This window comes from Clavelina lepadiformis, chromosome 7 (genome assembly GCF_947623445.1).
Source record: "Clavelina lepadiformis chromosome 7, kaClaLepa1.1, whole genome shotgun sequence".
Classification (NCBI taxonomy): domain Eukaryota; kingdom Metazoa; phylum Chordata; class Ascidiacea; order Aplousobranchia; family Clavelinidae; genus Clavelina; species Clavelina lepadiformis.
Genome location: NC_135246.1, coordinates 1,559,727 through 2,073,722, shown reverse-complemented (window position 1 = coordinate 2,073,722; position 513,996 = coordinate 1,559,727). Strand labels below are relative to the sequence as shown.

At 37.7% G+C, this 513,996-nt stretch overlaps 21 protein-coding genes and 226 non-coding genes across 259 annotated transcripts; 236 read left to right on the top strand and 11 right to left on the bottom strand.

Moving 5' to 3' along the window:
* Positions 1 to 26,189: 26,189 nt before the first annotated feature.
* LOC143465427 (uncharacterized) lies at positions 26,190 to 34,087 on the bottom strand. 3 transcript variants are annotated; one of them, XM_076963703.1, is made up of 8 exons: positions 33,878 to 34,083; positions 33,485 to 33,648; positions 33,316 to 33,423; positions 33,044 to 33,220; positions 32,838 to 32,970; positions 28,028 to 28,204; positions 27,553 to 27,684; positions 26,190 to 27,226 (listed from the first exon to the last, which is right to left on the bottom strand). In XM_076963703.1, the coding sequence occupies exons 1-8, from the start codon at positions 34,022 to 34,024 to the stop codon at positions 26,309 to 26,311; spliced, it is 1,956 nt and encodes a 651-aa protein (XP_076819818.1). In that variant the 5' UTR covers positions 34,025 to 34,083; the 3' UTR covers positions 26,190 to 26,308. The 3 variants fall into 3 exon arrangements, with proteins under 3 accessions (XP_076819818.1, XP_076819819.1, XP_076819820.1); XM_076963704.1 differs by lacking the exons at positions 26,190 to 27,226; positions 27,553 to 27,684; positions 28,028 to 28,204 and adding exons at positions 30,665 to 31,717; positions 32,044 to 32,175; positions 32,521 to 32,697 and having other exon boundaries at positions 33,878 to 34,087; XM_076963705.1 differs by lacking the exons at positions 26,190 to 27,226; positions 27,553 to 27,684; positions 28,028 to 28,204 and adding exons at positions 30,665 to 31,717; positions 32,521 to 32,697 and having other exon boundaries at positions 33,878 to 34,087.
* Positions 34,088 to 34,657: 570 nt separating this feature from the next.
* Positions 34,658 to 38,672, bottom strand: LOC143465308 (uncharacterized). 2 transcript variants are annotated; one of them, XM_076963532.1, is made up of 8 exons: positions 38,393 to 38,672; positions 38,000 to 38,163; positions 37,831 to 37,938; positions 37,559 to 37,735; positions 37,353 to 37,485; positions 37,036 to 37,212; positions 36,559 to 36,690; positions 34,658 to 36,232 (listed from the first exon to the last, which is right to left on the bottom strand). In XM_076963532.1, exons 1-8 carry the CDS (start codon positions 38,537 to 38,539, stop codon positions 35,315 to 35,317), a joined length of 1,956 nt encoding a protein of 651 aa, XP_076819647.1. In that variant the 5' UTR covers positions 38,540 to 38,672; the 3' UTR covers positions 34,658 to 35,314. The 2 variants fall into 2 exon arrangements, with proteins under 2 accessions (XP_076819647.1, XP_076819648.1); XM_076963533.1 differs by lacking the exon at positions 36,559 to 36,690.
* Positions 38,673 to 39,172: 500 nt separating this feature from the next.
* LOC143465426 (uncharacterized) lies at positions 39,173 to 46,935 on the bottom strand. Of its 3 annotated transcripts, XM_076963702.1 has the most exons (11): positions 46,849 to 46,935; positions 46,624 to 46,678; positions 46,271 to 46,347; positions 42,906 to 43,115; positions 42,515 to 42,678; positions 42,346 to 42,453; positions 42,074 to 42,250; positions 41,868 to 42,000; positions 41,551 to 41,727; positions 41,074 to 41,205; positions 39,173 to 40,747 (listed from the first exon to the last, which is right to left on the bottom strand). In XM_076963702.1, the coding sequence occupies exons 3-11, from the start codon at positions 46,331 to 46,333 to the stop codon at positions 39,830 to 39,832; spliced, it is 2,082 nt and encodes a 693-aa protein (XP_076819817.1). In that variant the 5' UTR covers positions 46,334 to 46,347; positions 46,624 to 46,678; positions 46,849 to 46,935; the 3' UTR covers positions 39,173 to 39,829. The 3 variants fall into 3 exon arrangements, with proteins under 3 accessions (XP_076819817.1, XP_076819815.1, XP_076819816.1); XM_076963700.1 differs by lacking the exons at positions 46,271 to 46,347; positions 46,624 to 46,678; positions 46,849 to 46,935 and adding an exon at positions 43,703 to 45,100; XM_076963701.1 differs by lacking the exons at positions 41,074 to 41,205; positions 46,271 to 46,347; positions 46,624 to 46,678; positions 46,849 to 46,935 and adding an exon at positions 43,703 to 45,102.
* Positions 46,936 to 53,943: 7,008 nt separating this feature from the next.
* LOC143465968 (epididymal sperm-binding protein 1-like) lies at positions 53,944 to 55,692 on the top strand. Its single transcript, XM_076964524.1, has 6 exons — positions 53,944 to 54,031; positions 54,386 to 54,568; positions 54,682 to 54,846; positions 55,028 to 55,213; positions 55,320 to 55,493; positions 55,600 to 55,692. Exons 1-5 carry the CDS (start codon positions 53,962 to 53,964, stop codon positions 55,487 to 55,489), a joined length of 774 nt encoding a protein of 257 aa, XP_076820639.1. The 5' UTR covers positions 53,944 to 53,961; the 3' UTR covers positions 55,490 to 55,493; positions 55,600 to 55,692.
* A 4,438-nt stretch (positions 55,693 to 60,130) lies between these two features.
* LOC143465792 (solute carrier family 2, facilitated glucose transporter member 5-like) lies at positions 60,131 to 65,109 on the top strand. 2 transcript variants are annotated; one of them, XM_076964262.1, is made up of 10 exons: positions 60,131 to 60,365; positions 60,475 to 60,606; positions 61,533 to 61,800; positions 61,917 to 62,038; positions 62,565 to 62,738; positions 62,897 to 62,994; positions 63,092 to 63,263; positions 63,371 to 63,669; positions 63,865 to 64,009; positions 64,123 to 65,109. In XM_076964262.1, exons 1-10 carry the CDS (start codon positions 60,270 to 60,272, stop codon positions 64,312 to 64,314), a joined length of 1,698 nt encoding a protein of 565 aa, XP_076820377.1. In that variant the 5' UTR covers positions 60,131 to 60,269; the 3' UTR covers positions 64,315 to 65,109. The 2 variants fall into 2 exon arrangements, with proteins under 2 accessions (XP_076820377.1, XP_076820378.1); XM_076964263.1 differs by lacking the exons at positions 60,131 to 60,365; positions 60,475 to 60,606 and adding an exon at positions 60,894 to 61,460.
* Positions 65,110 to 74,407: 9,298 nt separating this feature from the next.
* Positions 74,408 to 74,481, bottom strand: Trnan-guu (transfer RNA asparagine (anticodon GUU)). Its single transcript has one exon. It is a non-coding gene; the product is annotated as a tRNA-Asn (tRNA).
* Positions 74,482 to 74,693: 212 nt separating this feature from the next.
* Trnak-cuu (transfer RNA lysine (anticodon CUU)) lies at positions 74,694 to 74,766 on the bottom strand. The gene has a single exon. It is a non-coding gene; the product is annotated as a tRNA-Lys (tRNA).
* An 871-nt stretch (positions 74,767 to 75,637) lies between these two features.
* On the top strand, positions 75,638 to 78,803 carry LOC143465480 (uncharacterized). Its single transcript, XM_076963804.1, has 5 exons — positions 75,638 to 75,817; positions 76,334 to 76,391; positions 76,532 to 77,128; positions 77,268 to 77,427; positions 77,502 to 78,803. Exons 1-5 carry the CDS (start codon positions 75,710 to 75,712, stop codon positions 77,767 to 77,769), a joined length of 1,191 nt encoding a protein of 396 aa, XP_076819919.1. The 5' UTR covers positions 75,638 to 75,709; the 3' UTR covers positions 77,770 to 78,803.
* LOC143465479 (nucleolar pre-ribosomal-associated protein 1-like) lies at positions 77,828 to 92,277 on the bottom strand. Its single transcript, XM_076963803.1, has 34 exons — positions 92,109 to 92,277; positions 91,721 to 91,863; positions 90,999 to 91,097; positions 90,779 to 90,874; positions 90,480 to 90,561; positions 89,949 to 90,068; positions 89,431 to 89,645; positions 89,040 to 89,173; positions 88,703 to 88,867; positions 87,532 to 87,727; positions 87,075 to 87,245; positions 86,709 to 86,825; positions 86,333 to 86,485; positions 86,096 to 86,212; positions 85,820 to 85,971; positions 85,442 to 85,602; positions 84,981 to 85,083; positions 84,617 to 84,713; positions 83,549 to 84,454; positions 83,329 to 83,393; positions 83,009 to 83,246; positions 82,590 to 82,851; positions 82,411 to 82,522; positions 82,260 to 82,331; positions 81,730 to 81,924; positions 81,254 to 81,416; positions 80,742 to 80,888; positions 80,362 to 80,506; positions 80,190 to 80,273; positions 79,759 to 79,992; positions 79,130 to 79,272; positions 78,792 to 78,945; positions 78,606 to 78,721; positions 77,828 to 78,412 (listed from the first exon to the last, which is right to left on the bottom strand). The coding sequence occupies exons 1-34, from the start codon at positions 92,230 to 92,232 to the stop codon at positions 77,828 to 77,830; spliced, it is 6,066 nt and encodes a 2,021-aa protein (XP_076819918.1). The 5' UTR covers positions 92,233 to 92,277.
* Positions 92,278 to 96,493: 4,216 nt separating this feature from the next.
* LOC143465191 (general transcription factor II-I repeat domain-containing protein 2-like) lies at positions 96,494 to 98,308 on the bottom strand. Its single transcript, XM_076963380.1, has one exon. It carries the CDS (start codon positions 98,306 to 98,308, stop codon positions 96,494 to 96,496), a length of 1,815 nt encoding a protein of 604 aa, XP_076819495.1.
* A 4,421-nt stretch (positions 98,309 to 102,729) lies between these two features.
* Positions 102,730 to 113,533, top strand: LOC143465134 (uncharacterized). 3 transcript variants are annotated; one of them, XM_076963304.1, is made up of 21 exons: positions 102,730 to 103,051; positions 103,633 to 103,801; positions 104,162 to 104,330; positions 104,488 to 104,878; positions 105,248 to 105,426; positions 105,599 to 105,715; positions 105,930 to 105,990; positions 106,406 to 106,586; positions 106,671 to 106,788; positions 107,226 to 107,349; positions 107,432 to 107,911; positions 108,035 to 108,260; positions 108,503 to 108,646; positions 109,013 to 109,096; positions 109,166 to 109,246; positions 109,579 to 109,739; positions 109,998 to 110,110; positions 110,996 to 111,157; positions 111,603 to 111,709; positions 112,059 to 112,265; positions 112,476 to 113,533. In XM_076963304.1, exons 1-21 carry the CDS (start codon positions 102,819 to 102,821, stop codon positions 112,764 to 112,766), a joined length of 3,798 nt encoding a protein of 1,265 aa, XP_076819419.1. In that variant the 5' UTR covers positions 102,730 to 102,818; the 3' UTR covers positions 112,767 to 113,533. The 3 variants fall into 3 exon arrangements, with proteins under 3 accessions (XP_076819419.1, XP_076819421.1, XP_076819418.1); XM_076963306.1 differs by having other exon boundaries at positions 103,630 to 103,801; positions 107,238 to 107,349; XM_076963303.1 differs by having other exon boundaries at positions 103,630 to 103,801.
* A 1,053-nt stretch (positions 113,534 to 114,586) lies between these two features.
* Positions 114,587 to 118,339, bottom strand: LOC143465131 (popeye domain-containing protein 3-like). 2 transcript variants are annotated; one of them, XM_076963300.1, is made up of 7 exons: positions 117,950 to 118,339; positions 117,567 to 117,698; positions 117,401 to 117,492; positions 117,022 to 117,133; positions 116,835 to 116,946; positions 115,911 to 116,081; positions 114,587 to 114,868 (listed from the first exon to the last, which is right to left on the bottom strand). In XM_076963300.1, exons 1-7 carry the CDS (start codon positions 118,313 to 118,315, stop codon positions 114,729 to 114,731), a joined length of 1,125 nt encoding a protein of 374 aa, XP_076819415.1. In that variant the 5' UTR covers positions 118,316 to 118,339; the 3' UTR covers positions 114,587 to 114,728. The 2 variants fall into 2 exon arrangements, with proteins under 2 accessions (XP_076819415.1, XP_076819416.1); XM_076963301.1 differs by lacking the exon at positions 114,587 to 114,868 and adding an exon at positions 115,492 to 115,687.
* Positions 118,340 to 119,488: 1,149 nt separating this feature from the next.
* On the top strand, positions 119,489 to 122,407 carry LOC143465219 (popeye domain-containing protein 1-B-like). Its single transcript, XM_076963410.1, has 6 exons — positions 119,489 to 120,156; positions 120,477 to 120,678; positions 121,012 to 121,160; positions 121,382 to 121,490; positions 121,637 to 121,768; positions 122,050 to 122,407. The coding sequence occupies exons 1-6, from the start codon at positions 120,038 to 120,040 to the stop codon at positions 122,185 to 122,187; spliced, it is 849 nt and encodes a 282-aa protein (XP_076819525.1). The 5' UTR covers positions 119,489 to 120,037; the 3' UTR covers positions 122,188 to 122,407.
* A 3,783-nt stretch (positions 122,408 to 126,190) lies between these two features.
* LOC143465953 (uncharacterized) lies at positions 126,191 to 133,162 on the top strand. Of its 2 annotated transcripts, none has more exons than XM_076964497.1 (6): positions 126,191 to 126,450; positions 127,810 to 128,089; positions 128,877 to 129,338; positions 129,522 to 129,769; positions 130,531 to 130,755; positions 131,986 to 133,162. In XM_076964497.1, exons 2-6 carry the CDS (start codon positions 127,866 to 127,868, stop codon positions 132,924 to 132,926), a joined length of 2,100 nt encoding a protein of 699 aa, XP_076820612.1. In that variant the 5' UTR covers positions 126,191 to 126,450; positions 127,810 to 127,865; the 3' UTR covers positions 132,927 to 133,162. The 2 variants fall into 2 exon arrangements, with proteins under 2 accessions (XP_076820612.1, XP_076820611.1); XM_076964496.1 differs by having other exon boundaries at positions 127,045 to 128,089.
* Positions 133,163 to 135,414: 2,252 nt separating this feature from the next.
* On the bottom strand, positions 135,415 to 144,602 carry LOC143465746 (uncharacterized). Its single transcript, XM_076964206.1, has 12 exons — positions 144,457 to 144,602; positions 143,039 to 143,246; positions 142,409 to 142,515; positions 141,813 to 141,885; positions 141,379 to 141,511; positions 141,056 to 141,218; positions 139,739 to 139,907; positions 138,690 to 138,787; positions 137,000 to 137,071; positions 136,360 to 136,515; positions 136,078 to 136,240; positions 135,415 to 135,663 (listed from the first exon to the last, which is right to left on the bottom strand). Exons 1-12 carry the CDS (start codon positions 144,556 to 144,558, stop codon positions 135,542 to 135,544), a joined length of 1,566 nt encoding a protein of 521 aa, XP_076820321.1. The 5' UTR covers positions 144,559 to 144,602; the 3' UTR covers positions 135,415 to 135,541.
* Positions 144,603 to 147,410: 2,808 nt separating this feature from the next.
* LOC143465890 (uncharacterized) lies at positions 147,411 to 156,495 on the top strand. The gene is made up of 12 exons (XM_076964409.1): positions 147,411 to 147,556; positions 148,465 to 148,672; positions 149,152 to 149,258; positions 149,802 to 149,874; positions 150,176 to 150,308; positions 150,995 to 151,157; positions 152,030 to 152,198; positions 153,141 to 153,238; positions 154,871 to 154,942; positions 155,426 to 155,581; positions 155,701 to 155,863; positions 156,268 to 156,495. The coding sequence occupies exons 1-12, from the start codon at positions 147,455 to 147,457 to the stop codon at positions 156,387 to 156,389; spliced, it is 1,566 nt and encodes a 521-aa protein (XP_076820524.1). The 5' UTR covers positions 147,411 to 147,454; the 3' UTR covers positions 156,390 to 156,495.
* Positions 156,496 to 157,510: 1,015 nt separating this feature from the next.
* On the bottom strand, positions 157,511 to 161,127 carry LOC143465099 (protein NipSnap homolog 3A-like). Its single transcript, XM_076963262.1, has 6 exons — positions 160,998 to 161,127; positions 159,647 to 159,890; positions 159,220 to 159,387; positions 158,986 to 159,135; positions 158,783 to 158,869; positions 157,511 to 158,403 (listed from the first exon to the last, which is right to left on the bottom strand). Exons 1-6 carry the CDS (start codon positions 161,067 to 161,069, stop codon positions 158,327 to 158,329), a joined length of 798 nt encoding a protein of 265 aa, XP_076819377.1. The 5' UTR covers positions 161,070 to 161,127; the 3' UTR covers positions 157,511 to 158,326.
* Positions 161,128 to 164,670: 3,543 nt separating this feature from the next.
* Positions 164,671 to 164,743, top strand: Trnar-ucg (transfer RNA arginine (anticodon UCG)). Its single transcript has one exon. It is a non-coding gene; the product is annotated as a tRNA-Arg (tRNA).
* A 1,658-nt stretch (positions 164,744 to 166,401) lies between these two features.
* On the top strand, positions 166,402 to 166,474 carry Trnar-acg (transfer RNA arginine (anticodon ACG)). Its single transcript has one exon. It is a non-coding gene; the product is annotated as a tRNA-Arg (tRNA).
* A 354-nt stretch (positions 166,475 to 166,828) lies between these two features.
* On the top strand, positions 166,829 to 166,901 carry Trnar-ucg (transfer RNA arginine (anticodon UCG)). Its single transcript has one exon. It is a non-coding gene; the product is annotated as a tRNA-Arg (tRNA).
* A 1,651-nt stretch (positions 166,902 to 168,552) lies between these two features.
* Trnar-acg (transfer RNA arginine (anticodon ACG)) lies at positions 168,553 to 168,625 on the top strand. Its single transcript has one exon. It is a non-coding gene; the product is annotated as a tRNA-Arg (tRNA).
* Positions 168,626 to 168,982: 357 nt separating this feature from the next.
* Trnar-ucg (transfer RNA arginine (anticodon UCG)) lies at positions 168,983 to 169,055 on the top strand. The gene has a single exon. It is a non-coding gene; the product is annotated as a tRNA-Arg (tRNA).
* Positions 169,056 to 170,715: 1,660 nt separating this feature from the next.
* On the top strand, positions 170,716 to 170,788 carry Trnar-acg (transfer RNA arginine (anticodon ACG)). Its single transcript has one exon. It is a non-coding gene; the product is annotated as a tRNA-Arg (tRNA).
* Positions 170,789 to 171,145: 357 nt separating this feature from the next.
* On the top strand, positions 171,146 to 171,218 carry Trnar-ucg (transfer RNA arginine (anticodon UCG)). The gene has a single exon. It is a non-coding gene; the product is annotated as a tRNA-Arg (tRNA).
* Positions 171,219 to 172,873: 1,655 nt separating this feature from the next.
* On the top strand, positions 172,874 to 172,946 carry Trnar-acg (transfer RNA arginine (anticodon ACG)). The gene has a single exon. It is a non-coding gene; the product is annotated as a tRNA-Arg (tRNA).
* Positions 172,947 to 173,303: 357 nt separating this feature from the next.
* On the top strand, positions 173,304 to 173,376 carry Trnar-ucg (transfer RNA arginine (anticodon UCG)). The gene has a single exon. It is a non-coding gene; the product is annotated as a tRNA-Arg (tRNA).
* Positions 173,377 to 175,030: 1,654 nt separating this feature from the next.
* On the top strand, positions 175,031 to 175,103 carry Trnar-acg (transfer RNA arginine (anticodon ACG)). The gene has a single exon. It is a non-coding gene; the product is annotated as a tRNA-Arg (tRNA).
* Positions 175,104 to 175,460: 357 nt separating this feature from the next.
* Positions 175,461 to 175,533, top strand: Trnar-ucg (transfer RNA arginine (anticodon UCG)). Its single transcript has one exon. It is a non-coding gene; the product is annotated as a tRNA-Arg (tRNA).
* A 1,341-nt stretch (positions 175,534 to 176,874) lies between these two features.
* Trnar-acg (transfer RNA arginine (anticodon ACG)) lies at positions 176,875 to 176,947 on the top strand. The gene has a single exon. It is a non-coding gene; the product is annotated as a tRNA-Arg (tRNA).
* Positions 176,948 to 177,304: 357 nt separating this feature from the next.
* Positions 177,305 to 177,377, top strand: Trnar-ucg (transfer RNA arginine (anticodon UCG)). Its single transcript has one exon. It is a non-coding gene; the product is annotated as a tRNA-Arg (tRNA).
* A 1,656-nt stretch (positions 177,378 to 179,033) lies between these two features.
* Positions 179,034 to 179,106, top strand: Trnar-acg (transfer RNA arginine (anticodon ACG)). The gene has a single exon. It is a non-coding gene; the product is annotated as a tRNA-Arg (tRNA).
* Positions 179,107 to 179,463: 357 nt separating this feature from the next.
* On the top strand, positions 179,464 to 179,536 carry Trnar-ucg (transfer RNA arginine (anticodon UCG)). The gene has a single exon. It is a non-coding gene; the product is annotated as a tRNA-Arg (tRNA).
* A 422-nt stretch (positions 179,537 to 179,958) lies between these two features.
* On the top strand, positions 179,959 to 180,031 carry Trnar-ucg (transfer RNA arginine (anticodon UCG)). Its single transcript has one exon. It is a non-coding gene; the product is annotated as a tRNA-Arg (tRNA).
* Positions 180,032 to 181,685: 1,654 nt separating this feature from the next.
* Positions 181,686 to 181,758, top strand: Trnar-acg (transfer RNA arginine (anticodon ACG)). Its single transcript has one exon. It is a non-coding gene; the product is annotated as a tRNA-Arg (tRNA).
* Positions 181,759 to 182,114: 356 nt separating this feature from the next.
* On the top strand, positions 182,115 to 182,187 carry Trnar-ucg (transfer RNA arginine (anticodon UCG)). Its single transcript has one exon. It is a non-coding gene; the product is annotated as a tRNA-Arg (tRNA).
* Positions 182,188 to 183,841: 1,654 nt separating this feature from the next.
* On the top strand, positions 183,842 to 183,914 carry Trnar-acg (transfer RNA arginine (anticodon ACG)). Its single transcript has one exon. It is a non-coding gene; the product is annotated as a tRNA-Arg (tRNA).
* A 358-nt stretch (positions 183,915 to 184,272) lies between these two features.
* On the top strand, positions 184,273 to 184,345 carry Trnar-ucg (transfer RNA arginine (anticodon UCG)). The gene has a single exon. It is a non-coding gene; the product is annotated as a tRNA-Arg (tRNA).
* A 1,652-nt stretch (positions 184,346 to 185,997) lies between these two features.
* Positions 185,998 to 186,070, top strand: Trnar-acg (transfer RNA arginine (anticodon ACG)). Its single transcript has one exon. It is a non-coding gene; the product is annotated as a tRNA-Arg (tRNA).
* A 357-nt stretch (positions 186,071 to 186,427) lies between these two features.
* Trnar-ucg (transfer RNA arginine (anticodon UCG)) lies at positions 186,428 to 186,500 on the top strand. The gene has a single exon. It is a non-coding gene; the product is annotated as a tRNA-Arg (tRNA).
* A 1,655-nt stretch (positions 186,501 to 188,155) lies between these two features.
* On the top strand, positions 188,156 to 188,228 carry Trnar-acg (transfer RNA arginine (anticodon ACG)). Its single transcript has one exon. It is a non-coding gene; the product is annotated as a tRNA-Arg (tRNA).
* Positions 188,229 to 188,585: 357 nt separating this feature from the next.
* On the top strand, positions 188,586 to 188,658 carry Trnar-ucg (transfer RNA arginine (anticodon UCG)). Its single transcript has one exon. It is a non-coding gene; the product is annotated as a tRNA-Arg (tRNA).
* A 1,654-nt stretch (positions 188,659 to 190,312) lies between these two features.
* Positions 190,313 to 190,385, top strand: Trnar-acg (transfer RNA arginine (anticodon ACG)). The gene has a single exon. It is a non-coding gene; the product is annotated as a tRNA-Arg (tRNA).
* A 357-nt stretch (positions 190,386 to 190,742) lies between these two features.
* On the top strand, positions 190,743 to 190,815 carry Trnar-ucg (transfer RNA arginine (anticodon UCG)). The gene has a single exon. It is a non-coding gene; the product is annotated as a tRNA-Arg (tRNA).
* A 1,654-nt stretch (positions 190,816 to 192,469) lies between these two features.
* Trnar-acg (transfer RNA arginine (anticodon ACG)) lies at positions 192,470 to 192,542 on the top strand. Its single transcript has one exon. It is a non-coding gene; the product is annotated as a tRNA-Arg (tRNA).
* Positions 192,543 to 192,899: 357 nt separating this feature from the next.
* Positions 192,900 to 192,972, top strand: Trnar-ucg (transfer RNA arginine (anticodon UCG)). The gene has a single exon. It is a non-coding gene; the product is annotated as a tRNA-Arg (tRNA).
* A 1,654-nt stretch (positions 192,973 to 194,626) lies between these two features.
* Trnar-ucg (transfer RNA arginine (anticodon UCG)) lies at positions 194,627 to 194,699 on the top strand. Its single transcript has one exon. It is a non-coding gene; the product is annotated as a tRNA-Arg (tRNA).
* A 1,654-nt stretch (positions 194,700 to 196,353) lies between these two features.
* Positions 196,354 to 196,426, top strand: Trnar-acg (transfer RNA arginine (anticodon ACG)). Its single transcript has one exon. It is a non-coding gene; the product is annotated as a tRNA-Arg (tRNA).
* Positions 196,427 to 196,783: 357 nt separating this feature from the next.
* On the top strand, positions 196,784 to 196,856 carry Trnar-ucg (transfer RNA arginine (anticodon UCG)). The gene has a single exon. It is a non-coding gene; the product is annotated as a tRNA-Arg (tRNA).
* Positions 196,857 to 198,741: 1,885 nt separating this feature from the next.
* Positions 198,742 to 198,814, top strand: Trnar-acg (transfer RNA arginine (anticodon ACG)). Its single transcript has one exon. It is a non-coding gene; the product is annotated as a tRNA-Arg (tRNA).
* A 354-nt stretch (positions 198,815 to 199,168) lies between these two features.
* On the top strand, positions 199,169 to 199,241 carry Trnar-ucg (transfer RNA arginine (anticodon UCG)). The gene has a single exon. It is a non-coding gene; the product is annotated as a tRNA-Arg (tRNA).
* A 1,634-nt stretch (positions 199,242 to 200,875) lies between these two features.
* Trnar-acg (transfer RNA arginine (anticodon ACG)) lies at positions 200,876 to 200,948 on the top strand. Its single transcript has one exon. It is a non-coding gene; the product is annotated as a tRNA-Arg (tRNA).
* A 354-nt stretch (positions 200,949 to 201,302) lies between these two features.
* Trnar-ucg (transfer RNA arginine (anticodon UCG)) lies at positions 201,303 to 201,375 on the top strand. The gene has a single exon. It is a non-coding gene; the product is annotated as a tRNA-Arg (tRNA).
* A 1,648-nt stretch (positions 201,376 to 203,023) lies between these two features.
* Positions 203,024 to 203,096, top strand: Trnar-acg (transfer RNA arginine (anticodon ACG)). The gene has a single exon. It is a non-coding gene; the product is annotated as a tRNA-Arg (tRNA).
* Positions 203,097 to 203,450: 354 nt separating this feature from the next.
* Trnaq-uug (transfer RNA glutamine (anticodon UUG)) lies at positions 203,451 to 203,523 on the top strand. The gene has a single exon. It is a non-coding gene; the product is annotated as a tRNA-Gln (tRNA).
* Positions 203,524 to 204,742: 1,219 nt separating this feature from the next.
* Positions 204,743 to 204,815, top strand: Trnar-acg (transfer RNA arginine (anticodon ACG)). The gene has a single exon. It is a non-coding gene; the product is annotated as a tRNA-Arg (tRNA).
* Positions 204,816 to 205,169: 354 nt separating this feature from the next.
* On the top strand, positions 205,170 to 205,242 carry Trnar-ucg (transfer RNA arginine (anticodon UCG)). The gene has a single exon. It is a non-coding gene; the product is annotated as a tRNA-Arg (tRNA).
* A 2,503-nt stretch (positions 205,243 to 207,745) lies between these two features.
* On the top strand, positions 207,746 to 213,735 carry LOC143466049 (galactose-3-O-sulfotransferase 2-like). Its single transcript, XM_076964631.1, has 7 exons — positions 207,746 to 208,004; positions 208,555 to 208,668; positions 212,079 to 212,260; positions 212,382 to 212,606; positions 212,723 to 212,870; positions 212,945 to 213,067; positions 213,248 to 213,735. The coding sequence occupies exons 1-7, from the start codon at positions 207,777 to 207,779 to the stop codon at positions 213,572 to 213,574; spliced, it is 1,347 nt and encodes a 448-aa protein (XP_076820746.1). The 5' UTR covers positions 207,746 to 207,776; the 3' UTR covers positions 213,575 to 213,735.
* Positions 213,736 to 215,885: 2,150 nt separating this feature from the next.
* On the top strand, positions 215,886 to 216,799 carry LOC143465190 (uncharacterized). The gene is made up of 2 exons (XM_076963378.1): positions 215,886 to 216,162; positions 216,574 to 216,799. Exons 1-2 carry the CDS (start codon positions 215,886 to 215,888, stop codon positions 216,735 to 216,737), a joined length of 441 nt encoding a protein of 146 aa, XP_076819493.1. The 3' UTR covers positions 216,738 to 216,799.
* A 6,203-nt stretch (positions 216,800 to 223,002) lies between these two features.
* Trnar-acg (transfer RNA arginine (anticodon ACG)) lies at positions 223,003 to 223,075 on the top strand. The gene has a single exon. It is a non-coding gene; the product is annotated as a tRNA-Arg (tRNA).
* Positions 223,076 to 223,429: 354 nt separating this feature from the next.
* Positions 223,430 to 223,502, top strand: Trnar-ucg (transfer RNA arginine (anticodon UCG)). The gene has a single exon. It is a non-coding gene; the product is annotated as a tRNA-Arg (tRNA).
* A 1,217-nt stretch (positions 223,503 to 224,719) lies between these two features.
* Trnar-acg (transfer RNA arginine (anticodon ACG)) lies at positions 224,720 to 224,792 on the top strand. Its single transcript has one exon. It is a non-coding gene; the product is annotated as a tRNA-Arg (tRNA).
* Positions 224,793 to 225,146: 354 nt separating this feature from the next.
* Positions 225,147 to 225,219, top strand: Trnar-ucg (transfer RNA arginine (anticodon UCG)). The gene has a single exon. It is a non-coding gene; the product is annotated as a tRNA-Arg (tRNA).
* A 1,644-nt stretch (positions 225,220 to 226,863) lies between these two features.
* Trnar-ucg (transfer RNA arginine (anticodon UCG)) lies at positions 226,864 to 226,936 on the top strand. The gene has a single exon. It is a non-coding gene; the product is annotated as a tRNA-Arg (tRNA).
* A 1,656-nt stretch (positions 226,937 to 228,592) lies between these two features.
* Positions 228,593 to 228,665, top strand: Trnar-acg (transfer RNA arginine (anticodon ACG)). Its single transcript has one exon. It is a non-coding gene; the product is annotated as a tRNA-Arg (tRNA).
* Positions 228,666 to 229,019: 354 nt separating this feature from the next.
* Trnar-ucg (transfer RNA arginine (anticodon UCG)) lies at positions 229,020 to 229,092 on the top strand. The gene has a single exon. It is a non-coding gene; the product is annotated as a tRNA-Arg (tRNA).
* A 1,656-nt stretch (positions 229,093 to 230,748) lies between these two features.
* Positions 230,749 to 230,821, top strand: Trnar-acg (transfer RNA arginine (anticodon ACG)). Its single transcript has one exon. It is a non-coding gene; the product is annotated as a tRNA-Arg (tRNA).
* A 354-nt stretch (positions 230,822 to 231,175) lies between these two features.
* Trnar-ucg (transfer RNA arginine (anticodon UCG)) lies at positions 231,176 to 231,248 on the top strand. The gene has a single exon. It is a non-coding gene; the product is annotated as a tRNA-Arg (tRNA).
* A 1,656-nt stretch (positions 231,249 to 232,904) lies between these two features.
* Positions 232,905 to 232,977, top strand: Trnar-acg (transfer RNA arginine (anticodon ACG)). The gene has a single exon. It is a non-coding gene; the product is annotated as a tRNA-Arg (tRNA).
* Positions 232,978 to 233,331: 354 nt separating this feature from the next.
* Positions 233,332 to 233,404, top strand: Trnar-ucg (transfer RNA arginine (anticodon UCG)). The gene has a single exon. It is a non-coding gene; the product is annotated as a tRNA-Arg (tRNA).
* A 1,656-nt stretch (positions 233,405 to 235,060) lies between these two features.
* On the top strand, positions 235,061 to 235,133 carry Trnar-acg (transfer RNA arginine (anticodon ACG)). The gene has a single exon. It is a non-coding gene; the product is annotated as a tRNA-Arg (tRNA).
* A 354-nt stretch (positions 235,134 to 235,487) lies between these two features.
* Trnar-ucg (transfer RNA arginine (anticodon UCG)) lies at positions 235,488 to 235,560 on the top strand. Its single transcript has one exon. It is a non-coding gene; the product is annotated as a tRNA-Arg (tRNA).
* Positions 235,561 to 237,216: 1,656 nt separating this feature from the next.
* On the top strand, positions 237,217 to 237,289 carry Trnar-acg (transfer RNA arginine (anticodon ACG)). Its single transcript has one exon. It is a non-coding gene; the product is annotated as a tRNA-Arg (tRNA).
* A 354-nt stretch (positions 237,290 to 237,643) lies between these two features.
* Trnar-ucg (transfer RNA arginine (anticodon UCG)) lies at positions 237,644 to 237,716 on the top strand. Its single transcript has one exon. It is a non-coding gene; the product is annotated as a tRNA-Arg (tRNA).
* Positions 237,717 to 239,372: 1,656 nt separating this feature from the next.
* Trnar-acg (transfer RNA arginine (anticodon ACG)) lies at positions 239,373 to 239,445 on the top strand. Its single transcript has one exon. It is a non-coding gene; the product is annotated as a tRNA-Arg (tRNA).
* Positions 239,446 to 239,799: 354 nt separating this feature from the next.
* On the top strand, positions 239,800 to 239,872 carry Trnar-ucg (transfer RNA arginine (anticodon UCG)). The gene has a single exon. It is a non-coding gene; the product is annotated as a tRNA-Arg (tRNA).
* A 1,656-nt stretch (positions 239,873 to 241,528) lies between these two features.
* Trnar-gcg (transfer RNA arginine (anticodon GCG)) lies at positions 241,529 to 241,601 on the top strand. Its single transcript has one exon. It is a non-coding gene; the product is annotated as a tRNA-Arg (tRNA).
* Positions 241,602 to 241,955: 354 nt separating this feature from the next.
* Positions 241,956 to 242,028, top strand: Trnar-ucg (transfer RNA arginine (anticodon UCG)). Its single transcript has one exon. It is a non-coding gene; the product is annotated as a tRNA-Arg (tRNA).
* Positions 242,029 to 243,684: 1,656 nt separating this feature from the next.
* On the top strand, positions 243,685 to 243,757 carry Trnar-acg (transfer RNA arginine (anticodon ACG)). Its single transcript has one exon. It is a non-coding gene; the product is annotated as a tRNA-Arg (tRNA).
* A 354-nt stretch (positions 243,758 to 244,111) lies between these two features.
* On the top strand, positions 244,112 to 244,184 carry Trnar-ucg (transfer RNA arginine (anticodon UCG)). Its single transcript has one exon. It is a non-coding gene; the product is annotated as a tRNA-Arg (tRNA).
* A 1,656-nt stretch (positions 244,185 to 245,840) lies between these two features.
* Positions 245,841 to 245,913, top strand: Trnar-acg (transfer RNA arginine (anticodon ACG)). Its single transcript has one exon. It is a non-coding gene; the product is annotated as a tRNA-Arg (tRNA).
* A 354-nt stretch (positions 245,914 to 246,267) lies between these two features.
* On the top strand, positions 246,268 to 246,340 carry Trnar-ucg (transfer RNA arginine (anticodon UCG)). Its single transcript has one exon. It is a non-coding gene; the product is annotated as a tRNA-Arg (tRNA).
* Positions 246,341 to 247,995: 1,655 nt separating this feature from the next.
* On the top strand, positions 247,996 to 248,068 carry Trnar-acg (transfer RNA arginine (anticodon ACG)). Its single transcript has one exon. It is a non-coding gene; the product is annotated as a tRNA-Arg (tRNA).
* Positions 248,069 to 248,422: 354 nt separating this feature from the next.
* On the top strand, positions 248,423 to 248,495 carry Trnar-ucg (transfer RNA arginine (anticodon UCG)). Its single transcript has one exon. It is a non-coding gene; the product is annotated as a tRNA-Arg (tRNA).
* Positions 248,496 to 250,150: 1,655 nt separating this feature from the next.
* On the top strand, positions 250,151 to 250,223 carry Trnar-acg (transfer RNA arginine (anticodon ACG)). The gene has a single exon. It is a non-coding gene; the product is annotated as a tRNA-Arg (tRNA).
* Positions 250,224 to 250,577: 354 nt separating this feature from the next.
* On the top strand, positions 250,578 to 250,650 carry Trnar-ucg (transfer RNA arginine (anticodon UCG)). The gene has a single exon. It is a non-coding gene; the product is annotated as a tRNA-Arg (tRNA).
* Positions 250,651 to 252,305: 1,655 nt separating this feature from the next.
* Positions 252,306 to 252,378, top strand: Trnar-acg (transfer RNA arginine (anticodon ACG)). The gene has a single exon. It is a non-coding gene; the product is annotated as a tRNA-Arg (tRNA).
* Positions 252,379 to 252,732: 354 nt separating this feature from the next.
* Trnar-ucg (transfer RNA arginine (anticodon UCG)) lies at positions 252,733 to 252,805 on the top strand. The gene has a single exon. It is a non-coding gene; the product is annotated as a tRNA-Arg (tRNA).
* Positions 252,806 to 254,461: 1,656 nt separating this feature from the next.
* Trnar-acg (transfer RNA arginine (anticodon ACG)) lies at positions 254,462 to 254,534 on the top strand. Its single transcript has one exon. It is a non-coding gene; the product is annotated as a tRNA-Arg (tRNA).
* Positions 254,535 to 254,888: 354 nt separating this feature from the next.
* Positions 254,889 to 254,961, top strand: Trnar-ucg (transfer RNA arginine (anticodon UCG)). The gene has a single exon. It is a non-coding gene; the product is annotated as a tRNA-Arg (tRNA).
* A 1,656-nt stretch (positions 254,962 to 256,617) lies between these two features.
* Trnar-acg (transfer RNA arginine (anticodon ACG)) lies at positions 256,618 to 256,690 on the top strand. The gene has a single exon. It is a non-coding gene; the product is annotated as a tRNA-Arg (tRNA).
* Positions 256,691 to 257,044: 354 nt separating this feature from the next.
* Positions 257,045 to 257,117, top strand: Trnar-ucg (transfer RNA arginine (anticodon UCG)). Its single transcript has one exon. It is a non-coding gene; the product is annotated as a tRNA-Arg (tRNA).
* A 1,655-nt stretch (positions 257,118 to 258,772) lies between these two features.
* Positions 258,773 to 258,845, top strand: Trnar-acg (transfer RNA arginine (anticodon ACG)). The gene has a single exon. It is a non-coding gene; the product is annotated as a tRNA-Arg (tRNA).
* A 354-nt stretch (positions 258,846 to 259,199) lies between these two features.
* On the top strand, positions 259,200 to 259,272 carry Trnar-ucg (transfer RNA arginine (anticodon UCG)). Its single transcript has one exon. It is a non-coding gene; the product is annotated as a tRNA-Arg (tRNA).
* A 1,656-nt stretch (positions 259,273 to 260,928) lies between these two features.
* Trnar-acg (transfer RNA arginine (anticodon ACG)) lies at positions 260,929 to 261,001 on the top strand. Its single transcript has one exon. It is a non-coding gene; the product is annotated as a tRNA-Arg (tRNA).
* A 354-nt stretch (positions 261,002 to 261,355) lies between these two features.
* On the top strand, positions 261,356 to 261,428 carry Trnar-ucg (transfer RNA arginine (anticodon UCG)). Its single transcript has one exon. It is a non-coding gene; the product is annotated as a tRNA-Arg (tRNA).
* Positions 261,429 to 263,084: 1,656 nt separating this feature from the next.
* Trnar-acg (transfer RNA arginine (anticodon ACG)) lies at positions 263,085 to 263,157 on the top strand. Its single transcript has one exon. It is a non-coding gene; the product is annotated as a tRNA-Arg (tRNA).
* A 354-nt stretch (positions 263,158 to 263,511) lies between these two features.
* Positions 263,512 to 263,584, top strand: Trnar-ucg (transfer RNA arginine (anticodon UCG)). Its single transcript has one exon. It is a non-coding gene; the product is annotated as a tRNA-Arg (tRNA).
* Positions 263,585 to 265,240: 1,656 nt separating this feature from the next.
* Trnar-acg (transfer RNA arginine (anticodon ACG)) lies at positions 265,241 to 265,313 on the top strand. The gene has a single exon. It is a non-coding gene; the product is annotated as a tRNA-Arg (tRNA).
* Positions 265,314 to 265,667: 354 nt separating this feature from the next.
* On the top strand, positions 265,668 to 265,740 carry Trnar-ucg (transfer RNA arginine (anticodon UCG)). The gene has a single exon. It is a non-coding gene; the product is annotated as a tRNA-Arg (tRNA).
* A 2,083-nt stretch (positions 265,741 to 267,823) lies between these two features.
* On the top strand, positions 267,824 to 267,896 carry Trnar-ucg (transfer RNA arginine (anticodon UCG)). Its single transcript has one exon. It is a non-coding gene; the product is annotated as a tRNA-Arg (tRNA).
* Positions 267,897 to 269,552: 1,656 nt separating this feature from the next.
* Positions 269,553 to 269,625, top strand: Trnah-aug (transfer RNA histidin (anticodon AUG)). Its single transcript has one exon. It is a non-coding gene; the product is annotated as a tRNA-His (tRNA).
* A 354-nt stretch (positions 269,626 to 269,979) lies between these two features.
* On the top strand, positions 269,980 to 270,052 carry Trnar-ucg (transfer RNA arginine (anticodon UCG)). Its single transcript has one exon. It is a non-coding gene; the product is annotated as a tRNA-Arg (tRNA).
* A 1,652-nt stretch (positions 270,053 to 271,704) lies between these two features.
* On the top strand, positions 271,705 to 271,777 carry Trnar-acg (transfer RNA arginine (anticodon ACG)). The gene has a single exon. It is a non-coding gene; the product is annotated as a tRNA-Arg (tRNA).
* A 354-nt stretch (positions 271,778 to 272,131) lies between these two features.
* Trnar-ucg (transfer RNA arginine (anticodon UCG)) lies at positions 272,132 to 272,204 on the top strand. Its single transcript has one exon. It is a non-coding gene; the product is annotated as a tRNA-Arg (tRNA).
* A 1,653-nt stretch (positions 272,205 to 273,857) lies between these two features.
* Positions 273,858 to 273,930, top strand: Trnar-acg (transfer RNA arginine (anticodon ACG)). The gene has a single exon. It is a non-coding gene; the product is annotated as a tRNA-Arg (tRNA).
* A 354-nt stretch (positions 273,931 to 274,284) lies between these two features.
* Trnar-ucg (transfer RNA arginine (anticodon UCG)) lies at positions 274,285 to 274,357 on the top strand. The gene has a single exon. It is a non-coding gene; the product is annotated as a tRNA-Arg (tRNA).
* Positions 274,358 to 276,009: 1,652 nt separating this feature from the next.
* Trnar-acg (transfer RNA arginine (anticodon ACG)) lies at positions 276,010 to 276,082 on the top strand. The gene has a single exon. It is a non-coding gene; the product is annotated as a tRNA-Arg (tRNA).
* Positions 276,083 to 276,435: 353 nt separating this feature from the next.
* Positions 276,436 to 276,508, top strand: Trnar-ucg (transfer RNA arginine (anticodon UCG)). Its single transcript has one exon. It is a non-coding gene; the product is annotated as a tRNA-Arg (tRNA).
* Positions 276,509 to 278,160: 1,652 nt separating this feature from the next.
* Positions 278,161 to 278,233, top strand: Trnar-acg (transfer RNA arginine (anticodon ACG)). The gene has a single exon. It is a non-coding gene; the product is annotated as a tRNA-Arg (tRNA).
* A 353-nt stretch (positions 278,234 to 278,586) lies between these two features.
* Trnar-ucg (transfer RNA arginine (anticodon UCG)) lies at positions 278,587 to 278,659 on the top strand. Its single transcript has one exon. It is a non-coding gene; the product is annotated as a tRNA-Arg (tRNA).
* Positions 278,660 to 280,311: 1,652 nt separating this feature from the next.
* Trnar-acg (transfer RNA arginine (anticodon ACG)) lies at positions 280,312 to 280,384 on the top strand. The gene has a single exon. It is a non-coding gene; the product is annotated as a tRNA-Arg (tRNA).
* A 353-nt stretch (positions 280,385 to 280,737) lies between these two features.
* Trnar-ucg (transfer RNA arginine (anticodon UCG)) lies at positions 280,738 to 280,810 on the top strand. Its single transcript has one exon. It is a non-coding gene; the product is annotated as a tRNA-Arg (tRNA).
* Positions 280,811 to 282,462: 1,652 nt separating this feature from the next.
* Positions 282,463 to 282,535, top strand: Trnac-aca (transfer RNA cysteine (anticodon ACA)). Its single transcript has one exon. It is a non-coding gene; the product is annotated as a tRNA-Cys (tRNA).
* A 353-nt stretch (positions 282,536 to 282,888) lies between these two features.
* On the top strand, positions 282,889 to 282,961 carry Trnar-ucg (transfer RNA arginine (anticodon UCG)). Its single transcript has one exon. It is a non-coding gene; the product is annotated as a tRNA-Arg (tRNA).
* Positions 282,962 to 284,613: 1,652 nt separating this feature from the next.
* Trnar-acg (transfer RNA arginine (anticodon ACG)) lies at positions 284,614 to 284,686 on the top strand. Its single transcript has one exon. It is a non-coding gene; the product is annotated as a tRNA-Arg (tRNA).
* Positions 284,687 to 285,038: 352 nt separating this feature from the next.
* On the top strand, positions 285,039 to 285,111 carry Trnar-ucg (transfer RNA arginine (anticodon UCG)). The gene has a single exon. It is a non-coding gene; the product is annotated as a tRNA-Arg (tRNA).
* Positions 285,112 to 286,764: 1,653 nt separating this feature from the next.
* On the top strand, positions 286,765 to 286,837 carry Trnar-acg (transfer RNA arginine (anticodon ACG)). The gene has a single exon. It is a non-coding gene; the product is annotated as a tRNA-Arg (tRNA).
* A 353-nt stretch (positions 286,838 to 287,190) lies between these two features.
* On the top strand, positions 287,191 to 287,263 carry Trnar-ucg (transfer RNA arginine (anticodon UCG)). Its single transcript has one exon. It is a non-coding gene; the product is annotated as a tRNA-Arg (tRNA).
* Positions 287,264 to 288,916: 1,653 nt separating this feature from the next.
* Positions 288,917 to 288,989, top strand: Trnar-acg (transfer RNA arginine (anticodon ACG)). The gene has a single exon. It is a non-coding gene; the product is annotated as a tRNA-Arg (tRNA).
* A 353-nt stretch (positions 288,990 to 289,342) lies between these two features.
* Positions 289,343 to 289,415, top strand: Trnar-ucg (transfer RNA arginine (anticodon UCG)). The gene has a single exon. It is a non-coding gene; the product is annotated as a tRNA-Arg (tRNA).
* A 1,653-nt stretch (positions 289,416 to 291,068) lies between these two features.
* On the top strand, positions 291,069 to 291,141 carry Trnar-acg (transfer RNA arginine (anticodon ACG)). Its single transcript has one exon. It is a non-coding gene; the product is annotated as a tRNA-Arg (tRNA).
* A 352-nt stretch (positions 291,142 to 291,493) lies between these two features.
* On the top strand, positions 291,494 to 291,566 carry Trnar-ucg (transfer RNA arginine (anticodon UCG)). Its single transcript has one exon. It is a non-coding gene; the product is annotated as a tRNA-Arg (tRNA).
* A 1,648-nt stretch (positions 291,567 to 293,214) lies between these two features.
* Trnar-acg (transfer RNA arginine (anticodon ACG)) lies at positions 293,215 to 293,287 on the top strand. The gene has a single exon. It is a non-coding gene; the product is annotated as a tRNA-Arg (tRNA).
* Positions 293,288 to 293,641: 354 nt separating this feature from the next.
* Trnar-ucg (transfer RNA arginine (anticodon UCG)) lies at positions 293,642 to 293,714 on the top strand. The gene has a single exon. It is a non-coding gene; the product is annotated as a tRNA-Arg (tRNA).
* Positions 293,715 to 295,367: 1,653 nt separating this feature from the next.
* On the top strand, positions 295,368 to 295,440 carry Trnar-acg (transfer RNA arginine (anticodon ACG)). Its single transcript has one exon. It is a non-coding gene; the product is annotated as a tRNA-Arg (tRNA).
* Positions 295,441 to 295,794: 354 nt separating this feature from the next.
* On the top strand, positions 295,795 to 295,867 carry Trnar-ucg (transfer RNA arginine (anticodon UCG)). The gene has a single exon. It is a non-coding gene; the product is annotated as a tRNA-Arg (tRNA).
* A 1,653-nt stretch (positions 295,868 to 297,520) lies between these two features.
* Positions 297,521 to 297,593, top strand: Trnar-acg (transfer RNA arginine (anticodon ACG)). The gene has a single exon. It is a non-coding gene; the product is annotated as a tRNA-Arg (tRNA).
* Positions 297,594 to 297,947: 354 nt separating this feature from the next.
* Trnar-ucg (transfer RNA arginine (anticodon UCG)) lies at positions 297,948 to 298,020 on the top strand. The gene has a single exon. It is a non-coding gene; the product is annotated as a tRNA-Arg (tRNA).
* A 1,653-nt stretch (positions 298,021 to 299,673) lies between these two features.
* On the top strand, positions 299,674 to 299,746 carry Trnar-acg (transfer RNA arginine (anticodon ACG)). Its single transcript has one exon. It is a non-coding gene; the product is annotated as a tRNA-Arg (tRNA).
* A 354-nt stretch (positions 299,747 to 300,100) lies between these two features.
* Trnar-ucg (transfer RNA arginine (anticodon UCG)) lies at positions 300,101 to 300,173 on the top strand. The gene has a single exon. It is a non-coding gene; the product is annotated as a tRNA-Arg (tRNA).
* Positions 300,174 to 301,826: 1,653 nt separating this feature from the next.
* Trnar-acg (transfer RNA arginine (anticodon ACG)) lies at positions 301,827 to 301,899 on the top strand. The gene has a single exon. It is a non-coding gene; the product is annotated as a tRNA-Arg (tRNA).
* A 354-nt stretch (positions 301,900 to 302,253) lies between these two features.
* On the top strand, positions 302,254 to 302,326 carry Trnar-ucg (transfer RNA arginine (anticodon UCG)). Its single transcript has one exon. It is a non-coding gene; the product is annotated as a tRNA-Arg (tRNA).
* A 1,653-nt stretch (positions 302,327 to 303,979) lies between these two features.
* Trnar-acg (transfer RNA arginine (anticodon ACG)) lies at positions 303,980 to 304,052 on the top strand. The gene has a single exon. It is a non-coding gene; the product is annotated as a tRNA-Arg (tRNA).
* A 354-nt stretch (positions 304,053 to 304,406) lies between these two features.
* Trnar-ucg (transfer RNA arginine (anticodon UCG)) lies at positions 304,407 to 304,479 on the top strand. Its single transcript has one exon. It is a non-coding gene; the product is annotated as a tRNA-Arg (tRNA).
* Positions 304,480 to 306,132: 1,653 nt separating this feature from the next.
* On the top strand, positions 306,133 to 306,205 carry Trnar-acg (transfer RNA arginine (anticodon ACG)). The gene has a single exon. It is a non-coding gene; the product is annotated as a tRNA-Arg (tRNA).
* Positions 306,206 to 308,285: 2,080 nt separating this feature from the next.
* On the top strand, positions 308,286 to 308,358 carry Trnar-acg (transfer RNA arginine (anticodon ACG)). Its single transcript has one exon. It is a non-coding gene; the product is annotated as a tRNA-Arg (tRNA).
* A 353-nt stretch (positions 308,359 to 308,711) lies between these two features.
* On the top strand, positions 308,712 to 308,784 carry Trnar-ucg (transfer RNA arginine (anticodon UCG)). The gene has a single exon. It is a non-coding gene; the product is annotated as a tRNA-Arg (tRNA).
* Positions 308,785 to 310,437: 1,653 nt separating this feature from the next.
* Positions 310,438 to 310,510, top strand: Trnar-acg (transfer RNA arginine (anticodon ACG)). Its single transcript has one exon. It is a non-coding gene; the product is annotated as a tRNA-Arg (tRNA).
* Positions 310,511 to 312,590: 2,080 nt separating this feature from the next.
* Trnar-acg (transfer RNA arginine (anticodon ACG)) lies at positions 312,591 to 312,663 on the top strand. The gene has a single exon. It is a non-coding gene; the product is annotated as a tRNA-Arg (tRNA).
* Positions 312,664 to 313,016: 353 nt separating this feature from the next.
* Positions 313,017 to 313,089, top strand: Trnar-ucg (transfer RNA arginine (anticodon UCG)). The gene has a single exon. It is a non-coding gene; the product is annotated as a tRNA-Arg (tRNA).
* A 1,652-nt stretch (positions 313,090 to 314,741) lies between these two features.
* On the top strand, positions 314,742 to 314,814 carry Trnar-acg (transfer RNA arginine (anticodon ACG)). Its single transcript has one exon. It is a non-coding gene; the product is annotated as a tRNA-Arg (tRNA).
* A 353-nt stretch (positions 314,815 to 315,167) lies between these two features.
* Positions 315,168 to 315,240, top strand: Trnar-ucg (transfer RNA arginine (anticodon UCG)). Its single transcript has one exon. It is a non-coding gene; the product is annotated as a tRNA-Arg (tRNA).
* A 1,652-nt stretch (positions 315,241 to 316,892) lies between these two features.
* Positions 316,893 to 316,965, top strand: Trnac-aca (transfer RNA cysteine (anticodon ACA)). Its single transcript has one exon. It is a non-coding gene; the product is annotated as a tRNA-Cys (tRNA).
* Positions 316,966 to 317,318: 353 nt separating this feature from the next.
* Trnar-ucg (transfer RNA arginine (anticodon UCG)) lies at positions 317,319 to 317,391 on the top strand. Its single transcript has one exon. It is a non-coding gene; the product is annotated as a tRNA-Arg (tRNA).
* A 1,652-nt stretch (positions 317,392 to 319,043) lies between these two features.
* Positions 319,044 to 319,116, top strand: Trnac-aca (transfer RNA cysteine (anticodon ACA)). The gene has a single exon. It is a non-coding gene; the product is annotated as a tRNA-Cys (tRNA).
* A 353-nt stretch (positions 319,117 to 319,469) lies between these two features.
* Positions 319,470 to 319,542, top strand: Trnar-ucg (transfer RNA arginine (anticodon UCG)). Its single transcript has one exon. It is a non-coding gene; the product is annotated as a tRNA-Arg (tRNA).
* A 1,652-nt stretch (positions 319,543 to 321,194) lies between these two features.
* On the top strand, positions 321,195 to 321,267 carry Trnar-acg (transfer RNA arginine (anticodon ACG)). Its single transcript has one exon. It is a non-coding gene; the product is annotated as a tRNA-Arg (tRNA).
* A 352-nt stretch (positions 321,268 to 321,619) lies between these two features.
* Positions 321,620 to 321,692, top strand: Trnar-ucg (transfer RNA arginine (anticodon UCG)). Its single transcript has one exon. It is a non-coding gene; the product is annotated as a tRNA-Arg (tRNA).
* A 1,653-nt stretch (positions 321,693 to 323,345) lies between these two features.
* Positions 323,346 to 323,418, top strand: Trnar-acg (transfer RNA arginine (anticodon ACG)). Its single transcript has one exon. It is a non-coding gene; the product is annotated as a tRNA-Arg (tRNA).
* A 353-nt stretch (positions 323,419 to 323,771) lies between these two features.
* Positions 323,772 to 323,844, top strand: Trnar-ucg (transfer RNA arginine (anticodon UCG)). Its single transcript has one exon. It is a non-coding gene; the product is annotated as a tRNA-Arg (tRNA).
* Positions 323,845 to 325,497: 1,653 nt separating this feature from the next.
* Trnar-acg (transfer RNA arginine (anticodon ACG)) lies at positions 325,498 to 325,570 on the top strand. Its single transcript has one exon. It is a non-coding gene; the product is annotated as a tRNA-Arg (tRNA).
* Positions 325,571 to 325,922: 352 nt separating this feature from the next.
* Positions 325,923 to 325,995, top strand: Trnar-ucg (transfer RNA arginine (anticodon UCG)). The gene has a single exon. It is a non-coding gene; the product is annotated as a tRNA-Arg (tRNA).
* Positions 325,996 to 327,643: 1,648 nt separating this feature from the next.
* Trnar-acg (transfer RNA arginine (anticodon ACG)) lies at positions 327,644 to 327,716 on the top strand. Its single transcript has one exon. It is a non-coding gene; the product is annotated as a tRNA-Arg (tRNA).
* A 354-nt stretch (positions 327,717 to 328,070) lies between these two features.
* Positions 328,071 to 328,143, top strand: Trnar-ucg (transfer RNA arginine (anticodon UCG)). The gene has a single exon. It is a non-coding gene; the product is annotated as a tRNA-Arg (tRNA).
* Positions 328,144 to 329,796: 1,653 nt separating this feature from the next.
* Trnar-acg (transfer RNA arginine (anticodon ACG)) lies at positions 329,797 to 329,869 on the top strand. Its single transcript has one exon. It is a non-coding gene; the product is annotated as a tRNA-Arg (tRNA).
* Positions 329,870 to 330,223: 354 nt separating this feature from the next.
* Trnar-ucg (transfer RNA arginine (anticodon UCG)) lies at positions 330,224 to 330,296 on the top strand. The gene has a single exon. It is a non-coding gene; the product is annotated as a tRNA-Arg (tRNA).
* Positions 330,297 to 331,949: 1,653 nt separating this feature from the next.
* On the top strand, positions 331,950 to 332,022 carry Trnar-acg (transfer RNA arginine (anticodon ACG)). The gene has a single exon. It is a non-coding gene; the product is annotated as a tRNA-Arg (tRNA).
* Positions 332,023 to 332,376: 354 nt separating this feature from the next.
* Positions 332,377 to 332,449, top strand: Trnar-ucg (transfer RNA arginine (anticodon UCG)). Its single transcript has one exon. It is a non-coding gene; the product is annotated as a tRNA-Arg (tRNA).
* Positions 332,450 to 334,102: 1,653 nt separating this feature from the next.
* Positions 334,103 to 334,175, top strand: Trnar-acg (transfer RNA arginine (anticodon ACG)). Its single transcript has one exon. It is a non-coding gene; the product is annotated as a tRNA-Arg (tRNA).
* A 354-nt stretch (positions 334,176 to 334,529) lies between these two features.
* Trnar-ucg (transfer RNA arginine (anticodon UCG)) lies at positions 334,530 to 334,602 on the top strand. The gene has a single exon. It is a non-coding gene; the product is annotated as a tRNA-Arg (tRNA).
* A 1,653-nt stretch (positions 334,603 to 336,255) lies between these two features.
* Trnar-acg (transfer RNA arginine (anticodon ACG)) lies at positions 336,256 to 336,328 on the top strand. The gene has a single exon. It is a non-coding gene; the product is annotated as a tRNA-Arg (tRNA).
* Positions 336,329 to 336,682: 354 nt separating this feature from the next.
* Positions 336,683 to 336,755, top strand: Trnar-ucg (transfer RNA arginine (anticodon UCG)). Its single transcript has one exon. It is a non-coding gene; the product is annotated as a tRNA-Arg (tRNA).
* Positions 336,756 to 338,408: 1,653 nt separating this feature from the next.
* Trnar-acg (transfer RNA arginine (anticodon ACG)) lies at positions 338,409 to 338,481 on the top strand. Its single transcript has one exon. It is a non-coding gene; the product is annotated as a tRNA-Arg (tRNA).
* Positions 338,482 to 338,835: 354 nt separating this feature from the next.
* Positions 338,836 to 338,908, top strand: Trnar-ucg (transfer RNA arginine (anticodon UCG)). The gene has a single exon. It is a non-coding gene; the product is annotated as a tRNA-Arg (tRNA).
* A 1,653-nt stretch (positions 338,909 to 340,561) lies between these two features.
* Positions 340,562 to 340,634, top strand: Trnar-acg (transfer RNA arginine (anticodon ACG)). Its single transcript has one exon. It is a non-coding gene; the product is annotated as a tRNA-Arg (tRNA).
* A 2,080-nt stretch (positions 340,635 to 342,714) lies between these two features.
* Trnar-acg (transfer RNA arginine (anticodon ACG)) lies at positions 342,715 to 342,787 on the top strand. Its single transcript has one exon. It is a non-coding gene; the product is annotated as a tRNA-Arg (tRNA).
* A 2,080-nt stretch (positions 342,788 to 344,867) lies between these two features.
* Positions 344,868 to 344,940, top strand: Trnar-acg (transfer RNA arginine (anticodon ACG)). The gene has a single exon. It is a non-coding gene; the product is annotated as a tRNA-Arg (tRNA).
* A 353-nt stretch (positions 344,941 to 345,293) lies between these two features.
* Trnar-ucg (transfer RNA arginine (anticodon UCG)) lies at positions 345,294 to 345,366 on the top strand. The gene has a single exon. It is a non-coding gene; the product is annotated as a tRNA-Arg (tRNA).
* A 1,653-nt stretch (positions 345,367 to 347,019) lies between these two features.
* Trnar-acg (transfer RNA arginine (anticodon ACG)) lies at positions 347,020 to 347,092 on the top strand. Its single transcript has one exon. It is a non-coding gene; the product is annotated as a tRNA-Arg (tRNA).
* Positions 347,093 to 349,172: 2,080 nt separating this feature from the next.
* On the top strand, positions 349,173 to 349,245 carry Trnar-acg (transfer RNA arginine (anticodon ACG)). Its single transcript has one exon. It is a non-coding gene; the product is annotated as a tRNA-Arg (tRNA).
* A 353-nt stretch (positions 349,246 to 349,598) lies between these two features.
* Positions 349,599 to 349,671, top strand: Trnar-ucg (transfer RNA arginine (anticodon UCG)). The gene has a single exon. It is a non-coding gene; the product is annotated as a tRNA-Arg (tRNA).
* A 1,653-nt stretch (positions 349,672 to 351,324) lies between these two features.
* Positions 351,325 to 351,397, top strand: Trnar-acg (transfer RNA arginine (anticodon ACG)). The gene has a single exon. It is a non-coding gene; the product is annotated as a tRNA-Arg (tRNA).
* Positions 351,398 to 351,750: 353 nt separating this feature from the next.
* Positions 351,751 to 351,823, top strand: Trnar-ucg (transfer RNA arginine (anticodon UCG)). Its single transcript has one exon. It is a non-coding gene; the product is annotated as a tRNA-Arg (tRNA).
* A 1,653-nt stretch (positions 351,824 to 353,476) lies between these two features.
* Trnar-acg (transfer RNA arginine (anticodon ACG)) lies at positions 353,477 to 353,549 on the top strand. The gene has a single exon. It is a non-coding gene; the product is annotated as a tRNA-Arg (tRNA).
* Positions 353,550 to 353,902: 353 nt separating this feature from the next.
* Trnar-ucg (transfer RNA arginine (anticodon UCG)) lies at positions 353,903 to 353,975 on the top strand. The gene has a single exon. It is a non-coding gene; the product is annotated as a tRNA-Arg (tRNA).
* A 1,653-nt stretch (positions 353,976 to 355,628) lies between these two features.
* On the top strand, positions 355,629 to 355,701 carry Trnar-acg (transfer RNA arginine (anticodon ACG)). Its single transcript has one exon. It is a non-coding gene; the product is annotated as a tRNA-Arg (tRNA).
* A 354-nt stretch (positions 355,702 to 356,055) lies between these two features.
* Positions 356,056 to 356,128, top strand: Trnar-ucg (transfer RNA arginine (anticodon UCG)). Its single transcript has one exon. It is a non-coding gene; the product is annotated as a tRNA-Arg (tRNA).
* Positions 356,129 to 357,781: 1,653 nt separating this feature from the next.
* Trnar-acg (transfer RNA arginine (anticodon ACG)) lies at positions 357,782 to 357,854 on the top strand. The gene has a single exon. It is a non-coding gene; the product is annotated as a tRNA-Arg (tRNA).
* A 354-nt stretch (positions 357,855 to 358,208) lies between these two features.
* Positions 358,209 to 358,281, top strand: Trnar-ucg (transfer RNA arginine (anticodon UCG)). The gene has a single exon. It is a non-coding gene; the product is annotated as a tRNA-Arg (tRNA).
* Positions 358,282 to 359,934: 1,653 nt separating this feature from the next.
* Positions 359,935 to 360,007, top strand: Trnar-acg (transfer RNA arginine (anticodon ACG)). Its single transcript has one exon. It is a non-coding gene; the product is annotated as a tRNA-Arg (tRNA).
* Positions 360,008 to 360,361: 354 nt separating this feature from the next.
* Trnar-ucg (transfer RNA arginine (anticodon UCG)) lies at positions 360,362 to 360,434 on the top strand. The gene has a single exon. It is a non-coding gene; the product is annotated as a tRNA-Arg (tRNA).
* A 1,653-nt stretch (positions 360,435 to 362,087) lies between these two features.
* Trnar-acg (transfer RNA arginine (anticodon ACG)) lies at positions 362,088 to 362,160 on the top strand. The gene has a single exon. It is a non-coding gene; the product is annotated as a tRNA-Arg (tRNA).
* A 354-nt stretch (positions 362,161 to 362,514) lies between these two features.
* Trnar-ucg (transfer RNA arginine (anticodon UCG)) lies at positions 362,515 to 362,587 on the top strand. The gene has a single exon. It is a non-coding gene; the product is annotated as a tRNA-Arg (tRNA).
* Positions 362,588 to 364,240: 1,653 nt separating this feature from the next.
* Positions 364,241 to 364,313, top strand: Trnar-acg (transfer RNA arginine (anticodon ACG)). The gene has a single exon. It is a non-coding gene; the product is annotated as a tRNA-Arg (tRNA).
* A 353-nt stretch (positions 364,314 to 364,666) lies between these two features.
* On the top strand, positions 364,667 to 364,739 carry Trnar-ucg (transfer RNA arginine (anticodon UCG)). Its single transcript has one exon. It is a non-coding gene; the product is annotated as a tRNA-Arg (tRNA).
* A 1,653-nt stretch (positions 364,740 to 366,392) lies between these two features.
* Positions 366,393 to 366,465, top strand: Trnar-acg (transfer RNA arginine (anticodon ACG)). The gene has a single exon. It is a non-coding gene; the product is annotated as a tRNA-Arg (tRNA).
* A 2,080-nt stretch (positions 366,466 to 368,545) lies between these two features.
* Trnar-acg (transfer RNA arginine (anticodon ACG)) lies at positions 368,546 to 368,618 on the top strand. The gene has a single exon. It is a non-coding gene; the product is annotated as a tRNA-Arg (tRNA).
* Positions 368,619 to 368,971: 353 nt separating this feature from the next.
* Positions 368,972 to 369,044, top strand: Trnar-ucg (transfer RNA arginine (anticodon UCG)). The gene has a single exon. It is a non-coding gene; the product is annotated as a tRNA-Arg (tRNA).
* Positions 369,045 to 370,697: 1,653 nt separating this feature from the next.
* Trnar-acg (transfer RNA arginine (anticodon ACG)) lies at positions 370,698 to 370,770 on the top strand. The gene has a single exon. It is a non-coding gene; the product is annotated as a tRNA-Arg (tRNA).
* Positions 370,771 to 371,123: 353 nt separating this feature from the next.
* On the top strand, positions 371,124 to 371,196 carry Trnar-ucg (transfer RNA arginine (anticodon UCG)). The gene has a single exon. It is a non-coding gene; the product is annotated as a tRNA-Arg (tRNA).
* Positions 371,197 to 372,849: 1,653 nt separating this feature from the next.
* On the top strand, positions 372,850 to 372,922 carry Trnar-acg (transfer RNA arginine (anticodon ACG)). The gene has a single exon. It is a non-coding gene; the product is annotated as a tRNA-Arg (tRNA).
* Positions 372,923 to 373,276: 354 nt separating this feature from the next.
* Positions 373,277 to 373,349, top strand: Trnar-ucg (transfer RNA arginine (anticodon UCG)). The gene has a single exon. It is a non-coding gene; the product is annotated as a tRNA-Arg (tRNA).
* Positions 373,350 to 375,002: 1,653 nt separating this feature from the next.
* On the top strand, positions 375,003 to 375,075 carry Trnar-acg (transfer RNA arginine (anticodon ACG)). Its single transcript has one exon. It is a non-coding gene; the product is annotated as a tRNA-Arg (tRNA).
* A 353-nt stretch (positions 375,076 to 375,428) lies between these two features.
* Trnar-ucg (transfer RNA arginine (anticodon UCG)) lies at positions 375,429 to 375,501 on the top strand. The gene has a single exon. It is a non-coding gene; the product is annotated as a tRNA-Arg (tRNA).
* Positions 375,502 to 377,154: 1,653 nt separating this feature from the next.
* On the top strand, positions 377,155 to 377,227 carry Trnar-acg (transfer RNA arginine (anticodon ACG)). Its single transcript has one exon. It is a non-coding gene; the product is annotated as a tRNA-Arg (tRNA).
* Positions 377,228 to 379,423: 2,196 nt separating this feature from the next.
* Trnar-ucg (transfer RNA arginine (anticodon UCG)) lies at positions 379,424 to 379,496 on the top strand. The gene has a single exon. It is a non-coding gene; the product is annotated as a tRNA-Arg (tRNA).
* A 1,649-nt stretch (positions 379,497 to 381,145) lies between these two features.
* Positions 381,146 to 381,218, top strand: Trnar-acg (transfer RNA arginine (anticodon ACG)). The gene has a single exon. It is a non-coding gene; the product is annotated as a tRNA-Arg (tRNA).
* A 354-nt stretch (positions 381,219 to 381,572) lies between these two features.
* Positions 381,573 to 381,645, top strand: Trnar-ucg (transfer RNA arginine (anticodon UCG)). The gene has a single exon. It is a non-coding gene; the product is annotated as a tRNA-Arg (tRNA).
* Positions 381,646 to 383,293: 1,648 nt separating this feature from the next.
* Trnar-acg (transfer RNA arginine (anticodon ACG)) lies at positions 383,294 to 383,366 on the top strand. Its single transcript has one exon. It is a non-coding gene; the product is annotated as a tRNA-Arg (tRNA).
* Positions 383,367 to 383,720: 354 nt separating this feature from the next.
* Trnar-ucg (transfer RNA arginine (anticodon UCG)) lies at positions 383,721 to 383,793 on the top strand. Its single transcript has one exon. It is a non-coding gene; the product is annotated as a tRNA-Arg (tRNA).
* A 1,649-nt stretch (positions 383,794 to 385,442) lies between these two features.
* Positions 385,443 to 385,515, top strand: Trnar-acg (transfer RNA arginine (anticodon ACG)). The gene has a single exon. It is a non-coding gene; the product is annotated as a tRNA-Arg (tRNA).
* A 354-nt stretch (positions 385,516 to 385,869) lies between these two features.
* On the top strand, positions 385,870 to 385,942 carry Trnar-ucg (transfer RNA arginine (anticodon UCG)). Its single transcript has one exon. It is a non-coding gene; the product is annotated as a tRNA-Arg (tRNA).
* Positions 385,943 to 387,591: 1,649 nt separating this feature from the next.
* On the top strand, positions 387,592 to 387,664 carry Trnar-acg (transfer RNA arginine (anticodon ACG)). Its single transcript has one exon. It is a non-coding gene; the product is annotated as a tRNA-Arg (tRNA).
* Positions 387,665 to 388,018: 354 nt separating this feature from the next.
* On the top strand, positions 388,019 to 388,091 carry Trnar-ucg (transfer RNA arginine (anticodon UCG)). The gene has a single exon. It is a non-coding gene; the product is annotated as a tRNA-Arg (tRNA).
* A 1,648-nt stretch (positions 388,092 to 389,739) lies between these two features.
* Positions 389,740 to 389,812, top strand: Trnar-acg (transfer RNA arginine (anticodon ACG)). Its single transcript has one exon. It is a non-coding gene; the product is annotated as a tRNA-Arg (tRNA).
* Positions 389,813 to 390,166: 354 nt separating this feature from the next.
* Trnar-ucg (transfer RNA arginine (anticodon UCG)) lies at positions 390,167 to 390,239 on the top strand. Its single transcript has one exon. It is a non-coding gene; the product is annotated as a tRNA-Arg (tRNA).
* A 1,649-nt stretch (positions 390,240 to 391,888) lies between these two features.
* On the top strand, positions 391,889 to 391,961 carry Trnar-acg (transfer RNA arginine (anticodon ACG)). Its single transcript has one exon. It is a non-coding gene; the product is annotated as a tRNA-Arg (tRNA).
* Positions 391,962 to 392,315: 354 nt separating this feature from the next.
* On the top strand, positions 392,316 to 392,388 carry Trnar-ucg (transfer RNA arginine (anticodon UCG)). The gene has a single exon. It is a non-coding gene; the product is annotated as a tRNA-Arg (tRNA).
* A 1,649-nt stretch (positions 392,389 to 394,037) lies between these two features.
* On the top strand, positions 394,038 to 394,110 carry Trnar-acg (transfer RNA arginine (anticodon ACG)). Its single transcript has one exon. It is a non-coding gene; the product is annotated as a tRNA-Arg (tRNA).
* Positions 394,111 to 394,464: 354 nt separating this feature from the next.
* Positions 394,465 to 394,537, top strand: Trnar-ucg (transfer RNA arginine (anticodon UCG)). The gene has a single exon. It is a non-coding gene; the product is annotated as a tRNA-Arg (tRNA).
* Positions 394,538 to 396,187: 1,650 nt separating this feature from the next.
* Trnar-acg (transfer RNA arginine (anticodon ACG)) lies at positions 396,188 to 396,260 on the top strand. Its single transcript has one exon. It is a non-coding gene; the product is annotated as a tRNA-Arg (tRNA).
* Positions 396,261 to 396,614: 354 nt separating this feature from the next.
* On the top strand, positions 396,615 to 396,687 carry Trnar-ucg (transfer RNA arginine (anticodon UCG)). The gene has a single exon. It is a non-coding gene; the product is annotated as a tRNA-Arg (tRNA).
* Positions 396,688 to 410,521: 13,834 nt separating this feature from the next.
* Positions 410,522 to 410,594, top strand: Trnar-acg (transfer RNA arginine (anticodon ACG)). The gene has a single exon. It is a non-coding gene; the product is annotated as a tRNA-Arg (tRNA).
* Positions 410,595 to 410,948: 354 nt separating this feature from the next.
* Positions 410,949 to 411,021, top strand: Trnar-ucg (transfer RNA arginine (anticodon UCG)). The gene has a single exon. It is a non-coding gene; the product is annotated as a tRNA-Arg (tRNA).
* Positions 411,022 to 412,674: 1,653 nt separating this feature from the next.
* Trnar-acg (transfer RNA arginine (anticodon ACG)) lies at positions 412,675 to 412,747 on the top strand. Its single transcript has one exon. It is a non-coding gene; the product is annotated as a tRNA-Arg (tRNA).
* A 353-nt stretch (positions 412,748 to 413,100) lies between these two features.
* On the top strand, positions 413,101 to 413,173 carry Trnar-ucg (transfer RNA arginine (anticodon UCG)). The gene has a single exon. It is a non-coding gene; the product is annotated as a tRNA-Arg (tRNA).
* Positions 413,174 to 414,822: 1,649 nt separating this feature from the next.
* Trnar-acg (transfer RNA arginine (anticodon ACG)) lies at positions 414,823 to 414,895 on the top strand. Its single transcript has one exon. It is a non-coding gene; the product is annotated as a tRNA-Arg (tRNA).
* Positions 414,896 to 415,249: 354 nt separating this feature from the next.
* Trnar-ucg (transfer RNA arginine (anticodon UCG)) lies at positions 415,250 to 415,322 on the top strand. Its single transcript has one exon. It is a non-coding gene; the product is annotated as a tRNA-Arg (tRNA).
* A 1,653-nt stretch (positions 415,323 to 416,975) lies between these two features.
* On the top strand, positions 416,976 to 417,048 carry Trnar-acg (transfer RNA arginine (anticodon ACG)). The gene has a single exon. It is a non-coding gene; the product is annotated as a tRNA-Arg (tRNA).
* Positions 417,049 to 419,122: 2,074 nt separating this feature from the next.
* On the top strand, positions 419,123 to 419,195 carry Trnar-acg (transfer RNA arginine (anticodon ACG)). The gene has a single exon. It is a non-coding gene; the product is annotated as a tRNA-Arg (tRNA).
* Positions 419,196 to 421,275: 2,080 nt separating this feature from the next.
* Trnar-acg (transfer RNA arginine (anticodon ACG)) lies at positions 421,276 to 421,348 on the top strand. Its single transcript has one exon. It is a non-coding gene; the product is annotated as a tRNA-Arg (tRNA).
* A 354-nt stretch (positions 421,349 to 421,702) lies between these two features.
* On the top strand, positions 421,703 to 421,775 carry Trnar-ucg (transfer RNA arginine (anticodon UCG)). The gene has a single exon. It is a non-coding gene; the product is annotated as a tRNA-Arg (tRNA).
* Positions 421,776 to 423,423: 1,648 nt separating this feature from the next.
* Trnar-acg (transfer RNA arginine (anticodon ACG)) lies at positions 423,424 to 423,496 on the top strand. Its single transcript has one exon. It is a non-coding gene; the product is annotated as a tRNA-Arg (tRNA).
* A 354-nt stretch (positions 423,497 to 423,850) lies between these two features.
* Positions 423,851 to 423,923, top strand: Trnar-ucg (transfer RNA arginine (anticodon UCG)). Its single transcript has one exon. It is a non-coding gene; the product is annotated as a tRNA-Arg (tRNA).
* A 1,648-nt stretch (positions 423,924 to 425,571) lies between these two features.
* Positions 425,572 to 425,644, top strand: Trnar-acg (transfer RNA arginine (anticodon ACG)). Its single transcript has one exon. It is a non-coding gene; the product is annotated as a tRNA-Arg (tRNA).
* A 354-nt stretch (positions 425,645 to 425,998) lies between these two features.
* Trnar-ucg (transfer RNA arginine (anticodon UCG)) lies at positions 425,999 to 426,071 on the top strand. The gene has a single exon. It is a non-coding gene; the product is annotated as a tRNA-Arg (tRNA).
* Positions 426,072 to 427,724: 1,653 nt separating this feature from the next.
* Positions 427,725 to 427,797, top strand: Trnar-acg (transfer RNA arginine (anticodon ACG)). Its single transcript has one exon. It is a non-coding gene; the product is annotated as a tRNA-Arg (tRNA).
* Positions 427,798 to 429,871: 2,074 nt separating this feature from the next.
* On the top strand, positions 429,872 to 429,944 carry Trnar-acg (transfer RNA arginine (anticodon ACG)). Its single transcript has one exon. It is a non-coding gene; the product is annotated as a tRNA-Arg (tRNA).
* A 2,080-nt stretch (positions 429,945 to 432,024) lies between these two features.
* On the top strand, positions 432,025 to 432,097 carry Trnar-acg (transfer RNA arginine (anticodon ACG)). Its single transcript has one exon. It is a non-coding gene; the product is annotated as a tRNA-Arg (tRNA).
* Positions 432,098 to 432,451: 354 nt separating this feature from the next.
* On the top strand, positions 432,452 to 432,524 carry Trnar-ucg (transfer RNA arginine (anticodon UCG)). The gene has a single exon. It is a non-coding gene; the product is annotated as a tRNA-Arg (tRNA).
* Positions 432,525 to 434,172: 1,648 nt separating this feature from the next.
* Trnar-acg (transfer RNA arginine (anticodon ACG)) lies at positions 434,173 to 434,245 on the top strand. Its single transcript has one exon. It is a non-coding gene; the product is annotated as a tRNA-Arg (tRNA).
* A 354-nt stretch (positions 434,246 to 434,599) lies between these two features.
* Positions 434,600 to 434,672, top strand: Trnar-ucg (transfer RNA arginine (anticodon UCG)). Its single transcript has one exon. It is a non-coding gene; the product is annotated as a tRNA-Arg (tRNA).
* A 1,648-nt stretch (positions 434,673 to 436,320) lies between these two features.
* Trnar-acg (transfer RNA arginine (anticodon ACG)) lies at positions 436,321 to 436,393 on the top strand. Its single transcript has one exon. It is a non-coding gene; the product is annotated as a tRNA-Arg (tRNA).
* A 354-nt stretch (positions 436,394 to 436,747) lies between these two features.
* Positions 436,748 to 436,820, top strand: Trnar-ucg (transfer RNA arginine (anticodon UCG)). The gene has a single exon. It is a non-coding gene; the product is annotated as a tRNA-Arg (tRNA).
* A 1,649-nt stretch (positions 436,821 to 438,469) lies between these two features.
* Positions 438,470 to 438,542, top strand: Trnar-acg (transfer RNA arginine (anticodon ACG)). Its single transcript has one exon. It is a non-coding gene; the product is annotated as a tRNA-Arg (tRNA).
* A 354-nt stretch (positions 438,543 to 438,896) lies between these two features.
* Trnar-ucg (transfer RNA arginine (anticodon UCG)) lies at positions 438,897 to 438,969 on the top strand. Its single transcript has one exon. It is a non-coding gene; the product is annotated as a tRNA-Arg (tRNA).
* A 1,649-nt stretch (positions 438,970 to 440,618) lies between these two features.
* Trnar-acg (transfer RNA arginine (anticodon ACG)) lies at positions 440,619 to 440,691 on the top strand. Its single transcript has one exon. It is a non-coding gene; the product is annotated as a tRNA-Arg (tRNA).
* A 354-nt stretch (positions 440,692 to 441,045) lies between these two features.
* On the top strand, positions 441,046 to 441,118 carry Trnar-ucg (transfer RNA arginine (anticodon UCG)). The gene has a single exon. It is a non-coding gene; the product is annotated as a tRNA-Arg (tRNA).
* A 1,650-nt stretch (positions 441,119 to 442,768) lies between these two features.
* Positions 442,769 to 442,841, top strand: Trnar-acg (transfer RNA arginine (anticodon ACG)). Its single transcript has one exon. It is a non-coding gene; the product is annotated as a tRNA-Arg (tRNA).
* A 354-nt stretch (positions 442,842 to 443,195) lies between these two features.
* On the top strand, positions 443,196 to 443,268 carry Trnar-ucg (transfer RNA arginine (anticodon UCG)). Its single transcript has one exon. It is a non-coding gene; the product is annotated as a tRNA-Arg (tRNA).
* A 1,214-nt stretch (positions 443,269 to 444,482) lies between these two features.
* Trnar-acg (transfer RNA arginine (anticodon ACG)) lies at positions 444,483 to 444,555 on the top strand. The gene has a single exon. It is a non-coding gene; the product is annotated as a tRNA-Arg (tRNA).
* A 355-nt stretch (positions 444,556 to 444,910) lies between these two features.
* Trnar-ucg (transfer RNA arginine (anticodon UCG)) lies at positions 444,911 to 444,983 on the top strand. The gene has a single exon. It is a non-coding gene; the product is annotated as a tRNA-Arg (tRNA).
* A 7,007-nt stretch (positions 444,984 to 451,990) lies between these two features.
* On the top strand, positions 451,991 to 452,063 carry Trnar-acg (transfer RNA arginine (anticodon ACG)). The gene has a single exon. It is a non-coding gene; the product is annotated as a tRNA-Arg (tRNA).
* Positions 452,064 to 455,879: 3,816 nt separating this feature from the next.
* On the top strand, positions 455,880 to 474,690 carry LOC143464645 (importin subunit alpha-7-like). The gene is made up of 14 exons (XM_076962541.1): positions 455,880 to 456,073; positions 468,428 to 468,626; positions 469,137 to 469,224; positions 469,661 to 469,765; positions 470,051 to 470,274; positions 470,348 to 470,436; positions 470,658 to 470,757; positions 471,076 to 471,206; positions 471,450 to 471,561; positions 471,809 to 471,921; positions 472,316 to 472,456; positions 472,892 to 473,064; positions 473,360 to 473,478; positions 473,745 to 474,690. Exons 2-14 carry the CDS (start codon positions 468,510 to 468,512, stop codon positions 473,814 to 473,816), a joined length of 1,584 nt encoding a protein of 527 aa, XP_076818656.1. The 5' UTR covers positions 455,880 to 456,073; positions 468,428 to 468,509; the 3' UTR covers positions 473,817 to 474,690.
* A 5,054-nt stretch (positions 474,691 to 479,744) lies between these two features.
* On the top strand, positions 479,745 to 484,507 carry LOC143464643 (galactosylceramide sulfotransferase-like). 2 transcript variants are annotated; one of them, XM_076962540.1, is made up of 7 exons: positions 479,745 to 479,989; positions 481,672 to 481,785; positions 481,966 to 482,144; positions 482,391 to 482,621; positions 482,729 to 482,876; positions 482,953 to 483,075; positions 483,225 to 484,507. In XM_076962540.1, the coding sequence occupies exons 1-7, from the start codon at positions 479,777 to 479,779 to the stop codon at positions 483,549 to 483,551; spliced, it is 1,335 nt and encodes a 444-aa protein (XP_076818655.1). In that variant the 5' UTR covers positions 479,745 to 479,776; the 3' UTR covers positions 483,552 to 484,507. The 2 variants fall into 2 exon arrangements, with proteins under 2 accessions (XP_076818655.1, XP_076818654.1); XM_076962539.1 differs by having other exon boundaries at positions 483,210 to 484,507.
* Positions 484,508 to 488,064: 3,557 nt separating this feature from the next.
* LOC143464642 (alpha-(1,6)-fucosyltransferase-like) lies at positions 488,065 to 493,200 on the top strand. The gene is made up of 12 exons (XM_076962538.1): positions 488,065 to 488,083; positions 488,668 to 488,807; positions 488,923 to 488,975; positions 489,064 to 489,274; positions 489,449 to 489,557; positions 489,653 to 489,890; positions 490,080 to 490,190; positions 490,298 to 490,439; positions 490,529 to 490,598; positions 490,674 to 490,786; positions 492,482 to 492,635; positions 492,755 to 493,200. Exons 2-12 carry the CDS (start codon positions 488,698 to 488,700, stop codon positions 493,088 to 493,090), a joined length of 1,647 nt encoding a protein of 548 aa, XP_076818653.1. The 5' UTR covers positions 488,065 to 488,083; positions 488,668 to 488,697; the 3' UTR covers positions 493,091 to 493,200.
* Positions 493,201 to 501,414: 8,214 nt separating this feature from the next.
* LOC143464641 (alpha-(1,6)-fucosyltransferase-like) lies at positions 501,415 to 505,879 on the bottom strand. Of its 2 annotated transcripts, none has more exons than XM_076962537.1 (11): positions 505,458 to 505,879; positions 505,289 to 505,341; positions 504,934 to 505,120; positions 504,652 to 504,760; positions 504,319 to 504,556; positions 504,034 to 504,138; positions 503,794 to 503,935; positions 503,635 to 503,704; positions 503,447 to 503,559; positions 502,344 to 502,500; positions 501,415 to 502,166 (listed from the first exon to the last, which is right to left on the bottom strand). In XM_076962537.1, the coding sequence occupies exons 1-11, from the start codon at positions 505,565 to 505,567 to the stop codon at positions 501,831 to 501,833; spliced, it is 1,620 nt and encodes a 539-aa protein (XP_076818652.1). In that variant the 5' UTR covers positions 505,568 to 505,879; the 3' UTR covers positions 501,415 to 501,830. The 2 variants fall into 2 exon arrangements, with proteins under 2 accessions (XP_076818652.1, XP_076818651.1); XM_076962536.1 differs by having other exon boundaries at positions 501,416 to 502,166; positions 504,934 to 505,144.
* Between the last annotated feature and the right edge of the window lie 8,117 nt (positions 505,880 to 513,996).

Here is a 513,996-nt window from a genome sequence, read left to right as displayed (position 1 = left end):
ATTAATCGTATAAAGGCATGAAAAATTGAAGAGAATGTTTTGATGAAAATGTATCATCAAGCAAAGCTTTGGTGAGATCTAATTTGCAAAGAGATGGTATTTGTATTACGTCATCATTATTATTAATATGACAATAAATTATTTAAAATCGGCAAAATGCAGATCTTGCATTGAGATCCGCGCTTGCTAAATGCAGGCCTTGTTTGCAAAGCTTATGACAAATTTTCTGAAAATTTCTGCGACCATTAATGCAAATTAGCGCATTAATACAAAAATTTCAGAATAAAAGTAAGTAAATAAAAGTGAGCAATATTGATCATGGCTAAAATACTGTAGGCCTTGTCGAGCAATGTACAACGACACAACGACAACATTCAGATTCTGCAGTATGAAACGACGAATTTATTTATGAATTTTATGTTGTTTCTAGTTTGTCTTCGATGTATAGATTTTTCTCGTTTTAGACAATTGACATGAATCATCTACATATTGTTTAAAGGCGTCAAGATATTTTAAATACAAATTAATTATTTTTTATCATCTAAGGTCGAGTAAATAAAGTTTTGCGTAGCCTTTAATTATCTAATCTAAATATTTTAAGATGATGGTTTGTACTAGCTAGCTTGCCGGAAACACAGTCTCACCGTTCGTTTGCTGCTGCACAAAATTTTACGACTGCTGACAAATGTTGCAGCTGAATTTTTTTAATTTTTTGTAACGCGGTCATGTTGGCATCGTTTAAGCACAATTTAAAACTATTAAACGAGCGAGTTTAAATTCGTTTCGATGTTTGGCCGTATACAACAAAAAGCATTAGCCATAGAGTGATTAAAAAGCGGGCAAACTTGACCGTGACAAGTGTATCGGTCATTCCGCTTGGGAAGGGTCGAAACTGATGCAGTGCATCAAAGTGTTGCAATCAGCAGAAAGATCCCAATGTTCTTTATTTGTGAACAAACACTGACATGTTTCAGACACATCTATTGCCCATCTTTAGATTAACGCGGAAGTGACTTGGTGCTTTCATTTTACAAATTACAAAACACAAATCAAAATATTTCGCCGTTTATACGACAACAGTGAAAATATACCAAGAAGCTGATGACGTTAAGGATTGCGATAACATAAGAAATCTCGCTTCAGCTCAATGGTCCTTGGACACAGATTCAAATTCAGATAATGCGACAAAAAATGTATAAATACAACGTAGGTTTATCAGAATTTACACCAAGAGAATTTCGGTAACTGGGGTTCGAGTGGTTAGGAATCATCGACTGGTAAATGTCGAGCAAAGACTTTACCAGGCCCAAAAATAAATGTTCTGATAGCATATAAATACGACAAAAACACCTAGTGCAATTTCAAATGCTACAATCCACACTGGAATGTTTGTATCCTTTGGTTCGTTTAAATCTTATCCGCAGTCATACTCCGCATCTACTTTACGAAAAGCATCTCATCAATGCATCTTATTCACACACATTTGATACCAGTTTCACCAAACTGCTATATCTTTAAAAAGCCACTTCAATCGTTCATGTAAATATTCTATGTTTGGGCAGAGTTATTTCACATGACTTTGTATGTCCAGGTAGCTTAACCTACGTGGGTTCAGTCAAGACTGGAAGGTTGGCAACATACCTGCAATAATGTTCGAACATTTAAATCAAACCTTTCTTTGAACACAAAAATTCATGCAAATTTTGGAACAAGGTCCAAGCTTTTCTATTGCTCTGCTTTCAAACGTTTAATGCATCTGCGCAATTTCTTAAAAACTAGCAATATTTCACCTGAATAAAATTGCTTCTATGTCGGCCGACGCTTTGTAGTTGAGTTTATAAGTCTGACAAATGTTGTTTGTCAGTTCAAAAAGCCGATTGTGACTTAACTGTGCAATCCTAGAGCTAAACAGGATGTTCGTTAATGTGACTCCGATGATGTCACATTTCTTAGACCGCAAAAGCTGGTTAAGCATCACATTCCGTTAAGCAAGCTCACAGCGTTGATGTTGATGTATTATTGACGCACGTCAATGCAATCACCGCTTTCAGACCACATTTAAAAAGATTCTTAAATGTCACTGTAACACTAGACTCTGATCCACAGATAGAAACTCATTGTGTGTTGAGGTAACAGCTTCAGTAATCCGGATGTAATTGGAAACGGTTCGCATCCTAAACAAGGGCCATAACATAGCACGGCGTTTGACATAATAAATAGATGTAATATATCACTGATAATTTTTAAATATTATTAGATCTGCACAAGCATTAAGTAGAAATAAAAAGGCTAATTTTTTCCAATATTTTGGTTTAAAGAAGGGGCGGGCAACATACGGCCCGCGGGCCGGACCCGGCCCGCGACGGGATTTTGAGCGGCCCGCAGACAGTATCCGGTCTTACATGATAATGTGGCCGCAGGCCACATTATTCTGCTATTGAAGTACATTATTCGTTAATAAATTCATTAAATACTGTTTTTGGTATCTATGCTTAAAACTTAAAGTTTACATTATATACGATTTATTCCTTGCATAGGTGGATAAATACACAATTAATGTATCGATTCAAGAATCCGGCCCGCCAAGTACTTCATTTTCTCATATCAGGCCCGCCGACCGAAGAAGTTGCCCGCCCCTGGTTTAAAGCCACATTGATGTCCTATGCAGTGTTCCCTCTAAGAAAATTTCACACTGAGCAAATATTTGTTTTAATAAGCATAAATATTTAAAGGCTGAGTTAACAGAGTTTAAATGAATTAGAAACTTTGTGAGTTATTTGAATAAGTACAAAATTGAGTCAAAATATGAACAAAGTAAGCATTTACTTCAAAGAAATTCTTCTTGATTTTGTGCTTTTCCAATGTTAATATAGGCCTACTTTGTCCTGGTTTCTTGCTGAGTTTTAATAGGTATGTAATAATAGAGTGGATATCAAGTGAAATTCTTTCATCTTTTTCTTGGCCGTCAGACGTCGCCGGCTCCTTCTTTCCAAGTTGATCATTAGTGTGATTGTTGTGGCCTGACGCCAACCGCCATTTCAAGATCACTATTAACCCATAAGTTTTATAAAATAATTCTATAAAACTATTAAATATTTTTATAAAATTGAAACACTGTTCAACCTGCCCTAAACAACTTTGTTTAAAATAAGATGTTTGAAGCACGACGTATGACTATAGAGCACTTAAAGAAATATTTTTTGTAATGTTTCTGTGGTTATTGTTTTTATTTTGCAGCGAGTAGAAAAATAGCAAATTGTTTTGAATTGAATCACAATGTTGCGCAAATCTCAGAACCAAGCGTCATTTCCAGGGTGACCTTTTAACGAATGTTAACTTGTGCTTTTCCCCTGGGTTCAACGAACCAAGCCGGCAGTGGGATTTTGTGGCTGTGAAAAGCGAAGTTTAAGTTAAGAAAGAATTAAATGTAATAGGACAGATGCCACGTCCGAAATATTGTAGTTGGCGTTTCGAGTCAAATGCCTTATATTTTCTGTACTGGCAACTGCATGGTAAATGATTAATAGACTAAAGAAAGTGTTACTGTTGCTCCTCATAGCTTAGAGAATGGCCGCATATTCCAATGCGCTGTTTGATTTCGAGTCCAAAGTCCTACTTCTACTCACAGTCTCACTTTGAAACAGAAATGACGTCAAACAAGGTGCAGGTTAAAGTTGACATTATAATAATTATGCACTGCTAAGAAGTTGCACCAGCAACAATAACACTTAGTCTTAGCTATGTACTATTAGGGCAAATACATGGTCGCTAACCTCCATTGGAAATTGATTAAATTTTATATGACATGGAAAGTAAATTCAAAACATTTCCAGTTCCTTTCTTGAAATGGTGTTATGAAGCTTATAGCTCACTGTTCACTTAAATAGTGTGTTTAAGCTGTACTTTGAAGGCGGCTAAACTGTTATTCTTAGTATGGAACAGAAAACAATCACAACTTTAACCAGTAACTAGAACGTACAGCAGTAGTGGTAGTAGTAGGAGCGATAATACACTAGTACTACTTGTAGTACAGTACAGTGTATACACGAACAAACGTTTTTTACTGATAATGGTATTGCTGCATGCCCTCTCTTTGTTATTAAAGTATACACTGTAGATTAAGGGCTTTTTATTGAAACATTTATACATCGAGTGCTGAGTTTGTTTACAAATTTAGTTTTTGTTATGCATTGTTTACTGTACACCGTATACCCCGAAGCTAAAAACACTTTTAAATTACTTTTAATAGGATTTATGCCTCGTGGTACCAACATACAATCCCGGAAATGGTAAAATAAAAGTTGTCTTTAGAATGCACTTTGCTATATAGCCAATGAGGATAAAGTTGTTTTAAAACTTGTTCATTGGTTGTTAAATGTAAGTAAATTTGTTGGTCCTTTAATACGTCATGCAATCGCCATCGGTATAAAGCGGTCAAATGAGGTCATTAAATGATTTAAGTCTGACATCACTTTATGGTAGGGAAAAAGGCATCAAGTCGTGCTCCTACAACTATGTCTCTAAAGCTAGCCCAATAAAATCAATAAGTTGCTTGACGTCACTGCAATGGCAGACGCCCCACTGTGTCCAGTATGAACTGAACTGAACCGTAGAAGTGAACCGACTCGAACTCTGGCAGGAGATGTAAATAAATTAAATAAAGTGGGCTAGTATCAGAGGGCTATATTACCTTGCAGTGCTGGCTATAGTGGTAGGCAAGTCATTCTAGTAATAATTATGTAAACTGCAAGTAAGTGGAAGGGCCAATGTGGTGAAATTGACGTAGATTTAGTAGTTAGCGAACAACATTTTTATGAATTAACAAAAATACATTGCAAATGCTCAAGCAAAAGAAGGCATATGCTATTTATGTGTAATTTACCAACGACTTGACGAAAACGACAGTTAAGAATTGCTAAGCGACCTCGTTCGACAATTTCATTGTAATATATTTACGCATCTCGTATACCATCGCCAGCATTTTAACCCTATTCTATCTGGGTTATTTGAAAAGTAGTTTTCCTGGGTCCAATAAACCCACAGATTTTACACGTGTTTTAAACAATTAACATTTGACCCATATTAATCATTGTTTTGCCAAGTGATATCGCGTTTTACTTACATTCGTTAGTTTGGATATTTTTATTTTGTTTCTGTCAACCTAAAAATGTTGGAAGGTGTCTTTAGTGTTAATTTGAGCCATTTTGTTGTTACCACGTTGCTGTAATTGATGACGACCTGGTTTGAACGTTCTATTTTGCACGCGTCACGTGGAGCTAGAAATTGTGGAACTAATCATACAGAAAATCCAGTCACAATCAACGAGTGCGAAATTGCGATCAAACCCGGAATATGTTTTCGTTCACTGCTTTCGTTGGCTAAAAATGATTGAACAATTGATTTTCAGATTAAGCTAAAGTGCTAATTAGCTGGACAAGGGGAATCGATGTAATTGAAAGGCTTTGTTTCCTGACGGTACATACGGCAGATGTCGCGGAAACGCGTTTACATTGATTGCTTTTATTACGTGGCGTTTTATTAAAGTCTTATTTTCAAGCTATATATGGCAGATGCTGTTGGGATTATAATCGTTTTATGGACCTCATTAACTCAACTGTTATTACTGTTTAGCATTTTCAATTCGAAATATTATTTTTTGTAAGGTGTAAATCAAGTAGCATTCTTTTGTTTTCCAAGTTTTAAGTTAACTTGTACTTCTCAAGTAACATTATGACTGAAACATCTCAAAGTATTGGAACCAAGCAATCAGATGCAAACATCCAAGGATCGTCCGAATCGGTTGAACTCTCTTGTAAAATTTGTCATAAAATCTTCCAATCGGAATTAAGCTTCAAAGTCCATGAAGCGTTCCACGACAGGAGAAAACCACTTCCTTGTTGTTTTTGCGGAAAACGGTTTGAAGCTCTCCTTCGGTTTAAAAAGCACATGTCTTGTCATCCAAGAGAAAATCTACTAACTTGCCCGGTTTGTAGCAAGACCTATACTAGGCGTTTGTATATCGTGGATGAAGAAACTTGTCGATATAAAACAGTGCATCATTGTACCAGTTGCGCAACGCTATCTCGGAAAAGTGGTTAAGCAAACATATTGAAACTGTTTATGGAAACCTGAAATGTATCATGTTCCTATTATATCAAGGAAAAATCTTTTGCTTATCTGTTGGTTATTGTGTCAAAAACGAAAATAAACCAACAAAAAGTACATTTATGCAAGCGAAAATGTACAGTCGAAAGGCCTTTTTTCAAATGCTTGAAGTATTGGATTTAGTTGCGTAATTAAATAAACTTTCTAATTTATACTTTCAAAGTCATTTCACACGATTCGTCGATAAGTTAATTTAAAATTGTTTCAATTAAAATTGCACAATCAGGGATTGGAACATTAAGTCTTTGACCTTTTTACAAATTCGCACCAGCTCGCTGTGCAATTTAATAATTACTTGCGAACTCGTAGTCGCTTCGTTGGCGACTGTCAAAACACTATACAATCAAGGGGATTGGAACATTAAGTCTAGTACAAACTAAATTAGACGACAAGGCTTACATTGATAAGAGGTTTCACTTAAACCGGGGAGCGATTTATCAATAATAGAACCTGCAAATGGATCATGAAATTGGAAGCTTCAGGCCGACCAGTATAGTACAATTTATTACCGCAGTGGTGAAATGTCGTAATACTGCTGTTTAGTACAAAGACTGTGAAAACGTGGAGACCTATTAGACCGAGGTTAAAAGGATAACGCCACCAACCCAATGCGTGACGGAAATACCGCGTAATGCAACTATAATCTTTAGATCGCTACCTACTGTACAGGCGTCTATGGTAGGGTTACCATATGTCCTCTTTTAGGAGGATTTGTCCTCTTTTCTAAAAAAAATGAATTGTTCTCCGAGGACACTGAAAAATGCCCAAATGTCCTCTTTTTTTGCATTTTGCGTTTTCTTGCTTATATTTTCAACAGAATTATATGTTTATGTGACTTTTCGGCATGATGCCTAAGTCAAGTCAAATGATTTTTTGGCGACAGCATGAGGTCTAATCATTTTTGTATCATTGTTTTAATTTAGACAACCATAAAAGCTAAATAAAGCTAGGTAATAATGCCAAAGAGGAATACTGTGTCTTCTGATGAACTGCGGCAGAAGTATCCTTGTTTCAGAAAAGGGCGTAATGATTTTGAAGCTGAATGCACTGTTTGTGCATATGCGCATAATTATCCAAAAAGATGTGATAAATTCTTTGAACTTAAAACTCTATTTGCATTGTACTTGCTGGCGAAATTGTCCTCTTTTTGAGCGATGAAAATATGGTAGGCCTAGTCTATGGGGCAAATTATTTAAGATGTCGAAGAAACGGGAGCTATAAAAGAATCAATGTGAACACTGTCAATCACGGGCGAAATATCTTCCACTTGCTTTTGGGGTCGTATGCTCCCACAACGCAATATTCGCTAATCGGGTGGACTAGTGGACAGATTTAAGTCTGACATCATTTTATGAAAGGGAAAAAGGCATCGAGTCGTGCTCCTAAAACTAGGTCTCTAAAGCTAGCCCAATAAAATCAATAAGTTGCTTGACGTCACTGTAATGGCAAACGCCCCACTGTGTCCAGTATGAACTGAACTGAACCGTAGAAGTGAACCGACTCGAACTCTGGCAGGAAATGAGAATAAATTAAATTAAGTGGGCTAGTATCAGAGGGCTACATTACCTTGCAGTGCTGGCTATAGTGGTAGGCAAGTCATTCTTGTAATAATTATGCAACCTGCAAGTAAGTGGAAGGGCCAATGTGGTGAAATTGACGTAGACTTGGTAGTTAGCGACAACATTTTTATGAATTAACAAAAATACATTGCAAATGCTCAAGCAAAACTAGGCATATGCTATTTATGCGTAATTTACCAACGACTTGACGAAAACGACAGTTAAGAATTGCTAAGCGAGCTCACTCGACAATTTCACTCTAATATATTTACGCATCTCGTATACCATTGCCAGCATTTTAACCCTATTCTATCTGGGTTATTTAAAAGGTAGTTTTCCTGGGTCCAATAAACCCACAGATTTTACATGTGTTTTAAACAATTAACATTTGACCCATATTAATCATTGTTTCGTCAAGTGATATCGAGTTTTACTTACATTCGTTAGTTTAGATATTTTTATTTTGTTTCAGTCAACCTAAAAATGTTGGAAGGTGTCTTTAGTGTTAATTTGAGCCATTTTGTTGTTACCACTTTGCTGTAATTGATGACCGTTCACAGCTGATAAGCAGATAAGCTGTGACCTAGTTTGAACGTTCTATTTTGCACGCGTCACGTGGAGCTAGAAATTGTGGAACTAACCATACAGAAAATACAGTCACAATCAACAAGCGCGAAAATGCGATCAAACCCGGAATATGTTTTAGTTCACTGCTTTCGTTGGCTAAAAATGATTGAACAATTGATTTTCAGATTAAGTTGAAGTGCTAATAAGCTGGACAAGGGGAGTCTATGTAATTGTAAGGCTTTGTTTTCTGAAGGTACATATGGCAGATGTCGCGGAAACACGTTTACATTGATTGCTTTTATTACGTGGCGTTTTATTAAAGTCTTATTTTCAAGCTATATATGGCAGATGCTGTTGAGAATATAATCGTTTTATGGACCTCATTAACTCAACTGTTATTACTGCTTAGCATTTTCAATTGGAAATATTATTTTTTGTAAGGTGTAAATCAAGTAGCCTTCTTTTGTTTTCCAAGTTTTAAAGTAACTTGTACCTCTCAAGTAACATTATGACTGACACATCTCAAAATATTGGAACCAAGCAATCAGATGCAAACATCCAAGGATCGTCCGGATCGGCTCAACTCATTTGTAAAATTTGTAATAAAATGTTCCAGTCGGAATTAAGCTTCAAAATCCATGAAGCGTATCATGACGAGAGAAAACCGCATCCTTGTTGTATTTGCGGGAAACGCTTTGAAGTTCTCTTTCGGCTGCAAAAGCACATGTACTCTCATCCAAGAGTAAGTCCAGTAACCTGCCCGGTTTGTTGCAAGACCTATGCTAAGCGTTTGTATATCGTGGATGCAGATGCTTATCTATGGAAAAAAGTGCATCATTGTACCAGTTGCGCAACGCTATCCCGGAAAAGTGGTTAAGCAAATAAGGAGGAGGAGGAGTAAACATATTGCAACCGTTCATGGAAACCTGAAATGTATCATGTTCCAATATCAACGAAAATCTTTTGCTTATCTGTTGGTTATCAAAGAAGGAAAATAAACGAACAAAAAATACATTTATGCAGACGAAAGTTTTTTAAGTGCTTAAGTATGGGATTTAGTTGCGTAATTAAATAAACTTTTTCCTTTTTACTTTAAAGTCATTTCACACGATTCGTAAGTAACTTATTTTAAAATTGTTTCCGTTTATTGATGTTTCAATGCTGCCTGGACATATAACATGCTGCATCCTTCTTTAAATCTATTCTCAATCAATTTGTTTGTAAAGGTTTATTCTGGTGGAATATATGCAACTATTGGGGAGTTTTATGAATAAAAGAATATCACTTTCGCCTTAACTTTATTGTGGTGGACTATTGCAAAGGGTCTCACGAAAGTAGGGTTTTGTTTATAAATAAATTAACCTCATTAATATTTCTGCTGTCTTTCTACTGATTGCAACCAGAGTTAGTTGTTATGATAATGTGCAGCAAAGCGCAAACAATGGAAAAATGTCTTCTTACTGTTGCGCAGCTCGACGAGCTTTATAGCTTTCGGCATTCTGTCCATGAAAGTATCCTGTATTGTGTCTATTCGATACAAACGGTTCTTTACCTTCCTTCCCTTTTGACGATATTTTCTTTGACCTTTTCACAAAGTCCCAGCAGCTCGCTGTGCAATTTAATAATTACTTGCGAACTCGTAGTCGCTTCGTTGGCGACTGTCAAAACACTATACAACCAAGGGGCTTGGAACATTAAGTCTACAACAAACTAAATTAGACGGCAAGGCTTACACTGATAAGAGGTTTCACTTAAACCGGGGAGCGATTTATCAATAGTAGAACCTGCAAATGGATCCTGAAATTGGAAGCTTCAGGCCGACCAATATAGTACAATTTATTACCGCAGTGGTGAAATGTCGTAACAATGCTGTTTAGTACAAAGAGTGTGAAAATGTGAACACTGAACACGTATGAGACCTAGGTTGAAAGGATAATGCCACCAACCCAATGTGTGACGGAAATACCGCGTAATGCAACGATAATCTTTAGATCGCTACCTACAGGCGTCTATGGGGCAAATTATTTAAGATGTCGAAGAAACGAGAGCTATAAAAGAACCAATGTGAACACTTTCAACCACGGGCGAAATATCTTCCACTTACTTTTGGGGTCATATGCTCTCACAACGCAATATTCGCTAATCGGGTGGACTAGTGGACGGATTTGACAGTCTTACATTGCAAAACGTGAACGTGAAACACTGTGTGATTGAGTGACTTGGTAATGACAATTTCTACGTTACTAAAAGCGACTGTAAAGTTTTAGCGTTTATTTGTGAAAATAGCCACGACGCTAGAAGCGTATGTGGCTAAAGTGTAACGATGAAGTCAAAGATATTTTGGTTGCGAAATATTCTATCTATTAGTCCATTGAAAATAGTAGACATGTCGGATAAAAATAATAAGATTTTTTAGATACTGTTGCTATGCAGACATGAAAATATTAGTCGAATTTATAATCGCGGAAAGCATATAAGTTACAGAAATTAAATTGATGCAAAATTACTCCTTTTCAAATACTTGTTGATCGAGTATGGGATTGAGTTTCTAAACAACGTAACAGATACAAATTTACTTGTTAAACGTATATCAGAAATTATTTATTATAAAAATGTGTGAAAAACTACGTATTACAAGATTACGCTATTACATTATTACAAGATTGTATCTGTTCCGTATTACAGCATTGTCGCAGTCTTTTATGACAAGCATGTGGTGAATTACTGCATAATGCTACTGCTGTCAGGACAAGCTTGTAAGTGTTTTTGATTTATTATGTAACCCACTGTTACATCATCCCATCTTCTCTTCCCACGTGTAGGCTACTGATTGTTATATACATTCATCAACATACAGTACAGTACATAGAACGTACAGCAGTAGTGGTAGTAGTAGGAGCGATAATACACTAGTAGTACTTGTAGTACAGTACAGTGTATACATGAACAAACGTGTTTTACTGATAATGGTATTGTTGCATGCCCTCTCTTTGTTTCTAAAGTATACAGTGTAGAGCAGTGATTCCCAAACTGTGTGCCGCCACAGATTCTCAGGTGTGCCGCGAATCTTTTTGGAATTTTGGAAAAGAACTGTATAAATATTTAAAATAAGGCATGCAGACAAGCATATGCGACTTAAAAGCTTTCTAGCTGCTTCAATAACTGAGAAATAAGCACATGTGACGATGAAACCAATTATGGCATTGTCGATAGAGTAGGGTAAATTTTAAAGCAACATTTCTTGTAAGTGTGCCGCGAGCGTTTTCTAATTTTTCTAGTGTGCCACAAGCTGAAAAAGTTTGGGAACCACTGCTGTAGAGTAAGGGATTTTTATTGAAGCATTTATAGATCGAGTGCAGAGTTTTTTTACACATTTAGCTTTTGTTATGCATTGTTTACTGTACACCGTATACCCCGAAGCTAAAAGCACTTTTAAATTATTTTTAATAGGTTTTATGCCTCGTGGGACTAACATACAATCCCGGAAATGGTAAAATAAAAGCTGTCTTTAGAATGCACTTTGCTATATAGCCAATGAGGATAAAGTGGTTTTAAAACTTGTTCATTGGTTGTTAAATGTAAGTAAAGCTGTTGTTCCTTTAATACGTCTTGCAATCGCCATTGGTGTTATAAAGCGGTCAAATGAGGTCATTAAATGATTTAAGTATGACATCATTTTATGAAAGGGAAAAAGGCATCGAGTCGTGCTCCTAAAACTAGGTCTCTAAAGCTAGCCCAATAAAATCAATAAGTTGCTTGACGTCACTGCAATGGCAGACGGCCCACTGCGTCCAGTATGAACTGAACTGAACTGTAGAAGTGAGCCGACTCGAAATCTAGCGGGAAATGTGAATAAATTAAATAAAGTGGGCTAGTATCAGAGGGCTACATTACCTTGCAGTGCTGGCTATAGTGGTAGGCTAGTCATTCTTGTAATAATTATGTAACCTGCAAGTAAGTGGAAGGGCCTATGTGGTGAAATTGACGTACATTTGGTAGTTAGCGACAACAGCTTTATGAGTTAACAAAAATACCTTGCAAAGCCTCAAAAGCAGGCATATGCTATTTATGCGTAAATTACTAACGACTTGACAAAAACGACAGTTAAGAATTGCTAAGCGACCTCGATCGACAATTTCACTCTAATATATTTACGCATCTCGTATACCATCGCTAGCATTTTAACCTTATTCTATCAGGGTTATTCAAAAGGTAGTTTGCTTGTGTCCAATAAACCCACAGATTTTACACGTGTTTTAAACAATTAAGATTTGACCCATATTAATCATTGTTTCGTCAAGTGATATCGAGTTTTACTTACATTCGTTAGTTTAGATATTTTTATTTTGTTTCGGTCAACCTAAAAATGTTGGAAGATGTCTTTAGCGTTAATATGAGCCATTTCGTTGTTACCACTTTTCTGTAATTGACGACTGTTCACAGCTCATAAGCTTTGACCTAGTTTGAACGTTCTATTTTGCACGCGCCACGTGGAGCTAGAAATTGTGGAACTAATCATACAGGAAATCCACTCACAATCAACAAGCGCGAAATTGCGATCAAACCCGGAATATGTTTTAGTTCGCTGCCTTCGTTGGCTAAAAATGATTGAACAATTCATTTTCAGATTAAGTTAAAGTGCTAATAAGCTGGACAAGGGGAGTCTATGTAATTGTAAAGCTTTGTTTTCTGAAGGTACATATGGCAGATGTCGTGGAAACGCGTTTACATTGATTGCTTTTATTACGTGGCGTTTTATTAACGTTTTATTTTCAAGCTATATATGGCAGATGCTGTTGGGATTATAATCGTTTTATTGACCTCATTAACAGTTATTACTGCTTAGGATTTTCAATTCGAAATATTATTTTTTGTTAGGTGTAAATCAAGTATCATTCTTTTGTTTTCCAAGTTTTAAGGTAACTTGTACCTCTCAAGTAACATTATGACTGACACATCTCAAAGCATTGGAACCAAGCAATCAGATGCAAACATCCAAGGATCGTCCGAATCGGTTGAACTCGTTTGTAAAATTTGTAATAAAATGTTCCAATCGGAATTAAGCTTCAAAGTCCATGAATCGTTCCACGACAGGAGAAAACCACTTCCTTGTTGTTTTTGCGGGAAACGGTTTGGAGCTCTCCTTCAGTTTACAAAACATATGTCATGTCATCCAAGAGAAAATCTACTAACTTGCCCGATTTGCTTCAAGACCTATGCTAGGCGTTTGTATATCGTGGATGAAGAAACTTATCGATATAAAACAGTGCATCATTGTACCAGTTGCGCAACGCTATCTCAGAAAAGTGGTTAAGCAAACATATTGCAACCGTTCATGGAAACCTGAAATGTATCATGTTCCTATTATATCAACGAAAAATCTTTTGCTTATCGGTTGGTTATTGTGTCAAAAACGAAATTAAAGGTACAAAAAGTACATTTATGCAGGCGAAAATGTACAGTCGAAAGGCCTCTTTTCAAATGCTTGAAGTATTGGATTTAGTTGCGTAATTAAATAAACATTCTTTCAAACTTTCAAAGTCATTTCACACGATTCGTCGATAAGTTAATTTAGTATTGTTTCAATTAAAATTGCACAACCAGGGATTGGAACGTTAAGTCTAGGACAAACAAAATTAGACGGCAAGGCTTTCACTGATAAGAATAAGAGGTTTCACTTAAACTGGGGAACGATTTATCAATAATAGAACCTGCAAATGGATCCTGAAATTGGAAGCTTCAGGCCGACAAGTAGTAGTACTATAGTACAATTTATTACCGCAGCGGTGAAATGTCGCAACAATGCTGTTTAGTACAAAGAGTGTGAAAACGTGAACACGTATGAGACCTAGATTGAAAGGATAACCCCACCAACCCAATGTGTGACGGAAATACCACGTAATGCAACGGCAATCTTTAGATCGCTACCTACAGGCGTCTATGGGGCAAATTATTTAAGATGTCGAAAAAACGGGAGCTATAAAAGAATCAATGTGAACACTGTCAACCACGGGCGAAATATCTTCCACTTGCTTTTGGGCTCATATGCTCTCACAACGCAATATTCGCTAATCGGGTGGACGAGTGGACAAATTTGACAGTCTTATATTGCCAAACGTGAGTGTGAAACACTGAACATAAATTGTAGAAGTTAGTTTGTTGCTTTAAAACTTGCACATTAGTTGTTAGTTGTAAGAAAGGGCTTTTTCTTTAGATATGTCTTATGCAATCGCCATCGGTGTTGCAAAGTCGCAACAAAAAGTCATAAAATCATTTAAGTCTGACGTCATTTGATGGCAGGGAAAGCCCATGTTAACGAAACCGGTCTTTTCAACTTACGCAATAATTCCAAGCATCAACCTGACGTCATTTCAACAGAACACGGGAAAGGTCGTCTAAGTTTCCAAGTTACTTCTATGGCAGAAAATGTGAATAAATGAAATAAAGACGGCTAGTGTCAAAGGGTTACATTGCCAGAGGTGCAACAGTGCTTTGTAGTACTGGTTTTAGTGATCAGTTAGTGTTAGTCACTCGCAGTCATTCTTTTAGTAGGCTAATTGTTTAGACTGCAAATATTTATCTGATTGAATTGCTGTTTTCATGGCATTATTAATGCTTCCGGTTTTAAATAACTCTTCCACAAATGAAATGAGATTAATTTGTTGAAGAAATGTAGAATGAGATTTTTTGTAAAACCGAAATCTAACTGATCAACATGAAACCAATTCCTGTATATACTTGTGTATATGTAATATAATAATGAATGATTTTGTACGTTTATGATATTGTAGGTTATATTTTAATGTAGTTTAATTTATAATTTTTGCAAATGCAGTAAAAGATTTTGCCGTTGTTTTCAATCTGTTAACGTACAGTTTCGTTACAGAAAGTATTTTGCAGATATGAACGTCTGAAATAAGTCTATATTGCAGTTTTATGTTTAATACAACTAGATCAGTTCGATTATTCAGAATAAGTTAAGTTATACAATTTATGCTTTTGAAATGCTTTTACAAATCTGTAACAAATGACCATCTTTAATAACGTCAGATTTGTCTTGTGTGTTGGCTGCTTTGCATGCCTATGTCCTACATACGAAGAAATACCATGCTGAGATATATACGAACAATATTTTGGTGTTCTGTTAGTAATTTTTCCTTAAATTATCCCGATACAGCAGTCATTATAACCAGACATCAAGATAGTAATAAAACGAATTTTAAAAAACAGCAATAAGTACAACAAAACGGAATAAACATTAACTTACTGCAAAGTTTGTGATGATATGATGATATTTCTTGATACTTGATGGTTGCGGTCGTCTTTCTTTTAAGAGATCGCGAGCGGCACCACGCGGTAATACACATCTTGGGTTTGTAGAGAATTGGAAATAATCTGATAGTTTACAATAAGATTGTAGAAAGAAAAGGTTAGCTATTTCAACAACGTTTTGTAAAAGGAAACGATAGCTATTGCCACGTCGCTTTGAAAGGATTATGGCGGATCAAGTTTTAGCGAGAGACTTCTCTTGTGTATCAGTGTAATGTATGCAACATACAATTTATCACATTAGTAAAACACAGAGAAAAACACAAGGACATTCGATTTCTGTGTAAGTGGTGTGATAGTAGCTACACACGGAAAGATAATTATCGAATGCATTATCAGAAAAAGCATGCTGGGATTCGGTTGGGAATAGAAGATGCCTTTACAAAAATGTAAGTTCAATACGAAGCAAACCTATTACATACAATATCAATTATATTTAGTTGTATCTATCAGTGACAGTACTCGGCGACCTCCTGAACAAGCGACCCCCAGAAGATCTAAAAGCAATGCTACAGATCGAGAAGCCAGCGATGAAAGGTAATATGTATTCATATATTTTGTGTTGTGTTGTTCCAACGAGTGCTGTTATTCATTGTTACAGAGAGAATAAGACTGAGCAGGAATGTACTTCCCATACACGTGCGGGTAAGGATGAAAAGTATGTTTCTGCTAAAGTGTATAGAAAAGCGTAACCACCATATAAACGGTGCGATCTGTAGGAATGAAATATCTGAAGAAGATGTAGTAGAACTGGAAAGAAAAATTAGGAAATGCTATCATTGCCAGCTTGAATCAGGTTTTATCGAAAATGAAAAGCACTCACGGGCATACTTGCATACTTGAAGCATACTTGCATAATTTGTAAGGAAAATTTTTTTACGGCAACCTATATTTAGATTGTCATATCAAAAGGCACATCGGTCAGAAATCACTTTCAAACGGCCAGGTATCTTTTACGTTTTCGCCAACACTGCAACAGCTTACAAGCACTGGTGAAGAATTTACTTATCATCAAATTTCGTTAGTTGGGAAACCCTTTCATTCTGTCTATATTTTAAATATTCTTCAAAATGAGCACCTGGTGTAAAATATACAAACGGTATTTTTCTTCTAAAAGTGGTCTTTTCACACACATGTATAGCTGTCCACTATGTGAAAGAAAGTTTATCGAAAAAGATCAACTAGAAGTGCACATGTTGAGACACAAAGGTAAAACATTTTTTACGCTCCATATGTGACATGTCCTGCATCCGGAAGAAGGAATTACAACCACTTATTGCCTGTCACGCTGGTGACAACCTAAAGAATATTTCAATGGACAAAACTGTTTGAGCTAAAGTATCAATGGGGTAATAATACGGCTAACGTCATAGTATTGTGTGGCGATAATACAAGCAATGATTTAGCTTTTTGTTGCAAACAAGTAGATAAAGTATCAAGAAGTACATTATTAGTGGTGCAGCAAAGCAGTAAGTCGATGAAAACAGTACAATCAGCGCTTTTGCTAACATTGGCGTTTTTCCTATTTGCGGCCTCCAATGTTTTCCTCAAACCTAAATTTAGCCCTTCACGCTTACAGTCTTAGACCTAATCAGTTTATTGCGGTTTTTTATTTACTGCACGCAATAAATAAGCGTAAAATGTTTAATGTAAAACCACAATCAGAGAAATTGAACGATGGAACGTAAACGATTTCAGAAAATATCAAGCAAAAATAGTCAATTAGTCTTGCCAACCCAGGTCGGTCAGTATTCCTTGCCGATAAGAATACAGTCATTACCATTACCAGAATTACCTTTACTTGAAGTTTCAAGATCGTAAAAATAAAGCATAAAACATTTGTATAAGTAAAAATACAAGTCTTCAATGTAGTATTACGTGTTGACAATTACAAAAATATTTGCACATGCTTAATGATACACAGCTTTCTGCATTTACAACAATCTTCGACTTATGATCACCCTTCCAATCACTTACTCCAAAGAAAAAACATTATTCTATTTACATTGCATGAAGGACAGGGAATAAAATCGGGGTGAACATGAAAGCACATCATTGTAAAGGTGTTATATAAGTAAACTAAGATCACTCGTGATGGCTTGATAATTACACACGTAAGTTTATAAATTAATTCACGTCACCGCACCAACAAAGCAATTAAAATTGTCCTGAGATACCAACAGTATACTCGGAACATCCGGTTTTAGATTTTAAGTTTTGCAATCATTATGTAAACCACCATTTAATAGTACAACTTAAAGTACAACTGGAAACGCAAATAGCATATCATATGGGCTTTCATAAAAATTTGATGGATACCGAATATCTGTAAAAATGCTTTAATAAACATCTTAGCATAAATGACGTGCACGTCTTGTCATGTGTGGGCGCAGATCTTCCGGTTTTAGTTGCAAGCCAGATAAAAACGTCCGAACAAAGCTTCACCGTTTTTATTAGAGGAACGCGATGCCCCATTTTGAGTGACTGAATAATGGACCGTTGCACTTTTAACATCACTAGCTGTCTTTGTGATGAGAAAACGGTTAGAGATTGCAACGTCGATAGAACGAACTTGCGCCGCTCGAATGAGAACTTGTTTTCGATTTGTGGCGACATCATTACATCGCAGCCTCAGATAGAAATCACGATCTAACCCCACACAAAAGGCTTCATATGGGATTATGAGCTTTCCATCCCTGATAGCCTTAATACGTTCAATTGCTTCATCTCCATCAAAAAGATACCACGTTAGACACCTTTCATTGTCGGACAACTGATTCTCGAATCCATATGATATAAGAAACTTCTCCAAAAAAAATGCCTGCACCGTTGCTGGCTGTGCTACGTAATCCGATAAACTGTCTACCTCAAACGTAAACCTTCCGCTTTTTTGAAGCAAACACGTTGAATCTGCTGTTAGTTCTTGCCACGAGTTTTCTTTACGGTTTTTTCGATTAAAAACTTTCAATAGTACATTAAGGTTCTCACCCTTTGGTCGATAGCAAGTGTCGGCAGTTACAATACACGGCTTCGAAAGTGAGAGTCCAGCAGGTTCACAAATCAGCACTTTAGAAATAGCAAAGTACTTCTTTCCATTATAATTGATGTCTTCACCTGATAAAGTTTGCAATCTAATACTGGTTTCTTTTTCAAGGGAATCTCGGGCAAATTGCAAAGTGAAACAGCCACACTTTATAAAGCCACCTGCTTGCCCTATTACAGCATCTGTCACATTGTTGTCTTTCTTTTGTGGGACTTTAGTTTTATTTATTTTCAACGAAAAATGCGTCAACAGACATCCCACCACAAAACTGACCACAGTAGAATCAACCGCAAATGCTCCAAAAATGAATAAGAAAATGCACCCTACCAGTAGCAAGACAAATTTCAAAACCTTTGGAATCGAATCGGTGTCATCAGTGTTTTCCGTCATACTTGTTAAGACAGTTGTCTTCGTAAACATTGCAAAGAAATAACTTAACTTACTTGTAACAACGCATTTACGATAAATTGATTGTACCTTAGCATACACAACATTTATGAGAAGTTTACCTCACGTATGCCTTCACAATGGATGCGATTCGCACGAAAAACGTCATAAGCGATGACTTGCGGCAGATTGCGCCCTGATGTTGTGTAAATTTGTCTGCGCATGATTGACGCACGTCGTCGTGAACGCATTCGAGATAAACAGTTTGCGGCGCCTAGTGGCAGTACATAACAACGCATTTGCCGCTCTAACGTTCTTGCTTGTTGGAAATCCCCAGTATTGAATTCGCCTTCAAGATTATTTATTTTCGTTCAAAAAATAGACGCTAATGCAAGCAATTAGTTTGTTCATTTCATGAAATCTAAATCCGAGTGCTTTAGTTTCTGCTGATATAAATATAAAGTAAGAAAACTTGCGTCATCCCTGGGTTTTGGAAATGGCACATGAGCGTGTCGCGGGACCTGGGTGGGGAACCAGTGACATAACGAAATGCTCGTAAAGCATAGCAGGTATCGTTCTAGTTTTTAAGCAGTCGCAGGAAGTTCTTTAAGGCCTACATCCGACAAAGCAAAATGCATGTTGCATTTGCTGATACTGAATTGTTTGTTGTTTAATCGAGTGTAAAACAAACTATAAGATTATTCATATTTTCCGAGATAGATAAAGTAAGGTTCTACAACGTACACCATAAAATCATCATGTTCGTTCAAACATTTGGCACTAGGCGATTCGTGCTGAGAAGTTATTGCATCCAGTGTAATACCATTTTCAAATATTGAAGAATGCAGACCGTCTGTTGCATATGTACCGAACAACAACTTAGTGTTGCCTAAGTAAGTTTCACCTTCGTTAACTGTTTTCATACTATAACAACGACAACTAGTATTTCACCTACATATTTTTAAATTACCTGCATTTATTGTCTGCATCGTGAAAGCTGTTTGATCTTTAACTCTGTTTAATTATGACGAAGTTTTGACTTTGATAGTTGCATAGTTTCGATGGATCTCTGCTAATCTTTCGTTCAGCTATATCTGTCTATCTGGCAAATAAACTACCGTGACAAAACAGGACTAACTTTGCTTTGAAACAACAGGTATTTGTTGTTAGTAAATAGTTAAAAATTCTAGTCCGTTATTACAGATGTTATCCATTTACTTGTAAAGTACATTTAGAAGATACACTGCCTGGTACCAAATTTCGCTGTAACTTTCACAAACCCACTCAAAACAGAAATAAAACTGAAAAAATTAATGATTAACCTCGACGTATTAAATGAACGGCATTGTCCACTGTGTGCTAAGCAGTAATTTGGTATTTGTATGGTTGTTGAAATTCATTTAGCCCCAAGAAAGAACTTGTTTAACAATACTAAAGCTTGCGCTAAATTAAAGGCAAAGTTAACGGTATGGTGGTGGCTTAAACGGTGCTGCAAAAACAACTGGTTATTTAGCGTTTTTTTTGGAGATCTATTACGAGCAAATTTGATTACGTAACGTTGTATACGGTAGCCTTCCTTATTTGCATTAGCGCAATCAACTTTGTAATTTTATAGCAAACAAATCGTTGAAAATACAAAGCAAGGAGATTGATAACAGATTATTATAATTATTATCAATTTTAGGCCTCTTTGTTCAAGATTCAAGAAAAATTAAACAAAGAAAAGGATTGTTGAAGTTTATATGTAAAGGAGTTTATGAGCGACAGAGATTACTGGAAATTAAGATTTAATCGAATTTCAATATTTTTTTAATGTCAGTTGCTTATGTAGCAGGGAAGGGGTAAAATTATGAAGAGTATTAAATTAGGTTACCTCTTTCACTTTAACGTTATCAAGAGTTCCTTAAAACCAAACTAATATTTGGTTAAGCATTTTTACCAGGATTTATCTCCATAAGGTTGCAAATCAAATGATATAAATCGACTGAAAGTAGAAACACGGTTTCAATTTGAAAAAGAAACACCGCCTTCTTTTCGAATTGGGAAATAATCACTTCTGTGACCAATGCTCGCTATGGAAGATTGGCTACTTTTTTTGGCATGTATTGCAGTTGTCACGTTGGTCGCTGGTTGGTCAATCTACCAAAAAAGTCAAAGAAAACACATAAAAACGCAAAAGGGAAAAAAGCTGGATCATGGTTCCTTTTCTTCATGTCAAAGCCGCAGAGCATTTGATAAAGTCAATAAACCAAACAAGCAAACAAATGAAACATTAGACAACATCAGTAACTATGTTTCAACATCACTTGGAAAACCAGGCGGATATTTAAAATGTGGAAATTTTCGTCTTGAGTTTCCTGCGAGTTCGCTTGTCGAAGAAACCAACATTAGATTGCAAGCGTTACAAGGAAAAGATTTCTTTTGTGATGGTAAGAAGTTCTTTGCTATTTCAAATGTTATACGCTGTGAACCAGCTGGAACTCGCTTCCGTAAGCCCTGCACTGTAAGTACCAAAAAATTCTATCGACGGTTGGAGGAGTCTGAGCTTAAATTATTGGCGGTTTTCATTCGAAAGCACGAAGATCCCTGGCACGAAGATCCCTGGCAGCCCTTAAAACATTCCACCTGCGTTCTTCCCAAAGACGGAAGATTTTCTTTCAGGATTAGGCATTTTTCTGACTTTGTTGTAGCACTCTGTGGTAGCCAGAGAAAAGAACTTGTTTCGGCCGCTTTTGTGGAACCCTTGTCTAGCGATCTAAGAAAGATCAGTTGGTACGTCATGGAAAGCTTTGAAACCTTTAATGAAATCAGAAGAGTGATAGACAGGAAAACTTTAATCCCGTACGAAACATTCTCGGTTTTATCGGGGCATAATTTCCAGTTAAACTTGCGTTGTGATAGATTTTCTTCACCATATATCAATATCGATAGAAAAAAAGTATCGATTCTGGCAGCTCAAATTGACTTGACTAAAATTGTCATCTGCAGCCAGTTTTTAATTACAGAAAAAACGCACTACGCGAAAGGGTTGACATTCCATTACTCTATAACTCAGCCCATGACCGGCGTTGAAGATAACAAAGTATTGTTTGGGCAGTTTTATCGCACGTGGGGGGCAAAGGAATATGTTGGCAGTGACGTAGAGAGCTCCTCTGGTTCTGATACAGGCGCTTATCAATGAGTGTGTTACCTTTAAGCCATCCGAGAAAAAAGTCAGCCTTTATTAAGATGGGATTACTTTCCGAAATACGATTTTATTTATGTTTGGTTTGTCGAGACCTACAGCTGTTTAAACCAGTTCAAACACTCTTAACCCTATTTACGTACATTATTATATTAGTATAGTATATTATTTATTTACATTTAAGTGTGGCTTCTCCTGCACACAGTCACAGCTAAACGCGGCGTACAGTTGCATTGTTTGCTGTAGAAACTTGAAATTTGGTGACTTTTCCTAAAAAATGTTCAGCTATCTGACCATGTTTGTTTTATGAAGTTGGATTTTGTAATTTTTGAGATATTGCCATATTTTCATAATTTTGTTTTCTCTCCGCATTGAAGCGTATCGTTTTCGTTTACTCATTTACGCACCACTAACTCGACTAACTATTCTCTTGTGTTCTCTTCTCGCGGTCAGCTGGTTTTCCGCACAGCGGGGGCGCGGCGTAACAAGAAAAATTTCTAGAAATGTATCACTTGTAGAAATACTTAATTTACACTAAACGCACTTTCTTTAGTTTAGCATTAGGGATGTGCAGCGAGGAAGATTATTCGGGTTCATGCGAACCCGAATATCATGAAGGTCGACACGAACGAATCCCGAGTCTATTCGTATTAGAACCAAACAATAAAATTTCCTCCAAAAGTTGTCCAGTCTTACTTCTTAAATGACGTAATCGATAAACAAATCGCTTTCTTTCGAAAAATAGTTTTTAAAAAACGATCGAAAAAGCAAAATCGTTAGGAAAACGACCTTCATTGTAAATACTGCTGACTCTAGTTTAGCATTGTCGGGAAACTAGATCATCATTTTTTACGAAAGTCAGTAAATTTATAAGTAATATTGTATTCGGGTTCGCCATTGTTGGTATTCGTGTTCGTCCAAATCTTCCATAAAGGCGATATTCGGCGAATCTATTCGGGTTTGGACTTTGGGTTCGTATCGGCCCATCCCTACTCCGCATTGAAGCGTATCGTTTTTGTTTACTCATTTACGCACCAATAACTCGACTAACTATTCTCTTGTGTTCTCTTCTCGCAGTCAGCTGGTTTTCCGCACAGCGGGGGCGTGGCGTAACAAGAAAAACTTCCAGAAATGTATCACTTGTAGAAATACTTAATTTACACTAAATGCACTTTCTTTAGTTTTACAATTATGATGTATACAGGAAGCCAGATGTTTTTACTACTAACCTAAAAAAATCCGATCAGTTTACGACGTATAGTTTTCGAGTAATTAGCGATTGAAAATTTGTGTGCAGTGTCGGCCACACCTAGTTAAAATAGTTATGTCGCGATTCCGGTTTGAATAGGGTTAATCCAATGGAGGAAACTTTGGAAACCTAATTTCATGCAATTTGGTTTCTGTCTTTAGTAAAAAGTCGCTATAGTATTTGTGATATGTAAAGCTTACTTTAAAGTAAGAAAATTAAACCTGTACACATCAATAATCTTCTTATTTGTAACGAAAAAAATGACTTTTTTAAGAAAAAGTAACTTTTTTAACTTAGAACGACGACCTCGCACGTGTTGGCCGGTTACCGGCAGTTCTAACCCCGGTCGAGATATGCCAAAGACTTCAAAAAGCGCTATTCGCAGTGAAACTGCTTAGCTTTCAGCACGAAGGGCCAGAGTCGACATAAGCCTACACTGTGTCATCCGAAAGGCTGGCCCCCGGCGGTGACATGTATTGTGTAATGTTGAAGTGCTGATGTGTGACCCGTGCTGGTGCGGAAGCCTGTATAGGAATTGTATAATCATGATCTCTCTGATGCAAAAATGTCGTCTGAACTATTTTCAAAAATGTTTTTTTAACCATTAATGGTTTACCACGTAGTTGCATTGTATGGTTTTTGATTTTCATCTTAAGATATTTATACTTAAGCATAAACCAAGGTATAACATTGTCTATCTATGAATGTTTATACGTATAAGTGTTTATGAGGCAGTCCCGTATAACGTATTTCATGTTGAATCGATTACATTTCAGCAAAATGTTTGGCATACAAAGTAGCCAAAAAGTAACAAAAAATACAAAGTTTTAAACTCCAATCAAACCAAAAGTATCAAGTATTAAAACGTGCTGACGAACAAATGAAATAACGGTTTTAATTAGCTCAGGGGATTGGTCAAATATTGTAGCAAAGCTATGGGTCCGAACGCAGAAGCGATTTTCTTTGACACGACTTGTCGTAAATAAAACAAAAACAAGCTTATGTCAGAGTGGATGAAACGATAGATTTGCAGTTTAGCCTTGAAAATCAAACTTGATGCAAACGACATATGACACCGCAAACCGGCTGTCGTTGTAGTTAAGTTGAGTAGGGAATTGTGGAACAAGAGCTAGCTGTAGACGACATACGCCAATAAAAAAAACGCCTGGAAAGTTTCCACTTGTGCTGCTTGTTATGAAAGTGGCAAACGGCGCCGTGCTGTAGACAACAAGTTTCTCAGCATGCATCTTAGGTTCTATACAGATCGACTTGCGTTGCTTAGGTCACGTTAATCGGACCCAAGCGGTTTTATATCTAACGACCTCTAATAAGGTAAGCTGGACACGGTACGACGTCATGTAACTCGTTCAACACTGTCCTCCAAAGCGCTGCCTAAAATGCGCTTTCATGCAGACTACCGCGACGTGTTTGCAACTGGTGGGAGCAACGCTGTTGAAAAGAATCGATTAGCACTCACGGAGAGAGAGCGGCCAACCCACAGTCAGACTTGTATGCGCAGGTTGCAATAGACACTGTCACACCAGAATCGGAATGCTAAGTCACTTTTGACAGCTGCCATGAGCAACATTGATCACTAGCCTACCAATCGCAAACGATTGTTTCTCGAGACAGAAGGATGTCTACCACTAAGTTTACATTATGAAAACACGGAAGCTTTATCAAATATTTTATACAATAGGAGTATAGGACAAACATCTTACTTATAATTTGCCGCTCTGAAATTGTCGTAACAAAGCAGAAAAAACGGATATATCCCAACGACGTAAGAAAATTGTGACTTTGTACCAGTATTGAGTATTGAAATACTGCAAACCTCAGCAAAAGTTAACTTCAGCATCGGGAAAAGCGTCTTGCGTCTGCGGGACCGATATGAACAGACCAGAGGCGGGCAAATTTGTTCAATGAAAGAGTCACTTGCGGAAAAATATAAACACCAGCGAGCCGCAAAATCAGTAATGATTGTCTATTTGGTTATTATACTATTAGTAGGCATTTTGGGATATTACTTTTTAACTAAAAGACCCATAAAAACATGTTGGTGAGGTGCATTTTGACAACCTTTGCCATAGAGTATAGAATCTATACCTGAAAACAATGTCGGAATCGATGTCTAGTGTTACGTCATAAACGAAATCCTGGCCTAAATAAAGAAAAACTACACAGAAACTTTCATAAACGGTACTCTTGGTAGCCTTTACAATTTTTGGAATTTTACGATTCGACTAGAAGAGCCACAAAAAACAGGCCGGAGAGCCGCATGCGGCTCGCGAGCCGCAGTTTGCCCACGTCTGGAACAGACTGACGTGAGACTAGAAAGAAGCAACTTCAGAAGATATACTAAAGGTAATATTCAAGGTAAATAAACTTGACAAATAAAATTTATAAAAACAACGAAAGATACGAAAAAAATGCGGTAAAACACAAATCTATACCTAACATGTCCGTAACGTGGCACAAGAAGACGCCATCGCACTTTGCATATGTCACCGGGTCGTAATAAGCCATGAACTTGAATATCTCCGTTATGAGACAAAAGCAGGTCACGCTAAGAGTTTAAATTGAAATACGGTATAATCGTTTTTTTTTCCAAAATCGAAGTCGACGGAAAAGTTTTACAACAATTTCACCAATTTTCAACAATTTCAATTTCACAATTTCACAACAACAGTTTTCAAATTATAATAATAACCCATCACCTTGTACAAGAGATCATGTGTAAGGCCTACATGTAAAATAAGGCTTTGTGTACAAAATGCATTCTACTATGCTGTTTACGTCTCGCTTCAATACAACAAGAAAATATCTTACAGCCCTGGCATGAGGTACAAAGGCTTTTTCAAAGAACTGTCGATAAACATGTTCACGTGGCCGTTGCTGTCAGACGACTTGAAGGTCGTAGTGGCACGTGATGCAACAGATGCCTTACTTTCCGATAAAGTTGAAGTGACAGAAAGCGAGACGCGTTCCATGTAATGTCGTTTTATGTTCTTCAAGATTGTCAAGAAGTCTTTATCCCCGGCCTGCTCGGACATCTTTGTAACAAAAGATGAGACGAACCATGGAATGTCTTCCGACTGCGTCGTTTTGCCTCCACCAAAGGTCGGCTTTCCGTCCTGGTCAAAATCGTCCTCGTACATAACTCGTACGACGAGGAAGTCACTTTCAGTATTCAGTGCTTCTGGTTCGAAGTGAGTGGGCGCATCCAGGCTTGCCGAGGACTGCTTCTTTCTGGTTTCGACCACTTTTAACTGGTTGACACGCGGTAGGACCGGATCGCGAACCGAAACGCGCAGGAAAAGCAGAAAAACTTTAGGCTTGCCGATTAGCGCCGGGCATCTACTCTGCGAAAAGTGGTCCAGCAAGTCCTTCGCTGATAATGCTTTGCCGTTGTCGTCAAGGATTTGGCCGCGCTCGTTGGACTGAGCAACGATAACGGCAAGCAACGAGCTGTGGTCGCCCTGGTAACCGTGGTACTGGTCAGACAGTCCGATCATGTGATGCTGGATCTCTCCGGTTGTCAGGTCTTTTCTTTGGATGACGTAATAACCGCACTGCACCAAAAGCACATTGAGCGACTTTGCAAAGTTTTTGTCAACTTTATCGTGAACCAGCTTGTTAGCTTTTTCCGACTTGGTCGCCCAATCGTTGTGAATGACCAACGCGACCCCTTTGGGTTGCAGCATGGGGTAAGCACCTTCTTTTTCCATTCTAATGGTAGTGATCTGCAAGATTTTAACATCACAGAGTTGATATTTACAAATACTCATTAAATAAACTTGGTGGAAGCTACAGTTGATTGTCTATGCGGATTATTGGTTACAGGCAATCACAATTTACAGTAATTAGACAAATTAGTGAAATCTGAAATCTTCCGCACGAAACGCTGTTGGAATTGACAAGGTAAAGACAGTACAAAGATACAGGGAATATTTAAAGTGAGCGTAGTCGGTTAATAAGAGCAAATTCAAACGGCAAAGAAAATATTTCTGACAGCATTTATAGAGGTATTGCTTTAATATGGGTTTACATTGAGTAAAATTTAGCTTACTTTATTTGGCCGCACGGTGGTGTATATGTCGGCGTTGTTGTTCCAAATCGTTTTGGCAACCACCGCGGCCAGTCTTTTCTCGTATTCATATTTGTGATTTACTTGCTCATAATCCATGCTTAACTTTAACACCTGAAATTCAGCGTAAATCGTTCAGCGCCTTGTGAAGTCTTAATTTTACTGTAAAGTTATTTTCATTTTTAATCGCGTTTATGATTTAGCAATTTGCAGGTTATAAAGATCAGAGCAGCAATTGCACCTCTTTCTAAAAAGTAGTAAAAGTAACCGAACTAAAAGGTAACCTTCGGTAATACTTATATCGTAATGTAATTCGAAGCAGGAATGGAATAGCTAAAAAATTTTCAAGCATGTTTGAAGCAAACGTTTGTTACGAATGTGCATTAGTTTAAGGTCAATTTAGTTTTTTTCTTTTAATGCTTCGAAAAACTTGCCTCATATATTACCAATATTTTACCTCTTCTACTGATTGTTCGTAGGATGATTTTAAATCGTCCTTCTGTTGCTCAAGTTCTTTTAAATTGTCAACGAGGGTTTGGGATTGCTCTTTCAAAGTATTTATGACGTTTACTGCGTTCTCATACCCTCCTCTCATCCAGCTTACTTCCTCTTCATCCAGTTTAGCTTTGTGCTCCTTGGCATTAGAATACAGGTACATGTAGACTTAACAATGGATAGCGTTTTACGGATGGATACGATCGCGGTAATGGGTGGATAGCGATTGATGGACCATTTAATGCTGATACTGAAAATTTTTTACCTCAAGACGATCCAGCTCTGCTTGTATTTTAGCAAGTTCTTCGACCTTCTTCGTACGTTTGACAATACTCGACTCTAGTTTGTGTTTCCTTTTGGGACCGATGATCTTGTATTTCCCAAACGTTTCTTGCACTCTGAGATAAAAAGTGTATTTTGCTGGATTTTCGAATAATTTAAAAAACATGACTTTGCAATTATGCGGCATACGCTTTAATCGTCGAGTCATTGCTTTGGATGGTCGATTTGCATTGCTCCAACGCGCCTTGAACCCGCTCGATTTGATCGATGCATTGTTCATAAACTTGAGCAAAGTTGCTGGTTGACAAAGCCTGCTGTCTCTCTGCGATCTCTTCCTCCAGCGACTCGTGACTACGCTGAGTTTTCCTTTTATTTAAAAAAAATGGGATTTATATAAGAATCTTTCATAGCAATCAAATTTTTTCTCTATGCAAAGTGTTATTGGCAACGCCGCTGCAAACCTTATTCCGTGATCAAAATTTCGCAATAAAGATCTTTTGTCATTCAAGTCCCCTTCAGATTCCGCAAGAGCGCGCTTCTGAGCAATTTCTTCAAATTGTTGTTCGTATCTGGAAGACATGGAAACATGACAACCTTGTTGTAATCTAGTTTTAGTTTGTGAAAAATTACCTGGCGTGCAACCTCCATTGAAATGACGTCATGACCATTTTACTTAAAAGCTCGTGCACTCGCGGAAGAACAGAGATGACCGGAAATCTTTTTTCTGCGTCCGAGTGGTTCACGTTATCCAGAATGATCACAGAGCCGTCACTGAGCAAACTTTCACATTTTGTCTGCAAAATCCAGCAGGGTTGAATTTCTATCTGTTCTGTTCTGCCAGTCTCAAGTTAAATTCTTTTTATAACTTAAATATACTGTAAAACTTTTATTATTACAAACTTTTTTCTATAATTTCAAAAATAACAGCACAAAGCACTTTGACAACAGAGAGATTGCGAGTTTTTTAAAGATACCAGCATCGTATTTGCGAAATCCCATGCGCGCGTGAATAAAATCCTACCTTTAACTGTTGCATTTTCTCCTTTACAGCTTCGAATTCCGGATTTTCATTTCCGGAAGTGGAAAACTTTGTCTTCAACGGATGCAGCACGTATTCGATGAAGCGCGTTAATAGAGTCCCGTAAAATTCAACTCTGTGCAGAAACATTTTTACTCCTCGTGTCGCTGCATTTTCTGTTCTCGCTTCGTTCGTGTTGGTTTCTAAGTTCCTCTGCAAAAACACGTGAGCAATGCATTTTAACACAAAACCTACATAGTTTTCAAATTCAAAGACAGTAACATGACTTTAAGCGTGCGGTAGAATCATGCGTATAGAAAGTATGAAGAAAATCCAAACTAACGTTGTTGACCAAATTCTGCATAAAAGATTTGTAGTAACTTTCAGGGACCTAGTTTGCTGGAAAACTTTGGAGGGGACAAACTAGGAGTGATATGCATTAGCAGTTACAGAATAGAGCTCCAATTGTGGTAAACTATAATACTTGTGCAAGAGTTGGGGGAACATGTCCAACTGACTTCTCGCATGGCCTCCTTAACCTAACCACTTTTCTTGAAAGGCCTGTTTTGAGCAGTTTTGAAAGGGCAACGCGGCGATTGTGACGAATGTCGCATGCTGGACGTCACTATAGAAAAAGTGTAAACGGTTCCGGTCCAGTGCGCATGTGACGTTAATTTGTGATTTTTTGTTGTTGTTAAGGGGGTTGCTGAGTGTAAAGCAGTGTTTGCCAAACTTTTTTCCGATAACGCCCCCCTTGACAACTTACTGAATATGAAACGCCCATTGAACAGAAAAGTAACAACGAATTTACTATTCATTCAAGAAGCGAGGAAAAAAGCACATGCACACTTGCAAAACCAGCACTAAACTTAGCCTGAAATTTTTACAATTACTCGATGTAAGATGGGTCAATTTTGACAATTAAAACATATCTGACGCGGCAGGACATTCCTCTTTCAACCCGGGTAATCGCTTTTCTTTTACCTACATCGATAAGCAAATAACTTGAACGTTTACAAGCCTAGCTCCAGCCATCAAAACTAGATAGCAGGCAGGCAGTATTACACCATCCACCATTCAAGTCAAAGCTATTGTTACGTCATAAACGTTTTTTGTTACATTTGATTCACACACAGGGTGGACTCACCATCTTTATTTAAAAACGAAACGTGTAACATACAAATCAAGACGAATTACAACTGCTAATTAATGTTTGTTTAATTCTAATCTCTGGTGCGAAGGATGAGCTTGGTGCAATTTCATAAGCTTCTTGATATCCGGTTCCGTTTTAGTTAGAAACAGTCGTTAATCTCCCCGTCTCACAGACTTGTACAAGAAATTATGTGTTAGGGTTACATGTAAAATAAGGCCTCGTGCACAAAATGCATTCTACTATGCTGTTTGCGTCTCGCTTCAATACAACAAGAAAATATCTTACAGCCCTGGCATGAGGTACAAAGGCTTTTTCAAAGAACTGTCAATAAACATGTTCACGTGACCGTTGCTGTCAGACGGCTTGAAGGTCGTAGTGGCACGTGACGCAACAGATGCCTTACTTTCCGATAAAGTTGAAGTGACGGAAAGCGAGACGCGTTCCATGTAATGTCGTTTTATGTTCTTCAAGATTGTCAAGAAGTCTTTATCCCCGGCCTGCTCGGACATCTTTGTAACAAAAGATGAGACGAACCACGGAATGTCTTCCGACTGTGTCGTTTTGCCTCCACCAAAGGTCGGCTTTCCGTCCTGGTCAAAATCGTCCTCGTACATAACTCGTACGACGAGGAAGTCACTTTCAGTATTCAGTGTTTCTGGTTCGAAGTAAGTGGGCGCATCCAGGCTTGCCGAGGACTGCTTCTTTCTGGTTTCGACCACTTTTAACTGGTTGACACGCGGTAGGACCGGGTCGCGAACAGACACGCGCAGGAAAAGCAGAAAAACTTTAGGCTTACCGATTAGCGCCGGGCATCTACTCTGTGAAAAGTGGTCCAGCAAGTCCTTCGCTGATAATGCTTTGCCGATGTCGTCAAGGATTTGGCTGCGCTCGTTGGACTGGGCAACGATAACGGCAAGCAACGAGCTGTGGTCGCTCTGGTAACCGTGGTACTGGTCAGACAGTCCAATCATGTGGTGCTGGATCTCTCCGGTTGTCAGGTCTTTTCTTTGGATGACGTAATAACCGCACTGTACCAAAAGAACATTGAGCGACTTTGCAAAGTTTTTGTCAACTTTATCGTGAACCAGCTTGTTAGCTTTTTCCGACTTGGTCGCCCAATCGTTGTGAATGACCAACGCGACCCCTTTGGGTTGCAGCATGGGGTAAGCACCTTCGGTTTCCATTCTAATGGTAGTGATCTGCAAGATTTTAACATCACAGAGTTGATATTTACAAATATTCATTAAATAAACTTGGTGGAAGCTACAGTTGATTGTCTATGCGGATTATTGGTTACAGGCAATCACAATTTACAGTAATTAGACAAATTCGTGAAATATGAAATCTTCCGCACGAAACGCTGTTGGAATTGACAAGGTAAAGACAGTAAAAAGATACAGGAAATATTTAAAGTGAGCGTAGTCGGTTAATAAAAACAAATTCAAACGGCAAAGAAAATATCTCTGACAGCATTTATAGAGGTATTGCTTTAATATGAGTTTAAATTGAGTAAAAATTAGTTTACTTTATTTGGCCGCACGGTGGTGTATATGTCGGCGTTGTTGTTCCAAATCGTTTTGGCAACCACCGCAGCCAGTCTTTTCTCGTATTCATATTTGTGGCTTACTTGCTCATAATCCATGCTTAACTTTAACACCTGAAATTAAGCGTAAATCGTTCGGCGCCTTGTGAAGTCTTAATTTTACTGTAAAGTTATTTTCATTTTTAATCGCGTTTATGATTTAGCAATTTGCAGTTATAAAGACCAGAGCAGCTATTGAACCTATTTCTAAAAAGTAGTAAAAGTAACCGAAATAAAAGGTAACCTTCGGTAATACTTAGATCGACATGTAATTCGAAGCAGGAATGGAACAGCTAAAAAATTTTCATGCATGTTTGAAGCAAACGTTTGTTACGAATGTGCATAAGTTTAAGGTCTATTTGGTTTTTTTCTTTTCCTGCTTCCAAAAACTTGCCTAATATAATTTGTCCAATATTTTACCTCTTCTACTGATTGTTCGTAGGATGATTTTAAATCGTCTTTTTGTTGCTCAAGTTCTTTTAAATTGTCAACGAGGGTTTGGGATTGCTCTTTCAAAGTATTTATGACGTTTACTGCGTTCTCGTACCCTCCTCTCATCCAGCTTACTTCCTCTTCATCTAGTTTAGCTTTGTGCTCCTTGGCATTAGAATAGAGGTACATAGATAGAGGTACATGTAGACTTAACAATGGATAGCGTTTTACGGATGGATACGATAGCGGTAATGGATGGATAGCGATTGATGTACCATATAATGCTGCTACTGAAAATTTTTTACCTCAAGACGTTCCAGCTCTGCTTGTATTTTAGCAAGTTCTTCGACCTTCTTCGTACGTTTGACAATACTCGACTCTAGTTTGTGTTTCCTTTTGGGACCGATAATCTTGTATTTTCCAAACGTTTCTTGCACTCTGAGATAAAAAGTGTATTTTGCTGGATTTTCGAATAATTTAAAAAACATGACTGTGCAATTATGCGGCATACGCTTTAATCGTCGAGTCATTGCTTTGGATGGTCGATTTGCATTGCTCCAACGCGCCTTGAACCCGCTCGATTTGATCGATGCATTGTTCATAAACTTGAGCAAAGTTGCTGGTTGACAAAGCCTGCTGTCTCTCTGCGATCTCTTCCTCCAGTGACTCGTGACTACGCTGAGTTTTCCTTTTATTTTAAAAAAATGGGATTTATATAAGAATCTTTCATAGCAATCAAATTTTTTCTCTATGCAAAGTGTTATTGGCAACGCCGCTGCAAACCTTATTCCGTGATCAAAATTTCGCAATAAAGATCTTTTGTCATTCAAGTCCCCTTCAGATTCCGCAAGAGCGCGCTTCTGAGCAATTTCTTCAAATTGTTGTTCATATCTGGAAGACATGGAAACATGACAACCTTGCTGTAATCTAGTTTTAGTTTGTGAAAAATTACCTGGCGTGCAACCTCCACTGAAATGACGTCATGACCATTTTACTTAAAAGCTCGTGCACTCGCGGAAGAACAGAGATGACTGGAAATCTTTTTTCTGCGTCCGAGTGGTTCACGTTATCCAGAATGATCACAGAGCCGTCACTGAGCAAACTTTCACATTTTGTCTGCAAAATCCAGCAGTGTTGAATTTCTATCTGTCCTGTTCTGCCAGTCTCAAGTTAAATTCTTTTTATAACTTAAATATACTGTAAAACTTTCATTATTACAAAATTTTTTCTATAATTTTAAAAATAACAGCACAAAGCACTTTGACAACAGAGAGATTGCATTGTATTGCACAAGATACCAGCATCGTATTTGCGAAATCCCATGCGCGCGTGAATAAAATCCCACCTTTAACTGTTGCATTTTCTCCTTTACAGCTTCGAATTCCGGATTTTCATTTCCGGAAGTGGAAAACTTTGTCTTCAACGGATGCAGCACGTATTCGATGAAGCGCGTTAATAGAGTCCCGTAAAATTCAACTCTGTGCAGAAACATTTTTACTCCTCGTGTCGCTGCATTTTCTGTTCTCGCTTCGTTCGCGTTGGTTTCTAAGTTCCTCTGCAAAAACACGTGATCAATGCATTTTAACACAAAGCCTACATAGTTTTCAAATTCAAAGACAGTAACATGACTTCAAGTGTGCGGTAGAATCATGCGTATAGAAAATATGAAGAAAATCCAAACTAACGTTGTTGACCAAATTCTGCATAAAAGATTTGTACTAACTTTCAGGGACCTAGTTTGCTGGAAAACTTTGGAGGGGACAAACTAGGAGTGATATGCATTAGCAGTTACAGAATAGAGTTCCAATTGTGATAAACTATGATTATTGTCGAAAAGTTGCGGGAACATGTCCAACTGACTTTTCGCATGGCCTCCCTAACCTAACCACTTTTCTTTAAGGGCCTGTTTTGAGCAGTTTTAAAACGGCAACAAGCGCGATTGTGACGAATGTCGCATGCTGGACGTCACTATAGAAAAAGTATAAATGGCTCCGGTCCAGTGCGCATGTGATGTTAATTTGTGATTTTTTGTTGTTGTTATGGGGTTGCTGAGTGTAAAGTAGTGTTTGCCAAACTTTTTTCCGATATTGCCACCCTGGACATCTTACTGACTATCAAACGCCCATTGAACAGAAAAGTAACAACGAATTTACTATTCATTCGAGAAGCGAGGAAAAAAGCACATGCACACTTGCAAAACCAGCACTAAACTTAGGCTGAAATTTTTACAATTACTCGATGTAAGATGGGTCAATTTTGACAATTAAAACATTTCTGACGCGGCAGGACATTCCTCTTTCAAACCGGGTAATCGCTTTTCTTTTACCTACATCGATAAGCAAATAAATTAAACGTTTACAAGCCTAGCTCCTGGCATCAAAACTAGATAGCAGGCAGTATTACACCATCCACCATTCAAGTCAAAGCTATTGTTACGTCATAAACGTTTTTTGTTACATTTGATTCACACACAGGGTGGACGCACCATCTTTCTTTAAAAACGAAACGTGTACAAACGTGTAACATACAAATCAACACGAATTACAACTGCTACTTAATGTTTGTTTAATTCTAATCTCTAGTGTGAAGGATGAGCTTGGTGCAATTTCATAAGCTTCTTGATATCCGGTTCCGTTTTAGTTAGAAACAGTCGTTAATCTCCCCGTCTCACAGACTTGTACAAGAAATTATGTGTTAGGGTTACATGTAAAATAAGGCCTCGTGCACAAAATGCATTCTACTATGCTGTTTGCGTCTCGCTTCAATATAACAAGAAAATATCTTACAGCCCTGGCATGAGGTACAAAGGCTTTTTCAAAGAACTGTCAATAAACATGTTCACGTGGCCGTTGCTGTCAGACAACTTGAAGGTCGTAGTGGCACGTGACGCAACAGACGCCTTACTTTCCGATAAAGTTGAAGTGACGGAAAGCGAGACGCGTTCCATGTAATGTCGTTTTATGTTCTTCAAGATTGTCAAGAAGTCTTTATCCCCGGCCTGCTCGGACATCTTTGTAACAAAAGATGAGACGAACCACGGAATGTCTTCCGACTGTGTCGTTTTGCCTCCACCAAAGGTCGGCTTTCCGTCCTGGTCAAAATCGTCCTCGTACATAACTCGTACGACGAGGAAGTCACTTTCAGTATTCAGTGTTTCTGGTTCGAAGTAAGTGGGCGCATCCAGGCTTGCCGAGGACTGCTTCTTTCTGGTTTCGACCACTTTTAACTGGTTGACACGCGGTAGGACCGGGTCGCGAACAGACACGCGCAGGAAAAGCAGAAAAACTTTAGGCTTACCGATTAGCGCCGGGCATCTACTCTGTGAAAAGTGGTCCAGCAAGTCCTTCGCTGATAATGCTTTGCCGATGTCGTCAAGGATTTGGCTGCGCTCGTTGGACTGGGCAACGATAACGGCAAGCAACGAGCTGTGGTCGCTCTGGTAACCGTGGTACTGGTCAGACAGTCCAATCATGTGGTGCTGGATCTCTCCGGTTGTCAGGTCTTTTCTTTGGATGACGTAATAACCGCACTGTACCAAAAGAACATTGAGCGACTTTGCAAAGTTTTTGTCAACTTTATCGTGAACCAGCTTGTTAGCTTTTTCCGACTTGGTCGCCCAATCGTTGTGAATGACCAACGCGACCCCTTTGGGTTGCAGCATGGGGTAAGCACCTTCGGTTTCCATTCTAATGGTAGTGATCTGCAAGATTTTAACATCACAGAGTTGATATTTACAAATATTCATTAAATAAACTTGGTGGAAGCTACAGTTGATTGTCTATGCGGATTATTGGTTACAGGCAATCACAATTTACAGTAATTAGACAAATTCGTGAAATATGAAATCTTCCGCACGAAACGCTGTTGGAATTGACAAGGTAAAGACAGTAAAAAGATACAGGAAATATTTAAAGTGAGCGTAGTCGGTTAATAAAAACAAATTCAAACGGCAAAGAAAATATCTCTGACAGCATTTATAGAGGTATTGCTTTAATATGAGTTTAAATTGAGTAAAAATTAGTTTACTTTATTTGGCCGCACGCTGGTGTATATGTCGGCGTTGTTGTTCCAAATCGTTTTGGCAACCACCGCAGCCAGTCTTTTCTCGTATTCATATTTGTGGCTTACTTGCTCATAATCCATGCTTAACTTTAACACCTGAAATTAAGCGTAAATCGTTCGGCGCCTTGTGAAGTCTTAATTTTACTGTAAAGTTATTTTCATTTTTAATCGCGTTTATGATTTAGCAATTTGCAGTTATAAAGACCAGAGCAGCTATTGAACCTACTTCTAAAAAGTAGTAAAAGTAACCGAAATAAAAGGTAACCTTCGGTAATACTTAGATCGACATGTAATTCGAAGCAGGAATGGAACAGCTAAAAAATTTTCATGCATGTTTGAAGCAAACGTTTGTTACGAATGTGCATAAGTTTAAGGTCTATTTGGTTTTTTTCTTTTCCTGCTTCCAAAAACTTGCCTAATATAATTTGTCCAATATTTTACCTCTTCTACTGATTGTTCGTAGGATGATTTTAAATCGTCTTTTTGTTGCTCAAGTTCTTTTAAATTGTCAACGAGGGTTTGGGATTGCTCTTTCAAAGTATTTATGACGTTTACTGCGTTCTCGTACCCTCCTCTCATCCAGCTTACTTCCTCTTCATCTAGTTTAGCTTTGTGCTCCTTGGCATTAGAATAGAGGTACATAGATAGAGGTACATGTAGACTTAACAATGGATAGCGTTTTACGGATGGATACGATAGCGGTAATGGATGGATAGCGATTGATGTACCATATAATGCTGCTACTGAAAATTTTTTACCTCAAGACGTTCCAGCTCTGCTTGTATTTTAGCAAGTTCTTCGACCTTCTTCGTACGTTTGACAATACTCGACTCTAGTTTGTGTTTCCTTTTGGGACCGATAATCTTGTATTTTCCAAACGTTTCTTGCACTCTGAGATAAAAAGTGTATTTTGCTGGATTTTCGAATAATTTAAAAAACATGACTGTGCAATTATGCGGCATACGCTTTAATCGTCGAGTCATTGCTTTGGATGGTCGATTTGCATTGCTCCAACGCGCCTTGAACCCGCTCGATTTGATCGATGCATTGTTCGTAAACTTGAGCAAAGTTGCTGGTTGACAAAGCCTGCTGTCTCTCTGCGATCTCTTCCTCCAGTGACTCGTGACTACGCTGAGTTTTCCTTTTATTTTAAAAAAATGGGATTTATATAAGAATCTTTCATAGCAATCAAATTTTTTCTCTATGCAAAGTGTTATTGGCAACGCCGCTGCAAACCTTATTCCGTGATCAAAATTTCGCAATAAAGATCTTTTGTCATTCAAGTCCCCTTCAGATTCCGCAAGAGCGCGCTTCTGAGCAATTTCTTCAAATTGTTGTTCATATCTGGAAGACATGGAAACATGACAACCTTGCTGTAATCTAGTTTTAGTTTGTGAAAAATTACCTGGCGTGCAACCTCCACTGAAATGACGTCATGACCATTTTACTTAAAAGCTCGTGCACTCGCGGAAGAACAGAGATGACTGGAAATCTTTTTTCTGCGTCCGAGTGGTTCACGTTATCCAGAATGATCACAGAGCCGTCACTGAGCAAACTTTCACATTTTGTCTGCAAAATCCAGCAGTGTTGAATTTCTATCTGTCCTGTTCTGCCAGTCTCAAGTTAAATTCTTTTTATAACTTAAATATACTGTAAAACTTTCATTATTACAAAATTTTTTCTATAATTTTAAAAATAACAGCACAAAGCACTTTGACAACAGAGAGATTGCATTGTATTGCACAAGATACCAGCATCGTATTTGCGAAATCCCATGCGCGCGTGAATAAAATCCCACCTTTAACTGTTGCATTTTCTCCTTTACAGCTTCGAATTCCGGATTTTCATTTCCGGAAGTGGAAAACTTTGTCTTCAACGGATGCAGCACGTATTCGATGAAGCGCGTTAATAGAGTCCCGTAAAATTCAACTCTGTGCAGAAACATTTTTACTCCTCGTGTCGCTGCATTTTCTGTTCTCGCTTCGTTCGCGTTGGTTTCTAAGTTCCTCTGCAAAAACACGTGATCAATGCATTTTAACACAAAGCCTACATAGTTTTCAAATTCAAAGACAGTAACATGACTTCAAGTGTGCGGTAGAATCATGCGTATAGAAAATATGAAGAAAATCCAAACTAACGTTGTTGACCAAATTCTGCATAAAAGATTTGTACTAACTTTCAGGGACCTAGTTTGCTGGAAAACTTTGGAGGGGACAAACTAGGAGTGATATGCATTAGCAGTTACAGAATACAGTTCCAATTGTGATAAACTATGATTATTGTCGAAAAGTTGCGGGAACATGTCCAACTGACTTTTCGCATGGCCTCCCTAACCTAACCACTTTTCTTTAAGGGCCTGTTTTGAGCAGTTTTAAAACGGCAACAAGCGCGATTGTGACGAATGTCGCATGCTGGACGTCACTATAGAAAAAGTATAAATGGCTCCGGTCCAGTGCGCATGTGATGTTAATTTGTGATTTTTTGTTGTTGTTATGGGGTTGCTGAGTGTAAAGTAGTGTTTGCCAAACTTTTTTCCGATATTGCCACCCTGGACATCTTACTGACTATCAAACGCCCATTGAACAGAAAAGTAACAACGAATTTACTATTCATTCGAGAAGCGAGGAAAAAAGCACATGCACACTTGCAAAACCAGCACTAAACTTAGGCTGAAATTTTTACAATTACTCGATGTAAGATGGGTCAATTTTGACAATTAAAACATTTCTGACGCGGCAGGACATTCCTCTTTCAAACCGGGTAATCGCTTTTCTTTTACCTACATCGATAAGCAAATAAATTAAACGTTTACAAGCCTAGCTCCTGGCATCAAAACTAGATAGCAGGCAGTATTACACCATCCACCATTCAAGTCAAAGCTATTGTTACGTCATAAACGTTTTTTGTTACATTTGATTCACACACAGGGTGGACGCACCATCTTTCTTTAAAAACGAAACGTGTACAAACGTGTAACATACAAATCAACACGAATTACAACTGCTACTTAATGTTTGTTTAATTCTAATCTCTAGTGTGAAGGATGAGCTTGGTGCAATTTCATAAGCTTCTTGATATCCGGTTCCGTTTTAGTTAGAAACAGTCGTTAATCTCCCCGTCTCACAGACTTGTACAAGAAATTATGTGTTAGGGTTACATGTAAAATAAGGCCTCGTGCACAAAATGCATTCTACTATGCTGTTTGCGTCTCGCTTCAATACAACAAGAAAATATCTTACAGCCCTGGCATGAGGTACAAAGGCTTTTTCAAAGAACTGTCAATAAACATGTTCACGTGACCGTTGCTGTCAGACAACTTGAAGGTCGTAGTGGCACGTGACGCAACAGACGCCTTACTTTCCGATAAAGTTGAAGTGACGGAAAGCGAGACGCGTTCCATGTAATGTCGTTTTATGTTCTTCAAGATTGTCAAGAAGTCTTTATCCCCGGCCTGCTCGGACATCTTTGTAACAAAAGATGAGACGAACCATGGAATGTCTTCCGACTGCGTCGTTTTGCCTCCACCAAAGGTCGGCTTTCCGTCCTGGTCAAAATCGTCCTCGTACATAACTCGTACGACGAGGAAGTCACTTTCAGTATTCAGTGCTTCTGGTTCGAAGTAAGTGGGCGCATCCAGGCTTGCCGAGGACTGCTTCTTTCTGGTTTCGACCACTTTTAACTGGTTGACACGCGGTAGGACCGGGTCGCGAACAGACACGCGCAGGAAAAGCAGAAAAACTTTAGGCTTGCCGATTAGCGCCGGGCATCTACTCTGTGAAAAGTGGTCCAGCAAGTCCTTCGCTGATAATGCTTTGCCGATGTCGTCAAGGATTTGGCCGCGCTCGTTGGACTGGGCAACGATAACGGCAAGCAACGAGCTGTGGTCGCCCTGGTAACCGTGGTACTGGTCAGACAGTCCAATCATGTGGTGCTGGATCTCTCCGGTTGTCAGGTCTTTTCTTTGGATGACGTAATAACCGCACTGTACCAAAAGAACATTGAGCGACTTTGCAAAGTTTTTGTCAACTTTATCGTGAACCAGCTTGTTAGCTTTTTCCGACTTGGTCGCCCAATCGTTGTGAATGACCAACGCGACCCCTTTGGGTTGCAGCATGGGGTAAGCACCTTCGGTTTCCATTCTAATGGTAGTGATCTGCAAGATTTTAACATCACAGAGTTGATATTTACAAATATTCATTAAATAAACTTGGTGGAAGCTACAGTTGATTGTCTATGCGGATTATTGGTTACAGGCAATCACAATTTACAGTAATTAGACAAATTCGTGAAATATGAAATCTTCCGCACGAAACGCTGTTGGAATTGACAAGGTAAAGACAGTAAAAAGATACAGGAAATATTTAAAGTGAGCGTAGTCGGTTAATAAAAACAAATTCAAACGGCAAAGAAAATATCTCTGACAGCATTTATAGAGGTATTGCTTTAATATGAGTTTAAATTGAGTAAAAATTAGTTTACTTTATTTGGCCGCACGGTGGTGTATATGTCGGCGTTGTTGTTCCAAATCGTTTTGGCAACCACCGCAGCCAGTCTTTTCTCGTATTCATATTTGTGGTTTACTTGCTCATAATCCATGCTTAACTTTAACACCTGAAATTAAGCGTAAATCGTTCGGCGCCTTGTGAAGTCTTAATTTTACTGTAAAGTTATTTTCATTTTTAATCGCGTTTATGATTTAGCAATTTGCAGTTATAAAGATCAGAGCAGCTATTGAACCTATTTCTAAAAAGTAGTAAAAGTAACCGAAATAAAAGGTAACCTTCGGTAATACTTAGATCGACATGTAATTCGAAGCAGGAAGGGAACAGCTAAAAAATTTTCATGCATGTTTAAAGCAAACGTTTGTTACGAATGTGCATAAGTTTAAGGTCTATTTGGTTTTTTTCTTTTCCTGCTTCCAAAAACTTGCCTAATATAATTTGTCCAATATTTTACCTCTTCTACTGATTGTTCGTAGGATGATTTTAAATCGTCTTTTTGTTGCTCAAGTTCTTTTAAATTGTCAACGAGGGTTTGGGATTGCTCTTTCAAAGTATTTATGACGTTTACTGCGTTCTCGTACCCTCCTCTCATCCAGCTTACTTCCTCTTCATCTAGTTTAGCTTTGTGCTCCTTGGCATTAGAATAGAGGTACATAGATAGAGGTACATGTAGACTTAACAATGGATAGCGTTTTACGGATGGATACGATAGCGGTAATGGATGGATAGCGATTGATGTACCATATAATGCTGCTACTGAAAATTTTTTACCTCAAGACGTTCCAGCTCTGCTTGTATTTTAGCAAGTTCTTCGACCTTCTTCGTACGTTTGACAATACTCGACTCTAGTTTGTGTTTCCTTTTGGGACCGATAATCTTGTATTTTCCAAACGTTTCTTGCACTCTGAGATAAAAAGTGTATTTTGCTGGATTTTCGAATAATTTAAAAAACATGACTGTGCAATTATGCGGCATACGCTTTAATCGTCGAGTCATTGCTTTGGATGGTCGATTTGCATTGCTCCAACGCGCCTTGAACCCGCTCGATTTGATCGATGCATTGTTCGTAAACTTGAGCAAAGTTGCTGGTTGACAAAGCCTGCTGTCTCTCTGCGATCTCTTCCTCCAGTGACTCGTGACTACGCTGAGTTTTTCTTTTATTTTTTAAAAATGGGATTTATATAAGAATCTTTCATAGCAATCAAATTTTTTCTCTATGCAAAGTGTTATTGGCAACGCCGCTGCAAACCTTATTCCGTGATCAAAATTTCGCAATAAAGATCTTTTGTCATTCAAGTCCCCTTCCGATTCCGCAAGAGCGCGCTTCTGAGCAATTTCTTCAAATTGTTGTTCGTATCTGGAAGACATAGAAATATGACAGCCTAGCTGTAATCTAGTTTTAGTTTGTGAAAAATTACCTGGCGTGCAACCTCCACTGAAATGACGTCATGACCATTTTACTTAAAAGCTCGTGCACTCGCGGAATAACAGAGATGACCGGAAATCTTTTTTCTGCGTCCGAATGGTTCACGTTATCCAGAATGATCACAGATGCGTCACTGAGCAAACTTTCACACTTTGTCTGCAAAATCCAGCAGCGTTGAATTTCTATCTGTTCTGTTCTGCCAGTCTCAAGTTAAATTCTTTTTATAACTTAAATATACTGTAAAACTTTTATTATTACAAACTTTTTTCTATAATTTCAAAAATAACAGCACAAAGCACTTTGACAACAGAGAGATTGCGAGTTTTTTAAAGATACCAGCATCGTATTTGCGAAATCCCATGCACGCGTGAATAAAATCCTACCTTTAACTGTTGCATTTTCTCCTTTACAGCTTCGAATTCCGGATTTTCATTTCCGGAAGTGGAAAACTTTGTCTTCAACGGATGCAGCACGTATTCGATGAAGCGCGTTAATAGAGTCCCGTAAAATTCAACTCTGTGCAGAAACATTTTTACTCCTCGTGTCGCTGCATTTTCTGTTCTCGCTTCGTTTGTGTTGGTTTCTAAGTTCCTCTGCAAAAACACGTGAGCAATGCATTTTAACACAAAGCCTACATAGTTTTCAAATTCAAAGACAGTAACATGACTTTAAGCGTTCGGTAGAATCATGCGTATAGAAAATATGAAGAAAATCCAAACTAACGTTGTTGACCAAATTCTGCATAAAAGATTTGTACTAACTTTCAGGGACCTAGTTTGCTGGAAAACTTTGGAGGGGACAAACTAGGAGTGATATGCATTAGCAGTTACAGAATAGAGTTCCAATTGTGATAAACTATGATTATTGTCGAAAAGTTGGGGGAACATGTCCAACTGACTTTTCGCATGGCCTCCTTAACCTAACCACTTTTCTTTAAGAACAGGTTGCGTGACCTACATATGGTGAAATAGTCACTGCAGAGATCATAACTTCGAACGCACGACTTTTTTCTGTGAAATAGCGGCAGCCTGCCAGCCTTTTTATTTCGGTTTAGTTTTGTCATTCAAAACTATACAGTCCATATTTTGAGGGAAGTCTGTTTAGAAAAAGTGGAAGACATCAGGATATCAGCTCAGCCTAGCTCTAAAGCTTATAAATAATATAAGTGTCATGAGATTACCTTTGTCTCCCAGGCGTACCAGTGACGCACACATTTAATGGTGTTGCACTCTTTATAGTCTAAAAAATATTGTCTTCGGCGCTGTGCAATCGCGTTCAGTGACCTTCCTACTTCTTCCAAGGCATGCCTACCGGCTTTAGGCTTTTCTTTGCGTAAAGTCTGCCTATAAATGAATTCCTGCGCCTGTACTTGAATCTCTATTTCACTCATTTTAGCTGGACAAGCTGCCTACTACCTACACTGCCAAATATGGAATAGGTTACTGTTGATGCAAAAGCTATTTACTATAATTGTAAATATTTAATATAAACGCTAAACTAAAAGGTTTTGTGAATATATTACTACTATTTATCTCTACCAAATGAACGGTAATGGCTAATTCAACGACAGAGAAAATTACTAATTTCTTGCATCTACATCTATCCATTCACTGACCGGGACAATTTGGGTTAATATGAAAAGCCTAGTTTAGTTTTAAACGACCCAAATAGACAAAAATCTTAAAACTGTGGCGTAGATACTTTAAAAACTATAAACACAAACAACTATTCTTGCAGTCTTTGTTCTAATAGACTACATTTAAGACTACTCTTAAATTCACAGACAAATTGAATTTCAGTTATATACTAGACAATTAACTTTTGTTGTTGTTGTTGTTGTTGTTACCAGGTTACCATAGGTTACAAGGTTGTTACCATATGTTGGATATTTCCGACAGTAGTTTTGCATAACACGGTAATACTGTAGAAGCCATTTCGGTAAAGTACAGCTGTATTCTTTGCTAATAAACCTTAAAATAGCTGAGTTGAACTCGAAATAGTTGCGATGTGCCTACTTCTGATCTATTCACAACAAAACTGCACCGCTTTATTAAGCAGCCAATTCTCATCTAGGCTTACTCGAAATAAGAATACAACTTCCATCCAACAGCGGTAATCCAATACCAGTGCTATGTTTTTCAGGTAAACAAAGAACACTCACAAAGGCTTTCACTGGTCTCTTGGTATTAAGTTTGTTCATAGTAAAACTTTATTTGTGAGAACACTTCATGCTGTGTGTGCTTTCGATAAACGTCTTGTGTATAAAATCACATCAAATAACAAAATCAGATATAAACTTCAAATTTGTCAGCTCATATTTACTGATCGACTAACTCAGTAACCTTCAAACTGAAATAACTGAAAGAACAATTGATGTCAAAATCTGTCATCTTTGCAAAGTTGATCAAGTTTTAATCTTTTTGCTGCAAACTTCGCGAGACAACCTTCAGCTTCTCCAACATTTCACTCTTGATCGCTTTCAAGGCTAGAGTTAGTAAATGTCAAATAATTATAACCAATTCCGACATCTTAATTATTTAAGCTAAGACTGAAACAGGGTTGTAACCAAGTCATTTTTTTCTGACTCGAGTCAATTTAAATTGTGACTCAAGTCAAGTCGAGTCAATACCTTTCAACGTAAAAACTACTATGATGTCACAATACATGTTGCGTTACATTGATCACTATAAGGTTATAACTGTCTACAAACTATTCTGGTTGATCTTACCAAGAGATTTTGAACAATTTTTTTTAATTTAATTTAAAATTTAATTTTTTTGAAAATGCTCCAATTTTGTTAAATAAAAGGTCCTTTTGAGTCCTTACAATTGTCATAACGTGACTCGAGTAATCCTGAACTTTGACTCAAGTCATTTAGGACTTTTGACTGAAGTAAAGTTAAGTTATCAAAAAACACGATTAATTATAACACTGGACTGAAACTGCTAATAACTAAAGGTCATTGTAACAATGTTGGAAATTTTTAGAATATAATAATTGGTCCCAAATAAGAACAACTGATGGCACCGCCACTACCAGTATGTTTTCCATATCAAATATCAGATAGGTTCAATTTATGAGAGTTGATAATGAAGTCCTTTTAATTGTTGGATTAAAGTACAACCACCATAGGTATTCATTTGACAAAAAAGTGGATAGTCACCAACCAATCACACCAATCAACTTGCATGTCGGCTCGCAGAATAGTGACTAGAACCTAAATTTGCAATCATTAGAGCCGAGTTTAGGTGCTACATTGTTGTTGTAAAGCCCTTGGGTAAAGTATTAACAATGCTTTCTCTTCTGCAGTGGTCTCAGTGAAGATTTTCAGGTGCGAGCAAGACCACGTTGTTGTTGTATCGTTAGGAAAGTGTTTCTACGGCTCAAGCAAGCAACCAGCCTCAACCATCCAGAATTTAATGCAAGTTGATAAAAATGTAAAAAAATGATTTACAGAGCAAATCAATGCAAACGTTTGCAAATCAATGCAATGCTTTAGGTGACTGCCCAATGTATCTCTGTTTAATTAAAACCTTTTGTGGAAACTATTACAAGCAAAACCAAACCAAAAAAATAACAAGCTATGACTTCAAGCTTAACTTGCTTGAGATGGCAAGAAACTGTTAAAATACACAAAAACTTGTGCAATACCAATCTGTCATTTACTTATATGTCTTGTAACATTGTTTTCTGTAACAGGATTATTTATGGTAAGTTTCTGGACAATAACTATCTAATCAAAACTTACCTTCTTCTTGCTGAAGCAGTTCATCCAATAATGCATCAAATCGTTCCAAAAGAAAGTTTTCATAATCTAAACTTTGGCTGAAAAGCAATTATAAAAGTGAGTAAAAACATAGCCCTTTTATAGCTTCGGTCAAAAATTCATTTCCACATCCAAAAAAACTCAGAGATTTCTACTTTGATTAATTATTGCCATTGGCCACATAAAGTGTTGCTGAGTTATAATGGAGATTATGAAAGCATTTTTTCAACTATAAAATCCACTCCAGGATGTTCAAATATTTTGATAATTCAAATAATTATGCACTGTTGCAGTACGCTATTACCAAGTCCAGTCAAGTTAAAGCACAGAATCACCTGAAAATTGGACTCCAAGCATCAGAAGCATAAGCAGTAACTGCAAGGGCAGCCTCTGTAAAGATTTATAAACAAGATAGCTCGTTATTTGCAACAAACATTTAGTTTACAGCAAACATTATTGCTGTTAAGATTGCATAACATTTTCAAATGAAACTTTCCTTCATATCGACTTGATTACAAAACTTTGATGCAAAAGCAATTGCCATGTGAACAAATTTTAACCTTTTAAAAACACTTCAAAGTTTATATCTTCTGCTTTTAGTTCAGGTTCAAGTTCACCATCAGGGCAGTGAGATTCTCCAGATGTTCTTTGTTGTGCCTCAGTCTCATTGGTGTTGAACTTGACAAAAATGGATAATATTGTAAAAAATTCAGGATTGATAGGTTAATGTTTAAATACTTTGTTAAGTTGTTTAGGTATGAACATACATAACATAGTCAAAATCAAAATCAAATCATGGCAAAGTTTAGCAATTTTTAGACACTTTTAATTGCCGATACCTTTATTGGGAAAACAAAAATAAGATCAATTAATCACTAAAAAAACACATATTTTGTAACCCAAAAAGTAAAATTGTCCAGAATAGTGTAAAATGTTAACACTGATATGCTGCTGGTTATAAATTAAGATGTACGAAAGCTTGTAGTTTATTTGACACAGTAGACATTGAATTCAAAGTTAATTAGCAGTGGTTTTATTAACTGTTAGTTCATCATACCTAGACCTGGAAGGTAAGAATGCTATCAATCGTTTATTCAACGCAGAAAATGTGGCAACGTGGTTTGTTTGAGTGAAATTGTCTTTCTGAGATGAGAATGTAATTTGGGTTTCACAGCTTTAATCATAATCATGCCAATGGCAATATAATCAAAAACAGTTAGTTACGTCAGAATAAGCCTCTGTTCATTTACAAATACAGTGCAAAAAACTTGAAAACACATTTATAAAGCGACATCAAGATTTATTAACTGGGAATTTTATAACGTATTTATGAATTTGACTTTATGGCAAATTAAATTATAGGATGGATGGATGGATTTTATTATACGTTTTTTATTATATATGATATATATATATATTAGATTTATTTTATTCTGTCGTACCTATGGATTTTTTAAGTGGCCACTGTTACATAGGAAAGTAAGGTTAACAATGTATATATGACACACTATAGGCTTTTCTATACATTTTCAATTCACCATGTACAAATGAGCCATTTTCACATATTTTGCAACCATGAAAGCCAAAAAGAACATTTGAAATGAAATGAATAATTATGATACCATATTAAAATACTTGATTAAAAGGCATCTTTCATTTGAATTTGCACAAAATGGTTTTTAAAAAAATTAGTAGCTGCCAATTAAAACGTCCATCCAATGATCTTAAAAATTACTGTGAACTAAAAGCACCACACACATATAACCGGTGTAAATACTATATCAAACGACAATTCTTAGTACAATATTTTCAAAATTAAATTGTGGAGTGCTTTGCAGATTAGCATTAAAAACACTTGCAACGAACTACTCTGAAGTGTTTAAGCGTTGTCTTATCCACAAAATAACACTCGAAAAATCGGTGTTCAGTACATGTTATAACATATATGTTCATACATGATTAAAAGTAACCCAGTGACTGTTATACATACGGTAGATAAAGGGCAAATAAAGTCATTATGGCAAGAAACAAATATACATTAGGTCTTAAATAAATTGTAATAAACTAATATATAATAAATTGCATATGCAAACTTATACGAATATGTATATACTGTATATAAGACTACCTAAATATATAATTAACTCTTATGCAGAAAGTGCATAATCAATTTTTAAAAAAGTAGCCGCAGCTGTAACTGAAATAAATATAGTTGCCTTACCATTTCCATGATTGTGGTAAAGATGCTGTACTAGTACCAAAAGAGAAAACCTTCACTTCACTTACGGCAGATCAGGGATTATATTCAGTAAAAATAGGTTTTAACCTATGATGTAAAATATATATATAATTTAAAGTAAGTGAAAAGCTCTTTTTCATATCAGCAAAAACTGAAACAGTCTCATTTACTGACTAACAGAATATGCTTCTTAACTATACTCATATTAAGTTGGAAAAATCACACAAGCCAGTATCATACGATAAAATATTGGTCTGGTTCTGTTCAGATTCAGTGTAAACCACGTACCACATAGTAATACAAGAAAAGGTCTCCCAAGTTCATACGAATGGGAAGATCTGCCTTGCCTTAGTCTTGACTTGAGAAATTGATTGCAATAAAACCGCTGGGATTGTGTAGAAGCTAACGCCCAGCCTTGCAATGGTATAGATCACATTCAATGCTCGATGGTGCTTTAACTGTTATCGTGGTAACTGATAATGCTCTCCGTGGGTAAAGTATTAACAATGCTCTTGAACCTTCTGTTCAGCAATACCGGTAACAGTTAGACTAAAATAAAGAATATTCCATGGACATGGCACAAGTTAGAGAAGATAGTTGGACTTCGAGCAGTGAGAATTTATAAACAAGATTCAGTTAAACGAAAACAATTAAAGTAACTCTCCGCGAAGTGAATTAAGCCAGATAAAAAACTCCCAGAAAGAAACTTGTTTCTGATACAGGGTTAATGACAATAGTGGTTTAAGCTACCGGTGCAAGAAAAATTGGAATGAAGATATGAAAAGAAAGCAAGCAAAGTGGGTAGTTGCAACCTCTGCGATAAAAAGTGGTGCTGTACTGACTGATGACTGCTTAACAGGTGATTGTGGTTATGAAGAGGTCTTTTTCTGTGTTGAATGTGATCTTTAAGTGTAAATATTGGAATTGTGTGATGTGTAACAAAGCACTGACGTTTCAAGATGAATAACAACTGCTATTATAATGCAAAACTATCAGCCTGCTTTTTATTTTATTTATTTGTTTATTTATTTGTATTATTTTATTATTACGCCATTAAAATGGTTGTTTCTTTTCAAAAGCGCAGATAGCTGTTCATATTACCCCATACGTTGACTATACAGGTGGTAAAGTGAAAGTTAATCAAAAAATACAATATATTTCACTTTACTCGTAGAGCAAAGTGAGTGAACTAACCAAGGCCCATAGTGGAAAGTGTGGAACCTGCACGCACATGATTCATCAATATGTACGCCGAATACTTTACTTACCAAACCAATTTATCTAAATAATAAACAAAAAAACTGGTTGTTTTAACGCCAATTCATATTAAATAAACAAAGAATTCAGATTTCCGTGCACACCGAAATTTGCATGTTTGCAAACATAATTTCTCTTTGAAAACTGTTGTACTTTCCAGTAGGTCCAAGGTGTTTTACCAAGAGGGCAATTTTATGCTAAAATAAGGTTTTGGTGACCGTATTTAAACAACCTCTGAATTTTCTAAGATCTAAAAACCTTAAAAAGTAGTTCAATTTGCCCCAGTTTGCTGTAATCTAGGCTATATATTCAGCCACAGGTCAGCAGGGTAGGTTAATACCGGTAGACAGTATTGCAAGCTCAGTGGCGAGTTTAGTATTTTATTTGCAAAACCAACTCAAAGTTCAAAAATTATAACATGAAGATATGTTAGATATAGTGGGATGAAAAATAAATACTGGTAAACTCTGAACAAATTACCATCTTAGACTGTCAGCAGACTGCGACGTCGTTAACTTTTAGCAAATCCCCTTCAAAAACGTTAAAACAAAGTGTGTTCCGAGTCTGAGTCTGGTACAATATTTACAGCAAATTAGCCCACAACCACAAGACGTGGAAATGACGTGACAGCCCTAAAGCTTAACTTGCTAAAACATCGGCGTTTTAGGCGTAGGCTAGCTAACTTCCAACTTTAGAACTTGGAACCTTTCAAAATTCAAAATGAGAATCTGAAATGGAACCACTTCATGCGTAAAGTTGTCAGAAAAGAAAGGGGAATCCCAAAATGTTGGCGTCAAACATACGCCACCTTTAAAACCACAAACACCAACAAAAATCCTTGATAGTATCTTTTAGAATTTAGAACACCGAGCTGAAATCAACAAAAAATGCAAGCTTTTGTACAAGTGTAAAAATAAATTTTATATCAAGGCGTTCTAAAGTGGCTTGAAAACACAAAACTTTGCTTTTCGCTAAATTTGAACTATGTGGAGAGATAAGCAAATTTTAAAGCTATCTTTTCAAATTTTTGAAAACTCTTTTCCCCCCACTTTTCAACACAATCTTAAAAATCCCAATGACCTGAGTGGCATCAAATATTTCGTTCATAGTTCGGATATTCTTTGCTTGACTTAAACTTGGCGATGATTCCTCGCTTGAGTCTCTTGACCGAGTCATAGTCCAGATTCTTATAAATAGATATAGCCTACCCGTATTGGAACTTGATTCTTTCGGAAAAAAACACAATGTTTCGATCGAATCGTTTAATCTAGTATTGCAAGTAAATTATTGGTATCGCTAAGGTGAACGTTAAACGGTATCTATACACCGCGACTAATAAATGTCACAGGAACTTCGGGATTGGTTCCAGGCTCAAGACGACCATAATAGTGGGAAAAGTTGCGTAACTTGAGCGGAAGATTTCATCAGAACTTGTTCGGTTTAACCATAGATTTGTTATTATCTTGGTCTATTAATAGATTTGTGGCGGTAAGCGCCACGTTTTGCGAAATTTTCCATTCGAGGTTTCGTTTTTCTTTTTAATTTACATTCTTTTGTTGATTACCTTTCTTTATACAATCTTGCGTATTTAATTTTGTTCAGTACCTTAATTTACATTACGATTATCAATTTGCAAATATAGTTTTATCAGTTTTTTCATTTGTTGACCAATTTGCTTCTTTAAAGAAGTAGCTGTGTTAAGCGAGAAGAACACGCAATTTTAGTTGTGATTTTGGATAAAAGTAACCTTCTTTTTAGCCCGTTTGGCTGCAAAGCCACAAATAAAAATTGTTGATGGAAACAGGTTTGGTATAACAGAGTGACTATTTCGCAGTAAGTAGCCTACAGTAGGTCACGCAGCGCATAGTTAAAAATAGATGTTTAGGTGAGGAGAATGGGCTTGTAAGTGTTCTTATCCAATCTCATCTAATCTCTTGGATATCGTACAATTAATGCGTAACTTATAAAAAAGTTAATAAACATATTTACTTGATCTCATTGGATAAACAGCAAAGTCCAATGTCCAATGTCCACTTTTATTGCACCACTTGCAATTTATATTTGTTGTACTTAGATATTGGTTTCTTTACTATCTGCCAACCTGTATACATGTAACCGTTTTCCTCCTCAAAAAGTACGAGTTGTTGAAGTCGAGAAGAGCACTCGTCGAGTGCTATGGTGGACATCTTATAACCTCTCGTTATTGAACTTGATGTTGTATGCTGAATGTGATATTTCTAGATGTCTATTGAGAAGTAACTGAGGCGTACTTCCGCAAAAATATATGTTATTGTTAACCTGTAAATATAATCTTTGTTTGCAATAATAATAATATTTCTATTAAGTTATTACTTGTCTGTAGACTAAGTAGACTGATGCTTCGAGTTTTCTAAGCTGAATTCGTTACCTTCTGAGAATAGGTAGACAGATGCGAGTCACAGTTAATAGAGAAAATATAGGCGTCTTAATATAAAATTAAAATGAACGCTTAAGAAACAGACATACCATTGTTACATTGAATTCAGTGTAACAAGAATACATGAAAAATAGCTTTGAACGTACAATTGTTTCCGGTAAAATAGTGACAGTTTTTTTAAAAGGCTATCCAGGGTTTTGTAAAGGCTCTTTTGCTTACTGGTATGGACACTTACTACATCGCCATAAGAAATAATGGTACATCAATGAGATGTGCCTCGAGCCTCGCATGAAATTTATGTAGCGTGATGTGCCTTGAGCGAAAAAAATTCTAAACCACTGTGTACTGCGGACTGCACCGCAAGATTGCGATCTGAGGAACTATTTAACATGTGAGGCTAATCCGCTTTAATTGTTAGACATGAACAATGTCACAAAACAAACGCTTACCTACAGCATCTGACTAATAAACGTCTCCTCAGAACAAATGCGCGATGCAGACTACGTCCAGTGTAGCAGCTACAGATGATTACTGAGGCTATTCTCAGACTAAAACGATTATGACTTACGTGCTAGTGTAGCAGTCATTTTAAACGTGTGAGCATTTAATTTTGATTTTTTTGATTTTTGATTTTTATTTTTTTGATTTTTGATTTTTGATATGATTTTTTTGGCATTAGGGCAGAAAGTTTAAGAATGCAGAGTGCGTTTACCTGAATATGACTTTTTCTCAAAGGTGGACGGTACCGCGGTGCTACCATATACTATTACGGTACGAATTACTGAAACACGTTATTTTTTCAATACCGGTACCGTCGGTACTTTTGGAAAAATATACCGGATGACCGAATCCTGTAACGAATTACTTTTTTCCAAGAAATATAAGTTGGTCCAGGTACTCGATACTTTTAACTTAAGATGATTACTTCAAGGTTTTGAGAAGTATTTTTTTCAAAACGTCATTTTAATTAAAACTCAATGCAAATTTTAGCGCTTTTCGCTTTTTTTTCATCTACGAATGTCTAACAAAGTTGCAAAGAGTGTGTTTTATATATTTTTCACTTTTTTTTGACCTGAAGTAACCTTTAGCGGGGTCACAATATCAGCAAAAATAGCACTTGCAACGAGATCTGTTGTGTAAAATGTACCGATACCGAGTACCAGCAAAGTACGGAAATATTTTTGAAATATAACCGAATACCGGAACCGCCTGTATATTTTTGCCAAGTACCCGTACCGGCAGTACTTCAAAAGTTCCGACTGTCCACCATTGCTCTTTCTACTATTGTTGCAAGCAATCCAAGCATTAATTGATGTAAAATCCAAAAGGAATAGTGGTATTGAAAAATTGCTGTTGCGTTGCATAACATAGCAGCTGCCAGTACAACGCCAGAAAGGTGGAGAGGTTCTTGAGATTAACTTCAAAGAGAATTTAGTCAAAGATTAACTTTATTGGTAAACATTCAACTACGGTCGTATAAGCAGCGGGTATTCTTTAGAAACACACTGGGTAAGTTGTTAAAAGTCGTACGTTTATTTCCAATTGTGCAAGTATTTTGCCAACTGACGAAATCGCTTGTGCTTCATTATGGCAATGTTTAGAGAAACAACGAAATCGACAGTTTTGCAATACAGTAGTTAACGCTTGCCTACAATGCAAAAACAAAAAGATAATTTTATGTTTTGCAAAGATTCATCTTTTTCAATTTATTTTGCTGGTAAACATGTATTACCCTACAGGTCCGTATATTTTCAAAATTTAATGAATATGGTGTTTAAATTTGTGTTGTTTCTCATCATTTGTACCAGCTATGTCAAAACAGGCTTTGTCGGTGAGTGGATTTACAAAAATTAGTGTGTAAATGTCCTTAAAAGTTACTAATTTTTGCCAGGAAATTAGCATATACTTCACTTGACGTGTACAGAATAGACCTAGATCGTACTGGAGTCGATTACATTGCTTGGGCTTTAACTGCTAATTTTGATAATTTAATTTAATTTCGCAAATAGAATAATGCTGTGTCATTTTGACGCCCATAAAACATTTTAAAGTTTCTATTTTTGCATATTTTAAATGATGTAAATGAGATTAGTTTTTAGATGATAAATTAAAATATGTAAGTTTTAACAAATCCCCAATTCTATTACCAAGCATTCTTTTTCATTTTTATTTTATTTTTTGACAGGTTACCAAGATATGAGCTGTACCGAAGCAGGTCAGCATTGTTATTTTCCTTTTTCATACAACGGCCGAACTTACACCGCCTGCACAACTCGTGACAGTGACGAAATCCAAGGGAAGCCCTGGTGCTCAATGACAGCGAATTATGATGATGATCAGCGATGGGGAATTTGTGATACTTGCAAAGGTAGATCAACGATAAATAAATGAACAACAACAACCAACGATAAATGAATGAGAAAGTATTTATCTGCTGTCTAAAAGATTTTTTTATGATTTTATAAAAATTCTTATATGAAGACATGGCATGCACCGGTGAAGGCAAGAGGTGCACATTTCCATTCATCTACAAAGGTATTTCTTACAACAAATGCACTACGATCGACAACAAAGGCCAGTTGTGGTGCTCGCTGACGTCTGACTATGACAGATATCAAACTTGGGGCGAATGCGCCGATTGCCCAGGTAATACACTGTCTTAGTATCTGTTAAACTTGGTTTAAAACTTTCTGTAAAATCTGTAAAACTTTCTTACTTGTCTGTAAAACTGTGGAATAGTACACATTACCAAGTCTAAAATTATAATTATCTATCCACATTGATGAACGACATAAGTTGAACTTTTTACGTTTCGAAATACTTCCAGGCAACCAAGACATGAGTTGTACCGTTGGAGCAAGTCGTTGTCACTTCCCATTTACGTATGATGACGTTGTTTACAAAACCTGTACGTCACGTAACAACGCAGAAAGTGGTTGGATACCTTGGTGCTCTTTGACTGACGATTACCCAAATGACAAACGTTGGGGAAACTGTGCTACCTGTCAACAGAGTGAGAAATATATAAAAAAAAAAACACATTAATAAGGGTAGAAAGTCATTACTGTCAACAATAAGTTAATAAACAAAACGTACATTTTGCTTTTACTTCCACCAAGAATTCGACTGCACTGCCAACGGATCGAGATGTGTATTTCCTTTCATCTACAAAGGAATTTGGTACAACGAGTGTACTACAATTGACAACAACGGTCAACTTTGGTGCTCTTTATCTACCAACTATGCTGAAACTCAAAGCTGGGGAAACTGCGATACATGTCCTGAATAGTGAGGTCAGCTGCTTACTGCAATGTCTTCGTTGTATATTTCTAAATGCAGGTTTATGAATTATTGTGAATCGAAGATAACATAAAAGTATTTTATTGTTTTATAATAAAGGTGGAAAAATGATCTGCTGACCCGATTGTGTGATGGATTATTATGCTTCTTTGATTGTCATTGTACATTAATATAATGTTGGTAATCCTGCAATGAGAATTGTATATGGCTTTTTATGAAATATTTAAACATTAGCATGCAAAAATAGATTGTTTTTAAACATTAATTGGTTTGAGAGACAATCCAAGTAAAATTCATCAATAAATTAATAAATAAAAAAAACATGAAATCAAAAGCTAACATCATTTTTTAAAAAAAAAACGACCGAAATTCTTTTTGAAAACAGAGAAATTATAAATTAAACAATATTTCTGATGTAAAATAAGAAACAGGATATAGTTTGGCGCTCTTAAGGTTAACTTTTTTATTTTTCGTCACGAGCTTTCGCAAGCATAAGCTTGCTTCTTCAGGTGTACTGTGAAATAACAATATTTCTGATGAAAGAAATCGCTGTAAAGTCGACAAATCTCGAAAAGCACTCAGCAGACCAATTCTAGGAGTATGAGTTTACAAATAGTTAACTGTTTCGTTTGCTATTACCGGATTTCGTAGTGATTTCATAATAAAAAATTAAATATTCAAAATACCCAGCATAAAGCGCGGTGAAATTGTGGCCGTGGTTTAATTTATCAACTTTTTCATCGTTTTCAATTATTTGCTTCTGCAACTCTGCAGAAGCAACTCAGTTCAACATGTTGAGAAAAACATGCTATTCTACAACTCCGATCAACGACAATGTGGGTTATAATTAGATTCCTGAGTGCTCAGCTTTTTTAAATACAACAGGTAGAACTAAACGCAAAAACAAAAACCGTCGCCGAATGGTGGCGCTACAAACAAACGCAAATTTTCTCAAAGTTTACCACGCTCTCTAGCGCTGCATGGTTTGTAGAGGAGATCGCATTTTCCGCGACGAGTGAGTTCCCTACTTTTATTAAATAAGGTTGTTGTTTTTAATAAGAAGCGGAACAGCACGGAATAAATCTCGCATTATACAAAAACTGACTTGAAACACCAAGACAAGATCTCAAACCGACGTATGGCAATTGTAATAATACAGCATAGTACATGCATAGTAGTACATAGTACATGGTTCAAGTAATAATACAGCACCTGCTCATACTGTAAATATATTGCAAAATGTATCGCGGTAGCTGATGAGAAAAACGCATATCTTTGTTCGGCGGTTACTACAATAAGAGCATAGCGTGTTATCAGTGCTGAAATGTATAGGTAAGCTATGTCTCGATTGCTTAAAAATGTTAAAATTTAAATTATTTGAATTTGTTAGAATTTAAATTTAATTCTTTTTGTCTTTATTGGCATTGCTAGAATTTATGGTTCAGCTTTTTGCTCACCATTTAGAAGGCGAGAAAGAAAATGGTTACGTTCGAGTAACTTCACTGGAACTTTTTAGAATATTCTGAAGAAGGCAATCTCTCTTTCGCCTTCTGAATGACATGTTAAAGGCGCTAAGCCGGACGAGAGGCGTTTACGCACCATTCAGAAGGCGGAAGGGAAAAGACGAAGTTTGTTCAATTGATTTTGAACCTACTGCACAAGCATGCATACTAATTAAAACTCTTGTCCAATATTTAGAAGAAAAAAATGTTATTTTCGCTTTCTGCGTGGTGCGTGAAAAGCTATATCTAACAACAGATCCAACAAGACTCCTACAATTATCATGTCATCATAAAACGATAGATTTTTACGGAAAAGATTCTTTTCAATGACATTACCATAACTTTAAGCTACTGTGCTGAATTGCAACCGAAACAGAAAGAAAGCTGCTGATATAAACATTTAACAACTATCAAAGCCGACCTTATAGCAACCAACGGGAGTTCCAATGTAAAACTGATGGGGGGGACTCCAGCTCCATCATCCTTTCTTTCGAGCATCCATCAAAATATTTCCCTTTCTACGACAAAATTGATAAATAACCGTGAAATTTGTGCAAAATAGAAGCTAAATACAGTAGCTATTTTTATTTTGGTGCTTAGCAGTACGGAGCCCCCAAAAAGCCTGGGACCCGTCTTCCACATTGGCCTAAAACCGACCCCAACTATTTAAAGCTTACGCAGCTAATTAAAAAAATTGGACTTTGTTTATAGATTGAGAAACCTTTTGAAAACTTGAGCAATCACCTATAAGCACTGGTAAGGCTTTGCAATCGATTTAAAAATTGCGCAATCACTTTAAAGTTTTTTGCAACCGGTTTTAAGATTTCGCAACAGTTTTAAGATTTCGCAACAGTTTTAAATTTCGTTCAACTGATTTAGAAGTTTCGCAACTGGTCGAAGGCTTACACCTTTACCCCAGGGCCAGAAAACAAACTTTTGATGATGACATGTTCTCTCATCAGTACATAGTCTTGCGTGTGTTGAGCATAGGCAAATATAGGTCATATATAGCTACGGTACCAGTCACACATCCTCAAGCAGTTTTAAAACTTTCATCAATTTTATCACTATTTTAGCATCTAGAATCAGCAAACAGCAAAAGAGATGGTACCGTATGAATCTAATTGGCTATGGTCTGAAGGTATTATCTTCATCGATGTTTTACCTGTCGATTCCGATGACAATATTTTAAAGTCTACTTCGCTTTTAAGCGACCTTCACAAAAGTATTTTATTAACAAATTGCAGCGACATTCGAATCCTGGCTAATTGGCTTTAATATTTCCCACCAAGCACCATATCATGTGCTGCGGTTTACCGGTGTTTTCATTAATTTCAATACTGATTGTCTTGTGCTTCTTTCGTCACCACCATAGAATCACAAAACCACGTGGTTCTTTCTGGTAGCGAGAAATATGACAATAACTTGCATCAATCTGTTCATAAGGAAACATAATGTTCATATATTTTTCTGTAATAACAAAGCAACACCATGAACGTGTTAACGATTATATTTTCATAAAAATAATCACAATGATTCATTTTGAAGAAAAATTTACATATTCACATTAAATTCCAAACCTTAAACGTGGAAAAACCGTTATTATTATTATAATGCGGAAAGTTTTCAGCTGACATATAGTGACTGTGCCGTAGTGTACCGATTTCGAGAGTAGCCAACGTTTTTTCCGTTTTTTTCCACGACAGCACAAACATCACGTAGCATTAATGACGTCACTTATCACGTTCAGTCTGCTTTCCTTTTTCGGTTTCCCTCTCTCGTTCTCTCGCGCTCTGTGGCGATGAGAAAGGGACTATGACGTCATGTTTTCAAGAAAGGACGTTGACTCGTTCCATTTTAATTCAAGTTTTTCCACTTTTCCTGACATGAAATTGCGTCATAAAAGAATCCCGACCAAGTGTGACTCACGTTGCTCACATGCGCTACAGCATCGTGGCTCAAATGCGACGTGCTAGCTCATCTTCAACGTGCTATACTTTTGCATGTATTTGTCGCTATTCGTTATATAATAAACATCAGTAGAATTCAAGCTGTATACTAGATAAGCAGCTTTGTTTACGTTAACTTCACTGCGTTTAATACAAAGCAACAAGTAGTTCTTAATATTATTATGTGTAAACTAAGACATGTTTTAGGCAAAGTCTCCTAGTAATATACATGTTAGGCTTGCTAAGCGGAAGCTGTGTTCATTATGTCAAGCATGTCTTACAAGATGCGCCAACCGGCGTTTCCGCAATACAGTATAATCTACTTTAATGCTAATTTAAGATCGTTGGTTTTTTTCTAACTTGGAATTTCCACAGAACATAAGAAAAATCGTGGATAAACGTTAATGGTGACATTGACAGCCACACATAAACATTTCTTATAAATTTGCCGGTAAAAAATTCAACGCCACCGCCGTCACGTCCACAAGCTGTTTACCGATAAGCGAACAGGACATATATTGATTAGCACCCTGAGTACGTGAGGGAACGTCCGGTACCAGTCGAGCTAAAATTATCGTCAGCGTAATACGATGTCAAGCCGACGCACATCCTTATATGAAAGATCAAAATAACAAAATTTTATTGTTTATTGCCCTTAAGCCTACTTTGAACCCGCTGTAACAAACAAAATAATAACCTTTGGTAGGTCGTATAATTTATTTCTCTGTGACGCGTGTTTATGTGGCTTTTGGTCTGTGAGAGCAGCAACTACCAACAACAATGTACATTATTGCATTTTTCTGGTTATTCTATCTTAATAATTGCATTGTGTAGTTTAAGTGACGACCATGTGTTGTATAAAAATTGTTAATGAAAAAAAAGGATAATTTTACGATTTAATGTTAACGAATTATATCCCTAAACTAGTTTGTTCCTTTGTGAAATGATTTCAAACGTTTATGTAGAAACATTTCACTTTCACATTAATATCACGAACTTTGAAATTTTTGGTAAACTCTCTTCGGTAAATCGGCTAGCAGCAACTTGTCACGTGCCTTCTCTCGATAACTTCGAGAAGAACCGTAATCGTAGGGAAATCACCGAATAAACCTTAATATAATACCAACGTGGACATGAAAAATAGATGCGATTTGAAAATTCTTCGAAATAAAGGCTTTACGTTTAAGAAAGGATTTTTTATAGATTAAACTTTGGTTAATAACAAGACAGTTATAGTTTCTTTAATAATGATAACGGCTTATTCTTGTAGCAAGCGATAAAGTGTATTATTCCAAGTAGCAGTAAAACACATTCAAATATGTCTGAAACTCGTATTTACAAAGCACCGGAGAAAGAAAGAATATCATTCATAAAGAAAAAGCAACAACACCAAAATGGGCTTAAGTTTCAACCCGTAAGTCGTTCTTTGATGTACTGTTAATAATTTCGGAGAACAAATTTTCTGTGCAAAGGTTAATTATTCCCATTCTTCCAACATAACCAGTTTATTTTGCTACATGCAGGAAAACTCAAATTTCGGATTTCTATGTCTTCTCATGACATCAACAATGCTACCCTTTCTTGTGGGGTACCATTTCACACTGGTGAACCCCATTATACCTGCCCTGAAGATTATGTACAATGAAACCTATATGGTAAGATATTTCTTTTTGCTTTATGCCGTTACTTATACAATTGAACAAGTGGCTTAATTTTGTCAAAAATTTGCAAGACTTTTTAATGACACATTGCTGAAACGGCACACTTCCGAAAATGTGCGACAAACGTTTAATATTTTTTAACACCGTTTTATAGGTGATACATTTTTGCACGTATAAAATACATATCCATTGCAACGCGTGTATACTGTACGTATTTTTTATAAATTACGAGTAAAAACAAGTTTAATCACAAAAGTCTATGCATTTTTAGGGGTAACAACTGCTGCTGCGGTTTCTAAGCTCATCGCTCGTGTACGTGATTTCATAGTCCAATCTAAAATGCACGCAACGGTAATCACGTTTTACCGTCTTAGAAAAGTTGCAGGTCAACTTCCTGTTTATTTACTCTCTGAATTCCTGTTACGTAAACCTTGTTATTACGCAATATGATGACATAACTGATAACTAGCTTTAAGGGACATGTCCTTGGTTGAGATGTTTCAAAGGTCGATGAATACCAGATCTTTGCTTGACTTATATTATCGCTTTAAGTGACGCAAGAAAGCCACAACTGCGTCGCCTTTGGAAACGATTACAAAAACAGCTTTGACATTTAAGGCAATGTGGGTCAGCGAGCGACTAAGCGAACACAAAATTATTATTCAGTTGCTATTATTAATTACATTTCAATTTCAATTACAAATATTACAAAATTACTCTACAAAAAATCTAAATCTTTAAAATATGCCTCAACTAATATGTCAAACGGCCAAACAAAAATAAAAACGAAATAAAAGTCCGCGATGGCACTGAAATGTACAATCTTGCACTTGTTTTATGTCGAACAAGTAAGTTGAAAATTTATCGCATTCATATAAGATATCTATGCCAACAAAATATCGGTTATTCTTTTTTCACAGAGTCGTTATGGAGAAGCGATGTCTGATTCGACGTGGTTAGGTTTGCTGACTATGTCTGTTTCATCAATTGTGATTGGTGCCTTCGTTGGTGGAACAACGACCAAATTTCTTCTCAACTTTGTCTCTAGCAAGAGACTGAATCAAATTGCCCACGTCATCAATCTAATAGCCATTGTGGTTTCATCGTTAATTGGCGGCGTCACGCAATCTTACGAAGCTTTCATCGCCGGCCGTTTGATAGCCGGAATTCCATGTGGAATAACATTTAGTAAGTAACTCAGTTACGGCCCAGATTATTTGAGTTTTTTTTATGAATCAACGTGTTATAATGTTATGTTCAGACCCAAAGAGGGGCGTCTTTTAACGTCATCTATTCTTTTGCAGATTTAGCCCCTATGCTCGTAGCTGAATTAAGTGCTCGTCGTAAGCGAGGATTTTGGGAGAGCACTATCGGTGTCTCGATAAGTTTCGGGTTTTTGATTGCTGCCATACTTGCACACCCAAAGGTGATTACGGTTTATGTTTTGGCACAGAATGTTCCGTCCTTGAATTTGTAATGCTGTCAACCGTTGCTTTAAGATCAATTTTCATTAAACGTCAACAGCATTTAAAACATTAAAATCGATTAAACTTTATTAAATAAACATTAAAGCAATTGCACGGTCTACCAAGCACGTGTGTACAATGGCAAAGCGCATTCGTAACAGTTCAGCTAAAAGTAAAAAAGATACGACCGCAGTGGTTAAACTGAAACTGCGCAAAGTCGATCTGATTACGAAGCAACCGCTGAAAATTACACTGCGGTCGACGTGTACGATACGTCACCGTCAAACTAAATGCTGATCGGTGTTGACCAATGAATCGTATGGGTTATTAATTATGATGATAACGTACGATAAAAACGTACGCAAGTACATTGTAAGATTGTGGTTATTACTTAAGTGAAATAAACAGCAGTAATTTAAACAAAAACGAGCCTCATTTTGAATAACACGAAATGAAAATATTTTAACTCATCTTCCGCTGTTATAGGTTCTTGGCTCCTTAACATTGTGGCCAGTTCTCATTGGGTTAGGGGTACTTCCCTCTTTCATCTATCTAATAGCCAGCATTAACATCCCTGAGACTCCCTATTATTTGTTACGGCACGGAAGGAAAGAAGAAGCGTTGGATGTTTTGACGGAACTTAGGAAGAATGAAGACGAAGTATGTAGCTTACAGAATGAGAGAAACATTTTTTTGAAAAAAGATGCTAAATGCTAAATACATGCTAAATGGAAGCTAAATATGCTAAATAGATGCCAAATACGGGAGGGATAAAATTCAAACTGTGCAATCTTATAGTGGAACGTCTTTTATTTTAGAGTGTTGCCAAACAGGAAGTGGAAGAGATTGAAAATGAAATTGGTGATTCCGGAAAAGTGTATGGAATTGTGAAGATATTAAAGAACAAGCAATACAGGTAATCGATAGCAACAATGCATTCACGGAAGTATTACAACAAAGGTAGTTACCTTGTTTTCGACGAGGCTTTAACTATATAACGCTCTTCTCCTCAGAAATCAGCTTATTGCCGTTTTTGCCTTGTACGCCAATTTGATGCTATGCGGAGTGAACAATATTCTTTTTTACTCGGACCTCATATTTAAGGAAGCCGGAATTTCAGCAGACAATGTCACTTTTGCAACAATTGGAGTTTTTGCTTTGCAATTCGTTATGGCCTTAATTGGGGTAAGGTGATCAACGCAAATGGTTTCTTTATACGGATATAAGTTACTGTTTGTTACCTAATTGACGAAGCGTTTATTAACTGTGTTAACGTATCGCTATTTTAACAGGCTAAATTTGTCGACCGGTTCGGTGGACTTAAAGTTACAATAGCAGGAAGCATCGGCTTCATCGTTTCCCTCACCCTGTTCACTGTGAGCCAAGCGATGGTTTATAAACAGAACTCCGCCGTTTTGTCACCTTTGCATACCACCGCTGACGAACAACTTTTGACCAATGGCAGCGCCTTTGCTTCTGTGACCCATTCTACTTTTACCGCTGAGACCACTTCTCTTATAGCTAGCGCACAGGATGGAGCAAATCCGTGGTCATTCGTGTCAGTTTTGGCAATCGGAATTTTCATGGTTGCGTAAGTTAATATAATTAACAGAACAAATCGACTAAAAAATTGCTTACGAGATAGAAATGATTCATATGAACTAAAGAGTAGATTTCCGAGTTACTTTATCCGGTTGTCGGTAAACGGTTTGAAACGACCTGGAACCACTTTATTCATAACCATACACTTTATTCGCTTGGTTACGTGGATTTTTTGTTGCTGCAGGTGGTCCGGTGGCACCCACATATCAACTTTTGCGCTGTTAGGCGAACTCACCATTGAGCCTACTCGAGCCACCTGCTTCTCATACGGCAACGCGGTCATGTGGACCACATCGTGGATAGTCAGCTTTGTCCCACCTTACTTACAGGTGAAAACTTACCGTTTGTGACGTCACTCTTTCGTTCAGAAACTTTTAAGTTCATAAGCTTGTGAGCTACGACAGTTCGTGGATCACACGTTTTACGTCGTTTTGAATTACAGGAGGCGTTAGGTCCTTACTCGATGGTTATTTGGCTCGGTTTCACCGTCTTCTTCCTGGTTTACATGGTCATTTGCATTCCTGATACGAAAGGCAGAACAACCAAGCAGATACAAGCGAAATTTGGCGGCAAAACCGATTCCAGTGCGTCTTTCGGCATTGTTCTCACTGAAGTTGAAAGCCTAAACGTGTAAATTTGTCTGCCGATTGCTATGGAGACCGCTTTTTGAAGCTTTTAACCGCTGTACTTTTCGCTTTTTCTATTTAATACATAACTTTCTCAACGTTTTTGTATGCAATGTTCCGCAGCATACGTTAATATTCATGTTTATATCCATTTCTTTATGTGTCTAATTTATTTATTTATTTGTTTTGTAAGCATCGTTCATGTATTATGCTGTGGCTTCGTTAGCGCAAGACAATTGAAGCGTTCTCTGTTTGATAAAGATACAGCTATAAATAGCTCTTAAATTTGCACGTTATATCGAGCTTTTCAAACAAAATACCATTATTGTGATGCATATTTCAACGTTATGTAAAATACTTTGTTTTGCTGAAACTCATATAATTAGGCAATTTTTTCTGTCTCATGTAGATAATTATAAAACTTCAAAAAATTCTTTCTTCTGTTTGATGTGTTTGTGTGAACATAACACAAAGAAATTGCATGGTTATAAAGGTTTTAAGCAGCAGTTCAATTACTGTATAGTAGACGAAACTACAGTATATTTCATGCATATTATATATATATTATTAAAGTTTTTTACCGGTTTCAGCACTCAAATATACATATAAAAATTTAAAATTTATCCTTTTTTATCCTGTTTATCCAAGGGTTACAAAAAAGGGTGCATGATTTTCAATGGAAATTATAATATCGTATTTCTTGCCAATATTAATAACGTTGTCTTAGCTACTCAACCAAACTGTTAAATGCATGTGTTTTCTCAAGTAAATTTTGCCACAAAATAAAATCTGTTACCAACTTGCTTTCACTGTGACCACTATCACTATCTAGCGGATTAGAGTACATACATAGATTTATTTAAGGAGCTTATACCCCGGATGCGATTGCGTCGCTGTACGACAACACATCCGCTAGATGGGGTGTGGGGTAGTCAACTAAATTGCAATGTTGTATATGCAATCAATGATCGAAACTGGTTAAGGGACTTCCATTGTCTTATCAATCATTGTCTTCGTACCAATCTTCATTGTCCTTGTCTTTTTCACCTTTCTGGAAGGTCAATAGTTCAAGCTGGTCTCTTTGTCTGCATGTGACGTCACAGAAACTAGCTCGGTTTTTGGACGAACGTCATCATACTTTAGCACTTTTCTGAATGCTTTCGAAATTTTCATAGACTTTCTTCGATTTCTCTTCTCTAGCCTATACTTCCTTCCAAGTTGCCTCAGTGAAACTGCTGAAAAGCGTAGTTGACAATGACGACAATTTAATTAGGATTATAATGCTTAAAGTTAGTCTACTTAAGTTGTTGATTGTTTTCTATACAATCTTCACAGCATTTTTGTTGCAGTTGTAACGTTTCTTATAATTATAAATTTACGGGAACCGTCAAAGCGTCTCAGGTTTAATAACATGATATCACACGACCTCAGATTGGCCGCGAAACCTCAAACATTTCATCATTCATCATCGGACATTTTACTTTCCCAGCAAACCTGGCAATCTGAATATTCGGTGACTTTGTTTCGTTCAAATCGTTTAATTACTTCCGGTTTAAGTTTTGCAAAGCGTAGTAAGTGTGACGCAATGATCCATGACCGTATATACTTTATGCATATTTTTCTTTTATCCTGTTTTATGGTGATTGTTTCCGGCCCCTGCGTTTTTAATCAGCCCCTCCTTGTTTTTAACCAGCCCCTCGGTAAATTCAGGAAAATCTTTCCGGTCCCACTAAGTCAGAAAGCAGAGTTAGCAACCAAATGTAAAATTGTCCGACTGTAATAAATTTGGAAAACAACTTTGACCCTTGTCATCACTTTTATTACAAGTCAACACGCGAAATGTAACCAACTTAATAATGGGATACTGTAGTTTTAATTTACAGCGTACAGGACTACATAACTGTTTAATTTAATAATTAATAGTTACAATAACAGACTGCATACGCTGGTCTGGACTGGACTGGTGAACGGTCTTCATAATCAGGGCTTCTCAAACTTTTTGGTTCTACGACGCGATTTTAGAAAGGATATTTATATGCGACCCCTTGAGGGGTAGCCTACACGTTAATGATGTAAAAACAATAAACGTCAAATTACAAATCTCAAGTGGCATTTTTGTCTCTGGCAAAATCATACAAGTGCACGCAATCCACCGAAGCAACAGTAACTGTAGCCTACAGTAACAAAAGAATATCATAATGGAAACAGTAAAGCGAACAAAAAATTGACAAAAAAGCATTTCAATTTATAAAAATTAAAATTGTTTTCACGACCCCAAAATTGCATTTTGCGACCACAAACGGGGTCGCGACCCACAGTTTGAGAAGCCCTGTCCATAACCACAACTAAAGTAGTTCAAGAAGTGATTCTTGAAAAATCTGAGAGTACTTTTGGGAACGACATCTATTTATAAATACTGTATTCTGTTAAAATTTATCTCTTTCAATATGATTCCAACCTAGTTTCCCGAAAAGTTGCTCGTCCAACCTAACCAAAGGTAATCTATAGACGTCTTAGCGTAATAACGTAATAATAGCAAGTACATTAGACTTAGAGAGTGACAATGAGTTCAGTAAGTTTAGCCTTGATCATTTAAAGAACGTTACTTGTTAGCTTTCTGTACACTCAACTATGGTTTGTGAGGAACCCAACGTTTCTAATATTCAGGTGAGTGTGAAAAGAAAAAGGTTAATACATATTTTGATAAATATAACATTTTTAAATTACGCGCAGGAAATTATGCAATACTGGTCTTGTGACCCTATCTGTATGGAAACTGGGAAGCTTGCATTTTATGAATTGTTGGTATTTTCTGTTCCTCCATGCACATGCAGTCTTTGCATGCGTGTGTTTCTTATGGCAATTTGTGAACATATTAGATCAATTTAATTTCTTTATTACAGCACAATTCAAAAATTACCCATCGATATGATCTAGATCAGGCATCTCAAACTCGCCGCATGCCACTTGTTTCTGTTTTCGTATTCTTACCGAAAATTACAATGAACGACATTTCATAAATTGCTCGCTACAGCATCTCATTTTTATAGCACTTGCAATTTATGTGTCATTTATTGTACACCGCCAACCGATAGCTTAACAAATCACATATGCAGTTGCCAAAGAGTGAATTTTTGTTGTTGTATTTATCGTTGAGTGATTTGCAGACACATTAACCATTCTGGGAAGTATTACTAACTATTCAATGCTCTTTGCACAAACGAAAATATTCGAAACTGCGGCTTATTTGCAATTGTCAAATTTATTCACAAAAATCGCCCTGCGATTTATAATGTCGTTGAATTCACTACACTCTCTGTCCATCAGAAATATACTAATCTAAAAATCATTTTACTCCATGTTGGTTAGCCTAAATGTATACAGATAGATATGTACTAAATGTATACAGACTTTGGCGTAGGCTTATATTAAATATGATGTCAGGTTGCAGGTATCTGAATTTCTTCGTGATTCATTCGAAACTCTCAAATCATCACTTCTCCGTCAGGCTTTGGATGATTCACAGTGATGATGATGAAACTGTTGAGAAATACACTGCTGTGTGTGCAAAAACCTAAATGCCAGTTTTACAAACTTTCACCTTTCACCTTTCACCTTTCACCTTTCACCTTTCACCTTTCGAAAACTAATTCTCCGAAAGTTCTGCGAATGGTCGGACAATTTAAAAAAGCTTATTGAGGTTATGTCATAATCGCTTTTTTTTTTTTTTTGACAAACCACTATGTTTGTGCAAACGTTTGTCAACTATATTCACTTGAAGAGAGCATAGAACACCAAGAAGATTTTTCTTCATCATTTTTGCGAACATTTCTGTTCGTAGTCATGGCGAAGGAAAAACCTCATCGTATCTATATTAAGCCAACAAGTATCTGGCAAAGACAAATTATCGCGTAAGTGCGAAGAAACAGTTTTATTGAAACAACGGTTCTGGTAAAAAAGCATAAGCTTCATTTCAGGTCAAGTGAATGAAAAATGTACCACGCCAGAAAGACCAAAACTGATATTTTCGCCAGTGACGTAACAATATTTACTTCTTCGTCATCACGCCGGAAATCTCCGTCGTATCAGTCAAAATTTACATATAGGCTTGTAAGTTGTAACTAAGATTGCAACGTCTTGCAGTTAGCCAAAAGAAATCTTATTCACTTGTCTATGCAAAGATTTTTGTGTATAAACAATATGAAATTTTCTGCGTGGTTAAAATTCGTTTAATTGATTACAAAGAACGTTTTATGCAACGGGTGATATGTTACCTTACGCAACAAAAAATCCAAAGATCGCGTAATAGCATTTCATACTTACTATTGTTTGTGGTTACAAAGGAGATATTTTGTGAAACATCACATTAATATCTCCTTTGTAACCTCCAATAATCTAAAAACACTTTGCATTACAGAGGTATTTCCAACAAGAGCACTTCTAAATTCGTAACACTCTAAATGCATTACAAGCATTTTAAAAGCTGGGAGTGATTATGATGATTAATGCCTAACGTGTATGACGTTGCGCAATTTTGGTTACCTGCAATTTATTTAACCAATTGTTATGAATAAAAAATTGTCCAAAACATGAACTTGAAACTTGTTTTTCGATGCTTCAGCTTTGTCACATCGTGTGCACGGCAAGCAACTGCTGACTGCCCATCACATGCAATGATGCAGTACCGCAAAGCCCTGGTCCTGCCCAAAAGGTAATATTAGGAACAATAAACTACGTTGCAGAAAGTAACACGGCTCTAGCCGATGCCATTGTTACAATGCGATCCTTACTAGCAAGCATTGTCACTGTAAGCATATTTATGCTCGCCGATAACGACGCATCACAAAACAAGCGCAGTTATAAAGAGACTGGTAGCAAAGCCAAGATGTACAGCATAGTGTTTAAATGCAAATGTGAAGATTTGTGCAATGACTGACGACCGATGAGTAAGATAATTACTCAAGCAATAAGTCTCTGTCGGTAAGGTGTTATGACATACGCAGATAACACGCTTGTACTATCTCTTCGTCCTTACACCAACACAAATCACAAAACCTTTTCATAAACTTCCAAACAAAGTACTGCAACTCCAGCTATAAGAGTATAGTATGACCACCATAGTGTTGAAATGACTAGAGTCATTGACTTGGCTGAGTCAAAAGCCCTAAACGACTCGACCTGAATCGAATCACATTAAACGGTTGTGACGCCAAAAAGACAACGTTAGGCAATAAAACCGTATGATTTAAAAAATAATTTCTGTGTAAAAATAGACTAATTTGTAGACAGTTATGACGTCGTAGTAACCAATTTAAAGCAACGCATAATGTAACCTGTACCTGTACCTGCTGTACGACAACACATCCGTTAGATGGGGTGTGGGGTAGTCAACTAAATTGCAACCTTGTGTATGCAATCAATGATCGAAACTGGTTAAGGGACTTCCATTGTCTTATCAATCATTGTCTTCGTACCAATCTTCATTGTCCTTGTCTTTTTCACCTTTCTGGAAGGTCAATAGTTCAAGCTGGTCTCTTTGTCTGCATGTGACGTCACAGAAACTAGCTCGGTCTTTGGACGAACGTCATCATACCTTAGCACTTTTTTGAATGCTTTCGAAATTTTCATAGACTTTCTTCGATTTCTTTTCTTTAGCCTATACTTCCTTCCAAGTTGCCTCAGTAAAACTGCTGAAAAGCGCAATTGACAATGACGACAATTGGATTAGGATTATAATGCTTAAAGTTAGTCTACTTAAGTTGTTGATTGTTTTCTATACAATCTTCACAGCATTGTTGTTGCAGCTGTAACGTTTCTTATAATTATAAATTTACGGGAATTCGTCGAATTCGTCTCAGGTTTAATAACATGATGTATTTCGTCACACTACCTCAGATTTGCCGCAAAACGTCAAACAATTCATCATTCATCATCAGACATTTTACTTTCCCAGCAAACCTGGCAATCTGAATATTTGGTGACTTTGTTTCGTTCAAAACGTTTAATTACTTCCGGTTTAAGTTTTGCAAAGCGTAGTAAGCGTGACGCAATGATCCATGACCGTATATACTTTATGCATATTTTTCTTTTATCCTGTTTTATGGTGATTGTTTCTGGCCCCTCCGTTTTTAACCAGCCCCTCCTTGTTTTTAACAGCCCCTCCGTAGATTCAGGAAAATATTTCCGGTCCCACTAAGTCAGAAACCAAAATTAGCAGCCAAATGTAAAATTGTCCGACTGTAATAAATTTTAAAAACAACTTTGACCCTTGACATCACTTTTATTACAAGTCAACACACGAAATATAACCAACTTAATAATGGGATACTGTAGTTTTAATGCAATACACAAATGTACAGCGCAGTAAAAATTGCGTAAGATTGCATAAGATGAGACGCAGCTGGAACATATAAAACGAGTCTGATTAAAAGCAAAAGCAGTTTACAAGTTTAAGCGTTTTTAAAACAATTTCCACTAAACCACTAGACTTGGCTCGCTTTGAAAAAGTTTCTTACGATTGCAACTACCAATAAAACCAAGTCCAAATTTAAATCACAACACAAATTATGACATCACAATGATAAATAATACGATATAATTTAATGCCTACTAAAAATAAATCAAAAGCCTTAAAGCGGAAAACTGATGTGGTCACTACTATCCATGTTATGACGTCAACTCAACTCGTAATATGACGTCAACTCAACTCGCAATATGACGTCAACTCAACTTGCAACAAAGATTAGTTATCAAAAAAAAAATACGCCACATTTTGTTTTGAAATAATAACTTACCATAAGCAATCAGGAGACAGCTGAAGTGCGAAGATAAGTTAAAATGCAGGAAAGTTAACTGCTTGATAAGAAAATTTCAAAAAAACATACAAATGCTATTAAGAACACCACAGATTGATATTAAATTGAAACTTAGACACGGTTGAAGTGAATTTGTAAATTAGTAATCACTGATCAGTTAAATGAAATCTTCAGCATAAACGGCGTTGAAAATCGTCCAAAATGTAATCGTTGCTAATTGACCAAAGATGTTTCAATTTGTTTCTACAGTAACATGTTAATCTTGAACACCATCAAATAATTATTCATTTGTTTGAAATTGCTCATTCCTGTTCATTTTTGCTTTTCTTGGCAAAGCTGAATGCTGGTTCTAGCTTCTATGATATCTTCATCAAAATCTTGTTTCTCGCTTGCGACAAATTGAATTCTCAAAGCAAGTTCCGTTTGAAAATATTCCTCAGATTTACGATATTCAGCTTTGTCAAAGTTACACAAACCTAGTAACTTATAACAAGCACACCTGTTCTTCACAGGGACAGCATGCTGTTCACAAAGTCTAAGAGATTGCTCTACTTCCTCTATTGCTGCGTCATCATCACCAAGATTAAAGAAACACAATCCGATATCATAATAGCAAATTGCTTTTTGCACTTCCTTCATCGGGCAATGGATTTGATCCACGTGGTCTAGGTATTCCAAACATTGTCTATATTTGTCGATTTCGTCGTGATATAATGCGAGGTTTCGTTTGCAGCCCGCACTGGTGTAGGCCCAAGCACTCTGAATTTTATGCTTCTCACTTTCAGATAAGCCCAAGGTTTCGATTTTTGGTTTGACTCTTTCGATCAACACAAGCGCCTCCTCAAAGCGATCCAAATTATATAAACATCGTGGTTTGTATTTCAACACTTCTGCTTCCAACAGTGAACAATTTGAACGTTCCTCAATCCACTCCCACATTCTGAGTGATTCCTTGTACTGACCTTTGTAGTAATAAGCGTACCCCACGCAATGCTTAATCCAAGATTCGTCTTCAAATGATGTGGTTTTTTCGTCTTCTTTTAAATAACTCTTCCAGTCACCGATGACGCGGCCGTATAGATTAAGCAGATTCAGCATTTTAAATTTGTCAACTGTATTCAAAAGAATGTTAAATTGGAAATCTAGCAAATTTTTTTCACCTTGGAGCGCTTGCTGGAGTTTGCCCGCAATTAAAAAGTAGTCAACAGAGCTTCTTTCCCCGGTAAGTTCGACCAGATTTTTAAAGACTGTGTTATCCCAGGAATCATAAAGCTGCTCTTCGCCAATATAATCGTGATGACTGTTTTTTTTTAATATAAACTTCCAGACGAACTTGGCAGCTCAACGCAATCGCATAAGATAAGAGATGGGCCGTTTCATCGTCGATTATCTTCTTAATTTTCAGTTGTTTGATGATGTAAAACGACGATCCTTCATCAATGGTATGCAGTCTGCCTAAAGCCGAAATGAAAGTCGAGGTACCACGGTAGACAATCCGACAAACTAATTAGTAGACCGATGCCATTGTTACAATGCGATCCTTACTAGCAAGTACTGTATTGTCACATTAAGCATATTTATGCTCGCCGATATCGACGCATCACAAAACAAGCGCAGTTATAAAAAGACTGGTAGCAGAGTCAAGATGAAAGAAGAAAGCGAAAGAAAGCGAGAAAGCGTCGTTTAATGACTATACAGCCGAAAGGGAATTATAAAGGCGCCGCCACTGGATATCGAGCACGAGCTGCATCATTGCAAGGCCAGTGCTCAAACCACTCACAAACCACAAACACAAACATTACATGCCCTCCGACTGTGGCGCTTTAAATTATGCTCCATGGCGCCCACATTGGGTAGTATACTGTCCTGTTCCGACTTACTGTAAATTAGAAAATTAATAAGCTCAGATCACTGAAACAGCATTATCGCAATAGTGACGTCACATAGCCTAGTGTCATTATATAAATGCATACATGCGTAATAAAATGTAAACAATTCCCCTGCTAGGAATTTTAAACCAGACACTTGGAAGACTGGTTTGTAATAGTCACGATCCGAACTGGATTTACAGCCTTTTTCCTTGCGACTATCAATCCTTATATTGCCGGGGCGCTTTGTTTTTAAGGTCTATATAATATGTTAACTTACAGCTTAATATCGACCAAACTAGGGTTGTAACCAAGCCATTTTTCGAGACTCGAGTCAAGTCGAGTTATTTTAAGTTCGTGACTCGAGCCGGTTTAAACTAAACTGTAATTCGAGTCAAGTCAAGTCAATGCCTATAAGATAAAAACTATTTTGAGGTCACGTTAGGTGATTCATTAAATTGGTTACTATTACGTCATAACTACCTGCGAATTAGCTTGGTTGATACTTTTTACAGAGAGTTGAATTTTTTTTTGAAAATTATCCGTTTTTGTTACCTAAAGTTGTCTTTTTTGGCGTCACAATCGTCATAATGTGACTCGAGTCATTTTGGACTTAGACTCGAGTCTAGTCCAGTCATTTAGGACCTTAGACTCGAGTAAAGTCGACTCATCAAAAAACGTGATTGGAGCGGTTACAAAACTGCGCCAAACCGTTAAGGTTTTCTGTACTAGGCTACGTGCATTCCATCTTTTTATAACGCTCAGTGGTTATTTCCGTCCGCATAAATCATTTGTCATTTAGTCTACTCATCTTTAATCCAAGCTGTTTGGTTTCATACGGACAAGACAACGATAGACAGGTTTTATTATGCAAGCTAATTTTATACAAATGAAAATACGTGTACAAAAGAGGAAAGCAGAACAATTTAAATGTTTTTTTTGTGTGTGTCCTAATTTAAAGTCCTCGTTCTGTGTATATTGCGTTGCATTGCCATGTTGTGCTTCAATTTGTCTAATTATTTAGATCAGGGATGTCCAACCTGCGGCCCGCCTGAGATTTTTGTGCGGCCCGCTAGTCATTTTCACTCCGAATACTTTGATGACTGATATTGTTAAAGTAGTTAATTTCATCAATTTTTCTTGAAAATTAATAGTTTCTGCGGCCCATTGAATTATTTCAAGTGACGATGCGGCCCACTATAATAAAAGGTTGGACATACCTGATTTAGATAATAAGACGTAGGTCAAATAATTTAATTAATAGCATTCACTTTTGTTATAATTTCAAATACAAATAGAGGGGCTTTACCGCAGTGAGGTTTTTAGTTTAAGAAAGTAAATACCTTCGTAAGATTGTGTTACTTAGTGAAACTCTGATTAATTAATTATGTACATTCACTTGTAGCTTTACGAAAAAGCGTCCCTGGGTGGGCTTGAACCACCAACCTTTCGGTTAACAGCCGAACGCGCTAACCGATTGCGCCACAGAGACATGATTAACTACCGGTTTTTCTATGTCGTGTAATTGTTAACTTTGGGTGCCAAGGTTTGATGATAAACGTCTGAAAAAATGTTTTTTCAAAACCACTAATGATACCTGATGAGGAAAACTGCATACCACGGTTGAAATCCTGCAATCAGCATCATGCTATTGGGGAAGTAGAATAAGTCAGTAGCGTTATGTGGATGCGTTAGTTAAAAGTACGCCCAACGTGGGGCTCGAACCCACGACCGTTGGATTAAGAGTCCAACGCTCTACCGACTGAGCTAGCCGGGCGAATACTAAACTGCGCGTGGAATAGGATAAACAAATAGAAATCTTCATGAAACTGATTTTTTGATTGTGAAGCCCTTGATTCGAGACTGAGTACTAATTATATTGTACTAATTTAACAAAACTCAGATGTATATAAGCTTTTTGAGTGTTTAAAGGTAGTCAAATCGGCACTTTTTTGCCAATGTATTTAACGGATTGCGTATTTTATCTTCAATGGGTTTACGAGAAAATAAGACCAACCTGTAGCATTCCGCTGATCGCCTACCCAAACTTTTTATTGCCTTTAGTTGCTGAATTTTACTATGATGATTTTTATGAATGTATAAGTATGCACTATCCATAGGCAGAGCTGGGCAGCCGCTCATTAAAAGAAGAAATCACTCACGCTTTCGCTTCTAAACGAATTCTTTCACTTGATGCTGTTGCATGCATCATGATTGAATGAAAATTGCAATGGACGCGAAGCAGTTCTTCTAAGAACGGCTTCCCAGCAATGTCATTTCCACACCTTGTGTCGCTTTGATTAAAGTAGGCTATACAACAACGTTACAATCCACATACATTGTACCAGAAGTTTGTTTAATGATTAGTGTCACTACGCCATCAAGGGGCCGAAACGAGGTAGTTTAAAAGATATTGCTTATCAATAATAGGAATGTTGTTTTGAAATTTTAATGCAGTGATTATCGGTTAAGTGGCAGCAAGGGGTAATCGCCCATAGATAAGACTTATTTGACCTAGATACTACTGTTGAGTTGCAGCAGTTGCAGTTGTCTAATTGATATCAATGAGGACGACGTTAGTTTTGAATGACGTAGCTAAAAATATAAGCTGCGCGTTGAAAAGATTCGTCGTCGAGTTGTTTGTTAATAATTAATAACGTGTTTACTGCTATAATAGTTTGTGGTTAGCACTGCTGCAAGATAACAAATAGGAGTAAGCAATGACTGTACAAGTAGTTCATACGAAATACAAAGCTCTGATAATTTTGACTTCTGCAATTTCGTTGCTGCTATCGTCTACAGCGTTATACTTTGCTGCAAAAAATGAGGTAGGCTACCGGTAGCTTATATGTTTTAGAGCAATAGGCTATTGTACCTTGTATTTTTAACGGCAACTGTTAACTTTGGACAAACCTAAGTGGAATGTCTTGCTTGGTAATTAATAAGGATAAAGTTCTTTCTTTGCTGAGGTAACTTTGGCCTTTCGATATTATTTAAACTACTGCATTACTGCCTACATGCGTAAAAAGGTTTCGCCCCGCGGTACACAAGGCTACTTACAATATCACAAATAGGTTGTTAGCCTACAAAGCCGGGTGTCGTCTGATCTCATGAATTCTCTTCCCCTTTCAAGTATAGGCTAACTAATATCTTTGCACCAACACAGCTCTTCTTTTAGACCAACAACACGTACAGCATCAATTTAGTTGCGTACAAGTTCCATAAAGTTCCTATTATGGGCACCTTACCTTAAGATCGTAATTGTCTTCATGTAGAGTAGGTTAAGTGTACGCCTGTGTTATAAGCCCGGTTACCTTTCTCATAACGTTTTGCTTGTACTGCAGAGCCACAACGGAAAGGCGGTAGAAAATAGCAATTACTATCACAGAATCCAAAAAAGAGGTAGGCTAATTATTTACAAATACCCTATTTAAAAGACTATTGAAAAACGCCAAAATTGTAGGCTACGTATAAAGGTACAGTATACCCAAGCCCAGCCTATTCATTCAGCAAAAACAGCTCACGATGCATTTCGACTACAGGTACAAATGACGAGGTTACATCTAATGAAGGCAACGAGTGTGACCAGGTGCAGGCAGAAGGGCCTTCGACAGCGGAGCAGCAGCTACAGCGAATGACTTGCAACTACAAGCAGCTCAAGGAGGAAGTTGACGGTTGGGCCGATGAATTCAATGCGGTCTTGTACTTCATAAACGAAATCGGCGTCAACATGCAAGCGGCGAGAGAGAAAATTCATGAAAATACGAACCTCATCAGATCCGTTCAAGGACTTGATGCTGTGCACGATGACGTCAACGGAGCGTCGATATACACAGCCTTGGAAGAAATACAACAGAGAATTAATTCCACGTCTTCTGCGAGCAATGCACGGTTGCTTTCTGTCGAAATTCGAACGAGGAATCTACTTGGTAAGATAAACGCCATGAACGAAAGTCTTCGGAGGATAAACGCAAAGAAATCGTCCAACGCGGTAGAGACATCGACATCATATTTTTTACCTGGGGGAAATCCGGAATTAGAACGTAATTTGAACAGAATGGAGCAGAGAATTGAAAACTTTCACCTTCAAACGCAACTTAACCGGAATTCTTTGATGTCTTTACAAAATAGCCTCTCAAGTAAGAATTGCTTTACAGCAGTTACCGAATAGTAATTTGATTTATAGCAGGCCTATAATGTACGAGTTTATTTATCATTTTAACCCACACGATGTACAAATTAAAGGAATAAAAAGCGCTTTTCCTTATTCATGATTAGATCATGCGAGCGACCAGTGGTTCAACGCACCAAACGGTTACCAATATTTTCTCTCCAAAAGTGCGTTCAGAAGCGACTCCTACACCAGATCGCGTCGATATTGCAAGAAAATGAATGCCGACCTCGCCTATGTCGGAATGCGAAACGACGCTGTTTTCCGGTATCAACTATACTATGTCGTCCGATCGTAGCAAACCAGTTGTTATAAGATGTCATTTAGCATGTAATGTTTAGATTTCTATGGAGTAGCTTCGTCGGTCCGTCTCGGCTTCACTGCGTTTGGATAGGGTTGACTGACTTGAACGTAGAAGGTCAATGGAAGTGGATGGACGGTCAGGAAGTTGAGCGATCTTGGACCAACTGGGCGCCTGGACAACCCGGACATTTGGGACGCAACAAGGACTGCGGGATGATAAAAATGGGAGCGTGGGCACAGGCGGATTGTAGCGGGTTCCGCAAACTTTGTTCTTTTTTGTGTGAACGGAAAATAATCGAGTTATAATATTTTTATGTATAATTTTGTCACAACAAATCGTTTAAAACCACAATCATGTAAAAAGTCACGATTTGGAACAACAATAATTCATCAACGTATCTAAAATATCGGAAATATTTTGACCGCTAGAAAGCAGCATCGTTTTAGCCCGGCTCAAAATTTCCAGTCGGCGAGGGCGGGCAGCAGCTATATCGGCGTACGACGAAGCTCTTGATATCACTTTAATTATTTCTACAGTGGACTCGGATGTTCCGCTGCCAACTCTGGCGTTGTCACTGTTTTCTGTTGTTTTATGCCCGTTGTAAGAAAATAGAATGTTGGTTAGTACGTCAAAGCATAGACTTATTACGCTCTCGGCGAGTCGTCGGGACACTTGGCGAAATTTTGCTTTTTCAGTGACTTTGCTTTCATCTTCCGCAGTTGTCTGGTTATGTTCGACGCGGACAACTTCTAGAGTTTGCCACAGCGATAAAATAACGTTTATGAGGTCACAAGTAGAATCTTCTCGCTGGGTGTAGGTCTCTCCACTGTCATGGATGGCCAGCTGTTTGTTTTGAATTAAAGTAATGTTCACCAGCCAAGGTATCAGTGCTTGGTTGTCAATCAAATCGAACAGAGCACCGCGAATTTTACTCGCCTTGACAATAATCTATCAAATGAAAACATAAAATTAGCAATTTTCGATTTTTCTAACAAAAAAAATTGCAGCCGGTATTTGTGAGTAACAATAGTAATTTGTATCAACTGCAGTAAATTTAATTGCGTTTGTAGGAATATATTGTTCGTAGAAACAAAACCTTCTTCGTACACCTTATGTTACAAAGTCAAAAGATGGGACTTGCCTGCAAGACTTGTTTTCTCGTGAAATTATCGCTAGTCGGTGACTCGGTGTAACTCATTAATATTCTGAACAATTGTCGACGTTCGATTGTTTTATAGTCGCTCATGTCACGAAGCCCTGTACATAAAACGCCAATACGTGTGATTTTCGATTCTCGAAACTCTTGTAAAAGAACAATAAAAATCACCTGTTCGTAGCAGATCCAATATCCACACCCTTTCAATTTTGTATTCGGATTCGGAGCTGAAAAATGTTGCGTAAAATTCTGGAATATTCGTCAAATCAATCTCGGGTTTGACCAGAAGAAAGCGATACATGACCGAGAACATGTGATCAGCCGGCTGCTTGAACAATACAAACACGGAAGTTAAGGCTGGATTACTAAAAGACCGCGACGTGCAGTTAAGATGAAACTTCATATTTGCAAACAAAAATCTTCTACAAATAACGTGTAGATGGAATTCAAAAAGTCCAGCAATGCCGAATTAATAAGCACTAAATAATAATCCAGGCTTCCAGTCTTACTTGGAATAAGAGCTGAACGAGTTTGGAAAGATAAAAAGCTATGACGAACGCGAGCTTCTTAGTGGCGCCCGATTTAGTGGTGACGGCATTCCGAATACAACTTATCAAGTGAAGAATCAAGTTATTTTGAGGAAATCTGGAAGCTATAAATAGAATAAAAAAGTGAAGTAAAAATTAAATTAACGTTCAAGGCCAAAATTCCAACAACCATTGAGTACTTGGAATACATTCAAGATAAATGGTTTTGCATTCGGTTCACAAAACTTTCCAATCCGACTTCTTTATATTTAGTTGAATTGTGCAATGGCGTTAACCCCTATTGGGTTAGTTCTTATGTTTGTTCATTGAAACAATAAAGAAAACGTTGAATGTTGTGTAAAACACTGTTTACAATAAAGACTAGGGGCTGATATTACATCTCGAAATGTGTATTTAATATGGACTTTGAATCCGGGAACTCAAAAACATTTTCGGCTCTAGATTTGACTCCACAGCCCAGAAAGGACATCATGCGGACAAAAATACTTTGCTGCAACTCACAAATAAGTAAAAATAACTATGCACGTTAATTAGCTGAGTAAATATTTGATGAGTGAATAAATAAATAAAACATAACAACAATTGCTTACATTGTGCATGATCGAAATATCTTAAAATACATTGAGCAGACAGATGTCGAACGTTCTTGCAGTGGCTGGACAAGCAAACCAGTAAAAACGAGAGAAGTTTTTGTTCAGCAAATCGCTTGCAGTCGATGTAGTGAGCAGGTGACAGCATATGTGATACAACACACAATAAAAAACAGGGATCGTACAGACTTGAAGCTATTTCGTCGGCAAACATACATCGATTCGCATCGCTTTCTGTAAATAAGAAAATTCTGTTTTTCAAAATTACTTCGAATGATTTTAAGGAAAATAATTGTCGTTAAATGAGCGATATTAAACCTGAATAAATAAACACAAATGAGTGCAATTAAATTTCCGAAGCACCAACACAACCAATACGTACAAAACACTTTAGACTGTCAAAAAAATGTTACTTAAAACAGAAAACTGACTGGAAATAAGTTCCACTGTTGGCATTTTTCTTCTCAGAGGAAAATATTCCAACGTCATTTGCATGACGTCAGCATCCAAGCAATCTGGAAACAACAAAAAGCTTTAAATCCTCAAATTATTATTAATTAAGAGGAGGCCTTCTAACTACTAAGAACTCGTGAATGTTTGTACCAAGAACTTTGTTCGGGGAATTCTTTAGAAAAAGATTTTCTGCTTTCTTCTGTTTTAGTTTATAAGCATCTGTTGCCATGGCACCCCATAGAAATGGAGAAAACTCTTTCATTGAAATTCCTTTCGATTCGTATATCAGCATCATCTGCATTAAATGAAGGAAAACTTTTTAATAACTACAACTACGACACAAAATATACGTCTTTTGAGAAACGATAAAATTAACTATTAACACAATCAGTTACTGATTTTCTAACACGCAGGGTAAATTTTTATCACCAACGAGATAAATAAAAATACAGAAACTTGCTTAACATCAAAGACGAAAGAACCTAGCCATAAAATATGATAAGTTTGCTACATATAGTTATAACGCATACTTGGTATAAATACTGGTCAGAAATTGAAAGAGTCCCGCCGTATGCAGACAATAAGAATGAAAAGTCTTTCAGCTGCAACTGATCGGCGTCACATTTCTTTATCAAACAGTGAAGAAGCTTCACCAAAGACGCTTTTGCTTCAGCGTCCTGTATAAGGCAAAATTGATTATAGTCATTTAGCATTACACATTGATTTCAAGTTATTTGAAATCTAAAACAACATCACGTTTAAATTAATGCAATCAGCCTAATTCTGGGTGCAATGGAGATTTCGCAAGCGCTGAAGATTCATGTTTTTCATCAGACAAGGAAATTACAGACAAGTATATCTTTAAACTGGCGGCTTGTAATTCATGTCTAATAAACCAGTTGAGTTATTTTACTCATTCAAATATCCGTTACAGTAACTATAGCAAGCCATATCATTTATTGACAGAATTTGATATAAATGAAATATTTTATAGAAATCTCCCAAATGCAACAATGTAAATACAACAATACATATAATATACCTCTTTAAGTTCACTTAGAAGCAGTTTCAAAAATGCTGAGTGCGTCTTAATCATCTCGAAAATGGTGGATGCTTTAATAATTTCGGCATTATTGCATTCATCGTAGAATTTCAAAATAAATTTTGTCACAAATTCCAAAATCATTGGATTACAGAAACAATACCTGAAATACAAAAAGAAATTTCTAAAAAAAGTAAACAAAAAACATATCTGGATATCAGTGGTATCAACTAAGTTTCATTTGAAGCTCCACAAGAAATACTAAGGGCTCCATAAAATGCTATAAATACTAAATAGCCTAATATATTAAAATTGAGCATTTGTGTATTTGTATCATAGTTTTAAAAATGCCAAAACTGAAACAGAAATACAAAAAGTTAACATTGGGCAACAGTTTGAGATCTGAAAGTCGTATGAATATAAAGCTCAATTAGCGAAATAAACAACAGTAAGCAATTATTAACTAACTAACTTACTTAAGTGCCAGTTTAACATAGTTATTCCACGCTTTCCATAACGAGTTACGCAAATTGAAAATGCTACCAGTCACATTCTTGTCAAGCACATCCGAAAGCGTCTTTGACACATTCATTAAACCACCAGCATTATTCCCATCATCTCTCTTCATGAGTTTGCAAGAAAGCGTCATCAGCGATTGGAGAAGATTTAAGCTATGAATAAAACCGAGCAAAATAAGATTTACATATGAAGATTTAGGTTATGAGCGAAATAAGTAAGAAACAAACAAAGATAATAGCATATGTACAAAAATGACTCCACGTCTACTTAACCACTCATCGACTTGTCCAATTATTATCAGTTATAATTTAACCCAATCCTATTTAATGGAGTTATCTTGAATGGGGACTAAAATATCAACAAAAAAATTTTGACGCAAGCCAACCCACTTTCGTAACTAACATTGTGCATTACAGTACCCACACTATATAAGGGGAAAGCTGTGAAAGAAAGCAGTAGAAATTTTTTCTGATTACTGTTCGCTTACCAAAGTGAAGTAATATCTTCCGACAAATTGATCTTCTGCATTTCTTTCAACAACTGACTTGCAACCAGCCATCTACAAAACAACAAGGATTTGTGCAAATGTATTTCTAGTGATGGCTGCTTATGAAATGAACTGGAAAAAGCAGTCGAACCTATCTTGGAACTTGGCGACATCTTGGAATGCTTCGTGTATGCTCTCGGAGAGATTTTGCATGTATTGCGTGGAAACCACCCCATGCTCCATCATCCAAGCAATTAAAAATGCTGAGACACACAAGCAAGCAAATATTAACAGTCGTGGTTAATATAAGGAAGAACTTAAATGTTTTACCTTTTTCAGAATCCAAAAACACTGGGTTCTGTTCCATTAAATCGTCGATTAGAAGTTGCGCGTAAGATTTCTCCAAGAGATGTAGAAAATCTTGATTCAGTAATAGGCTGGATTGTTTGCCATCTTTTAAAATAGACGTGATTGGTGACACCAGTTGAACTTTCTTGTCAGTGGATAATTTGCTCAAACTCATTTCGCTATTTTCATCACAAAGATTTCGAACGAAACATTCTTGTAAGTGAGGATATTTTGAAACCAGCAACTGAAAAACAGATAATTCTCAGCAAAACTAATTTTAATGAAGACTTGGTAGGCAACATAGATGATCAAATCAAGTAATAAACAATTAGCGGAAAATATTAGAAAACTTGGATAAGCAAGCCATATATACTTGGTAGTAAGTAAAAGCATAACTCTACCTCAAGCATAGTTATAGTGCCAGGAAGTTTAGAATTTCTAAAGCACCATGAAATAACTTTTTCTTTTGCAAGCATAGCATAGGCAGAGTGTAGCTTGACCATGTGCAAAATCATTTCAATAAAAGAATCTGCTTTTGGTTCACCGCTGATCAAAGTTTGAAAAAGAAAATGGACGGAATTTTTTAGAAGAGGGTCGTCAGGGAGCACTGCACAGGTCTCCAGCAAATGCAGAACACAACTAAAATGGAAAATTCAAATTGGTCAGTTGTCCGTCTCACTGAACTTGGCTTCGATAAATAACATGGACACCTATGCCTTACCTACAAATAATTTGCACGGTCTCCGCTTTTTGACAGTTTTGGCATGTGAGAGCGATGTTTAAAACCTGGACAATCATAGAAAGTTAATTATTTACAGATTAGACTTTAAACTAGTCACTGATGTCAGCAAAATTAATTAGTTAACATTATTTAACTAATTAACATTTTCAATAGATGATGATGATCGATTTTCTAATAATGCTCTTGTCACAGTTAATACCTTGTTTACATTGTTGCGGTCCATGTACGGCAGTAGCTGGTCGAAGTGTTCTACGCCCATAACGCTCACAGGAGAAGAATCTTGACCCGACAGATGAGCACTCACGCTGTCAACTACCAATCTGAAGGGGGGGAAGTTAAGTGGTACGTCATGCTTTGATTGGCAATGTAGCTTGACCAGATAGAGAACTCTTTCACTGAAGTAGGATGTGAGCTTTGCTGGATAGTGAGGACTTTTAGACAGATAAAGTTTTGAGAAAATGTCGCTCAGGAGGATATTTTGCACCAATACAAGAAAGACTTCTGTAGAAGTTTCTGGAATCGGGAAATTGCCCACGACTTGTGAATGATGGTCGCAGGAGAGATTTTCGAATAAAGGATTTGATTCATCTGACGGTGACAGACGTGGTGCAGTTTGGTCATAAATCCAATTAAGATAGGCAAAGAAAAATGAACAAATTTTTAAACCAGTTTCGGTTAAGATATTCATAACTTCATACTTTGGGTCAAAAACTGCTGGAAGGTCACTTTCAAAGACAATTGAAACTTTTTTAAGCAAATAAAGCTGCTGACACAACTTCTGTTTAGAACACCACGACTGAAAAAATGAGCTACAGCACATATTGTCCTGTTTTCCAGCAGTAGAAATTGCGGCAACATTCAGATATCTTTTAATAATTATGTCTATTAAGTCCTCCGAATCTGGAAGCGATGTGCTCGTTAAAAATGTAAGCACGTTGCCTGGTAATATGGCCTTGATGTTGTTTTCATGCTGAGTATAGTTTATTGTTTTGTCATAATCATCTTGCGTCATAATCTTCTTGGATGAAGAAAACTTAATCCCCTCTCCAATGGCTAGAATTTCAACAAGTTCCGACAAAGAATGGAATTTGTGAAGAAGTGGAACCTGATATTTCAAAATTTAATTATTAGGTTTAACCTTTAAAATTCACGTCAACCTTTAACATGATTTATGTTCAACAAAGCACAAAACTGTCTCCGACTACCCAGGTGCCGAAAAACTACAACAGAATTATTGGCAGTTCAACAAATTACACACAAAACTTACTTCACAGCTCAACCCGATAACAAGCCGAACAAAATCATCTAAACTGGAGCCAATTGTATTGGAATGTAGCAGGTCTGTAAGCACAAGTGACAGCCACCTAAAAAGATTTTAAATATGTTAAATATACTTTTAATGTCAGCATCATACAACTGAAAAAAACTAAGTACAGCCATGCTAAGTGGCATCATAAACGAACAATGGAAAAAAAGGAAAACTATTTAATCAGGAAAAAAAGCATTAATTATTATTGTCTGGTGCATCCTGGCTAAATGTACTCAAAGTATTTCTCAGGGTTACTACATTTTTCTAAGCTAAAGTCAAGAAAATATTGAATATAAGAATTTCAAATTGCAAGTATGCACACCTATCGAGTGATTGAAGACTTTCATTCCCTTCATCATTTGTGAAAAAGGAAAGTTGTTCAAATGCTGACACCAACATCAGCGATACTTCAACCTTAGAGCTCTCTGCATTACAAGCATAATTTGTATTTATACTAAATATTGGCCGCTGTGTTGCGATGAACGATAAATAGTAGCACGCTTTGGTTTGGGTGCATTTCTTAGGACCAAAAGCATACCAAAGCAAAATAAACTAATTAATTTACAAAGTCTACTGATAATAATAATCAACTAGTTACTTTCAATTGATAACGATTTTAACAGTAAAAGTTAACTGTTAACTTGTTAACTATAAAAGTAAGTACGTAAGTAAGTAAAAGTATGTACGTACACGTAATAAACATCAACAATTTCTAGAAACACAACAAAAGTCAATATCATGTTTTTTTCAAAATGCAATGAGAATGTCTACGTGTGAAATCACCTGCACATGAAAGATTTGTGCCGGTAAAATGCTTCTTCCACACTCCATCCAGTCTATCTATTTCCACATATGGGATGTCTTTACTTGTTTTGTTTTGATTATCTTTTGGAATTGAAGAATCGTTTGTACTCTCAATTATTGCCATTGCCTTTTCATAATACCTGGAAAGTTTTATAATATGATTAGACAAATTACAAAACATGAACGGCATAAAAATTCTTTATAAATTGCCTCTTAGTCCTAGGCAACAAAAATCTTTTTTATTATATACAACGAAATGTTTTATGCTACAAATGATAATCATGAAAACACATATTTTATATCAATGAACAAAGACATGTAATCTGTGTCAAAATTGATATAGTTTTAGTAACATACCTGTGTGGGCGCTTTGCAACGGATGCAACAGTTTTTTCAAAAAACTGTAAAAGTTCATCTTGACTCTGACCGTCACTTGCAAGTCCAAGGTTGTATATCCACGTAAACAAACCAGACGAATTTTCGTCCATAATTTTGTTTATTATCAAGACCTTAAAACCGTCAAGAAATTTGTACATAATCTCTTAAATTGAAATTTAACCAAAAAAGATCACTAGTTTAGCAAAAAACTTAAAAATATAACAGTGTTAGAGCAGAATTAAAATATAAACTTACTTTAGTAGCAAGTTGCATTGCTGTTTCTAAAACAGGATTATCTTTGCCTGATGTGTCTTTGATGGTCTCAACTAATACGTAAACCAGTTGATGAAAAAGTGTTTTTTTACTCGCACCCTAAACCAATTAAATAAATTTGTCTCGTTAAACGTATTAATTATACAAGATTTGTAGATTACGTAAAAAAGACAAACACAGAAAATGTTGAACTGTTGTGTGGTAAACTGAATTACTTACCTTTTTAAACCATTTATACTTGTATGCGGAATGAAATAGGATGTCCAAAATATGCACAATATTCTTTTTATTTTCAGGAAGTCCATTGTTATCCAAGCCTTGAAGCAGTAAACTGAAGTCAAATTGGCATTTGTTGAGTGAATCTGGAAATATCTAACCGCAAAATGTGTTACGTCAAAATTAGGTTTAAAGATTGATAACTAAAACAATTTTCTCCTTTGAGTAAAAGACAGATATCATGAAGTAATTTACATTCATCCAATTAAGCCAAAATTAGATTAAATAGCATATTCTGAAAATGGCAACTGAATATTAGATTCTGTTGCATTAGATTCATGAAAATAGTTTTTCCAATTTAAAGAAAAAAATGTCTTACCTCTTGGTACAGGGAGATCCCCAGCAGTGATTTTTCTTCAAACTCTTTTTCTTTTCCTTTGTCATCTTTTGACATTGCTTTCCAGCACAATAGGAGAGTTGTGATATCTGGCAGTTGCTACAAACAAACATTCCATTTATCAGCACTGCCAATTGCAATTGATGAATCAAATATTTACAGGCTAAGAACTTTAGTGTGTCCAGCTTTAAAACCATACAATTCTATATTAATTACTAATTAATTAATTATATTACTATATTGTATTACTAATCAATTATAATTCTATCTACAATTCTATTAAACTAATCTATAAATGCCATGACACAGTGCTGCGGTTTATGACTGAGAACAAACAGGTGGAACTACATTTTTCATTTCCAGTTTCAAGGCGGCACAAAGAGCAATACGGTCCATTTCATTATAAATCGACTTTTTCCAGTTTTTCTCCTCTTCCAAGAAGGTGATGGAAGCGTTGAGCTTCTGCAGCGATGATTCGAGTATCTTCAATCCAACCATCTCCACTTCTTTGCTTTCGTGCTTCAGAGAAAGTCATAAATAAGAAAATTAATAACTTATAAGGTTATCAACATTTCTTTAGACATTACCGCCGACACAATTATTTTCTATATGTTTATTAGATAAAATCGTTTAGCATGTAGCAACTGGCTTAATACTTTATACCACGAGTGCTATACAAATGTTACGATTTGGTATGCCAATTACTTCTTGTTTTCCTGTATTCAAGTATAAGGTGTATTCATATAACTGAATACAAGGAAACTAGGGTTCACAAATGTGATACATTATATAACAATTTACTTACCCTAAGTGTTGCATTCATGTTAGATCGATGAAAACATATGGGAAGGATGGCAGGTGTCAACATGGCTACCAGCTTTTCAGTTGCAAATTTATTTTGCAAAATTCCAGGGTGCTGTCTGGTTGCTTCGTTTAGGGCTGGGGCAACTTTGGGTTGATGTGAATAGATATCAAGGACGAGTCGACAATTCTGAAACCATCTAAACATACAAAAAGAGGGAACAGATAAAAATAGAAGAAAACATTTTTAACACATTGACTGGCACGAGGTCTATGTGCAGTTTGGCGACGTAAGGGCCTTGGCAAGTAGTGAACATTTGTAGAGAAAATAATGATATCAAAGTGACAAAACGATCGTATTCTGATTAAACATTTCCAATAATTAGCCTATATCTGGCACAAAGAACATTGTATGTATACAGCAGAAGTTGCCTGAGTCACCTTCAGTATCTGCATATCACGAGATCCCGACTGAAATCCTATTGCTTTCTATATTATCAAGTTCAACTGAGTTGGTCATCTATTAGCTGCTGATTTTGGCAAGGTATGAGTGGTATAAATTGCCAGCTAACTAAAAGTTGTGCGTAATTAAATTGCAATCTTTTAATTTGCTATGACAACACTACAGTTGTTTTAGCCGAGCTTTCTACGATTGTTGTAACATAACCCTATTTTCCATCACGACGTTTAATTGTGGACACACTATTTGGTCACTTTACTCTGATTTTATCAGTGCCGGGCAAAATAGCAACGAAAAAATTGTTTTAGTTTTGGACAATGCTGCATCTTGAGGGTGTGAACGCTACAATATACACTCTGCGTTAGTCTACATTGGGTACAGCAATCCAGAAATTGTTTTTGTCCATTTTTCATTTCTCAAATGTTCTGCTTTGAGAGAAACAGAGGGTTCTAAAGTTTGTGCAGACCTGTACTCATTAATGTGTTGTTTGTCTAAGTTGCCACTTTTTCTATTTCCGTTGCGGCGGTGATTTAAGCAAATTCCTCTAAAAATAGTTTTTCCAAAAAACATTCAAAATCAACTTAGTCAACCATGGGCTGTTATTTCGAAGACACGCTCGGTTGATCTGCAGTTGTATAATTATTAATTTTTTGAGAGAAATTTGATAATATATGTTGATGCTAATGATGCCACTCACTAACACATTCATACGTACATTGCAGTTGGTCGCGGATCGAATGTAAGCGTTGCAGCGTGCAGATATGTCCCAAGTAAATCTGGGCAGGCTTTTAAGATGTTAACAACCAACAAATGAGCAAATGGGTTGGTGGATGCAGATTTCAAATTTATGAGGAATTTCTGCATCACATGATTGCAAGATCTGGAAAAAGAAATCATATAAAATCAGACAAAGGTTGATTAGTTTAATTACGCTCGATGCCACCAAGGCAACTAACTGATGTAAAGTTAAGGAAGAGGTTGCAATTCGCCGGCGTGAATATTCAAAACCATTATAAAACGACATGGAAAAAGTGAAGCAGTATTCAAGTCACCTCAATCCTGTTCCAAATTCATTATCATGGAAGATTATTCCATGCTTGACTGAGCAGCAGCATTCAAATAAAAACTTATACGCCACTTGTGGAAGAAGTATTTCATCATCGGTCATGTCTTTTGACAAAATATCCTGGATAAAATTATACTTACACAATTAATACTTTTGGAATATCTACATTTATATGAGTTACTATTTAGGTAGAAAATATTTATTAGGTTTTTGACACAGCCATTATGTAAAACTCATTATATACCAGATATTAGAGTACCATGATGATAAACAAATTTTTTGAACAGGTTTGATTAGAAATGATTGTAGCAACAGGCAAAAACAAACAATGTGTTATGAAACTATACTTTACAGACATATATTTCACAATTCATCACCTTCTCAACCTGCTCAACAGAATAGGAAGAGGAACCTTCCCACTCCAAAAGATCTGCTATGCTGCTGAGCACGCCGTGCGCGGCCAGGAGTTTCACTTTGTTTGTTTTTGAAATTGATATTTCTTTTATGACAACATCGAGGATGGTCGACAAGAACAAAGCTACGAGAGACTTAGAGTCTTTTTTGAAACCACGAAACACAGAGTCAACAAATCCTAAATAGAATCATCGTGGTACTTCAGGCACAGTGAGCGTTTATACAAACATGTTCAAAATTAGATAACTTGTAATTAAGTATCTGTTTTTATGCAGGTCTTTTATGGTGGTTTATTTTAAGAGAGCCTAATCTCAGTTCTTAGCAACAGACACTCACTTGCAGAAATAAAAGTGACTTAACTCCTGTACCAAATGAAACCTTACGTACAACAAGTGGTAACTAAAAGTGAGCTAGCTGGAGACCAAATGCGGGACATAGAAATATACTACGACAATAAGAAAAATGAATAGAAAGCTGGTACCTCTTGCTTCTAATACTTGTCTGGTAGTTTTCAAGTTTCCATTTAGGAAGAATGACAACACAAAGCGAACAAAACAAACTCGCACGTTAGAAAATGGCTTTCGAGCATTGCTTTTTACACCTGGCAAAACGTTTTATTTTTACATATTTATGTGTCACCATAGAGTCATTCCATGTATAACCAACCAATTTTTTTAAATTTTTTAACCACTAGTCATAGATTTTGATGGTTTGGATATATGATGTAGAGCTTTAAAAAATTTGAAATTAAAAAAAAAATTTTACAATACAAAACAACATATATCCAAACCATCAAAATCTATGACTAATGGTTACAGGGCTTAGTTGATTATAAATGGAATGACTCCATACTAGTTATATTTTGTTTTTATTATAATACTGGTATGTTAGAAAAACAGACAAAAAATGCATACAAACTTTTTTTATTGTTTAAAGTTAAATATTTGTCACTAAATGAATGTACACTTTCGCAAACCTGTTAAACCCTGCAACAATGTTCTAAAAAACTTACTCTGATGATAACTGGCTAAAGATTTCATGACGTTGCTGCTCAAATCCAAGTTGATCACAACATCTGCTGCACACGCATTGCCCTAATTTACAAAATGACATTAAAAATACAACTAGTTTCTAGAAAAATGCATCATACAGGATGAATTATAAATGCAACGGTAACCAATACACAACTCGAATAGACATATAAATATGAAGAATTAATCATATAGAATTATAGATAAAACATGAGTTGTCAATTGGCATAAACGGCAAGACAAAAGATACGAAACTTATAAAGAGAAATATATCAGACACCTGCATAACTATGGCTGAGAGCATCCTGAGTGTAGCAGAGATGGTGTCCGATGAATTTCTCAAGCTCAAACAAGCGTAAATACTATCAATGTACTCCTACATTGAAAAAAGGAAGAAAATTTTTTAATAGTCATTAACCAAGTGCAATATGGATTAGACACATCTAAGTACAGAAAGTTAACAGACACTTATCAACATAAAACAACTTCGTGGTTGTTACCTGCAAAATTCTTTTTGTAATGGCGAGCCCAGTTAAATTAGAAAGATCGTCGCAAGTTCTCATCAGAATTATGGTAAATGTTTCAAAAAGGACTGAAAGCTGTTAAAACTGGATTTGTAAAAGTCTTAATTCATAACAACTAAATGCTTTAAAAGGTAAAAAGTATGGATCCCAATTGTTCCTTTCTAATAAAGTTTCTTGTAAAGAGATCCATGAAAGAAAGGGATCCATGAAAGAAAGAGATCCATGAAAGAAAGGGATCCATGAAAGAAAGAGATCCATGAAAGAAAGAGATCCATGAAAAAAAGAGATCCATGAAAGAAACAGATCCATGAAAGAAAGGGATCCATGAAAGAAAGGGATCCATTCATTTGGTGTTCGTTTCACCAAATCTCTTGCTAAAGTAGCTCCATCCAACCAAAAATTATGCCAATTTTTTTGAGAAAGATGAACCCGAAATAGCTTTTATACACACTTTTTGGCAACAAAAACGATCTGAACAAAGAAAATCAGTAGATTTCAGGATAGCAGTTTTGCTCAATTTCGGTCAACCAAAGTTTTCTCAACGCTGTTTGCTGCTAACGAAAATTAAGACTAGTTGCCATTATATCCAACCACGTGTGTATGAAGCACAAAAACCTTCAGCTGGAACTGGTGGGTTGGACAGAGCTGTTCTGAAGCTATAACAGTACAAACTATACAATGGTATATAAATATATCACCTTTGTCGGGGAAGATTTCCATCTAGTGAGACATTTAAACAATTCCGAACACTGCACACAATGTGAAACATATTCTTTGACAACATCACATTCCACAGTTGTTTGGTCAAGTTGTCTGTTGGTTTTCAAAAACTTTTGCAAAGCTGCATGAAAACATAGAATGAACAAAAATGCCTTTCAAAAAAACTTATATAAGTTTACATAGATTGTTAGGTAAGTTTACCATTGATGACATGTTTATAGTTCATATACAGAAATTTGAAAAAATACATATATATATATATATATATGTATATATTTTATAAAACTTGAAATTCATCAAATGGTTTGATACGGAAGGCCTGCTCTGATTAACAGGAATCTAGCAAAACATTTTTCTAAAACATACCTTTCACAGCAAGTTCATCATCTTGTAATGCTTTTGTAAACTTCACTGGATCAAAAGATTCCGAAAAATTACTTTTCACATCCACATTTTGAGCAGTGACATTTGCTATTTTATTTTTTCCCATACTTGAGTATACACCCTATGTATTCCCTGGTAAGTGTTCAACAGGTTAACACTAGAAAGACTGGAACTTCGAACTACTTACAACAACCAAAGTGGCTTTTTTAACGCATTGTGTAATTTTTCCCTTCTATCGCCGTAACCTAGGGGTGCCATGCCCACAAAGTTTCTGATAAAAATTATGAATTTTTGCCCCAAAAGTTCAATTTTTGCTTTTGAATGACATACTTTTGTGAAACATTAGCGTTAGATTGCTAAACCAGCAAATTGCAAAAACCTTGGAACAAGCTTGAAAGTCAAGACCAATATCTCCAAATGATATCCGTAGTTATATATTGTTTATTTTTGTCACAGTCATTTGGCACATTTTAGACAGACTTTTGCAGAGCGCTTTCCACAGATTGCTTCTTTGCAGGTGCAGCATATGCGTGTTGTTCTGTTGCGGCATTCGGAAGTTGCGCAGTTCCTTCGGATTTTTCATTATTTCCATGAACCGATTCCTGGAAAGAGTCTGACTGAACATTGGGTACCAGCAAGACGTATTCCACAGACTAGAGCAAGGCAGGCCTCTTTGCCCCTAACACACCTCTAGTAATAATAAGGCCAATAAACTTGTCAAGTTCGTGCAGCGTCACATTCCAGTTGGCATTCCCTGTGACACGCTGAGCTTCAGAAACCGTACATTTCTGGATATTTCGGAGCATTGCTTCACTAAATATGACTTTGAAAGAAGAAGCTGGTCTGCCTTCAATTACACGGTTTGTTGCAAACGCAGTTGGACCAGGCCTGACATTTGCAACGTTTTGTTGTTGCAAACGTCTTCTCTGCGATTGAGAGATGGATAACTTCTGCCATAAAGAGCCATCTTTTCTCATCAAGTATTGCACTCTGTCATCATTTTCATCGGAATCTACAACTGCATCACTATCTCTATCAGTATCTTCGTCCTTCAAAGGATTCCTCAACACTCTCCACTACAGATAGAAATGCATCGTTTCCCAAAGGGTTCTCACTGTCAGAAAATTCACCATCAGAACAATCTGATTCAATATCTTGTAAACGCCGCAAAGCCTGACGAGCTGCCAATCTTTTCACCATCTTTGCAGTTTACTTGCAGTAGGCTATGTGTATTTTTCTGTACGATACACTTTTTCTTATCCACTACACAAGCAGCTAAGTAGAATGGAATAGGAGAGAAATTTCGCAGTTATCAGTAGGCCTACTATCTTCACAAAATATCGTACGATATTGCACAAAAAATTTCGTAAACCCTTGTACAACTGTATAACGGATTAGCCTCCTTCTGAAATACACGTAACTGACTGACCATGCTGAATTCTAACTGGGTGTCTGGGTCAAAACCAGAACTGACAATTCCATCGCAAACACATAACAAAGTGGTGCATTGCTTCGAGTGTCTTTTTGCTTATTACGTCATTAATCATTATAGAAGAATACTAAATTAACGCAATGATACGCATTGCAGTACAAAAATTGCTTTGCGTCAAAAAAGCCACTGTAACAGCCATGTGTAACTTTTTCATTTGCAAATGATGGATGGATGATGCAACCAAACTCACACCTAAGGTTGACGTCAAGAAATAAATAATTGCCAGGAAATTTCAGTTGAATAGCACAACATTTGACTGAAAGCAAGCTGTTGCAAACATTGAAATGCGTCAAAAAAGCCACTTGGTCGTTCTAGTGTTAAGTTAGTATGTAGGTATATAGGCCTATCTAATTGTATGCACAAAATGTGCAGTGATATCACCAGTAGATATACAAGATATGTGTCCAAAGCAATATACATGTGACAGCTGATGTAATATAAACCGAGTTTCCAAATAAACTAAAACAAACATTAGCCTTTAGAATGCACAAACGTTTTTTCTTCTTTCTAATACAAAATCGCAAATTGTTTGATGTGCAAAATATATTACAATGTCATCGAGGTACAAAATACGTAGAAAACCCTAAATTACATAGCATAGTTGTAATGTTCTGCTTTGAGTGACTCAGGCTTTGAGGCCTTTAACAGCATATTTTAATACGAAAGTGAAAAGTGAGCACACGTGTATGGCGCATAATCTTGAATGCATGCGTACAGGCATGTTAGCACATTGGCAAGCAAGCTGAGGCATTATGGGTAGCGATTAGCCACAACTGGCGCTATTTACAGTCAGCAACAATCTAACAATAAGCTTCTTAATACATCTGTTACACTAGTCATTTTCAATGACTATCTTTAACAAACGTTTTGAACATAGTTTGGCCTTGCAAGCCTCTTCACTTTAGCAGAGAGCATATAGCAATAGCCTCTACATACAGTCATATGCTCTGACAATGTGTATTGTATTGTCAAATCGTGTTACCGCTGGAGATCATTATAGCAGTACCACATTTCAGAAATTCGAAAAAGCTAGGCCTACTGCTGAAAGATCTAAAAAGAAAAAAATTTTGAAGACTGTGCTTCTGCACCCGAATGTCTTCTGTTTTACCACCAAATCCCTCAGGGCTTGCGTTTACGCTAATGTTCATTGCAGATTGCAAAATGTACATTGTACACCATTTTGCACACCACTTTTAGCTGTCCCGCACTTGGTCACCTCAATTTTGGCCATTTTGCATTCCCGAGATCTCATAAAAATGTGTCATGCTTTCCAGCCTGGGGTCTAATAACCCTTTCTGAATCTTCTTTATAGATACCAGGTGCATATAGGAGTGCTAAACTCCTTTCCATTTGATATTTCGCTAATGTTGTGTCCCAAGTTGGGAAGGATGTCACTTTCTCATGGGCTGTTACAGTGCAGTACCAAAACCTTTAGAACATCTTGAGCTGCAGCATGTTTCTATCATGTTTTCTATTACTCAACAGCATGTATGAAATTTAATGGAATCAAAACATGTTATGATATAATCTTTATCTTAAGACTGACGGGAGTCTTTGCACAACTTAAACCCAGCAATGAGGTAAGCTCCTATTACCAAGCCAGCCTTTGTGTAAGTTCTGATTGTCACAAATTAGAATCTTGGGTCGAGCGCAGAACTGCGCAACCAAATGACATCACAATTTAAGTAGCTGGGGTTTTGTAAATGAATGTACAACACGATTGTGCAGTTCTACACTAGACCCAGCAAGATTCTGATTTGTGACAATCGGAACTTACACAAAGGATCTTTATCTGAGGATCCAGAATTTTTATCTATTGAATAAAAAAAGTCTTTGCATTAGGCTACCACAGTTAAAATGCTAAGCGGGAGGTGTACAACTAGTGGCTAGCCCCGACTGGAAGTACGGCAGTTTTAGAAAAAAAATCGTTCGTGCAAAGAAGCAAATTTTAGATTGATGCTATGCATAGAAACCTAATTTTTTGCGTGTTTATCATAAATTGGCGTTCAAAAAGCCGGTTTCTTGGTTTAATTATTATAAATCGACGAGAAGATAACAAAGTTCGGTGTCCACATTGATGTCGTGTGTGGCGGTAGCACACACTTTCCACTATGGTGGAAATTATTGTTTGTTTCCTACTACATTATTAAACTACTGGGTACTATTGCCACAGTTGATGTTAAAATGAGTTTGAGAGCATACAAATGAAAGCCGCAGATAAGATGTTGCAGAGTGGTGAACCCGACGACGACTGAAAAGTACGGTAGTCTTCAACAAGACATTGTGCGTTCAAACTAACAGTTTTTTTGTTTAGTTATTGTAATTCGGCGTACGCAGGCGCCACACTTTCCAGCATGATGGTTGGTGACCATTGGACTATGTTCGTCTAGGCTACATCGATATACGATTATAACCTGCTATCCCTTGTATAATTGTCAGGTAATTCTCACACAAAACTTAATCCTAGCGTGAAAATGCAAAAGTACAGTTGCCGCGGTGTTTAGCTGCTGTTAACAAAGTGTCTTGGATAGAAAGAAATCTACACCAGCCAAGTGAGCCGACCACTTCACTTAATCTCAATGTTTGTTGCAAACTTTCCAGTCGGGCAACTCGCGGATGTCCTACGACAGGGTGGTCCAAGACTGCGAACATGAAGGGCCACATTAGGGTCTGAGAAAAACTTCACGGGCCGCATAGTGAGAAATGATAACGCGTTGCTGAAAGTAGAAACGTTGTTAACTACTGTTCGCAGGCTATGAACATTAACAAATCTTGTCGCTTACAAAATACAGTTGTATGAATGAAATGAAATGAATGAAAGGAAAGGACTGAGTTTGCTGTTCTGATCGACCTAATGTTTTGCTGCACGCCTAACTCACTTTTTAATCTCTGCTTGCGACTCTGCGTTTTTGCTTTTGCATATGGTGTCGATCTCTGCTTTAAATTCAGTGGTCGACAGACGTAAGCAGGCATCCAGGGTTTCATCAGCCATTCTGTTCCGTGTGTCGCTTTTTAATCGCTTCATAATGGAGAAAGTGCTTTCACATATGTATGTGCTACCAAACATGGAGCATATCTTCAGTGCGAAGTCGTTTAATCGTGGAAACTGTTCGTTGCTTAAAAGCCTCCAAAAGGCGTCGTAACGCTCATTCTTACGTGAAAGAAGAAAAGGGTCTGACTGCAATTCACATAGTTCTTGCTGAACGTAAGATGGTTGGGATTCTATAACTATTTCCATTGGATTGTTGAAAAGCTCCATTTGTGCTTTCAGCAAATCAAAGTCAGCGAATCTGTCGTTAAACTCATCGATGATGTCACCAATTTTGTTAGAAAATGCAGAAAAATCGATACTTTTTCTTTCACCAAGTACTTCACTGCATGCAGGAAAGTGGGTAGCATCATTCCTTTGCAAAGAAGCCTTAAATAGCACAAGTTTCTTGCGAAAACCTTCAATGTGTCCAACCAATTGAGAAATATTTTGTTTCTTACCTTGCAGTTTCATGTTTAGGATATTGAAGTGATTACTAATGTCTGTCAAGAACGCCAACGAACCAATGAACTTGTCATCACTCAACTGAATCTGGTATGTCTCGGTCGTCCCTTCTATCTCATTCTGGAGAAAATTTAGTATTTCTTTTCGCAAAGAAAAGAAATGTTTCAATGTTTTGCCTGCACTTAACCATCGAATTTTTGAGAATAGTGGAACATCTTCATATTCTGCACCCACATCTTTTAAGAACTGGATGAATTTTCTATGTCTCTGGGCTCTGTTTCCCCCTTTGATGATGTTGACTATATTCGTCACACTAAGCATAACATCACTCATCTGCAAAACTTTGGCACATAGTGCTTCTTGGTGAATGATACAATGCAATGTTGGGCAGTTCACTCCATGATCTTTTAGAATGCCAACTAGTCCTCTCTTTCGTCCTGCCATTGCCCTGGCACCATCTGTTACAACACATGCACACTTCTCAAATCCTCCATAAGCATCAACGACAGACGCAAGGCTGTTATATATGTCGATACCTTTTGTAGTTCCACGAAGTGGAGATATCTTGAGTAGTTCTTCAAATACAGTAAAGTTTTTATCAATAGTGCGAATGAAAACCAAAAGCTGGGAAACGTCACTGATGTCAGTACTTTCATCCAAGGCTAAAGAGAAGTACTTGCATTGTTGAACAACGTCTTTCAATTGCACAGTCACGTTTTCGCTCAATTCTGCCACTCTTCTTGCAACGGTTTGATGAGATAAAGAAACGTTTTCAAATTTTTTGGCTATTTTTTTATCTCCAAAGGAAAGGGCCATCTTAATCGCACACTCTTTTACAATCTCCCCGTCTCGAAAAGCTTTTCCATGTTTTGCGAGCGTTAGAGCAACTTCGTATGAAGCTTTAAGGTCTGCAGTTGAATCGGGTTTGGAAAAACCAATAATCATTTTTTTTTGCTTGGAATAATTGCCCTTTAACTCTTTCAAAATTGCTTCCCTAGAAGTTCCATGGTATTGGCCATATTTTTTCTCATGCATGGTGCTGTAATGTCGCTTTAAATTAAACTCTTTAGGCACTGAAATAACTTGCAAGCAAACCAGACACTGTGGTTTACCATTGCTATTGGCAAAAAAATACCTTTCCTCCCAAGTAGAATTGAACTCTCTGTTTTCCTCTGACACTTTTCTTTTGACACTCATGCTTTTAGTAAACTTTTCCCCTTGACTAAATAAACGAGTTGCAGCTAATTTACAACCAAATTCGAGAGTGTACTCTGCGCTAGCAACAAAAGCAAAATATCAACGCACGTTTGTGTCGTCACAAACCGACATTGTTCCCTCATAGTTACCTATTGACCCGATTATGCACGACTTATTTAGGGTTGTGGCGAATGTAATGTATTTATAAAGCGTAGGTGTATTTTTAAACCTTGGATTTAGCACTGATAATTCCGGCATCCACAAAGTGTTCGCGGGCCGCACAAAAGCTTCACGCGGGCCGCATGCGGCCCGCGTGCCAGGGTTTGGACCACCCTGTCCTACGATAAACCTGAGGCAACATATCACTTTAAAACCTTCTGCACCGTAAAGACCTGTATGGACTAGGCGGCCTAGGCCTATGATTAAACCAAAATTGCTGTATGAAACCCCAATGAACAGATCCTGAAGACGTTTCATTGCCTTGCGTCACAATGGTAATGATATCGAATCTTTCGCCTTTTGAAGTTTGAACACATGTCTTGTTTGTTATAATTATTCATCCGCGCACGTGCACTATTGCTACCAAATAAGGAAAAAAAATAACAGTTGTTTTCTATGCTGTGGTAATTATGTTACCGCTATTTACAGAATTTCGCGCGAGCACCATAAAATTATAGAAGTTTTGCAGAACTTATAACTTATAACATATTTGTAAGTTAGCCTATTTGTTAGTTTTTCAATCAAAATGGTTTATGTCCGCAAACTTATAGGTTGAGTTAAAATCTGGAGACACATGCATTTGTGCAGAGGATATAACGAAGTTTACCACACTTCAATACACATGTCCAAGCTTCAATACATTTGTCCAAGCCAATGCAATAGAGGAATGGGAACATGTGGTGGTGTTGATGCTGTTAATGTTTATAGAATTGTGTCTCCTTGTATCCCAGGTCAAAATGTTTTCAAATTCAGTTTATAAATGAATAGAATTTAAAGAACTATGTGGTTGAGCATTGGCAAAGAATGACAAACTACGATAGATAAAATTGACATTTTTAGGACAAAATGTTTCTAAAGAGGTTGAGAAGTCAAAGTTTTTTGGATGCTTTCGCCTGATGTTGAAGACTGTGGATGAAAATCAAGTTTACAGAAGAAACCTTGTTCCCCTTCATTACTCTGTGGTATGCACAAACTACCATTAGCAATGTTGGATCACAAGTCCGGGTGCACATGCGGTCAATTTAGTGAAACGTAAGTATGATTATTTATATTAATAACCTCTGGTAATTACGCATAAGGCGAATCAACATTTTTCCTTTTGAGACACAGCGCACAGAAGTAAGGAGCAATAGAAATTTATATTAAACTGGCATGTTTTGGCACAATTTTCGGAAGAGTCGAGTATTAAGATTTCGTTGTGCAACCAAGGGACAAGAGGATTGAAGGACATGTAAAATTAATATGATTTCCCATGGCAACTCTCCTATCATCTAGAACAGTGGTTCCCAACCCTTTTTTGGTGTCAGGGCCGAATTTCAAACTTCAGAGTAGGCCTAGCCTACGTATGAAGCCGCATGAAAACACTCAAGTACCCTAATTATAACGAAAATTTTAAAGCATGAAAGCATGTACCAACGTATAGCAACATTAACAAGAAAAATAACACAAATCAATTTAATGTTCAACTTGACTCCAACTCCAACTGACAAGTCAAAAAATAATCGCCCTAATTATTATAAATACATTTTTTATATTTTTTGTGGGATTTTCGGGGGTCAATGAGAGCCGCAAGAATGCTAGCTTGGAGCCGCGGTTGGGAATCACAGATCTAGAAGCATCAACGCAGGTCGAAACTATGCTTTTACCATCGAATGTTTGGAAAGTTGGCTATGAAATGCAGAAAGTCCTGTAAGTACAAACCAACCCGCAATTATCTATCAACACGATCTCGACGGCATCAGCCTAACGCGAAACTTTTCCAAAACGTGAACCTCTTTAATAAGCCACGTCAACACCGACGTGAACGTGTGCTTCAAACGACGACAACGTCCAGGCAAATGTTACCCAGCCATGCGGTACACACGAGGTCTACATAAAATCGGGTTGAAGGAACAACTGCGCCACCACCACCACCGACTACGCAGCCAGTTAAGCGTTCTTCGAACGGAGGTAATCCCGCTGCCTTGCTAAACCTTGTGCCTATTACGTTCAGTAGCGGATTAAGTCGTGGGCTGAAGAGGCTGCAGCCCCAGGCTCACTTGCAAAAATACCCCTACCGAAATATACGTATACGTTTTTGTAAAAAATAAGCATGTTTAACACAAAAATCTGTAGGTATACGTGGTTTGTTTGTGAAATCTTTATTTGAATGACATACTGTCAGGCAAGGTCTATAGGGTGAATTGTGAATGCAAATAAAACATGAAATTTGGAGTATGCAGTATTAGCATTACATTATAAAAACTATTACTGTAGCTTTAGCGTGTACAAAAAATAAAAGTTGTGGAAAAAGTAACAAAACTAAACATTGAAAACATTATCTTTTGCGTAATTGTTTGCTCTTGCTTTCGAAATTCCAAAGTCATGACGTCAAAAAATATTATTTTTCGATTATATGATTTTTAAAAAAATAGAATATCTAATAATTTTAAGTATTTGAACCCAATTCTAAAATAACAATTAAAAATGTGGATAACTATTAATCATTAAAATTTAAAACAATGTACATTTAGGTGCATATGTGAAATTTAAATGCTTAATTGCTAATATAAGTTTAGTTTTTTTTCGTTATCATTTCGTATATGATATAGGTCGCACTCTTGAATTCCTTTTCACAGAAACCTATTGTCTTGGGAAAAACTTGGACGAGACAGGTGTGTACGGTTGGTTGGTTGTTTTCAGATTTGGGTTTTAAAAATAGCCTGGGTTCTAAAATGCAGAAGTAAAACACTAAATAAGGCAAAGTCTTAATGTTACACCGGTTGTTTAAATGCCAGATTTTAGGTTGTTAAATAAAGCAAAGTTCCTCTCTCTGTCAGCATGATTTCTTGGTATAGAAACTACGAAATATGGCAAGTTTGACCAAAGCAAAACTGTTCAACTTAATATTGCATGAAATTCCAAAGCATTTATTATAGGCTACAATTAGACGTAAGTTCTATAATGTAAATCTACAACATCCAGACATACGGATTGAATACCTATATCTTGACTTGCTTAAAAGAGCAGGATCGGTAAAACGAGCGAGAACTTTTTACCGATCTTCGTTGGTCGCTCAGCTCTACCTGCACGCACGCACGCACGCGCCTGTGGAACATGCATATCAAAAAGAATAACATTTTGTACGTTCAATACAGACTTTAATCCCAAATTTTCACCTCTCAATCTAGGCTAGCCTGCCACCACCAAGAACTGACTCATTTAAACCTGTCAACCTAAAGAGCTCATGTCAAAAATGGCTTGTGTCTGTGTTAACTTGTGTCACATTTTAGCCATCATAGGTGGAAAGTGTGACACCTGCACGCACGAGATTCATCAACGTACATACTGGACTTTTTATATTAAAAACGCTAATTTATAATAAATCAACAAACTGGTTGTTTAAACGCCAATATATAATAAATAAACAGAGAAGTGAGTCTCAGGCTAATGCCATCACCTCAAAATTTGTGTCTTTTCACGCTCGATTTCTCATCAACAACTTCCGCACTTTACAGTCAGCTTCTTAACTTATTGAGTCGGGTCTAGTGCAGAAGTACACAGCCGCATGATGCATTTATATACTATACCCCTGCTACCCAAATTGTGATCTTCTTTGATTGTGCACTAGACCCATTGAGTCCGCATAAACTGCATGATAGTTACATCTGAAGAAGCAAGCTTAAACTTGCAAAAACTCCTTCCAATAAATCGTACTTAACTCTTTAGGTGGCACCTTAGTGTTTTTTCATTTATATTTTAATTAATATTAACATGATTCTTCCACCGACACCAACCATTGTGAACTTCATGATTGCCATTGTGGTGACATTCCTGACATTCCGCCGGTCAAATTCCTTCGTTTACACTAGTTTGCTTTGCGCTTAATCACGCCTCCTTAATTGCTTCTCCGCCTTATATGTGCTGGTCCCATCGATAGAACGTCATTCCAGTAGTAAGCGCAGTGTCGGTGGGTCGGCTGTTCAATAGTATGAGTTCAGATATATAAGTGTTATATATCTTTCATGTTTTACCTAACTGATTCTATTTGCACTCCCAATATCAGGATCGAGTATCGAGGAATTATTACATCATAATTTCTTTTCTATTACCTCATAACTATTTTTCATTCAGGTCTACAAGTCGAAGTGCGAAAGTATAAGAGACCTAAAGTTTGTACATGTCTATATATATGATTATATTTTTTATGAATTACGCTGACAACCAATCTTTATTACCAGGTTTATTTTTTCTTAATTTTAAAAATATTTCATGAAATGATCTGTGCTGCATGAAGTCATAGGATCATAAAATGTTGCGACGAGGAGATTCATCAGCAAGCGACTCCTCTCGTGGAAGATCGCCACGACCGGTTTCTTATCCCAATGTTCATGGATTAGGTCAAGCTGCAGGAATGAATAGCAAGATCCAGGAAATGGATAAAAAATTCAAGCATGTTACAATTGGTGTCGATAAAAACAAAATAAAGCGTTCAAGTCTCAATGACCCCGAGGTAGAGTTGGCACTTGCCCAGAATACTGGAAGGTATGTTCCATATTTATAATCTGGCCTAAAACAATTGTTTCTTTAATGACAATTTCCTTGAAACAATTGGTGCTTTAATGGCAGAATGTGCGAAAACTTGTAAGCATAATTGTATAGCCTATAACCTTTATTGTGGCTCACCAATTTCTAGTGTGTAGACTTGTACCGGTAGTACCGTTGGTACCAAAGGTACCACACATGTGCTATCCATAATTTGTTGGACTTTTAGATGAAAATAAAAAAAGCACCAATTTAATCTTATAGAAAATGTATAATAGAAAATCATCACTCAAATTTTGCATCTGTTGAAAAGCAGATTGCCTCATTAGATATATACCTGTGTGAGTGTTCAGTGGCAGCAGAGAATGTCAAAAAATCTTTTCCTGGTTTGAAAAGTATGGACCGCTTGTCTATATGTTTGGTCGATAATTGTTTAGAGCAATGCTTTCTTTGAAATTTGATTATTAATTTTTTATTTGACATTTTTAATGCTATGATATTACGAATTAGAATTGAAATTTGATGCAAGTTAGACTTAATTAGATGCATGACGTATTTTGCAAATGTATTTCAAACAGCAGATCTGCTGCTGTAAACTCTCGGCAAGTACCAAAGGGCAGCCACCAGCAAGCTATGCTACGAATAAAAAATGATTTGGATACATTACGATCCGGACATCCTGTTGCCGACATTAATTCAATCGAACAGAGGCATGTGAGAGATCTTATGCATGAGTTGAATGTTGACCAAGTGAGTTAGCCTAATGAATTTGTTTTTGGCAGATATAAGGTTGTTAACAGTTATCAAGTTTATATTATATATACATAATATAAAACTAAGGTTAACTTACTGTGTTTCTTATATTAGTTAATTTTCTATTATCTTAGGCTACTTCGTAAAAAAATTTGTTATATGATAGATACTAGTTTAGGTGTATACCGTATTATAGACCTTTTCGCATGCCCTGCTTTAGGCCTGATAAGCTTCGTAATGTTTGTTGATATGGATAATAGACATCTTAGGCTATGATACTAATTCAAGGTGTTACCATTATAATGAATATAAATATATATACTGTGTTATCATTCACAACTAAAAATTTCCATGAAGGATACGGTTGAGCGAGCTTTCAGAGAGCCAAACGTGAGAAGCATCGATGCAGCTCGTGAAACTATCACAAGGTTACTCAGCAGAAAGATGTATCAGGAAACACAGCAGCAAAGAGTAAATACACAGCCCCTTCCTCACCCAAACGTGTACCAAATGGAAGGACTTCCAGGTTGAACTTTTATATGTTCATCTTGTATTTTATATCTAAAGCTATTATATATCACTGTTTCCTAATACTTTAGTTTTATTCTTTTGCCGAAGTCTATGCAATAGTTTTAATGTGAATTTAATCAAGAACCGAAAATGTTCTTCTTTTGAATCTCTAGGTTATCAATCGCTTCGATACAAAGGGTTCTATGGCTCCATGGAGTCGTTGGGAAGTCTCCCACAAAGAGGCAGCCCTGACGGTGCGAGCAGTCGTGCGGAAAGTCCTCCAAGCAATCGTAACTCTCTTCAAGGAAACCTTTACAAGTTATTGAACGCGCCACCGTACGAGGGTGGCAAAGCATCGAACCCACAACAAAATATGGATCATAATTACAACCGATACACGAGGCAGTACGTGGCCGGAGACAGTGTTTCATATAAAGGTCCTCCACCATCGTACCCAGGCACTGTCAGCAACAGCAAAAGTGAAATGATGGAGATGAATTCTGCCTCAGCAAACGTGCATCAGCAGCTACATCGAGAACGGACTTCAATTTACAATTATGATGAGTGAGTGATGTTCATTTAGTCTTCACAATATATTATAGTAGGATATTTTTGTGTGCTATTTGTTTTACTGTGGATGTTTTGTTTTGATGTATGATATTTTTGTTTTATTATTCATAAGTTTTGTTGCAAGTTATGATTAGAAGGATTTTAAATATGTATATACATATAAGAGATTCAGCATTTATGCATAAAGACTTGTTGAGGTTTCTTAATTATGATGTTAGTATTCTAGTCTTAGAAATATATCGCATTATATAAATTTACTGCAGTACTTAGAGTAGGCTAGTACTCCAGTGATATATTCTATTCATATTTTATTTGAACATTACAACTCCGAATTTTTCATTCATGTATATAATTTAAAAACAGTGTGATGTCGAATCAAGCAGAAGATGATACTGGGGTCAAACAAGGTCATGTCCAACAAATGATACAGCGAATGTCCCCGTCAAGCTCATTTGCTAATGATGATGTGAAGTCCAGTGAAATAAGTGTGCCAACTACAGCCATGATTAGCAGTTCCAATCCACACAAACCAATTATTCGTGGTACATGCTCGATAAAATTAGAAAGAGTGAAATATTTACTTCCATTTTAGCTTGGTATTTACATAATTAATATACTAGCTAGAACTTGTGCAGTAATACATGGTGTAGCAGATTCAATATCATGTAGCTTGGAACAGGGTTACAAGCCTTATCTATATGAACTGTTTTTAAGGTGGAAATTCCAATACTCAGGTTTTTGGTAAAAATAACGGAACAAATCTAACAAGTAGAGCTCCCCCCAGCTATCAATCCACACAGAGGCTAAGAGCAACCAACAACAACATAGCAAGTAATTACAGATTTCTATTTTAAATCTCGTTAAACCGCCATCTACTGGCATGTATATCGTTACCCACTCAGAAGGAGACAACGCTTATAAAATACTCTTTGTTGTGCCTTTGTTTGCTGAAAATGCCTTTGTTATATCTTAATGTGTTGTTATTGTTACAAAATGTGAAATGACATTCTTAATGCGATTGATGTCTTTCTTGTAATTGTAATAGACCCGGTGATGAGTCTGCCCAATCGTCAGCGTGAGATGAATCATTCGGAGAAATCGAGCAAGTAAGTGTCTGTGATGATCATTGTGCAATAGGTAAATGTAAGTCGTCATGATTTCAACGAAATAAATGATTTTGTTCTTCATCTGTGCTAAAACAAGAATAGTGTTACTCTTACAATGGTCGATCTCAAAAGCCCACCCTGCCTTAGTTCTCTTGTAACTTGATATTTTACCAGTAGCTCTGGCGCTTTTTGAATTGTAACATCGCTTATTGTGTTTAACACAAAAGTGAGTGTGTGCACACTTGTGTCTCATAACCATATCAGCTATCGGATTACAGCTCCAAAATTGTTAACTCTTTTATTGTGCTATTTTGATGCCTTCTTTCCTATGTGATGATTTTTTTGTTGAACACTTGTTACTCGAAGTGATATTTTTGGAAACTGTTCTTATCACGGTTATATTTTTGGAACCTAGAAAACCGATTGACAACTCGGCGATCAACAATGTCCTGATGGGCAACATCCAACCTTACGAGTACCGCTCATCTGCTGCTCCAGGGTACAGCTTGGAGAGGCAAGAGGAATTGTACAGCATCCCGTCAGACATGATGCAAGCAGGGACCCATAACCACCAACAGGACAACAACTCTAATGAGGTTTCCACCATAATATTAAATAAAACATATGGTGATAAAAATCTGATCGGTGAAAATCAACATATCGTGATGTTGTTTATTCAGCTTTCCAGCCATACGTATGTTAATTTGCCGTCAACTGTGAGCACAAATCATCCTGACAAGAGGCTCCCGTTGCTGTCAAATGTTTTGCCAAATGCGGAAATGCATGAACAACCCATGGGTTTGTAGTATAGCTGTTTTGTTTAAGACATGTAACTTCACGACATGCTGCAATGGGGTGCATTTACACCAGACATGTGCAACCAGCGGCCCGCCAGGTTGTTCCGTGCGGCCCGCGTGCTGCTCAGCAAAATGTTGGAAGTGTATACTAGCTATCACTCTTTGATGCGGTTTTCATCAAAGCAAGTGAAATTTTCACATTAAATTAAATTTTTAATTTTCAAATTAAATTTTCTGCATTAAACCTGATTCTTGACTACATAAACTACTTTCATGGGAAAATGATAGTAATTTTTTTCTGAAAAAATTCATGCGGTCCGCGTTACCATTCAAAATTTTGTATTTGCCCCTCCCGTGAAAAAAGCTGCACGTGCCTGATTTACACCAATGTTAAGTATGCGGTTCAGTTAAACATAAAAAATGCTTTACCATTTAAAGATTGTTCAGCAGCATACAACAATGTCATTGGCCACAATAACGTACAAGTGCACAAGCAACCGTCGAAAGAAACCGCTTATTATGTCACTCAACATATGGTGTCTGTGGCCCGACCTCCAAGAAGGCAAGTGCAGTCTGCTTTGATACTTTTTGACGTTTTCCCCAAATAAACCTAACCTCACCGCTTTTGTTATGCATTTGTTTAGAGATCCGCCACCATACAGCCAGCCAAATAGTAAGCCAGCTCCGTGCACAGCTGTAAGTGGAAGAGAGCATCCGCCGTTACAAGTTGACACCACTAGGTTAAGGAAATCTACCACCGGTCCACGTGGTGGAAAACCAAGCCAAACCGCTAACGTCGCGCAGCATTATCTTAAATCTGTGGAATGTAACACGGAATCGACACAAAGCAAAGTGGTTCTTCGACAGCCCAAGAAGGCCGAATCAGCTGCTGTGGCCGCCAGAGTTACCACAGGCAACAATAAACGTCATTCTGGGTCCTATTCCGCTGCGCCTTGCTCAAAGCAGATGTCGGTTAGACCACAAGAGGACTCTGTTGTGTCGGAAAGTGGCTCTGAACAGCTCCGCTTGTTTGAAGATGACATCAACGTGGAAAAGACAATAACCACTTCCCCAGTTCCAGAACGCCGCAGTTTAAAGAAAATAGCAACAAAAAATAAAGAAAGGTAACAAAATTATTTCTATTTTTAAATTATAAACCTTTCCTGTTGAGTTTCGTAGAGATCTTGTAGATTATTGTGAAGCTTCGCTTGGTTTAAAACAAAGTTAAAAATCTTCTTCATAAATAGATCAAAACATAAAGGGGAAGGATTATCCACGGATAGCTCCGATGAGGACACGGAGGCTCACTGTGGGGAAACGGAGCTTCCAATCCTCAATCCTCGTACTCGGAGGATGAAGAAGTACTCCCCGGAGGCGTTTAAATTTTACATGGAACAGCACGTGGAGAACGTCATCAAAGGATACAAAGCGAGGACGAGTAGAAGGTGGCAGCTGGAGCAGGAAATGAACAAGGTGATTCCCCAAGTCTCTTGAACGCAATAATTTGTTGTTCTGTACGTAGTGTTGAAGTTTTTTTTTGCAATAAGCTTTTTGATTTCACTCTAAAAACAAACACTGTTTGTTTTGATGCTGCTATAAAGTCACGTCGTCCTGAACAGCACTCGTAGTATCATAGGTGCATTTTCACATAACTGTATGATATAGGCGTTAGTCGTGACATAAAGTTTCTTCTAATAATCACCTTCTAAATACAGTTTAGTCTAAACGACGCGTCCAAGTCTGAAATGCGCAAGATGCTCTTCCAGAAAGAATCGAATTACATTCGCTTGAAGCGAGCCAAGATAGATCTTTCCATGTTTGACATGATTAAGAAGATTGGAGTTGGAGCGTTTGGGAAGGTAATCTATACATCAACTACTTTCTTCTAAGTTATTTAATTTTATGTTGAAACATGTAAACCGTCATTTGAGTATGATACTTATGTATTTATGTCACCATCATTATTTTTGGGTGCATTTATGTTGTTAAAATTTTAAATAAACAGACTTACAACAATTGCTTATTTGTTTTCAATCTCTCAAAACTTCTATGCAGAAATATCCAAAAATACTCAAATTTAATTCTTTTGTATTTTATTCTATTTCAATGTAGTAACTAGTAAACCACAGTAATTAACTAACTTTATCAGTCATATATTACTAACTAGCAAACAACTAATGTAATAAATTGGTTCATTTTTACTGTGATGTTCTTTCCCAAATAAGGTAATGCTAGCACGAAATAAGACCAGCAACAAACTCTATGCGATTAAGTTCTTGAAGAAGAGGGACGTATTGAGAAGGAATCAGGTCAGCAGCTTATCGCCGTTTTCTATCATTCACAGCTGATGCCGTAGTAACGATTTTCTTTCACCCTAGGTTGCCCACGTGAAAGCTGAGCGAGATATTCTGGCCGAAGCAGATAATGACTGGGTTGTCAGACTCTACTATACATTTCAAGTAAGCGTAGCCTGGGTTTGCTGATGTTATGCCTGGTTAGAAATTATGAATTTACTCACTGTTAACTATGTTATACCTCCATTGTACTTAACTATGCGTTGTTTTAAATTATCTGTTATAGTTGTCCTCTGTTATGTCTTAAATTATAAACTAATCTGGCCAATACACTTCTTATACTTATGTCTAATTGTGTATCAACACTATGCAAGGTGTGTGTGAATGTATATGATATCGTTTCTAACCAGTTGATGTTAGGTTCATGTCACCCATGGTTAAATGTTGGACAATGGCTTTCTTCTTATGCTCTGATCCTGCATGCTTTGTTTTCTTAGGACAAAGAAAACTTGTATTTTGTGATGGATTTCATACCTGGTGGGGACATGATGAGTCTGCTGATAAAAAAGGAGATTTTTGACTTCTCGTTGGCCCAGTTTTACACTGCCGAGCTCACCTTGGCCTTGGAGAGTGTCCATAAAATGGGATTCATTCATAGGTGGAGTAATTTGAGGACGAGAACATTTGAATTTAAAATCACAATGTTGTTAGTTACAGATTTAGGTTGATGATAACTTTTGTTTTGTTTTATATACTTTCCATTTACACTTTTAATATTGTTGCTATGCAACATCTGTTTTTAAACAAGCAGAGATTGCCACTAAAACATTGTATGTTTCGTGGTAAATCTAAGAAATCGATTATGGTGTGAATGATGATTGCTTTTTCATTTATCGCAATTAACTTATTTTAACAGAGACATCAAACCAGATAACATCTTAATTGATCGAAATGGTCACATAAAACTGACAGATTTCGGTTTGTGTACTGGTTTCCGATGGACCCATGACTCAAAATACTATCAGAGAGGTAAGAGTTTTGTACGTGCTGTATTTCACACATTACTTGCGCGTATTATGGATATGATCAAGTGAAAATATTAGGATGTTTCATTTTTTCACCATTTTGGAATTTAAAAAAGCTTGGGGTCTCCCTAGGCGGTATTTTGGGCACAATGAAAGAATCTAAACTTCTTTTTGATTTATGACGTCATTTTGAGGTTGCACCCCCTTGTTGAAGTTTCAGTGGAGGTGCATTGTTCTAATTTGGCGATATCTTGGTAACCGATTGATCTAGGGCCATTATCAAGGTGTCAAAAGATGCAGAATGGCTGGTTTCCTATAACCACTCAATACATTTTAATTGCATTTTCGCTCTAGAAAAAAAGTTATTTGAGAAAAACCTAAGTTTTGACATATTTTGTATGCAAATCACAATGTAGTTCCCAACATACAAAATATGTCAAAACTTAGGTTTTTCTCAAATAACTTTTTTTCTAGAGCGAAAATGCAATTAAAATGCATTGAGTGGTTATAGGAAACCAGCCATTCTGCATCTTTTGACACCTTGATAATGGCCCCAGCTCAATCGGTTACCAAGATATCGCCATATTAGAACAATGCACCCCCACTGAAACTTCAACAAGGGGGTGCAACCTCAAAATGACGTCATAAATCAAAAAAAAGTTTAGATTCTTTCATTGTGCCCAAAATACCGCCTAGGGAGACCCCAAGCTTTTTTAAATTCCAAAATGGTGAAAAAATGAAACATCCTAGAAAATATACTCGGCAATCGACATTTTTAAAAAAAATGTACGACGTTTGTGACGTTTTAATCGACATTTATTAACTGATGCTTAACTGAATAGCAGAGGATTGTTTTATTTCCTACATTTCTACATTATTTTTCCACAAGATGGTCATTCTCGTGTGGACAGCATGGACTTCAGCAATGAATGGTCAAATCCACCTTCGAAACCCCTCGAAAGACGGAGATTGAGGGATGCCAATCGACAGGTTGCCAGATCACTGGTAGGGACTCCAAACTACATCGCCCCTGAGGTCCTGTTGAGAGAAGGTAGGCTCTGAAAATTTCCACAAAAATCTTTTCTTTAGATTTTTGTCTAGTTTTTATCTTCCTTGATTATTCTAACAACACTATGTAATTTTTTCTCTTGTCATGCTGTTGGTTATGACGCAATTCTATCCCGTGTTTACTTAGACTGAGCTACTCGAGTTTGGAAATTTATTTCTATTGCTGTTGTATTTTTATAACAAATGATGTTGAATAGCCATTGCATCAGCTTTTTTGTATTATTTGCTAACAGCTTGTTTAAATAAATATTCTGAAAACAAACTACCGTTTATTTATAATTATTAGTCAGCAAAACGCATAAAAGTTACATTCTCAGATTTGTTTGGCGAGTTAACCAATCAACCTAGCATCAATTAGTTATCAAAGTTGGCTTATACCGGATTGCAGCAATGCATAAATGGGTGGTAACTGACGCAATATATTCCAGGTTACAATCAGCTCTGTGATTGGTGGAGTGTTGGAGTGATATTATTTGAAATGGTTGTGGGGCATCCCCCGTTCCATTCTGATTCTCCCTCACAAACTCAAATGAAGGTCAGACACACTTTTATTGTACATGTGTCGTATGTATTTGCATTAGTTTGTTTTGTTTGTTTGTGTCTTAAACTTAGAGTTTTAGAGTCACCTGACGCTTTGAATTGCACCCATGTAAAATGTTCAGATATACTCACTTCATGAACTTTTAATATTGATCATAACCCCCCCCCCCCCCCCCAATCAGCTGCATAAGATACAATTTACGACTAAACAGTTAAAAATATTTGCCTCACATCATTTATATGGCTGCAATACTGTGGTTACTATTCGACGAATGCCATTGTGTAGCTTACACTGTTTTGCCAGCTAAAAAGAAACCACCTTTGACAATAATTTGCATGTGCAGGTAATCAACTACAAAGACACCTTACGTATACCCCACTATGCTTCCAACCTGCCTGAGGAGACTGTGGATATAATCATGAGTCTCTGCTCCGATCAACGTGAAAGATTGGGCTGTAGGGGTGGTGCAAGCGAAGTCAAACATCACCCCTTTTTTGGAGGGGTGGATTGGGAGAAATTAAGGATGACGAAAGCCCCGTTCATTCCAGAGGTATTTCCCCTTTTTCACTTTTTTTTGTGATGAAACAAATATCTTGGGTGGACTTATTATGACAGACGATAGTGTCTGCACTCTGCCATTTACTGAAATGTACTTAACAAAGCTAGCTCAGTCATTATAAGATAAATGCCACCGTAGGTTGTATAACAACTGGTCGCTAGCCCACTATTTCAATTCTGACAACATCCATTGTTGCTGTAGATCAAATTTTCCGAAGACACTTCAAACTTTGACCCGCCGCCAGGTGGCGATCACAGCACGCTCAATCTCGGCCGGGATGGCAATTACAACACACTGAACAATGGAACTCTTCGTCTGGGACCAGGAGAGCACGCCTTCTTCGAATTTACCTTCCGCCGTTTCTTCGACGAGGACGGACGAGCCCAATCGACCGCTCCGCACGGTTACTATGGCAATGATGGCGCTTGTAACGTCCACGACGACGGAGACGCAAGATGGCAGCATGGAGCTTCTTCATCTATGCACGTTTAACTTTCGTAAAATCTTCCTGCGCGCGCTTGAGCGTTTTAGGCTGCGGCTGCGGTTATTATCAGCCGGTTGTAGTTTCTGTTATTTCTAGGGGCTGGACCCCGCCTATAATAATTAATCATGCCATTTCTTGACAATGTACATTATTGCGTTTTATTCTGTTTTAAAATAGTTGAGCTTTCATTGCCTGGTACCTGTTTTACTGATTTTATGTGGATACTCGTCGCTCTCACACGAGCCCAGTTTGTTCTTCTCCAAACTTATTGCACATCTTGGCAAAATCTTTGTCACGAAAGTATTTCTTGATTAGGTTGATTTTAGTATTTTCTTGTTGTGCTTGTTATTTGCTGTTTTTAAGTGATTTACTGCTTTGCATCCATCGTGACTTTAAGCAGCATAAAGTTTTATCAACTCGCTCATTTTAAGGGTACTACAGCGATATTAATATTCAATTTGTTCTTTTTTTATAAATTTTTTCTCCGTATTAAAACATTGGTGCCTAATAACCGTGTTGCAAATTTTTAGTATCTCTTTAGAACGTTTTTCATTTGCTAATATGCTGTGATAGCTGAAAAACTAATCATTAACCCACAGTTTTCCTTCCGCTATTGGTGCTTTTGTAATTGATGTGGCATTTTCGTTAATTTCAAGGTACCTAAATATCAAAAGTGTGTAGTTCGTTACAATGGTGCTTGTGGACGTTGTTGCCTTATCTTTCAACTTTTTTGCCAACCATTTAATTGTACTGAATGGCAGGTTACGATTCTAGCCCGTTTTTTGATCTTATCGTATATTTGCCACGATGTAAACTAGTGACCGTCAACTAGGAAAATTCTTTTGTTTTTGACTTTGCAGTTACAGGGAAGGCTGCTTCGTATTTACGTCGTTTTACGTCTTAGTTACGTAGTACGCGGTGTTAGCTTAGCCTTAGTTAGGTGTTATTTGAAACGAAACAACACAAATCAATCAATCAATGCTATGGCTATTTTCTACACCAAAGTTTGATTATTTAAAAAAGTGTTAATTACTTTTTCAACATAAATCAAAATTTCATTACTGGTGACGATGCAGTGAATCAATCAAACTGTTATTGATAAGACTATTACTTCTACTTAGTTAAAATGATACTTGAATGTGACTTGGCCAATGGCCCAACATTTCGTCAAAAATTTAGCCCAAACTGCGACGTCATGTTGGTGTTGCTTAGGCTACCAACAACTGGAAAGCACTGCAGTTCACCAAAGTTTGCATTAAATGCCTTAAGTTGGAAGCATTCACACAGTAGGGCTTAAAATCGAAAAATAAGTTTTTAGTGTCCAAGAAGACTGAACTATTTTGTTGAAAAATAAAGAAAATTCTAGTATTTTGATTTTTGCTGCGCTTGTTTCGTAGTCGCGCTCCGACAACAAGGTTTCATGTTAGTTGTTGAATCATGTTAGGTTGAATGTTGTTAGGTTGTTGAATCATCATCAGGTTTCATGTTATGTTGAATCCAGAAAGCAGTGACTTCACACAATGATATTTTTACAAAGCAAAACGATACAAGCACTGTCCAAATTAATTTCTATGAAAGAAATATGAGAAAAATGGTGTTATATCCAAAGATTGCAGTCATATTAAACGGAAGGGTCAATTGACCCTCTTGGTAATTCTCGTAGAAAAAAATCCTGGTAGTTCTAGGTTTAATATCAGCGACATATTGATACGTTTTTAACGTATCACGTGAATAAAACAACCAATGATATTTGAGAAAAATCGATGGCCCAACTAACCTGCGTTTCCTTTACTTCGCAAAAATACCAAACCATACTGGCGATTTCAAATTTATTTACAGTATATTTATGCTCCAATATTTAACTATAACTTATACAAATTCAAGCATATTTAAGACCTGTTAAGTCCATTTAAACGTCATATGGTAAATAGTTAGTTGATCATGCAAATTGCGAAAAAATTCCAGCAGTTTTAATCTTCTTTTATGGGAATTTCTTTCCGCAGAGGGACTTTCCCTTCTTTCCTCAAATTTATCCTCTCTGACATTCTTCGAGCAAACAACCTGGCATAATGCTCGCTTGCTTTCTTTCCCAGCTTTCTATGTCGCCGTGCTGTCGCGGAAACATCAAAGCAAAGATTTTTTAACCTTATTATCCACCGCAGAGAGACCGGTAAATATTTTTTCTACAGTACAACAGTATCTTTCCGCTTTTAAGTGTTTTGTCATGTCCAAATGCAGTTATTAGTATAATCAGTACAGGCTACGTTATATTTTAAATGAGCTAATTGCAAAGTATTTTCTTGACAAAATCGTTGATCAAAATAATAACCTGATTCAAGAACGAGCAGTTATTGTATTAAAGATATAAATAATCCAATGCGTGTTAGTAACATGAATGAATACGTTGCAAGCCAAATATATGACAATTTAACAACGGCCGTGATAATGAATCCCAGGGCGTATTATAAAGCTATATTTGAGGGACCAGCTGCCTTTATAATTTCACTGGTTAATAGGAACGCCCTTGGAGATTCGTTGCGAGTTATTACGCACAAGATGGATTGTGATGCAGTGATATGTGGTATAACTAAAGTAAAAATAAATGCATGCGTCTTAATATTTCCTCAACTCGTCTATATCGCAAACCGATGGAGTCTGTCTCAATGTTTTTTGCGATTGAGTTATTTCGATTTGAAATCATTTATTTGAATGTTTGACTTGACCAAATATAAGTCGTTTAAAATCACTTTAATTGATGATTTGAACGAGAAAAATAAACAGAAAACCACACATGCTGACAAAAGTAAGGAATTCCCAGGCTGTCCAGTTCCTAATGGAAAATGCTTAAGAATAGATTTCGATGATTACTGAACATGTTTATGCTTTGGATGCAAACGTTTTACACGACCGGTGATTGATTTGACACTTGCTGCAAACAGGAATGAAATTAATAATGAATGATAAATGATAAATGAAAATTAGTTAACGATACTGCATAAGCAAATGAAGCGAAAAATGATAGGCTAACTAACAGTACCACACATTGGCCTATTCCGCAGGCTGTCTTTGCTTTGTAGGCTTTTGTGCTTACATATCAGTAAAGGAATGAATGTGTGTACATGAAAATGGCACGGATGTGGCGTCTCATTTACCTGACAAAGATGGCGTGGCCGGTTCACTGGCATTTTCCTGGCGTTTCCTTTCACGCCTCTGAACTTCGTCGCGGAGTGACATGACGCACGGAAGTCGAATGTCGTAATAAAATCCGCGTTCGTTGAACTGACGCGAATTTAGAGCAAAAAGCTTCATGACAACATCACGACCTGTCATATGTAAAGTTCAAATTCAAATTCGATGAAACACGATGAAATAGGACCGTCTACATCAGTGGTTCTCAACCTTTCATGATTCGCGGTCCCCTTACAGTGACCCTCAAAATCCGTGCCTCCCTATTCATAAATAAGAATGTATATTGTCCATTGCAAAGCATTTTATACTTCACTGCTGCATGTGCAGTAGACTTCGCGCCGCTAATTATGTACAGCAAGCACAAAGACGTTAGAAATTTGTGTCCCGCTTTGCTTCGTCACTGCTACTACACCATAGCTCACTAGTGCTGTGGGAAAGTCCCATGGGGGCCATTGGACCCCGGTTAAGAAACCCTGTTCTATACATATATCTAAGGTACAGGGACTTATACTTAAGAGAGACGGAGGGAACATGTACCCCTTAATTTTTGGACATGTCTGGGAGCTAAAATCCGGGGAATAAAAAAATCACTCAACTGCCAATGATATGCATTTCACTCAAAGTTTAGCCTCTGCAAAGTAGGTCTATGCAAGGGTACTTTATACCGGAACAATTCCTTTACACAAGCGGTGATTTATCGTTTAAAAAATACTAAGCTTTGACAATGAACCCGATGTGAAACCTTAAAGTTATTTTTGAGAGTTTGCGGTAGGTTTGGAAATGTATAAACGTGCCCTATGATCTACGAGAGACTCGATCACCCATTATTTGGCATCCAGCTGAGCTTAGCACACACCAAACAAACGCTAACATTAAAATGCCATCACCAATCATATATCGCATCAGTTTTCCAAGTCGTTGTCGTTTTGAAAGAAGATTGAGGAGAGGTTTTCTTTTCCAAGTGATATACAGACATTCAGTGTCGGCCGCGATTGAGACCTGATCGTAGAATAACGATTATTAAACCAAGATAAGCATTGAGGTGTCCGGAACCATTGCAGCAGAGAGTTGAACCTGGTAAGTTGCTCTAGCGCTCGTAGATTTAAGCGAGTCCCACTCCGGCGAGTCGACAAATTCGTTCGGAGTGATGTAGTGAAGAAATTTCCCCTCAGAGCTCACTTTAATTCTAATGCAAAATGAAAGGACTTTTGTTTCATTGTTACTCAAAATGTGAATTCCGTCAACTCGTGTTGACTGTTATCTGGTTTCATGATAGCTTTGCTCTCTGAAATGTTTGTACACGCTTAGCCTACTTATAGGCCTACCTATTTTTTAACTAGTTGTAATTAGAGCTGGTTAATAATAACCGAATAAGTTACCAATGAATAATCAACTTCAGGCAAGTTCTTTCCTTCCATGGAAGGCTAGTCTTATTTAAATATGGGGAACTTACTTGCCACTCAGAAGCAAGGATAGATTTTCAATAGGGGTTTTCCCTTCTGCCGCGTATTTCTGACCCTTTCCCAGCTTCAGTATTTGGCAGCCCTGCAAGTGTAGAAAGTTAAACGCTGACACAGTTAAATATTATGTTCTATGAACATTTTTCCACTATATTTCACCTTGAGTGTGATTAAATCGTAGAACAGGTGAGGTCTTATTTGAAAAGGAGCAAACCTCCTGTGATATATGATCTGCATCTTGTTGTCGAAGGCTTCCTCCATCTTCTTGGACTTGTAAGAAATATAGATCACCTAGACATCAAGCAAACAATAACTTTTAACAAATTATATGGAAAAACGATCACTATAGAATAGATCGAACGCATTTCGGTTATATGCGCAAAGATGAAGATTTTTATATATAAAGGCTCCTCTATATAGAAGCCTACACAGAAGTAGAAACAAGCGGAAGAAAATTATTTGCAGAGCAAACACACTTCAGTCGAAAAGGAAAAGTATCTAAAATAATTTGATCATCTTTTAAATAACATTTACTCGGTTACCTGACTAATATTAATGGCAACCAATACAAGGCTCCATATGATGACGTCGAGAGCGCAGGCATCAATCCCCGCCCAAACCGCCAAAGAGAGGAATGCGCATGCGCAGAGGACGTTTGTGTAGATCGCTGCAATGTCAGTCTGACCTCCGCCCATAAAAGCAAGGAAGAAGAAAGAACAAGCGAGATGAAAGAATGACCCTGGCATTGGCTGGTACCCAAGAACGATGTAACCCCGCGGTGTGGTCGTGAAAGAAAAATCAGTTGTTCGAAATGTGCTCGGAGTCGTATTTGTCATGAAGTTAAGCGAATCCCCTGCGTCTCCGCGACCACCTACCGCCATCATGTCAGTCATTATGTCAGTCGACATGTTTTAGTTACACACTATGTCACCACATCTGTGAAAAAATCGAAACCTTTTGGTTGTTATCATTGCAAAGCTTAAAATGACTTAGCACTTCGTTAGTAGCTGTTTGCAAATGCAATTGCAAAGTCAACAGCAAACAAATTTTACAATTATTAAATGAATGAATTCAGCAAAAGAAGAAAACATCCGATTGCTCTCAAGTCTAATGTAGCTGGCTATATTCATAATCTGGCATATTTAACTATCAGAGACGTTCCTTGAATTTTCAAAATATTTAAGCAATTCTGGAAAACAACTTTCTTTAGCCTAATGATATAATTATATCAAGTGAATACGACGATGCAGGTATATATCTCGCCAAAATTAAACTACGTCTAAAGCCATGGTCTTTACATCTGTCACTGATAATATTTAACTTGCACTCTTTAAGACAAAATAAATTTCACTTTCAGTTTCTTTTTTATTTTTATTTACGAACTATTTATTTATTTACGATGCATGATGAATATAAAAAACGTATTGGTCTGAAAATATCGACTCTTTCTCTTCCTTAAAATATTTCTTTCAGGAAACGTTTCTAAACTTTACTAAAGTTTCTTAAACGTTTCATAATAATCGTATTGCGATTTGTTAGTTTAAAGCTTTTATTGATTGTGGGTTGCCTAATTGGATGGTTTACATGGTTGTCGCAAGGTGTGTAGGCTAAACCTTGTGTGAAGAATTAGTATAAAACCACATTTTTAACTTTATCCTTGATAAAAGTGACAAATTTAACTCACAGAATATCAGCCAAACTTAGAGTCATTGAATAGTTACTGAATAACAGATTTTTTTACTGTAAGTTTTAACTGTTTTTGTACAAAAATCTTTCTGTTGCAAACATTTCACTTTCAAAGTTTCTTCCACTACATGCATTCGACATATTGTGTCTAATGAGTTTTCTGCAAAAACATACTAAAATTCAGGACTGCACTGCTGTTAACTGACTCCATACGTTCAGTACTGCCGATTGAAATATTCAGCTTGCGGTAACGACAGCGGATGAAGTTCATTGCAATATACGGCGTCTGCGTAGCAGCAGATAAAAATAGCACCAAGGACGCATGCAGCTGTTTGACGTGCAGTAAATATGTCGAAAATTGACGGCAGTAGGCGCTTGGCGAATACTGGTTGATCGTGTCAACGATTCTTTCACCCGAGGAGATATAGCAGATACTGTAACGTAATTCATGTCAAATAAATCCTCTATAGTTTGAAAATATGACAGTTGGATGCAGAACAGGATAAGATCAGTGTAGCTAAATTCCAAACTTTGTAGATGTGTTTCTAAAGAGTAGAGTCGCAGTTTGTTGAAAGTTTAAAAACTTTAAACACATTGAAAATGTGTTCAATATGATTGCTTAAGATCAATCAACCCTGAAGGCAACTAACAGATATAGTTGAGATAAATAGTTGTAGACCGAGCAAAGAATTAACTTTAAAAGTAATCTAAATACCTATTTCTGAAGGGATAGTTTATTTTAAATTTCTTGAAACACTATTTTTCACGTATACAGTAGGCGATGTTTCTCTGAAATTAGTCGTTGTTTTAGAATATATTTGTTTCTGTAAAAGTTTAACACTTATTTTTAAAAGCCCTTGCAGAGCAAGTTTACAGATTCGGACTTTAGTAATCTATTTACATATTCCAGGTTTTAACGATAAGCTGCAGAGCAGGACAGCATCATGAACACAAGCTGTCAAAGTCCCGGGGACTGCACAGAATGGGGACCTTTGCAAAGCATCCCATTTCATGTTGGCGCCGCGTTATTCGCAGCTGCTTTCTTAGTGCCTAATTCATTCAAGTACGTGAGAAGTTTCTGTTTCACTCACCTAAAACCCGTCGCTATTCCAATAAATTTAAGTCATACTAACTGTAATAAGAATGCGTTGGATTAGATAGCCTTGTGCAATGGGATGTGCCGATAAATTAGCTCAGTTCTTTCGATGTACAGTATATATCAACGATTCGACAAACTAATAACTATAGGCTTTATAACTGAACGGCTAACTTTTTAGCTGCAGTGCAAAAGGTTAACGTTTCCATGTCAGCACATTGTCCGCCATCGTTGAAAGCCAACTAAGCTCAGAATTAGTTATAGCCTATAACTGTGCGTTGTTTCAGACACTACATTCTCACAACTCGAACCGTGTTGATCGGTGCTGTCATTGCTTTCATAATATGGGGGGTGGTGGATTGGTGCACGTACGATGTCCTTTTCTGGGGAGTCGTCTTCTTTATCCAGCTGCTTGCTCAGCTCGGCTTTGTTCTCTACTCCATGAGACATGTCAAGTTTCCGCCGGAATTGGAGGATCTTTATGTCGATGTGAGCCTGGGATGATTGTGATGCTTCATTGTCTTAATCAAGCAAGCTCAAACTTGTTTTAGTCATTATTCTGTTTGAAACTATTGCACTTGAAAAATTTAAACGTTCGAAGCTTTAGCCTACGGTAGGTGCATCTCTGTTTAGGACAATATCAGCAAATGACTTTCGCACTCGCGCTAACCTAGCCTAAGTCTAACTGTCGCAATGAGCAAATGTAGACAGAACAACTGGAACGCAGCAACAAAACCTGCTCATACATTTCTTTTCTGCAATAAGCAATGATTTACACTTTCTAATGTACAACGTCAATCTTGCAGTGTTATGTCTCGGCAGGTATTTCAGACTTTCGATATTTCACGGCAAGATTTCAAAGCTTTGGTGAACCAAAATTGCAAATGGGTCAACATATTTCCTGGAGATAAATACGCAGTGGAAAATTACACAACAGTAGAAGCTCGCGTGTCTCTTCTGGTGGCCGGGTGGTGAGAAATTTATCATTGTTCTTTCAATTCAAAAGCGTATTTGGCCACACTTAGTAGCTTGACAAAATTGACACACATAAAAATTGCGAATTCAACGGTTGCATTTCAAAGCTATTTTGTATGCATTTGAGCTTTGCCAATATAAATGTAATTATACTTTAAACTGCAACACCCTCTGCTGTTGCCATCCAATAAGCGACCATATTATTGTTTACTTTTAGTCTGAGGGTGACTTACAAAGGAACTTATCTTCACGACATCAAAGAAAAGCAATTCATTGATTCTGTAGAATGGGAAAGCACCCAACTGCGCAGAGGAGAATTATTCCAGGTGAAGCAAAAGACAGAAAAGCGTTTCATTTCTAGACCACAAAACATCCAATGACGTTTTGCTGTAAACTGTTATTATAATATTGTAGCTTATTTTAAGCAAAAAATACTGTTTAAAAGTACTGTTTTTACATTACTGTTTCAAAGGTTTCCATCGAAGCAATAGACCGGTGCTTTTATCTCTGCTGGAATCGTGAGAAGCTTCAATATTACCTGCAAGCCAACCCCAAGCTGCACTCTGCATTCGACTACATGAGAGGAAAGGACATTATAGACAAGGTACCGGTAAATCGTTACGCGCGATGCTTTAGTAAAAAAACAGTTCACTTGCAAAACAAAAACTAATGAGGACTCTATGGCTTGTTGGGTCATTGTCTGACGATTTGAGTTCGGCGCCCGCGTACATCATACACAGATACAGCGGACGTACATAGAAGTATCATATCATAGAAGTGCAACGAATACATTAATGCTGGTGATTGCTTGTCCTCAGCGCCTGAGTTACTATAGACTACTAACAATAGACTTGGTCTATCTTTAATTTAACTTTTTATGAAAAGGTTTATCAGACGTCTGTGAATGGAAGCAGACGAGCGCAAGATCAGAGCGGAGCAAGAGACGAGAAGATTGTGAATGCAATTGACATCCGACAAGGTCTGGCTGTAGAGGACCCGACTGTTATTTACCAGCAGCAGTAAAGTTTTTGATCCAAAGATTGCCAATTGTAAAAATTCAACAAATTGAATTACTTCGTGTTCCATAACAGAGGTTTTTTGAAATTTATGAGCAAAATTTGGAAAAAATTTCCTCAGAATAATTGGCATATTCTTTGTAGTATTTTTACCTGAGTTCTATCGACTACAAATCTGTTAAATTTACCAGTTTCGTTGTTTTTGTCATAAATTTCTTGAGCCATTACGACTCAGATTGTTATTATCTGATAAGTTTTAAGTGTTCTTAAGTAGATTGTAAAATATAGGCATACAGTATGACCGCATCATAATTGTCGTCCCGCACAGTCTATGGCAAAAAATAAACGACTCGATACGACTCATGAAATAACAAGCACGGAAGTGACTGGGTACATTTTTATTTGTAGCCCGATCATAAATTTAAGGGATGAAACTTATACCGGTACACCAATTAATTTTCATTAATATTAATGATTTCTTGGACGACAGCAAATCATTTGTGGATGATCATCATCATCTGGCACCCAGGGAGTTTGTTCTGGATGTCACTAAAATACTTTATGATACCGCTACATTAGGTTCGTATCAGGGCAGGGTTGCGACTCCTCTGTAAAAACGGCTGATAATAACTCATACCTCAAAGGCAGCAAGAAAATACTGAATGATGGCCTGAACGTTGTCGTGAGCTACTCAGCCATGTCAACAACAGTGGAACAGCGCTACGAGTGTAGACTCAAACAATTGGACTTGACTTAACCTCAAAGTTACTGCCGCTATTAATCAGCCTTAAAAATATCAAGGCTTTATGGCTTTTGTTGAGGAACAAACACAAAACTTCAGCTCATTCACTTCCAATTACAACTTACAAAACGTCACAAAACGTAGGCGAGAAACAATACACAGACGTGAAACAAACTCTACGCAAGGTGCCCAAGGTTTAGCCTATTCTGATCTCCTGAAGGTAACTTTTGAAAATTTCGATAACATTTATTTCAAAACTTAATTAAACAATGCCAAGCATATATTATGTAGCGGCTAATCCTGACCAGATTGGCAAAATCTGATGCGATGTTTGGTATCAGCGCCCCCAAAAACTACCAAATCCGTTTCAAAATTCAAGTCCCCAAAAATCCTAGATACCTGTGTAGTAATATAAAGCATAAAGTCCATTACCACCGTTTCAAGGTAATAGTGACCTTCCATCAACCACCAAAAATAATAAAGTGCGAGTAACACCAATAATACCTTTGTAAAACAATAGAAAACTAGTTGTTGGCCAGCCAACTTCAATACGGATCGAAATATTGATGTTGCAGAGATAATTAATTCTCCCAGCTAGGTCTCACTTCTACGCAGATGGACGTGGCAGTGCCAAATAATTTCCAGGCAAGCTTTGTGGCGGCTACAATCGGTTGAATATATTGAAAGCTCAAGACAATACCAAGACAGTTTCTGATGATTTCCGGTTGAAGTAGTCACGTGATTAATCTGAAAAAGGGTGACTGGGCCGGTTTTGGGTTCGATTTTATCGAGTTTTTTTATGTTGGGTCCCGTGCCAGAAATGGCTCATCGCGCTCACTCAGGCGTAAAGCCAAAACGATCTTGCCCTTTTTTATCAGAAAGTTGTTGTTTATGGCGTTTCAAATTTTTTGCCATAAATTGGGAGCTTTTCTTGTTGGCTTGTTTAAATAATACGAGCAGTCTTGATTTGATTGCATTAGTTTGATTTTTTAAATTCAAAACAACGTTTGTAAAGGTCGGCGTTTAAAGTGGTAAAGTAAGGTCATGACGTGTCATGCACCTAATTACTTCAAGAAACACTGGGTTAAATCATCTGTTAAGACAGACAGGTCATCATCATTGTGACTTAACAAAGCGATTTTAGTCCACTTTTTAGCTTTGTAATGGCATAAAGAATGAATGCTATGTCAAACCAACATGCCAAGTGCTAACACAGAAATACACTACACTGTATTCCATCGCGCAAATTACAATCTGGTAGAAAAAATGGTTTTATGAAATTTACCATGCGTTTAAATATGAAATTAATTTTGATTCACTAATTATTAAAAGTTTTTGGGGTGAAAAATCACAAAATATTTGGACTCATCTCCTTATCATCTTAACCTCATCAACTCACCTCCTCCTCCTCCTGGATAAGATTTAAGGTATAGGCTACACTGCAGTAAAAATACAGCCTTAGTCTATTATAATTAGGCATAGTTAAGGGGGTCCGCTAACAGCTATGAAATTGGGCCCTGCAGTATAAACTGTTGAAATGCGCTTTAAGAAATAAGTTTCCTGATTTGGGGGTTGTGAGACAGGTTTAATCGAGTCTTGGATAAAGATCATGACTGAAATGTTTGCGGAGTCGTTGGGTCCAAGTGCGACTCGGCTTAAAATGTTGTTGCATGCTGCATCGCTTATGCTGATTGTCGCAGTTTGTTCAGAAGGAAGTAATTGAAGGCAACAGGGAAGCCATAGCTTTAAAGTAAATCAGTTGATGCCAGTTTTCATGCAATATTTAAGCCTACCACGCGATTATGGAAAAGCAATCAGTCAAAGAACATTGCTTTTTATTCAATATAGTTAGTTACTGTACAAAGCGGTTATGAAAATATAAAAGCAATTTTGTTCTTTCTCTTAAATTTTCTCACAATGCGGAAACATTGTTTTTAACGTTCAGGTCTGTGTTGTTCAAATCAACCAAGTCAAATTGACATCTTTCAGCCACCGCTTTGTACGCCTAATTCTTCTGATACTATTGACGAGTAGTTGCACCACGCGGAATGCTTCTTCCACATCTTTGGTGTCAATTTCTTTGCTACCGAGGCCTTTTCCATAGAAACTACTCTACCGTATTTACTCTGGCCATTCACTACCTTTCTTCAATCGCCAACCTTCCTTTGATTACGACAACAACCAAACATTCCAACAATATCCCGAAGGAAGCCTCTACATCCCAGAAAGATTGATCCACCTCACTAAGAACTAACATCATCCTCTGTATGTATCAACCTTCTTCTGTACATATCCATATACTGCGCTCTTTGCTAAAGTACGTCATCCGCGCTAAATACCGTATAATCCAGAAACTATGTCCACATCCTAGTTTATTATTTTTATGGATAACTCGCTCAGTTGCGAAGGTAGGCCGGGAAGGATTGAGGGAAATGTCCTTGTTGCAACATTACGTCAAGTTGTGCGCGTGATTCCTGTTGTTTATCACAAACTATTTTGTTTTGCGACCCCATTTTAAAAAAGACAATTCTATGTGACCCCTTAATTGATACTCTACACGTTAATGACATCAAAACAATAAACATCCCATTACAAATCTCAAGTGATATTTTCGTCTTTGGCGAAATCATAAAAATGCGCACAGTCCACGAAGATAACTGCATGTACAGCAATAAAAGAACTGCGTAAACATTAAAGTGAATAAAAAGTTAACAAAAAACAAGTCAATTTTTAAAATGTAATTAGTTTCACGATCCCAAAATTGCATTTTGCACGTACGTTGTCGCGAACCATAGTTTGAGAAGCCCGGTTTATTACATAACGTCATAATTTGCAAAAGTTCAAGTTCAGTTCAGTGATAATGACAACATGATTATTTATGGCAAATACAGAAATTTGATTGTTTTTGACAGCTGGTATGACAAACATGTTTGTTTGCGAATTAACCTTACAAAATTACAGGTTTGTACAATAACTAAATTACAGCACAAAATCATTTATACAAATGATGGACATCTTATTGTTCGCACTGAACTGTAAATCTTTTGCTCTTTTGATTTCAGAGTGGATTCCGAATCAAAATCGTCACATAAACCTGTCAAATCCATCTCCATTGCGAGCCTAAACGCTTGATAACTTCCTTTTGTGATGAGCGCATTTTTCTGCATGGCTACCTCTCTGTTTCTTTTCTTCTTTCCAGCATATGAACCCTTTGCTGTCGTTTGTACATAGAGAGACATTTGAAACTACGTGAATCTGTTTCCAAAGATAGAGCGGTTTAACGTTGTATTAGTGTTCGTAAACCCTTTTACCCGTAGATTGGATTCTTAAAATCGTTAATTTGTGTTTGAGAAAGGTTAATGATCGAAGGTATTAAATGAAATATTGATCAGGTTCTCGTTGTCGAGTGTAAGTCAGCTTCAACTGTAAGTTTAGACTTTACAGTATCTCTAAGCGGGATTCGCAACCCTTTTAATAGTGTCTAGAGACAACTGAGACCAAGAACGGCAAAGATAAGAATTGCTTTTGGTGAGTGTTATTAATTCATAAAAACTCTAAACAGTGTCTAGTAGGCCTATATACAGTACAGATTCGTTAAGAAATCTGCATTCAATAAATAGTCTTCGTTAATCTATTAATACCTGTCCGGTTATCAAATGCATTTACGTGGTAAAGTGAAAATTCAGTAACTGTAATTTTGCATTTTATCTAAATATTCTTTACGTAACATCACAGATATAACCCAGTTGATTAAAAGCCACAATCAAATCTCTAATAACCGCACTTTATCCCAACTGAAAGCTTCGATTTTATGTAGGGTTATTGTCTAGAATTCCCACTGAGCTTAGCTGTGCAATTTTCTGTTTGAGAATATACAGTAACTCTCAAGATGTACAATTCTGGTTTGCGACCGGCACAGAGAGTAACACAGTGAATTAAACATTATAAAAATATTCAACACTGGTTGGTTTGCAGATCGTTTAAGATAAGAAATTGTATTTTCTGTTATTGTATTAATCTTTTTGTTTCATCCGACGATATTAATCTACATTAATCCAGCGGACCCGCTAATTTAAGTTTTCATTTATAACAACCCAAAGATTTATAAAAACTCGAATTTAGGAAGAAGCCCGAAACACTGACAACACCAGAGTAAGTTTTAAAGCAGCTTTAAAAACTACTACCGTTTAATAATTAAATATACAGTGGTGACTGGGAGTTCGTGAGTCATGAAAACGTTTCCATTTTCTGGCTAACACATTGGCGAAGTGAACGTAAGTAAATGTAAATGTAGTCTAGAAAAATGTGTATAAATAAATTTACAGGTTGTTAAAAGTTTGTTCTTCAATTGCCAAAGTTGTTTGTGCTATAAAGGTTGAGTATGGGTGTTACCAAAATCGCAAGCTTAAGTGTGGCTACTTCATCGCGTCACAATTTTGGCAATGGGTTTCTTACCAGTGCATGACTGCAACACACTAATAGCGCTGGTGTTAAAAGACATTTAGGCTATAATGCATTTGGAGATAGGCCTACAGATTTAGCGTACAGAACGTTTGTAACAGATTGATTTGAGTTTCTTTTATATTATCAACCCAGCAACCTTATCAATTATTAAGCCGGATTACAACACTGCATAGCTGAAAATTCATGTTAAATGTTTACATTGACTTAGCTCAAATATTGATCTAAAACTAATACATAAAATGTCCTACAATGTTTTTTTAGGAATTTCTTTAAATTGTCTAGTTTTCGCAAAGTTACCAGCGGGCACTGCGTTGTTATTATTAAATTATTAACTAATGAAATATTAAATTAACCTATATAGAAAGATTTAATACTTTAACAAAGTCAGGGTATATATTTGTGAAATTAATACATTGTTGATAGGGTTTTTATAAAGCAATGTTTCGTTTTTACTGCTTTGTGGATTAAATTGTCACAAAATGGCTACAACTTTGAAAGCTGCAAATCATGAAAAAAAACTCGCGTCATCTCTTCCAATCTACCCAACATCCAGTTTTGTGACCAGTTGGGATGAAGAAGATTTACTGGGATGTGGAAGCTTTGCTACAGCCAGAAGATGCAACCACAATAAGCTGGGAAAGGTTGTTGCCAAATGCTTTCACTTTAAGGGACCATCCAAAGCTAAAGAAAAAACCATGGCGAAGTGAGTATGTCTTTGCTTTATATGTATTTGCATTACTATAATAAGATTCTATTTGCATTGTGCTATGCTACAGCTTAGGTGCGAAACATTGGAATGCAATGGTTTGAATTTCGGGAAGGATTTTTTTGGAAAGTTTACATAACCTCAATTTTTTCATTTAAGGTGGAGAGGATTCTATTTTAGGTTAAGTTAAGAATAGGCCTACGTCTAGAATAAATCCAATTTTATCCGTTGTTGCTGTTTTAAGCTGTGGTTACGGTAAATTAAACTCTGCTCAAAGTAGCTTGGTACCATGGTAGCAGCACATATGGATTGTTCATGTTGCAAGCAAACGAAAGCATTTCTTTAGCAAAGTAAAGCAAAATAAAGTTTGTCTCCGTCAATAACAGCGGTTGTAACTACGTAACAGTTTAACAATTAAAAATTAGGTAATTGCTTGTAACAACAATAACTAATGACCGTGATAAAAATCACAAAGCTGTCTTCGTTGTCAAATGAGGACGCAACATTTTAGCGATTTGGCCCGCCCGTCACTCGATAATGTCCAAAGAAATGCGACTTACACCTCAGTGGTAATTTCCAATGTTCGTAAGTTGTAATCTTATACACCTGTAAGCTGCGTAGACTTCGCGTTTGTGGTTCTTTTTTACAGTGGTAGCGGCAAGCTAGTCGTTATAGCAGTGTTAAGCATTATTATTTCTTATTATTGGGAAGCAATTAAACATTACATGCGTTACATGCTAACAGTCTGATATTTCTCTCCTTCACACCGAATGTTTATTTTCAGTGTTACTAGAGAGATGAACGTCCTCTATCGGCTAAAACATAAAAATATCGTTCGTATTTATGGGATCACTGAGTGGAGTGATTGTATTGGAATCATCATGGAATATATCGATGCTGGCGACTTGGACTTTTTTCTTTGGATACAAGGAGATATAACACACATACCATTGCTGCTACAAATCAGATTTGCCCGCCAAATAAGCGACGGTTTAAGTTACTTACACCATCATGATAAGAAAAGGTCCTTCGTTCATTGTGACTTAAAGCCTGAGAATATACTTGTTACTTCAGACCTGACCTTGAAGATTGCAGATTTTGGCTCGGTTGCGATTGCTAAGGCAACAGGAGTAACAAAGGGATCTATTACCGTCACTCAAAATACTCAACATACTCCCTTCTATACTGCACCGGAGCTTTTGAGAGACTTACTAAGTGACAAGAAGCCATACAATGATGTTTACAGGTAAGAATGTTTGAAGCTGTGATGTGTGACACAGGTAATTGTGCTACTTAGAACATAACACTTTTATATCGTTTATTGCTTTGAAAATGTTTCTTTCAGTTTATTGTAATAATTGTACTTTAAAATATGAAAGTAAGACATAGTCAAGTCATTTATGTCTAATTGTCTATGTTGTTATCTAAGCTATGGAATGGTGCTCTATGCAATCCTCACCAGGCATCCTGCATTTTCTTCTGACGATCCTGTCAACCCTGGCCTAATTATAGAATTGATTATTCAACGCGGACAAAAACCAAGACAACAATATCTCGATGATGTTAAATCATCATTGAAGAACAAACCTGAAGAGCTTGAGATCTTTAAGTTTCTGGAAGAGATCATGATTCAATGCTGGGATTTTCAGCCCAAAAACCGACCAAGTATAAAAACAGGTATTGCGCATACTTCACAGTTACTTGAATTTTTCCATTTTAACGTAGGATGAAGCTGTACATGTAATGCGTTTGGCATTACAAATACCATTTGCAGCAACTTAAATGTGAAGCTTGTACATACTTACTTACTTACTTGCTTAACTTACTTGCGTGTGTGTTTGTGTTGTGAAGTCGTCTGGTTGCGCCTGCACACTGAATGCGATTGGTGCACGTCGACGTAAGCGCACCGGAATAATGTATGTCAATATTTCGTATCAGAAGTGGTCTTATCAATGGGTGGTGGCTCCATGTACCGGGACTATACGCTAACAAAGTTACATAAATCACGTTTGTATGTTTAACTGGTGTTGCTGACGACAATAAAAATTTCTACGGCAAAAAAATGTTAACAGAACATTCATACCAAGTTGAAATAGCGCATGTTAATGATTAACTTAGTAAAGGAATAATGGAAAGCAAAAATTTAAGTTCAAGTTTACGCTACATATACAAGGTTAAGGTTACGTGCTCGATGGTAGTAAACTTACCCTACCGCTCATGACATTTGTGTTGTAAAAGCAATTGCTTAGACAACATTCCAGTACATTTATGAGTGCGCCGTCAGATAAACAGCTGCAGGCAATTCTTGCCGGGAGTTTCCCTTATAGGACAATTGTGGGGACGCAAACGCACTCAGCGTACAGAAACACCTTAGTATGAGTACGTATTTTTAAATTTACACTGATAAACTGTAGTCTCTTTACATTCCCTATCTTCAGTCTATGAGGGCATTGATGAAAAGCTGCGTTCGTTGAATAAATCTGATGTCACCTTCCACATATCTGACCTTAAAAAGGATGAGGAACCTGAACCAACACGAAACAGCATGAAAATAAAGCTGAGTGAATTCTCGCCTCCTTTTGAAGTAGGACCACAAAAACCAACTGTTGTTTCTCCTGTTGAAGTACGGCCACAACAATCTATCGCACGTTTGCCAATTTCAGGTTTTGTAGGCTATTTCTATATTTGTTTTTGTTTTAATCCTTTAGTATGTTTCTAAAAACATATGTAAAAGTTCATTTAATTATGGACACTCTTATTCGTTAATTGCAGTTTAACCAAACTTTCAATTTGTTCTACCAATAAAAATGAAGATAGTCGATTTTAATAGCGCTTCACAGTTCATATAGGCTACGTATCTTTTTACCATACAATCGGCACGCGCATTTTAAATTGTAATGACTTAGAAGACAGCAAAATAATGAAAACTACAGTTAGCTTATCTAAGGTTTTTTTTTTGTTTTTGATAAAAATCGCAACAGCTTAGGTCCGTGTTGGAAAAACTGGCATCGTTTGTGTTAGGGGCTGCGTAGCCTATAACATGTGACCTATCTGGTGGCCGCACGTTTTAAGGCTGTTAAAGATATTTCGTTTTCGGAATGAGTTGTAGGACTAAAATTTTATGAAACAATGCTATACTATCGTACGTGTAACTAAGGATTGCAAAGAATTATAATCAATAAATTCAAACAGAGTTGTAGCGGTGACTGATGTAAAAAAAAACATTTTTTGCTCTGACTTCATCACGAAATAAAAAACAAAAATAGAATGAGGAGTCTTTTCTGCTGGCTCACAAATGTAATATTTTTACATAAAAATGGGAATATGACTTCAAAACTTTAATGGGATATGACTTCAAATATGAATTTATGAATTTTGATGAAATTGCAGAATATATTGCGTCAAGCCAATTATCATATAATAATTAATCAGCCGTAGGCGTTGGGTGTCAAATCAAACCGGCATCAAATTCAATTTTTTAATGGCCTATCGCCCTATAGCCTAGTAATAGTTAGTGCTTTGCTTTTGGATTGGTGAAATGTTTAAGAAAAACTCCCTTGCGTTCGTATTTGAATTTTGCAAACCACAAAAAGATGTAACCATTAAATTTTTAACTTTTGTCTTTTACGTTGTATCACATAGGCTAAATTTAAATATTTTTGAACGCTTGAGCATTAAACTTTGGTCAATGGAATTTTTGAACAAAACAAGAACCAACGTTTGCTTTATGGTTGTGCACAAAGTATTTATTAATAAGTTAATCTTGTAAAATCTGAAATCTAAATACCGCTTAAAACGTTTATTGGCCAAATGGAGCTGGGAAAACGGAGTGGATACAATCATATATGGCTAGATTTACGAAAACAATAAACACCTTACCTTTTGGTATGCAGGCCTAGTTGACTTCGATGACTATGATTATCAGGATGATGACAGGGACGATATGGATGATTTTGACTCCCATTATTATCAGGATGATGACAGGGACAATGTTGATGACTTTCAGGATGATCATGATTATCAGGATGATGACAGGGACAATGTTGATGACTTTCAGGATGATCATGATTATCAGGATGATGACAGGGACGATGTTGATGACTTTCAGGATAATCATGATTATCAGGATGATGACAGGGACAATGTTGATGACTTTCAGGATGATCATGATTATCAGGATGATGACAGGGACAATGTTGATGACTTTCAGGATGATCATGATTATCAGGATGATGACAGGGACAATGTTGATGACTTTCAGGATGATCATGATTATCAGGATGATGACAGGGACAATGCTGATGACTTTCAGGATGATCATGATCATCAGGATGATGACAGGGACAATGTTGATGACTTTCAGGATGATCATGATTATCAGGATGATGACAGGGACAATGCTGATGACTTTCAGGATGATCATGATCATCAGGATGATGACAGGGACAATGTTGACGACTTTCAGGATGATCATGATAATCGGGATGATGACATGGACAATGTTGATGACTTTCAGGATGATCATGATTATCAGGATGATGACAGGGACAATGCTGATGACTTTCAGGATGATCATGATCATCAGGATGATGACAGGGACAATGTTGATGACTTTCAGGATGATCATGATTATCAGGATGATGACAGGGACAATGCTGATGACTTTCAGGATGATCATGATCATCAGGATGATGACAGGGACAATGTTGATAACTTTCAGGATGATCATGATTATCAGGATGATGACAGGGACGTTATGGATGATTTTGACTTCCATTATTATCAGGATGATGACAGAGACAATGCGAATGACTTTTATGACCAAGATTATTAACATGATGACAGGGAAAAATATGGATGACTTCGTTTACTATGGCTATTAGGAAGGTGACAGAGACAACGTAAATGACAATTGTTGATAGGTACAAAGTACTTGTTAAGATTTCTATGCTGGCCATGCTACCGCCATGTGCTTTCTTGGTTTTGCATTGTGATTCGATTGTGGAGTATTACGTTCATGTTCATGGTTGTTTAAAATACAAGAGATTCTGCCGAACGTCTTATCGACTTAGATCAGGCATGCACAACTCAAAACAGTAAACGGGCCGTTTTAGCGAAAAAATATTTTTCGCGGGCCGCGTGCTAACGTTGTTGTAACTAACGTGTAGCCTACTTTATATAATGTGACCGATTAACCGTTGAATAAGAGATATCGTTGAGAAGATGGTTACTGTCATTAAGAGACGGTTGCCTCTCGCACTACAGTATGTAGTTGTTTTTAACGCTTATCGGCGGTAAAGCATCGGATTCGTTGATTATATGTAACTGTAACCGTGGAGAAAATGCCTGAATGAGCGAAATCACGGAATATCTCGCCGTATGTTGCAGCCGTGTGTTGGGCCGTATGTTGTATGTTGGGCCGTATGTACGTATGGCCGTTGTACGTATGTATGTATGGTATGCCGTGTATGCCGTGTGTTGTTGGTATGCCGTGTGTTGGGCCGTATGTATGTATGTATGGGCCGTACGTACGTATGGCCGTATGGCCGTTTGTACGTATGTTGGGCCGTATGTTGGGCATGCCTGACTTAGATCAATCCATAATATCACGAGAGCGGCGATATTAACCACATTGACGACTCAATGCACAGTTTAAACATAAACTCAGACATTTTAAACTTAAGTATTGCTACAGAGCGAACATGCATACTTTGACTCATATATAGCCTGTAACTAATCCACAAGCTTTACAAAAAAATTTAAAAACTTTTTGACAAAAACATTAAGAAATCTTACAAATTATTGCCGAAAACTGGAAATGTTTTTTACTTCTTTTGCGTTTCTTATTAGATCCATGGAATTTTGCAAGCGAGGCTAAGGCTTGTGCTTGGTGTGGTTAGAAAAAACTCCTGCTGCATCTCGTTTGTTATTTTGCTTGCAAAATTGTAATTTTTGTTTAGTATATTATTATAATATGTGTACAATAATTCAATGCTTGAAACACCATATGTTTTTCACATGATTTTAATTCTTCACAGGAACGTATATCAATGATAATTGGTAGCCCTCAAAAGTGGTTTACAAAAAAATATTTACTTTACTCTTTTTTACATGCACTTTTTCCAGGAAAATTTATTTAGTTCAGTAAAACTTAAACTTACCACTCTGTGAGCAATTGATGTGAAGCACTTGCCTGTTTATCAGTTTTTGAGAAGTCACAGAACTGCAAAAAACATGAAGTGTATATTGTTAGTATCAAATGCTGCATTTAGTGAAATACGCATATTATAATGCTCTGATATGGGCACCACAAAACAAAGATTGCAGTTAGTACAGTACTATAAACATTGCATATCAAAGTTACATACCTTGAGACTAGGATCAGTGTTGTAAAAGAAGTATTTGCACTGCCAAAACAAAGAACTTAGTAGCATAGCTCATCACCTCTAAATTTCGAAGATAAAACACTTTCATTTTTTCACCTTTAACATTAATGTGAAGATTGGTAACTCTCATACGTAGCCCATAACTGTTTTAAAACATTACATAAAATTTATAATAACCGCAATATCAAGAATAATAAATACCTTATTTCCTGGGTGTTTGGCACTTTTGGAACAACAGATGGCGGTGTTGAATGTTGTAAAAACGTTAAATGTTGTTATTAGTCAAACTAGAAACTATTGTACATTACAAGTGCAAAATTACACACCTTAAATCTATTTTATACGAGTGCCAGAGACACTCAAAATACAAAAGAGGGGCTTTCTGATCCCCCATCAAAAATACATGTTTCGCTCAAGATAAACTTACAAAACTTGGCAGTCTTGGATATCTAGCCTATTAAGGAACCTTTTCAGATATTGACTTTGCATGTATATCTTTCTTATAGGGCACATTTTATTTCGAGTTTTTGCCTCATTCAAAATTTAGTGGATATCTTTTACATGCCAAATGGTTTGAATTAGGCTATGCTTTTGTTGAATATTGAGTTATGATCCTGAAACGAAAAATAAACTGCCTTACGTAAAATGAAGCAACATTAACTCGGCAAAACACACAGTGACAAAGGTCATTAGCCTATACCAAACTCTTTACATAGTCTGGCGTGCAGACAGAGATGCACATCAACCGATCAACGAGTCTCGTGCATGCGTCTGTTTCATGATAAAATCTAATCGAACTGCAATTGGTGCATATAACACTTGATCCACGACGTCCCTGTCAAGTAAAGTCATATAGTCACACTGAACCAAATGTTTCCAAGAAAATTGCATAGAAAATGTATTCTGTCAAGTTAATTCATAAACAACAGCATAACACTTATTTTTGTTGATATTTGTATTATACCTCTGTCAGCAAACACTAACAAATTGCATATATAGAAATTACTACGATACACAATGACTTCAACAGAAAAAATTATTTAAATGATTGCAAAAAATTTCCTCAAAGCTTAGATTGAGAGAGTGCACGTAATTCACGCCTCAGTATTTTGCCGGTTGCCGATTTGGGGATTTCCCCAATAAACTCGATGCCTCCCCGAAGATATTTGTACCTCGAAACTTTCTCTGCAAGTGACATGAAACTGGCTGTTAAGTTTTAACAAATTAAAACAAGTAATTACGCTTAATTATTTAAATTCTAATGAAATTTTCAAGTTTAATTTCTTGAAGAGTTAAAAAAACACTTGCAACTAGTAAAGGATTTCATGTTTCTTAATGTCTTATTATCAAATTTATTGCCTAAAAGTCGAAATATTGTTTTTACAATACCCGAGCGGTGAAGGTTTTACATCACATGTTCCGGAAAAAACTAAAGATTAGAAAAATGATCACCGAAGTAAGGAAGGTTTAACTGTTTTATTCTGCTAAATTTTATTCTTTTTAAGTTACTGTTTATTCTGTTATTGCGTTAAAGTTAAAAGCAACTCAAAAATTGATTGTCCGGATAAAACTAAAGATTTGACAAATGATCACTGATACCTTCAACGAAGCTGTTCAGTTCTGTCGCGGTGAGTGAAGAATCCTTCTTGACAACGTAAGCTTTTGGCACCTCGCCAGATTCAGCATCGGGTATGCCCACCACACCAACGTCCCTCACTTTTGGATGACTCAAAATTAAACTTTCTAACTCGGCCGGAGCCACCTATGTTGTACAAAAGGACGTCACCATTTCACAAGGAAACTTGTTAAGAATGTTTTAATAACATTGAAGCCATTGTAAAAATAACTTTCATGAAGTAGAAATGTGACCTATGACCATACCTGGAAACCTTTATACTTGATCAACTCTTTGAGTCGGTCCACCAAATAAACCATCCCATTCTCATCATAGTGGCCTATGTCTCCTGTACACAACCAACCTTCGGGGTCAAATGTTTTTGCATTAGCAGTCGGGTTCCTAAAATATCCTTTCATGACCTGGACGTGAAGAAATTAGAAGTGTGTGTAGGATGTTGAAGTTTGACAGGAAATATCAGCGCGGCATTTAAAATCAAGATTGTCCAATGTTGCAACAATAGAAAAAAAATGGTTAACACAGTTTATGTATTGTAAGTTTCAATAAATTTATAAAATAAGCAAACAACATAATGCAGTGTACATAAGCTATCGGAGGGAATACAAAGAGGCAGTCCAAGTTGAAACGAAATTAAAAATTTTTTTGGCTATTTTGCAACTAAATGTTTTTTATAAACTCTCCTGGATAAAAGATAGTGAAACATGTCACAGTTAATATTTACAATTAATACGATCTTATATCATTACAAGTCCACAAAGATTCAATTATTATCACACAATATCATGTAACTCCTGCCTTTTGTGCAAAATTATTGGGAACAGCTGATTCAAAGACAACAATCTGGAAAGTTTCTTGTCGTGGGTCTCATTATGGTAAATCTCTAACCTGCGGGCCTTTGACAAGTATTTCACCATCTTCATTGACGCCTAATTCTTCCCTGGTGTGCGGATCCACAATCTACAAAATGTACATTATAGTCAGACCTCGTTTATCCAGATCACTTTGTTTAGTCATAAAAATGTCGGGTTAGCGAGTTTTCCGCATAATCGGAATCAAAACAATAATAAGGTGAAATATTGTTGAGCGGGGAACATGTTACAATGGTCATTGTTAGAATTTTGTATGGGTTAAGCACAATAATGCACCAAGCTGAATGAGAAAAGCTAGTCAGTGTCACAAAAATCATCTGCAAAAAGCAAAAAAGAATTTTAACGATCGCCTAGAAACGACAATATATTTTACGTGCATGCTTTTAGTAAACTAGCTCGTCAGCGCTGACTCAGCGCTTTGTATAACGATTTCATTTAACTATATCACTTCTGCTTTCATTGTGCATAGATAATTGGCTATTGTTTGTGTCATCTACGACAAACGCACAAAAACTTGCATTCACAACCAATGTTTTTTGCTGCACAATCCGGTTTATCGGATTTTTTTTCTATTGATTTAGCACATTTGTTTCGAAACTTCTGTGTCGGACAGCGGGATTTCCAAATTAAAGGGGTAAAATGCATGGGAAGAAATCAGTTCCCTGCAGTTTTGTGTCGGATAGCGGGAATTCCGGTTGTTCGGGGTTCAGATTAACGAGATCTGACGGTATACGTAATTAACCATTCTAATGATGATTAATGACTGCAGCGTATTAGGTTGCATGAAATTGGAAACGCATTGAAAAAACATAAGGTTAGGTTAAATTTAAGTAAAAACGTTAAACGGTAGAAAATTGAAGGAAAATTATAAAAAGTGGTGACATGGTTCTACACTGAAAACTTTTCAGAAAATGGCACCAAGTACGTAACTGCCATGCCAACAAGTCAAGTTTCACCGCCGTTACTTTAAGCTTCCACATTTTATAAAAAAGAAGTTACACATAAAAAGTGTTTTAGCTCACCAATTATTAAATAATATGGAGATATTATGACTGGATAATTTTTATTATGAAATAGTACTCGAAGGTTTTATCATTTTAGTCTATTCTGTGTATTTCCACATTATAGTTTATCATATTACAATACAATACCTATCTATCTGCAATTAAGTATAATTATCTGCAATGCATCATTTAATTGTGGCCAAAGAATTACGCCTTGTAGTAAAAGAATTGCTCCAACAACGAATCTTAATTAGTGCATATATTACAAGCAGAAATTGTTGCAAACATTGAGTCATTTACTATTCTATGTTCATAATTATGCCATTACCATGCATTGCTTTTTGTAAAGTCGTAATAGATTAGATGTTAATAATCAAAAGAGCTTACAAAAAAAAATGTCAAACCAAGAAGATAAGAATTGTACAAAACAATGTCAACTTTAAACTTGTTAAGGGGAATGTCACAGGAAGAGTTAAAGTTTGCTTTGAAAACATTTTACAGTTGAAAACTGTTAACGACTAACGGCCATTCCAAGTTTGAAAATGCTAACACAACAGAAAAATTTACACAAAGAGTTAATCATTGATTAAAATCAACTGTGCAAGTTACATCGTTATTTAGTGCAACACTGCAATCACTCGATTTGAAAGAAATTGCTCAAAACTAATGCACAATTGGTTGTGGAAAGCATCAAGGCATCACCTTAATATTTGTGTTAGGAACTACAAAACCAACACTTGTTAATGGTGCACCAGGCATACCAAGAGTTGTAATGACAAAGGCTTCAGTCATTCCCCAACCTGATCATCATTTTCAATAAAACAATAGCATATTTTTAACATGTTAGATTTGTAACGTAAGAACAAGTAATGAAATGTTAATAATGTTAGCATAGATACTGGTACATGGCAATGTAGATATGAACAAAGTAGTTTGTTTGCATAAGAACAGAACAACTGCCGTCTAAGACCTTTACAACTAAACAAGTCCTGCATCCTAAAAATAACTTAAAATAACATAAAATTTTTGAAATAAATTTGTTTAAATACGACGTCTTCAGCAAACTGCACAGCCAAAGACATTTACTTTAAAACATGCTTCTAGTTAGTAATTTTTTTTATAATGTTATTGCTAACCAACTGCTAATCAATGCTAACCAAAGCCGCCAGTTCAAAGTATTTCATTAATTCTTCAATAGATTTATCTCTGACATGGCTAAATTTGTATTTTTGTTAATTATATATGCTGCCCACTGCACTTAATGGTAACTGATAACCTCGTATCCTACTGTATGTGCTTGTGCTTCATAATGCAGGAAAGAACATAATTATGTTCCATATTATTTTTTGCTGCAAAAAAAGTTGTACAGCTAAAGGCAAGCGCATTTCCGGACAGACCTCACAATCAAAGGAACATTTGTTTGCAAAATTGATTGCCAAGGTTTCCACAAGTATGATATATAATATAAACAGCTTTGAAATATCCTATGTATCTATGCAACATGTATATAATAGTGTTTCACAACAACTTGTTTTTCACAGTGGGATGGTAAGTTTTGGTTTGCAGTGTGTGTTTTGTATCTGCTCCATTGGTTAGGCTTATTATGTTATACATGTTACCTTTCGCTGGTGTAGCTCAATTTAAGTTTACTAAACCTGCCAATACCATGAATTTATCTTCACTATGTCCAACAGAAAATTCAACCCTAAACATATTCATAAACAAAATGCAGTAAGTAGCCAAGTTCACACCTTGCACAATCACAGACTGCATTTTTTGCATTGCAGACTTTGCCACCTGAGGAGCCAATGGGGCTGCACCGCTTCCTAGCACTGTCAGTGAAGATGTGTCGTATTTCTCAACCAATGGATTGTTAGCGAGCTGAATCAAGATTGGCGGTACAGTGGAAAATGTGGTAATCTGTCAAGAAAACAGACATTAAACCATGTAGATGAAAAGAAACAAAAGTTGAAAAAAACAAAAGTTCTTGTTGAATGGTTTAAGATGACGTCAATTAAATCTATATGTCATCTTATAATACTTATTTTCAAATTTCACCTTGAACTTTTAGAAATACAAGGTACACCTATATGTAGCGCACTAGGCAAATCTACTGCGGAATTTCGCATTGCTGTGCGCTTTGAGAAAATTTCAGAGTTTGCGTGAGGGTTTTTCAAAATTTTTTCAGAAAACAAGAGCAAATTCCGGCAACAGTAAATACACAAACTCATGCACACTCTTATACAATATGACAAATTTGGAAGAATGTAACTTTTAACCTTATGTAACAAAGTGTATACTTAAGAATAGTAAATTATTCTATTTTGCACACTTCTCACACCACTACCATATAGTAGTTTTTGCAAAAAAAGAAACAAAACAAAACTCACTGTTCATTATTGTCGTAACGTAAGTCATGCAATGTTATTTGTGGCTTGCCTTTCCTAACTTAATGAAGCGGCTTGCTTTTCTCACAATGTACCAAACTGCAGCAGGTATGAAGTATTTCTGCTATTTCATTTTCTACGCAATTGCCAAGCATTGTCTACCTCAGCGTTAAAACAATACAGTACATTATCGTGCACAAATACCATCGAATATCATCACATTTTTTGCTATGAAGTAAAAGCAAGTTTACGTTTCAAGTTGTATTCAGTATCATATATATTTAAAAAATTAGAAAATGTTGCATATATCTGTAGAAATTCAAACTTTCCACAAAATTTCTTTCTAACCTATCTTCTTACATCTATCGTTGCTAAATTTAATTTGTCTATCTGTTACATCTAATACAAAGAGCTGTTAGCTAAATATACAATAAAAAGCAGACTGCAACTTTGAGTAAAATATCTTTATACCAACAAAATAACTACAGTACCAAAATGATATATTTTTTGGTTAAGATTAACGAATGGTTATTAATTTACCAAGCAATAAAGCAAGAACACCTTAAATGATCTAAAACCTAATACATGTAGATTTTTTACCTTTGTGTTACTAAAACTAACAAATATACCTCATTGCCATTAATTTTAGGTACTTAGTTAATAGCTAAGTTTATTTTTAACCTGATACTTTTCCACAGCTTCCAAAAAGTTTTTGATATGAAACCTTTTGTCAAAAAGATTCTTCACGCCATGCAACATTCTAAACAATCTCAATAATCCATACGAATGAAACATTGGAATGACGCTGTATGTGATTGACCAAGGGGCTAGTTTCCCTAAACCCCTGCATGGGTAAAAATGAAAAAACATGATTAGAAAATACTTGAGGTGATCTAACACGAAAACCTTTTCATTGTACAACGATCAAACTTTAAATGATTTGTAAAATTAGATCACATGTAAGAAACAAGGAACCATCCGTTGCAAACCGTTCAATGATTTACCTCAGAATGACCAAGAGTGCAACCATGTTGTGATGCGTTATCATTACGCCCTTTGGGACACCGGTTGTGCCACTGGAATATGGGAGAAGAACACAATCTGCCATGGGGTCCACTGATACAAGGAACGGAAAGTCTGCAGAAATTTTTGCATTAATCTTATTGTTATTCACAAAGTTAATTGTTGAAAGTTGATGGGCATTTTAGAATGCACTATATACCAATACTGGTTTATGAATATTTGCATCGCCAAAAATCAAAGATCAGTATTTATACACAATAAACAAAAATTACAAGTACAGAATATATTTTACATATTATACATTGTGGTCAACGTTATCAAACAACAAGTTGGAAACAGAATTTTAATGACACCTGAAAACAATGACATCACATGATCACTTTACATCAAACTGTCACTTGCTACGAATACTTACTATGACCGTCATCTTCTTCGATAAGAGTCCAAAGAGAAGAACACAAGTGTGAGGGATCGATTGAAAATATCTCCTACGTAGAAGACATAAAACTTTATGAAGTTATATGTATCTGGTGGGAGATCTGTACTTCAATGACAACACAAACATCTTTCATAATAACCAAAAGAGATATGTATGATGGTATATTGGTACGGCAAACAATACATGATTGTGCTGTTTGTAACACTTATACAATGCATTGAACACCGGGAACCCTCAGCAGTCAGCACACAAGACCATATTGCTTAGATGGCAACTTTTTTGTCCAGTCAAATTGCTTGCTACCTTTTACAAGTAATCAAGTCCTAAAACCAATTCAAAAATCACTAGTTATGGGGCCACGATCATTTGTTTTTTAGTGTAAATTCTTGGTCAAATTTTCCTGTCAATTTGACTAACAAAACTGGCAATACTATATTGTGACTAAACGACAACCAACCAAGCCAGGCCAATTTAATGCAAAGCATCATGAATAGCAGAGTTTTGCTTTTATGTGTTGAAAAACTAATCCTACTTCCCTATTTAGAGCCACAAGCATTACACAGCACAATTACCTTGATTGATGGTATCTTTTCTGCTACTTTCAACATTTTGCTGACTTGGGTGCTTTCGGTGATAACAAACCTGGGTTGCGAATTTTCAAATTGCTTCAAAGTTTCATCTAAACCAAAAAATAGAATGTTAACTTCACTGAGTTTAAACAAAGCTATGTATTTCAATTAAGGCCAAACAATTCTTTTTCCCAAAGCAAGGAACAAGATGTAATACAAATAACACTTCACGAATGTGACACTTCACAAATAACGCTAACAACATCATTTTCTTTAACAAGAAATCGTCATTTAAGAGTTAAGATGATTCAAAATCAAAAACAAAATAGATTGTTGCTCATGCTTGGATATAATCAGACTAAAAGCAAATTTACATACCAAGTTTTAACAATATTTTTAATAAATACTAAAACGCGTACACTTGAAATAAAGTTACTTGCTTTAATCATGCACTAACATTTGTAATATTGTAAGTTTTACCAAAAACATCTGGTGACAGCTAAGTTGCAACCATGTATCGTGCCCATGTAAGAAAGTCAACTAAAACTCTATAAATACAAATTACAGTGTACTATGTGTACACGCCTTTCTATGTGGGAACTTCCATGTTAATATTTCACAAAATAGACTAACCAAATGTATACAGCGGGTTGCATGTTGTGGTGATGGCATTGCATGCAGCAGTGCCCAGGATAACGATGGGATATTCCAGGCAGTTGGCAGTGCAAAGTGCAACCACTTCTTGCTTCTTTAAACCCTTCCTGTTGAAAGCACTTGCAAGCTTTTGACTGAACTTTATGATTTCTCGGAATGTTAATTGCTGACCAGTTCCTGCATTGACCTAATTTTTAAAAACATTGTAAAAATACGATTTGGATATATCTGGTTGTCAAAATGCACACACTAGACAGATCGTTGGTTAACATTAAAGGCATATTGAGGCTGGTAAGTAAGCTGACTTAGCCTTAAAATGATAAACAAATTAGCTTATTTATTTTCAGCTATATGACTATTAGCAGGAAAAATTTCTTAAACCCTATACCAAGTGAATACACATAAAAGTAACAAAATTAATTAATAATAGGATTGTGCAGTAAAAAAGCTTAAAAAACTGCAGTCTTGAAATCTTTATTGAATTTAAGATTATTCGCCAAGCAAAGTCCTATGCCAAAAAAAGTTTAACAATTTAAAAACTCATTTACCATTTGCATTGAGCTTGTTGTTTGTTGCATCTTTGCAGTGGCTACAACTTATCGTTTTAATTACATTGAAAACCACCCATTTAAGTAATCGATTGCGAAGAACTAATGGTTAGCTCCCACAAACCCATAGAAATTTTCTATTTAAAAAGTTGGGTTTGATGTGAGCTGGCCAGCCCTGCATGCGACATAAAATGCGTAACTGTTGCGTAGCATCTACATAGCGTGGTGTCTTACAATTAATAACTAAATGCATAGGATTCAAAGAGTTATATTTAAGTTTTTTCTTTGTTGAGGAAAATCGAATTTATCTAAGAGAAATCTTAAAATCCAATGCTCAAAACACTTGCAATTTAAATAAACTGAAGGGGGTCAACAACATAGATAAGCACAAGCAATCGAATAAATCTTGCCAACCTAGAACAATGGTGGCCAGAACTCGAAAAACATTTAACCCTTTTCATACTTTTTCATTTGACGGAAAGTTTAAAAGCGTTCAGTCTTGAGATAACTAAATCATTTGAGGTAAAAGTGTTAGTCAGAGGGTATTAAACAGTTTAGATTAATTTAAGCTTTGGTAAAATATTACGTAATTTCATATGTAAAATCAGTAAGCCTATAAACTATACATATTTCAAAGTTGCAAACTTGTCTAACTTTCCTTTAGCCAAACATATTTACTATTTCACTATTTCTATAACGAATGTCTGGTATAACAGATATTTATTTTATCGGTTGTCGGTTATAAAAGTCAAAAAATATTACGATATTTACGCTTTCAAAATTCGATTAATGGCAGCGAGTTAAATAACAATATGATACGTTTAAAAAACAAAAAAGTGATTTACTTACCAACGCTACTTTGTCTCCATGCTGTCTCATTATGTCAACATTGTATTTGTAAAAGCTGACTTGGGGTATTACCAATTCAGGATATGTAGTTTTAAGAACCATTCTGATTTTACCAAAGATTCACATATAACAGGACTAACCTATTGCACCTTGGAAGCATAAAAAACAATTAAAGAAAAAAAAACAGGATTTCTGAAATTTTATCTCCAAGGAAGCAAAACCCCCATTTTGCCACAACTTACAAACTTGGCTTCAAGCAGCAAAATGTTTTGCAGAAACAAAAACTGGATCTCCTTCACTTTTGCCCATTTTCTTTAAACATTTACTTAACAAACAACACACATATTCAACTTCCAGTTTTGGACGTGAACCAGAGTTTTGGGTTTGGTGGCCGTGCTAACCTATCAGACATACTGAACATGACAGCACAATCAGATTTTGACGATAAATTGTGCTCAAATTTCGAAGATAGATAAAGACTCAAATTTCGGGATACATTTATTATCAAATAGGCCTACGGCGTTCAAACAACCAGCTTTTCTTTGTTTGTTTATCATAATTCGGCGGGCACGTTGATGAACCACGTTGATGAACCACGTGCGTTACCGTAACAAGAACGAAGTGATGGGTTGAGATGGATTGTTGACTAAAGTAAAATGAAACATAACAAATATTAGGCCTAGGGGTAAAAAAGTTCAGCGTGCTAATTTATGAATCTCGTTAGTGCATGTGGTACACTTTGCATTATGGATTATATAGTCACAGCCTATAACGCGTAATCGCGCGCTTCAGTCCCACTTGGCCAAACCATTACCTTACACGTAAAGGTCTTTACTTTTGTCCAATATTGCTTGCCACAGGTTAGCCTAGTACCATTCCTTTCGTTCACTTAAAACTTAGATAATGGCAAAAACGATTCCATACGAATTAGGTCATCAACACGGGGGATTACCCCCATAGGATGCCGAGAACAAACTTAAACCTAAAAACTAAATGAAAAACAAGACTGTTGCCACATTGGTCATTATTACAAATGCAGAAAATGGCCAAAGGTGTTGGGTCGTGAAAATTAAAGCCTGAATCAAGTTTATTGAGATAAAGGTATTTGTGTAATTTCCGGACAAGAAAGTTTTGTTTTTGCTTCCCACAACCGCGGGCAGAAAATATTTGCAACAAATTCCAATGCAACAAACCTCTAGTTATTTGTAAAAAGTCTAACGGTTTGTATTTTTAAACCCAGGGCGTTTGCCGATAATACAATTCATTTACGTGGTCTTCATGATTGACTTTAATCTCAAAATCCCAGAGAAGGTAAACCCCCTCGCTGATAATGCAACCATGACGCGTATGGTAGGGTTACCATATTTTCGTGGCCTAAAATCCGGACACTCTTTAGTGCCCACTAGCGGTTTTTAAAAATGAGGTATGAACACATTGTCTGTCAATATGACGTCACACTTGCAATGCTTTGCCTATCCATTGTATACTGGAGTGGATTTTTGAACATAGTGTCGTGAATTCACTAGGCTATTGGGCTATTTCTGATTTGACCTCTGGTGATCTCTAGGCTAGGGTTAGGCTATGGTGATCTCTAGGCTAGGGTCTAGGTCAGACACGTCGCGTGCCACGTGTTGGACACCCCTGATTTACAGGATTATTCCCGCAATTCTAATTCCCCCAAAACGCCCATCATAAAATTCCGGACATTTGAGCATTTTTTTAAATTCCTCCCGGACGCAAAATTTAACCCTACATTCCGGACATGTCCGGAATTTTCCGGACGGTATGGCAACCCTAGGTGGACACTGGACACTCCACTTGCTTGACGGTCATTGAATTGTGTATTTGTATTGTTTATTTTTTGCTATTAACTGTGCACAGCGAAAGTTAGAATTCTCGAGTGTCCACTATACGCGTCATGTTTACACAAATACCTTTATCTCAATAAGCTTGACTCAGGCTTTAATTTTCACGACCCAACACCTTTGGCCATTTTCTGCATTTGTAATAATGACCAATGTGGCAACAGTCTTGTTTTTCATTTGGTTTTTAGGTTTAAGTTTGTTCTCCTCATCTTATGGGGGTAATCCCCCGTGTTGATGACCTAATTCGTATGGAAATTGGAATCGTTTTTGCCATTATCTAAGTTTTAAGTGAACGAAAGGAATCTTGCTAGGCTAACCTGTGGCAAGCAATATTGGACAAAAGTGAAAAACTTTACGTGTAAGGTAATGGGTTGGCCAAGTGGGGCAGAAACACGCGAATACGCGTTAACAAAGAATGGAATGGTGGGTTAATTGGGACCGTTCTTGGCCGAAGTGGACGAAACCGTTTTAGTTTGCGAGGGCTGGCGGCTGCAATATATTTGCAAACTGGGTTTAAGCTATAGGATGTGACTATATAATCCATAGTGCAAAGTGTAGCACATGCACTAACGAGATTCATAAATTAGCACGCCGAAATTTTTTATCCCTATTATACGTTATGTTTCCGTTCACTTTAGTCAACAATCCATCTCAACCCATCAATTAGTTCTTGTTAGGGTAACGCACGTGGTTCATCAACGTGAATTATGATAAACAAACAAAGAAAAGCTTGTTGTTTGAATACCGTATTTGATAATAAATGTATCCCGAAATTTGAGTCCTTGTCTATCTTAGAAATTTGAGCACAATTTATTGTCAAAATCTGATTGTGCTGTCCTGTTCAGTATGTCTGATAGGTTAGCACGGCCACCATACCCAATACTCGGATGCAAAGTATTGGAAGTGTGTTGTTTGTTAAGTAAATGCTTAAAGAAAATGGGCAAAAGTGAAGGAGATCCAGTTTTTATTTCTGCAAAACATTTTGCTGCTGCAAGTTGTGGCAAATTTGGGGGTTTTGCTTCCTTGGAGATAAAATTTCAGAAATCTTGTTTTTTTTTTCTTTAATTGTTGTTTCTGCTTCCAAGGTGCAATAAGGTTAGTCCTGTTATATTTGAACCTTTGGTAAAATCAGAATGGTTCTTAAAACTACATATCCTGAATTGGTAATACCCCAAGTCAGCTTTTACAAATACAATGTTGACATAATGAGACAGCATGGAGACAAAGTAGCGTTGGTAAGTAAATCACTTTTGTATTTTTTAAACGTATCATATTGTTATTTAACCGGCTGCCATTAATCGATTTTTGAATTCGCTTTTAAACTACTCGGCAAATGAAAAAGTTTGGAAATGGTTAAATGCTTTTCGAGTTCTGGCCACCATTGTTCTAGGTTGGCAAGATTTTTTCGATTGCTTATTCTTATCTGTGTTGTTGACCCCCTTTAGTTTATTTAAATTGCAAGTGTTTTGAGCATTGGATTTTAAGATTTCTCTCAGATGAATCGATTTTCCACAACAAAGAAAAAGCTTAAAAAACACCTGCTTGTTTTTATTTTATAACACTTTGAATCCTATGCACTTGGTTGTTTGGTAAGACACCACGGTATGTAGATGCCACAGATGTAACACTTACGCATTTTATGTCGTATGCTAGCCAGCTCACATCTAACCCAAGTTTTTAAATAGTTGGATTTGCGAGAGCTAATCATTAGCTTTTCGCCATCGGTTACTTAAATGGGTGATTTTCAATGTAGTTAAAAGTTAAAACGATAAGTTGTAGCCACTGCGAAGATGCAGCAAAGGACTATGCTTGGCAAATAATCTTAAATTCAATAAAGATTTCAAGACTGCAGCGTTTTAGCTTTTAAGCTTTTTTACTGCACAATCCTATTAATAATTAATTTGTTACTGTGTTGTATATTCACTTGGTGTAGGGTTTAAGAAATTTTTCCTGCTAATAGCCATGTAGCTGAAAATAAATAAACTAATTTGTTTATCATTTTAAGACTAAGTCAGCTTACTTTCCAGCCTCAATATGCCTTTAATTTTATATATAAATGTTAACCAACGATCTATCAAGTGTGTGCATTTTACATACAACCAGATATATCCAGATCGTATTTTACAATGTTTTTAAAATTTAGGTCAATGCAGGAACTGGTCAGCAATTAACATTCCGAGAAATCATAAAGTTCAGTCAAAAGCTTGCGAGTGCTTTCAACAGGAAGGGTTTAAAGAAGCAAGAAGTGGTTGCTCTTTGCACTGCCAACTGCCTCGAATATCCCATCGTTATCCTGGGCACTGCGGCATGCAATGCCATCACCACAACATGCAACCCGCTGTATACATTTGGTTAGTCTATTTTGTGAAATATTAACATGGAAGTTCCCACATAGAAAGGCGTGTACACATAGTACACTGTAATTTGTATTTATAGAGTTTTAGTTGACTTTCTTACATGGGCACGATACATGGCTGCAACTTAGCTGCCACCAGATGTTTTTGGTAAAACTTACAATATTACAAATGTTAGTGCATGATTAAAGCAAGTAACTTTATCTCAAGTGTACGCGTTTTCGTATTTATCAAAAATATCGTAAAGACTGGGTATGTAATTTTGCTTTTAGCCTGATTATATCCAAGCATGAGCAACAATCTATTATGTTTTTGATTTTGAATCATTTTTACTCTTAAATGACGATTTCTTGTTAAAGAAAATGATGTTGTCAGCGTTATTTGTGAAGTGTCACATTCGTGAAGTGTCACATTCGTGAAGTGTTATTTGTCTTTGTTTAAACTCAGTGAAGTTAACATTCTATTTTTTGGTTTAGATGAAACTTTAAAGCAATTTGAAAATTCGCAACCCAGGTTTGTGATCACCGAAAGCACCCAAGTCAGCAAAATGTTGAAAGTAGCAGAAAAGATACCATCAATCAAGGTAATTGTGCTGTTTAATGCTTGTGGCTCTAAATTTAGGGAATTAGGATTAGTTTTTCAACACATAAAAGCAGAACTCTGCCTTTCATGATGCTTTGCTATTTGGGTTGGCTTTGTGGGTTGTCGTTTAGTCACAATATAGTATTGCCAGTTTTTTTAGTCAAAGTGACTGTAAAATTTGACCAAGAATTTACACTAAGAAACAAATGATCTTGGCCCCGTAACAAGTGGTTTTTAAATGGGTTTTAGAACTTGATTAATTGTAAAAGATAGCAAGCAATTTGACTGGACAAAAAAGTTGTCACATAAGCAATATGGTGTTTTGTGCTGACTGGTGAGGGTTCCCGGTGTTCAATGCATTGTTTGTAAAACAATGGTTACAATTGTTTTGTTAAAAACAGCACAATCATGTATTGTTTGCCGTACCATCATACCATCATACAAATCTCTTTTGGTTATTATGATAGATGTTCATGTTGTTATTCAAGTATAGATCTTCTGCCAGTCACATATAACTTCATAAAGTTTTATGTCTTCTACGTAGGAGATATTTTCAATCGATCCCTCACACTTGTGTTCTTCCCTCTGGACTCTTATCGAAGAAGATGACGGTCATAGTAAGTATTCGTAGGAAGTGACAGTTTGATGTAAAGTGATCATGTGATCTCATTGTTTTCAGCTGTCATTAAAATTCTGTTTCCAACTTGTTGTTTGATAACGTTGACCACAATGTATAATATGTAAAATATATTCTGTACTTGTAATTTTTGTTTATTGTGTATAAATACTGATCTTTGATTTTTGGCGATGCAAATATTCATAAACCAGTATTGGAATATAGTGCATTCTAAAATGCCCATCAATTTTCAATAAATAACTTTGTGAGTAACAATAAGATTAATGCAAAACTTTTTGCAGACTTTCCGTTCCTTGTATCAGTGGACCCCATGGCAGATTGTGTTCTTCTCCCATATTCCAGTGGCACAACCGGTGTACCGAAGGGCGTAATGATAACGCATCACAACATGGTTGCACTCTTGGTCATTCTGAGGTAAATCTTTGAACGGTTTGCATCGGATTATTCCTTGTTTCATTCTTTTAAGGACAGATGTTGATTTAAGCTAATAAGTGCTTTTGTGCAAATATATATATATTTATGTAATGTATGATATATACTGTATATATATATATGTATAATTTTGTTTTTTTCTACTTCTAATTGCAAATTGTAGCAGCAATACATGACTTGAGATCGACAACTAAGAACATAATCAATAACCTGACATCATTGAGACTTTTTTCTTTTTTTATTTTTCTTGCTTGCTTTTGGTTGATGCTGGCAGTGATAACTTGTGTGTGTGTGTGTGTGTGTGTGTGTGTGTGTGTGTGTGTGTGTGTGTGTGTTTGTGTGTGTGTGTGTGTGTGTCAGCTGCAATGCGTTTCATAGATGTCACATTACATATTACTATTATTTCTTTGTTACCGCAAGTATTTTATCAGCAGAAACTTTAAGTTAATTTTACCCGGCATTTAAACTTTGATCATTGTACAATGAAAAAGTTTTGTTGTTAGATCAGATTTTGGTGTTTTTGTCTTATGTAGTGTTGTCGTATTTTCTAATCATGTTTTTTTTTTTTGTGTTTCGTGTTTTCTAATCACCTTTTTACCTATGCAGAGGCAATTTACAAGTTTTACAATGTTGTCTATAATCATGTTTTTTCATTTTTACCCATGCAGGGGTTTAGGGAAACTACCCCCTTGGTTAATCACATACAGCGTCATTCCAATGTTTCATTCGTATGGATTGTTAAGATTGTTTGTATTGCTGGAAGGCTTGAAGCATGTTATAGACAAAAGGTTTCGTATCAAAAACTTTTTGGAAGCTGTGGAAAAGTATCAGGTTAGAAATAAACTTAGCTATTAACTAAGTACCTAAAATTAATGGCAATGAGGTATATTTGTTAGTTTTAGTAACACAACGGTAAAAAATCTGGATTAGGAATAGGATCTTTATTAATTGGATTAGGTTTTAGATCATTTATGGAATTCTTGCTTTACTGCTTGGTAAATTAATAACCATTCATCAATCGTAACCAAAAACTATATCATTTTGGTACCATAATTATTTTATTAATAATAGTTACCATAATAGTTACCATAGTTAGTTATTTTGTTGGTATAAAGGTATTTTTCTCAAAATTGTCATCTGCATTTTATTGTATATTTAGCCAATAGCTCTACATATTAGATGTAACAGACAGACAAATGAAATTTAGCAACGATAGATGTAACACATTAGGTTAGAAAACAATTTTGTGGAAAGTTTTAATTTCAACAGACATATTCAACATTTTCTAATTTTTTTAATATATATGATACTGTTTACAACACGAAGCGTAAACTTGCGTTTATTAATTTTTCAACGGTTGTCATATTGAATAAGAGTGGGCATGAGTTTGTGTATTTATTGTACTGTTTGCGGAATTTGCGTGCTTTAATCTTGTTTTCTGTAAAAACTTTTAAAAAACCCTCACGCAAACTCTGAACTTTTCTCGTAGCACAAAGCAACGCAAAATTCCATAGAAGATATGTCTAGTGCGCTACATATAGGTGTACCTTGTATTTCTAAAAGTTCATGGTGAAATTTGGAAATAGGTATTATAAGATGACATATAGATTTAATTGACGTCATCTTAAACCATTCAGCAAAAACTTTTGAATATTTCAACTTCTGTTTTTTTCAACATGGTTTAGTTTCAGTTTTCTTGACAGATTAACGCATTTTTCGCTGTGCCGCCAATCTTGATGGAGCTCGCTAACAATCCATTGGTTGAGAAATACGACACATCTTCACTGAGACTATTAGGAAGCGGTGCAGCCCCATTGGCTCCTCAGGTGGCAAAGTCTGCGATGCAAAAAATGCAGTCTATGATTGTGCAAGGTGTGAACTTGGCTACTTAATTCATTTTGTTTATGAATATGTATAGGGTTGAATTTTCTGTTGGACATAGTGAAGATAAATTCATGGTATTGGCAGGTTTAGTAAACTTAAACTGAGCTACACCAGCGAAAGGTAACATACATGACATAATAAGCCTAACTAATGTAGCAGATACAAAACACACACTGTAAACCAAAACTTACCATCCCACTGTGAAAAACAAGTTGTTGTGAAACACTATTATATACATGTTGCATAGATACATGGGACATTTCAAAGTTGTTTTGTATTATATATCATACTTGTGGAAGAATTGGCAATCAATTTTGCAAACAAATGTTCCTTTGATTGTGAGGTTTGTCCGGAAATGCGCTTGCCTTTAGCTTTGTAAATGTGTTTGCAGCAAAAAGTAATATGGAACATAATTATGTTCTTTTCTGCATTATGAAGCACAAGCACATACAGTAGGATACGAGGTTATCAGTTACCATTAAGTGCAATTGGCAGCATATACTGTATATAATTAACAAAAATAGAAATTCAGACATGTCAAAGATAAATGTATTAAAGAATTAATGAAATACTTTGAACTGGCGGCTTTGGGTAGCATTCGCATTACAAAAAAATTACTAACTAGAAGCATGTTTTGAAGAAACTGTATTTAGCTATGCAGTGTCCTGAAGACGGCAGAGTTTCTTCAAAAATTAAGTTATTTTATGGATGTGATTTTATAATTGTAAAACTCTAAGTTGTTAGTTGTTCTGTTTTTCTGCAAACAAACTACTGTGTTCATATCTACATTGCCATGTACCAGTATCTATGCTAACACTATTAACATTTCATTATTTGCTCTTATGTTAGTTAACTTTAACGTTTTAACGTTTACGTTAGGAATGTAACATGTTAAAAATATGCAATTGTTTTATTGAAAATGATGATCAGGTTGGGGCTTAACTGAGGCTGTTGTCATTACAACTCTTGGCATGCCTGGTGCACCATTAACAAGTGTTGGTTTTGTAGTTCCCAACACAAAGATTAAGGTGATGCCTTGGTGCTTTGCACAACCAATTGTGCATTAGTTTTGAGCAATTTCTTTCAAATCGAATGATTGCAGCATTGCACTAAATGACGATGTAACTTGCACAGTTGATTTTAGTCAATCATTAACTCTTTGTGTAAATTTTTCTGGTGTGTTAGCACTTTCAAACTTGGAATGGCCGTTAGTCGTTAACAGTTTTCAGCTGTAAAATGTTTTCAGAGCAAACTTTAACTCTTCCTGTGACATTCCCCTTAACAAATTTAAAGTTGACATTGTTTTGTACAATTCTTATCTTTTTTTTGAATAGATTTGACGTTTTTTTTTGTAAGCTCATTTGATTATTAACATCTAATCTATTTTGACTTTACAAAAAGCAATGCATGGTAATGGCATAATTATGAACATAGAATAGTAAATGACTCAATGTTTGCAACAATTTCTGCTTGCAATATATGCACTAATTATGATACGATGTTGGAGCAATCCTTTTACTACAAGGCGTAATTCTTTGGCCACAATTAAATGATGCAGATAATTATACTTAATTGCAGATATATAGGTATTGTGTTGTATTATGATAAACTATAATAAGGAAATACACAGAATAGACTAAAATGATAAAACCCACGAGTACTATTTCATAATAAAATTTCTCCAGTTATAATATCTCCATATTATTTAATAATTGGTGAGCTAAAACACTTTTTATGTGTAACTTCTTTTATATAAAATGTGGAAGCTTAAAGTAACGGCAGTGAAACTTGACTTGTTGGCATGACAGTTGCAAACTTGGTGCCATTTTCTGAAAACTCTTCAGTGTAAAACCAGGTCACCACTGTTTATAATTTTTCTTCAATTTTCTACCGTTCAACGTTTTTACTTAAATTTGACCTAACCTTATGTTTTTTCAATGCGTTTCCAATTTCATGCAACCTAATACGCTGCAGTCATTAATCATCATTAGAATGGTTTATTACGTATACAGTCAGATCTCATTAATCCGAACCCTGAACAACCGGAATCCCCGCTATCCGACACAAAACTGCAGGGAACTGATTTCTTCCCATGCATTTTACCCCTTTAATTCGGAAAACCCGCTGTCCGACATAGAAGTTTCGAAACAAATGTGCTAAATCAATAGAAAAAAAGTCCGATAAACCGGATTGTGGAGCAAAAAACATTGGTTGTGAATGCAAGTTTTTGTGCGTTTTTCTTAGATGACACAAACAATAGCCAATTAATTATCTATGCACAATGAAAGCAGAAGTGATGTAGTTCAATGAAATCGTTATACAAAGCGCTGAGTCAGCGCTGACGAGCTAGTTTACTAAAAGCATGCACGTGAGATATATTGTCGTTTCTAGGCGATCGTTAAAATTCTTTTTTGCTTTTTGCAAATGATTTTTGTGACACTGACTAGCTTTTCTCATTCAGCTTGGTCCAATAGTGTGCAGCAAGCTTAACCCATACAAAATTCTAACAATGACCATTGTGACATGTTTCCTGCTCAACAATATTTCACAGTATTATTGTTTTGATTCCGATTATCCGGAAATCTCGCTAACTCGACATTTTTATGACTAAACAAAGTGATCTGGATAAACGAAGTCTGACTGTAATGTACATTTTGTAGATTGTGGATCCGCACACCAGGGAAGAATTAAGCGTCAATGAAGATGGTGAAATACTTGTCAAAGGCCCTCAGGTTAGAGATTTACCATAATGAGACCCACGGCAAAAAGCTTTCCAGAATGTTATCTTTGAATCAGCTGTTCCCAATAATTTTGCACAAAAGGCAGGAGTCACATGATATTGTGTGATAATAATTGAATCTTTGTGGACTTGTAATGATATATAATGTTATTTATTGTAAATATTAACTATGACATGTTTCACTATCTTTTATCCAGGAGAGTTTATAAAAAACATTTAGTTACAAAATAGCCAAAAACTTTTTAATTTCGTTTCAACTTGGACTGCCTCTTTGTATTCCCTCAGATAGCTTATGTACACTGCATTATGTTGTTTGCCTATTTTATAATTTTATTGAAACTTACAATACATTAACTGTGTTCACCATTTTCTTTCTATTGTGGCAACATTGGACAATCTTGATTTTAAATGCCGCGCTGATATTTCCTGTCAAACTTCAACATCCTACACACACTTCTAATTTCTTCACGTCCAGGTCATGAAAGGATATTTTAGGAACCCGACTGCTAATGCAAAAACATTTGACCCCGAAGGTTGGTTGTGTACAGGAGACATAGGCCACTATGATGAGAATGGGATGGTTTATTTGGTGGACCGACTCAAAGAGCTGATCAAGTATAAAGGTTTCCAGGTATGGTCATAGGTCACATTTCTACTTCATAAAAGTTATTTCTACAATGGCTTCAATGTTATTAAAACATTCTTAACAAGTTGCCTTGTGAAACAGTGACGTCCTTTTGTACAACATAGGTGGCTCCGGCCGAGTTAGAAAGTTTAATTTTGAGTCATCCAAAAGTGAGGGACGTTGGTGTGGTGGGCATACCCGATGCTGAATCTGGCGAGGTGCCAAAAGCTTACGTTGTCAAGAAGGATTCTTCACTCACCGCGACAGAACTGAAAAGCTTTGTTGAAGGTATCAATGGTCATTTGTCAAACCTTTAGTTTTATCCAGACAATCAATTTTTGTGTTGCTTTTAAGTTTAACGCAATAACAATAACTTGAAAAGAATGAACTTTAACAGAATAACACAGTTAAACCTTCCTTACTTCAGTGATCATTTTTCAAATCTTTAGTTTTTCCGGAACATGTGATGTAAAACCTTCACCGCTCGGGTATTGTAAAAACAATATTTCGACTTTTAGGCAATAAATTTGATAATAAGACATTAAGAAACATGAAATTCTTTACTAGTTGCAAGTGTTTTTTAACTCTTCAAGCAATTACACTTAAAAATTTCATAATAATTTAAATAATTAAGCCCAGTTACGAGTTTTAATATGTTAAAACTTTACCAGCCAGTTTCATGTCACTTGCAGAGAAAGTTTCGAGGTACAAATATCTTCGGGGAGGCATCGAGTTTATTGGGGAAATCCCCAAATCGGCAACCGGAAAAATACTGAGGCGTGAATTACGTGCACTCTCTCAATCGAAGCTTTGAGGAAGTTTGTTGCAATCATTTAATTAATTTTTTCTGTTGAAGATATTGTGTATGGTAGTAATTTTTAAATATGCAATTTGTTAGTGTTTGTTGACAGAGGTATAATACAAATATCAACAAAAATAAGTGTTATGCTGTTGTTTATGACTTTACTTGACAGAATACATTTTCTATGCAATGTTCTTGGAAGCATTTGGTTCAGTGTGAATAAATACGTTTTACATTGATCTTTACATTTTAATCGGCACCAGATGCGCATTTTAACCATTTTGGCACCTTAAACTTACATTCGGATGTTAAACCCAAAACTTGTCAAAATCTAAGAAGTCTGTCTCCAATGACGTCTACAAATTTGTAACTTTAATGCTCATCAGCATTGCCAACTTGTAATAAAGAACGTAACGTGTATTAGACATAATTACATAAGTTCTTATCTTAACCATCAGTTGTTCTATCACTATCAGAAAGCATTGTAAAGTTCAATTGTGCCATTACTAGATTTTTTATACACGTGGTTTCAGCAAACTATCTTGGAGGTTTGCCTTCCAGTGTAAAGCATAATACGCTCGTTCTACGGGAATTCAATAATTATAGTTTGTGAGCTACAACAAAAGGAAAAGATTTAAAAATTGGCAGAAGTATAAGCCGCTATAAAAGAGCATCTTGTTCAGCATTTAAAAGTTAAACGTGTTGGAATGGACATGCATGAAACCGCGTGTCCATTCCAACCGCAAACCGTGTGAAACAAATTTTGCAAGAATTTGTCTCCAGTCGCGCATTGACAGTGGAAGATCCAAATAACGGTCAGTCGGTCATACAACTGAACCAGTTAATTAAATTAACACTTAGTTCCACATACCGTTCGTATATAACTGTTCCATACCTGTAACCTTCTGTTGAATGAAGGACTGGTATTTAAAATGAAGGACATCTGGCAAATGTACATCTAGGTAAAAATTGACCTCAAATAATAGAAAACTAAAGCAGTATCCTTGATATATAATATATATTGCATGATATATTGTGTATGTCAGTGGGCTTCCTGTTGTATGACTTTTGTTAAATACCGTAACCTTTTTTATTTAAAACGTACAACATACTGCACCAATTCTCAAAACTACAAAACGATTAATTATTGAATGAGTAGCACGAAAAACAAAAAATAACAAGATCTTAAGCATGAATTACCACAAATAACTTTGCAGATAGTTAACAAATATATTGCATACTATAATTTTGTTTGTAAACTGGTCAGCGTTATACTACACCTGCCAAGTGGTACAAATGTTTAACATACATGCTATATTTGATTATATAATAATAATTTATTAGTGGCCATTTTTGAAAATGTTCAGATAAATGCTTTATCTTATGTGAGAATTCAAAGAACCATTAAAGTTACTGTTATCCCAAACCTTAAGTACTGGAGGCAACATACACTACTTCAAAAATGTTTTTCTAGTTGTGATTTTTTTCACTTCAAATTTTACATGAATAAATTGGCTTATGGCATTTTTCTCGTTGAGCCCTTTTTGAAATGTCAATGTGTTTTATGCTGATAGATATAGCCTTACTTGAGTATAGACTATATAGCAAAAAAACAAAATAGATGGAACATAACAACTGGCACAAATTTAAACTGATACTACATTTCATCCTTCACACAGTTCAAAACACAAACAACCACAGTATTTCGTTTTATCGGCAAAAAATATTGCATAACTTTAAGCAATAACTTTAAGAAATTACTTTAATATCGTAGAACATAAAGGCTTCATGATTGCAATTTCACTAAAAAACTTATTGCCTCGATTTCACTGCTTTAAAATAGGACCAACAAATCTTTTTTTACACAGAAACTACTGCAGGAAATTGTTCGATGCATGGAATAAATTGAAACTGTATCCTCATATTAAAATATTGCACCACGACTCCTTTCACTGCATTGTAGACCATGTACTAGGTAGCAAGAGACATGAAGTGTGGTGTGTTACATTGTCCAAGTTGTCACGAACTGTGGAAAAGAAAACAAAGGTTCTGTTGATGCATCTCACATTCTGCAAGTGTGCCGAATGCAGTATGAGAAACTGTTGTGGGTAAGTAGCTACCCACTGAAGAAATTAACAGATGAAAGTAAAAAAGGTGTCATTATGACGCCAGCATTTAATAACGATGCACAATTGCACGTTCTAGTACAGTTCCAAATCTCAGATCCAAATTTGGAATCCCAGGAACCAGTTTTACTTTGCAATTGAACGCTTTCATTGGAACACGTAATTGAATTGAATCTTTTAACTATTAAGAGTGGGATTTGAACATTTGGATTCGAAACAAATTATTCTAGAGCGGCCAAAATTTTTTTAAAGTACGTCGTATAATTCAGCTAAACTTACCTTTGTTGACAACAACCGCATCATTATGAGCACGTTCCCTTCCTTCTTCTCGACAGGTGAGGTTGTTATATCTCCATAACACTTCCACTGACCAAACAAACAATTCTTATCAGTAATATATTACATATCATATGTTATTAGGCTAATCTAATTTGATTAGTTGGTGCTTAAACAAAAATTCACCAGCCACATAGCTTCCTTACCAGAGTTATGGTCTCCGATGTCTGTGTACCAGACACCAATTAAATCGGCGTATCCGAGTCGAACATGGGCCTCAATTGATGACTTTAGCTTTTTGCCCCATATCACTGGGCCCCCCATAACCATGTTATACGTCATGAGTTCATATACCCCTAAGAAAACAATTTTAAAATAGCAAATCAGCGCAGTTGTCTTCAGTAGTGTTTTTTCAATCATTCATGTGTATTACGATTTACCACCGCTTTGTTTTTCTGGATATTTCACCTCGCTGTACCATTGCGGCATGTACATTGTACAATTTTGTTGCTCTTGTACTAAGCGCACAAGGTTGGCAATATAGTTGTTTTGCCATTCACTATCATTAGCGAGTGCTTCACGGACTTCCTGCCTATGCATCAAAGAATCTAAACAAACACTTATTGTTACACAGTAGCAGTATAAAAAATCTCAGTATAAAAATTATTTATTAACATTGGTGAAACAACAGGAAAAGTTGGATATAGTTTTTAGTGGTAACAATGCTGTTCAATGCACAGGTCAATTGAAATCTTGTACTGAATTACCAATATATTTACGTTCAATTTTTTAGCAGGTTTACATTCAATGTATTGCATGTAAATTTATAATTACCAATTAGCCTACCGTTAAAAGAAGTTAACTAACCGTATTCCCAAAGGTGAACTGTTTTATTTAGTAGGGAGCCAATTTCTGTAAACCAAAACCCGACAAGTTTGGAGGCACGAGTGCGAAGATAAAAGAGTTCTTGGGTAAGTTTCTTATACTCCTGTACACCATCAGGTTTAATGACATATTGTCGCATTTCATAAACTTTATTTTGACATGGGGAACTTGTCTTCAGTGTTCTGTCGACAGATTGTAAACTAGTGATTGATTGGATTTGCTTTCCCTGCAATAAATAAAGTCATTGTTTCAGCAAACTTTCCTCCAGTTTTGAAACTTCGACTTAAAAAAAATTTATAGCCTATTCAAGCTTTTTAAAAAATAAATCTGCCATTGTATTTATGGGATTTCCCACTTTTAAAAACCAGTGCTTTAGTTGCTGCCTAGGCAGATTGGAAACTTTACTGTTTCTGTTTGAGAAATCCCACGCACAACATGATGAAACAACAGCCATTATAAGTGCAATAAATTTTTATTTCGGTCGTCGCGCGCTTGGCAAACTTTCCAAGATGGCTATCCAGTGGCCCATTCTTACTAGAATAAATGGCCAGCCTAAACTAGATTACACAGATTAAAAAAAGCTATATATATTCATTAACTTAAATATTTATTAAACTTATATACTTAATATTCATAAATTATTTATTTCTGTATTCGAAGCATTTCAACAGGCGAGCCGAGTAAATGTTCCAATGGTGCCTTCTACAGTAGCGAACCAATAGTAAAGTACGGCAGCTTATGACAAGAAATCGTACACGCAAAAATGCAAATTTTGGCGTAATGGCACTAAAGCCTCAATTTTTTGTTTATTTGTTATAAATCGACGTTTAAACAACCAGACTTCCTTTTTTGATTATTATAAATTGGTGTGAAGATAAAGCAGTTTGGTGTGCATGCTGATGAATCTTATGCATGCAGGTGCCACACTTTCCACTGACTATTGCCGTACATAGGGTGGTATTAGCCAGATGGCATTCTTTGCATGCGGCACGGAGGACATAAATTTCATACTTCTGTCATGCGCAGTTGACCAATCTCCTTATCAGTTTCGGAACAAAATTACGCAGATACAACTTAGTCTACTTTCGATATATTTCTTATAAAAACCACGGCGGCACATACGGTACGCGCAGCTGTGATTTCAGCCTGGTTTTGCCTGGGTGCAACTGAAATCTAAGCGATTTACGCGGGGATTATCTTCCCCAATATCGACAAAAAAATGCAGTCTGGGCACCAGTACCATAAGTCACTGAATATCAAGTCTACCCAACTAACAATTTTCAAGTTTTAAATCATAAAAATTGTCTTGTATATAGGCTATAGAGCAACTTACGAGTATGGCTCCTTGTCTTGTAAGACCAAATCTTGTTAGGTTGCTTATGAAAACAGACATCCTTAATATCATATGCCACAATCCTAATTATACTGCTATAACCAAAACCTATACATAAAAAAATTGGTCAAGCTGGTATAAATCATAGTAACAAAGGCATACGGTAAATGCATCGTGCACAGCAAACAGCGGCCGAGCCTAGTCCCAGCATTCATGTAGAGATCACACCAAAACTCAGAACTTGACTTCAAAATGAAATTGATCAAATGCGTTTACTTTCGGGGATGTCACTTCAGTAAACCAAAAAAGTGGTCCTTCCACAATCAAACACGACACCCCATTCGTCTACTTTCCGCCCATTAAAATGGTCCAGAGTTCGGGAATGTTTTCCCATTGTAATGGTTGAAAGTATGCCTTTCTTACCCTAGAGTAAGATATATGCCTTTTGAATGGGGAGAATTTTACTTCGGCACAAGTATGGTTTGTGAAACCCATTCGTCTATTTTTCCGCCCATTAAAATGGACCTGCTTTCAGCAATGGGGTTTCCCACAAACTATATTTCTGCCGAAGTAAACATCTCCCCATTCCAAATGCGAATATCTTACTCTAGGGCAGGCATGTGCAACCTTTTTCACTGGAGGGCCAAATACAAAATTTTGAATGACAACGCGGGCCACATGATTTTTTTCAGAAAAAATTAGTATCGTAAAACGACTTTCCTATGCAGTTTATGTAGTTAAGAAATAGATTTAATGCAGTCCACGACACACTTGTGGGACAATTTATTGAAAAACTGTGGCTAGTATGAAGTATGAAGATGGCTAGTATGAAGTTCTAACATTTTGCTGAGCACCACGCGGGCCGCACGGAACAACCTGGCGGGCCGCAGTGCGGCCCGCGGGCCACTGGTTGCACATGTCTGCTCTAGGGTAACAAAGGCATACTTTCTGCCATTCCAATGGGAAAATATTACCGCATTTCCACCCATTTTAATGGGCGGAAAGCAGACGAATCGGGTGAACACGAACAGAATTACCAGAGTTGTTTGTAACTAGAAACCTCGCTCTTTTTTTTACTCCAGTCAATTCTAGGTGTTTCTCGACAATCGAATCTATTTAAGCTATGACTCGAGGTAGATCAGGTCAATACCTTTAACTTTAAAAACATTTCTGATGTCAAGACCCATTTTGCATTGGTCATCATAACGTCATTAGTGTCGCAAAATTATTCTGATTGATACTTTTTTTTTTCAGTGATGTGTAATTTCTTAAAAAAATAGTTGATCTTTTTACCGCTTACCTTCATCTTTTTTAAAAGTTTAATTTTTATGACGTCAATATTATCATAACGTGACTTGAGCCACTTTGGACCTACTCGAGTTTTAAGTTATGGCGATTTAGACTTTGGCTTTAGGCTAACCTAAAACAATTAACCCCGCCATCCCCAGAAAGTCAAGTCATGGAAAATTGTGACTTGAGTCTTAACAGTATTGTGATTTTCCAAGGTTAGACCCACTCAGTGTCTGAAATGGAAAAACTGTGAGTCAATTGTTCGGACATTTTAGTTAGCACAAACAATAGTAATTTTCTTTATCTTGATTCGGTAACAGCCACTTATAACCTACCTTAATGTAAAGACTAGCACTACTGCTATAGAGTAGCACGCAATGGTATCGTTGCCTTAAGGCTTAGCCATTATGTTGCAATACTGCCTAGCCATATATGATATATAGGTAGCACTACGCAACTTGTAAGCAACGATTTTTTAAAGCTTGTAACGGAAAGAGGCTATATGGCACCTGAACCTGAGAGATTGACCTACTCCACTACAATAATTACTTTTTGAAATGTTTATTGCGGGTGATGATATATGAGTCTCATGAGGTCGTTGTCTGCTTTTCTCACCCTCAGATTTAATTGTTCACCTTGACGGCTTATTGTCTTGTAAAGATGACAATAAAGTTGCCTATCTTAACACTAAACTTCTTCAAATTGAATTCAACAATGGTTACACAGGAATGACAACTGTAGGCCTATATACTGATTATATTGAAGGTTTCTTTGAACAATTACATTTAGACAAAACATTGGCACAGCAACAGCATAAAATCGTCCATGTTGCAGCGATGATCTTAATAGACCAGACGTGGGCAAACTGCGGCTCTCCGGCATGTTTTTTGTGGCTCTTCTAGACGAATCGTAAAATTCCAAAAAATGTAAAGGCTACCAAGAGTACCGTTTATGACAGTTTCTGTGTAGTTTTTCTTTATTTAGGCCAGGATTTCGTTTATGACGTAACACTAGACATCGATTCCGACATTGTTTTCAGGTATAGATTCTATACTCTATGGCAAAGGTTGTCAAAATGCGCCTCACCAACATGTTTTTATGGGTCTTTTAGTTAAAAAGTAATATCCCAAAATGACTACTAATAGTATAATAACCAAATTGACAATCATTACTGATTTTGCGGCTCGCTGGTGTTTATATTTTTCCGCAAGTGACTCTTTCATTGAACAAATTGCCCACCCCTGTAATAGACTGTATGCATTGAACAACTGTGAATAATCCACGCAGGAAAGGCAGGCACGAGATTTATGTAACGAATTAAAACGGAAAACAGCAAGTCATCTGCATACAATGCTATGCTTCGCAAAGCAGATGTTCAAAAACAAGAATTCTATCTTTCTTGCATTCTTGTTCTTGAATTCTATTCTTTTGCATTCTTTTCTATTCATTGTATACTATAGTATCCCCTTATTATCACAAGCTTTTTTACATTTTTATTTGGACTTGGTAAAAGCCATAAATTTATATATGGACTAGAGTCTGAGCTCTTGCTATCTTGTCGAAATGCATATTAGACTGGTACTTTACGATATAAAGGTTAAAGCTTATCATAACACTACACAAGAACCACAGTTTAATAAACGACATAGGTTTAACTACAGTCAATGCATAGCCTACCAAAATTTGCAAGCCTTAAGCAGACGTAGGCCTAAACAAGCTAAAGCGCTCGGAAATGTGAATTCCTTTTCCGGTATCTGACTCCAAAGGAAATAACTATTAGCGGGAGGCCTCCCATTCGTCTTCGTTAGCACCATCTGTAAGCTTCACTTACTAAAATTACATTGCAGTACATGCCGTAAATTAACAAGAATTTAAGGGCAATCTATTATTTCGTGAATCGTTACTGGGCCTATAACTACTCCTTGTTTTCATATACAGGGCTTGCATCATACTCAGTAAGGTTGAACTATCCAGATAATGGTTAACATATTAACCCAGGCAATTTTAGCTGTCTGATATCCGGATAAAATTTGAGCAGTTAACGAGATAACAAATGCATAAAGATGTTAGTGGGTTTTTACGTTTCTGTGACTTTTTAACAAAATTCAAACTTCTCTGTTTTCAGAAATGGGCAGTTTAACAGAACAGAAGTGGTGTTTCACTTCATGCAAAACTTAAATTAACACCTAGTTCACATTTCTTTGCCCTCTCTACAAAACGTTAGACTTTTACGTAGGGGTTTAAAATCTGTTTAGACCAATCTGGGGTAACATGGTAGGTTTTGTGTTTTGGCCTTGAAAATTTCAAATCTCGACGTTCCAAAATGATCTAGACGTTAATACGCTTCATTTAGTTGCTGTATGTTGTGGGCACGCTGTTAACAGGGCACGTAGCGTAATGGATAACGCGTCTGACTTCGGATCAGAAGATTGCAGGTTCGAGTCCTGCCGTGCTCGATTTCGAATGTATCCACTCGTAGTATAAACGCAAAACATTGGCTTATTCACACAATGTATATTTGTAAACATTGAGGCAGTTTTCAAACAACTAAAACGGGATTTATTTATTTCGTATATGGAAATCAAATCTCGACGTTCCAAAAATAATTTGATGCTTATACGTTCCATTTAGTGGTTGTAGGCTCGCCGGGCGTTGTGGCGTGCGCCTGTAATCCAGTTACTTGGAAGCTGGAGTTGTTGAACAACTTGAAACTGGGAAATGTGCGGTACTTGGACCTATTTCGAGCGGGTGTCCGCGCTAAGCTCAGCGTCAATATGGTCGTCTTAGGGAAACTTAAGGTGTCCAGGTTGTCTAAGGAGGAACGAACCGGGTCAGGTCCGAAAGGGAGCAGACAAACGTTCCCGCGTTGACCAGTAGCGGGACAGTGCCCGTGAATAGGTCGAGTGTCGTAGCCCGGTTAATATAGTTGGACTCATCTCTTTTTTGCTAAACGTTTCCTGTTTCGTGCATGGTACATTGCACACTTACTTACTTTGTACACAAATTGGGCCGTAAAACTAATTTTAAAGTTTAAAAAAGAAACTTCAAATATTTACATAAAAACAGTAGTTGTGTAAATGAACGAAAAGGTTCTCATAGCGTAAAGATAATATTACGAGTGCTAAGTATGAAACAAACGTATCTGTGAAAAACTTAAACTTCTTTTCTGATTTTGTTAGACTCTTACGTAAGGCTTTTAAAATATGTTTACACCAATCAGGGGCAATATGGTGGGTTTGGTGTTTTGGCCTTGGAATTATCCTACAAAATGAATTGTTTCATAATTTTAAGATCGCCTTCAAGACGTACGTAAAATTTGGCATGAGTAAGTAGAAAATTTGTATTTCAGCAGGGGCTAAACACCAAAAATACCATAAAATCTTTGTTTGTATTTTTATACAGTGATTTTACTGAAAGACTGGTTACTCAAAAAATCTTTTATGGGGCTTTCTGAAATTTTGCATGGCAATTTAGTATGCTTTGAACTATCATTCCATAAAAAGCCATCAAAAAACACGATTCAAACGTTTTTTACAAAGACGCAAAATAAACACTAAAATTTTGGTCTAAAAAATCGAACTTGGCTACTTTCATGCTACTTTTGAGCCTAGTTCTGCATGCGACCTGGGACATTGAAGCACGCCAACTGCAAGGGTAGTTCCCAGGCTTGAAAACATGCTGTTTTTCGATTGGTCTAAACTGCTATTTTAAAGCCCTACGTAGGAGTACAACAAATTCATAAAGATCTTAGTTTTTGGTGTTCGACCAAAGGCCAACTTAAGGCCAAAATATGCACTCTATATATTAATCCTATATACAGCGGGAGATAGAGGTATGTGAAATCTGTCGTATACCAGTATGGTGTAGTCGCAGGCATACCTTTTCTTTGTATGCAAAAAGTAATCGAGACTGTCTTCTTGGTAATTTTACTACACATTAAGTTGTAAAATCAGACTCTTGCCTCTTCTTCAAATATACACCGTACATCTCCTAAAACAAGCACTTGACGTAACCAAAGTTTTGGTATGTACAAATGCATTTAAAGTATTGAAATTTTAACTGAGGTAAATTCATTTAAACCTCTTTAAGAAATCTATATTTTGTAGAAGCTTGTGGGTGCGTGGCGCAATGGATAACGCGTCTGACTACGGATCAGAAGATTCCAGGTTCGAATCCTGGCGCGCTCATTCAAACTTTCTACGAATTCGTAGACAATCAAAATTAATAAGATACTTTTACTTAGTTTTAAAATCCAAATATCTACCAGTTTCATTTACCGAGAAAGGATTTGAGACATATGAAGTTTATACTTGACGGAAACGGGCAATCTGTTCCATATGGTGAAATTGTTAGTTTAAGCAGGACTCAAGAGCACTTTTGCAAATAACTGGTGCAGGATGATCTGTCATGCATTTAACGAAATTTTCAGGTCAGTCCTGTACTTGTAAGAATTTGCCATGTGAACGAGATGCTGCACCAACGGATTCAGATTACACCAATCTCGTATTGATGTAAGTTACGTTGAATACTTTTCCTTAACAGGGCACGTAGCGTAATGGATAACGCGTCTGACTTCGGATCAGAAGATTGCAGGTTCGAGTCCTGCCGTGCTCGATTTCGAATGTATCCACTCGCAGTATAAACGCAAAACATTGGCTTATTCACACAATGTATATTTGTAAACATTGCGGAAGTTTTCAAACAATCAAATTGGGATTTACTTGTTTCGTATATGGAAATCAAATCTCGACGTCCCAAAAATAATTTGATGTTTATACGTTCCATTTAGTGGTCGTAGGCTCACCGGGCGTTGTGGCGCGCGCCTGTAATCCAGTTACTTGGAAGCTGGAGTTGTTGAACAACTTGAAACTGGGAAATGTGCGGTACTTGGACCTATGTCGAGTAGGTGTCCGCGCTAAGCTCAGCGTCAATATGGTCGTCTTAGGGAAACATAAGGTGTCCAGGTTGTCTAAGGAGGAACGAACCGAGTCGGGTCCGAAAGGGAGCAGCCAAAAGTTCCCGCGTTGACCAGTAACGGGACAGCACCCGTGAATAGGTCGAGTGTCGTAGCCCGGTTAATATAGTTGGACTCAACTCTTTTTTGCTAAAAGCTTCTTGTTTCGTACATGGTACATTGCACACTTACTTACTTTGTACACACATTGGGCATTAAAACTTGTTTTAAAGTTTAAAAAAGAAACTTCAAATATTTACATAAAAACAGTAGTTCTGTAATTGAACGAAAAGGTTCTCATTGCGTAAAGATAATATTACGAGTGCTAAGTATGAAAGAAACATATCTGTGAAAAACTTAAACTTTATTTCTGATTTTGTTAGACTCTTACGTAAGGCTTTTAAAATATGTTTACACCAATCAGGGGCAATATGGTGGGTTTTGTGTTTGGCCTTGGAATTATCCTGGAAAATGAATTGTTTCATAATTTTAAGATCGCCTTCAAGACGTACGTAAAATTTGGCATGAGTAAGAAGAAAATTAGTATTTCAGCAGGGGCTAAACACCAAAAATGCCATAAAATCTTTGTTTGTATTTTTATACAGTGATTTTACTGAAAGACTGCTTACTCAAAAAATCTTTTATGGGGCTTTCTGAAATTTTGCATGGCAATTTAGTATGCTTTGAACTATCATTCCATAAAAAGCCATCAAAAAACATGATTCAAACGTTTTTTACAAAAACGCAAAATAAACACTAAAATTTTGGTTTAAAAAATCGATCTTGGCTACTTTCATGTTACTTTTGAGCCTAACTCTGCACGCGACCTGGGACATTGAAGCACGCCAACTGCAAGGGTAGTTCCCAAGCTTGAAAACATGCTGTTTTTCGATTGGTCTAAAGTGTTATTTTAAAGCCCTACGTAGGAGTACAACAAATTCATAAATATCTTAGTTTTTGGTGTTTGACGCCCCCTGAAGGCCAAAATATGCACTCTATATATTAATCCTATATACAGCGGGAGATAGAGGTATGTGAAATCTGTCGTATACAAGTATGGTGTAGTCGCTGGGATACCTTTTCTTTGTATGCAAAAAGTACTCGCGACTGTATTCTTGGTAATTTTACTACATATTAAGTCATAAAATCAAACTCTTGCCCCATCTTCAAATATACACCGTACATCTCCTAAAACAAGCACTTTGACGTAACCAAAGTTTTGGTATGTACAAATGCATTTAAAGTATTGAAATTTTAACTGAGGTAAATTCATTTAAACCATTTTACGAAATTAATTTTTGTAAAAGTTGTGGGTGCGTGGCGCAATGGATAACGCGTCTGACTACGGATCAGAAGATTCCAGGTTCGAATCCTGGCGCGCTCGTTCAAACTTTCTACGAATTCGTAGACAATCAAAACTAATAAAATACTTTTACTTAGTTTTAAAATCCAAATATCTACCAGTTTCATTTACCGAGAAAGGATTTGAGACATATGAAGTTTATACTTGACGGAAACGGGCAATCTGTTCCATGTGGTGAATATGTTAGTTTAAAGCAGAACTCAAGAGCACTTTTGCAAATAACTGGTGCAGGATGATCTGTGACGCATTTAACGAAATATTTTTAGGTCAGTCCTGTACTTGTAAGGATTTGCCATGTGAACGAGGTGCTGCACCAACGGATTCAGATTACACCAATCTCGTATTGATGTAAGTTACGTTGAATACTTTTCCTTAACAGGGCACGTAGCGTAATGGATAACGCGTCTGACTTCGGATCAGAAGATTGCAGATTCGAGTCCTGCCGTGCTCGATTTCGAATGTATCCACTCGCAGTATAAACGCAAAACATTGGCTTATTCACACAATGTATATTTGTAAACATTGAGGCAGTTTTCAAACAACCAAAATGGGATTTATTTCTTTCGTATATGGAAATCAAATCTCGACGTTCCAAAAATAATTTGATGTTTATACGTTCCATTTAGTGGTTATAGGCTCGTCGGGCGTTGTGGCGCGCGCCTGTAATCCAGTTACTTGGAAGCTGGAGTTGTTGAACAACTTGAAACTGGGAAATGTGCGGTACTTGGACCTATGTCGAGCAGGTGTCCGCGCTAAGCTCAGCGTCAATATGGTCGTCTTAGGGAAACTTAAGGTGTCCAGGTTGTATAAGGAGGAACGAACCGGGTCAGGTCCGAAAGGGAGCAGCCAAAAGTTCCCGCGTTGACCAGTAGCGGGACAGCACCCGTGAATAGGTCGAGTGTCGTAGCCCGGTTAATATAGTTGGACTCAACTCTTTTTTGCTAAAAGCTTCCTGTTTCGTGCATGGTACATTGCACACTTACTTACTTTGTACACAAATTGGGCCGTAAAACTTGTTTTAAAGTTTAAAAAAGAAACTTCAAATATTTACATAAAAACAGTAGTTCTGTAAATGAACGAAAAGGTTCTCATCGAGTAAAGATAATATTACGAGTGCTAAGTATGAAAGAAACGTATCTGTGAAAAACTTAAACTTCTTTTCTGATTTTGTTAGACTCTTACGTAAGGCTTTTAAAATATGTTTACACCAATCAGGGTCAATATGGTGGGTTTTGTGTTTTGGCCTTGGAATTATCCTAGAAAATAAATTGTTTCATAATTTTAAGATCGCCTTCAAGACGTACGTAAAATTTGGCATGAGTAAGAAGAAAATTAGTATTTCAGCAGGGGCTAAACACCAAAAATGCCATAAAATCTTTGTTTGTATTTTTATACGGTGATTTTACTGAAAGACTGCTTACTCAAAAAATCTTTTATGAGGCTTTCTGAAATTTTGCATGGCAATTTAGTATGCTTTGAACTATCATTCCATAAAAAGCCATCAAAAAACATGATTCAAACGTTTTTTACGAAGACGCAAAATAAACACTAAAAGTTTGGTCTAAAAAATCGATCTTGGCTACTTTCATGCTACTTTTTAGCCTAACTCTGCACGCGACCTGGGACATTGAAGCACGCCAACTGCAAGGGTAGTTCCCAGGCTTGAAAACATGCTGTTTTTAGATTGGTCTAAAGTGCTATTTTAAATCCCTACGTAGGAGTACAACAAATTCATAAATATCTTAGTTTTTGGTGTTTGACGCCCCCTGAAGGCCAAAATATGCACTCTATATATTAATCCTATATACAGCGGGAGATAGAGGTATGTGAAATCTGTCGTAGGCCTATACCAGTATGGTGTAGTCGCAGGCATACCTTTTCTTTGTATGCAAAAAGTAATCGAGACTGTCTTCTTGGTAATTTTACTACACATTAAGTTGTAAAATCAGATTCTTGCCCCTTCTTCAAATATACACCGTACATCTCCTAAAACAAGCACCTTGACGTAACCAAAGTTTTGGTATGTACAAATGCATTTAAAGTATTGAAATTTTAACTGAGGTAAATTCATTTAAACCATTTTACGAAATTTATTTTTTGTAAAAGCTTGTGGGTGCGTGGCGCAATGGATAACGCGTCTGACTACGGAACAGAAGATTCCAGGTTCGAATCCTGGCGCGCTCGTTCAAACTTTCTACGAATTCGTAGACAATCAAAACTAATAAAATACTTTTACTTAGTTTTAAAATCCAAATATCTACCAGTTTCATTTACCGAGAAAGGATTTGAGACATATGAAGTTTATACTTGACGGAAACGGGCAATCTGTTCCATGTGGTGAAATTGTTAGTTTAAAGCAGAACTCAAGAGCACTTTTGCAAATAACTGGTGCAGGATGATCTGTCATGCATTTAACGAAATATTTTTAGGTCAGTCCTGTACTTGTAAGGATTTGCCATGTGAACGAGATGCTGCACCAACGGATTTAGATTACACCAATCTCGTATTCATGTAAGTTACGTTGAATACTTTTCCTTAACAGGGCACGTAGCGTAATGGATAACGCGTCTGACTTCGGATCAGAAGATTGCAGGTTCGAGTCCTGCCGTGCTCGATTTCGAATGTATCCACTCGCAGTATAAACGCAAAACATTGGCTTATTCACACAATGTATATTTGTAAACATTGAGGCAGTTTTCAAAGAACCAAAATGGGATCTATTTGTTTCGTATATGGAAATCAAATCTCGACTTTCCAAAAATAATTTGATGTTTATACGTTTCATTTAGTGGTTGTAGGCTCGCCGGGCGTTGTGGCGCGCGCCTGTAATCCAGTTACTTGGAAGCTGGAGTTGTTGAACAACTTGAAACTGGGAAATGTGCGGTACTTGGACCTATGTCGAGCAGGTGTCCGCGCTAAGCTCAGCGTCAATATGGTCGTCTTAGGGAAACTTAAGGTGTCCAGGTTGTCTAAGGAGGAACGAACCGGGTCAGGTCCGAAAGGGAGCAGCCAAAAGTTCCCGCGTTGACCAGTAGCGGGACAGCACCCTTGAATAGGTCGAGTGTCGTAGCCCGGTTAATATAGTTGGACTCAACTCTTTTTTGCTAAAAGCTTCCTGTTTCGTGCATGGTACATTGCACACTTACTTACTTTGTACACAAATTGGGCCGTAAAACTTGTTTTAAAGTTTAAAAATGAAACTTCAAATATTTACATAAAAACAGTAGTTCTGTAAATGAACAAAAAGGTTCTCATTGCGTAAAGATAATATTACGAGTGCTATGTATGAAAGAAACGTATCTGTGAAAAACTTAAACTTTATTTCTGATTTTGTTAGACTCTTACGTAAGGCTTTTAAAATATGTTTACACCAATCAGGGGCAATATGGTGGGTTTTGTGTTTTGGCCTTGGAATTATCCTAGAAAATGAATTGTTTCATAATTTTAAGATCGCCTTCAAGACGTACGTAAAATTTGGCATGAGTAAGAAGAAAATTAGTATTTCAGGAGGGGCTAAACACCAAAAATGCCATAAAATCTTTGTTTGTATTTTTATACAGTGATTTTACTGAAAGACTGCTTACTCAAAAAATCTTTTATGGGGCTTTCTGGAATTTTGCATGGCAATTTAGTATGCTTTGAACTATCATTCCATAAAAAGCCATCAAAAAACATTATTCAAACGTTTTTTACAAAGACGCAAAATAAACACTAAAATTTTGGTCTAAAAAATCGATCTTGGCTACTTTCATGCTACTTTTGAGCCTAACTCTGCACGCGACCTGGGACATTGAAGCACGCCAACTGCAAGGGTAGTTCCCAGGCTTGAAAACATGCAGTTTTTTAGATTGGTCTAAAGTGCTATTTTAAAGCCCTACGTAGGAGTACAACAAATTCATAAATATCTTAGTTTTTGGTGTTTGACGCCCCCTGAAGGCCAAAATATGCACTCTATATATTAATCCTATATACAGCGGAAGATAGAGGTATGTGAAATCTGTCGTATACCAGTATGGTGTAGTCGCAGGCATACCTTTTCTTTGTATGCAAAAAGTAATCGCGACTTTATTCTTGGTAATTTTACTACACATTAAGTCATAAAATCAAACTCTTGCCCCTTCTTCAAATATACACTGTACATCTCCTAAAACAAGCACTTTGACGTAACCAAAGTTTTGGTATGTACAAATGCATTTAAAGTATTGAAATTTTAACTGAGGTAAATTCATTTAAACCATATTGCGAAATCTGTATTTTGTAAAAGCTTGTGGGTGCGTGGCGCAATGGATAACGCGTCTGACTACGAATCAGAAGTTTCCCGGTTCGAATCCTGGCGCGCTCGTTCAAACTTTCTACGAATTCGTAGACAATCAAAACTAATAAAATACTTTTACTTAGTTTTAAAATCCAAATATCTACCAGTTTCATTTACCGAGAAAGGATTTGAGACATGTGAAGTTTATACTTGACGGAAACGGGCAATCCGTTCCATGTGGTGAAATTGTTAGTTTAAAGCAGAACTCAAGAGCACTTTTGCAAATAACTGGTGCAGGATGATCTGTCATGCATTTAACGAAATATTTTTAGGTCAGTCCTGTACTTGTAAGGATTTGCCATGTGAACGAGATGCTGCACCAACGGATTCAGATTCCACCAATCTCGTATTGATGTAAGTTACGTTGAATACTTTTACTTAACAGGGCACGTAGCGTAATGGATAACGCGTCTGACTTCGGATCAGAAGATTGCAGGTTCGAGTCCTGCTGTGCTCGATTTCGAATGTATCCACTCGCAGTATAAACGCGAAACATTGGCTTATTCACACAATGTATATTTGTAAACATTGAGGCAGTTTTCAAACAACCAAAATGGGATTTATTTCTTTCGTATATGGAAATCAAATCTCGACGTTCCAAAAATAATTTGATGTTTATACGTTCCATTTAGTGGTTGCAGGCTCGCCGGGCGTTGTGGCGCGCGCCTGTAATCCAGTTACTTGGAAGCTGGAGTTGTTGAACAACTTGAAACTGGGAAATGTGCGTTACTTGGACCTATGTCGAGCAGGTGTCCGCGCTAAGCTCAGCGTCAATATGGTCGTCTTAGGGAAACTTAAGGTGTCCAGATTGTCTAAGGAGGAACGAACCGGGTCAGGTCCGAAAGGGAGCAGCCAAAAGTTCCCGCGTTGACCAGTAGCGGGACAGCACCCGTGAATAGCTCGAGTGTCGTAGCCCGGTTAATATAGTTGGACTCAACTCTTTTTTGCTAAAAGCTTCCTCTTTCGTGCATGGTACATTGCACACTTACTTACTTTGTACACAAATTGGGCCGTAAAACTTGTTTTAAAGTTTAAAAAAGAAACTTCAAATATTTACAAGAAAACAGTAGTTCTGTAAATGAACGAAAAGGTTCTCATTGCGTAAAGATAATATTACGAGTGCTATGTATGAAAGAAACGTATCTGTGAAAAACTTAAACTTTATTTCTGATTTTGTTAGACTCTTACGTAAGGCTTTTAAAATATGTTTACACCAATCAGGGGCAATATGGTGGGTTTTGTGTTTTGGCCTTGGAATTATTCTAGAAAATGAATTGTTTCATAATTTTAAGATCGCCTTCAAGACGTACGTAAAATTTGGCATGAGTAAGAAGAAAATTAGTATTTCAGGAGGGGCTAAACACCAAAAATGCCATAAAATCTTTGTTTGTATTTTTATACAGTGATTTTACTGAAAGACTGCTTACTCAAAAAATCTTTTATGGGGCTTTCTGAAATTTTGCATGGCAATTTAGTATGCCTTGAACTATCATTCCATAAAAAACCATCAAAAAACAATATTCAAACGTTTTTTACAAAGATACAAAATAAACACTAAAATTTTGGTCTAAAAAATCGATCTTGGCTACTTTCATGCTACTTTTGAGTCTAATTCTGCACGCGACCTGGGACATTGAAGCACGCCAACTGCAAGGGTAGTTCCCAGGCTTGAAAACATGCTGTTTTTAGATTGGTCTTAAGTGCTTATTTAAAGCCCTACGTAGGAGTACAACAAATTCATAAATATCTTAGTTTTTGGTGTTTGACGCCCCCTGAAGGCCAAAATATGCACTCTATATATTAATCCTATATACAGCGGAAGATAGAGGTATGTGAAATCTGTCGTATACCAGTATGGTGTAGTCGCAGGCATACCTTTTCTTTGTATGCAAAAAGTAATCGCGACTTTATTCTTGGTAATTTTACTACACATTAAGTCATAAAATCAAACTCTTGCCCCTTCTTCAAATATACACTGTACATCTCCTAAAACAAGCACTTTGACGTAACCAAAGTTTTGGTATGTACAAATGCATTTAAAGTATTGAAATTTTAACTGAGGTAAATTCATTTAAACCATATTGCGAAATCTGTATTTTGTAAAAGCTTGTGGGTGCGTGGCGCAATGGATAACGCGTCTGACTACGGATCAGAAGATTCCAGGTTCGAATCCTGGCGCGCTCGTTCAAACTTTCTACGAATTCGTAGACAATCAAAACTAATAAAATACTTTTACTTAGTTTTAAAATCCAAATATCTACCAGTTTCATTTACCGAGAAAGGATTTGAGACATATGAAGTTTATACTTGACGGAAACGGGCAATCTGTTCCATGTGGTGAAATTGTTAGTTTAAAGCAGAACTCAAGAGCACTTTTGCAAATAACTGGTGCAGGATGATCTGTCATGCATTTAACGAAATATTTTTAGGTCAGTCCTGTACTTGTAAGGATTTGCCATGTGAACGAGATGCTGCACCAACGGATTTAGATTACACCAATCTCGTATTCATGTAAGTTACGTTGAATACTTTTCCTTAACAGGGCACGTAGCGTAATGGATAACGCGTCTGACTTCGGACCAGAAGATTGCAGGTTCGAGTCCTGCCGTGCTCGATTTCGAATGTATCCACTCGCAGTATAAACGCAAAACATTGGCTTATTCACACAATGTATATTTGTAAACATTGAGGCAGTTTTCAAAGAACCAAAATGGGATCTATATTTTTCGTATATGGAAATCAAATCTCGACTTTCCAAAAATAATTTGATGTTTATACGTTTCATTTAGTGGTTGTAGGCTCGCCGGGCGTTGTGGCGCGCGCCTGTAATCCAGTTACTTGGAAGCTGGGGGGGGCGTAAAACTTGTTTTAAAGTTTAAAAAAGAAACTTCAAATATTTACATAAAAACAGTAGTTCTGTAAATGAACGAAAAGGTTCTCATCGAGTAAAGATAATATTACGAGTGCTAAGTATGAAAGAAACGTATCTGTGAAAAACTTAAACTTCTTTTCTGATTTTGTTAGACTCTTACGTAAGGCTTTTAAAATATGTTTACACCAATCAGGGGCAATATGGTGGGTTTTGTGTTTTGGCCTTGGAATTATCCTAGAAAATGAATTGTTTCATAATTTTAAGATCGCCTTCAAGACGTACGTAAAATTTGGCATGAGTAAGAAGAAAATTTGTATTTCAGCAGGGGCTAAACACCAAAAATGCCATAAAATCTTTGTTTGTATTTTAAAACAGTGATTTTACTGAAAGACTGCTTACTCAAAAAATATTTTATGGGGCTTTCTGAAATTTTGCATGGCAATTTAGTATGCTTTGAACTATCATTCCATCAAAAGCCATCAAAAAACATGATTCAAACGTTTTTTACAAAGACGCAAAATAAACACTAAAATTTTGGTCTAAAAAATCGATCTTGGCTACTTTCATGCTACTTTTGAGCCTAGTTCTGCACGCGACCTGGGACATTGAAGCACGCCAACTGCAAGGGTTGTTCCCAAGCTTGAAAACATGCTGTTTTTAGATTGGTTTAAAGTGCTATTTTAAAGCCATACGTAGGAGTACAACAAATTCATAAATATCTTAGTTTTTGGTGTTTGACGCCCCCTGAAGGCCAAAATATGCACTCTATATATTAATCCTATATACAGCGGAAGATAGAGGTATGTGAAATCTGTCGTATACCAGTATGGTGTAGTCGCAGGCATACCTTTTCTTTGTATGCAAAAAGTAATCGCGACTGTATTCTTGGTAATTTTACTACACATTAAGTCATAAAATCAGACTCTTGCCCCTTCTTCAAATATACACCGTACATCTCCTAAAAGAAGCACCTTGACGTAACCAAAGTTTTGGTATGTACAAATGCATTTAAAGTATTGAAATTTTAACTGAGGTAAATTCATTTAAACCATTTTACGAAATCTATATTTTGTAAAAGCTTGTGGGTGCGTGGCGCAATGGATAACGCGTCTGACTACGGATCAGAAGATTCCAGGTTCGAATCCTGGCGCGCTCGTTCAAACTTTCTACGAATTCGTAGACAATCAAAACTAATAAAATACTTTTACTAAGTTTTAAAATCCAAATATCTACCAGTTTCATTTACCGAGAAAGGATTTGAGACATATGAAGTTTATACTTGACGGAAACGGGCAATCTGTTCCATGTGGTGAAATTGTTAGTTTAAAGTAGAACTCAAGAGCACTTTTGCAAATAACTGGTGCAGGATGATCTGTCATGCATTTAACGAAATATTTTTAGGTCAGTCCTGTACTTGTAAGGATTTGCCATGTGAACGAGATGCTGCACCAACGGATTCAGATTACACCAATCTCGTATTGATGTAAGTTACGTTGAATACTTTTCCTTAACAGGGCACGTAGCGTAATGGATAACGCGTCTGACTTCGGATCAGAAGATTGCAGGTTCGAGTCCTGCCGTGCTCGATTTCGAACGTATCCACTCGCAGTATAAACGCAAAACATTGGCTTATTCACACAATGTATATTTGTAAACATTGAGGCAGTTTTCAAACAACCAAAATGGGATTTATTTGTTTCGTATATGGAAATCAAATCTCGACGTTCCAAAAATAATTTGATGTTTATACGTTCCATTTAGTGGTTTGTAGGCTCGCCGGGCGTTGTGGCGCGCGCCTGTAATCCAGTTACTTGGAAGCTGGAGTTGTTGAACAACTTGAAACTGGGAAATGTGCGGTACTTGGGCCTATGTCGAGCAGGTGTCCGCGCTAAGCTCAGCGTCAATATGGTCGTGTTTGGGAAACTTAAGGTGTCCAGGTTGTCTAAGGAGGAACGAACCGGGTCAGGTCCGAAAGGGAGCAGCCAAAAGTTCCCGCGTTGACCAGTAGCGGGACAGCACCCGTGAATAGGTCGAGTGTCGTAGCCCGGTTAATATAGTTGGACTCAACTCTTTTTTTGCTAAAAGCTTCCTGTTTCGTGCATGGTACATTGCACACTTACTTATTTTGTACACAAATTGGGCCGTAAAACTTGTTTTAAAGTTTAAAAATGAAACTTCAAATATTTACATAAAAACAGTAGTTCTGTAAATGAACAAAAAGGTTTTCATTGCGTAAAGATAATATTACGAGTGCTATGTATGAAAGAAACATATCTGTGAAAAACTTAAACTTTATTTCTGATTTTGTTAGACTCTTACGTAAGGCTTTTAAAATATGTTTACACCAATCAGGGGCAATATGGTGGGTTTTGTGTTTTGGCCTTGGAATTATCCTAGAAAATGAATTGTTTCATAATTTTAAGATCGCCTTCAAGACGTACGTAAAATTTGGCATGAGTAAGAAGAAAATTAGTATTTCAGGAGGGGCTAAACACCAAAAATTCCATAAAATCTTTGTTTGTATTTTTATACAGTGATTTTACTGAAAGACTGCTTACTCAAAAAATCTTTTATGGGGCTTTCTGAAATTTTGCATGGCAATTTAGTATGCTTTGAATTATCATTCCATAAAAAACCATCAAAAAACATGATTCAAACGTTTTTTACAAAGACGCAAAATAAACACAAAAATTTTGGTCTAAAAAATCGATCTTGGCTACTTTCATGCTACTTTTGAGCCTAACTCTGCACGCGACCTGGGACATTGAAGCACGCCAACTGCAAGGATAGTTCCCAGTCTTGACAACATGCTGTTTTTAGATTGGTCTAAAGTGCTATTTTAAAGCCCTACGTAGGAGTACAACAAATTCATAAATATCTTAGTTTTTGGTGTTTGACGACCCCTGAAGGCCAAATTATGCACTCTATATATTAATCCTATATACAGCGGGAGATAGAGGTATGTGAAATCTGTCGTATACCAGTATGGTGTAGTCGCAGGCATACCTTTTCTTTGTATGCAAAAAGTAATCGCGACTGTATTCTTGGTAATTTTACTACACATTAAGTCATAAAATCAGATTCTTGCCCCTTCTTCAAATATACACCGTACATCTCCTAAAACAAGCACTTTGACGTAACCAAAGTTTTGGTATGTACAAATGCATTTAAAGTATTGAAATTTTAACTGAGGTAAATTCATTTAAACCATTTTACGAAATCTATATTTTGTAAAAGCTTGTGGGTGCGTGGCGCAATGGATAACGCGTCTGACTACGAATCAGAAGATTCCAGGTTCGAATCCTGGCGCGCTCGTTCAAACTTTCTACGAATTCGTAGACAATCAAAACTAATAAAATACTTTTACTTAGTTTTAAAATCCAAATATCTACCAGTTTCATTTACCGAGAAAGGATTTGAGACATGTGAAGTTTATACTTGACGGAAACGGGCAATCCGTTCCATGTGGTGAAATTGTTAGTTTAAAGTAGAACTCAAGAGCACTTTTGCAAATAACTGGTGCAGGATGATCTGTCATGCATTTAACGAAATATTTTTAGGTCAGTCCTGTACTTGTAAGGATTTGCCATGTGAACGAGATGCTGCACCAACGGATTCAGATTACACCAATCTCGTATTGATGTAAGTTACGTTGAATACTTTTCCTTAACAGGGCACGTAGCGTAATGGATAACGCGTCTGACTTCGGATCAGAAGATTGCAGGTTCGAGTCCTGCCGTGCTCAATTTCGAATGTATCAATAATCGCAGTATAAACGCAAAACATTGGCTTATACACACAAATTATTTGGAAACATTGAAGCAGTTTTCAAACAACCAAAATGGGATTTATTTGTTTCTTATATGGAAATCAAATCTCGACGTTCCAAAAATAATTTGATGTTTATACGTTCCATTTAGTGGTTGTAGGCTCGCCGGGCGTTGTGGCGCGCGCCTGTAATCCAGTTACTTGGAAGCTGGAGTTGTTGAACAACTTGAAACTGGGAAATGTGCGGTACTTGGACCTATGTCGAGCAGGTGTCCGCGCTAAGCTCAGCGTAGCGTATACTTGTAAAGATTAGCCATGTTAACGATGTGCTGCACCAACGGATTCAGATTACACCAATCTCGTATTGATGTAAGTTACGTTGAATACTTTTCCTTAACAGGGCACGTAGCGTAATGGATAACGCGTCTGACTTCGGATCAGAAGATTGCAGGTTCGAGTCCTGCCGTGCTCAATTTCGAATGTATCCATAATCGCAGTATAAACGCAAAACATTGGCTTATACACACAAATTATTTGGAAACATTGAAGCAGTTTTCAAACAACCAAAATGGGATTTATTTGTTTCTTATATGGAAATCAAATCTCGACGTTCCAAAAATAATTTGATGTTTATACGTTCCATTTAGTGGTTGTAGGCTCGCCGGGCGTTGTGGCGCGCGCCTGTAATCCAGTTACTTGGAAGCTGGAGTTGTTGAACAACTTGAAACTGGGAAATGTGCGGTACTTGGACCTATGTCGAGCAGGTGTCCGCGCTAAGCTCAGCGTCAATATGGTCGTCTTAGGGAAACTTAAGGTGTCCAGGTTGTCCAAGGAGTAACGAACCGGGTCAGGTCCGAAAGGGAGCAGCCAAAAGTTCCCGCGTTGACCAGTAGCGGGACAGCACACGTAAATAGGTCGAGTATCGTAGCCCGGTTAATATAGTTGGACTCAACTCTTTTTTGCTAAAAGCTTCCTGTTTCGTGCATGGTACATTGCACACTTACTTACTTTGTACACAAATTGGGCCGTAAAACTTGTTTTAAAGTTTAAAAAAGAAACTTCAAATATTTACATAAAAACAGTAGTTCTGTAAATGAACGAAAAGGTTCTCATCGAGTAAAGATAATATTACGAGTGCTAAGTATGAAAGAAACGTATCTGTGAAAAACTTAAACTTCTTTTCTGATTTTGTTAGACTCTTACGTAAGGCTTTTAAAATATGTTTACACCAATCAGGGGCAATATGGTGGGTTTTGTGTTTTGGCCTTGGAATTATCCTAGAAAATGAATTGTTTCATAATTTTAAGATCGCCTTCAAGACGTACGTAAAATTTGGCATGAGTAAGAAGAAAATTTGTATTTCAGCAGGGGCTAAACACCAAAAATGCCATAAAATCTTTGTTTGTATTTCAAAACAGTGATTTTACTGAAAGACTGCTTACTCAAAAAATCTTTTATGGGGCTTTCTGAAATTTTGCATGGCAATTTAGTATGCTTTGAACTATCATTCCATAAAAAGCCATCAAAAAACATGATTCAAACCTTTTTTACAAAGACGCAAAATAAACACTAAAATTTTGGTCTAAAAAATCGATCTTGGCTACTTTCATGCTACTTTTGAGCCTAATTCTGCACGCGACCTGGGATATTGAAGCACGCCAACTGCAAGGATAAGTCCCAGGCTTGACAACATGCTGTTTTTAGATTGGTCTAAAGTGCTATTTTAAAGCCCTACGTAGGAGTACAACAAATTCATAAATATCTTAGTTTTTGGTGTTTGACGACCCCTGAAGGCCAAATTATGCACTCTATATATTAATCCTATATACAGCGGGAGATAGAGGTATGTGAAATCTGTCGTATACCAGTATGGTGTAGTCGCAGGCATACCTTTTCTTTGTATGCAAAAAGTAATCGCGACTGTATTCTTGGTAATTTTACTACACATTAAGTCATAAAATCAGATTCTTGCCCCTTCTTCAAATATACACCGTACATCTCCTAAAACAAGCACCTTGACGTAACCAAAGTTTTGGTATGTACAAATGCATTTAAAGTATTGAAATTTTAATGGAGGTAAATTCATTTCAACCATTTTACGAAATCTATATTTTGTAAAAGCTTGTGGGTGCGTGGCGCAATGGATAACGCGTCTGACTACGGATCAGAAGATTCCAGGTTCGAATCCTGGCGCGCTCGTTCAAACTTTTTACGAATTCGTAGACAATTAAAACTAATAAAATACTTTTACTTAGTTTTAAAATCCAAATATCTACCAGTTTCATTTACCGAGAAAGGCTTTGAGACATATGAAGTTTATACTTGACGGAAACGGGCAATCTGTTCCATGTATTGAAATTGTTAGTTTAAAGCAGAACTCAAGAGCACTTTTGCAAATAACTGGTGCAGGATGATCTGTCATGCATTTAACGAAATATTTTTAGGTCAGTCCTGTACTTGTAAGTACTTGCCATGTTAACAAGATGCTGCACCAACGGATTCAGATTACACCAATCTCGTATTGATGTAAGTTACGTTGAATACTTTCCTTAACAGGGCACGTAGCGTAATGGATAACGCGTCTGACTTCGGATCAGAAGATTGCAGGTTCGAGTCCTGCCGTGGTCGATTTCGAATGTATCCACTCGCAGTAAAAACGCAAAACATTGGCTTATTCACACAATGTATATTTGTAAACATTGAGGCAGTTTTCAAACAACCAAAATGGGATTTATTTCTTTCGTATATGGAAATCAAATCTCGACGTTCCAAAAATAATTTGATGTTTATTCCTTCCATTTAGTGGTTGCAGGTTCGCCGGGCGTTGTGGCGCGCGCCTGTAATCCAGTTACTTGGAAGCTGGAGTTGTTGAACAACTTGAAACTGGGAAATGTGCGGTACTTGGACCTATGTCGAGCAGGTGTCCGCGCTAAGCTCAGCGTCAATATGGTCGTCTTAGGGAAACTTAAGGTGTCCAGGTTGTCTAAGGAGGAACGAACCGGGTCAGGTCCGAAAGGGAGCAGCCAAAAGTTCCCGCGTTGACCAGTAGCGGGACAGCACCCGTGAATAGGTCGAGTGTCGTAGCCCGGTTAATATAGTTGGACTCAACTCTTTTTTGCTAAAAGCTTCCTGTTTCGTGCATGGTACATTGCACACTTACTTACTTTGTACACAAATTGGGCCGTAAAACTTGTTTTAAAGTTTAAAAATGAAACTTCAAATATTTACATAAAAACAGTAGTTCTGTAAATGAACGAAAAGGTTCTCATTGCGTAAAGATAATATTACGAGTGCTATGTATGAAAGAAACGTATCTGTGAAAAACTTAAACTTTGTTTTTGATTTTGTTAGACTCTTACGTAAGGCTTTTAAAATATGTTTACACCAATCAGGGGCTATATGGTGGGTTTTGTGTTTTGGCCTTGGAATTATCCTAGAAAATGAATTGTTTCATAATTTTAAGATCGCTTTCAAGACGTACGAAAAAGTTGGCATGAGTAAGAAGAAAATTAGTATTTCAGCAGGGGCTAAACACCAAAAATGCCATAAAATCTTTGTTTGTATTTTTATACAGTGATTTTACTGAAAGACTGCTTACTCAAAAAATCTTTTATGGGGCTTTCTGAAATTTTGCATGGCAATTTAGTATGCTTTGAACTATCATTCCATAAAAAGCCATCAAAAAACATGATTCAAACGTTTTTTACAAAGACGCAAAAAAAACACTAAAATTTTGGTCTAAAAAATCGATCTTGGCTACTTTCATGCTACTTTTGAGCCTAATTCTGCACGCGACCTGGGATATTGAAGCACGCCAACTGCAAGGATAAGTCCCAGGCTTGACAACATGCTGTTTTTAGATTGGTCTAAAGTGCTATTTTAAAGCCCTACGTAGGAGTACAACAAATTCATAAATATCTTAGTTTTTGGTGTTTGACGCCCCCTGAAGGCCAAAATATGCACTCTATATATTAATCCTATATACAGCGGGAGATAGAGGTATGTGAAATCTGTCGTATACCAGTATGGTGTGGTCGCAGGCATACCTTTTCTTTGTATGCAAAAAGTAATCGCGACTGTCTTCTTGGTAATTTTACTACACATTAAGTCATAAAATCAGATTCTTGCCCCTTCTTCAAATATACACCGTACATCTCCTAAAACAAGCACCTTGACGTAACCAAAGTTTTGGTATGTACAAATGCATTTAAAGTATTGAAATTTTAACTGAGGTAAATTGATTTAAACCATTTTACGAAATCTATATTTTGTAAAAGCTTGTGGGTGCGTGGCGCAATGGATAACGCGTCTGACTACGGATCAGAAGATTCCAGGTTCGAATCCTGGCGCGCTCATTCAAACTTTCTACGAATTCGTAGACAATCAAAACTAATAAAATACTTTTTACTTAGTTTTAAAATCCAAATATCTACCAGTTTCATTTACCGAGAAAGGATTTGAGACATGTGAAGTTTATACTTGACGGAAACGGGCAATCTGTTCCATGTGGTGAAATTGTTAGTTTAAAGCAGAACTCAAGAGCACTTTTGCAAATAACTGGTGCAGGATGATCTGTCATGCATTTAACGAAATATTTTTAGGTCAGTCCTGTACTTGTAAGGATTTGCCATGTGAACGAGATGCTGCACCAACGGATTTAGATTACACCAATCTCGTATTGATGTAAGTTACGTTGAATGCTTTTCCTTAAATGGGCACGTAGCGTAATGGATAACGCGTCTGACTTCGGATCAGAAGATTGCAGGTTCGAGTCCTGCCGTGCTCGATTTCGAATGTATCCACTCGCAGTATAAACGCAAAACATTGGCTTATTCACACAATGTATATTTGTAAACATTGAGGCAGTTTTCAAACAACCAAAATGGGATTTATTTCTTTCGTATATGGAAATCAAATCTCGACGTTCCAAAAATAATTTGATGTTTATACGTTCCATTTAGTGGTTGTAGGCTCGCCGGGCGTTGTGGCGCGCGCCTGTAATCCAGTTACTTGGAAGCTGGAGTTGTTGAACAACTTGAAACTGGGAAATGTGCGGTACTTGGACCTATGTCGAGCAGGTGTCCGCGCTAAGCTCAGCGTCAATATGGTCGTCTTAGGGAAACTTAAGGTGTCCAGGTTGTCTAAGTAGGAACGAACCGGGTCAGGTCCGAAAGGGAGCAGCCAAAAGTTCCCGCGTTGACCAGTAGCGGGACAGCACCCGTGAATAGGTCGAGTGTCGTAGCCCGGTTAATATAGTTGGACTCAACTCTTTTTTGCTAAAAGCTTCCTGTTTCGTGCATGGTACATTGCACACTTACTTACTTTGTACACAAATTGGGCCGTAAAACTTGTTTTAAAGTTTAAAAATGAAATTTCAAATATTTACATAAACAGTATTTCTGTAAATGAACGAAAAGGTTCTCATTGCGTAAAGATAATATTACGAGTGCTATGTATGAAAGAAACGTATCTGTGAAAAACTTAAACTTTATTTCTGATTTTGTTAGACTCTTACGTAAGGCTTTTAAAATATGTTTACACCAATCAGGGGCAATATGGTGGGTTTTGTGTTTTGGCCTTGGAATTATCCTAGAAAATGAATTGTTTCATAATTTTAAGATCGCCTTCAAGACGTACTTAAAATTTGGCATGAATAAGAAGAAAATTAGTATTTCAGCAGGGGCTAAACACCAAAAATGCCATAAAATCTTTGCTTGTATTTTTATACAGTGATTTTACTGAAAGACTGCTTACTCAAAAAATCTTTTATGGGGCTTTCTGAAATTTTGCATGGCAATTTAGTATGCTTTGAACTATCATTCCATAAAAAGCCATCAAAAAACATGATTCAAACGTTTTTTACAAAGACGCAAATTAAACACTAAAATTTTGGTCTAAAAAATCGATCTTGGCTACTTTCATGCTACTTTTTAGCCTAACTCTGCACGCGACCTGGGACATTGAAGCACGCCAACTGCAAGGGTAGTTCCCAGACTTGAAAACATGTTGTTTTTAGATTGGTCTAAAGTGCTATTTTAAAGCCCTACGTAGGAGTACAACAAATTCATAAAGATCTTAGTTTTTGGTGTTTGACGCCCCCTGAAGGCCAAAATATGCACTCTATATATTAATCCTATATACAGCGAGAGATAGAGGTATGTGAAATCTGTCGTATACAAGTATGGTGTAGTCGCTGGCATACCTTTTCTTTGTATGCAAAAAGTACTCGCGACTGTATTCTTGGTAATTTTACTACACATTAAGTCATAAAATCAAACTCTTGCCCCATCTTCAAATATACACCGTACATCTCCTGAAACAAGCACCTTGACGTAACCAAAGTTTTGGTATGTACAAATGCATTTAAAGTATTGAAATTTTAACTGAGGTAAATTCATTTAAACCATTTTACGAAATTTATTTTTTGTAAAAGCTTGTGGGTGCGTGGCGCAATGGATAACGCGTCTGACTACGGAACAGAAGATTCCAGGTTCGAATCCTGGCGCGCTCGTTCAAACTTTCTACGAATTCGTAGACAATCAAAACTAATAAAATACTTTTACTTAGTTTTAAAATCCAAATATCTACCAGTTTCATTTACCGAGAAAGGATTTGAGACATATGAAGTTTATACTTGACGGAAACGGGCAATCTGTTCCATGTGGTGAAATTGTTAGTTTAAAGCAGAACTCAAGAGCACTTTTGCAAATAACTGGTGCAGGATGATCTGTCATGCATTTAACGAAATATTTTTAGGTCAGTCCTGTACTTGTAAGGATTTGCCATGTGAACGAGATGCTGCACCAACGGATTTAGATTACACCAATCTCGTATTCATGTAAGTTACGTTGAATACTTTTCCTTAACAGGGCACGTAGCGTAATGGATAACGCGTCTGACTTCGGATCAGAAGATTGTAGGTTCGAGTCCTGCCGTGCTCGATTTCGAATGTATCCACTCGCAGTATAAACGCAAAACATTGGCTTATTCACACAATGTATATTTGGAAACATTGAGGCAGTTTTCAAACAACCAAAATGGGATCTATTTGTTTCGTATATGGAAATCAAATCTCGACGTTCCAAAAATAATTTGATGTTTATACGTTTCATTTAGTGGTTGTAGGCTCGCCGGGCGTTGTGGCGCGCGCCTGTAATCCAGTTACTTGGAAGCTGGAGTTGTTGAACAACTTGAAACTGGGAAATGTGCGGTACTTGGGCCTATGTCGAGCAGGTGTCCGCGCTAAGCTCAGCGTCAATATGGTCGTCTTAGGGAAACTTAAGGTGTCCAGGTTGTCTAAGGAGGAACGAACCGGGTCAGGTCCGAAAGGGAGCAGCCAAAAGTTCCCGCGTTGACCAGTAGCGGGACAGCACCCTTGAATAGGTCGAGTGTCGTAGCCCGGTTAATATAGTTGGACTCAACTCTTTTTTGCTAAAAGCTTCCTGTTTCGTGCATGGTACATTGCACACTTACTTACTTTGTACACAAATTGGGCCGTAAAACTTGTTTTAAAGTTTAAAAATGAAACTTCAAATATTTACATAAAAACAGTAGTTCTGTAAATGAACAAAAAGGTTCTCATTGCGTAAAGATAATATTACGAGTGCTATGTATGAAAGAAACGTATCTGTGAAAAACTTAAACTTTATTTCTGATTTTGTTAGACTCTTACGTAAGGCTTTTAAAATATGTTTACACCAATCAGGGGCAATATGGTGGGTTTTGTGTTTTGGCCTTGGAATTATCCTAGAAAATGAATTGTTTCATAATTTTAAGATCGCCTTCAAGACGTACGTAAAATTTGGCATGAGTAAGAAGAAAATTAGTATTTCAGGAGGGGCTAAACACCAAAAATGCCATAAAATCTTTGTTTGTATTTTTATACAGTGATTTTACTGAAAGACTGCTTACTCAAAAAATCTTTTATGGGGCTTTCTGGAATTTTGCATGGCAATTTAGTATGCTTTGAACTATCATTCCATAAAAAGCCATCAAAAAACATTATTCAAACGTTTTTTACAAAGACGCAAAATAAACACTAAAATTTTGGTCTAAAAAATCGATCTTGGCTACTTTCATGCTACTTTTGAGCCTAACTCTGCACGCGACCTGGGACATTGAAGCACGCCAACTGCAAGGGTAGTTCCCAGGCTTGAAAACATGCAGTTTTTTAGATTGGTCTAAAGTGCTATTTTAAAGCCCTACGTAGGAGTACAACAAATTCATAAATATCTTAGTTTTTGGTGTTTGACGCCCCCTGAAGGCCAAAATATGCACTCTATATATTAATCTCATATACAGCGGGAGATAGAGGTATGTGAAATCTGTCGTATACCAGTATGGTGTAGTCGCAGGCATACCTTTTCTTTGTATGCAAAAAGTAATCGCGACTGTATTCTTGGTAATTTTACTACACATTAAGTCATAAAATCAGATTCTTGCCCCTTCTTCAAATATACACCGTACATCTCCTAAAACAAGCACTTTGACGTAACCAAAGTTTTGGTATGTACAAATGCATTTAAAGTATTGAAATTTTAACTGAGGTAAATTCATTTAAACCATTTTACGAAATCTATATTTTGTAAAAGCTTGTGGGTGCGTGGCGCAATGGATAACGCGTCTGACTACGAATCAGAAGATTCCAGGTTCGAATCCTGGCGCGCTCGTTCAAACTTTCTACGAATTCGTAGAGAATCAAAACTAATAAAATACTTTTACTTAGTTTTAAAATCCAAATATCTACCAGTTTCATTTACCGAGAAAGGATTTGAGACATGTGAAGTTTATACTTGACGGAAACGGGCAATCCGTTCCATGTGGTGAAATTGTTAGTTTAAAGCAGAACTCAAGAGCACTTTTGCAAATAACTGGTGCAGGATGATCTGTCATGCATTTAACGAAATATTTTTAGGTCAGTCCTGTACTTGTAAGGATTTGCCATGTGAACGAGATGCTGCACCAACGGATTCAGATTCCACCAATCTCGTATTGATGTAAGTTACGTTGAATACTTTTCCTTAACAGGGCACGTAGCGTAATGGATAACGCGTCTGACTTCGGATCAGAAGATTGCAGGTTCGAGTCCTGCCGTGCTCGATTTCGAATGTATCCACTCGCAGTATAAACGCGAAACATTGGCTTATTCACACAATGTATATTTGTAAACATTGAGGCAGTTTTCAAACAACCAAAATGGGATTTATTTCTTTCGTATATGGAAATCAAATCTCGACGTTCCAAAAATAATTTGATGTTTATACGTTCCATTTAGTGGTTGCAGGCTCGCCGGGCGTTGTGGCGCGCGCCTGTAATCCAGTTACTTGGAAGCTGGAGTTGTTGAACAACTTGAAACTGGGAAATGTGCGGTACTTGGACCTATGTCGAGCAGGTGTCCGCGCTAAGCTCAGCGTCAATATGGTCGTCTTAGGGAAACTTAAGGTGTCCAGATTGTCTAAGGAGGAACGAACTGGGTCAGGTCCGAAAGGGAGCAGCCAAAAGTTCCCGCGTTGACCAGTAGCGGGACAGCACCCGTGAATAGCTCGAGTGTCGTAGCCCGGTTAATATAGTTGGACTCAACTCTTTTTTGCTAAAAGCTTCTTGTTTCGTGCATGGTACATTGCACACTTACTTACTTTGTACACAAATAGGGCCGTAAAACTTGTTTTAAAGTTTAAAAATGAAACTTCAAATATTTACATAAAAACAGTAGTTCTGTAAATGAACGAAAAGCTTCTCATTGCGTAAAGATAATATTACGAGTGCTATGTATTAAAGAAACGTATCTGTGAAAAACTTAAACTTTATTTCTGATTTTGTTAGACTCTTACGTAAGGCTTTTAAAATATGTTTACACCAATCAGGGGCAATATGGTGGGTTTTGTGTTTTGGCCTAGGAATTATCCTAGAAAATGAATTGTTTCATAATTTTAAGATCGCCTTCAAGACGTACGTAAAATTTGGCATGAGTAAGAAGAAAATTAGTATTTCAGGAGGGGCTAAACACCAAAAATGCCATAAAATCTTTGTTTGTATTTTTATACAGTGATTTTACTGAAAGACTGCTTACTCAAAAAATCTTTTATGGGGCTTTCTGAAATTTTGCATGGCAATTTAGTATGCCTTGAACTATCATTCCATAAAAAACCATCAAAAAACAATATTCAAACGTTTTTTACAAAGATACAAAATAAACACTAAAATTTTGGTCTAAAAAATCGATCTTGGCTACTTTCATGCTACTTTTGAGTCTAATTCTGCACGCGACCTGGGACATTGAAGCACGCCAACTGCAAGGGTAGTTCCCAGGCTTGAAAAGATGCTGTTTTTAGATTGGTCTAAAGTGCTATTTTAAAGCCCTACGTAGGAGTACAACAAATTCATAAATATCTTAGTTTTTGGTGTTTGACGCCCCCTGAAGGCCAAAATATGCACTCTATATATTAATCCTATATACAGCGGGAGATAGAGGTATGTGAAATCTGTCGTATACCAGTATGGTGTAGTCGCAGGCATACCTTTTCTTTGTATGCAAAAAGTAATCGCGACTGTATTCTTGGTAATTTTACTACACATTAAGTCATAAAATCAGATTCTTGCCCCTTCTTCAAATATACACCGTACATCTCCTAAAACAAACACTTTGACGTAACCAAAGTTTTGGTATGTACAAATGCATTTAAAGTATTGAAATTTTAACTGAGGTAAATTCATTTAAACCATTTTACGAAATCTATATTTTGTAAAAGCTTGTGGGTGCGTGGCGCAATGGATAACGCGTCTGACTACGAATCAGAAGATTCCAGGTTCGAATCCTGGCGCGCTCGTTCAAACTTTCTACGAATTCGTAGACAATCAAAACTAATAAAATACTTTTACTTAGTTTTAAAATCCAAATATCTACCAGTTTCATTTACCGAGAAAGGATTTGAGACATATGAAGTTTATACTTGACGGAAACGGGCAATCTGTTCCATGTGGTGAAATTGTTAGTTTAAAGCAGAACTCAAGAGCACTTTTGCAAATAACTGGTGCAGGATGATCTGTCATGAATTTAATGAAATATTTTTAGGTCAGTCCTGTACTTGTAAGGATATTCCATGTGAACGAGATGCTGCACCAACGGATTCAGATTACACCAATCTCGTATTGATGTAAGTTACGTTGAATACTTTTCCTTAACAGGGCACGTAGCGTAATGGATAACGCGTCTGACTTCGGATCAGAAGATTGCAGGTTCGAGTCCTGCCGTGCTCGATTTCGAATGTATCCACTCGCAGTATAAACGCAAAACATTGGCTTATTCACACAATGTATATTTATAAACATTGAGGCAGTTTTCAAACAACCAAAATGGGATTTATTTGTTTCGTATATGGAAATCAAATCTCGACGTTCCAAAAATAATTTGATGTTTATACGTTCCATTTAGTGGTTGCAGGCTCGCCGGGCGTTGTGGCGCGCGCCTGTAATCCAGTTACTTGGAAGCTGGAGTTGTTGAACAACTTGAAATTGGGAAATGTGCGGTACTTGGACCTACGTCGAGCAGGTGTCCGCGCTAAGCTCAGCGTCAATATGGTCGTCTTAGGGAAACTTAAGGTGTCCAGATTGTCTAAGGAGGAACGAACCGGGTCAGGTCCGAAAGGGAGCAGCCAAAAGTTCCCGCGTTGACCAGTAGCGGGACAGCACCCGTGAATAGGTCGAGTGTCGTAGCCCGGTTAATATAGTTGGACTCAACTCTTTTTTGCTAAAAGCTTCCTGTTTCGTGCATGGTACATTGCACACTTACTTACTTTGTACACAAATTGGGCCGTAAAACTTGTTTTAAAGTTTAAAAATGAAACTTCAAATATTTACATAAAAACAGTAGTTCTGTAAATGAACGAAAAGGTTCTCATTGCGTAAAGATAATATTACGAGTGCTATGTATGAAAGAAACGTATCTGTGAAAAACTTAAACTTTATTTCTGATTTTGTTAGACTCTTACGTAAGGCTTTTAAAATATGTTTACACCAATCAGGGGCAATATGGTGGGTTTTGTGTTTTGGCCTTGGAATTATCCTAGAAAATGAATTGTTTCATAATTTTAAGATCGCCTTCAAGACGTACGTAAAATTTGGCATGAGTAAGAAGAAAATTAGTATTTCAGCAGGGGCTAAACACCAAAAATGCCATAAAACTTTTGCTTGTATTTTTATACAGTGATTTTACTGAAAGACTGCTTACTCAAAAAATCTTTTATGGGGCTTTCTGAAATTTTGCATGGCAATTTAGTATGCTTTGAACTATCATTCCATAAAAAGCCATCAAAAAACATGATTCAAACGTTTTTTACAAAGACGCAAAATAAACACTAAAATTTTGGTCTAAAAAATCGATCTTGGCTACTTTCATGTTACTTTTGAGCCTAATTCTGTACGCGACCTGGGACATTGAAGCACGCCAACTGCAAGGATAGTTCCCAGGCTTGACAACAAGCTGTTTTTAGATTGGTCTAAAGTGCTATTTTAAAGCCCTACGTAGGAGTACAACAAATTCATAAAGATCTTAGTTTTTGGTGTTTGACGCCCCCTGAAGGCCAAAATATGCACTCCATATATTAATCCTATATACAGCGGGAGATAGAGGTATGTGAAATCTGTCGTATACCAGTATGGTGTGGTCGCAGGCATACTTTTTCTTTGTATGCAAAAAGTAATCGCGACTGTCTTGTTGGTAATTTTACTACACATTAAGTCATAAAATCAGATTCTTGCCCCTTCTTCAAATATACACCGTACATCTCCTAAAACAAGCACCTTGACGTAACCAAAGTTTTGGTATGTACAAATGCATTTAAAGTATTGAAATTTTAACTGAGGTAAATTCATTTAAACCATTTTACGAAATCTATATTTTGTAAAAGCTTGTGGGTGCGTGGCGCAATGGATAACGCGTCTGACTACGGATCAGAAGATTCCAAGTTCGAATCCTGGCGCGCTCGTTCAAACTTTCTACGAATTCGTAGACAATCAAAACTAATAAAATACTTTTACTTAGTTTTAAAATCCAAATATCTACCAGTTTCATTTACCGAGAAAGGATTTGAGACATGTGAAGTTTATACTTGACGGAAACGGGCAATCTGTTCCATGTGGTGAAATTGTTAGTTTAAAGCAGAACTCAAGAGCTTGTTTGCAAATAACTGGTGCAGGATGATCTGTCATGCATTTAACGAAATATTTTTAGGTCAGTCCTGTACTTGTAAGGATTTTCCATGTGAACGAGATGCTGCACCAACGGATTCAGATTACACCAATCTCGTATTGATGTAAGTTACGTTGAATACTTTTCCTTAACAGGGCACGTAGCGTAATGGATAACGCGTCTGACTTCGGATCAGAAGATTGCAGGTTCGAGTCCTGCCGTGCTCGATTTCGAATGTATCCACTCGCAGTATAAACGCAAAACATTGGCTTATTCACACAATGTATATTTGTAAACATTGAGGCAGTTTTCAAACAACCAAAATGGGATTTATTTGTTTCGTATATGGAAATCAAATCTCGACGTTCCAAAAAGAATTTGATGTTTATACGTTCCATTTAGTGGTTGCAGGCTCGCCGGGCGTTGTGGCGCGCGCCTGTAATCCAGTTACTTGGAAGCTGGAGTTGTTGAACAACTTGAAATTGGGAAATGTGCGGTACTTGGACCTACGTCGAGCAGTTGTCCGCGCTAAGCTCAGCGTCAATATGGTCGTCTTAGGGAAACTTAAGGTGTCCAGATTGTCTAAGGAGGAACGAACCGGGTCAGGTCCGAAAGGGAGCAGCCAAAAGTTCCCGCGTTGACCAGTAGCGGGACAGCACCCGTGAATAGGTCGAGTGTCGTAGCCCGGTTAATATAGTTGGACTCAACTCTTTTTTGCTAAAAGCTTCCTGTTTCGTGCATGGTACATTGCACACTTACTTACTTTGTACACAAATTGGGCCGTAAAACTTGTTTTAAAGTTTAAAAATGAAACTTCAAATATTTACATAAAAACAGTAGTTCTGTAAATGAACGAAAAGGTTCTCATTGCGTAAAGATAATATTACGAGTGCTATGTATGAAAGAAACGTATCTGTGAAAAACTTAAACTTTATTTCTGATTTTGTTAGACTCTTACGTAAGGCTTTTAAAATATGTTTACACCAATCAGGGGCAATATGGTGGGTTTTGTGTTTTGGCCTTGGAATTATCCTAGAAAATGAATTGTTTCATAATTTTAAGATCGCCTTCAAGACGTACGTAAAATTTGGCATGAGTAAGAAGAAAATTAGTATTTCAGCAGGGGCTAAACACCAAAAATGCCATAAAACTTTTGCTTGTATTTTTATACAGTGATTTTACTGAAAGACTGCTTACTCAAAAAATCTTTTATGGGGCTTTCTGAAATTTTGCATGGCAATTTAGTATGCTTTGAACTATCATTCCATAAAAAGCCATCAAAAAACATGATTCAAACGTTTTTTACAAAGACGCAAAATAAACACTAAAATTTTGGTCTAAAAAATCGATCTTGGCTACTTTCAAGTTACTTTTGAGCCTAATTCTGCACGCGACCTGGGACATTGAAGCACGCCAACTGCAAGGATAGTTCCCAAGCTTGAAAACATGCTGTTTGTAGATTGGTCTAAAGTGCTATTTTAAAGCCCTACGTAGGAGTACAACAAATTCATAAATATCTTAGTTTTTGGTGTTTGACGCCCCCTGAAGGCCAAAATATGCACTCTATATATTAATCCCATATACAGCGGGAGATAGAGGTATGTGAAATCTGTCGTATACCAGTATGGTGTAGTCGCAGGCATACCTTTTCTTTGTATGCAAAAAGTAATCGCGACTGTATTCTTGGTAATTTTACTACACATTAAGTCATAAAATCAAACTCTTGCCCCTTCTTCAAATATACACCGTACATCTCCTAAAACAAGCACCTTGACGTAACCAAAGTTTTGGTATGTACAAATGCATTTAAAGTATTGAAATTTTAACTGAGTTAAATTCATTTAAACAATTTTACGAAATCTATATTTTGTAAAAGCTTGTGGGCACGTAGCGTAATGGATAACGCGTCTGACTTCGGATCAGAAGATTGCAGGTTCGAGTCCTGCTGTGCTCGATTTCGAATGTATCCACTCGCAGTATAAACGCGAAACATTGGCTTATTCACACAATGTATATTTGTAAACATTGAGGCAGTTTTCAAACAACCAAAATGGGATTTATTTCTTTCGTATATGGAAATCAAATCTCGACGTTCCAAAAATAATTTGATGTTTATACGTTCCATTTAGTGGTTGCAGGCTCGCCGGGCGTTGTGGCGCGCGCCTGTAATCCAGTTACTTGGAAGCTGGAGTTGTTGAACAACTTGAAACTGGGAAATGTGCGGTACTTGGACCTATGTCGAGCAGGTGTCCGTGCTAAGCTCAGCGTCAATATGGTCGTCTTAGGGAAACTTAAGGTGTCCAGATTGTCTAAGGAGGAACGAACCGGGTCAGGTCCGAAAGGGAGCAGCCAAAAGTTCCCGCGTTGACCAGTAGCGGGACAGCACCCGTGAATAGCTCGAGTGTCGTAGCCCGGTTAATATAGTTGGACTCAACTCTTTTTTGCTAAAAGCTTCTTGTTTCGTGCATGGTACATTGCACACTTACTTACTTTGTACACAAATTGGGCCGTAAAACTTGTTTTAAAGTTTAAAAAAGAAACTTCAAATATATACAAGAAAACAGTAGTTCTGTAAATGAACGAAAAGGTTCTCATTGCGTAAAGATAATATTACGAGTGCTATGTATGAAAGAAACGTATCTGTGAAAAACTTAAACTTTATTTCTGATTTTGTTAGACTCTTACGTAAGGCTTTTAAAATATGTTTACACCAATCAGGGGCAATATGGTGGGTTTTGTGTTTTGGCCTTGGAATTATCCTAGAAAATGAATTGTTTCATAATTTTAAGATCGCCTTCAAGACGTACGTAAAATTTGGCATGAGTAAGAAGAAAATTAGTATTTCAGCAGGGGCTAAACACCAAAAATGCCATAAAATCTTTGCTTGTATTTTTATACAGTGATTTTACTGAAAGACTGCTTACTCAAAAAATCTTTTATGGGGCTTTCTGAAATTTTGCATGGCAATTTAGTATGCTTTGAACTATCATTCCATAAAAAGCCATCAAAAAACATGATTCAAACGTTTTTTACAAAGACGCAAAATAAACACTAAAATTTTGGTCTAAAAAATCGATCTTGGCTACTTTCATGTTACTTTTGAGCCTAATTCTGCACGCGACCTGGGACATTGAAGCACGCCAACTGCAAGGATAGTTCCCAGGCTTGAAAACATGCTGTTTGTAGATTGGTCTAAAGTGCTATTTTAAAGCCCTACGTAGGAGTACAACAAATTCATAAATATCTTAGTTTTTGGTGTTTGACGCCCCCTGAAGGCCAAAATATGCAATCTATATATTAATCCTATATACAGCGAGAGATAGAGGTATGTGAAATCTGTCGTATACCAGTATGGTGTGGTCGCAGGCATACTTTTTCTTTGTATGCAAAAAGTAATCGCGACTGTCTTCTTGGTAATTTTACTACACATTAAGTCATAAAATCAGATTCTTACCCCTTCTTCAAATATACACCGTACATCTCCTAAAACAAGCACTTTGACGTAACCAAAGTTTTGGTATGAACAAATGCATTTAAAGTATTGAAATTTTAACTGAGGTAAATTCATTTAAACCATTTTACGAAATCTATATTTTGTAAAAGCTTGTGGGTGCGTGGCGCAATGGATAACGCGTCTGACTACGGATCAGAAGATTCCAAGTTCGAATCCTGGCGCGCTCGTTCAAACTTTCTACGAATTCGTAGACAATCAAAACTAATAAAATACTTTTACTTAGTTTTAAAATCCAAATATCTACCAGTTTCATTTACCGAGAAAGGATTTGAGACATGTGAAGTTTATACTTGACGGAAACGGGCAATCTGTTCCATGTGGTGAAATTGTTAGTTTAAAGCAGAACTCAAGAGCACGTTTGCAAATAACTGGTGCAGGATGATCTGTCATGCATTTAACGAAATATTTTTAGGTCAGTCCTGTACTTGTAAGGATTTGCCATGTGAACGAGATGCTGCACCAACGGATTCAGATTACACCAATCTCGTATTGATGTAAGTTACGTTGAATACTTTTCCTTAACAGGGCACGTAGCGTAATGGATAACGCGTCTGACTTCGGATCAGAAGATTGCAGGTTCGAGTCCTGCCGTGCTCGATTTCGAATGTATCCACTCGCAGTATAAACGCAAAACATTGGCTTATTCACACAATGTATATTTGTAAACATTGAGGCAGTTTTCAAACAACCAAAATGGGATTTATTTGTTTCGTATATGGAAATCAAATCTCGACGTTCCAAAAAGAATTTGATGTTTATACGTTCCATTTAGTGGTTGCAGGCTCGCCGGGCGTTGTGGCGCGCGCCTGTAATCCAGTTACTTGGAAGCTGGAGTTGTTGAACAACTTGAAATTGGGAAATGTGCGGTACTTGGACCTACGTCGAGCAGGTGTCCGTGCTAAGCTCAGCGTCAATATGGTCGTCTTAGGGAAACTTAAGGTGTCCAGATTGTCTAAGGAGGAACGAACCGGGTCAGGTCCGAAAGGGAGCAGCCAAAAGTTCCCGCGTTGACCAGTAGCGGGACAGCACCCGTGAATAGGTCGAGTGTCGTAGCCCGGTTAATATAGTTGGACTCAACTCTTTTTTGCTAAAAGCTTCCTGTTTCGTGCATGGTACATTGCACACTTACTTACTTTGTACACAAATTGGGCCGTAAAACTTGTTTTAAAGTTTAAAAATGAAACTTCAAATATTTACATAAAAACAGTAGTTCTGTAAATGAACGAAAAGGTTCTCATTGCGTAAAGATAATATTACGAGTGCTATGTATGAAAGAAACGTATCTGTGAAAAACTTAAACTTTATTTCTGATTTTGTTAGACTCTTACGTAAGGCTTTTAAAATATGTTTACACCAATCAGGGGCAATATGGTGGGTTTTGTGTTTTGGCCTTGGAATTATCCTAGAAAATGAATTGTTTCATAATTTTAAGATCGCCTTCAAGACGTACGTAAAATTTGGCATGAGTAAGAAGAAAATTTGTTTTTCAGGAGGGGCTAAACACCAAAAATGCCAAAAAATCTTTGTTTGTATTTTTATACAGTGATTTTACTGAAATACTGGTTACTCAAAAAATCTTTTATGGGGCTCTTTAAAATTTTGCATGGCAATTTAGTATGCTTTGAACTATCATTCCATAAAAAGCCTTCAAAAAACATGATTCAAACGTTTTTTACACAGACGCAAAATAAAAACTAAAATGTTGGTCTCAAAAATCGATCTTGGCTACTTTCATGCTACTTTTGAGCCTAATTCTGCACGCAATCTGGGACATTGAAGCACACCAACTGCAAGGGTAGTTCCCAGGCTTGAAAACATGCTGTTTTTCGATTGGTCTAAAGTGCTATTTTAAAGCCCTACGTAGGAGTACAAAAAATTCATAAAGATCTTAGTTTTTGGTGTTTGACGCACCTTAAGGCCAAAATATGCACTCCAAACATTAATCCTATATACAGAAGGAGATAGAGGCAATGTTCCCTCTAAGCTGCGCGCGTGCGCAAATGCGCACTGCTGACACGGGCTCCGCGCAAAGAAAATCTGTGCTGCGCACATGAAAAAAATCCAACCTGAATTGAAAATAAAATAAACGCATAATAATGGCCACAGTGCGCACGTGGCAAGTCTGATGTTACTCACAGCTGTCCAAGGGACCGCTCATGGAGTTAGTGTGTTGGCTCAGACTCGTGAAAAATTAGAGGGAACATTGGATAGAGGTATGTGAAATCTGTCGTATACCAGTATGGCGTAGTCGCAGGCATACCTATACTTTGTATGCAAAAAGTAATCGCGACTGTATTCTTGGTAATTTTACTACACATTAATTCAAAAAATCAGACTCTAGCCCCTTCTTCAAATATACACCGCACATCTCCTAAAACAAGCACCTTGACGTAACCAAAGTTTTGGTATGTACAAATGCATTTAAAGTATTGAAATTTTAACTGAGTTAAATTCATTTAAACCGGATTACGAAATCAATATTGGGTGCGTGGCGCAATGGATAACGCGTCTGACCACGGATCAGAAGATTCCAGGTTCGAATCCTGGCGTGCTCGTTCAAACTTTCTACGAATTCGTAGACAATCAAAACTAATAAGATAATTTTGCTTAGTTTTAAAATCCAAATACCTACCAGTTTCATTTACCGAGAAAGGATTTGAGACATATGAAGTTTATACTTGACGGACACGGGCAATCTGTTTCATGTGGTGAAATTGTTAGTTTAAGCAGGACTCAATAGCACTTTTGCAAATAACTGGCGCAGGATGATCTGTCATGCATTTAACGAAATTTTCAGATCAGTCCTGTACTTGGAAGAACTTGCCATGTGAACGAGATGCTGCACTAACAGATTAAGATTACACCAATCTCGTATTGATGTAAGTTACGTTGAATACTTTTCCTTAACAGGGCACGTAGCGTAATGGATAACGCGTCTGACTTCGGATCAGAAGATTGCAGGTTCGAGTCCTGCCGTGCTCGTTTTCGAATGTATCCATTCGCAGGATAAACGCAAAACTTTGGCTTATTCACACAATGTATATTTGTAAACATTGAGGCAGTTTTCAAAGAACCCAATTGGGATTTATTTGTTTCGTATATGGAAATCAAATCTCGACGTTCCAAAAAAAATTTGATGTTTATACGCTCCATTTAGTGGCTGTAGGCTCGCCGGGCGTTGTGGCGCGCGCCTGTAATCCAGTTACTTGGAAGCTGGAGTTGTTGAACAACTTGAAACTGGGAAATGTGCGGTACTTGGACCTATGTCGAGCAGGTGTCCGCGCTAAGCTCAGCGTCAATATGGTCGTCTTATGGAAACTTAAGGTGTCCAGGTTGTCTAAAGAGGAACGAACCGGGTCAGGTCCGAAAGGGAGCAACCAAAAGTTCCCGCGTTGACCAGTAGCGGGACAGCACCCGTGAATAGGCCGAGTGTCGTAGCCCGGTTAATATAGTTGGACTCAACTCTTTTTTGCTAAAAGCTTCCTGTTTCGTGCATGGTACGTTGCAGACTTAATTAATTCGTACACAAATTGGGCCGTAAAACTTGTTTTAATGTGTAAAAAAGAAACTTCAAATATTTACATAAAAACAGTGGTTCTGTAAATGAACGAAAAGGTTCTCATCGCGTAAAGATAATATTACGAGTGCTATGTATGAAAGAAACGTATCTGTGAAAAACTTAAACTTTTCTGAGTTGGTTACACTCTTACGTAAGGCTTTTAAAATATGTTTACACCAATCAGGGCAATATGGTCGTATTTGTGTTTTGGCTTTGGAATTATCCTAGAAAATGAATTTTTTCAAGTTTTAAGATCGCCTTCAAGACGTACGTAAAATTTGGCATGAGTAAGAAGAAAATTTGTTTTTCAGGAGGGGCTAAACACCAAAAATGCCATAAAATCTTTGTTTGTATTTTTACACAGTGATTTTACTGAAAGACTGTTTACTCAAAAAATCTTTTATGGGGCTCTCTGAAATTTTGCATGGCAATTTAGTATGCTTTGAACTATCATTCCATAAAAAGCCTTCAAAAAACATGATTCAAACGTTTTTTACAAAAACGCAAAATAAACACTAAAATTTTGGTCTCAAAAATCGATCTTGGCTACTTTCATGCTACTTTTGAGCCTAATTCTGCACGCGACCTGGGACATTGAATCACGCCAACTTCAAGGGTAGTTCCCAGGCTTGAAAACATGCTGTTTTTCGATTGGTCTAAAGTGCTATTTTAAAGCCCTACGTAGGAGTACAACAAATTCATAAAGATCTTAGTTTTTGGTGTTTGACGAACCTTAAGGCCAAAATATGCACTCCAAACATTAATCCTATATACAGCAGGAGATAGAGGTATGTGAAATCTGTCGTATACCAGTATGGTGTAGTCGCAGGCATACCTATACTTTGTATGCAAAAAGTAATCGCGACTGTATTCTTGGTAATTTTACTACACATTAATTCATAAAATCAGACTCTTGCCCCTTCTTTAAATATACACAGTGCATCTCCTAAAACAAGCACCTTGACGTAATTAAAGTTTTGGTATGTACAAATGCATTTAAAGTATTGAAATTTTAACTGAGTTAAATTCATTTAAACCGGATTACGAAATCAATATTGGGTGCGTGGCGCAATGGATAACGCGTCTGACTACGGATCAGAAGATTCCAGGTTCGAATCCTGGCGCGCTCGTTCAAAATTTTTACGAATTCGTAGACAATCAAAACTAATAAGATACTATTGCTTAGTTTTAAAATCCAAATACCTACCAGTTTCATTTACCGAGAAAGGATTTGAGACATATGAAGTTTATACTTGACGGACACGGGCAATCTGTTTCATGTGGTGAAATTGTTAGTTTAAGCAGGACTCAATAGCACTTTTGCAAATAACTGGCGCAGGATGATCTGTCATGCATTTAACGAAATTTTCAGGTCAGTCCTGTACTTGGAAGAACTTGCCATGTGAACGAGATGCTGCACTAACAGATTCAGATTACACCAATCTCGTATTGATGTAAGTTACGTTGAATACTTTTCCTTAACAGGGCACGTAGCGTAATGGATAACGCGTCTGACTTCGGATCAGAAGATTTCAGGTTCGAGTCCTGCCGTGCTCGTTTTCGAATGTATCCATTCGCAGTATAAACGCAAAACATTGGCTTATTCACACAATGTATATTTGTAAACATTGAGGCAGTTTTCAAAGAACCCAATTGGGATTTATTTGTTTCGTATATGGAAATCAAATCTCGACGTTCCAAAAAGAATTTGATGTTTATACGCTCCATTTAGTCGCTGTAGGCTCGCCGGGCGTTGTGGCGCGCGCCTGTAATCCAGTTACTTGGAAGCTGGAGTTGTTGAACAACTTGAAACTGGGAAATGTGCGGTACTTGGACCTATGTCGAGCAGGTGTCCGCGCTAAGCTCAGCGTCAATATGGTCGTCTTATGGAAACTTAAGGTGTCCAGGTTGTCTAAAGAGGAACGAACCGGGTCAGGTCCAAAAGGGAGCAGCCAAAAGTTCCCGCGTTGACCAGTAGCGGGACAGCACCCGTGAATAGGCCGAGTCTCGTAGCCCGGTTAATATAGTTGGACTCAACTCTCTTTTGGTAAAACCATTCTGTTTCGTGTATGGTACACTGCTGAATTAATTAGTTTGTACACAAATTGGACCGTAAAACTTATTTTAATGCGTAAAAATCAAACTGCAAATATTAACATAAAAGCAGTAGTTTTGTAAACGTACGAAAAGTTTCTCATCGCGTAAAGATAATATTACGAGTGCTATGTATGAAGGAAACGTGTTTGTGAAAAACTTAAACTTTTCTAAGTTTGTTAGACTCTTACGTAGTGCATTTAAAATACGTTTCCACCAATCAGGGGCAACATGGTCGGTAGTGTGTTTTGGCCTTGGAGTTATCCTAGAAAATGAAGTGTTTCCGATTTTAAGTTGGCGTTCGAGATGTAGGTAAAACTTGGCAAGAGAAAAAAAAATTGTATTTCAAAGGGGGTCAAACACCAAAAATGCCATAAAATCTTTGTTTGTTTTTTCATACAGTAAATTTGCTTACTAAAAACTGATTACTCAAAAAATCCTCCATTGGGCTCTCATAAATTTCGCATGTCAATTTAGTATGCTTTGAACTACCTTTCCATAAAATACCATCAAAAACCATGATTCAAACTTTTTTCACAGGGGCGCAAAACATACACTAAACATTTTGGTCTAAAAAGCCAATCTTAGCTATTTTCATGCTAATTTTTAGCCTAATTCTGCACGAGTCCCGGGACATTAAAGCACGCCAACTGCTAGTGCAATTTCTAGGCTACAAAACATGATGCCTTCTGATTGGTATAAAAAGCTTGTTTAAAGCCCTACGTAGGAGTACCACAAATTCATAAAGATCTTAGTTTTAGGTCTTTGACCCCTCTTAAGGGCAAAACATCCAATCTATATATTAATCCTATTTACAGTGGGAGTTAGAGGTACGTGAATTCTGTCATATACGAGTATGGTGTAATCGTAGGCATACCTATACTTTGTATGCAAAAGGTAATCGCGACTGTATTCTTGGTAATTTACTACAAATTACGTGATAAAATCAGACATTTGCCCCTTCTTCAAATATATACAATACATCTCCTAAAACAAGCACCTTGACTTAACTAATGTTTTGTTATGTATAAATGCATTTAATATATTGAAATTTTAACTGAGGTAAATTCATTTAAAGGGATTACGTAAATGACATTTTGTAAAAACTTGTGGGTGCGTGGCGCAATGGATAACGCGTCTGACTACGGATCAGAAGATTCCAGGTTCGAATCCTGGCGCGCTCGTTCAAGCTTTTTACGAATTCGTAGACAATCAAAGCTAATAAGATATTTTTGCTTAGTTTTAAAATCCAAATATCTACCAGTTTATTTTAACGAGAAAGGATTTGAGACATATGAAGTTTATATTTGACGGACACGAGCAATCTCTTCCATGTGGTGAAATTGTTAGTTTAAGCAGGACTCAATAGCACTTTTGCAATTAACTGGTGCAGGGGGATCTGTCATGCATTTAACGATATTTTCAGTTCAGTCCTGTACTTGGAAGAACTTGCCATGTGAACGAGGTTCACCACCATTCAAATCAGATTACACCAACTTCGTATTGATGGAAGTTACGTTGATTGCTTTTCCTTGACAGGGCACGTAGCGTAATGGATAACGCGTCTGACTTTGGATCAGAAGATTGCAGGTTCGAGTCCTGCCGTGCTCGCTTTCGAATGAATCAACTCACAGTATAAAAGCCAACTATTGGCTTATTCACACAATGTACGTTTGTAAAGTTTGAGGCAGTTTTTATAGAAACAAATTGAGATTTATTTGTTTTGTAAATTGAAATCAAATCTCGACGTTCGAAAAATATTTAGATGTTTATACGCTCCATTTAGTCGCTGTATGCTCGCCGGGCGTTGTGGCGCACGCCTGTAATCCAGTTACTAGGAAGCTGGAGTTGTTGAACAACTTGAAATTGGGAAATGTGCGCTACTTGGACCTATGTCGAGCAGGTGTCCGCGTTAAGCTCAGCGTCAATATGGCCGTCTTATGGGAACGTAAAGTGTCCAAGTTGTCCAAGAAGGAACGAACCGGGTCAGGTCCGTAAGGGAGCAGCCAAAAGTTCCTGCCTTGACCAGTAGCGGGACAGCACCCGTGAATAGGCCGAGTGTCGTAGCACGGTTAATATAGTTGGACTCAACTCTTATTTGTTAAAATCTTCCTGTTTCGTGTATGGTACACTGCTGACTTACTTACTTTGTAAACAAATTGGGCCGTAAAACTTATTTTAATACGTAAAAAACAAACTTCAAGTATTAACATAAAAACAGTAGTTCTGTAAACGTACGAAAAGTTTCTCATCGGGTAAAGTTAATATGACGAGTGCTATGTATGAAGGAAAATTTTTTGTGAAAACCTTAGACTTTTCTGAGTTTGTTAGACTCTTACGTAGGGTTTTTAAAATCTGTTTACACCAATCAGGGCAACATGGTCGGTTTTGTGTTTTGGCCTTGGAATTATCCTAGAAAATGAAGTGATTCAAATTTCAAGATCGCGTGCATCAGGATATAGGTAAAACTTGGCATGAGAACGAAGAAAATTTGTATTTAAGGCCAAAATATCCACTCTATGTATTAATCGTTAATACAACGGGAGATAGAGGTATGTGAATTCTGTCATATTCGAGTATGGTGTAGTCGTAGGAATGCCTATACTTTGTATGCAAAAGGTAATCGCGATTGTACTCTTGGTAATTTAACTACACATTAAGTGATAAAATGAGACATTTGCCCCTTCTTCAAATATATACATCTCCTAAAACACGCACCTTGACGTTACCAAAGTGTTGTTATGTATAAATGCATTTAAATTATTGAAATTGTAACTGAGGTAAATTTATTTAAACTGGATTACGTAATCGACATTTTGTAAAAGCTTGTGGGTGCTTGGCGCAATGGATAACGCGTCTGACTACGGATCATAAGATTCCAGGTTCGAATCCTGGTGCGCTCGTTCCAACTTTTTACGAATTCGTAGACAATTAAAGCTAATAGTAAAATTTTGATTAGTTTTAAAATCCAAATATCTACCAGTTTATTTTACCGAGAAAGGATTTGAGACATAAGAAGTTAATGCTTAACGGACACGAGCAATCTCTTTCATGTGGTGAAATTGTTAGTTTAAGCAGGACTCAGGAGCACTTTTGCAAATAACTGGTGCGGGGGGATCTGTCATGCATTTAACGAAATTTTCAGGTCAGTCCTGTATTTGGAAGAATTTGCCATGTGAACGAGGTGCTGCACTAACAGATTCAGATTACACCAATCTCGTATTGATGTAAGTTACGTTGATTACTTTTCCTTGACAGGGCACGTAGCGTAATGGATAACGCGTCTGACTTCGGATCAGAAGATTGCAGGTTCGAGTCCTGCCGTGCTCGCTTTCGAATGTATCCACTCACAGTATAAACGCCAAATATTGGCTTAATCACAGAATGTACATTTGTAAACTTTGAGGCAGTTTTTAAAGAATCAAATTGAGATTTATTTGTTTCGTATATGGAAATCAAATCTCAACGTTCCAAAAATATTTTGATGTTTATACGCTCCATTTAGTCGCTGTATGCTCGCCGGGCGTTGTGGCGCACGCCTGTAATCCAGTTACTTGGAAGCTAGAGTTGTTGAACAACTTGAAACTGGGAAATGTGCGGTACTTGGACCTATGTCGAGCAGGTGTCCGCGCTAAGCTCAGCGTCAATATGGTCGTCTTATGGGAACATAAGGTGCCCAGGTTGTCCAAGGAGGAACGAATCGGGTCAGGTCCGAAAGGGAGCAGCCAAAAGTTCCTGCCTTGACCAGTAGCGGGACAGCACCCGTGAATAGGTCGAGTGTCGTTGCCCGGTTAATATAGTTGGACTCAACTCTTATTTGTTAAAATCTTCCTGTTTCGTGTATGGTACATTGCTGACTTACTTACTTTGTACACAAATTGGGCCGTAAAACTTATTTTAATGCGTAAAAAACAAGCTTCAAATATTAACATAAAAACAGCAGTTCTGTAAACGTACGAAAAGTTTCTCATCGGGTAAAGTTAATATGACGAGTGCTATGTATGAAGGAAAATTTTTTGTGAAAACCTTAGACTTTTCTGAGTTTGTTAGACTCTTACGTAGGGTTTTTAAAATCTGTTTACTCCAATCAGGGGCAACATGGTCAGTTTTGTGTTTTGGCCTTGGAATTAACCTAGAAAATGAAGTGATTCAAATTTCAAGATCGCGTGCAGGATGTAGGTAAAACTTGGCATGAGAACGAAGAAAATATGTATTTAAGGCCAAAATATCCACTCTATGTATTAATCGTATATACAACGGGAGATAGAGGTATGTGAATTCTGTCATATTCGAGTATGGTGTAGTCGTAGGCATGCCTATACTTTGTATGCAAAAGGTAATCGCGATTGTACTCTTGGTAATTTAACTACACATTAAGTGATAAAATGAGACATTTGCCCCTTCTTCAAAATGGGGAATGAAGGAAAAGTCCAAAGTCTCATAATTGCAGTTTTGTGGTTAGAAAGGGTCACTACAAGAAATATATTCGAATGAAAATAAAATTAAAACAACAAAAACGTTTTCACACCACTCTATACTGCTAAGGCTACGCACAGATAAATCTACCAATGCGTGTATATGCGACAGGAAATTGTTCATTGCGTACGTTTTTCATTCTTTAAGCCGTGCGATCAGCCGACAACATAAGCCTATGCATTCGCTGTGCAGGTCACGGATATGACATAAATCTTTGCTATTCTTTACTTGTCAACGATCGGAAATAGCTAAATGGTATTTCGTGTAAATATAGCCACAATTTCAACACATACAATAGAATCACGGCAATTATATCAAGCTAACAGTCGAAAAAGACACTTAGAAAAGACACTTAAAAAAACGTTTTAAGAAGATTAAAGATATTGATACTAGTTGTTGAAGAAAAAGAATTTGTGGTATTATAAGTGACAAAAGTTTCGAGTCAAGTTTATGAAAAAACTTGAATTGGCTCGTGTTTTAATGCTATAAAGATACGACTTGACTCGTGAAAACGTTGAAATTTAGGTTGACTTGAGTCGAATCGTATTATTATAGAATCAGTTTTTATATTTTTGGAAAAGATATTCAAAAATAACCACGCAATACATTCTACTGAATGCTAATAATTGGGTTAGTTTATGGACAGGCTGAGATTCCTAGTCTATTCAGAAAAGTTGAGGTTAGTTTAACATTTGCCTTCGACCGCAACTAGATTAATCACGGTCGGCGTTTCATGCCTTCAGAGCGTAATGATGCAGTGTACACTATCTGGCTTGTAGATGAGAAATAAAATGACTGTCTGTAACAAGGATATTCCATATAAAAGTGAATTAGTATGTGAAGTTATTACTAGTGCGTCTGCCTTATTCTACGACAGCGATGCGGGAGTGACTAGCTATGTATTGGAATTATGGGTGGCAGGGGTTAAAATACAAAATAATAAAACCAAACCAAAATACAAAAACTAGTTACAACTTTAGTTTTTACACTAGCACGACTGCAGTAAATTATAATCTTTATTACCTCTTTTGTCAAAACGCATTAATTGCTAAATTAACTGGTGGAAGAATTTTCAAATATTTTTAATTGTTAGGAAATTATCACCATACCCCAAAAACCTGTCACACATCCTGTGACCTCGGACAATAATTTTGACATATTTGGCAGATATTGTGACGTCATACAAAAATTTCATGATAAGTTTCATGACAGATTTCAATACTATAAGTATTGTTTAAAGATTAAAAATATGAAATCGAGCTTTTTCACGATCTCGAGCTTTTGACCTTGACGTTCAAATAAATTAATTTAATTAGTTCAATTAACTCAATTTGTTCAATTTACTGTCGTTAGATTTGTTCTACAAATTTTGATTGAATTTTTTTAAAATGAGAAACATTTTAAAACGGACTTGTACAAATGTACGACGATCCAGAACAATTCAAGTGTTAATGATTTTAATATTTGGATTGTGTGCCATTTCCTTTTATTACACTCAAAGTCTGTCCACCACAAAAGAAAGAGCAGACTTCTATTTCCACTTACCGATAATGAGCAACATAAGTCAAAAAGAGATTTCTTCTGCTCTAACGGATCAACCGCGCGATGGTAAAGAAGTAAGTATCATTGTAAGCATTAGGCCTACTATCAGAAAAATATGTTTTAATTATTTGATAACATCGTAACATCCCACTTACGACGACTATTATGATCGGCATCAGTGTCACAAATTAAAGTTATTTTTTAAATGCAATAAACAAACGGTTGCTTGTAACCTACGACATTCCATTCGTTAGTTACTTACCAGTCGTGGTCCCACCACTATGGTATAGTTATAATGTAATGGAAAGATGGAGACACGGATACTATTTTATTCTAAGCTTAACTTACTAAAGCATACTCTGTGTTGCAAAAGCTGTCACCGAATTGAACATCATGTAAAGCAACTTTGTCTAGAAGCAAAAAATATGCATTTTCAACGAATTGGCCTCAATTATAGTTGCTTAAATAAAATATGTATTTGCGGTAAAGCAGGTAATTTAACTGTTGCTTGCTTGGAACATAACAAATGTAGAAAACGTTCTTAATTGAACTATTAAAGGATTTAAAACATGCCATAAAGTAGCAGAGCAACTTACAATATAACAAACCTTTGTGTGCTTTCAGGCTGATGAATGCTCCACTGTGAAACCATTTGTATACATAAAAACTCATAAAACTGGCAGTTCAACTGTGAAGCAAATCTGCAGGTTGTACAAAAGAGCAAATCATTTACAAAGGGTAAAATATATTTTGCATTCAATTTCAATTTCAATTTTTAACTAAAATTTTTATACTTGTCGGTTCTTGTATTTGTTATAGACAGTGTTGGCATCCTAAAGTTGGAAACGTTTCGTGGCAATCATTTTTAATTTTAAGAATCTGCTCTAAATAAAAATTACTAAAAGCTACCAGTAGCCGAATGATTTTACGTAAAAAGTTTACCTTGCAGAAAACTTTCAAGGTGTCAGGAATCTTTTACTGATTTTTCAGGCAACAACAATTCACAATTATTGCAAACGCAGCGAAGTAGTTGTAAACTTTTTTAAATGGTTAAAAAGATTCTCAACTGATATTCATTACTCATTAGTTTGCTGACAAAATGTAGCACGGACCATTTAGGAAGATATTTCTTGGAATTTTTAAACCTTGTTTTTTCATGAAGCGATCGAAGTGAGTGATACAGGTTCAAAGTGTGGCGTGGTTATTAGATAGTTTGACACTCGAACGCAATATCCGGCTCCAATTAATTAACCTGCTGCCTTAGTAGCCAATGTGCCTTTCAAGTCTCCGAGCCGGCTCGCAACAACAACACTCAGAAGTTTTTTTATTCAAGGCTTGGTACCATACTAATTAGCGGGATGCGTGACGCTGTAAATCTTTCAAGTTGATGAGTTTTTGTTTATTAAACGCTCTCAAACAGTGTTAAGGCACGCTTAATAATAATAAAAAAAAAAAAAAATTCGAGAAAAAATGATCAAAAGGTAGAGCACAGAGTACATTTCAAATCGTTCTGAAATAAGAAACACAGCAGAGTTGTGCGGTCATTACGTGATAGTTCTATTGAGTTCACTGGGGTTCGGTTTGTACGTTATTTTGCAGCAATTAAAAAAGCATGGCTTGTATCTATTTTCAACGAGTTGGAACGAGAAGTCGACGCAGTTGCACCTTATTAGGGCTCCATCGCATCCCTCACAGTACACCGGGTGCTGAATCCGCGGTGCCTCCTTTCCCGGTTTATTGCTTCTCCGAACTTGATAGAAGTTCCTGCATGTGCATCTCACGTCTGCGGTTTCGTTTAAAGGCAATTCGGTAAAGTCATATGGCATATGGTCTATCTTACTTTTTTGATTTTCCTGATTTTCTGTTGAGTCCCCGCTGATGTCTTTTCTTTTGTTTCCTCTGTTTTTCTGTTGTTCAGGGGACTGCTCATTCGAGTCGAGCTTCAGGCTCCCCTCCAAAAGCTCTCCCGCTCGGCTCTTCTCCGTCTCCTTGGTGCTCTTTTCTCGTAATAGTTTGATTGTTCTTTCGCTGGGGGGTGGTGCTGGTTCCTCCTCTTCTGATTCCACATTCCGAGTGGTCGTCATCGGTACATCCAGTTTGTCCGCATCGCTGTTGCCAATCTGCATTCTCTTTGGGCAGTCTCTAAATTTGTGCCCTTGTTCTGTGCAAAAGGAGCATGTTTGAATTTGACCATTATAACTTACTGCGCATCTGATTTTTCCCAGGTACAGGTTGATGGCGAATCTTTCAAGTTGATGGCGACTGATCCGTGTTAACTCAAGTTTATAGTAAAATTTAAAAAAAACATGATATAGTTTGACATTCCGAAGGTTAACTTTATTTGTGGTTTTTCTACAAATAAAAAATGTTTCTACACGTACCGTGTAGAAAAACCAAAAACAAAGTTAAACTTCGGAATGCCAAACTATATCATGTTTTTTATTTTACTTTAATCTTTCAGAACAGTCATATAAGAAGAAGAGTTGGGTAGCGCCCCAAAACATAAATAGTATAATTTCATAAGTCTATAATAATTTATTATTTTAATTATGAAGGAACGTGTAGACACTAAAAATAATTCCACTGTTTAGCGTAATTTCAACATATTTCTTTGTGACGTAATACTAACGTATGTCTGTGGTAGCAAAGGTAACGAAATGTGACCCATGCGATTGAAAGATTTATTTTACTATATTGAGTTCAAAAGCTTTTAATATTCTAGGGATACTTAAGCAAAATTCTCGCATCACATGAGAACCACATAACTTAGCCATCTGTGTACCGGCAATTTAGTAAAATAGCAACTGTTGATACAACTTTGATTTGAAAAGGATTTTATCCGATCGATTATTGATTGTCGATTGATTGATTATTATCAATTACCGATCACTTATTGTTTCGCAATATTTTAATATTGTGCAGCAGATTTTAAGTTCCTAGTTATTACTGAACTTTGTTTGTAATTGTACTATACTACAGCCGTATGGCGGTGGCAGATGTAAATGATTAAATATTTAATGACAAATTAACAAAATAGCTAATAAAATTAACAATTAATTAACAAATAAATAATACATTATTGTTATATTGTGTTTCTTATGCTTGAGAAAACTTACAATGCTGTGTCCTATTAGCAATTAGTTAAATATTACGTTAGTTTGTTATGGATTTACTCGTAAAGCAAATGAGTTCATATTATCATACTTATTATGATTATAGACAACAATGTACGACAAACGTTGTAGTCGCAGATTTCAGAACGGCCAATAAATCATTCTGGCAAACCAATTGCTGCGGGGCATGAAACAGTGGCGTAGCCATAAAAAAAATTTGGGGTGGGCCAAATATTTCATGAGTTCAAGGGAACTACAAAGTGTTTGTTTTAAGACACCGCCACCTGATGTAGAAACCTATAGACACAAAAATTTGGGTGGGGCCATGGCCCCTTTCGCCCCCCCTGGCTACGCCTATGGCATGAAATCGTCTGTTGCAGACTCTCTGACTCTGCTTAAACAGTATTAACACTGTTTGTTTATGCGAAAGACGATATTTGTGGTGTCGTGGCAGATATTTTAACATCTACTTTGAGCGAAGATTAAGCGTAATTATTTTCGAACAGCCTAAAAAATTCCTTTCTTTTAAGCGTTTATAATTTAAGAATAGCTTTGCGCAATGAATCGGTTGACACCACTGGTCTTAAGATCGTGTCAAAAACTATAGGATTTTGGTCTTATTTGTGGAATTCCATTTAATTTGTAATAACTTACTTATTAATGCCTGTGATCATAGTAAAGTATAGGAAGTATGACTCAACTGGTAGGCTGGTAACAGCCTGACTTGCAGTAGCTTACTAGTTTTCTGTCATCACCTTGCGGCGCAAACGAAAGTCAACAATATTTAGTTTAAATATTCACACCGCTAGTAGCCAGTGTTTATTTATTGTTGCCTTGGCTGTTGTTCACTGCTCCTTTAATCGTTGATTCCAATGATATCCCTACTTAAGGATTTTCATTGTCATTCGATTTGAATGCTCGGTGTGGACGTATCAAATAAATCATAGACTCGCTAATAACTAGTGTTACAGGGTTTTGTTAGCATCTATTACAATGCCGAATGACAAATTCATAAAATAACGTTTGTAAATCTAGGAGCATTGCTACGTTAACCCAGTTATTGGGGGATATCCAGGTCGTATACAGCAAAGGTTCTTGTTCCGTTTGAAAGATGACGTTGGAACAAACAAGAAGAACGAATGTATAAAAACGGCCATTTATCATCACAGCCGCTTAAATCTTACTCTAGTTAAAAATATAATGCCAAAAAGAACCAGGTAATGGTAACATCATTAGCTACGTTAAAATGGATAAACACGTTGTTGATACTTATTGTTAGATAGCTTTTCGCGAATAACAAGTGCAATGTAAATTAACCTTAATGTCAATTTAAAACAGAGTCTTTACCATCATTCGCCAACCTTGGAAACAATTTCAGTCGGCTTTTAATTATTACTACGCTAAAAACTTTTTTGAAGAAGAATGGAGAGAAAAGAAACAGCTAGAAGCAAACTGTTTTCTTTACCCATATTTGCATATAGCTGAAGGTCGCAATATTGACGTGCTGGAATATTTCGATTTAGCTTTTGAAAATCTTGATCAAAATATTCCTTATTTCTTCAAGTGAGCTTGTTGACTTTATTTTTCACGCGATTCTTAATTTCGTCTAAAAATCAAACGTTGCCAATCGTATACCGTTGGTCAGGTTTGGTCAAATATTGTTTTTTTTTGTAAAACAGAAGTAAAAATCCGCAAGCTTTCGATTTGGGATTAGATTCAAACCTTGAAGACGAGGAGGAAATCAAGAAGAATATTGAGATACTTGATTCAGGAATTGATCTGGTTATGATAAACGAACACATGGAAGAATCGTTGATTTTACTGAAGGTATTTTTAAAACTCTATACCTCTAACAAATTTCGTTACAACATTTATCCTATTTTTCATTGAGATGTTTTTAGAACATAATGAACGTGACGTGGAAAACCTTGGTAGGTAAACACAGAAACGTGAGATCCTATCCCCATTATAACCTGGATGAATATCCCGAAAGAAACGCTAAGTTTCAGAAAATGTTTAAGTTGGTAAGATTACAGACGGAATTAAAGCGGTGTAAAGTATTTCTGTAGTCTGTCAAACAGTCCAACCTAATACAAATACACTACACTTTTATAACAAAGCCACTCAAAATAAAATATTTCTTGGTTACTCAAATCAGCCCGATTGCTTTAATTTTTCAATATCTTGAAATAAGTTCCATGTAGGATATATTCTTATACCGTCACTTCAACGCCACATTATGGAGGAAAGTGGATGAATACGGACGCGAGAGAATGGACAACGATATCACGAAGCTAAGAAAACTGAAGGGAGTTAAAAAAGCGAAGATTTTGCAGACTGAAAGCAACAGGATGAAAAAAAGCAATTTTGATTTCAAAGATCTTTTCGATTCGATCCCGAAGACTTATAACGACACTTTTCTTGTCAATATTCTTTACGAGAAGTTGTCAAAAATAAAAAATAGAAACAAAACATTATCATACGATCTAGCTAAGTATATGGTTGACAATCACGGCGGATGTCCTTTGTAACTACATCGCTTTACAGCTCTCTAAAATTCAACCTTCTATTAAAATTATTTTACTCTAACAGGTTTTTGCAGGCATTTATTAATTGTGTTTGTAAATTTATTTTCGTTTATAAAATAGCCTAGAAGTTGGGAAAATATACTGGATTAAATACCTAAACTTCAGATGACTGAAAACTCTTTAAGACCTGTATATATAGTTTTGTGCAGTTTCTTTTCTTCGCATCCCCTGTCGAGCTATCTGCATACTTTTTACGTTATTTGTTTACTGTATACATTGTTATTGCGACAACGGAACTAATCCACGTTGATTTGGTTGGAGACCTTTGATATCTTTGAATGGAACTGCTACATCTGGGTATTTATACACCTTTAAAAAAATTAGTTTTAAATGTTCGCGCACCTGCTGCCGCACGTCATTTGACGACATTTTATTGTGGGGTAAAACGAAGTGACGCATTAAAAATTTAGCATCTTACTGATCCAACTTCCGAGGCGTTTTTGAGCCTTCAATGCACTACTTTACCGAAAAAAATCCAACGTATCTATGAAGTAGGACAAACGGTACAACACTAGATTTAACATTCTAAAAAATTTGCACCTTCTCACAACATTTATCCCCTTAAAATGGGACTGAAACAGTCTTCACGGGGCGAATAAATCTGTCAAAAAAGAAGGGATTTCTCAACTGTGTGGTATCAAACATACGCCAAAACCAAGAACTCAAACCAACAAAAAATCTTTGTTTAAAAACATATATCTCTATGAACACGGAGAAAAAACAACCACATTTACATTTCCAACTCTCCGCTGTTATGCGATAAAAGTTGGGAAACCACGTGATGAGATATTGCGTTTTAACCTTAAGCCAAGTTGAGTAAGCGGAAAGTGGTGGAGTGTTAATTATTTGGAAAATTAAATTACATGGACTTTGAGAGAAATTCTTTCCCATTCGAACAATACCAAGTTTGTTTCAATCAGTCAAGTGTGAGCTGAGTTGTGCGCCAAAAACTTCGGTCGTTTGTGCACTTCCATACTAGATACGCACCGCGTTCAGTTAAATAGGTTTAAATGTTACGTTGTTTTACGCTTGATTTGTCATTCCGCAGTCTTGTCTGCCTCCGGGCGGAAGCGCTTGTCAATTTGGCTGCGCCTTGTCTGTTGCTACAATGATTGAGGATGAGATTCTACCGATACCGGTACGGCTGCGTAGACGTGCCTAGTTTTTATCGTTTTTGAAATACAATCTGATAGTTAACTGCAGGTCTCTTCGAACCAGCACTAGAAAAAGGCCGGTAACATTTGGCGAGCACGGCAGGACCTGCAGTTTCAAAACGTGTATAAAGAAAGTGATCTGGACCAGGTTTTATCCACGATGAATTTTTTTTACCCTCCTCCGAAGTTTGAACTTGGAGAAAGTTTTAGCTCGTTTTTATCCACGTTTGAAAGTTTCTGCGACAGTGTGGACGCAACAGCTTCAGCTAAAATCATGCTTTTATGCTGAATTTACCGGAAGAGGTTAAGTTGGAAATGAAATGCAATGGTGCAGAGGTAGGCACCATGAACTATGGCAAAGGAAGTTGCTTGTTGCTCACTTCGATGTAACAAGGCCAAACAACAACTTGTGCAAAGAACCCAAGCTCTCGGTGAAACGAATCGAAGTTACGTCAACGCCCTTGTCAATTTGGGAGCCATTGCATACCCGAAACCGGAAGATGAAGGTACGAAGAACGACGTCTTGTATAACGCTTTGATAGCTGGACTGCGTAATAAACATGAAGCAGAAAGGCTGGTTACGTGCAACATGGAGGTACAGTGTCCAAAGTTTCTAGATGCTGTCAAAAAGCTATTAATGATGGAACCTGCGCATGTGCAACAACATGTTTCCAAAATACAACCAATAAAGCAAGTCCCATCAGCTTGTGAGGAAATGAAACAAATTATCCAGGAGCTGCGGCAGGAAGTTGACACCTTGCGTGAATCACTATCGGAGATATCGCGGAGGTCTCGTCTTAACCACAATCATCCCTTTCGCCCACGGAAATCACGCACGTGTTTTGCATGCGGAGAAATAGGACACATCAGTCGATATTGTCCTCAACACAACCACCAGGGAAACGCCAACGGGACGGGCACAGGTGTCCGCCCCTGAATGCATCACCACAACGAAAACGAGAATTGGTTACTTACAAGATACAGACCGTCTCTGCAGAACAATATAGGTGTGTTAACATCGTCATTAATGGTAAACCCTTGTTTGCGCTTGTTGACACTGGTGCATCAATTACCGTCATAACATATTTGGCTTTCCAACAATGTTCCGCTCAAGATTTGAAAGACTGCCCTTCAAATGTTCGATTCCTTGGCGCAAGCGGAACCGTTATCGCGATGGCAGGAAAAACAAAGCAAAGCTAAAGCTAAACCTCACCGTTGCCGGAATAGAGGCCACTCGCGTCGTTTTTGTCGCGGAGAAATTGTCGGAGTCTTGCATTCTGGGTCTGGATTTTCTTCAAGACCATGGTTGCATCGTTGACTATGATGTGATGACACTCAAGGCTGGTGGAGGAACATTACCGCTATTAAGAGAACCAGGTATTTTTCACAGTTCCTCGATTGCATTAATTGAGTCACTGCTTATCCCCGCGTTTACTGAGGTTGTGTTGCCCTGTAATGTTAAATGCACGACAAAGTCCAAGTCTTACGACGTTTTTATACAGAGGTCTGCATGCCTACTAGACAAATACGAAATTTTAGGCGCAAATTACGTAACAAAAACCAAGGACAATTTCGTGCCAGTTAGACTTGCTAATTTTACGAATAAAAGCAAATGCATTCCGGCTGGGACAACTGTTGCAGGTTTAATACCAATTGTTGGAGAAAATGTTTCGTACATTAATGCCTACTCATTATGTTGTATATCGGAAGAGGTTGACGAGCCAACGACCTATGATGACGTGTCGTCTCTCATTGAACAACTGCATCTAAATGATCTTAATTTGTCAGATGTTGAGCGGGAAGCTGCAATCGAAGTGATTCGAAGACGGCAAGCTGCTTTTTCACTCTCTAAACGTGATCTTGGCAAAACCAATATTCTTACTCACAGTATTGACACGGGAGACGCTGCACCGATACGCCAACACCCAAGAAGAATGTCAGAAGAAAACTAACGAAAGGTAGATGAGTTGCTAAAGGATATGTTAAATGAAAACGTTATTAGTCACTCACAGTCGCCTTGGTCTAGCCCAGTTGTGTTGATAAAAAAGGACGGCAATGTAAGGTTTTGCATTGACTACAGGGCCGTCAACGATATCACTAAGAAGCACAGTTTTCCTTTGCCACGGATCGATGAAAGTTTGGATCAACTCTCAGGGTGCAAATATTTTACCACAATGGGTCTTAAATCTGGTTACTGGCAAATGCCGATGAGTGAAGACGACCGTGAAAAGTCAGCGTTTACGTGCCATCGAGGGTTATTCAATTTTAATGTTATGCCTTTTGGACTAGCCAACGCACCTGTCACGTTTCAGCACTTGATGCGGATAGTGCTCGATGGGGTTGAATGGAATGATGCATTGCCTTACCTGGATGACGTCATCATATATGCACGCACCTTTCAAGATCATCTGCACAACTTGGACGACGTACTTTCCCAATTAGTTGCAGGTGGCCTCAAACTTAAACTGTCTAAATGCAATTTGTTCAAAGAAGAAGTTAGATTCTTGGGTCATGTGGTTTCAAAATTTGGTATATCCTGCGATCTGGAGAAAATCTCTGCGGTTTCCAATTGGCCTGCGCCCTCGTCGATAAAGGATGTAAGACAGTTTTTCGGACTCGCATCATACTATCGCAAGTTTGTCAGAGATTTTGCCAAAGTGCGGCCCCACTGTACGATTTGACGAAGTCCTAAAAACAGTTCTGCTGGAATGGTAAATGTTTACACTCATTCAACTTGTTGAAAGACGCAGTCGTAACAAACCCGATATTGAGATATCCGTACCTTACGCAGCAGTTCATCCTCGATACAGATGTTTCAAATTCTTCGCTTGGCTGTGTTTTGTCACAGATTGTAGATGGTGAAGGACACCCAGTTTCATACGCAAGTAGGTCTCTAACGAAAGCAGAAAGAAATTATTCCACCACGAGGAAGGAACTCCTGGCAATTGTTTATGGGGTGCAGAAATTTCGTTGTTATCTTGGCACACCTTTTCTTCTTCGCACGGACCACGCTTCGTTACGGTGGCTGTGGACCGCAAAAGAAACATACGGTCAATGTGCGCGCTGGTTTGAAGTATTGGCTGATTTTGATTTTAAATTAATACATCGCTTTGGATCAAAGCACTCCAATGCAGACGCACTTAGTAGAAGGCCACAGAGCAGCAAAAGAAGTGATTCTAATAGCGTCGAATTGAATCTTGACAAGTATTCGTTTGAAGTTAAAGAAAACTTTAAAACCGGTAAGAACTCGACAGAAAGTGTTTTAAGTATTGATCTTCGTGAGGGTTTTGGTTGGACTCCTGATCAAATTTCACAAGCTCAAAAGTCCGACGAACATCTTTGCGTAGTACTAGGTTGGATTAGAGCCGGCACAAGAATCCGTTTTAAGAAAATTAAGAAATTGAGCAATGAGGTTCGACATTACTGGTCTTTGTTTGAAGAGCTTTTTTTTAATGCTCTAGTGCTTGTATCGCAGTCTGGAAGACACATTGGCAGGAAAACGCCTTCAGTAACTGGTTCTTAAAGAAATGCGTCCGAGAGTCCTGAAAGAGCTATATGACGCATCACATGGAGGAGGACACATGGGTATCGATAGAACAGCTGAAAGAGTTTCAAGACGATTTTAGTGACCCCGCTGGTAAACGGATGTCCGTGAGTATTGTGAGAATTGCACACTCTGTGATTTACGTAAAGCTCCTTCTAGAAACCAAGAGCGCCCTTGGTACCTTCCGATGAGTTGGAGCCGATGCAAAGAATAGAGATTGACGTCCTGGGAGGACTTCTTGTGACACATTCAGGTAACCGTTACATACTGGTAGCCACTGATATGTACACTAAATACATTCAGGCTTGGTCAATGGCATCATAGACAGCCAATGAAACGGCATTTTTTCTCTATCATAACTAAATGACGATTCATGGTGTTCCGGAGCGTAGTCACAGCGACCGAGGAGGAAACTTTGAGAGCCAGTTGTTTAAAGAGCTTATTGATCTTCTCGGCTGCAAGAAATCAAGAACCACAGCATACCACCTTTCTGGGAACGGAGCGGTTGAAAGGACCAACAGAACAATCCTTTCCATCATGCAGAACTATGTCCAGCGCGATCCACTATCCTAGGATAAATCCCTCTCCTCAATTGGTGCGACCTATAACGCCAGTCGACACGAAGAGACAGGTGTTTCTCCACATTTCCTTCTGACAGGACAAGAATTGAGGTTACCAGCAGATTTGATGACTGGACAGCCTTCAAGTCATCCATCGTCGTCGGCAATGTTCGATTTACAAGACCGTATGCGGCTTGTCCACGAAATCGTGAAAACAAGACTCGACCAATGTCGGCAATCCATGAAAGCACGTTACGACAAGTCGGTATCGAGACAAGCGGAGTTTCAAGTGGGAGACAAGGTCATGCTGCGAAACACTGTCATATCAAAAGATGAAAAGCGAAAGTTTCACCTCCCTTATTCAGGCCCCTACGAAGTTGTTGAGGCTTTGCCGCCCGTAAATTATCTCATTCGCAATCATGAACGGACGTTAAGGGTACATTTTAACAGGCTAAAGCTAAGCAGACGAGACTATGATACAGGGATGCCTTCCTATAGTCAAGCTAGTCGCCCAGAAGATGTCCCCCAGCAATTGGACACGCCTGGACTGGAGCTTACTTTTTTAATAACCGATCAAATGCAAATCGCCGCGAGAGTAACAATTTTAATAACGTTAATAACTCCCGAAATAACGGTCGACTTCGCCGAAGCCCACGTCGCCCTATTCGTTACCCAGACGTCGAAAGGTATTAATTGTTTATTTGTGTGATGCTTGATGCTATGTTGTTGACTACTTTCCTATGATTTGCGTTTTATTTACCACAGTTTCAAGTATGATTGTATTTTATTTCGGATCCGTTTATATACGTCCTATTTTAGCTATCAATCTCACGTTTTTATACTTTTGTTGTGTTATTAGCATGAAGCGTGATTTGTAACCCACCGATACTTTTTATTGTGTTTGTGCTATTGTGTTGGTATAGTCATCATATGTTTAAATTTCTTTTATAACAAGTTATTTTAAATTTGGCCGTGGTTTGCAATGTAATGTTTGTGTTTACATTTTCTGCATAGAAATGCTGTACCTTGATTTTTGTTTTTATTGGTGGGATAATCATAATTTCTGTCACTAGTGCTCCATTTTGCTGTGTGTAAAAATAATTCGTTTTTGTAAACCTTTTTTACGTGGCCCACTATAGCATACGTAGTGTCGAAAAAGTTTTCTTCAAAATTCACAAATTCATCTGGGTAACAAAAGTAATGGTGGTTGCTTCGTGATTATATTGTAGTTTGTCGTTGTATTTACCATATACTTAGCCTATAGCCTGTTATGCTGATTGATGTTCAAACAATGCCAGAGCGAAATTTATTGGAGAGGGATGAGTGTTACGTTGTTTAACGCTTGATTTGTCATTCTGCAGTCTTGTCTGCCTCCGGGTGGAAGCGCTTGTCGATTTGACTGCGCCTTGTCTGTTGCCACAACGAGACCGAGACCAGTACTGCTGTGTATACGTGCCTAGTTTTGTCCATTTTTGAAATACGATCTTATAGTTAACTGCAGATCTCTTCGAACCAGCACTAGAAAAAGGCCGGTAACATAAAAAGCCGACAAACAATATCCAAAGCACTCCTCACTACAAAAGGCAAGTTGAGTAGTGACGGTAAGGGGCGCTGTTTTGATACTTTACTAAAATAAATAAGATGGACAGTGAGAAGTGGAAGTGAGTAATAATTCATCTTGCCAAATACTTGAAACTTCTTGCAACAAACCATAAAGCATATCGCCATTATTTTAAATGGAGGGAAGACAAAACCATGACCGAGAAAGAATGATAGAGATGATCAAAGAAAAATATCCAAACCTGGACGTTTACATGAAGAAGAGATATACGTTATGAGATAAATTGTTACAAAAAATTGAGCCTAACTTATCTAATCATTGCTGATGGTTTGACTTGCTAACCAGGAGCCAACTGAATGCGGTGGGAGGATTTAGTTCAGCTTTTATATATAAATCATTTGTTTGCCATTTTTAAATCTGACGCAAGCGTTTTCCTACGGCTTACAAATGATGCCTTCAAATATAGTTGAATTAAACAGCTACATATTCTATGGCGACGTAAAATATTACGTCACGGCAGTATTTTCAATCGTTTTAATTTGTTTAGGCCAAAAAGGTGTAATGAACCACAATATATATTCCCTTCCTTTTAATGGAAAAATGCTTTTGTAGTGCAGGGGTCGGCAACCCCTGGAACGCGAGATGATTTAACATGGCACGCCAAGTGATTTGACGCGCACGCGAATTCACCAGAGTGCAACAATAAGTTGTTCCTAGACCAGCGCCGAACAAATTTCTTGCTCTTCGAGTTACAGCTTGCTTTGATTGCATCACTAACATTATTGCGCAGTCTAGAGCTAACTAAATAGTTGCACACATCTCCAGTCGAGTGTTGTTAGTAGGTTAGTTAAATTGAATATATACAAACTACAGTACATGCCTAGGCTGATACTCATATAGCCTATCAATAAGACTCTTGTTTGGCACTTTTGTAGGCAGAATAAAAATTAGAGAAGCAGTTAGGCATACTACTAGCTCCCAGAATATCAGTGGATAGCATAAAAAATGCATATATTTACAGAATTTAACTTACGAAATTAGGTTTATGGCGTCTCCAAACAGACTTAAACTGGCCGTCAGATCATTCCAAGAATCCTGGACGACAGATTTCGGATTCGTTTCTCGAGACGACCGAGCTGAGTGTGAGTTCTGTTGGCAAAACGTCGTTTGCCGAACATCAAACATAAAACGACATTTTGAAACGAAGCACGAGAAATCCTTCAAGGACAATGCAGAGAAGATCGAATCACTGAAAAAAGCAGTCCGCATATCTCGCAACGCACAGCGGCATTTTGATTGGATCAGAAGTTTGCAGGTTCGAGTCCTGCCGTGCTCGCTTTCGTATCTATCCACTCACAGCATGAAAGCCAAATATTGGCTTATGCACACAATGTAAATTAGTAACCTTCGAAGTACTTTTTAAAGAATCAAATTGGGATTTATTTGTTTCGTTTATGGAAATCAAATCTCGACGTTCCAAAAACATTTCGGTGTTTATACAATCAATTTAGTCGCTGTATGCTCGCCGGGCGTTGTGGCGCGCTCCTGTAATCCAGCTACTTGGAGGCTGGAGTTGTTGAAAAACTTGAAACTGGGAAATGTGCGGTACTTGGACCTATGTCCATCAGGTGTCCGCGCTAAGCTCAGCGTCAATATGGTCGTCTTATGGGAACGTAAGGTGTCCAGGTTGTCCAAAAAGGAACGAACCGGGTCAGGTCCGAAAGGGAGCAGCCAAAAGTTCCTGCGTTGTCCAGTAGCGGGACAGCACACGTGAATAGGCCGAGCGCCGTAGCCCGGTTAATATAGTTGGACACAACTCTTTCTTGTTAAAAGCTTCCTGTTTCGTGTATGGTACATTGCTGACTTACTTACATTGTACACAAATTGGGCCGTAAAACTTATTTTAATGCGTAAAAACAAGCTTCAAATATTAACATAAATACAGTAGTTCTGTAAATGTACGAAAAGTTTCTCATCGCGTAAAGATAATATTACGAGTGCTATGTATGAAGGAAACGTATTTGTGAAAAACTTAGACTTTTCTGAGTTTGTTAGACTCTTACGTAGGGCTTTTAAAATCTGTTTACACCAATCAGTGCCAACATGGTCGGTATTGTGTTTTGGCCTTGGAATTATCCTAGAAAATGAAGTGTTTCAAATGTCAAGATCGCGTACAGGATGTAGGTGAAACTTGGCATGAGAAAGAAGAAAATTTGTATTTAAGGCCAAAATATCCACTCTATATACTAACCCTATATACAGCGGGAGATAAAGGTATGTGAATTCTGTCATATACCAGTATGGTGTAGTCGTAAGCATGCCTATACTTTGTATGCAAAAGGTAATCGCGATTGTATTCTTGGTAATTTTACTACACATTAAGTGATAAAATGAGACATTTGCCTCTTCTTCAAATATATACATCTCCTAAAACACGCACCTTGACGTAACCAACGTTTTGTTATGTATAAATGCATTTAAATTATTGAAATTGTAACTGAGGTAAATTTATTTAAACTGGATTACGTAATCGACATTTTGTAAAAGCTTGTGGGTGCGTGGCGCAATGGATAACGCGTCTGACTACGGATCAGAAGATTCCAGGTTCGAATCCTGGCGCGCTCGTTCAAACTTTTTACGAATTCGTAGACAATCAAAGCTAATAAGATAATTTTGCTTAGTGTTAAAATCCAAGTATCTACCAGTTTATTTTACCGAGTAAGGATTTGAGACATATGAAGTTTATACTTGACGGACACGAGCAATTACTTCCATGTTATGAAATTGTTAGTTTAAGCAAGATTCAGGAGCACTTTTGCAAATAACTGGTGCAGGGGGATCTGTCATGCATTCAACGAAATTTTCAGGTCAGTCCTGTACTTGGAAGGATTTGCCATGTGAACGAGGTGCTGCACCAACTGATTCAGATTACACCAATCTCGTATTGATGGAAGTTACGTTGATTACATTTCCTTGACAGGGCACGTAGCGTAATGGATAACGCGTCTGACTTCGGATCAGAAGATTGCAGGTTCGAGTCCTGCCGTGCTCGCTTTCGAATGTAACCACTCACAGTATAAACGCCAAACATTGGCTTACTCGCACAATGTACATGAGTAAACTTTGAGGGAGTTTTTAAAGAATCAAATTGAGATTTATTTGTTTCGTATATGGAAATCAAATCTCGACGTTCTAAAAATTTTTTGATGTTGATACACTTGATTTAGTCGCTGTATGCTCGCCGGGCGTTGTGGCGCGCGCCTGTAATCCAGCTACTTGGAAGCTGGAGTTGTTGAACAACTTGAAACTGGGAAATGTGCGGTAATTGGACCTATGTCGAGCAGGTGTCCGCGCTAAGCTCAGCGTCAATATGGCCGTCTTATGGGAACGTAAGGTGTCCAGGTTGTCCAAGAAGGAACGAACCGTGTCAGGTCCGAAAGGGAGCAGCCAAAAGTTCCTGCGTTGACCAGTAGCGGGACAGCACCCGTGAATAGGCCGAGTCTCGTAGCCCGGTTAATATAATTGGACTCAACTCTCTTTTGTTAAAACCATTCTGTTTCGTGTATGGTGCACTGCTGACTTAATTAGTTTGTACACAATTTGGGCCGTAAAACTTATTTTAATGCGTAAAAATCAAACTTCAAATATTAACATAAATACAGTAGTTCTGTAAATGTACGAAAAGTTTCTCATCGCTTAAAGATAATATTACGAGTGCTATGTATGAAGGAAACGTATTTGTGAAAAACTTACACTTTTTTGAGTTTGTTAGACTCTTACGTAGAGCTTTTAAAATCTGTTTACACCAATCAGGGGCAACATGGTTGATTTTGTGTTTTGGCCTTGGAATTATCCTAGAAAATGAAGTGTTTCAAATTTCCAGATCGCGTGCAGGATGTAGGTGAAACTTGGCATGAGGAAGAAGAAAATTTGTATTTATGGCCAAAATATCCATTCTATATACTAACATTATATACAGTGGGAGATAGAGGTATGTGAATTCTGTCATATACCAGTATGGTGTAGTCGTAGGCATGCCTATACTTTGTATGCAAAAGGTAATCGCGATTGTATTCTTGGTAATTTTACTACACATTAAGTGATAAAATGAGACATTTGCCTCTTCTTCAAATATATACATTTCCTAAAACACGCACCTTGACGTAACCAACGTTTTGTTATGTATAAATGCATTTAAATTATTGAAATTGTAACTGAGGTAAATTTATTTAAACTGGATTACGTAATCGACATTTTGTAAAAGCTTGTGGGTGCGTGGCGCAATGGATAACGCGTCTGACTACGGATCAGAAGATTCCAGGTTCGAATCCTGGCGCGCTCGTTCAAACTTTTTACGAATTCGTAGACAATCAAAGCTAATAAGATAATTTTGCTTAGTGTTAAAATCCAAGTATCTACCAGTTTATTTTACCGAGTAAGGATTTGAGACATATGAAGTTTATACTTGACGGACACGAGCAATCTCTTCCATGTTATGAAATTGTTAGTTTAAGCAAGATTCAGGAGCACTTTTGCAAATAACTGGTGCAGGGGGATCTGTCATGCATTCAACGAAATTTTCAGGTCAGTCCTGTACTTGGAAGAATTTGCCATGTGAACGAGGTGCTGCACCAACTGATTCAGATTACACCAATCTCGTATTGATGGAAGTTACGTTGATTACATTTCCTTGACAGGGCACGTAGCGTAATGGATAACGCGTCTGACTTCGGATCAGAAGATTGCAGGTTCGAGTCCTGCCGTGCTCGCTTTCGAATGTAACCACTCACAGTATAAACGCCAAACATTGGCTTACTCGCACAATGTACATGAGTAAACTTTGAGGGAGTTTTTAAAGAATCAAATTGAGATTTATTTGTTTCGTATATGGAAATCAAATCTCGACGTTCTAAAAATTTTTTGATGTTTATACACTTGATTTAGTCGCTGTATGCTCGCCGGGCGTTGTGGCGCGCGCCTGTAATCCAGCTACTTGGAAGCTGGAGTTGTTGAACAACTTGAAACTGGGAAATGTGCGGTACTTGGACCTATGTCGAGCAGGTGTCCGCGCTAAGCTCAGCGTCAATATGGCCGTCTTATGGGAACGTAAGGTGTCCAGGTTGTCCAAGAAGGAACGAACCGTGTCAGGTCCGAAAGGGAGCAGCCAAAAGTTCCTGCGTTGACCAGTAGCGGGACAGCACCCGTGAATAGGCCGAGTCTCGTAGCCCGGTTAATATAATAGGACTCAACTCTCTTTTGTTAAAACCATTCTGTTTCGTGTATGGTGCACTGCTGACTTAATTAGTTTGTACACAATTTGGGCCGTAAAACTTATTTTAATGCGTAAAAATCAAACTTCAAATATTAACATAAATACAGTAGTTCTGTAAATGTACGAAAAGTTTCTCATCGCTTAAAGATAATATTACGAGTGCTATGTATGAAGGAAACGTATTTGTGCAAAACTTACACTTTTCTGAGTTTGTTTGACTCTTACGTAGGGCTTTTAAAATCTGTTTACACCAATCAGGGGCAACATGGTTGATTTTGTGTTTTGGCCTTGGAATTATCCTAGAAAATGAAGTGTTTCAAATTTCCAGATCGCGTGCAAGATGTAGGTGAAACTTGGCATGAGGAAGAAGAAAATTTGTATTTATGGCCAAAATATCCATTCTATATACTAACCCTATATACAGTGGGAGATAGAGGTATGTGAATTCTGTCATATACCAGTATGGTGTAGTCGTAGGCATGCCTATACTTTGTATGCAAAAGGTAATCGCGATTGTATTCTTGGTAATTTTACTACACATTAAGTGATAAAATGAGACATTTGCACCTTCTTCAAATATATACATCTCCTAAAACACGCACCTTGACGTAACCAAAGTTTTGTTATGTATAAATGCATTTAATTTATTGAAATTGTAACTGAGGTAGATTTATTTGAACTGGATTACGTAATCGACATTTTATAAAAGCTTGTGGGTGCGTGGCGCAATGGATAACGCGTCTGAATACGGATCAGAAGATTCCAGGTTCGAATACTGGCGCGCTCGTTCAAACTTTTTACGAATTCGTAGACAATCAAAGCTAATAAGATAACTTTGCTTAGTCTTTAAATCCAAATATCTACCAGTTTATTTTACCGAGAAAGTAATTGAGAGATATGAAGTTTATATTTGACGGACAAGAGCAATCACTTCCATGTTATGAAATTGTTAGTTTAAGCACGACTCAGGAGCACTTTTGCAATTAACTGGTGCAGGGGGATCTGTCATGCATTTAACGATATTTTCAGGTCAGTCCTGTACTTGGAAGAACTTGCCATGTGAACGAGGTTCACCACCAATCAAATTAGATTACACCAACCTCGTATTGATGGAAGTTACGCTGATTGCTTTTCCTTGACAGGGCACGTAGCGTAATGGATAACGCGTCTGACTTCGGATCAGAAGATTGCAGGTTCGAGTCCTGCCGTGCTCGCTTTCGAATGAATCAACTCACAGTATAAAAGCCAACTATTGGCTTATTCTCACAATGTACGTTTGTAAAGTTTGAGGCAGTTTTTATAGAACCAAATTGGGATTTATTTGTTTCGTATATGGAAATCAAATCTCGACGTTCCAAAAATAATTTGATGTTTATACGCTCCATTTAGTGGCTGTAGGCTCGCCGGGCGTTGTGGCGCGCGCCTGTAATCCAGTTACTTGGAAGCTGGAGTTGTTGAACAACTTGAAACTGGGAAATGTGCGGTACTTGGACCTATGTCGAGCAGGTGTCCGCGCTAAGCTCAGCGTCAATATGGCCGTCTTATGGAAACTTAAGGTGTCCAGGTTGTCTAAGGAGGAACGAGCCGGGTCAGGTCCGAAAGGGAGCAGCCAAAAGTTCCCGCGTTGACCAGTAGCGGGACAGCACCCGTGAATAGGCCGAGTCTCGTAGCCCGGTTAATATAATTGGACTCAACTCTCTTTTGTTAAAACCATTCTGTTTCGTGTATGGTACACTGCTGACTTAATTAGTTTGTACACAAATTGGGCCGTAAAACTTATTTTAATGCGTAAAAATCAAACTTCAAATATTAACATAAAAGCAGTAGTTTTGTAAACGTACGAAAAGTTTCTCATCGCGTAAAGATAATATTACGAGTGCTATGTATGAAGGAAACGTGTTTGTGAAAAACTTAAACTTTTCTAAGTTTGTTAGACTCTTACGTAGGGCTTTTAAAATACGTTTCCACCAATCAGTGCCAACATGGTCGGTATTGTGTTTTGGCCTTGGAATTATCCTAGAAAATGAAGTGTTTCCAATTTTAAGATGGCGTTCAAGATGTAGGTAAAACTTGGCATGAGAAAAACGAAAATTTGTATTTCAAGAGGGGTCAAACACCAAAAATGCCATAAAATCTTTGTTTGTTTTTTCATACAGTAAATTTGCTTACTAAAAACTGATTACTCAAAAATTCCTCCATTGGGCTCTCTGAAATTTCGAATGTCAGTTCAGTATGCTTTGAACTACCATTCCATAAAATGCCATCAAAAAACCATGATTCAAACATTTTTCACAGAGGCGCAAAATATACACTAAAATTTTTGGTTTAAAAAACCCAATCTTAGCTATTTTCATGCTAATTTTTAGCCTAATTCTGCACGAGTCCCGGGACATTAAAGCACGCCAACTGCTATTGCAATTTCTAGGCTACAAAACATGCTGTTTTCTGATTGGTCTAAATAGCTTCTTTAAAGCCCTACGTAGGAGTACAACAAATTCAAAAAGATCTTAGTTTTAGGTCTTTGACCCCTCTTAAGGGCAAACTATCCAATCTATATATTAATCCTATTTACAGCGGGAGTTAGAGGTACGTGAATTCTGTCATATACGAGTATGGTGTAATCGTAGGCATACCTATACTTTGTATGCAAAAGGTAATCGCGACTGTATTCTTGGTAATGTTACTACAAATTAAGTGATAAAATCAGACATTTGCCCCTTCTTCAAATATATACAATACATCTCCTAAAACACGAACCTTGACGTAACTAATGTTTTGTTATGTATAAATGCATTTAATATATTGAAATTTTAACTGAGGTAAATTCATTATTACAGGGATTACGTAAATGACATTTTGTAAAAACTTGTGGGTGCGTGGCGCAATGGATAACGCGTCTGACTACGGATCAGAAGATTCCAGGTTCGAATCCTGGCTCGCTCGTTCAAGCTTTTTACGAATTCGTAGACAATCAAAACTAATCAGATATTTTTGCTTAGTTTTAAAATCCAAATATCTACCAGTTTATTTTACCGAGAAAGGATTTGAGACATATGAAGTTTATATTTGACGGACACGAGCAATCTGTTCCATGTGGTGAAATTGTTAGTTTAAGCACGACTCAGGAGCATTTTTGCAATTAACTGGTGCAGGGGGATCTGTCATGCATTTAACGATATTTTCAGGTCAGTCCTGTACTTGGAAGAACTTGCCATGTGAACGAGGTTCACCACCAATCAAATTAGATTACACCAACCTCGTATTGATGGAAGTTACGCTGATTGCTTTTCCTTGACAGGGCACGTAGCGTAATGGATAACGCGTCTGACTTCGGATCAGAAGATTGCAGGTTCGAGTCCTGCCGTGCTCGCTTTCGAATGAATCAACTCACAGTATAAAAGCCAACTATTGGCTTATTCTCACAATGTACGTTTGTAAAGTTTGAGGCAGTTTTTATAGAACCAAATTGAGATTTATTTGTTTTGTAAATTGAAATCAAATCTCGACGTTCCAAAAATATTTAGATGTTTATACGCTCCATTTAGTCGCTGTATGCTCGCCGGGCGTTGTGGCGCACGCCTGTAATCCAGTTACTTGGAAGCTGGAGTTGTTGAACAACTTGAAACTGGGAAATGTGGGGTACTTGGACCTATGTCGAGCAGGTGTCCGCGCTAAGCTCAGCGTCAATATGGCCGTCTTATGGGAACGTAAGGTGTCCAGGTTGTCCAAGAAGGAACGAACCGGGTCAGGTCCGTAAGGGAGCAGCCAAGAGTTCCTGCGTTGACCAGTAGCCGGACAGCACCCGTGAATAGGCCGAGTCTCGTAGCCCGGTTAATATAATTGGACTCAACTCTCTTTTGTTAAAACCATTCTGTTTCGTGTATGGTACACTGCTGACTTAATTAGTTTGTACACACATTGGGCCGTAAAACTTATTTTAATGCGTAAAAATCAAACTTCAAATATTAACATAAAAGCAGTAGTTTTGTAAACGTACGAAAAGTTTCTCATCGCGTAAAGATAATATTACGAGTGCTATGTATGAAGGAAACGTGTTTGTGAAAAACTTAAACTTTTCTAAGTTTGTTAGACTCTTACGTAGGGCTTTTAAAATACGTTTCCACCAATCAGTGCCAACATGGTCGGTATTGTGTTTTGGCCTTGGAATTATCCTAGAAAATGAAGTGTTTCCAATTTTAAGATGGCGTTCAAGATGTAGGTAAAACTTGGCATGAGAAAAACGAAAATTTGTATTTCAAGAGGGGTCAAACACCAAAAATGCCATAAAATCTTTGTTTGTTTTTTCATACAGTAAATTTGCTTACTAAAAACTGATTACTCAAAAATTCCTCCATTGGGCTCTCTGAAATTTCGAATGTCAGTTCAGTATGCTTTGAACTACCATTCCATAAAATGCCATCAAAAAACCATGATTCAAACATTTTTCACAGAGGCGCAAAATATACACTAAAAGTTTTGGTTTAAAAAACCCAATCTTAGCTATTTTCATGCTAATTTTTAGCCTAATTCTGCACGAGTCCCGGGACATTAAAGCACGCCAACTGCTATTGCAATTTCTAGGCTACAAAACATGCTGTTTTCTGATTGGTCTAAATAGCTTCTTTAAAGCCCTACGTAGGAGTACAACAAATTCAAAAAGATCTTAGTTTTAGGTCTTTGACCCCTCTTAAGGGCAAACTATCCAATCTATATATTAATCCTATTTACAGCGGGAGTTAGAGGTACGTGAATTCTGTCATATACGAGTATGGTGTAATCGTAGGCATACCTATACTTTGTATGCAAAAGGTAATCGCGACTGTATTCTTGGTAATGTTACTACAAATTAAGTGATAAAATCAGACATTTGCCCCTTCTTCAAATATATACAATACATCTCCTAAAACACGAACCTTGACGTAACTAATGTTTTGTTATGTATAAATGCATTTAATATATTGAAATTTTAACTGAGGTAAATTCATTATTACAGGGATTACGTAAATGACATTTTGTAAAAACTTGTGGGTGCGTGGCGCAATGGATAACGCGTCTGACTACGGATCAGAAGATTCCAGGTTCGAATCCTGGCTCGCTCGTTCAAGCTTTTTACGAATTCGTAGACAATCAAAACTAATCAGATATTTTTGCTTAGTTTTAAAATCCAAATATCTACCAGTTTATTTTACCGAGAAAGGATTTGAGACATATGAAGTTTATATTTGACGGACACGAGCAATCTGTTCCATGTGGTGAAATTGTTAGTTTAAGCACGACTCAGGAGCACTTTTGCAATTAACTGGTGCAGGGGGATCTGTCATGCATTTAACGATATTTTCAGGTCAGTCCTGTACTTGGAAGAACTTGCCATGTGAACGAGGTTCACCACCAATCAAATTAGATTACACCAACCTCGTATTGATGGAAGTTACGCTGATTGCTTTTCCTTGACAGGGCACGTAGCGTAATGGATAACGCGTCTGACTTCGGATCAGAAGATTGCAGGTTCGAGTCCTGCCGTGCTCGCTTTCGAATGAATCAACTCACAGTATAAAAGCCAACTATTGGCTTATTCTCACAATGTACGTTTGTAAAGTTTGAGGCAGTTTTTATAGAACCAAATTGAGATTTATTTGTTTTGTAAATTGAAATCAAATCTCGACGTTCCAAAAATATTTAGATGTTTATACGCTCCATTTAGTCGCTGTATGCTCGCCGGGCGTTTTGGCGCACCCCTGTAATCCAGTTACTTGGAAGCTGGAGTTGTTGAACAACTTGAAACTGGGAAATGTGGGGTACTTGGACCTATGTCGAGCAGGTGTCCGCGCTAAGCTCAGCGTCAATATGGCCGTCTTATGGGAACGTAAGGTGTCCAGGTTGTCCAAGAAGGAACGAACCGGGTCAGGTCCGTAAGGGAGCAGCCAAAAGTTCCTGCGTTGACCAGTAGCTGGACAGCACCCGTGAATAAGCCGAGTCTCGTAGCCCGGTTAATATAATTGGACTCAACTCTCTTTTGTTAAAACCATTCTGTTTCGTGTATGGTACACTGCTGACTTAATTAGTTTGTACACAAATTGGGCCGTAAAACTTATTTTAATGCGTAAAAATCAAACTTCAAATATTAACATAAAAGCAGTAGTTTTGTAAACGTACGAAAAATTTCTCATCGCGTAAAGATAATATTACAAGTGCTATGTATGAAGGAAACGTGTTTGTGAAAAACTTAAACTTTTCTAAGTTTGTTAGACTCTTACGTAGGGCTTTTAAAATACGTTTCCACCAATCAGTGCCAACATGGTCGGTATTGTGTTTTGGCCTTGGAATTATCCTAGAAAATGAAGTGTTTCCAATTTTAAGATGGCGTTCAAGATGTAGGTAAAACTTGGCATGAGAAAAACGAAAATTTGTATTTCAAGAGGGGTCAAACACCAAAAATGCCATAAAATCTTTGTTTGTTTTTTCATACAGTAAATTTGCTTACTAAAAACTGATTACTCAAAAATTCCTCCATTGGGCTCTCTGAAATTTCGAATGTCAGTTCATTATGCTTTGAACTACCATTCCATAAAATGCCATCAAAAAACCATGATTCAAACATTTTTCACAGAGGCGCAAAATATACACTAAAAGTTTTGGTTTAAAAAACCCAATCTTAGCTATTTTCATGCTAATTTTTAGCCTAATTCTGCACGAGTCCCGGGACATTAAAGCACGCCAACTGCTATTGCAATTTCTAGGCTACAAAACATGCTGTTTTCTGATTGGTCTAAATAGCTTCTTTAAAGCCCTACGTAGGAGTACAACAAATTCAAAAAGATCTTAGTTTTAGGTCTTTGACCCCTATTAAGGGCAAACTATCCAATCTATATATTAATCCTATTTACAGCGGGAGTTAGAGGTACGTGAATTCTGTCATATACGAGTATGGTGTAATCGTAGGCATACCTATACTTTGTATGCAAAAGGTAATCGCGACTGTATTCTTGGTAATGTTACTACAAATTAAGTGATAAAATCAGACATTTGCCCCTTCTTCAAATATATACAATACATCTCCTAAAACACGAACCTTGACGTAACTAATGTTTTGTTATGTATAAATGCATTTAATATATTGAAATTTTAACTGAGGTAAATTCATTATTACAGGGATTACGTAAATGACATTTTGTAAAAACTTGTGGGTGCGTGGCGCAATGGATAACGCGTCTGACTACGGATCAGAAGATTCCAGGTTCGAATCCTGGCTCGCTCGTTCAAGCTTTTTACGAATTCGTAGACAATCAAAACTAATCAGATATTTTTGCTTAGTTTTAAAATCCAAATATCTACCAGTTTATTTTACCGAGAAAGGATTTGAGACATATGAAGTTTATATTTGACGGACACGAGCAATCTGTTCCATGTGGTGAAATTGTTAGTTTAAGCACGACTCAGGAGCACTTTTGCAATTAACTGGTGCAGGGGGATCTGTCATGCATTTAACGATATTTTCAGGTCAGTCCTGTACTTGGAAGAACTTGCCATGTGAACGAGGTTCACCACCAATCAAATTAGATTACACCAACCTCGTATTGATGGAAGTTACGCTGATTGCTTTTCCTTGACAGGGCACGTAGCGTAATGGATAACGCGTCTGACTTCGGATCAGAAGATTGCAGGTTCGAGTCCTGCCGTGCTCGCTTTCGAATGAATCAACTCACAGTATAAAAGCCAACTATTGGCTTATTCTCACAATGTACGTTTGTAAAGTTTGAGGCAGTTTTTATAGAACCAAATTGAGATTTATTTGTTTTGTAAATTGAAATCAAATCTCGACGTTCCAAAAATATTTAGATGTTTATACGCTCCATTTAGTCGCTGTATGCTCGCCGGGCGTTGTGGCGCACGCCTGTAATCCAGTTACTTGGAAGCTGGAGTTGTTGAACAACTTGAAACTGGGAAATGTGGGGTACTTGGACCTATGTCGAGCAGGTGTCCGCGCTAAGCTCAGCGTCAATATGGCCGTCTTATGGGAACGTAAGGTGTCCAGGTTGTCCAAGAAGGAACGAACCGGGTCAGGTCCGTAAGGGAGCAGCCAAAAGTTCCTGCGTTGACCAGTAGCCGGACAGCACCCGTGAATAGGCCGAGTCTCGTAGCCCGGTTAATATAATTGGACTCAACTCTCTTTTGTTAAAACCATTCTGTTTCGTGTATGGTACACTGCTGACTTAATTAGTTTGTACACACATTGGGCCGTAAAACTTATTTTAATGCGTAAAAATCAAACTTCAAATATTAACATAAAAGCAGTAGTTTTGTAAACGTACGAAAAGTTTCTCATCGCGTAAAGATAATATTACGAGTGCTATGTATGAAGGAAACGTGTTTGTGAAAAACTTAAACTTTTCTAAGTTTGTTAGACTCTTACGTAGGGCTTTTAAAATACGTTTCCACCAATCAGTGCCAACATGGTCGGTATTGTGTTTTGGCCTTGGAATTATCCTAGAAAATGAAGTGTTTCCAATTTTAAGATGGCGTTCAAGATGTAGGTAAAACTTGGCATGAGAAAAACGAAAATTTGTATTTCAAGAGGGGTCAAACACCAAAAATGCCATAAAATCTTTGTTTGTTTTTTCATACAGTAAATTTGCTTACTAAAAACTGATTACTCAAAAATTCCTCCATTGGGCTCTCTGAAATTTCGAATGTCAGTTCAGTATGCTTTGAACTACCATTCCATAAAATGCCATCAAAAAACCATGATTCAAACATTTTTCACAGAGGCGCAAAATATACACTAAAAGTTTTGGTTTAAAAAACCCAATCTTAGCTATTTTCATGCTAATTTTTAGCCTAATTCTGCACGAGTCCCGGGACATTAAAGCACGCCAACTGCTATTGCAATTTCTAGGCTACAAAACATGCTGTTTTCTGATTGGTCTAAATAGCTTCTTTAAAGCCCTACGTAGGAGTACAACAAATTCAAAAAGATCTTAGTTTTAGGTCTTTGACCCCTCTTAAGGGCAAACTATCCAATCTATATATTAATCCTATTTACAGCGGGAGTTAGAGGTACGTGAATTCTGTCATATACGAGTATGGTGTAATCGTAGGCATACCTATACTTTGTATGCAAAAGGTAATCGCGACTGTATTCTTGGTAATGTTACTACAAATTAAGTGATAAAATCAGACATTTGCCCCTTCTTCAAATATATACAATACATCTCCTAAAACACGAACCTTGACGTAACTAATGTTTTGTTATGTATAAATGCATTTAATATATTGAAATTTTAACTGAGGTAAATTCATTATTACAGGGATTACGTAAATGACATTTTGTAAAAACTTGTGGGTGCGTGGCGCAATGGATAACGCGTCTGACTACGGATCAGAAGATTCCAGGTTCGAATCCTGGCTCGCTCGTTCAAGCTTTTTACGAATTCGTAGACAATCAAAACTAATCAGATATTTTTGCTTAGTTTTAAAATCCAAATATCTACCAGTTTATTTTACCGAGAAAGGATTTGAGACATATGAAGTTTATATTTGACGGACACGAGCAATCTGTTCCATGTGGTGAAATTGTTAGTTTAAGCACGACTCAGGAGCACTTTTGCAATTAACTGGTGCAGGGGGATCTGTCATGCATTTAACGATATTTTCAGGTCAGTCCTGTACTTGGAAGAACTTGCCATGTGAACGAGGTTCACCACCAATCAAATTAGATTACACCAACCTCGTATTGATGGAAGTTACGCTGATTGCTTTTCCTTGACAGGGCACGTAGCGTAATGGATAACGCGTCTGACTTCGGATCAGAAGATTGCAGGTTCGAGTCCTGCCGTGCTCGCTTTCGAATGAATCAACTCACAGTATAAAAGCCAACTATTGGCTTATTCTCACAATGTACGTTTGTAAAGTTTGAGGCAGTTTTTATAGAACCAAATTGAGATTTATTTGTTTTGTAAATTGAAATCAAATCTCGACGTTCCAAAAATATTTAGATGTTTATACGCTCCATTTAGTCGCTGTATGCTCGCCGGGCGTTGTGGCGCACGCCTGTAATCCAGTTACTTGGAAGCTGGAGTTGTTGAACAACTTGAAACTGGGAAATGTGGGGTACTTGGACCTATGTCGAGCAGGTGTCCGCGCTAAGCTCAGCGTCAATATGGCCGTCTTATGGGAACGTAAGGTGTCCAGGTTGTCCAAGAAGGAACGAACCGGGTCAGGTCCGTAAGGGAGCAGCCAAAAGTTCCTGCGTTGACCAGTAGCCGGACAGCACCCGTGAATAGGCCGAGTCTCGTAGCCCGGTTAATATAATTGGACTCAACTCTCTTTTGTTAAAACCATTCTGTTTCGTGTATGGTACACTGCTGACTTAATTAGTTTGTACACACATTGGGCCGTAAAACTTATTTTAATGCGTAAAAATCAAACTTCAAATATTAACATAAAAGCAGTAGTTTTGTAAACGTACGAAAAGTTTCTCATCGCGTAAAGATAATATTACGAGTGCTATGTATGAAGGAAACGTGTTTGTGAAAAACTTAAACTTTTCTAAGTTTGTTAGACTCTTACGTAGGGCTTTTAAAATACGTTTCCACCAATCAGTGCCAACATGGTCGGTATTGTGTTTTGGCCTTGGAATTATCCTAGAAAATGAAGTGTTTCCAATTTTAAGATGGCGTTCAAGATGTAGGTAAAACTTGGCATGAGAAAAACGAAAATTTGTATTTCAAGAGGGGTCAAACACCAAAAATGCCATAAAATCTTTGTTTGTTTTTTCATACAGTAAATTTGCTTACTAAAAACTGATTACTCAAAAATTCCTCCATTGGGCTCTCTGAAATTTCGAATGTCAGTTCAGTATGCTTTGAACTACCATTCCATAAAATGCCATCAAAAAACCATGATTCAAACATTTTTCACAGAGGCGCAAAATATACACTAAAAGTTTTGGTTTAAAAAACCCAATCTTAGCTATTTTCATGCTAATTTTTAGCCTAATTCTGCACGAGTCCCGGGACATTAAAGCACGCCAACTGCTATTGCAATTTCTAGGCTACAAAACATGCTGTTTTCTGATTGGTCTAAATAGCTTCTTTAAAGCCCTACGTAGGAGTACAACAAATTCAAAAAGATCTTAGTTTTAGGTCTTTGACCCCTCTTAAGGGCAAACTATCCAATCTATATATTAATCCTATTTACAGCGGGAGTTAGAGGTACGTGAATTCTGTCATATACGAGTATGGTGTAATCGTAGGCATACCTATACTTTGTATGCAAAAGGTAATCGCGACTGTATTCTTGGTAATGTTACTACAAATTAAGTGATAAAATCAGACATTTGCCCCTTCTTCAAATATATACAATACATCTCCTAAAACACGAACCTTGACGTAACTAATGTTTTGTTATGTATAAATGCATTTAATATATTGAAATTTTAACTGAGGTAAATTCATTATTACAGGGATTACGTAAATGACATTTTGTAAAAACTTGTGGGTGCGTGGCGCAATGGATAACGCGTCTGACTACGGATCAGAAGATTCCAGGTTCGAATCCTGGCTCGCTCGTTCAAGCTTTTTACGAATTCGTAGACAATCAAAACTAATCAGATATTTTTGCTTAGTTTTAAAATCCAAATATCTACCAGTTTATTTTACCGAGAAAGGATTTGAGACATATGAAGTTTATATTTGACGGACACGAGCAATCTGTTCCATGTGGTGAAATTGTTAGTTTAAGCACGACTCAGGAGCACTTTTGCAATTAACTGGTGCAGGGGGATCTGTCATGCATTTAACGATATTTTCAGGTCAGTCCTGTACTTGGAAGAACTTGCCATGTGAACGAGGTTCACCACCAATCAAATTAGATTACACCAACCTCGTATTGATGGAAGTTACGCTGATTGCTTTTCCTTGACAGGGCACGTAGCGTAATGGATAACGCGTCTGACTTCGGATCAGAAGATTGCAGATTCGAGTCCTGCCGTGCTCGCTTTCGAATGAATCAACTCACAGTATAAAAGCCAACTATTGGCTTATTCTCACAATGTACGTTTGTAAAGTTTGAGGCAGTTTTTATAGAACCAAATTGAGATTTATTTGTTTTGTAAATTGAAATCAAATCTCGACGTTCCAAAAATATTTAGATGTTTATACGCTCCATTTAGTCGCTGTATGCTCGCCGGGCGTTGTGGCGCACGCCTGTAATCCAGTTACTTGGAAGCTGGAGTTGTTGAACAACTTGAAACTGGGAAATGTGGGGTACTTGGACCTATGTCGAGCAGGTGTCCGCGCTAAGCTCAGCGTCAATATGGCCGTCTTATGGGAACGTAAGGTGTCCAGGTTGTCCAAGAAGGAACGAACCGGGTCAGGTCCGTAAGGGAGCAGCCAAATGTTCCTGCGTTGACCAGTAGCCGGACAGCACCCGTGAATAGGCCGAGTCTCGTAGCCCGGTTAATATAATTGGACTCAACTCTCTTTTGTTAAAACCATTCTGTTTCGTGTATGGTACACTGCTGACTTAATTAGTTTGTACACACATTGGGCCGTAAAACTTATTTTAATGCGTAAAAATCAAACTTCAAATATTAACATAAAAGCAGTAGTTTTGTAAACGTACGAAAAGTTTCTCATCGCGTAAAGATAATATTACGAGTGCTATGTATGAAGGAAACGTGTTTGTGAAAAACTTAAACTTTTCTAAGTTTGTTAGACTCTTACGTAGGGCTTTTAAAATACGTTTCCACCAATCAGTGCCAACATGGTCGGTATTGTGTTTTGGCCTTGGAATTATCCTAGAAAATGAAGTGTTTCCAATTTTAAGATGGCGTTCAAGATGTAGGTAAAACTTGGCATGAGAAAAACGAAAATTTGTATTTCAAGAGGGGTCAAACACCAAAAATGCCATAAAATCTTTGTTTGTTTTTTCATACAGTACATTTGCTTACTAAAAACTGATTACTCAAAAATTCCTCCATTGGGCTCTCTGAAATTTCGAATGTCAGTTCAGTATGCTTTGAACTACCATTCCATAAAATGCCATCAAAAAACCATGATTCAAACATTTTTCACAGAGGCGCAAAATATACATTAAAAGTTTTGGTTTAAAAAACCCAATCTTAGCTATTTTCATGCTAATTTTTAGCCTAATTCTGCACGAGTCCCGGGACATTAAAGCACGCCAACTGCTATTGCAATTTCTAGGCTACAAAACATGCTGTTTTCTGATTGGTCTAAATAGCTTCTTTAAAGCCCTACGTAGGAGTACAACAAATTCAAAAAGATCTTAGTTTTAGGTCTTTGACCCCTCTTAAGGGCAAACTATCCAATCTATATATTAATCCTATTTACAGCGGGAGTTAGAGGTACGTGAATTCTGTCATATACGAGTATGGTGTAATCGTAGGCATACCTATACTTTGTATGCAAAAGGTAATCGCGACTGTATTCTTGGTAATGTTACTACAAATTAAGTGATAAAATCAGACATTTGCCCCTTCTTCAAATATATACAATACATCTCCTAAAACACGAACCTTGACGTAACTAATGTTTTGTTATGTATAAATGCATATAATATATTGAAATTTTAACTGAGGTAAATTCATTATTACAGGGATTACGTAAATGACATTTTGTAAAAACTTGTGGGTGCGTGGCGCAATGGATAACGCGTCTGACTACGGATCAGAAGATTCCAGGTTCGAATCCTGGCTCGCTCGTTCAAGCTTTTTACGAATTCGTAGACAATCAAAACTAATCAGATATTTTTGCTTAGTTTTAAAATCCAAATATCTACCAGTTTATTTTACCGAGAAAGGATTTGAGACATATGAAGTTTATATTTGACGGACACGAGCAATCTGTTCCATGTGGTGAAATTGTTAGTTTAAGCACGACTCAGGAGCACTTTTGCAATTAACTGGTGCAGGGGGATCTGTCATGCATTTAACGATATTTTCAGGTCAGTCCTGTACTTCGAAGAACTTGCCATGTGAACGAGGTTCACCACCAATCAAATTAGATTACACCAACCTCGTATTGATGGAAGTTACGCTGATTGCTTTTCCTTGACAGGGCACGTAGCGTAATGGATAACGCGTCTGACTTCGGATCAGAAGATTGCAGGTTCGAGTCCTGCCGTGCTCGCTTTCGAATGAATCAACTCACAGTATAAAAGCCAACTATTGGCTTATTCTCACAATGTACGTTTGTAAAGTTTGAGGCAGTTTTTATAGAACCAAATTGAGATTTATTTGTTTTGTAAATTGAAATCAAATCTCGACGTTCCAAAAATATTTAGATGTTTATACGCTCCATTTAGTCGCTGTATGCTCGCCGGGCGTTTTGGCGCACCCCTGTAATCCAGTTACTTGGAAGCTGGAGTTGTTGAACAACTTGAAACTGGGAAATGTGGGGTACTTGGACCTATGTCGAGCAGGTGTCCGCGCTAAGCTCAGCGTCAATATGGCCGTCTTATGGGAACGTAAGGTGTCCAGGTTGTCCAAGAAGGAACGAACCGGGTCAGGTCCGTAAGGGAGCAGCCAAAAGTTCCTGCGTTGACCAGTAGCTGGACAGCACCCGTGAATAAGCCGAGTCTCGTAGCCCGGTTAATATAATTGGACTCAACTCTCTTTTGTTAAAACCATTCTGTTTCGTGTATGGTACACTGCTGACTTAATTAGTTTGTACACAAATTGGGCCGTAAAACTTATTTTAATGCGTAAAAATCAAACTTCAAATATTAACATAAAAGCAGTAGTTTTGGAAACGTACGAAAAGTTTCTCATCGCGTAAAGATAATATTACGAGTGCTATGTATGAAGGAAACGTGTTTGTGAAAAACTTAAACTTTTCTAAGTTTGTTAGACTCTTACGTAGGGCTTTTAAAATACGTTTCCACCAATCAGTGCCAACATGGTCGGTATTGTGTTTTGGCCTTGGAATTATCCTAGAAAATGAAGTGTTTCCAATTTTAAGATGGCGTTCAAGATGTAGGTAAAACTTGGCATGAGAAAAACGAAAATTTGTATTTCAAGAGGGGTCAAACACCAAAAATGCCATAAAATCTTTGTTTGTTTTTTCATACAGTAAATTTGCTTACTAAAAACTGATTACTCAAAAATTCCTCCATTGGGCTCTCTGAAATTTCGAATGTCTGTTCAGTATGCTTTGAACTACCATTCCATAAAATGCCATCAAAAAACCATGATTCAAACATTTTTCACAGAGGCGCAAAATATACACTAAAAGTTTTGGTTTAAAAAACCCAATCTTAGCTATTTTCATGCTAATTTTTAGCCTAATTCTGCACGAGTCCCGGGACATTAAAGCACGCCAACTGCTATTGCAATTTTTAGGCTACAAAACATGCTGTTTTCTGATTGGTCTAAATAGCTTCTTTAAAGCCCTACGTAGGAGTACAACAAATTCAAAAAGATCTTAGTTTTAGGTCTTTGACCCCTCTTAAGGGCAAACTATCCAATCTATATATTAATCCTATTTACAGCGGGAGTTAGAGGTACGTGAATTCTGTCATATACGAGTATGGTGTAATCGTAGGCATACCTATACTTTGTATGCAAAAGGTAATCGCGACTGTATTCTTGGTAATGTTACTACAAATTACGTTTTAAAATCAGACATTTGCCCCTTCTTCAAATATATACAATACATCTCCTAAAACACGAACCTTGACGTAACTAATGTTTTGTTATGTATAAATGCATTTAATATATTGAAATTTTAACTGAGGTAAATTCATTATTACAGGGATTACGTAAATGACATTTTGTAAAAACTTGTGGGTGCGTGGCGCAATGGATAACGCGTCTGACTGCGGATCAGAAGATTCCAGGTTCGAATCCTGGCTCGCTCGTTCAAGCTTTTTACGAATTCGTAGACAATCAAAACTAATCAGATATTTTTGCTTAGTTTTAAAATCCAAATATCTACCAGTTTATTTTACCGAGAAAGGATTTGAGACATATGAAGTTTATATTTGACGGACACGAGCAATCTGTTCCATGTGGTGAAATTGTTAGTTTAAGCACGACTCAGGAGCACTTTTGCAATTAACTGGTGCAGGGGGATCTGTCATGCATTTAACGATATTTTCAGGTCAGTCCTGTACTTGGAAGAACTTGCCATGTGAACGAGGTTCACCACCAATCAAATTAGATTACACCAACCTCGTATTGATGGAAGTTACGCTGATTGCTTTTCCTTGACAGGGCACGTAGCGTAATGGATAACGCGTCTGACTTCGGATCAGAAGATTGCAGGTTCGAGTCCTGCCGTGCTCGCTTTCGAATGAATCAACTCACAGTATAAAAGCCAACTATTGGCTTATTCTCACAATGTACGTTTGTAAAGTTTGAGGCAGTTTTTATAGAACCAAATTGAGATTTATTTGTTTTGTAAATTGAAATCAAATCTCGACGTTCCAAAAATATTTAGATGTTTATACGCTCCATTTAGTCGCTGTATGCTCGCCGGGCGTTGTGGCGCACGCCTGTAATCCAGTTACTTGGAAGCTGGAGTTGTTGAACAACTTGAAACTGGGAAATGTGGGGTACTTGGACCTATGTCGAGCAGGTGTCCGCGCTAAGCTCAGCGTCAATATGGCCGTCTTATGGGAACGTAAGGTGTCCAGGTTGTCCAAGAAGGAACGAACCGGGTCAGGTCCGTAAGGGAGCAGCCAAGAGTTCCTGCGTTGACCAGTAGCCGGACAGCACCCGTGAATAGGCCGAGTCTCGTAGCCCGGTTAATATAATTGGACTCAACTCTCTTTTGTTAAAACCATTCTGTTTCGTGTATGGTACACTGCTGACTTAATTAGTTTGTACACACATTGGGCCGTAAAACTTATTTTAATGCGTAAAAATCAAACTTCAAATATTAACATAAAAGCAGTAGTTTTGTAAACGTACGAAAAGTTTCTCATCGCGTAAAGATAATATTACGAGTGCTATGTATGAAGGAAACGTGTTTGTGAAAAACTTAAACTTTTCTAAGTTTGTTAGACTCTTACGTAGGGCTTTTAAAATACGTTTCCACCAATCAGTGCCAACATGGTCGGTATTGTGTTTTGGCCTTGGAATTATCCTAGAAAATGAAGTGTTTCCAATTTTAAGATGGCGTTCAAGATGTAGGTAAAACTTGGCATGAGAAAAACGAAAATTTGTATTTCAAGAGGGGTCAAACACCAAAAATGCCATAAAATCTTTGTTTGTTTTTTCATACAGTAAATTTGCTTACTAAAAACTGATTACTCAAAAATTCCTCCATTGGGCTCTCTGAAATTTCGAATGTCAGTTCAGTATGCTTTGAACTACCATTCCATAAAATGCCATCAAAAAACCATGATTCAAACATTTTTCACAGAGGCGCAAAATATACACTAAAAGTTTTGGTTTAAAAAACCCAATCTTAGCTATTTTCATGCTAATTTTTAGCCTAATTCTGCACGAGTCCAGGGACATTAAAGCACGCCAACTGCTATTGCAATTTCTAGGCTACAAAACATGCTGTTTTCTGATTGGTCTAAATAGCTTCTTTAAAGCCCTACGTAGGAGTACAACAAATTCAAAAAGATCTTAGTTTTAGGTCTTTGACCCCTCTTAAGGGCAAACTATCCAATCTATATATTAATCCTATTTACAGCGGGAGTTAGAGGTACGTGAATTCTGTCATATACGAGTATGGTGTAATCGTAGGCATACCTATACTTTGTATGCAAAAGGTAATCGCGACTGTATTCTTGGTAATGTTACTACAAATTAAGTGATAAAATCAGACATTTGCCCCTTCTTCAAATATATACAATACATCTCCTAAAACACGAACCTTGACGTAACTAATGTTTTGTTATGTATAAATGCATATAATATATTGAAATTTTAACTGAGGTAAATTCATTATTACAGGGATTACGTAAATGACATTTTGTAAAAACTTGTGGGTGCGTGGCGCAATGGATAACGCGTCTGACTACGGATCAGAAGATTCCAGGTTCGAATCCTGGCTCGCTCGTTCAAGCTTTTTACGAATTCGTAGACAATCAAAACTAATCAGATATTTTTGCTTAGTTTTAAAATCCAAATATCTACCAGTTTATTTTACCGAGAAAGGATTTGAGACATATGAAGTTTATATTTGACGGACACGAGCAATCTGTTCCATGTGGTGAAATTGTTAGTTTAAGCACGACTCAGGAGCACTTTTGCAATTAACTGGTGCAGGGGGATCTGTCATGCATTTAACGATATTTTCAGGTCAGTCCTGTACTTGGAAGAACTTGCCATGTGAACGAGGTTCACCACCAATCAAATTAGATTACACCAACCTCGTATTGATGGAAGTTACGCTGATTGCTTTTCCTTGACAGGGCACGTAGCGTAATGGATAACGCGTCTGACTTCGGATCAGAAGATTGCAGGTTCGAGTCCTGCCGTGCTCGCTTTCGAATGAATCAACTCACAGTATAAAAGCCAACTATTGGCTTATTCTCACAATGTACGTTTGTAAAGTTTGAGGCAGTTTTTATAGAACCAAATTGAGATTTATTTGTTTTGTAAATTGAAATCAAATCTCGACGTTCCAAAAATATTTAGATGTTTATACGCTCCATTTAGTCGCTGTATGCTCGCCGGGCGTTGTGGCGCACGCCTGTAATCCAGTTACTTGGAAGCTGGAGTTGTTGAACAACTTGAAACTGGGAAATGTGGGGTACTTGGACCTATGTCGAGCAGGTGTCCGCGCTAAGCTCAGCGTCAATATGGCCGTCTTATGGGAACGTAAGGTGTCCAGGTTGTCCAAGAAGGAACGAACCGGGTCAGGTCCGTAAGGGAGCAGCCAAGAGTTCCTGCGTTGACCAGTAGCCGGACAGCACCCGTGAATAGGCCGAGTCTCGTAGCCCGGTTAATATAATTGGACTCAACTCTCTTTTGTTAAAACCATTCTGTTTCGTGTATGGTACACTGCTGACTTAATTAGTTTGTACACACATTGGGCCGTAAAACTTATTTTAATGCGTAAAAATCAAACTTCAAATATTAACATAAAAGCAGTAGTTTTGTAAACGTACGAAAAGTTTCTCATCGCGTAAAGATAATATTACGAGTGCTATGTATGAAGGAAACGTGTTTGTGAAAAACTTAAACTTTTCTAAGTTTGTTAGACTCTTACGTAGGGCTTTTAAAATACGTTTCCACCAATCAGTGCCAACATGGTCGGTATTGTGTTTTGGCCTTGGAATTATCCTAGAAAATGAAGTGTTTCCAATTTTAAGATGGCGTTCAAGATGTAGGTAAAACTTGGCATGAGAAAAACGAAAATTTGTATTTCAAGAGGGGTCAAACACCAAAAATGCCATAAAATCTTTGTTTGTTTTTTCATACAGTAAATTTGCTTACTAAAAACTGATTACTCAAAAATTCCTCCATTGGGCTCTCTGAAATTTCGAATGTCAGTTCAGTATGCTTTGAACTACCATTCCATAAAATGCCATCAAAAAACCATGATTCAAACATTTTTCACAGAGGCGCAAAATATACACTAAAAGTTTTGGTTTAAAAAACCCAATCTTAGCTATTTTCATGCTAATTTTTAGCCTAATTCTGCACGAGTCCCGGGACATTAAAGCACGCCAACTGCTAGTGCAATTTCTAGGCTACAAAACATGCTGCCTTCTGATTGGTCTAAATAGCTTCTTTAAAGCCCTACGTAGGAGTACAACAAATTCATAAAGATCTTAGTTTTAGGTCTTTGACCCCTCTTAAGGGCAAACTATCCAATCTATATATTAATCCTATTTACAGCGGGAGTTAGAGGTACGTGAATTCTGTCATATACGAGTATGGTGTAATCGTAGGCATACCTATACTTTGTATGCAAAAGGTAATCGCGACTGTATTCTTGGTAATGTTACTACAAATTAAGTGATAAAATCAGACATTTGCCCCTTCTTCAAATATATACAATACATCTCCTAAAACACGAACCTTGACGTAACTAATGTTTTGTTATGTATAAATGCATTTAATATATTGAAATTTTAACTGAGGTAAATTCATTATTACAGGGATTACGTAAATGACATTTTGTAAAAACTTGTGGGTGCGTGGCGCAATGGATAACGCGTCTGACTACGGATCAGAAGATTCCAGGTTCGAATCCTGGCGCGCTCGTTCAAGATTTTTACGAATTCGTAGGCAATCAAAGCTAATAAGATATTTTTGCTTAGTTTTAAAATCCAAATATCTACCAGTTTATTTTACCGAGAAAGGATTTGAGACATATGAAGTTTATATTTGACGGACACGAGCAATCTGTTCCATGTGGTGAAATTGTTAGTTTAAGCACGACTCAGGAGCACTTTTGCAATTAACTGGTGCAGGGGGATCTGTCATGCATTTAACGATATTTTCAGGTCAGTCCTGTACTTGGAAGAACTTGCCATGTGAACGAGGTTCACCACCAATCAAATTAGATTACACCAACCTCGTATTGATGGAAGTTACGCTGATTGCTTTTCCTTGACAGGGCACGTAGCGTAATGGATAACGCGTCTGACTTCGGATCAGAAGATTGCAGGTTCGAGTCCTGCCGTGCTCGCTTTCGAATGAATCAACTCACAGTATAAAAGCCAACTATTGGCTTATTCTCACAATGTACGTTTGTAAAGTTTGAGGCAGTTTTTATAGAACCAAATTGAGATTTATTTGTTTTGTAAATTGAAATCAAATCTCGACGTTCCAAAAATATTTAGATGTTTATACGCTCCATTTAGTCGCTGTATGCTCGCCGGGCGTTTTGGCGCACGCCTGTAATCCAGTTACTTGGAAGCTGGAGTTGTTGAACAACTTGAAACTGGGAAATGTGGGGTACTTGGACCTATGTCGAGCAGGCGTCCGCGCTAAGCTCAGCGTCAATATGGCCGTCTTATGGGAACGTAAGGTGTCCAGGTTGTCCAAGAAGGAACGAACCGGGTCAGGTCCGTAAGGGAGCAGCCAAAAGTTCCTGCGTTGACCAGTAGCGGGACAGCACCCGTGAATAGGCCGAGTCTCGTAGCCCGGTTAATATAATTGGACTCAACTCTCTTTTGTTAAAATCATTCTGTTTCGTGTATGGTACACTGCTGACTTAATTAGTTTGTACACAAATTGGGCCGTAAAACTTATTTTAATGCGTAAAAATCAAACTTCAAATATTAACATAAAAGCAGTAGTTTTGTAAACGTACGAAAAGTTTCTCATCGCGTAAAGATAATATTACGAGTGCTATGTATGAAGGAAACGTGTTTGTGAAAAACTTAAACTTTTCTAAGTTTGTTAGACTCTTACGTAGGGCTTTTAAAATACGTTTCCACCAATCAGTGCCAACATGGTCGGTATTGTGTTTTGGCCTTGGAATTATCCTAGAAAATGAAGTGTTTCCAATTTTAAGATGGCGTTCAAGATGTAGGTAAAACTTGGCATGAGAAAAACGAAAATTTGTATTTCAAGAGGGGTCAAACACCAAAAATGCCATAAAATCTTTGTTTGTTTTTCATACAGTAAATTTGCTTACTAAAAACTGATTACTCAAAAATTCCTCCATTGGGCTCTCTGAAATTTCGAATGTCAGTTCATTATGCTTTGAACTACCATTCCATAAAATGCCATCAAAAAACCATGATTCAAACATTTTTCACAGAAGCGCAAAATATACACAAAAAGTTTTGGTTTAAAAAACCCAATCTTAGCTATTTTCATGCTAATTTTTAGCCTAATTCTGCACGAGTCCCGGGACATTAAAGCACGCCAACTGCTAGTGCAATTTCTAGGCTACAAAACATGCTGCCTTCTGATTGGTCTAAATAGCTTCTTTAAAGCCCTACGTAGGAGTACAACAAATTCATAAAGATCTTAGTTATAGGTCTTTGACCCCTATTAAGGGAAAAATATCCAATCTATATATTAATCCTATTTACAGCGGGAGTTAGAGGTACGTGAATTCTGTCATATACGAGTATGGTGTAATCGTAGGCATACCTATACTTTGTATGCAAAAGGTAATCGCGACTGTATTCTTGGTAATGTTACTACAAATTACGTTTTAAAATCAGACATTTGCCCCTTCTTCAAATATATACAATACATCTCCTAAAACACGAACCTTGACGTAACTAATGTTTTGTTATGTATAAATGCATTTAATATATTGAAATTTCAACTGAGGTAAATTCATTATTACAGGGATTACGTAAATGACATTTTGTAAAAACTTGTGGGTGCGTGGCGCAATGGATAACGCGTCTGACTACGGATCAGAAGATTCCAGGTTCGAATCCTGGCTCGCTCGTTCAAGCTTTTTACGAATTCGTAGACAATCAAAGCTAATAAGATATTTTTGCTTAGTTTTAAAATCCAAATATCTACCAGTTTATTTTACCGAGAAAGGATTTGAGACATATGAAGTTTATATTTGACGGACACGAGCAATCTGTTCCATGTGGTGAAATTGTTAGTTTAAGCACGACTCAGGAGCACTTTTGCAATTAACTGGTGCAGGGGGATCTGTCATGCATTTAACGATATTTTCAGGTCAGTCCTGTACTTGGAAGAACTTGCCATGTGAACGAGGCTCACCACCAATCAAATTAGATTACACCAACCTCGTATTGATGGAAGTTACGCTGATTGCTTTTCCTTGACAGGGCACGTAGCGTAATGGATAACGCGTCTGACTTCGGATCAGAAGATTGCAGGTTCGAGTCCTGCCGTGCTCGCTTTCGAATGAATCAACTCACAGTATAAAAGCCAACTATTGGCTTATTCTCACAATGTACGTTTGTAAAGTTTGAGGCAGTTTTTATAGAACCAAATTGAGATTTATTTGTTTTGTAAATTGAAATCAAATCTCGACGTTCCAAAAATATTTAGATGTTTATACGCTCCATTTAGTCGCTGTATGCTCGCCGGGCGTTGTGGCGCACGCCTGTAATCCAGTTACTTGGAAGCTGGAGTTGTTGAACAACTTGAAACTGGGAAATGTGGGGTACTTGGACCTATGTCGAGCAGGTGTCCGCGCTAAGCTCAGCGTCAATATGGCCGTCTTATGGGAACGTAAGGTGTCCAGGTTGTCCAAGAAGGAACGAACCGGGTCAGGTCCGTAAGGGAGCAGCCAAGAGTTCCTGCGTTGACCAGTAGCCAGACAGCACCCGTGAATAGGCCGAGTCTCGTAGCCCGGTTAATATAATTGGACTCAACTCTCTTTTGTTAAAACCATTCTGTTTCGTGTATGGTACACTGCTGACTTAATTAGTTTGTACACACATTCGGCCGTAAAACTTATTTTAATGCGTAAAAATCAAACTTCAAATATTAACATAAAAGCAGTAGTTTTGTAAACGTACGAAAAGTTTCTCATCGCGTAAAGATAATATTACGAGTGCTATGTATGAAGGAAACGTGTTTGTGAAAAACTTAAACTTTTCTAAGTTTGTTAGACTCTTACGTAAGGCTTTTAAAATACGTTTCCACCAATCAGTGCCAACATGGTCGGTATTGTGTTTTGGCCTTGGAATTATCCTAGAAAATGAAGTGTTTCCAATTTTAAGATGGCGTTCAAGATGTAGGTAAAACTTGGCATGAGAAAAACGAAAATTTGTATTTCAAGAGGGGTCAAACACCAAAAATGCCATAAAATCTTTGTTTGTTTTTTCATACAGTAAATTTGCTTACTAAAAACTGATTACTCAAAAATTCCTCCATTGGGCTCTCTGAAATTTCGAATGTCAGTTCAGTATGCTTTGAACTACCATTCCATAAAATGCCATCAAAAAACCATGATTCAAACATTTTTCACAGAGGCGCAAAATATACACTAAAAGTTTTGGTTTAAAAAACCCAATCTTAGCTATTTTCATGCTAATTTTTAGCCTAATTCTGCACGAGTCCCGGGACATTAAAGCACGCCAACTGCTATTGCAATTTCTAGGCTACAAACATGCTGCCTTCTGATTGGTCTAAATAGCTTCTTTAAAGCCCTACGTAGGAGTACAACAAATTCATAAAGATCTTAGTTTTAGGTCTTTGACCCCTCTTAAGGGCAAACTATCCAATCTATATATTAATCCTATTTACAGCGGGAGTTAGAGGTACGTGAATTCTGTCATATACGAGTATGGTGTAATCGTAGGCATTCCTATACTTTGTATGCAAAAGGTAATCGCGACTGTATTCTTGGTAATGTTACTACAAATTAAGTGATAAAATCAGACATTTGCCCCTTCTTCAAATATATACAATACATCTCCTAAAACACGAACCTTGACGTAACTAATGTTTTGTTATGTATAAATGCATTTAATATATTGAAATTTTAACTGAGGTAAATTCATTATTACAGGGATTACGTAAATGACATTTTGTAAAAACTTGTGGGTGCGTGGCGCAATGGATAACGCGTCTGACTACGGATCAGAAGATTCCAGGTTCGAATCCTGGCGCGCTCGTTCAAGCTTTTTACGAATTCGTAGGCAATCAAAGCTAATAAGATATTTTTGCTTAGTTTTAAAATCCAAATATCTACCAGTTTATTTTACCGAGAAAGGATTTGAGACATATGAAGTTTATATTTGACGGACACGAGCAATCTGTTCCATGTGGTGAAATTGTTAGTTTAAGCACGACTCAGGAGCACTTTTGCAATTAACTGGTGCAGGGGGATCTGTCATGCATTTAACGATATTTTCAGGTCAGTCCTGTACTTGGAAGAACTTGCCATGTGAACGAGGTTCACCACCAATCAAATTAGATTACACCAACCTCGTATTGATGGAAGTTACGCTGATTGCTTTTCCTTGACAGGGCACGTAGCGTAATGGATAACGCGTCTGACTTCGGATCAGAAGATTGCAGGTTCGAGTCCTGCCGTGCTCGCTTTCGAATGAATCAACTCACAGTATAAAAGCCAACTATTGGCTTATTCTCACAATGTACGTTTGTAAAGTTTGAGGCAGTTTTTATAGAACCAAATTGAGATTTATTTGTTTTGTAAATTGAAATCAAATCTCGACGTTCCAAAAATATTTAGATGTTTATACGCTCCATTTAGTCGCTGTATGCTCGCCGGGCGTTTTGGCGCACGCCTGTAATCCAGTTACTTGGAAGCTGGAGTTGTTGAACAACTTGAAACTGGGAAATGTGGGGTACTTGGACCTATGTCGAGCAGGTGTCCGCGCTAAGCTCAGCGTCAATATGGCCGTCTTATGGGAACGTAAGGTGTCCAGGTTGTCCAAGAAGGAACGAACCGGGTCAGGTCCGTAAGGGAGCAGCCAAAAGTTCCTGCGTTGACCAGTAGCGGGACAGCACCCGTGAATAGGCCGAGTCTCGTAGCCCGGTTAATATAATTGGACTCAACTCTCTTTTGTTAAAACCATTCTGTTTCGTGTATGGTACACTGTTGACTTAATTAGTTTGTACACAAATTGGGCCGTAAAACTTATTTTAATGCGTAAAAATCAAACTTCAAATATTAACATAAAAGCAGTAGTTTTGTAAACGTACGAAAAGTTTCTCATCGCGTAAAGATAATATTACGAGTGCTATGTATGAAGGAAACGTGTTTGTGAAAAACTTAAACTTTTCTAAGTTTGTTAGACTCTTACGTAGGGCTTTTAAAATACGTTTCCACCAATCAGTGCCAACATGGTCGGTATTGTGTTTTGGCCTTGGAATTATCCTAGAAAATGAAGTGTTTCCAATTTTAAGATGGCGTTCAAGATGTAGGTAAAACTTGGCATGAGAAAAACGAAAATTTGTATTTCAAGAGGGGTCAAACACCAAAAATGCCATAAAATCTTTGTTTGTTTTTCATACAGTAAATTTGCTTACTAAAAACTGATTACTCAAAAATTCCTCCATTGGGCTCTCTGAAATTTCGAATGTCAGTTCATTATGCTTTGAACTACCATTCCATAAAATGCCATCAAAAAACCATGATTCAAACATTTTTCACAGAAGCGCAAAATATACACAAAAAGTTTTGGTTTAGAAAACCCAATCTTAGCTATTTTCATGCTAATTTTTAGCCTAATTCTGCACGAGTCCCGGGACATTAAAGCACGCCAACTGCTAGTGCAATTTCTAGGCTACAAAACATGCTGCCTTCTGATTGGTCTAAATAGCTTCTTTAAAGCCCTACGTAGGAGTACAACAAATTCATAAAGATCTTAGTTATAGGTCTTTGACCCCTATTAAGGGCAAAATATCCAATCTATATATTAATCCTATTTACAGCGGGAGTTAGAGGTACGTGAATTCTGTCATATACGAGTATGGTGTAATCGTAGGCATACCTATACTTTGTATGCAAAAGGTAATCGCGACTGTATTCTTGGTAATGTTACTACAAATTACGTTTTAAAATCAGACATTTGCCCCTTCTTCAAATATATACAATACATCTCCTAAAACACGAACCTTGACGTAACTAATGTTTTGTTATGTATAAATGCATTTAATATATTGAAATTTCAACTGAGGTAAATTCATTATTACAGGGATTACGTAAATGACATTTTGTAAAAACTTGTGGGTGCGTGGCGCAATGGATAACGCGTCTGACTACGGATCAGAAGATTCCAGGTTCGAATCCTGGCTCGCTCGTTCAAGCTTTTTACGAATTCGTAGACAATCAAAACTAATAAGATATTTTTGCTTAGTTTTAAAATCCAAATATCTACCAGTTTATTTTACCGAGAAAGGATTTGAGACATATGAAGTTTATATTTGACGGACACGAGCAATCTGTTCCATGTGGTGAAATTGTTAGTTTAAGCACGACTCAGGAGCACTTTTGCAATTAACTGGTGCAGGGGGATCTGTCATGCATTTAACGATATTTTCAGGTCAGTCCTGTACTTGGAAGAACTTGCCATGTGAACGAGGCTCACCACCAATCAAATTAGATTACACCAACCTCGTATTGATGGAAGTTACGCTGATTGCTTTTCCTTGACAGGGCACGTAGCGTAATGGATAACGCGTCTGACTTCGGATCAGAAGATTGCAGGTTCGAGTCCTGCCGTGCTCGCTTTCGAATGAATCAACTCACAGTATAAAAGCCAACTATTGGCTTATTCTCACAATGTACGTTTGTAAAGTTTGAGGCAGTTTTTATAGAACCAAATTGAGATTTATTTGTTTTGTAAATTGAAATCAAATCTCGACGTTCCAAAAATATTTAGATGTTTATACGCTCCATTTAGTCGCTGTATGCTCGCCGGGCGTTGTGGCGCACGCCTGTAATCCAGTTACTTGGAAGCTGGAGTTGTTGAACAACTTGAAACTGGAAAATGTGGGGTACTTGGACCTATGTCGAGCAGGTGTCCGCGCTAAGCTCAGCGTCAATATGGCCGTCTTATGGGAACGTAAGGTGTCCAGGTTGTCCAAGAAGGAACGAACCGGGTCAGGTCCGTAAGGGAGCAGCCAAGAGTTCCTGCGTTGACCAGTAGCGGGACAGCACCCGTGAATAGGCCGAGTCTCGTAGCCCGGTTAATATAATTGGACTCAACTCTCTTTTGTTAAAACCATTCTGTTTCGTGTATGGTACACTGCTGACTTAATTAGTTTGTACACAAATTGGGCCGTAAAACTTATTTTAATGCGTAAAAATCAAACTTCAAATATTAACATAAAAGCAGTAGTTTTGTAAACGTACGAAAAGTTTCTCATCGCGTAAAGATAATATTACGAGTGCTATGTATGAAGGAAACGTGTTTGTGAAAAACTTAAACTTTTCTAAGTTTGTTAGACTCTTACGTAGGGCTTTTAAAATACGTTTCCACCAATCAGTGCCAACATGGTCGGTATTGTGTTTTGGCCTTGGAATTATCCTAGAAAATGAAGTGTTTCCAATTTTAAGATGGCGTTCAGGATGTAGGTAAAACTTGGCATGAGAAAAACGAAAATTTGTATTTCAAGAGGGGTCAAACACCAAAAATGCCATAAAATCTTTGTTTGTTTTTTCATACAGTAAATTTGCTTACTAAAAACTGATTACTCAAAAATTCCTCCATTGGGCTCTCTGAAATTTCGAATGTCAGTTCAGTATGCTTTGAACTACCATTCCATAAAATGCCATCAAAAAAACATGATTCAAACATTTTTCACAGAGGCGCAAAATATACACTAAAAGTTTTGGTTTAAAAAACACAATCTTAGCTATTTTCATGCTAATTTTTAGCCTAATTCTGCACGAGTCCCGGGACATTAAAGCACGCCAACTGCTATTGCAATTTCTAGGCTACAAAACATGCTGTTTTCTGATTGGTCTAAATAGCTTCTTTAAAGCCCTACGTAGGAGTACAACAAATTCATAAAGATCTTAGTTTTAGGTCTTTGACCCCTCTTAAGGGCAAACTATCCAATCTATATATTAATCCTATTTACAGCGGGAGTTAGAGGTACGTGAATTCTGTCATATACGAGTATGGTGTAATCGTAGGCATACCTATACTTTGTATGCAAAAGGTAATCGCGACTATATTCTTGGTAATGTTACTACAAATTAAGTGATAAAATCAGACATTTGCCCCTTCTTCAAATATATACAATACATCTCCTAAAACACGAACCTTGACGTAACTAATGTTTTGTTATGTATAAATGCATTTAATTTATTGAAATTGTAACTGAGGTAGATTCATTATTACAGGGATTACGTAAATGACATTTTGTAAAAACTTGTGGGTGCGTGGCGCAATGGATAACGCGTCTGACTACGGATCAGAAGATTCCAGGTTCGAATCCTGGCTCGCTCGTTCAAGCTTTTTACGAATTCGTAGACAAACAAAACTAATAAGATATTTTTGCTTAGTTTTAAAATCCAAATATCTACCAGTTTATTTTACCGAGAAAGGATTTGAGACATATGAAGTTTATATTTGACGGACACGAGCAATCTGTTCCATGTGGTGAAATTGTTAGTTTAAGCACGACTCAGGAGCACTTTTGCAATTAACTGGTGCAGGGGGATCTGTCATGCATTTAACGATATTTTCAGGTCAGTCCTGTACTTGGAAGAACTTGCCATGTGAACGAGGCTCACCACCAATCAAATTAGATTACACCAACCTCGTATTGATGGAAGTTACGCTGATTGCTTTTCCTTGACAGGGCACGTAGCGTAATGGATAACGCGTCTGACTTCGGATCAGAAGATTGCAGGTTCGAGTCCTGCCGTGCTCGCTTTCGAATGAATCAACTCACAGTATAAAAGCCAACTATTGGCTTATTCTCACAATGTACGTTTGTAAAGTTTGAGGCAGTTTTTATAGAACCAAATTGAGATTTATTTGTTTTGTAAATTGAAATCAAATCTCGACGTTCCAAAAATATTTAGATGTTTATACGCTCCATTTAGTCGCTGTATGCTCGCCGGGCGTTGTGGCGCACGCCTGTAATCCAGTTACTTGGAAGCTGGAGTTGTTGAACAACTTGAAACTGGGAAATGTGGGGTACTTGGACCTATGTCGAGCAGGTGTCCGCGCTAAGCTCAGCGTCAATATGGCCGTCTTATGGGAACGTAAGGTGTCCAGGTTGTCCAAGAAGGAACGAACCGGGTCAGGTCCGTAAGGGAGCAGCCAAGAGTTCCTGCGTTGACCAGTAGCCAGACAGCACCCGTGAATAGGCCGAGTCTCGTAGCCCGGTTAATATAATTGGACTCAACTCTCTTTTGTTAAAACCATTCTGTTTCGTGTATGGTACACTGCTGACTTAATTAGTTTGTACACACATTCGGCCGTAAAACTTATTTTAATGCGTAAAAATCAAACTTCAAATATTAACATAAAAGCAGTAGTTTTGTAAACGTACGAAAAGTTTCTCATCGCGTAAAGATAATATTACGAGTGCTATGTATGAAGGAAACGTGTTTGTGAAAAACTTAAACTTTTCTAAGTTTGTTAGACTCTTACGTAAGGCTTTTAAAATACGTTTCCACCAATCAGTGCCAACATGGTCGGTATTGTGTTTTGGCCTTGGAATTATCCTAGAAAATGAAGTGTTTCCAATTTTAAGATGGCGTTCAAGATGTAGGTAAAACTTGGCATGAGAAAAACGAAAATTTGTATTTCAAGATGGGTCAAACACCAAAAATGCCATAAAATCTTTGTTTGTTTTTTCATACAGTAAATTTGCTTACTAAAAACTGATTACTCAAAAAATCCTCCATTGGGCTCTCTGAAATTTCGAATGTCAGTTCAGTATGCTTTGAACTACCATTCCATAAAATGCCATCAAAAAACCATGATTCAAACATTTTTCACAGAGGCGCAAAATATACACTAAAAGTTTTGGTTTAAAAAACCCAATCTTAGCTATTTTCATGCTAATTTTTAGCCTAATTCTGCACGAGTCCCGGGACATTAAAGCACGCCAACTGCTATTGCAATTTCTAGGCTACAAAACATGCTGCTTTCTGATTGGTCTAAATAGCTTCTTTAAAGCCCTACGTAGGAGTACAACAAATTCATAAAGATCTTAGTTTTAGGTCTTTGACCCCTCTTAAGGGCAAACTATCCAATCTATATATTAATCCTATTTACAGCGGGAGTTAGAGGTACGTGAATTCTGTCATATACGAGTATGGTGTAATCGTAGGCATTCCTATACTTTGTATGCAAAAGGTAATCGCGACTGTATTCTTGGTAATGTTACTACAAATTAAGTGATAAAATCAGACATTTGCCCCTTCTTCAAATATATACAATACATCTCCTAAAACACGAACCTTGACGTAACTAATGTTTTGTTATGTATAAATGCATTTAATATATTGAAATTTTAACTGAGGTAAATTCATTATTACAGGGATTACGTAAATGACATTTTGTAAAAACTTGTGGGTGCGTGGCGCAATGGATAACGCGTCTGACTACGGATCAGAAGATTCCAGGTTCGAATCCTGGCGCGCTCGTTCAAGCTTTTTACGAATTCGTAGGCAATCAAAGCTAATAAGATATTTTTGCTTAGTTTTAAAATCCAAATATCTACCAGTTTATTTTACCGAGAAAGGATTTGAGACATATGAAGTTTATATTTGACGGACACGAGCAATCTCTTCCATGTGGTGAAATTGTTAGTTTAAGCACGACTCAGGAGCACTTTTGCAATTAACTGGTGCAGGGGGATCTGTCATGCATTTAACGATATTTTCAGGTCAGTCCTGTACTTGGAAGAACTTGCCATGTGAACGAGGTTCACCACCAATCAAATTAGATTACACCAACCTCGTATTGATGGAAGTTACGCTGATTGCTTTTCCTTGACAGGGCACGTAGCGTAATGGATAACGCGTCTGACTTCGGATCAGAAGATTGCAGGTTCGAGTCCTGCCGTGCTCGCTTTCGAATGAATCAACTCACAGTATAAAAGCCAACTATTGGCTTATTCTCACAATGTACGTTTGTAAAGTTTGAGGCAGTTTTTATAGAACCAAATTGAGATTTATTTGTTTTGTAAATTGAAATCAAATCTCGACGTTCCAAAAATATTTAGATGTTTATACGCTCCATTTAGTCGCTGTATGCTCGCCGGGCGTTTTGGCGCACGCCTGTAATCCAGTTACTTGGAAGCTGGAGTTGTTGAACAACTTGAAACTGGGAAATGTGGGGTACTTGGACCTATGTCGAGCAGGTGTCCGCGCTAAGCTCAGCGTCAATATGGCCGTCTTATGGGAACGTAAGGTGTCCAGGTTGTCCAAGAAGGAACGAACCGGGTCAGGTCCGTAAGGGAGCAGCCAAAAGTTCCTGCGTTGACCAGTAGCGGGACAGCACCCGTGAATAGGCCGAGTCTCGTAGCCCGGTTAATATAATTGGACTCAACTCTCTTTTGTTAAAACCATTCTGTTTCGTGTATGGTACACTGCTGACTTAATTAGTTTGTACACAAATTGGGCCGTAAAACTTATTTTAATGCGTAAAAATCAAACCTCAAATATTAACATAAAAGCAGTAGTTTTGTAAACGTACGAAAAGTTTCTCATCGCGTAAAGATAATATTACGAGTGCTATGTATGAAGGAAACGTGTTTGTGAAAAACTTAAACTTTTCTAAGTTTGTTAGACTCTTACGTAGGGCTTTTAAAATACGTTTCCACCAATCAGTGCCAACATGGTCGGTATTGTGTTTTGGCCTTGGAATTATCCTAGAAAATGAAGTGTTTCCAATTTTAAGATGGCGTTCAAGATGTAGGTAAAACTTGGCATGAGAAAAACGAAAATTTGTATTTCAAGAGGGGTCAAACACCAAAAATGCCATAAAATCTTTGTTTGTTTTTCATACAGTAAATTTGCTTACTAAAAACTGATTACTCAAAAATTCCTCCATTGGGCTCTCTGAAATTTCGAATGTCAGTTCATTATGCTTTGAACTACCATTCCATAAAATGCCATCAAAAAACCATGATTCAAACATTTTTCACAGAAGCGCAAAATATACACAAAAAGTTTTGGTTTAGAAAACCCAATCTTAGCTATTTTCATGCTAATTTTTAGCCTAATTCTGCACGAGTCCCGGGACATTAAAGCACGCCAACTGCTAGTGCAATTTCTAGGCTACAAAACATGCTGCCTTCTGATTGGTCTAAATAGCTTCTTTAAAGCCCTACGTAGGAGTACAACAAATTCATAAAGATCTTAGTTATAGGTCTTTGACCCCTATTAAGGGCAAAATATCCAATCTATATATTAATCCTATTTACAGCGGGAGTTAGAGGTACGTGAATTCTGTCATATACGAGTATGGTGTAATCGTAGGCATACCTATACTTTGTATGCAAAAGGTAATCGCGACTGTATTCTTGGTAATGTTACTACAAATTACGTTTTAAAATCAGACATTTGCCCCTTCTTCAAATATATACAATACATCTCCTAAAACACGAACCTTGACGTAACTAATGTTTTGTTATGTATAAATGCATTTAATATATTGAAATTTCAATTGAGGTAAATTCATTATTACAGGGATTACGTAAATGACATTTTGTAAAAACTTGTGGGTGCGTGGCGCAATGGATAACGCGTCTGACTACGGATCAGAAGATTCCAGGTTCGAATCCTGGCTCGCTCGTTCAAGCTTTTTACGAATTCGTAGACAATCAAAACTAATAAGATATTTTTGCTTAGTTTTAAAATCCAAATATCTACCAGTTTATTTTACCGAGAAAGGATTTGAGACATATGAAGTTTATATTTGACGGACACGAGCAATCTGTTCCATGTGGTGAAATTGTTAGTTTAAGCACGACTCAGGAGCACTTTTGCAATTAACTGGTGCAGGGGGATCTGTCATGCATTTAACGATATTTTCAGGTCAGTCCTGTACTTGGAAGAACTTGCCATGTGAACGAGGCTCACCACCAATCAAATTAGATTACACCAACCTCGTATTGATGGAAGTTACGCTGATTGCTTTTCCTTGACAGGGCACGTAGCGTAATGGATAACGCGTCTGACTTCGGATCAGAAGATTGCAGGTTCGAGTCCTGCCGTGCTCGCTTTCGAATGAATCAACTCACAGTATAAAAGCCAACTATTGGCTTATTCTCACAATGTACGTTTGTAAAGTTTGAGGCAGTTTTTATAGAACCAAATTGAGATTTATTTGTTTTGTAAATTGAAATCAAATCTCGACGTTCCAAAAATATTTAGATGTTTATACGCTCCATTTAGTCGCTGTATGCTCGCCGGGCGTTTTGGCGCACGCCTGTAATCCAGTTACTTGGAAGCTGGAGTTGTTGAACAACTTGAAACTGGAAAATGTGGGGTACTTGGACCTATGTCGAGCAGGTGTCCGCGCTAAGCTCAGCGTCAATATGGCCGTCTTATGGGAACGTAAGGTGTCCAGGTTGTCCAAGAAGGAACGAACCGGGTCAGGTCCGTAAGGGAGCAGCCAAGAGTTCCTGCGTTGACCAGTAGCGGGACAGCACCCGTGAATAGGCCGAGTCTCGTAGCCCGGTTAATATAATTGGACTCAACTCTCTTTTGTTAAAACCATTCTGTTTCGTGTATGGTACACTGCTGACTTAATTAGTTTGTACACAAATTGGGCCGTAAAACTTATTTTAATGCGTAAAAATCAAACTTCAAATATTAACATAAAAGCAGTAGTTTTGTAAACGTACGAAAAGTTTCTCATCGCGTAAAGATAATATTACGAGTGCTATGTATGAAGGAAACGTGTTTGTGAAAAACTTAAACTTTTCTAAGTTTGTTAGACTCTTACGTAGGGCTTTTAAAATACGTTTCCACCAATCAGTGCCAACATGGTCGGTATTGTGTTTTGGCCTTGGAATTATCCTAGAAAATGAAGTGTTTCCAATTTTAAGATGGCGTTCAGGATGTAGGTAAAACTTGGCATGAGAAAAACGAAAATTTGTATTTCAAGAGGGGTCAAACACCAAAAATGCCATAAAATCTTTGTTTGTTTTTTCATACAGTAAATTTGCTTACTAAAAACTGATTACTCAAAAATTCCTCCATTGGGCTCTCTGAAATTTCGAATGTCAGTTCAGTATGCTTTGAACTACCATTCCATAAAATGCCATCAAAAAAACATGATTCAAATATTTTTCACAGAGGCGCAAAATATACACTAAAAGTTTTGGTTTAAAAAACACAATCTTAGCTATTTTCATGCTAATTTTTAGCCTAATTCTGCACGAGTCCCGGGACATTAAAGCACGCCAACTGCTATTGCAATTTCTAGGCTACAAAACATGCTGTTTTCTGATTGGTCTAAATAGCTTCTTTAAAGCCCTACGTAGGAGTACAACAAATTCATAAAGATCTTAGTTTTAGGTCTTTGACCCCTCTTAAGGGCAAACTATCCAATCTATATATTAATCCTATTTACAGCGGGAGTTAGAGGTACGTGAATTCTGTCATATACGAGTATGGTGTAATCGTAGGCATACCTATACTTTGTATGCAAAAGGTAATCGCGACTATATTCTTGGTAATGTTACTACAAATTAAGTGATAAAATCAGACATTTGCCCCTTCTTCAAATATATACAATACATCTCCTAAAACACGAACCTTGACGTAACTAATGTTTTGTTATGTATAAATGCATTTAATTTATTGAAATTGTAACTGAGGTAGATTCATTATTACAGGGATTACGTAAATGACATTTTGTAAAAACTTGTGGGTGCGTGGCGCAATGGATAACGCGTCTGACTACGGATCAGAAAATTCCAGGTTCGAATCCTGGCGCGCTCGTTCAAGCTTTTTACGAATTCGTAGACAATCAAAGCTAATAAGATATTTTTGCTTAGTTTTAAAATCCAAATATCTACCAGTTTATTTTACCGAGAAAGGATTTGAGACATATGAAGTTTATATTTGACGGACACGAACAATCTGTTCCATGTGGTGAAATTGTTAGTTTAAGCACGACTCAGGAGCACTTTTGCAATTAACTGGTGCAGGGGGATCTGTCATGCATTTAACGATATTTTCAGGTCAGTCCTGTACTTGGAAGAACTTGCCATGTGAACGAGGTTCACCACCAATCAAATTAGATTACACCAACCTCGTATTGATGGAAGTTACGCTGATTGCTTTTCCTTGACAGGGCACGTAGCGTAATGGATAACGCGTCTGACTTCGAATCAGAAGATTGCAGGTTCGAGTCCTGCCGTGCTCGCTTTCGAATGAATCAACTCACAGTATAAAAGCCAACTATTGGCTTATTCTCACAATGTACGTTTGTAAAGTTTGAGGCAGTTTTTATAGAACCAAATTGAGATTTATTTGTTTTGTAAATTGAAATCAAATCTCGACGTTCCAAAAATATTTAGATGTTTATACGCTCCATTTAGTCGCTGTATGCTCGCCGGGCGTTTTGGCGCACGCCTGTAATCCAGTTACTTGGAAGCTGGAGTTGTTGAACAACTTGAAACTGGGAAATGTGCGGTACTTGGACCTATGTCGAGCAGGTGTCCGCGCTAAGCTCAGCGTCAATATGGCCGTCTTATGGGAACGTAAGGTGTCCAGGTTGCCCAAGAAGGAACGAACCGGGTCAGGTCCGTAAGGGAGCAGCCAAAAGTTCCTGCGTTGACCAGTAGCGGGACAGCACCCGTGAATAGGCCGAGTCTCGTAGCCCGGTTAATATAATTGGACTCAACTCTCTTTTGTTAAAACCATTCTGTTTCGTGTATGGTACACTGCTGACTTAATTAGTTTGTACACAAATTGGGCCGTAAAACTTATTTTAATGCGTAAAAATCAAACTTCAAATATTAACATAAAAGCAGTAGTTTTGTAAACGTACGAAAAGTTTCTCATCGCGTAAAGATAATATTACGAGTGCTATGTATGAAGGAAACGTGTTTGTGAAAAACTTAAACTTTTCTAAGTTTGTTAGACTCTTACGTAGGGCTTTTAAAATACGTTTCCACCAATCAGTGCCAACATGGTCGGTATTGTGTTTTGGCCTTGGAATTATCCTAGAAAATGAAGTGTTTCCAATTTTAAGATGGCGTTCAGGATGTAGGTAAAACTTGGCATGAGAAAAACGAAAATATGTATTTCAAGAGGGGTCAAACACCAAAAATGCCATAAAATCTTTGTTTGTTTTTTCATACAGTAAATTTGCTTACTAAAAACTGATTACTCAAATATTCCTCCATTGGGCTCTCTGAAATTTCGAATGTCAGTTCATTATGCTTTGAACTACCATTCCATAAAATGCCATCAAAAAACCATGATTCAAACATTTTTCACAGAGGCGCAAAATATACACAAAAAGTTTTGGTTTAGAAAACCCAATCTTAGCTATTTTCATGCTAATTTTTAGCCTAATTCTGCACGAGTCCCGGGATATTAAAGCACGCCAACTGCTAGTGCAATTTCTAGGCTACAAAACATGCTGCCTTCTGATTGGTCTAAATAGCTTCTTTAAAGCCCTACGTAGGAGTACAACAAATTCATAAAGATCTTAGTTATAGGTCTTTGACCCCTATTAAGGGCAAAATATCCAATCTATATATTAATCCTATTTACAGCGGGAGTTAGAGGTACGTGAATTCTGTCATATACGAGTATGGTGTAATCGTAGGCATACCTATACTTTGTATGCAAAAGGTAATCGCGACTGTATTCTTGGTAATGTTACTACAAATTACGTTTTAAAATCAGACATTTGCCCCTTCTTCAAATATATACAATACATCTCCTAAAACACGAACCTTGACGTAACTAATGTTTTGTTATGTATAAATGCATTTAATATATTGAAATTTCAACTGAGGTAAATTCATTATTACAGGGATTACGTAAATGACATTTTGTAAAAACTTGTGGGTGCGTGGCGCAATGGATAACGCGTCTGACTACGGATCAGAAGATTCCAGGTTCGAATCCTGGCTCGCTCGTTCAAGCTTTTTACGAATTCGTAGACAAACAAAACTAATAAGATATTTTTGCTTAGTTTTAAAATCCAAATATCTACCAGTTTATTTTACCGAGAAAGGATTTGAGACATATGAAGTTTATATTTGACGGACACGAGCAATCTGTTCCATGTGGTGAAATTGTTAGTTTAAGCACGACTCAGGAGCACTTTTGCAATTAACTGGTGCAGGGGGATCTGTCATGCATTTAACGATATTTTCAGGTCAGTCCTGTACTTGGAAGAACTTGCCATGTGAACGAGGCTCACCACCAATCAAATTAGATTACACCAACCTCGTATTGATGGAAGTTACGCTGATTCCTTTTCCTTGACAGGGCACGTAGCGTAATGGATAACGCGTCTGACTTCGGATCAGAAGATTGCAGGTTCGAGTCCTGCCGTGCTCGCTTTCGAATGAATCAACTCACAGTATAAAAGCCAACTATTGGCTTATTCTCACAATGTACGTTTGTAAAGTTTGAGGCAGTTTTTATAGAACCAAATTGAGATTTATTTGTTTTGTAAATTGAAATCAAATCTCGACGTTCCAAAAATATTTAGATGTTTATACGCTCCATTTAGTCGCTGTATGCTCGCCGGGCGTTGTGGCGCACGCCTGTAATCCAGTTACTTGGAAGCTGGAGTTGTTGAACAACTTGAAACTGGGAAATGTGGGGTACTTGGACCTATGTCGAGCAGGTGTCCGCGCTAAGCTCAGCGTCAATATGGCCGTCTTATGGGAACGTAAGGTGTCCAGGTTGTCCAAGAAGGAACGAACCGGGTCAGGTCCGTAAGGGAGCAGCCAAGAGTTCCTGCGTTGACCAGTAGCGGGACAGCACCCGTGAATAGGCCGAGTCTCGTAGCCCGGTTAATATAATTGGACTCAACTCTCTTTTGTTAAAACCATTCTGTTTCGTGTATGGTACACTGCTGACTTAATTAGTTTGTACACAAATTGGGCCGTAAAACTTATTTTAATGCGTAAAAATCAAACTTCAAATATTAACATAAAAGCAGTAGTTTTGTAAACGTACGAAAAGTTTCTCATCGCGTAAAGATAATATTACGAGTGCTATGTATGAAGGAAACGTGTTTGTGAAAAACTTAAACTTTTCTAAGTTTGTTAGACTCTTACGTAGGGCTTTTAAAATACGTTTCCACCAATCAGTGCCAACATGGTCGGTATTGTGTTTTGGCCTTGGAATTATCCTAGAAAATGAAGTGTTTCCAATTTTAAGATGGCGTTCAGGATGTAGGTAAAACTTGGCATGAGAAAAACGAAAATTTGTATTTCAAGAGGGGTCAAACACCAAAAATGCCATAAAATCTTTGTTTGTTTTTTCATACAGTAAATTTGCTTACTAAAAACTGATTACTCAAAAATTCCTCCATTGGGCTCTCTGAAATTTCGAATGTCAGTTCAGTATGCTTTGAACTACCATTCCATAAAATGCCATCAAAAAAACATGATTCAAACATTTTTCACAGAGGCGCAAAATATACACTAAAAGTTTTGGTTTAAAAAACACAATCTTAGCTATTTTCATGCTAATTTTTAGCCTAATTCTGCACGAGTCCCGGGACATTAAAGCACGCCAACTGCTATTGCAATTTCTAGGCTACAAAACATGCTGTTTTCTGATTGGTCTAAATAGCTTCTTTAAAGCCCTACGTAGGAGTACAACAAATTCATAAAGATCTTAGTTATAGGTCTTTGACCCCTATTAAGGGCAAACTATCCAATCTATATATTAATCCTATTTACAGCGGGAGTTAGAGGTACGTGAATTCTGTCATATACGAGTATGGTGTAATCGTAGGCATACCTATACTTTGTATGCAAAAGGTAATCGCGACTATATTCTTGGTAATGTTACTACAAATTAAGTGATAAAATCAGACATTTGCCCCTTCTTCAAATATATACAATACATCTCCTAAAACACGAACCTTGACGTAACTAATGTTTTGTTATGTATAAATGCATTTATTTTATTGAAATTGTAACTGAGGTAGATTCATTATTACAGGGATTACGTAAATGACATTTTGTAAAAACTTGTGGGTGCGTGGCGCAATGGATAACGCGTCTGACTACGGATCAGAAGATTCCAGGTTCGAATCCTGGCGCGCTCGTTCAAGCTTTTTACGAATTCGTAGACAATCAAAGCTAATAAGATATTTTTGCTTAGTTTTAAAATCCAAATATCTACCAGTTTATTTTACCGAGAAAGGATTTGAGACATATGAAGTTTATATTTGACGGACACGAGCAATCTGTTCCATGTGGTGAAATTGTTAGTTTAAGCACGACTCAGGAGCACTTTTGCAATTAACTGGTGCAGGGGGATCTGTCATGCATTTAACGATATTTTCAGGTCAGTCCTCTACTTGGAAGAACTTGCCATGTGAACGAGGTTCACCACCAATCAAATTAGATTACACCAACCTCGTATTGATGGAAGTTACGCTGATTGCTTTTCCTTGACAGGGCACGTAGCGTAATGGATAACGCGTCTGACTTCGAATCAGAAGATTGCAGGTTCGAGTCCTGCCGTGCTCGCTTTCGAATGAATCAACTCACAGTATAAAAGCCAACTATTGGCTTATTCTCACAATGTATGTTTGTAAAGTTTGAGGCAGTTTTTATAGAACCAAATTGAGATTTATTTGTTTTGTAAATTGAAATCAAATCTCGACGTTCCAAAAATATTTAGATGTTTATACGCTCCATTTAGTCGCTGTATGCTCGCCGGGCGTTTTGGCGCACGCCTGTAATCCAGTTACTTGGAAGCTGGAGTTGTTGAACAACTTGAAACTGGGAAATGTGCGGTACTTGGACCTATGTCGAGCAGGTGTCCGCGCTAAGCTCAGCGTCAATATGGCCGTCTTATGGGAAGGTAAGGTGTCCAGGTTGCCCAAGAAGGAACGAACCGGGTCAGGTCCGTAAGGGAGCAGCCAAAAGTTCCTGCGTTGACCAGTAGCTGGACAGCACCCGTGAATAAGCCGAGTCTCGTAGCCCGGTTAATATAATTGGACTCAACTCTCTTTTGTTAAAACCATTCTGTTTCGTGTATGGTACACTGCTGACTTAATTAGTTTGTACACAAATTGGGCCGTAAAACTTATTTTAATGCGTAAAAATCAAACTTCAAATATTAACATAAAAGCAGTAGTTTTGTAAACGTACGAAAAGTTTCTCATCGCGTAAAGATAATATTACGAGTGCTATGTATGAAGGAAACGTGTTTGTGAAAAACTTAAACTTTTCTAAGTTTGTTAGACTCTTACGTAGGGCTTTTAAAATACGTTTCCACCAATCAGTGCCAACATGGTCGGTATTGTGTTTTGGCCTTGGAATTATCCTAGAAAATGAAGTGTTTCCACTTTTAAGATGGCGTTCAAGATGTAGGTTAAACTTGGCATGAGAAAAACGAAAATATGTATTTCAAGAGGGGTCAAAATCCAAAAATGCCATAAAATCTTTGTTTGTTTTTTCATACAGTAAATTTGCTTACTAAAAACTGATTACTCAAAAATTCCTCCATTGGGCTCTCTGAAATTTTGAATGTCAGTTCATTATGCTTTGAACTACCATTCCATAAAATGCCATCAAAAATCCATCATTCAAACATTTTTCACAGAGGCGCAAAATATACACTAAAAGTTTTGGTTTAGAAAACCCAATCTTAGCTATTTTCATGCTAATTTTTAGCCTAATTCTGCACGAGTCCCGGGACATTAAAGCACGCCAACTGCTAGTGCAATTTCTAGGCTACAAAACATGCTGCCTTCTGATTGGTCTAAATAGCTTCTTTAAAGCCCTACGTAGGAGTACAACAAATTCATAAAGATCTTAGTTTTAGGTCTTTGACCCCTATTAAGGGCAAAATATCCAATCTATATTATAATCCTATTTACAGCGGGAGTTAGAGGTACGTGAATTCTGTCATATACGAGTATGGTGTAATCGTAGGCATACCTATACTTTGTATGCAAAAGGTAATCGCGACTGTATTCTTGGTAATGTTACTACAAATTACGTTTTAAAATCAGACATTTGCCCCTTCTTCAAATATATACAATACATCTCCTAAAACACGAACCTTGACGTAACTAATGTTTTGTTATGTATAAATGCATTTAATATATTGAAATTTTAACTGAGGTAAATTCATTATTACAGGGATTACGTAAATGACATTTTGTAAAAACTTGTGGGTGCGTGGCGCAATGGATAACGCGTCTGACTACGGATCAGAAGTATCCAGGTTTGAATCCTGGCTCGCTCGTTCAAGCTTTTTACGAATTCGTAGACAATCAAAACTAATAAGATATTTTTGCTTAGTTTTAAAATCCAAATATCTACCAGTTTATTTTACCGAGAAAGGATTTGAGACATATGAAGTTTATATTTGACGGACACGAGCAATCTGTTCCATGTGGTGAAATTGTTAGTTTAAGCACGACTCAGGAGCACTTTTGCAATTAACTGGTGCAGGGGGATCTGTCATGCATTTAACGATATTTTCAGGTCAGTCCTGTACTTGGAAGAACTTGCCATGTGAACGAGGTTCACCACCAATCAAATTAGATTACACCAACCTCGTATTGATGGAAGTTACGCTGAATGCTTTTCCTTGACAGGGCACGTAGCGTAATGGATAACGCGTCTGACTTCGGATCAGAAGATTGCAGGTTCGAGTCCTGCCGTGCTCGCTTTCGAATGAATCAACTCACAGTATAAAAGCCAACTATTGGCTTATTCTCACAATGTACGTTTGTAAAGTTTGAGGCAGTTTTTATAGAAACAAATTGAGATTTATTTATTTTGTAAATTGAAATCAAATCTCGACGTTCCAAAAATATTTAGATGTTTATACGCTCCATTTAGTCGCTGTATGCTCGCCGGGCGTTGTGGCGCACGCCTGTAATCCAGTTACTTGGAAGCTGGAGTTGTTGAACAACTTGAAACTGGGAAATGTGCGGTACTTGGACCTATGTCGAGCAGGTGTCCGCGCTAAGCTCAGCGTCAATATGGCCGTCTTATGGGAACGTAAGGTGTCCAGGTTGTCCAAGAAGGAACGAACCGGGTCAGGTCCGTAAGGGAGCAGCCAAGAGTTCCTGCATTGACCAGTAGCCGGACAGCACCCGTGAATAGGCCGAGTCTCGTAGCCCGGTTAATATAATTGGACTCAACTCTCTTTTGTTAAAACCATTCTGTTTCGTGTATGGTACACTGCTGACTTAATTAGTTTGTACACACATTGGGCCGTAAAACTTATTTTAATGCGTAAAAATCAAACTTCAAATATTAACATAAAAGCAGTAGTTTTGTAAACGTACGAATAGTTTCTCATCTCGTAAAGATAATATTACGAGTGCTATGTATGAAGGAAACGTGTTTGTGAAAAACTTAAACTTTTCTAAGTTTGTTAGACTCTTACGTAGGGCTTTTAAAATACGTTTCCACCAATCAGTGCCAACATGGTCGGTATTGTGTTTTGGCCTTGGAATTATCCTAGAAAATGAAGTGTTTCCAATTTTAAGATGGCGTTCAAGATGTAGGTAAAACTTGGCATGAGAAAAACGAAAATTTGTATTTCAAGGGGGGTCAAACACCAAAAATGCCATAAAATCTTTGTTTGTTTTTTCATACAGTAAATTTGCTTACTAAAAACTGATTACTCAAAAATTCCTCCATTGGGCTCTCTGAAATTTCGAATGTCAGTTCAGTATGCTTTGAACTACCATTCCATAAAATGCCATCAAAAAACCATGATTCAAACATTTTTCACAGAGGCGCAAAATATACACTAAAAGTTTTGGTTTAAAAAACCCAATCTTAGCTATTTTCATGCTAATTTTTAGCCTAATTCTGCACGAGTCCCGGGACATTAAAGCACGCCAACTGCTATTGCAATTTCTAGGCTACAAAACATGCTGCCCTCTGATTGGTCTAAATAGCTTCTTTAAAGCCCTACGTAGGAGTACAACAAATTCATAAAGATCTTAGTTTTAGGTCTTTGACCCCTCTTAAGGGCAAACTATCCAATCTATATATTAATCCTATTTACAGCGGGAGTTAGAGGTACGTGAATTCTGTCATATACGAGTATGGTGTAATCGTAGGCATACCTATACTTTGTATGCAAAAGGTAATCGCGACTGTATTCTTGGTAATGTTACTACAAATTAAGTGATAAAATCAGACATTTGCCCCTTCTTCAAATATATACAATACATCTCCTAAAACACGAACCTTGACGTAACTAATGTTTTGTTATGTATAAATGCATTTAATATATTGAAATTTTAACTGAGGTAAATTCATTATTACAGGGATTACGTAAATGACATTTTGTAAAAACTTGTGGGTGCGTGGCGCAATGGATAACGCGTCTGACTATGGATCAGAAGATTCCAAGTTCGAATCCTGGCGCGCTCGTTCAAGCTTTTTACGAATTCGTAGACAATCAAAGCTAATAAGATATTTTTGCTTAGTTTTAAAATCCAAATATCTACCAGTTTATTTTACCGAGAAAGGATTTGAGACATATGAAGTTTATATTTGACGGACACGAGCAATCTGTTCCATGTGGAGAAATTGTTAGTTTAAGCACGACTCAGGAGCACTTTTGCAATTAACTGGTGCAGGGGGATCTGTCATGCATTTAACGATATTTTCAGGTCAGTCCTGTACTTGGAAGAACTTGCCATGTGAACGAGGTTCACCACCAATCAAATTAGATTACACCAACCTCGTATTGATGGAAGTTACGCTGATTGCTTTTCCTTGACAGGGCACGTAGCGTAATGGATAACGCGTCTGACTTCGGATCAGAAGATTGCAGGTTCGAGTCCTGCCGTGCTCGCTATCGAATGAATCAACTCACAGTATAAAAGCCAACTATTGGCTTATTCTCACAATGTACGTTTGTAAAGTTTGAGGCAGTTTTTATAGAACCAAATTGAGATTTATTTGTTTTGTAAATTGAAATCAAATCTCGACGTTCCAAAAATATTTAGATGTTTATACGCTCCATTTAGTCGCTGTATGCTCGCCGGGCGTTTTGGCGCACGCCTGTAATCCAGTTACTTGGAAGCTGGAGTTGTTGAACAACTTGAAACTGGGAAATGTGGGGTACTTGGACCTATGTCGAGCAGGTGTCCGCGCTAAGCTCAGCGTCAATATGGCCGTCTTATGGGAACGTAAGGTGTCCAGGTTGTCCAAGAAGGAACGAACCGGGTCAGGTCCGTAAGGGAGCAGCCAAAAGTTCCTGCGTTGACCAGTAGCGGGACAGCACCCGTGAATAGGCCGAGTCTCGTAGCCCGGTTAATATAATTGGACTCAATCTCTTTTGTTAAAACCATTCTGTTTCGTGTATGGTACACTGCTGACTTAATTAGTTTGTACACACATTGGGCCGTAAAACTTGTTTTAATGTGTAAAAAAGAAACTTCAAATATTTACATAAAAACAGTGGTTCTGTAAATGAACGAAAAGGTTCTCATCGCGTAAAGATAATATTACGAGTGCTATGTATGAAAGAAACGTATCTGTGAAAAACTTAAACTTTTCTGAGTTTGTTAGACTCTTACGTAAGGCTTTTAAAATATGTTTTAGCCAATCAGGGGCAATATGGTCGATTTTGTGTTTTGGCCTTGGAATTATCCTAGAAAATGAATTGTTTCAAATTTTAAGATCGCCTTCAAGACGTACGTAAAATTTGGCATGAGTAAGAAGAAAATTTGTATTTCAGGAGGGGCTAAACACCAAAAATGCCATAAAATCTTTGTTTGTATTTTTATACAGTGATTTTACTGAAAGACTGTTTGCTCAAAAAATCTTTTATGGGGCTCTCTGAAATTTTGCATGGCAATTTAGTATGCTTTGAACTACAATATCATTCCATAAAAAGCCATCAAAAAACATGATTCAAACGTTTTTTCCAAAGACGCAAAATAAACACTAAAATTTTGGTCTAAAAATCGATCTTGGCTACATTCGTACTACTTTTTAGCCTAATTCTGCACGCGACCTGGGACATTGAAGCACGCCAACTGCAAGGGTAGTTCCCAGGATTGAAAACATGCTGTTTTTCGATTGGCCTAAAGTGCTATTTTAAAGCCCTACGTAGGAGTACAACAAATTCATAAAGATCTTAGTTTTTGGTGTTTGACGCCCCCTTAAGGTCAAAATATGCAATCTATATATTAATCCTATATACAGCGGGAGATAGAGGTATGTGAAATCTGTCGTATACCAGTATGGTGTAGTCGCAGGCATACCTATACTTTGTATGCAAAAAGTAATCGCGACTGTATTCTTGGTAATTTTACTACACATTAGGTCATAAAATCAGACTCTTGCCCCTTCTTCAAATATACACCGTACATCTCCTAAAACAAGCACCTTGACGTAACCAAAGTTTTGGTATGTACAAATGCATTTAAAGTTTTAAAATTTTAACTGAGGTAAATTCATTTAAATCGCATTACGAAATCTATATTTGTAAAAACTTGTGGGTGCGTGGCGCAATGGATAACGCGTCTGACTACGGATCAGAAGATTCCAGGTTCGAATCCTGGCGTGCTCGTTCAAACTTTCTACGAATCCGTAGACAATCAAAACTATTGAGAAACCTTTGCTTAGTTTTAAAATCCAAATATCTTCCAGTTTCATTTACCGAGAAAGGATTTGAGACATATGAAGTTTATACTTGACGGACACGGGCAATCTCTTCCATGTGGTGAAATTGTTAGTTTAAGCAGAACTCAAGAGCACTTTTGCAAATAGCTGGTGCAGGATGATCTTTCACGCATTTAACGAAATTTTCAGGTCAGTCCTTTACTTGTAAGGATTTGCCATGTGAACGAGATGCTGCACAAACGGATTCAGATTACACCAATCTCGTATTGATGTAAGTTACGTTGAATACTTTTCTTTAACAGGGCACGTAGCTTAATGGATAACGCGTCTGACTTCGGATCAGAAGATTGCAGGTTCGAGTCCTGCCGTGCACGATTTCGAATGTATCCATTCGCAGAATAAACGCAAAACATTGGTTTATTCACACAATGTATATTTGTAAACATTGAGGCAGTTTTCAAAGAACCAAATTGGGATTTATTTGTTTCGTATATGGAAATCAAATCTCGACGTTCCAAAAATAATTTGATGTTTATACGCTCCATTTAGTGGCTGTAGGCTCGCCGGGCGTTGTGGCGCGCGCCTGTAATCCAGTTACTTGGAAGCTGGAGTTGTTGAACAACTTGAAACTGGGAAATGTGCGGTACTTGGACCTATGTCGAGCAGGTGTCCGCGCTAAGCTCAGCGTCAATATGGTCGTCTTATGGAAACTTAAGGTGTCCAGGTTGTCTAAGGAGGAACGAACCGTGTCAGGTCCGAAAGGGAGCAGCCAAAAGTTCCCGCGTTGACCAGTAGCGGGACAGCACCCGTGAATAGGCCGAGTGTCGTAGCCCGGTTAATATAGCTGGACTCAACTCTTTTTTGCTAAAAGCTTCCTGTTTCGTGCATGGTACATTGCAGACTTAATTAATTTGTACACACATTGGGCCGTAAAACTTGTTTTAATGTGTAAAAAAGAAACTTCAAATATTTACATAAAAACAGTGGTTCTGTAAATGAACGAAAAGGTTCTCATCGCGTAAAGATAATATTACGAGTGCTATGTATGAAAGAAACGTATCTGTGAAAAACTTAAACTTTTCTGAGTTTGTTAGACTCTTACGTAAGGCTTTTAAAATATGTTTTAGCCAATCAGGGGCAATATGGTCGATTTTGTGTTTTGGCCTTGGAATTATCCTAGAAAATGAATTGTTTCAAATTTTAAGATCGCCTTCAAGACGTACGTAAAATTTGGCATGAGTAAGAAGAAAATTTGTATTTCAGGAGGGGCTAAACACCAAAAATGCCATAAAATCTTTGTTTGTATTTTTATACAGTGATTTTACTGAAAGACTGTTTGCTCAAAAAATCTTTTATGGGGCTCTCTGAAATTTTGCATGGCAATTTAGTATGCTTTGAACTACAATATCATTCCATAAAAAGCCATCAAAAAACATGATTCAAACGTTTTTTACAAAGACGCAAAATAAACACTAAAATTTTGGTCTAAAAATCGATCTTGGCTACTTTCATACTACTTTTTAGCCTAATTCTGCACGCGACCTGGGACATTGAAGCACGACAACTGCAAGGGTAGTTCCCAGGATTGAAAACATGGTGTTTTTCGATTGGCCTAAAGTGCTATTTTAAAGCCCTACGTAGGAGTACAACAAATTCATAAAGATCTTAGTTTTTGGTGTTTGACGCCCCCTTAAGGTCAAAATATGCAATCTATATATTAATCCTATATACAGCGGGAGATAGAGGTATGTGAAATCTGTCGTATACCAGTATGGTGTAGTCGCAGGCATACCTATACTTTGTATGCATAAAGTAATCGCGACTGTATTCTTGGTAATTTTACTACACATTAAGTCATAAAATCAGACTCTTGCCCCTTCTTCAAATATACACCGTACATCTCCTAAAACAAGCACCTTGACATAACCAAAGTTTTGGTATGTACAAATGCATTTAAAGTTTTAAAATTTTAACTGAGGTAAATTAATTTAAATCGCATTACGAAATCGATATTTGTAAAAGCTTGTGGGTGCGTGGCGCAATGGATAACGCGTCTGACTACGGATCAGAAGATTCCAGGTTCGAATCCTAGCGTGCTCGTTCAAACTTTCTACGAATCCGTAGACAATCAAAACTATTGAGAAACCTTTGCTTAGTTTTAAAATCCAAATATCTTCCAGTTTCATTTACCGAGAAAGGATTTGAGACATATGAAGTTTATACTTGACGGACACGGGCAATCTCTTCCATGTGGTGAAATTGTTAGTTTAAGCAGAACTCAAGAGCACTTTTGCAAATAGCTGGTGCAGGATGATCTTTCACGCATTTAACGAAATTTTCAGGTCAGTCCTTTACTTGTAAGGATTTGCCATGTGAACGAGATGCTGCACAAACGGATTCAGATTACACCAATCTCGTATTGATGTAAGTTACGTTGAATACTTTACGTTAACAAGGCACGTAGCGTAATGGATAACGCGTCTGACTTCGGATCAGAAGATTGCAGGTTCGAGTCCTGCCGTGCTCGATTTCGAATGTATCCATTCGCAGTATAAACGCAAAACATTGGTTTATTCACACAATGTATATTTGTAAACATTGAGGCAGTTTTCAAAGAACCAAATTGGGATGTATTTGTTTCGTATATGGAAATCAAATCTCGACGTTCCAAAATTAATTTGATGTTTATAAGCTCCATTTAGTGGCTGTAGGCTCGCCGGGGTTTTGGCGCGCGCCTGTAATCCAGTTACTTGGAAGCTGGAGTTGTTGAACAACTTGAAACTGGGAAATGTGCGGTACTTGGACCTATGTCGAGCAGGTGTCCGCGCTAAGCTCAGCGTCAATATGGTCGTCTTATGGAAACTTAAGGTGTCCAGGTTGTCTAAGGAGGAACGAACCGGGTCAGGTCCGAAAGGGAGCAGCCCAAAGTTCCCGCGTTGACCAGTAGCGGGACAGCACCCGTGAATAGGCCGAGTGTCGTAGCCCGGTTAATATAGCTGGACTCAACTCTTTTTTGCTAAAAGCTTCCTGTTTCGTGCATGGTACATTGCAGACTTAATTAATTTGTACACACATTGGGCCGTAAAACTTGTTTTAATGTGTAAAAAAGAAACTTCAAATATTTACATAAAAACAGTGGTTCTGTAAATGAACGAAAAGGTTCTCATCGCGTAAAGATAATATTACGAGTGCTATGTATGAAAGAAACGTATCTGTGAAAAACTTAAACTTTTCTGAGTTTGTTAGACTCTTACGTAAGGCTTTTAAAATATGTTTTAGCCAATCAGGGGCAATATGGTCGATTTTGTGTTTTGGCCTTGGAATTATCCTAGAAAATGAATTGTTTCAAATTTTAAGATCGCCTTCAAGACGTACGTAAAATTTGGCATGAGTAAGAAGAAAATTTGTATTTCAGGAGGGGCTAAACACCAAAAATGCCATAAAATCTTTGTTTGTATTTTTATACAGTGATTTTACTGAAAGACTGTTTGCTCAAAAAATCTTTTATGGGGCTCTCTTAAATTTTGCATGGCAATTTAGTATGCTTTGAACTACAATATCATTCCATAAAAAGCCATCAAAAAACATGATTCAAACGTTTTTTACAAAGACGCAAAATAAACACTAAAATTTTGGTCTAAAAATCGATCTTGGCTACATTCATACTACTTTTTAGCCTAATTCTGCACGCGACCTGGGACATTGAAGCACGACAACTGCAAGGGTAGTTCCCAGGATTGAAAACATGCTGTTTTTCGATTGGCCTAAAGTGCTATTTTAAAGCCCTACGTAGGAGTACAACAAATTCATAAAGATCTTAGTTTTTGGTGTTTGACGCCCCCTTAAGGTCAAAATATGCAATCTATATATTAATCCTATATACAGCGGGAGATAGAGGTATGTGAAATCTGTCGTATACCAGTATGGTGTAGTCGCAGGCAAACCTATACTTTGTATGCAAAAAGTAATCGCGACTGTATTCTTGGTAATTTTACTACACATTAGGTCATAAAATCAGACTCTTGCCCCTTCTTCAAATATACACCGTACATCTCCTGAAACAAGCACCTTGACGTAACCAAAGTTTTGGTATGTACAAATGCATTTAAAGTTTTAAAATTTTAACTGAGGTAAATTCATTTAAATCGCATTACGAAATCTATATTTGTAAAAGCTTGTGGGTGCGTGGCGCAATGGATAACGCGTCTGACTACGGATCAGAAGTTTCCAGGTTCGAATCCTGGCGTGCTCGTTCAAACTTTCTACGAATCCGTAGACAATCAAAACTATTGAGAAACCTTTGCTTAGTTTTAAAATCCAAATATCTTCCAGTTTCATTTACCGAGAAAGGATTTGAGACATTGAAGTTTATATTTGACGGACACGGGCAATCTCTTCCATGTGGTGAAATTGTTAGTTTAAGCAGAACTCAAGAGCACTTTTGCAAATAGCTGGTGCAGGATGATCTTTCACGCATTTAACGAAATTTTCATGTCAGTCCTTTACTTGTAAGGATTTGCCATGTGAACGAGATGCTGCACAAACGGATTCAGATTACACCAATCTCGTATTGATGTAAGTTACGTTGAATACTTTACTTTAACAGGGCACGTAGCGTAATGGATAACGCGTCTGACTTCGGATCAGAAGATTGCAGGTTCGAGTCCTGCCGTGCTCGATTTCGAATGTATCCATTCGCAGTATAAACGCAAAACATTGGTTTATTCACACAATGTATATTTGTAAACATTGAGGCAGTTTTCAAAGAACCAAATTGGGATGTATTTGTTTCGTATATGGAAATCAAATCTCGACGTTCCAAAATTAATTTGATGTTTATAAGCTCCATTTAGTGGCTGTAGGCTCGCCGGGGTTTTGGCGCGCGCCTGTAATCCAGTTACTTGGAAGCTGGAGTTGTTGAACAACTTGAAACTGGGAAATGTGCGGTACTTGGACCTATGTCGAGCAGGTGTCCGCGCTAAGCTCAGCGTCAATATGGTCGTCTTATGGAAACTTAAGGTGTCCAGGTTGTCTAAGGAGGAACGAACCGGGTCAGGTCCGAAAGGGAGCAGCCCAAAGTTCCCGCGTTGACCAGTAGCGGGACAGCACCCGTGAATAGGCCGAGTGTCGTAGCCCGGTTAATATAGCTGGACTCAACTCTTTTTTGCTAAAAGCTTCCTGTTTCGTGCATGGTACATTGCAGACTTAATTAATTTGTACACACATTGGGCCGTAAAACTTGTTTTAATGTGTAAAAAAGAAACTTCAAATATTTACATAAAAACAGTGGTTCTGTAAATGAACGAAAAGGTTCTCATCGCGTAAAGATAATATTACGAGTGCTATGTATGAAAGAAACGTATCTGTGAAAAACTTAAACTTTTCTGAGTTTGTTAGACTCTTACGTAAGGCTTTTAAAATATGTTTTAGCCAATCAGGGGCAATATGGTCGATTTTGTGTTTTGGCCTTGGAATTATCCTAGAAAATGAATTGTTTCAAATTTTAAGATCGCCTTCAAGACGTACGTAAAATTTGGCATGAGTAAGAAGAAAATTTGTATTTCAGGAGGGGCTAAACACCAAAAATGCCATAAAATCTTTGTTTGTATTTTTATACAGTGATTTTACTGAAAGACTGTTTGCTCAAAAAATCTTTTATGGGGCTCTCTTAAATTTTGCATGGCAATTTAGTATGCTTTGAACTACAATATCATTCCATAAAAAGCCATCAAAAAACATGATTCAAACGTTTTTTACAAAGACGCAAAATAAACACTAAAATTTTGGTCTAAAAATCGATCTTGGCTACATTCATACTACTTTTTAGCCTAATTCTGCACGCGACCTGGGACATTGAAGCACGACAACTGCAAGGGTAGTTCCCAGGATTGAAAACATGCTGTTTTTCGATTGGCCTAAAGTGCTATTTTAAAGCCCTACGTAGGAGTACAACAAATTCATAAAGATCTTAGTTTTTGGTGTTTGACGCCCCCTTAAGGTCAAAATATGCAATCTATATATTAATCCTATATACAGCGGGAGATAGAGGTATGTGAAATCTGTCGTATACCAGTATGGTGTAGTCGCAGGCAAACCTATACTTTGTATGCAAAAAGTAATCGCGACTGTATTCTTGGTAATTTTACTACACATTAGGTCATAAAATCAGACTCTTGCCCCTTCTTCAAATATACACCGTACATCTCCTGAAACAAGCACCTTGACGTAACCAAAGTTTTGGTATGTACAAATGCATTTAAAGTTTTAAAATTTTAACTGAGGTAAATTCATTTAAATCGCATTACGAAATCTATATTTGTAAAAGCTTGTGGGTGCGTGGCGCAATGGATAACGCGTCTGACTACGGATCAGAAGTTTCCAGGTTCGAATCCTGGCGTGCTCGTTCAAACTTTCTACGAATCCGTAGACAATCAAAACTATTGAGAAACCTTTGCTTAGTTTTAAAATCCAAATATCTTCCAGTTTCATTTACCGAGAAAGGATTTGAGACATTGAAGTTTATATTTGACGGACACGGGCAATCTCTTCCATGTGGTGAAATTGTTAGTTTAAGCAGAACTCAAGAGCACTTTTGCAAATAGCTGGTGCAGGATGATCTTTCACGCATTTAACGAAATTTTCATGTCAGTCCTTTACTTGTAAGGATTTGCCATGTGAACGAGATGCTGCACAAACGGATTCAGATTACACCAATCTCGTATTGATGTAAGTTACGTTGAATACTTTACTTTAACAGGGCACGTAGCGTAATGGATAACGCGTCTGACTTCGGATCAGAAGATTGCAGGTTCGAGTCCTGCCGTGCTCGATTTCGAATGTATCCATTCGCAGTATAAACGCAAAACATTGGTTTATTCACACAATGTATATTTGTAAACATTGAGGCAGTTTTCAAAGAACCAAATTGGGATTTATTTGTTTCGTATATGGAAATCAAATCTCGACGTTCCAAAAATAATTTGATGTTTATACGCTCCATTTAGTGGCTGTAGGCTCGCCGGGCGTTGTGGCGCGCGCCTGTAATCCAGTTACTTGGAAGCTGGAGTTGTTGAACAACTTGAAACTGGGAAATGTGCGGTACTTGGACCTATGTCGAGCAGGTGTCCGCGCTAAGCTCAGCGTCAATATGGTCGTCTTATGGAAACTTAAGGTGTCCAGGTTGTCTAAGGAGGAACGAACCGGGTCAGGTCCGAAAGAGAGCAGCCAAATGTTCCCGCGTTGACCAGTAGCGGAACAGCACCCGTGAATAGGCCGAGTGTCGTAGCCCGGTTAATATAGTTGGACTCAACTCTTTTTTGCTAAAAGCTTCCTGTTTCGTGCATGGTACATTGCAGACTTAATTAATTTGTACACACATTGGGCCGTAAAACTTGTTTTAATGTGTAAAAAGAAACTTCAAATATTTACATAAAAACAGTGGTTCTGTAAATGAACGAAAAGGTTCTCATCGCGTAAAGATAATATTACGAGTGCTATGTATGAAAGAAACGTATCTGTGAAAAACTTAAACTTTTCTGAGTTTGTTAGACTCTTACGTAAGGCTTTTAAAATATGTTTTAGCCAATCAGGGGCAATATGGTCGATTTTGTGTTTTGGCCTTGGAATTATCCTAGAAAATGAATTGTTTCAAATTTTAAGATCGCCTTCAAGACGTACGTAAAATTTGGCATGAGTAAGAAGAAAATTTGTATTTCAGGAGGGGCTAAACACCAAAAATGCCATAAAATCTTTGTTTGTATTTTTATACAGTGATTTTACTGAAAGAATGTTTGCTCAAAAAATCTTTTATGGGGCTCTCTCAAATTTTGCATGGCAATTTAGTATGCTTTGAACTACAATATCATTCCATAAAAAGCCATCAAAAAACATGATTCAAACGTTTTTTACAAAGACGCAAAATAAACACTAAAATTTTGGTCTAAAAATCGATCTTGGCTACTTTCATACTACTTTTTAGCCTAATTCTGCACGCGACCTGGGACATTGAAGCACGCCAACTGCAAGGGTAGTTCTCAGGATTGAAAACATGCTGTTTTTCGATTGGCCTAAAGTGCTATTTTAAAGCCCTACGTAGGAGTACAACAAATTCATAAAGATCTTAGTTTTTGGTGTTTGACGCCACCTTAAGGTCAAAATATGCAATCTATATATTAATCCTATATACAGCGGGAGATAGAGGTATGTGAAATCTGTCGTATACCAGTATGGTGTAGTCGCAGGCATACCTATACTTTGTATGCAAAAAGTAATCGCGACTGTATTCTTGGTAATTTTACTACACATTAGGTCATAAAATCAGACTCTTGCCCCTTCTTCAAATATACACCGTACATCTCCTGAAACAAGCACCTTGACGTAACCAAAGTTTTGGTATGTACAAATGCATTTAAAGTTTTAAAATTTTAACTGAGGTAAATTCATTTAAATCGCATTACGAAATCTATATTTGTAAAAGCTTGTGGGTGCGTGGCGCAATGGATAACGCGTCTGACTACGGATCAGAAGTTTCCAGGTTCGAATCCTGGCGTGCTCGTTCAAACTTTCTACGAATCCGTAGACAATCAAAACTATTGAGAAACCTTTGCTTAGTTTTAAAATCCAAATATCTTCCAGTTTCATTTACCGAGAAAGGATTTGAGACATTGAAGTTTATATTTGACGGACACGGGCAATCTCTTCCATGTGGTGAAATTGTTAGTTTAAGCAGAACTCAAGAGCACTTTTGCAAATAGCTGGTGCAGGATGATCTTTCACGCATTTAACGAAATTTTCATGTCAGTCCTTTACTTGTAAGGATTTGCCATGTGAACGAGATGCTGCACAAACGGATTCAGATTACACCAATCTCGTATTGATGTAAGTTACGTTGAATACTTTACTTTAACAGGGCACGTAGCGTAATGGATAACGCGTCTGACTTCGGATCAGAAGATTGCAGGTTCGAGTCCTGCCGTGCTCGATTTCGAATGTATCCATTCGCAGTATAAACGCAAAACATTGGTTTATTCACACAATGTATATTTGTAAACATTGAGGCAGTTTTCAAAGAACCAAATTGGGATTTATTTGTTTCGTATATGGAAATCAAATCTCGACGTTCCAAAAATAATTTGATGTTTATACGCTCCATTTAGTGGCTGTAGGCTCGCCGGGCGTTGTGGCGCGCGCCTGTAATCCAGTTACTTGGAAGCTGGAGTTGTTGAACCACTTGAAACTGGGAAATGTGCGGTACTTGGACCTATGTCGAGCAGGTGTCCGCGCTAAGCTCAGCGTCAATATGGTCGTCTTATGGAAACTTAAGGTGTCCAGGTTGTCTAAGGAGGAACGAACCGGGTCAGGTCCGAAAGAGAGCAGCCAAATGTTCCCGCGTTGACCAGTAGCGGAACAGCACCCGTGAATAGGCCGAGTGTCGTAGCCCGGTTAATATAGTTGGACTCAACTCTTTTTTGCTAAAAGCTTCCTGTTTCGTGCATGGTACATTGCAGACTTAATTAATTTGTACACACATTGGGCCGTAAAACTTGTTTTAATGTGTAAAAAGAAACTTTAAATATTTACATAAAAACAGTGGTTCTGTAAATGAACGAAAAGGTTCTCATCGCGTAAAGATAATATTACGAGTGCTATGTATGAAAGAAACGTATCTGTGAAAAACTTAAACTTTTCTGAGTTTGTTAGACTCTTACGTAAGGCTTTTAAAATATGTTTTAGCCAATCAGGGGCAATATGGTCGATTTTGTGTTTTGGCCTTGGAATTATCCTAGAAAATGAATTGTTTCAAATTTTAAGATCGCCTTCAAGACGTACGTAAAATTTGGCATGAGTAAGAAGAAAATTTGTATTTCAGGAGGGGCTAAACACCAAAAATGCCATAAAATCTTTGTTTGTATTTTTATACAGTGATTTTACTGAAAGACTGTTTGCTCAAAAAATCTTTTATGGGGCTCTCTCAAATTTTGCATGGCAATTTAGTATGCTTTGAACTACAATATCATTCCATAAAAAGCCATCAAAAAACATGATTCAAACGTTTTTTACAAAGACGCAAAATAAACACTAAAATTTTGGTCTAAAAATCGATCTTGGCTACTTTCATACTACTTTTTAGCCTAATTCTGCACGCGACCTGGGACATTGAAGCACGACAACTGCAAGGGTAGTTCCCAGGATTGAAAACATGCTGTTTTTCGATTGGCCTAAAGTGCTATTTTAAAGCCCTACGTAGGAGTACAACAAATTCATAAAGATCTTAGTTTTTGGTGTTTGACGCCCCCTTAAGGTCAAAATATGCAATCTATATATTAATCCTATATACAGCGGGAGATAGAGGTATGTGAAATCTGTCGTATACCAGTATGGTGTAGTCGCAGGCATACCTATACTTTGTATGCAAAAAGTAATCGCGACTGTATTCTTGGTAATTTTACTACACATTAGGTCATAAAATCAGACTCTTGCCCCTTCTTCAAATATACACCGTACATCTCCTGAAACAAGCACCTTGACGTAACCAAAGTTTTGGTATGTACAAATGCATTTAAAGTTTTAAAATTTTAACTGAGGTAAATTCATTTAAATCGCATTACGAAATCTATATTTGTAAAAGCTTGTGGGTGCGTGGCGCAATGGATAACGCGTCTGACTACAAATCAGAAGTTTCCAGGTTCGAATCCTGGCGTGCTCGTTCAAACTTTCTACGAATCCGTAGACAATCAAAACTATTGAGAAACCTTTGCTTAGTTTTAAAATCCAAATATCTTCCAGTTTCATTTACCGAGAAAGGATTTGAGACATTGAAGTTTATATTTGACGGACACGGGCAATCTCTTCCATGTGGTGAAATTGTTAGTTTAAGCAGAACTCAAGAGCACTTTTGCAAATAGCTGGTGCAGGATGATCTTTCACGCATTTAACGAAATTTTCATGTCAGTCCTTTACTTGTAAGGATTTGCCATGTGAACGAGATGCTGCACAAACGGATTCAGATTACACCAATCTCGTATTGATGTAAGTTACGTTGAATACTTTACTTTAACAGGGCACGTAGCGTAATGGATAACGCGTCTGACTTCGGATCAGAAGATTGCAGGTTCGAGTCCTGCCGTGCTCGATTTCGAATGTATCCATTCGCAGTATAAACGCAAAACATTGGTTTATTCACACAATGTATATTTGTAAACATTGAGGCAGTTTTCAAAGAACCAAATTGGGATTTATTTGTTTCGTATATGGAAATCAAATCTCGACGTTCCAAAAATAATTTGATGTTTATACGCTCCATTTAGTGGCTGTAGGCTCGCCGGGCGTTGTGGCGCGCGCCTGTAATCCAGTTACTTGGAAGCTGGAGTTGTTGAACCACTTGAAACTGGGAAATGTGCGGTACTTGGACCTATGTCGAGCAGGTGTCCGCGCTAAGCTCAGCGTCAATATGGTCGTCTTATGGAAACTTAAGGTGTCCAGGTTGTCTAAGGAGGAACGAACCGGGTCAGGTCCGAAAGAGAGCAGCCAAATGTTCCCGCGTTGACCAGTAGCGGAACAGCACCCGTGAATAGGCCGAGTGTCGTAGCCCGGTTAATATAGTTGGACTCAACTCTTTTTTGCTAAAAGCTTCCTGTTTCGTGCATGGTACATTGCAGACTTAATTAATTTGTACACACATTGGGCCGTAAAACTTGTTTTAATGTGTAAAAAGAAACTTCAAATATTTACATAAAAACAGTGGTTCTGTAAATGAACGAAAAGGTTCTCATCGCGTAAAGATAATATTACGAGTGCTATGTATGAAAGAAACGTATCTGTGAAAAACTTAAACTTTTCTGAGTTTGTTAGACTCTTACGTAAGGCTTTTAAAATATGTTTTAGCCAATCAGGGGCAATATGGTCGATTTTGTGTTTTGGCCTTGGAATTATCCTAGAAAATGAATTGTTTCAAATTTTAAGATCGCCTTCAAGACGTACGTAAAATTTGGCATGAGTAAGAAGAAAATTTGTATTTCAGGAGGGGCTAAACACCAAAAATGCCATAAAATCTTTGTTTGTATTTTTATACAGTGATTTTACTGAAAGACTGTTTGCTCAAAAAATCTTTTATGGGGCTCTCTCAAATTTTGCATGGCAATTTAGTATGCTTTGAACTACAATATCATTCCATAAAAAGCCATCAAAAAACATGATTCAAACGTTTTTTACAAAGACGCAAAATAAACACTAAAATTTTGGTCTAAAAATCGATCTTGGCTACTTTCATACTACTTTTTAGCCTAATTCTGCACGCGACCTGGGACATTGAAGCACGACAACTGCAAGGGTAGTTCCCAGGATTGAAAACATGCTGTTTTTCGATTGGCCTAAAGTGCTATTTTAAAGCCCTACGTAGGAGTACAACAAATTCATAAAGATCTTAGTTTTTGGTGTTTGACGCCCCCTTAAGGTCAAAATATGCAATCTATATATTAATCCTATATACAGCGGGAGATAGAGGTATGTGAAATCTGTCGTATACCAGTATGGTGTAGTCGCAGGCATACCTATACTTTGTATGCAAAAAGTAATCGCGACTGTATTCTTGGTAATTTTACTACACATTAGGTCATAAAATCAGACTCTTGCCCCTTCTTCAAATATACACCGTACATCTCCTAAAACAAGCACCTTGACGTAACCAAAGTTTTGGTATGTACAAATGCATTTAAAGTTTTAAAATTTTAACTGAGGTAAATTCATTTAAATCGCATTACGAAATCTATATTTGTAAAAGCTTGTGGGTGCGTGGCGCAATGGATAACGCGTCTGACTACGGATCAGAAGTTTCCAGGTTCGAATCCTGGCGTGCTCGTTCATCTTTCTACGAATCCGTAAACAATCAAAACTATTGAGAAACCTTTGCTTAGTTTTAAAATCCAAATATCTTCCAGTTTCATTTACCGAGAAAGGAATTGAGAAATTGACGTTTATACTTGACGGACACGGGCAATCTCTTCCATGTGGTGAAATTGTTAGTTTAAGCAGAACTCAAGAGCACTTTTGCAAATAGCTGGTGCAGGATGATCTTTCACGCATTTAACGAAATTTTCAGGTCAGTCCTTTACTTGTAAGGATTTGCCATGTGAACGAGATGCTGCACAAACGGATTCAGATTACACCAATCTCGTATTGATGTAAGTTACGTTGAATACTTTACTTTAACGGGGCACGTAGCGTAATGGATAACGCGTCTGACTTCGGATCAGAAGAATGCAGGTTCGAGTCCTGCCGTGCTCGATTTCGAATGTATCCATTCGCAGTATAAACGCAAAACATTGGTTTATTCACACAATGTATATTTGTAAACATTGAAGCAGTTTTCAAAGAACCAAATTGGGATTTATTAGTTTCGTATATGGAAATCAAATCTCGACGTTCCAAAAATAATTTGATGTTTATACGCTCCATTTAGTGGCTGTAGGCTCGCCGGGCGTTGTGGCGCGCGCCTGTAATCCAGTTACTTGGAAGCTGGAGTTGTTGAACAACTTGAAACTGGGAAATGTGCGGTACTTGGACCTATGTCGAGCAGGTGTCCGCGCTAAGCTCAGCGTCAATATGGTTGTCTTATGGAAACTTAAGGTGTCCAGGTTGTCTAAGGAGGAACGAACCGGGTCAGGTCCGAAAGGGAGCAGCCAAAAGTTCCCGCGTTGACCAGTAGCGGGACAGCACCCGTGAATAGGCCGAGTGTCGTAGCCCGGTTAATATAGTTGGACTCAACTCTTTTTTGCTAAAAGCTTCCTGTTTCGTGCATGGTACATTGCAGACTTAATTAATTCGTACACACATTGGGCCGTAAAACTTGTTTTAATGTGTAAAAAAGAAACTTCAAATATTTACATAAAAACAGTGGTTCTGTAAATGAACGAAAAGGTTCTCATCGCTTAAAGATAATATTACGAGTGCTATGTATGAAAGAAACGTATCTGTGAAAAACTTAAACTTTTCTGAGTTTGTTAGACTCTTACGTAAGGCTTTTAAAATATGTTTTAGCCAATCAGGGGCAATATGGTCGATTTTGTGTTTTGGCCTTGGAATTATCCTAGAAAATGAATTGTTTCAAATTTTAAGATCGCCTTCAAGACGTACGTAAAATTTGGCATGAGTAAGAAGAAAATTTGTATTTCAGGAGGGGCTAAACACCAAAAATGCCATAAAATCTTTGTTTGTATTTTTATACAGTGATTTTACTGAAAGACTGTTTGCTCAAAAAATCTTTTATGGGGCTCTCTGAAATTTTGCATGGCAATTTAGTATGCTTTGAACTACAATATCATTCCATAAAAAGCCATCAAAAAACATGATTCAAACGTTTTTTACAAAGACGCAAAATAAACACTAAAATTTTGGTCTAAAAATCGATCTTGGCTACTTTCATACTACTTTTTAGCCTAATTCTGCACGCGACCTGGGACATTGAAGCACGCCAACTGCAAGGGTAGTTCCCAGGATTGAAAACATGCTGTTTTTCGATTGGCCTAAAGTGCTATTTTAAAGCCCTACGTAGGAGTACAACAAATTCATAAAGATCTTAGTTTTTGGTGTTTGACGCCCCCTTAAGGTCAAAATATGCAATCTATATATTAATCCTATATACAGCGGGAGATAGAGGTATGTGAAATCTGTCGTATACCAGTATGGTGTAGTCGCAGGCAAACCTATACTTTGTATGCAAAAAGTAATCGCGACTGTATTCTTGGTAATTTTACTACACATTAGGTCATAAAATCAGACTCTTGCCCCTTTTTCAAATATACACCGTACATCTCCTAAAACAAGCACCTTGACGTAACCAAAGTTTTGGTATGTACAAATGCATTTAAAGTTTTAAAATTTTAACTGAGGTAAATTCATTTAAATCGCATTACGAAATCGATATTTGTAAAAGCTTGTGGGTGCGTGGCGCAATGGATAACGCGTCTGACTACGGATCAGAAGTTTCCAGGTTCGAATCCTGGCGTGCTCGTTCAAACTTTCTACGAATCCGTAGACAATCAAAACTATTGAGAAACCTTTGCTTAGTTTTAAAATCCAAATATCTTCCAGTTTCATTTACCGAGAAAGGATTTGAGACATTGACGTTTATACTTGACGGACACGGGCAATCTCTTCCATGTGGTGAAATTGTTAGTTTAAGCAGAACTCAAGAGCACTTTTGCATAGAGCTGGTGCAGGATGATCTTTCACGCATTTAACGAAATTTTCATGTCAGTCCTTTACTTGTAAGGATTTGCCATGTGAACGAGATGCTGCACAAACGGATTCAGATTACACCAATCTCGTATTGATGTAAGTTACGTTGAATACTTTACTTTAACAGGGCACGTAGCGTAATGGATAACGCGTCTGACTTCGGATCAGAAGATTGCAGGTTCGAGTCCTGCCGTGCTCGATTTCGAATGTATCCATTCGCAGTATAAACGCAAAACATTGGTTTATTCACACAATGTATATTTGTAAACATTGAGGCAGTTTTCAAAGAACCAAATTGGGATTTATTTGTTTCGTATATGGAAATCAAATCTCGACGTTCCAAAAATAATTTGATGTTTATACGCTCCAATTAGTGGCTGTAGGCTCGCCGGGCGTTGTGGCGCGCGCCTGTAATCCAGTTACTTGGAAGCTGGAGTTGTTGAACAACTTGAAACTGGGAAATGTGCGGTACTTGGACCTATGTCGAGCAGGTGTCCGCGCTAAGCTCAGCGTCAATATGGTCGTCTTATGGAAACTTAAGGTGTCCAGGTTGTCTAAGGAGGAACGAACCACGTCAGGTCCGAAAGGGAGCAGCCAAAAGTTCCCACGTTGACCAGTAGCGGGACAGCACCCGTGAATAGGCCGAGTGTCGTAGCCCGGTTAATATAGTTGGACTCAACTCTTTTTTGCTGAAAGCTTCCTGTTTCGTGCATGGTACATTGCAGACTTAATTAATTCGTACACACATTGGGCCGTAAAACTTGTTTTAATGTGTAAAAAAGAAACTTCAAATATTTACATAAAAACAGTGGTTCTGTAAATGAACGAAAAGGTTCTCATCGCGTAAAGATAATATTACGAGTGCTATGTATGAAAGAAACGTATCTGTGAAAAACTTAAACTTTTCTGAGTTTGTTAGACTCTTACGTAAGGCTTTTAAAATATGTTTTAGCCAATCAGGGGCAATATGGTCGATTTTGTGTTTTGGCCTTGGAATTATCCTAGAAAATGAATTGTTTCAAATTTTAAGATCGCCTTCAAGACGTACGTAAAATTTGGCATAAGTAAGAAGAAAATTTGTATTTCAGGAGGGGCTAAACACCAAAAATGCCATAAAATCTTTGTTTGTATTTTTATACAGTGATTTTACTGAAAGACTGTTTGCTCAAAAAATCTTTTATGGGGCTCTCTCAAATTTTGCATGGCAATTTAGTATGCTTTGAACTACAATATCATTCCATAAAAAGCCATCAAAAAACATGATTCAAACGTTTTTTACAAAGACGCAAAATAAACACTAAAATTTTGGTCTAAAAATCGATCTTGGCTACTTTCATACTACTTTTTAGCCTAATTCTGCACGCGACCTGGGACATTGAAGCACGACAACTGCAAGGGTAGTTCCCAGGATTGAAAACATGCTGTTTTTCGATTGGCCTAAAGTGCTATTTTAAAGCCCTACGTAGGAGTACAACAAATTCATAAAGATCTTAGTTTTTGGTGTTTGACGCCCCCTTAAGGTCAAAATATGCAATCTATATATTAATCCTATATACAGCGGGAGATAGAGGTATGTGAAATCTGTCGTATACCAGTATGGTGTAGTCGCAGGCATACCTATACTTTGTATGCAAAAAGTAATCGCGACTGTATTCTTGGTAATTTTACTACACATTAGGTCATAAAATCAGACTCTTGCCCCTTCTTCAAATATACACCGTACATCTCCTAAAACAAGCACCTTGACGTAACCAAAGTTTTGGTATGTACAAATGCATTTAAAGTTTTAAAATTTTAACTGAGGTAAATTCATTTAAATCGCATTACGAAATCGATATTTGTAAAAGCTTGTGGGTGCGTGGCGCAATGGATAACGCGTCTGACTACGGATCAGAAGTTTCCAGGTTCGAATCCTGGCGTGCTCGTTCAAACTTTCTACGAATCCGTAGACAATCAAAACTATTGAGAAACCTTTGCTTAGTTTTAAAATCCAAATATCTTCCAGTTTCATTTACCGAGAAAGGTTTTGAGACATTGACGTTTATACTTGACGGACACGGGCAATCTGTTCCATGTGGTGAAATTGTTAGTTTAAGCAGAACTCAAGAGCACTTTTGCAAAGAGCTGGTGCAGGATGATCTTTCACGCATTTAACGAAATTTTCAGGTCAGTCCTTTACTTGTAAGGATTTGCCATGTGAACGAGATGCTGCACAAACGGATTCAGATTACACCAATCTCGTATTGATGTAAGTTACGTTGAATACTTTACTTTAACAGGGCACGTAGCGTAATGGATAACGCGTCTGACTTCGGATCAGAAGATTGCAGGTTCGAGTCCTGCCGTGCTCGATTTCGAATGTATCCATTCGCAGTATAAACGCAAAACATTGGTTTATTCACACAATGTATATTTGTAAACATTGAGGCAGTTTTCAAAGAACCAAATTGGGATTTATTTGTTTCGTATATGGAAATCAAATCTCGACGTTCCAAAAATAATTTGATGTTTATACGCTCCATTTAGTGGCTGTAGGCTCGCCGGGCGTTGTGGCGCGCGCCTGTAATCCAGTTACTTGGAAGCTGGAGTTGTTGAACAACTTGAAACTGGGAAATGTGCGGTACTTGGACCTATGTCGAGCAGGTGTCCGCGCTAAGCTCAGCGTCAATATGGTCGTCTTATGGAAACTTAAGGTGTCAAGGTTGTCTAAGGAGGAACGAACCAGGTCAGGTCCGAAAGGGAGCAGCCAAAAGTTCCCACGTTGACCAGTAGCGGGACAGCACCCGTGAATAGGCCGAGTGTCGTAGCCCGGTTAATATAGTTGGACTCAACTCTTTTTTGCTGAAAGCTTCCTGTTTCGTGCATGGTACATTGCAGACTTAATTAATTCGTACACACATTGGGCCGTAAAACTTGTTTTAATGTGTAAAAAAGAAACTTCAAATATTTACATAAAAACAGTGGTTCTGTAAATGAACGAAAAGGTTCTCATCGCGTAAAGATAATATTACGAGTGCTATGTATGAAAGAAACGTATCTGTGAAAAACTTAAACTTTTCTGAGTTTGTTAGACTCTTACGTAAGGCTTTTAAAATATGTTTTAGCCAATCAGGGGCAATATGGTCGATTTTGTGTTTTGGCCTTGGAATTATCCTAGAAAATGAATTGTTTCAAATTTTAAGATCGCCTTCAAGACGTACGTAAAATTTGGCATGAGTAAGAAGAAAATTTGTATTTCAGGAGGGGCTAAACACCAAAAATGCCATAAAATCTTTGTTTGTATTTTTATACAGTGATTTTACTGAAAGACTGTTTGCTCAAAAAATCTTTTATGGGGCTCTCTCAAATTTTGCATGGCAATTTAGTATGCTTTGAACTACAATATCATTCCATAAAAAGCCATCAAAAAACATGATTCAAACGTTTTTTACAAAGACGCAAAATAAACACTAAAATTTTGGTCTAAAAATCGATCTTGGCTACTTTCATACTACTTTTTAGCCTAATTCTGCACGCGACCTGGGACATTGAAGCACGCCAACTGCAAGGGTAGTTCCCAGGATTGAAAACATGCTGTTTTTCGATTGGCCTAAAGTGCTATTTTAAAGCCCTACGTAGGAGTACAACAAAATCATAAAGATCTTAGTTTTTGGTGTTTGACGCCCCCTTAAGGTCAAAATATGCAATCTATATATTAATCCTATATACAGCGGGAGATAGAGGTATGTGAAATCTGTCGTATACCAGTATGGTGTAGTCGCAGGCATACCTATACTTTGTATGCAAAAAGTAATCGCGACTGTATTCTTGGTAATTTTACTACACATTAGGTCATAAAATCAGACTCTTGCCCCTTCTTCAAATATACACCGTACATCTCCTAAAACAAGCACCTTGACGTAACCAAAGTTTTGGTATGTACAAATGCATTTAAAGTTTTAAAATTTTAACTGAGGTAAATTCATTTAAATCGCATTACGAAATCTATATTTGTAAAAGCTTGTGGGTGCGTGGCGCAATGGATAACGCGTCTGACTACGGATCAGAAGTTTCCAGGTTCGAATCCTGGCGTGCTCGTTCAACTTTCTACGAATCCGTAAACAATCAAAACTATTGAGAAACCTTTGCTTAGTTTTAAAATCCAAATATCTTCCAGTTTCATTTACCGAGAAAGGATTTGAGAAATTGACGTTTATACTTGACGGACACGGGCAATCTCTTCCATGTGGTGAAATTGTTAGTTTAAGCAGAACTCATGAGCACTTTTGCAAATAGCTGGTGCAGGATGATCTTTCACGCATTTAACGAAATTTTCAGGTCAGTCCTTTACTTGTAAGGATTTGCCATGTGAACGAGATGCTGCACAAACGGATTCAGATTACACCAATCTCGTATTGATGTAAGTTACGTTGAATACTTTTCTTTAATAGGGCACGTAGCGTAATGGATAACGCGTCTGACTTCGGATCAGAAGATTGCAGGTTCGAGTCCTGCCGTGCTCGATTTCGAATGTATCCATTCGCAGTATAAACGCAAAACATTGGTTTATTCACACAATGTATATTTGTAAACATTGAGGCAGTTTTCAAAGAACCAAATTGGGATTTATTTGTTTCGTATATGGAAATCAAATCTCGACGTTCCAAAAATAATTTGATGTTTATACGCTCCATTTAGTGGCTGTAGGCTCGCCGGGCGTTGTGGCGCGCGCCTGTAATCCAGTTACTTGGAAGCTGGAGTTGTTGAACAACTTGAAACTGGGAAATGTGCGGTACTTGGACCTATGTCGAGCAGGTGTCCGCGCTAAGCTCAGCGTCAATATGGTCGTCTTATGGAAACTTAAGGTGTCCAGGTTGTCTAAGGAGGAACGAACCGGGTCAGGTCCGAAAGGGAGCAGCCAAAAGTTCTCGCGTTGACCAGTAGCGGGACAGCACCCGTGAATAGGCCGAGTGTCGTAGCCCGGTTAATATAGTTGGACTCAACTCTTTTTTGCTAAAAGCTTCCTGTTTCGTGCATGGTACATTGCAGACTTAATTAATTTGTACACACATTGGGCCGTAAAACTTGTTTTAATGTGTAAAAAAGAAACTTCAAATATTTACATAAAAACAGTGGTTCTGTAAATGAACGAAAAGGTTCTCATCGCGTAAAGATAATATTACGAGTGCTATGTATGAAAGAAACGTATCTTTGAAAAACTTAAACTTTTCTGAGTTTGTTAGACTCTTACGTAAGGCTTTTAAAATATGTTTTAGCCAATCAGGGGCAATATGGTCGATTTTGTGTTTTGGCCTTGGAATTATCCTAGAAAATGAATTGTTTCAAATTTTAAGATCGCCTTCAAGACGTACGTAAAATTTGGCATGAGTAAGAAGAAAATTTGTATTTCAGGAGGGGCTAAACACCAAAAATGCCATAAAATCTTTGTTTGTATTTTTATACAGTGATTTTACTGAAAGACTGTTTGCTCAAAAAATCTTTTATGGGGCTCTCTGAAATTTTGCATGGCAATTTAGTATGCTTTGAACTATCATTCCATAAAAAGCCATCAAAAAACATGATTCAAACGTTTTTTACAAAGACGCAAAATAAACACTAAAATTTTGGTCTAAAAATCGATCTTGGCTACTTTCATACTACTTTTTAGCCTAATTCTGCACGCGACCTGGGACATTGAAGCACGACAACTGCAAGGGTAGTTCCCAGGATTGAAAACATGCTGTTTTTCGATTGGCCTAAAGTGCTATTTTAAAGCCCTACGTAGGAGTACAACAAATTCATAAAGATCTTAGTTTTTGGTGTTTGACGCCCCCTTAAGGTCGAAATATGCAATCTATATATTAATCCTATATACAGCGGGAGATAGAGGTATGTGAAATCTGTCGTATACCAGTATGGTGTAGTCGCAGGCATACCTATACTTTGTATGCAAAAAGTAATCGCGACTGTATTCTTGGTAATTTTACTACACATTAGGTCATAAAATCAGACTCTTGCCCCTTCTTCAAATATACACCGTACATCTCCTAAAACAAGCACCTTGACGTAACCAAAGTTTTGGTATGTACAAATGCATTTAAAGTTTTAAAATTTTAACTGAGGTAAATTCATTTAAATCGCATTACGAAATCGATATTTGTAAAAGCTTGTGGGTGCGTGGCGCAATGGATAACGCGTCTGACTACGGATCAGAAGTTTCCAGGTTCGAATCCTGGCGTGCTCGTTCAAACTTTCTACGAATCCGTAGACAATCAAAACTATTGAGAAACCTTTGCTTAGTTTTAAAATCCAAATATCTTCCAGTTTCATTTACCGAGAAAGGATTTGAGACATATGAAGTTTATACTTGACGGACACGGGCAATCTCTTCCATGTGGTGAAATTGTTAGTTTAAGCAGAACTCAAGAGCACTTTTGCAAATAGCTGGTGCAGGATGATCTTTCACGCATTTAACGAAATTTTCAGGTCAGTCCTTTACTTGTAAGGATTTGCCATGTGAACGAGATGCTGCACAAACTGATTCAGATTACACCAATCTCGTATTGATGTAAGTTACGTTGAATACTTTTCTTTAACAGGGCACGTAGCGTAATGGATAACGCGTCTGACTTCGGATCAGAAGATTGCAGGTTCGAGTCCTGCCGTGCTCGATTTCGAATGTATCCATTCGCAGAATAAACGCAAAACATTGGTTTATTCACACAATGTATATTTGTAAACATTGAGGCAGTTTTCAAAGAACCAAATTGGGATTTATTTGTTTCGTATATGGAAATCAAATCTCGACGTTCCAAAAATAATTTGATGTTTATACGCTCCATTTAGTGGCTGTAGGCTCGCCGGGCGTTGTGGCGCGCGCCTGTAATCCAGTTACTTGGAAGCTGGAGTTGTTGAACAACTTGAAACTGGGAAATGTGCGGTACTTGGACCTATGTCGAGCAGGTGTCCGCGCTAAGCTCAGCGTCAATATGGTCGTCTTATGGGAACGTAAGGTGTCCAGGTTGTCTAAGGAGGAACGAACCGGGTCAGGTCCGAAAGGGAGCAGTTAAAAGTTCTCGCGTTGACCAGTAGCGGGACAGCACCCGTGAATAGGCCGAGTGTCGTAGCCCGGTTAATATAGTTGGACTCAACTCTTTTTTGCTAAAAGCTTCCTGTTTCGTGCATGGTACATTGCAGACTTAATTAATTTGTACACACATTGGGCCGTAAAACTTGTTTTAATGTGTAAAAAAGAAACTTCAAATATTTACATAAAAACAGTGGTTCTGTAAATGAACGAAAAGGTTCTCATCGCGTAAAGATAATATTACGAGTGCTATGTATGAAAGAAACGTATCTGTGAAAAACTTAAACTTTTCTGAGTTTGTTAGACTCTTACGTAAGGCTTTTAAAATATGTTTTAGCCAATCAGGGGCAATATGGTCGATTTTGTGTTTTGGCCTTGGAATTATCCTAGAAAATGAATTGTTTCAAATTTTAAGATCGCCTTCAAGACGTACGTAAAATTTGGCATGAGTAAGAAGAAAATTTGTATTTCAGGAGGGGCTAAACACCAAAAATGCCATAAAATCTTTGTTTGTATTTTTATACAGTGATTTTACTGAAAGACTGTTTTCTCAAAAAATCTTTTATGGGGGTCTCTGAAATTTTGCATGGCAATTTAGTATGCTTTGAACTACAACATCATTCCATAAAAAGCCATCAAAAAACATGATTCAAACGTTTTTTACAAAGACGCAAAATAAACACTAAAATTTTGGTCTAAAAATCGATCTTGGCTACTTTCATACTACTTTTTAGCCTAATTCTGCACGCGACCTGGGACATTGAAGCACGACAACTGCAAGGGTAGTTCCCAGGATTGAAAACATGCTGTTTTTCGATTGGCCTAAAGTGCTATTTTAAAGCCCTACGTAGGAGTACAACAAATTCATAAAGATCTTAGTTTTTGGTGTTTGACGCCCCTTTAAGGTCAAAATATGCAATCTATATATTAATCCTATATACAGCGGGAGATAGAGGTATGTGAAATCTGTCGTATACCAGTATGGTGTAGTCGCAGGCATACCTATACTTTGTATGCAAAAAGTAATCGCGACTGTATTCTTGGTAATTTTACTACACATTAGGTCATAAAATCAGACTCTTGCCCCTTCTTCAAATATACACCGTACATCTCCTAAAACAAGCACCTTGACGTAACCAAAGTTTTGGTATGTACAAATGCATTTAAAGTTTTAAAATTTTAACTGAGGTAAATTCATTTAAATCGCATTACGAAATCGATATTTGTAAAAGCTTGTGGGTGCGTGGCGCAATGGATAACGCGTCTGACTACGGATCAGAAGTTTCCAGGTTCGAATCCTGGCGTGCTCGTTCAAACTTTCTACGAATCCGTAGACAATCAAAACTATTGAGAAACCTTTGCTTAGTTTTAAAATCCAAATATCTTCCAGTTTCATTTACCGAGAAAGGATTTGAGACATATGAAGTTTATACTTGACGGACACGGGCAATCTCTTCCATGTGGTGAAATTGTTAGTTTAAGCAGAACTCATGAGCACTTTTGCAAATAGCTGGTGCAGGATGATCTTTCACGCATTTAACGAAATTTTCAGGTCAGTCCTTTACTTGTAAGGATTTGCCATGTGAACGAGATGCTGCACAAACGGATTCAGATTACACCAATCTCGTATTGATGTAAGTTACGTTGAATACTTTTCTTTAATAGGGCACGTAGCGTAATGGATAACGCGTCTGACTTCGGATCAGAAGATTGCAGGTTCGAGTCCTGCCGTGCTCGATTTCGAATGTATCCATTCGCAGAATAAACGCAAAACATTGGTTTATTCACACAATGTATATTTGTAAACATTGAGGCAGTTTTCAAAGAACCAAATTGGGATTTATTTGTTTCGTATATGGAAATCAAATCTCGACGTTCCAAAAATAATTTGATGTTTATACGCTCCATTTAGTGGCTGTAGGCTCGCCGGGCGTTGTGGCGCGCGCCTGTAATCCAGTTACTTGGAAGCTGGAGTTGTTGAACAACTTGAAACTGGGAAATGTGCGGTACTTGGACCTATGTCGAGCAGGTGTCCGCGCTAAGCTCAGCGTCAATATGGTCGTCTTATGGAAACTTAAGGTGTCCAGGTTGTCTAAGGAGGAACGAACCGGGTCAGGTCCGAAAGGGAGCAGCCAAAAGTTCTCGCGTTGACCAGTAGCGGGACAGCACCCGTGAATAGGCCGAGTGTCGTAGCCCGGTTAATATAGTTGGACTCAACTCTTTTTTGCTAAAAGCTTCCTGTTTCGTGCATGGTACATTGCAGACTTAATTAATTTGTACACACATTGGGCCGTAAAACTTGTTTTAATGTGTAAAAAAGAAACTTCAAATATTTACATAAAAACAGTGGTTCTGTAAATGAACGAAAAGGTTCTCATCGCGTAAAGATAATATTACGAGTGCTATGTATGAAAGAAACGTATCTTTGAAAAACTTAAACTTTTCTGAGTTTGTTAGACTCTTACGTAAGGCTTTTAAAATATGTTTTAGCCAATCAGGGGCAATATGGTCGATTTTGTGTTTTGGCCTTGGAATTATCCTAGAAAATGAATTGTTTCAAATTTTAAGATCGCCTTCAAGACGTACGTAAAATTTGGCATGAGTAAGAAGAAAATTTGTATTTCAGGAGGGTCTAAACACCAAAAATGCCATAAAATCTTTGTTTGTATTTTTATACAGTGATTTTACTGAAAGACTGTTTGCTCAAAAAATCTTTTATGGGGGTCTCTGAAATTTTGCATGGCAATTTAGTATGCTTTGAACTACAACATCATTCCATAAAAAGCCATCAAAAAACATGATTCAAACGTTTTTTACAAAGACGCAAAATAAACACTAAAATTTTGGTCTAAAAATCGATCTTGGCTACTTTCATACTACTTTTTAGCCTAATTCTGCACGCGACCTGGGACATTGAAGCACGACAACTGCAAGGGTAGTTCCCAGGATTGAAAACATGCTGTTTTTCGATTGGCCTAAAGTGCTATTTTAAAGCCCTACGTAGGAGTACAACAAATTCATAAAGATCTTAGTTTTTGGTGTTTGACGCCCCCTTAAGGTCAAAATATGCAATCTATATATTAATCCTATATACAGCGGGAGATAGAGGTATGTGAAATCTGTCGTATACCAGTATGGTGTAGTCGCAGGCATACCTATACTTTGTATGCAAAAAGTAATCGCGACTGTATTCTTGGTAATTTTACTACACATTAGGTCATAAAATCAGACTCTTGCCCCTTCTTCAAATATACACCGTACATCTCCTAAAACAAGCACCTTGACGTAACCAAAGTTTTGGTATGTACAAATGCATTTAAAGTTTTAAAATTTTAACTGAGGTAAATTCATTTAAATCGCATTACGAAATCGATATTTGTAAAAGCTTGTGGGTGCGTGGCGCAATGGATAACGCGTCTGACTACGGATCAGAAGTTTCCAGGTTCGAATCCTGGCGTGCTCGTTCAAACTTTCTACGAATCCGTAGACAATCAAAACTATTGAGAAACCTTTGCTTAGTTTTAAAATCCAAATATCTTCCAGTTTCATTTACCGAGAAAGGATTTGAGACATATGAAGTTTATACTTGACGGACACGGGCAATCTCTTCCATGTGGTGAAATTGTTAGTTTAAGCAGAACTCAAGAGCACTTTTGCAAATAGCTGGTGCAGGATGATCTTTCACGCATTTAACGAAATTTTCAGGTCAGTCCTTTACTTGTAAGGATTTGCCATGTGAACGAGATGCTGCACAAACTGATTCAGATTACACCAATCTCGTATTGATGTAAGTTACGTTGAATACTTTTCTTTAACAGGGCACGTAGCGTAATGGATAACGCGTCTGACTTCGGATCAGAAGTTTGCAGGTTCGAGTCCTGCCGTGCTCGATTTCGAATGTATCCATTCGCAGAATAAACGCAAAACATTGGTTTATTCACACAATGTATATTTGTAAACATTGAGGCAGTTTTCAAAGAACCAAATTGGGATTTATTTGTTTCGTATATGGAAATCAAATCTCGACGTTCCAAAAATAATTTGATGTTTATACGCTCCATTTAGTGGCTGTAGGCTCGCCGGGCGTTGTGGCGCGCGCCTGTAATCCAGTTACTTGGAAGCTGGAGTTGTTGAACAACTTGAAACTGGGAAATGTGCGGTACTTGGACCTATGTCGAGCAGGTGTCCGCGCTAAGCTCAGCGTCAATATGGTCGTCTTATGGGAACGTAAGGTGTCCAGGTTGTCTAAGGAGGAACGAACCGGGTCAGGTCCGAAAGGGAGCAGTTAAAAGTTCTCGCGTTGACCAGTAGCGGGACAGCACCCGTGAATAGGCCGAGTGTCGTAGCCCGGTTAATATAGTTGGACTCAACTCTTTTTTGCTAAAAGCTTCCTGTTTCGTGCATGGTACATTGCAGACTTAATTAATTTGTACACACATTGGGCCGTAAAACTTGTTTTAATGTGTAAAAAAGAAACTTCAAATATTTACATAAAAACAGTGGTTCTGTAAATGAACGAAAAGGTTCTCATCGCGTAAAGATAATATTACGAGTGCTATGTATGAAAGAAACGTATCTGTGAAAAACTTAAACTTTTCTGAGTTTGTTAGACTCTTACGTAAGGCTTTTAAAATATGTTTTAGCCAATCAGGGGCAATATGGTCGATTTTGTGTTTTGGCCTTGGAATTATCCTAGAAAATGAATTGTTTCAAATTTTAAGATCGCCTTCAAGACGTACGTAAAATTTGGCATGAGTAAGAAGAAAATTTGTATTTCAGGAGGGGCTAAACACCAAAAATGCCATAAAATCTTTGTTTGTATTTTTATACAGTGATTTTACTGAAAGACTGTTTGCTCAAAAAATCTTTTATGGGGCTCTCTCAAATTTTGCATGGCAATTTAGTATGCTTTGAACTACAATATCATTCCATAAAAAGCCATCAAAAAACATGATTCAAACGTTTTTTACAAAGACGCAAAATAAACACTAAAATTTTGGTCTAAAAATCGATCTTGGCTACTTTCATACTACTTTTTAGCCTAATTCTGCACGCGACCTGGGACATTGAAGCACGACAACTGCAAGGGTAGTTCCCAGGATTGAAAACATGCTGTTTTTCGATTGGCCTAAAGTGCTATTTTAAAGCCCTACGTAGGAGTACAACAAATTCATAAAGATCTTAGTTTTTGGTGTTTGACGCCCCCTTAAGGTCAAAATATGCAATCTATATATTAATCCTATATACAGCGGGAGATAGAGGTATGTGAAATCTGTCGTATACCAGTATGGTGTAGTCGCAGGCATACCTATACTTTGTATGCAAAAAGTAATCGCGACTGTATTCTTGGTAATTTTACTACACATTAGGTCATAAAATCAGACTCTTGCCCCTTCTTCAAATATACACCGTACATCTCCTAAAACAAGCACCTTGACGTAACCAAAGTTTTGGTATGTGCAAATGCATTTAAAGTTTTAAAATTTTAACTGAGGTAAATTAATTTAAATCGCATTACGAAATCTATATTTGTAAAAGCTTGTGGGTGCGTGGCGCAATGGATAACGCGTCTGACTACGGATCAGAAGATTCCAGGTTCGAATCTTGGCGTGCTCGTTCAAACTTTCTACGAATCCGTAGACAATCAAAACTATTGAGAAACCTTTGCTTAGTTTTAAAATCCAAATATCTTCCAGTTTCATTTACCGAGAAAGGATTTGAGACATATGAAGTTTATACTTGACGGACACGGGCAATCTCTTCCATGTGGTGAAATTGCTAGTTTAAGCAGAACTCAAGAGCACTTTTGCAAATAGCTGGTGCAGGATGATCTTTCACGCATTTAACGAAATTTTCAGGTCAGTCCTTTACTTGTAAGGATTTGCCATGTGAACGAGATGCTGCACAAACGGATTCAGATTACACCAATCTCGTATTGATGTAAGTTACGTTGAATACTTTTCTTTAACAGGGCACGTAGCTTAATGGATAACGCGTCTGACTTCGGATCAGAAGATTGCAGGTTCGAGTCCTGCCGTGCTCGATTTCGAATGTATCCATTCGCAGTATAAACGCAAAACATTGGTTTATTCACACAATGTATATTTGTAAACATTGAGGCAGTTTTCAAAGAACCAAATTGGGATTTATTTGTTTCGTATATGGAAATCAAATCTCGACGTTCCAAAAATAATTTGATGTTTATACGCTCCATTTAGTGGCTGTAGGTTCGCCGGGCGTTGTGGCGTGCGCCTGTAATCCAGTTACTTGGAAGCTGGAGTTGTTGAACAACTTGAAACTGGGAAATGTGCGGTACTTGGACCTATGTCGAGCAGGTATCCGCGCTAAGCTCAGCGTCAATATGGTCGTCTTATGGAAACTTAAGGTGTCCAGGTTGTCTAAGGAGGATCGAACCGGGTCAGGTCCGAAAGGGAGCAGCCAAAAGTTCCCGCGTTGACCAGTAGCGGGACAGCACCCGTGAATAGGCCGAGTGTCGTAGCCCGGTAAATATAGTTGGACTCAACTCTTTTTTGCTAAAAGCTTAATGTTTCGTGCATGGTACATTGCAGACTTAATTAATTTGTACACACATTGGCCCGTAAAACTTGTTTTAATGTGTAAAAAAGAAACTTCAAATATTTACATAAAAACAGTGGTTCTGTAAATGAACGAAAAGGTTCTCATCGCGTAAAGATAATATTACGAGTGCTATGTATGAAAGAAACGTATCTGTGAAAAACTTAAACTTTTCTGAGTTTGTTAGACTCTTACGTAAGGCTTTTAAAATATGTTTTAGCCAATCAGGGGCAATATGGTCGATTTTGTGTTTTGGCCTTGGAATTATCCTAGAAAATGAATTGTTTCAAATTTTAAGATCGCCTTCAAGACGTACGTAAAATTTGGCATGAGTAAGAAGAAAATTTGTATTTCAGGAGGGGCTAAACACCAAAAATGCCATAAAATCTTTGTTTGTATTTTTATACAGTGATTTTACTGAAAGACTGTTTGCTCAAAAAATCTTTTATGGGGCTCTCTCAAATTTTGCATGGCAATTTAGTATGCTTTGAACTACAATATCATTCCATAAAAAGCCATCAAAAAACATGATTCAAACGTTTTTTACAAAGACGCAAAATAAACACTAAAATTTTGGTCTAAAAATCGATCTTGGCTACTTTCATACTACTTTTTAGCCTAATTCTGCACGCGACCTGGGACATTGAAGCACGCCAACTGCAAGGGTAGTTCCCAGGATTGAAAACATGCTGTTTTTCGATTGGCCTAAAGTGCTATTTTAAAGCCCTACGTAGGAGTACAACAAATTCATAAAGATCTTAGTTTTTGGTGTTTGACGCCCCCTTAAGGTCAAAATATGCAATCTATATATTAATCCTATATACAGCGGGAGATAGAGATATGTGAAATCTGTCGTATACCAGTATGGTGTAGTCGCAGGCATACCTATACTTTGTATGCAAAAAGTAATCGCGACTGTATTCTTGGTAATTTTACTACACATTAGGTCATAAAATCAGACTCTTGCCCCTTCTTCAAATATACACCGTACATCTCCTAAAACAAGCACCTTGACGTAACCAAAGTTTTGGTATGTACAAATGCATTTAAAGTTTTAAAATTTTAACTGAGGTAAATTCATTTAAATCGCATTACGAAATCTATATTTGTAAAAGCTTGTGGGTGCGTGGCGCAATGGATAACGCGTCTGACTACGGATCAGAAGTTTCCAGGTTCGAATCCTGGCGTGCTCGTTCAAACTTTCTACGAATCCGTAGACAATCAAAACTATTGAGAAACCTTTGCTTAGTTTTAAAATCCAAATATCTTCCAGTTTCATTTACCGAGAAAGGATTTGAGACATATGAAGTTTATACTTGACGGACACGGGCAATCTCTTCCATGTGGTGAAATTGTTAGTTTAAGCAGAACTCAAGAGCACTTTTGCAAATAGCTGGTGCAGGATGATCTTTCACGCATTTAACGAAATTTTCAGGTCAGTCCTTTACTTGTAAGGATTTGCCATGTGAACGAGATGCTGCACAAACGGATTCAGATTACACCAATCTCGTATTGATGTAAGTTACGTTGAATACTTTTCTTTAACAGGGCACGTAGCTTAATGGATAACGCGTCTGACTTCGGATCAGAAGATTGCAGGTTCGAGTCCTGCCGTGCTCGATTTCGAATGTATCCATTCGCAGTATAAACGCAAAACATTGGTTTAATCACACAATGTATATTTGTAAACATTGAGGCAGTTTTCAAAGAACCAAATTGGGATTTATTTGTTTCGTATATGGAAATCAAATCTCGACGTTCCAAAAATAATTTGATGTTTATACGCTCCATTTAGTGGCTGTAGGCACGCCGGGCGTTGTGGCGCGCGCCTGTAATCCAGTTACTTGGAAGCTGGAGTTGTTGAACAACTTGAAACTGGGAAATGTGCGGTACTTGGACCTATGTCGAGCAGGTGTCCGCGCTAAGCTCAGCGACAATATGGTCGTCTTATGGAAACTTAAGGTGTCCAGGTTGTCTAAGGAGGAACGAACCGGGTCAGGTCCGAAAGGGAGCAGCCAAAAGTTCCCGCGTTGACCAGTAGCGGGACAGCACCCGTGAATAGGCCGAGTGTCGTAGCCCGGTTAATATAGTTGGACTCAACTCTTTTTTGCTAAAAGCTTCTTGTTTCGTGTATGGTACATTGCAGACTTAATTAATTTGTACACACATTGGCCCGTAAAACTTGTTTTAATGTGTAAAAAAGAAACTTCAAATATTTACATAAAAACAGTGGTTCTGTAAATGAACGAAAAGGTTCTCATCGCGTAAAGATAATATTACGAGTGCTATGTATGAAAGAAACGTATCTGTGAAAAACTTAAACTTTTCTGAGTTTGTTAGACTCTTACGTAAGGCTTTTAAAATATGTTTCAGCCAATCAGGGGCAATATGGTCGATTTTGTGTTTTGGCCTTGGAATTATCCTAGAAAATGAATTGTTTCAAATTTTAAGAACGCCTTCAAGACGTACGTAAAATTTGGCATGAGTAAGAAGAAAATTTGTATTTCAGGAGCGGCTAAACACCAAAAATGCCATAAAATCTTTGTTTGTATTTTTATACAGTGATTTTACTGAAAGACTGTTTGCTCAAAAAATCTTTTATGGGGCTCTCTGAAATTTTGCATGGCAATTTAGTATGCTTTGAACTACAATATCATTCCATAAAAAGCCATCAAAAATCATGATTCAAACGTTTTTTACAAAGACGCAAAATAAACACTAAAATTTTGGTCTAAAAATCGATCTTGGCTACTTTCATACTACTTTTTAGCCTAATTCTGCACGCGACCTGGGACATTGAAGCACGCCAACTGCAAGGGTAGTTCCCAGGATTGAAAACATGCTGTTTTTCGATTGGCTTAAAGTGCTATTTTAAAGCCCTACGTAGGAGTACAACAAATTCATAAAGATCTTAGTTTTTGGTGTTTGACGCCCCCTTAAGGTCAAAATATGCAATCTATATATTAATCCTATATACAGCGGGAGATAGAGGTATGTGAAATCTGTCGTATACCAGTATGGTGTAGTCGCAGGCATACCTATTCTTTGTATGCAAAAAGTAATCGCGACTGTATTCTTGGTAATTTTACTACACATTAGGTCATAAAATCAGACTCTTGCCCCTTTTTCAAATATACACCGTACATCTCCTAAAACAAGCACCTTGACGTAACCAAAGTTTTGGTATGTACAAATGCATTTAAAGTTTTAAAATTTTAACTGAGGTAAATTCATTTAAATCGCATTACGAAATCTATATTTGTAAAAGCTTGTGGGTGCGTGGCGCAATGGATAACGCGTCTGACTACGGATCAGAAGTTTCCAGGTTCGAATCCTGGCGTGCTCGTTCAAACTTTCTACGAATCCGTAGACAATCAAAACTATTGAGAAACCTTTGCTTAGTTTTAAAATCCAAATATCTTCCAGTTTCATTTACCGAGAAAGGATTTGAGACATATGAAGTTTATACTTGACGGACACGGGCAATCTCTTCCATGTGGTGAAATTGTTAGTTTAAGCAGAACTCAAGAGCACTTTTGCAAATAGCTGGTGCAGGATGATCTTTCACGCATTTAACGAAATTTTCAGGTCAGTCCTTTACTTGTAAGGATTTGCCATGTGAACGAGATGCTGCACAAACGGATTCAGATTACACCAATCTCGTATTGATGTAAGTTACGTTGAATACTTTACTTTAACAGGGCACGTAGCGTAATGGAAAACGCGTCTGACTTCGGATCAGAAGATTGCAGGTTCGAGTCCTGCCGTGCTCGATTTCGAATGTATCCATTCGCAGTATAAACGCAAAACATTGGTTTATTCACACAATGTATATTTGTAAACATTGAGGCAGTTTTCAAAGAACCAAATTGGGATTTATTTGTTTCGTATATGGAAATCAAATCTCGACGTTCCAAAAATAATTTGATGTTTATACGCTCCATTTAGTGGCTGTAGGCACGCCGGGCGTTGTGGCGCGCGCCTGTAATCCAGTTACTTGGAAGCTGGAGTTGTTGAACAACTTGAAACTGGGAAATGTGCGGTACTTGGACCTATGTCGAGCAGGTGTCCGCGCTAAGCTCAGCGACAATATGGTCGTCTTATGGAAACTTAAGGTGTCCAGGTTGTCTAAGGAGGAACGAACCGGGTCAGGTCCGAAAGGGAGCAGCCAAAAGTTCCCGCGTTGACCAGTAGCGGGACAGCACCCGTGAATAGGCCGAGTGTCGTAGCCCGGTTAATATAGTTGGACTCAACTCTTTTTTGCTAAAAGCTTCTTGTTTCGTGTATGGTACATTGCAGACTTAATTAATTTGTACACACATTGGCCCGTAAAACTTGTTTTAATGTGTAAAAAAGAAACTTCAAATATTTACATAAAAACAGTGGTTCTGTAAATGAACGAAAAGGTTCTCATCGCGTAAAGATAATATTACGAGTGCTATGTATGAAAGAAACGTATCTGTGAAAAACTTAAACTTTTCTGAATTTGTTAGACTCTTACGTAAGGCTTTTAAAATATGTTTCAGCCAATCAGGGGCAATATGGTCGATTTTGTGTTTTGGCCTTGGAATTATCCTAGAAAATGAATTGTTTCAAATTTTAAGAACGCCTTCAAGACGTACGTAAAATTTGGCATGAGTAAGAAGAAAATTTGTATTTCAGGAGCGGCTAAACACCAAAAATGCCATAAAATCTTTGTTTGTATTTTTATACAGTGATTTTACTGAAAGACTGTTTGCTCAAAAAATCTTTTATGGGGCTCTCTGAAATTTTGCATGGCAATTTAGTATGCTTTGAACTACAATATCATTCCATAAAAAGCCATCAAAAATCATGATTCAAACGTTTTTTACAAAGACGCAAAATAAACACTAAAATTTTGGTCTAAAAATCGATCTTGGCTACTTTCATACTACTTTTTAGCCTAATTCTGCACGCGACCTGGGACATTGAAGCACGCCAACTGCAAGGGTAGTTCCCAGGATTGAAAACATGCTGTTTTTCGATTGGCTTAAAGTGCTATTTTAAAGCCCTACGTAGGAGTACAACAAATTCATAAAGATCTTAGTTTTTGGTGTTTGACGCCCCCTTAAGGTCAAAATATGCAATCTATATATTAATCCTATATACAGCGGGAGATAGAGGTATGTGAAATCTGTCGTATACCAGTATGGTGTAGTCGCAGGCATACCTATTCTTTGTATGCAAAAAGTAATCGCGACTGTATTCTTGGTAATTTTACTACACATTAGGTCATAAAATCAGACTCTTGCCCCTTTTTCAAATATACACCGTACATCTCCTAAAACAAGCACCTTGACGTAACCAAAGTTTTGGTATGTACAAATGCATTTAAAGTTTTAAAATTTTAACTGAGGTAAATTCATTTAAATCGCATTACGAAATCTATATTTGTAAAAGCTTGTGGGTGCGTGGCGCAATGGATAACGCGTCTGACTACGGATCAGAAGTTTCCAGGTTCGAATCCTGGCGTGCTCGTTCAAACTTTCTACGAATCCGTAGACAATCAAAACTATTGAGAAACCTTTGCTTAGTTTTAAAATCCAAATATCTTCCAGTTTCATTTACCGAGAAAGGATTTGAGACATATGAAGTTTATACTTGACGGACACGGGCAATCTCTTCCATGTGGTGAAATTGTTAGTTTAAGCAGAACTCAAGAGCACTTTTGCAAATAGCTGGTGCAGGATGATCTTTCACGCATTTAACGAAATTTTCAGGTCAGTCCTTTACTTGTAACGATTTGCCATGTGAACGAGATGCTGCACAAACGGATTCAGATTACACCAATCTCGTATTGATGTAAGTTACGTTGAATACTTTTCTTTAACAGGGCACGTAGCTTAATGTATAACGCGTCTGACTTCGGATCAGAAGATTGCAGGTTCGAGTCCTGCCGTGCACGATTTCGAATGTATCCATTCGCAGTATAAACGCAAAACATTGGTTTATTCACACAATGTATATTTGTAAACATTGAGGCAGTTTTCAAAGAACCAAATTGGGATTTATTTGTTTCGTATATGGAAATCAAATCTCGACGTTCCAAAAATAATTTGATGTTTATACGCTCCATTTAGTGGCTGTAGGCTCGCCGGGCGTTGTGGCGCGCGCCTGTAATCCAGTTACTTGGAAGCTGGAGTTGTTGAACAACTTGAAACTGGGAAATGTGCGGTACTTGGACCTATGTCGAGCAGGTGTCCGCGCTAAGCTCAGCGTCAATATGGTCGTCTTATGGAAACTTAAGGTGTCCAGGTTGTCTAAGGAGGAACGAACCGGGTCAGGTCCGAAAGGGAGCAGCCAAAAGTTCCCGCGTTGACCAGTAGCGGGACAGCACCCGTGAATAGGCCGAGTGTCGTAGCCCGGTTAATATAGTTGGACTCAACTCTTTTTTGCTAAAAGCTTCCTGTTTCGTGCATGGTACATTGCAGACTTAATTAATTTGTACACACATTGGCCCGTAAAACTTGTTTTAATGTGTAAAAAAGAAACTTCAAATATTTACATAAAAACAGTGGTTCTGTAAATGAACGAAAAGGTTCTCATCGCGTAAAGATAATATTACGAGTGCTATGTATGAAAGAAACGTATCTGTGAAAAACTTAAACTTTTCTGAGTTTGTTAGACTCTTACGTAAGGCTTTTAAAATATGTTTTAGCCAATCAGGGGCAATATGGTCGATTTTTTGTTTTGGCCTTGGAATTATCCTAGAAAATGAATTGTTTCAAATTTTAAGATCGCCTTCAAGACGTACGTAAAATTTGGCATGAGTAAGAAGAAAATTTGTATTTCAGGAGGGGCTAAACACCAAAAATGCCATAAAATCTTTGTTTGTATTTTTATACAGTGATTTTACTGAAAGACTGTTTGCTCAAAAAATCTTTTATGGGGCTCTCTGAAATTTTGCATGGCAATTTAGTATGCTTTGAACTACAATATCATTCCATAAAAAGCCATCAAAAAACATGATTCAAACGTTTTTTACAAAGACGCAAAATAAACACTAAAATTATGGTCTAAAAATCGATCTTGGCTACTTTCATACTACTTTTTAGCCTAATTCTGCACGCGACCTGGGACATTGAAGCACGACAACTGCAAGGGTAGTTCCCAGGATTGAAAACATGCTGTTTTTCGATTGGCCTAAAGTGCTATTTTAAAGCCCTACGTAGGAGTACAACAAATTCATAAAGATCTTAGTTTTTGGTGTTTGACGCCCCCTTAAGGTCAAAATATGCAATCTATATATTAATCCTATATACAGCGGGAGATAGAGGTATGTGAAATCTGTCGTATACCAGTATGGTGTAGTCGCAGGCATACCTATACTTTGTATGCAAAAAGTAATCGCGACTGTATTCTTGGTAATTTTACTACACATTAGGTCATAAAATCAGACTCTTGCCCCTTTTTCAAATATACACCGTACATCTCCTAAAACAAGCACCTTGACGTAACCAAAGTTTTGGTATGTACAAATGCATTTAAAGTTTTAAAATTTTAACTGAGGTAAATTCATTTAAATCGCATTACGAAATCTATATTTGTAAAAGCTTGTGGGTGCGTGGCGCAATGGATAACGCGTCTGACTACGGATCAGAAGTTTCCAGGTTCGAATCCTGGCGTGCTCGTTCAAACTTTCTACGAATCCGTAGACAATTAAAACTATTGAGAAACCTTTGCTTAGTTTTAAAATCCAAATATCTTCCAGTTTCATTTACCGAGAAAGGATTTGAGACATTGAAGTTTATATTTGACGGACACGGGCAATCTCTTCCATGTGGTGAAATTGTTAGTTTAAGCAGAACTCAAGAGCACTTTTGCAAATAGCTGGTGCAGGATGATCTTTCACGCATTTAACGAAATTTTCAGGTCAGTCCTTTACTTGTAAGGATTTGCCATGTGAACGAGATGCTGCACAAACGGATTCAGATTACACCAATCTCGTATTGATGTAAGTTACGTTGAATACTTTACTTTAACAGGGCACGTAGCGTAATGGAAAACGCGTCTGACTTCGGATCAGAAGATTGCAGGTTCGAGTCCTGCCGTGCTCGATTTCGAATGTATCCATTCGCAGTATAAACGCAAAACATTGGTTTATTCACACAATGTATATTTGTAAACATTGAGGCAGTTTTCAAAGAACCAAATTGGGATTTATTTGTTTCGTATATGGAAATCAAATCTCGACGTTCCAAAAATAATTTGATGTTTATACGCTCCATTTAGTGGCTGTAGGCACGCCGGGCGTTGTGGCGCGCGCCTGTAATCCAGTTACTTGGAAGCTGGAGTTGTTGAACAACTTGAAACTGGGAAATGTGCGGTACTTGGACCTATGTCGAGCAGGTGTCCGCGCTAAGCTCAGCGACAATATGGTCGTCTTATGGAAACTTAAGGTGTCCAGGTTGTCTAAGGAGGAACGAACCGGGTCAGGTCCGAAAGGGAGCAGCCAAAAGTTCCCGCGTTGACCAGTAGCGGGACAGCACCCGTGAATAGGCCGAGTGTCGTAGCCCGGTTAATATAGTTGGACTCAACTCTTTTTTGCTAAAAGCTTCTTGTTTCGTGTATGGTACATTGCAGACTTAATTAATTTGTACACACATTGGCCCGTAAAACTTGTTTTAATGTGTAAAAAAGAAACTTCAAATATTTACATAAAAACAGTGGTTCTGTAAATGAACGAAAAGGTTCTCATCGCGTAAAGATAATATTACGAGTGCTATGTATGAAAGAAACGTATCTGTGAAAAACTTAAACTTTTCTGAATTTGTTAGACTCTTACGTAAGGCTTTTAAAATATGTTTCAGCCAATCAGGGGCAATATGGTCGATTTTGTGTTTTGGCCTTGGAATTATCCTAGAAAATGAATTGTTTCAAATTTTAAGAACGCCTTCAAGACGTACGTAAAATTTGGCATGAGTAAGAAGAAAATTTGTATTTCAGGAGCGGCTAAACACCAAAAATGCCATAAAATCTTTGTTTGTATTTTTATACAGTGATTTTACTGAAAGACTGTTTGCTCAAAAAATCTTTTATGGGGCTCTCTGAAATTTTGCATGGCAATTTAGTATGCTTTGAACTACAATATCATTCCATAAAAAGCCATCAAAAATCATGATTCAAACGTTTTTTACAAAGACGCAAAATAAACACTAAAATTTTGGTCTAAAAATCGATCTTGGCTACTTTCATACTACTTTTTAGCCTAATTCTGCACGCGACCTGGGACATTGAAGCACGCCAACTGCAAGGGTAGTTCCCAGGATTGAAAACATGCTGTTTTTCGATTGGCTTAAAGTGCTATTTTAAAGCCCTACGTAGGAGTACAACAAATTCATAAAGATCTTAGTTTTTGGTGTTTGACGCCCCCTTAAGGTCAAAATATGCAATCTATATATTAATCCTATATACAGCGGGAGATAGAGGTATGTGAAATCTGTCGTATACCAGTATGGTGTAGTCGCAGGCATACCTATTCTTTGTATGCAAAAAGTAATCGCGACTGTATTCTTGGTAATTTTACTACACATTAGGTCATAAAATCAGACTCTTGCCCCTTTTTCAAATATACACCGTACATCTCCTAAAACAAGCACCTTGACGTAACCAAAGTTTTGGTATGTACAAATGCATTTAAAGTTTTAAAATTTTAACTGAGGTAAATTCATTTAAATCGCATTACGAAATCTATATTTGTAAAAGCTTGTGGGTGCGTGGCGCAATGGATAACGCGTCTGACTACGGATCAGAAGTTTCCAGGTTCGAATCCTGGCGTGCTCGTTCAAACTTTCTACGAATCCGTAGACAATCAAAACTATTGAGAAACCTTTGCTTAGTTTTAAAATCCAAATATCTTCCAGTTTCATTTACCGAGAAAGGATTTGAGACATATGAAGTTTATACTTGACGGACACGGGCAATCTCTTCCATGTGGTGAAATTGTTAGTTTAAGCAGAACTCAAGAGCACTTTTGCAAATAGCTGGTGCAGGATGATCTTTCACGCATTTAACGAAATTTTCAGGTCAGTCCTTTACTTGTAACGATTTGCCATGTGAACGAGATGCTGCACAAACGGATTCAGATTACACCAATCTCGTATTGATGTAAGTTACGTTGAATACTTTTCTTTAACAGGGCACGTAGCTTAATGTATAACGCGTCTGACTTCGGATCAGAAGATTGCAGGTTCGAGTCCTGCCGTGCACGATTTCGAATGTATCCATTCGCAGTATAAACGCAAAACATTGGTTTATTCACACAATGTATATTTGTAAACATTGAGGCAGTTTTCAAAGAACCAAATTGGGATTTATTTGTTTCGTATATGGAAATCAAATCTCGACGTTCCAAAAATAATTTGATGTTTATACGCTCCATTTAGTGGCTGTAGGCTCGCCGGGCGTTGTGGCGCGCGCCTGTAATCCAGTTACTTGGAAGCTGGAGTTGTTGAACAACTTGAAACTGGGAAATGTGCGGTACTTGGACCTATGTCGAGCAGGTGTCCGCGCTAAGCTCAGCGTCAATATGGTCGTCTTATGGAAACTTAAGGTGTCCAGGTTGTCTAAGGAGGAACGAACCGGGTCAGGTCCGAAAGGGAGCAGCCAAAAGTTCCCGCGTTGACCAGTAGCGGGACAGCACCCGTGAATAGGCCGAGTGTCGTAGCCCGGTTAATATAGTTGGACTCAACTCTTTTTTGCTAAAAGCTTCCTGTTTCGTGCATGGTACATTGCAGACTTAATTAATTTGTACACACATTGGCCCGTAAAACTTGTTTTAATGTGTAAAAAAGAAACTTCAAATATTTACATAAAAACAGTGGTTCTGTAAATGAACGAAAAGGTTCTCATCGCGTAAAGATAATATTACGAGTGCTATGTATGAAAGAAACGTATCTGTGAAAAACTTAAACTTTTCTGAGTTTGTTAGACTCTTACGTAAGGCTTTTAAAATATGTTTTAGCCAATCAGGGGCAATATGGTCGATTTTTTGTTTTGGCCTTGGAATTATCCTAGAAAATGAATTGTTTCAAATTTTAAGATCGCCTTCAAGACGTACGTAAAATTTGGCATGAGTAAGAAGAAAATTTGTATTTCAGGAGGGGCTAAACACCAAAAATGCCATAAAATCTTTGTTTGTATTTTTATACAGTGATTTTACTGAAAGACTGTTTGCTCAAAAAATCTTTTATGGGGCTCTCTGAAATTTTGCATGGCAATTTAGTATGCTTTGAACTACAATATCATTCCATAAAAAGCCATCAAAAAACATGATTCAAACGTTTTTTACAAAGACGCAAAATAAACACTAAAATTATGGTCTAAAAATCGATCTTGGCTACTTTCATACTACTTTTTAGCCTAATTCTGCACGCGACCTGGGACATTGAAGCACGACAACTGCAAGGGTAGTTCCCAGGATTGAAAACATGCTGTTTTTCGATTGGCCTAAAGTGCTATTTTAAAGCCCTACGTAGGAGTACAACAAATTCATAAAGATCTTAGTTTTTGGTGTTTGACGCCCCCTTAAGGTCAAAATATGCAATCTATATATTAATCCTATATACAGCGGGAGATAGAGGTATGTGAAATCTGTCGTATACCAGTATGGTGTAGTCGCAGGCATACCTATACTTTGTATGCAAAAAGTAATCGCGACTGTATTCTTGGTAATTTTACTACACATTAGGTCATAAAATCAGACTCTTGCCCCTTTTTCAAATATACACCGTACATCTCCTAAAACAAGCACCTTGACGTAACCAAAGTTTTGGTATGTACAAATGCATTTAAAGTTTTAAAATTTTAACTGAGGTAAATTCATTTAAATCGCATTACGAAATCTATATTTGTAAAAGCTTGTGGGTGCGTGGCGCAATGGATAACGCGTCTGACTACGGATCAGAAGTTTCCAGGTTCGAATCCTGGCGTGCTCGTTCAAACTTTCTACGAATCCGTAGACAATCAAAACTATTGAGAAACCTTTGCTTAGTTTTAAAATCCAAATATCTTCCAGTTTCATTTACCGAGAAAGGATTTGAGACATTGAAGTTTATATTTGACGGACACGGGCAATCTCTTCCATGTGGTGAAATTGTTAGTTTAAGCAGAACTCAAGAGCACTTTTGCAAATAGCTGGTGCAGGATGATCTTTCACGCATTTAACGAAATTTTCAGGTCAGTCCTTTACTTGTAAGGATTTGCCATGTGAACGAGATGCTGCACAAACTGATTCAGATTACACCAATCTCGTATTGATGTAAGTTACATTGAATACTTTACTTTAACAGGGCACGTAGCGTAATGGATAACGCGTCTGACTTCGGATCAGAAGATTGCAGGTTCGAGTCCTGCCGTGCTCGATTTCGAATGTATCCATTCGCAGTATAAACGCAAAACATTGGTTTATTCACACAATGTATATTTGTAAACATTGAGGCAGTTTTCAAAGAACCAAATTGGGATTTATTTGTTTCGTATATGGAAATCAAATCTCGACGTTCCAAAAATAATTTGATGTTTATACGCTCCATTTAGTGGCTGTAGGCTCGCCGGGCGTTGTGGCGCGCGCCTGTAATCCAGTTACTTGGAAGCTGGAGTTGTTGAACAACTTGAAACTGGGAAATGTGCGGTACTTGGACCTATGTCGAGCAGGTGTCCGCGCTAAGCTCAGCGTCAATATGGTCGTCTTATGGAAACTTAAGGTGTCCAGGTTGTCTAAGGAGGAACGAACCGGGTCAGGTCCGAAAGGGAGCAGCCAAAAGTTCCCGCGTTGACCAGTAGCGGGACAGCACCCGTGAATAGGCCGAGTGTCGTAGCCCGGTTAATATAGTTGGACTCAACTCTTTTTTGCTAAAAGCTTCCTGTTTCGTGCATGGTACATTGCAGACTTAATTAATTTGTACACACATTGGGCCGTAAAACTTGTTTTAATGTGTAAAAAGAAACTTCAAATATTTACATAAAAACAGTGGTTCTGTAAATGAACGAAAAGGTTCTCATCGCGTAAAGATAATATTACGAGTGCTATGTATGAAAGAAACGTATCTGTGAAAAACTTAAACTTTTCTGAGTTTGTTAGACTCTTACGTAAGGCTTTTAAAATATGTTTTAGCCAATCAGGGGCAATATGGTCGATTTTGTGTTTTGGCCTTGGAATTATCCTAGAAAATGAATTGTTTCAAATTTTAAGATCGCCTTCAAGACGTACGTAAAATTTGGCATGAGTAAGAAGAAAATTTGTATTTCAGGAGGGGCTAAACACCAAAAATGCCATAAAATCTTTGTTTGTATTTTTATACAGTGATTTTACTGAAAGAATGTTTGCTCAAAAAATCTTTTATGGGGCTCTCTGAAATTTTGCATGGCAATTTAGTATGCTTTGAACTACAATATCATTCCATAAAAAGCCATCAAAAAACATGATTCAAACGTTTTTTACAAAGACGCAAAATAAACACTAAAATTTTGGTCTAAAAATCGATCTTGGCTACTTTCATACTACTTTTTAGCCTAATTCTGCACGCGACCTGGGACATTGAAGCACGCCAACTGCAAGGGTAGTTCTCAGGATTGAAAACATGCTGTTTTTCGATTGGCCTAAAGTGCTATTTTAAAGCCCTACGTAGGAGTACAACAAATTCATAAAGATCTTAGTTTTTGGTGTTTGACGCCACCTTAAGGTCAAAATATGCAATCTATATATTAATCCTATATACAGCGGGAGATAGAGGTATGTGAAATCTGTCGTATACCAGTATGGTGTAGTCGCAGGCATACCTATACTTTGTATGCAAAAAGTAATCGCGACTGTATTCTTGGTAATTTTACTACACATTAGGTCATAAAATCAGACTCTTGCCCCTTCTTCAAATATACACCGTACATCTCCTGAAACAAGCACCTTGACGTAACCAAAGTTTTGGTATGTACAAATGCATTTAAAGTTTTAAAATTTTAACTGAGGTAAATTCATTTAAATCGCATTACGAAATCTATATTTGTAAAAGCTTGTGGGTGCGTGGCGCAATGGATAACGCGTCTGACTACGGATCAGAAGTTTCCAGGTTCGAATCCTGGCGTGCTCGTTCAAACTTTCTACGAATCCGTAGACAATCAAAACTATTGAGAAACCTTTGCTTAGTTTTAAAATCCAAATATCTTCCAGTTTCATTTACCGAGAAAGGATTTGAGACATTGAAGTTTATATTTGACGGACACGGGCAATCTCTTCCATGTGGTGAAATTGTTAGTTTAAGCAGAACTCAAGAGCACTTTTGCAAATAGCTGGTGCAGGATGATCTTTCACGCATTTAACGAAATTTTCATGTCAGTCCTTTACTTGTAAGGATTTGCCATGTGAACGAGATGCTGCACAAACGGATTCAGATTACACCAATCTCGTATTGATGTAAGTTACGTTGAATACTTTACTTTAACAGGGCACGTAGCGTAATGGATAACGCGTCTGACTTCGGATCAGAAGATTGCAGGTTCGAGTCCTGCCGTGCTCGATTTCGAATGTATCCATTCGCAGTATAAACGCAAAACATTGGTTTATTCACACAATGTATATTTGTAAACATTGAGGCAGTTTTCAAAGAACCAAATTGGGATTTATTTGTTTCGTATATGGAAATCAAATCTCGACGTTCCAAAAATAATTTGATGTTTATACGCTCCATTTAGTGGCTGTAGGCTCGCCGGGCGTTGTGGCGCGCGCCTGTAATCCAGTTACTTGGAAGCTGGAGTTGTTGAACCACTTGAAACTGGGAAATGTGCGGTACTTGGACCTATGTCGAGCAGGTGTCCGCGCTAAGCTCAGCGTCAATATGGTCGTCTTATGGAAACTTAAGGTGTCCAGGTTGTCTAAGGAGGAACGAACCGGGTCAGGTCCGAAAGAGAGCAGCCAAATGTTCCCGCGTTGACCAGTAGCGGAACAGCACCCGTGAATAGGCCGAGTGTCGTAGCCCGGTTAATATAGTTGGACTCAACTCTTTTTTGCTAAAAGCTTCCTGTTTCGTGCATGGTACATTGCAGACTTAATTAATTTGTACACACATTGGGCCGTAAAACTTGTTTTAATGTGTAAAAAGAAACTTTAAATATTTACATAAAAACAGTGGTTCTGTAAATGAACGAAAAGGTTCTCATCGCGTAAAGATAATATTACGAGTGCTATGTATGAAAGAAACGTATCTGTGAAAAACTTAAACTTTTCTGAGTTTGTTAGACTCTTACGTAAGGCTTTTAAAATATGTTTTAGCCAATCAGGGGCAATATGGTCGATTTTGTGTTTTGGCCTTGGAATTATCCTAGAAAATGAATTGTTTCAAATTTTAAGATCGCCTTCAAGACGTACGTAAAATTTGGCATGAGTAAGAAGAAAATTTGTATTTCAGGAGGGGCTAAACACCAAAAATGCCATAAAATCTTTGTTTGTATTTTTATACAGTGATTTTACTGAAAGACTGTTTGCTCAAAAAATCTTTTATGGGGCTCTCTCAAATTTTGCATGGCAATTTAGTATGCTTTGAACTACAATATCATTCCATAAAAAGCCATCAAAAAACATGATTCAAACGTTTTTTACAAAGACGCAAAATAAACACTAAAATTTTGGTCTAAAAATCGATCTTGGCTACTTTAATACTACTTTTTAGCCTAATTCTGCACGCGACCTGGGACATTGAAGCACGACAACTGCAAGGGTAGTTCCCAGGATTGAAAACATGGTGTTTTTCGATTGGCCTAAAGTGCTATTTTAAAGCCCTACGTAGGAGTACAACAAATTCATAAAGATCTTAGTTTTTGGTGTTTGACGCCCCCTTAAGGTCAAAATATGCAATCTATATATTAATCCTATATACAGCGGGAGATAGAGGTATGTGAAATCTGTCGTATACCAGTATGGTGTAGTCGCAGGCATACCTATACTTTGTATGCAAAAAGTAATCGCGACTGTATTCTTGGTAATTTTACTACACATTAGGTCATAAAATCAGACTCTTGCCCCTTCTTCAAATATACACCGTACATCTCCTGAAACAAGCACCTTGACGTAACCAAAGTTTTGGTATGTACAAATGCATTTAAAGTTTTAAAATTTTAACTGAGGTAAATTCATTTAAATCGCATTACGAAATCTATATTTGTAAAAGCTTGTGGGTGCGTGGCGCAATGGATAACGCGTCTGACTACAAATCAGAAGTTTCCAGGTTCGAATCCTGGCGTGCTCGTTCAAACTTTCTACGAATCCGTAGACAATCAAAACTATTGAGAAACCTTTGCTTAGTTTTAAAATCCAAATATCTTCCAGTTTCATTTACCGAGAAAGGATTTGAGACATTGAAGTTTATATTTGACGGACACGGGCAATCTCTTCCATGTGGTGAAATTGTTAGTTTAAGCAGAACTCAAGAGCACTTTTGCAAATAGCTGGTGCAGGATGATCTTTCACGCATTTAACGAAATTTTCATGTCAGTCCTTTACTTGTAAGGATTTGCCATGTGAACGAGATGCTGCACAAACGGATTCAGATTACACCAATCTCGTATTGATGTAAGTTACGTTGAATACTTTACTTTAACAGGGCACGTAGCGTAATGGATAACGCGTCTGACTTCGGATCAGAAGATTGCAGGTTCGAGTCCTGCCGTGCTCGATTTCGAATGTATCCATTCGCAGTATAAACGCAAAACATTGGTTTATTCACACAATGTATATTTGTAAACATTGAGGCAGTTTTCAAAGAACCAAATTGGGATTTATTTGTTTCGTATATGGAAATCAAATCTCGACGTTCCAAAAATAATTTGATGTTTATACGCTCCATTTAGTGGCTGTAGGCTCGCCGGGCGTTGTGGCGCGCGCCTGTAATCCAGTTACTTGGAAGCTGGAGTTGTTGAACCACTTGAAACTGGGAAATGTGCGGTAGTTGGACCTATGTCGAGCAGGTGTCCGCGCTAAGCTCAGCGTCAATATGGTCGTCTTATGGAAACTTAAGGTGTCCAGGTTGTCTAAGGAGGAACGAACCGGGTCAGGTCCGAAAGAGAGCAGCCAAATGTTCCCGCGTTGACCAGTAGCGGAACAGCACCCGTGAATAGGCCGAGTGTCGTAGCCCGGTTAATATAGTTGGACTCAACTCTTTTTTGCTAAAAGCTTCCTGTTTCGTGCATGGTACATTGCAGACTTAATTAATTTGTACACACATTGGGCCGTAAAACTTGTTTTAATGTGTAAAAAGAAACTTTAAATATTTACATAAAAACAGTGGTTCTGTAAATGAACGAAAAGGTTCTCATCGCGTAAAGATAATATTACGAGTGCTATGTATGAAAGAAACGTATCTGTGAAAAACTTAAACTTTTCTGAGTTTGTTAGACTCTTACGTAAGGCTTTTAAAATATGTTTTAGCCAATCAGGGGCAATATGGTCGATTTTGTGTTTTGGCCTTGGAATTATCCTAGAAAATGAATTGTTTCAAATTTTAAGATCGCCTTCAAGACGTACGTAAAATTTGGCATGAGTAAGAAGAAAATTTGTATTTCAGGAGGGGCTAAACACCAAAAATGCCATAAAATCTTTGTTTGTATTTTTATACAGTGATTTTACTGAAAGACTGTTTGCTCAAAAAATCTTTTATGGGGCTCTCTCAAATTTTGCATGGCAATTTAGTATGCTTTGAACTACAATATCATTCCATAAAAAGCCATCAAAAAACATGATTCAAACGTTTTTTACAAAGACGCAAAATAAACACTAAAATTTTGGTCTAAAAATCGATCTTGGCTACTTTAATACTACTTTTTAGCCTAATTCTGCACGCGACCTGGGACATTGAAGCACGACAACTGCAAGGGTAGTTCCCAGGATTGAAAACATGGTGTTTTTCGATTGGCCTAAAGTGCTATTTTAAAGCCCTACGTAGGAGTACAACAAATTCATAAAGATCTTAGTTTTTGGTGTTTGACGCCCCCTTAAGGTCAAAATATGCAATCTATATATTAATCCTATATACAGCGGGAGATAGAGGTATGTGAAATCTGTCGTATACCAGTATGGTGTAGTCGCAGGCATACCTATACTTTGTATGCAAAAAGTAATCGCGACTGTATTCTTGGTAATTTTACTACACATTAGGTCATAAAATCAGACTCTTGCCCCTTCTTCAAATATACACCGTACATCTCCTGAAACAAGCACCTTGACGTAACCAAAGTTTTGGTATGTACAAATGCATTTAAAGTTTTAAAATTTTAACTGAGGTAAATTCATTTAAATCGCATTACGAAATCTATATTTGTAAAAGCTTGTGGGTGCGTGGCGCAATGGATAACGCGTCTGACTACAAATCAGAAGTTTCCAGGTTCGAATCCTGGCGTGCTCGTTCAAACTTTCTACGAATCCGTAGACAATCAAAACTATTGAGAAACCTTTGCTTAGTTTTAAAATCCAAATATCTTCCAGTTTCATTTACCGAGAAAGGATTTGAGACATTGAAGTTTATATTTGACGGACACGGGCAATCTCTTCCATGTGGTGAAATTGTTAGTTTAAGCAGAACTCAAGAGCACTTTTGCAAATAGCTGGTGCAGGATGATCTTTCACGCATTTAACGAAATTTTCATGTCAGTCCTTTACTTGTAAGGATTTGCCATGTGAACGAGATGCTGCACAAACGGATTCAGATTACACCAATCTCGTATTGATGTAAGTTACGTTGAATACTTTACTTTAACAGGGCACGTAGCGTAATGGATAACGCGTCTGACTTCGGATCAGAAGATTGCAGGTTCGAGTCCTGCCGTGCTCGATTTCGAATGTATCCATTCGCAGTATAAACGCAAAACATTGGTTTATTCACACAATGTATATTTGTAAACATTGAGGCAGTTTTCAAAGAACCAAATTGGGATTTATTTGTTTCGTATATGGAAATCAAATCTCGACGTTCCAAAAATAATTTGATGTTTATACGCTCCATTTAGTGGCTGTAGGCTCGCCGGGCGTTGTGGCGCGCGCCTGTAATCCAGTTACTTGGAAGCTGGAGTTGTTGAACCACTTGAAACTGGGAAATGTGCGGTACTTGGACCTATGTCGAGCAGGTGTCCGCGCTAAGCTCAGCGTCAATATGGTCGTCTTATGGAAACTTAAGGTGTCCAGGTTGTCTAAGGAGGAACGAACCGGGTCAGGTCCGAAAAAGAGCAGCCAAATGTTCCCGCGTTGACCAGTAGCGGAACAGCACCCGTGAATAGGCCGAGTGTCGTAGCCCGGTTAATATAGTTGGACTCAACTCTTTTTTGCTAAAAGCTTCCTGTTTCGTGCATGGTACATTGCAGACTTAATTAATTTGTACACACATTGGGCCGTAAAACTTGTTTTAATGTGTAAAAAGAAACTTCAAATATTTACATAAAAACAGTGGTTCTGTAAATGAACGAAAAGGTTCTCATCGCGTAAAGATAATATTACGAGTGCTATGTATGAAAGAAACGTATCTGTGAAAAACTTAAACTTTTCTGAGTTTGTTAGACTCTTACGTAAGGCTTTTAAAATATGTTTTAGCCAATCAGGGGCAATATGGTCGATTTTGTGTTTTGGCCTTGGAATTATCCTAGAAAATGAATTGTTTCAAATTTTAAGATCGCCTTCAAGACGTACGTAAAATTTGGCATGAGTAAGAAGAAAATTTGTATTTCAGGAGGGGCTAAACACCAAAAATGCCATAAAATCTTTGTTTGTATTTTTATACAGTGATTTTACTGAAAGACTGTTTGCTCAAAAAATCTTTTATGGGGCTCTCTCAAATTTTGCATGGCAATTTAGTATGCTTTGAACTACAATATCATTCCATAAAAAGCCATCAAAAAACATGATTCAAACGTTTTTTACAAAGACGCAAAATAAACACTAAAATTTTGGTCTAAAAATCGATCTTGGCTACTTTCATACTACTTTTTAGCCTAATTCTGCACGCGACCTGGGACATTGAAGCACGACAACTGCAAGGGTAGTTCCCAGGATTGAAAACATGCTGTTTTTCGATTGGCCTAAAGTGCTATTTTAAAGCCCTACGTAGGAGTACAACAAATTCATAAAGATCTTAGTTTTTGGTGTTTGACGCCCCCTTAAGGTCAAAATATGCAATCTATATATTAATCCTATATACAGCGGGAGATAGAGGTATGTGAAATCTGTCGTATACCAGTATGGTGTAGTCGCAGGCATACCTATACTTTGTATGCAAAAAGTAATCGCGACTGTATTCTTGGTAATTTTACTACACATTAGGTCATAAAATCAGACTCTTGCCCCTTCTTCAAATATACACCGTACATCTCCTAAAACAAGCACCTTGACGTAACCAAAGTTTTGGTATGTACAAATGCATTTAAAGTTTTAAAATTTTAACTGAGGTAAATTCATTTAAATCGCATTACGAAATCTATATTTGTAAAAGCTTGTGGGTGCGTGGCGCAATGGATAACGCGTCTGACTACGGATCAGAAGTTTCCAGGTTCGAATCCTGGCGTGCTCGTTCAACTTTCTACGAATCCGTAAACAATCAAAACTATTGAGAAACCTTTGCTTAGTTTTAAAATCCAAATATCTTCCAGTTTCATTTACCGAGAAAGGAATTGAGAAATTGACGTTTATACTTGACGGACACGGGCAATCTCTTCCATGTGGTGAAATTGTTAGTTTAAGCAGAACTCAAGAGCACTTTTGCAAATAGCTGGTGCAGGATGATCTTTCACGCATTTAACGAAATTTTCAGGTCAGTCCTTTACTTGTAAGGATTTGCCATGTGAACGAGATGCTGCACAAACGGATTCAGATTACACCAATCTCGTATTGATGTAAGTTACGTTGAATACTTTACTTTAACAGGGCACGTAGCGTAATGGATAACGCGTCTGACTTCGGATCAGAAGAATGCAGGTTCGAGTCCTGCCGTGCTCGATTTCGAATGTATCCATTCGCAGTATAAACGCAAAACATTGGTTTATTCACACAATGTATATTTGTAAACATTGAAGCAGTTTTCAAAGAACCAAATTGGGATTTATTAGTTTCGTATATGGAAATCAAATCTCGACGTTCCAAAAATAATTTGATGTTTATACGCTCCATTTAGTGGCTGTAGGCTCGCCGGGCGTTGTGGCGCGCGCCTGTAATCCAGTTACTTGGAAGCTGGAGTTGTTGAACAACTTGAAACTGGGAAATGTGCGGTACTTGGACCTATGTCGAGCAGGTGTCCGCGCTAAGCTCAGCGTCAATATGGTTGTCTTATGGAAACTTAAGGTGTCCAGGTTGTCTAAGGAGGAACGAACCGGGTCAGGTCCGAAAGGGAGCAGCCAAAAGTTCCCGCGTTGACCAGTAGCGGGACAGCACCCGTGAATAGGCCGAGTGTCGTAGCCCGGTTAATATAGTTGGACTCAACTCTTTTTTGCTAAAAGCTTCCTGTTTCGTGCATGGTACATTGCAGACTTAATTAATTCGTACACACATTGGGCCGTAAAACTTGTTTTAATGTGTAAAAAAGAAACTTCAAATATTTACATAAAAACAGTGGTTCTGTAAATGAACGAAAAGGTTCTCATCGCTTAAAGATAATATTACGAGTGCTATGTATGAAAGAAACGTATCTGTGAAAAACTTAAACTTTTCTGAGTTTGTTAGACTCTTACGTAAGGCTTTTAAAATATGTTTTAGCCAATCAGGGGCAATATGGTCGATTTTGTGTTTTGGCCTTGGAATTATCCTAGAAAATGAATTGTTTCAAATTTTAAGATCGCCTTCAAGACGTACGTAAAATTTGGCATGAGTAAGAAGAAAATTTGTATTTCAGGAGGGGCTAAACACCAAAAATGCCATAAAATCTTTGTTTGTATTTTTATACAGTGATTTTACTGAAAGACTGTTTGCTCAAAAAATCTTTTATGGGGCTCTCTCAAATTTTGCATGGCAATTTAGTATGCTTTGAACTACAATATCATTCCATAAAAAGCCATCAAAAAACATGATTCAAACGTTTTTTACAAAGACGCAAAATAAACACTAAAATTTTGGTCTAAAAATCGATCTTGGCTACTTTCATACTACTTTTTAGCCTAATTCTGCACGCGACCTGGGACATTGAAGCACGACAACTGCAAGGGTAGTTCCCAGGATTGAAAACATGCTGTTTTTCGATTGGCCTAAAGTGCTATTTTAAAGCCCTACGTAGGAGTACAACAAATTCATAAAGATCTTAGTTTTTGGTGTTTGACGCCCCCTTAAGGTCAAAATATGCAATCTATATATTAATCCTATATACAGCGGGAGATAGAGGTATGTGAAATCTGTCGTATACCAGTATGGTGTAGTCGCAGGCATACCTATACTTTGTATGCAAAAAGTAATCGCGACTGTATTCTTGGTAATTTTACTACACATTAGGTCATAAAATCAGACTCTTGCCCCTTCTTCAAATATACACCGTACATCTCCTAAAACAAGCACCTTGACGTAACCAAAGTTTTGGTATGTACAAATGCATTTAAAGTTTTAAAATTTTAACTGAGGTAAATTCATTTAAATCGCATTACGAAATCGATATTTGTAAAAGCTTGTGGGTGCGTGGCGCAATGGATAACGCGTCTGACTACGGATCAGAAGTTTCCAGGTTCGAATCCTGGCGTGCTCGTTCAAACTTTCTACGAATCCGTAGACAATCAAAACTATTGAGAAACCTTTGCTTAGTTTTAAAATCCAAATATCTTCCAGTTTCATTTACCGAGAAAGGTTTTGAGACATTGACGTTTATACTTGACGGACACGGGCAATCTGTTCCATGTGGTGAAATTGTTAGTTTAAGCAGAACTCAAGAGCACTTTTGCAAAGAGCTGGTGCAGGATGATCTTTCACGCATTTAACGAAATTTTCAGGTCAGTCCTTTACTTGTAAGGATTTGCCATGTAAACGAGATGCTGCACAAACGGATTCAGATTACACCAATCTCGTATTGATGTAAGTTACGTTGAATACTTTACTTTAACAGGGCACGTAGCGTAATGGATAACGCGTCTGACTTCGGATCAGAAGATTGCAGGTTCGAGTCCTGCCGTGCTCGATTTCGAATGTATCCATTCGCAGTATAAACGCAAAACATTGGTTTATTCACACAATGTATATTTGTAAACATTGAGGCAGTTTTCAAAGAACCAAATTGGGATTTATTTGTTTCGTATATGGAAATCAAATCTCGACGTTCCAAAAATAATTTGATGTTTATACGCTCCATTTAGTGGCTGTAGGCTCGCCGGGCGTTGTGGCGCGCGCCTGTAATCCAGTTACTTGGAAGCTGGAGTTGTTGAACAACTTGAAACTGGGAAATGTGCGGTACTTGGACCTATGTCGAGCAGGTGTCCGCGCTAAGCTCAGCGTCAATATGGTCGTCTTATGGAAACTTAAGGTGTCAAGGTTGTCTAAGGAGGAACGAACCAGGTCAGGTCCGAAAGGGAGCAGCCAAAAGTTCCCACGTTGACCAGTAGCGGGACAGCACCCGTGAATAGGCCGAGTGTCGTAGCCCGGTTAATATAGTTGGACTCAACTCTTTTTTGCTGAAAGCTTCCTGTTTCGTGCATGGTACATTGCAGACTTAATTAATTCGTACACACATTGGGCCGTAAAACTTGTTTTAATGTGTAAAAAAGAAACTTCAAATATTTACATTAAAACAGTGGTTCTGTAAATGAACGAAAAGGTTCTCATCGCGTAAAGATAATATTACGAGTGCTATGTATGAAAGAAACGTATCTGTGAAAAACTTAAACTTTTCTGAGTTTGTTAGACTCTTACGTAAGGCTTTTAAAATATGTTTTAGCCAATCAGGGGCAATATGGTCGATTTTGTGTTTTGGCCTTGGAATTATCCTAGAAAATGAATTGTTTCAAATTTTAAGATCGCCTTCAAGACGTACGTAAAATTTGGCATGAGTAAGAAGAAAATTTGTATTTCAGGAGGGGCTAAACACCAAAAATGCCATAAAATCTTTGTTTGTATTTTTATACAGTGATTTTACTGAAAGACTGTTTGCTCAAAAAATCTTTTATGGGGCTCTCTCAAATTTTGCATGGCAATTTAGTATGCTTTGAACTACAATATCATTCCATAAAAAGCCATCAAAAAACATGATTCAAACGTTTTTTACAAAGACGCAAAATAAACACTAAAATTTTGGTCTAAAAATCGATCTTGGCTACTTTCATACTACTTTTTAGCCTAATTCTGCACGCGACCTGGGACATTGAAGCACGCCAACTGCAAGGGTAGTTCCCAGGATTGAAAACATGCTGTTTTTCGATTGGCCTAAAGTGCTATTTTAAAGCCCTACGTAGGAGTACAACAAAATCATAAAGATCTTAGTTTTTGGTGTTTGACGCCCCCTTAAGGTCAAAATATGCAATCTATATATTAATCCTATATACAGCGGGAGATAGAGGTATGTGAAATCTGTCGTATACCAGTATGGTGTAGTCGCAGGCATACCTATACTTTGTATGCAAAAAGTAATCGCGACTGTATTCTTGGTAATTTTACTACACATTAGGTCATAAAATCAGACTCTTGCCCCTTCTTCAAATATACACCGTACATCTCCTAAAACAAGCACCTTGACGTAACCAAAGTTTTGGTATGTACAAATGCATTTAAAGTTTTAAAATTTTAACTGAGGTAAATTCATTTAAATCGCATTACGAAATCGATATTTGTAAAAGCTTGTGGGTGCGTGGCGCAATGGATAACGCGTCTGACTACGGATCAGAAGTTTCCAGGTTCGAATCCTGGCGTGCTCGTTCAACTTTCTACGAATCCGTAAACAATCAAAACTATTGAGAAACCTTTGCTTAGTTTTAAAATCCAAATATCTTCCAGTTTCATTTACCGAGAAAGGATTTGAGAAATTGACGTTTATACTTGACGGACACGGGCAATCTCTTCCATGTGGTGAAATTGTTAGTTTAAGCAGAACTCATGAGCACTTTTGCAAATAGCTGGTGCAGGATGATCTTTCACGCATTTAACGAAATTTTCAGGTCAGTCCTTTACTTGTAAGGATTTGCCATGTGAACGAGATGCTGCACAAACGGATTCAGATTACACCAATCTCGTATTGATGTAAGTTACGTTGAATACTTTTCTTTAATAGGGCACGTAGCGTAATGGATAACGCGTCTGACTTCGGATCAGAAGATTGCAGGTTCGAGTCCTGCCGTGCTCGATTTCGAATGTATCCATTCGCAGTATAAACGCAAAACATTGGTTTATTCACACAATGTATATTTGTAAACATTGAGGCAGTTTTCAAAGAACCAAATTGGGATGTATTTGTTTCGTATATGGAAATCAAATCTCGACGTTCCAAAAATAATTTGATGTTTATACGCTCCATTTAGTGGCTGTAGGCTCGCCGGGCGTTGTGGCGCGCGCCTGTAATCCAGTTACTTGGAAGCTGGAGTTGTTGAACAACTTGAAACTGGGAAATGTGCGGTACTTGGACCTATGTCGAGCAGGTGTCCGCGCTAAGCTCAGCGTCAATATGGTCGTCTTATGGAAACTTAAGGTGTCCAGGTTGTCTAAGGAGGAACGAACCGGGTCAGGTCCGAAAGGGAGCAGCCAAAAGTTCTCGCGTTGACCAGTAGCGGGACAGCACCCGTGAATAGGCCGAGTGTCGTAGCCCGGTTAATATAGTTGGACTCAACTCTTTTTTGCTAAAAGCTTCCTGTTTCGTGCATGGTACATTGCAGACTTAATTAATTTGTACACACATTGGGCCGTAAAACTTGTTTTAATGTGTAAAAAAGAAACTTCAAATATTTACATAAAAACAGTGGTTCTGTAAATGAACGAAAAGGTTCTCATCGCGTAAAGATAATATTACGAGTGCTATGTATGAAAGAAACGTATCTTTGAAAAACTTAAACTTTTCTGAGTTTGTTAGACTCTTACGTAAGGCTTTTAAAATATGTTTTAGCCAATCAGGGGCAATATGGTCGATTTTGTGTTTTGGCCTTGGAATTATCCTAGAAAATGAATTGTTTCAAATTTTAAGATCGCCTTCAAGACGTACGTAAAATTTGGCATGAGTAAGAAGAAAATTTGTATTTCAGGAGGGGCTAAACACCAAAAATGCCATAAAATCTTTGTTTGTATTTTTATACAGTGATTTTACTGAAAGACTGTTTGCTCAAAAAATCTTTTATGGGGCTCTCTGAAATTTTGCATGGCAATTTAGTATGCTTTGAACTATCATTCCATAAAAAGCCATCAAAAAACATGATTCAAACGTTTTTTACAAAGACGCAAAATAAACACTAAAATTTTGGTCTAAAAATCGATCTTGGCTACTTTCATACTACTTTTTAGCCTAATTCTGCACGCGACCTGGGACATTGAAGCACGACAACTGCAAGGGTAGTTCCCAGGATTGAAAACATGCTGTTTTTCGATTGGCCTAAAGTGCTATTTTAAAGCCCTACGTAGGAGTACAACAAATTCATAAAGATCTTAGTTTTTGGTGTTTGACGCCCCCTTAAGGTCAAAATATGCAATCTATATATTAATCCTATATACAGCGGGAGATAGAGGTATGTGAAATCTGTCGTATACCAGTATGGTGTAGTCGCAGGCATACCTATACTTTGTATGCAAAAAGTAATCGCGACTGTATTCTTGGTAATTTTACTACACATTAGGTCATAAAATCAGACTCTTGCCCCTTCTTCAAATATACACCGTACATCTCCTAAAACAAGCACCTTGACGTAACCAAAGTTTTGGTATGTACAAATGCATTTAAAGTTTTAAAATTTTAACTGAGGTAAATTCATTTAAATCGCATTACGAAATCGATATTTGTAAAAGCTTGTGGGTGCGTGGCGCAATGGATAACGCGTCTGACTACGGATCAGAAGTTTCCAGGTTCGAATCCTGGCGTGCTCGTTCAAACTTTCTACGAATCCGTAGACAATCAAAACTATTGAGAAACCTTTGCTTAGTTTTAAAATCCAAATATCTTCCAGTTTCATTTACCGAGAAAGGATTTGAGACATATGAAGTTTATACTTGACGGACACGGGCAATCTCTTCCATGTGGTGAAATTGTTAGTTTAAGCAGAACTCAAGAGCACTTTTGCAAATAGCTGGTGCAGGATGATCTTTCACGCATTTAACGAAATTTTCAGGTCAGTCCTTTACTTGTAAGGATTTGCCATGTGAACGAGATGCTGCACAAACTGATTCAGATTACACCAATCTCGTATTGATGTAAGTTACGTTGAATACTTTTCTTTAACAGGGCACGTAGCGTAATGGATAACGCGTCTGACTTCGGATCAGAAGATTGCAGGTTCGAGTCCTGCCGTGCTCGATTTCGAATGTATCCATTCGCAGAATAAACGCAAAACATTGGTTTATTCACACAATGTATATTTGTAAACATTGAGGCAGTTTTCAAAGAACCAAATTGGGATTTATTTGTTTCGTATATGGAAATCAAATCTCGACGTTCCAAAAATAATTTGATGTTTATACGCTCCATTTAGTGGCTGTAGGCTCGCCGGGCGTTGTGGCGCGCGCCTGTAATCCAGTTACTTGGAAGCTGGAGTTGTTGAACAACTTGAAACTGGGAAATGTGCGGTACTTGGACCTATGTCGAGCAGGTGTCCGCGCTAAGCTCAGCGTCAATATGGTCGTCTTATGGGAACGTAAGGTGTCCAGGTTGTCTAAGGAGGAACGAACCGGGTCAGGTCCGAAAGGGAGCAGTTAAAAGTTCTCGCGTTGACCAGTAGCGGGACAGCACCCGTGAATAGGCCGAGTGTCGTAGCCCGGTTAATATAGTTGGACTCAACTCTTTTTTGCTAAAAGCTTCCTGTTTCGTGCATGGTACATTGCAGACTTAATTAATTTGTACACACATTGGGCCGTAAAACTTGTTTTAATGTGTAAAAAAGAAACTTCAAATATTTACATAAAAACAGTGGTTCTGTAAATGAACGAAAAGGTTCTCATCGCGTAAAGATAATATTACGAGTGCTATGTATGAAAGAAACGTATCTGTGAAAAACTTAAACTTTTCTGAGTTTGTTAGACTCTTACGTAAGGCTTTTAAAATATGTTTTAGCCAATCAGGGGCAATATGGTCGATTTTTTGTTTTGGCCTTGGAATTATCCTAGAAAATGAATTGTTTCAAATTTTAAGATCGCCTTCAAGACGTACGTAAAATTTGGCATGAGTAAGAAGAAAATTTGTATTTCAGGAGGGGCTAAACACCAAAAATGCCATAAAATCTTTGTTTGTATTTTTATACAGTGATTTTACTGAAAGACTGTTTTCTCAAAAAATCTTTTATGGGGGTCTCTGAAATTTTGCATGGCAATTTAGTATGCTTTGAACTACAACATCATTCCATAAAAAGCCATCAAAAAACATGATTCAAACGTTTTTTACAAAGACGCAAAATAAACACTAAAATTTTGGTCTAAAAATCGATCTTGGCTACTTTCATACTACTTTTTAGCCTAATTCTGCACGCGACCTGGGACATTGAAGCACAACAACTGCAAGGGTAGTTCCCAGGATTGAAAACATGCTGTTTTTCGATTGGCCTAAAGTGCTATTTTAAAGCCCTACGTAGGAGTACAACAAATTCATAAAGATCTTAGTTTTTGGTGTTTGACGCCCCTTTAAGGTCAAAATATGCAATCTATATATTAATCCTATATACAGCGGGAGATAGAGGTATGTGAAATCTGTCGTATACCAGTATGGTGTAGTCGCAGGCATACCTATACTTTGTATGCAAAAAGTAATCGCGACTGTATTCTTGGTAATTTTACTACACATTAGGTCATAAAATCAGACTCTTGCCCCTTCTTCAAATATACACCGTACATCTCCTAAAACAAGCACCTTGACGTAACCAAAGTTTTGGTATGTACAAATGCATTTAAAGTTTTAAAATTTTAACTGAGGTAAATTCATTTAAATCGCATTACGAAATCGATATTTGTAAAAGCTTGTGGGTGCGTGGCGCAATGGATAACGCGTCTGACTACGGATCAGAAGTTTCCAGGTTCGAATCCTGGCGTGCTCGTTCAAACTTTCTACGAATCCGTAGACAATCAAAACTATTGAGAAACCTTTGCTTAGTTTTAAAATCCAAATATCTTCCAGTTTCATTTACCGAGAAAGGATTTGAGACATATGAAGTTTATACTTGACGGACACGGGCAATCTCTTCCATGTGGTGAAATTGTTAGTTTAAGCAGAACTCATGAGCACTTTTGCAAATAGCTGGTGCAGGATGATCTTTCACGCATTTAACGAAATTTTCAGGTCAGTCCTTTACTTGTAAGGATTTGCCATGTGAACGAGATGCTGCACAAACGGATTCAGATTACACCAATCTCGTATTGATGTAAGTTACGTTGAATACTTTTCTTTAATAGGGCACGTAGCGTAATGGATAACGCGTCTGACTTCGGATCAGAAGATTGCAGGTTCGAGTCCTGCCGTGCTCGATTTCGAATGTATCCATTCGCAGTATAAACGCAAAACATTGGTTTATTCACACAATGTATATTTGTAAACATTGAGGCAGTTTTCAAAGAACCAAATTGGGATTTATTTGTTTCGTATATGGAAATCAAATCTCGACGTTCCAAAAATAATTTGATGTTTATACGCTCCATTTAGTGGCTGTAGGCTCGCCGGGCGTTGTGGCGCGCGCCTGTAATCCAGTTACTTGGAAGCTGGAGTTGTTGAACAACTTGAAACTGGGAAATGTGCGGTACTTGGACCTATGTCGAGCAGGTGTCCGCGCTAAGCTCAGCGTCAATATGGTCGTCTTATGGAAACTTAAGGTGTCCAGGTTGTCTAAGGAGGAACGAACCGGGTCAGGTCCGAAAGGGAGCAGCCAAAAGTTCTCGCGTTGACCAGTAGCGGGACAGCACCCGTGAATAGGCCGAGTGTCGTAGCCCGGTTAATATAGTTGGACTCAACTCTTTTTTGCTAAAAGCTTCCTGTTTCGTGCATGGTACATTGCAGACTTAATTAATTTGTACACACATTGGGCCGTAAAACTTGTTTTAATGTGTAAAAAAGAAACTTCAAATATTTACATAAAAACAGTGGTTCTGTAAATGAACGAAAAGGTTCTCATCGCGTAAAGATAATATTACGAGTGCTATGTATGAAAGAAACGTATCTTTGAAAAACTTAAACTTTTCTGAGTTTGTTAGACTCTTACGTAAGGCTTTTAAAATATGTTTTAGCCAATCAGGGGCAATATGGTCGATTTTGTGTTTTGGCCTTGGAATTATCCTAGAAAATGAATTGTTTCAAATTTTAAGATCGCCTTCAAGACGTACGTAAAATTTGGCATGAGTAAGAAGAAAATTTGTATTTCAGGAGGGTCTAAACACCAAAAATGCCATAAAATCTTTGTTTGTATTTTTATACAGTGATTTTACTGAAAGACTGTTTGCTCAAAAAATCTTTTATGGGGGTCTCTGAAATTTTGCATGGCAATTTAGTATGCTTTGAACTACAACATCATTCCATAAAAAGCCATCAAAAAACATGATTCAAACGTTTTTTACAAAGACGCAAAATAAACACTAAAATTTTGGTCTAAAAATCGATCTTGGCTACTTTCATACTACTTTTTAGCCTAATTCTGCACGCGACCTGGGACATTGAAGCACGACAACTGCAAGGGTAGTTCCCAGGATTGAAAACATGCTGTTTTTCGATTGGCCTAAAGTGCTATTTTAAAGCCCTACGTAGGAGTACAACAAATTCATAAAGATCTTAGTTTTTGGTGTTTGACGCCCCCTTAAGGTCAAAATATGCAATCTATATATTAATCCTATATACAGCGGGAGATAGAGGTATGTGAAATCTGTCGTATACCAGTATGGTGTAGTCGCAGGCATACCTATACTTTGTATGCAAAAAGTAATCGCGACTGTATTCTTGGTAATTTTACTACACATTAGGTCATAAAATCAGACTCTTGCCCCTTCTTCAAATATACACCGTACATCTCCTAAAACAAGCACCTTGACGTAACCAAAGTTTTGGTATGTACAAATGCATTTAAAGTTTTAAAATTTTAACTGAGGTAAATTCATTTAAATCGCATTACGAAATCGATATTTGTAAAAGCTTGTGGGTGCGTGGCGCAATGGATAACGCGTCTGACTACGGATCAGAAGTTTCCAGGTTCGAATCCTGGCGTGCTCGTTCAAACTTTCTACGAATCCGTAGACAATCAAAACTATTGAGAAACCTTTGCTTAGTTTTAAAATCCAAATATCTTCCAGTTTCATTTACCGAGAAAGGATTTGAGACATATGAAGTTTATACTTGACGGACACGGGCAATCTCTTCCATGTGGTGAAATTGTTAGTTTAAGCAGAACTCAAGAGCACTTTTGCAAATAGCTGGTGCAGGATGATCTTTCACGCATTTAACGAAATTTTCAGGTCAGTCCTTTACTTGTAAGGATTTGCCATGTGAACGAGATGCTGCACAAACTGATTCAGATTACACCAATCTCGTATTGATGTAAGTTACATTGAATACTTTTCTTTAACAGGGCACGTAGCGTAATGGATAACGCGTCTGACTTCGGATCAGAAGATTGCAGGTTCGAGTCCTGCCGTGCTCGATTTCGAATGTATCCATTCGCAGAATAAACGCAAAACATTGGTTTATTCACACAATGTATATTTGTAAACATTGAGGCAGTTTTCAAAGAACCAAATTGGGATTTATTTGTTTCGTATATGGAAATCAAATCTCGACGTTCCAAAAATAATTTGATGTTTATACGCTCCATTTAGTGGCTGTAGGCTCGCCGGGCGTTGTGGCGCGCGCCTGTAATCCAGTTACTTGGAAGCTGGAGTTGTTGAACAACTTGAAACTGGGAAATGTGCGGTACTTGGACCTATGTCGAGCAGGTGTCCGCGCTAAGCTCAGCGTCAATATGGTCGTCTTATGGGAACGTAAGGTGTCCAGGTTGTCTAAGGAGGAACGAACCGGGTCAGGTCCGAAAGGGAGCAGTTAAAAGTTCTCGCGTTGACCAGTAGCGGGACAGCACCCGTGAATAGGCCGAGTGTCGTAGCCCGGTTAATATAGTTGGACTCAACTCTTTTTTGCTAAAAGCTTCCTGTTTCGTGCATGGTACATTGCAGACTTAATTAATTTGTACACACATTGGGCCGTAAAACTTGTTTTAATGTGTAAAAAAGAAACTTCAAATATTTACATAAAAACAGTGGTTCTGTAAATGAACGAAAAGGTTCTCATCGCGTAAAGATAATATTACGAGTGCTATGTATGAAAGAAACGTATCTGTGAAAAACTTAAACTTTTCTGAGTTTGTTAGACTCTTACGTAAGGCTTTTAAAATATGTTTTAGCCAATCAGGGGCAATATGGTCGATTTTGTGTTTTGGCCTTGGAATTATCCTAGAAAATGAATTGTTTCAAATTTTAAGATCGCCTTCAAGACGTACGTAAAATTTGGCATGAGTAAGAAGAAAATTTGTATTTCAGGAGGGGCTAAACACCAAAAATGCCATAAAATCTTTGTTTGTATTTTTATACAGTGATTTTACTGAAAGACTGTTTGCTCAAAAAATCTTTTATGGGGCTCTCTGAAATTTTGCATGGCAATTTAGTATGCTTTGAACTACAATATCATTCCATAAAAAGCCATCAAAAAACATGATTCAAACGTTTTTTACAAAGACGCAAAATAAACACTAAAATTTTGGTCTAAAAATCGATCTTGGCTACTTTCATACTACTTTTTAGCCTAATTCTGCACGCGACCTGGGACATTGAAGCACGACAACTGCAAGGGTAGTTCCCAGGATTGAAAACATGCTGTTTTTCGATTGGCCTAAAGTGCTATTTTAAAGCCCTACGTAGGAGTACAACAAATTCATAAAGATCTTAGTTTTTGGTGTTTGACGCCCCCTTAAGGTCAAAATATGCAATCTATATATTAATCCTATATACAGCGGGAGATAGAGGTATGTGAAATCTGTCGTATACCAGTATGGTGTAGTCGCAGGCATACCTATACTTTGTATGCAAAAAGTAATCGCGACTGTATTCTTGGTAATTTTACTACACATTAGGTCATAAAATCAGACTCTTGCCCCTTCTTCAAATATACACCGTACATCTCCTAAAACAAGCACCTTGACGTAACCAAAGTTTTGGTATGTGCAAATGCATTTAAAGTTTTAAAATTTTAACTGAGGTAAATTAATTTAAATCGCATTACGAAATCTATATTTGTAAAAGCTTGTGGGTGCGTGGCGCAATGGATAACGCGTCTGACTACGGATCAGAAGATTCCAGGTTCGAATCTTGGCGTGCTCGTTCAAACTTTCTACGAATCCGTAGACAATCAAAACTATTGAGAAACCTTTGCTTAGTTTTAAAATCCAAATATCTTCCAGTTTCATTTACCGAGAAAGGATTTGAGACATATGAAGTTTATACTTGACGGACACGGGCAATCTCTTCCATGTGGTGAAATTGTTAGTTTAAGCAGAACTCAAGAGCACTTTTGCAAATAGCTGGTGCAGGATGATCTTTCACGCATTTAACGAAATTTTCAGGTCAGTCCTTTACTTGTAAGGATTTGCCATGTGAACGAGATGCTGCACAAACGGATTCAGATTACACCAATCTCGTATTGATGTAAGTTACGTTGAATACTTTTCTTTAACAGGGCACGTAGTTTAATGGATAACGCGTCTGACTTCGGATCAGAAGATTGCAGGTTCGAGTCCTGCCGTGCTCGATTTCAAATGTATCCATTCGCAGTATAAACGCAAAACATTGGTTTATTCACACAATGTATATTTGTAAACATTGAGGCAGTTTTCAAAGAACCAAATTGGGATTTATTTGTTTCGTATATGGAAATCAAATCTCGACGTTCCAAAAATAATTTGATGTTTATACGCTCCATTTAGTGGCTGTAGGTTCGCCGGGCGTTGTGGCGTGCGCCTGTAATCCAGTTACTTGGAAGCTGGAGTTGTTGAACAACTTGAAACTGGGAAATGTGCGGTACTTGGACCTATGTCGAGCAGGTATCCGCGCTAAGCTCAGCGTCAATATGGTCGTCTTATGGAAACTTAAGGTGTCCAGGTTGTCTAAGGAGGATCGAACCGGGTCAGGTCCGAAAGGGAGCAGCCAAAAGTTCCCGCGTTGACCAGTAGCGGGACAGCACCCGTGAATAGGCCGAGTGTCGTAGCCCGGTAAATATAGTTGGACTCAACTTATTTTTGCTAAAAGCTTAATGTTTCGTGCATGGTACATTGCAGACTTAATTAATTTGTACACACATTGGCCCGTAAAACTTGTTTTAATGTGTAAAAAAGAAACTTCAAATATTTACATAAAAACAGTGGTTCTGTAAATGAACGAAAAGGTTCTCATCGCGTAAAGATAATATTACGAGTGCTATGTATGAAAGAAACGTATCTGTGAAAAACTTAAACTTTTCTGAGTTTGTTAGACTCTTACGTAAGGCTTTTAAAATATGTTTTAGCCAATCAGGGGCAATATGGTCGATTTTGTGTTTTGGCCTTGGAATTATCCTAGAAAATGAATTGTTTCAAATTTTAAGATCGCCTTCAAGACGTACGTAAAATTTGGCATGAGTAAGAAGAAAATTTGTATTTCAGGAGGGGCTAAACACCAAAAATGCCATAAAATCTTTGTTTGTATTTTTATACAGTGATTTTACTGAAAGACTGTTTGCTCAAAAAATCTTTTATGGGGCTCTCTCAAATTTTGCATGGCAATTTAGTATGCTTTGAACTACAATATCATTCCATAAAAAGCCATCAAAAAACATGATTCAAACGTTTTTTACAAAGACGCAAAATAAACACTAAAATTTTGGTCTAAAAATCGATCTTGGCTACTTTCATACTACTTTTTAGCCTAATTCTGCACGCGACCTGGGACATTGAAGCACGCCAACTGCAAGGGTAGTTCCCAGGATTGAAAACATGCTGTTTTTCGATTGGCCTAAAGTGCTATTTTAAAGCCCTACGTAGGAGTACAACAAATTCATAAAGATCTTAGTTTTTGGTGTTTGACGCCCCCTTAAGGTCAAAATATGCAATCTATATATTAATCCTATATACAGCGGGAGATAGAGGTATGTGAAATCTGTCGTATACCAGTATGGTGTAGTCGCAGGCATACCTATACTTTGTATGCAAAAAGTAATCGCGACTGTATTCTTGGTAATTTTACTACACATTAGGTCATAAAATCAGACTCTTGCCCCTTCTTCAAATATACACCGTACATCTCCTAAAACAAGCACCTTGACGTAACCAAAGTTTTGGTATGTACAAATGCATTTAAAGTTTTAAAATTTTAACTGAGGTAAATTCATTTAAATCGCATTACGAAATCTATATTTGTAAAAGCTTGTGGGTGCGTGGCGCAATGGATAACGCGTCTGACTACGGATCAGAAGTTTCCAGGTTCGAATCCTGGCGTGCTCGTTCAAACTTTCTACGAATCCGTAGACAATCAAAACTATTGAGAAACCTTTGCTTAGTTTTAAAATCCAAATATCTTCCAGTTTCATTTACCGAGAAAGGATTTGAGACATATGAAGTTTATACTTGACGGACACGGGCAATCTCTTCCATGTGGTGAAATTGTTAGTTTAAGCAGAACTCAAGAGCACTTTTGCAAATAGCTGGTGCAGGATGATCTTTCACGCATTTAACGAAATTTTCAGGTCAGTCCTTTACTTGTAAGGATTTGCCATGTGAACGAGATGCTGCACAAACGGATTCAGATTACACCAATCTCGTATTGATGTAAGTTACGTTGAATACTTTTCTTTAACAGGGCACGTAGCTTAATGGATAACGCGTCTGACTTCGGATCAGAAGATTGCAGGTTCGAGTCCTGCCGTGCACGATTTCGAATGTATCCATTCGCAGTATAAACGCAAAACATTGGTTTATTCACACAATGTATATTTGTAAACATTGAGGCAGTTTTCAAAGAACCAAATTGGGATTTATTTGTTTCGTATATGGAAATCAAATCTCGACGTTCCAAAAATAATTTGATGTTTATACGCTCCATTTAGTGGCTGTAGGCTCGCCGGGCGTTGTGGCGCGCGCCTGTAATCCAGTTACTTGGAAGCTGGAGTTGTTGAACAACTTGAAACTGGGAAATGTGCGGTACTTGGACCTATGTCGAACAGGTATCCGCGCTAAGCTCAGCGTCAATATGGTCGTCTTATGGAAACTTAAGGTGTCCAGGTTGTCTAAGGAGGAACGAACCGGGTCAGGTCCGAAAGGGAGCAGCCAAAAGTTCCCGCGTTGACCAGTAGCGGGACAGCACCCGTGAATAGGCCGAGTGTCGTAGCCCGGTTAATATAGTTGGACTCAACTCTTTTTTGCTAAAAGCTTCCTATTTCGTGCATGGTACATTGCAGACTTAATTAATTTGTACACACATTGGGCCGTAAAACTTGTTTTAATGTGTAAAAAACAAACTTCAAATATTTACATAAAAACAGTGGTTCTGTAAATGAACGAAATAGTTCTCATCGCGTAAAGATAATATTACGAGTGCTATGTATGAAAGAAACGTATCTGTGAAAAACTTAAACTTTTCTGAGTTTGTTAGACTCTTACGTAAGGCTTTTAAAATATGTTTTAGCCAATCAGGGGCAATATGGTCGATTTTGTGTTTTGGCCTTGGAATTATCCTAGAAAATGAATTGTTTCAAATTTTAAGATCGCCTTCAAGACGTACGTAAAATTTGGCATGAGTAAGAAGAAAATTTGTATTTCAGGAGGGGCTAAACACCAAAAATGCCATAAAATCTTTGTTTGTATTTTTATACAGTGATTTTACTGAAAGACTGTTTGCTCAAAAAATCTTTTATGGGGCTTTCTGAAATTTTGCATGGCAATTTAATATGCTTTGAACTACAATATCATTCCATAAAAAGCCATCAAAAAACATGATTCAAACGTTTTTTACAAAGACGCAAAATAAACACTAAAATTTTGGTCTAAAAATCGATCTTGGCTACTTTCATACTACTTTTTAGCCTAATTCTGCACGCGACCTGGGACATTGAAGCACGCCAACTGCAAGGGTAGTTCCCAGGATTGAAAACATGCTGTTTTTCGATTGGCCTAAAGTGCTATTTTAAAGCCCTACGTAGGAGTACAACAAATTCATAAAGATCTTAGTTTTTGGTGTTTGACGTCCCCTTAAGGTCAAAATATGCAATCTATATATTAATCCTATATACAGCGGGAGATAGAGGTATGTGAAATCTGTCGTATACCAGTATGGTGTAGTCGCAGGCATACCTATACTTTGTATGCAAAAAGTAATCGCGACTGTATTCTTGGTAATTTTACTACACATTAGGTCATAAAATCAGACTCTTGCCCCTTCTTCAAATATACACCGTACATCTCCTAAAACAAGCACCTTGACGTAACCAAAGTTTTGGTATGTACAAATGCATTTAAAGTTTTAAAATTTTAACTGAGGTAAATTCATTTAAATCGCATTACGAAATCGATATTTGTAAAAGCTTGTGGGTGCGTGGCGCAATGGATAACGCGTCTGACTACGGATCAGAAGTTTCATGGTTCGAATCCTGGCGTGCTCGTTCAAACTTTCTACGAATCCGTAGACAATCAAAACTATTGAGAAACCTTTGCTTAGTTTTAAAATCCAAATATCTTCCAGTTTCATTTACCGAGAAAGGATTTGAGACATATGAAGTTTATACTTGACGGACACGGGCAATCTCTTCCATGTGGTGAAATTGTTAGTTTAAGCAGAACTCAAGAGCACTTTTGCAAATAGCTGGTGCAGGATGATCTTTCACGCATTTAACGAAATTTTCATGTCAGTCCTTTACTTGTAAGGATTTGCCATGTGAACGAGATGCTGCACAAACGGATTCAGATTACACCAATCTCGTATTGATGTAAGTTACGTTGAATACTTTACGTTAACAGGGCACGTAGCGTAATGGATAACGCGTCTGACTTCGGATCAGAAGATTGCAGGTTCGAGTCCTGCCGTGCTCGATTTCGAATGTATCCATTCGCAGTATAAACGCAAAACATTGGTTTAATCACACAATGTATATTTGTAAACATTGAGGCAGTTTTCAAAGAACCAAATTGGGATTTATTTGTTTCGTATATGGAAATCAAATCTCGACGTTCCAAAAATAATTTGATGTTTATACGCTCCATTTAGTGGCTGTAGGCACGCCGGGCGTTGTGGCGCGCGCCTGTAATCCAGTTACTTGGAAGCTGGAGTTGTTGAACAACTTGAAACTGGGAAATGTGCGGTACTTGGACCTATGTCGAGCAGGTGTCCGCGCTAAGCTCAGCGACAATATGGTCGTCTTATGGAAACTTAAGGTGTCCAGGTTGTCTAAGGAGGAACGAACCGGGTCAGGTCCGAAAGGGAGCAGCCAAAAGTTCCCGCGTTGACCAGTAGCGGGACAGCACCCGTGAATAGGCCGAGTGTCGTAGCCCGGTTAATATAGTTGGACTCAACTCTTTTTTGCTAAAAGCTTCTTGTTTCGTGTATGGTACATTGCAGACTTAATTAATTTGTACACACATTGGCCCGTAAAACTTGTTTTAATGTGTAAAAAAGAAACTTCAAATATTTACATAAAAACAGTGGTTCTGTAAATGAACGAAAAGGTTCTCATCGCGTAAAGATAATATTACGAGTGCTATGTATGAAAGAAACGTATCTGTGAAAAACTTAAACTTTTCTGAGTTTGTTAGACTCTTACGTAAGGCTTTTAAAATATGTTTCAGCCAATCAGGGGCAATATGGTCGATTTTGTGTTTTGGCCTTGGAATTATCCTAGAAAATGAATTGTTTCAAATTTTAAGAACGCCTTCAAGACGTACGTAAAATTTGGCATGAGTAAGAAGAAAATTTGTATTTCAGGAGCGGCTAAACACCAAAAATGCCATAAAATCTTTGTTTGTATTTTTATACAGTGATTTTACTGAAAGACTGTTTGCTCAAAAAATCTTTTATGGGGCTCTCTGAAATTTTGCATGGCAATTTAGTATGCTTTGAACTACAATATCATTCCATAAAAAGCCATCAAAAATCATGATTCAAACGTTTTTTACAAAGACGCAAAATAAACACTAAAATTTTGGTCTAAAAATCGATCTTGGCTACTTTCATACTACTTTTTAGCCTAATTCTGCACGCGACCTGGGACATTGAAGCACGCCAACTGCAAGGGTAGTTCCCAGGATTGAAAACATGCTGTTTTTCGATTGGCTTAAAGTGCTATTTTAAAGCCCTACGTAGGAGTACAACAAATTCATAAAGATCTTAGTTTTTGGTGTTTGACGCCCCCTTAAGGTCAAAATATGCAATCTATATATTAATCCTATATACAGCGGGAGATAGAGGTATGTGAAATCTGTCGTATACCAGTATGGTGTAGTCGCAGGCATACCTATTCTTTGTATGCAAAAAGTAATCGCGACTGTATTCTTGGTAATTTTACTACACATTAGGTCATAAAATCAGACTCTTGCCCCTTTTTCAAATATACACCGTACATCTCCTAAAACAAGCACCTTGACGTAACCAAAGTTTTGGTATGTACAAATGCATTTAAAGTTTTAAAATTTTAACTGAGGTAAATTCATTTAAATCGCATTACGAAATCTATATTTGTAAAAGCTTGTGGGTGCGTGGCGCAATGGATAACGCGTCTGACTACGGATCAGAAGTTTCCAGGTTCGAATCCTGGCGTGCTCGTTCAAACTTTCTACGAATCCGTAGACAATCAAAACTATTGAGAAACCTTTGCTTAGTTTTAAAATCCAAATATCTTCCAGTTTCATTTACCGAGAAAGGATTTGAGACATATGAAGTTTATACTTGACGGACACGGGCAATCTCTTCCATGTGGTGAAATTGTTAGTTTAAGCAGAACTCAAGAGCACTTTTGCAAATAGCTGGTGCAGGATGATCTTTCACGCATTTAACGAAATTTTCAGGTCAGTCCTTTACTTGTAACGATTTGCCATGTGAACGAGATGCTGCACAAACGGATTCAGATTACACCAATCTCGTATTGATGTAAGTTACGTTGAATACTTTTCTTTAACAGGGCACGTAGCTTAATGTATAACGCGTCTGACTTCAGATCAGAAGATTGCAGGTTCGAGTCCTGCCGTGCACGATTTCGAATGTATCCATTCGCAGTATAAACGCAAAACATTGGTTTATTCACACAATGTATATTTGTAAACATTGAGGCAGTTTTCAAAGAACCAAATTGGGATTTATTTGTTTCGTATATGGAAATGAAATCTCGACGTTCCAAAAATAATTTGATGTTTATACGCTCCATTTAGTGGCTGTAGGCTCGCCGGGCGTTGTGGCGCGCGCCTGTAATCCAGTTACTTGGAAGCTGGAGTTGTTGAACAACTTGAAACTGGGAAATGTGCGGTACTTGGACCTATGTCGAGCAGGTGTCCGCGCTAAGCTCAGCGACAATATGGTCGTCTTATGGAAACTTAAGGTGTCCAGGTTGTCTAAGGAGGAACGAACCGGGTCAGGTCCGAAAGGGAGCAGCCAAAAGTTCCCGCGTTGACCAGTAGCGGGACAGCACCCGTGAATAGGCCGAGTGTCGTAGCCCGGTTAATATAGTTGGACTCAACTCTTTTTTGCTAAAAGCTTCTTGTTTCGTGTATGGTACATTGCAGACTTAATTAATTTGTACACACATTGGCCCGTAAAACTTGTTTTAATGTGTAAAAAAGAAACTTCAAATATTTACATAAAAACAGTGGTTCTGTAAATGAACGAAAAGGTTCTCATCGCGTAAAGATAATATTACGAGTGCTATGTATGAAAGAAACGTATCTGTGAAAAACTTAAACTTTTCTGAGTTTGTTAGACTCTTACGTAAGGCTTTTAAAATATGTTTCAGCCAATCAGGGGCAATATGGTCGATTTTGTGTTTTGGCCTTGGAATTATCCTAGAAAATGAATTGTTTCAAATTTTAAGAACGCCTTCAAGACGTACGTAAAATTTGGCATGAGTAAGAAGAAAATTTGTATTTCAGGAGCGGCTAAACACCAAAAATGCCATAAAATCTTTGTTTGTATTTTTATACAGTGATTTTACTGAAAGACTGTTTGCTCAAAAAATCTTTTATGGGGCTCTCTGAAATTTTGCATGGCAATTTAGTATGCTTTGAACTACAATATCATTCCATAAAAAGCCATCAAAAATCATGATTCAAACGTTTTTTACAAAGACGCAAAATAAACACTAAAATTTTGGTCTAAAAATCGATCTTGGCTACTTTCATACTACTTTTTAGCCTAATTCTGCACGCGACCTGGGACATTGAAGCACGCCAACTGCAAGGGTAGTTCCCAGGATTGAAAACATGCTGTTTTTCGATTGGCTTAAAGTGCTATTTTAAAGCCCTACGTAGGAGTACAACAAATTCATAAAGATCTTAGTTTTTGGTGTTTGACGCCCCCTTAAGGTCAAAATATGCAATCTATATATTAATCCTATATACAGCGGGAGATAGAGGTATGTGAAATCTGTCGTATACCAGTATGGTGTAGTCGCAGGCATACCTATTCTTTGTATGCAAAAAGTAATCGCGACTGTATTCTTGGTAATTTTACTACACATTAGGTCATAAAATCAGACTCTTGCCCCTTTTTCAAATATACACCGTACATCTCCTAAAACAAGCACCTTGACGTAACCAAAGTTTTGGTATGTACAAATGCATTTAAAGTTTTAAAATTTTAACTGAGGTAAATTCATTTAAATCGCATTACGAAATCTATATTTGTAAAAGCTTGTGGGTGCGTGGCGCAATGGATAACGCGTCTGACTACGGATCAGAAGTTTCCAGGTTCGAATCCTGGCGTGCTCGTTCAAACTTTCTACGAATCCGTAGACAATCAAAACTATTGAGAAACCTTTGCTTAGTTTTAAAATCCAAATATCTTCCAGTTTCATTTACCGAGAAAGGATTTGAGACATATGAAGTTTATACTTGACGGACACGGGCAATCTCTTCCATGTGGTGAAATTGTTAGTTTAAGCAGAACTCAAGAGCACTTTTGCAAATAGCTGGTGCAGGATGATCTTTCACGCATTTAACGAAATTTTCAGGTCAGTCCTTTACTTGTAACGATTTGCCATGTGAACGAGATGCTGCACAAACGGATTCAGATTACACCAATCTCGTATTGATGTAAGTTACGTTGAATACTTTTCTTTAACAGGGCACGTAGCTTAATGTATAACGCGTCTGACTTCAGATCAGAAGATTGCAGGTTCGAGTCCTGCCGTGCACGATTTCGAATGTATCCATTCGCAGTATAAACGCAAAACATTGGTTTATTCACACAATGTATATTTGTAAACATTGAGGCAGTTTTCAAAGAACCAAATTGGGATTTATTTGTTTCGTATATGGAAATGAAATCTCGACGTTCCAAAAATAATTTGATGTTTATACGCTCCATTTAGTGGCTGTAGGCTCGCCGGGCGTTGTGGCGCGCGCCTGTAATCCAGTTACTTGGAAGCTGGAGTTGTTGAACAACTTGAAACTGGGAAATGTGCGGTACTTGGACCTATGTCGAGCAGGTGTCCGCGCTAAGCTCAGCGTCAATATGGTCGTCTTATGGAAACTTAAGGTGTCCAGGTTGTCTAAGGAGGATCGAACCGGGTCAGGTCCGAAAGGGAGCAGCCAAAAGTTCCCGCGTTGACCAGTAGCGGGACAGCACCCGTGAATAGGCCGAGTGTCGTAGCCCGGTTAATATAGTTGGACTCAACTCTTTTTTGCTAAAAGCTTCCTGTTTCGTGCATGGTACATTGCAGACTTAATTAATTTGTACACACATTGGCCCGTAAAACTTGTTTTAATGTGTAAAAAAGAAACTTCAAATATTTACATAAAAACAGTGGTTCTGTAAATGAACGAAAAGGTTCTCATCGCGTAAAGATAATATTACGAGTGCTATGTATGAAAGAAACGTATCTGTGAAAAACTTAAACTTTTCTGAGTTTGTTAGACTCTTACGTAAGGCTTTTAAAATATGTTTTAGCCAATCAGGGGCAATATGGTCGATTTTTTGTTTTGGCCTTGGAATTATCCTAGAAAATGAATTGTTTCAAATTTTAAGATCGCCTTCAAGACGTACGTAAAATTTGGCATGAGTAAGAAGAAAATTTGTATTTCAGGAGGGGCTAAACACCAAAAATGCCATAAAATCTTTGTTTGTATTTTTATACAGTGATTTTACTGAAAGACTGTTTGCTCAAAAAATCTTTTATGGGGCTCTCTGAAATTTTGCATGGCAATTTAGTATGCTTTGAACTACAATATCATTCCATAAAAAGCCATCAAAAAACATGATTCAAACGTTTTTTACAAAGACGCAAAATAAACACTAAAATTATGGTCTAAAAATCGATCTTGGCTACTTTCATACTACTTTTTAGCCTAATTCTGCACGCGACCTGGGACATTGAAGCACGACAACTGCAAGGGTAGTTCCCAGGATTGAAAACATGCTGTTTTTCGATTGGCCTAAAGTGCTATTTTAAAGCCCTACGTAGGAGTACAACAAATTCATAAAGATCTTAGTTTTTGGTGTTTGACGCCCCCTTAAGGTCAAAATATGCAATCTATATATTAATCCTATATACAGCGGGAGATAGAGGTATGTGAAATCTGTCGTATACCAGTATGGTGTAGTCGCAGGCATACCTATACTTTGTATGCAAAAAGTAATCGCGACTGTATTCTTGGTAATTTTACTACACATTAGGTCATAAAATCAGACTCTTGCCCCTTTTTCAAATATACACCGTACATCTCCTAAAACAAGCACCTTGACGTAACCAAAGTTTTGGTATGTACAAATGCATTTAAAGTTTTAAAATTTTAACTGAGGTAAATTCATTTAAATCGCATTACGAAATCTATATTTGTAAAAGCTTGTGGGTGCGTGGCGCAATGGATAACGCGTCTGACTACGGATCAGAAGTTTCCAGGTTCGAATCCTGGCGTGCTCGTTCAAACTTTCTACGAATCCGTAGACAATTAAAACTATTGAGAAACCTTTGCTTAGTTTTAAAATCCAAATATCTTCCAGTTTCATTTACCGAGAAAGGATTTGAGACATTGAAGTTTATATTTGACGGACACGGGCAATCTCTTCCATGTGGTGAAATTGTTAGTTTAAGCAGAACTCAAGAGCACTTTTGCAAATAGCTGGTGCAGGATGATCTTTCACGCATTTAACGAAATTTTCAGGTCAGTCCTTTACTTGTAAGGATTTGCCTTGTGAACGAGATGCTGCACAAACGGATTCAGATTACACCAATCTCGTATTGATGTAAGTTACGTTGAATACTTTACTTTAACAGGGCACGTAGCGTAATGGAAAACGCGTCTGACTTCGGATCAGAAGATTGCAGGTTCGAGTCCTGCCGTGCTCGATTTCGAATGTATCCATTCGCAGTATAAACGCAAAACATTGGTTTATTCACACAATGTATATTTGTAAACATTGAGGCAGTTTTCAAAGAACCAAATTGGGATTTATTTGTTTCGTATATGGAAATCAAATCTCGACGTTCCAAAAATAATTTGATGTTTATACGCTCCATTTAGTGGCTGTAGGCACGCCGGGCGTTGTGGCGCGCGCCTGTAATCCAGTTACTTGGAAGCTGGAGTTGTTGAACAACTTGAAACTGGGAAATGTGCGGTACTTGGACCTATGTCGAGCAGGTGTCCGCGCTAAGCTCAGCGACAATATGGTCGTCTTATGGAAACTTAAGGTGTCCAGGTTGTCTAAGGAGGAACGAACCGGATCAGGTCCGAAAGGGAGCAGCCAAAAGTTCCCGCGTTGACCAGTAGCGGGACAGCACCCGTGAATAGGCCGAGTGTCGTAGCCCGGTTAATATAGTTGGACTCAACTCTTTTTTGCTAAAAGCTTCTTGTTTCGTGTATGGTACATTGCAGACTTAATTAATTTGTACACACATTGGCCCGTAAAACTTGTTTTAATGTGTAAAAAAGAAACTTCAAATATTTACATAAAAACAGTGGTTCTGTAAATGAACGAAAAGGTTCTCATCGCGTAAAGATAATATTACGAGTGCTATGTATGAAAGAAACGTATCTGTGAAAAACTTAAACTTTTCTGAATTTGTTAGACTCTTACGTAAGGCTTTTAAAATATGTTTCAGCCAATCAGGGGCAATATGGTCGATTTTGTGTTTTGGCCTTGGAATTATCCTAGAAAATGAATTGTTTCAAATTTTAAGAACGCCTTCAAGACGTACGTAAAATTTGGCATGAGTAAGAAGAAAATTTGTATTTCAGGAGCGGCTAAACACCAAAAATGCCATAAAATCTTTGTTTGTATTTTTATACAGTGATTTTACTGAAAGACTGTTTGCTCAAAAAATCTTTTATGGGGCTCTCTGAAATTTTGCATGGCAATTTAGTATGCTTTGAACTACAATATCATTCCATAAAAAGCCATCAAAAATCATGATTCAAACGTTTTTTACAAAGACGCAAAATAAACACTAAAATTTTGGTCTAAAAATCGATCTTGGCTACTTTCATACTACTTTTTAGCCTAATTCTGCACGCGACCTGGGACATTGAAGCACGCCAACTGCAAGGGTAGTTCCCAGGATTGAAAACATGCTGTTTTTCGATTGGCTTAAAGTGCTATTTTAAAGCCCTACGTAGGAGTACAACAAATTCATAAAGATCTTAGTTTTTGGTGTTTGACGCCCCCTTAAGGTCAAAATATGCAATCTATATATTAATCCTATATACAGCGGGAGATAGAGGTATGTGAAATCTGTCGTATACCAGTATGGTGTAGTCGCAGGCATACCTATTCTTTGTATGCAAAAAGTAATCGCGACTGTATTCTTGGTAATTTTACTACACATTAGGTCATAAAATCAGACTCTTGCCCCTTTTTCAAATATACACCGTACATCTCCTAAAACAAGCACCTTGACGTAACCAAAGTTTTGGTATGTACAAATGCATTTAAAGTTTTAAAATTTTAACTGAGGTAAATTCATTTAAATCGCATTACGAAATCTATATTTGTAAAAGCTTGTGGGTGCGTGGCGCAATGGATAACGCGTCTGACTACGGATCAGAAGTTTCCAGGTTCGAATCCTGGCGTGCTCGTTCAAACTTTCTACGAATCCGTAGACAATCAAAACTATTGAGAAACCTTTGCTTAGTTTTAAAATCCAAATATCTTCCAGTTTCATTTACCGAGAAAGGATTTGAGACATATGAAGTTTATACTTGACGGACACGGGCAATCTCTTCCATGTGGTGAAATTGTTAGTTTAAGCAGAACTCAAGAGCACTTTTGCAAATAGCTGGTGCAGGATGATCTTTCACGCATTTAACGAAATTTTCAGGTCAGTCCTTTACTTGTAACGATTTGCCATGTGAACGAGATGCTGCACAAACGGATTCAGATTACACCAATCTCGTATTGATGTAAGTTACGTTGAATACTTTTCTTTAACAGGGCACGTAGCTTAATGTATAACGCGTCTGACTTCGGATCAGAAGATTGCAGGTTCGAGTCCTGCCGTGCACGATTTCGAATGTATCCATTCGCAGTATAAACGCAAAACATTGGTTTATTCACACAATGTATATTTGTAAACATTGAGGCAGTTTTCAAAGAACCAAATTGGGATTTATTTATTTCGTATATGGAAATCAAATCTCGACGTTCCAAAAATAATTTGATGTTTATACGCTCCATTTAGTGGCTGTAGGCTCGCCGGGCGTTGTGGCGCGCGCCTGTAATCCAGTTACTTGGAAGCTGGAGTTGTTGAACAACTTGAAACTGGGAAATGTGCGGTACTTGGACCTATGTCGAGCAGGTGTCCGCGCTAAGCTCAGCGTCAATATGGTCGTCTTATGGAAACTTAAGGTGTCCAGGTTGTCTAAGGAGGAACGAACCGGGTCAGGTCCGAAAGGGAGCAGCCAAAAGTTCCCGCGTTGACCAGTAGCGGGACAGCACCCGTGAATAGGCCGAGTGTCGTAGCCCGGTTAATATAGTTGGACTCAACTCTTTTTTGCTAAAAGCTTCCTGTTTCGTGCATGGTACATTGCAGACTTAATTAATTTGTACACACATTGGCCCGTAAAACTTGTTTTAATGTGTAAAAAAGAAACTTCAAATATTTACATAAAAACAGTGGTTCTGTAAATGAACGAAAAGGTTCTCATCGCGTAAAGATAATATTACGAGTGCTATGTATGAAAGAAACGTATCTGTGAAAAACTTAAACTTTTCTGAGTTTGTTAGACTCTTACGTAAGGCTTTTAAAATATGTTTTAGCCAATCAGGGGCAATATGGTCGATTTTTTGTTTTGGCCTTGGAATTATCCTAGAAAATGAATTGTTTCAAATTTTAAGATCGCCTTCAAGACGTACGTAAAATTTGGCATGAGTAAGAAGAAAATTTGTATTTCAGGAGGGGCTAAACACCAAAAATGCCATAAAATCTTTGTTTGTATTTTTATACAGTGATTTTACTGAAAGACTGTTTGCTCAAAAAATCTTTTATGGGGCTCTCTGAAATTTTGCATGGCAATTTAGTATGCTTTGAACTACAATATCATTCCATAAAAAGCCATCAAAAAACATGATTCAAACGTTTTTTACAAAGACGCAAAATAAACACTAAAATTATGGTCTAAAAATCGATCTTGGCTACTTTCATACTACTTTTTAGCCTAATTCTGCACGCGACCTGGGACATTGAAGCACGACAACTGCAAGGGTAGTTCCCAGGATTGAAAACATGCTGTTTTTCGATTGGCCTAAAGTGCTATTTTAAAGCCCTACGTAGGAGTACAACAAATTCATAAAGATCTTAGTTTTTGGTGTTTGACGCCCCCTTAAGGTCAAAATATGCAATCTATATATTAATCCTATATACAGCGGGAGATAGAGGTATGTGAAATCTGTCGTATACCAGTATGGTGTAGTCGCAGGCATACCTATACTTTGTATGCAAAAAGTAATCGCGACTGTATTCTTGGTAATTTTACTACACATTAGGTCATAAAATCAGACTCTTGCCCCTTTTTCAAATATACACCGTACATCTCCTAAAACAAGCACCTTGACGTAACCAAAGTTTTGGTATGTACAAATGCATTTAAAGTTTTAAAATTTTAACTGAGGTAAATTCATTTAAATCGCATTACGAAATCTATATTTGTAAAAGCTTGTGGGTGCGTGGCGCAATGGATAACGCGTCTGACTACGGATCAGAAGTTTCCAGGTTCGAATCCTGGCGTGCTCGTTCAAACTTTCTACGAATCCGTAGACAATCAAAACTATTGAGAAACCTTTGCTTAGTTTTAAAATCCAAATATCTTCCAGTTTCATTTACCGAGAAAGGATTTGAGACATTGAAGTTTATATTTGACGGACACGGGCAATCTCTTCCATGTGGTGAAATTGTTAGTTTAAGCAGAACTCAAGAGCACTTTTGCAAATAGCTGGTGCAGGATGATCTTTCACGCATTTAACGAAATTTTCAGGTCAGTCCTTTACTTGTAAGGATTTGCCATGTGAACGAGATGCTGCACAAACGGATTCAGATTACACCAATCTCGTATTGATGTAAGTTACATTGAATACTTTACTTTAACAGGGCACGTAGCGTAATGGATAACGCGTCTGACTTCGGATCAGAAGATTGCAGGTTCGAGTCCTGCCGTGCTCGATTTCGAATGTATCCATTCGCAGTATAAACGCAAAACATTGGTTTATTCACACAATGTATATTTGTAAACATTGAGGCAGTTTTCAAAGAACCAAATTGGGATTTATTTGTTTCGTATATGGAAATCAAATCTCGACGTTCCAAAAATAATTTGATGTTTATACGCTCCATTTAGTGGCTGTAGGCTCGCCGGGCGTTGTGGCGCGCGCCTGTAATCCAGTTACTTGGAAGCTGGAGTTGTTGAACAACTTGAAACTGGGAAATGTGCGGTACTTGGACCTATGTCGAGCAGGTGTCCGCGCTAAGCTCAGCGTCAATATGGTCGTCTTATGGAAACTTAAGGTGTCCAGGTTGTCTAAGGAGGAACGAACCGGGTCAGGTCCGAAAGGGAGCAGCCAAAAGTTCCCGCGTTGACCAGTAGCGGGACAACACCCGTGAATAGGCCGAGTGTCGTAGCCCGGTTAATATAGTTGGACTCAACTCTTTTTTGCTAAAAGCTTCCTGTTTTGTGCATGGTACATTGCAGACTTAATTAATTCGTACACACATTGGGCCGTAAAACTTGTTTTAATGTGTAAAAAAGAAACTTCAAATATTTACATAAAAACAGTGGTTCTGTAAATGAACGAAAAGGTTCTCATCGCGTAAAGATAATATTACGAGTGCTATGTATGAAAGAAACGTATCTGTGAAAAACTTAAACTTTTCTGAGTTTGTTAGACTCTTACGTAAGGCTTTTAAAATATGTTTTAGCCAATCAGGGGCAATATGGTCGATTTTGTGTTTTGGCCTTGGAATTATCCTAGAAAATGAATTGTTTCAAATTTTAAGATCGCCTTCAAGACGTACGTAAAATTTGGCATGAGTAAGAAGAAAATTTGTATTTCAGGAGTCGCTAAACACCAAAAATGCCATAAAATCTTTGTTTGTATTTTTATACAGTGATTTTACTGAAAGACTGTTTGCTCAAAAAATCTTTTATGGGGCTCTCTCAAATTTTGCATGGCAATTTAGTATGCTTTGAACTACAATATCATTCCATAAAAAGCCATCAAAAAACATGATTCAAACGTTTTTTACAAAGACGCAAAATAAACACTAAAATTTTGGTCTAAAAATCGATCTTGGCTACTTTCATACTACTTTTTAGCCTAATTCTGCACGCGACCTGGGACATTGAAGCACGCCAACTGCAAGGGTAGTTCCCAGGATTGAAAACATGCTGTTTTTCGATTGGCCTAAAGTGCTATTTTAAAGCCCTACGTAGGAGTACAACAAATTCATAAAGATCTTAGTTTTTGGTGTTTGACGCCCCCTTAAGGTCAAAATATGCAATCTATATATTAATCCTATATACAGCGGGAGATAGAGGTATGTGAAATCTGTCGTATACCAGTATGGTGTAGTCGCAGGCATACCTATACTTTGTATGCAAAAAGTAATCGCGACTGTATTCTTGGTAATTTTACTACACATTAGGTCATAAAATCAGACTCTTGCCCCTTCTTCAAATATACACCGTACATCTCCTAAAACAAGCACCTTGACGTAACCAAAGTTTTGGTATGTACAAATGCATTTAAAGTTTTAAAATTTTAACTGAGGTAAATTCATTTAAATCGCATTACGAAATCTATATTTGTAAAAGCTTGTGGGTGCGTGGCGCAATGGATAACGCGTCTGACTACGGATCAGAAGTTTCCAGGTTCGAATCCTGGCGTGCTCGTTCAAACTTTCTACGAATCCGTAGACAATCAAAACTATTGAGAAACCTTTGCTTAGTTTTAAAATCCAAATATCTTCCAGTTTCATTTACCGAGAAAGGATTTGAGACATTGAAGTTTATATTTGACGGACACGGGCAATCTCTTCCATGTGGTGAAATTGTTAGTTTAAGCAGAACTCAAGAGCACTTTTGCAAATAGCTGGTGCAGGATGATCTTTCACGCATTTAACGAAATTTTCAGGTCAGTCCTTTACTTGTAAGGATTTGCCATGTGAACGAGATGCTGCACAAAAGGATTCAGATTACACCAATCTCGTATTGATGTAAGTTACATTGAATACTTTACTTTAACAGGGCACGTAGCGTAATGGATAACGCGTCTGACTTCGGATCAGAAGATTGCAGGTTCGAGTCCTGCCGTGCTCGATTTCGAATGTATCCATTCGCAGTATAAACGCAAAACATTGGTTTATTCACACAATGTATATTTGTAAACATTGAGGCAGTTTTCAAAGAACCAAATTGGGATTTATTTGTTTCGTATATGGAAATCAAATCTCGACGTTCCAAAAATAATTTGATGTTTATACGCTCCATTTAGTGGCTGTAGGCTCGCCGGGCGTTGTGGCGCGCGCCTGTAATCCAGTTACTTGGAAGCTGGAGTTGTTGAACAACTTGAAACTGGGAAATGTGCGGTACTTGGACCTATGTCGAGCAGGTGTCCGCGCTAAGCTCAGCGTCAATATGGTCGTCTTATGGAAACTTAAGGTGTCCAGGTTGTCTAAGGAGGAACGAACCGGGTCAGGTCCGAAAGGGAGCAGCCAAAAGTTCCCGCGTTGACCAGTAGCGGGACAGCACCCGTGAATAGGCCGAGTGTCGTAGCCCGGTTAATATAGTTGGACTCAACTCTTTTTTGCTAAAAGCTTCCTGTTTTGTGCATGGTACATTGCAGACTTAATTAATTTGTACACACATTGGGCCGTAAAACTTGTTTTAATGTGTAAAAAAGAAACTTCAAATATTTACATAAAAACAGTGGTTCTGTAAATGAACGAAAAGGTTCTCATCGCGTAAAGATAATATTACGAGTGCTATGTATGAAAGAAACGTATCTGTGAAAAACTTAAACTTTTCTGAGTTTGTTAGACTCTTACGTAAGGCTTTTAAAATATGTTTTAGCCAATCAGGGGCAATATGGTCGATTTTGTGTTTTGGCCTTGGAATTATCCTAGAAAATGAATTGTTTCAAATTTTAAGATCGCCTTCAAGACGTACGTAAAATTTGGCATGAGTAAGAAGAAAATTTGTATTTCAGGAGTCGCTAAACACCAAAAATGCCATAAAATCTTTGTTTGTATTTTTATACAGTGATTTTACTGAAAGACTGTTTGCTCAAAAAATCTTTTATGGGGCTCTCTCAAATTTTGCATGGCAATTTAGTATGCTTTGAACTACAATATCATTCCATAAAAAGCCATCAAAAAACATGATTCAAACGTTTTTTACAAAGACGCAAAATAAACACTAAAATTTTGGTCTAAAAATCGATCTTGGCTACTTTCATACTACTTTTTAGCCTAATTCTGCACGCGACCTGGGACATTGAAGCACGCCAACTGCAAGGGTAGTTCCCAGGATTGAAAACATGCTGTTTTTCGATTGGCCTAAAGTGCTATTTTAAAGCCCTACGTAGGAGTACAACAAATTCATAAAGATCTTAGTTTTTGGTGTTTGACGCCCCCTTAAGGTCAAAATATGCAATCTATATATTAATCCTATATACAGCGGGAGATAGAGGTATGTGAAATCTGTCGTATACCAGTATGGTGTAGTCGCAGGCATACCTATACTTTGTATGCAAAAAGTAATCGCGACTGTATTCTTGGTAATTTTACTACACATTAGGTCATAAAATCAGACTCTTGCCCCTTCTTCAAATATACACCGTACATCTCCTAAAACAAGCACCTTGACGTAACCAAAGTTTTGGTATGTACAAATGCATTTAAAGTTTTAAAATTTTAACTGAGGTAAATTCATTTAAATCGCATTACGAAATCTATATTTGTAAAAGCTTGTGGGTGCGTGGCGCAATGGATAACGCGTCTGACTACGGATCAGAAGTTTCCAGGTTCGAATCCTGGCGTGCTCGTTCAAACTTTCTACGAATCCGTAGACAATCAAAACTATTGAGAAACCTTTGCTTAGTTTTAAAATCCAAATATCTTCCAGTTTCATTTACCGAGAAAGGATTTGAGACATTGAAGTTTATATTTGACGGACACGGGCAATCTCTTCCATGTGGTGAAATTGTTAGTTTAAGCAGAACTCAAGAGCACTTTTGCAAATAGCTGGTGCAGGATGATCTTTCACGCATTTAACGAAATTTTCAGGTCAGTCCTTTACTTGTAAGGATTTGCCATGTGAACGAGATGCTGCACAAAAGGATTCAGATTACACCAATCTCGTATTGATGTAAGTTACATTGAATACTTTACTTTAACAGGGCACGTAGCGTAATGGATAACGCGTCTGACTTCGGATCAGAAGATTGCAGGTTCGAGTCTTGCCGTGCTTGATTTCGAATGTATCCATTCGCAGTATAAACGCAAAACATTGGTTTATTCACACAATGTATATTTGTAAACATTGAGGCAGTTTTCAATGAACCAAATTGGGATTTATTTGTTTCGTATATGGAAATCAAATCTCGACGTTCCAAAAATAATTTGATGTTTATACGCTCCATTTAGTGGCTGTAGGCTCGCCGGGCGTTGTGGCGCGCGCCTGTAATCCAGTTACTTGGAAGCTGGAGTTGTTGAACAACTTGAAACTGGGAAATGTGCGGTACTTGGACCTATGTCGAGCAGGTGTCCGCGCTAAGCTCAGCGTCAATATGGTCGTCTTATGGAAACTTAAGGTGTCCAGGTTGTCTAAGGAGGAACGAACCGGGTCAGGTCCGAAAGGGAGCAGCCAAAAGTTCCCGCGTTGACCAGTAGCGGGACAGCACCCGTGAATAGGCCGAGTGTCGTAGCCCGGTTAATATAGTTGGACTCAACTCTTTTTTGCTAAAAGCTTCCTGTTTCGTGCATGGTACATTGCAGACTTAATTAATTTGTACACACATTGGTTCGTAAAACTTGTTTTAATGTGTAAAAAAGAAACTTCAAATATTTACATAAAAACAGTGGTTCTGTAAATGAACGAAAAGGTTCTCATCGCGTAAAGATAATATTACGAGTGCTATGTATGAAAGAAACGTATCTGTGAAAAACTTAAATTTTTCTGAGTTTGTTAGACTCTTACGTAAGGCTTTTAAAATATGTTTTAGCCAATCAGGGGCAATATGGTCGATTTTGTGTTTTGGCCTTGGAATTATCCTAGAAAATGAATTGTTTCAAATTTTAAGATCGCCTTCAAGACGTACGTAAAATTTGGCATGAGTAAGAAGAAAATTTGTATTTCAGGAGGGGCTAAACACCAAAAATGCCATAAAATCTTTGTTTGTATTTTTATACAGTGATTTTACTGAAAGACTGTTTGCTCAAAAAATCTTTTATGGGGGTCTCTGAAATTTTGCATGGCAATTTAGTATGCTTTGAACTACAACATCATTCCATAAAAAGCCATCAAAAAACATGATTCAAACGTTTTTTACAAAGACGCAAAATAAACACTAAAATTTTGGTCTAAAAATCGATCTTGGCTACTTTCATACTACTTTTTAGCCTAATTCTGCACGCGACCTGGGACATTGAAGCACGACAACTGCAAGGGTAGTTCCCAGGATTGAAAACATGCTGTTTTTCGATTGGCCTAAAGTGCTATTTTAAAGCCCTACGTAGGAGTACAACAAATTCATAAAGATCTTAGTTTTTGGTGTTTGACGCCTCCTTAAGGTCAAAATATGCAATCTATATATTAATCCTATATACAGCGGGAGATAGAGGTATGTGAAATCTGTCGTATACCAGTATGGTGTAGTCGCAGGCATACCTATACTTTGTATGCAAAAAGTAATCGCGACTGTATTCTTGGTAATTTTACTACACATTAGGTCATAAAATCAGACTCTTGCCCCTTCTTCAAATATACACCGTACATCTCCTAAAACAAGCACCTTGACGTAACCAAAGTTTTGGTATGTACAAATGCATTTAAAGTTTTAAAATTTTAACTGAGGTAAATTCATTTAAATCGGATTACGAAATCTATATTTGTAAAAGCTTGTGGGTGCGTGGCGCAATGGATAACGCGTCTGACTACGGATCAGAAGTTTCCAGGTTCGAATCCTGGCGTGCTCGTTCAAACTTTCTACGAATCCGTAGACAATCAAAACTATTGAGAAACCTTTGCTTAGTTTTAAAATCCAAATATCTTCCAGTTTCATTTACCGAGAAAGGATTTGAGACATATGAAGTTTATACTTGACGGACACGGGCAATCTCTTCCATGTGGTGAAATTGTTAGTTTAAGCAGAACTCAAGAGCACTTTTGCAAATAGCTGGTGCAGGATGATCTTTCACGCATTTAACGAAATTTTCAGGTCAGTCCTTTACTTGTAAGGATTTGCCATGTGAACGAGATGCTGCACAAACGGATTCAGATTACACCAATCTCGTATTGATGTAAGTTACGTTGAATACTTTTCTTTAACAGGGCACGTAGCGTAATGGATAACGCGTCTGACTTCGGATCAGAAGATTGCAGGTTCGAGTCTTGCCGTGCTCGATTTCGAATGTATCCATTCGCAGAATAAACGCAAAACATTGGTTTATTCACGCAATGTATATTTGTAAACATTGAAGCAGTTTTCAAAGAACCAAATTGGGATTTATTTGTTTCGTATATGGAAATCAAATCTCGACGTTCCAAAAATAATTTGATGTTTATACGCTCCATTTAGTGGCTGTAGGCTCGCCGGGCGTTGTGGCGCGCGCCTGTAATCCAGTTACTTGGAAGCTGGAGTTGTTGAACAACTTGAAACTGGGAAATGTGCGGTACTTGGACCTATGTCGAGCAGGTGTCCGCGCTAAGCTCAGCGTCAATATGGTCGTCTTATGGAAACTTAAGGTGTCCAGGTTGTCTAAGGAGGAACGAACCGGGTCAGGTCCGAAAGGGAGCAGCCAAAAGTTCTCGCGTTGACCAGTAGCGGGACAGCACCCGTGAATAGGCCGAGTGTCGTAGCCCGGTTAATATAGTTGGACTCAACTCTTTTTTGCTAAAAGCTTCCTGTTTCGTGCATGGTACATTGCAGACTTAATTAATTTGTACACACATTGGGCCGTAAAACTTGTTTTAATGTGTAAAAAAGAAACTTCAAATATTTACATAAAAACAGTGGTTCTGTAAATGAACGAAAAGGTTCTCATCGCGTAAAGATAATATTACGAGTGCTATGTATGAAAGAAACGTATCTGTGAAAAACTTAAACTTTTCTGAGTTTGTTAGACTCTTACGTAAGGCTTTTAAAATATGTTTTAGCCAATCAGGGGCAATATGGTCGATTTTGTGTTTTGGCCTTGGAATTATCCTAGAAAATGAATTGTTTCAAATTTTAAGATCGCCTTCAAGACGTACGTAAAATTTGGCATGAGTAAGAAGAAAATTTGTATTTCAGGAGGGGCTAAACACCAAAAATGCCATAAAATCTTTGTTTGTATTTTTATACAGTGATTTTACTGAAAGACTGTTTGCTCAAAAAATCTTTTATGGGGCTCTCTGAAATTTTGCATGGCAATTTAGTATGCTTTGAACTACAATATCATTCCATAAAAAGCCATCAAAAAACATGATTTAAACGTTTTTTACAAAGACGCAAAATAAACACTAAAATTATGGTCTAAAAATCGATCTTGGCTACATTCATACTACTTTTTAGCCTAATTCTGCACGCGACCTGGGACATTGAAGCACGACAACTGCAAGGGTAGTTCCCAGGATTGAAAACATGCTGTTTTTCGATTGGCCTAAAGTGCTATTTTAAAGCCCTACGTAGGAGTACAACAAATTCATAAAGATCTTAGTTTTTGGTGTTTGACGCCCCCTTAAGGTCAAAATATGCAATCTATATATTAATCCTATATACAGCGGGAGATAGAGGTATGTGAAATCTGTCGTATACCAGTATGGTGTAGTCGCAGGCATACCTATACTTTGTATGCAAAAAGTAATCGCGACTGTATTCTTGGTAATTTTACTACACATTAGGTCATAAAATCAGACTCTTGCCCCTTCTTCAAATATACACCGTACATCTCCTAAAACAAGCACCTTGACGTAACCAAAGTTTTGGTATGTACAAATGCATTTAAAGTTTTAAAATTTTAACTGAGGTAAATTCATTTAAATCGCATTACGAAATCGATATTTGTAAAAGCTTGTGGGTGCGTGGCGCAATGGATAACGCGTCTGACTACGGATCAGAAGTTTCCAGGTTCGAATCCTGGCGTGCTCGTTCAAACTTTCTACGAATCCGTAGACAATCAAAACTATTGAGAAACCTTTGCTTAGTTTTAAAATCCAAATATCTTCCAGTTTCATTTACCGAGAAAGGATTTGAGACATATGAAGTTTATACTTGACGGACACGGGCAATCTCTTCCATGTGGTGAAATTGTTAGTTTAAGCAGAACTCAAGAGCACTTTTGCAAATAGCTGGTGCAGGATGATCTTTCACGCATTTAACGAAATTTTCAGGTCAGTCCTTTACTTGTAAGGATTTGCCATGTGAACGAGATGCTGCACAAACGGATTCAGATTACACCAATCTCGTATTGATGTAAGTTACGTTGAATACTTTTCTTTAACAGGGCACGTAGCGTAATGGATAACGCGTCTGACTTCGGATCAGAAGATTGCAGGTTCGAGTCTTGCCGTGCTCGATTTCGAATGTATCCATTCGCAGAATAAACGCAAAACATTGGTTTATTCACGCAATGTATATTTGTAAACATTGAAGCAGTTTTCAAAGAACCAAATTGGGATTTATTTGTTTCGTATATGGAAATCAAATCTCGACGTTCCAAAAATAATTTGATGTTTATACGCTCCATTTAGTGGCTGTAGGCTCGCCGGGCGTTGTGGCGCGCGCCTGTAATCCAGTTACTTGGAAGCTGGAGTTGTTGAACAACTTGAAACTGGGAAATGTGCGGTACTTGGACCTATGTCGAGCAGGTGTCCGCGCTAAGCTCAGCGTCAATATGGTCGTCTTATGGAAACTTAAGGTGTCCAGGTTGTCTAAGGAGGAACGAACCGGGTCAGGTCCGAAAGGGAGCAGCCAAAAGTTCTCGCGTTGACCAGTAGCGGGACAGCACCCGTGAATAGGCCGAGTGTCGTAGCCCGGTTAATATAGTTGGACTCAACTCTTTTTTGCTAAAAGCTTCCTGTTTCGTGCATGGTACATTGCAGACTTAATTAATTTGTACACACATTGGGCCGTAAAACTTGTTTTAATGTGTAAAAAAGAAACTTCAAATATTTACATAAAAACAGTGGTTCTGTAAATGAACGAAAAGGTTCTCATCGCGTAAAGATAATATTACGAGTGCTATGTATGAAAGAAACGTATCTGTGAAAAACTTAAACTTTTCTGAGTTTGTTAGACTCTTACGTAAGGCTTTTAAAATATGTTTTAGCCAATCAGGGGCAATATGGTCGATTTTGTGTTTTGGCCTTGGAATTATCCTAGAAAATGAATTGTTTCAAATTTTAAGATCGCCTTCAAGACGTACGTAAAATTTGGCATGAGTAAGAAGAAAATTTGTATTTCAGGAGGGGCTAAACACCAAAAATGCCATAAAATCTTTGTTTGTATTTTTATACAGTGATTTTACTGAAAGACTGTTTGCTCAAAAAATCTTTTATGGGGCTCTCTGAAATTTTGCATGGCAATTTAGTATGCTTTGAACTACAATATCATTCCATAAAAAGCCATCAAAAAACATGATTTAAACGTTTTTTACAAAGACGCAAAATAAACACTAAAATTTTGGTCTAAAAATCGATCTTGGCTACTTTCATACTACTTTTTAGCCTAATTCTGCACGCGACCTGGGACATTGAAGCACGACAACTGCAAGGGTAGTTCCCAGGATTGAAAACATGCTGTTTTTCGATTGGCCTAAAGTGCTATTTTAAAGCCCTACGTAGGAGTACAACAAATTCATAAAGATCTTAGTTTTTGGTGTTTGACGCCCCCTTAAGGTCAAAATATGCAATCTATATATTAATCCTATATACAGCGGGAGATAGAGGTATGTGAAATCTGTCGTATACCAGTATGGTGTAGTCGCAGGCATACCTATACTTTGTATGCAAAAAGTAATCGCGACTGTATTCTTGGTAATTTTACTACACATTAGGTCATAAAATCAGACTCTTGCCCCTTCTTCAAATATACACCGTACATCTCCTAAAACAAGCACCTTGACGTAACCAAAGTTTTGGTATGTACAAATGCATTTAAAGTTTTAAAATTTTAACTGAGGTAAATTCATTTAAATCGCATTACGAAATCGATATTTGTAAAAGCTTGTGGGTGCGTGGCGCAATGGATAACGCGTCTGACTACGGATCAGAAGTTTCCAGGTTCGAATCCTGGCGTGCTCGTTCAAACTTTCTACGAATCCGTAGACAATCAAAACTATTGAGAAACCTTTGCTTAGTTTTAAAATCCAAATATCTACCAGTTTCATTTACCGAGAAAGGATTTGAGACATATGAAGTTTATACTTGACGGACACGGGCAATCTCTTCCATGTGGTGAAATTGTTAGTTTAAGCAGAACTCAAGAGCACTTTTGCAAATAGCTGGTGCAGGATGATCTTTCACGCATTTAACGAAATTTTCAGGTCAGTCCTTTACTTGTAAGGATTTGCCATGTGAACGAGATGCTGCACAAACGGATTCAGATTACACCAATCTCGTATTGATGTAAGTTACGTTGAATACTTTTCTTTAACAGGGCACGTAGCGTAATGGATAACGCGTCTGACTTCGGATCAGAAGATTGCAGGTTCGAGTCTTGCCGTGCTCGATTTCGAATGTATCCATTCGCACAATAAACGCAAAACATTGGTTTATTCACACAATGTATATTTGTAAACATTGAAGCAGTTTTCAAAGAACCAAATTGGGATTTATTTGTTTCGTATATGGAAATCAAATCTCGACGTTCCAAAAATAATTTGATGTTTATACGCTCCATTTAGTGGCTGTAGGCTCGCCGGGCGTTGTGGCGCGCGCCTGTAATCCAGTTACTTGGAAGCTGGAGTTGTTGAACAACTTGAAACTGGGAAATGTGCGGTACTTGGACCTATGTCGAGCAGGTGTCCGCGCTAAGCTCAGCGTCAATATGGTCGTCTTATGGAAACTTAAGGTGTCCAGGTTGTCTAAGGAGGAACGAACCGGGTCAGGTCCGAAAGGGAGCAGCCAAAAGTTCCCGCGTTGACCAGTAGCGGGACAGCACCCGTGAATAGGCCGAGTGTCGTAGCCCGGTTAATATAGTTGGACTCAACTCTTTTTTGCTAAAAGCTTCCTGTTTCGTGCATGGTACATTGCAGACTTAATTAATTTGTACACACATTGGGCCGTAAAACTTGTTTTAATGTGTAAAAAAGAAACTTCAAATATTTACATAAAAACAGTGGTTCTGTAAATGAACGAAAAGGTTCTCATCGCGTAAAGATAATATTACGAGTGCTATGTATGAAAGAAACGTATCTGTGAAAAACTTAAACTTTTCTGAGTTTGTTAGACTCTTACGTAAGGCTTTTAAAATATGTTTTAGCCAATCAGGGGCAATATGGTCGATTTTGTGTTTTGGCCTTGGAATTATCCTAGAAAATGAATTGTTTCAAATTTTAAGATCGCCTTCAAGACGTACGTAAAATTTGGCATGAGTAAGAAGAAAATTTGTATTTCAGGAGGGGCTAAACACCAAAAATGCCATAAAATCTTTGTTTGTATTTTTATACAGTGATTTTACTGAAAGACTGTTTGCTTAAAAAATCTTTTATGGGGCTCTCTGAAATTTTGCATGGCAATTTAGTATGCTTTGAACTACAATATCATTCCATAAAAAGCCATCAAAAAACATGATTCAAACGTTTTTTACAAAGACGCAAAATAAACACTAAAATTTTGGTCTAAAAATTGATCTTGGCTACTTTCATACTACTTTTTAGCCTAATTCTGCACGCGACCTGGGATATTGAAGCACGACAACTGCAAGGGTAGTTCCCAGGATTGAAAACATGCTGTTTTTCGATTGGCCTAAAGTGCTATTTTAAAGCCCTACGTAGGAGTACAACAAATTCATAAAGATCTTAGTTTTTGGTGTTTGACGCCCCCTTAAGGTCAAAATATGCAATCTATATATTAATCCTATATACAGCGGGAGATAGAGGTATGTGAAATCTGTCGTATACCAGTATGGTGTAGTCGCAGGCATACCTATACTTTGTATGCAAAAAGTAATCGCGACTGTATTCTTGGTAATTTTACTACACATTAGGTCATAAAATCAGACTCTTGCCCCTTCTTCAAATATACACCGTACATCTCCTAAAACAAGCACCTTGACGTAACCAAAGTTTTGGTATGTACAAATGCATTTAAAGTTTTAAAATTTTAACTGAGGTAAATTCATTTAAATCGCATTTCGAAATCTATATTTGTAAAATCTTGTGGGTGCGTGGCGCAATGGATAACGCGTCTGACTACGGATCAAAAGTTTCCAGGTTCGAATCCTGGCGTGCTCGTTCAAACTTTCTACGAATCCGTAGACAATCAAAACTATTGAGAAACCTTTGCTTAGTTTTAAAATCCAAATATCTTCCAGTTTCATTTACCGAGAAAGTATTTGAGACATATGAAGTTTATACTTGACGGACACGGGCAATCTCTTCCATGTGGTGAAATTGTTAGTTTAAGCAGAACTCAAGAGCACTTTTGCAAATAGCTGGTGCAGGATGATCTTTCACGCATTTAACGAAATTTTCAGGTCAGTCCTTTACTTGTAAGGATTTGCCATGTGAACGAGATGCTGCACAAACGGATTCAGATTACACCAATCTCGTATTGATGTAAGTTACGTTGAATACTTTTCTTTAACAGGGCACGTAGCGTAATGGATAACGCGTCTGACTTCGGATCAGAAGATTGCAGGTTCGAGTCCTGCCGTGCTCGATTTCGAATGTATCCATTCGCAGTATAAACGCAAAACATTGGTTTATTCACACAATGTATATTTGTAAACATTGAGGCAGTTTTCAAAGAACCAAATTGGGATTTATTTGTTTCGTATATGGAAATCAAATCTCGACGTTCCAAAAATAATTTGATGTTTATACGCTCCATTTAGTGGCTGTAGGCTCGCCGGGCGTTGTGGCGCGCGCCTGTAATCCAGTTACTTGGAAGCTGGAGTTGTTGAACAACTTGAAACTGGGAAATGTGCGGTACTTGGACCTATGTCGAGCAGGTGTCCGCGCTAAGCTCAGCGACAATATGGTCGTCTTATGGAAACTTAAGGTGTCCAGGTTGTCTAAGGAGGAACGAACCGGGTCAGGTCCGAAAGGGAGCAGCCAAAAGTTCCCGCGTTGACCAGTAGCGGGACAGCACCCATGAATAGGCCGAGTGTCGTAGCCCGGTTAATATAGTTGGAATCAACTCTTTTTTGCTAAAAGCTTCTTGTTTCGTGTATGGTACATTGCAGACTTAATTAATTTGTACACACATTGGCCCGTAAAACTTGTTTTAATGTGTAAAAAAGAAACTTCAAATATTTACATAAAAACAGTGGTTCTGTAAATGAACGAAAAGGTTCTCATCGCGTAAAGATAATATTACGAGTGCTATGTATGAAAGAAACGTATCTGTGAAAAACTTAAACTTTTCTGAGTTTGTTAGACTCTTACGTAAGGCTTTTAAAATATGTTTCAGCCAATCAGGGGCAATATGGTCGATTTTGTGTTTTGGCCTTGGAATTATCCTAGAAAATGAATTGTTTCAAATTTTAAGAACGCCTTCAAGACGTACGTAAAATTTGGCATGAGTAAGAAGAAAATTTGTATTTCAGGAGCGGCTAAACACCAAAAATGCCATAAAATCTTTGTTTGTATTTTTATACAGTGATTTTACTGAAAGACTGTTTGCTCAAAAAATCTTTTATGGGGCTCTCTGAAATTTTGCATGGCAATTTAGTATGCTTTGAACTACAATATCATTCCATAAAAAGCCATCAAAAATCATGATTCAAACGTTTTTTACAAAGACGCAAAATAAACACTAAAATTTTGGTCTAAAAATCGATCTTGGCTACTTTCATACTACTTTTTAGCCTAATTCTGCACGCGACCTGGGACATTGAAGCACGCCAACTGCAAGGGTAGTTCCCAGGATTGAAAACATGCTGTTTTTCGATTGGCTTAAAGTGCTATTTTAAAGCCCTACGTAGGAGTACAACAAATTCATAAAGATCTTAGTTTTTGGTGTTTGACGCCCCCTTAAGGTCAAAATATGCAATCTATATATTAATCCTATATACAGCGGGAGATAGAGGTATGTGAAATCTGTCGTATACCAGTATGGTGTAGTCGCAGGCATACCTATTCTTTGTATGCAAAAAGTAATCGCGACTGTATTCTTGGTAATTTTACTACACATTAGGTCATAAAATCAGACTCTTGCCCCTTTTTCAAATATACACCGTACATCTCCTAAAACAAGCACCTTGACGTAACCAAAGTTTTGGTATGTACAAATGCATTTAAAGTTTTAAAATTTTAACTGAGGTAAATTCATTTAAATCGCATTACGAAATCTATATTTGTAAAAGCTTGTGGGTGCGTGGCGCAATGGATAACGCGTCTGACTACGGATCAGAAGTTTCCAGGTTCGAATCCTGGCGTGCTCGTTCAAACTTTCTACGAATCCGTAGACAATCAAAACTATTGAGAAACCTTTGCTTAGTTTTAAAATCCAAATATCTTCCAGTTTCATTTACCGAGAAAGGATTTGAGACATTGAAGTTTATATTTGACGGACACGGGCAATCTCTTCCATGTGGTGAAATTGTTAGTTTAAGCAGAACTCAAGAGCACTTTTGCAAATAGCTGGTGCAGGATGATCTTTCACGCATTTAACGAAATTTTCAGGTCAGTCCTTTACTTGTAACGATTTGCCATGTGAACGAGATGCTGCACAAACGGATTCAGATTACACCAATCTCGTATTGATGTAAGTTACGTTGAATACTTTACTTTAACAGGGCACGTAGCGTAATGGAAAACGCGTCTGACTTCGGATCAGAAGATTGCAGGTTCGAGTCCTGCCGTGCTCGATTTCGAATGTATCCATTCGCAGTATAAACGCAAAACATTGGTTTATTCACACAATGTATATTTGTAAACATTGAGGCAGTTTTCAAAGAACCAAATTGGGATTTATTTGTTTCGTATATGGAAATCAAATCTCGACGTTCCAAAAATAATTTGATGTTTATACGCTCCATTTAGTGGCTGTAGGCACGCCGGGCGTTGTGGCGCGCGCCTGTAATCCAGTTACTTGGAAGCTGGAGTTGTTGAACAACTTGAAACTGGGAAATGTGCGGTACTTGGACCTATGTCGAGCAGGTGTCCGCGCTAAGCTCAGCGACAATATGGTCGTCTTATGGAAACTTAAGGTGTCCAGGTTGTCTAAGGAGGAACGAACCGGGTCAGGTCCGAAAGGGAGCAGCCAAAAGTTCCCGCGTTGACCAGTAGCGGGACAGCACCCGTGAATAGGCCGAGTGTCGTAGCCCGGTTAATATAGTTGGACTCAACTCTTTTTTGCTAAAAGCTTCTTGTTTCGTGTATGGTACATTGCAGACTTAATTAATTTGTACACACATTGGCCCGTAAAACTTGTTTTAATGTGTAAAAAAGAAACTTCAAATATTTACATAAAAACAGTGGTTCTGTAAATGAACGAAAAGGTTCTCATCGCGTAAAGATAATATTACGAGTGCTATGTATGAAAGAAACGTATCTGTGAAAAACTTAAACTTTTCTGAGTTTGTTAGACTCTTACGTAAGGCTTTTAAAATATGTTTCAGCCAATCAGGGGCAATATGGTCGATTTTGTGTTTTGGCCTTGGAATTATCCTAGAAAATGAATTGTTTCAAATTTTAAGAACGCCTTCAAGACGTACGTAAAATTTGGCATGAGTAAGAAGAAAATTTGTATTTCAGGAGCGGCTAAACACCAAAAATGCCATAAAATCTTTGTTTGTATTTTTATACAGTGATTTTACTGAAAGACTGTTTGCTCAAAAAATCTTTTATGGGGCTCTCTGAAATTTTGCATGGCAATTTAGTATGCTTTGAACTACAATATCATTCCATAAAAAGCCATCAAAAATCATGATTCAAACGTTTTTTACAAAGACGCAAAATAAACACTAAAATTTTGGTCTAAAAATCGATCTTGGCTACTTTCATACTACTTTTTAGCCTAATTCTGCACGCGACCTGGGACATTGAAGCACGCCAACTGCAAGGGTAGTTCCCAGGATTGAAAACATGCTGTTTTTCGATTGGCTTAAAGTGCTATTTTAAAGCCCTACGTAGGAGTACAACAAATTCATAAAGATCTTAGTTTTTGGTGTTTGACGCCCCCTTAAGGTCAAAATATGCAATCTATATATTAATCCTATATACAGCGGGAGATAGAGGTATGTGAAATCTGTCGTATACCAGTATGGTGTAGTCGCAGGCATACCTATTCTTTGTATGCAAAAAGTAATCGCGACTGTATTCTTGGTAATTTTACTACACATTAGGTCATAAAATCAGACTCTTGCCCCTTTTTCAAATATACACCGTACATCTCCTAAAACAAGCACCTTGACGTAACCAAAGTTTTGGTATGTACAAATGCATTTAAAGTTTTAAAATTTTAACTGAGGTAAATTCATTTAAATCGCATTACGAAATCTATATTTGTAAAAGCTTGTGGGTGCGTGGCGCAATGGATAACGCGTCTGACTACGGATCAGAAGTTTCCAGGTTCGAATCCTGGCGTGCTCGTTCAAACTTTCTACGAATCCGTAGACAATCAAAACTATTGAGAAAACTTTGCTTAGTTTTAAAATCCAAATATCTTCCAGTTTCATTTACCGAGAAAGGATTTGAGACATATGAAGTTTATACTTGACGGACACGGGCAATCTCTTCCATGTGGTGAAATTGTTAGTTTAAGCAGAACTCAAGAGCACTTTTGCAAATAGCTGGTGCAGGATGATCTTTCACGCATTTAACGAAATTTTCAGGTCAGTCCTTTACTTGTAACGATTTGCCATGTGAACGAGATGCTGCACAAACGGATTCAGATTACACCAATCTCGTATTGATGTAAGTTACGTTGAATACTTTTCTTTAACAGGGCACGTAGCTTAATGTATAACGCGTCTGACTTCGGATCAGAAGATTGCAGGTTCGAGTCCTGCCGTGCACGATTTCGAATGTATCCATTCGCAGTATAAACGCAAAACATTGGTTTATTCACACAATGTATATTTGTAAACATTGAGGCAGTTTTCAAAGAACCAAATTGGGATTTATTTGTTTCGTATATGGAAATCAAATCTCGACGTTCCAAAAATAATTTGATGTTTATACGCTCCATTTAGTGGCTGTAGGCTCGCCGGGCGTTGTGGCGCGCGCCTGTAATCCAGTTACTTGGAAGCTGGAGTTGTTGAACAACTTGAAACTGGGAAATGTGCGGTACTTGGACCTATGTCGAGCAGGTGTCCGCGCTAAGCTCAGCGTCAATATGGTCGTCTTATGGAAACTTAAGGTGTCCAGGTTGTCTAAGGAGGAACGAACCGGGTCAGGTCCGAAAGGGAGCAGCCAAAAGTTCCCGCGTTGACCAGTAGCGGGACAGCACCCGTGAATAGGCCGAGTGTCGTAGCCCGGTTAATATAGTTGGACTCAACTCTTTTTTGCTAAAAGCTTCCTGTTTCGTGCATGGTACATTGCAGACTTAATTAATTTGTACACACATTGGCCCGTAAAACTTGTTTTAATGTGTAAAAAAGAAACTTCAAATATTTACATAAAAACAGTGGTTCTGTAAATGAACGAAAAGGTTCTCATCGCGTAAAGATAATATTACGAGTGCTATGTATGAAAGAAACGTATCTGTGAAAAACTTAAACTTTTCTGAGTTTGTTAGACTCTTACGTAAGGCTTTTAAAATATGTTTTAGCCAATCAGGGGCAATATGGTCGATTTTTTGTTTTGGCCTTGGAATTATCCTAGAAAATGAATTGTTTCAAATTTTAAGATCGCCTTCAAGACGTACGTAAAATTTGGCATGAGTAAGAAGAAAATTTGTATTTCAGGAGGGGCTAAACACCAAAAATGCCATAAAATCTTTGTTTGTATTTTTATACAGTGATTTTACTGAAAGACTGTTTGCTCAAAAAATCTTTTATGGGGCTCTCTGAAATTTTGCATGGCAATTTAGTATGCTTTGAACTACAATATCATTCCATAAAAAGCCATCAAAAAACATGATTCAAACGTTTTTTACAAAGACGCAAAATAAACACTAAAATTATGGTCTAAAAATCGATCTTGGCTACTTTCATACTACTTTTTAGCCTAATTCTGCACGCGACCTGGGACATTGAAGCACGACAACTGCAAGGGTAGTTCCCAGGATTGAAAACATGCTGTTTTTCGATTGGCCTAAAGTGCTATTTTAAAGCCCTACGTAGGAGTACAACAAATTCATAAAGATCTTAGTTTTTGGTGTTTGACGCCCCCTTAAGGTCAAAATATGCAATCTATATATTAATCCTATATACAGCGGGAGATAGAGGTATGTGAAATCTGTCGTATACCAGTATGGTGTAGTCGCAGGCATACCTATACTTTGTATGCAAAAAGTAATCGCGACTGTATTCTTGGTAATTTTACTACACATTAGGTCATAAAATCAGACTCTTGCCCCTTTTTCAAATATACACCGTACATCTCCTAAAACAAGCACCTTGACGTAACCAAAGTTTTGGTATGTACAAATGCATTTAAAGTTTTAAAATTTTAACTGAGGTAAATTCATTTAAATCGCATTACGAAATCTATATTTGTAAAAGCTTGTGGGTGCGTGGCGCAATGGATAACGCGTCTGACTACGGATCAGAAGTTTCCAGGTTCGAATCCTGGCGTGCTCGTTCAAACTTTCTACGAATCCGTAGACAATCAAAACTATTGAGAAACCTTTGCTTAGTTTTAAAATCCAAATATCTTCCAGTTTCATTTACCGAGAAAGGATTTGAGACATTGAAGTTTATATTTGACGGACACGGGCAATCTCTTCCATGTGGTGAAATTGTTAGTTTAAGCAGAACTCAAGAGCACTTTTGCAAATAGCTGGTGCAGGATGATCTTTCACGCATTTAACGAAATTTTCAGGTCAGTCCTTTACTTGTAAGGATTTGCCATGTGAACGAGATGCTGCACAAACGGATTCAGATTACACCAATCTCGTATTGATGTAAGTTACGTTGAATACTTTACTTTAACAGGGCACGTAGCGTAATGGAAAACGCGTCTGACTTCGGATCAGAAGATTGCAGGTTCGAGTCCTGCCGTGCTCGATTTCGAATGTATCCATTCGCAGTATAAACGCAAAACATTGGTTTATTCACACAATGTATATTTGTAAACATTGAGGCAGTTTTCAAAGAACCAAATTGGGATTTATTTGTTTCGTATATGGAAATCAAATCTCGACGTTCCAAAAATAATTTGATGTTTATACGCTCCATTTCGTGGCTGTAGGCTCGCCGGGCGTTGTGGCGCGCGCCTGTAATCCAGTTACTTGGAAGCTGGAGTTGTTGAACAACTTGAAACTGGGAAATGTGCGGTACTTGGACCTATGTCGAGCAGGTGTCCGCGCTAAGCTCAGCGTCAATATGGCCGTCTTATGGAAACTTAAGGTGTCCAGGTTGTCTAAGGAGGAACGAGCCGGGTCAGGTCCGAAAGGGAGCAGCCAAAAGTTCCCGCGTTGACCAGTAGCGGGACAGCACCCGTGAATAGGCCGAGTGTCGTAGCCCAGTTAATATAGTTGGACTCAACTCTTTTTTGCTAAAAGCTTCCTGTTTCGTGCATGGTACATTGCAGACTTAATTAATTTGTACACACATTGGGCCGTAAAACTTGTTTTAATGTGTAAAAAAGAAACTTCAAATATTTACATAAAAACAGTGGTTCTGTAAATGAACGAAAAGGTTCTCATCGCGTAAAGATAATATTACGAGTGCTATGTATGAAAGAAACGTATCTGTGAAAAACTTAAACTTTTCTGAGTTTGTTAGACTCTTACGTAAGGCTTTTAAAATATGTTTTAGCCAATCAGGGGCAATATGGTCGATTTTGTGTTTTGGCCTTGGAATTATCCTAGAAAATGAATTGTTTCAAATTTTAAGATCGCCTTCAAGACGTACGTAAAATTTGGCATGAGTAAGAAGAAAATTTGTATTTCAGGAGGGGCTAAACACCAAAAATGCCATAAAATCTTTGTTTGTATTTTTATACAGTGATTTTACTGAAAGACTGTTTGCTCAAAAAATCTTTTATGGGGCTCTCTCAAATTTTGCATGGCAATTTAGTATGCTTTGAACTACAATATCATTCCATAAAAAGCCATCAAAAAACATGATTCAAACGTTTTTTACAAAGACGCAAAATAAACACTAAAATTTTGGTCTAAAAATCGATCTTGGCTACTTTCATACTACTTTTTAGCCTAATTCTGCACGCGACCTGGGACATTGAAGCACGCCAACTGCAAGGGTAGTTTCCAGGATTGAAAACATGCTGTTTTTCGATTGGCCTAAAGTGCTATTTTAAAGCCCTACGTAGGAGTACAACAAATTCATAAAGATCTTAGTTTTTGGTGTTTGACGCCCCCTTAAGGTCAAAATATGCAATCTATATATTAATCCTATATACAGCGGGAGATAGAGGTATGTGAAATCTGTCGTATACCAGTATGGTGTAGTCGCAGGCATACCTATACTTTGTATGCAAAAAGTAATCGCGACTGTATTCTTGGTAATTTTACTACACATTAGGTCATAAAATCAAACTCTTGCCCCTTCTTCAAATATACACCGTACATCTCCTAAAACAAGCACCTTGACGTAACCAAAGTTTTGGTATGTACAAATGCATTTAAAGTTTTAAAATTTTAACTGAGGTAAATTCATTTAAATCGCATTACGAAATCTATATTTGTAAAAGCTTGTGGGTGCGTGGCGCAATGGATAACGCGTCTGACTACGGATCAGAAGTTTCCAGGTTCGAATCCTGGCGTGCTCGTTCAAACTTTCTACGAATCCGTAGACAATCAAAACTATTGAGAAACCTTTGCTTAGTTTTAAAATCCAAATATCTTCCAGTTTCATTTACCGAGAAAGGATTTGAGACATTGAAGTTTGTATTTGACGGACACGGGCAATCTCTTCCATGTGGTGAAATTGTTAGTTTAAGCAGAACTCAAGAGCACTTTTGCAAATAGCTGGTGCAGGATGATCTTTCACGCATTTAACGAAATTTTCAGGTCAGTCCTTTACTTGTAAGGATTTGCCATGTGAACGAGATGCTGCACAAAAGGATTCAGATTACACCAATCTCGTATTGATGTAAGTTACATTGAATACTTTACTTTAACAGGGCACGTAGCGTAATGGATAACGCGTCTGACTTCGGATCAGAAGATTGCAGGTTCGAGTCCTGCCGTGCTCGATTTCGAATGTATCCATTCGCAGTATAAACGCAAAACATTGGTTTATTCACACAATGTATATTTGTAAACATTGAGGCAGTTTTCAAAGAACCAAATTGGGATTTATTTGTTTCGTATATGGAAATCAAATCTCGACGTTCCAAAAATAATTTGATGTTTATACGCTCCATTTAGTGGCTGTAGGCTCGCCGGGCGTTGTGGCGCGCGCCTGTAATCCAGTTACTTGGAAGCTGGAGTTGTTGAACAACTTGAAACTGGGAAATGTGCGGTACTTGGACCTATGTCGAGCAGGTGTCCGCGCTAAGCTCAGCGTCAATATGGTCGTCTTATGGAAACTTAAGGTGTCCAGGTTGTCTAAGGAGGAACGAACCGGGTCAGGTCCGAAAGGGAGCAGCCAAAAGTTCCCGCGTTGACCAGTAGCGGGACAGCACCCGTGAATAGGCCGAGTGTCGTAGCCCGGTTAATATAGTTGGACTCAACTCTTTTTTGCTAAAAGCTTCCTGTTTTGTGCATGGTACATTGCAGACTTAATTAATTCGTACACACATTGGGCCGTAAAACTTGTTTTAATGTGTAAAAAAGAAACTTCAAATATTTACATAAAAACAGTGGTTCTGTAAATGAACGAAAAGGTTCTCATCGCGTAAAGATAATATTACGAGTGCTATGTATGAAAGAAACGTATCTGTGAAAAACTTAAACTTTTCTGAGTTTGTTAGACTCTTACGTAAGGCTTTTAAAATATGTTTTAGCCAATCAGGGGCAATATGGTCGATTTTGTGTTTTGGCCTTGGAATTATCCTAGAAAATGAATTGTTTCAAATTTTAAGATCGCCTTCAAGACGTACGTAAAATTTGGCATGAGTAAGAAGAAAATTTGTATTTCAGGAGGGGCTAAACACCAAAAATGCCATAAAATCTTTGTTTGTATTTTTATACAGTGATTTTACTGAAAGACTGTTTGCTCAAAAAATCTTTTATGGGGCTCTCTCAAATTTTGCATGGCAATTTAGTATGCTTTGAACTACAATATCATTCCATAAAAAGCCATCAAAAAACATGATTCAAACGTTTTTTACAAAGACGCAAAATAAACACTAAAATTTTGGTCTAAAAATCGATCTTGGCTACTTTCATACTACTTTTTAGCCTAATTCTGCACGCGACCTGGGACATTGAAGCACGCCAACTGCAAGGGTAGTTCCCAGGATTGAAAACATGCTGTTTTTCGATTGGCCTAAAGTGCTATTTTAAAGCCCTACGTAGGAGTACAACAAATTCATAAAGATCTTAGTTTTTGGTGTTTGACGCCCCCTTAAGGTCAAAATATGCAATCTATATATTAATCCTATATACAGCGGGAGATAGAGGTATGTGAAATCTGTTGTATACCAGTATGGTGTAATCGCAGACATACCTATACTTTGTATGCAAAAAGTAATCGCGACTGTATTCTTGGTAATTTTACTACACATTAGGTCATAAAATCAGACTCTTGCCCCTTCTTCAAATATATACCGTACATCTCCTAAAACAAGCACCTTGACGTAACCAAAGTTTTGGTATGTACAAATGCATTTAAAGTTTTAAAATTTTAACTGAGGTAAATTCATTTAAATAGCATTACGAAATCTATATTTGTAAAAGCTTGTGGGTGCGTGGCGCAATGGATAACGCGTCTGACTACGGATCAGAAGTTTCCAGGTTCGAATCCTGGCGTGCTCGTTCAAACTTTCTACGAATCCGTAGACAATCAAAACTATTGAGAAACCTTTGCTTAGTTTTAAAATCCAAATATCTTCCAGTTTCATTTACCGAGAAAGGATTTGATACATATGAAGTTTATACTTGACGCACACGGGCAATCTCTTCCATGTGGTGAAATTGTTAGTTTAAGCAGAACTCAAGAGCACTTTTGCAAATAGCTGGTGCAGGATGATCTTTCACGCATTTAACGAAATTTTCATGTCAGTCCTTTACTTGTAAGGATTTGCCATGTGAACGAGATGCTGCACAAACGGATTCAGATTACACCAATCTCGTATTGATGTAAGTTACGTTGAATACTTTTCTTTAACAGGGTACGTAGCATAATGGATAACGCGTCTGACTTCGGATCAGAAGATTGCAGGTTCGAGTCCTGCCGTGCTCAATTTCGAATGTATCCATTCGCAGTATAAACGCAAAACATTGGTTTATTCACACAATGTATATTTGTAAACATTGAGGCAGTTTTCAAAGAACCAAATTGGGATTTATTTGTTTCGTATATGGAAATCAAATCTCGACGTTCCAAAAATAATTTGATGTTTATACGCTCCATTTAGTGGCTGTAGGCTCGCCGGGCGTTGTGGCGCGCGCCTGTAATCCAGTTACTTGGAAGCTGGAGTTGTTGAACAACTTGAAACTGGGAAATGTGCGGTACTTGGACCTATGTCGAGCAGGTGTCCGCGCTAAGCTCAGCGTCAATATGGTCGTCTTATGGGAACGTAAGGTGTCCAGGTTGTCTAAGGAGGAACGAACCGGGTCAGGTCCGAAAGGGAGCAGTTAAAAGTTCTCGCGTTGACCAGTAGCGGGACAGCACCCGTGAATAGGCCGAGTGTCGTAGCCCGGTTAATATAGTTGGACTCAACTCTTTTTTGCTAAAAGCTTCCTGTTTCGTGCATGGTACATTGCAGACTTAATTAATTTGTACACACATTGGTTCGTAAAACTTGTTTTAATGTGTAAAAAAGAAACTTCAAATATTTACATAAAAACAGTGGTTCTGTAAATGAACGAAAAGGTTCTCATCGCGTAAAGATAATATTACGAGTGCTATGTATGAAAGAAACGTATCTGTGAAAAACTTAAATTTTTCTGAGTTTGTTAGACTCTTACGTAAGGCTTTTAAAATATGTTTTAGCCAATCAGGGGCAATATGGTCGATTTTGTGTTTTGGCCTTGGAATTATCCTAGAAAATGAATTGTTTCAAATTTTAAGATCGCCTTCAAGACGTACGTAAAATTTGGCATGAGTAAGAAGAAAATTTGTATTTCAGGAGGGGCTAAACACCAAAAATGCCATAAAATCTTTGTTTGTATTTTTATACAGTGATTTTACTGAAAGACTGTTTGCTCAAAAAATCTTTTATGGGGGTCTCTGAAATTTTGCATGGCAATTTAGTATGCTTTGAACTACAACATCATTCCATAAAAAGCCATCAAAAAACATGATTCAAACGTTTTTTACAAAGACGCAAAATAAACACTAAAATTTTGGTCTAAAAATCGATCTTGGCTACTTTCATACTACTTTTTAGCCTAATTCTGCACGCGACCTGGGACATTGAAGCACGACAACTGCAAGGGTAGTTCCCAGGATTGAAAACATGCTGTTTTTCGATTGGCCTAAAGTGCTATTTTAAAGCCCTACGTAGGAGTACAACAAATTCATAAAGATCTTAGTTTTTGGTGTTTGACGCCCCCTTAAGGTCAAAATATGCAATCTATATATTAATCCTATATACAGCGGGAGATAGAGGTATGTGAAATCTGTCGTATACCAGTATGGTGTAGTCGCAGGCATACCTATACTTTGTATGCAAAAAGTAATCGCGACTGTATTCTTGGTAATTTTACTACACATTAGGTCATAAAATCAGACTCTTGCCCCTTCTTCAAATATACACCGTACATCTCCTAAAACAAGCACCTTGACGTAACCAAAGTTTTGGTATGTACAAATGCATTTAAATTTTTAAAATTTTAACTGAGGTAAATTCATTTAAATCGGATTACGAAATCTATATTTGTAAAAGCTTGTGGGTGCGTGGCGCAATGGATAACGCGTCTGACTACGGATCAGAAGTTTCCAGGTTCGAATCCTGGCGTGCTCGTTCAAACTTTCTACGAATCCGTAGACAATCAAAACTATTGAGAAACCTTTGCTTAGTTTTAAAATCCAAATATCTTCCAGTTTCATTTACCGAGAAAGGATTTGAGACATTGAAGTTTATATTTGACGGACACGGGCAATCTCTTCCATGTGGTGAAATTGTTAGTTTAAGCAGAACTCAAGAGCACTTTTGCAAATAGCTGGTGCAGGATGATCTTTCACGCATTTAACGAAATTTTCAGGTCAGTCCTTTACTTGTAAGGATTTGCCATGTGAACGAGATGCTGCACAAACGGATTCAGATTACACCAATCTCGTATTGATGTAAGTTACGTTGAATACTTTACTTTAACAGGGCACGTAGCGTAATGGAAAACGCGTCTGACTTCGGATCAGAAGATTGCAGGTTCGAGTCCTGCCGTGCTCGATTTCGAATGTATCCATTCGCAGTATAAACGCAAAACATTGGTTTATTCACACAATGTATATTTGTAAACATTGAGGCAGTTTTCAAAGAACCAAATTGGGATTTATTTGTTTCGTATATGGAAATCAAATCTCGACGTTCCAAAAATAATTTGATGTTTATACGCTCCATTTAGTGGCTGTAGGCACGCCGGGCGTTGTGGCGCGCGCCTGTAATCCAGTTACTTGGAAGCTGGAGTTGTTGAACAACTTGAAACTGGGAAATGTGCGGTACTTGGACCTATGTCGAGCAGGTGTCCGCGCTAAGCTCAGCGTCAATATGGTCGTCTTATGGAAACTTAAGGTGTCCAGGTTGTCTAAGGAGGAACGAACCGGGTCAGGTCCGAAAGGGAGCAGCCAAAAGTTCTCGCGTTGACCAGTAGCGGGACAGCACCCGTGAATAGGCCGAGTGTCGTAGCCCGGTTAATATAGTTGGACTCAACTCTTTTTTGCTAAAAGCTTCCTGTTTCGTGCATGGTACATTGCAGACTTAATTAATTTGTACACACATTGGGCCGTAAAACTTGTTTTAATGTGTAAAAAAGAAACTTCAAATATTTACATAAAAACAGTGGTTCTGTAAATGAACGAAAAGGTTCTCATCGCGTAAAGATAATATTACGAGTGCTATGTATGAAAGAAACGTATCTGTGAAAAACTTAAACTTTTCTGAGTTTGTTAGACTCTTACGTAAGGCTTTTAAAATATGTTTTAGCCAATCAGGGGCAATATGGTCGATTTTGTGTTTTGGCCTTGGAATTATCCTAGAAAATGAATTGTTTCAAATTTTAAGATCGCCTTCAAGACGTACGTAAAATTTGGCATGAGTAAGAAGAAAATTTGTATTTCAGGAGGGGCTAAACACCAAAAATGCCATAAAATCTTTGTTTGTATTTTTATACAGTGATTTTACTGAAAGACTGTTTGCTCAAAAAATCTTTTATGGGGCTCTCTGAAATTTTGCATGGCAATTTAGTATGCTTTAAACTACAATATCATTCCATAAAAAGCCATCAAAAAACATGATTTAAACGTTTTTTACAAAGACGCAAAATAAACACTAAAATTTTGGTCTAAAAATCGATCTTGGCTACTTTCATACTACTTTTTAGCCTAATTCTGCACGCGACCTGGGACATTGAAGCACGACAACTGCAAGGGTAGTTCCCAGGATTGAAAACATGCTGTTTTTCGATTGGCCTAAAGTGCTATTTTAAAGCCCTACGTAGGAGTACAACAAATTCATAAAGATCTTAGTTTTTGGTGTTTGACGCCCCCTTAAGGTCAAAATATGCAATCTATATATTAATCCTATATACAGCGGGAGATAGAGGTATGTGAAATCTGTCGTATACCAGTATGGTGTAGTCGCAGGCATACCTATACTTTGTATGCAAAAAGTAATCGCGACTGTATTCTTGGTAATTTTACTACACATTAGGTCATAAAATCAGACTCTTGCCCCTTCTTCAAATATACACCGTACATCTCCTAAAACAAGCACCTTGACGTAACCAAAGTTTTGGTATGTACAAATGCATTTAAAGTTTTAAAATTTTAACTGAGGTAAATTCATTTAAATCGCATTACGAAATCGATATTTGTAAAAGCTTGTGGGTGCGTGGCGCAATGGATAACGCGTCTGACTACGGATCAGAAGTTTCCAGGTTCGAATCCTGGCGTGCTCGTTCAAACTTTCTACGAATCCGTAGACAATCAAAACTATTGAGAAACCTTTGCTTAGTTTTAAAATCCAAATATCTACCAGTTTCATTTACCGAGAAAGGATTTGAGACATATGAAGTTTATACTTGACGGACACGGGCAATCTCTTCCATGTGGTGAAATTGTTAGTTTAAGCAGAACTCAAGAGCACTTTTGCAGTTTTCAAAGAACCAAATTGGGATTTATTTGTTTCGTATATGGAAATCAAATCTCGACGTTCCAAAAATAATTTGATGTTTATACGCTCCATTTAGTGGCTGTAGGCTCGCCGGGCGTTGTGGCGCGCGCCTGTAATCCAGTTACTTGGAAGCTGGAGTTGTTGAACAACTTGAAACTGGGAAATGTGCGGTACTTGGACCTATGTCGAGCAGGTGTCCGCGCTAAGCTCAGCGTCAATATGGTCGTCTTATGGGAACGTAAGGTGTCCAGGTTGTCTAAGGAGGAACGAACCGGGTCAGGTCCGAAAGGGAGCAGTTAAAAGTTCTCGCGTTGACCAGTAGCGGGACAGCACCCGTGAATAGGCCGAGTGTCGTAGCCCGGTTAATATAGTTGGACTCAACTCTTTTTTGCTAAAAGCTTCCTGTTTCGTGCATGGTACATTGCAGACTTAATTAATTTGTACACACATTGGGCCGTAAAACTTGTTTTAATGTGTAAAAAAGAAACTTCAAATATTTACATAAAAACAGTGGTTCTGTAAATGAACGAAAAGGTTCTCATCGCGTAAAGATAATATTACGAGTGCTATGTATGAAAGAAACGTATCTGTGAAAAACTTAAACTTTTCTGAGTTTGTTAGACTCTTACGTAAGGCTTTTAAAATATGTTTTAGCCAATCAGGGGCAATATGGTCGATTTTGTGTTTTGGCCTTGGAATTATCCTAGAAAATGAATTGTTTCAAATTTTAAGATCGCCTTCAAGACGTACGTAAAATTTGGCATGAGTAAGAAGAAAATTTGTATTTCAGGAGGGGCTAAACACCAAAAATGCCATAAAATCTTTGTTTGTATTTTTATACAGTGATTTTACTGAAAGACTGTTTGCTTAAAAAATCTTTTATGGGGCTCTCTGAAATTTTGCATGGCAATTTAGTATGCTTTGAACTACAATATCATTCCATAAAAAGCCATCAAAAAACATGATTCAAACGTTTTTTACAAAGACGCAAAATAAACACTAAAATTTTGGTCTAAAAATCGATCTTGGCTACTTTCATACTACTTTTTAGCCTAATTCTGCACGCGACCTGGGATATTGAAGCACGACAACTGCAAGGGTAGTTCCCAGGATTGAAAACATGCTGTTTTTCGATTGGCCTAAAGTGCTATTTTAAAGCCCTACGTAGGAGTACAACAAATTCATAAAGATCTTAGTTTTTGGTGTTTGACGCCCCCTTAAGGTCAAAATATGCAATCTATATATTAATCCTATATACAGCGGGAGATAGAGGTATGTGAAATCTGTCGTATACCAGTATGGTGTAGTCGCAGGCATACCTATACTTTGTATGCAAAAAGTAATCGCGACTGTATACTTGGTAATTTTACTACACATTAGGTCATAAAATCAGACTCTTGCCCCTTCTTCAAATATACACCGTACATCTCCTAAAACAAGCACCTTGACGTAACCAAAGTTTTGGTATGTACAAATGCATTTAAAGTTTTAAAATTTTAACTGAGGTAAATTCATTTAAATCGCATTTCGAAATCTATATTTGTAAAATCTTGTGGGTGCGTGGCGCAATGGATAACGCGTCTGACTACGGATCAAAAATTTCCAGGTTCGAATCCTGGCGTGCTCGTTCAAACTTTCTACGAATCCGTAGACAATCAAAACTATTGAGAAACCTTTGCTTAGTTTTAAAATCCAAATATCTTCCAGTTTCATTTACCGAGAAAGTATTTGAGACATATGAAGTTTATACTTGACGGACACGGGCAATCTCTTCCATGTGGTGAAATTGTTAGTTTAAGCAGAACTCAAGAGCACTTTTGCAAATAGCTGGTGCAGGATGATCTTTCACGCATTTAACGAAATTTTCAGGTCAGTCCTTTACTTGTAAGGATTTGCCATGTGAACGAGATGCTGCACAAACGGATTCAGATTACACCAATCTCGTATTGATGTAAGTTACGTTGAATACTTTTCTTTAACGGGGCACGTAGCGTAATGGATAACGCGTCTGACTTCGGATCAGAAGATTGCAGGTTCGAGTCCTGCCGTGCTCGATTTCGAATGTATCCATTCGCAGTATAAACGCAACAAATTGGCTTATTCACACAATGTATATTTGTAAACATTGAGGAAGTTTTTAAAGAACCAAATTGGGATTTATTTGTTTCGTATATGGAAATCAATTCGCGACGTTCCAAAAATAATTTGATGTTTATACGCTCCATTTAGTGGCTGTAGGCTCGCCGGGCATTGTGGCGCGCGCCTGTAATCCAGTTACTTGGAAGTTGGAGTTGTTGAACAACTTGAAACTGGGAAATGTGCGGTACTTGGACCTATGTCGAGTAGGTGTCCGCGCTAAGCTCAGCGTCAATATGGTCGTCTTATGGAAACTTAAGGTGTCCAGATTGTCTAAGGAGGAACGAACCGGGTCAGGTCCGAAAGGGAGTAGTTAAAAGTTTCCGCGTTGACCAGTAGCGGGACAGCACCCGTGAATAGGCCGAGTGTTGTAGCCCGGTTAATATAGTTGGACTCAACTCATTTTTGCTAAAAGCTTCCTGTTTCGTGCATGGTACATTGCAGACTTACTTACTTTGTACACAAATTGGGCCTTAAAACTTGTTTTAAAGTTTAAAAGAGAAACTTCAAATATTTACATAAAAACAGTGGTTCTGTAAATGAACGAAAAGGTTCTCATCGCGTAAAGATAATATTACGAGTGCTATGTATGAAAGAAACGTATCTGTGAAAAACTTAAACTTTTCTGAGTTTGTTAGACTCTTACGTAAGGCTTTTAAAATATGTTTTAGCCAATCAGGGGCAATATGGTCGTTTTTGTGTTTTGGCCTTGGAATTATCCTAGAAAATGAATTGTTTCAAATTTTAAGATCGCCTTCCACACGTACGTAAAATTTGGCATGAGTAGGAAGAAAATTTGTATTTCAGGAGGGGCTAAACACCAAAAATGCCATAAAATCTTTGTTTGTATTTTTGTACAGTGATTTTACTGAAAGACTGGTTACTCAAAAAATTTTTATGGGGCTCTCTGAAATTTTGCATGGCAATTTAGTATGCTTTGAACTATCATTCCATAAAAAGCCATCAAAAAACATGACTCAAACGTTTTTTACAAAGACGCAAAATAAACACTAAAATTTTGGTCTAAAAAATCGATCTTGGCTACTTTCATGCTACTATTGAGCCTAATTCTGCACGCGACCTGGGACATTGAAGCACGCCAACTGCAAGGGTAGTTCCCAGGCTTGAAAACATGCTGTTTTTCGATTGGCCCAAAGTGCTATTTTAAAGCCCTACGTAGGAGTACAACAAATTCATAAAGATCTTAGTTTTTGGTGTTTGACGCCCCCTTAAGGTCGAAATATGCACTCTATATATTAATCCTATATACAACGAGAGATAGAGGTATGTGAAATCTGTCGTATACCAGTATGGTGTAGTCGCAGGCATACCTATACTTTGTATGCAAAAAGTAATCGCGACTGTATTCTTGGTAATTTTACTACACATTAAGTCATAAAATCAGACTCTTGCCCCTTCTTCAAATATACACAGTACATCTCCTAAAACAAGCACCTTGACGTAACCAAAGTTTTGGTATGTACAAATGCATTTAAAGTATTGTAATTTTAACTGAGGTAAATTCATTTAAACCGTTTTACGAAATCTATCTTTTGTAAAAGCTTGTGGGTGCGTGGCGCAATGGATAACGCGTCTGACTACGGATCAGAAGATTCCAGGTTCGAATCCTGGCGCGCTCGTTCAAACTTTCTACGAATTTGTAGACAATCAAAACTAATAAGATACTTTTACTTAGTTTTAAAATCCAAATATCTACCAGTTTCATTTACCGAGAAAGGATTTGAGACATATGAAGTTTATACTTGACGGACACGGGCAATCTGTTCCATGTGGTGAAATTGTTAGTTTAAGCAGGACTCAAGAGCACTTTTGCAAATAACTGGTGCAGGATGATCTGTGATGCATTTAACGAAATTTTCAGGTCAGTCCTGTACTTGTAAGGATTTGCCATGTGAACGAGATGCTGCACAAACGGATTCAGATTACACCAATCTCGTATTGATGTAAGTTACGTTGAATAATTTTCCTTAACAGGGCACGTAGCGTAATGGATAACGCGTCTGACTTCGGATCAGAAGATTGCAGGTTCGAGTCTTGCCGTGCTCGATTTCGAATGTATCCATTCGCAGTATAAACGCAACAAATTGGCTTATTCACACAATGTATATTTGTAAACATTGAGGAAGTTTTCAAAGAACCAAATTGGGATTTATTTGTTTCGTATATGGAAATCAAATCGCGACGTTCCAAAAATAATTTGATGTTTATACGCTCCATTTAGTGGCTGTAGGCTCGCCGGGCGTTGTGGCGCGCGCCTGTAATCCAGTTACTTGGAAGTTGGAGTTGTTGAACAACTTGAAACTGGGAAATGTGCGGTACTTGGACCTATGTCGAGTAGGTGTTTGCGCTAAGCTCAGCGTCAATATGGTCGGCTTATGGAAACTTAAGGTGTCCAGATTGTCTAAGGAGGAACGAACCGGGTCAGGTCCGAAAGGGAGCAGCCAAAAGTTCTCGCGTTGACCAGTAGCGGGACAGCACCCGTGAATAGGCCGAGTGTTGTAGCCCGGTTAATATAGTTGGACTCAACTCATTTTTGCTAAAAGCTTCCTGTTTCGTGCATGGTACATTGCAGACTTACTTACTTTGTACACAAATTGGGCCTTAAAACTTGTTTTAAAGTTTAAAAAAGAAACTTCAAATATTTACATAAAAACAGTGGTTCTGTAAATGAACGAAAAGGTTCTCATCGCGTAAAGATAATATTACGAGTGCTATGTATGAAAGAAACGTATCTGTGAAAAACTTAAACTTTTCTGAGTTTGTTAGACTCTTACGTAAGGCTTTTAAAATATGTTTTAGCCAATCAGGGGCAATATGGTCGTTTTTGTGTTTTGGCCTTGGAATTATCCTAGAAAAGTAATTGTTTCAAATTTTAAGATCGCCTTCCAGACGTACGTAAAATTTGGCATGAGTAGGAAGAAAATTTGTATTTCAGGAGGGGTTAAACACCAAAAATGCCATAAAATCTTTGTTTGTATTTTTGTACAGTGATTTTACTGAAAGACTGGTAACTCAAAAAATTTTTATGGGGCTCTCTGAAATTTTGCATGGCAATTTAGTATGCTTTGAACTCTCATTCCATAAAAAGCCATCAAAAAACATGATTCAAACGTTTTTTACAAAGACGCAAAATAAACACTAAAATTTTGGTCTAAAAATCGATCTTGGCTACTTTCATGCTACTTTTGAGCCTAATTCTGCACGCGACCTGGGACATTGAAGCACGCCAACTGCAAGGGTAGTTCCCAGGCTTGAAAACATGCTGTTTTTCGATTGGCCTAAAGTGCTATTTTAAAGCCCTACGTAGGAGTACAACAAATTCATAAAGATCTTAGTTTTTGGTGTTTGACGCCCCCTTAAGGTCGAAATATGCACTCTATATATTAATCCTATATACAACGAGAGATAGAGGTATGTGAAATCTGTCGTATACCAGTATGGTGTAGTCACAGGCATACCTATACTTTGTATGCAAAAAGTAATCGCGACTGTATTCTTGGTAATTTTACTACACATTAAGTCATAAAATCAGACTCTTGCCCCTTCTTCAAATATACACAGTACATCTCCTAAAACAAGCACCTTGACGTAACCAAAGTTTTGGTATGTACAAATGCATTTAAAGTATTGTAATTTTAACTGAGGTAAATTCATTTAAACCGTTTTACGAAATCTATCTTTTGTAAAAGCTTGTGGGTGCGTGGCGCAATGGATAACGCGTATGACTACGGATCAGAAGATTCCAGGTTCGAATCCTGGCGCGCTCGTTCAAACTTTCTACGAATTTGTAGACAATCAAAACTAATAAGATACTTTTACTTAGTTTTAAAATCCAAATATCTACCAGTTTCATTTACCGAGAAAGGATTTGAGACATATGAAGTTTATACTTGACGGACACGGGCAATCTGTTCCATGTGGTGAAATTGTTAGTTTAAGCAGGACTCAAGAGCACTTTTGCAAATAACTGGTGCAGGATGATCTGTGATGCATTTAACGAAATTTTCAGGTCAGTCCTGTACTTGTAAGGATTTGCCATGTGAACGAGATGCTGCACAAACGGATTCAGATTACACCAATCTCGTATTGATGTAAGTTACGTTGAATAATTTTCCTTAACAGGGCACGTAGCGTAATGGATAACGCGTCTGACTTCGGATCAGAAGATTGCAGGTTCGAGTCTTGCCGTGCTCGATTTCGAATGTATCCATTCGCAGTATAAACGCAACAAATTGGCTTATTCACACAATGTATATTTGTAAACATTGAGGAAGTTTTCAAAGAACCAAATTGGGATTTATTTGTTTCGTATATGGAAATCAAATCGCGACGTTCCAAAAATAATTTGATGTTTATACGCTCCATTTAGTGGCTGTAGGCTCGCCGGGCGTTGTGGCGCGCGCCTGTAATCCAGTTACTTGGAAGTTGGAGTTGTTGAACAACTTGAAACTGGGAAATGTGCGGTACTTGGACCTATGTCGAGTAGGTGTTTGCGCTAAGCTCAGCGTCAATATGGTCGGCTTATGGAAACTTAAGGTGTCCAGATTGTCTAAGGAGGAACGAACCGGGTCAGGTCCGAAAGGGAGTAGTTAAAAGTTTCCGCGTTGACCAGTAGCGGGACAGCACCCGTGAATAGGCCGAGTGTTGTAGCCCGGTTAATATAGTTGGACTCAACTCATTTTTGCTAAAAGCTTCCTGTTTCGTGCATGGTACATTGCAGACTTACTTACTTTGTACACAAATTGGGCCTTAAAACTTGTTTTAAAGTTTAAAAAAGAAACTTCAAATATTTACATAAAAACAGTGGTTCTGTAAATGAACGAAAAGGTTCTCATCGCGTAAAGATAATATTACGAGTGCTATGTATGAAAGAAACGTATCTGTGAAAAACTTAAACTTTTCTGAGTTTGTTAGACTCTTACGTAAGGCTTTTAAAATATGTTTTAGCCAATCAGGGGCAATATGGTCGTTTTTGTGTTTTGGCCTTGGAATTATCCTAGAAAAGTAATTGTTTCAAATTTTAAGATCGCCTTCCAGACGTACGTAAAATTTGGCATGAGTAGGAAGAAAATTTGTATTTCAGGAGGGGTTAAACACCAAAAATGCCATAAAATCTTTGTTTGTATTTTTGTACAGTGATTTTACTGAAAGACTGGTAACTCAAAAAATTTTTATTGGGCTCTCTGAAATTTTGCATGGCAATTTAGTATGCTTTGAACTATCATTCCATAAAAAGCCATCAAAAAACATGATTCAAACGTTTTTTACAAAGACGCAAAATAAACACTAAAATTTTGGTCTAAAAAATCGATCTTGGCTACTTTCATGCTACTTTTGAACCTAATTCTGCACGCGACCTGGGACATTGAAGCACGCCAACTGCAAGGGTAGTTCCCAGGCTTGAAAACATGCTGTTTTTCGATTGGCCTAAAGTGCTATTTTAAAGCCCTACGTAGGAGTACAACAAATTCATAAAGATCTTAGTTTTTGGTGTTTGACGCCCCCTTAAGGTCGAAATATGCACTCTATATATTAATCCTATATACAACGAGAGATAGAGGTATGTGAAATCTGTCGTATACCAGTATGGTGTAGTCACAGGCATACCTATACTTTGTATGCAAAAAGCAATCGCGACTGTATTCTTGGTAATTTTACTACACATTAAGTCATAAAATCAGACTCTTGCCCCTTCTTCAAATATACACAGTACATCTCCTAAAACAAGCACCTTGACGTAACCAAAGTTTTGGTATGTACAAATGCATTTAAAGTATTGTAATTTTAACTGAGGTAAATTCATTTAAACCCTTTTACGAAATCTATATTTTGTAAAAGCTTGTGGGTGCGTGGCGCAATGGATAACGCGTCTGACTACGGATCAGAAGATTCCAGGTTCGAATCCTGGCGCGCTCGTTCAAACTTTCTACGAATTCGTAGACAATCAAAACTAGTAAGATACTTTTACTTAGTTTTAAAATCCAAATATCTACCAGTTTCATTTACCGAGAAAGGATTTGAGACATATGAAGTTTATACTTGACGGACACGGGCAATCTGTTCCATGTGGTGAAATTGTTAGTTTAAGCAGGACTCAAGAGCACTTTTGCAAATAACTGGTGCAGGATGATTTGTGATGCATTTAACGAAATTTTCAGGTTAGTCCTGTACTTGTAAGGATTTGCCATGTGAACGAGATGCTGCACAAACGGATTCAGATTACACCAATCTCGTATTGATGTAAGTTACGTTCAATAATTTTCCTTAACAGGGCACGTAGCGTAATGGATAACGCGTCTGACTTCGGATCAGAAGATTGCAGGTTTGAGTCCTGCCGTGCTCGATTTCGAATGTATCCATTCGCAGTATAAACGCAACAAATTGGCTTATTCACACAATGTATATTTGTAAACATTGAGGAAGTTTTCCAAGAACCAAATTGGGATTTATTTGTTTCGTATATGGAAACCAAATCGCGACGTTCCAAAAATAATTTGATGTTTATACGCTCCATTTAGTGGCTGTAGGCTCGCCGGGCGTTGTGGCGCGCGCCTGTAATCCAGTTACTTGGAAGTTGGAGTTGTTGAACAACTTGAAACTGGGAAATGTGCGGTACTTGGACCTATGTCGAGTAGGTGTCCGCGTTAAGCTCAGCGTCAATATGGTCGTCTTATGGAAACTTAAGGTGTCCAGATTGTCTAAGGAGGAACGAACCGGGTCAGGTCCGAAAGGGAGTAGTTAAAAGTTTCCGCGTTGACCAGTAGCGGGACAGCACCCGTGAATAGGCCGAGTGTTGTAGCCCGGTTAATATAGTTGGACTCAACTCATTTTTGCTAAAAGCTTCTTGTTTCGTGCATGGTACATTGCAGACTTACTTACTTTGTACACAAATTGGGCCTTAAAACTTGTTTTAAAGTTTAAAAAAGAAACTTCAAATATTTACATAAAAACAGTGGTTCTGTAAATGAACGAAAAGGTTCTCATCGCGTAAAGATAATATTACGAGTGCTATGTATGAAAGAAACGTATCTGTGAAAAACTTAAACTTTTCTGAGTTTGTTAGACTCTTACGTAAGGCTTTTAAAATATGTTTTAGCCAATCAGGGGCAATATGGTCGTTTTTGTGTTTTGGCCTTGGAATTATCCTAGAAAATGAATTGTTTCAAATTTTAAGATCGCCTTCCAGACGTACGTAAAATTTGGCATGAGTAGGAAGAAAATTTGTATTTCAGGAGGGGCTAAACACCAAAAATGCCATAAAATCTTTGTTTGTATTTTTATACAGTGATTTTACTGAAAGACTGGTTACTCAAAAAATTTTTATGGGGCTCTCTGAAATTTTGCATGGCAATTTAGTATGCTTTGAACTATCATTCCATAAAAAGCCATCAAAAAACATGATTCAAACGTTTTTTACAAAGACGCAAAATAAACACTAAAATTTTGGTCTAAAAAATCGATCTTGGCTACTTTCATGCTACTTTTGAGCCTAATTCTGCACGCGACCTGGGACATTGAAGCACGCCAACTGCAAGGGTAGTTCCCAGGCTTGAAAACATGCTGTTTTTCGATTGGCCTAAAGTGCTATTTTAAAGCCCTACGTAGGAGTACAACAAATTCATAAAGATCTTAGTTTTTGGTGTTTGACGCCCCCTTAAGGTCGAAATATGCACTCTATATATTAATCCTATATACAACGAGAGATAGAGGTATGTGAAATCTGTCGTATACCAGTATGGTGTAGTCACAGGCATACCTATACTTTGTATGCAAAAAGTAATCGCGACTGTATTCTTGGTAATTTTACTACACATTAAGTCATAAAATCAGACTCTTGCCCCTTCTTCAAATATACACAGTACATCTCCTAAAACAAGCACCTTGACGTAACCAAAGTTTTGGTATGTACAAATGCATTTAAAGTATTGTAATTTTAACTGAGGTAAATTCATTTAAACCCTTTTACGAAATCTATATTTTGTAAAAGCTTGTGGGTGCGTGGCGCAATGGATAACGCGTCTGACTACGGATCAGAAGATTCCAGGTTCGAATCCTGGCGCGCTCGTTCAAACTTTCTACGAATTCGTAGACAATCAAAACTAATAAGATACTTTTACTTAGTTTTAAAATCCAAATATCTACCAGTTTCATTTACCGAGAAAGGATTTGAGACATATGAAGTTTATACTTGACGGACACGGGCAATCTGTTCCATGTGGTGAAATTGTTAGTTTAAGCAGGACTCAAGAGCACTTTTGCAAATAACTGGTGCAGGATGATCTGTGATGCATTTAACGAAATTTTCAGGTCAGTCCTGTACTTGTAAGGATTTGCCATGTGAACGAGATGCTGCACAAACGGATTCAGATTACACCAATCTCGTATTGATGTAAGTTACGTTCAATAATTTTCCTTAACAGGGCACGTAGCGTAATGGATAACGCGTCTGACTTCGGATCAGAAGATTGCAGGTTTGAGTCCTGCCGTGCTCGATTTCGAATGTATCCATTCGCAGTATAAACGCAACAAATTGGCTTATTCACACAATGTATATTTGTAAACATTGAGGAAGTTTTCCAAGAACCAAATTGGGATTTATTTGTTTCGTATATGGAAACCAAATCGCGACGTTCCAAAAATAATTTGATGTTTATACGCTCCATTTAGTGGCTGTAGGCTCGCCGGGCGTTGTGGCGCGCGCCTGTAATCCAGTTACTTGGAAGTTGGAGTTGTTGAACAACTTGAAACTGGGAAATGTGCGGTACTTGGACCTATGTCGAGTAGGTGTCCGCGTTAAGCTCAGCGTCAATATGGTCGTCTTATGGAAACTTAAGGTGTCCAGATTGTCTAAGGAGGAACGAACCGGGTCAGGTCCGAAAGGGAGTAGTTAAAAGTTTCCGCGTTGACCAGTAGCGGGACAGCACCCGTGAATAGGCCGAGTGTTGTAGCCCGGTTAATATAGTTGGACTCAACTCATTTTTGCTAAAAGCTTCTTGTTTCGTGCATGGTACATTGCAGACTTACTTACTTTGTACACAAATTGGGCCTTAAAACTTGTTTTAAAGTTTAAAAAAGAAACTTCAAATATTTACATAAAAACAGTGGTTCTGTAAATGAACGAAAAGGTTCTCATCGCGTAAAGATAATATTACGAGTGCTATGTATGAAAGAAACGTATCTGTGAAAAACTTAAACTTTTCTGAGTTTGTTAGACTCTTACGTAAGGCTTTTAAAATATGTTTTAGCCAATCAGGGGCAATATGGTCGATTTTGTGTTTTGGCCTTGGAATTATCCTAGAAAATGAATTGTTTCAAATTTTAAGATCGCCTTCAAGACGTACGTAAAATTTGGCATGAGTAAGAAGAAAATTTGTATTTCAGGAGGGGCTAAACACCAAAAATGCCATAAAATCTTTGTTTGTATTTTTATACAGTGATTTTACTGAAAGACTGGTTACTCAAAAAATTTTTATGGGGCTCTCTGAAATTTTGCATGGCAATTTAGTATGCTTTGAACTATCATTCCATAAAAAGCCATCAAAAAACATGATTCAAACGTTTTTTACAAAGACGCAAAATAAACACTAAAATTTTGGTCTAAAAAATCGATCTTGGCTACTTTCATACTACTTTTTAGCCTAATTCTGCACGCGACCTGGGACATTGAAGCACGCCAACTGCAAGGGTAGTTCCCAGGCTTGAAAACATGCTGTTTTTCGATTGGCCTAAAGTGCTATTTTAAAGCCCTACGTAGGAGTACAACAAATTCATAAAGATCTTAGTTTTTGGTGTTTGACGCCCCCTTAAGGTCGAAATATGCACTCTATATATTAATCCTATATACAACGAGAGATAGAGGTATGTGAAATCTGTCGTATACCAGTATTGTGTAGTCGCAGGCATACCTATACTTTGTATGCAAAAAGTAATCGCGACTGTATTCTTGGTAATTTTACTACACATTAGGTCATAAAATCAGACTCTTGCCCCTTCTTCAAATATACACCGTACATCTCCTAAAACAAGCACCTTGACGTAACCAAAGTTTTGGTATGTACAAATGCATTTAAAGTTTTAAAATTTTAACTGAGGTAAATTCATTTAAATCGCATTACGAAATCGATATTTGTAAAAGCTTGTGGGTGCGTGGCGCAATGGATAACGCGTCTGACTACGGATCAGAAGTTTCCAGGTTCGAATCCTGGCGTGCTCGTTCAAACTTTCTACGAATTCGTAGACAATCAAAACTAATAAGATACTTTTACTTAGTTTAAAAATCCAAATATCTACCAGTTTCATTTACCGAGAAAGGATTTGAGACATATGAAGTTTATACTTGACGGACACGGGCAATCTGTTCCATGTGGTGAAATTGTTAGTTTAAGCAGGACTCAAGAGCACTTTTGCAAATAACTGGTGCAGGATGATCTGTGATGCATTTAACGAAATTTTCAGGTCAGTCCTGTACTTGTAAGGATTTGCCATGTGAACGAGATGCTGCACAAACGGATTCAGATTACACCAATCTCGTATTGATGTAAGTTACGTTCAATAATTTTCCTTAACAGGGCACGTAGCGTAATGGATAACGCGTCTGACTTCGGATCAGAAGATTGCAGGTTCGAGTCCTGCCGTGCTCGATTTCGAATGTATCCATTCGCAGTATAAACGCAACAAATTGGCTTATTCACACAATGTATATTTGTAAACATTGAGGAAGTTTTCCAAGAACCAAATTGGGATTTATTTGTTTCGTATATGGAAATCAAATCGCGACGTTCCAAAAATAATTTGATGTTTATACGCTCTATTTAGTGGCTGTAGGCTCGCCGGGCGTTGTGGCGCGCGCCTGTAATCCAGTTACTTGGAAGTTGGAGTTGTTGAACAACTTGAAACTGGGAAATGTGCGGTACTTGGACCTATGTCGAGTAGGTGTCCGCGCTAAGCTCAGCGTCAATATGGTCGTCTTATGGAAACTTAAGGTGTCCAGATTGTCTAAGGAGGAACGAACCGGGTCAGGTCCGAAAGGGAGTAGTTAAAAGTTTCCGCGTTGACCAGTAGCGGGACAGCACCCGTGAATAGGCCGAGTGTTGTAGCCCGGTTAATATAGTTGGACTCAACTCATTTTCGCTAAAAGCTTCCTGTTTCGTGCATGGTACATTGCAGACTTACTTACTTTGTACACAAATTGGGCCTTAAAACTTGTTTTAAAGTTTAAAAAAGAAACTTCAAATATTTACATAAAAACAGTGGTTCTGTAAATGAACGAAAAGGTTCTCATCGCGTAAAGATAATATTACGAGTGCTATGTATGAAAGAAACGTATCTGTGAAAAACTTAAACTTTTCTGAGTTTGTTAGACTCTTACGTAAGGCTTTTAAAATATGTTTTAGCCAATCAGGGGCAATATGGTCGTTTTTGTGTTTTGGCCTTGGAATTATCCTAGAAAATGAATTGTTTCAAATTTTAAGATCGCCTTCCAGACGTACGTAAAATTTGGCATGAGTAGGAAGAAAATTTGTATTTCAGGAGGGGCTAAACACCAAAAATGCCATAAAATCTTTGTTTGTATTTTTATACAGTGATTTTACTGAAAGACTGGTTACTCAAAAAATCTTTTATGGGGCTCTCTGAAATTTTGCATGGCAATTTAGTATGCTTTGAACTATCATTCCATAAAAAGCCATCAAAAAACATGATTCAAACGTTTTTTACAAAGACGCAAAATAAACACTAAAGTTTTGGTCTAAAAAATCGATCTTGGCTACTTTCATACTACTTTTTAGCCTAATTCTGCACGCGACCTGGGACATTGAAGCACGACAACTGCAAGGGTAGTTCCCAGGCTTGAAAACATGCTGTTTTTCGATTGGCCTAAAGTGCTATTTTAAAGCCCTACGTAGGAGTACAACAAATTCATAAAGATCTTAGTTTTTGGTGTTTGACGCCCCCTTAAGGTCGAAATATGCACTCTATATATTAATCCTATATACAACGAGAGATAGAGGTATGTGAAATCTGTCGTATACCAGTATGGTGTAGTCGCAGGCATACCTATACTTTGTATGCAAAAAGTAATCGCGACTGTATTCTTGGTAATTTTACTACACATTAGGTCATAAAATCAGACTCTTGCCCCTTCTTCAAATATACACCGTACATCTCCTAAAACAAGCACCTTGACGTAACCAAAGTTTTGGTATGTACAAATGCATTTAAAGTTTTAAAATTTTAACTGAGGTAAATTCATTTAAATCGCATTACGAAATCGATATTTGTAAAAGCTTGTGGGTGCGTGGCGCAATGGATAACGCGTCTGACTACGGATCAGAAGATTCCAGGTTCGAATCCTGGCGCGCTCGTTCAAACTTTCTACGAATCCGTAGACAATCAAAACTAATAAGATACTTTTACTTAGTTTTAAAATCCAAATATCTACCAGTTTCATTTACCGAGAAAGGATTTGAGACATATGAAGTTTATACTTGACGGACACGGGCAATCTGTTCCATGTGGTGAAATTGTTAGTTTAAGCAGGACTCAAGAGCACTTTTGTAAATAACTGGTGCAGGATGATCTGTGATGCATTTAACGAAATTTTCAGGTCAGTCCTGTACTTGTAAGGATTTGCCATGTGAACGAGATGCTGCACAAACGGATTCAGATTACACCAATCTCGTATTGATGTAAGTTACGTTCAATAATTTTCCTTAACAGGGCACGTAGCGTAATGGATAACGCGTCTGACTTCGGATCAGAAGATTGCAGGTTCGAGTCCTGCCGTGCTCGATTTCGAATGTATCCATTCGCAGTATAAACGCAACAAATTGGCTTATTCACACAATGTATATTTGTAAACATTGAGGAAGTTTTCCAAGAACCAAATTGGGATTTATTTGTTTCGTATATGGAAATCAAATCGCGACGTTCCAAAAATAATTTGATGTTTATACGCTCTATTTAGTGGCTGTAGGCTCGCCGGGCGTTGTGGCGCGCGCCTGTAATCCAGTTACTTGGAAGTTGGAGTTGTTGAACAACTTGAAACTGGGAAATGTGCGGTACTTGGACCTATGTCGAGTAGGTGTCCGCGCTAAGCTCAGCGTCAATATGGTCGTCTTATGGAAACTTAAGGTGTCCAGATTGTCTAAGGAGGAACGAACCGGGTCAGGTCCGAAAGGGAGTAGTTAAAAGTTTCCGCGTTGACCAGTAGCGGGACAGCACCCGTGAATAGGCCGAGTGTTGTAGCCCGGTTAATATAGTTGGACTCAACTCATTTTCGCTAAAAGCTTCCTGTTTCGTGCATGGTACATTGCAGACTTACTTACTTTGTACACAAATTGGGCCTTAAAACTTGTTTTAAAGTTTAAAAAAGAAACTTCAAATATTTACATAAAAACAGTGGTTCTGTAAATGAACGAAAAGGTTCTCATCGCGTAAAGATAATATTACGAGTGCTATGTATGAAAGAAACGTATCTGTGAAAAACTTAAACTTTTCTGAGTTTGTTAGACTCTTACGTAAGGCTTTTAAAATATGTTTTAGCCAATCAGGGGCAATATGGTCGTTTTTGTGTTTTGGCCTTGGAATTATCCTAGAAAATGAATTGTTTCAAATTTTAAGATCGCCTTCCAGACGTACGTAAAATTTGGCATGAGTAGGAAGAAAATTTGTATTTCAGGAGGGGCTAAACACCAAAAATGCCATAAAATCTTTGTTTGTATTTTTATACAGTGATTTTACTGAAAGACTGGTTACTCAAAAAATCTTTTATGGGGCTCTCTGAAATTTTGCATGGCAATTTAGTATGCTTTGAACTATCATTCCAAAAAAAGCCATCAAAAAACATGATTCAAACGTTTTTTACAAAGACGCAAAATAAACACTAAAGTTTTGGTCTAAAAAATCGATCTTGGCTACTTTCATACTACTTTTTAGCCTAATTCTGCACGCGACCTGGGACATTGAAGCACGACAACTGCAAGGGTAGTTCCCAGGCTTGAAAACATGCTGTTTTTCGATTGGCCTAAAGTGCTATTTTAAAGCCCTACGTAGGAGTACAACAAATTCATAAAGATCTTAGTTTTTGGTGTTTGACGCCCCCTTAAGGTCGAAATATGCACTCTATATATTAATCCTATATACAACGAGAGATAGAGGTATGTGAAATCTGTCGTATACCAGTATGGTGTAGTCGCAGGCATACCTATACTTTGTATGCAAAAAGTAATCGCGACTGTATTCTTGGTAATTTTACTACACATTAGGTCATAAAATCAGACTCTTGCCCCTTCTTCAAATATACACCGTACATCTCCTAAAACAAGCACCTTGACGTAACCAAAGTTTTGGTATGTACAAATGCATTTAAAGTTTTAAAATTTTAACTGAGGTAAATTCATTTAAATCGCATTACGAAATCGATATTTGTAAAAGCTTGTGGGTGCGTGGCGCAATGGATAACGCGTCTGACTACGGATCAGAAGATTCCAGGTTCGAATCCTGGCGCGCTCGTTCAAACTTTCTACGAATCCGTAGACAATCAAAACTAATAAGATACTTTTACTTAGTTTTAAAATCCAAATATCTACCAGTTTCATTTACCGAGAAAGGATTTGAGACATATGAAGTTTATACTTGACGGACACGGGCAATCTGTTCCATGTGGTGAAATTGTTAGTTTAAGCAGGACTCAAGAGCACTTTTGTAAATAACTGGTGCAGGATGATCTGTGATGCATTTAACGAAATTTTCAGGTCAGTCCTGTACTTGTAAGGATTTGCCATGTGAACGAGATGCTGCACAAACGGATTCAGATTACACCAATCTCGTATTGATGTAAGTTACGTTCAATAATTTTCCTTAACAGGGCACGTAGCGTAATGGATAACGCGTCTGACTTCGGATCAGAAGATTGCAGGTTCGAGTCCTGCCGTGCTCGATTTCGAATGTATCCATTCGCAGTATAAACGCAACAAATTGGCTTATTCACACAATGTATATTTGTAAACATTGAGGAAGTTTTCCAAGAACCAAATTGGGATTTATTTGTTTCGTATATGGAAATCAAATCGCGACGTTCCAAAAATAATTTGATGTATATACGCTCTATTTAGTGGCTGTAGGCTCGCCGGGCGTTGTGGCGCGCGCCTGTAATCCAGTTACTTGGAAGTTGGAGATGTTGAACAACTTGAAACTGGGAAATGTGCGGTACTTGGACCTATGTCGAGTAGGTGTCCGCGCTAAGCTCAGCGTCAATATGGTCGTCTTATGGAAACTTAAGGTGTCCAGATTGTCTAAGGAGGAACGAACCGGGTCAGGTCCGAAAGGGAGTAGTTAAAAGTTTCCGCGTTAACCAGTAGCGGGACAGCACCCGTGAATAGGCCGAGTGTTGTAGCCCGGTTAATATAGTTGGACTCAACTCATTTTTGCTAAAAGCTTCCTGTTTCGTGCATGGTACATTGCAGACTTACTTACTTTGTACACAAATTGGGCCTTAAAACTTGTTTTAAAGTTTAAAAAAGAAACTTCAAATATTTACATAAAAACAGTGGTTCTGTAAATGAACGAAAAGGTTCTCATCGCGTAAAGATAATATTACGAGTGCTATGTATGAAAGAAACGTATCTGTGAAAAACTTAAACTTTTCTGAGTTTGTTAGACTCTTACGTAAGGCTTTTAAAATATGTTTTAGCCAATCAGGGGCAAAATGGTCGTTTTTGTGTTTTGGCCTTGGAATTATCCTAGAAAAGTAATTGTTTCAAATTTTAAGATCGCCTTCCAGACGTACGTAAAATTTGGCATGAGTAGGAAGAAAATTTGTATTTCAGGAGGGGCTAAACACCAAAAATGCCATAAAATCTTTGTTTGTATTTTTATACAGTGATTTTACTGAAAGACTGGTTACTCAAAAAATCTTTTATGGGGCTCTCTGAAATTTTGCATGGCAATTTAGTATGCTTTGAACTATCATTCCATAAAAAGCCATCAAAAAACATGATTCAAACGTTTTTTACAAAGACGCAAAATAAACACTAAAATTTTGGTCTAAAAAATCGATCTTGGCTACTTTCATGCTACTTTTGAGCCTAATTCTGCACGCGACCTGGGACATTGAAGCACGCCAACTGCAAGGGTAGTTCCCAGGATTGAAAACATGCTGTTTTTCGATTGGCCTAAAGTGCTATTTTAAAGCCCTACGTAGGAGTACAACAAATTCATAAAGATCTTAGTTTTTGGTGTTTGACGCCCCCTTAAGGTCGAAATATGCACTCTATATATTAATCCTATATACAACGAGAGATAGAGGTATGTGAAATCTGTCGTATACCAGTATGGTGTAGTCGCAGGCATACCTATACTTTGTATGCAAAAAATAATCGCGACTGTATTCTTGGTAATTTTACTACACATTAGGTCATAAAATCAGACTCTTGCCCCTTCTTCAAATATACACAGTACATCTCCTAAAACAAGCACCTTGACGTAACCAAAGTTTTGGTATGTACAAATGCATTTAAAGTATTGTAATTTTAACTGAGGTAAATTCATTTAAACCGTTTTACGAAATCTATATTTTGTAAAAGCTTGTGGGTGCGTGGCGCAATGGATAACGCGTCTGACTACGGATCAGAAGATTCCAGGTTCGAATCCTGGCGCGCTCGTTCAAACTTTCTACGAATTCGTAGACAATCAAAACTAATAAGATACTTTTACTTAGTTTTAAAATCCAAATATCTACCAGTTTCATTTACCGAGAAAGGATTTGAGACATATGAAGTTTATACTTGACGGACACGGGCAATCTGTTCCATGTGGTGAAATTGTTAGTTTAAGCAGGACTCAAGAGCACTTTTGCAAATAACTGGTGCAGGATGATCTGTGATGCATTTAACGAAATTTTCAGGTCAGTCCTGTACTTGTAAGGATTTGCCATGTGAACGAGATGCTGCACAAACGGATTCAGATTACACCAATCTCGTATTGATGTAAGTTACGTTCAATAATTTTCCTTAACAGGGCACGTAGCGTAATGGATAACGCGTCTGACTTCGGATCAGAAGATTGCAGGTTCGAGTCCTGCCGTGCTCGATTTCGAATGTATCCATTCGCAGTATAAACGCAACAAATTGGCTTATTCACACAATGTATATTTGTAAACATTGAGGAAGTTTTCAAAGAACCAAATTGGGATTTATTTGTTTCGTATATGGAAATCAAATCGCGACGTTCCAAAAATAATTTGATGTTTATACGCTCCATTTAGTGGCTGTAGGCTCGCCGGGCGTTGTGGCGAGCGCCTGTAATCCAGTTACTTGGAAGTTGGAGTTGTTGAACAACTTGAAACTGGGAAATGTGCGGTACTTGGACCTATGTCGAGTAGGTGTCCGCGCTAAGCTCAGCGTCAATATGGTCGTCTTATGGAAACTTAAGGTGTCCAGATTGTCTAAGGAGGAACGAACCGGGTCAGGTCCGAAAGGGAGTAGTTAAAAGTTTCCGCGTTGACCAGTAGCGGGACAGCACCCGTGAATAGGCCGAGTGTTGTAGCCCGGTTAATATAGTTGGACTCAACTCATTTTTGCTAAAAGCTTCCTGTTTCGTGCATGGTACATTGCAGACTTACTTACTTTGTACACAAATTGGGCCTTAAAACTTGTTTTAAAGTTTAAAAAAGAAACTTCAAATATTTACATAAAAACAGTGGTTCTGTAAATGAACGAAAAGGTTCTCATCGCGTAAAGATAATATTACGAGTGCTATGTATGAAAGAAACGTATCTGTGAAAAACTTAAACTTTTCTGAGTTTGTTAGACTCTTACGTAAGGCTTTTAAAATATGTTTTAGCCAATCAGGGGCAATATGGTCGTTTTTGTGTTTTGGCCTTGGAATTATCCTAGAAAATGAATTGTTTCAAATTTTATGATCGCCTTCAAAACGTACGTTAAATTTGGCATGAATAGGAAGGAAATTTGTATTTCAGGAGGGGCTAAACACCAAAAATGCCATAAAATCTTTGTTTGTATTTTTATACAGTGATTTTACTGAAAGACTGGTTACTCAAAAAATCTTTTATGGGGCTCTCTGAAATTTTGCATGGCAATTTAGTATGCTTTGAACTATCATTCTATAAAAAGCCATCAAAAATCATGATTCAAACGTTTTTTACAAAGACGCAAAATAAACACTAAAATTTTGGTCTAAAAAATCGATCTTGGCTACTTTCATGCTACTTTTGAGCCTAATTCTGCACGCGACCTGGGACATTGAAGCACGCCAACTGCAAGGGTAGTTCCCAGGCTTGAAAACATGCTGTTTTTCGATTGGCCTAAAGTGCTATTTTAAAGCCCTACGTAGGAGTACAACAAATTCATAAAGATCTTAGTTTTTGGTGTTTGACGCCCCCTTAAGGTCGAAATATGCACTCTATATATTAATCCTATATACAACGAGAGATAGAGGTATGTGAAATCTGTCGTATACCAGTATGGCGTAGTCGCAGGCATACCTATACTTTGTATGCAAAAAATAATCGCGACTGTATTCTTGGTAATTTTACTACACATTAAGTCATAAAATCAGATAAAGGTCCAAGACAAAGTTGTATTCAGTGAGGAAATCCAGCCCCAATATGCAAAAAGGTGTGTCCGCAAGCACAAATTCAAAGGGATAAGAAAAACGAGGGTGAAGAGAAACATTAAGCTGTGTAGTGCCATACGTAGTAATTGGCGTGCTGTTAGCAGCGAAAAGCGGAGTTTGCGGTTTGCGGTTTGATACGTCAGCTAAACTAGCGGACAAAAGAGAAGTTGCTGCCGCGCTATCTACATAAAAGTGAATACTATTGGCGTGATCATATACAGTTAACAAGGGGCAGCCTCTTTTTATAGTTGATGCGATCGACGGGACTGACGGGGTTAATGTTGCGTCGATCGCCACGCGTTTTTTGTTGGGCGGGATTGGTTTTCCCACATGCTACATGATGGGTGGCAGCGGCGCGCATCCCTACCGAAGCGGGCGTGGTAATAACATAAGCCATTAGAAGCATCAGACGCGCAAGGGTAACTGCTACGTTGGTAGTCTGGTTTCTGAAATGTGTGGGATGAATGTGAAAAATTATATTTGCGTTTATTAGGAAAAAAGGAACCGTTTTGTCGGCGATTATCTCGATTAAAACCGTTGTTGCTGTATGATTTGTGAAACTGCCCATTGTTTGTGCGTGGTGATCGTTGTTGCCATGTTGAGTTAAATGAATTGCGTTGGTTTGGTGAATTATGGTTTGTGAAATTCGTATTTCTTTGCCCGGAACTCTTAGATTCATTGTTAGCGTTAGATTGTGTATAGCGCGGTGGTTTAGACAATTGAATTTGCTGTATTTGTGGTTGCATTGGGTAATCAATGTCATCCGTATCAGTGATAGCAAGAGAAATGTTGTGCGAAGATGTTTTTGGTTGCTTAAGCAACAAGATTTCGTGGGCTTTGCTTGCTAGGTTCTGGAGATCGCGGTTTTCCACGCTGGCTAACGCAATTGCGACGTCTGGTGGTAACGCTTTAAGAAATTTAGCACGAATTAGTTTGACAACTGGCGGAGTAAGATTCTCTTGACCTACCGCACTCATTAATTCGCGCATTAAATGTTTGGGGGACTGATCGTGCAGCGTCAGGTCCGCCAACAAAAAATCTAAATGGTCCTCACGTTTATCAAAGTTTCTCAAGATTTCATTGATCAATATGTCGTAGCAGTTCTGTGTCGACGCAGAAGGTAACCGAAGGAGCGCGAGGTCTTTCGCAGGAATTGCCTCTACCGCTAACAAGTAACGATTAGTTTGAGAAGTGATTTGATAGAGAGAAAATTTATGTTCAAGGTGAGAAATCCACGCTTCGGGATTGAATTTCCAAAAGGTAGGAAGTTTAACGTGTGAAAACAAATCGTTTCGCAAAGTATTGTTCTGTGGTTGCGTATTTGTCCGTAATTGGTTATTAGCACCCAGACCAGACGGTCCAGCAGTGCCATTATCGGGAGAATTTGCGGATTCCTCCCCGTTTTCGTTCGACATAGTTGTATTATTGCTTGACTCGTTGGAACGGTCGGTTGATCGTGTGCTCATGTGGTATTCTGTCTTAGCTTTGCCACTCACCGAAGTAACTTTTCGTTGTGTCGGCGCGGGTTGTGACATTTATCAAAATCGATAAAAAATGTTTTAGGCGGCGCAACGCAAAAATTGTTCACAATTGAACCAAAAAATACTTTACAACAAGAAAACTTTTATTTCAAACTGCAGCACAATGCAGCACAATAAGAATAGCTTAAGCTAAGTTAATAAGGTACAGGCCGATGAGCATGCATTACAAGCTATGGTTGCAACTAGTTGTATAAAAAGTGAAAAATCCACTTACCAGTGAAGAACGGCTGTGAGGATTGGAACGCGTCGTTTTTGACACAAGAACGTCGGTGGTTTATTAGAACGTCGGGTTGTCACTAGAACGTCGGTGGTCACCAGAAATGTAGAGGTTGGTAGTCTGTCGAGGTCGGGGTTGTTGGAATGCAGAGGTTTGATGCCGACAGATACAGATGCAGATGCAGAGTTTATCGGTCTTAGCTTACGTTATTGACTTAGTTAACCTACTACATTAGTATCTGACTCTATTGTTGCGTGCGGTTAGAATTCTCTAACCTTATTGACGGCGATGCGTTCTTATTATATTATGACAAATACCGTTTGCCAGAATGGCTTTTATTATAGGTGCTGTACACTTTCTCAATATTATAAATAACCGAGAACACAAGTCATGCGACTGTTTACACGATATCTACTGATTCAATCACCACGACTACAGTAGTACGGTATTACATATGTCTATAACTTCGCGTCTGTGACTGAGGTTCTGAGGCTCTGAGGGAGTCTCACACAAAAGTTCAAGCTTATAAAACGTGCTGCGATGTGGCGGAAATATATGACAAAAAAAGCATGAACATTTCAAAGCGTGTGAACGAGAAAATCGGTGCGTTTGCAATGCAAATTAAATTCGGCTAAGTTGGAAACAGTTACTTGGAAGCGACCTGGTAACGTACTAAATAAGGAGCTTTCACACGAAGTTATTCGTAGCAAGTTTTCAAACATACCAACGGTAGTTTGCAGTGTTCTGAAAAGGCAAGTTTTAAACTCCATTTACTAGCTGGAAAACTCTTTCATAAGAATGATGTGGCGGGACTGAAAGTTTAAAAACTCCAATTGTTCTGGAAAACACATTTCTATGAAAGACGTAAGGATTTTACAAAAGCCAGCCAAGCCGCCACATTCCTCCCCCGCTACGCAAGGAAAAAGATAACATACTGAAGGTGGCAATGGCGAGCAAGCACAAACAACAAGCTGAAGATATATACAAATGAATGAACTGTAACATATGCTTAAATAACTGATGGTACTATAGCTACATGTTGGAGGGTATCTCCAAGATTAAGCGGGCATGCAAAAATTGTTTGAACTGTTCGTATTCCAGGGTTTCGTCTTTAACCCTGTTGGATATATACTTCAACAAGGGGCCCATGTGGAAAGCAGGTGTGGCTGCTACCATGGTAAGGATTTTGCTCCATAAATGAAAATTAGGAACCAGCTGGAACTGTTCATCCAGCTGCTGGAACCAAAGTAGTAGATCCTCAGCCGAAGTGGTTGGCGGCGCAGGAACCGCAATGGTCGGCATTGTAACGTTTGTTCTAAACGGCCGAAATTGTCTATGTACTGGTTGTAACACCGTAGCTTGTATATCCGCTCGATCAGCGCGCCGGGGCATGGGGGCAAGAGCGCCTTGCTCCCCAGGTCTGATGATCGGTACACACGGAGCGGGAGATGATTGCTGAACCGGTGAATCGGGTGAGTCGGGAATCATCGCAGAAACTGAAGTGATTTCGTCAATTTGAACGTAAGCGGAAGAATCATGTACCATCGACATACTGAAGTGGTTTTGACAGCAACGGTAGTGGCAGCAAAGTCTGTGGAGAAACTAAAGGGGTAGAGGGTAAATTTTTGCAACTGCACCCCCCCCTATTGAGGTGGGTTGAAATAGCTAAACTCATGCGCGGGAATAGTGAGCATGCAATAAGGCGGGAAAAGTGAAAACGGTACAAGCACAAGAATAAGCTACTAAGCATGCAACGAAGCAAAACAGTTACAAAATTGAAAGCGGCGACAAGGGGAAACGGCAGAATTGTACATGCAAAAGACATTAACGGTATTGAAAAGCAAGGTGGTACACATAGTGAAACTTAAAGTGTGTGTGTGCTCGCGAAATTATCACGAGAAATTGAAGCGGGCGGTGCGTCATCAGCAGATCCAGACGGAGACGGTTCATCACGAGGACGCCGAGCCAAGGGCAACGGTTGTGGTGGCTGTGGACTTGCAACTGGTGCCTGCTGTTGGCGGCGCCAAGCGTGGATACGGGATACAAGGGATCTGGCATACTGCAAATGGTGCGGAGACGATCGGATAAACCCGATGGTATGGAAGAGGGCCCACATCATGGCAAGGAGTTGCAGGATGAATATAAGGGCTGAGAGAAATGGATTCGTAATTTGCGACAAAGCAAGGAGTAACGTTTGTTTCGCGGCGTGTGCGAATGTGTCTGCGACGTAGGATCCGTTGATCATAGTTTCATCAGTAGTAGTAAGGCTTGTCATGACATGTCGCATCTGTTCCATGAGAAGGTTGGCTTCAGACATAGAGCTGAGCAGCGATTGTAGATCAGTAAACGAGTCAGAGTCAGGTAGCTCGTTGAGAATTTTCTCGTAGTCGGGTGCCTTGTAGTTGACGTGTATAGGCGACAAAGGTAAGTTGAGTTGATGCACCTGCACATGTTCGTGCGATATAGTATAGTTGTGATAAAGGACAGTGTGTCCCAGAACTCGGAAGACAAAACTTCTTGCTGGTCGATACGATTCCAGCAGGTGCACTCCCGGTAGGACAATGTTGTCTGAAATGAGTTGGCCGTATTGACTGTGGCCGTTTTGATCGCGATATTTGATAAGAGGACGTTGACTGAATGCGTTTCGGTACGCAAGTGACGGTAAGACTGTACCGTTGATAGAGTGACATGCTGCTCTGGACATAAAATCTCCAAGGCTGGAACCCATGGTTTGATGTCCAAGAGTAGTAGTGAGTATCTCAGTAGGGAAGATCTTCCCAATTGCTTTGTAGAGTGTGCCAATTAGCTTCGTGAGTTGGCAATGTAGGAACTTGTTCTCTTCGTTGAAGGTAGTGAGAACTTCTGAAATAAGGTCGTCCTGTTGCGTGTCGAAGGTTGCAAAAAGTCGCTCGAATTGAGAGTATGGCGTTCGAAAAGGGGCACGCCTTAGCCGGTTAGGACGAAAAAGAGCGAGTCTGTCGAGCTCTGTACATTGTTGGTAGCGAAAGATAAAGTTGTTGTTGTCGCAGTGAATATGTTTGCCATAGCAGGTTTTCGCACGAGAGGAGCATTTCCTCCAGTGATGTACCGAGATCCCGAGATCAGGTAAGGAAACTCTATATAAGGACGTAGAGTTGTAATGGAGGAGCATCTTGTGAGTCCCGAGAGGCTTGGTTGGTGGGCAGTTGATATGCGAAGGTACTCGCCATATAAACATACGATTGCCCGTTAAGCAGTATCCACGCCCGATTGAGCACGATGCAAGAGATCCAAGAGACGACGTCATTGTGTCCGTGACGTAATCGTAGTAAATTGTAGTGTGAAACAAGAAGTCGTTGGTTACTGTTCCAGAAGCTGAAGTCGGCCAGACAAACTTATAATGGACTGCATTGTGTGTTGAGTACGCCGCAGGGTTAGACAGGATCAGCGGTCCATGTGATGAAACTTTGGTTTTATTCCACGACGAACATTCCGGGTTGTACGGTGGGTGTGCGTCAAAGGTGTTGGCCGATTTTTGATAACTCCCAAAAAAGAAGTAAGTAGTGCTCCAGGAAGTAATCTGTGAAGTGCAAACTGTTGCAGGAATCTTCTGGAGATGCAGATCTGGAGCAAACACGGTAGCCGAGCAGTTGTGTATGGAGAAGGGTGTCTGCGTTTGACAATGTATGTCGTCATCAAAGGTATATAACCCAAGAGAATGCGAACGCTGACATAACAGAAATTTCTGTGTGTCCGGATGAAGATTCGTCTGAGCGGCGGATGTGAACACAAAGAAACACGTAAGCAGCAGACAAACGAACATGTTGTGTTTTCAGTCAGAGAAACGTTTCGGTTGAATGATTTTGCGACCAGTCCGAGAAGTCTTTACAACTTCAGGCGGTTTTATAGAATCAGGAGCAGTGACAGTAGGTGGTGTTGTTTGCTGTTTTGCTGAAGTAGCGGAAACTGGCTGAGGAGCAGGATGTCGAGTCTGCAAAGAAAAATTTTGTTGATGCGAGGAGGATGATGGTGAGGGAGCATCAATATCAATTGTATAGCTAGGTTTGATACGGTCGAGTGAGACGCGATCCGGTTTGCCATGACGGGATATTACAAAATATTTTTCGTATCTTTCCAATACTGGAAAAGGACCAACATAAGGGCGTTCTAACGCACGTTTGACATGATCGCATCTAACATAAACGCGGTCACAATGTTTCAAATCCGGATGCACGTAGGACTGCATGAATTTTGTATGAGCGGTCGTTGGAGTAAACTGAAGGTCGTTGATGAAGTCTCGGTAGGCACCGAGGTAGCTGGATGTAGGAACTGCAGAGGCAAGCTTGGAATCAGAAAAGAAACCACCCGGGAGCCGTAAGGTGTGTCCAAAAGCTAACTCAGCAGGTGTACATTTCAAATCCTGAAGATAGCGATTACGCAGAGCCAAGACAATAAAACCCAATTTGTGAAACCAACGCTCAGGTTCGTCTGAACACTTGATGGCGCGCTTGATCTCTGCATTTGCACGTTCTGTAATTCCATTGGACATGGGGTGGTAAGCGGTTGTCAGTTTATGTTGAATACCAAGCAAGCGCATAATTTCCGCCCAAGCGGAACTTATGAAACATGGTCCACGATCACTTGTGAGGATGATTGGAACACCGACCAAGGAACACCAATGATTAACAAAGTAAGCAGCAACGGTTTCCGTGGTGGCATCAGGGATTGGTATGGCTTGAACGAAACGCGTATATCGGTCGATACACGTAAGGATGTATTTGTAACCGTGTGAAGTTGGAAGTGGTCCAATCAAGTCAACTGCAACATCAGAAAATCGTCCGTAGGGAATTTTAAATGTCCCCGGTGCGGTTTTTGTGTGGCGGAAAATTTTTCCTTCCTGGCAGTTTGGGCATTGTTGAACCCAGGTAGCGATTTGTTTACACATCCCTATCCATATAAATCTTTCCTTGATGAGCTTAATTGTGGCTTTTTTTCCAGGATGCGATAAATTATGTAAGTGCAGAAAGACTTGACGTTGGAAAGAGGAAGGAACCAGAACACGCTCTGCGTCAGTGGACACGTCACAAAGAATGGTAAAGTTATTATTGGGCAGCTTGCAGTCTTGAAGTTTGAGTGATGTTGTTGCGGTGCGTAGTCTTTGAATAGCAGGATCATTGGCTTGAGCTTGTGCTATTTTCTCATACTCTAACGGAGGCGGAAGATCGGAGAGAGTATTAATGTTGGGTGCCGAAGGTTGAGACCTTGACAAGAGGTCCGCCACAACATTGGCAGAGCCTTTGATGTGCTCAATGGTTGTTGTGTATTCTGAAACAAACAACAATTGCCGGAACTGTCTTGGAGAGTAATGTTCGGAGAGCTTACCGAGACTTGAAACCAAAGGGAGATGGTCTGTACGCAAAGTGAATTGTCGGCCTGTCAAGAAGTAGCGGAAATGACGTATTGACTTGTAAGCGGCCAACAGCTCTCTGTCAAAGCAACTGTATTTACGTTGACTTGCGTTTAGCTGTCTTGAAAAGAAGGCCAAAGGAACAAGTTGATTTCCTTGCAATTGCTCTAATGTCGCTCCAATACCGGTCAATGAAGCGTCAACTGTTAGATAAGTTGGAGCATGGAGTTTCGGAAACGCTAAAGTGCTAGCATTTGCAATAGCTTGTTTGCTGTTGGCGAAGGCGCGTTCGGCTTCGACATTCCATGTTAAAGGGGCCGCGCGTTTGCTGCGACTGTTCGGGACTAGCTTGTAAAGCGGTTGTAAAGTTGTGGAACAATGCTTCAGGAAACGAAAATAATAGCAATAAATTCCCAAGTAACGTTTCAGTTGTTTGCAGGTTTGTGGCTGTGGGTAATCAAGAATGGCCTGCACTTTTTCTTGAGTTGGTTGTAAACCTTCAGAATTTATGTGATGGCCAAGGTAGTCAAGAGACTTGCGGTTGAATTCACTTTTGTCTAAATTCAGCGTTAAGCCAAATTCCTCAAGACGTTGAAAAAGCAGCTTAAGATGTTCAAGATGTTCTGACAGGTTACTACTTCCAATGATGATATCATCGAGGTAAGCAAAGATTCCAAGGTGCTGAAGGGGACGTACCACTTCTCCTATAAGTCTGGAAAACGTCCGTGGAGCGCCGGACAAACCGAACGGAAGTCTTGTATATTCAAATTGTCCAAGAGGGCAAACAAACGCCGTTTTATGGACATCTTCTGGAGCCACTTTTATTTGATGAAATGCGTGTTGGAGATCACATTTAGAGAAGACAGTTTTACCATACAAAACATCGGAAAAACTATGTAAGAACGGAAGAGGATAACAGCTGTCGATTGTTTGTTTATTGACTAATTTATAATCAATGACAAGACGATATTTATTGCCAGAAGAGCCTTTAGGAACGAGCAAAGCCGGACTTCCATAAGGAGAATCACTGTAGCGGATAATTTCTCGCTCCAGCAAGCTGTCAATTTCTTTCTTCAAGATCTGCATTGTTTCTGGGCTATATCGACGTGGGCGCGCACGTACTGGCGAACCTGTGGTATGGATGTGGTGAACGATGGAATGTTTCACTGGTTTAACAGCTGACATGGGTTTTTGCAAGTCTGGAAATTGATGTAAAAGGTCTGCAACAGGATCTATTTGGTTGAGAATGGATATGCGAACAGGATCACTTTCAACAGGCTCTAACGTATATTGCTGTAGGTTCGGTACATCTATCAGAAGTTTGGCTTTAAGGTCCAAGACAAAGTTGTATTCAGTGAGGAAATCCAGCCCCAATATGCAAAAAGGTGTGTCCGCAAGCACAAATTCAAAGGGATAAGAAAAACGAGGGTGAAGAGAAACATTAAGCTGTGTAGTGCCATACGTAGTAATTGGCGTGCTGTTAGCAGCGAAAAGCGGAGTTTGCGGTTTGCAGTTTGATACGTCAGCTAAACTAGCGGACAAAAGAGAAGTTGCTGCCGCGCTATCTACATAAAAGTGAATACTATTGGCGTGATCATATACAGTTAACAAGGGGCAGCCTCTTTTTATAGTTGATGCGATCGACGGGACTGACGGGGTTAATGTTGCGTCGATCGCCACGCGTTTTTTGTTGGGCGGGATTGGTTTTCCCACATGCTACATGATGGGTGGCAGCGGCGCGCATCCCTACCGAAGCGGGCGTGGTAATAACATAAGCCATTAGAAGCATCAGACGCGCAAGGGTAACTGCTACGTTGGTAGTCTGGTTTCTGAAATGTGTGGGATGAATGTGAAAAATTATATTTACGTTTATTAGGAAAAAAGGAACCGTTTTGTCGGCGATTATCTCGATTAAAACCGTTGTTGCTGTATGATTTGTGAAACTGCCCATTGTTTGTGCGTGGTGATCGTTGTTGCCATGTTGAGTTAAATGAATTGCGTTGGTTTGGTGAATTATGGTTTGTGAAATTCGTATTTCTTTGCCCGGAACTCTTAGATTCATTGTTAGCGTTAGATTGTGTATAGCGCGGTGGTTTAGACAATTGAATTTGCTGTATTTGTGGTTGCATTGGGTAATCAATGTCATCCGTATCAGTGATAGCAAGAGAAATGTTGTGCGAAGATGTTTTTGGTTGCTTAAGCAACAAGATTTCGTGGGCTTTGCTTGCTAGGTTCTGGAGATCGCGGTTTTCCACGCTGGCTAACGCAATTGCGACGTCTGGTGGTAACGCTTTAAGAAATTTAGCACGAATTAGTTTGACAACTGGCGGAGTAAGATTCTCTTGACCTACCGCACTCATTAATTCGCGCATTAAATGTTTGGGGGACTGATCGTGCAGCGTCAGGTCCGCCAACAAAAAATCTAAATGGTCCTCACGTTTATCAAAGTTTCTCAAGATTTCATTGATCAATATGTCGTAGCAGTTCTGTGTCGACGCAGAAGGTAACCGAAGGAGCGCGAGGTCTTTCGCAGGAATTGCCTCTACCGCTAACAAGTAACGATTAGTTTGAGAAGTGATTTGATAGAGAGAAAATTTATGTTCAAGGTGAGAAATCCACGCTTCGGGATTGAATTTCCAAAAGGTAGGAAGTTTAACGTGTGAAAACAAATCGTTTCGCAAAGTATTGTTCTGTGGTTGCGTATTTGTCCGTAATTGGTTATTAGCACCCAGACCAGACGGTCCAGCAGTGCCATTATCGGGAGAATTTGCGGATTCCTCCCCGTTTTCGTTCGACATAGTTGTATTATTGCTTGACTCGTTGGAACGGTCGGTTGATCGTGTGCTCATGTGGTATTCTGTCTTAGCTTTGCCACTCACCGAAGTAACTTTTCGTTGTGTCGGCGCGGGTTGTGACATTTATCAAAATCGATAAAAAATGTTTTAGGCGGCGCAACGCAAAAATTGTTCACAATTGAACCAAAAAATACTTTACAACAAGAAAACTTTTATTTCAAACTGCAGCACAATGCAGCACAATAAGAATAGCTTAAGCTAAGTTAATAAGGTACAGGCCGATGAGCATGCATTACAAGCTATGGTTGCAACTAGTTGTATAAAAAGTGAAAAATCCACTTACCAGTGAAGAACGGCTGTGAGGATTGGAACGCGTCGTTTTTGACACAAGAACGTCGGTGGTTTATTAGAACGTCGGGTTGTCACTAGAACGTCGGTGGTCACCAGAAATGTAGAGGTTGGTAGTCTGTCGAGGTCGGGGTTGTTGGAATGCAGAGGTTTGATGCCGACAGATACAGATGCAGATGCAGAGTTTATCGGTCTTAGCTTACGTTATTGACTTAGTTAACCTACTACATTAGTATCTGACTCTATTGTTGCGTGCGGTTAGAATTCTCTAACCTTATTGACGGCGATGCGTTCTTATTATATTATGACAAATACCGTTTGCCAGAATGGCTTTTATTATAGGTGCTGTACACTTTCTCAATATTATAAATAACCGAGAACACAAGTCATGCGACTGTTTACACGATATCTACTGATTCAATCACCACGACTACAGTAGTACGGTATTACATATGTCTATAACTTCGCGTCTGTGACTGAGGTTCTGAGGCTCTGAGGGAGTCTCACACAAAAGTTCAAGCTTATAAAACGTGCTGCGATGTGGCGGAAATATATGACAAAAAAAGCATGAACATTTCAAAGCGTGTGAACGAGAAAATCGGTGCGTTTGCAATGCAAATTAAATTCGGCTAAGTTGGAAACAGTTACTTGGAAGCGACCTGGTAACGTACTAAATAAGGAGCTTTCACACGAAGTTATTCGTAGCAAGTTTTCAAACATACCAACGGTAGTTTGCAGTGTTCTGAAAAGGCAAGTTTTAAACTCCATTTACTAGCTGGAAAACTCTTTCATAAGAATGATGTGGCGGGACTGAAAGTTTAAAAACTCCAATTGTTCTGGAAAACACATTTCTATGAAAGACGTAAGGATTTTACAAAAGCCAGCCAAGCCGCCACAGTTTCGTATATGGAAATCAAATCGCGACGTTCCAAAAATATTTTGATGTTTATGCGCTCCATTTAGTCGATGTATGCTCGCCGGGCGTTGTGGCGCGCGCCTGTAATCCAGTTACTTGGAAGCTGGAGTTGTTGAACAACTTGAAACTGGGAATTGTGCGGTACTTGGACCTATGTCGAGCAGGTGTCCGCGCTAAGCTCAGCGTCAATATGGTCGTCTTATGGGAACGTAAGGTGTCCAGGTTGTCCAAGGAGGAACGAACCGGGTCAGGTCCGAAAGGGAGCAGCCAAAAGTTCCCGCGTTGACCAGTAGCGGGAAAGCACCGGTGAATAGGCCGAGTGCCGCAGCCCGGTTAATATAATTGGACTTAACTCTTTTTTTAAATCTTCCTGTTTCGTGTATGGTACATTGCTGACTTAATAACTTTGTACACAAATTGGGCCGTAAAACTTATTTCAATGCGTAAAAAACAAACTTCGAATATTAACATAAAAACAGTAGTTCTGTAAATGTACGAAAAGTTTCTCATCGCGTAAAGATAATATTACGAGTGCTATGTATGAAGGAAACGTATTTGTGAAAAAGTTATTCTTTTCTGAGTTTGTTAGACTCTTACGTAAGGTTTTTAAAATATGTTTACACCAATCAGGGGCAACATGGTCGGTTTTGTGTTTTGGCGTTGGAATTATCCTAGAAAATGAAGTGTTTAAAATTTCAAGATCGCGTGCAGGATGTAGGTAAAACTTGGCATGAGAAAGAAGAAAATTTGTATTTAAGTCCAAAATATCCACTCTATTTATTAATCCTATATACAGCGGGAGATAGAGGTATGTGAATTCTGTCATATACCACTATGTTGTAGTCGTAGGCATTCCTATAATTTGTATTCAAAAGGTAATCGCGACTGTATTCTTGGTAATTTTACTACACATTAAGTGAAAAAATGAGACATTGCACCCTTCTTCAAATATATACATCTCCTAAAACAAGCACCTTTACGTAACCAAAGTTTTGTTATGTATAAATGCATTTAAATTATTGAAATTGTAACTGAGGTAAATATATTTAAACTGGATTACGTAATCGACATTTTGTAAAAGCTTGTGGGTGCGTGGCGCAATGGATAACGCGTCTGACTACGGATCAGAAGATTCCAGGTTCGAATCCTGGCGCGCTCGTTCAAACTTTCTACGAATTCGTAGACAATCAAAACTAGTAAGATACTTTTACTTAGTTTTAAAATCCAAATATCTACCAGTTTCATTTACCGAGAAAGGATTTGAGACATATGAAGTTTATACTTGACGGACACGGGCAATCTGTTCCATGTGGTGAAATTGTTAGTTTAAGCAGGACTCAAGAGCACTTTTGCAAATAACTGGTGCAGGATCATCTGTGATGCATTTAACGAAATTTTCAGGTCAGTCCTGTACTTGTAAGGATTTGCAATGTGAACGAGATGCTGCACAAACGGATTCAGATTACACCAATCTCGTATTGATGTAAGTTACGTTCAATAATTTTCCTTAACAGGGCACGTAGCGTAATGGATAACGCGTCTGACTTCGGATCAGAAGATTGCAGGTTCGAGTCCTGCCGTGCTCGATTTCGAATGTATCCATTCGCAGTATAAACGCAACAAATTGGCTTATTCACACAATGTATATTTGTAAACATTGAGGAAGTTTTCCAAGAACCAAATTGGGATTTATTTGTTTCGTATATAGAAATCAAATCGCGACGTTCCAAAAATAATTTGATGTTTATACGCTCCATTTAGTGGCTGTAGGCTCGCCGGGCGTTGTGGCGCGCTCCTGTAATCCAGCTACTTGGAAGTTGGAGTTGTTGAACAACTTGAAACTGGGAAATGTGCGGTACTTGGACCTATGTCGAGTAGGTGTCCGCGCTAAGCTCAGCGTCAATATGGTCGTCTTATGGAAACTTAAGGTGTCCAGATTGTCTAAGGAGGAACGAACCGGGTCAGGTCCGAAAGGGAGTAGTTAAAAGTTTCCGCGTTGACCAGTAGCGGGACAGCACCCGTGAATAGGCCGAGTGTTGTAGCCCGGTTAATATAGTTGGACTCAACTCATTTTTGCTAAAAGCTTCCTGTTTCGTGCAGGGTACATTGCAGACTTACTTACTTTGTACACAAATTGGGCCTTAAAACTTGTTTTAAAGTTTAAAAAAGAAACTTCAAATATTTACATAAAAACAGTGGTTCTGTAAATGAACGAAAAGGTTCTCATCGCGTAAAGATAATATTACGAGTGCTATGTATGAAAGAAACGTATCTGTGAAAAACTTAAACTTTTCTGAGTTTGTTAGACTCTTACGTAAGGCTTTTAAAATATGTTTTAGCCAATCAGGGGCAATATGGTCGTTTTTGTGTTTTGGCGTTGGAATTATCCTAGAAAATGAATTGTTTCAAATTTTAAGATCGCCTTCAAGATGTACGTAAAATTTGGCATGAGTAGGAAGAAAATTTGTATTTCAGGAGGGGCTAAACACCAAAAATGCCATAAAATCTTTGTTTGTATTTTTATACTGTGATTTTACTGAAAGACTGGTTACTCAAAAAATTTTTTATGGGGCTCTCTGAAATTTTGCATGGCAATTTAGTATGCTTTGAACTACAATATCATTCCATAAAAAGCCATCAAAAAACATGATTCAAACGTTTTTTACAAAGACGCAAAATAAACACTAAAATTTTGGTCTAAAAATCGATCTTGGCTACTTTCATACTACTTTTTAGCCTAATTCTGCACGCGACCTGGGACATTGAAGCACGACAACTGCAAGGGTAGTTCCCAGGATTGAAAACATGCTGTTTTTCGATTGGCCTAAAGTACTATTTTAAAGCCCTACGTAGGAGTACAACAAATTCATAAAGATCTTAGTTTTTGGTGTTTGACGCCCCCTTAAGGTCAAAATATGCAATCTATATATTAATCCTATATACAGCGGGAGATAGAGGTATGTGAAATCTGTCGTATACCAGTATGGTGTAGTCGCAGGCATACCTATACTTTGTATGCAAAAAGTAATCGCGACTGTATTCTTGGTAATTTTACTACACATCAGGTCATAAAATCAGACTCTTGCCCCTTCTTCAAATATACACCGTACATCTCCTAAAACAAGCACCTTGACGTAACCAAAGTTTTGGTATGTACAAATGCATTTAAAGTTTTAAAATTTTAACTGAGGTAAATTCATTTAAATCGCATTACGAAATCGATATTTGTAAAAGCTTGTGGGTGCGTGGCGCAATGGATAACGCGTCTGACTACGGATCAGAAGTTTCCAGGTTCGAATCCTGGCGTGCTCGTTCAAACTTTCTACGAATCCGTAGACAATCAAAACTATTGAGAAACCTTTGCTTAGTTTTAAAATCCAAATATCTTCCAGTTTCATTTACCGAGAAAGGATTTGAGACATTGACGTTTATACTTGACGGACACGGGCAATCTCTTCCATGTGGTGAAATTGTTAGTTTAAGCAGAACTCAAGAGCACTTTTGCAAAGAGCTGGTGCAGGATGATCTTTCACGCATTTAACGAAATTTTCATGTCAGTCCTTTACTTGTAAGGATTTGCCATGTGAACGAGATGCTGCACAAACGGATTCAGATTACACCAATCTCGTATTGATGTAAATTACGTTGAATACTTTACTTTAACAGGGCACGTAGCGTAATGGATAACGCGTCTGACTTCGGATCAGAAGATTGCAGGTTCGAGTCCTGCCGTGCTCGATTTCGAATGTATCCAGTCGCAGTATAAACGCAAAACATTGGTTTATTCACACAATGTATATTTGTAAACATTGAGGCAGTTTTCAAAGAACCAAATTGGGATTTATTTGTTTCGTATATAGAAATCAAATCGCGACGTTCCAAAAATAATTTGATGTTTATACGCTCCCATTAGTGGCTGTAGGCTCGCCGGGCGTTGTGGCGCGCGCCTGTAATCCAGTTACTTGGAAGCTGGAGTTGTTGAACAACTTGAAACTGGGAAATGTGCGGTACTTGGACCTATGTCGAGCAGGTGTCCGCGCTAAGCTCAGCGTCAATATGGTCGTCTTATGGAAACTTAAGGTGTCCAGGTTGTCTAAGGAGGAACGAACCAGGTCAGGTCCGAAAGGGAGCAGCCAAAAGTTCCCACGTTGACCAGTAGCGGGACAGCACCCGTGAATAGGCCGAGTGTCGTAGCTCGGTTAATATAGTTGGACTCAACTCTTTTTTGCTGAAAGCTTCCTGTTTCGTGCATGGTACATTGCAGACTTAATTATTTCGTACACACATTGGGCCGTAAAACTTGTTTTAATGTGTAAAAAAGAAACTTCAAATATTTACATAAAAACAGTGGTTCTGTAAATGAACGAAAAGGTTCTCATCGCGTAAAGATAATATTACGAGTGCTATGTATGAAAGAAACGTATCTGTGAAAAACTTAAACTTTTCTGAGTTTGTTAGACTCTTACGTAAGGCTTTTAAAATATGTTTTAGCCAATCAGGGGCAATATGGTCGTTTTTGTGTTTTGGCCTTGGAATTATCCTAGAAAATGAATTGTTTCAAATTTTAAGATCGCCTTCCAGAGGTACGTAAAATTTGGCATGAGTAGGAAGAAAATTTGTATTTCAGGAGGGGCTAAACACCAAAAATGCCATAAAATCTTTGTTTGTATTTTTATACAGTGATTTTACTGAAAGACTGGTTACTCAAAAAATTTTTATGGGGCTCTCTGAAATTTTGCATGGCAATTTAGTATGCTTTGAACTATCATTCCATAAAAAGCCATCAAAAAACATGATTCAAACGTTTTTTACAAAGACGCAAAATAAACACTAAAATTTTGGTCTAAAAAATCGATCTTGGCTACTTTCATGCTACTTTTGAGCCTAATTCTGCACGCGACCTGGGACATTGAAGCACGCCAACTGCAAGGGTAGTTCCCAGGCTTGAAAACATGCTGTTTTTCGATTGGCCTAAAGTGCTATTTTAAAGCCCTACGGAGGAGTACAACAAATTCATAAAGATCTTAGTTTTTGGTGTTTGACGCCCCCTTAAGGTCGAAATATGCACTCTATATATTAATCCTATATACAACGAGAGATAGAGGTATGTGAAATCTGTCGTATACCAGTATGGTGTAGTCGCAGGCATACCTATACTTTGTATGCAAAAAATAATCGCGACTGTATTCTTGGTAATTTTACTACACATTAAGTCATAAAATCAGACTCTTGCCCCTTCTTCAAATATACACAGTACATCTCCTAAAACAAGCACCTTGACGTAACCAAAGTTTTGGTATGTACAAATGCATTTAAAGTATTGTAATTTTAACTGAGGTAAATTCATTTAAACCGTTTTACGAAATCTATATTTTGTAAAAACTTGTGGGTGCGTGGCGCAATGGATAACGCGTCTGACTACGGATCAGAAGATTCCAGGTTCGAATCCTGGCGCGCTCGTTCAAACTTTCTACGAATCCGTAGACAATCAAAACTAATAAGATACTTTTACTTAGTTTAAAAATCCAAATATCTACCAGTTTCATTTACCGAGAAAGGATTTGAGACATATGAAGTTTATACTTGACGGACACGGGCAATCTGTTCCATGTGGTGAAATTGTTAGTTTAAGCAGGACTCAAGAGCACTTTTGCAAATAACTGGTGCAGGATGATCTGTGATGCATTTAACGAAATTTTCAGGTCAGTCCTGTACTTGTAAGGATTTGCCATGTGAACGAGATGCTGCACAAACGGATTCAGATTACACCAATCTCGTATTGATGTAAGTTACGTTCAATAATTTTCCTTAACAGGGCACGTAGCGTAATGGATAACGCGTCTGACTTCGGATCAGAAGATTGCAGGTTCGAGTCCTGCCGTGCTCGATTTCGAATGTATCCATTCGCAGTATAAACGCAACAAATTGGCTTATTCACACAATGTATATTTGTAAACATTGAGGAAGTTTTCCAAGAACCAAATTGGGATTTATTTGTTTCGTATATGGAAATCAAATCGCGACGTTCCAAAAATAATTTGATGTTTATACGCTCCATTTAGTGGCTGTAGGCTCGCCGGGCGTTGTGGCGCGCGCCTGTAATCCAGTTACTTGGAAGTTGGAGTTGTTGAACAACTTGAAACTGGGAAATGTGCGGTACTTGGACCTATGTCGAGTAGGTGTCCGCGTTAAGCTCAGCGTCAATATGGTCGTCTTATGGAAACTTAAGGTGTCCAGATTGTCTAAGGAGGAACGAACCGGGTCAGGTCCGAAAGGGAGTAGTTAAAAGTTTCCGCGTTGACCAGTAGCGGGACAGCACCCGTGAATAGGCCGAGTGTTGTAGCCCGGTTAATATAGTTGGACTCAACTCATTTTTGCTAAAAGCTTCTTGTTTCGTGCATGGTACATTGCAGACTTACTTACTTTGTACACAAATTGGGCCTTAAAACTTGTTTTAAAGTTTAAAAAAGAAACTTCAAATATTTACATAAAAACAGTGGTTCTGTAAATGAACGAAAAGGTTCTCATCGCGTAAAGATAATATTACGAGTGCTATGTATGAAAGAAACGTATCTGTGAAAAACTTAAACTTTTCTGAGTTTGTTAGACTCTTACGTAAGGCTTTTAAAATATGTTTTAGCCAATCAGGGGCAATATGGTCGATTTTGTGTTTTGGCCTTGGAATTATCCTAGAAAATGAATTGTTTCAAATTTTAAGATCGCCTTCAAGACGTACGTAAAATTTGGCATGAGTAAGAAGAAAATTTGTATTTCAGGAGGGGCTAAACACCAAAAATGCCATAAAATCTTTGTTTGTATTTTTATACAGTGATTTTACTGAAAGACTGTTTGCTCAAAAAATCTTTTATGGGGCTCTCTGAAATTTTGCATGGCAATTTAGTATGCTTTGAACTACAATATCATTCCATAAAAAGCCATCAAAAAACATGATTCAAACGTTTTTTACAAAGACGCAAAATAAACACTAAAATTTTGGTCTAAAAATCGATCTTGGCTACTTTCATACTACTTTTTAGCCTAATTCTGCACGCGACCTGGGACATTGAAGCACGACAACTGCAAGGGTAGTTCCCAGGATTGAAAACATGCTGTTTTTCGATTGGCCTAAAGTGCTATTTTAAAGCCCTACGTAGGAGTACAACAAATTCATAAAGATCTTAGTTTTTGGTGTTTGACGCCCCCTTAAGGTCAAAATATGCAATCTATATATTAATCCTATATACAGCGGGAGATAGAGGTATGTGAAATCTGTCGTATACCAGTATGGTGTAGTCGCAGGCATGCCTATACTTTGTATGCAAAAAGTAATCGCGACTGTATTCTTGGTAATTTTACTACACATTAGGTCATAAAATCAGACTCTTGCCCCTTCTTCAAATATACACCGTACATCTCCTAAAACAAGCACCTTGACGTAACCAAAGTTTTGGTATGTGCAAATGCATTTAAAGTTTTAAAATTTTAACTGAGGTAAATTAATTTAAATCGCATTACGAAATCTATATTTGTAAAAGCTTGTGGGTGCGTGGCGCAATGGATAACGCGTCTGACTACGGATCAGAAGTTTCCAGGTTCGAATCTTGGCGTGCTCGTTCAAACTTTCTACGAATCCGTAGACAATCAAAACTATTGAGAAACCTTTGCTTAGTTTTAAAATCCAAATATCTTCCAGTTTCATTTACCGAGAAAGGATTTGAGACATATGAAGTTTATACTTGACGGACACGGGCAATCTATTCCATGTGGTGAAATTGTTAGTTTAAGCAGAACTCAAGAGCACTTTTGCAAATAGCTGGTGCAGGATGATCTTTCACGCATTTAACGAAATTTTCAGGTCAGTCCTTTACTTGTAAGGATTTGCCATGTGAACGAGATGCTGCACAAACGGATTCAGATTACACCAATCTCGTATTGATGTAAGTTACGTTGAATACTTTTCTTTAACAGGGCACGTAGCTTAATGGATAACGCGTCTGACTTCGGATCAGAAGATTGCAGGTTCGAGTCCTGCCTTGCTTGATTTCGAATGTATCCATTCGCAGTATAAACGCAAAACATTGGTTTATTCACACAATGTATATTTGTAAACATTGAGGCAGTTTTCAAAGAACCAAATTGGGATTTATTTGTTTCGTATATGGAAATCAAATCTCGACGTTCCAAAAATAATTTGATGTTTATACGCTCCATTTAGTGGCTGTAGGCTCGGCGGGCGTTGTGGCGCGCGCCTGTAATCCAGTTACTTGGAAGCTGGAGTTGTTGAACAACTTGAAACTGGGAAATGTGCGGTACTTGGACCTATGTCGAGCAGGTATCCGCGCTAAGCTCAGCGTCAATATGGTCGTCTTATGGAAACTTAAGGTGTCCAGGTTGTCTAAGGAGGATCGAACCGGGTCAGGTCCGAAAGGGAGCAGCCAAAAGTTCCCGCGTTGACCAGTAGCGGGACAGCACCCGTGAATAGGCCGAGTGTCGTAGCCCGGTAAATATAGTTGGACTCAACTCTTTTTTGCTAAAAGCTTAATGTTTCGTGCATGGTACATTGCAGACTTAATTAATTTGTACACACATTGGCCCGTAAAACTTGTTTTAATGTGTAAAAAAGAAACTTCAAATATTTACATAAAAAAAGTGGTTCTGTAAATGAACGAAAAGGTTCTCATCGCGTAAAGATAATATTACGAGTGCTATGTATGAAAGAAACGTATCTGTGAAAAACTTAAACTTTTCTGAGTTTGTTAGACTCTTACGTAAGGCTTTTAAAATATGTTTTAGCCAATCAGGGGCAATATGGTCGATTTTGTGTTTTGGCCTTGGAATTATCCTAGAAAATGAATTGTTTCAAATTTTAAGAACGCCTTCAAGACGTACGTAAAATTTGGCATGAGTAAGAAAAAAATTTGTATTTCAGGAGCGGCTAAACACCAAAAATGCCATAAAATCTTTGTTTGTATTTTTATACAGTGATTTTACTGAAAGACTGGTTACTCAAAAAATTTTAATGGGGCTCTCTGAAATTTTGCATGGCAATTTAGTATGCTTTGAACTATCATTCCATAAAAAGCCATCAAAAATCATGATTCAAACGTTTTTTACAAAGACGCAAAATAAACACTAAAATTTTGGTCTAAAAATCGATCTTGGCTACTTTCATACTACTTTTTAGCCTAATTCTGCACGCGACCTGGGACATTGAAGCACGCCAACTGCAAGGGTAGTTCCCAGGATTGAAAACATGCTGTTTTTCGATTGGCTTAAAGTGCTGATTTAAAGCCCTACGTAGGAGTACAACAAATTCATAAAGATCTTAGTTTTTGGTGTTTGACGCCCCCTTAAGGTCAAAATATGCAATCTATATATTAATCCTATATACAGCGGGAGATAGAGGTATGTGAAATCTGTCGTATACCAGTATGGTGTAGTCGCAGGCATACCTATTCTTTGTATGCAAAAAGTAATCGCGACTGTATTCTTGGTAATTTTACTACACATTAGGTCATAAAATCAGACTCTTGCCCCTTTTTCAAATATACACCATACATCTCCTAAAACAAGCACCTTGACGTAACCAAAGTTTTGGTATGTACAAATGCATTTAAAGTTTTAAAATTTTAACTGAGGTAAATTCATTTAAATCGCATTACGAAATCTATATTTGTAAAAGCTTGTGGGTGCGTGGCGCAATGGATAACGCGTCTGACTACGGATCAGAAGTTTCCAGGTTCGAATCCTGGCGTGCTCGTTCAAACTTTCTACGAATCCGTAGACAATCAAAACTATTGAGAAACCTTTGCTTAGTTTTAAAATCCAAATATCTTCCAGTTTCATTTACCGAGAAAGGATTTGAGACATATGAAGTTTATACTTGACGGACACGGGCAATCTCTTCCATGTGGTGAAATTGTTAGTTTAAGCAGAACTCAAGAGCACTTTTGCAAATAGCTGGTGCAGGATGATCTTTCACGCATTTAACGAAATTTTCAGGTCAGTCCTTTACTTGTAACGATTTGCCATGTGAACGAGATGCTGCACAAACGGATTCAGATTACACCAATCTCGTATTGATGTAAGTTACGTTGAATACTTTTGTTTAACAGGGCACGTAGCTTAATGTATAACGCGTCTGACTTCGGATCAGAAGATTGCAGGTTCGAGTCCTGCCGTGCACGATTTCGAATGTATCCATTCGCAGTATAAACGCAAAACATTGGTTTATTCACACAATGTATATTTGTAAACATTGAGGCAGTTTTCAAAGAACCAAATTGGGATTTATTTGTTTCGTATATGGAAATCAAATCTCGACGTTCCAAAAATAATTTGATGTTTACACGCTCCATTTAGTGGCTGTAGGCTCGCCGGGCGTTGTGGCGCGCGCCTGTAATCCAGTTACTTGGAAGCTGGAGTTGTTGAACAACTTGAAACTGGGAAATGTGCGGTACTTGGACCTATGTCGAGCAGGTGTCCGCGCTAAGCTCAGCGTCAATATGGTCGTCTTATGGAAACTTAAGGTGTCCAGGTTGTCTAAGGAGGAACGAACCGGGTCAGGTCCGAAAGGGAGCAGCCAAAAGTTCCCGCGTTGACCAGTAGCGGGACAGCACCCGTGAATAGGCCGAGTGTCGTAGCCCGGTTAATATAGTTGGACTCAACTCTTTTTTGCTAAAAGCTTCCTGTTTCGTGCATGGTACATTGCAGACTTAATTAATTTGTACACACATTGGCCCGTAAAACTTGTTTTAATGTGTAAAAAAGAAACTTCAAATATTTACATAAAAACAGTGGTTCTGTAAATGAACGAAAAGGTTCTCATCGCGTAAAGATAATATTACGAGTGCTATGTATGAAAGAAACGTATCTGTGAAAAACTTAAACTTTTCTGAGTTTGTTAGACTCTTACGTAAGGCTTTTAAAATATGTTTTAGCCAATCAGGGGCAATATGGTCGATTTTGTGTTTTGGCCTTGGAATTATCCTAGAAAATGAATTGTTTCAAATTTTAAGATCGCCTTCAAGACGTACGTAAAATTTGGCATGAGTAAGAAGAAATTTTGTATTTCAGGAGGGGCTAAACACCAAAAATGCCATAAAATCTTTGTTTGTATTTTTATACAGTGATTTTACTGAAAGACTGTTTGCTCAAAAAATCTTTTATGGGGCTCTCTGAAATTTTGCATGGCAATTTAGTATGCTTTGAACTACAATATCATTCCATAAAAAGCCATCAAAAAACATGATTCAAACGTTTTTTACAAAGACGCAAAATAAACACTAAAATTATGGTCTAAAAATCGATCTTGGTTACATTCATACTACTTTTTAGCCTAATTCTGCACGCGACCTGGGACATTGAAGCACGACAACTGCAAGGGTAGTTCCCAGGATTGAAAACATGCTGTTTTTCGATTGGCCTAAAGTGCTATTTTAAAGCCCTACGTAGGAGTACAACAAATTCATAAAGATCTTAGTTTTTGGTGTTTGACGCCCCCTTAAGGTCGAAATATGCACTCTATATATTAATCCTATATACAACGAGAGATAGAGGTATGTGAAATCTGTCGTATACCAGTATGGTGTAGTCGCAGGCATACCTATACTTTGTATGCAAAAAGTAATCGCGACTGTATTCTTGGTAATTTTACTACACATTAAGTCATAAAATCAGACTCTTGCCCCTTCTTCAAATATACACAGTACATCTCCTAAAACAAGCACCTTGACGTAACCAAAGTTTTGGTATGTACAAATGCATTTAAAGTTTTAAAATTTTAACTGAGGTAAATTCATTTAAATCGCATTACGAAATCTATATTTGTAAAAGCTTGTGGGTGCGTGGCGCAATGGATAACGCGTATGACTACGGATCAGAAGATTCCAGGTTCGAATCCTGGCGTGCTCGTTCAAACTTTCTACGAATTCGTAGACAATCAAAACTAATAAGATACTTTTACTTAGTTTAAAAATCCAAATATCTACCAGTTTCATTTACCGAGAAAGGATTTGAGACATATGAAGTTTATACTTGACGGACACGGGCAATCTGTTCCATGTGGTGAAATTGTTAGTTTAAGCAGGACTCAAGAGCACTTTTGCAAATAACTGGTGCAGGATGATCTGTGATGCATTTAACGAAATTTTCAGGTCAGTCCTGTACTTGTAAGGATTTGCCATGTGAACGAGATGCTGCACAAACGGATTCAGATTACACCAATCTCGTATTGATGTAAGTTACGTTCAATAATTTTCCTTAACAGGGCACGTAGCGTAATGGATAACGCGTCTGACTTCGGATCAGAAGATTGCAGGTTCGAGTCCTGCCGTGCTCGATTTCGAATGTATCCATTCGCAGTATAAACGCAACAAATTGGCTTATTCACACAATGTATATTTGTAAACAATGAGGAAGTTTTCAAAGAACCAAATTGGGATTTATTTGTTTCGTATATGGAAATCAAATCGCGACGTTCCAAAAATAATTTGATGTTTATACGCTCCATTTAGTGGCTGTAGGCTCGCCGGGCTTTGTGGCGCGCGCCTGTAATCCAGTTACTTGGAAGTTGGAGATGTTCAACAACTTGAAACTGGCAAATGTGCGGTACTTGGACCTATGTCGAGTAGGTGTCCGCGCTAAGCTCAGCGTCAATATGGTCGTCTTATGGAAACTTAAGGTGTCCAGATTGTCTAAGGAGGAACGAACCGGGTCAGGTCCGAAAGGGAGTAGTTAAAAGTTTCCGCGTTGACCAGTAGCGGGACAGCACCCGTGAATAGGCCGAGTGTTGTAGCCCGGTTAATATAGTTGGACTCAACTCATTTTTGCTAAAAGCTTCCTGTTTCGTGCATGGTACATTGCAGACTTACTTACTTTGTACACAAATTGGGCCTTAAAACTTGTTTTAAAGTTTAAAAAAGAAACTTCAAATATTTACATAAAAACAGTGGTTCTGTAAATGAACGAAAAGGTTCTCATCGCGTAAAGATAATATTACGAGTGCTATGTATGAAAGAAACGTATCTGTGAAAAACTTAAACTTTTCTGAGTTTGTTAGACTCTTACGTAAGGCTTTTAAAATATGTTTTAGCCAATCAGGGGCAATATGGTCGTTTTTGTGTTTTGGCCTTGGAATTATCCTAGAAAAGTAATTGTTTCAAATTTTAAGATCGCCTTCAAGACGTACGTAAAATTTGGCATGAGTAGGAAGAAAATTTGTATTTCAGGAGGGGCTAAACACCAAAAATGCCATAAAATCTTTGTTTGTATTTTTATACAGTGATTTTACTGAAAGACTGGTTACTCAAAAAATTTTTATGGGGCTCTCTGAAATTTTGCATGGCAATTTAGTATGCTTTGAACTATCATTCCATAAAAAGCCATCAAAAAACATGATTCAAACGTTTTTTACAAAGACGCAAAATAAACACTAAAATTTTGGTCTAAAAAATCGATCTTGGCTACTTTCATGCTACTTTTGAGCCTAATTCTGCACGCGACCTGGGACATTGAAGCACGCCAACTGCAAGGGTAGTTCCCAGGCTTGAAAACATGCTGTTTTTCGATTGGCCTAAAGTGCTATTTTAAAGCCCTACGTAGGAGTACAACAAATTCATAAAGATCTTAGTTTTTGGTGTTTGACGCCCCCTTAAGGTCGAAATATGCACTCTATATATTAATCCTATATACAACGAGAGATAGAGGTATGTGAAATCTGTCGTATACCAGTATGGTGTAGTCGCAGGCATACCTATACTTTGTATGCAAAAAATAATCGCGACTGTATTCTTGGTAATTTTACTACACATTAAGTCATAAAATCAGACTCTTGCCCCTTCTTCAAATATACACAGTACATCTCCTAAAACAAGCACTTTGACGTAACCAAAGTTTTGGTATGTACAAATGCATTTAAAGTATTGTAATTTTAACTGAGGTAAATTCATTTAAACCCTTTTACGAAATCTATATTTGTAAAAGCTTGTGGGTGCGTGGCGCAATGGATAACGCGTCTGACTACGGATCAGAAGATTCCAGGTTCGAATACTGGCGCGCTCGTTCAAACTTTCTACGAATTCGTAGACAATCAAAACTAATAAGATACTTTTACTTAGTTTTAAAATCCAAATATCTACCAGTTTCATTTACCGAGAAAGGATTTGAGACATATGAAGTTTATACTTGACGGACACGGGCAATCTGTTCCATGTGGTGAAATTGTTAGTTTAAGCAGGACTCAAGAGCACTTTTGCAAATAACTGGTGCAGGATGATCTGTGATGCATTTAACGAAATTTTCAGGTCAGTCCTGTACTTGTAAGGATTTGCCATGTGAACGAGATGCTGCACAAACGGATTCAGATTACACCAATCTCGTATTGATGTAAGTTACGTTCAATAATTTTCCTTAACAGGGCACGTAGCGTAATGGATAACGCGTCTGACTTCGGATCAGAAGATTGCAGGTTCGAGTCCTGCCGTGCTCGATTTCGAATGTATCCATTCGCAGTATAAACGCAACAAATTGGCGTATTCACACAATGTATATTTGTAAACATTGAGGAAGTTTTCAAAGAACCAAATTGGGATTTATTTGTTTCGTATATGGAAATCAAATCGCGACGTTCCAAAAATAATTTGATGTTTATACGCTCCATTTAGTGGCTGTAGGCTCGCCGGGCATTGTGGCGCGCGCCTGTAATCCAGTTACTTGGAAGTTGGAGATGTTGAACAACTTGAAACTGGGAAATGTGCGGTACTTGGACCTATGTCGAGTAGGTGTCCGCGCTAAGCTCAGCGTCAATATGGTCGTCTTATGGAAACTTAAGGTGTCCAGATTGTCTAAGGAGGAACGAACCGGGTCAGGTCCGAAAGGGAGTAGTTAAAAGTTTCCGCGTTGACCAGTAGCGGGACAGCACCCGTGAATAGGCCGAGTGTTGCAGCCCGGTTAATATAGTTGGACTCAACTCATTTTTGCTAAAAGCTTCCTGTTTCGTGCATGGTACATTGCAGACTTACTTACTTTGTACACAAATTGGGCCTTAAAACTTGTTTTAAAGTTTAAAAAAGAAACTTCAAATATTTACATAAAAACAGTGGTTCTGTAAATGAACGAAAAAGTTCTCATCGCGTAAAGATAATATTACGAGTGCTATGTATGAAAGAAACGTATCTGTGAAAAACTTAAACTTTTCTGAGTTTGTTAGACTCTTACGTAAGGCTTTTAAAATATGTTTTAGCCAATCAGGGGCAATATGGTCGATTTTGTGTTTTGGCCTTGGAATTATCCTAGAAAATGAATTGTTTCAAATTTTAAGATCGCCTTCAAGACGTACGTAAAATTTGGCATGAGTAGGAAGAAAATTTGTATTTCAGGAGGGGCTAAACACCAAAAATGCCATAAAATCTTTGTTTGTATTTTTATACAGTGATTTTACTGAAAGACTGATTACTCAAAAAATTTTTATGGGGCTCTCTGAAATTTTGCATGGCAATTTAGTATGCTTTGAACTATCAATCCATAAAAAGCCATCAAAAAACATGATTCAAACGTTTTTTACAAAGACGCAAAATAAACACTAAAATTTTGGTCTAAAAAATCGATCTTGGCTACTTTCATACTACTTTTGAGCCTAATTCTGCACGCGACCTGGGACATTGAAGCACGACAACTGCAAGGGTAGTTCCCAGGCTTGAAAACATGCTGTTTTTCGATTGGCCTAAAGTGCTGATTTAAAGCCCTACGTAGGAGTACAACAAATTCATAAAGATCTTAGTTTTTGGTGTTTGACGCCCCCTTAAGGTCGAAATATGCACTCTATATATTAATCCTATATACAACGAGAGATAGAGGTATGTGAAATCTGTCGTATACCAGTATGGTGTAGTCGCAGGCATACCTATACTTTGTATGCAAAAAGTAATCGCGACTGTATTCTTGGTAATTTTACTACACATTAGGTCATAAAATCAGACTCTTGCCCCTTCTTCAAATATACACCGTACATCTCCTAAAACAAGCACCTTGACGTAACCAAAGTTTTGGTATGTACAAATGCATTTAAAGTTTTAAAATTTTAACTGAGGTAAATTCATTTAAATCGCATTACGAAATCGATATTTGTAAAAGCTTGTGGGTGCGTGGCGCAATGGATAACGCGTCTGACTACGGATCAGAAGATTCCAGGTTCGAATCCTGGCGCGCTCGTTCAAACTTTCTACGAATCCGTAGACAATCAAAACTAATAAGATACTTTTACTTAGTTTAAAAATCCAAATATCTACCAGTTTCATTTACCGAGAAAGGATTTGAGACATATGAAGTTTATACTTGACGGACACGGGCAATCTTTTCCATGTGGTGAAATTGTTAGTTTAAGCAGGACTCAAGAGCACTTTTGCAAATAACTGGTGCAGGATGATCTGTGATGCATTTAACGAAATTTTCAGGTCAGTCCTGTACTTGTAAGGATTTGCCATGTGAACGAGATGCTGCACAAACGGATTCAGATTACACCAATCTCGTATTGATGTAAGTTACGTTCAATAATTTTCCTTAACAGGGCACGTAGCGTAATGGATAACGCGTCTGACTTCGGATCAGAAGATTGCAGGTTCGAGTCCTGCCGTGCTCGATTTCGAATGTATCCATTCGCAGTATAAACGCAACAAATTGGCTTATTCACACAATGTATATTTGTAAACATTGAGGAAGTTTTCCAAGAACCAAATTGGGATTTATTTGTTTCGTATATGGAAATCAAATCGCGACGTTCCAAAAATAATTTGATGTTTATACGCTCCATTTAGTGGCTGTAGGCTCGCCGGGCGTTGTGGCGCGCGCCTGTAATCCAGTTACTTGGAAGTTGGAGTTGTTGAACAACTTGAAACTGGGAAATGTGCGGTACTTGGACCTATGTCGAGTAGGTGTCCGCGTTAAGCTCAGCGTCAATATGGTCGTCTTATGGAAACTTAAGGTGTCCAGATTGTCTAAGGAGGAACGAACCGGGTCAGGTCCGAAAGGGAGTAGTTAAAAGTTTCCGCGTTGACCAGTAGCGGGACAGCACCCGTGAATAGGCCGAGTGTTGTAGCCCGGTTAATATAGTTGGACTCAACTCATTTTTGCTAAAAGCTTCTTGTTTCGTGCATGGTACATTGCAGACTTACTTACTTTGTACACAAATTGGGCCTTAAAACTTGTTTTAAAGTTTAAAAAAGAAACTTCAAATATTTACATAAAAACAGTGGTTCTGTAAATGAACGAAAAGGTTCTCATCGCGTAAAGATAATATTACGAGTGCTATGTATGAAAGAAACGTATCTGTGAAAAACTTAAACTTTTCTGAGTTTGTTAGACTCTTACGTAAGGCTTTTAAAATATGTTTTAGCCAATCAGGGGCAATATGGTCAATTTTGTGTTTTGGCCTTGGAATTATCCTAGAAAATGAATTGTTTCAAATTTTAAGATCGCCTTCAAGACGTACGTAAAATTTGGCATGAGTAAGAAGAAAATTTGTATTTCAGGAGGGGCTAAACACCAAAAATGCCATAAAATCTTTGTTTGTATTTTTATACAGTGATTTTACTGAAAGACTGTTTGCTCAAAAAATCTTTTATGGGGCTCTCTGAAATTTTGCATGGCAATTTAGTATGCTTTGAACTACAATATCATTCCATAAAAAGCCATCAAAAAACATGATTCAAACGTTTTTTACAAAGACGCAAAATAAACACTAAAATTTTGGTCTAAAAATCGATCTTGGCTACTTTCATACTACTTTTTAGACTAATTCTGCACGCGACCTGGGACATTGAAGCACGACAACTGCAAGGGTAGTTCCCAGGATTGAAAACATGCTGTTTTTCGATTGGCCTAAAGTGCTATTTTAAAGCCCTACGTAGGAGTACAACAAATTCATAAAGATCTTAGTTTTTGGTGTTTGACGCCCCCTTAAGGTCAAAATATGCAATCTATATATTAATCCTATATACAGCGGGAGATAGAGGTATGTGAAATCTGTCGTATACCAGTATGGTGTAGTCGCAGGCATACCTATACTTTGTATGCAAAAAGTAATCGCGACTGTATTCTTGGTAATTTTACTACACATTAGGTCATAAAATCAGACTCTTGCCCCTTCTTCAAATATACACCGTACATCTCCTAAAACAAGCACCTTGACGTAACCAAAGTTTTGGTATGTGCAAATGCATTTAAAGTTTTAAAATTTTAACTGAGGTAAATTAATTTAAATCGCATTACGAAATCTATATTTGTAAAAGCTTGTGGGTGCGTGGCGCAATGGATAACGCGTCTGACTACGGATCAGAAGTTTCCAGGTTCGAATCTTGGCGTGCTCGTTCAAACTTTCTACGAATCCGTAGACAATCAAAACTATTGAGAAACCTTTGCTTAGTTTTAAAATCCAAATATCTTCCAGTTTCATTTACCGAGAAAGGATTTGAGACATATGAAGTTTATACTTGACGGACACGGGCAATCTCTTCCATGTGGTGAAATTGTTAGTTTAAGCAGAACTCAAGAGCACTTTTGCAAATAGCTGGTGCAGGATGATCTTTCACGCATTTAACGAAATTTTCAGGTCAGTCCTTTACTTGTAAGGATTTGCCATGTGAACGAGATGCTGCACAAACGGATTCAGATTACACCAATCTCGTATTGATGTAAGTTACGTTGAATACTTTTCTTTAACAGGGCACGTAGCTTAATGGATAACGCGTCTGACTTCGGATCAGAAGATTGCAGGTTCGAGTCCTGCCTTGCTCGATTTCGAATGTATCCATTCGCAGTATAAACGCAAAACATTGGTTTATTCACACAATGTATATTTGTAAACATTGAGGCAGTTTTCAAAGAACCAAATTGGGATTTATTTGTTTCGTATATGGAAATCAAATCTCGACGTTCCAAAAATAATTTGATGTTTATACGCTCCATTTAGTGGCTGTAGGCTCGGCGGGCGTTGTGGCGCGCGCCTGTAATCCAGTTACTTGGAAGCTGGAGTTGTTGAACAACTTGAAACTGGGAAATGTGCGGTACTTGGACCTATGTCGAGTAGGTATCCGCGCTAAGCTCAGCGTCAATATGGTCGTCTTATGGAAACTTAAGGTGTCCAGGTTGTCTAAGGAGGATCGAACCGGGTCAGGTCCGAAAGGGAGCAGCCAAAAGTTCCCGCGTTGACCAGTAGCGGGACAGCACCCGTGAATAGGCCGAGTGTCGTAGCCCGGTAAATATAGTTGGACTCAACTCTTTTTTGCTAAAAGCTTAATGTTTCGTGCATGGTACATTGCAGACTTAATTAATTTGTACACACATTGGCCCGTAAAACTTGTTTTAATGTGTAAAAAAGAAACTTCAAATATTTACATAAAAAAAGTGGTTCTGTAAATGAACGAAAAGGTTCTCATCGCGTAAAGATAATATTACGAGTGCTATGTATGAAAGAAACGTATCTGTGAAAAACTTAAACTTTTCTGAGTTTGTTAGACTCTTACGTAAGGCTTTTAAAATATGTTTTAGCCAATCAGGGGCAATATGGTCGATTTTGTGTTTTGGCCTTGGAATTATCCTAGAAAATGAATTGTTTCAAATTTTAAGAACGCCTTCAAGACGTACGTAAAATTTGGCATGAGTAAGAAAAAAATTTGTATTTCAGGAGCGGCTAAACACCAAAAATGCCATAAAATCTTTGTTTGTATTTTTATACAGTGATTTTACTGAAAGACTGGTTACTCAAAAAATTTTAATGGGGCTCTCTGAAATTTTGCATGGCAATTTAGTATGCTTTGAACTATCATTCCATAAAAAGCCATCAAAAATCATGATTCAAACGTTTTTTACAAAGACGCAAAATAAACACTAAAATTTTGGTCTAAAAATCGATCTTGGCTACTTTCATACTACTTTTTAGCCTAATTCTGCACGCGACCTGGGACATTGAAGCACGCCAACTGCAAGGGTAGTTCCCAGGATTGAAAACATGCTGTTTTTCGATTGGCTTAAAGTGCTGATTTAAAGCCCTACGTAGGAGTACAACAAATTCATAAAGATCTTAGTTTTTGGTGTTTGACGCCCCCTTAAGGTCAAAATATGCAATCTATATATTAATCCTATATACAGCGGGAGATAGAGGTATGTGAAATCTGTCGTATACCAGTATGGTGTAGTCGCAGGCATACCTATTCTTTGTATGCAAAAAGTAATCGCGACTGTATTCTTGGTAATTTTACTACACATTAGGTCATAAAATCAGACTCTTGCCCCTTTTTCAAATATACACCATACATCTCCTAAAACAAGCACCTTGACGTAACCAAAGTTTTGGTATGTACAAATGCATTTAAAGTTTTAAAATTTTAACTGAGGTAAATTCATTTAAATCGCATTACGAAATCTATATTTGTAAAAGCTTGTGGGTGCGTGGCGCAATGGATAACGCGTCTGACTACGGATCAGAAGTTTCCAGGTTCGAATCCTGGCGTGCTCGTTCAAACTTTCTACGAATCCGTAGACAATCAAAACTATTGAGAAACCTTTGCTTAGTTTTAAAATCCAAATATCTTCCAGTTTCATTTACCGAGAAAGGATTTGAGACATATGAAGTTTATACTTGACGGACACGGGCAATCTCTTCCATGTGGTGAAATTGTTAGTTTAAGCAGAACTCAAGAGCACTTTTGCAAATAGCTGGTGCAGGATGATCTTTCACGCATTTAACGAAATTTTCAGGTCAGTCCTTTACTTGTAACGATTTGCCATGTGAACGAGATGCTGCACAAACGAATTCAGATTACACCAATCTCGTATTGATGTAAGTTACGTTGAATACTTTTGTTTAACAGGGCACGTAGCTTAATGTATAACGCGTCTGACTTCGGATCAGAAGATTGCAGGTTCGAGTCCTGCCGTGCACGATTTCGAATGTATCCATTCGCAGTATAAACGCAAAACATTGGTTTATTCACACAATGTATATTTGTAAACATTGAGGCAGTTTTCAAAGAACCAAATTGGGATTTATTTGTTTCGTATATGGAAATCAAATCTCGACGTTCCAAAAATAATTTGATGTTTACACGCTCCATTTAGTGGCTGTAGGCTCGCCGGGCGTTGTGGCGCGCGCCTGTAATCCAGTTACTTGGAAGCTGGAGTTGTTGAACAACTTGAAACTGGGAAATGTGCGGTACTTGGACCTATGTCGAGCAGGTGTCCGCGCTAAGCTCAGCGTCAATATGGTCGTCTTATGGAAACTTAAGGTGTCCAGGTTGTCTAAGGAGGAACGAACCGGGTCAGGTCCGAAAGGGAGCAGCCAAAAGTTCCCGCGTTGACCAGTAGCGGGACAGCACCCGTGAATAGGCCGAGTGTCGTAGCCCGGTTAATATAGTTGGACTCAACTCTTTTTTGCTAAAAGCTTCCTGTTTCGTGCATGGTACATTGCAGACTTAATTAATTTGTACACACATTGGCCCGTAAAACTTGTTTTAATGTGTAAAAAAGAAACTTCAAATATTTACATAAAAACAGTGGTTCTGTAAATGAACGAAAAGGTTCTCATCGCGTAAAGATAATATTACGAGTGCTATGTATGAAAGAAACGTATCTGTGAAAAACTTAAACTTTTCTGAGTTTGTTAGACTCTTACGTAAGGCTTTTAAAATATGTTTTAGCCAATCAGGGGCAATATGGTCGATTTTGTGTTTTGGCCTTGGAATTATCCTAGAAAATGAATTGTTTCAAATTTTAAGATCGCCTTCAAGACGTACGTAAAATTTGGCATGAGTAAGAAGAAATTTTGTATTTCAGGAGGGGCTAAACACCAAAAATGCCATAAAATCTTTGTTTGTATTTTTATACAGTGATTTTACTGAAAGACTGTTTGCTCAAAAAATCTTTTATGGGGCTCTCTGAAATTTTGCATGGCAATTTAGTATGCTTTGAACTACAATATCATTCCATAAAAAGCCATCAAAAAACATGATTCAAACGTTTTTTACAAAGACGCAAAATAAACACTAAAATTATGGTCTAAAAATCGATCTTGGCTACATTCATACTACTTTTTAGCCTAATTCTGCACGCGACCTGGGACATTGAAGCACGACAACTGCAAGGGTAGTTCCCAGGATTGAAAACATGCTGTTTTTCGATTGGCCTAAAGTGCTATTTTAAAGCCCTACGTAGGAGTACAACAAATTCATAAAGATCTTAGTTTTTGGTGTTTGACGCCCCCTTAAGGTCGAAATATGCACTCTATATATTAATCCTATATACAACGAGAGATAGAGGTATGTGAAATCTGTCGTATACCAGTATGGTGTAGTCGCAGGCATACCTATACTTTGTATGCAAAAAGTAATCGCGACTGTATTCTTGGTAATTTTACTACACATTAAGTCATAAAATCAGACTCTTGCCCCTTCTTCAAATATACACAGTACATCTCCTAAAACAAGCACCTTGACGTAACCAAAGTTTTGGTATGTACAAATGCATTTAAAGTATTGTAATTTTAACTGAGGTAAATTCATTTAAACCCTTTTACGAAATCTATATTTGTAAAAGCTTGTGGGTGCGTGGCGCAATGGATAACGCGTCTGACTACGGATCAGAAGTTTCCAGGTTCGAATCCTGGCGTGCTCGTTCAAACTTTCTACGAATTCGTAGACAATCAAAACTAATAAGATACTTTTACTTAGTTTAAAAATCCAAATATCTACCAGTTTCATTTACCGAGAAAGGATTTGAGACATATGAAGTTTATACTTGACGGACACGGGCAATCTGTTCCATGTGGTGAAATTGTTAGTTTAAGCAGGACTCAAGAGCACTTTTGCAAATAACTGGTGCAGGATGATCTGTGATGCCTTTAACGAAATTTTCAGGTCAGTCCTGTACTTGTAAGGATTCGCTATGTGAACGAGATGCTGCACAAACGGATTCAGATTACACCAATCTCGTATTGATGTAAGTTACGTTCAATAATTTTCCTTAACAGGGCACGTAGCGTAATGGATAACGCGTCTGACTTCGGATCAGAAGATTGCAGGTTCGAGTCCTGCCGTGCTCGATTTCGAATGTATCCATTCGCAGTATAAACGCAACAAATTGGCTTATTCACACAATGTATATTTGTAAACATTGAGGAAGTTTTCAAAGAACCAAATTGGGATTTATTTGTTTCGTATATGGAAAACAAATCGCGACGTTCCAAAAATAATTTGATGTTTATACGCTCCATTTAGTGGCTGTAGGCTCGCCGGGCATTGTGGCGCGCGCCTGTAATCCAGTTACTTGGAAGTTGGAGATGTTGAACAACTTGAAACTGGGAAATGTGCGGTACTTGGACCTATGTCGAGTAGGTGTCCGCGCTAAGCTCAGCGTCAATATGGTCGTCTTATGGAAACTTAAGGTGTCCAGATTGTCTAAGGAGGAACGAACCGGGTCAGGTCCGAAAGGGAGTAGTTAAAAGTTTCCGCGTTGACCTGTAGCGGGACAGCACCCGTGAATAGGCCGAGTGTTGTAGCCCGGTTAATATAGTTGGACTCAACTCATTTTTGCTAAAAGCTTCCTGTTTCGTGCATGGTACATTGCAGACTTACTTACTTTGTACACAAATTGGGCCTTAAAACTTGTTTTAAAGTTTAAAAAAGAAACTTCAAATATATACATAAAAACAGTGGTTCTGTAAATGAACGAAAAAGTTCTCATCGCGTAAAGATAATATTACGAGTGCTATGTATGAAAGAAACGTATCTGTGAAAAACTTAAACTTTTCTGAGTTTGTTAGACTCTTACGTAAGGCTTTTAAAATATGCTTTAGCCAATCAGGGGCAATATGGTCGTTTTTGTGTTTTGGCCTTGGAATTATCCTAGAAAATGAATTGTTTCAAATTTTAAGATCGCCTTCCAGATGTACGTAAAATTTGGCATGAGTAGGAAGAAAATTTGTATTTCAGGAGGGGCTAAACACCAAAAATGCCATAAAATCTTTGTTTGTATTTTTATACAGTGATTTTACTGAAAGACTGGTTACTCAAAAAATTTTTATGGGGCTCTCTGAAATTTTGCATGGCAATTTAGTATGCTTTGAACTATCATTCCATAAAAAGCCATCAAAAAACATGATTCAAACGTTTTTTACAAAGACGCAAAATAAACACTAAAATTTTGGTCTAAAAAATCGATCTTGGCTACTTTCATGCTACTTTTGAGCCTAATTCTGCACGCGACCTGGGACATTGAAGCACGCCAACTGCAAGGGTAGTTCCCAGGCTTGAAAACATGCTGTTTTTCGATTGGCCTAAAGTGCTATTTTAAAGCCCTACGGAGGAGTACAACAAATTCATAAAGATCTTAGTTTTTGGTGTTTGACGCCCCCTTAAGGTCGAAATATGCACTCTATATATTAATCCTATATACAACGAGAGATAGAGGTATGTGAAATCTGTCGTATACCAGTATGGTGTAGTCGCAGGCATACCTATACTTTGTATGCAAAAAATAATCGCGACTTTATTCTTGGTAATTTTACTACACATTAAGTCATAAAATCAGACTCTTGCCCCTTCTTCAAATATACACAGTACATCTCCTAAAACAAGCACCTTGACGTAACCAAAGTTTTGGTATGTACAAATGCATTTAAAGTATTGTAATTTTAACTGAGGTAAATTCATTTAAACCCTTTTACGAAATCTATATTTGTAAAAGCTTGTGGGTGCGTGGCGCAATGGATAACGCGTCTGACTACGGATCAGAAGATTCCAGGTTCGAATACTGGCGCGCTCGTTCAAACTTTCTACGAATTCGTAGACAATCAAAACTAATAAGATACTTTTACTTAGTTTTAAAATCCAAATATCTACCAGTTTCATTTACCGAGAAAGGATTTGAGACATATGAAGTTTATACTTGACGGACACGGGCAATCTGTTCCATGTGGTGAAATTGTTAGTTTAAGCAGGACTCAAGAGCACTTTTGCAAATAACTGGTGCAGGAGGATCTGTGATGCATTTAACGAAATTTTCAGGTCAGTCCTGTACTTGTAAGGATTTGCCATGTGAACGAGATGCTGCACAAACGGATTCAGATTACACCAATCTCGTATTGATGTAAGTTACGTTCAATAATTTTCCTTAACAGGGCACGTAGCGTAATGGATAACGCGTCTGACTTCGGATCAGAAGATTGCAGGTTCGAGTCCTGCCGTGCTCGATTTCGAATGTATCCATTCGCAGTATAAACGCAACAAATTGGCGTATTCACACAATGTATATTTGTAAACATTGAGGAAGTTTTCAAAGAACCAAATTGGGATTTATTTGTTTCGTATATGGAAATCAAATCGCGACGTTCCAAAAATAATTTGATGTTTATACGCTCCATTTAGTGGCTGTAGGCTCGCCGGGCATTGTGGCGCGCGCCTGTAATCCAGTTACTTGGAAGTTGGAGATGTTGAACAACTTGAAACTGGGAAATGTGCGGTACTTGGACCTATGTCGAGTAGGTGTCCGCGCTAAGCTCAGCGTCAATATGGTCGTCTTATGGAAACTTAAGGTGTCCAGATTGTCTAAGGAGGAACGAACCGGGTCAGGTCCGAAAGGGAGTAGTTAAAAGTTTCCGCGTTGACCAGTAGCGGGACAGCACCCGTGAATAGGCCGAGTGTTGTAGCCCGGTTAATATAGTTGGACTCAACTCATTTTTGCTAAAAGCTTCCTGTTTCGTGCATGGTACATTGCAGACTTACTTACTTTGTACACAAATTGGGCCTTAAAACTTGTTTTAAAGTTTAAAAAAGAAACTTCAAATATTTACATAAAAACAGTGGTTCTGTAAATGAACGAAAAAGTTCTCATCGCGTAAAGATAATATTACGAGTGCTATGTATGAAAGAAACGTATCTGTGAAAAACTTAAACTTTTCTGAGTTTGTTAGACTCTTACGTAAGGCTTTTAAAATATGTTTTAGCCAATCAGGGGCAATATGGTCGATTTTGTGTTTTGGCCTTGGAATTATCCTAGAAAATGAATTGTTTCAAATTTTAAGATCGCCTTCAAGACGTACGTAAAATTTGGCATGAGTAGGAAGAAAATTTGTATTTCAGGAGGGGCTAAACACCAAAAATGCCATAAAATCTTTGTTTGTATTTTTATACAATGATTTTACTGAAAGACTGGTTACTCAAAAAATTTTTATGGGGCTCTCTGAAATTTTGCATGGCAATTTAGTATGCTTTGAACTATCAATCCATAAAAAGCCATCAAAAAACATGATTCAAACGTTTTTTACAAAGACGCAAAATAAACACTAAAATTTTGGTCTAAAAAATCGATCTTGGCTACTTTCATACTACTTTTGAGCCTAATTCTGCACGCGACCTCGGACATTGAAGCACGCCAACTGCAAGAGTACTTCCCAGGCTTGAAAACATGCTGTTTTTCGATTGGCCTAAAGTGCTATTTTAAAGCCCTACGTAGGAGTACAACAAATTCATAAAGATCTTAGTTTTTGGTGTTTGACGCCCCCTTAAGGTCGAAATATGCACTCTATATATTAATCCTATATACAACGAGAGATAGAGGTATGTGAAAACTGTCGTATACCAGTATGGTGTAGTCGCAGGCATACCTATACTTTGTATGCAAAAAGTAATCGCGACTGTATTCTTGGTAATTTTACTACACATTAGGTCATAAAATCAGACTCTTGCCCCTTCTTCAAATATACACCGTACATCTCCTAAAACAAGCACCTTGACGTAACCAAAGTTTTGGTATGTACAAATGCATTTAAAGTTTTAAAATTTAAACTGAGGTAAATTCATTTAAATCGCATTACGAAATCGATATTTGTAAAAGCTTGTGGGTGCGTGGCGCAATGGATAACGCGTCTGACTACGGATCAGAAGTTTCCAGGTTCGAATCCTGGCGTGCTCGTTCAAACTTTCTACGAATTCGTAGACAATCAAAACTAATAAGATACTTTTACTTAGTTGTAAAATCCAAATATCTACCAGTTTCATTTACCGAGAAAGGATTTGAGACATATGAAGTTTATACTTGACGGACACGGGCAATCTGTTCCATGTGGTGAAATTGTTAGTTTAAGCAGGACTCAAGAGCACTTTTGCAAATAACTGGTGCAGGATGATCTGTGATGCCTTTAACGAAATTTTCAGGTCAGTCCTGTACTTGTAAGGATTCGCCATGTGAACGAGATGCTGCACAAACGGATTCAGATTACACCAATCTCGTATTGATGTAAGTTACGTTCAATAATTTTCCTTAACAGGGCACGTAGCGTAATGGATAACGCGTCTGACTTCGGATCAGAAGATTGCAGGTTCGAGTCCTGCCGTGCTCGATTTCGAATGTATCCATTCGCAGTATAAACGCAACAAATTGGCTTATTCACACAATGTATATTTGTAAACATTGAGGAAGTTTTCAAAGAACCAAATTGGGATTTATTTGTTTCGTATATGGAAAACAAATCGCGACGTTCCAAAAATAATTTGATGTTTATACGCTCCATTTAGTGGCTGTAGGCTCGCCGGGCATTGTGGCGCGCGCCTGTAATCCAGTTACTTGGAAGTTGGAGATGTTGAACAACTTGAAACTGGGAAATGTGCGGTACTTGGACCTATGTCGAGTAGGTGTCCGCGCTAAGCTCAGCGTCAATATGGTCGTCTTATGGAAACTTAAGGTGTCCAGATTGTCTAAGGAGGAACGAACCGGGTCAGGTCCGAAAGGGAGTAGTTAAAAGTTTCCGCGTTGACCTGTAGCGGGACAGCACCCGTGAATAGGCCGAGTGTTGTAGCCCGGTTAATATAGTTGGACTCAACTCATTTTTGCTAACAGCTTCCTGTTTCGTGCATGGTACATTGCAGACTTACTTACTTTGTACACAAATTGGGCCTTAAAACTTGTTTTAAAGTTTAAAAAAGAAACTTCAAATATATACATAAAAACAGTGGTTCTGTAAATGAACGAAAAAGTTCTCATCGCGTAAAGATAATATTACGAGTGCTATGTATGAAAGAAACGTATCTGTGAAAAACTTAAACTTTTCTGAGTTTGTTAGACTCTTACGTAAGGCTTTTAAAATATGTTTTAGCCAATCAGGGGCAATATGGTCGTTTTTGTGTTTTGGCCTTGGAATTATCCTAGAAAATGAATTGTTTCAAATTTTAAGATCGCCTTCCAGATGTACGTAAAATTTGGCATGAGTAGGAAGAAAATTTGTATTTCAGGAGGGGCTAAACACCAAAAATGCCATAAAATCTTTGTTTGTATTTTTATACAGTGATTTTACTGAAAGACTGGTTACTCAAAAAATTTTTATGGGGCTCTCTGAAATTTTGCATGGCAATTTAGTATGCTTTGAACTATCATTCCATAAAAAGCCATCAAAAAACATGATTCAAACGTTTTTTACAAAGACGCAAAATAAACACTAAAATTTTGGTCTAAAAAATTGATCTTGGCTACTTTCATGCTACTTTTGAGCCTAATTCTGCACGCGACCTGGGACATTGAAGCACGCCAACTGCAAGGGTAGTTCCCAGGCTTGAAAACATGCTGTTTTTCGATTGGCCTAAAGTGCTATTTTAAAGCCCTACGGAGGAGTACAACAAATTCATAAAGATCTTAGTTTTTGGTGTTTGACGCCCCCTTAAGGTCGAAATATGCACTCTATATATTAATCCTATATACAACGAGAGATAGAGGTATGTGAAATCTGTCGTATACCAGTATGGTGTAGTCGCAGGCATACCTATACTTTGTATGCAAAAAATAATCGCGACTGTATTCTTGGTAATTTTACTACACATTAAGTCATAAAATCAGACTCTTGCCCCTTCTTCAAATATACACAGTACATCTCCTAAAACAAGCACCTTGACGTAACCAAAGTTTTGGTATGTACAAATGCATTTAAAGTATTGTAATTTTAACTGAGGTAAATTCATTTAAACCGTTTTACGAAATCTATATTTTGTAAAAGCTTGTGGGTGCGTGGCGCAATGGATAACGCGTCTGACTACGGATCAGAAGATTCCAGGTTCGAATCCTGGCGCGCTCGTTCAAACTTTCTACGAATCCGTAGACAATCAAAACTAATAAGATACTTTTACTTAGTTTTAAAATCCAAATATCTACCAGTTTCATTTACCGAGAAAGGATTTGAGACATATGAAGTTTATACTTGACGGACACGGGCAATCTGTTCCATGTGGTGAAATTGTTAGTTTAAGCAGGACTCAAGAGCACTTTTGCAAATAACTGGTGCAGGATGATCTGTGATGCATTTAACGAAATTTTCAGGTCAGTCCTGTACTTGTAAGGATTTGCCATGTGAACGAGATGCTGCACAAACGGATTCAGATTACACCAATCTCGTATTGATGTAAGTTACGTTCAATAATTTTCCTTAACAGGGCACGTAGCGTAATGGATAACGCGTCTGACTTCGGATCAGAAGATTGCAGGTTCGAGTCCTGCCGTGCTCGATTTCGAATGTATCCATTTGCAGTATAAACGCAACAAATTGGCTTATTCACACAATGTATATTTGTAAACATTGAGGAAGTTTTCCAAGAACCAAATTGGGATTTATTTGTTTCGTATATGGAAATCAAATCGCGACGTTCCAAAAATAATTTGATGTTTATACGCTCCATTTAGTGGCTGTAGGCTCGCCGGGCGTTGTGGCGCGCGCCTGTAATCCAGTTACTTGGAAGTTGGAGTTGTTGAACAACTTGAAACTGGGAAATGTGCGGTACTTGGACCTATGTCGAGTAGGTGTCCGCGTTAAGCTCAGCGTCAATATGGTCGTCTTATGGAAACTTAAGGTGTCCAGATTGTCTAAGGAGGAACGAACCGGGTCAGGTCCGAAAGGGAGTAGTTAAAAGTTTCCGCGTTGACCAGTAGCGGGACAGCACCCGTGAATAGGCCGAGTGTTGTAGCCCGGTTAATATAGTTGGATTCAACTCATTTTTGCTAAAAGCTTCTTGTTTCGTGCATGGTACATTGCAGACTTACTTACTTTGTACACAAATTGGGCCTTAAAACTTGTTTTAAAGTTTAAAAAAGAAACTTCAAATATTTACATAAAAACAGTGGTTCTGTAAATGAACGAAAAGGTTCTCATCGCGTAAAGATAATATTACGAGTGCTATGTATGAAAGAAACGTATCTGTGAAAAACTTAAACTTTTCTGAGTTTGTTTGACTCTTACGTAAGGCTTTTAAAATATGTTTTAGCCAATCAGGGGCAATATGGTCGTTTTTGTGTTTTGGCCTTGGAATTATCCTAGAAAATGAATTGTTTCAAATTTTAAGATCGCTTTCCAGACGTACGTAAAATTTGGCATGAGTAGGAAGAAAATTTGTATTTCAGGAGGGGCTAAACACCAAAAATGCCATAAAATCTTTGTTTGTATTTTTATACAGTGATTTTACTGAAAGACTGGTTACTCAAAAAATTTTTATTGGGCTCTCTGAAATTTTGCATGGCAATTTAGTATGCTTTGAACTATCATTCCATAAAAAGCCATCAAAAAACATGATTCAAACGTTTTTTACAAAGACGCAAAATAAACACTAAAATTTTGGTCTAAAAAATCGATCTTGGCTACATTCATGCTACTTTTGAGCCTAATTCTGCACGCGACCTGGGACATTGAAGCACGCCAACTGCAAGGGTAGTTCCCAGGCTTGAAAACATGCTGTTTTTCGATTGGCCTAAAGTGCTATTTTAAAGCCCTACGGAGGAGTACAACAAATTGATAAAGATCTTAGTTTTTGGTGTTTGACGCCCCCTTAAGGTCGAAATATGCACTCTATATATTAATCCTATATACAACGGGAGATAGAGGTATGTGAAATCTGTCGTATACCAGTATGGTGTAGTCACAGGCATACCTATACTTTGTATGCAAAAAGTAATCGCGACTGTATTCTTGGTAATTTTACTACACATTAAGTCATAAAATCAGACTCTTGCCCCTTCTTCAAATATACACAGTACATCTCCTAAAACAAGCACCTTGACGTAACCAAAGTTTTGGTATGTACAAATGCATTTAAAGTATTGTAATTTTAACTGAGGTAAATTCATTTAAACCGTTTTACGAAATCTATATTTTGTAAAAGCTTGTGGGTGCGTGGCGCAATGGATAACGCGTCTGACTACGGATCAGAAGATTCCAGGTTCGAATCCTGGCGCGCTCGTTCAAACTTTCTACGAATTCGTAGACAATCAAAACTAATAAGATACTTTTACTTAGTTTTAAAATCCAAATATCTACCAGTTTCATTTACCGAGAAAGGATTTGAGACATATGAAGTTTATACTTGACGGACACGGGCAATCTGTTCCATGTGGTGAAATTGTTAGTTTAAGCAGGACTCAAGAGCACTTTTGCAAATAACTGGTGCAGGATGATCTGTGATGCATTTAACGAAATTTTCAGGTCAGTCCTGTACTTGTAAGGATTTGCCATGTGAACGAGATGCTGCACAAACGGATTCAGATTACACCAATCTCGTATTGATGTAAGTTACGTTCAATAATTTTCCTTAACAGGGCACGTAGCGTAATGAATAACGCGTCTGACTTCGGATCAGAAGATTGCAGGTTCGAGTCCTGCCGTGCTCGATTTCGAATGTATCCATTCGCAGTATAAACGCAACAAATTAGCTTATTCACACAATGTATATTTGTAAACATTGAGGAAGTTTTCCAAGAACCAAATTGGGATTTATTTGTTTCGTATATGGAAATCAAATCGCGACGTTCCAAAAATAATTTGATGTTTATACGCTCCATTTAGTGGCTGTAGGCTCGCCGGGCGTTGTGGCGCGCGCCTGTAATCCAGTTACTTGGAAGTTGGAGTTGTTGAACAACTTGAAACTGGGAAATGTGCGGTACTTGGACCTATGTCGAGTAGGTGTCCGCGTTAAGCTCAGCGTCAATATGGTCGTCTTATGGAAACTTAAGGTGTCCAGATTGTCTAAGGAGGAACGAACCGGGTCAGGTCCGAAAGGGAGTAGTTAAAAGTTTCCGCGTTGACCAGTAGCGGGACAGCACCCGTGAATAGGCCGAGTGTTGTAGCCCGGTTAATATAGTTGGACTCAACTCATTTTTGCTAAAAGCTTCTTGTTTCGTGCATGGTACATTGCAGACTTACTTACTTTGTACACAAATTGGGCCTTAAAACTTGTTTTAAAGTTTAAAAAAGAAACTTCAAATATTTACATAAAAACAGTGGTTCTGTAAATGAACGAAAAGGTTCTCATCGCGTAAAGATAATATTACGAGTGCTATGTATGAAAGAAACGTATCTGTGAAAAACTTAAACTTTTCTGAGTTTGTTAGACTCTTACGTAAGGCTTTTAAAATATGTTTTAGCCAATCAGGGGCAATATGGTCGATTTTGTGTTTTGGCCTTGGAATTATCCTAGAAAATGAATTGTTTCAAATTTTAAGATCGCTTTCCAGACGTACGTAAAATTTGGCATGAGTAGGAAGAAAATTTGTATTTCAGGAGGGGCTAAATACCAAAAATGCCATAAAATCTTTGTTTGTATTTTTATACAGTGATTTTACTGAAAGACTGGTTACTCAAAAAATCTTTTATGGGGCTCTCTGAAATTTTGCATGGCAATTTAGTATGCTTTGAACTATCATTCCATAAAAAGCCATCAAAAAACATGATTCAAACGTTTTTTACAAAGACGCAAAATAAACACTAAAATTTTGGTCTAAAAAATCGATCTTGGCTACTTTCATGCTACTTTTGAGCCTAATTCTGCACGCGACCTGGGACATTGAAGCACGCCAACTGCAAGGGTAGTTCCCAGGCTTGAAAACATGCTGTTTTTCGATTGGCCTAAAGTGCTATTTTAAAGCCCTACGTAGGAGTACAACAAATTCATAAAGATCTTAGTTTTTGGTGTTTGACGCCCCCTTAAGGTCGAAATATGCACTCTATATATTAATCCTATATACAACGGGAGATAGAGGTATGTGAAATCTGTCGTATACCAGTATGGTGTAGTCGCAGGCATACCTATACTTTGTATGCAAAAAGTAATCGCGACTGTATTCTTGGTAATTTTACTACACATTAAGTCATAAAATCAGACTCTTGCCCCTTCTTCAAATATACACAGTACATCTCCTAAAACAAGCACCTTGACGTAACCAAAGTTTTGGTATGTACAAATGCATTTAAAGTATTGTAATTTTAACTGAGGTAAATTCATTTAAACCGTTTTATGAAATCTATATTTTGTAAAAGCTTGTGGGTGCGTGGCGCAATGGATAACGCGTCTGCCTACGGATCAGAAGATTCCAGGTTCGAATCCTGGCGCGCTCGTTCAAACTTTTTACGAATTCGTAGACAATCAAAACTAATAAGATACTTTTACTTAGTTTTAAAATCCAAATATCTAGCAGTTTCATTTACCGAGAAAGGATTTGAGACATATGAAGTTTATACTTGACGGACACGGGCAATCTGTTCCATGTGGTGAAATTGTTAGTTTAAGCAGGACTCAAGAGCACTTTTGCAAATAGCTGGTGCAGGAGGATCTATCACGCATTTAACGAAATTTTCAGGTCAGTCCTGTACTTGGAAGGATTTGCGATGTGAACGAGATGCTGCACCAACTGATTCTGATTACACCAATCTCGTATTGATGGAAGTTACGTTGATTACTTTTTCTTAACAGGGCACGTAGCGTAATGGATAACGCGTCTGACTTCGGATCAGAAGATTGCAGGTTCGAGTCCTGCCGTGCTCGCTTTCGAATGTATCCACTCGCAGCATAAACGCCAAATATTGGCTTATTCTCACAATGTATATTTGTAAACATTGAGGCAGTTTTCAAAGAGTCAAATTGAGATTTATTTGTTTCGTATATGGAAATCAAATCGCGACGTTCCAAAAATATTTTGATGTTTATGCGCTCCATTTAGTCGCTGTATGCTCGCCGGGCGTTGTGGCGCGCGCCTGTAATCCAGTTACTTGGAAGCTGGAGTTGTTGAACAACTTGAAACTGGGAATTGTGCGGTACTTGGACCTATGTCGAGCAGGTGTCCGCGCTAAGCTCAGCGTCAATATGGTCGTCTTATGGGAACGTAAGGTGTCCAGGTTGTCCAAGGAGGAACGAACCGGGTCAGGTCCGAATAGGAGCAGCCAAAAGTTCCCGTGTTGACCAGTAGCGGGAAAGCACCCGTGAATAGGCCGAGTGCCGCAGCCCGGTTAATATAATTGGACTCAACTCTTTTTTTAAATCTTCCTGTTTCGTGTATGGTACATTGCTGACTTAATAACTTTGTACACAAATTGGGCCGTAAAACTTATTTCAATGCGTAAAAAACAAACTTCGAATTTTAACATAAAAACAGTAGTTCTGTAAATGTACGAAAAGTTTCTCATCGCGTAAAGATAATATTACGAGTGCTATGTATGAAGGAAACGTATTTGTGAAAAAGTTATTCTTTTCTGAGTTTGTTAGACTCTTACGTAAGGTTTTTAAAATATGTTTACACCAATCAGGGGCAACATTGTCGGTTTTGTGTTTTGGCGTTGGAATTATCCTAGAAAATGAATTGTTTGAAATTTCAAGATCGCCTGCAGGATGTAGGTAAAACTTGGCATGAGAAAGAAGAAAATTTGTATTTAAGTCCAAAATATCCACTCTATTTATTAATCCTATATACAGCGGGAGATAGAGGTATGTGAATTCTGTCATATACCACTATGTTGTAGTCGTAGGCATTCCTATAATTTGTATTCAAAAGGTAATCGCGACTGTATTCTTGGTAATTTTACTACACATTAAGTGAAAAAATGAGACATTGCACCCTTCTTCAAACATATACATCTCCTAAAACACGCACCTTTACGTAACCAAAGTTTTGTTATGTATAAATGCATTTAAATTATTGAAATTGTAACTGAGGTAAATATATTTAAACTGGATTACGTAATCGACATTTTGTAAAAGCTTGTGGGTGCGTGGCGCAATGGATAACGCGTCTGACTACGGATCAGAAGATTCCAGGTTCGAATCCTGGCGCGCTCGTTCAAACTTTTTACGAATTCGTAGACAATCAAAGCTAATAAGATAATTTTGCTTAGTTTTAAAACCCAAATATCTACCAGTTTATTTTACCGAGAAAGGATTTGAGAGATATGAAGTTTATGCTTGACGGACACGAGCAATCTGTTCCATGTGGTGAAATTGTTAGTTTAAGCAGGACGCAGGAGCACTTTTGTAAATAACTGGTGCAGGGGGAATCTGTGATGCATTTAACGAAATTTTCAGATCAGTCCTGTACATGGAAGGATTTGCCATGTGAACGAGGTGCTGCACCAACTGATTCCGATTACACCAATCTCGTATTGATGGAAGTTACGTTGATTACTTTTCCTTAACAGGGCACGTAGCGTAATGGATAACGCGTCTGACTTCGGATCAGAAGATTGCAGGTTCGAGTCCTGCCGTGCTCGCTTTCGAATGTATCCACTCGCAGCATAAATGTTACCGGCCTTTTGCTATGCTGGTTCGAATAGACCTGCAGTTAAACTATAGAATTGTATTTGATAAAAATAGTAAAAACAGCGCACATCTGCACACAGCTCAGGCATCGGTAGAGTGACTGGTTCGCCAACCAGCAATGCGCAATTACAACCATCAGCGCTTCCGGCCGAAGGCAGAAACACAAAGGCACGTCAACGGGCACAAAACACGTAACACTCCTCCCCCTCCAATAAGTTTCCCATCGACATTGCTTCGACATTAGCATAACTGGCTATAAGCTAAATATATGTAAAATAAAACGACAAATTACAATATAATCACGAAGCAACCGCTAGTACTTCTGTTACCCAGATGAATGTGTTAATCTTGAAGAAAATTGTCGACCACGCATGCCACAGTGGGCCACAAAAAAAGGTTTACAAAAACGATTCCCCAAACACAGCAAAACGGTGCAGTAGCGAAAAAATTATGATTATCACACCAATAAAAACAAACGGAATTCAAGGTAAAGCATTTCTATGTAAATAATATAAATACAAACATTACATTGAAAACCACAGCAAAATTTTAAATAACTTGTTATAAAAGAAATTCAAACATTTGTTGACTATACCAAAACAATAGTACAAACACGATAAAGATGGGTTACAAATAATGCTTCATGCCAATAACACAACAAAAGGTATAAAAACGTGAGATTGATAGCTAAAATAGACGATATATAAACGGATCCGAAATAAAATATCATCATACTTGGTATATGTGAAACTGTGGTATATAAAACACAAATCATAGGAAAGTAGTCAACAACATAACATCAAACATCTCACAAATAAACAATTAATACGTTTCGACGTCTGGGTAACGAATAGTGCGACGTGGGCTTCGGCGAAGTCGACCGTTATTGCGGGAGTTACAAACGTTATTAAAATTGTTACTCTCATGACGATTTGCATTTGATCGGTTAGGCCTATTAAAAAGTAAGCTCCAGTCAAGGGCGTGTCCAATTCTTGGGGGACATCTTCTGGGCAACTAGCTTGATTATAGGAAGGCATCCTTGTATGATGGTCTCCTCTGCTTAGCTTCAGCCTGTTAAAATGTACTCTTAACGTCCGTTCATTATTGCGAATCAGATAATTTACCGGCGGAAAAGTTTCAACAACTTCGTAGGGGCCTGAATAAGGAAGGTGAAACTTTCGCTTTTCATCTTTTGATATGACAGTGTTTCGCAGCATGACCTTGTCTCCTACTTGAAACTCCGCTTGTCTCGATACCGACTTGTCGTAACGTTCTTTCATGGATTGCCGACGTTGGTCGAGTCTCATTTTCACGACTTCGTGGACAAGCCGCATACGGTCTTGTAAATCGAACATTTCCGACGATAATGGATGACTTGAAGGCTGTCCTATCATCAAATCTGCTGGTAACCTCAATTCTCGTCCAGTCAGAAGGAAATGTGGAGAAACACCTGTCTCTTCGTGTCGACTGGCGTTATAGGTCGCACAAATTGAGGAGAGAGATTTATCCCAGGATAGTGGATCGCGCTGGACATAATTCTTCATGATGGAAAGGATGGTTCTGTTGGCCCTTTCAACCGCTCCGTTCCCAGAAGGGTGGTATGCTGTGGTTCTTGATTTCTTGCAGCCGAGAAGATCAATAAGCTCTTTAAACAACTGGCTCTCAAAGTTTCCTCCTCGGTCGCTGTGAATCCGCTCCGGAACACCATGAATCGTCATCCAGTTATGATAGAGAACAATTGTTGTTTCTTGGGCTGTCTGTAATGGCATTGACCAAGCCTGCATATATTTAGTGTACATATCAGTGGCTACCAGTATGTAACGGTTTCCTGAATGTGTCACAGGAAGTCCTCCAAGGACGTCAATCTCTATTCTTTGCATCGGCTCCAACTCATCGGAAGGTACCAAGGGCGCTCTTGGTGTTTTAGAAGGAGCTTTACGTAAATCACAGATTGTGCAACGCTCACAATACTCACGGACATCCGTTTTCCAGCGTGGCCAGTAAAATCGTCTTGAAACTCTTTCAGCTGTTCTATCAACACCCATGTGTCCTCCTCCATGTGATGCGTCATGTAACTCTTTCAGGACTCTCGGACGCATTTCTTTAGGAACCAGTAGCTGAAGACGTTTTCCTTCCAGTGTGTCTTCCAGACTGCGGTACAAGCACTGGTGTACTAAAAAAAACTCTCCAAACAAAGACCAGTAATGTCGAACCTCACTGCTCAACTTCTTAATTTTCTTAAAAGGGGGTCTTGCGCCGGCTCTAATCCAACCTAGTACTACGAAAAGATGTTCGTCAGACTTTTGAGATTGTGAAATTTGATCAGGAGTCCAACCAAAACCCTCACGAAGATCAATACTTAAAACACTTTCCGTCGAGGTCTTACAGGTTTTAAAATTTTCTTCAACTTCAAACGGATACCTCTCAGGATTCACTTCGACGCTATTAGAATCACTTGTTTTGCTGCTCTGTGGCCTTCTACTAAGTGCGTCTGCATTGGAGTGCTTTGATCCAGAGCGGTGTATTAATTTAAAATCAAAATCAGCCAATATTTCAAACCAGCGCGCACATTGACCGTATGTCTCTTTAGCTGTCCACAGCCACCGTAACGAAGCGTGGTCCGTGCGAAGAAGAAAAGGTGTGCCAAGATAACAACGAAATTTCTGCACCCCATAAACAATTGCCAGGAGTTCCTTCCTCGTGGTGGAATAATTTCTTTCTGCTTTCGTTAAAGACCTACTTGCGTATGAAACTGGGTGCTCTTTACCATCTACAATCTGTGACAAAACACAGCCGAGCGAAGAATTTGAAGCATCTGTATCGAGGATGAACTGCTGTGTAAATTCCGGGTATCTCAATACCGGGTTTGTCACGAGTGAGTCTTTCAACAAGTTGAATGAGTGTAAACATTTATCATTCCAGCAGAACTGTTTTTGAGGCTTCCTCAAATCGTACAGTGGGGCCGCAATTTTGGCAAAATCTCTGACAAACTTGCGATAGTATGATGCGAGTCCCAAAAACTGCCTTACATCCTTTATCGACGAGGGCACAGGCCAATTGGAAACTGCAGAGATTTTCTCCGGATCGCAGGATACACCAGATTTTGAAACTACATGACCCAAGAATCTAACTTCTTCTTTGAACAAATTGCATTTAGACGGTTTAAGTTTGAGGCCACCTGCAACTAATCGGGAAAGCACGTCGTCCAAGTTGCGCAGATGATCTTGAAAGGTGCGTGCATATATGATGATGTCATCCAGGTAAGCCAATGCTCCATTCCATTCAACTCCATCGAGCACAATCCGCATCAAGTGCTGAAACGTGGCAGGTGCGTTTGCTAGTCCAAACGGCATAACATTAAAATTGAATAAACCTCGATGGCAAGTAAACGCTGTCTTTTCACGGTCGCCTTCACTCATCGGTATTTGCCAGTAACCAGATTTAAGGTCCAGTGTGGTGAAATATTTGCACCCCGAGAGTTGATCCAAACTTTCATCGATCCGTGGCAAAGGAAAACTGTGCTTCTTAGTGCAATCTTTGACAGCCCTGTAGTCAATGCAAAACCTCGTATTGCCGTCCTTCTTTTTTACCAACACAACTGGGCTAGACCAAGGCGACTGTGAGTGACTAATAACGTTATCATTTAACATATCCTTTAGCAACTCATCTACCTTTCGTTTGTTTTCTTCTGACATTCTTCTCGGGTGTTGGCGTATGGGTGCAGCGTCTCCCGTGTCGATACTGTGAGTAAGAATATTGGTTTTGCCAAGATCACGTTTAGAGAGTGAAAACGCAGCTTTCCGTCTTCGAATTACTTCGATTACAGCTTCCCGCTCAACATCTGACAAATTAAGATCATTTAGATGCAGTTGTTCAATAAGAGACGACACGTCATCATCGGTCGCTGGCTTGTCAACCTCTTCCGATATACAACATAATGAGTAGGCATTAATGTACGAAACATTTTCGCCAACAATTGGTATTAAATCTGCAACAGTTGTCCCAGCCGGAATGCACTTGCTTTTATTCGTAAAATTGGTAAGTCTAACTGGCACCAAATTTTCCTTAGTTTTTGTTACGTAGTTTGCGCCAAAGATTTCGTATTTGTCTAGTAGGCTGGCAGATCTCTGTATAAAAACGTCGTTAGACTTGGACTTTGTCGGGCGTTTAACATTACAGGGCAGCACAACCTCAGTAAACGCGGGGATAAGCAGTGACTCAATTAACGCAATCGAGGAACTGTGCAAAATACCTGGTTCTCTCAATAGCGGTAATGTTCCCCCACCAGCCTTGAGTGTCATCACTTCATAGTCAACGATGCAACCATGGTCTTGAAGAAAATCCAAACCCAGAATGCAAGACTCCGACAAGTTCTCCGCAACAAAAACGTCGCGAGTGGACTCTATTCCGGCAACGGTGAAGTTTAGCTTCGCTTTTCCTGCCATCGCGATAACGGTTCCGCTTGCGGCAAGAAATCGAACATTTGAAGGGCAGTCATTTAAATCTTGAGCGGAACATTGTTGGAAAGCCAAATGTGATATGACGGTAATTGATGCACCAGTGTCAACAAGGGCAAACAAGGGCTTACCATTAATGACAACGTTAACGTACCTATATTGTTCTGCAAAGACGGTCTGTATCTTGTAAGTGACAAATTCTCGTTTTGGCTGTGGTGATGGATTCAGGGGCGGACACCTGTGCCCGCCCCGTTTGCGTTTCCCTGGCGGTTGCGTTGAAGACAATATCGACTGATGTGTCCTCTTTCTCCGCATGCAAAACACGTGCGTGATTCCCGGGGGCGAAAGGGATGATTGTGGTTAAGACAAGGCCTCCGTGATATCTCCGATAGTGATTCACGCAAGGTGTCAACTTCCTGCCGCAGATCCTGGATCATTTGTTTCATTTCCTCGAAAGCTGATGGGCCTTGCTTTATTGGCTGTATTTTGGAAACGTGTTGTTGCACATGCGCAGGTTCCATCATTAATAGCTTTTTGACAGCATCTAAAAACTTTGGACACTGTACCTCCATGTTGCACGTGACCAGCCTTTCTGCTTCATTTTTGTTACGCAGTCCAGCTATTAAAGTGTTATACAAGACGTCATTCTTCGTACTTTCATCTTCCGGTTTCGGGTATGCAATTGCTCCCAAATTGACAAGGGCGTTGACGTAACTTCGATTCGTTTCACCGAGAGCTTGGGTTCTTTGTATAAGCTGCTGTTTAGCCTTGTTACATCGAAGCGAGCAACAAGAAACTTCCTCAGCTTTGGACTTTAGTTCTTCGTAGTTCATGATGCCAAACTCTGCACCGTTGCATTTCATTTCCAACTTCACCTCTTCCGGTAAACTGAGCATAAAAGCATGTTTTCGAGCAGCTGCTGTTGCGTCCACACTGTCGCCAAAAACTTTCGAAAGTTGATAAAAACGAGCTAAAACTTTCTCCAAGTTCAAACTTCGGAGGAGGGCAAAAAAAATTCATCGCGGATAAAATTCGGTCCAGATCACCTTCTTTATACAAGTTTTTAAACTGCAGGTCCTGCCGTGCTTGCCAAATGTTACCGGAATTTTTTTATGCTGGTTCGAATAGACCTGCAGTTAAACTATAGAATTGTATTTGATAAAAATGGCAAAAACAGCGCACATCTGCACACAGCTCAGGCATCGGTAGAGTGACTGGTTCGTCAACCAGCAATGCGCAATTACAACCATCAGCGCCTCCGGCCGAAGGCAGAAACGCAAAGGCACTTCACCGAGCACAAAACACGTAACATAAACGCCAAATATTGGCTTATTCACACAATGCACATTTGTAAACTTTGAAGCAGTTTTTAAAGAATCAAATTGAGATTTATTTGTTTCGTATATGGAAATCAAATTGCGACGTTCCAAAAATATTTTCATGTTTATACGCTCCATTTAGTCGCTGTATGCTCGCCGGGCGTTGTGGCGCGCGCCTGTAATCCAGTTACTTGGAAGCTGGAGTTGTTGAACAACTTGAAACTGGGAATTGTGCGGTACTTGGACCTATGTCGAGCAAGTGTCCGCGCTAAGCTCAGCGTCAATATGGTCGTCTTATGGGAACGTAAGGTGTCCAGGTTGTCCAAGGAGGAACGAACCGGGTCAGGTCCGAAAGGGAGCAGCCAAAAGTTCCCGCGTTGACCAGTAGCGGGAAAGCACCCGTGAATAGGCCGAGTGCCGCAGCCCGGTTAATATAATTGGACTCAACTTATTTTTTTAAATCTTCCTGTTTCGTGTATGGTACATTGCTGACTTACTAACTTTGTACACAAATTGGGCCGTAAAACTTATTTCAATGCGTAAAAAACAAACTTCGAATATTAACATAAAAATAGTAGTTCTGAAAATGTACGAAAAGTTTCTCATCGCGTAAAGATAATATTACGAGTGCTATGTATGAAGGAAACGTATTTTTGAAAAAGTTATTCTTTTCTGAGTTTGTTAGACTCTTACGTAGGGTTTTTAAAATATATTTACACCAATCAGGGGCAACATGGTCGGTTTTATGTTTTGGCGTTGGAATTATCCTAGAAAATGAAGTGTTTGAAATTTCAAGATCGCGTGCAGGATGTAGGTAAAACTTGGCATGAGAAAGAAGAAAATTTGTATTTAAGTCCAAAATATCCACTCTATTTATTAATCCTATATACAGCGGGAGATAGAGTTATGTGAATTCTGTCATATACCAGTATGTTGTAGTCGTAGGCATGCCTATAATTTGTATTCAAAAGGTAATCGCGATTGTATTCTTGGTAATTTTACTACACATTAAGTGAAAAAATGAGATATTGCACCCTTCTTCAAATATATACATCTCCTAAAACACGCACCTTGACGTAACCAAAGTTTTGTTATGTATAAATGCATTTAAATTATTGAAATTGTAACTGAGGTAAACATATTTAAACTGGATTACGTAATCGACATTTTGCAAAAGCTTGTGGGTGCGTGGCGCAATGAATAACGCGTCTGACTACGGATCAGAAGATTCCAGGTTCGAATCCTGGCGCGCTCGTTCAAACTTTTTACGAATTCGTAGACAATCAAATCTAATAAGATAATTTTGCTTAGTTTTAAAACCCAAATATCTACCACTTAGTTTTACCGAGAAAGGATTTGATACATATGAAGTTTATGCTTGACGGACACAAGCAATCTCTTCCATGTGGTGAAATTGTTTGTTTAAGCAGGACGCAGGGGCACTTTTGCAAATAACTGGTGCAGGAGGATCTGTCATGCATTTAACGAAATTTTCAGGTCAGTCCTTTACTTGTAAGGATTTGCGATGTGAACGAGGTGCTGCACCAACTGATTCCGATTAAACCAATCTCGTATTGATGGAAGTTACGTTGATTACTTTTCCTTGACAGGGCACGTAGCGTAATGGATAACGCGTCTGACTTCGGATCAGAAGATTACATGTTCGATTCCTGCTGTGCTCGCTTTCGAATGTATCCACTCGCAGCATAAACACCAAATTTTGGCTTATTCACACAATGCACATTTGTAAACTTTGAGGCAGTTTTTAAAGAATCAAATTGAGATTTATTTGTTTCGTATATGGAAATCAAATCGCGACGTTCCAAAAATATTTTGATGTTTATACGCTCCATTTAGTCGCTGTATGCTCGCCGGGCGTTGTGGCCAAAATATCCACTCTATTTATTAATCCTATATAGGCTACAGCGGGAAATAAAGGTATGTGAATTCTGTCATTCCAGTATGGTGTAGTCGTAGGCATGCCTATACTTTGTATGCAAAAGGTAATCGCGATTGTATTCTTGGTAATTTTACTACACATTAAGTGAAAAAATGAGACATTGCACCCTTCTTCAAATATATACATCTCCTAAAACAAGCACCTTGACGTAACCAAAGTTTTGTTATGTATAAATGCACTTAAATTATTGAAAATGTAACTGGGGTAAGTTTGTTTAAACTGGATTACGTAATTGACATTTTGTGAAGTTCTTGCGGGTGGGTGTATTAATGCATAACGCGTCTGACTACGGATCAGAAGATTCCAGGTTCGAATCCTGGCGCGTTCGTTCAAACGTTTTTCGAATTTGTAGACAATCAATGCTAATAAGATAATTTCGCTTAGTTTTAAAATCCACATATCTACCAGTTTATTTTACGAAGAATGGATTTGAGACATATGAAGTTTATATTTGACCGACACGGGCAATCTCTTAATATTAATGAAATGTGATAATGTTCGACATACTCTTTCAGACACACATGAAGCCAATGCTTTGTAACTTAAAGGTAGAATATCCAATGATGACTTACTAACTTTTTTTAAACTAGTGTTATATAAGTAACTTTGATGTTACGATTTCATGAATATTGAATGTTGTTTATTTTAGAAATGTTAAAAACACTTGCTTTTTGGTGTTTTTTTTATGAAGCAGAAAGTATAGGCCTGTGACGATTACTTCACGAGTCACGAGTTGTTTTCGAGGCGTTTGGAATTTAATTTGGGAGCTTGTAATTCAGTGTTTACCAGACTTGAGTTTTCCTTAATGACGTCAGATAAATTTCCTCGATTGAACTAGTTTGCCACATATATATACTGTTGTAATGTTTACGATCTCCCTTTTCCCTTTTACCGTTTCACGTGTTACTGAGCGCGATGTAACAGTCAGCAAGATTTGCCCAAAGGCAAAAGCCTTTGTGTTATAATAAATAAAATGGGAACTTTATAATTTAGTAATTTGTATAGACAGAATCAAGCAACTAACAGCATAGTCACGCCGTCTGAGAAATGAGAACTCAAACATCGAAGCAGAAGTAAAACAAGTTATCAACCATCAATCGTCCTCGCTCATATTCAAACAATTACCGCCTGCATACGCGGTCTTTATGGCAAATGAGTTTATTGTGTAATACTTCTCACAAGTAGTGCACAAGCGAACGAATTTCTTTGTCATAAATTGGTGCCTTGATAAGTTCGAAATTGCTGAGTTAGTTGCATATTGAGCGAGAAAGAATGTTACCAGCTATTTATGAAGTTTTGATGATCAAGTTTCAAGAGCAAGATCAGACAACTACGAACGCTAGTCAACGAGGAAGCTTTCAAGAAATTCTATGTCCAATATAAGCACCAAGATCAATTCGGAAACAACAGCACTAATGGCATTGATACCTGGTTGATGTGATGAAGTTTTGATCGCCTAACTAACGTGTTATACATCTCCAAGAGCATGAGCAAACTATTGTATATATTTTTTACGCATCAAGAAACAAAGTCCATTGGACATCGCAACAAACTGCATCTTACTACCGCGAACAAGGCTTGCTACAGCCGCGGAAAGACACACGCAGACGTGATCGCTCATTTTTTTTACCTTCGACACGCAAGGGAAATGCGACACTTCTGTAAGCTTATGTCTCATGTTTTGTATCTCAAGTAAAACGGTGTATCGATATTTGTTATATTTACCGAGCTCTGTCAATGTACTGTACTAAATTCTTGTTTTAATGGCCGTGATAAATATTTTAATCAAAGACATAATTTTGTCGAGTAAAGGTTGCCTTCAATTTCATTTCAGGCAAGCTTTACTCTGAGAAGGAAGGCTATGTGACGATTACGTCACGAGTCACGAGTTGTTTTCGAGACGTTTGGAATTTAATTTGGGAACTTGTAATTCAGTGTTTACCAGACTTGAGTTTTCCTTAATGACGTCAGATAAATTTCCTCGATTGAACTAGTTTGCCACATATATATACTGTTGTAATGTTTACGATCTCCCTTTTCCCTTTTACCGTTTCACGTGTTACTGAGCGCGATGTAACAGTCAGCAAGATTTGCCCAAAGGCAAAAGCCTTTGTGTTATAATAAATAAAATGGGAACTTTATAATTTAGTAATTTGTATAGACAGAATCAAGCAACTAACAGCATAGTCACGCCGTCTGAGAAATGAGAACTCAAACATCGAAGCAGAAGTAAAACAAGTTATCAACCATCAATCGTCCTCGCTCATATTCAAACAATTACCGCCTGCATACGCGGTCTTTATGGCAAATGAGTTTATTGTGTAATACTTCACACAAGTAGTGCACAAGCGAATAATTTATTTGTCATAGGCCTAATTCTGATTGAAATCAGCGACATTACCCTACAGTTATTACCTAACGCACGTGACCATTGAGTAGAATCGTGAAATTTTGTATTAAAAAAATATATAGGCCTATAGGCCTAAATGGACCTTACGATTTGAATACCACGTCGACTTTACTTTTTCGCAAATCAAAATATGGAAATTGTTCTTCATTATTCACATATGTAGCTTAAAAGTTATATGAGTAAAGCATTATATTATATGCGTGTTATAAATTATATAAAAATTATTTTATATGGTAATTGCATATACCGTAAAACCTCTATTTGAGCGCCACCTATATTTGAACGCCACCTCTAATAGAACGCCACTTTTAAAGAAGGGTAGAAAAATAGAGCGCTATGGCGGTGAAATAGAGTTTTTACGGTATTTGAAATTTTCGTGTGTTGGTTTATGTTTTCCCGGAATTGCCCAGTTTCTTCCAATGCATAAAATGTCCAACACAAGTTCTTTGTATAAGATCCTTCTTACTACTCATAGTTCCCCACACGGTAACCAGGGCTCCGGCGGTTGAGAATCATAGCTCTTACATTCAGTTACGCAAAGAGTTTGCTTAGTCCAAGAATAAAACTTATAACCCCAAAAAATATCTATATTGCGTAGTGCCGTAGTTCATTAAACTTATTATGAGTTGTCGATGACGATTTTGATGTCAAAGTTTTCTTGACACTGGGAGGGTGAACCTGTTCTGGTTGGCCTATTTCTGTTAAACCACCACACTGCAAGGTTGAAAAGCTGGCAAAGTGGTCCCGGATTTTGGTTTTGCGTTCCACGTGTATTTTGTGGTACTGTACGTGAAAAGGCTTTCAGAAGTAGCCCACCGCAATAAGCCGAATTCTTCAATATTCAATCGTGATATTTTAAGAGAGAACAGAAGTAGCTTATTGGGATCTTATACCGGTAGGCTAATGCAAGTGCACGACCATGTGACGTTACAATTTGAGTAGCTGGAACTGCTGGGGTCTAGTAGGCCACAAAAGAACCCTGTGGTTGTGCACTTGCATATTAGACTTGCGAATTGAATACCGGTACCCTAGATTAAATTTGAAAGTTAATGCCCTTATTGCTAGTTTGGCTGCATGTAATTGAAATTTGTCTGTGCTTCCACATTTTTAAATCCAAATCGGAAATTTTGCAAAGTTTGTGAGGGAACGGCTCATGCGCATGCGCAGCCCATTGCCATAAAGCCTATAGGGTTGGGTAGCCAGTCTACAAAAGTACCCAGTGTCCGAATTTTACCAAAAGATCACAATTTAATAAATTTTTGGCTCATTTTCATTAAGCCCCCACTTACCATAGTAAGCACAACTCTTGTAACTATATCTAGGCCTAGTAGGCTATACCAAATTTAAATTCTCTATGTACAACTTTTCAACTCCTATCAGCTTGCACGTACCGTCCGTTCTTGATTATTTCCAACCAAATTTAGCCTGGACACAGTTATTTTCTTTAGCTGGTTTCAACTTGAAGTAACCCTCAGCTTCACGGCATACTGCTCGTTTTCACGTATGCTTTGCGAATCTTCAACCACTGCATTAGTGTGTGGCGGCTTGGCTCGCTTTTGTAAAATCCTTACGTCTTTCGTAGAAATGTGTTTTCCAGAACAATTGGAGTTTTTAAACTTTCAGTCCCGCCACATCATTCTTATGAAAGAGTTTTCCAGCTAGTAAATGGAGTTTAAAACTTGCCTTTTCAGAACACTGCAAACTACCGTTGGTATATTTGAAAACTTGCTACGAATAACTTCGTGTGAAAGCTCCTTATTTAGTACGTTACCAGGTCGCTTCCAAGTAACTGTTTCCAACTTAACCAAATTTAATTTGCATTGCAAACACACCGATTTTCACGTTCACACGCTTTGAAATGTTCATGCCTTTTTTGTCATATATTTCCGCCACATCGCAGCACGTTTTATAAGCTTGAACTTTTGTGTGAGACTCCCTCTGAGCCTCAGAACCTCAGTCACAGACGCGAAGTTATAGACATATGTAATACCGTACTACTGTAGTTGTGGTGATTGAATCAGTAGACATCGTGTAAACAGTCACATGACTTGTGTTCTCGGTTATTTGTAATATTGAGAAAGTGTACAGCACCTACAATAAAAGCCTTTTCTGGCAAACAGTATTTGTTATAATATAATACGAACGTTCGGCTATCAGAAAGGTTAGAGAATTCTAACCGCACGCAACAATAGAGTCAGATACTAATGTAGTAGGTTAACTAAGTCAATAACGTAACGTAAGCTAAGACCGATAAACTCTGCATCTGTATCTGCATCTGTCGGCATCAACCTCTACATCCTAAAACGACCCCAACCTCTACATTTCTGGTGACCCCGACGTTCTAGTGACCACCGACATTTCTGGTGACAACCCGACGTTCTACTGACAACCCGACGCTTCGACGTTCTAATAAACCACCGACGTTCTAGTGATCACTGACGATCTTGTGTCAAAAACGACGCGTTTCAATTCTCACACTCTCGCAATTCGCACAACCGTTCTTCACTGGTAAGTGGATTTTTCACTTTTTATACAACTACTTGCAACCATAGCTTGTAAATGCATGCTCATCGGCTTGTACCTTATTAAATTAGCTTAAGCTATTCTTATTGTGCTGCATTGTGCTGCAGTTTGAAATAAAAGTTTCTTGTTGTAAAGTATTTTTTGGTTCAATTGTGAACAATTTTTGCGGTGCGCCGCCTAAAACATTTTCTATCGGTTTTGATAAATGTCACAACCTGTGCCGACACAACGAAAAGTTACTTCGGTGCCTGGCAAAGCTAAGACAGAATACCACATGAGCACACGATCAACCGACCGTTCCAACGAGTCAATTAATAATACAACTATGTCGAACGAAAACGGGGAGGGATCTGCAAATACTCCCGATAATGGCATTGCTGGTCCGTCTGGTCTGGGTACTAGTAACCAATTACCAACAAACGCGCAACCACAGAACAATACTTTACGAAACGATTTGTTTTCACACGTTAAACTTCCTACCTTTTGGAAATTTAATCCCGAAACGTGGATTTCTCACCTTGAACATAAATTTTCTCTTTATCAAATCACTTCTCAAACTAATCGTTACTTGTTGGCGGTAGAGGCAATTCCTGCGAAAGACCTCGCGCTCCTTCGGTTACCTTCGGCGTCAGCACAGAACTGCTACGACATATTGATCAATGAAATCTTGAGAAACTTTGATAAACGTGAGGACCATTTAGATTTTTTGTTGGCGGACCTGACGCTGCACGATCAGTCCCCGAAACATTTAATGCGCGAATTAATGAGCGCAGTAGGTCAAGAGAATCTTACTCCGCCAGTCGTCAAACTAATTCGTGCTAAATTCCTTAAAGCGTTACCACCAGACGTCGCAATTGCGTTAGCCAGCGTGGAACATCACGATCTCCAGAACCTTGCAAGCAGAGCCCACGAAATCTTGCTGCTTAAACAACCAAAAACTTCTTCGCACAACCTTTCCCTTGCCATCACTGATACGGATGACATTGACTACCCAATGCAACCGCAAATACAGCAAATTCAATTGTCTAAACCACCGCGCTATACACGATCTAACGCTAACAACGAATCTAAGAGTTCCGGGCAAAGAAATACGAATTTCACAAATCAAAATACGCCAAACCAACGCAATTCATTTAACTCAGCATGGCAACAACGATCACCACGCACAAACAATGGACAGTTTCACAAATCATACAGCAACAACGGGTTTAATCGAGATAATCGCCGACAAAATGGTTCTTCTTTTGCAAACCAACGCAAATATAATTTTTTACATTCATCCCCCACATTTCAGAAACCAGACTACCAACGTAGCAATTACCCTTGCGCGTCTGATGCTTCTAATGGCTTATGTTATTACCACGCCCGCTTCGGTAGGGATGCGCGCCGCTGTCACCCAAGTTGTAGCATGTGGGAGAACCAATCCCGCCCAACAAAAAACGCGTGGCGATCGACGCAACATTAACCCCGTCAGTCCCGTCGATCGCATCATCAATAAAAAGAGGCTGCCCCTTGTTAACTGTATATGATCACGCCAATAGTATTCACTTTTATGTAGATAGCGCGGCAGCAACTTCTCTTTTGTCCGCTAGTTTAGCTGACGTATCAAACCGCAAACCGCAAACACCGCTTTTCGCTGCTAACAGCACGCCAATTACTACGTATGGCACTACACAACTTAATGTTTCCCTTCATCCTCGTTTTTCTTATCCCTTTGAATTTGTGCTTGCGGACACACCTTTTTGCATATTGGGGCTGGATTTCCTCACTGAATACAACTTTGTTTTGGATCTTAAAGCCAAGCATCTCATAGATGTACCGAACCAACAGCAATATACGTTAGAGCCTGTTGAAAGTGATCCTGTTCGCATATCCATTCTCAGCCAGATAGATCCTGTTGCAGACCTTTTACATCAATTTCCAGACTTGCAAAAACCCATGTCAGCTGTTAAACCAGTGAAGCATTCCATCGTTCACCACATCCATACCACAGGTTCTCCTGTACGTGCACGTCCACGTCGATATAGCCCAGAAACAATGCAGATCTTGAAGAAAGAAATTGACAGCTTGCTGGAGCGAGAAATTATCCGATACAGTGATTCTCCTTATGGAAGTCCGGCCTTGCTCGTTCCTAAAGGCTCTTCTGGCAATAAATATCGTCTTGTCGTTGATTATAAATTAGTCAACAAACAAACAATCGACAGCTGTTACCCTCTTCCGTTCTTACATAGTTTTTCCGAGGTTTTGTATGGTAAAACTGTCTTCTCTAAATGCGATCTCCAAAACGCCTTTCATCAAATAAAAGTGGCTCCAGAAGATGTCCATAAAACGGCGTTTGTTTGCCCCCTAGGACAATTTGAATACACAAGACTCCCATTCGGTTTATCGGGCGCCCCACGGACCTTTTCCAGACTAATAGGGGAAGTAGTACGTCCCCTTCAGCACCTTGGAATCTTTGCTTACCTCGATGATATCATCATTGGAAGTAGTAACCTATCAGAACATCTTGAACACCTTAAGTTGCTTTTTCAACGACTTGAGGAATTTGGCTTAACGCTCAATTTAGACAAAAGTGAATTCAACCGCGAGTCTCTTGACTACCTTGGCCATCACATAAATTCTGAGGGTATACGACCAACTCAAGAAAAAGTGCAGGCCATTCTTGATTACCCACAGCCACAAACCTGCAAACAGCTGAAACGTTACTTGGGAATTTATTGCTATTATTTTCGCTTTCTGAAGCATTGTTCCACAACCTTACAACCGCTTTACAAGCTAGTTCCGAACAGTCGCAGCAAACGCGCGGCCCCTTTAACATGGAATGTCGAAGCCGAATGCGCCTTCGCCAGCAGCAAACAAGCTATTGCAAATGCTAGCACTTTAGCGTTTCCGAAACTCCATGCTCCAACTTATCTAACAGTTGACGCTTCGTTGACCGGTATTGGAGCGACATTAGAGCAATTGCAAGGAAATCAACTTGTTCCTTTGGCCTTCTTTTCAAGACAGCTGAGCGCTAGTCAACGTAAATACAGTTGCTTTGACAGAGAACTGTTGGCCGCTTACAAGTCAATACGTCATTTCCGCTACTTCTTGACAGGCCGACAATTCACTTTGCGTACAGACCATCTCCCTCTGGTTTCAAGTCTCAGTAAGCTCTCCGAACATTACTCTCCAAGACAGTTCCGGCAATTGTTGTTTGTTTCAGAATATACAACAACCATTGAGCACATCAAAGGCTCTGCCAATGTTGTGGCGGACCTCTTGTCAAGGTCTCAACCTTCGGCACCCAACATTAATACTCTTTCGGACGTTCCGCCTCCTTTAGAGTATGAGAAAATAGCACAAGCTCAAGCCAATGATCCTGCTATTCAAAGACTACGCACCGCAACAACATCACTCAAACTCCAGGACTGCAAGCTGCCCAATAAGGACCTTACCATCCTTTGTGACGTGTCCACTGACACAGAGCGTGTTCTAGTTCCTTCCTCCTTCCAACGTCAAGTATTCCTGCACTTACATAATTTATCGCATCCTGGAAAAAAAGCCACAATTAAGCTCATCAAGGAAAGATTTATATGGATAGGGATGTGTAAACAAATCGCTACCTGGGTTCAACAATGCCCAAACTGCCAGGAAGGAAAAATTTTCCGCCACACTAAAACCGCACCGGGGAAATTTAAAATTCCCTACGGACGATTTTCTGATGTTGCAATTGACTTGATTGGACCACTACCAACCTCCCATGGTTACAAATACATCCTTACGTGTATCGACCGATATACGCGTTTCGTTCAAGCCATACCAATCCCTGATGCCACCACGGAAACCGTCGCCGCTTACTTTGTAAATCACTGGTGTTCCTTGGTCGGTGTTCCAATCATCCTCACAAGTGATCGTGGACCATGTTTCATAAGTTCCGCTTGGGCGGAAATTATGCGCTCGCTTGGTATTCAACACAATCTGACTACAGCTTACCACCCCACTGCCAATGGAATTACAGAACGTGCAAATGCAGAAATCAAGCGCGCCATCAAGTGTTCAGACGAACCTGAACGTTGGTTTCACAAATTGGGTTTTATTGTCTTGGCTCTGCGTAATCGCTATCTCCAGGATTTGAAATGTACACCTGCTGAGTTAGCTTTTGGACACACCTTACGGCTCCCAGGTGGTTTCTTTTCTGATTCCAAGCTTGCCTCTGCAGTTCCTACATCCAGCTACCTCGGTGCCTACCGAGACTTCATCAACGACCTTCAGTTTACTCCAACGACCGCTCATACAAAATTCATGCAGTCCTACGTGCATCCGGATTTGAAACATTGTGACCGCGTTTATGTTAGATGCGATCATGTCAAACGTGCGTTAGAACGCCCTTATGTTGGTCCTTTTCCAGTATTGGAAAGATACGAAAAATATTTTGTAATATCCCGTCATGGCAAACCGGATCGCGTCTCACTCGACCGTCTCAAACCTAGCTATACAATTGATATTGATGCTCCCTCACCATCATCCTCCTCGCATCAACAAAATTTTTCTTTGCAGACTCGACACCCTGCTCCTCAGTCAGTCTCCGCTACTTCAGCGAAACAGCAAACGACACCACCTACTGTCACTGCTCCTGCTTCTATAAAACCGCCTGAAGTTGTAAAGACTTCTCGGACTGGTCGCAAAATCATTCCACCGAAACGGTTCTCTGACTAAACAACACAACATGTTCGTTTGTCTGCTGCTTACATGTTTCTTTTTGTTCACATCCGCCGCTCAGACGAATCTTCATCCGGATACACAGAAATTTCTGTTATGTCAGCGTTCGCATTCTCTCGGGTTATATACCTTTGATGACGACATACATTGTCAAACGCAGACACCCTTCTCCATACACAACTGCTCTGCTACCGTGTTTGCTCCAGATCTGCATCTCCAGAAGATTCCTGCAACAGTTTGCACTTCACAGATTACTTCCTGGAGCACTACTTACTTCTTTTTTGGGAGTTATCAAAAATCGGCCAACACCTTTGACGCACACCCACCGTACAACCCAGAATGTTCGTCGTGGAATAAAACCAACGTTTCATCACATGGACCGCTGATCCTGTCTAATCCTGCGGCGTACTCAACACGCAATGCAGTCCATTATAAGTTTGTCTGGCCGACTTCAGCTTCTGGAACAGTAACAAACGACTTCTTGTTTCACACTACAATTTACTACGATTACGTCACGGACACAATGACGTCGTCTCTTGGATCTCTTGCATCGTGCTCAATCGGGCGTGGATACTGCTTAACGGGCAATCGTATGTTTATATGGCGAGTACCTTCGCATATCAACTGCCCACCAACCAAGCCTCTCGGGACTCACAAGATGCTCCTCCATTACAACTCTACGTCCTTATATAGAGTTTCCTTACCTGATCTCGGGATCTCGGTACATCACTGGAGGAAATGCTCCTCTCGTGCGAAAAACTGCTATGGCAAACATATTCACTGCGACAACAACAACTTTATCTTTCGCTACCAACAATGTACAGAGCTCGACAGACTCGCTCTTTTTCGTCCTAACCGGCTAAGGCGTGCCCCTTTTCGAACGCCATACTCTCAATTCGAGCGACTTTTTGCAACCTTCGACACACAACAGGACGACCTTATTTCAGAAGTTCTCACTACCTTCAACGAAGAGAACAAGTTCCTACATTGCCAACTCACGAAGCTAATTGGCACACTCTACAAAGCAATTGGGAAGATCTTCCCTACTGAGATACTCACTACTACTCTTGGACATCAAACCATGGGTTCCAGCCTTGGAGATTTTATGTCCAGAGCAGCATGTCACTCTATCAACGGTACCGTCTTACCGTCACTTGCGTACCGAAACGCATTCAGCCAACGTCCTCTCATCAAATATCGCGATCAAAACGGCCACAGTCAATACGGCCAACTCATTTCAGACAACATTGTCCTACCGGGAGTGCACCTGCTGGAATCGTATCGACCAGCAAGAAGTTTTGTCTTCCGAGTTCTGGGACACACTGTCCTGTATCACAACTATACTTTATCGCACGAACATGTGCAGGTGCATCAACTCAACTTACCTTTGTCGCCTATACACGTCAACTACAAGGCACCCGACTACGAGAAAATTCTCAACGAGCTACCTGACTCTGACTCGTTTACTGATCTACAATCGCTGCTCAGCTCTATGTCTGAAGCCAACCTTCTCAAGGAACAAATGCGACATGTCATGACAAGCCTTACTACTACTACTGATGAAACTATGATCAACGGATCCTACGTCGCAGACACATTCGCACACGCCGCGAAACAAACGTTACTCCTTGCTCTGTCGCAAATTACGAATCCATTTCTCTCAGCCCTTATATTCATCCTGCAACTCCTTGCCATGATGTGGGCCCTCTTCCATACCATCGGGTTTATCCGATCGTCTCCGCACCATTTGCAGTATGCCAGATCCCTTGTATCCCGTGTCCGCGCTTGGCGCCACCAACAGCAGGCGCCGGTTGCAAGACCTCAACTACCACAACCGCTGCCCTTGCCTCGGCGTTCTCGTGATGAACCGTCTCCGTCCGGATCTGCTGATGACGCACCGCCCGCTTCATCTTCTCGTGATAATTTCGCGAGCACCCACACACTTTAAGTTTCACTATGTGTATCACCTTGCTTCAATACCGATAATGTCCTTTGCATGTACAATTTTGCCGTTTTCCCTTGTCGCCGCTTTCGATTTTGTAACCGTTTTGCTTCGTTGCATGCTTAGTAGCTTATTCTTGTGCTAGTATCGTTTTCACTTTTCCCGCCTTATTGCATGCTAACTATTCCTGTGCATGAGTTTAGCTGTTTCAACCCACCTCAATAGGGGGAGGTGCAGTTGCAAAAAATTTACCCTCTACCCCTTTAGTTTCTCCACAGACTTTGCTGCCACTACCATTGCTGCCAAAACCACTTCAGTATGTCGACGGTATCTGATTCCTCCGCTGACGTTCAAATTGACGAAATCACTTCAGTTACTGAGATGATTCCCGACTCACCCGATTCACCGGTTCAACAATCATCTCCCGCGCCGTATGTGCCGATCGTCAGACCTGGGGAGCAAGGCGCTCCTGCCCCCATGCCCCAGAGCGCTGATCTAGCAGATATACAAGCTACGGTGTTACAACCAGTACATAGACTATTTCGGCCGTTTAAAACAACCGTTACAATGCCGACCCTTGCGGTTCCTGCGCCGCCAACCACTTCGGCTGAGGATCTACTACTTTGGTTCCAGCAGCGGGATGAACTGTTCCAGCTGGTTCCTGATTTGAGTTTATGAGCAAAATCCTTACCATGGTAGCAGCCACACCTGCTTTCCACATGGCCCCCTTGATGAAGTATATATCCAACGGGGTTACGGACAAAACCCGGGAATACGAACAGTTCAAACAATTTTTGCATGCCCGGTTAATCTTGGAGATACCCTCCAACATGTAGCTATATTACCATCAGTTATTTTAAGCATATGTTACAGTTCATTCATTTGTATATAACTTCAGTTTTTTGTTTGTGCTTGCTCGCCATTGCCACCTTCAGTACGTTACATGTTAATTGTCATCTTTTTCCTTCCGTAGCGGGGGAGGAATGTGGCGGCTTGGCTCGCTTTTGTAAAATCCTTACGTCTTTCGTAGAAATGTGTTTTCCAGAACAATTGGAGTTTTTAAACTTTCAGTCCCGCCACATCATTCTTATGAAAGAGTTTTCCAGCTAGTAAATGGAGTTTAAAACTTGCCTTTTCAGAACACTGCAAACTACCGTTGGTATATTTGAAAACTTGCTACGAATAACTTCGTGTGAAAGCTCCTTATTTAGTACGTTACCAGGTCGCTTCCAAGTAACTGTTTCCAACTTAACCAAATTTAATTTGCATTGCAAACACACCGATTTTCACGTTCACACGCTTTGAAATGTTCATGCCTTTTTTGTCATATATTTCCGCCACATCGCAGCACGTTTTATAAGCTTGAACTTTTGTGTGAGACTCCCTCTGAGCCTCAGAACCTCAGTCACAGACGCGAAGTTATAGACATATGTAATACCGTACTACTGTAGTTGTGGTGATTGAATCAGTAGACATCGTGTAAACAGTCACATGACTTGTGTTCTCGGTTATTTGTAATATTGAGAAAGTGTACAGCACCTACAATAAAAGCCTTTTCTGGCAAACAGTATTTGTTATAATATAATACGAACGTTCGGCTATCAGAAAGGTTAGAGAATTCTAACCGCACGCAACAATAGAGTCAGATACTAATGTAGTAGGTTAACTAAGTCAATAACGTAACGTAAGCTAAGACCGATAAACTCTGCATCTGTATCTGCATCTGTCGGCATCAACCTCTACATCCTAAAACGACCCCAACCTCTACGTTTAAGTTTATCTAACATTTTCCAATGAAGTTTGAAGAAAATTTTTCCAGAATAAGACTGAATTTACTAATAAAAAGTTGTATAAAAACTTAAAATAAAAAACATCTCATGTCTATGTTAAACCACTAATCAGAAACCGGCAAAACCAGCACGAATATGTGTGAAACTGAAAAAAATATGTTTTCATGCACTGGCAGAAATTACGCAGTCTGGCTCCGTTTGAAGAAAAACTGAGTACACTGCAAAAAATTTATAATTACCTGAAAGATTTTCGGCAAAATGTCCTGGGTTAACATAAATTTTGTTATTGTACGTTGAGTACCGGTACCATATAAGTTGTTTTATTTAGGTTTAAATCAGCAGCACAGCATGTTTTTTCGTACACTGGCTTCACAATCCAAGACAAGGTTTAGCATGCATGCAATCACATTTTCAATGGCCACGGGTACCCGTATGCGAATACTGATACAACAATTTGCCAAGTTTATTATTTTCATCTTAAATTTGGAGTTGTATGCCTATAGATCTGTGTATGGGATGTAAAAGCTAAACAATTGTCCATAGTGGGAAGTGTGGCACCTGCACGCATGAGGTTTATCAAGGTGCACACCAAACTTTTTTATCTTCACACCAATTTATAATAAATAAACAAAGAATTGAGCCTCCCATGTATGCCAAAATTTGTGTTTTTACATGCACAATTTCTCAATGAAAACTGCCATACTTTTCCAGTAGGGACAATTGTCTGATAAAGATAATCTGGGCTAGTTGAAAATACTGATTGCTTTATAGGCTAAGCATGGAAAATATCTCAATGGTGCAAAAGTAAATTTTCGATGTTCAGCTGTGCAAGGAAGTAGTCAGTGTCCTGACTGCAGACTGGCATGGGCGCACTCAATATTGTTTTTCATAAGTCACGGTGGTACACTTTAAGTGCATGTTTTTGCACTTAATGACTGGGACAGAGCTTTTGTGCACTCAAGTTTTAGTTCATAGAGAGATTGAATTAGTCATTCTCTGTGTAAATGCGCACGATGAATTTTGTTTTCAAGTGCTTAAGGGCATTTTTGGTTGTGTGGCGTGTGCAAGATCTGACTGTACTCTGCATTTTGAGGCAGTGTACACCGCAACTCAGGGCCAGTCCCAAGTACGGCTGGTGTTCGTGGACCATGGTAGTATGTATGCGGCCCTATATAATCAAAAACTGATAAAAAAAAGTATATATTGGGTTTATCTCTTTGGAGAAATTGCATTTTTCTTGGTCTCCAACACCGTTTCGGCCTGAGATTCTTAGAGATGCTACCTTTTTATTCTGTTTTCTAGTATAAAAAGCCACATCTTCCACAAATGCCAGACATGCGCCACGAGTCACTTGCAAATTAAAATTTTGCTTTTGCACCATCTTTGTCTCGGCGAAAACTGGCAGTTCGGAGAAGAAGAACGCTCCACAGTCTTTGGCAGCCTTGAGAGTAGGATTATTTGCGGAGCATTTTGAGCACTGATATTAATAATGCATCACGGTTTAATATCTAGCAGCTTAGTGTTAAAATGGTAACCACCAACCTCGATATCCAGCATGCCTTTTTGACACCGCCCTTTCCATGTTTTGAAACCCGATTGCTCTTCTCAGATATTTCTCTTTTTTCTTTACTTGAATAAAAAGTTATTTTTACAGCGAAGTGTGTTCTTAATGGTGATGTTCATGAGGGCTAAACCACAACCTTGCTAATTGTGCAGTAGCGACAATTATTTCTAAAAAATTGGCAAATTCACAAGCGGTGAATACCTTGTGAAATTAAGTAACAATTTATACTGCTTATTACACAGTATACTACTTGTATAGCCTACTTGTATATAGCATGTTTAAATTGCGTTAACGACATATTGTTCATGTAGCGCTGAATTGGTTGCCATCAGTTTTGTCATGTACTGTATCAAATTTTTTTGTCCATTAAATTTTCCTTTAATCTGGAAAAAAACGATGCAAGATATCTATACCGTGAGACTGTTACTGTACATTGGGGCAGAAACGCACTCGTTACAGATTAAAATTTTTATTGATATATATATAGTTATTATTGTTCTACTACACTCTATTTGCAGCCGTGCAGAACATTACGGAACATAACCTTGTTCATGTGTGTAATTAACTAAAACATATTTCATCTGCACATAAATAAACAATGCCTAAATTTAAGAAGTCGTTCCTAAAATTTAATTACATTTAAGATTTAATTACACAAAGCTCTTTCACTTTGGTGATAAATTGAGTGTAGATGTATTTCTTCCAAACTCTTTATGTCTGAGTCTTTAGGCGTGCTTGGATAAGTGAATGCATTGACAACATTCTTTGACAACATTCTTCAACACACGGCTCTGAACACTTATGCTATAAGATGGCGTCAAAGGAGCGAATGAAAAATTATAAAAACAAAGCAAAAGACCAAGAAGAATTGAGAAGAAAACGAGAAGAAGAAGGCATTCAACTGAGAAAACAAAAAAGAGACGAACAGGTGGGCCTCGGTCTTGTGCTGTCATGCTCCCAGCTAACATAGAAATCACATAACTCCTGTACTGGCAAGTGTATCAAACAGAAGTATTGACTCATTAGTTCTTACAGGGAAGTTAAAAAACTGCAAATGCAAGATTAACAGAAATTATGTGCATAGGCCTGGATATGTATATCACATGAAATCTCGAAATGCATTGAAATATATTTGCTCAATTATAACTCAATCAAGTGCTTTCAATTGTTGTCAATGCATTTACGAAGCATGGTTACTTTTATTTAACCAAGTTAAAAAAAAATTTAAGTAAATTACTGCTTGTCATTTGAATCTAAGTTAGCATTACTTACTGCTGCCTGTTGTAGCTGAATGTTCATTAGTTTTTATTTTCTCGTCCCATCAACAAGTGTTCACTTAATTGCTGAAAGTTATAGAAGTTGTAGTTGAACCCATTTTGAAAACATTAATAATAATTAATTGGCCATAGATGTGGGTATATATATACATATTTCATAGGTTTTTAAACGAAGAAACGTTGACCTTGTTGGAGATGAAAGCAATCTCGAAGATAGCATCCAGCACGACCATATTCATTCCACCACAGGTTTGTCCATAATAAATCAAGTATAAAAAGTACACATACCTTATATTTATCAAGATTTTGCATTGGTTGAGCATAAGCATCTTTTCTATGACTGCCAACTAGTTGTATGTGGCTATGTGTTGTCACTGGGTTGCTATGCACAGTACATATCTTGAACATTGTTAATTGTGAGTTGTGTAGGCTACTTTTCCCAATTAAGCAGTACTATGACTTAGTAATAGTACTTCTTCATTGATCTAGTCTTACTCTTTTAACTGCACCAGTGTACATTAAGTATTTATTAATCTACAAAGCTAGTTGTCACGCTGTTTTCCTTCGCAGATAAACAGCAATTCCATGTACAGTATATATAGACAAAATATGAAGTAGATGTAATAAAGACCAATGGCTTTCATATTTAACTCTTTGTACCCTGCACTAATAAATTTTTTTTTAGAAAACGAACAGCTCATCACGCAAGGGATGATCGACGCTGTAACATCCGGTAGTTTGGAGATGAAGTTTATCAACACACAGAAGTTTAGGAAGCTGTTATCTAAAGGTAGGCGGAATTAGATTTAAGAAATGTCTTTATATATACTCTTTTATGTACAAAAAATTTGGCTTGTTCGTAAATGTCACACTGGGCAAAACTTATAACAAAGTCAGTAGTTTAAACACTCACATATATATCTTAAAATTTAACAGGAAGTGTGAAAATGCGATCAGTACCAATATAAGGTATTGGGCCTTGGTAGGATTAGGATGTAACAAAATTTTCTTAGCTTAATCGTTTGCTTATACTATTTAGTTTTAATTTTTTAAATCATTCTATTTTCTTTCCTAGAACCTAACCCTCCAATTGAAGAAGTAATTCAGACAGGCCTAGTGCCGGAATTCGTTAAACTCTTGCATCTTTCCGAGCAGCCCATGCTTCAGTTTGAAGCTGCCTGGGCCCTTACAAACATTGCGTCAGGCACAAGTTGGCAGACACGTGTTGTTGTAGAAGCGAACGCTGTCCCCGTTTTTATTAATTTATTGAATTCCCCGCATGAAGATGTAAAGGAACAGGTAATATGCTGGCAATACTCGTTCACTTTCTTCGTCACATTGCAGCTTTTCCATTAAACAAAATACTTTTTAGGCTGTTTGGGCTCTCGGAAATATTGCTGGCGATAACTCACAATGCAGAGATTACGTTATTGACTGCGGAATTGTTTCTCCCTTAATACAGTAAGCTTTTAACTATTAGGCGGATATGCGTGATTTGCAATGGATTTTTAAGTCTGAATGTTACAATTACTTGGATTTTAAACTGGGATTTTGAGAAGTGGTGTAATGATTTTGTTATAAGTTGTATCCAGACAATTTTTGCGTTTTCTACAATAATCTGTGTAAATCCATTTTAAAATCGTGTTGAAATTGACATCTAGAGTTGTTTTAATATTGTTCAGGTTAGCGCAAACAAATACGAGGTTGTCAATGCTAAGGAATGTTGTCTGGGCAATTTCGAATGTTTGCCGTGGAAAAAATCCTCCTCCGAATTTTCAAAAGGTGAACTTGAGCATGTTTCTTGGAACTTGTGTGATACCGTTTGTCATGGATCTAATCCGGTACTGTATATAAAATATTGATTGTTAATTGTGGTACAATTGCGACAAATTATACCAAAAAGCTGTTTGTTTGTTACCCAATGTCTTTTTGTTACCCTGTCTGAAGTTATTTGTACTTCTATGTCTGTGTAAAAGCACTAGATTTTCTGTTTTGTGAAATATGTGTAAAACCATTTGTTAATTTTTGTTGTAAATGAAGATACGACAATGATCAATGTTGAAAATCTTTCCCCCAAGTCGTTACTTATGATTATTTCAGGTATCACCATGCCTTCCAGTATTAGCCCGACTTTTATTCAACGAGGAACCGGATATTCTTGCAGACACAGCTTGGGCTTTATCTTACCTATCGGATGGACCCAATGAAAACATTCAGATGGTTATTGACAGGTTATTGGTTCTTTTACAACTTTACCAATTATGATACTGAGGTTATCCTGAAAGTTACTCAAACTCTATGTTCAGTTTTATTTACTACGTGGATTTTGTAATTGTAACATTTGCATTAGCCGATAGTAGACTAGGGGTTACTGCTTAGTACAATAGTGGTAGCTGTGCTCTGTGTAACGGTGTTTTATGCCACTGTGTCTTCAGCTGTTACAATATTTAAGGTGCTTATTTTCTTTCATACAGTGGGGTTTGCAGGCGGCTTGTTGAACTTCTAAAACACGACGCTCACCCCGTCGTCTCCAGTGCATTGAGAGCAGTGGGCAACATTGTCACCGGAGACGATTTACAAACTCAAGTAAGTTTGTTACATTCCTTGCTTTACCCAACGGCAGGAACACTTCTAACAGCATTTATTACAAAATTTAGTGCCCAGGTTTTAACATTTAAACAGGTTAACGCTTAAACAACGGTACTGTTGTAACCTTTAGTATTCATGATAAAATGTTGGTTACTAAACAATGTTGGTGCAAATTCAGTCTTACCTCGTCCTGAAATATTTTTGGTATTTACCAAAACAATTTAAACGATTTTGCTGTGTGCAGGTGATTCTTAATTGTTCTGTTCTTCCTGCCCTGCACCATCTGTTGTCTTCTAAAAAGGACTCCATCAAGAAAGAAGCATGCTGGACCATATCCAACATCACGGCCGGAAGCAGGCAAGGAATTTTGGCCTCTGGCCATTTTAATGGAATGTGCTTTCACATTTTGTTACAAGGCTATCCATGTCGAGTTTATCTTTTTAAAGCTGTTATTCTCTGTATTGAATAACATGCTCGTGTTTTATTGCTAGTTACAAAGAACCATGCTGGAACAGTGGTAATTAGTATGTCATGTTGTCAGTCAACCAATCTTTTTGTCACGCGTATATTTAAAACCGTATCTGATAAAAAAAAATAAAATCGATAAATGACGTTAATAACAAATTGCTAAAAAACTCAGAATTTTCATCGATGTTGTTCTTTATGTAAAGTATTAGTTTCCTCTTGATATAATGTTCTTATTATTCGAGTAAAATGTATTAGACAAGAAAATGTTATTTATTTATTCCAGGCACCAAATCCAAATGGCAATAGAGTCAAACATATTCCCAACCCTCATCGAAGTGATGCAAACCGCTGATTACAAAACTCGTAAAGAAGGAGCGTGGGCAATAACCAATGCCACATCCGGAGGCAACCCTCAACAAATAAAGTTTGTTGTTATTTCACTTTGTAGCTTGATATTTAATTCACTTTGACTATTGGAGAAATTGACATGGTTGAAATAGATGCTTTAGAAGTTAAAATAAGAATCATTGGTACTGGTAGGAATGGGAGGTAGAAGAAGGGCTAAAAGGTTAAATTATAGTTGAAAATGATCAGTTAGTTAGTTATCAGTTAGGGTTAGTTGACAAAATTGTACCAAATATTAGGCACTTACTTTACAGAGAAAATGTTTATTTCCACGCACTACTTTTGGAATTTAATCAAAATCTTTATGATTTTCTCTCAGAATTTAGAATACCTATTTCAAAGAATGTAAACCAGTTATGCATAATTATTTACACTTTGCATTTATTTGATTGTGATGTAACGATTAGGGCCGGAAGCTTTGTTCTCACACTAAAAAAAACTATTTAAACCATAGATATCTGATAAACAACAACTGCATTTTTCCTTTGTGCGATTTACTGGGGGCCCAGGACACCAGAATTATTACGGTCGCTTTGAATGGGCTTGAAAATATCCTGAGATTGGGTAAACTTGAAATGAAAGAGACCGGGATTAACCAATATGCAATTTTAATCGAAGAATGCAAAGGTGAGGTTTAAGCACGCAACCTTCTGCTTTAGTGTTACTGTAAAGTGCATTATTGGTTCTTGTTGTACAAATTGTATTGTTCTATGCTTGGCAGTATAATTAAACAGAGTGTCCTTACAAATAAATGAATGGGAGATGAAAATAACAAGTCAATGAAGTTGTCATGCTTTAATAGTATTACGTTTAATGTGATTAGTAATTCCACGGTGTTGTGTCAGATAAAATTGTAAATTCTATTTTTTTGTTCACCGATCAGCAACATATGTTTATGAACAAGAATGTAAATGTTTTCAAGGTTTGGATAAAATTGAAAGTCTACAGAGTCACCAGAATCATGAAATTTACCAGAAAGCGTATGACATGATCGAGAATTATTTCAGTGCAGACGACGAAGACGTTGGTCTACTTCCAAATGTGATTTTGTTAAATTATTATAGCAAATATTAATCAATAATATAATAAATAAAATAATTAACAAATAATTTCCATTTATTTGCTGTAAGTTTATTATATACAAAAATTATTTGTACATAATCTTATTTATGATTTTTTCATTTTTACCACATTATTTCCACATCCACATTTTTACCGATTATCATTTATTTCCTATCGATTGAAATGTAATACATAGACAACTTATGTTTTTACACTATTTCATCAAAAATGTTTAATTTTTCTAGGTTGACGCAAATTCGGAAGGTTTTATGCTTAGCGCACCAAGCGAGAATACAGCAGAAGAATTTAAATTGTGATGATTTCACGCGAAGTCGCTGTGACGATATTTGCCAGCTTCTTTTTACTAAAACTAATCGCCAAGGCGGTGTGTGCAGCTACAGGTTATCTGGGCGCAAACGAACAAGGAGTTTTTTAATCATTGCCACGTTTCACGCCATAACTCATTTAATAGAATTTTAGTAACACTTTACTGCAAATTTACCTTACTGGTAACCAGTAATGACAACACTTCTTTAAATTAAAGAAACTAACATCAAAGTAAGTTAAATTTTTGTAATGCCTTCATTCCCTGAAAGAAGTTTTTAAACGAAAAATTCTCAATGATGTGAATTCATTGATTGATTTCATATTTGTTGTTCATGCTTTGGTCAATGCCAATTTAAAATATCTTGCTTATGTCGGCCGTCATGGTGTAATTAGTTTTACCCTCGTCTTTAAATGTTGCCTTTTCCGTTTTCAAGCAATTACTTATTTTGTACTCTCATATTTTCTGGACTTTTCAGAAAAGCCAACCAGATTGCATCATCAACTGTATTATTTTTCGATTTTTTCTTTATGCGTTAATAGGTATCTTTGCACCAATCATCACAGCACACCTACATATGTTGGCCGCAACGTCTATCAGTCTTAGTTTCTGCTGTATTGGATTTAATCTCGAGTTTATGCATTGCAGATGACAAAGTACGTTACGGTATTGAGAATATTCTTGAATAAGAATCGGGTTAAGTTGTTTTTTACCTGTCTAGTCCAAATTAAACTTTAATCGCTAATTCAGCCAATTTTAGAGCTCTGTCTCACAACTATCAACTGTTGTTTTAAATACCTTTGGTTTGAAGGCTGTTTCGCGTTGTATATTTTATCGATGCGTTAAATATATGTTATTATAGTCTACTTCATGTCTTACTGCGTACAGTTTACTTGTATCCTATAAGACGTTTCTTGTTGAAATGTTAATATTGCGTATGCTAGCAGGCTATATAATGATAATACTATAACTTTATTACCACAGAAATCTAACAAAAAATTGTTAAGAATTCTTAAACGAATACAGTCAAAGCTTTGCCATTTCCAAGGAATTCAACACTTCCGGTAACGACCAGTGTGTGACAGCATCACAAAATTTATTCCTTCAGTTACTTTTATTTTGAAGGAGCGTTTTGCATCACTGTTGGCTTTAGACTTCGTTAAGAATCCGTGCTATCGATAACTGAATAATCTCACATTCACAAGCTTCAAGAAAGAAACTTATTGATGTTACCAAAGCTTTCGAAGTTAGGACATAAGTGTCTAGTTTTAAATCTCATTACGGAGTTTTTCGTTGTGGGTTGGAAGCATACAAATTTAAATATGACACCGGTCTATACATTTTGCTTCGCCTCCGTCTAATCTCGTTCTACTGTGATTCTTGATTGAACAGTGTTACAATTTTTATGTTCAAATTGAGAAAAATCTTCAAGACGTCTCATCGACAATTATTTATTCATCAGTCAAGCTCCGGTTGCTGAGCTAGTCTTTGTGCAAATTCCGATTGAAACACTACTTTTTTGTTTGAGTTTTTAACAATATTGTCCGAAGTTAGAGCTGTGCATGAAGTCCACTGAACAAGAGCAAGCATCCTATTCACCTTGCTCAAAGGTAGAACTACTGCGAACCGAACACTGCTGGTGGCATTTTTGCAAACCAGGCGTTCTAACCGCTACGCCACCGAACCGGCAAAATCAAAGGTAACGCTATCCAACCAGACATTTTTTTTATTGATGAGTTAGGTCACACGAATAGCCTGCATGGTGTATTGCAATGTAATGTACCGAATTACAAAATAAACATACACGTATTTGTACAAAGCGTATTTGTATTTACATTCAAAGCACCTTTATATACGCTAGCCTAAAGTATGGACATTACCAAAGACGGTAAAAACCTGTTTAATTGTACTTATATGTAACAACCTAATAAATCAGAGTGTACAACCCACTTTCTGGCTAGTAGAAGTACTTCCAAATCGTCAATAATCCTGATGAAGTGTTTTTGTTGGGCAAACAGAAAATAAAATTTCAGAAAAAACGCAAGTAGCATAAAACAGAGCACGAAAATGTGATTATTACAACTATTTCTCGCAAGTAATATTTGTTTCCAAAAGGAAAGTACTGAATACTTTTAAATTTCGATCAGTTTCGATTTCAATTTTTCAGTTTCGATCAGCACACTTCTATTTTCTGTAGTCTACATGACTTAGTTGAGTTTGCGCCCTCAACTCTGTATCAGATAATGACAATTTCAAGTAAATATTTGCATGCTGAAAATTTACTTACTGATTTGATAAATCCACGGGAAAACAGTTATAAAGTCTTCGAAAAATACGCTCCCAATTATGATAGCTTGGTCAATTTGAGTGGATTAACTTTACACAGATACTGTAGGTTGCTATGCTTTGCATGAGAGACCTTCCCGAACATTTGCGGCAAAACATGGAAAGCTGCGTTGTACTAGACGTCGTGGCAGGTATGGGAATAATTTCAATGCATCATACCATTTTTAATCCAGCACAATCTCACAGCAGTGTTTGATACCAAAACTTTTTGTAAGTTATAATGTACAAGCACGGGCTTAATAGCTGAATTTCTAAGAAAAGCTGGTTTGACTGGAACCATAGACACTTTGGATGCTTCAAAGGGTATGCTTGAAATAGTGAAGTCAAAAAAGATGGCTGCCACTATTTCACTGGAAACAATCGTGCGATAGACGCGTTATTTTTCACAGTTTCTTGTTAACCTAACGTAAATGTTATAATATAGTCACCAAAAGTTAACGTAAATCTATCTTTTAAGTTATTCTAAATCTAACTCCAAAAAAACTTAGCTAAAATCAACTTTTTGCATACCCATTCTTCTAACGAATCTAACTTAACCGCCTATCTTTAACAACAGGCTGTGTGACAAATATACCGTGAAATAGCCACTTAGAAAAAAGATTTGTACATGTTGTATGTTTAGAATTGGTTTGAATGAGTTCATCGTGTGGTTATTTTAGGTAGGTGCCAGACCCAAACGTTGCAGGAGTACTTTTTGATTTATTTCCACGATTAGGATAAGCAGCGTGATTAGGCCTACGTCAGTTAGGTGATGAAATGGCCTTTGTCTTCTGAAATATCATTAACCAATCATTCGTATCAAAACGTTGCGGATTACCATCTTTTTCATAACTTGTCTAGATTGTTTTTGCTTGATTCATAATCTGTTGATAACTAACTAGGCCAGTACCCAAGCAACAAATTAGGCTTTTAACATGCAGGGTTCATTTAAAAGCAAAAAAAAATTCATACGACAATAACCTATATTGTAGCTTCATGTTTTGTGTACAATGTATTTCTTTGCTGGTATTTGGTGACGAATTTAACTTTAAAAAAAATGCCAGATCTGTTGAATATAGGCTACCAGAATTTGTAAAAATTACTCCGAATCCGGTTGAACAGTAGCCTACTTTTGAATAGCTGCCACATTCCAATAACAAACACAGCCTGTAGCTTTCTGCTTTTGTTATTCAACGGCTATTAAGATATTACAATTTAATTTACTAAAACTGAAACTTTTATTTTAGATATTTTATTGAACACGTGCTTGTTGCTTGTATGCCAATCCTGGATAAAACTTACGACATTTTCATTTCTTCTGGAACGCTTGTGCAATACCCTTCGAATGCATAAACGTGAGTCCTTTCAAGTTAGAGATTTCCTTCTAAGTGAGATTTTTCCTACGTTTGTTCACAGTTTAAACTACCAACCACTGTAACCAGTGTTTTAACCACTGTAATGACTTTTTAATACAATGTGCTATAACGTACTTTTATATGATAGACAAAAACTTTAAATGTTTTTAAATCATCCAACTGAAAATTTCGCTTGACTGACGGCATAGCCTATTATTTCTTTCGTCTCATAGCTTACTGAAAAATAGCCTACTAATATAGGCTACTATCTATTCCTATCGCTGAAGGCTATTTAATCAACAGCCTCTAACAACATGTTTCCTAAGACTTCTTTAGGGGTCATGACCCAATTTAAAGAGGTAGGCTTTCCAATGCAAAGTACATTAAACCAAGAAGCTACTATCGCAAAACCACATCATGAACCTCCCTGAATTTTGGCTTACAACAAGATCTAGGCTAGGACTGCCTACAGCCTAAGTTGATAGAATTCTTGTACTAAAATTTCTAAAACAACCAACTAAATCTTTCAGCAATTTTTGAGCTTAAAATTTTAGAACAAATAATGCAAAAAACCAAAAATTCAAACCAACACCAAATTTACAGCTTAGCCTGGACCTGCAACCAGCTATCGCCAAAACCATAACAAACCAGCCCACATCGACGTCACATGCGCATTGGACCGGAAAATTCTTAGTTTTTTTTAATATGACGCTTTGGGTGCGACTCGCCTTGTTACCCGCTTAAAATTTTCTTCATAATGGGAAGTGACCCCTTTAGAGCAGAGTAGTCTGGAGGGATTGTGATATTTAGCGATGCTTGCTTACATTCCTGGAAGCCCGTGGAACGCGTTCAACTCCGCAAAACGAAGCAAATTTTCAAAAATGTTAAACGTTTCCTTTTTACAGAAACGGTGTTTTAGCGTTCTGTATATGGTTTGATATTACACATGATATTATATGATATTACACATTTTAAAATGCTCATCTTTAAAATGATCAGTGTACGTACAGGCAGGTTATGTCGACGCGTGTATGTGCGACAGGAAACTGTTTATTGCGCGCGTTTTGCATTGTTTGAGTCGTTAAAACAGAAGTCAATCAGCGTTAAAACAGGAAAACATCATATCTGAAAACCTTGCCAGTAAGAAAACCATACTATAGTAATGCTTCAATAATATTTAATGGTTAAGCTTTATCGCCAGAAGTGCGCCTCAAAGAAATCGAAACTTTATTGTTAGAAGCAGTGTTCAATAGGAGTGTAAGTGTAAGAAAAAGGAATCCGAAACTGCTTTGAAATGGCTTGAATAGAAACAAAATAAACTATTTAAAACCTAATTCACACAAAGATGTGCTGTAAATATAGAAAAAGTGAACATAAGATAGTGCATAGGCAGAAAGTGAAAACTTGGGCAACAAATCAATATTTTTGCTGACATGTTACGGAAACAAATTTGAAAAATTAGGGTTTTTGTAAGTAATATTCACTCCAAATTTGGAACCAAGTTTCGGATACAAAGTTTGTAAGATGGTACCTACCGATATCCGGATCATTTTTAACATTGTGAGTGAGGTGGTCAGGCAAGTTCAAAAACTAATTAACCTTATGTCAAAGAGCATTCACTGGTGAAAAAGTATTAAAGCGATTTTTAATTGTTAAGAAATTGTCACTAATCGTCAAAATTATGTAGCAAATTTTGCGGTCATTGCCACATAGTTGTCAAATATTGTGACGTTGACGTTATGACAAAAAATGGGCATCCATTTGTACAGTATTTCATTAAAGGATTAAGACTAACACAAGAACAGCATTTGAGCAAGATCATCAACTGATGGAATAAGACCAACAATATCGAATAAGATGAGCGTAGAAAAGATAGGACAATTACTCACTTTGATGGAATTATTTAAAGACTAATATGTTGAACTTATCCACGTATAACTTACAATTGTTTCGAAAACTGTCGTCCGTTCCTTTATTGTCAATTTCTCAACGCAAATGTTTTGTTTTCGTCCACTAGTGGTGGTTTGACATTACATTCTCAGCTGCCAGTCGAGGTATTATAACCGCCAAATTTACGAAATGCTGTGGTGAAAAGCAATCAACAAACTTCGTAGATTGATCAGGGTTAACTTGATTTGAATGAGGCCAAAAACCTGGCTTGAACAAAACTTACAAAGGTTAAAAATTTTAAATTGGTTTAAGAGGGAAATTCATCACTTCAATTTCTTGTATTTAGCTTAATATTACAAATTTTGATCGAATTTTCCTGGAAATGAAAAGGATTTTGAAATTGCGAAGTATAAATGGCCGAACCGCAAAAATTCAAGTGTTAGCGGCTTCAATATTTGTTTTGTGCGCCGTTAACTTTTATCGCAATCGAAGTCTTTCAAAAACAGAAGTTCACATGAAAATAAAGAATCTCAGAAACATAAAGCAGAGTAACTTCTCTCCTTTTCCAAAGAATTCGTCGTATGATGATAAACAAGTAAAGTATCATAAGATTAACGTAGTGGTAGTTGCCAGCAACTAACAAAATTTTCATGTAACGTTGTTGATTTTCTTATGTAAACTTTTTATAATTTTTGTGCATAAATTACTTAGAAATATTTTGCAAGTTCACATTTGCATAAGGACAATAGCTGAACTATAATGTTTGTTAATTTTTGAAAACAGTTTAAGTTACCACTTAGAAAGGAACAATTTTGAGAGCCCAGCGAAAAATGTGCCACGGGACCCGCAGTTGGTAAATCCAGCCCTGTTCAAATCATATACAAAGTATCCAATTAAACGGTAGAAAAGAAATTGCATGCGTGAATTACATAGAGGATATTACTTTAGGTCTGAAGAACGCGCGTGATACGATTTAGCGCTTTGGTCCCGGATAACAAATGTTAGAATGTGAATAGGCAAGAACACACATCGTCACTGTCCAACTGTCTGAGAACTTTCAACCATAAATGTATGCATGGAATTTTTATTTTTTAGACCCGACTTAAATTTGCTTTAACCGGCATCAAGTACGTCTTCTGTTTTTAACAGTTTAACAATTAACGTTTTTCGCTACTACGACATGGCTAAACGCTTATACAACTTCCAGTAGCTACTGTTTCTACAGTTGATACAAAAATTCGCAAATCTGGATCCTGCAAAAACTTAACTCGAGCACTTGAAAACAGCTAATTAAATTAAATGAAACAATTTAGACCGAATATTAGCTTTTCTAATTATTCTCACCAAGCGCCAAATCTGGAAAACAAGAAATAAATTCGTGTTTAGATTCCTTCAATTCCTTTCAGCTGATGGAATGATAATAAACCGCGCCTTTGGATACCAGATTAGACGAAAAATGAATATTGAGAAACGCAAGTTTTCCAAAAGTTAAAAGTGATAACAGAAAAATATTAATTTTTGTTTCCTATAGTATAAGGTGTGTTGACGGCGACTTTTCTGCGTGCAAAGTTTAAATTGATTTTGCTGTAAAGGATTTGGGCGCATTATCACTTTAATGCTACACAGTGTATTGACAAACATCCCAAATAAATGCGCAAAATTGTTCTTATAATTGAAGTTTATTTATCGTTTCTTTTTTTCTCATTTTTGGTTATCTGCTATTTAAACACACAAGAAACAAGGACTTGTGAACCATCAGCAACACGATAACAACCATTAACTTTGTACAAGTGTAACGAAACTTTTCTCGTTCATGTAGCCAAGCTTAATTTCACGTTTACGGTGATCCGCAACACCTTTAACTGTGAGTAACTAGACTGTGTCTCGTTATCACGCCAATAAAATAAACCGATAGTCTTTGAAAAACCACATTTAATTGGTCTCAGCCAGCCACCGACTAAAACCCTCTCCCCCTCCCTCCAAAAAGCGCACAACCTTTCTATTTAACGAGGGTGCCAAATCATGTGATTAAAATAGTTAAAACAAATACGCAAAAGGCGCTAATTGGTAAAAACGCTTCAAACGAAAACACAATGATAAGCAACCACACAATACGTGAGGAACAAAGTTCGTAACACAAGCAGGAGACCATAAACTGCTGATACTGTTTTTGTCCGAGCATGACGTAAAATTGGCCCCAAGTAACCTGACATTGGTCTAAAGAATTTTTATGGCCACTTAAATGAATGAAACTAATGAAATTGTGCATATGTTTAGGCTGATGAGTGCTTCACTTGGAGACCATTTGTATTTTTGAAAACCCACAAGACAGGAAGTACAACGGTGGTGAGGATGATGCACCATTACATCAAAAAGAATGCTTTAACAAAGGCAAAGAAACCTTGTTCCCAATCTTGTCTTATGACTGGTATTTGTGCTAATACTGTAAAATGCGTAGACCACGAAATAATCTTTTTAGTGAGTTGAAACATGTTAATTACTGTACATTAAACTGGTAAAATGAATTCCATAAAAACAAAAATAACTTTGTTCTCGCAATTCGACTCACAGGTGCATGCTTATGTACATCCATATGTTGGGGGTTTCCCGGGTCGTTTACAGCAAAGATTCTTGATGCCCGAAAACTGGAACGAACTAGACAGAAAGAACGGATGCAAGAAAACGGTGATCAGTGATCATTTCCGCTTGGATCTCACTGCAATAAAGGACTTTATGCCGGAACGAACCAGGTAATATTAAAAATCAACCGTTGAATTGTGTCCTTGACCGTAACCGTTCTATAGTTCTATGTTATACTTCTACGTTAATATATTATACTATACTATACTATACTACGTTACTGCTACGTTCTATACTATAGTTCTAAATTCTATGACCTTTCTATACCGTATGTTCTTGCTATTCATTGTAGTATAATTATACGCAACAAACCATTTACAATTTAAACTATTATTAATGCCAATCTATCTTCATAGATATTTTACCATTATTCGCCAACCCTGGAAACAGTTTCAGTCGTCTTTCAATTATTTTTACGCTAAGAACACGCCACGGAAAAGTTTGACGGGAACGATGAAAAAACTGCTAAAAGCAAACTGCTTTGTTTACCCATATTTGCATATAGCTGAAGGTCGCAATATTGACGTGCTGGAATATTTCGATTTAGCTTTTGAAAATCTTGATCAAAATATTCCTTATTTCTTCAGGTGAGCTTGTTGACTATATTTTTCAAGAAAATAGTCTAAATGAGAAACATTGCAAGCCTGTTACCGTTGTTGAGATTTAGACAAACACATATTGCTTTGTAAAACAGAAGTAAAAATCCGCAAGCTTTCGCTTTGGGATTAGATCCATACCTTGAAGGCGAGGAGGAAATGAAAAAGAATATTGCGATACTTGATTCCGGAATGGATCTGGTAATGATAAGTGAACACATGGACGAATCGTTGATTTTACTAAAGGTACTTTTCAAACTGCATCTACAGGTAGCTATTTGCTAAGTAACGCATAGATTTCTTCAAAAGAGAACATTTTTAGAACATGATGAACATGACATGGGAAAACTTGTTAGGTGAAGACAAGAATGTGAGAAATTATCCTCATTATAACATGAATGATTATCCTGAAAGATACGCTAAGTTTCAGAAAATGTTTAAGCTGGTAAGATTAGTTACGGAATCAATGTGTTATAACCGGTAGTTATTAACTTAATTTACCAAGTAGCACGCTACTGCAAAGCCATAAAAGAGACTCTTACAAGTAAAAGGTTGCTTTAATTTTTCCAAAATCTTGAGGTAAGTTCCATGCAGGATATACTCTTATACCGTCACTTCAACGCCACATTATGGAGGAAAGTGGATGAATACGGACGCGAGAGAATGGACAACGATATTACGAAACTCAGAAAACTGAGGGGAGTTACAAAAGCGAAGATTTTGCAGACTGAAAGCAACAGGATGAAAAAAAGCAATTTTGATTTCAAAGATCTTTTCGATTCGATCCCGAAGACTTACAACGTCACTTATCTTGTTGATATTCTTTACGGGAAGTTGTCAAATCTAGAGGAGAGAGACAAAAAGTTGTCCTACGATCTAGCTCGATATATGGTTGACAATCACGGTGGATGTCCTTTGTAACGTTTGTGACACATCGCCCTGGTGCCTGAGGCTAAAACCTGGTAATAAATAAACCTTTGACTGAAATTATACTCAAGGATGTTTATTTTACAATAGCTAGCATTTCTTGATTTATGATTTTAGTTATTTTATTTCGTGTTTTGTGTAAGCGGAAATCGTGCAGAGATTAACCTTAAATAATAATAATTAATTAATTAATTAAATAACCTTTAAATGGCTGAATGTCTTGAAACATTTTGTGACCGACCAAAAATTTACCGTATTTTACTTTTATCGCATTTTCTGCATCAATTTTCTCATTTTTTTACCACCTGATGTTGTTTTATTTAATCGTAAGTAGAATTTTTTGTTTACTGGAACAGCGTATCGTAACTCCTTACATGAAATGACTAAACCTGGTGAATTGAGAGAATTGATTTCTGTGCCCCGTAGCACTATATTGAGTTCAAATTTCATTCTCACCAACGAAACAATTAATTACTGTTAAGTGCAATGATGAAAGCGATTGATTTTTGTTTGATTTATGCTAGTGCAACAAATTGGTTACTACCAATAAAGTGCCGAACACGAGCCCGATCTTTTAGACTTTAGCTTTATGCATATCACGTTTTATTGCCACGTTACTTCACATGTGTGTTTTGCGATTGATTCGCAAATTAGAGTCTTATTTTGTAATTATATGGCGAACGTACGAAGGCTATTTGCCTACCATTGCACAGAGTTGTGTTTTTCGATGAACCCTATATTCATATATTATGACAACCAGTCTTGCGTACGATGAAAGCTTGTATAGTTTGTTTCAATATACACAATAGGGGACGTTGTATGTTATTGAAACCCATATGCGACTTATGATTCGTTTTATTGTTTTCAATGAGTTTCCTGTTTACAAATTTAAAGAGTAAATGTTGGCTACATTTGACTAACCGTATAAGAGGGAAGGACAAGGCAAAAGAAATTAGCGTCACATTTTCACTTTGCAGAAGTGAAAATTTTCTCTCCTAAGTTTATGCGAACGTTTGGTCTTTGTCGAAATAAACAAGAAATATTATTATCATTGCAAGTTAATCGTTTTCAAACGCCACGCAACGGTTTATCTTACTTTGTAAAATTTGTAAAATTTGCTAGCGCTGTCTGACGTCAGTTACGGTTGGCTTCTATCCTGCTACAATGAAGAAGACACAGGTGGCGAAGAACTACCAAACAAGGAAAAGATCAGTAAGATCAAAGACATGGCCCTCCTCCTTTTATTGAAGAGCACTCCTTTTAAAGCCACTGATGATATTTGATGGAGTGTGTGCCTTAAGCAAAGCTTCTTCTGCTAAACGTCATCTCTTCTTCTCCTTCTTCTTCTGCTTTTTCTTCTTCTTCTGCTGATGGCAGATCGTATATCACCGTAACCCTGTCATGATTGATTTTGGACAAGCATTTAATACGTAAGGCAAATATGTTTTCAGAGGTCCATACACCAAGAGATCTAATGGCTGTAGTTTGTAGGCAACGGGAAAGACATACATGTAACGTCATTTACCTTGGCCAACTCAGTTATATCGCGAGATAGATGTGCCTTATAATCACCCAGTAATGAAGTGAAATGAAGTGATGAGAACTGAGAGTGTAAAATCCATTACAGTCAACAGGGCCATTTCTAATAAAGTGATCCTTGAACTCTTTCCAAGGAAAGATGAACATCCGGGGGATTTTATTTCCACTTACAGTTTGAAAAAGTGTTACTAATTCTCCCTTCTCATGAGCCGTTAATGCTCCTATGTGTTTTGCGTCTGTTTTAACCAAAACTTAGAATGGTTTCTGAACAGTCGTTATGCCAGTTTCATCGATGTTCCTTATATCAAAATAATACTGATACCGACTAAATAACTCAACAGGTTTTAAAAAAAATTATTCCTACTTTATGTTTGTTGAAACTGGTTGCTGGTTGCTTTTTTGTTAAGTTATGTTCCAAGGCACATTTATATGCGTATGTTCGCACATCCGTTGGTGCAAGCCCAAAATTAATTGATGCCAATGTCAATAGAAAATATACCAGAATATTATCTTCTTGGCCGTAAAATATTGCCTAATATAAATATTGCCTTGGTATAACCCACAGTCATGAATTCAAGATATTTCAATTTTTCATCGATTGAGTTGAAGTAATTACCTTAACAAAATATTGAAGATTAGTTAATAAACTTATTTATGGCATTTAAGCCGATTTAGTCAAATGAAAACCGTCAGCAACTCAAGATTGCACCTGTTTTCATTTTGATTTTTTGTACCATACATTTCACATCGTCTTTCCACGATACATTTTCACAGACATAAAATCCAAGGAATTTGATGGCTTTAACCCTTTCAATTTTTTGACCATTAATAATCAATGCATTTGAATCGGATGGAACAGGTTTTGTAGAAAAAAATCTAAATTTAGTTTTGTCAACATTGAGTGATAATTTAGTAGTGATGATAATATAAATATGCAAGTCAAAAGGCCTTGCAGTTCCGCTAATGATGTCACAGATGTGCGCGACACAAACGTGTGTTACCTAAAGAAGGGAAATGCAACAGATATATTAAGAAGCCTATTGTTATATTACTACTAATTGTAAATAGCGCCAATAGTGGTGTAATTTATACCCACAATGCCTCGGCTTTCTTGCCAATGTGACTGACATTCCGATACGCATCATTTCAGATTATTTGTTTTAGACGTGTGTTCCCTTTCACTTTCTTTATTAAATAAGTTGTTAAAAGCCTCAAAGCCTGGGTTACTTTAAGCAGAACACGTTACAGGTTGCTGCTGAAAAAAAGGACAGCTTACTGTTTGTTTAACAAAAAATGACCCACTCACTTAATTATATTACAAAAACTATACTGCTATTAATTACATCACAAACAGCGGCCTGTCAGCCAAAGAGCAGCAAGCAATAGCAGGGTGCTATTGGAAAACAGCAGACTGCTATTCAACAATAGCATCAGCTCTTTTGGCTACGATCCCGCCTCCGCCTGTCCGCTGCAGTGTAGAGTCCGGTCATATCGGGGTCCTGACGGGGTCTGTCATACTCTCACCTGGCGCAAATCAATACGTCTCCCGAGACGCCTCTCATTACGCGAAGCTGCTGAGAGCATTGCATTGCATTGCAGAGAGAGCATCTTCGCCAATCGCCCACTGCCTTAAGGCTTCAATATTTCCACCGTAACATCTTTAGTATAGGTATGCCTACTATGTCCTTTTACTGAAGCACAACACAAATTTACGTCACTAGTGAAAACGCATCTTGAGACTTTCAGAGCGCGAAAAAGTGCAAATGCGAGCGATTGTGCGATCGCTGATAGGTCATCAAGTATGTTTCCGTATGTTTTCGTTAAACATTCAGTTTCATAAACAGCGTATTATGTGTCATAAACAGCCATCATTACGATGCTTGGCATGTTACCACGTGTAGGCTTTAGCTTGCTTATTTGAGGATTTCACACCTTTCAATTATATTGAGCAGTCCATGCGTGCCGCAGTGGTTTTGTGAGAAATATAGTGTGTATAACAGAATAGCCTATATTACATTAGTCAAGGCCGTTCGATAGTTCAAACAGCATAGATTTATGCGCAGAACTCATGCCAATTACAACCATCATATTATCTTAATCCAATCTTAATATCATCTGTGTACAGACGTAATATACAACACCAGAATGCATGCATTCTGTGTCATTTATTTAATCATTAAATTTATTTGTGAAACACAATGCATTGGCAGGAAATGCCACGACGCTGTGAAGACAGGCTCATTTTATATTGTAACAAAGATATTACGCTGATGCCGCGTGTCGACTGTCTATATTCTGACACTGATGCTGTCGAGTTCCGCTCACCTCGTATTGTATCAAAGATATTACGCTAATGCCGCGTGTCCATGTTTTGTGACTAAACGCAAAGCAATGCTTAATGAGGTACCTGCAGCTAATGAGGACCAAGACGTAACAAGGCCCAGCTTCCATAGTTTGTTACTCAGAGCATCATAAGTTTTTATTGCGGTTGCTATTAAATGCCACAGTAAATTGTAACTGATTGATGACGTGTTAGCTGTTTTGGTTCAGTAATTTTAAAGAATAAGAGTGAAATTAAGTCACTGAACAGATTTTCCTGATAAGTTTTGATAGAAGCAAAATGAAAATAACGATAAGCTCTTAGTTATGTCGATTTGCAGTTACGAAATTAATCCGCTTTTGTAAGAAGCTCATTATTTTATTTTATTATTTAAGAACCTCGTTATTTCGACTTGCGGTTTGTTTTTAATGCGTGGAAGGAGCAGGAGGAAGGAGCAATGGTGAAAACCAGGAAAACCTTATTTTAAAAAACAACAGAAATCTCGTGTTTAAATTTTATTAGAGTGGTTAGTGTAATATACAAACCATAAATGTAACTTCCAAGCTATGCTTTTATGCACGCGATTTCAAGTTTCTGAAGGCTCAGCCGTAAATTGGTTTCTTTAGCCATGAGATATGACTTTAAAGCAACCTAGCCTGCATTTGAGGTGAGCATTTTTACCAATGGACGCGATTAACCTGACGCACTCCTGGCATGTTACGGCTGTCTAAGGCGCCTAAGGATTTCGTCAGGTATTGCGATGTTTACTGCACACGCACCTGATACAAACGTAAGACGTGCCATCGATTTTTGCAGCAGAGTAGAAATTTAGTAACTTAACCCCATGTCATTTATTTTAGGCTGTCACGTTTGCACAGGAAAAAATTGTACATTTCCGTCTCTTGTTCACTTAGCTTGAATTTTATGACACAGTAGTGTGGGCTAACCTTAACTCAGACTCTGACGTCTACCTAACTTCTGTTAAATATAAAATAAGTAAAATGAACTTTTTGCTTACTTTCTCGTAACCAAAACGCTTATGATTCACGACCAGCCACGTGCTCTTTTACCGGTGAAATAGACAGTTTGTTTAATTTATAGTCTGATGGCGGGTTTAGGTTGGAAAGTAATTATGCACATTTGAATAGAAAAATGAAACCATGTTATACATGGTTTTACTTCTAGCAACAATCCAAACTTTGTTGAAGTTTACGACTCGCTATGATCATTGATGTTAAACCTTTTATTTAGAGTGAGCCACACGCTTCATAGGCATCCATCATGACATTTTGTGAGGATTATGAAGTCAAAAGATTCAAGTTAATCTTTATCTGGTTGGCACTCATTACTTTGACCTCTGTTGGTCTTTTCATTACGAACAACGAGAAGAGGTGGGGAAGAGCTTGTCTTAATTAAAATATTTTTCGTCGGATGTTTTTCTTTAATTCACTTTTCATGTTTAATGCTTACGTAATAAATTTTAAGGGAGCTTACTTTGTTTTACAGAATTGAAAAAGCAATGCAAATTTCATATAGTTTGGCTCCGAAACATTTTGAAAGTAAGTTTCGGAAAGGTTATTGGCTGAAATTTTCTTGAATTAATTGTTAGTACAAACTTGTTTAAAGATTTTTCAATTTATCTACCAGATTTTAACTCAAAAGCATCTCCAGTATATTCTGGTGACGAATCGCAATATGATCGAAGACTCGCTTTGCTGTCTGACTACCGCCAAGTTATCAAAAAAATTTTCGTCGAAGCAAAACAAGTGAAGCGTTTTACGCAAAACCTGCTCCAGGATGCTTCGTTTAACGGAAGCGAAATGGCTGATGACTTTTTCAGAAACGTTGTTCCTTTCAAGTAAGATGTCGATTGGACCAGAAAAAAAATTTACACGTTAATTGAAACGTTGTTTGTATGAATGTTGTATTAATGTTATTTACTTGTATGAATAGGTTTGTATGTCGTTGTTTATAATATCTGTGCTACTTTGGCGATTAAGATTTGCGTGAAAAAGTCAGTTGTAACGTTTAGTGATTTGATTTACAACATTAAAACACTGGGTGACGTCATAATCGAAGAAAACCAAAAGGAGCTGGCACAACTTGGAGAAATTGTTCAGAAACGAATCCATGAATTACAGGCGAGAAAGTTTTTCATTTTAAGTTGATTCCATTTGTGTACTTAAAGTTTGGTAATTTTATGTAAACTATCTACTTAAAACGTGCATTTTTACAGAATCCAGAAAACTGCAAAACAGCTAGAAAACTTATATGTGACAGTGATATGCATTGTGGAATGGGATGTAGTTTACACCATTACGCTTACTGCTTTTTCGTCGCTCTTGGTACAAACCGTACAATGGTTTGGGGGTCCACAATCAGCAATTCTTTAAATGGCATCGAAAAAGTTTTTTTGCCTCTCAGCGAAACTTGTCAGGAAGTCGACGAAGTTGAAGCTGTGGAATGGCAATCTGGTATCCAACCGAAGTTACTCGATTCAGAATTAATATAAACATGGAAAAGCAGAAAGACTTAAAATTTTACGATTTACAGAATCGGAGATTAGAGATACTTCGTTTCAAGTCTTATATCGTCAAACAGAAAATTTAATTTCAGCAAAAGCCTTAATTCGTGTCCTGAAACTTTTCTATAATTTTGTATAGAACGATCAGCTAACCCAACACCAGACCATGTACCGGTTATAAAAGTAAACGTAGACGTAAAAGTTACCGACACTTTGTTCAAGCCCTACACCATCCCAGCAGAATTGAAAGGCAAGAAAAGTATCTTTGATACAGAAAATTAATTTTCTTAAAGTAAAACTCTTTGGTGTACTTTGAATGCTTTTCATTTACACGGTTAGCATTTAATTGCTGTATAGAAAAGATAGTGAAACTTCACAACGATCCAAACGTTTGGTGGATTGGTCAAATTATGAGATATCTATTCCGAGTGCAACCGTGGGTGATGAAGATTGCTGAAGACATTAAAGAGAAATTCCAGATAAAACATCCATATGTGTCGTTAGTGTGACTTCCACTCCTTTCGTAATATTTGCCAAATATTTTGTGGAAAATTGATGAACATTTACTTATATTATATTTTTCCTTAGAGTTCAAGTAAGAAGAACGGATAAAATTGCACACAGAATTGCCGTTGCACACGAGATATCCGAATACATGGTGGGTTTATGATAAAATTTTTCACCGAAGCCACGCGAATGACGTCATCATACCCTTTGTTTACCGATTGCACAGGATCACGTGACTGAGTGGTTCGATAATTACGAAAAGATTCATGCAAAAAAAGTTTCCAGAAAAGTCTATATTGCCAGCGATGACCAAAGAGTCGTCGAGGAAGCTATGTCCAAGTGAGCTTTTTGTACTTTGTCGAACAGAGCACTTATTATAGGCCTATATTTAATGGACTCATAGACGAATGGTGGACTTTGTAGAAGAAGAATTATCTTCCAAGACTACCATGCAGTTCTGTAATTACGGAATAACGACTAACCGACAGAACATGCTAAAAATAAGATGAAGTTTTAATGGCTAAAGCTTGTAGATAACCGTAAATAGTAGCCTATAAAGGGCTCATAAAAAGACCAAATAGCGTCAAAGTTTGATCAAAAATTTAAAAGTGAGCTGCATTTAGAGAGTTGATAGCACAACTGCCTACCAATTACTCGAGCGGTTAGCAAGTCAATCATGTGACCAGGAACCAATTAAGTGCAATGAATCGATTACTTCTGTATTTGACGGAGGTCGGCGGTACCGTATTCTACGTTTAATGCTTACACTGCATATAAGTAAATAAGATCATAATTACTACAGTGGATTACAATCACGTTTGAAAATGGACATACAGAAGAATTTCAAATGAAAGAAATTATAGAACAGCACGTCTCATACACTGTTCTACACTATACACAAAATATTGTAATTATACCACGTGTCCTAACCGATTTTGAGCGGTTGTTGAAAATCCGTTTTCGTGGTGGAGCGGAAACGAGAAACGCTCTTTTTGAAAGAACGGCTGGCCTGCTCTAATGAAAATATTGCTTCCAAGGAATAATGTAGAGCGCTTAAAAAGGTGGCCCACTGCGACTGTATACAGTAGAGTGTAGCGCGTCCAAACCAATTTTAAACCGTAAACTGTGTAGTATGCCCACAATGATGAATCGCGCAAAGCAGGTGGCAAATTAACGCAAAAGTGACGCAGTAAACATTCCTCAAGGAATAAATTTGTTATTACCGTCGGCTTATAACAAACACACAACCTACAATTTATTAAAAAACAAAAAACTAAGTTAAAAATGCCAATCGAAGCATGGCATGCAAGCCTTCCACTCCCTATAATGATCATCAAGTTTGTTTTCTGGCTGCTTTCCAATTTTCTAAGTTTCAATATTATTCCATAAATGTTCATGCAATAGTTTACTGTTCGCATGTTTTGCGTGAAACACTGTAAATCTCGATTTAATTGCAAGCAATTTACAACACTGATAAACAAAGTTACATGTTAACCACCAAATTAAGCAAATTACACATTTGAAGGCTGTAAAGCTTCAAACGGACGGCTTTCCTGTTCAAAACCTTTTCCCAAAGCAAACGTGGATGTATTGTACAAACAAATATAATAGTTTGGATTTTGTAAAAAAGTGCATGACTCAGTCATAGTTGTCTCGAATGTAAAAATTGCTTGATTTGTGATAACAGCCTTCGAAAGGTTTCATTTGATTTGAAAAAGGCGTCTTCATTGTTGCGTATAATACTGATTGAACGCGGTATAATTCTTTGTCCAAGTATGAGATTACTCAATTCATTTTTTGCGAATTACTACTGGTTTTAGTTTTTTACTCTAAGACACAAAAGTAATAATTAAACCTCTCAAAATTGCGATCGACTGTGGTGGCTTAGAGTATAGTGTATAACAGCTGCTAACATTTTCATAAGTATGTACACATGTTTATAACAAATTAAACGTCCTAGCGCACTTTTGTTACCCTAAATATTTCTTTAACTTCGAACAAAAATTATATCAATTTGGCAATGTTTTATTGTAGGTTTCCCGATTATGAATTTGCTCATTATTGGCTGGGAAAGAACCACAGCTCGAGACCGAGTGGTCGAAAGTCCCTGGACGGATTACTAGCAATCGCGTGTGACGTAATACTTTTATCGGAGGGCGATTACTTCGTTGGAACGTACACTTCACATGTAGGTTACATTTGCATTGACCTAAAGTGAACTAAATTTGCCACTTATGTTTTTGGATTGATTTTTCCAATGGCTTACAAGCAAGTTAACACGCTGCTGGATACGCCATTTTACACCAGATTGGAACATTGGTGAAACAACTGATGGACTTTCGAAAAGATGCCGTTTTCTCAGCGCAAAGCCTTGACCTGGATATGAGATACGGCTCAGTAAGGAAGGGACCATCTATAAAGCCGTTATTTGAGGCTATTGAGGATCACGCGCCAGGAGATAAATCTGAAATTCCACTACAAACTGGTGATGAAATTGAATACGATCCAACAAAGAAAGATTTCTCTTACAAAGTATTTGGCAAAAATAGACGTACAGGTAAAAGTGGATTTTATCCTCTGTACAAAACCAAAGAACTACTGGTGACAGCTTCATATCTTGACTATAACTTTACGCTGGGTTAAAAGTTCTTATGATTTTTAACTGTGTGTGTCCTCTATATCGTGTATATGTTTGCTTCATATGTGGGGCGAGATTATAAACAAATATATCCAATAAATTGAACTCTAACAGATCTAAATAAAAACTCTGCAAACATGCATCAAAAGTTGTACGAAATTTAAAAATCAACTGATGGCCACTAAACCTAATACAAACAGTACAAAAGGCAACCCAAAGTACAAACAACAAACACAAATTACAGATTACAGACAGAGAAACAAAATAGGATAAGAAAAAAATGCCGTTAAACACTAAACAAATGTAAAAAGCCTTGCTTGTAACGCGCTATCACAAGGTTTATAAGTTGCATTGTTGCAAATTATGGGCAATCGAGCTATCCATAACTTTAATGAAATTGTGAGGGGTGTTTCCTCTCCAGTAAATACTGGTCGAAATCTTTCAAAATCTTAGAACTGTGAAAGTAATAACAAAAATTAAAAACTAACCAATCAATAAATCTTTTTTGCTCTTTAAACCAGAGGATTAAGCTGACAAATATCATAAGAATAAATTTCAAACACAGGTTCGTGGTGTAACGGTAAACTCGCTTCGTACTATATATTTCACTACACTTAGGTATACTATTTTCGGGCTACTTAGGCTACTATTTTCTGGGGTGTTGGGTTTCTTCTTATATATAGACATGTTAATTTAGTAAACTTTCCAAACTGCATTTTTTTACAGCGACCTGTGAGCAATCTTTTTCTAGGGCTCCTCCCTACGTCCCTGCTCCCTCCAAGTACCCATAAATTAAGTCATCTTGAACAAAAGAAATGTATTGTATTGTTTATTTTTCGATATTAACTGTGCGGAGCGACAGTTAGGATGCTAACCGTTGTAGTTATAGCAAATAAAACACATACTCACGAACAATTAACGAGCAGGAAAAAGTGGCCCAGCTCAAGGGCTTAAAACATGCAAGATAGCAATAATAGAATTGTGCTATAAGATGGTGGGTTAGCATGGCCATCAAAATCACAAAATAGTTCCTGAGTTTAACAAATGTACACAAAATACTGCAAATAAAGAATTTCAGATGATAAGTAATATTACCCTGGGTTCTGTACTTATAGAAATCACACACACACCCCACACCCATACATGCCCACAGATTTGTAGCTGTTCTGTTCGAGTGATCATTTCTTTCTAGCCGTTCAATATAAGACTTTCAAGAAATCCGTGTGCATTTCTAATATCCAGGGTAGGGTGGAATTCAGGCCTTGCTGGCCCGAAGGACACCCCTTAGGTGATCAGCATTTATAAAATTGCCGGTTACAGTAATCTCGTATGAAGCTGTAACTTCATTAAATTCGCACGTGCTTGCCAGTCTGCGAAGCTCGGTAACATAAGCATCACATGACTCCTGTGTACGTCGATTTTCTGTGAAAAAGTTTCCACTGTGATGTTTCTTCTTGGAACGTAATATTGTTGAAAATTGTCCAAGATGGTTGCTGTCTGCTGTTTCTCTTCGTTGGTCAAGGAAAATGTATTAAAAGTTCCCCTTCTTGACGAACCAGCTAGTAATACCAGTAATAGTAAGTAGCTGCATTTTCCCACTTCATTTTTTGCTGCAAGCGGACCAGAAAACGTCAATTCGATAAATTGTTTCCATTTTGTAAAGTTTTTAGCGACGTTTCAGTTGTGAAGATCCATTTCGTATATTGTTGGGAAAAGGCCGTTTCCATTTGATACCGCTTCTGACACCATGTAACGTTTGTTAAGCTGGTGTATGTCGTGTGTGTCTCACAGGTCAATTCAACATATAGTCAATGTCAAAACTGTCCAGCTAGATATAGGTTGTCACATGGCGCATGTGAGCAACATAGACATCACAGATTTTAACATAGACATAAGTAAAGTAAAACGAAGTATTTTGCCTACACAACATAGGTTGCATATTACTTTACAGTCAGTAATAAATGTAATTGTACGTCCTGGTTCTTGACCGACCCTTGGTCTTTTACCGGTTGGTGTGGTAAGCATGACTTGGTTTGCAAGTTTTTCTGAGGCATTCTGGTGACCAAATTATCGTAGTTGGAACGTATGAATTCCAAGAAATTCGGCGCTCAACATTTAGAGATTTACGAATTTCTGTGCTATGCATTTGATCTACTAGCGTTACACCATAAACTTTTCTTAAAAATTCTTTTATGAAGCCTGCACCTGTAACCTCACTCTTTCCGTCACCATCTAAATTGAGTAAGAGCTTTTCGGTCTTAGTAAAAAACTCTCCCTTTACGATGGCCGATCGTTGAAGTTCACGCATGACTGCATTTGCTTTGCAGATTCGCGTGCCTAATTCAGTGTTTTGCCTTCCATCACTCGTAATTTGATACTTGAATTCTCCACCTGTTTTAGTATTTCTCCGTACGCTTGTAGTGAGCACTGATAAGGGAAGCTACCATCAAGACCGCATTTTTGCAATACTCTCCAGAGCTTATCTCAAGCAACTCAATCATACTCTTTTATCAACGAAGTAGGCGTAAGTAGTACAGAGTTGCCACCCTAAAAAACGTACCTGCGGTATCCGTTAAGGTTCCCGCAGTTGCACCATCATTTTGTAATAATCTTTGGATTGTAGTGAATTGGAAATAGACTAATGAAATATAGCCTTTGATAACACACGCGAATTCAAGGCAAGACTAGGCCTACGTCAGGTACGAGTAGCTAAGAGATGGAGACGTTGCAACGAATGACGTCCCCACAAACTCGTTCGCGGTTAGAAAAGTAGAGGTTGCGTATTTACGATCCAAGTCGATGTAGTTTGTGTTCGAGTTTGCAGAAACGAAAGCAAAATATAGTCTACATAAACTACAACAAATTTGCTGAACTGCGAATCTCATCGCTTTCTTAAGATGAAGTAAGTAAACAAAGATCCATTTTGTAGTGTAGTGGATTGGAAATATGATTTGGAAATAGACTAGTAAAATATAACCTATGATAACACAGGTGAACTCAAGACAAGACTATGTCAGGTACGAGTAGCTGAGAGATGGAGACGTTGCAATGAAAGACGTCTCCACAAACTCGTTCGCGGTTAGAAAGTTAGAGGTTGCGTATTGTAGTAAGTTTGTAATTTATATCCTAATATGTATTAATATAGAAAACATTTTCTTTAATGTTTGTAGGTGTTTGGTGTAGGAATCCCCAACCCTTATCGACTACGTTCTTATTTGGGTTCCAAAGTCTCTGTAAACAGCACCTTTTCACCACTAATTAGCATGCATAATCCAACGGGCATGCCCTTACAAGTAATCTAACTATTTTAGAAAACCAAAAGTTTTAATATCAATCAAATATTTTTCTTTGCAAGATAAACATTTCCCTTAGAACTTGCATGTTAATTTTGTGATATTATTCTGCTTTTGCAGGTGACAGAGGTTTATACTTCAAGTGGATATTTTCATCTGGAATTGCCAACTGGCTTAAACAAAGCTAGCAAACTAGCCTGGGTAATTTCACCTCAATACTTTACATAAATTAATAAATAACCTGGGGTAAATTTCATCAATCCCAGGGGTAAATTTGCTAATTTAATATAGCCTACTTGCAAATAACATGTCCAAACAATAAAAAGATAATTTGGAGTGTTATATTTTGTTATTAATCTGCTGTTAAATGAAACAACAACCAAATTAATTTTTATTCAGAGGTTTGCATTGTTTTATTAATCTTATGTACTCTTGGTGGAATGTAATCTTAAAACAATAGGGTTATACATCTATTTTGTGGGATTAAATTTGTGGTAGAAAATTTCTGTGGAGTACGTAAGATGAAAAAGTTAAAGAACCCCTTTTTTATGTGCAAAAAAGATTTGCATATGAAAAAAATGACCAGGTTAATTAAGCCATACATTGTTTACATATTGTTTCGTCATGCTTTCACCAACTTAAGTATCTGCCAATTTTATCAAACTAACTTGTACCTAAGACAACAAGATTATGGTTACTAATCTACAATTAAGATCTGTTACCAACCTTATCTTATCATTATCTTATAGTTCAAACCGAATTGACACAAATACAACAGAAACTATTCGCTCATGCTTTTATGATATTTCTATACTACATTTGCACAACGATATTTTCTGTTACACGTGTTCTACTTCAATGCAACATGACATTCATAATGATTTTGTCGAATTCTTTTTGATCTTCTTCATCAAGTAGTCTACAGTGTTTGTTAATGATTTTACAACCAGGAACTCTCTTCAAGACAAACTTCAAGTAGGATTCGGCTTGAAACACGGGCTTTCAAGAAAATCGGATTGTCACGCCGTCCGGCTTGACTTTCTTGCACATTTCTTCCACTCTCTCAAATTATTCACACATCGCCGGGTTGGGATCGGAAAAATACATCACACTCAACGAAACGAAGTCGGATCGTGGCTTTGTGAGCAGCATGATGCACGGTCGGTCCTTGAATATCAATCGAACCACTTCTTCGAGGCGTGGAACGTCATAGTAGTTTCCATTTCTTGCTTTCACCGATAGATACGCCTGATACACGCGTGTCATCACCCTTTGGATAGCAGCAGCATCAATATTGAGCTTTCTTCCTTTACCTTGCACTCCACCAATATCAAATTTTGTTTCCATCGACATGTTGTTTTGTTTAGAGTACGATTCTAACTTTACTATAACTTCTTTATACTTGAATTTGCTGCGATCAACACACTTCGCCACAAACAAGTCAATGCATATAAAAGGGTACAAGTTCTTTTGGAATGTCAAACAGCAGTTAACAGGATTATTCATCCAATATGTCTCTAAAACGTTTTCTTATTTCTAACGCTTCGTGTTTTTCGAAAGCAGTTACGATTTCGTCCTCTGTAATTTCTTTTTCAAATCCTGAAATATCATCTTCGACATCACTGTTCACGAAATGGTTTTGGATAGCATAAGGTAAATTATTTACACGTTCCGGTTGATTGGTATCTGTATATAACCGCTCTCTATCCACAGGTATTGGGTACGTCTTGTATATATGAGGATGGATGACCCATACTTACTTACGTTCTCTTTTCACGCGAAATGCTTGCATGTTCGAATTACTAACTCCTCTACTTTTCGATGGATTTTCTGTGTTGTAAGAAAGCGATGAGATTCGCAGTTCAGCGTTTTCGGATGTTACTTCTATTGGAGGTGGCGTGTTCAAACTTCGATATTCCTTTTCTTTTACTAGCTGGTTTTTCACAGAAGACAGTTTCATGTTTACTTACTTCATCTTTTCAATATACCCGATCTGATTTGGAAAGCACGACATTTATAGACCATATGGTTGTTAAGGACTCCGGCTATTTCTTCTCTACAAACGTTGTAATTACAACCAAAAGTTGTCAGACAAACTCGACTAAAAACTGTATCGACTTGGATCGTAAATACGCAACCTCTACTTTTCTAACCGCGAACGAGTTTGTGGAGACGTCATTCATTGCAACGTCTCCATCTCTTAGCTACTCGTACCTGACGCAGACTTGCCTTGAATTCACGTGTGTTATCAAAGGCTATATTTCACTAGGCTATTTCCAATTCACTACAATCCAAAGATTATTACCGCGTGGTGTCGTTCGCGATCTCTCAAAAAGAAATCTGGTCATGTGGTAACAAAAAGGGCCTGCAATGCGTTATCAGACAAGTCTTGACTTGCCGAAAACGTGTTTTAATGAAAGTCACATGCATTGGAACCACTGCTGGTAGTATGGTATCCTTAAGCAGTTTATGTAGACTATATTTTGCTTTCGTTTCTGCAAACTCGACCACAAACTACTTCGACTTGGATCGTACATAGGCAACCTCTACTTTCCTAACTGCGAACAAGTTTGTGGAGACGTTATTCATTGCAACGTCTCCATCTCTTAGCTACTCGTACCTGACATAGTCTTGCCTTGAATTCGCGTATGTTATCATAGGCTATATTTCATTAGTCTATTTCCAATTCACTACAATCCAAAGATTATTACAAAATGATGGCGCTCACGTGACTGCGGAAACCTAACTGCGGGAACATAACTGCGGCAACCTAACTGCGAGAACCTAACTGCTGGAACCTAATAGGAACCTAAATGCCGGAACTTAACTGCGGGAACCTAATACGAACCTAACTGCGGCAACCTAACTGCGGGAACCTAACTGCGGCAACCTAACTGCGGAAACCTAACTGCGAAAACCTAAATGCGGGAACCTAACTGCGGGAACCTAATAGGAACCTAAATTCCGGAACCTAACTGCAGGAACCTAATAGGAACCTAACTGCGGGAACCTAACTGCGGAAACCTAATGGGAACCTTAACGGACCCGCAGGTAAGTTTCTTAGGGTGGCAGCTCTATACTACTGGGGTAGACATATTTTGCGTATTCACAAGGCTTTTTAAAAATTTGCCTAAGTGATAAAGTTTGATTTGTTGTGCTCCGATAGGGATGAAAATCACACTGTATGTCTTCAATTTTTGAATCTACTATTTTACGGCGTTTTTCATGACATTTAGCACACATCTTGCAAAGTAGAATAAGCAGAGAAATGTCCCAATAATCAAAACACTCCATCTTGTGTATTGGGATGATAATACCCATTTGCCAATCTCTTGGTGTTTTACCTGATCTTCATACCATTTGAGACACACGGGTCAGCCAGAAGATTCCCACTGGGTCCATGGCCTTCAACGTTTCAGGTCGGATTTTCAGACTTCCAGCCGCCTTATCAACTTTCAGAGGTCTTAGTAACTTTGGCCTCAGGGAAATTACTTCCTTCTCCGAAACATAAGATTGATGTTGTTTCGGTTGATATTTCTGCCCCAGGGTTCCATAGATCTTTAAAGTATTCTCTCTACTTACCAAGTTAATAATCCTCTTTGGTTAGGAGGCCACGCTTCTCATTTTAAGGCAGTTTAAGACCATTTTCCTATTCCAGGTGACTTGTGAAAATTGGGAAAATGTTGCTTATTTTTCGAACGAGCCTTTCTGCTTAAAACTCGAACCCGTTCCTTGTTAACCCGCACGACAAACGATGCAGTATGTTTCTGTTTTTTCAACATCAGTTTATCCAAGATCATTAGTTTCTTGTTTTTAGTGTCTAGACTTCAGTTTTGTTGGATCCGGAACATCAATCGCTGCTTCATAAAACTGACCTTTTCCTGCTCTATTGTGGCCGAGCTCGTACGTCCTACAAGGGTAAAGCTGTTTATCGGTTTGCTGGTGAGTTATTCACTTATTCATAATAATCAGTAAATACTCTTTTAAGAAGTTAGATGAATAAGTAACTATGTAGCATGCCATTACCCTTTATCTGCAAACTAGTAAGTGAATAAGAAACAACATAAGAAGAAATCAAATTCATGTTTTGATTTGTCGTCGTATGAGCCAAATGTTATCCAGCCACCCAGGCTAGATGTCTGGTGACAGCTGAGCGGACAGTGCGTCAGCAGCCATCCAAACCACGCAGGCAACAAGAAGAAAGCAAAAGATGAGTTTAAATTTAACATCAATGGCACGCCTGTGACCTTCTTCCTATCTCCGAATAACCTGGAGTAACTTTGAACAGATCGCTGAAGCATCGCCGACACTTTTGAGTCACTGCGCAAAAAACTTACATCTCAAACCTCAAACAGCTGGTGCTTTTGCTCTTCCTACGGCAACTTTAACCCTAGTATACTATACAAACGTGTTGTGCCGCAGCGCGCACACCCACCAAATCGACACTGTTTTAAACGGCGTCTTGTATACCTCTACTACTGGATCCCACACCATTGGACAATCTTCCCATTTTTGCGGGCGTCCGATCTGCTGGGTTTCGCTACTTCTGATAAAGCTACTTCTTCTTTCGCTCGTCATCGGACAACAAACCAGCTCCATTTCCTCCACTCGAGGTTATGTGCTTCAGCAAATAAGCCTGACTATTAAAATCAAGGCACTTGTAACAATTAGAACCGGCATATATGGTTGTTTTGTTGATTTTATGACCGTCACAATCGGAAGTTTCTATGGCCAGAAGTGTCTATTTCTAGAACAGATTATTCTTTGAGATGCTTGATTGACGGCCTTGAAAATATAAATCGTTGCAGGATTCAGATCTAACAAATGCTGAAGCAAGTGCACGAACCCAGGTGGGTTCGCTACGCAGGTAATTGCAGCTTCTTTCATCGAAGCCGATATGTATATAAGTTACCGATAGGCAACCAGCTAGTGATCTGCCTCTGCCTGACAGAAACAAGACCACAATTGAAAAAGTAAAGTTGGTTTTATTTTCCAGATATAAACAAATGAGACGTGAAAAATTTCTGAAGCAAATCACTTACAACTCAAAACCTAAAGGTAGTATTGAAAATTTCATCAATGAAAAGACAACGTACACTTTAAAAAAAATTAAATTACCTATTGAATGAAAAAAGATAAGTATATGAAGATACATTAATCAATCTTGATATGTACAGTATTAGTTTTTTCGATATATTAATATATTATTTATATTAATATTTATGTATTTTTAATATTAATATTTATCGATATATTAATATATTAATATTCGACATATTATTTCGAAATATTAACCGTTATACCAACTATCTTTTGAAACATTCAATTGATAATATCGAAACATGACACTTATTTTACTGATCAAAATAACAATCAACTTAACCTACGAGGTAAAACTTTGATAATTACTAACCGAGGCTATTCAACGTAATTTAGTAATAAATTAGCGTATTTAACCCAGCGTAAAGTTATAGTCAGGATATGACGCTGTCACCAGTAGTTCTTTGGTTTTGTACAGAGGATAAAATCCACTTTTACCTGTACGTTTATTTTTGCCAAATACTTTGTAAGAGAAATCTTTCTTTGTTGGGTCGTATTCAATTTCATCACCAGTTTGTAGTGGAATTTCAGATTTATCTCCTGGCGCGTGATCTTCAATAGCCTCAAATAACGGCTTACAAGAATGCTTCGATCGCATTGGGCCGTATCTCATATCCAAGTCGAGGCTTTGAGCTGAGAAAAAGGTATCTTTTCGGGAATCCCTCAGTTCCTTCACCAACGTTCCGATCTGCAGTAAAATAGGTTTGGGTTTTCACCAGAATGTTACCCATGTTACATGGACCATGTTGCCTTGCTTGGAAACGATTAGAAAAATCGAACCAAAACACAAGATTGACAAGTGTAGTTCATCATTAATACATCCGCTCAGATCTAGGTCTATATCTGCGAATTTTATGTTACTTACGTTTGAACTGTAAGTTCCAACAAAATAATCGCCCTCCGATAAAAAAATTACGTCACACACGATTGCCAGTAATCCGTCCAGTGTATTCCGATTTATCGTTGTCGAACTTTTGTGTTTCTCACCCAGCCAATAATGAGCGAATTCATAATTGGGGAATCTAGAACAAAACATCTTTTAATTAATAAAATTTTTTTTGCGGTTTATTTTATTTAAGATAAAGAAGGATAAGATAAAGTTTATTAATAAACTGAAGCTATCGCGAAACATTTTATTTGTTGTGTACAGTCTTATGAATATATTAGCATTTTAATATGCCCTATAGGCCTATACTGTATGCCGTATGTGCTGTATATATGTACTGTATGCCGTATGCCTATATGCCGTCGCAGTGGGCCGCCTTTTTAAGCGCTCTACATTATTCCTTGGAAGCAATATTTTCATTAGAGCAGGCCAGCCGCTCTTTCAAAAAGAGCGTTTCTCGTTTCCGCTCCACCACGAAAACGGATTTTCAACAACCGCTCAAGATTGGTTAGGACGCGTGGTATAATTACAATATTTTGTGTATAGTTTAGAACAGTGTATGAGACGTGCTGTTCTATAATTTCTTTCATTTGAAAATCTTTTGTATGTCCATCTGCGAACATGACTGTAATCCACTGTAGTAATTATGATCTTATTTACTTGTATGCAGTGTAAGCATTAAACGTAGAATACGGTACCGCCGACCTCCGTCAAATACATAAGAAAAATAATCGGCGTTTAAAGTGCGTTTGGTTCCTGAAACCTCGAGTAATTGGTTGAAAGTTGAGCGGTCATCTCGCTAAATGCAGTCTACTTTTAACTTTTTGATCAAATTTAGACGCTATTTGGTCTTTTTCTGCGCCGTTTATACCATTTTCGGTTATCTACAAGTTTTAGCCATTAAAAATTCATCTTATTTTTAGCATGTTTTTGTCAGTTAGTCGTTATTCCGTAATTACAGAACTGCATGGTAGTCTTGGAAGATAATAATTCCTCTACTACAAAGTCCACCATACGTCTATGAATTCGTTTACTATAGGCCTATAATAAGTGCTCTGTTCGACAAAGTACAAAAAGCTCACTTGGACATAGCTTCCTCAACGATTCTTTGGTCATCGCTGGCAATATAGACTCTCCTGGAAACTTTTTTTGCATGAATCTTTTCGTAATTATCGAACCACTCAGTCACGTGATCCTGTGCAATCGGCAAACAAAGGTTATGATGACGTCATTCGCGTGGCATCGGTGAAAAATTTTATCATAAACTTACCATGTATTCGGATATCTCGTATGCAACGGCAATTCTGTGTGTAATTTTATCCGTTCTTCTTACTTGAACTCTAAGGAAAAATATAATCAAAATAAATGTTCATCAATTTTCCACAAAATATTTTGCAAATATTATGAAAGGAGTGGACGTCACACTGACGATGCATATGGATGTTTTATCTGGAATTTCTCTTTAATGTCTTCAGCAATCTTCATCACCCACGGTTGGACTCGGAATAGATATCTCATAATTTGACCAATCCACCAAACGTTTGGATCGTTGTGAAGTTTCACTATCTTTTCTATACAGCAATTAAATGTTAACCGTGTAAATGAAAAGCATTCAAAGTAGTTTTACTTTAAGAAAATTAATTTTCTGTTTCAAAGATACTTTCCTTGCCTTTCAATTCTGCTGGGATGGTATAGGGCTTGAATAAAGTGTGTTTAACATCTACGTTTGCTTTTATAACCGGTACATCTTCTTGTGTTGTTTGAGCTTCTCTATCTATACAAAATTGTAGAAAAGTTTCAGGACACAGATAAATTACTTTTCTAAAAAAGTTTATCTGTTTGGCGATATAAGACTTGAGGCAAAGTATCCCCCATCTCCGAATATGTAAATCAAAAAGTTTTAAACTCTATTAAGCTTATATTTATACTGAATCGAGTAACTTCGGTTGGATACCAGATTGCCATTCCACAGCCTCAACTTCGTCGGCTTCCTGACAAGTTTCGCTGAGAGGCAAAAAAACTTTTTCGATGCCAATTAAAGAATTGCTGATTGTGGATCCCCAAATCATTGTACGGTTTGTACCAAGAGCGACGAATAAGCAGCCAGCATAGTGGTGAAAACTACATCCCATTCCACAACTTTTTCCACTGTTGCAAATAAGTTTTCGGGCCGTTTTGCAGTTTGCTGGGTTCTGTAAAAATGCACGTTTTAAGTAGATAGTTTACATAAAATTACCAAACTTTAAGTACACAAATGGAAACAACTTAAAATGAAAAACTTTCTCGCCTGTAATTCATGGATTCGTTTCTGAACAATTTCTCCAAGTTGTGCCAGCTCCTTTTGGTTTTCTTCGATTATGACGTCACCCAGTGTTTCAATGTTGTAAATCAAATCACTAAACGTTACAACTGACTTTTTCACGCAAATCTTAATCGCCAAAGTAGCACAGATATTACAAACAACGACATACAAACCTATTCATACAAGTAAATAACATTAATACAACATTCATACAAACAACGTTTCAATTAACGTGTAAATTTTTTTCTGGTTCAATCGACATCTTACTTAAAAGGAACAACGTTTCTGAAAAAGTCATCAGCCATTTCGCTTCCGTTAAACGAAGCATCCTGGAGCAGGTTTTGCGTAAAACGTTTGACTTGTTTTGCTTCGACGAAAATTTTTTTGATAACTTGGCGGTAGTCAGACAGCAAAGCGAGTCTTCGATCATATTGCGATTCGTCACCAGAATATACTGGAGATGATTTTGAGTTAAAATCTGGTAGATAAGTTGATAAATGTCTGAAGAATTTTGTACTAATATTTAAATCAAAAACGTCAGCCAATAACCTCTCAGAAAACATACTTTCATACTAACAATTAATTCAAGAAAATTTCAGCCAATAACCTTTCCGAAACTTACTTTCAAAATGTTTCGGTGCCAAACTTTTTGAAATTTGCGTTGCTTTTTCAATTCTGTAAAACAAAGTAAGCTCCCTTTAGAATTTATTACGTAAGCATTAAACATGAAAAGTGAATTAAAGAAAAACATCCGACGAAAAACGTTTTAATTAAGACAAGCTCTTCCCCACCTCTTCTCGTTGTTCGTAATGAAAAGACCAACAGAGGTCAAAGTAATGAGTGCCAACCAGATAAAGATTAACTTGAATCTTTTGACTTTATAATCCTCACAAAACCTCATGATGGATGCGTATGAAGCGTGCGGCTCACTCTCAGTAACACGTTAAAATAACAAAGGTTGGAATGTTTACGTGAAGCCGCTGTATATGCAACGTGGTTCAACATTTTAATCAGTTTTAGCGTGAAATACTATACAAAGTTTCTATCAGATGATGCAATCAGACTCTACAGATCACTGACCATATGAATTGCTGAAAGTTTTTATTTCATATATTCTAAAATTGGCCAATTTCAAAACTTTCGCTAATTATCACGTTTTGCTTTGACTGGTTCAGCATCATGTTTGTTGTTATACTTTAGATTTTTAATGCAATGTTCTGGCAAAATAGAGTAAAGATAAATAAAATTTTAGTTTAGTTGCCAACAAAATTTACCTTACTTTGTCTTTTTTTTTATCAACCTCGCAAAAAATAGGTAAAATCGTATCATACGGATGTGAAACGTGCTCTGATTGTTAACAAATTCGATCGCTTCGATCAACGATAGATATTGGAACAACTTGGAATCGTCTGTTCAAGAAGTGGATCATCAATTTTAACATGAATGGTGTTTATTGCCAAATCAAAAAGTGTTAACGGTCGCAAAAGCAATTCCACTAGACGACAATAACGCAAGGACAATCGTAGAGTGATCTTACAAAAGTCATGAAAAAGTTCGGGCAGGTCTTCTCAGAAGAACTGCTGAAATTTATGCATGAGCTTGTTAAAGATTAGGATCTTCGTTGTGTTAATTGTATCTCATGGAGTTGCTTTTGACCACTTCTTTCTTATTGCCATTTATGTATTTCTTGTTAAAATAATGAAGTCTTCGTTATTTTCGTTTTTTCTCACTTAAATCTAATTAGCAACATCTGTATAAAAACTTTATTTACGTTTTGAAAACAATAGCAAAAACTGCCGATTTGAGCATAGTTTGAGCCAATACATAGTAGTCATGGTTAATTTGGGCCAATAATTCATCTAATTTTGAAAGATGTCTATCCCTGTCTCATTATGCCTTAAATACCGATAAGCCGACAAAAATAAAGTCAAATGTGCGACTGTTTGTAAAAGTGACAGCCCACGTTAAATGAGGTGAGGTTAGGTTACTAAATTTCTGCTTTATCTCAAGCGTTCAGAAACGAGAAAAATCGACCGCATCAACAATGCGTTTCTATTGGGTGTGTGCGCAATAAACATCGCATTACCCGACGAAACTTGTGCCGTAAACGCCTAAAACATCCGCAACAGGATATAAATGCATTGTGACGGTATTATGACATCTGTCAATCACTTTTGTCCACTTTAATGGGAAGAGAGTCTGCCATAATGAAGGTTCATAATTTTCGATTCTAGAATTAGTCGTGATTCGTCACGCTCAGCAATACTGTTGAAAAACTTGTCGCTTTGCATTTGTATCTAAACACACGTTTTGTTCAAAAGCGGATTAGTTTCGTAACTGCAAATCGAGCTAACAAAAAGCTTGTCGTTATTTTCATTTTGCTTTTATCAAAACTTATCCGGAAATTCTGTTCATTAACTTAATTTCACTCTTATTCTTCAAAATTACTGAACCAAAACAGCTAGCATGTCACCAATCAGTTAAAATTTACTGTAGCATTTAATATCAACCGCAATAAAAACTACGCTGCTCTGGGTTAAAAATGTATGAGGGGTGGGCCTAATTAAGCTTTGACATGTTTAAGCAACAATAGCCGAAGTGTAACGTTTTCAAAAGACGTCAATCTTTTCGTTTCTCACTATGCGAACCAATGCTGATTGATGAGTTGTTTCACCTTGCGTATAATGCCACTTATTAACCTATACTGTAACAGCATAGCCTACAGCAGAACGTAAGTATCTTGTCATTTACGACTAGTGCATGGACGAAGTGCTGATAGGCATCTACACTGCAGCATTTACAGTTTAACTATTCTTTGAAGCTTGTTCTGCATTTTCGTTTATTGAGCATCGCTTTGTGAACGAGTCTAGTGTCAGATTATACAGTCGACACGCGGCATCAGCGTAATATCTTTGTTACAATATAAGATGAGCGGGCCTTCACAGCATCGTGGCATTTCCTGCCAATGCATTGTGTTTCACAAATAAATTACACTGAATGCATGCATTCTGGTGTTGTATATTACCTCTATACACAGATAATATTAAGATTGCATTAAGATAATATGATGGTGGTAAAAATGGCATATGTTCAATGGTGTTTAATCTGTTGAATAGCCTTTTCTGATGTAATATAAGCTATTCTATTATACACTACTTTATCGCAAAATCATTACCTGCCTGCAGCAAACAAAGACCACTAATTTTCAAACATTTTTAACTCCATAATTGCTCAACGTATTCGATCGATCATATTTGGCCGTTTAAATGGGATGGTAATGATAGTGTAGCCTACGGCTGCAATCTATCCTACTGCAGGATGGGTGTTGGCTTACATTGGTCATGCTATGTGATCGACTAGCCTGAGCTAGGAGCCAGTTGTAATTGACCCAACATTCAGACAGTTTATGTTTTCACGATAAATAAACGTTATAACAAATCTGTGTAATTAAACCTGTACACATTTATTCAACCTTGGTCCAACCCGCATTCGTAATAGGCCTTCTGAATACCAATAACTGCCTAATTATTAGGCTATTAGAAATAACAACTTTGCCTTAATTGTTGTATGTGACAAGTTAGGCATGGTAACAATTTCCTCATATCTTTCTGTAGCAGTGGAAGCTACAAAAGCTTTCATTCTCGTATTCAAAGTCGGTATCGTAAGTTCTAACAATCTCCTCTGAATAGGAATAAGATGTAATTAGGATGTACAAAATAAAAAGACCACAACAAAGTTACTACAGATTTGAAATTGTACCTAGATTATACTTTGGGTACAAAGTATCCGTCATCCATTTACGTAAGGAAAACGAAAGAAGAAACGAAGTCAACTTGCTGAAATCTCAGCCTTCATAATTTCCGATATTGTGTGTATAAGTTTAAGCTATCACAATACTGGGAAGATTTTTGTACCAAGAATCCTTCACCTCTGAAATAGTTTCGCATTTTCCTTGATCTTGCCACTTATGTATGATTTGTTTTATTTCGTCAAAATTTTTTCTTTCAGCCTTTTCTTCCGGAAAGTAAGCACCGCTAAATACCACAATCCCTCCAGGCTTGACTACTCTAAAGAAATTCTAGGGAACACGTTGTTTGAAGCTGTTGATTACTGCATTAATAATAATTGAATCATTAAGCTACTTAGGCAATGAGACGAAACAACATATATGCCACAAGTCAATTGTTACTAACTTTCAATTGAACGGATTTATAAACACATGTAGTTAAGCCCATTATAAGTCATATATGAAATATAAGAGTCGAATTTTTGGAAGGACTCATGTTTATGCATTCGAAAGGAACGCTGGTGTTGTAAATCGCTCCAGCAGAGATGACTATGTCGTAAGTATTATTTGCTATAGGCATAAAAGCACAAGAGACTAGCTTGTGTTCAAAAAATTTCTGAAAATCGGATAACATTTAAGAGTCACAGCTGCTGTGTAAAAAGGTAGGCCTAGGCTATAGCAGAAACTTCCAGCTGCGTTTGTTAAAACACTACAACTCATTTAAACTAATTACTAAAATACAACCTGTACAAATCTTTTTTTGACTTCGCTATTTCAAGCATACCCTTTGAAGCACCCAAAGCGTCTATGGTACCAGTAATACCAGCTTTTCTCAGAAATTCAGCTATCAAGCCCGTGCCTGTACATTTTACAAAACGTTTTGGTATCAAACATTACTGTGAGATTGTGCTGGATTAAAATTGGTATGATGCATTGAAATTATTCCCATACCTGCCCCGACGTCTTGTACAACGCAGCTTTCCTTATTTTGCGGGAAGGTCTCTCATGCAAAGCATAGCGACCTGTCTGGGTAGACTAAATCCACTTTCGTTGATTATGCTATCATAATCGGGGGCGTATTTTCCGTAGATTTCATGGCTGCCCTCTGGGAAAACTTTCAAATCATCAAGTACAGATCAGCAAGCCGATAGTGCTTGTTTGAACATGTCATTATCTGATACAGGGTTTTGGGCGGAAAATGAATTATTGCAAAAGGTAGCAGAACCGTATGAGCAATTGTATCCTGAAAGCAATCAATACTTGCCTGTTAGAAATAAACATTAAATGTGAGAAATAATTGTAATAAACATATTCTCATACTGTTTTCTCTGGATCACCCCAATAGTTATTTCCTACTTGTGTGTGTCGCAGACAATTTTCTGATTGCAATAAAAGAACATCGTGTGAAGACTTCCGGCAGTAGAGGAAGTAATTGCTTTAGCTAGGAAATTTGACATCTATCTATATGCAGTAGTATCAATTATTAAGTCGTTGCGTTTATCTATATGAAAAATTCTATTTCCGGCCTCGTAGGCCTACTCCATAGGTGAAAATGTTGAAGTTTCAAACGTCAAATCCACGCAACTGGTCGTCTATTTCTCAGTGAGAGATGACACCATAACGTCCATGTATTCAAATCCATATCTTACAGAAGGCTTCATTGCCGCCTTGCGATGACTAAAAACGATCTGTTTTGCTTTCAAGTTCTCGCAGGAACTCGTTCAGAACTGCAATAACGCAAGCATTTGGTAAATGCAACATAACACACAAGAGAGACTCTCTGCAAACTAAAACTTTGAAACAGCAAGCAATAGTGATTTACTTACGTAACCTGCTGTACGATCGCTTACTTATATAAAATCGCTATAACGCTCCTAGAGGACCAAGACAATAAAATTACAAACTTATCAAAACCCTGTGGTGCTAAACATGCATTGTGCAGTAACTATGGCATACACAAAAACATTGTTATGGAGACCTGTTGGATAGCATCCCCCGACAGGTTCCTATTTTTGAAGCGGGTTTTCATCTGCCAAACCTACGGCAGGTTTGCCAACTAAATGCGTGATTAAATACGTTGGCAGGCCAAAATCAGGTTTTGAATTAGATGCAATGCCAACAGAAGCTTTTGGAATGCATTTTCATACGAACTGCAAGATGAAATTAAGCTGCCTTACGCACATCACACCATAGGCTATAACGACTGCAACACCAGAATAAAATGACCCACAAATTCGGATATCGCCTCAAGCTACAAGTTTTCTCTTTCTGAACATTTTAACGTAAAAATTTGAACCTTGCAGAATGCAGTTAGGTTAGTTTCATGAAATTGACATTACAGTACCTAACAGCAAACATTGCTGCAAAAACTGGATGGAGGTTACATAGCCTACTAAAATTATAACCTATATTTTTGTCGAGTGACACTTTGCTGACATCATGTCAATGTCCTACACCCTTAACTTGGTGCACTTTCATGAAACAGTTTTTACGTTGCGGTGTTTGTCAAGGTAACTCAAAAATATATACATACTTAGAGTTTGGTGCTTTCACGCAAAATTTTAGCTTCTCAGTTTTGAGTTCTCTTTTATGTCCATTAGTTAGTTACACGTTTTTTATTGATTAGTTTCAAATTGTGTTTGTTTACCGTAGTGTAGCTCACTTTTATCTTAGTGTATATACCTAATAACTGTTGCTATCTATAGTCGACTGCAGAAACTCATGGTCTTAGGCAAAATAAAGTACGTTGTACGTTACTTAGACACAGCATGAAGACTCCTGACTACTTATTTCGACACTTGAGTTATATTGTACCAAAATAACCGATTCAAACCTACAGCGAAGAAGATCCTTAAGTTCTTAAAATCCATCTTAATACTAACTTGCGTACCATACTTCCTGTCTTGTGCCCATGTCCTGCCCTCTATGTTTTTCTTATCATGACGTTTCTCCTGCCCCATTTAGCAGAAAATCTCGGTTTTGCACATACAGCTGCTCATGCATGAACGACCAAATATTTATTCTAGAAAACTCAGTCTACAACAAAAGGTGTAGTTCCTTGCTTCGAAGTATTAGGTCTATATGTTAATCAATTAAGAACCAAATTACATAATCAAAATAAATCAGTGTCAAGTGTTTGTGTTCACAGATGTCAAGACAGCCTGGCAGCAATCAATATCTGTTTTCACTGTTCACTGACTGCTTTTGACCATGTCTTAACGGCATGTACGATGAGAGTACTGACGGGTAGGGAAGATATTCACTACTTGAAAAAGGTTCATGTAAACGTGGCCCTGAACTCGCAATTAATTAGGTGCTGCACGTTGTGGCACGTTTGACACAAATTCGACCACAACAACATCAATCAATTGCGTTCCATTTTTACTAAAGATTAACCTGCTACAACTTGAGCGGTTTTTTTATTACATGACGGTTGATGAAGCAAAATTATCGCAAAAATTTCCTCAGTCTGAAGATAAGCATTCTTGCACCACATCATACATAACAATTGTTTGTTTGTTATGAAGTGCAGTAATTCCATGGGAAAACTCCTATTTGCTCTTTCCCAAGAAAATTATTTTTCTCATTCCTAAAATAATCTTTCATCAAATAAAACCTTACAAATTCCTTGTATATTTGACTTATCTGCTTAAAGCTGAATAACACTTGGTACATATATAGCCATTAGACACGTTACCTATTCGTGCTATTTTATCTGTTTGAATGCAACCAAGCAAATAGCGTGAGCTTATCTAAAGCCCAGGCAGAGAGAGGAAAAGCAAATGTTCGCGTCCAGCATACAGCGTATAGACATCTTATTTTAATGCTGTGGTATCTCAATCTCTGGACCAAGAAAAGTCTTTGCATCACTTAAACTCGGTGATGACTCTTCGCCGCTGTAGCTCCGGTTACCGAGCTTGTCTTTGTGCAAGGCCCCATGGTCGATAGATGCACAAATTTTTACAACTTTTTTTGTGTTGTATTACACGACTTTGGGCTATTCATGAAGACAACTTAAACTAAATGTCTTGTTCAACTCGTTTGCCATTATGTCCATATCTTGTATAAAGCAACATTAAACGCTTTCTTAGCACGCAGGTTTGCTATAGCTTATAATATAGTCAGGTTACAGCTGTAATAAGAACGTTTAAAATAACATCAGGTATAGGTCTAGCGTCATATTATTCCAACGACACGCAAATTAGATATTTGACAGCATAAACTATACCTTTTCTCGGCCTGCTTATCTCTAAAAGAAAGCATCAGTTCGTCTACGAAAGGAACATATATGCTCCTCTCTAAAAGATATAGGCTACAATCTGGATTACTTGAAACAGATTAACATCTGTCTTAATCCCAACGCCGGAATAACAAAAAGTCTCTGAAAAAGATCCTAACTAACAATTTGGAGAGAATTCTTTAAGTTTAGTTTTACTCAATGTATTGCTTATTTTGCCCATTCTAACCTAACCTCCTAACATTGTCCAAAAACTTCAGAATTATCCACTTAAGTTTCTAATTGCAACCTGGTATTTTTTGAGTAGTGGGTAAGTATTCCAGTATAAGTACAGTAGAATTAATGTCTTCCAAACAGACGCTTTAATAAAGTAAGTGATTTAATTACAAAAGCCCTTCTAAGTTGTAAAGATTTTATTCAAACAAGTAGGCTACTGTATGGTTTTCAAAAAAATTAAAAAAAAAGAAATCATGTACATTGTATAGTCTACAAGTATACATAGTTCTTATTTCAGATTATTAAAAATGCGTAAAATGTTTCGATGGAATTTGCCCGCAAATTATCTTTATATTATTGCATAATTATCTGAACACACCTAACAACCGCACACAAACAAAAGCAGTATTTCGATTGGAAAATGCTCGCTCTAGATGACCGGAATCGTCGAATTCAAAGATCTAACGCAGAAAGTCTGATCATTGCTCTGATAACTGATCCCGCTGCAGAAACACGGAATCAATACAACGTAACTTGATCCAACATTGCTCCTACAAATAGGGCTACTATAGATCAAATCGTGGACCACACAAAAGAATCATCGTCTTTTAAATATCTTTCGTATTGTTTTACGTGCTCTGTTACTTATGACGTTATCGAAAAACATAGTTATTCTTTATTTCGTGGGGAATGGGTTCCTTTAAGAACGCGGTGTCTACGTATTACAGCGAGGTGTTTTCAGAGTTCAGACTCAATTGGGTATAAATTGCACGATTTTGGTAGACAGTGAATACAAGGAAAAGGTTTAGTCACTACAGTTGTTGCTGTAGCTACTTTCTTAATGCTAACATTGTAAAGTGAAATCAATTTTGCAACTTTACAGTACTGTGCATTAATCACACACGATTAAGGATCGTAAAAAGCTAATGTAGTGAGAACTTGAGAAGTACTGTATAGTAGTTCGTAGCAAATACCGATTTCAGAAATAATCAAAGAAGTAGAATAGAAGGTTAAAGGAACCAGTGTGGCGGACTCAACGTGTCCAGGTTTATTTTATTTTTCAAAAACTATTGTAACAGAAATTACTGCC

Bases quoted from the DNA above. Each gene is read 5' to 3' on its own strand.
- LOC143465308 (XM_076963532.1), bottom strand. From the start codon at position 38,539: ATGTTTCTGCACAGAGTTGAATTTTACGGGACTCTATTAACGCGCTTC. The intron at 37,736-37,830 runs GTTTGCAGCGGC...TTAAAATAAAAG, and splicing joins AATTTTGATCACGGAATAAG to GAAAACTCAGCGTAGTCACG. The intron at 37,486-37,558 runs GTATGCCGCATA...TTTTTATCTCAG, and splicing joins AATGACTCGACGATTAAAGC to AGTGCAAGAAACGTTTGGAA.
- LOC143465131 (XM_076963300.1), bottom strand. From the start codon at position 118,315: ATGTCGACTGACATAATGACTGACATGATGGCGGTAGGTGGTCGCGGA. The intron at 117,493-117,566 runs GTGAAATATAGT...CTACACTTGCAG, and splicing joins ACGATTTAATCACACTCAAG to GGCTGCCAAATACTGAAGCT. The intron at 116,947-117,021 runs GTTCAACTCTCT...TTCTACGATCAG, and splicing joins GCGCTAGAGCAACTTACCAG to GTCTCAATCGCGGCCGACAC.
- LOC143466049 (XM_076964631.1), top strand. From the start codon at position 207,777: ATGAGAAACATTTTAAAACGGACTTGTACAAATGTACGACGATCCAGA. The intron at 212,261-212,381 runs GTAATGGTAACA...AATTTAAAACAG, and splicing joins ATAATGCCAAAAAGAACCAG to AGTCTTTACCATCATTCGCC. The intron at 212,871-212,944 runs GTATTTTTAAAA...AGATGTTTTTAG, and splicing joins AATCGTTGATTTTACTGAAG to AACATAATGAACGTGACGTG.
- LOC143465968 (XM_076964524.1), top strand. From the start codon at position 53,962: ATGAATATGGTGTTTAAATTTGTGTTGTTTCTCATCATTTGTACCAGC. The intron at 54,032-54,385 runs GTGAGTGGATTT...ATTTTTTGACAG, and splicing joins TGTCAAAACAGGCTTTGTCG to GTTACCAAGATATGAGCTGT. The intron at 54,847-55,027 runs GTAATACACTGT...AAATACTTCCAG, and splicing joins CGAATGCGCCGATTGCCCAG to GCAACCAAGACATGAGTTGT.
- LOC143465953 (XM_076964497.1), top strand. From the start codon at position 127,866: ATGGCTACAACTTTGAAAGCTGCAAATCATGAAAAAAAACTCGCGTCA. The intron at 129,339-129,521 runs GTAAGAATGTTT...TTGTTATCTAAG, and splicing joins CCATACAATGATGTTTACAG to CTATGGAATGGTGCTCTATG. The intron at 130,756-131,985 runs GTTTTGTAGGCT...TTTGGTATGCAG, and splicing joins CGCACGTTTGCCAATTTCAG to GCCTAGTTGACTTCGATGAC.
- LOC143465792 (XM_076964262.1), top strand. From the start codon at position 60,270: ATGTCTGAAACTCGTATTTACAAAGCACCGGAGAAAGAAAGAATATCA. The intron at 63,264-63,370 runs GTAAGGTGATCA...CTATTTTAACAG, and splicing joins TCGTTATGGCCTTAATTGGG to GCTAAATTTGTCGACCGGTT. The intron at 64,010-64,122 runs GTGAAAACTTAC...TTTGAATTACAG, and splicing joins TTGTCCCACCTTACTTACAG to GAGGCGTTAGGTCCTTACTC.
- LOC143464643 (XM_076962539.1), top strand. From the start codon at position 479,777: ATGAAAAGGATTTTGAAATTGCGAAGTATAAATGGCCGAACCGCAAAA. The intron at 479,990-481,671 runs GTAAAGTATCAT...GCATATGTTTAG, and splicing joins CGTCGTATGATGATAAACAA to GCTGATGAGTGCTTCACTTG. The intron at 482,877-482,952 runs GTACTTTTCAAA...GAACATTTTTAG, and splicing joins AATCGTTGATTTTACTAAAG to AACATGATGAACATGACATG.
- LOC143465746 (XM_076964206.1), bottom strand. From the start codon at position 144,558: ATGGTTCTTAAAACTACATATCCTGAATTGGTAATACCCCAAGTCAGC. The intron at 136,516-136,999 runs GTTAGAGATTTA...CTTCACGTCCAG, and splicing joins TACTTGTCAAAGGCCCGCAG to GTCATGAAAGGATATTTTAG. The intron at 136,241-136,359 runs GTATGGTCATAG...TGTACAACATAG, and splicing joins TCAAGTATAAAGGTTTCCAG to GTGGCTCCGGCCGAGTTAGA.
- LOC143465219 (XM_076963410.1), top strand. From the start codon at position 120,038: ATGAACACAAGCTGTCAAAGTCCCGGGGACTGCACAGAATGGGGACCT. The intron at 121,161-121,381 runs GTGAGAAATTTA...GTTTACTTTTAG, and splicing joins TCTCTTCTGGTGGCCGGGTG to TCTGAGGGTGACTTACAAAG. The intron at 121,769-122,049 runs GTACCGGTAAAT...TTTTATGAAAAG, and splicing joins GAAAGGACATTATAGACAAG to GTTTATCAGACGTCTGTGAA.
- LOC143465190 (XM_076963378.1), top strand. From the start codon at position 215,886: ATGTTCCGCTCAAGATTTGAAAGACTGCCCTTCAAATGTTCGATTCCT. The intron at 216,163-216,573 runs GTATTTTTCACA...TTAATTTGTCAG, and splicing joins ACCGCTATTAAGAGAACCAG to ATGTTGAGCGGGAAGCTGCA.
- LOC143465427 (XM_076963704.1), bottom strand. From the start codon at position 34,024: ATGTTTCTGCACAGAGTTGAATTTTACGGGACTCTATTAACGCGCTTC. The intron at 33,424-33,484 runs GTAATTTTTCAC...CATGTCTTCCAG, and splicing joins CAGTGGAGGTTGCACGCCAG to ATATGAACAACAATTTGAAG. The intron at 31,718-32,043 runs GTAAACTAATTT...AAAATCTTGCAG, and splicing joins CCACCGTGCGGCCAAATAAA to ATCACTACCATTAGAATGGA.
- LOC143464642 (XM_076962538.1), top strand. From the start codon at position 488,698: ATGACATTTTGTGAGGATTATGAAGTCAAAAGATTCAAGTTAATCTTT. The intron at 488,976-489,063 runs GTAAGTTTCGGA...TTTATCTACCAG, and splicing joins GGCTCCGAAACATTTTGAAA to ATTTTAACTCAAAAGCATCT. The intron at 490,599-490,673 runs GTGGGTTTATGA...CCGATTGCACAG, and splicing joins ACGAGATATCCGAATACATG to GATCACGTGACTGAGTGGTT.
- LOC143465479 (XM_076963803.1), bottom strand. From the start codon at position 92,232: ATGGGAAAAAATAAAATAGCAAATGTCACTGCTCAAAATGTGGATGTG. The intron at 90,562-90,778 runs GTGTCTGATATA...TTTGTAAATTAG, and splicing joins TCTCAGCCATAGTTATGCAG to GGCAATGCGTGTGCAGCAGA. The intron at 86,486-86,708 runs GTAAGACATTTT...TTTTGCGGTTAG, and splicing joins GGATCTCCCTGTACCAAGAG to ATATTTCCAGATTCACTCAA.
- LOC143465099 (XM_076963262.1), bottom strand. From the start codon at position 161,069: ATGATATTAAGGATGTCTGTTTTCATAAGCAACCTAACAAGATTTGGT. The intron at 159,891-160,997 runs GTAAGTTGCTCT...TATTTATTGCAG, and splicing joins CAAGACAAGGAGCCATACTC to GGAAAGCAAATCCAATCAAT. The intron at 158,870-158,985 runs GTAAGGAAGCTA...TTGTTTGGTCAG, and splicing joins CATCGGAGACCATAACTCTG to TGGAAGTGTTATGGAGATAT.
- LOC143465480 (XM_076963804.1), top strand. From the start codon at position 75,710: ATGACTGTACAAGTAGTTCATACGAAATACAAAGCTCTGATAATTTTG. The intron at 75,818-76,333 runs GTAGGCTACCGG...CTTGTACTGCAG, and splicing joins ACTTTGCTGCAAAAAATGAG to AGCCACAACGGAAAGGCGGT. The intron at 77,129-77,267 runs GTAAGAATTGCT...ATTCATGATTAG, and splicing joins TTTACAAAATAGCCTCTCAA to ATCATGCGAGCGACCAGTGG.
- LOC143464645 (XM_076962541.1), top strand. From the start codon at position 468,510: ATGGCGTCAAAGGAGCGAATGAAAAATTATAAAAACAAAGCAAAAGAC. The intron at 470,275-470,347 runs GTAATATGCTGG...AATACTTTTTAG, and splicing joins ATGAAGATGTAAAGGAACAG to GCTGTTTGGGCTCTCGGAAA. The intron at 470,758-471,075 runs GTGAACTTGAGC...TGATTATTTCAG, and splicing joins CTCCTCCGAATTTTCAAAAG to GTATCACCATGCCTTCCAGT.
- LOC143465134 (XM_076963303.1), top strand. From the start codon at position 102,819: ATGTTGCGACGAGGAGATTCATCAGCAAGCGACTCCTCTCGTGGAAGA. The intron at 106,789-107,225 runs GTTTGTAGTATA...TACCATTTAAAG, and splicing joins AATGCATGAACAACCCATGG to ATTGTTCAGCAGCATACAAC. The intron at 108,647-109,012 runs GTAATCTATACA...TTCCCAAATAAG, and splicing joins GAGTTGGAGCGTTTGGGAAG to GTAATGCTAGCACGAAATAA.
- LOC143465890 (XM_076964409.1), top strand. From the start codon at position 147,455: ATGGTTCTTAAAACTACATATCCTGAATTGGTAATACCCCAAGTCAGC. The intron at 154,943-155,425 runs GTTAGAGATTTA...CTTCACGTCCAG, and splicing joins TACTTGTCAAAGGCCCTCAG to GTCATGAAAGGATATTTTAG. The intron at 155,582-155,700 runs GTATGGTCATAG...TGTACAACATAG, and splicing joins TCAAGTATAAAGGTTTCCAG to GTGGCTCCGGCCGAGTTAGA.
- LOC143464641 (XM_076962536.1), bottom strand. From the start codon at position 505,567: ATGAGGTTTTGTGAGGATTATAAAGTCAAAAGATTCAAGTTAATCTTT. The intron at 505,145-505,288 runs GTAAGTTTCGGA...CTTATCTACCAG, and splicing joins GGCACCGAAACATTTTGAAA to ATTTTAACTCAAAATCATCT. The intron at 503,936-504,033 runs GCAAGGAAAGTA...ATTGCTGTATAG, and splicing joins CATCCCAGCAGAATTGAAAG to AAAAGATAGTGAAACTTCAC.
- LOC143465191 (XM_076963380.1), bottom strand. From the start codon at position 98,308: ATGAGTGTCAAAAGAAAAGTGTCAGAGGAAAACAGAGAGTTCAATTCT.
- LOC143465426 (XM_076963700.1), bottom strand. From the start codon at position 43,912: ATGAGTGAAATAGAGATTCAAGTACAGGCGCAGGAATTCATTTATAGG. The intron at 42,251-42,345 runs GTTTGCAGCGGC...AAAAAATAAAAG, and splicing joins AATTTTGATCACGGAATAAG to AAAAACTCAGCGTAGTCACG. The intron at 42,001-42,073 runs GTATGCCGCATA...TTTTTATCTCAG, and splicing joins AATGACTCGACGATTAAAGC to AGTGCAAGAAACGTTTGGAA.